This window comes from Mastigoproctus giganteus, chromosome 7 (genome assembly GCF_048544385.1).
Source record: "Mastigoproctus giganteus isolate SK-2022 chromosome 7, ASM4854438v1, whole genome shotgun sequence".
Lineage (NCBI taxonomy): Eukaryota > Metazoa > Arthropoda > Arachnida > Uropygi > Thelyphonidae > Mastigoproctus > Mastigoproctus giganteus.
The window spans coordinates 55,339,130-55,915,845 of record NC_143581.1 but is presented as its reverse complement, the minus strand read 5'-3'; the positions used below and the strand labels follow the sequence as shown (position 1 = coordinate 55,915,845).

Sequence of the window (576,716 nt, the reverse complement as noted above, 5' to 3'; positions counted from 1 at the left end):
TAGATAGCCCCTGCAGATAGTGAGGCATGCCCGTGCCCCACCAGAGTGAGAAAATTGGGGAGGCAAGGAGAGGCAAGCCTCTCCTCCCCAGGAGTTTGGAAAGAAAGATCTGCTCAAGAGAGTGCGGATTTGGGTCGCCAATAGGCTGTTCCGGCGGGAGAGTGCCACCGTACTCTCGGCGGGAGAGTGCCACCGTACGTTCCGGCTGGAGAGTGCCAACGGAGAGCGGCTACAACAATGGGCTTCCAAAAACCGATTAAGAATTTCACCAAAAAAGTATGTCAGTCCTCTTCAGAGGGAAACTACAATTGTGGCAACCCCCGCAAATCAAAATTGAAAATGTCCAGCAGCACCTGAAATACATCTGCAGAAAAATCAGGTTAGATTAGCCAGGATCACAAAGAAGGATTGGGATCTCAAAAAGAGAACCCTGTCAGTATACTACAAAACAACTTTCCTACCAGCAAACACCTATGCAGCGGCGGTGTGCTTTCGCAAAGCGGCACTGGCTGTGAACAGAACACTTGAAACAATCCAAAGGACCATATTACTCACAATAACGCGAGCTTGCAGCACATGGAACTTGCAGCGGTGTGGAAAACTGCAAACACCAAGCTAATTCTGAAAAACCCTAAAAAGAATCCAGAATGTCCAGCATCATACAGACCTATCGCGCTGCTCTCAGTGGTCATAAATTATACAAGAGGCTGCTCCACATGCGGATACAGAACCACTCCGAAAGGGCAGACATGGCAGCTAAAAATAAGTTTAGCTTTAAGCTGGGAACCTCTACAGTGGATGCCCTTGGAGATATGTTTAGGAAAGCACAAGAGTGCAGGAAAAAATATCTATTAGTCGATTTCGCCAGGGCGTTCAACTCACTTTGGTGGCCGAGTGTCCTAAGCAGACTGAGAGAAGCTGCCGTACCCATCAACTTATAAAAAGCAATGGAAGACTACCTTTCAAACAGGAGAGTGGAAATAAATACAAATTATCAAAAAATCACAAGAAACGTACATAGGGGCTGTCTGCACGGGTGAGCTTGGGGCCTCTCCTTTGGAACATGGTCTTGGACAAATTCCTGTGCCAGGACCTGGGGCTGGCTGAGGCTCAGGCCTTTGAAGACGATCTCATTGTTACTATTGAGGCGGATTCCAGAGTTCAACTAGAAAACATCGGTAATCAAGGATTGCAGAAATTAGAATACTGGGCCACAAAAAACCAGCTTAAAATTGCACCGATGAAAACCATATCCATCTTGCTGAAAGGAACTCTTCAGGTACAGCGTCCGCCCCAAATAAAAATAAATGGCCTAACCATCAAACTCACCAAGCAAATTAAGTACTTAGGAGTTATCTTAGATAATAACCTGTCCTTCATACCCCACCTAAAATATATAAGAATGAAAATAAATGAAATAAAAAAAATAAATTTTTAAATCTCTGGCATTTCCCAGCGAACTGGTACACCCACAATGAAAGCAACGCGGAGATGAGGAAAACCCTGGTGCTGTATGATAATAACACACTTAACCTTGACACTGCCATCGAAGCCATCAGGAATCTTATAAATACTGCCAATGCATGCCCAAGTAAATACTTTCTGGTGATCGCTGTGGATTTTGCTAGGGCGTTCGACTTCCTCTAGTGGCCGAGCGTCCTTGGCAGACTTTGCAAAGCGCATGCTCCCATAAACCTTTACAATACTATCAAAGCATACCTATCACAAAGAAGAATTGAAGTCATAGCGCTCGTCCAAGAAATATCCATAGAGGATGCCCGCAGGGGTCCGTCCTGGGCCCCCTGCTTTGGAATATAGTCTTCGACGACTTCCTTGACACCAACTTGGGGGAAGTAAAGTGTCAAGCCTTCGCAGATGACCTTGCACTGATGGTGGCGGCAGACTCCAGGGCCCAACTGGAGATACAGGCAAACCATTCCCTAGAGATCCTGCAACAATGGGCGGAAGAAAACTTCCTTCAAATTGAACCGACAAAAACAACTTCGATCCTTCTCAAAGGATCATTAAATATCAGAAGACCTCCGCAAATTAAAATAAAAGGAAAAACGATAAAGCTTACAACCCAAATAAAATATCTAGGTGTCATCCTTGACAACAATCTCTCCTTCCAACCTCACCTCAAGCAACTAAGAATAAAAATTAAAAACTACTCTGCACTGGTCGCCCGTGTTACAAGGCGTGACTGGGGCCTGAAAAAGCGAACACTCTCTCTCTACTATAAGGCTACATTTATACCAGCAATCTCATATGCTGCTCCAATCTGGTTCCACAAGACAGCCATGGCCGTAAATAAAAAAATTCTTGATTCAATCCAGAGATCAATCCTTCTGACAATAACTCGCGCATGCAGGACTGTCAGTATGCAGGCGCTCCAGGTGCTGGCGTTCTCCAGCTGGACCTGGAGATTGTGAGGTGTGGCCTGTTATACTACCTATGTAAAGGGATGCCTGTCACATTCATGGGGTACACCATCGAACCTACAAATGACAGAAAGACCGAAAAGACCCGATTATTGGGGCATCTGAAGCAAGAATGGCAAACCTGCTGGGCAAACAGCACCAAAGGAGGAGTGACAATAAAATTTCTTCCGGACATACACAAAGTTTACCCTAAATCACCGCCTTGGCTCCACCTAGGACTGCACTCCACTTACCTCCTGACGGGTCACGGACCTTTCAATGAAAAACTTGCAGCCTTTCGGTTTGTGGAGGACCCACATTGTCCATGTGGGGAACGCGAGAGCTGGCAACATTTGATGCACCAATGCCCACTGTACGACTACCTACGTGGACTCCTAATCACCAGACTAACTTACTTACCTCAGGACCTGGAACACCATCTCCTGGACAGCTTCGATGAATATAGTGCGCTCGCCAAATTTTCACGAGACTTATTTGCAAGAAGGAGAACACAAATTGCAATCAAAGATGCGCACCGTTAGCCCAGGGCTCCCTGCACATGAGCATCCAAACTGAACCAGACTATGACCGTTATGGTGGGACTTCACTCTCTCTCCCAGGATTGAACATCCATTGCAAATGATAGACGATCCGTCACCATCTATGCGGATTCCTACTAGACAATGATCTCTCTGGACAGGAATCTTTCTCCCATGTGCGACGCAACGACTGGACCACATGACCACAGCAGCTCTGCTGCAGCACGCTGCCTGGCATTCTGAACTGGGCACCCTTGCCCAGTTCACTTTTAAAACCCAGTCCCTAGGCAGGAAGGGGGAAGAGATGGGCCTTTGTCTCATCCCCTACCCTGCCTCCCCCTTCTTCCCCTGGTGGGGCTTTCTCCACTGACACTCGTGGGATTGTCTTCTCTTTCGTTCCCATACTTCTACCTGTTTCCCCAAATCTTCTGTCTTCCCCCCATCCTACCTTTACCGACCGTGAATGTCCCACTGCAAGCTGCTAAACTTCAGTGTGAAAAATTAACCTAACCTTCATTCAAAACCTATCTCGGTCTTTTCTAAACCTCTAGCATCTACCCCATTTTTTTTTTTTTTTTTTAACATAGGCCCTAGCCACTGAAATCTCAGGAAATTAGGTGGCAGGGCCTGCCAGAGTAAATAATTGTAATACTGGTGTACCTGGTCTGCCTCCACGGGGCCGAGTGTGGGGAACGTTGGGCCTCAGTAGGGGCCCAGCGGCTAAATGTCCAGATGAACAACGGTACACGACAGTACACATGTACAATATCCATACACTTTTAAATTTCTGGCTTCAACAGTGTTCTGTTTCGCATGACAATGTATACGGGGAGATGGGGGAAACCTCTGGTGCCGTTTGACACGAATACACTTTACTTACTGCCACTAGTTGGTAGGTGCGGGATTTGTGCATTACAGCACACACAGAGAATGGTTGATCCAGGTGTTGGTTAGTCCCTGGTGGCGAAATGGCCTGACATAACACTCTTTTTTCAGGCCTGTTTTGCAGAGGTTCTGAGCTTTTACAGGAGTAATAGGTGGAGATGGGCTTATGTCTAGGAGCCACCCTTGATATCAGGACACACACAAGCAAATATACAGGAAGACTACAGCATATATGAGTATGTATATAAAATCTGTATGTAAATCTTGTATATAAATTGATTAATATGTATCTTGAGAATATATATACAGTTGTGTGTTAATAAATAAAAAAAATAAAATAAAAAATGCCACTAGTTGGGTAAAATCCCTAGCATGTGGAGCCGTACCAGGGATCTGCTATCTGCGTACTGATAATACCCAAAAATAAATTGAGAAGTGTTCGTGTTCTTATATGTACATTCCTGATAAATTCGCTAGTTGCAATTAAGTCATTTCATCGCAAGGAAATGCTTTGAGATTGATAGTTGGTATCATACAGGAGGAGGAAAGAACAGTCCAGCTTGAACCATTGCATCACGAGTAGACCTTGTAGATCATATGTAGCGACATGAAGAAAAAGAATGAGTGAACCTGTCCAAATCACTATAGGATGCTCACAATGATGGTTGCAGCAAGACAACGTGAAGAATATACTACACGGAATCGTTGCATCACAAGAAAATCGCCAGTTGGAGTTAAGGTATTGCGTCACAGTGAGATATAAAAGAGAATGGTGTTTCTTATGGAACACAGCAGAAACCCCCACTCTTCACGTTGTTGGTTTCCCACAGCGCCCTTAATGAAACTGCTCCTTTATCTAATGCACAATGCGGAGACGAGAGGCACACGAATTAGCCGACCGTAAACTCACAAGAAACGCTTGACGTCGTTATGCTTAGACAAAGTTCGTCTTTGGGATGATCCGAAGTATCAATTTTCGGGTCTTACCATGCTCGTCGCAACTTCAGTAGAAGCTCAATAAGGAGTAATAAGACGTCCATTGTACGTATTGAAGAACGCTAAACAGTTCTGTTATAATTCTACTCAATTGAAGCACAAACTGAAACGAGGGACATGACATACTGCGAACAGAATGCATCGACGGATGAAGGATCACTAGACAACTAGCACAAGTTCGTCTCATATCCTTAGATAAACGCTTATGCTAAGAATGTCCTCTCTTTTCGCAGTGCTAGAATGTATTGAACACTAAACAGTTTCGGTTCTAATTCTACTCAACTGAAGCGCAGACTGAAACGACCGACAACGTACTGCAAACAGAATGCATCGAAGGACGACCCATCACTACACGATTAGCACAAGTCCGTTTCATATCCTTATATAGTATAAACATTCATGGTACGAATGTCCTCTTTTTGCATAGTGAAAACAAACTATTTCTTTCACATAACGGCGTCCAGCCTTATGTCCATAATGGAAACATCTGTAGCACATGACAGTCAAATAGTATCTCTTAAATTTATAACTTTGACAGCATAAGAAAATCGGAGCAAGACGCAAAGTAGGTCCCTGAACCAGAAACTTATATTCAATATTCAGTTTCTCTGATCATGTCGCCACCCCTTGAAAAAAAAAATCGCGTGTGTACCCTGTACGCACGAGAAATATGTTTTATGTGTAAACATCTTTGACGACACCTGCTAATTTTCTAACAGCTAGAACTGAAATCATGAACGATGCAATTCATGCTGACGCCCGCTACTTGCCCTATAGAATCAATGTTAGTGATAAATAGGATACACACGCCCCCGGTGCTTACTCTACCGAATCAGAATCAAAGTTTGGAAGAAGTTAGGCCGATAGCCTAATTACCCATTTGATTGTAGCCATTTGTTGAATAATATGATTACAACAATACAAGTATTTCTATTGTTACTACCATACTATCGTGTTACTCAATCATGCCTTGTCGCAAATTACACATGCAGCGCTGCGAGATCTGCAAGAAACGACAGTATTCACGCATAATACGCTATCGAAACTGACTTGGCTCAGGATCTCAACGAGTGAAAGCACGAGATGGTTGCGCTACACATTCCACTTCACAATGAAGAAATAGATATACTGTCAGAGATGAAATATGTCAAGATCTACGACGACAATGAAGGGCTCATACTAGATCGTAAATTGTTGAATCGGACGTGGACATTCGCAAAACGATTGAAACATGTAAGACGATGTGTCAAGACAACAACGACGTTGATCCTGACGAAGCATGCGGTAATGACATGTATAGCCTTGTAACGCGACTGCTAGAAGAAGACTCCTTTCGAAATTTTGCAATCATCCAAACAGCGAGAAGAATGAGGATCTAAAGCTCGCCACGCTCAACCGACGCGGCGCAATTGCAAGGAAACGCGAAAACTTGATGACCAACGAGGATTTCTGCAACGTAATGAGAATGGCCAATGACAAGCAAAAGATTCTGCTCATGGTGTAATTTGGAGTCTTATTTCCCAATCGCTAACCGATTTAAGCAATAACATCTAATACTGTATATGAATGAAGGGATCCTCTTACCAAGAGAGTCTTAAGTGCTTCAAATTGCAGCAGCTTGAGACTAGGCACCTTCGCGGTGATCTGAATGAGGTGTATAAGGCCTTGAATGGATTGAGCACGCTGAATTCTGATGGGATCCTACCAGTAAACAGACACTTTAAAAAATAATAAATTTCAACATACAAATATTTATTATTTTTTGTTTGACTTATCAGATAGGGATCTTACACGGCAATGGTTAGCCCTAAGCCACCTAAGTGGTATGCCCCGAATCATAAACGTTTTTCTGCCACCAGTTGGTTTATGCCAGCTCTGAGCACATCCACGATCACCTCTCCCGACTCCATTTTTGTTTATGAAACGGAAATGACGTCATTTCCGCTTCGCAAAATCATGGCAAATTGATTTTACTAGCGTCCGAAATTTAGTAGGTATCGCCAAAGATGTTTACACATCAAAAACACTGCATTTCTTAGCAAATTCCTCCTCCATTATCTCATACTCCATTAAATTCCTCTCATATAATTCCTTCAATAAATTCCTTTCTGCTAAATCTGGAGCAACATCAAAAACAACGATATGTGGTGGTGGTGGTAGTGGTTCAAAGATCTACCCACCGAAAGTTCCAAACTTTTCAATGTAATACTTGATTCCAATAGCTCAACGTTCCTACTGGTACCAACCTTCATTATCACCTGATTTCTCTTGCATTTCCTTTACCCTACGAACTTTTAATGTGCGCATCGATGACCGAGCTTCCTCCACTAAAATTTTCCTAATTTCAGTACCACTGCCAGATTTTGTACTATTTTCAGTTTTCACTACTTTCGTAGTCCGGACGACATCGTTATTGGGATTTGTACTATTCTTAACGTTCAAAGCGTGAATAGTTCTTTCGTCGCACGTAGAGCTATATAATGACGATTTCGAGAATCATCACACTGGCTCTCGAAATCATCATATTCGGATGAAACACATCACTGAACAATTAGGTAGACATGACTTTTTCCCTTGCAAATGGTACTCGTACACAACGGGGTACCCACATTATCTACAGAAGTAGGTGGCACTTCAAATCTTTCCTTCCTTTAATGATGTCACCAATCTTTTCACTGATTCAACAAGAATCGCGTTTGACCATCCCCTCCCCCCCAGCGCAAGGTAAGTGTCCCTTGATTCCATCATCCCTGAAGCTTATTCAATTTTTGAACTATCACCCTTGGTCAGTGATGTTTTACCTTCCAGAGTTGGAACTGTCGTACTAATTAGCAGTCTATGCTTCACGTTAGAGTGACCTAGGTCTGGGTTCTCAAAATGTTTATCATATGGTCTCAGACAGTTTTTAAATTCTGTACAGTAGGACTAACTGATGATGTTACCAACAGCAAATTCTAAGTGGGAAGCATTCAAGGAATTAATCGTGGAAGCTACTAAACGTTTCATACTTATTAAGAAATATTGTTCAAGGTTTAGGCATAAATGTTTGTCAAATGAACTAATGAGACTCGTGGCAAAGAAGAAAAATGCATGGGATGCATATAAATTATCAGGCGACACACAAGCCTATTGCTGATATAAGCTAGTCTGCAATCAAGTCACAAAGGAGGTTAGGCAGACGAAGGCAGATTACGAGAAATATTTGGCAAAGGATGCTAAGAAAAACAGCAAGGATTTCTTTACTTATATAAACTCTAAAAGGAAGGCGATGAATTAGATTGGTCCACCTGATAACGATGGTTCGACTGTTGATGATCCTGCTCAGATAGCAGACAAACTGAATGAGTATTTTGCATCTACATTCACACATGAGGAGTTATTAAGGATTGAAAATGCCAGAAGGCTATCAAATTGTAGCAGGGTGCTTAATGATTTTGTAATAACTGAGAGCAAAGTGGAGGAGAAATTGTTGAAGTTAAACATAAGAAAGGCACCTGGGGGTGGATGGGATCTATCCAGTTATATTAAAGGAGGCGGCAAAGCAACTAAGCAAACCCTTAGCCTTAATTATGAGAGCATCCTTGGACTCAGGGGAGGTCGCCACAGACTGGAGATGTGCAAATGTATCCCCAATTCACAAAGGGGGTCAAAGGGTAACACGAGTAATTACAGACCAGTTAGTTTACCTTCTGTTCTGGGTAAAATAATGGAGTCACTGGTTAAAGATGCATTGCAGAATCATCTAGACAATACTGCAGCAATAATTCAGACACAGCATGAGTTTGTTAAGGGAAAGTCTTGTCTGACAAATTTGATTGGATATTATGATGTAGTTACAAAGGAACTGGATGCAAAAAATAATTTTGATATCATATACTTGGATTTCAGGAAAGTTTTTGACACTGTTGCGCATGGAAGGCTACTGTACAAATTGGAGCAGAATGGTAAGTTGCTACAATGGATAAAAGGATGGTTGAGTGGGAGTAGACAGAGGGGTGTAATCAATGGGCGCTGCCCTTCGTGGACTAATGTTATTAGTCCACAGGGTTTGGTGTTGCGTTCACTGTTGTTTTGTATATTTATCAATAATATTGATAAATATCATTGAAAAATATACAGTGACAACTGAAGTTTAACATTGACAAATGCAAATTACTGCATATGGGTAGAAGTAACCCCAAAGGAACGTACCAACTGTGTGGTACCACACTTAGGGTGGTAGAAAATGAAAAAGACCTGGGAGTAATTGTGGAGTCAGATATGAAGTTTTCTGAACAATGCAGACAGGCTGCAAGAGCAAGTCATGAGGTTTTGTCAATGATATACAGGAATTTTCTAGCAGGGAAATGGAGGTGATTGTTCCTCTGTATAAGGATATGAAGTTTTCTGAACAATGCAGACAGACTGCAAGAGCAAGTCATGAGGTTTTGTCAATGATATACAGGAATTTTCTAGCAGGGAAATGGAGGTGATTGTTCCTCTGTATAAGGAAACAGTCAGATCACGCCTTGAGTTCTGCGTACAGGTCTGGAAGCCTCATTTTAGGAAGGATGTAGATTGCTTGAGCGTGTACAGAGAAGGGCAATAAGATCGGTGAGGGGAATGAAGGGATCCTCTTATCAAGAGAGGCTTAAGTTTTGCAAATTGCAGCGGCTGGAGACTAGGCACCTGCGAGGTGATCTGATTGAGGTGTATAAGACATTGAATGGGTTGAGCACGCTGAATTCTGATGGGATTCTTCCACTTGTTCAGATTACTAACCTAAGGGGGCATAAATTCAAATTGAGGAAAGACTGCTGTAGAATAGATGTGCGGAAATTTGCCTTTAGCCAGCGGGTGTGTAATTGCTGAAACAAACTTCCATCTGTCGTTGTGGAAGTTGATAGGTTAAATAAATTTAAGGAGGAACTGGACAAACATTTAGAGGGAATGGTTGTGTGATTTTTTTTTTCTTTCTTTTTTTGGCTGATGCTACACAAGTTCATACGCTTGCTTTCTTGCATCACATGCCACGATTACTATTACATCATTATAAATTTTATATCCTTGTTCAAGATTATTTTAGAAGGGCATCATATTATAGTTAAAATTATCAAAAACACAGTTCAATTGGAGATCATGCTGATTCTGAACTGCTTATTTCAGCATCTGTGGAATCTGAATGTAGTTTATGTGATTCATCTGAATATCCGCATTTCTTAGATACTCCGCTACCATCCTCATTAAACGATTGAAGGTTGCTAATACTTCCCTGAAGAGTCTTATCTGTATTGGTTGGTTTTCCAAAAGCAGCACCAGAAAACCCATTGCCAGCATTCATATTTTTCCTAACAGAATTACTCGTGTATACCTGCAGAATCTGAATGTATTTTTCGGAGTTCAGCGAAGTCGTTACGTTCCTTCAATACTCCGCTACCCGAGCCGAGTGGTCAGGCCAATGTGCATCAGTACACGGGCCTTGAGTGACCGGGGTTCAAGCCCGTGACTGCTGAATACGGTGCTGTTTCTTGTATTCTGTCTATCTTGTGAACTCTTCTGACCGTTTGTCGTCCCGGAGTATAAACAGAAAATTTATTTATTTACCTAGCAGAGCAGTTCACCCGACTGATAAGTCACCTAGAGACAATTTTAGAGTTTCTTACTCAAGGAATCGCATATGTGAAGGCTAAAGACCAAGATACGAGAAACCCGACGAAATAAAGACCAATCATCTGTCTCTCAATGATATACAAGATCCTGATCAGGTGCATAACCAAGAACTACTTGTGTGTGTAAGTGAGCTTCTTGTACCGGTAGTTGTGGACGTTATATATTCCTGGGGTTCGCCAGTGAAGGCACAATCACTACTCGCCGTACAACTGTCAAATTCAAAACAACAGGAAACTATAATTTTGTATCGCGAAAAGTTGAAAAAAAGCGAAACCGAACAGTTTCGTCCTTCAGTGTTACCACTGTGTCTTGCAGATGCATAGTGAGGAAAATAAAATTTCGAAACTTACTTGGAAACCTAGTTTATTCGTATAAATGGATTGATGGGAATCACCTCATCACATAGCATAAATTGCAGTATTTAGTACCTACCATTAAAAGATAAAATGCCTACCCTGAGTTTGGATTGCTAATATCTGTTGTTCCTTCAGAAAAAGATTATGGTAACATTGTCTTTGCAATGTTTTCATTACTCCATATTTTAAAGCTTACTCTGATTCAAAATTCTTTTTTCATTATTGGTACTATATCTTGTTTCGTCCTATAAAAAGTGACTAATTCCAATAGCAATAAAATCTCTGATGTTCTGAAACTTTTATTAGGTCGGTGTGTACACAGTGACAACTGAAAATTTTTTATACCTGTATGTATTTAATATTTCTTACAATGAATTCAATTAATTGTAAGAAATACAATGAATTGAAGCTGTTTCGAAATAGGGTGTATTTACAACCAGTTTTTCGAAACAGCTATTTAGTCTCTTACTTTTACTTAAAGTAATAGTGAATCTACCGGTTTCACAATATTCCTCCTTGTTTAATGTAAATGCACGTATAAATCTTTCCAGTCACATTTGAGGATTGAGAATAGTGTAATCACAAATGCTATCATGTGTGGAATTTAATGCATATGTTACCTCTCCCAGGCCATGAATGGTGCAAATGATTTTCCTTTGTGTCCTCACAAAAGAAACAAATAAAGAGAGGATCAAATACAACTTCTTCACGGTATATTCCATGTCATTAGGATATCCCTGATGCTATCATTGAGGCTATTTACACACACGCACGCCTACCTCTTCCGTAGATATTTTCACATTACAGCTGTATGAAAGGAGTGAGTGGTCCTGCTAGACTTACGTGTCTTGCTTGTAGTGATCAACAGATTTTCCTGTAGAAAAGAACGGTGCGTAATCATCGTTGATCTCATTTCGTCTTATTTTTATTTAGAAACGGACGTGAAGGAAGTAAATACACCTCATTAATGCTTAGATCCTTTTCTAACTTTTTTTAAAACTTTTTCTAACTCACAGACCCCATTTATGTTTACGGAGAATTCAAGAGAATGGGAAAGGATTATAAAAAATTTAATTTCTTTTTTATAAGTTTAAATATAAATTACGATATACAGTGTATACTTTTCTCATTTAGGTTTGAATATAAAACGTTTAAAGGGAGACTGTAAAAATCACATTCCGCTATGACCAGTAGTTCTTTCGTAATCGAGAGAATTACTTGTCATATAGGTAGTTCTCTCGATTAAAATAATTAATACATTAATTACTTTAAATTTATTTGTATTAATCATCGTTTACGCGTGTAGCACAGTGGTATCGTCACCATACCGGCTGGAAAAGGCCCGGGTTCGAATCCCGTCGATGACGCGAGGAACTTTAACGGGCTTTTTTCACTCAGTGGCTGAGTTAGTCGGTCTCATGCGTAGATAGCAAGGTTTTTACCTCAGAAACTGGGGTTTTTTCGCCCAGCAAAATCGACCAGAGAACAGACGCAATTTACCGACATAATATATATATGGGCATATACTGTATAAGAAATTTTTGGTGGCCCTAATATAATAGTTTGAGAGTTTTGTATTAATCGTGGTAAATTTATTTATGGTGGACAATATGCTTCGTGATCTGATGGTTTTTGCTGTGTACCTTATGAAGCAGTAGCATTCAAAGTAGCATGTGTACCCATGATGATATGTAATACCCTTTCTGGGGTTGCGCTGGAATACGAAATCGGCTGTATTGAACAATTATCTCTAAATTTTTAATATCCTATGTGTTTGGGCTAATTCTCAAACTTCGTCAGTATTGTAAACAGATGTTAATGGTAAAATATATTTAGGAGACATAAAAATCGTTAAAATATGGGATGCAGTATGCTTCGAGAACATTGTAATGGGTATGTTACCCGATCTCTATATGTGCTCCTGATAATTTACTAAATTATGTGCTTTAGAATGGCAGTATTCCACTCTTTTTGCTAACATAATGTTGCACCAAGGCATAATAATCACTATCTAGAGACTACTCTAGATAGCGATTATTATGACTTCATACAACATTTTATTATCTGAAAAAGTATAGTTTCTATCCCAAATATCCATCCTTTAAACAGACTTCGTAATTTAAACAGCCGTTAATGTGGATTTTATGTGATTTTGAAATACTCGATCGAAAAGTAAATTTTTATTGTGTATATACTTGAATATTATGTAATAAAATTCACGTATATTTATTTTATTTTATTGGGATTGCCAAATAAAAACTTGGTAATCCCAAATTATGATTTAAAATAGAAATTTGTAGTGTTAGCATCAAAACGTTTTCATTCATATTGGATATTAAGGGATTATTATTTTCATTTACCTTCATTTTCATTTTAGTAAATTTGAATAAAAATTCTGTACGTATATCCTTTTTTAAGTAAAACCTTTTTGAGCCTACCACTTTCCATATGGGCTGTTTAGAGATTTTCGCGTTATACATGTATAGTTATATTTCTGGACGTAATTGATGTTGGTCCTTATTCCAATATTTTGAGCGATGCAGTATGTCTAGGAAATGAATCGACTTTGCTGATCAGCTTTGCTTCTTTTCCACGCTGCATGCTGATATATTTCTTTTCGGGCATGTCTTCGCTTGCCTCTGGACGTTGTCGCTTCTAGAACATCTGTTGAGTAGAACTGGTAAACGATGAACACTTTTAAACTTCCTACTCGAGGAGTGTGCCGCTATTTTTCCACTCCATTTGTATTCCTAATGGCGCATTTGTTACACGCTGCCACTAGGTGGCGTGAATACCCAAACGGGAAAATTATGGGGGGCAAAAACAAAGGAAAGCTTACTTTACTCCACTGAAGAAATGGTGAGGACCGCAAGATATTTGTCTTCGCTGACAGCAGAAAGAAAACACTCACAACGAAGAATCGTTACTTTCCACTTTGTAAACAGAAATTAGTTGGCCTCACTGACCTAACTGTTGCAGCAGTCCTTTTTCTTCTCCACTCTGTTTTTCGGTTTTTCTTTATTTCGTAAGTTGAAAACAAATTCCGCTATATTGTTCTTTTGTTTTCTACGGAGAGTGTACAGAGTATCAGAATCCCTGCAGCACTTACCTTAATTATGACTTTCTGTCATAGTGTGGAATTAATTACTGTATAGGTTACTTTCCTGAATAATATTTAATGTTGTATTGGAATTCACCGCACGTGTAGTCTCTGATGCTGCATGTTTGTTAAACTGTGCGGTGTACTGTGGAGTTAAAAACGAAATGTATATAGTAGTCCGGCACCAGTACTGATTAAGATCGGCTTGATGGTGGTGATAGCAGTGAGACTACACCGGGCCCCGCCCTCTGCAAAAAATGTGTAATTTTCTCTCTCTCTCTCTCTCTCTCTCTCTCTCTCTCTCTCTCTCTCTCTCTCTCAGACTTTGCTATTTGGAGTTTCTGATCTGGCTAATATATTACTGATCAGAAACTCTCTTTTTTAACTGGCTTTTATTTGAATGATTTTGTATATGCCGTGGTTATCACAGATTGTCAGGGACCGCCTAATTACAAAAAAAATTACTATTAAAAATTTTTAAATCGTAAAAGGCCCCGCACACACATTACACTTTGCACTGGCGTATCGTCATGAGCTTGATCCCCCTGGTGCAACATTCCTTTATTAGCCCACAAAATCTTCTCTTTTCCTTTTGGGCTCCAATGAACTTGGGGCTCTAGACCAGCTGCATCACCTGCACCTTAGTATGATACGCCACTGGTAAAAGGATCTCGCGATTTTCGAAGCCAGCACTGATTATAATATAGTAGACTGGTAGAGTATGGATGTCATTTTGGACAAATGTCAGTGCTTCCTATTACGCAGCAGTGAAATATTCCCAAGATGTTGTTGGCGACGTAATGTGAAAACGGAGTAATAAACGTGATCCTGTGTGGAAGAAATGACCAGGTAAGCGAAAAATCCTTGCCGATAGGAGAAGCTGATGGACCCCGTGAACACTGGTAACGTTGTCCGTAGAGGGACTCGCTTTGAAGCTGCAGGAAACTGCAGGCAACCCCGGTATAACACGGTACTTATATAACACGGTTAGAGAATTGCGGCAAACCTACAGTATTTTTGAGCTTTTGTCGGAAAAACTCTGCTCTTACGTTGGATGTAATCTTCAACATTTCCATTCTTTTTTGTAAATCCCGGTGTTCGGTTCAGTGCTATTGAACTCGTGGGGGGGGGATCTAGATTTGAAAGTTCTAATACTATTAGATAATGCGCCAGGCCATCCAAAAGATTTAAGTGATCCGAACGTTGAAGTAATGTTTTTACCACCTAATACAACTTCTTTAATTTACCTTTAAAACTCATTACATCAGAAAATCGTTACAATGGATTTTGGAAAATAATTATTCCGAATGTGAAGTGTTGGAGGCATGGAAACATTTTTCAATTGTGGACTCTATCGGAATCATAGCTTTATCGCTGAAAGAATTAAAACCAACCGTCAACATTAACTGCGGTTTGGAAAAATATATGGCCAGAGTCAGTTCATTCAGGAAATGTGGTCAAACCGCAGAAAACGAATCGGTGCGATAATAGAACTTGCTAAGTTGGTAGGAGGGAAAGGTTTTGATGATATGACTACTGAAGACGTTCAAGAATTACTGGTAGAAAAAGAGGCTAGCGAAGCGGATTTCGTAGAAATGGGATCGGAGGTAAAACAAATCAATTCAGAGGACGATAGCACAGATAAATTCTGAAGTTCCAAATTTTACACTAAAATGTATACGGGAAGGCATAAACTTAGCCGAGCAATTAGAATCTTATTTTTTGAATGCAGATCCTTCGACTAACACAAAGTTCAAAGAGAGCTTCAAAAATGCTAGCTCCATACCACAAAATTTATCAAGCAAAAGCAAACAAACCCAGATTACTGATTTTTTTAGAGAGTAGAAGATACACGAAATCTGGATGCTGCAGAAGAAAGTTCAGAAGGTGAAGATATTCTGCAACAGAGAAAATGTTCTCGTTTGATTGCTTAGCAGCAATGAAGAGAAGAAAATCAAATGATCGTACATTATCTGGCATATTATGTATCACAGTCTGTAAGACGTTTGCTCAGTTATTACTATTTTTAATAAAAATTAACTTTCCGATAGTTATAAAAAAAATGGTCTATTTTTTGTTAGCTTTTGGAACATAATCCCTCCTCCTTTTTGTACTGGTTCTTAGTCCCTTATAACACGGTTTCGCACTACACGAGATTTTATAGGAAACTAACTACTGCGTTATACGAGGGTTACCTGTACAGGTAATCCTATATGCTTTTCCACAGCTCGTCGAGAGTTGAATTGCATGCCGTGAAATTCCGATAAAACAAATGCATAAAATCTTGATTATCAAATTCATTGCATAGTATCGATCATGTTAACATGCTACAGGAAATGCAGTATTATGGAGTTGTGACGCGTGATACATACATCTTCCAATCAGATGGACATCCTAGGGTCCAGAATGCCTGACGAGCGCCTCCTATCAGAATGTGTTGTCCAAATTGTGGTTTGAAAATAGCACTGTGTTATGGTTCGATGCGTTTTAGGTAGTATAGCCTGAGTTCACGTATTGAAGTTCATGAAACTATGAATGCCGAATTCTACCTTCATGTTTTACCTAATTTTTATGGAAATGTGGAATCACAATGGAGAACTGTAGTCCACAATCTACATCACTGCTGCCAAAGGAGGAAAATCGAGATTGGTCCAAATGATAATTTTATTTAATCATCCGTATATGAAATTTTTACGAAAGTCGCCACAGAGACAGAGAGGGGATGAGGTACCTATTTTCCAGTTTAATTTCAGTGCATCTCGACTCCTCTGATTCACTTTGTGTGTGCCGATACTTTCGAAATCGCGGTGGGGTTTTCCTTACACATATTGCCCTTTCACGCAACCAACTCTATGCCAAGCCACTCACTCGAGATGTATAGGAAACAGTGGACCCTTTCAGACTGTCCATAATGAGTGGCGCCACTGTCATCCATTGTTTCTTATTACATCTAAGGTCGAGTGGCGTGGCCTAGAGTGGATGAAAGTTTACCACTTGAAAGGGCTAATAGACTCACTGGTTCAAAAATTTGCTACTGTCACAAGTGACAAACAAATATAGTTGCTACCCCTCCGAGTTTGTTGTCATTTCTCAGTGTTATAGCACAATAGAGAAAACATAAAACTGTCCATTGCAATTTGAGGCGATTGTGATACTACCTATTATTATGTGCAGTTTTATTATATGCAGTATCACCATATTATTATATGCACGGCTCCAGAAGTTCTAGTCCCCAAATGCATAATTTAGAAGTATTAAATTTTAGTTGCCAATTTTCGGACCATGTATTCAATCTGTTCAATGCTTTTTGAATCATCATTGCCTGATACGAATTGTTATGCACGCTTTCCACCTTCAAATCCTTCCTCGTACTCAGCCCACAAACATCAGGGTACATAAATTCAAATATCAGGAAGGATGCTTGCAGGACAGATGTGCGGAAATTTTCCTTCAGCCAGTGGCTAGTTGATTGTTGGAACAAACTTCCATCTGATATTGTAGAAGTGATTAGTTTAAATAAATTCAAGGAAGAACAAGATAAACTATTAGAGAGAGGATGGACAGGTGATATGGGAAGTTTTCTTTTTTTTTTTTTTTTTCGGCAGATGGTGTATAAGCTTACTTTATTGCATTGTTGCAAAAGCAAACAATATAGCGTTATTGCAAATTCTAATGTTTTCTCTGAAATTTCTACATGTGGCACCAATTATATTGTCTTCGTTCTTTTGCTTGTCGCTTGTTTTTTTAATGGGTGATTCTGCACTCTCTTCAGCTTATGCTTTGAAATCATATTATCATATGGAATTGTGTTGAAAAGGGAGAAAAATGCATACGACGACAATAATACAATAAACAATAAGATAACAATAAGACAACAATAAGGTAATAATCGTTCATAAAATTCATAAGCAAGCTGTAAAAATACGAGTATGCTGAAGGATACCTGAAGAATATTCAAACGCTAATACATATACTATAAACATAGACTGAATTATGAACAGTCAAGCGCCAATATTTATGATTGAAAGTAATTTTTAAAAAAATGCAGTTCGCACTATACTCACAATAAAATCACTTCCGTCTATATTGGAACCATTGCAATTTACTAAGTATTGGAACCATTGTAATCGACTAAAGCTGCTTTCTATAAGCAAGTGCCTCTCATACCTCAGGACCCTCCTCGAATGTCGCATACCGTTCATAGTTTGACCTCATCTTTACACTGTGAATGGCCATATCGTGAATGGCCACTGTGAATGGCCTTATACTAAGTTTATACAACGTGATACAGAGAAATATTTGGCTTTTATGGTGTTAATTACTGTTATTATAATTTTAACATATATATAAATTTTTACACCTGAGAGAGAAGGGGGATGCACACGAGATATTTTGCTTGCAATTAAATTTTCTCTAGAACCGGACTGCATATTGTCCTTCCCCCTTAACTTTGTGTTCGTGCATTTTTAAACAATACAATGTTCACAACTTAAACACAGTCACTGATTCAAAAATTCGGCACTGTCACCAGGGCTGCATGTCGCAGTGAACCAGGCGCCGAAATGCCATCCTCCTGAACAGCACAGTGGTTACGATCGTTGTCCTTGTACACCGTGTGAAAAGCCTGGATACGAATACCATCAAAAATGGAAGAATTTTTTATCGTTTTTTTTTTTTACATCGTGGCTGAGTTAGTTGATCACTGAAGAGGATTGCACACTCCCTCTCATGGAACCTCTGGCTTTTTCAGCCAGTAAAACAGGCAAACCTATCATACACGGATGCCTCGCCTTGTTGCTTTGGTACAAAAAGAAACAGTATGAGAAACCGGAGTGCCCACACTAGAGTGAACTAGTTATAACGCTCGAAAAAATTAGCCAACCCATGGCATAGAAACAGTCCCACAGAATAGACTCGAAGAGGAAGTCTTTCTGATTGTGACCTGAATGCTGATTATCAGGTGGCTATCCAAAGATTATAGATTCCGATCCTATGGATGTCTATAAATAAATGTTGATTTACTTGCATTCTCTTTAACGAAGAAATGAAATCAGATCATACAAATTTCATTCCGTTAGAATTAATGACTAAGCGGACTATATAAATTACCTCAAAAAAGGGCCACACAGTATAAACATCTCTGCTACCCATTGGAAGTTATGTATATATAACACGATGATTCCACGAGTCTAATCTGTATTAGCAGAAATGGCGATAATAATCTCCCAGCATGACCGATCCAGCAAGTTTTGCTTAATTACAAAAGCACACCTGCTAGTGCTACTTGCATCACAACACGAAACATGCACCCCCACCTCCTTCCCCACCCGATGCACATGCATGTGTGGGTCTTAATATTCTTTATTTGAAAGAGAAACCAGTTTATATCTGATTTCACCAGTTAAAAACGATTGCTGTTTTTTAAGTTCTTTATACAACCCCCTTAATTTTCTATTGAATTCTTTCTACTTTCTATTGAATTCTTTTCTCGCTCTAAGTAGAAGAAAGATTTTAAGAGCTGCAGTAAATTCCGTTAATAGCTGACAGGCAGCGCTCCCGGGAACAATTAGAAAAGTTTTCTTAGTAGAGTAAATGACAAAATAAAATCTGGTTCCAACCGTATACATCCCCAACAAATATCTGTTTCATCTATTTCTTAATCTAGCCTGAAATCAATTAACACAACTCATCTTGTACGATATAGCTGCTAACCATTAAAATCCAGTTTTAATGCAGTTTAACCTGATTAGCTAATTAGCCTGTCATTAGCAAAAATTATAAATACCTCATTAAATTGCCCCGAGTGCCAGAGGTAATTCAGCACCGAGGTCGTGATGTCAGCGAATGTTAATCGGTGCCGACGCGATTAATGGAAGGGTTTTTTTTTTTTTTTTTTGGAAAATGCATTCGAAAAGTAGCTGTGGATTAAGAATGAATGAACCCGTCTACGAATCTGAGCGATAATTCATTTTTCTTATATGTGCCGTTTGGGCGAGGTCAGTGCACTAAAGACCAAAGGGAGAAATTTGGTGAATCTGTTGTTTCCTTGATGTAGTTTCGTAATCTGTCGCAAGTACCTTTTAAATAGATTTTCGTAAAATGACTTTTCATCGCCATGAAGATGCGCAATGCTTGTTGCCTGTGTTTTGTTAGTATTAATATCCAAATTTGTTGCAACGTCATGCTGGCTAATGAATGTCAGCAGGTTACAATTACTTTGGCTCTTTGCCTGCAAATCATAATAATCTAACTGCTTGCTTTTAGGGTTCCTTGACCTACTTTGCACTCTTAACATAGCTTGTACCTCCCCCTCCCCTTACCCCTTACATAACCCCGTTTCCGACTGTTTCTCAGAAAACGGTGATTACACATTTAACCTTGTAAAGTTGTCACTTCCTAATATTAGATTTGTTTATTATCAGAAAAATCCACATTTCTTCCGGGTGTATTTCTATTCGTTTGGGTAGGAACAAGAGAAACATTGCGTGAGTTGACACTACAGCTCCGCACAATTTGCCACACTGGGTTATAAATGCAGGATAAAGAAATGGGTTGCTTAGAATTTACACCGAGAAGCTGAGGTATTTCATGTCTAACTGCGTGTATTCTTTCAATTTGCATATCTTCTCTCGATTTGTTTGATGAAAAAGAGGATTTTCCAGAGGAAAATGCAATCTTTCATTTTAATCGTCTGCACAGCTTATTAGGTCAGAAAAGAAAACCCTCTTGGTGGTCACATTTGAGAAGTGGATCTAGATACGTCGCGTTTCCCTCTCTGCCATTTGCCGAGTCAGCCCGCTACGTTTATTTATCATTATTTATCTATTATATTTTGGGCGGTGCAGCAAAAGCCCAGGGCTTCCTTACACCACATGGCTAATAATAATAATACTGTATATCTGTCTCTATAGATACATGTTTTTTGTTTTGTTTCCTTCCGTTGTTTTGTTATTAGTTCTACTATTGCTTTTGTTCTGACAACTTTCTGTTGTTTTATTAACGATATAACAAGAATAACCTTCTATTTTACGTAAAAGGTTATTCTTGTATATGTATTGCCTTATTTATCTGTTTGTAATTGGTATTACTGCCTGTTTTTTGTTCTTCATTTAGCTACTTGTTTCTGACCTTATTTATCAACTTTTTCAGTGTTTTATGCTTCTCCTCCTTCCTTTATGGAATATTACGCTCGTTCTGTATGTGTCCGTCACCGTCTTTTTTCCCCTTCCTCTTTTCTCAATCCATAAAGAATATATATACATCTGTTGCTACATATCTCTCTATCTAGGCCAGTATTTTGTATATTTTTTTGTCTATTTCTATTCTTCATGGGCCATTCTCTATTTATTGATCAATAATTGTTTTGCTAACCACCTGTACTTTTTTTTGTCTATGTATTTAACTTCATATTTTTCTTTCTCTTTTTTGTTGTTGTCCCTTTCTTCTTCGAGCATTTTGCATTTCTATCTGTTTTTATCTCTCGATCGCATTCTTTAATTAAAAAAGTATGGTCAGAAACTAATGTTAACAATTAGAATCCGAAACCTGAATAGTTTCCATCCATACTGCGAAAAGGCGACGAAAAGTGTTACAGCTACCGTACTAATTGTTTTGTTTTCTAAACATTTCACAACCATCCTACTCGTCCCCCTTTTCTCTCCCCTCTCCCTTCTGCCCCAAAACAAAGGCGTAATAATGACTTGTTAATTGAGGAAGCAATTACGCATGACTTCTGTTTTGGCAATGATTTTCCGTAACCGCTGTTGGCATGCTGACGCAGTTATAAGTCCTTGATAAAGCTCATTGCTTACGAATAGAAATAGGTGAATAAAAATAATGCAGTGAATCATCAGGAGTACGAGCAGGGTTTGACTAAGCGTAGTTGCAAACAATATGCATATTCTTTATCCACGCAAGCACCCATGACGACCATGAATTTCCTTCACTTTTCTTACTGTCCTAAAAATGCTACCTGTTTCAGTAGCTTACTAATACCAGGATGTGGAGGTGGGAGATACAAGACAGTTAAAATCCTAAATAAACATGTTTGAGGGTAGTTGTACAGTTTTAAACTTTTATAACCCATTGGATAATTTACAGCATTAATTATAATAGCTAAACAAGCTTGCCGTGCTTCGATCAAATATATAATTCTTTATCAGTTTGTTATTTCTTTCATTATTTATGCCCGCACTCTTTTTTTATGTCTGATTCTGTTTTTTTTTTTTTTTCCTATCTGTGTTTTCTGTCCATACATCTGTTTGTCTACATATGTTGTTATAACTTTATAGTGAGCCGCTAGCAGACCCAATAGGAATATAATCCCACAAGATGAACACATGTTGTGGTCATGTACTGGTTGCACAATTCTTCTCTATTTGTCGTCCTAAGGAAATCTATAACAGCCGAACAGAGCGCGCTTAAATGGACCCTTTTTTCGTTTGTTTTCTTTCAATAAAAAAGAATTCCTTCTATCAAGAGGAAACAGATACAGAAACACACGATGGTGGTCTGAAAAGTTCCTTTTTATCAGGATCTACTATGGAAGTGTAGAGAAAGATTGGCAGTCTCTCAGTGCCCACCCCAACTGCTGGTAGTGACATTGTGAAGAGATTAGGGAGCGGTTTTAGCTATCGATAACGGCACCACAAAATTTATCTTACTTAGAGTCCAGCGGCCGGAACTACGTGTGTTCTGTAGAGATTGGGTTCTCATCTCCGTTGAGTGATTGCAACTAAAAGAAGTAGCTGGCTAATACGATTAAAGTAATGGGACAGCTTTTAAGTCCGAAACAATAGCTTCCAGGAGTTGTATCTGACCGAGGATAAATAATATCGCCTTATGACCTGATTAGTTCCAATAATTTTCAAGGCTATCCCCTAAAGCATTAGCAGTAGCGATTGGTGTGACATAAGGCTCCACATCACTTTCCAAGGGTAATTAAACCCTCATCAGCGTCTGTAATCATGGTAATCCTCGGCAAATTGTTTATCTCATTTTAGTTATTACTAATAACGATAATGAATATGCACAGGACGTAATAAAGGGCCCTTCTCTACGTACTTTTTATGCAACATCCATTTCTGGTCTGATTATTTAAAATAATCAGACCAGAAATGGATTTATTTCTTTTTGATTTCTCTACGATTTTATTTACTCTTGGTTCTAAACATGTATAAATGAATATTCTACAAAGAACTGATGACATCCTTATATACTGTGTTTTCTTTTCTTTTTTTCTTTGTCAGGTGTTATGCTCTTTTCCACCTTTAAATTAAATTAAAGCCGCTAGCTCTTCTGACAATGGAAAATAGAAACTATTCCAGTCAGTGGCGGATCTTGTGTCACTTTATGGGGAGCGGGGGTTGCTAATATAAAACCGATTATAATATGAAGTTGGTCACCTTCTATATTTACGTTTATGTAAATGCACTTATAAATAAATATCTCTTTATTTGTTGTACCAGAAACATAACTTTTACCTGGTGACAACATATTCAAATCGCTTAGTAGAGGCCCTTCTGGCAGACCCCAGGTAAAAGTGTTTTAGGATAGCATCAACAATTCGCTTGCGGTATTGGTGATCTTCTGACAATATATCCACAATCAGTTGATGAATCAATTATTGTAGTACAATGTTCGGGGTGGGCTTCCCTGAATCTCCCCTTCCCCGCTGAATCTGCTACTGTTTCCAATACTCCTAAGTTTCCTAGCAGGATTTTATTAAAGCTGCTATGTGTTACACTTTCGCTGCATTAAAACATTTTAACACATCGTTTTTGATGTACTCTTTTCACTATGTGCTGACCTGGTATTCCTACCTATTAGGATATATCTAGAATATAGGTTGCCATAGTATGAAGAGCGCGCCCTCTAGAAGCGAACTTGATTTTGGGAGGCGTGCTGTTTTATTTCAATTTTATTTCATTTTTCTCAATTTAATTATTTTACATTCTGTTGTATTCCATTCATTTCATTAGTTTTATCTCATCATTTTATTCCATTCATTTCATCACTTTTATTTCAATCTTTGGGATAGATTAAATGCATTGAAGTATATTAATTTATAAAACTATGTATATGCATAACTGCCGACCGGGATAACCGCGTGGGTAAAGTGCCTGCCTGACAACCCAAAGGTCGCGGGTTCGAATCCCGCCTCGGGCTTGGATCAGAGTACAAAATGCAAAAACCTTGGGAGGTGCAATATGGCCACAGAAGCCGATCCGCTAACAAAAGAAATATATATATATATGCATAACTAAATTTTATCTCTAATCTGTTTATTTGCACTTGTTGTGGAAAGGGTAGACATGAAATTTATGAAATATTTTGACGGGGAGAGGGCTCCTTTGGTGAACCTTATATCTATACTGTCCAAATAACGTGAACAAAGTTTGTTCCTGTTTATGTTCATTCGTTGCATCTCTGTTTTCTTCGTCCCCATTAACCGATAATAAATACATAAATATATATTTTTAAATTTATGATCCGAGACAACCATATACGGTCAGTGAAGTTTAGAAGACAGAGTACAAGAATCATTGCAAAAAAGAACTGTATCTCTCTCTCTCTCTCCCTCTCTCTCTCTCTCTCTCTCTCTCTCTCTCTCTCCCCCCCCCCTAGTTGTGCACAAATGTAATTTCATGTGTATCATTGCATAAGCGAATACATTCGTTCGTGTTCGCAATGCCATCCATACTACAGTGCATTCTTTTATTATATGTTCTACGTGTCTTTGGATAGTCTAGTTTACCTTTAAGAGATAAGTTTCAGAAGACCAGCCTTCATTAAACCGTTTTCCTCAATGAAAACTGTATAAAAAATGAGTGATATTCGCCGAAATAGGTTATTTCTTATCTAGCAATAACAATTTGGTCTACTATAAAATAATATACCTGTCGTTTATGTAAATGCAAGTGATTATAGTTACAATTTATATATAAATAAAGAAGCTATAAGAGCTAGATGAGACCAGCGCTCTATGGCCTTTGACGCTGATGCACCTAAAACCCTACTGCAACAACTAGATGAGACTATTTATGAGGGCTTTATGTGCGTGAATGATTTAGAATTTATGTAAACTGCCCAACAAAACAACTCATTTTATTTCATTTTATTTTAAAATGTATAAATGGAGGATGGCGAACCAATGTCACGCATGCCACGAGCTGCACGCATTGGAAAATATACTGGCACGCGGCCAACCATAAATATTTTATATTATAAAAAAAAAAAGCAGTAGTAGTGGCATGTGATGCAAGAAAGCAAATATATGAGCTTATGCAGCATCAGCCAAAAAAAAAAAAAAAAAAAAATCACACCATTCCCTCCAAATGCCTGTCCAGTTCCTCCTTAAATTTATTCAACCTATCAACTTCCACAACGACAGATAGAAGTTTGTTCCAGCAATTAACCACCCGCTGGCTAAAGGCAAATTTCCGCACATCTAATCTACATCTGTCTTTTCTTAATTTGAATTTATGCCCCCTTAGGTTCGTAATCTGAACAAGTGGAAGGATCCCATCAGAATTCAGCGTGCTGAACCCATTCAAGGCCTTATACACCTCAATCAGATCACCGCGCAGGTGCCTGGTCTCCAGCCACTGCAATTTGCAGAACTTAAGCCTCTCTTGATAAGAGGATCCCTTCATTCCCCCTCACCAATCTTGTTGCCCTTCTCTGTACACGCTCAAGTAAATCTACATCCTTCCTAAAATGAGGCCTCCAGACCTGTATGCAGTACACAAGGCGTGGCCTGACCATGGCCTTATACAGAGGGATAATCACCTCCTTTTCCCTGCTAGCAAAATTCCTATCTATCATTGACAAAACCCCGTGACCTGCCCTGGCAGCCTGTCTGCATTGCTCAGAAAACTTCATATCTGCCTGCACAATTACTCCCAGGTCTTTTTCATTTTCTACCACGTTAAGTGTAGTACCACACAGTTGGTACGTTTCTCTGGGGTATTTCTACCCATATGCAGTACTTTGCATTTGTCAAGGTTAAACTTCAGTTGCCACTTCTTAGCCCATCTGCCCAAATTATCTAGATCCTGTTGCAGTAGCACACTGCCATTACTGTCATTAACAACCCTGCCAACCTTTGTATCATCCGCAAACTTCGACACTAAGCCTGATATACCTTCATCAATATCATTGATAAATATACAAAACAACAGTGGACCCAACACCGAACCCTGTGGGACTCCACTAATAACATTAGTCCACGAAGAGCAGCACCCATTGATTACCACCCTCTGTGTTCTCCCACTTAACCATCCTTTTATCCATTGTAGCAACTTACCCTTAATACCATTCTGCTCCAATTTGTACAATAGTCTTTCATGCGCAATAATAAAGTATTTTTATTCGAAGTCAAATTTCTTTTTAACGTTTGCGCCATAAGTGTAATGGTGAGAATATATACAGCGACAAAGTTCTCATTAGAAACTTTTTGGTATTAAGAGTATTATCTTTTTTTAAAGTAACAGTAAAGACCAATTACCAGTTTTAGTGTCAGTTTTTTTCATATAAGCGCTTATATTTTCAACACAAAATTCAGTATTGTTTAATAAAAGAGAGTACGTGATAAATATCTTTAGAATTACTGATTATTCATACACAGTGAATGAAACTAAGTTTAGAACTCAGATGGGGAAGTACTGTTAATGTAGTGGTATGACTTCAAAGTTTGACGTCCTTTAATATTCCAGTAATACGTGTTTTCAGAACTTGCTCACAAAACTTTCATTGATTCATTATTAATTCTAGTCTTATTATTGCATGTGAGGCGTCCCATTTCAAAACTCGCCATCCATTTTTCAGAATTTCTCAGGAACTGGGCCTGACGTAGCCGAGTGGTCAGGAGCGTGAGTGCAGTAGCACGCTCTCTTTGAGCAGACCAGGGATGAAGCCTGTGACTGCTAAATACGATTAACGTATTCATGATTTACTGTAAACTCCACTGACTTGGTGGTCGGCCAAGTTCGAGTTACGATCGATTTATTTGGCAAAACAACTAAAATTATCAAAATCTGTGTGAAATACAAATGCCTTAAATTTAGAAAAAAAATCGATAAATAAATAGGTAGATGATATGAAAATGAAAGCTATATAAAGTATAATCAACAGCGCGTGAAATGAAATACTTCATCCAGGCTTTGTGATTTAATAAATTAAACAATTGTAGTATACGTCAACGCTTTCTTAATGCATTTACTTATTTCTTCTTGGGTTTTAATAACAATTGAAATATAACGCATATTTAACGTTTCTGCTGTAATTAATATAATAAGAAAATAATGTAATTTATGATTTATATATTTTGTAAACTGATAACAGAAATGTTCTCGAATCGAGAACATTTCGTTCCTGCTGATCCACCACATTGCCTATTTATCCACCCAGTTAATGCACGACAACAAGCAAAATATCCAGTGCTCCTGCTACAGTGTGCTGTATGCGGATAGCCTGGTTAGTCCGATTATAAATAATTAAATTTTGCATGGATCAACAAATCTTTTTAGATGATACAAATATAGAATTTCAAGCAATGCATTCGCTGAGTGGAGTTATTACGTGCAGAAGGACGGAGCGGACAGACAGACATAGTGAACACAAGAGGTGCTTTCGGCATATGTGCTAACGCGCCAAAAAATCACCATCTCCTGTATTTTGGATACTCTTTTCCCATACCTAGTGGAGTCAGCGGTCATGTGAAGGATTGTGCATAAATTTCAGGTACACAGGAACGAACTTCCACCATTCAGAATAACTATTATCACAAAAAACGCACAAAAGATGATTAATTCACTCATGCAGGACGAGGTCAAGTTAACTATTAACATGCATGTAGGGAAAGACACAAAGATACCATATGGTACGCCAAACAAAAAAAAAAAAAAAAAAAAAAAAACACTTGGCCAGATGAATGAAGTGAGTATTGAAACAGAAATAGCGTTGGAAAATGCAAATTTTGGAATGAAACTCGTATTTTAAACGATTTATGGTTAGGATTTCCAATATAATTTCAAATTCTGATAAAGCTCAAACAATTTAATAAGATCAACATAATAACTCAATTTTCATCCCGAGAATGGATAAGGCGAGTTTTGCAATGCGACGCCTGTAGTATTCGATTCATTTGTTGGCACAGGTTTCAATTCATATATGTATTTATTTTATTTATTTATTTTTTTTCTCCGACCAATGAAGGACACATTTGCACCCGTATCTTAGTTTTAAATCAAAAATTTGGAGCTCAGCCAGGGAATGATGCGTATAATTACGGTGGTGTTTAGTAAATACGCATAAATGCAGCAACCATTATTAGCAGTACAAAATTGTCTGATATGCGATTTTTTTTAATAAACAGATTGTTATCTAGATTCGACACTGCTTTACAATGTTAACGAATAGCACTGCAAAAGGGAAAGTAATTCCTAATCGAAACGGTTATTCAGACATGGAATCATCTGAGACATTACTGAAGTAGCAAAGCAATAAGCAGTTAATCTTTCTCTTGGAAGCGAACCAAATATCCTCGAAGCGAAACGATCTGTGCGTGATATCTCGAAATGCCCTGTGACAGGAACGCTAACCTGCACGTCTTAGTTGGAGCATTTTGTTCTTGATGGGCTCCATTTTTATGCATAAAACCTGGAAAAATATTACTTCTGTAGAATTCTGTTCACGTCCCTTCGCGAAATCATTATCCCAGCAGCTAAAGTAGCGTCATTCAGAGAGTCGTCATGGGAACTGCGTTCCATCTTCGGACACATTAAAGAGAACAACACGTCGCCCCTATTACCTGTCCTCTAATGGACTTCAGCCAGAGTAATGTAAACAAAGTGTTTTGTGTAGAACGAATCATTTTTCAGTGCGTGCCGCGCTCACTGTCATGGTCCATTGTTGTGTTGGTGCTGGGAGGAGTGTCGTATGTGTGTGTGTGTGCGTGCTGCGGGTAGGAGTGATATAGTACTTTAGTGAATACAAATAAGGCTCCTTAATGCTAAATTTCTCTGAACTCTAATAAAAGACTACAAGAAATGGGCCAGCAGCCATATTTGATCACCTGATAAATGGACTTTTTTCTTCTATTCATTACTGACTCCTGAGTGCTTGTGGCAAATGCTTTAAGAGATCGCGTCAATTGTATTTCAGCCTGACGTCCGTCCGTTAGAGTACGTCCCATGAATTAACACATCATCAAGAACATTAGCTTATTTTTTAATACGTAGCTTAATATACTACAAATACTATTGCTAAATCTGTTTCTGTGTATGTAACATCTTAACAGCTGAGAATATTATTAGCTATATCGTAATAAAATAATTAAGACGTGTATTTATTGTTCTCCTTCACTTCCTGTGTATGCAGGATTTTGTTGCTATGTTTCGATTGATTTGGCTGTCTGTCTCAAGGGGCGTACGAAAGTAATCGATCCAGTGAAGAGAAAGAGAGAAATATGATGGAAATTTTTTTACCGGAATCAAGGGTATATCGATATTGACAATAGATGTCACAAAATTTCCACATTGCAATTTTTTTCCTTCAAAATTGTAAGCACTTTTTATGATTAAAGTATAAATATGCAATTTTCTGTTTACGTATACGCCAGGACAGCCACATAGGATCAGAGGCGTTTACGAGACAAAAAGAATAAATAAATAAAATGAAATAAATATTATTTTATTTATACAAGAAGAGCACCGTATTTAGCAGTCACATCGGCTGGAATCACGGTCAACTGAAACGCGTAGACTACTGTACCATCGCGTCATTTGACCACTCGGCTACAATTTTTATTGAGTTAGCTGTTACTCTGCCCATTTTGTCACTTTTTTCCCTGTTTGATTTGTTTTGATTACATATATTTTATTTAATTTTTGATAATGCGTATTGGTTTTAAGGATGGGTCGTTATCGGGTCTACAAAAAAAAAAAAAAAAAAAAAAAAACATTTTATAATTAACAGATTACACAATTGAGAGTTGAATACAATACAGAGCTTAATATAACAGTGATCAAGCGTCGAACGAATCTGTCAATAGCAACATTGTTACATTTGGTCAAGCCAAACTTATTGCCACGTATGAAAATCATCTGGATTCTTGGAACCATAAATATGCATGAATTTTTTTAAATTCATGCATATTTTATAACACATATAATAACACCCATTGTTATTATTATAACACATATTTTTAAAACAGCTACTGTTTTAAAAACCCTTTTAATTAAAAACATTGCTTCGCAAAAATTATCATCATTAAGCTTTAGCAGATATAATGTTAGTATGATTAATGGTATTGCCAAAAGTATATATCTTGTAGGTTTTCCTCTTTGCCCTAAGTTGTTTTTAATCTAGTTGATATGTAATCTGAGTGGGGGGACACAAAGTAATTTTATCATATGTTGATCCGTAATTTGTATACTAATCTTGAGTTGAGGATATTTTATTTCTGGAACTTATTACTAAAGCTCAGTCACAGATTGTGATTTATTCTTTCAGCTTTAATTTTCTTTAAATTTAAAAAGTTCTATTTCCACAGCAAGTGATGTATCAGTAATCACTGTCTGGGAATCGAACCTTCGTGAAGATTGATCACATCAATCAAGAATGGGCTTTGGGTTTATAAAACAAGGGAAACAGGATGTAGATTTTTGCCGCACATCCAGCCTATCTTGAAAATTATCAAACAACGCTTGCAGTTTATCTTTATATTCCTCAACTTTGTGATAATTTAACTTCGTTTTTAGGAGTGGCATTTATTCTCTTTTTGAGATTCGGTCATTTGCCACAGCCCATTGTAGAACGAGTCATATTAACAAAAGATTTAGCTTGTTTAGAAATTACTTTCCGGCATGTTTCTATTTTGAATTTCGAGATGTTGCATACATCAGTCAACATTTTATTACAGAATACTTTTTTCTTTGTTTTTTTTTTCAGGAAAAAAAAACCCCAAGCACGAGAATTATTAGAATCTATAGTACCTCGTACCGTGCATGGGTTGAAGATTTAAAAGATGAAAGGAGACACTTGTTGACATTAGACTTGAATTTCTGTAGATTGTAATTTTCAGGAAATACCTATGTATGAAGGAAGGTTGTTCCAGAAAACGGAAGTTGAAGAATAAATAAGAAAGAAGAAAAGTTGGTTCTGTGAATTTGAAGTTGGACGGTTTATCATCTTCCAGTTCTGGATAATGTGACAATATGCATCTGTTGCTGAATGGGCAAGCGCGAGGGTACAAAAAGGCAATTTGAATGACCATAGTTCAAGCGATGTGATTACTAGATACGGTAGAATGTTCTTGTATTCTCTCTATTTTGTGAACTCCTCTGACCTGATGTGGTTGTTTTCCCAAATATAAACAGAAAATTTATTTTTATTTAAATTTACTCCTTTTAAGAAAGGCAGTGTTGGGTTCCCAGATGTCTACGAAGCAATTTAAAACATTACTAGCTTCTAACCATCTTACAACACAGTAAAAAGAGAACTCGTTAGATGTCCTCAAGATCCAAATCCTCGATGAAATTTTGAACTTTATTAGGAGCTGCACCCGAACAAGTATTGAAAGCCATAGTTCAGCCTCTGCTGCAATATGGTGTGGGATGTGCACATGCTTTAAAAATTCGAGCAAATGAACTATGATATTTACTAATTTCCGACAACAATTATAAACGTAAAGTACTCTGCTGAATAACACAAACTGGCTGTAAGAGCCCAATGCAATTAAGGAAAGAAAGTCTGAAAAAATAAATAGGTCTTTATTTTCAATGACCCCGTTTTCATGTTTGTCCTGCCACAGGGTGTTTTATATTGTATTTTTAAATTCATCGATTATGGTTCATTGTCTTTCTGCTGACGCTGTGCGACTCTTTACCAGCAGCTTTATTGGGTAGTCACTTTACAGCACGTGCATGTTGTTGTGTGTTGACGGACAATGCACTGTTCTTGTTCTGTAGCACAGCTCAGTGACCGCAGAGGTCCCAGTAAGGTCATCCCAGAATTGTGTGTGGTGGATGATGAGCTCGTTTCCCTACCCCCACATTAACTAAGCTAATTGTTCACCGACTCTTTCATTATGGCCACAGCTTGTTGATGAGGCATTCGACGCTAATTTCATTGTCATCACGATGCTAGCACTTGAGTGGCGTGGTCAAAGCTTGTCTGTCAAGGGCAAAGGAAATGTTGTCGGGCATCCGCTCACCGAAATCCCACTGCACTGGCGCTTGTTATACTGTCATCGCTTATTCACAGTGCACGAAGTCAGACGCGTCGGTTTTAATAGTCGAAAACAACAATCTCCTGAAAACATTCCTCGTGATTGGCCAATGTTTCGATTTTTCCTTTTTAGAATGCAAAAAAAAAAAAATCGGAATTTTTTTTAGTTACAATAAGATATTCACGAGGCCTCTGTAGTAGAATGGTCAAGCGCTTGAGTGACTGTGGTTAAAGCTCACGTGACTACTAAATATGACGACGTTCTTGTATTATCTCCATTTTGTGATTTATTCTGACTTTATGTAAGTGTCCTGGAGTTTAATCAGAAAATTTATTTTATGTGACCTTTAAGCCTAAATTGCATAATAGACGTTTGTGTGTTTTTCATTCTGTATGCGATTGTCTTCTTTTTTAACATGATAGTGACAGTCAAAGTTAGACCTCATCATCCAGACCAGTGCACATTCGTGTCGAGAAAGTGGGGAAGGGAATCGATGGTCCCTAGTCTTAGCTGTTATCTGAAAGTTACGAAAAGAACGCGACTGATTTGTTTTCCCTGAGACAGAAGGGGACGGGGTTGAATTCGTACTGGCTCTCGATGCCCTGCCAGTGTTTTGCTACGAGGATTAATATGAGATTGTATATTTCCAAATGGTATAAGAGCCTTCTTATTGCATAGCAGTCACAGTCGGTAGCTTACGTGTACGTAAACTACCGACAGTGACTCGTATATGAGCGCTGAGTGTTCATTCACAGAAGATACAACCGGATAAGGCAGTCGTTGTACGATGACTTGTTGTATAACTGAAGTATTTTTACTGTGTGGGCAAGACTTCATTTTTCCACACTTTGATCCATCACAAAAATAGAAAGTAGTGTGCGTTCTCCCATGGATGGACCCACATGGATGACAAGTATTGTACTAGTTGGGTAGAGTTCATATAAATTAGAAAAAGTTAATTTTTCTTATGATGTCACAAAATTTATCAGAGGTCTGATAAATTTTGTTACATCTTATTATTATATCTCGATTATGTCTAGTGACCTATTGCTTATCCTTTATAAGGGGATAGATCACGAAAATCCTGCAGCTTTTATTATATTTCTAGTGTAGAATAAGTCACCATCAGAACTTCCATGTAACGTGCTTTACATCTTCCATATGATATACTTTTCTTCTCAGTATCTTTTGCATCAATTTGTAGTGCGTTGAATTACTCGGGAACATCCGAGCTAAGCTCATTAGGCTTCTCAACGGCAAAAATAAATAAATTTCCTGTTTATACTCCAAGATAATCACGTAAGATGAGAGGAATTAACAGGATAGAAAATATAAGAACATTACCGTCATTTGTAGTCCATGTCTATTCGAAAATGCGGTGTGAGTAACTTCACACTACTGGCACATTAACCACCCGGCTAGTTGTTGTTGTTGTTATGCAAATTTCACGACACAAGGGCAACTATGGCCAATTGTGTCTGTCAGAGTCCCGGCTAGTCATCTTCGTTATTTCTTCCCCATGCATGGCTACTGCTAGAGTCCTGCTCGTGTTCATTGTATGAAACGCGCATCCACATTATTTGTATCTAAAATCCACAAAATTAAAACAAAAAGAAACTGTCATGTTAAGAAAATTTGCCTTACATTTTTGACATATCAGTAATAACGCAAAAATCAATCTTCAACAATACACAAATATTAAAAATGAAAACAGCAATTAAAAAGAAAAATATAAGGAAAACATATTTGTCAGTGTAATTAATTTTTCACATTTTTGCTCTGCAGAATACTCATCAACAATTGCTGGATTCAGCTCTGTGCTTTTTCTTGGATTAGAAATCAGAAAAATTTCTTTCGCCGGCCACACAGCTGGAACCTTTGGAAAAAAATAACTTCCTTCCCCACTTCCCACCACCACCACCGCTTCAATAATTGAAATTCTTCTTCACCGTCAGCAATTCGTTATTGGAAGTTATACCTTCACATCAAATAAAATTACTGCCTTCTTCCTCTTCCTTTCTGTTGAATCTTTTAATTCTGGTCTTTCAGTGTTGTGTTGCAATGAATTACTTATAAAAACTGTAACTGCACCCAACTTGCGAATCGCAAAATTACCTAAGACCGACCCAATGCAGGACTCCAGAAACTACTTCTTCGAAGTTATCAGGAAAGTTAATCCTTCCTCGTAATCAACTACTCACAGTGACTGACGTCGAAAGGGTGGGGTGTCAGGTGGTTGAAAGTCCCCTCCCTCCGGACCCGGGAACCATGTAGAAAAGATCAAGGATCGCTTCTTTAAGTTATAGCAAACAGGAACTGAAAAAAAATAAATAATAATAATAAATAAATAAATAAAAATCGGATTCGACGAGTATTTCCTCTACTCCCGTTCTGGTTCTCGACGCCCCTATTTACACAGTGATCAGTGATACTAATTTGCATATAATCGATTATTGATCATTCGATTATGCCAATCACTATCATTTCTAAGGTTCTCGATTATCTGTTTATTTATTCAGTTTATGTTACCAAATGGTTTTGCCCCTAAACAGCAGGTTGCTAACAGGGCTTACATTATATTATTACAAGAATTACAATTAGGTGTAAAATTATAATAAGACTAAATAAAGTATGTATGGTGCAGAGGACCTTATTGTCGGCACAAATCAGTGTTGGCATAAGACACGTTTGCGTATATTGCAGTTACATTTGGGTCATATTTGAGGCCTCCGTAGCAGAGTGAGCAGGAGCAGGAGCGGGAGTGCAGTAGCACACGCTCTTTGAGTAGACCGGGGTTCAAGCCCCTGACTGTTGAATACGGTTGATCTGCCAACCCGCACTGGACCAGCGTGGCAGATTATGGTCCATTTCCCTCAGTATGAATTGTTGAAGAGGCTTCCATCCTGCAGTGGGTTGACAATGGCTGCACTTTACTTTTTTTTTTTTTTTTTTTTTTGGGTCATAACATTTCGCAGACTCCTGTCCTATGGCCCATAACATTGCTTAAGCCCTTGTTTTACTACTTGACGGATTTTATTCTATAGCCGCCGATGAAAAGTCTTACCCTGTTTAATAATTCCCTTTTTGTAATTATGAATAAGCCCAATGTCTCGGCCAATTGCTTCATATTCTTTTAGAATCGTCTCTAGGAATTTCTGCAGAGCCTTTTGTTGTTAGGAAGAACGTATCGCCAGCGTAACACAGGATGTTAACAGAAAGATGGCTGTTTTGAAAATCTATAGAAGTGAACGCTTGTGACCTTAAGGGTTGCGATTTTTTTTGAAATAGTGGTTAAAAAATATGTGATGCGTCCACTTGGAAGTTCCATAGTCGCAATGACCATTCAAAGCTTTCAGAAGGAATTCGATTACAGTATATAGACGCCGTGGACTTTGACTACGAAACTAGGGAAGCCGTCCGGCCCCAATGTTGTTTTATTAGAGTGTTGAGTAATCACGTTGATGAAGTCTTGTTTGTACCGGTGATTGTAAATTCCCCTAATCCTTAAACACACACCACGTTGTGCTATGTAAATTCCCCTAATTTCAAATTTCACGATTTCGCCATTCCACATTACCTAGAGGAAACCAGAAAAGACGGTTCTGACTCTTTTTCTTTTTCTTTTTTTTTTCACATTTTATATTTTTATTTATTTTATTTTTTTTTACTGTTTTTTATTCATCTGCCTTTACATCAAGTGTTTATTATTTCCCACTGGAATGAAAATCAAGGCGTAATATTTAGTCATATTTGTATTTTTCTGTCAACCGAATAAATAATTCATGCCGCTTTTTGGATTTGAGATTAAAGTTTTTACAGTTTTTGAATACTGTTGAATTTTACATAAATTTATCTTTGCATCTTTTTTAAAAATATTCACGTAAATGTGTATATTGAAATGACTGTGATTACAATTCGCACTGAAATGGGAATGATATGGCTCGCATTTTTAGTAAGGTCAGTGTAAGCTTCAGCCCATTGGTCACGAGTGTGCTTCCTCTTCGTCGATAAAACTATCAAAGATGTAATCGTTGAACTGGGTAACTTTGATTTGACATTCAGGTAATACTGTTTTAGTAATGCAGTATTCATCACGGTTTGAAAATATTAGGGCAAAAGACAATAAAGGGAAATTCTCCTTGCCTGATATGAATTCCTTACCTCAACCTTTGTTGGATTCGGATCCTTTTCAGTCTCGGGTATGGGGCATTGCACCCCCCACCCCCTTCTTCCCCAACACCAAAGAACGGCCATGTATATAGTGACCGTTAAAGTTGGGAACTGGGTAAAAATATAATAACGCCCGATCCATATTTACAATTTCGGCTTTGCACAAATCATTTAACTTAGTTTCGCATGAAAAAAATTGCTAAGTAGTCTGCAGTTCATGTCGTTAATCATTATAAAAGCTTCTTTTTTCAGTTAGTTTTTATTTCTTTCTGTTGCAGCCCGTTGTGATATATACATTTACTATATACATTTTTTTTTTTTTTTTTTCACGTATTTGAAGTCCACAACTTCCAAGTTGTCAACTCACTTAAACATGCATCTAGGATTTTACTAGGTGCTCATTTGGATCGTATCTTGCCTTTCGTTTTAACATTGCAAGCATTTTCTCCCGCCTCAAAATTCGCTCAATACAAGATTCGGCAATGATTCTGCATTTCTTTTCTCATAACGAACTGCTTTTCTGAATCCACACTTTAAAAAAAAAGGTCGATACAGCATCTCCACTTTACTTATCCTCTTAATATCGAATGTTCAAAATAAAAGTTAAAATCTTTTCAGTAGATAATGAACTCCCACATTCGTTCATAATTTTTCTTATTTCTGACATCAGTACTTATAACTGCTAAAACTGAAAAAGACGTTGTTTCTTCGGTTTAGGAGAATTTACACTTTTAGGAAAGTTTACAGCTGCACGTTTGTATAATGTAATGTTATGAAGAAAGGTCTGATGAGACCGTACTAATCCCTGCTGCTGTACTGAGGGAAAGCTGAGTGGGAAATTCAAACCGGAATGGTCCCATCCGTGAGCTTCTCCTTCTGTAGTGGGGTCAATAGAATAAACGTTCCCATCATGTGCTGCTATATGTAAAAAGTCCATTATATGAACAATATAAGAACATTACCAATTGTGAATATATTTATTTACTTACATGGGAAAATTTTAAGGTCATAGAATTATTCGATGACTTTTCTGCATTCCCAATATACAGTTTTATGTTGGGCTAAAAAAAGTAAAACTATATAGAGTAATGGTTGCACTCCAAGAGAGAGTATAAGTTGCTCTTAGTTAAAATAAGAGTAAAAATGAGCTGCACGCAGTGCATTCCAAACGGTTCTGTTCATCTCTATAGAAACGATTGGACACCACACGTCCAAGGTAAGCTGTGCTCTTTGCACGTAGTAATTAAGCCGCCATGAAGCATTGCTGTTCAATGCTTCCACAAGCATTGACATGGTTCACCGCATGTCAATGCTTCCACAAGCATTGACATGGTTCACCGCATGTCAATGCTTCCACAAGCATTGACATGCGGTGTATTTTACGTAGGCAGCTGCTGAACGTAGTTCAACTTCGCCATGTAATGATACAAAACTCCATAAAAAACTCCATAAAACACTGTAATGATACAAAACTCCATAAAAACAAAAGAAGCTAGAAATGGGTGTAATTCTAAGTTTGTACAGTATGTGTGTTTTGTGTTGTTCAGTTGTTTCTGGCCACTTTGCTATCAAGAAGCAGCAAATCACCAGGAAGGCAGCTTCCCAGTACCGTCCACGGCTCGAGGAGGCGGCCAGAACTATACCTGTACTGTGCTTAGTGGACTAAGCCCCACACCTCTTCAGTTGACAGTTTCCGATCATCGCAAATGTAGTTACCGCTTCGTATTGCATACCAAAATCCTGGCACATTTCATTAAATGTGAGCTCCTGTATATATAATTTCGCCAAGAGTGGTAAATCCCATAAACTAATGCCAGAGTAGTTTGATTGGTTATTGTGGATTTTTAGATTAGTGTCTACATAACAGAAAGGCAGTTATTTAGACACTAATCTATGCGAATATGTCTGATTTTCTTAATATACTGTACTTACAGCGTCAGTGGTATTACCATCTCTTTAGGATCCCACCAGGAACAAATAAGATTCATAGATTAATCCCCTATGCAAAGAAAGATCTTATTTATGGCAGCCAAATTACTAGAACGCCTCAGCTGTTGTTAGTATAAAATATAATTCTGTAACTCATTCCTTAGTTGGCACTTCGGTAATACAGACAGCCACAGAGTGACTATCTGGATCTCCAAAGTAATGAGAGCACCTTTAGTCTTGATCACTGCAGATACTAGTCCTCTGTGATAGTATAATGGTTTCGCCACTTGTTTGGAGAGGTTTGGATTCGATTCCCTTCAATCACAAGAGGAATTTCTGAAGATCTCTTCAATCGAAGTTCTAGTTAACCGATTTTTCTCGTGAGTTATTCTAGATTTTCAAAGCCTGCACAACATGCAAATCTTCCCCGTAAACTTACAGCTGTACAAACATAATCTACAATGGAATAATATGCTTTAAGCTTCTGATGCTCCTAAAAACCAACAACAGTAATTGCAGATACAAAGCATCATACTTATTAGCCTTGGTAGTTATTTACAACGAATTTGTTGCCTTTAACATATATATATACTGGTATGCAAAACTTAAGGACCAACACTATTTCTAAAGGTTACAACCACAAAACCTTTATTTAAGGTACTCTTTACTGATGAGAGTAGATTCAGTCTCAGCAGCGATTCTGGACGTCAGCTAATCTGGTGAGAGCTTGGCACACGGTATCACCCTGCAAACATCACTGAAAGTGATCGATATGGCGGTCGAGGTGTTCTCGTCTGGGGAGGCGTTATCTTGGATGGACGTACACAACTAAATATACTGGAAGGCGGTAACCGGTGCACGCTACTATACTGAGGTATTCCTTCCCCATGTGCGTCTGTTCCGAGGTGCCATTGGCCCCGAGTTCGTGTTTATGGATGATAACGCCACACCCCATCGCACTGCAGCTGTGATATGCTTTTGGAAAGTGACGACATTGTTCTTATGGATTGGCCCCGTTCGACCGATCTAAATCCCATCGAACACATATGGGACGCTCTGGGGAGATGCCTAACGGCACATCCACACCCACCAGAAAACATTCACCAGCTGAAGATGGCGCTGACAGAGGAACGGACGATGTTACCGCAAGAACTTATCAACAACATTGTTTTAAGTATGGACAGGCGGTGTAAAGCCTGCATCGACATTAGGGGTGGCCATATCTCCTACTGAAGATCACCTCTTCCCTTTGTTCCATCTTTGACAGTGATGCATCTGTATCATGGCAGGCAGTGCTATGTTGCCATTTTTGAATAAGTCCCTCTGTACCGTTTTGTTTCCTTTGTTGTGTCGGTGTTGTTTCCTTCATCATTTCTGTACCTCACGAAGTTCCTTTGGTTGGCTTTTCTCATTTCCAGGCCACTCACTCCTATGAGAAGCTACAGGTGAAAACCTGACTGGTCCTTAAATTTTGCACACCAGTGTATATACCTTAGGAAAGATAATTATCATTGAGATCTTTATTGCAGATTGCCTGGTCTCTGCCAGGGTTGCCTGAGCTTCCTAACAGAGGCCAAGTTAAAAAAAAAAAAAAAAAAATGTTATTGACATAACAAATTCCTTTAATAATTTAAATCTTTTCCTTGTTTTAACATATATACTACCTTTCAGCCATAGGGCAAAGCTTTTGGCATACATTATGTGGCTACTATATTTGGACATAGTGGCATAGTATTTAGGGTTAAGCGCCACCGGTGATTTCCCACATCTGCGCCGTATATACTCTGTGATGGATGCAGAACAACTAAAGAAGCCATAAAATAAGTGTCATGTCTGGTTTATCTAGTGTTGTGTTTTGTTCTGTCCCTGCCTGCTTGGCCACTGAGTCCCTAGTGGGACCCTACGTTGCCTGCCATCACCACCGGTTGGTGAGCCAGGCTGCCGATCATACTCTGGCTGGTGTCTGCCAGGGTTGCCTGAGCTTCTTAACAGAGGCCAAGTTTAAAAAAAAAAAAAAAAACCGTTTTTGTTGAATAAAGTACACTAGTAAATAGAGTGGGGTAAAGAACAAGGGTGGACCAAGGTGAAGGGTCCTCCCGGTTATTTAAGGCGAAGTGGAGAGGGTGTATAGGGAATTAAAGTCACGTGGGCAGGTTTCCCTGTGTGAGCGTCATTGGCCTTGCGCTCTGTAGGGATATTCCGCACCATCAGAGTGCCAACAGCACAGATCCCTCACCCACAAGGCTTGGGATAGGTAAGACCGATTGTGGGGAAGTACTGCTTAGTTATTCCTCTTTTTTTTTTTTTTTTGTTGCATTCCAGGAATCCTGCCATAGACACTGTAGGTGGCTGACGATCCGCCTTTTTTCTTACTTGTGGTCATTTGTGAAGTCAAGATGCAGATCCAGTAGTTGGGTGGGAATGCCTTTCTTGTGGCGCTGGTAGAGGCCTCTTTTGACTACCAGGTAGAGGAGCATGAATCCTGCAGTGACTTGGTGCGGCACGCCCTGGTAACGGACAGAAACATAAATCGCTGAATTGAATCGAGTTTACGCCTATTCCACTCTAGTGTTGCTCTAATGCCCCATATAGAGGGTCTATTGCAGATAATCGGTACGAATACCGCTTTGTAAATTAGAGAGAAGGCCTTGTGCTTCAGATCCCAGTCTGTCCGGTTTATTCGTTTGATCATGGCCTCATATTTTCTCATTTAAATGCAAGGTACTTCAGGTGAGGATGAAAGATGAGGTTTGCATCTATGTGGAGGCCTAGGTATTTAACTTCAGTTAAATACCATATAACCAGATTGATATGTTGTTTTTCTTGATGACGGGGATCTGCGGATTTGAAGCTTCCCTTTCAACAGGATCGACTTCGTTTTTTCATCCGAGATGGATAGTTGGTGCAGTGAGGCCCAATCCTGTAGCCAGCCGAGAGCTTGATTTGCTTTCACTTTCAGTCCAGCTCTTTTGTCAGAGTGTACTGCAAGAGCAAGATCATCGGCGAAGGTCAGGGGTAAGATACCGCCGAGATCCATCCCCAGTAACTCGTCCAGGACAACTGACCATAGGAATGGTCCCGGGACATAGCCCTGGGGCAACACCGAGTAACACATCTGGAGACTCTTTGATATTTGGTTACAATTTGGACCTATCCGTTGTTGAGGTAGAATTTCGTACTTTTATAGAGATTATAAGAAACTCCAGCCAGCCGCAGCCTCCTAATAACACTGGACCACTATATTTGGACATAAAGGTTTGGGCTATATGCAACAATCTATGCAAAAATATGTAATCATATTTTTTATGGGAACATACAGGATCGCACGGACTTCTAAAGAAGTATTCAAACACGCACCAACAACTGAAATTTTCTGTGCGTATTTAGCAGGCGCCTAAGCAGATAAGACGGCTGCATTCTCGCTTGTTCAAAGACGAGTGTCATTGTAGTCTTTAGCGAGTGGAAAAATGCCCATAAAACGTCCACGAACAGACACAATTGCTGCATCAAATACAAGGTTATGGAGCAAAGTGCTCAACATATGGAGCGGATTATCAAGTACAATATAATCTTCGCCAAACGACGAAACAACTAACGCCTGAATTTAATACAAGACAATCACAAGGAATCGTTACTCGCACCATGCGAAGATCCGTATAAAAATGCACTATGGGAACAGACACTTTCATGGAAGCTATTGAACTGGAACACTAACCAGAAAATACAGCTGAGTTAGTGCCAAGACGCAAAAGATGGACGAAGCAGAACTGTGGGCAAATCATGTAGTTATGAGCCCTAAGTTTAGCTTTTTAGCACTGATTGTAGAGTGCACATATGAAGGAAACTGCACAAGATGATGAAACCATTCTTCTGTGTACCGACATTCAGGTAGTTGGGGAAGACGTAATGATGATGGGTATGTTTTTTCTTGATATATATTTGGTTCCCTAATTTCACTAAAGGTACCTTGAACGCCAGAGTATATAAAACATCGTTGCAGATCAAATGCACCCTGCAATGTTACATATTTACTCATATGGACAGGAGTGCGTGCTTTCAAGCCGACAGTATAGCCAATGCGCCACGCCAAATGCTTGAAAAAATGGTTTGAGGAACGCTATGAAGATTTTAAGCATCTGGCTGGCTAATGTAATCATTTTCCATTCATCCCACATGTTCTCAATCTCATTGAGAATATGTAGGATGAATGAAAAAGCGTGTTCCTCAGTACAGTTTTCTCATTGCTTCTCGGCATTTTGGTTAATATCAAAGTGTAGTACAGTTCTCTGCCCATGCTACTTCCGAAATTGAAGACAGTTTTGTTACGCGAACGGTCCAATATTCCAGCTGTCACTTTGCCAACACCTTGTTAACTCCATGCTATGTCATGCTAGAGTAGTGATTTCGGCCAACGGTGGTCCAACAGGCTGTTATCTCGTGGTTCTAATAAGGTGATCAGGCAACGTATATATACAAACACTTTAGGGTTGATAAATTAGTTGCCCCTGGAAAATATATTGAATTAGTTGTCATTGAACACTTGACCCACAAGACAGACAAATGGCACCAAATACCTCATCATGTGTGCACTGACCCATGATTGCGATCTGTGGTCATTACACATACAATAGGAACGTTAAAAAAGTAATTTATTCCACCCTGGGTGCCTAATACCAAAAAGGACAGGACCTATAAAAATTTTGTCATTAGTTATCAAACTTCTAGTACATTCGTTGGAATCATTTGAAGCTGCTGTTTTAAGTCTCTGGACTTGTAGTAATCATTTTTATAATATATTTTCAAAAATCCCATCCGTCTTCACTGAAGTGAAAATAGATGGAATTTTTGAAAATAAAGGACGAAAAAGAAATGGATTCTTTTACATAAACGTACCACACTTGCCAGGAACCTGCGACCTCCTGTGGTTGCATTTTTGGGTTAATTCACTGAAATTCTCTTAGAGGTATTTAACCTTTTTGAGTTCTATTAATGCTAGGCTTTCGGCCCTTATTAATAGCGTACGATCTCTCGTATATATAAGATGTGACAACAAAAAAACAAACAAAAAAAACAGACACACAAACTAAACGTATAGTTTACATAATCCCCCCCCCCCAACATATTAACAATCAAACGGATTCGACAGCTGTTTAGCGTCGCCTTACCTTAATGTAGCAACCACTTGCATGTTTTTTAAGATGTGTTATTTTTTTGTTCTTGGAGAAAATATGTGCGATCAAAATTTAGAACACTTAGAACAATTAAACAAATTTTAGCCAAATCTGGCAAAACTGCAACCGAAAGTTTCATGGTATGTTGGAAAGGATTTATATAACAAAAAACATTTCGTCCGCGTTAATTTCATGGCATCGAGGATTTTTAAATAGACAAGAAAACGTGCACAGTGATCCGAAAAACGTTTGAATTGTGGTGCGTGCGACAGTGATCGCTATTTAGCAATTTGAATAATTGCTGAGATGCTAAACATGAATAATCAAATCTCAAGATTTTGACCGAAGATTTGCACGTGACCAAGGTCTGCATGAAGATGTTGCCCAAAGTTCTAACGCACGGCCAAGAGACGGACTTAATGAACAATGTTATCACCATTGACGAGTCATAGGTGCTTAAGTACAACCCAGAAACTAAATGACAAAGCCTCCAGTGGACAATGAACATGTCTCCCCGATCGAAAAAGACGATGTTAATTATGTTTATGATCAGCATCGTAACGAGGTTGACGACGTTAAAGGCATTGTGCACCCCCAGTATCTTCCATCGGAGTAAGTGGACAACCAGTACTATTACAGAAATGTTCTGAAGCTTTTAAGAGAGATGTCTGTCGTAAAAGTCCGCAATTGTGGCACGATAGATGAGTTGTAATTCATCATGACAATGCGCCTCATTCAGCTTATTAGTGAAGTAATTTTGGTCCAAAACTGAATGACTACAACAGAACATCCCCCCCCCTCCCACCCTATTTTTCAGATCTTTTCTGTTGTGACTGTTTTTCTGTTTCCGAAACTAAAATATTTCATACTGAAACTAATCTTGTAACATACTGAAAAGGCAAAAATATAAAATAAAACTTTATTAAAATATAGTGAAAAATAAAATACAGTATATGGAACCTTTATAAAGAATAGAAGCTAAGACAAGTACATATAAAAGTACTAAGAGCTATAAAAACAAAATATATACCAAGAAGCTATCGGAACAATATGGTCCTTTTATGAACTTTTAAAGACAAGTGGTACGACAATCATCATAGTATTTTGCTGAGAGACATACACACATGCGCTACAACAGACGAATGTAGATCGTGAACGGTCGGGGAGGGGTACTAGAGTAAGAGAGAAAGAAAGCAGAAAGGGGGGATAGGGAGGGACAAATCATTCTAAACTCTGCGGAAGTAGGACGACGTACATTTGCCATGTTATAAGCTCACTATCACTCATTATGCTGTAAAGTAACCGCTTCCATAATAGGGTCTATGCGGGTTCCATGATTGAGATTAATGTTGGAACCCTTATGTTTCATATAAGGGGCTCCATTTTGATGATATGGGGTACGTAAAAGGTGTATGACTGAACCCAAAAAAGCATTCCCAAAAAAGGACTTACAAATTGCTTTCAAGCACGTGGTAGCTTCGAATGGAGACGTGCATTAGAACATGTGGGGAGTAACCTTCGATTTATGTAATTTTTAAATATTAAAAATTTTATTGACGTAGCCTCTCTCCTTCTTTTCCACACCTTTTCCAACATCTGTATGCTGCTTCAACCGGAATGCCTGTTTTGTTTCGTATTAAACCCTGGATTTATTATTATTAATCCGTTTATTATTATAGCAAGTATATGCTATCACCAATTTTACACAGCCAACCAGCTAGAAGGGTGTACAAAAATGCAGGAATATTAATTGGTTACAATATTTACAAAAGTGAAAATTATTTAAAATATTATGTACAGAATGCAGTTATCGACAATATTAAAAGAGGAAATTATTTACAGTATCTTACAAAAGTAGATGTTCAACAGTGATTTTATGTTGGTCATTCCATCTTCTTTATCCGAGTAGTTTCATCAGGGATACTCACGTTCTGTAGTTCAAGTAATCTGTGCGCTTCAGAGAGGCTCTTCACTCTGTACTGCTTGCTTTCAGAGTATTTCACAAGTTCTATTGCTAACGAATTAAAAAGGCTGACTGCGTTGTTTGGGAAGAAATTCTTTAGACAGGACAGGTTGGACAATATAGAATGTAACGGTAGGTAGGGGTCCAGCACGTGAAGTAGAGATAAATCCTTGAAGATTGGGGACGTCAATCACACCGGTAAGCAGCTGAGAAAGAAGAAGAATATTCCTGGATGCTGTGAGAACTCTCCAGGGAGTGATATTTAGGTTGATACAGGGTGATTCAGGAGGAATAGTAAATATTTTGGTAAGTTATAGTATCGATTATTCTGAGTAAAAAAGTTCATATAAACATGTGTCCAATTCTCCATTGAGAATTGGACACATGTTTATATGACTCAGCTGTTGGAAACCGGCGCGCACAGCTCCCTGAATGAGATGTGACCAAGAAGCAGTTATAACCTGACGGTGTTAAATGCGCTGTTAAGAATGCTGCACATCTTCACACATGCTGAATATACCGATATGGCGTTTGTCTACGGTTTTTGTAGTGGAAGTGCTACTGCTGCTTGTAGAGGATACCGTCGACGGTTTCCTAACCGCAGAATACCGGTTCAAGAGCGTTTACTAGTGCTTACATCAAACTGCGTGAGACTAGTACAGTTCCCAGCGCTCATGTTTCTTCTGAACAAAATGTGGATGAAATAGAACACATTCTTCAGTCGGTAGAACGTAGTTCTACTATTAGCACACGAAGAATTTCTACGCGTATCGGTGTTCCACAGACAAGAGTATGGCTTGTATCCATTTCACATACAGCGGTTGCAACACCTTCAACAGGAGACGACACCCAGCGAATGGAATTTTTATGTGGGTAAATGCTAATTGCCGATTAATTCCATTAATACTATTCAGCGATGAAGCAACTTTCACCTGTGCCGGTATCAACAACACCCGTAACTCTCATAGGTGGTCAGACAAATATTCAACATCGCTTCATGGTAAACGCGTGGTGCGGTATCATCGATAATCAGTTGATTGGGCCTGTTGTGTTACAAAATCGTCTTACAGGCCCATTTACCTAGAATTTATGCAAAACGAACTTCCACTACTAGTGGAGGATGTTCACTTGGCTACAAGGATTGGTATGTACATTCAGTATGACGGAGTTCTTGCACATTATACCCGCCTGGTGATACAATATCTAAATCGAATTTTCCGTGAACAATGGATCGGCCGCGGTGGTTCCGTTCATTGCCCACTCTCCAGACCTCACTCCGTTAGATTTTTGTTTGTGGAGATGGATTAAAAGCGCAGTATACAAAGAAAAGGTGAATACAGTACAAGAGATAAATTGCTCGCTCGCATTTTGGATACTGCTGCCCTCATAAATGAATGTCAAGACGAGCTCAGAAGAACAACGCATCATATTACCACAAGAGTTGCAAAGTGCATTGAGGTTGGCGGTGGGATTTTCGAACATTTATTGTGAACTGTAAAAAATTGTCAATTATTTTTGTTTTATATCATTCAAAAAGTCAATAAATGCAAACAATAAGTTATTTATCGTTCTTTAATACCTCTCATAATGGCTTTGTGCGCGCCAGTTTCAAACAGCTGTATCTCTGTATCCATTGAGAATTGGACACATGTTTATATTAACTTTTTTACTCAGAATAATCGATACTGTAATCTCCCAAAATATTTACTATTCTTCCTCAATCACTCTGTATAAAACGGTCCTGGAGATGGTGAATGCGTTGACCGTGACCCTATTCGTCTATTGCATTACCCAATACTCGACTGCCAGGAATCTGTTTAAGTACGACGACGTCGAAGCAGAAGACCAGATTGGCAATGCATAGAGTGCAATTGGTTGTAGGCACCGCTGGACGTATCTTCTGACTACATCGACGTTCAGCAACCCTGTCAGTTCTTGTCGAATTGCCCACATCCGAGTGTCTTCAATTTCATGGTCGAAAAATGGTACTGAAAAGTGATGCCCTCATCCCAAGTTAAGCCGAGGTTGGCGTCGGCGTGAGACTTCACTTTCCTTATCTGCAATCCGTTGTGATAGGCTCTGTTGTTTTTTTTTTTTTTTTTTATTCTCTTTTTCGTAAAGGTGATTTGAGTTGATTTATATATGTTTAGCTCCATACCTGTTTACAGTAGATAGGCTACAAGACTGTTCATCAGGACGGAGACTCGCTGATTTATGAGGAGAGTTTGTTCAGCGCCTTTCGATGTTATATATAATTTGAGGTCGTCTGCATATGATGAGAAATCAGTGTACCTTGCGAGGAAAGGTTCAACCGTTCAAGGGCAGCGGCGAAATCATCAACATCATCCTTGGTATAAGGATGATGTTGATGGTTTTTAACAGGCTTCCTGTAATGCCAAAGTATTTTTCCAGAATGGAAATGAGAGCGGGAATTTAGAGCTTATCATAAGCAAATGATATATCAAGGAAGATGACGTCCAGCTGAGATTCACTTTGAGAGCAGTTTGAATTTTAAATAGGGTGTCCAGTAGGTTCGTATATAGTATTTAGAAGCCGCTTCATTAGCTCTCATCTTCAATTATTCTTAAGTGAAGCTCAGTGCATCCCCGTCAGACATACGGAAGGCGCTATTCCACTACTCCTTCAAATGTATGAAATAATTTATGAAATAAATTATTTCATACTCTCTCTCTCTCCCAAAATGAACTTATCCTTCAAATCTCCACTTTGCAACTCAAACCGGCTCAGACTAGACAACATTTTCTCCTTTCCCATTTTTCCACTATCGTGTTTCAATAATAATTGACGTACTGGAGAATGTTTTTTTTTTTTTTTTTTTTTTTTTTTGTTACATGCAGATGGTAAAGATATCCGACATGTCGTAAGTTGGTTAGCGATTACCATTGTCCTCCGGTGCACCTAAGGTGTTATTTTGATCAACTGGGATTGTTTGTGAACCTATACAATCTTGACCAGTCATTTAGTCAGGACTTTGTAGGCTCTCTCAGTCTTCGTTGTTTGCATTATCTGTTTATAAGCTTTTCTTTTTCTTTCTTAGGTACTATAGTCACGATTTTCGCTTTTACCCCTCTTTCGTTTCTATAAACTGTTCATTGTGTGTGTGGGTGTGTGCGCGCGCGCGCAGTGGCACAAGGAGGAGGGTCCATCACCCTCTTTCAAAGATTCCTCAAACCGTTTTTTTTTTTTCGTAACATTTCCCTAAGCATTGTATGCATCAAAAGAAAACGTACACCCATTGTGTGTATGTGTATATAAATTAAGCATGCCACCTCTGGTTGGAGAAATTAAACTGTGCTTTGTATATGTCTGTAAGAAAGATCTTGTCACTGGAACACGCGCAAAGCGCTAATACAGAGGTCGACCAACGTTACACATCTCATTACAGGAAGCTAAAGCGTCTTAAACTGAAAGCACCTGGAGATAATAGTCCACTTTTCAAGTAGGCCTTTGACGCAGACCTTGGAGATTCTTTCACTAAAGTCTCCTTAATTTGTGTGTCGTGTTTATCGGGTAATCAGCAACCCATGCTTAGAAATGCTGAAATCCCTTCAGCAATGACGTAGTCAATATTAACAGTGACTCAGAGAAATGTATAATCTGTACCTGGCACTTGCTCACCTGACACACAATAGGGAGGCCATAAGGTCACGGACTTCCTGATTGAAAAACTTATTTCAGGAACAAGGAGAAAGCCATGTTTTTTTGTTTTTTTATATACTGAATAGCTGTAAACAATTTCCAAGGCCCGAACGCAAAATTCAGTGTCAGAAAAAAAAAAAAAGAAGAAAAAAAAAAAAAAAAGAAAGCTAAATTATGCACTCTAGAAAAGCAATTTGACTCTCGATAGCCACCTTGATGTAATAACCGAATTATTAACCTACTTTTCTACTAATTTTTGCCCTTTCACAACATGAAAAAGAACGCAACGAGATATATAACAGACAAAAAGAAGAAATGAAAGGCTCCCCATCTATCAATAGAATGTAGGAAGTAGACCGATAAGCGAGAAAACAGGGAATCTGGAGATAAGGGATCACATAAGAGATGGATTAACTAGCGAAAGAGCGAGGACTATATCCGATAACGAAGAAAGCGATGCCATGATAAGGACTACCAAACAGCCATGGAAGATAGTCGATGTTTCCTCTGTCTCTTCGATATTTAGGTCAATCAAATATTCACAACACTCACAATGAAAACATTTCAGTTGCAACCAAAGTAAATATGCTATGTGGTATTGAACTGCATAACACCGTAACTGTACATGAAAAGTATTGTGAAATTTTCGAAAATGCTCTCAAGCTCGATAGTGTAGTGATGAGAATAAAAGCAATCACTTTTTAAACCCACCTGCAATATGATAACGACAACAACGTTATTCAGAGCGTTAACAAAAAACTGCGTTATTTCTTCATCTCACCGATTAAAAAATAATTTATTCACTAGCATAGCTCTTAATTCTTGCACTATACTTCGAAAGGAATGGAACTAGCTTTAGGATAATTAAGATTGTACTTAGTAAAATTTCCTCAGAAAATCATATACGGTACGTAAATGATTTCTCTTGAATAAATGGATGATATTTGAAAAAGTAAATTTGTATCAGTCAGGTATGTTATTTCTTATGAATCAGTGGATGATAAAAATCAAATATGGTATGAATCCGAGTGTTATTTCTTCGTCATCATAAGGCTTTAAAATTTAAATATTATTCCTCCTTTCTTCCCTTTTTGCTTTTTTAGACTTGATATCGGAGCTCAAAGAAGATCCGAAATGTCCAATTAGAGCAAAATAGTTCTTTAATAGCTGTTCAGTATATAAGCAAAATTATCTTGATTATTCGTTACTTATTTTGTATTATTGTATTACTTAAGAATCAATAAACTTTAATAAGCTGATTCTTAACTATATATATTTTTTTTATCTCGTGGAATTAATGAATGGTCCCAAAAAATCAAACAAAACTGCATGACTCATTTTGATAGTGTTTCTCAACCTTCTACTTCTAGCATTCCCTTTTTGAGTGAACTATAATTGGTTAAGCTCGCCTTATTGGTTGTAACAAGGTTAGTTCCCTTTTATATGAGATTGTATTGCTTCTGTTTTTCAATTTATTATGATTCGGCTGGACCACATTGGGAAATCCCCTCCCCATTGATTGATCTTGGTTATTAGAATAGATTGCAGTCTGCAATTAAAACTCATGAAATCAACAACATTATTTTTCTCTTATAAACGTTTTTTAATAAAACTAGTATTTTCCCCTAAACTTTGCCATTGTAATGTATTTATATAATGCAGATTTAAACATCGTATATGGGCAGCAAGAATGGAAATTTCTTGATGTTTCGTTATCAACCTGAACATCCGGGCTCTTTGTTGTCGTAATCCTTAGCGGTGTGGTCTCTAAACTGAGGCCAATAAATGCGTAAAGTGTACACATCAAATAATCTAATTGTGTAATGAGTCTACAATATTATCATAGCTACGCAGAGAGCGAAAGGAAGGACGTATTGGGGACGACATAAGGGTCAATCTGTACACGGCAGTCGACATAAAGAGGGCTTTCCGGATTGACAGCGAAGGAGACGACTACCGTCATTGTGATGAGGTGTTCCGTATCAAGCAGGCAGCAAGAGCCTCTGGCTGGCTGTATGGTAATGGATCAATACCCCATGTTCACATTTCATGGTTCGCTCTTGTGTTCTCCTGCAGACTGTAATTTGCTTGCCTGCATTACTTCTCATTACATACAGATGCTTTGTTAGCGGGGGCTTGTGATTAACTCTTGATTAAGAAGGATTCTTCCATTAAAATGGTAATTATCTATTGCTGTTGTCCCGGCACTCATTCCAAGAGGATTAATACCCAACAAATGATGGTCACAAAACTTCTCATCTTTCCTGTGTGTGTGTGTGTGTGTGTGTGTGTGTGTGTGTGTGTGTGTGTGTGTGTGTGTGTGTGTGTGTGTGTGCACGTGATGTGGATTTTTATTGTTGCGCACTGTGTTTGTGCTGATGGCTGCAGAGATAAACGACTACCAAAATAATGTGCTGAGACTCCCCGTTAATTATTTGATGTGCTGCAAGAATATGGAGTTGGGTGTTAAGGGGGAGGGAGGTTTATGATTCAGCAGCACGTCTAAGCACTGGGATTAAGTAAAAATTACTTGATTTGTATTCACTCGTCTTCTTTAATAGCGAATCAAGAAGGAAAAACACGCAGAAGGTGATGGCAGAGAGCCCTTTTCTTAAGTGTATTTGTAATGAGGTGGGCGCAGCTCTTTGTCAGCAGATTCCCAACACTAACTCGAAGGTTTTGTTTTGTGGTATCCACAGTGACAAATTAAAGCAATTTGGTCTCCTACAGACTTTCATTTTAGAAAGACTTACCCCCCCCCCCCACCACACACACACTAGTATTTCAATAGCCATTGCCGATTCATTAGAAGGTGCCACGCTCTATTTAAAAGCATTTGTTTGCATGTGATATAAAAATAAAATCATCCTTAGCTGTTCAGCTGTCTGTTTTGTTAACTTTTCTAGCACATGTTGCCAGATATTTTGTCCATCATCCGCACACAGAAATATTTAATGACATAAAACATCAATAGTACAAAAAAACAGATTTATTATGCATTTATTAAAATTCTATATCACTAAGTGAGCACACAATACAAAAATAGAATGGTCAGTTAGCGAGAGAATAGATAAATAAAACAAAGGATAGTGAAAAAGAAAAAATCAGAAAAACATACAGATAGATTTATAAAGAAACAGATAAAGAGCAAATTTTTGTAATATTTTATTATGATACATTCATAATAACAGAACTCATTAGACTAACAGTATAAAATTAGCATTTTTATATCTACATATAAAATATTTAAGCTTTTGTTTAAAGATAGTCCTTTTATCAATATAATCAGTAGAAATGGGCAGAGAGAGAGAGAGCGCGAACAGATAGATGGAAGATAGATATTTTCTCTTTAATGTGTAGAGAAAAGCCTATTCGAGTGGGAACACGCGATGCACTTAAACACCAAAGTATAAAATTCGCCCATTAAGCACCGAACATGTCAGAAACATATTTGTGTTCGTGCCGCAGAAGGGGATGAGATGGGGGAGGGGGACACTAAACCGTTAATTGCCTATAGGATAGGCAGCTTTGTTTACAGCGCTCGCCACCGTGGCACATTCATTAGCCCAGGGTGTATTATTAATGCTAATTGTACTTATGTCGCTAGTTAATCTTCCGCTGTGATCCTCCAGAGAGCTATTACCATCAAATTGTACTTTTCTATCTACCATCAACATTCCCTCCTCCATTACCACCACCCTCTTTTTTCTTTAATTCGTTACGTCAACAGTTCCCTAATAAATGCACAATTGCATTAGAACACCGCAATGCAGCCTAAATTCCAGACGTAACCCCATTGAATACTAAACACTTCACAGTGCATGTGCATTTTTGTTCTTCGAAATATGATTAGAAGGCGCAGAACACTTCTCTATAATTGGTCCAATATTTTATTACTACTCGGACTGCTGCATGCCATTTTCTCCACTATTTTGGATGTGAACATTGTGAACAACAGTGTAATGGTTTTTATTTATTTATTTATTCATTGCTTAGTTTATTCAACCAAATGGTTTTTGCCTCTACATAACAGGCTGCTAGTAGAGCTTATATTCTATATTCATCTCTTTATGTATGGTAATTCATCCCTTTATGTATGGTACTTCATCCCTTTATGAATTGCTCTACATTCATCTCCTTATGAATGGTAAAATTACTTACAATGATATTAAAGTAAGAATATATTTAAAATTTACAACTTTATGAAATTTACAAAATTGCTTTTTTTTTTATTTTTTATTTTTAAGAACATATCGGTCATTGATTTTCAACCATGATGACTGAAAAAATGAACACACTGTTGTTAACAGAGCGGGCATGTCTTCGCTGTAGACTGCGCCCTCTGCCTGATTAACTTCTTTGAATTTTGTTTGTGAGTGATGCTACTGATCTCTTAGCCATTTAATTCATCCCTTTATGAATTGCTCTACATTCATCTCCTTATGAATGGTAAAATTACTTACAATGATATTAAAGTAAGACTATATTTAAAATTAAAATTTAAGTATTATCATACAACTATTATGTTATTTATTTGTTTGTTTGTTTGTTTGTTTGTTTGTATGGGTTTTAGGCGCAACTTAGGCTATATTGGGCTTTTTGTTATTTGTAAATTTAGTGGCAGGGGGGAGGGGATTCTGTGGTCGATTTTCTATTTTGCTCGATGAAAAACCTTAATTTCCAGAATTAAAAACCATGCTACCCTCGCCTAATCCCGTCTAATTCAGCAACGTTGTGAAAAAGGCCCATAAAAATTCCTCGCATCACTGATGGAATTCGAACTCAGGTCTTTTCCACCTGTGCGTCCCACGAGGGCATACATTATTTAAAACCTCATTTAGAAAAACACTGATCTCAGTTCAGTGCATAGGCTAAGACATGTGACGATTTCATATCGTCATACAGTGTGTTAGCCTATACACTATTGAACACACGGATAACTAGGACTGAGTTTCCCTTGGAATGAAGACTGCTCTCTCTCTCTCTCTCTCTCTCTCTCTCTCTCTCTCTCTCTCTCTCAGCTTAACACGTCCATATTCAAATACAATCAATTAAAAATAACTTCTTCAAATGTTATAATAAATTCCAAGCGTTACAGTGAACCAAAGGGTTTTTTTTTTTTTTGGAAGTCACTTTTCAAACCACTCATTAGTGGTTTGAAAATTGTTCTTGTGTGTGGATAAACATGACTATTACAAAAGTTATTTTGTAATAACTACTACAAAAGTTATTTTGCATGTCACATACAGTAAACTTTAACAGAAAATCAGTCACAAAAATAACTAATAGAGAATTGCTCTAAATTGACTCAGACGCATATATATACATACAAAAACCAGAAAAAAAGTAGTTACTTGTGGTTTTTAGGGCATATAACAGATTGAACACATGTATATATCACACTTATTTTCTTACAGCACTGAAATTAGAGCATAAGGTTAACCTGTTTTCTCCATTTTCAGGAAAGATGGGGTGCAGAAAATATGTTAGTGTGTATTAAAAAGAAGTGATAACATTTGGCATGTCTAAAGGACATCCAGAAGTAGCTGAATTTGGTAGTGTATCAGAAAGGGCAATAATAAGAATTTTTGAGGATTGGTGTGAGTCGAAATGAACTAGAAATTAGCGGCAGAATTGTGGTCTTTGCTAAGTGATCGTGAATCGGCGACGAATATTGTATTCAATAAACGAAACAAAATAACGGCTGGAAACAGTTAACCAAGGACCTAATCGGCCGATTTATGATAAGTGTTAGCGGAGATGGGGGAAACTCCTGGCGCCGTCTGACACTAATTACACCTTATGATAAGTGAAGAGAACTGCATAACAATGGATACCTGGAGTAGGTTCCCCCGAAAAAACCTACTGTTAACAGCTGCGCATAAAATAGATCCGGTTAATATGTGCCGAAAGGCACAAAAACTGGTCTGTTGGTAATTGGAAAGGTATGTTATGGTGTAATGCATCCAACTTTTGCCTATACTGTAATAATTCTAGGCACCGAGTTCACAGGAAACACAATGAGACACATTTCATCCAAACTGTGTGCAAGATGTCATACAAGCTGGTGGTGGGTTAGTGATGGTTTGGGGCTATGAAGTGTGGTCCTGTACTTGAAATACCAACCAGGATTAATCAGGCTGGCTATACAAATATTCTGGATGATTAGGTTGTGCCTTTTGCTGAACATTTCTGGGACTCTCGTAAATTCGATACTCGCGTGTTCCAAGATAACACCTCGCCGGTTAACGGGGCGGGACCTCTATTGTTTTAAATTAGCAGGAGGAACACAAGGGAATGGTAGGGCATTTAAATTGGCCATTCGTCACCAGATTTAAATCCGATAGAGAATGTGTGGGGCTTTCTCAAAAGGAAACTGAAAACACAACAGCAGCATCCACGAAACCTGAATGAATTACAGACTCATTTGCTTTCAGAGTGCCTAATACTGATATAAACAATTTAAGGGGTCTTGTTGAACTTGCTAACGAGAATTCATGTAATGGTTCATGTTAAAGGAGATTTACACAGGCGACTATTTTTTTTTTATTCGGGTGTTTATAATAAGATTGGTCTGCTGCTAAATCAGGGGTATCAACATGTGCTACGCAGTTTAATACCATTAGGTCCTTTCGAGATTTACGTAAAAATGTTAACGTACTTTAGTTGCTTTTTCTTGTCTAGACTTAAAATATAATTGTAGTCTAGACTTAAAATATAACCAGTGGTATAAACATGTTTTAAAAAGTACGAGAGTCTTCGTAAATGTATTAAGGGCACAAAAAAATATTGACTACCACTAGACTAAATGATGTTAGCGTAATCCAAGTGCGGTGAAACCATAGAATTGAAAACCTGAATGACTGGGGTTTCGTCAACAGTTCCTTCTTTAAATCCTATCAGCGAGAAGCTCTTCTGATTTTGTCGCTGTCTGTTGAATGATCTGCCTTATGTGCCTAGAATAACTTGAATATATGTCGCTACAATATATCTTAACACGACGGAAAGTAACAATTTAACAACATTTCTGAGACTTAGCTGGCTTTCTATGCTAGAGATTCTTGCAACGCAATGATAAGCTTGAAATTAGATGATATAATAAATTCCACTCGCTTCACTGAGCCAGCATTCTTTTCATTTAATAGAAAGTACCGCCTCATGAACTCAAACTGAGACATTACAAAGACTTCGGTGATTATTTTATACAAAAGTGATTATACATTGTTACAAAATACGGTGTGTGTGCCTTCTTCTTTTGTTGTATTTCAAGTTATACAAAACGCTGAATTATAGATTTTTACTGTAAATTTAACACTGCCTGTTAGGACATAAGTACTTAAGGAAAAATCCAACTTGGATAGTTAACAGGCACGTGGATATTTAACACGTGGTGATTGTTGTATTCTGAAACATAAAAATCAGAATTTTATTTCAAATTAAATATAAAACAAAATAATTCTGCGTTTATTTGTACCATAAACATAATCTGTAAAGGTTAGAAATGAGGTATTTAAAATTCTGTGTTGAAGGACGAGGAGTTTGAAAAGTTCGTGGCTTGAGCATGAAGGGTTTATTTGAGGCGTCTGATAACATATTACTTTTCAACGTAGTCTCCTTTCGAGTCAATACACTTTTTTCACCGATGCTGCAATGCGTTGATCCCATCTGCTAATAAAATTTTCTTATGAGCCTCCACGAATACATCCATTGCAGCAATTGACGTCACTGGCTGTGGGAAAATGGATATCAGCCAGGTATTTTTTTCAAATTAGAAAATAGGTGAAAGTCTGATGGTGATAGATCTGATGAATATGGGGGGGTGGTCCACGATTTCAAAGCCGCACTCATGGGCAGTGCAGCCACGACAATGACAGACTTGTGTGCAGGCGCATTGTCCTGGTGGAACAAGACAGCGTTTCTGACTTTTCCCTCTAAGTTTTCTTTGATGTTTTCACGCAGTCTCACAAGGTCTGCGTAATATGCTCCTGTGACTGTCTGGTCTTTCTGAAAGTAATCCACTAGCAACACTTCCATTAGCATTCCAAAAATCGATGCCATCACCTTGTCAGCAGAAGGAATCGACTGGACTTTCTTTGGAGGGAAAGAAGAGCTGTGTTTACGCTATTTGGACTGCTCCTTTACCTCTGGCTGAAGGTGATGGACCCACGTCTCATCACAAACCTTGCAAGGAAATTTGCGGGATCTACTTGTAAACGATACAGATGTTCACTTGACATAACTCTTGTGCTTTTTTGATCTGCTATCAACACTTCGGGAGCCATCGTGCTGACACCTTTTTCTTAGCGAGAACCTCTGTTATTATGTGGTACACGAGTTCAGATGAGATGCTCACGACGTAGGCAAAGTACTGAATTGTCACTAGTCGATCACTCATTATCAGATCATGCACACTGTCAACAACTTTTGGAGCGATGGACATTGCAGGTCTTCTTTCGTAAATCATCTTCCAGGCTCTCCCTCCCTCGTTTAAATTCTACTGCCCACTCCTTACCATGGCATTCTTACCCAATGTAACCATATCCTCATGAATTGTTTTTTTAGCCTTAGTCCCCCCTTTTCCCTTAATATTTGGGGGAAAGGGGGTATAGGGGGATAACTCCTTCACACAACTTTGTTGATTTCAGAATCTGTAATTAAAAATATACTTTATTGAAACTGCATGAAACTTGATAGGTTACTATTTCAAGTGTTATACATTTAAGTACAGAAATTTTTAACACTGTACCACTACTCTTTCATTCTCACCACGAACTTTTCAAACCGCCCCTCTCGTAAACCTTTTTAGTTATCGAATTAACCGATATTTATTTCTAGAGATTTTTATAACTCATCCTTACTTATACTGTACTTATACTGTAGTTTTTAGAATCTCTACACGGAATAAAATTGCCCATTATGTGCCACCAATTTTAGCATAAATTTCACTAATCTGAACATTCATACCAAAATTAAATGGCTGAGGAGATTAGGGCTAGTACAGTATACCGTAGCACTTTATTTTACTGTCTGATTTAAATTTTTATCAAGTGCCTGTCGTTTTTTCAAAAGAAGGTGGTTAAATGATCTTCAAATTTCATTTAACCACTTATTGCAGATTAAACTGAGATCTCATATTTATTCACCTTTCTCTTTCAAAGGCTGTTTTTGCTAATCCACTTCCTAGCTTCTTGCAGTTTACCGTGATTTCTTTTTGTTGGAATGTTAACTATCCCTAATATCAGAACACACCGGAACTAACCCTAATATTAGAACACACAGTAGTAACTGTGTGTTCTAACCAGTGGTGAGCTGGGGCCGGTTGTTAAAAATTTTTACGCAAACAGAGGTTATAACGTGATTTCAAAACAAATAATCTTAATCTTATGAAACAGTGTAGAAAATAATAGTGTACAAAATATATTTCAAATGCAAAGGAACGTGAATTTTTAGTAGTTCAAGAGCCGTTTCTTTTTCTTCTTCCGATTTAAAGGATATAACTTATTATCCCTTAAATCACAGCTTTTTATAGGAACCGGTTGTTAAGATTTTGGCAGCTCATCGCTGACAGTAACCATCCATAATATCGGAAAACGGTAACCATCACATATGCTGCTTGTAGAATCAAGGCTACAAGAGTCTCCAACAGCACTTGCAGTTTCATGAGTAAGAGCAAGCAAGCAGATATTTGCCATACCTCATCCTTCCTATAAACGCACTCTTACTTCTGTAATTCTTTCTAATACTCAAGTTAACCTGCAAACATTTGGTACTGCGAAAAATGTTGGTTTACATCCTTAAAAATATGAACATAAACCAGTGAAAATGCTGTAATTATAATAATTATTATTATTTACTGGGTCATTAAGAAAAGACAGTAGTTTTTCAATACCTATATTGGATGAAAAAAGGCCAGCAGTAGTGGTATCATGGTTTTGAGAATATTTTCATGGACATCACTGGGTCCCCTCATCCCCAGTGTACATACCTCACCGCCATATCCTACCTGTTTCGGACCAAGTTTTAAAATAAATAAATTTTCTGTTTATATTCTGGGACGATCACATGGTTAAAGGTGTTTACAAGACACGTGTCATAAGCACGTGCACTTATGCACACTCCCAACTGCATGGTGGCCGTTTATCCAGATGGCACTTGTTTCTTTCAACGAGACAACGCCCGGTGTCACAAGGCATTCAGGGCCGTGCAAATGGGGGGTGCATTGGATGCGCCACACCAGGACCCCGATCTAGGGGGGGGGGCAATCGAGGGAGCATCAAAGTCTTAACATAAATAAACGAGACCCCTTAACCCCTTTTGCATCCGCTCCCCCCAGTACCTTTGCACGGCCCTGGGCCCTGCATTGTGCAGGAATTGGTTCGAGGATCATGTCGAAGCATTTCGTGCGCTCCCCTGGCCACTACACTGCACCGACATCAATCCCATCTAACGTTTGTGGGATGCCGTGGAATGCAGCATTTGCCAGTCCACGCCAGTACATTGCCGAATTCCGGAACATCCTTCTGTCCATATGGTCCAGGATACCCGAGGACACCTTCCGCGGTCTTGTGGATTTGATGTCATGCGGGTACAAGCGGTTATCACAGCAAAAAGCGGCCGAACACGACATTAGGTAGGTGGCCATAATGTTTTGGCTCATGAGTGTATTTTCCAAATCTTTACAAAAATATGAATCTCAACAGAGGAATTGCTTTTTCTTTTTTTTTTTTTTTTTTTGCAACAATAAATGTCACATATGTCCTACAGTGTGTTGGCCCACTTTCACTGTAATGCCCTTCATAATTTATAAGACAAAATCATTACATTAAAGTATTCAGACGTTTAGAATGCACTTTGATGAATTTTGTAAGGAAACAGTTTTAAACTTTGTAGAACAACGCTCAAAGTTTGTTTGTTTCTAAAGCCAGCTATTGCGACAGTTGTTTCACAGCTGTTGTTTCATATTGGTGAGTTTGGGCTACGAATAATCGCCCACTGCACACATTCGATACAACAACGCACTTCTTATTGTCTATCATAGAACCAGATTGGTCAAATTCCTTTACTAACCTCGAAATTGTTGATCTTTCTAATCTTTCTGCAACAAAATCTTACTTTAAATTCACGCTACACTATAACAAAACTGTCAGTTTGATTAAAAAAAAACTTTTCACACATAAAAATTGCTCGGAGCGTACTCCATCTTGTGTACAAAATTTTCCTGCTAGGTTGCATTACTAATCACAAAAAGCACTTCCACGTCTTACGTGTTTAGGGGCACCAAACTCACTAAAGCTGGTCAAACATATCAAAAAATATAGACATCCACACCTGTTGCGTCTTTTCGTGATGGGCCTGTATTTTGCTTACGCAATTATAGGTTCATCACTGGTATCAGTACCAACTAGGAAGATTTTATGCAGGGAATTATTTACAATATTTGGAAATTTTAACTTAATATAGTTGTTAAGTTAAAAGTATCAATGTCTGATTTAACTTTACTTAAATATTATTTTACTAACACTGTATACTATTTTTTTTTATTATTTATTATTATTATTATTTATTTATTTATTTATTTATTTATTTATTTTTTTTTTTTTTTCATTACAAAATCGTACATCATTATGACATTTATAATTTCATCATCACAATGCATTTATTTACCGGATTTTAATTATGCAGATGAAATAATTAGAATGTGATTAAAGTTTTCATGATCTTTCAAATTCTGTAGACTTGTAGAGGATTGTTTCTTTCTACAAAAACCTCATTAAATCTCAGAAGTTCAAAACTGAATGCGATCGCATATTTCGGTAAAAACTTCTGTGATGTTTTGTTTAAAGAGTGTTTCAGGACTAATTTTTCTGTTGCGTTGCTGGAATTTGTTTATCAGAAGTTTGTACCTTGTAATGCAACTATTCTTATCGAGTGAATGGTACTTTGTTCACATGTTTCCTATATCAGAAAACATGCTAACTACTATGAGTGGATATCACTGATTTCAAACCATACTTTGTTTTATTTCAACCACTCTACAAGAATAGTGGGCGAAAGTCAGTATTACTGTCAGATGGTGACCTATTTGCGCAAGGTCATCAATAACAAGTGCAAAGGTTTCTTTGATGGGGCAGGCAGAGAGGGATTCTCCTTCTTCACCCAACTTATGTTCCGATCTGTCGCTTCGAATTTTACTCGGTTGATAAAGCCAAGAATGTGATTATAGAAATATTGGTGAGATTGGTATAACCAAAAGCGTCATACGGACACTGCACGAACAGGTCTGTGAGGCAGTGGGATAAACGTATTAATTCCTTCGGAGAGTATTTTTAAATAAATGTCACATATGTCCTACAGTGTGTTGGCCCACTTTCACTGTATTGCCCTTCATAATTTATAAGACAGAATCATTACATTAAAGTATTCAGACGTTTAGAATGCACTTTGATGAATGTTGAGCATTTGAGTAAATGAATGCATTTACGCAATTAATACGTGAATAGATCTGCCCTTCTCGATTTGCATTTTTTTTTTTTTTTTTTTTTTTCTATTCTGAATTCGTCCTTTTATTTTACTCTTCCATAGTTCGCCCCATGTTTTTCGCTTCTTCTTCTTTTTTTTTTATTTAGGAGGACACATCTGCAGATTGGTGTAACAATATCATTTAAATTCATCTCTTGTCGGGTGGGGGAAGAGACATCGACTGCTTTTCTGGATATGTCTATAGCTGTACTTGCCATGCCCTAATACCCATATCGCGTGATTGCAACCCTATACTTTTGAGGTAATAGAAGATGGCGTGATTGAAGAACTTGTTCAAATAGATCTTATGTATGCGTGTGCGCGCGCATGAATGTCTTTTCTTCCTCATTGTGTTATTCTCTAAAGGTGTATAAAATTATATATCTATTCAAAACCTGATTTTCCAGTTATCTCTGATTGTATATCTTCTTTTCTTCTTTGTGTTCTCCTATAAATTGAATAAACAAAAACAGACTTTGGTTCAGCGGAATGTTTTTCTGTGACTCAGTTTCCTGTTAATATTGCTGACAACTATTGCATTTGTCTATGTGCGTGGAAACTAGATTTTATCCATAAATGTTTAGGAATGTAACAAGATAGAAACTAACACAGTAAAAGCACGAAATCATTCTTGTACTGCGGATCTTCAATTCAGATGAGAACATCAACTGCCGCTAACGCCATCTATCAGTTAGTTCACTATGACTCTCTCAGATTTAATCAGTAAGGTCAGGAAGTTTTCCCAAAAATCTATACACACCTTATTCTTAATATAGTTTATTATTATGAATTGCAATGATAGTAGTATCAGTAGTTATTGAAATAATAAATAAAAGACGCATCCTTTTTGTAGTAAAAAAATATATGTTCCGTTAACTAAAGTAAAAAGTACTGAATATCATATTTTATTTAATCAATCTTTAATGCAACAAATGCCCTCAGAGATCTCCTCTAAGTTGTTACGGCCAACCCTATTTCTATAACCAAGGCCGAATTCCTAACAGGTGAATCGTGATTCAGCCTTGAAACAGATTCTGATTGTATTCTTGCCTGAAGAGGATGCGCAACACACACTCCCGTCCAGCTGGCATCAGGAACCACAATAGTAAAGTGGTCTGATGATGGAGAGGCATCATGATGAACGCCACACGTATTTCTCACGATTTGGGGAGGCATTTTGGGCATTTCAGATATCTGCTCCGAGATCATTGAACCTACATAAGGCTACCAGGGTGCGGTAGGCCCTAAGTTCATTTTCATGGGGAATGATACTCTTTTTCACATTGGGCTCAACCGGTCAACGAATCTTTTCAAAGTGAAGATGTTTTTCGATTTGACTAATCAGCCAAATCTCTTAGCCTGAATTTGATTGAGCATATATGGAATGCTCCATGGATACGAATTGAGGCACTTAACCTTCTTTCAAATGCTTCAATCTGCTAGAATCTGCTCCTGTAGAGTAGTGAGTGCATTATCACAAGGCCTTGCCATCAGCCTTGTAAACATAATGATAGCACGAGAGTTGTTTGTGTGGACAATTATAGTCTCCATTAAACACCTGAATTATATGAGACAAGAAGGATATGTCCTTCAGTTTCGGCTAGTTAGGACCTCATAATTATTATTATTTGTAAAAAATACTGTATAAGCTTGTTTCATTTCACAAATCATAATCAAGAGATCATGATTTGGATTTACTAAATGGTTTCACTCAAAAGGTTTTTTGTTTTGTGGCGATCTCCGGGGTATCCCCGTTAGCCAGACTAAAAGTTTTGATAGAATTTCATCAAGTACATATTTTTATTCATATCTCAGATTTTGTAACTTAACTTTTGTTTAAGTGTATATTTTAGTCGCATGTAACACTGCTGATAAAGTTACAAATAATGTAACGAGGAAAAATTTTTTCTGTAGACAACTAATAAGTGACAACTTGTTAATTCACATAATGCACACACAGAAGTTTTAGTCTCACCTTTGATGGTAGTCACTAAATCCCAAAAAGGGGTAGAAACTATTCTAGTTCATAAATCCATAAAGAAATCTTTCTTTCCTCCTCTGCTCTCTTCAGAAACATCGTTCGTTGCTCAACTATTAGAAAATGCACGGGTGAGCTTAGGTAAAAACAACTTGCTACACTCGCAGGCAATAAATCATCCGAGGAAATTAATTTAATTTTGTCCCGAAGTACGTTTATCAAATTTTCTCCCAGAGGGCACTTCAGTTTGCATGTTCCTGCCATGATTTACTTGGCCATGATTAAACCAGTTGCATCGAATACGTGACGCTATAAATGGCTATCTGTTTAATTTCACTTCACTCTCTCTCATGTTCAACACGAATATTTTAATTAAACTTGTATTTCATATTCGTAGAGGAGAGAAGAATAAAAAAAGCCGTTCTCGAGGTAGCCATAGCGAACACACCATATTTAAATTACTTGCTAGCATTCTTGTAGCCTCGTAATTATTTTAGTTCCGATAAATTTCTCCTACATGTCAAGAGGTAGCCAAGAGGATTGTGGGATCTTCTTGTCAACCATTACTACGGCATTGTTGTACATTATTGCTCCTATTAATTTTCTCCGAAATATACGACGTACAACCGAGTGGCTTAAGTTACCATTAAAAAACTACGATAGATTCTCCTCCATCCCTCCCCTTAAAGTTTGCCGATTCCTTTACACAAAAACAGCAGTTTTTTGAGTGAAGGAATCACCAAATTTTTAAATTAAGAAATCTATAAGGCCGTCGTATTTTGCTTTCTATAATTATATTCTTCGTTGTGTACTGTATAGATCTACCCTGTTCACGAAATTGAGCGCTCCATCAATAATAGCATCACATGTTCACATCATACTATATGTGAGCTCAATGAGAGAATGCGCAAGGCGAAAATTTAAGTAACTCCGAATGTGGCATGGCAGGCGATACCAAACGCCATGGTATGAATATTGCGAAAACTGTGATCCTTTTGGAGTTTTAACGTACTACTGTATATAGGGTGTATCAGAATTGGTCCAATAACCTGTTGATCCTGTTGTCAGAAATACTGACTGTAAAGTTAGAGGTCAGCAGAAAGGCAGATAGTCAGTCATATAGCAACCCAGTACAATAGTGGTAATCAAGGAAGCATTTCAGAACGCATAACTCGTTTTCTTACCTTGACACAAATGAAGTGGCGCAGCTGACAACCGAACTGGGTTTCACTCCTGTCAAGTATGGGCCCATGAATACCAGCACTGGGCAGTGGAGCACTGGAAAAACGTTGCCTAGTCTGATGAATCCTGAATGCTGCTTAACGCTAATGGGAGGACCAGAGTATGGCGAAAACAGAATTAGGACATGGACCAATCTTGTCAGATGTTAATGCAAGCTGGTTGATGGTGGCGTAATGATGTAGAGAATGTTTTCGTGTACAATTTTTCTTCATTGGTATGAAGGGTACATTAAGCCCTTTGTATACCACAGGCTATCTGGAAATGGATTCTTCCAACAGGATAATGTGCCATTTCACAAAGCCAAAATTATACAGAACTGGCTCCAGAGTGTGAGATGAACTCAGCTAACTGCGGTGGCCCCCACAGTCACCAGATCCCAATCAGATTGAGCAACTGGGATGGGGTGGAACGAGCTCTTCAGAATAGAGATCCTCAACCATCCAACCTGCAACAAAACTGTAGGAAGTATTTGAGTCAGCGTCGACCAGATACCTGTGGAATGTTTCGGAGGCCTCGTGGAGTGCATACCACGACCAATACAAGATGTTCTGAAGACTAAAGATAGATCTACTCGATATTTGGTAGATGTACCTAATAAAATGGCCAGTCAAGTAAGTATATATGTTACGTATTGATAGAACGTATGCGGGAGTGCAGTAGCACACGCTCCTTTGAGTAGACCGGCGTTCAAGCCCCTGACTGCTAAATACGGTCGATCTGCCAACTCGCACTGGACCAGCATGGCAGATTATAGTCCATTTCCCCCAACGTGAATTGTTGAGGAGGCTTCCGTCCTGCAGTGGGTTTATAATGGCTGCAGTTTACTTTTTTTTTTTCACACCTCTTAATTTTCAGAATGGCGGTTGCAGGTTGCAGGAGTAGATGTGTACAGAAGGAGTCCTAGGGTAGAAGCTAGAAACTGACGCCGTAAGTGAGCCGTGCAATTGCATCCCCCTCTCCCAAACCTTAAGGGCAGATGTAGGCTGAGGATTTTTGTGCTCCACGTGACCTCCTAGTTATAGACCTATATATTCGTAAAGGTTAGATCAAATTCGTTAAAAGTATTTAATTCACATGGTTATTGCAAATCCCTTTTTACCAGTTTTTTCCAGAAAAGTGCGTCCCTCGTGGCAGTATAGTAGGTTACCACTTGTCACTCGATTGGAGAGGTTTGAAATTGAATCTCATCAGAGACTAGAGATATTTTTAAAGGCCTCTTCAATCGAGACTGTGCTTTTTTGCCTGTCTCAAGGGGAGATTATCCTTCTGAATTATATCCCGCACACCATACAAATCGGTCACGCCCACTTGTACAATAGACAATGCATGATAGAGGCCGCATGTAATACCATATGACCTGGCTTACTGTTACCAAAGTTGTCGAACAGTTAACAAACGAACAATTATTAAGGAGCTCAAAATATACAGTTTTACTCTACTACATGTATAGCTGTATTTCTGTAACTAGAAAAGATTTTCCTCCTATCATTAATAAATTACTCTACCCACCTGGAAATTCCTGATATTACATAGATTGTGGAATATTGTTCTAATCTGTTTGTCTACCGTTCTGATTTGCAACTGTCTTCCACATTTTCTTCTCCTGATTTCTATATACAATATGTATTGTTCTCTTCGTACGAGTGTAAGCAATTGTAAAGGATATTCCTGTTAATACAGCCGCACATGGTGCGTTGATACATTCCTGATATCACTAGCTTTAATCTGCCGGAACTCCAAAAACCAAAAATCGTCTTTATAACTTTCCTTACGGTACGAGTACCTCATACCGGCATTTAGTGGAGGATGTGGCTCAACTTAAGACTAGTCTTCCAAACAAAAATATTTTGTGACCTGCCATAAACACTACATCACCGTAATCTGCAACATCGCTAATGACACGGAAAACAGAATCTACCAAGATACTACTGTACATCAGAACTGACTGTAAAGTTAAAAAAAACAACAATAAATGAATAAAATGTAAATCACTTTTATTTATGTCACATGATATTATTTAAATGCTGAAATTTGTTTTCTGTTTACTTGTATACATCTCTCTCTCTCACACACACACACACACACATCTGGCCAGCCCTGACTTTCCCTTGTGTATCGTTATCAAGTTACGTAAGGTTCCACGTAAAAATGTAGAGCTATTTCTGCCTTGAGCGTTGATGCAAGAAGCAAGCTTGACCGTAAGAACAGTATTTAGCGATGCAAATGCACTAAACGTACCTATTTTATTGTTAGGTGATTATATATAATATACAATTACGAATTCCAGAAGAAAGGGAAAAGCTTGTCACGCAGTTTTATAGCGGATGAGGTCAATCAGAAGGTTGCTGTTACTGATGGGAATTGATGTGTGTGGGTGTGGGTTGGGGATAGAGATGTGATAGGCACATTCCACCAAACCGTGTAGCAGATTCTGTGTTGAGTTGCGAAAGAAATGATCCCGTGGGAGGTCAGGGAGCGACCAGCGTGACCATGCAATTGGTGTTTTCCCCTCGAGTATTGTATTAGTGGGTAGTGATGCTAGCGGAGTGTAATGAGTTGCTGTTCTGTCATTATATTGTGTTATTGGGACTGCTTTAGGACATCAGAGGTTACAGATTGGAAGCCGAGCCGCCAGGGATGTGCGTTATAGACTCCGCTTAAGTATGATCTCCTGTGTTTAATGTATCTTTTGGCCGGCGGGAGTCGTTTGATGGCTTTTTTTTTTTTTTTTTTTTGCAGGCCCAAGCCAAATGGACTGTTGGCTGCTAATTGGAGCGTTCGGAATTGAGAAAGCAATCGCCTATCAGGCTTAACGTTAAGGAGTAACTTTAACTAAAACACTGCGAATAGGCCTTTTAGAACCGAAGATAGCGCAGATGCTAATAAGTTATCGACTTACAGTTTTGTACATTGCTTCTGTATTGGGGTAGGAGGGCGATCAACTTCTGCACTCTGACCTTCAGTTTTCACTATACAACTTCATTAACCTTCATATTAAACTTAATATTAAAACCGTAATTAACCTTAATTACGGTTTTAATATTAAGCCGTAATTCATATTACCTTCAGTTTCACTATACAAGTATGGGATTTGTTTCGCAATTTATAAGTTCACGTCAGTCCAAAGAGTTTTTAATCTCTCTCTCTCTCTCTCTCTCTCTCTCTCTCTCTCTCTCTCTCTCTCTCTCTCTCTCTCTCTCTCTCTTTTAATCTATGATGGACAGGTACTTAAACTCCTCTTGCAATCTGATAAAAAAATTAATTGCTCGATATTAACTAGAAAGTTTCGATCATTCTGCCTTTTCATAATTGAATTACCCTTTTTATTTTTTGGTGTGAAGCATACCGTGTTTCATGTTTTATACGTTTTGTTATAAAACTTGAAACACTTGATTCAAGCATGCAAAAATACAAAACAAAACAAAACAAAAATGATAACCATTCAGAAAGGGGACTTCGGTTAATTTAATTCTAGTAACTCTTTCATTTATGGCCTGTAGAAGCCAAGTTGGTAACGCCCACGAACTCCTGCTGGAATGAGCGTGGAGTGCTTTGCAAGGTTTTCCTAGTAGTTCAGCTCTCCCTATCGTTATTGCTTCAGCAAGATTATGCAGTCGCAAAATCCAGCTCTAATCATCGTTTTTCCTCTCGGAAACCCAGGTTTTCGGAAGGAAAAAACTATGCATCTCCCGTCCGAAACCTACTAACTCGACCACCGTTTGGAAAGCTCATCACTAACCACGGTGCTAGCCACGAGGACAAAGCCAACTCCATACAAATCAGGTAAAGGAAAGGGTTTCCTTCTATGAGTTATACCGTTTTTAGCTGACTGAGATACAGGAATAACTGACGGAGAAAAGTGCGTCTGTATATTATGTGCTGTGATGCTCAGTCCAGAGAAGGTTTATGCCAGAACTCGATATTTGTTAAACAAAATATTGCCAAGTGTTATGCTGACGGGCCCACAGGGGCTTATTCAGGGGTGCGCAGACAGGGCATATGCCCCCTTCCTTAACCAAAAATTTGAAATTAAGGAAAAAGAACGCAGGAGGCGTTCCAAAAAAACAAAACAAAACTCAAAAGTCTGGTTGCAATGCCCCCCCCCCACCTTACGATGATACTGTGATTATTTTATCAGTACATACTACTAATTATTTATTTTTCTGAATAGAATGATGCTGCTTCATTGGAATAAATGATAATAATAAATTTCTTAATAAATAATGCATAATTTAGTAATAGTTAATAATACATTTTTTTGAAAATTTAACCTCTTTAAAAAAATTACCAATTTTGAAAAAGATTAAATATATATATTTTATTTTTGAGCATACAGTAAGCTTGAAAAGGGAAATCAAATATTTATAAATATTTCTATACACATTGAATGACCATTTAATTCTAGGAGTGATTCACAACATTTTTTTTTAACGCGATCCGCCTAAACTAAAAAAAAAAAAAAAAAAAAAAATCTGTTCTCTATCATTTTAAAATGATTTCCAGATGTTGAATCATTGTTCGGGTTTCTCAATTGTTGATATTCTAAGTATAAATATAAAAGATGTAAAAAGCCCTAAATTAAGGATACTTTCATGTGGTGACAGAGTTGTGATTGGTTACCGAGGGTGAGGTAAATTAAATTTCAGGTAGTGTCACAATTGAAATAAGCACATCATCATCACAAATAAGTACACCATAAGAATGATAACAATGTATCACGATACATAATATCAACATGCAAACAAACTAAAATGCTACAAAAATGCAAATTTAGTCAAATAAGGCATGGCAAGAATGATAACACTGATATGCAATGATTTTCTCAATATATCCAGGAGCATCTATCACAAAAGACAACTGTATGCCAGTAACGTTATTACTTTACATGTATTGTGTTTAGGTGATGACAGCTAATCTTTGGCATCTCCGCCATTATCGTAGAAATCACTTACTAAGGCAGCATAAAGGGCCATCATCCAGGTTTAGTCACTGAGGTAGCACAACGAGCTATCATTCAGGATCATTCGCTAAGGCAGCACAACGAGTATCATTCAGGATCAGTCACTAAGGAAGCACAATGGTCCATCATCTGGATTAAAATGGTCCATCACCTGCGATTAATCACCAAGTAAACACAATAGACCACCATTTGTAATGAGTCAGTAGATAGTAGAAAAGATGGAGTGCTGGACCATCTGTAAACTCCAAACGTTTATTTGAACTTTTGTAAAAGATCTGCATCAAGGAAGTGAGCCAGTGGTAATATTTACAAGTTTTAACCAGTGAAGAAGTTGCTTTAAGTGTAAGTTTAAAAACTCGCCAGCGGCACGTGTCCCAGATTGGAACAATTTGGTTGGTAGGTTTTTTTTTTTTTTTTAATGGTACATCGGCAGCTTAGACACCAAATACAGTATCTGAGCTCGACCTTAGCGCAAAGGCCAAGCCTAGATATTTAGTACAGCGCTTGTTCGCACAAGATGTTTACTTAGCATCTGGTATCATAGCATCAAGTGTCCATCAGCCAGAACTCTACTTCAAAGATTTACTTTTGCTCTTATGGTCGTAGAAAGTACCTAAATCTCAAGTATAAAGCACTGTTATAGGAAAAATTACGGCCTTTATGTACATTTTTAGTTGTTACGATGTCATTGATATTGATATAAAAAAAAATGCTTCTTTGACACCTAAGACAAACGGCAGATCGTATTATGCAACGCACCTAGATGCGAATCAAACTTCAATTTGGGTTTGCCGTGTGGATTAAGCGCCAAGGCAATCACGGTTATTCGGCGTCGGCAGAGCAGGCGTTAAGCACGACGCGCAACCTCGCTCATTCAAATTTTTCTTTGTTATGCAGTGAGAGTAACACGTTTTTGATTGATAAATATCAGTGCATACAGACAAGACTGCATAAGATATTATTTTATTATAGAACGGCTTTTGATTTTTTCCCCTAGTCAATTACAACTGGATAAAGGCTTTGTCAATGTTGTTTGATGACAGTCTAAAACACGACGCGGCAATCTAAAAGATATGCATTTGGTCAGCTGATTGCTCCATGTAAGACCACGTGACTGTGAATGAAGCAACAACGGAAAGAATTTTCTCAGAACTCTAGAATCGGCCCTGGCATTACCGAAAGTAATATCAGGGCCTAGAGTTCAAGAGACCTGGGTGTACGAATTAATGTTGGAGCCACCCAGCTCTCGTTACCGAGACCGAGTCCCCTACTTTGCTTGGATTTATGGCCTTTTCAATCAAGAATCCGACACCTCTCTAAATCTCTGAGAAGGCATTAAAAAATAAAAATGTTGTCTTCCATAAGTTAAGAATAGCAGTAGGCTTAATGCCGCTTTCAGCTGATCTTTGAGTAATAATCTCGATTATATGTGGCTCTGCACCGATGGAAGGTAATTTTAATGCAAAATGCTGTTCTTATGTGAGTTTATTGTACTGTGTACAGTATATACGAGGGGAGGTTGAAAAGTTTCTAGCCTCTCAGAAGGAATGCTGGAAAGTTATGAAAAACTGGTATATTTGAGCTATACTTTTCTTCAGAGCTTCCTGATGACAAAAACAATGACTTAATAAGTATAAATTAAATTAAATAAAATGTAGAAATTATTTATTTATCGATAGATTATTCTTGAATATTCACGCTATATATAATTTACACAACCTTTATTCATGTTATGTTGGGTATATCTGCCTAATAGCGAGTACGAGTCTGCCTAGCCAAGAATTCTGTTATTATCTATTAGGATTCGTTTGCAAAAATTGTAATCTGACGTACACGCAGAACCGTGCTACCATGGATGCCTAGGAGCGGTCGCATTCGCGTTCCAAAAACAGACCTTTTCATGTTTGGAGAAGAAGAAGAAGGGAAAAAAATGTCACACACAACGTTAGGTTTATTGGGTGCAGTGGTGAAGTTACCGCAGAGCCCAAGATCGCAGGAAGTCTGGAACCAGCGCAACTATTGGTGTGCCAGAGCCCCATACCACCTAAATCCAGCATTGTACACGCACGCATACACACACACATAGGCTGCAGAGAATATGAAAATGATTGCTTTTACTTTCGCTTTACCTCACATCATTATTTGCTGCATCTTTACCAATAATAAGAACGTTTTATTTAAGACAGTGATGGCATTCCAGCGTTGTTTTTTTCCATGGAGAATACAGTGTACGGTTAAGAATCAAGTTTATAAAAATGAACAGATGTTTTATTATCTATTTATATAAACGTATGGTTTGCCAAAATGAAACAATTCGTAACAATAGCCTCACCATTTCAGATATTAATACCTTCTAAAAGACAGATCTTTTCAATGGTAAAATTTAGTTAGCTTTATCGTTTATTAAAAGTGTACGTAATTAATGACAGGATAAAACTGAATTTGTAACTAAAATTTACACGAAGCTTACTATGCTCTAAATTATCTAAAAGTGCCATCCAATTAATTTGAAAATGTGAACATTGCTGGTTACTTTAGTGACCTGAAATAAAATAATATGACAAATATATCAATTGCCCCTCCATACGCATATAGACATACCAGTACCAACACTTTCGCTCTCTCTGTACATGCCCTTGTTATTCTGTATATACAGTTACGTATGCTTTTCTATATTTTTTATATATCATCTAATCATGTCTCTATATGCATGTTACTTTTTTTTATTCATGCCTTTATTTATTAATTTTATTTCCTCCAGCTAGCCAGGAACTCAGCTTATTCTTGCTTCTTTCTTTCTTTTATTATTCTGTATGTCCCAAAATGTGTTTTACTCTCGTTACTAATTTTTCTAATTTCTCTCTGTTCTGTTTACTTAGCACATTTTCTTTTATGTGTCCGTGGTCTAGTTATCGTGGGTCAGGAATGCGTGTATTTTTGTGCGCTTTAAGTACCCATCATCGCATCACTGCTGCTGTTATTTGTTTCTTTAATCCCTTTACTAACAGACAGACATTAAGTTTGCAAGTTCCATTTATCTAGCTGCATCTATAGCAAGAGTGTGTCTGTCTCTTTAATGTTATTCCCTCTTTCTTTCTCTCCTTCACTAATTATTAACATTACTCTTGCAGCTGATCTTCCCAGATTTTTCACTTTACAATATTTTATCCAAATTGCCCTTTATTGTTGCTTTAGTGCATTTCCTTCTTTAATTTAGTGTTGGTCGGAAACAGGCAGAGGGTTTAATCATTAGGCTGATTCTCTGGAATGGGATTCTTTAATTTTCTTAATAGCTTTTGAAGGGGAAGAAGATCCATTGCCAGTAACGCTGAATCACCGCGGTAATATTTCAGTGAGGTTGTAGCATGCCGAAGATTTACTTAGTTTTATGGTAGTAATTATTTTCTCTAAGTGGTCCTCACAACTGCAAACTTTAATCAATTTTTTCTTGGCTGTCTTTGTGTGGCGTTGCAGCATCACACTGGCCAGATTAAAAGAGTACAATAACCGTGAAAAGCTCTCTCTCACTCTCTCTCTCTCTCTCTCTCTCTGAATTTCTGTAGGAAAGAGTGAATAATTCATTATTCCACACGACCAAGTGCGCATAGTCGTCAGAATGAACTGAATTCATTTCTGTGTCCGAGAATCTCTTGTTTCACTGCGAAATTGCTTTGCAACAGTTCGAATTAAAAAATTATTCAGACTGCAAATGAAATTAATTTGATTTCTTCTTCTTTTTTGTGTTTATACACACAGTTGGAGGTATCTTTTTCGTTTTCTTTCTTTCTTTAAGAAGGTAAGGGCTTCTTGAAGTTAGTGGCATCGTCAAGATATGGTTGCCTATGTTTGTTTTTCCACATTCCGTATTTACTGGCGTATTTCTCCATATCGAATAACACATCTTTCGGCTGAACTGAAAGTTAAAAGATATTATTCCTTTCGTAATTTCCACATGCCGTTTATTGTGTATAAAATAATGCGTAAATAGAAATAAAATCATCAATACCAAAAAGAGGAATGTTGGTATGCATTGTATCACAAAAGTTGTGATCGAGGATTCACTCCCACTACTCTCGGAGGTTGTTATAGGGTTTTAGGAGCATCAGCAACTAGGACCATATTGCTCCGTTTATACTGTCTGTAAATTGCTTGTGTTCTGTGATCGATTTTCTATTTTGCTGGACGAAAAACCCTGGTTTTCGGGAGAAAAAACCATGCCACCCTCGCCTGAGACCGACTAACTCAGCCACGTTGTGAAAAAGGCTCATAAAAATTCCTCACGTCATCGATGGGTGTCGAACTCGGGTCTTTTCCATCCGTTGTAGGGAGGACGGCGATCCCACCAACTGTCCTACCCACGAGGACCTCTCGGAGGTAAAGAATAATCATCATCATCAGGTGTCTTGTCCTGTGAAACAATTGAAAATAGTGACTTTCTAAACTAGAATTGCACTATTAGAAAACCAATTGTACAGTAAACATATTACAAGCAAATGCAAACCGGAAAAACCTTCCAAATAGAGTAAACAAAGAACGGCTCAACAACAACAAATTATGCACACACCGAAAACAAGGAGACGATGCAGGACATAGCCGAGTGTCCCGCCTGTAGAGTGTAATAATGCACACCTGTTTGAGTAGACCGTGGTTCAAGCTCGCATGACTGCTAAATTCGATTAACGATTGCTTTCATCGTGTTCATTGTCAAAGTTGTAAACTCCTATAACCCCCAGTGGTCGTGTATAGACAGGTAAGCCCAACGAGGCAACCACCAGTTCTGTAAGAAGTACGCATCTGTTACTATTTGCTTAGTTATTAGCGCATGTGCCTTGAGCGTTCACTATCTTATTCGAGCTTGAGAGTCAGTTTTATGTGGAACACTTTAGGCGAATATGTTTTTTTTTTTTTTTTTTTTTTGTTAATACTTGTGGTAAAAGGTAAATACCGCCAAAGTGTAGAATGCCTAGAAAAAGTATGAAATAAACTTTTTTGATGTTATATTTAATACTTATAACAATTATATATTTATTTTAGCAACGAGATATTGGGGGAGGGGAAGTAGCTGGGATTCACTTACATAAAAGTGTCGTAGGACAATTAAAAAAAAAGTATTTCATACTTTTCCAGGCATTCTCCACATTACCTATGCATTATATATAATGCCTGGATTCTGTGCTTTGCTGGTAACACATAATATTGTTAAGTAGTGCTACATCTCCTTATCATAGACTATAAACAGATTTTTAAAAATATTGTGGGAAAAAATATTGTTGCAGGGAAAAATTCAATTGGATGAAATTGAAGACACCGGATAAGGCTCAGAGAATCATTTCAGTTCAGTGTAAGACAGTTCGTTGTACGAGTCCTCCGTGGCAGCTTTGTGGTTTAGCCATTTTTCACTCGTTTGGCAAGGTCTCGGTTTGAGTCCCGTCGTTAACTGGAGAAATTTCTAAAGTACTCTTTCAATGCATTATATAAATGTGTATTATGCATAGTATAAATTAACTGATATTACTTTTTTACGACTTACAATTTTGACGATGTCATTTATGAAGATGAGAAACAGCAGTGGTCCAAGAACTGTTCCTTGAGGAACCCTACTCCTGATGTTAGCCAATCTGAAGAATATCTATTAATCAGAACCCTCTGCCTTCTGCCCACTGCAGCCACTCACCAATCCATTTTAGAATCTTACCAGTAATCCCATCCTGTTCAAGCTTATACAGCAACCTCTCATGAGGGATCGAGTCAAATGCTTTGCTAAAATCCAAATAAACTATGTCGAAATTATTCCCTAAATCCAGCTCATGACTAACTGTGTCAAAATAGCCTACTAAGTTGGTTAAGCATGATTTACTCTTAACAAAGCCATTCTGTGTGTCCTTCAGAAAGCTTTATATTTAGCCTCCTTTGTATTTGGTCTCCACACTAACGCTCTCTCGAATAACACTGGCAGTTCCTAAAATGACTTGGTTCAAATCCTATCAATGGGGGAGGAATTTTTATGGGTAAATGCATGGGTCTCTCATCCCATCGGGTACCTCAACTTTTTTATCAAGCAAACAGGACACCCGACAATACAGATATATACAGGTATTATATACAGACGCCTCACAGCCTTAGTTTTTTGGTGCAAAATAAGCATCCTTTTAACTGTTCTCCTCCATGCTATCCAAGTGTCTTCTATCTTATTAACCCTTAATCAGAGGCGTCCAGAGCGCCTCCATGGGCCAAGTCCCCTTTTTTTCTTGCAGTGGGACGATGCTCCTCCCCTTTCGATGCTCCTGCCCTTAACCCATCTACGGAAACTATAGTAAATTCAAGTTTTTGTCTATATACAGGGTGGTCATAAAGGCCAGGAGTATATTTGATTGAAAATCTTGAGATTTCTTTCAAAATTACAATTAACTGTAGATAACATTACTTATTTCAGTTTCGGGGAAACTTTTTTTTTGAAAACAGATAAACAAACAAAATTAGCAAATATAGTTCGCTAAGTTCATTCTTAGATATGTGAAATATGTATATTATACGTGTGTTGAAATAAAGACGTTTTCGCGGAAAGATATATTGGGTCTTCTTAGCCTTCATCTCGGTAATAAAGTCAGGGGAAAATCTACAGGCGAGTAAAGGTTATTCGCTAGCTTATCCAAGTCGTACTTTACAAAGCCACCTATTAATAAACTGGTGGTTTAATAAATAAAATTCTTACTTTCAACAGTTGGTACCACGAATTATCTATGTGAAAGGTATATGGAATGAGAGAGAAGAGAGCAGCTAGTGAATCACTTTCAACCGCCTGTAGATTTTCTTCTAACTGTAAAGTAATATATTTCCTTGTAACTTTGATTCGTAAACTATAAAACTTAAAAACCTGAAAATTGTACGCATACTTAGAAATATACTGGATTTCTTCTCTATGGATTATTAAAATGCAGAATTTCTCATTTGTAATTGAAGCTATTTTCGATTCCAGTTCATGTCGTCATGTCGAAAGAGGACATCTTAAATATCACTTTACCCACTTAGAAGGTAAGTGAAAGAAAACTTTAAATTAAATTACAGTATTTGTTAATGTTTTAAATTGATTCAATTGAATTATGCATAAATGCTCTCTCAACAAATGAAGCATTTTGTAAAATTTGGGAAATTACACATTTCAGTGTTATAAGGTCAATGAGTAATACGTTTATCTTTCATAAAAAAATATATATATATATATATATATATATATATATATATGGCCAAAAGAACCCATAAAGACTAAGATAGCCCGTGTTGCTTTACATTGCTATACCATAGAAATAAACATATAATTAGCAATAAAATAAAAATATATAAAATAAAATAAAATAATGATTATGCAGCTAATTATTGATAATCGGCTACATTGAATGCGCTTTTTCGAGGGCTAACACCATTCAGTATATCCCACCAATAACTAGCAAGGCTATCTGTTTCTGATTGTTATCTGCCTGTTTAAATAGTTCCAAATAATTAAACAAAGACAATCTATGCTTTAAATTTAACAGCAAACAGGCAAGATAACAGCTAGCCCGACAGATAAGCCCGGCTTTGAAACGAATATACAGAATATAATACAGAAAAAGAGTGGCAACCATAATTTTCACTTCAGGTGTGTATGCTATACTGAAGTACTATAACTATACTTATTCTTACCTCCTTTCTCCTTATGTCAGCATAAGCTTTCTTTTGCACATGTATAAAATAAATAAAAAACACCACATCTGAAGTGAAAATTATGGTTGCCACTCTTTTTCTGTATTATACTCTGTACAGTATATTCGTTTCAAAGCTATCTGTCGGGCTAGCTGTTATCTTGCCTGTGGTATTTTGGCCTTATGGCTAACTGAGTACTTTTATGCCAATGTTTTAATACACTATGAATACCTATATAGTGCCAATTATACTCTTACAACAGTAATTAGATTACAGACTGATGTAATGTTCAAGCTACAATTGATGGCATTAATCTGATCTGACATACCTTTTACATCTATTCCAATATATCATAATAGATTAAATAAGATAGAATAAGTATATAAGTTTGTTTGTTTTTTTTTTAGTTTTTGTAATTTTTAACGTCATCAACGTTATAAACAAAAAAGGGCATCAGGAAGCAAATCAGTTTGCTGTAAATTAATGACAATAAATTAAGCCAATTATAAATTAAATTAAGTAAATGTTTTCTCTCAAAAAATGAAACAAGGTGTGGTATTTGTTAAGCACTGAAACATCTAAATCTGTCAAGGGGCAGTGTAATGTTTTTAATTGCGTGTATCCTTCGATGTCAGTTTTCTGGGCTAAAAATCCGAATTTCTGGGAGAAAAAAAAAAAAAAAAAAGACATGCAATCCTGAGACCGACTAACTCAGCCACTTTATAAAAGATGATCATAAAAATTCCTTGTGTTATTGACGAGGGTCCAAATCATATGGGAGGATGGTGATTAAAGAAGCAAGTTGTATCGTTTAAAAAATTTAATTACTCTGAAATGTTGGCGTTTCAAATGAAAGAGGGCGCCATAAAATAAACGAAAGAGTGTTAATTCGACTGATTATTCACAATGTTCCAATGGGCCATTCCAGTCCAACAAACTCTAATTATATAATATTATACTGCACATTTGCCCATTTAAATAAAATAAAAAACTTTAAATCAATGTGCTTGGTAAACTTTGATTTAAAATGATTTCCCTTGCAGTCGCATTGTCAGGTATTTGTTGCCACATTGCTAACAGGGCAAAGGATAGCACACCCACTATTCAAGTTTCCCTTAAATTTTTTCCCAATTTTGGGGTGAATTGATTCAGGCATTATTCAGGTCGCAGGCTTTAAAGGCACTTATAAAGCATCATGTGAATTCTTTGATTTACATATTTTTGTACAGATTTCTTTTTCGCTCTAGGTTTTACTTTTCTTCTAAATATCTACTCAGTTGGTCCTATTATTATTATTATTCTTTTCTCATTATGCACATATTGCTTGTTAGGTAATATATAATAAATAATTATATATTACTTTTAATAATAATTATATATAATAATTATTATTAAAAGTAAATTTAATAATTATATATATAATAAATAATTATAATAAATAAAAAATAAACAATTTTTCCATCTTCTTCCTTACCGTCGTTTGTCTATGAGAGTGTGTGTAAAAATCTGAAATCCGTCCTACTGTGAACTGTTGTTCTCGCATAATGGATGATGCTCCCAAAGCCTCTTTCAAACTTCTAGACTCTATTCAGAATAGAGCAGCCAGATTAATCAATGACCCATCTCTTACAATCTCTCTACTCTCTGTCTCATAGACGTTCAATTTTTGTTTCGTGCTTTTTCTGTGGATACTTCCATGGACACTGTTCTTCTGAATTGGCATCTGTAATTCCCCACTCTCTTCCAACCAAGTCCGAACACGTGCTGCAAACAGTCACCATTCGTTCACTGTCCAACTCCGAACTCGCAGAACCAGCTTTTTCTCTTACTCATTTATCCCTTCTACTTCTGTTCTCTGGAACAAACTTCTTTCACATTTATCTCCTGAAAATTACAGTCCATAGAAATTAAAGTCTGATGTCAGCAAATAACTTCTGTCTTCTGAGCCTTCAACTCATGCACAATACTAAGTAGTATAGGTTCTAATATCTTTCATGTTTGGTGTCTTCACATATATATATATCTTGGACTTGGGATATATATATATATATATATATATATATATCCCAAGTCCAGGCCATCATGGTTCCAATAAAGTTCCCGAGTAATGTAACAAATAACGCACTTCAGAAAAACGAATAATTGAATATATATATATATTTTTTTTTTCAAGGGAACCACCAGATCAGTTTTGAAAGATCCCTCCTAGCAGATGTTTTTCTGGGATCTGCTTCCTGACAATTTTTCGGGGGGGGGTCTGCCAAATCACTAAAACATTTTTCCGCCGCATCCAATATGCAGGCATATTTAGGAATTCACTTGTTCCATCAGATTGTTCAAAGACCATATCTGTTTGTTTATTTTGTGACTTCTTCATTGAATCTTGTACAAGAGAGCGGAAGGAATATAACTGGCTGTATAAATGATTTTATATAATTCGAGAAACCATTGATTTTTCAATAATTGGTCATTTTATTAAACTGCAGAATGATTTGTTAACCTAAGATCCATTATGACGAGCTAGGTAGATGATCAAGTTACGCAAATAGATGTAGAGTCAAATGAATTTTACTATTGGTTTTTATTTATGCATTGGCATTGAAAATTTATTTATTGAGATCGAAATAGTTTAAAACATATTAACACTACGTTTACAGCATTCACAAAATATGGTTTCGATGTTACAATATTCTTAAGGTAGATTAATATTTCTTTTGTTTGTAATTTTTGTATTTAGGAAACAGTAGGTGTATCTTTTTCCCCACTATAACGCCAACAATTTGGCAATTAATTTGCTTCCTTTTAATAAATTCGTCAGCTGTGACTTTAAATCTACATGCTGTAGCAGTTAATTGGTGATCGCAGAGAAGAGCCGCTGAATTAAATGCCTCTAGTCCATCATTCATCTGAAGTATGATTTAAGTCTCTTCAAACTTGGGAAAGACCTCTCGGCTGTAAACGTTGTCATAGTGATTGTTAAAATTAATCGAATGAACTTTATTAATTCTGGAAGCATACCGCGTATATATCGAACTTTCTGATGGATTGAGAAGATTACCAACATTGTGAACAAATGGTCATGTAGAAGTCAAAAAGGCAGGAGTTAACCAACATGATGTGAAAATAAGTAACGCTAATGAAACTAAAGTTTATGCCAGTTTATACTCTAGGAACGTACATGAAAAGACATGTTGGTTGCTCCTGATCAAGTTGTTTTCAGGGACAACATAAATACTTGCGTGATATACGAGAAACTTAAGTCTAATTAAAACAAGAAATGTAAAAAAACATTTTAGAAACAAATAATAATACAAATATATACGATTGCCTTATACAGTGGGGTTATTACCTCCCTATCTTTACAAGGTATCGTTCGATAAATAAATTATCAACAGGACGCCATGGGCTTTCCTAGCTGCCTGTTTACACTGCTCAGAAAACTTCATATCTGCCCGTATCGTAACTCTCGGATCCCTTTCTTCCTCTACTGTTTTTAATTCAACCCCAATAAATGTATAAATTATTTTGGGGTTGTATTCCCTACGTGTAATATTTTGCAGGCTTCAAGAATGGCCAGAAAAGTGGTATAGCTGTCACTTCTCTGACCATTCTTGAAGCTTGCTCAAGTCACCCTGAAGAAGCACTGATTGGCACTGATTATTAACAATTCTCCCAATCGTTACGTCGTCTACAAAGTTTGACATCACGCTCTTTATCCCCTCGTCGATGTCGTTTATGAAAACAAATACAATAGTTGTCCACGAACTGATCCCTGGCGGACCCCACTTCTGACGTTACACCAAACTGATAAATATCCATTTATCACAACCTCTGCCTTCTGCCCTGCAGTCACACTGCAGTCCATCTTAGAATCTTTTAGTAAACCCAATATGTTCCATCTTATACAGTAACCTCTCATGAAAGAGTGAATTCAAATTCTTGGCTAAAATGCAAAAAAAAAATATATACATATATATATTGAAATGGTCAGCTACCAGCTCATGCATGACTGTGTCAAAATAGCTTTCCAGGTTAGTTAAACATGATCTCCCCATATCAAAACCATATTATGTGTCCTACAGAATGCCAACTCTATCTAAATGTCCTTGGATTACACTCTTAATCATTGCCTCCAAGGTTTTCCTACCACTCAAGTCAAACTAACCGGTCTGTAGTTACTGACTTCACTCTTATAACTGCTTTTATGTATTAGCGATGCGTTCCCACTGCACTAATCCAAAAGAAACTCTCTCGACTCTAATGATGCGCATAATTAACTTCAGTGATTCAGTACACTGTCTTTTGGCCGCCTCCTTCAAAACTGGGTATCCATAAACTCCAGGGGGCTTACTTGCCTTTAGGTTCGAAATTTTTATGGTATTTATTTTTTCACAACGTGGCTGAGTTAGTTGGTCTCAGGCGAGGGTAGCATGGTTTTTTCTCCCGGAAACTCTGGATTTTTCGTCCGGCAAACAGAAAAATCGACCTCAGAACACTTGCCTTACTTGCCTTTAGGTTCGAAAGTTTTTCTAATAAACAGTCATCGGTAATTTCGCAATCACTAATTTCAAATGGTTTAGCCTCAACTGCACAGCCTCTCCTTAGCATGAAGAATCTTTCATCAATAAAGACCGATGCGAAATACCTAGTTAATTAATCAGCTGGGTTATCTAAGACTTTCCCACACCCAGTGCACAAGGATCTTATCTCGTTCATTTCCTTCTTCTTTGTATTGACTTACATGAAGAATTCCCTGTCCCCATTCTTTGCTCTCTTAGCCATTGCTTTCTCATACTCAGCCTTGGCCATCCTAACCTTATTTGATCAACTTGTGGTTGTTGCAGGCTTCGGTACTTTTCATCGCTTTGTAACTTTCCAATGCTGCTTTTTCTGCTACCCTCGTGGGTAGCACAGTTGGTAGAATCGCCGTCTTCCCCACACCGGTGAAAAAGACCTGAGTTTGAATCTCGTCGATGACGGGGTAAATTTTTATGGTATTTTTTTACAACATGGCTGAGTTGATCTCAGGCGAGGGTAGCATGGTTTTTTCTCCCGGAAACTCGGGATGTTTCGTCCTGAAAACAGAAAAATCGACCTCAGAACACATGCAATTTACAGACAATATACACAGAGCAACATGCCGTTAATCGCCGATGTTCCTAAAACCCAATAACAACAACTTCTGCTCTATTAGACTGGCCAGCTCTGTATTCATTCATCCATCTGGGCATTCTCCCCTTGTGCTGTATTTTCTTAATGGTATATATACATTCATGGCTTCTGTGATTATTGCGTTAAATGTATTCTATAATTCTAAGGTATTCGCCTTTTAGCCTTCTAAGGACTAAATTCACTTGACAATTGAACTTTGACTGTGAAATTAGGAACAAAAACAGGAAACATGAATGCAAAATATTGGAGAAAACTACGAGGTGGACCTTCGGGAGTTTATTGTTGGTCAGCGAGTCGTCGACCACTGAAATCAATTGTTTCCTTAGTGGGCCAGGTTGACAGTCTGGTGAAAATGAAGAAGCAGTAAATCGATGTCTTCTAGCTGTGGGAAGAGCATAATAAGAATGGATACTTAAATGATGTATAGGTATTTGTTGTTAATAGAGAAAAACCTGGATTCCTTACTAATATCACACATCAACACTGTGGCTGTTATATTGTGTGAAAACGTATGGCTTTGAGGAGCTTGCTCATATCATTAATGATCACTTAAGCTTCAGATCACATTTTTGCTCTTTGGGTCCCAAGGTTTTTGACGCCAGAACAAAAACACACATGCACTCTGAGATCTGTTTGAAAATGAAGAAAAAGGTTGCCGAAGGTGATGATATTATCTCCTTGACAAAGACTTAAAGATTGTGGCTACGTCATTATGATCCAAAGAACAAACATTAGTGTTTTCTGTGAAGATTTCTTAATGTCAGAGGAAACAAAGCGGTGCTATCTGCTGGTAAAATAATAGTTATAACTTTTTTTTTTTTTTTTTTTTAACATTACTGGAATGATACTCAAGCACATTGTGCCACTCTAAACAACCGTGTCTATTTTTCTGGTCTTAAGATCCTGTGATAACATATTTGCTAGAAATGTCCTAATCTTTATACCTGCGGTTGGATGCACCACCATGGCAGTGCGTGCCCTCACGTTGCTCTAGTTCAGTGGTATTCAACCAAGTACCCGTAACCCTGTTGTAGTACGTGTACCGCTGGTTGCATACATAGAGGTACATGTACCTCTATGATAGACATTGTACGTTTCTAAAATAACTTAACTGGCAGTCATGTGTTCGCGAATTGGATACGCATTATACAGTATATATAAAATTATTATTTACGTTTTCTTTATTTTTTTTAAGTTTCTAATATTATGAGGACACTGCAAAAGTGGTCTACTTGAGTTATGAACTAGAAACCGGCCCAATTTTTTTTTTTTTTTTTTTTTAAGAAAGTGCAGTTTTTTCCCGTTTCCATCAGTACACAGTTTCTTCGAATTCCATATTATTACACTAGATGGCATTACCTTCTGCAAATCTGCCACAGCCATTTATTGAAAAATGAGAATACATACGAGGTAATGTAACACGTTTGAAATGTTAAACTTCATGGATGGATGACAATAAAGAATATAATCTCTCTCAGTGTAGCTAAAAAGCTAAAATCTAGGTTAAGAGTAGACCAGTTTATAATCACTTATTTCATCCAGGCCATCAGCGCCCCCTATATGACAGTATTTGACAGGAACAATATTAGAGAACCTCGACACCTTATAATTATTTCGGACATATTTCCATGTGAGGCAAATGTTTGTTTTCGAAATTCGATGCAAATGTATGAGTTCCCAACCAACTTCTTAGTGCGATAACCCAATTATAGCGGAAACGTCGAATACGTTTGTTTACCGACATGTCGCCAAACTATGTCAGCTGTATGGTGTGGACGGTTACCGGCCTCCAAATGGGACACGAAGACGTTGGCTCTTGCAATTTTGTAATCTCTTCTTTATTTTGATTTATCACCGTCATAATCTGACATTTTAAAATAAAAACGCTTAAGAAGTTTCTTAAAAAAGGTTTGATAAGACGCTGTCATTGCTCTATCTAAAGTTTTTGTTCCCTCACCATAGACTTCTTGAATTCTTCATCTTCCTGGCTTTTATTATTTATTTATTATTTTTTTTAATCTTGTAAAATAATCTTTATTATAGATTTTCCCACCACGGCAAACAAGGCCAGGAGCATAATGGCCATTTCTTTAAAAAGAGATATATAAATGACTGGCGTGCGTGTGTGTATAAAATTGGAAACATCAAGTCACACAGATATGGATGAAATAAAATTTTATATGAAACTGAAACATTTTCACTATAACTAAGCAAAAAGAGAATTAAATACAGGCACAATTGAGCTTGAATTTTTTTCCCCTATTGTTTCCCTCTCACTATTTCAAAAAAAAATAAAATAATATAAAAAACCGGACAACTCCTTTGTAGTATTTTTTCCCTTTCTTTACACATAGACATCTCTTTCTCCATTGAATGTTACCATGACAACAATAAAATGAACGGGAAACGCATAAAATAAGGCAGAAACAAAATGTAAATATTTCCCTTCTGTAGAGCGAGGATTTTTCTAGTGAGGAAAACTGTTCAACTGTTTGTCTTTATTTATTATGAATGACCATTGTTATGAGTGTGCGTGCTTACGTGAGCGAGCGCAGGCCTCAGTCAATTGTGGACCCAAGTAGTAGGCAGGTAAAGTGTTAGCAGCGACAAAATAGAAATGTCAGTGGGGGAAGAAGCAAAAAAAAAAAAAAAAAGGGACACAGCTGTGCACAGGGAAACAGACAGTTGAAAAATATGGTAACAGATGTTTAATAATTGATTATTATATCGGCAGCAAAGTGAGTTTGGGATAAATTTAAAGAATGCCAAGTAGGAATGTTCAATAAAGGCATACAAATATATACATAGTACATAAATTTGGAAACGGTGAATGTTAAAATAAATGACTGTATTTTGAAATGTACGCTTTACCTACTGCTCATTGTATTATGGATAAAGATCATGCTATTGAAAGAACAGACATCTCTTGGCATATTTATGAACAATCTTACATTTCGCATGCATAAATATTTGGATGCAGTAGAATATTCAACAGGGAATCAACACTGGTGCTCCACGTCTTCTCTCCTAGATAAGTTAGTCTAAAAATGTAGTCTACACCTGGGCGTGCGCATAAAAACAGTAAAATCACAATTTGCGGTCAACAGTTACAAGTTTTTTATGCAGTTTTTCCTAAAATTTTAAAGGTAATTATTATAGGTGAGTAAATGGTGTAGTTGAAGGAAGCCTTAATCATGGAAAAGTGTTCAGTTATTTACCCAGAAGCCTGTAAAAGTGACCAGAATCGATATAGCTATCCAGGAGGAGTGTTTGGCGACCAAACCACATCTAACGGTTCATAATAGATATTATAGCTCGGCTCGATGTTTATTAGTATTTTTACACCTGGGATGTGTTCGCAATGACCGTCCTCCCAATCTTTTATAACTGTTCAAAATTACCCCATCTTCCTTGTGAGAAACCAATCACATACTAACTTTTTCTCTTTGCACCTACTCCTCTTCGTGAATCATACAGCTTTATAGCAAACAGTTCTAAGCGAGAGATGGTCACTGGTCGAGAGACTGTCTCTGTTATTAGCCGCAAAGTGATCATTTCTGCATGATGGCAAAATTGTTGGCACATTATAGTTTCGCAGCTTTAATGAAAGGCTGCATTCGGCCAGAGTAAGCAATGTCCACTTTTTATAGATGCATAAAACATGCCATTAAGCCCAGCTCTGATCATATATCCGGACAGTTTCAACTTTTCTAATGTTAAAAATTCATTTTTCGTGTATTTTGATGTGTTTATATATTTCAGCGATAATATTATAGTGAAGTTGAGATTGATAGAAAATTGGTGCCGTCGAGTTTATATATTTCACCTGTATGCTTTTTATGTATAGGTGTGGTATTGCAGTTTTACTCATTCTGTATATTTGTAGAAATGTGGAGAAAACTAGAATTAACAAAGTTTGAGTAGTTCTGTTATAGGGTATTTTATGTACTGAAAGTGTGTGCCTTATAATCATTGCCGTAATATGGATGCCCAGTTCATAAAGTGATAAATAAATATTCCAAGTAGGCAAACAAAAGTAAATTATCCGGGAGTATTAGTTTACTCAGTGTCTAACAAGTACTTCTAATGAATTAACGCAATCGTTCACTAGAAATTGAAGACTTCTTCAGTAGAGACTTCTTCAATAGGATGAGGGTGTAGCGATCATGACAGTTGCCTCGGTCTATCAAAAAGGTTGGATTTAATTCATATGATGTAGTTAGTTGAGAAGAGGAAGTGAGAGCAATTCTAAATAGCTGCTTATAGCGCAGAAATATCTCGTCCCAGCTCTATTATTCAGTTAAACCAAGTATATTCTAGTCATAAAATCTTACCGAAAGTGTGGATGAAAAGGAAACAAATTACGACATCAAGAGCAAGCACAATAGAAAACGAAGCGTGTGAGGACGGATAAATTAGAGGAAAAAAACAAGAAGCAGCGCGTAGTAGTCTTCAGACCTGAATCCCATTGAGCGTGTACAGGATGCTCTATATCGGGGTCCACAAACAGTTAATTGTAAAGCATATTTTAGTTTATTCCAGTGCATAGAAATAAAAATGTAATATATTTTTTTTGGAGAACACCTGTGCCAGAAAGCTAATTATTTACTTGCCTGATTTGGTTTTTAAGCTTATGTCACATTTTTATGTACCTACTTAAAGTGTTTTTAATAATAAAAAATGTAATTCTGCATCCAGCTTATTTTAATGTATTTAAGATAAAGCTGCACTTTTAAAAAAATTGTGATCGGTCGGTGTAGACAATTTTTTTTTTTTTTTTTAAATAGCTCATTCATATAGTGGAAAAGGTTCCCATCCTTTGCTTCAGACGAATTTTTAATCATTAACCTCCTCGCAGAACCTTTTATTTGTAATAAGTTTCTCTCCTGAAAGAGTGTGCTTTAATATCACCAATCTTTGAACATTCACATTAATATCATGAGAACCATAAAGTTCTCATGAGCATTATGGAACCCATTGTGAGTATTGCCCAATTGTCAGGGGTAATAATAAATAAATAAATTTTCTGTTTATACTCCGGCACGACAACCAAGTCAGTAGAGTTTACAATAAATCGTCAATACAAATATTTATCGTATTTAGTAGTCACGGGCTTGAACCCCGGTCCACTCAAAGGAACGGGTGCTATGCACTCTCGCTCCTGACCACTGAGCTACGTCAGGCCTATTCAATAGCCTATTGAATTGGTGACAACATTGATGTCACTCTTGCCACCAATTCAATAGCCTATAAAATTACAGACTGGGGCCCTTATTACGGTCTACAGTTGCTCCTCTGCTGAATATTAATTATGACGTATGCATGAGTTAATTTGCATATTTGAGAAACAACATGTTACCCATAGGTTCACACAAGTAATTATTATGTTATAACACACCGTTCAATGACATCGGATTGTATCAAAATCAGTTAAAAATCAGCAGAATTGTCCTCCACATAAAAGGATTAAAAATGAAATCAAAGTAACCTTACCTATGAACAAACCACTGGTGCAAAATGTCAGTTCACATAAGGACCTTGGCCTGATTTGGGACGATTGGCTCACTTTTCAGGATTACTTCCACAGAATGAAAATATATTCCTCGCTGCCATTGAGTCATTCGTCAGGAACTGGTCGGTTTACATCATCCACTCACCCAACACTTGCTATGCAGTATGTACAACGATGTCTCATACTCATCTCTATCTACCCCTCCGTGCTGTGCTCATCAGAACCCCACCCCCGTACTTTTCAGGGAAATTTCTCCATAATCAGTAAAGGAATACTCAACACCAACCTTGGCGTCGGCCCCTAGCGATAGCTTTATTTCAAATAGGAACATTCACTCTTCCCAGCTCACCACAGAGCAAATGGATTCATCTCAAATATGGACCATAGTCTCAGCCCCCCCCCCCCCCCCCAAGACAGCAGGAACTCTCCAGGCAAGTAAATAATTAGCTTTCTGGCACATGTGTTGTCCAAAAAACTTCACTGCAACAGTCCAAGGAGTCAGCAGTTTAAAGCCTCAGAAACATGTTCCCAACGAATACCCTCAGTCTGTCCACTAATTTATAAATGTTGCGAATATATACTGCGAAGATATACAGGGGACAAATACTAATATAAACGTATCCCCCAATTCTATGGCCTTCATTAGCGGCGGGCAGTGAGCAGCAACTGCATAAATAACCAGAAGCAGAACTAGTCGACATCATTGTCTGTAGACGGTGATCCTGTTCCACTAGATTGAACTCAACCTGGACAGTGATACCAAACAGGAAAGAGCTCGTTGCTATAACGAGCTAATCAATTTCTGGCAGACAAGATGGGACACGACCACAAAAGGCGTTGTTACGAAAAAATTTATACCGGATGTCACATTCGCAACCAGCAAAGCGGTCAACAAGTGGTTCTCAATCAGCATGGAAACATCCTTTCTGGTCACTGGACATGGATCTCTCAACCAGAAACTCCACCAACTAGGTCTACTAAATACTGACCTCTGTTTCTGTGGGTCTGTCGAGAGTTGGGAACATCTACTCTTTGAATGTACTATCTACGAGGACCATAGACAACAACTCCAGGCAGCAATTTTGGGATTTTCTCCTGACCAAGTAGAACTCCTTGTCCATTCCAAAAGGAACTTAGGTGCACTACAGCACTTTGCGGCAGACGTATTCAAGCGTAGAAGGAGGATCATCCTAGAAGCTTCTGCAATTCAGTAACTAGTTATTTATTTTTATTATTTTTTACTCTTTCTCTTCTTCTCATAATCTGCTAACACTAGTAGCCCTAGCACTCTCCTGATAGCCTTTTCCTATCCACCCGTTTGGGATAATTAAAAAAAAAATCCCTCTTTCTTTTCTTTCTTTATTTTTTATTTATTTGTTATTTTTTCCCCTTTAACATCATTCTGCTTGCTGACATCCTGGCTCTATTCCTTTCCTTGACCAGGTTGTGGGATTTAAATCTTTTTTTTTTTTTTTTTTTTTTTTCGCGTTCTGACCTGGGCTGGGGCTCCCCAGACCAGGAAAGCTCCTCTCTCACACTATTTTTTTTTTTTTATTATTATTTATTTATTTATTTATTATTTATTTGTTTGCGTTGTTGTTCTAGCTATCCATCCTGGATTGGGACTTTCCTGGGCCGGAACAGTCCTTCTCCTCTTTACTCCTTCCCTCTCTTCATCTTATACAAGTTTTTCTTTCTTCCCTGGGGAGGCCTTGCCCTTCTTCTGCTAGGGACGAGTACCTGGAGGAATCGTCCAGGTGATCACTCCTTCCAGGTAGCCAATAGGCCAAAACAAAACATCACGCTACAGAACACACACACACATAAGCTCACAAACACAGTTTTTCTTTTCTATCACTTTCTCCCGTGCGGGATGAAAAGCTTTTTCTTTTTTTTTTTTTTTTTTTCTCTCTCCCCTTCCTTTTCATCTATCTTCATCCAATCTGGGATATTCCTGTGTGGATTTGGTTTGGAAAAAAATATATATATATATTATTTATTTTTATAAGACACACACCGGCCTTACCTTTACAGAGTCTATAAAAACTGAACAGAGCAACGAGGCGGAGATGAACTTCTGTTCTAGGAGCCGCCCATACAAAAACATAAAAATAAAAAAAAAAAATAAATAAAAAATAGTTGTCAGTAAAATCTTTTGGAAACCTCCTGGAAAATCGGATGTCTGTGGAGGTCATATCAGCTACAAGCCCCGAATAGTTCGTCAAAAATGGCCTCTGCCTGAGCTTTTTAACATAACTGCGGTGTTTTCCTTAATTTTATATTTAAAACCCGTATTTTATTAATTTACAACTGTTAAAATAATTATTTATATCATTATAAATAATTACTCTAAGAGGCTTTAAAACAATCTGTAAATAGTAACTATTGTTGCTTTTTTCGATTCTGTTTTTGATTTTTTATATTAAATACCTTTTTTATAAATACCAATCAGTATGCCCTTCTAGCCACCTATTCTAGGGGTAACCACCAGCTGGTAATAAACTAATAAATAAATAAATTTTACTTTTTTCCCTTCTATAACTTAATTTCGAACACCATTATATTTTGCTACTTCAAAGTGTAAAAAATCCGGTACAAAACTACCTATTTTACCTAGTTCGGGTGCCTGGAAATTGCCGAAAATTAAAGTTTTCTTAGTTTAATTTAAAACCGAAAACTATAGAAAATAACTTAATCCTGTAGTCTGGAGATCCAGGTCAATTATACCACCAGAAAATTTAGAAAAATTGGAAAGCTTAGGAGAGGAGGAGGAGAGAGGATTTTCATTTTCTGAAGTAGGCCATGGATCTCTGTCCTTTACGTTCGGAAGATCGAAATGAAAGTGATTGCTTTCGCGAATCAGCGGAAAAGATCGAAATTAGTGAAACAGCAGTGTTCAGTGTATGCTACGTAGTCCACTCTCAGAATTTATTTCTTGCAGACAACAGAAGTATAGTTTATCCTACATATCCTACGAATTAATAAAATAAAGCCTCTCCTCATGGAAATCCCTCCTACAACGAACAGAAATAAACTTCACCGAAATAGTTATTAAATTAGCCTATTAAATGAGATTTTTTTTTAGCATTAAGCAGTACTCTTGAAAATGTTTTTTTAAATATAAAAATTGAATTTCTTCTGTGGTGGCTAATTGGCAGATCACCTCTCACCTTAACTAATTTAGAAATGTTGCGATTAGAAACTAATGTAAACTTATCTCCTAATTCTATGGCCTTCATTAGCTGCGGGTAGTGAGCAGCAACTGCATAAATAACCAGAAACAGAAAAAATCTCTCTAATCTCTCTAGGAAGATGAGAGAGATTTTTAGAAAGCATAACCTGTTAAAAGCTATAAGTTAAAACTGATAGCTCTTAACTTCTAAGTTAAAAGCTGTAAAGTTAAAATCATTACACAGTTGTAAAAGCTGAAATCTTCAGCCCACGACTCTCAGAGCTATTCTGTGAAACGGCTAGCGCAATTTTAGAAGAATAACGAATGCTCCAACATTAAGTGGAAATGCAATCTCCAGTGAATTCACAACGTTGTGTGAAAAAAAAAAAAATAATAATAAAATAAAAAAGGTTAACCAGATCGACGTTAAACGAGGATAGATGTGCATAAATTTTCAGGTCTGTTATGATCTCACGTATGTTTAGCTTATCAGCTTATCTTAGGATTTTATTGTAATGGTAAAGTTAGCTGTTCTCTAAGATAAGCATAAAATCTAAAATAAAAACATTTCTTATGAACATCATGGAGTTCCACGGGATAGACCAAATTTTGCAGTTGCAGTGAAGCGGAACCAGTGGCAAATTTCACGTTAATACAGTAGTGTCTCTTTTTGAAACGATATTTAACTTTTAACAATTTAAATCCCCTAACCTACCCAGCAATAGACCTCTAACGACATAGCAATAGAATATTTTTGTACTGCGTTAAAGGGTGACGCATTGTACCTAGGCATATAACTCTAGCACAATAAGAAACCTTGCATGCCATAACACACCGTAACCAAATGAAAAATTCAGTTTTTATTTTTAACACTAAATCGTATTTATGGATGGATTGTTTTTGATTTTTGTGCTTAACCCTACTCAAATTTATTTGTAACAGCATTTTATGCTAATATTGCGTATCCTATTCAAGAGGTAAAAAAAGTAAAACAGAAATGTGAATTAATAATGCATCCCTCTTCCTTTAACGTATTTTACCTTAATAGCGTGGTGCTCAAACTTCACAGATTAAAAACTTTCGCTGTAAAAGATAATGTAGTCCTGGTTCTGAAAAGTAAAGACTGATATTGTAAGCTTTCACAGGAACGCACGCAAGGTTATTATAATTATTCGATACCTTTCATTTAACTCAAACTGTAGTTAAGTATAACTGAAAGGAGAGCGTGCTTGTTTGTTTGTTCCGGTCTATTATTGTAGAATGAAGCTTAAATTATAATTTGAGCTTCATTCTTTATTGTACAAACTTCCGTTCGATATTTGAACATATTTCACGTTTTATACACTTGTTCAATATTGTGTCATGGACCAGGTCTACGTCTCATCCCTTCCAAGTGATTCCCAATAATTTTAAACAGACTCATCTGGTAAAAGCATATCATGGCAAATCTTCTCTGTATTTTTAAAAATTAGCGTATGAAAGAAACTAAGAGCTTTATTATGTGGGTTTAGAAGATCTTAGATTAGTTTAGTCAAAATTAGACTGAACAGTTCGTTGAAGAAGCAGTCATTTTGTTGTCAGCAGCAGTAGCCTCCAATTACACAATGATTGGCAGCTGACCCCCATTTCTGTATTCATATTCAAACGTATTTGTTTACCGATCAACAACTCATCTCTTGACTGATCATCCTTTTTATGAAGAATTCTTGACAACACTGATCTTCCGATTGCAAGGGAGAAAAAAAACCCGTCACCCTCTGCTAATTTTTATAGATTTTAGTTTCCTGGTGCTGTTCCACTCTATTAACAAACTCCCTTTTTTCCTCTGTGCCTAAAAAGCATAATAATTACGATATTAAAGAATGACAGAAGTATTATTTATTTTAGACAAAATATTATGAAATAACTGAAGAGAACGTCACAATGTTCTGATATTTCGGTCAGAAATAGAATTCCTCAATTTGTATTTTTATGGGAGTCTCAATATAAACATCCCTGATTTTTGTTGTTGAATCATTGTTCTTCAAATAGAACAATGATTTGCTTTTAAATTAAAATATCAGTTGAGCACCGAAAGGCTCGATGTCGTGATATATATATATATATATGTATGTGTGTGTGTTGTAGGCTCAGTGAGTGAAAGTTCCGGGTCATTAAACTGTGTTTAACTTTAAAATCTATTTGTCGTTGAGGTACACAAAGGCCAATTAACCCATAATCAGAGTGCAGAACGACAAAGCAGCGATTTGAAGAAAACTATCCCCACCATTTTAGCGTCTAGGACGCTTTTAATTATTATGGCAGTGATGGGGTTGGATCGCCGCGCGTGTCGGAGAGCTTATTAGAAGGTATTTAGTTAGACCTATTTGTCCACGCTGTAAGGGAAGGGTAGTATAGCTCCTCTTAAGTGACTGTGTTTTGACTCGCATCTCTCTCTCTCTCTCTTAAACACCCACACGCACGCATACACACATGGTATCAGCGAGATGGAGTGAAAGAGAGAGGCGCCCTCTTTATTAACTAAGGTCAACTATGTCAAGAGCGCTAAGCAGTTTCCTCCATACCTTGGGCTGTTCTGGCTTCAATTCGTCAAACGGCGTTCCACAAGTGTTGTAGGACAATGGCGAGGACTAATATGGGCTAATTTATCATCCAGAAACTATGAGAACAATTAGATAAGTTTGCAGGAATGGCGTCAAATGGCATTTCTTTATTAGGCTCAAGTTAAGGCGCACAACAACTATTTTGATGGAAGATATTTTCATTTCACTGGAGAAGTGAAAGTTTATTAAATCTGTCGTGATGTTTATCTCACGGAATTTTAAATAACTTCTATGCATTTTATGGTTGGTTTTTATTATTTATTTATTATTATTTTTTTAATCGTTCATTTGATTCTTTTTTAAGCTGAGTCGTATACGGATTTTGTGTTTAAAGTCACCGACTCGGAATTTCGTTCTTCCAATGTCAGTATAGGTATGGTCATTCAGGATGCCTCAGAAACATTTTAAGATTTATTAAATAAAAAAAAAAAAAGTTTGCAATAAATTCACTGGTATTCAAGGACGTCAGATAGAGGTTGGCGGCACGTTTAGCTGATCTGTCAAGAAAACTAATAATCACTTTTGCGGTAAATGCTAAGCATGCGCTTTATTGAGGAAGTAAGCAGTTGGCAACGTTCCGAATTTTTATTAATTTGAATAAATGAAGGGAGGGAGGTTATTCGCTCCTGGTAATGAAAGTTGAGGAACTGTGTATAGGTATCAACGATACTTACTGTATCCCTTATAAACTAAAAGAAGTAGCGGCGTGCGAAGAAAATAAATAAAATAGGAAGAAGTAAAATAGAAAAAAGTAGTAAAAATTAAGGATAATACATGAATGCACTTGACGATAAAAAGTGAGAATAGCGAATCAGTAAATTTGGAAATAGGAACTAACTGAAAAAATACGAAAAGAGAAGGAATTAAAGAGTAATAGAAAACAAAGAAAAGATTTTGAAAAGGGAAAGCAGCCTAAAAAATTAAAAGATATATCAGCTGAAATGCATTGCCTTGCGTATTACTTTAGCAAAGAGAAAGAAAATAATAACTTAAACGCTAAAAAGAAACTTAAAAAATTAGAAAAAACAAACCAGTCTTTTAACTTCAGTTTATTCGTGTCTGAAATCATTATTTAATACGGTAAGATGACTCAACTTAGACCCCTGAACTGTATTGTGGCGCCTGTCGGTGTGCAAATTAAAATAATCCTGAAGCAAGTCCATGCATCTGGTTTGCTGCAGTGGGCTGCAATGAGATCGATGTTATAACAGGGCTATTTGAACTAATCCTTTGTTGCAACTGTTATTGGAAAATTCAATTCACCAACACAAATGCGGATATCTTTTCTATGCGTAAAGAGAAAATGATTTTCAATAGTAATACGACGCATGCGTACATCAACGAACAAAGAAGGAATTAACAAGCACCCAAATAAATGTACGCTTCACTGATATTTCATTTCTAATGTGGCCATTTGTCCAATCGGTGGCTTCATCGGATCCTTTACCAATCATTAAACACTGAACGAGTTATTGGATTTTTATTTACTAGCTGCATTCCTTCACTGATTCTTAGATAATATACCCCCACCTCCTCAGCCCTCGTAGCTAAGAAACAGGTTTGGCCTGTATAATCCACTTACCCAGATACTCAACGATCCACATCTCTCTCTCTCTCTCTCTCTCAACTTCTCCGTGGGTTTCCTATCTATACATCACTTATTGTTTTAAGCTAAGTTTTCGGAGAAAAGATGATGATAAGATTGGGGTGCATTTTACGAGCGAGGTAATAATGGTAATCGTGTTTTTAATTGTCTCTTTACAATGGCAATTTAGCGGCCAGGCGATGATAGGGTAATTTTGATTAAGGACTAATTTGACTCTGCAACTTGTGAATGTGCGGTGGCTGTCTTAAAGGGCCTTATCATTTCATCTTACGCAGCTCTCGCTAACAATGGCCATAGTTCTTCTAGAAATTAATCGGTAATGGAAGAGATAGAGGGCCGGTTTAATGGGTGTTCGTCATTGTTATCTAGAATAACCGCTTAAGACATGATTCTTGTTCTTTAGTCCATTTATTAGCTTCAAAATTCAAAACCATTACACCAAGTCATTAATGTCTGTGGTGTGTGTGCGTGCGCTCATTGGTTATCCTCAATAATCACTACTGATTTTCACTGAACTCTGGCATAAAATATGCATTCTTCGTGCCGTAGTGAAAGGTGTCTGTATATTATACATGCTGTATTGCCAGTTCAATGTTGTGAGTGTTGTTTTTTGTTCTAAAAATCACAATAAGGTGCAGTATTATTGCCAGTTAAAGCAGTGTAGGGTTAAACTTCTTATAAATAACATTACAATGACCCATGTTTAGATAAGTTTCATTTCAATGAGCTGTACTGCCGATAAATAGTATTACAACTCGTTATATTTTAGGTAAATATGAGTAGTTACAAACCTGGACAACCATCTTACTATTGATGGTTTTGATGATCGTAAAGTAAGCCATAAAAATATGTGGCAAATTCAGTATTCATACAATAATACATATTATTGTATGAATATTAGCATACTATGACAACATACACGGTTGTTAAAATTAAAGTATCCCTATGTAGAGGGATCTGGAGCGAGTTCTAAGGCTCGTACTGAAGAGAAATTTGGACAACAGGAACAATAAATAATGCGCTCGCCATTTATTGGAAAAAAAATTAGTCACAAAATTTGTCACTGTATGGCGCTCAGGACAACTTTGGAGACACCGTTGTAGCATGATGCAGCCAAGTGGTTAGCGCGAAGGTGCAGTACACACGTTTGAATGGTTCGAGACTACGTAACTACTAAATACGGTTAATTAATGATTGTATTCACAATAGTGTTATTTGCAATTCCTCTGACTTAACGGTCGTGTCGAAATATAAAGAGCATTATTTAAAATTTTAAAGCGATAGAAATATCAAGTGAGATCTGAGCTTAGATCCTAAACATATTCGATTCAAAGGGATTACATTTAAAAATTTAAAAAAAAAGAAAAAAAAAGGATATTTGGCCATGAACAGCCCTTAGTATCAAAAAATATCTAAATATTTGTTTTTGTCATAGACTTCAGCATCTACATACAGTTATCAATAAAATAAATAAATAAACAAATTTTCTGTTTATACTCCGGGAAAGGTCGACACCTCCAACCTACTCGATACCTTATTTAAAATCCAACATGTCCTTTATGGAGAAAAAAACTGAACACCTTGTTTCTTGATATAAAATCTGCTTACGATGTAATCTCCATTCCAGCAATTTTATCCATTCTACAACACTATTTCAACATCCAAGGAAATCTATACATCATCAAACCTCCGGCTGTGGTGCATTGTTGTTTGTTGCTACAACGTCCAAATTAGACGAAATATACATAGGGCGTTCTCCCACAAGGAGGCGTTTTGTCTGCACTGTTCTTCGCAGAAGCACTAGAGCCCGTTGTATTCAATAAGTCTGACTTCTCATTCTTTGCCGGTGACATTAAACTTTATGTCTCATCAGATGGTGCAAACAGCATTCATACAATCCAGGAAGAGATAAATTAAAAGCTAGATAGTTTTGTAAGCTACCTATGCATGATTGGCTTAGAGATCACCATTGATAAATCTGCCAAAATAGTTTTACAAGAAAACGGTTGAGGAATGACATTAACACACACCCACACTGACCTAGGTCTAATATGGGACGAAAATCTTACGTTTCAAAGTCCTTTTAGTTCTACAAAAGCCTTTGCGACATTATTGGAGCATGCAACAAGAGGTGCTGGATATAATAAACAAAAAATTGGTTGTCCAGTATGTACAAAGATGGCTTTACTCCGGTTGTTTTGTACATGTCTGCCATTTGATCATCCGCCCCCCAATTCTACATTAGGAAATTCCTTACTACTGGGTACTCAGATGGATTATTAGAGCTACCAACAATCCCTTCACCACATCGAAGTCTGTCCTTTTTGCAGTGTTCAACATGACCTAGTAGAAACGGATTCTAACAGAAAGAAACTTTCACCCTTGTTCAATTCCTTTCCATCGTATTGATGCACAAGATATATACCAGCTCGTAAATCAAGCTCATTCCAGGAGAGCTGTAAAAGATGGACAGCGGCCAGTTCTACCAAAACACACACGCAACCGAGTTTCCTACAAGGTTTGCTTCCCACAGTCACGTTAAAACTGTGGATATGTTTAACATCGATTATGAAAAACTGTATAGAAATACAGTGATGGCAGAAACCTATAACAAGATAGAATTATAGATCTCCACCAGGCCTTATCCTACAAGTACTGCAATTGTGAGGGAACCTCTGCAACTGTGCATCTTTCCCTGAACACTGCGATCCTCTGTTCAGCACACTTAAATATATATGTACTTGTATTCTTCAATATAAGAGGTCCATGAGCCGTTATATGATGTATCTTTAGTAACCAATAACGAAACTGGTATCTGAGATTGTGAGCTAATACTAGTATCCGCAATAATTACCAATTTGTAAATAACACACAATCTTCACACCCTTCTAGCCATTATAGCTGTACAAGGGTGCTATGTAACTAAACTAGATTAAATAAATAAAATAAAATGACTCATTAATTCCTTATTTACTGTGATAATTATATTAAATATTCTGTTTAATTAATTATACTTTCCCAGCTGCGTTCGGGTTATCACTGGTATTGAACGTGCTGTTAACAATTTGTATTTTCCATATGGTTTTTTACATTGCTTCTCCTACACATTTTTAAATTTATTTTGTATATTTTTAGAGACCTTACCAGAGGCTTTGATCAGATTTTTGAGTAGGTTTTTTTTTCTGGATTAGAAAATAAATAAACCGTTTACTTGTTTTTTTTTTTTTTTCCCCTTATTTTCAATAATGGATGTTCGCTTTAAACAAAATGCACTCACAACCCATTCCAATTATTAAATAAGGAAAGGCAACAGAATAAAACAAAAAAAAAAAAAAAAATCAGCAACGCTTTGTAAGTGCAGCAATCTTAATTATTTAAGTGGATGTCAAGCAAGTTTTTGCTCATTAGATTAACTTCCTTTAATGGATTTTTATTGCTTCTCTAAGATTCCTATTTAATACTTAAGAAAAGCAAACGTTTAAAAACCTTTACCGTGAGCTACCATTCATAAATAATAGAATCTTTTCTAATTGTTTACGCTAGCCCTTGCTGTGTATCTAATAGGTTATTTGACAAATCGGTGCTGTGCTTCTAACCGGATTACAACTCACCTTCGTATGAGTCGAGGAATTAGAGGCAAAAATAAGAGAAAGTAAGGAAAATGGAAAAAAAAAAAGAAAAGCTGCCTACACACAGAGACAAGATGAGCACAATTAAGAAATATTGGAAGAAGTCCGATAAAATTGGCCTGTACTATAGTAGTTCGCCAGTAGGCATACTTAACTGTGGATATCTAAGTCATTTTACCTGTTAGAAGAAATCCCTTTGAGAAATTGAGTTAAGACGTACGGAAAGGCAATTAGAAGAATCAGAAGTACTTTTTTTTTTCTTTTTTTCTTTTTCTTTTTTTTTCTTTTTTTTTTTTTTTTTGCTTTTCGACTCTTCAGTTTTTGTGCTTCGTTTTTCTGAGATATGAGTTTCCTTTTTTTTTTTTCCCTTTTTCTTTCTGTTTTTTCCCCCCGTTTAGTTGCCATCAGTACAGAGGAACATCATACTCGTCTTGTTCTCTTCAAACTATTGGAAAGAGATTCTCAAGATAGTTTTCTGGTAATTTCTTCGACTGTATATTTTTTTTATAGTTTTGTATAGGAACTTAGAAAAATCCTTTAACTGGAGAATTTTTGTTCACGTAGTGCATTTGAAAGAAATTACGAAATGAAATTGTTCTTTAATAATGATAATAATAATAATTTCTGCCTGAATTTCATATCTATAAAAAAGTTTTATAATTAAAATGAAGTTAACATTAGTCCCCTGAAAACACCATTTGTCTATTTCTCCTTTCTTTTTTTTTTTTGCGTTTGTTTTTCCATTAGAATATGGGATTGAAAACTGTCAGTGATTTTGTTTAGCGCGAAATTTCAATAGTGTGAAATAACAGGCAGAATAAATTACACCGAAAAAAAGTGATTAGGCGCGAGGGTATATTAGTAGACATTCTTTGAGTGACCATAGTTCAACCCCACGTAACTACAAAATACGGTGCTGTTTCTTGTATTCTCTCTCTGTTTTGTCAACTCCTCTGACCGTGTGGTCGTCCCGGAGTGTAAACAGAAATTTAATTAATTTATTTATTTAAAAGAATTTCGTTCGGGTTTTCACCGACCTCACAAAAGATCGCCCGAGGCAACCAAGTGAGCAGGAGGGTGCAGTGACATACGCGTTTAAATGGACCGATTGTATTCATTGTCGAAACGTAGCAAATTATGTAGATACATTCTATTACAGAGATGTGAAATAGCGAAGACATCAAAAATAAGAAAAAAATGGAGAACAATTTTTAATCATGCATCAACAAGAAACCGCTGAAGAGTGTAATGAATCCTACCTTAAATTATTTTTTCTTTCGGATTTTCGTGGATTTATTGTTCGGAAAAGATGAAGAGTGATAACATCAGTGGCGCAACTTTGAATATAGCGAATATGATCCCAGCTATAGGCGCATTCCTCATAGTCACCGAAAGAAATTAAAGGAAAGACTCAGAATTCCCTCGGTGTCTGGCCCCTTACTTCGAGGAAATTCAGTGACATTTAATTAATATTTTAATTAATCAAACGATATTGATTAATTAAAATAATCATTGTTAGTGTTAATTAATCAATAATAACTAATTGATATTATAATTGCAATTTAATTTTTATTAAATTATTATTTAATAATTAAATGCTGTTTTTCTAAACTTAGTTTTGCTTCATTGCAATTTTCTACGTATAAAAATGGAGAATTTCACTAATTTATACGTACGTTAAGTTCTCTTTATAGCCCTAATATAGTAGTGTAATTTAATTACCTACCGCTTAGGACTTCAGATTTTATTTATTTTTTTATTAACGGCTCCCAAGGGATGTGTATGTTCACTGCCGATTTGCATGTTGTGCAAGCTGAGAAACCCAGAATAAGTCGCGGTGGGGAGACTCTACGCCTTCGCCTGGGATCGGCTAACGGCAGTCAAGAGTAAAGAGAACTTTTAAGAATTCCTCTACTCATCGAAGGGAACTCAAACCTCATCAAACAAGTGCAGATCCTATCTTGCCGACTATGCTGCCACGAAGGACATATCTAAGGTACAGTTACCAGATTTTAAAAAAATAAAAAACGGGCTACAAGCATGCTCAACTGACACGCACACGCAACTGTAAATGTTTCGTTGATTTCTCAGGAATCGACAAAGATTTTAGATTCAATTCCGATTCCATAGCCCCTCCTCTCTTACAGTTTCCAACTAAGCAACATTTAGCAGCTCCGATTTTCAAAATTTCTGGCTTATTTAAAATATTATTTATGGACATTTACAACAAATTCCATGTCGATAGGTTAATCCAATTTCCTGTGCATCCCCACCTTTAAAAAGAAAAGTCCCACTTAACTATCCATTACGTGATCATTACGCGATGAAGTTTTGATAGTTTGACGAAGTTTTGATGAAGTTCTTGAATACAGTATAGCAGCTTTTAACCCCTAAAGGTATGACATATAATAATCGAACGCTGCTGAAATGTGATGCAATGTGTTTCTCTGAAAAAGATCGACTCAAGATGCCAACACTTTGTCGAGTGTGTTGACAGCTTGCTCCGATCTTTTTCAGACGGCTGCCGTAGCCGAGTGGTCAAACACCAGGATAAAGTGATACACGATTTTGAGTTGGCTGTGGTTTTAGCCCACAAGACTGCTAATATAAGGATATCTTTGTATGCTCTATTCCATAAACTCCTTTGGCTGCATGCAGCCGTCCCGAAGTACAAACAGAGAATTTACTTACCAAAATATTAATATTAAAAGGACAAAACCCCACGGATCCATCACAAGATCCTTGATCGAATATTTTCAGGATTTTTGCTGAACCACGAAATGCCGATCGAAAGGAGTGCAAATGTAGTAATGTGATGCCACGTCCTAATTGTACATTAAACTCTTTAGTTATGCTGTAAAGATTAAAACGTAAACTTTTTTTCTGTTACATCTATTAGGTTTACTGCCCGCTTCGTCCTTTTTTTTTTTTTTTTTTCATACTTCTGGGATCGATGAACTGGTGTAGTATAAAACTTGTGGAATTTTTTTTAGAGGGACGATGTCACCCTGATATAACATCAGTCCGTTATAAGTGGAGAGAAATTCTATAAGGAATGAAGGTCATTCGTTACCTGCCCCTTTTCTCTCACATTCTGTATACCTTTCATCCACATAATTCCTGCTATAGACCGTCTGCGTGAGCAGTGCGTTTCTTAGATCATCAGTTTGTTGATGAGAAGGGGTGGAATTGCAGCGTGAATGTGTCACGAAATAGCTAGTAGCTAATGGCCTTTACCCGCCTTTGCGATTCTCTCTACTATAGTAGCTTTAGCTCTGTGGCTACTGTGGTCCTTATTCCTTGGCCAAAGTTAGCGATTTCCTCTTCCTTGGACTGCTTGATAAAGGATTCAGCAACCGTACTCTTACTGACATTTTTAAGCACATTGTGTTAATAATATGCATGTTTTATGTCATGAAAAGTTGACTCATTAAAGATGTTTCTGTATTATGCTCTAAAAAATAACGAAATTGTGCGTTGTATTACAGTAATTGCAACATAGCATCACTTTTCTAAATAGAAAGTAGTGAGACAGAACACGTGTTACATTTCGTGTTGCTTAGCAACGCAATTTCATTTGCAGAAATTACAAATTCCACTGTGAACTGACTTTAACTCTGGTTTCTTTTCAGGACAATTAAAAAAATTTGACTGTTCATATAAAAAGTGATCTCTAATCTGATTAAAGGGAGGTGTGCTAATCCGAAGTAACTTAACGCAGAGATTGGAATGTTAACTTTATTACTTCCGTTTGGAGAAACCCAAGTTCACAGAAAACTGGTCTATCCAGACATGCATGTTCGATAAATAAGGGGTCCAAAACTGGTTTAGTGAACAGTTGCTTGCCACTTATCAGATCGCGTTCATCTCCAGTATCCTAGCTACATTTGCTTTCTCACCTTCTTTTGTTCAGTGGGCTTTGTTGTCGTAATTTTACTTAAATGGCCTACTTACGGGTCAACGATAAAATCTTTGACCTCCCTTGGATTTTCGAAAACTTTTTTTTTTTTTTTCCACGCGTTCATTGCTTATCAGTGTCCAGAGGGTTAGATTTGAATTGTAAATGTTTCCAAACGTTTTAGAGAATGGGAAATTTCGAAGTGTAGGACATTCATTGAGATGTTTTAAAAGTTACATATAAACAATATTTTAATATACTGCGTACTTAGTATACATTTGTAACATTGGCTTGAGTCATTCACATCACGTGTATATGGCCCTAGTAGCCCTTGCGCCAGAAATAACAATACCAATACCAATACATCACGTGTTTTCTCTTAATATACTCATTATGTGGACGAAAAAAAAAAAGACATCCTCCCTGCCTATTAGTTAATGTCTACCTAGGCGAACAGACACGCAAGCAGACAGAACTTTCTTCCTTTTTTTGTGCAAAATCAGTCGCAGATCTTCGTAGTGAAACCTCGGGGCAACTCGTGTTAGAGGAAGTGACCTCACACGTAGAACTTGAAAGTCAGCTGTGGAATGAAACTTGTGTTTGGTTTCGTTTTTACTCATTCATCTCCAAAAACTGTAAACTGCAATCAGAAGCAGAAACAGTTTCATAAACATCTTTCAAGGGTTCAACGAATTTTTTGGGGCGAAAGAGCGTTTTAAAACTTCACACGAAAAAGGGTCTTTTTCCTAACCCTAAAAGTTCTGTGGCGTTTCTGACTTGCCTTATAAGCATGTTCCTAAAACTTCATTTGATTTTCACAGAAAATTCCTAAATTTAAATTTTATTTATATTAATTGACTTGCGTACCTGTAATATAAAAATGCTTGTCACCATTTCTTTACTTTGTTTTTAATCTTTTTTATAAGAAAGAAAGAAAGGGAAAGACTGTATAAAGATAGTTCGGAGAATTTTAGAGAATTTTACATTTTCGTTCGAATTCCTCAAGCACAAAAAGACTGGGGGATCACTGTTAATGTGATCTTAAGTTTACATCTTAACTCAAAAGCAGAAGAGTCTACAATTATGAGAGTAATCGAGAAAAAGAGAGAAAGAACGAGTTTTTATAAATTTTGTAAAATGAAAGTTGGGGGGGGGGGGGTTAAGACAAAAGCGAAAAGATGGGCATGTGCAGTCACTGCATTTAACAGAATATCAGAAGATAGTTTCTAATAGCCTGCAGGTGTTGTTCCGGGCAATTTTTTGGACCCTTTATGTGACAGATTTTTCGTTTGCGCGTTCACTTTACGGGACGCACACAAGCACACACATACACAGATGTCATTGTGGCGTTTCTAACGGAGCAGAAGTCACGATAGATGACAATTGTCTCTGATTCCGTGTGGCAAAACACACAAATAATCACTTTTTAATCTGCCCTTCCCTCCAACAATGAGAACAGCCGGTTGCTAAGGGCAACCACCAATCAGCTCGGAACGTCGGCAATGGCCGCTGCTGTTTCAGACTTCATTGGAAGGAGGAGGAGGCAGGTTCCGTTATCACCATGACCGGGGGAACCTTAGGCGGCCCGTTGAGTCGGGAGCAAAAGCTCGTGGCGCGAGAACTTGTCGTATTCCTGTAGCGCAGCCAATTCTAGTGTCGTCTTCCCGGTGATTTTGTCTACTCGCCCGTCACACTCCCGCCAGGGATACAACCGCTTGACACGCGGCTGGCGAAAACGTGCCGCGGGTTATTATCGCATGATTGTATTACTCTATTTGCCTCATCTGTCAAGCCCTGCTGAGCCCGCCCGGGCTATGCCGTTGTTACGAAGGCAATAAGACTCGAGAGACCGTGCCAACAGACTTTGCCGCGATACTCTCTGTGTACGTAAGTGTGTGTGTCTCTGTTTGCGGTTCGCTTACACCGCTTCCGGCTGTGGATGAAGATGGAGTAAATCTTTAGCCACCTGTTAGATGAGACTTCGCTGTCCTCAAACAATGCCGATTGTGGAGTTAGAAGTTGCCGTTACAGACGGGGGTTTTTGTGTTGTTTTTTGTTAACTCTCCGCGTACTTCCGCAGATACTCGATCGCCCAGTTCGCTGCAAATGTTGACATCAATCGGTGCTTACGGAAAGCCGTTTTTTTTTTATTTGTTTCTTTCTCTCCCCCACTAAGTGTGTCCACATCTAGGCCTAAGTGTGTTAAGAAAAGTAGAAAGTGACACTCACTGACAATTCAGACACTCGACGATTGTTTAAGCTCCCTTCTGTCGATTCTTTTTTTTTCTTTCTCTCTTTGTGGTGTTTCTTGGAAACACGTTTACACTTTCTCTTCGTGGGTTTGCCTTTAAAACTGAGGTGAACTAAAGGAATCATTATTTCTTCTCCTCGGGTTTCGCCCAGATCGATAGGCACGTATAGAGCAGGCTGATTGTTGCAGCTTCTACAGGATTCGAATAGGCTTTTGTGGGAGAGGGAGGGGAAATCAAAAAAAAAAAAGTAAAGAAAGAAAACGATTTGATTTTTTTTATTTTTATTTTGCCGACGTTCTTCAGTCTATTGGCTGGTGTGATTGGTGGCAATGTGGAGAGCGTGTCCAAACCAAGAACTGACCTTCCGTGGATCACCTGTAGCTCACTGAGATAGCCGCCAAAATGTCCCAGATGTACGACCAGTTCATGTACAAGGTAGGAGTTTTGTATGTGTGTACGTGATTTAAAAAGTAACTTTATTTTAAGAGAGAGAGAGAGTGTGTGTGTGTGTGTGTGTGTTTAAATGAAACAAAGCACGCACATTTTCCATGGTTTAACATCAAAAATGGGCGGCGCATTTAAATTAAGTTTTGGTGTGCTTGTGGGAGTGGAAAATTTATTGTAATTGCAAATGAAATATAAAGCATAACAAAAACTTATCCAGTTTTCAGCGTGTAATCTGTTTAATTTTCTTTTCCTTGTGGTGTACTTATCTCCGATTTTATATCAGCACATGGTATCTATTTTTGTTCGCTATATTTGATTTCCTTATCATCATTATTTTCTATTTTAAATCTGAACTTCGATTTCTTCGCAGATCAGAGGAAGTCTTTATAATTGCTTTTTTTCCCTCTCTGTGACCCATAATTAACCGATTTAGGTGAAACTAGGAATTTTTTCATTCACGCACATGCAAGAATACATGCTATATATAGATACAGTACACTAAACTCCTCATGACCTTAAGTATGAGTAGATATCACCCTATTTAAAAAATAGTTATATTGCAGGTATAGTTTAGTTTAGTTTTTTTTTTTTTTTTTTTTGTCATCCGTTACCTCTATCTCAAACATAAAGGTGGTCCGTATCTGCAAAAAAGTTGGAGAACACTTTACATTCATTTAATTATAACAACTTCCTTGTATAAGTTTTAAAGAAGCGTTTAGTGATTCTGTTCTTTAACTCTTCTGTCTTAAAACTTCTGTATAAAAAATATAAACTTTCTACTTTTCACGTGGAAGAAAATCCACAGAAACAATTACTTCGTAGGAGGATCCGTGGATCCAAAAAGTTTGAAAGAAACTGCTCGATTTGGTATCCATAATTATAATCAAAATTCATCTCTTGGTGTATTTAAACCAAGCGTTTTTATAAATCAATAATGTTTTCATTTGTTTATTAGAACACTTGCTTTTTTCACTGCTATTATTCAAATATGTTTTGCTTTGATTAACCGAATCCTTTTTGCCGATTAATTTTCATTCTTCGTGTGTCACCTTGAAAACAGGCGTGGTCAATGAAACCTGTCGAAATGTCTGATAAACACTGACAATTAAGTCCTTTAATAAGCTCTAACAGTATTATCCTTGCGCACGTTCGTGTGTGACGCAAGGATAATACTTCAAGTTGGAGCTAATAAAATGTACAGAAAATAATCGGTTATATGATGCTCGTTACAAATTAATTTGAAACACTGATTATTTTCTAAAAATGTCTTATGAAAATGTTAAATAATCATCAAAATAATTTGAGTTTGAAACGTAACGCGGGGAGAGGAATAGTACAAGGTGCTTTGGGGATAGTGATTTGATAGATTCGAGATGCGAGCAAATATTCTATGCAGTGAAACACCAACTTGGAAAATGTTTTCTTTTTCAATCTTTTACCATTGTATAGATGCGTGATATACTCCCATCCCCCATTTGCCCTCTAACCTCTATTCTTCTATCCGACATTTGCACGGCCTTGTGCAAACACCTTCACTATTATCGAATGCCTTGAGGGTTTAGTGTAAAGGACGGGTGCTTGTGGAACTGTTAACAGCAGTGGCTGGGTATATCCGGGTCAGTATCGTCTAAACCCCCCCCATCTCCCATCATTACCAAATAGAGTCGACAAGGTCATTTTAATAACAAGGTCAGTTTTGCATAACACCGGTTTGTACCACTGTTTGATTACTTCATTCTAACTGTGCGTTTTAATGAAACGTGTAGGACGTTATAAGCAGCAGGTGTTAGTTCTGAAATTTGAATTCGCTACATCTCCTAAGCAAAGAAACCGATGAAACAGGTGGTGCCACCTGCTGTTGTTTTCATACTGTAATTTTAAATAATATGTACAGTACATTAATTTTTAACACAGATCACAAATAGTTCTACTACCTGCTAGGTGGTATTACAGATTACAAACTAGTACATATCGGTAAGAATGCCGAATTTTAAAGCGAAGATAAACACAGCTCGGATTGTCCTTTCAAAAATGTATAAAAAATAAACTTTAATATTTTCCAGTTTCAACATAAATCTCATTTCATAAACGCCAAGATGGTTCAGCAGTTCAATATTTTAGGTTTGGTTTTTAGGAGTTTTATGGCGCATCAGCATCTAGGGCCGTTGTGCGCCCAATATTTTAGTCTTTCTATATAAATACAATGAACTCTCCCCGCAAAGTTGCAGATTTTAGATAACGCGGTTTGATATTTGTATACCAAAGTTTTACAATCCGTGTTTTTTTTTTCCCCCCCTAAAAGGCGCTATACTTGCGGAACACCTAAAGGGTGATTCCATTGAACAGTGGAACCGCTCTTTAATCTCGCGGCACATCAAGGTGCCGGGACACAGTTTGAGAGCCACCAAAGTCTATTCTCTAAGTGACGAACTCGTTAAGAGCCATATGTACAGCGTTGTTCGTGAACGTCGTGTCTTTAACCGATCGTGTTTTTGACTAACTTCTACATTTTCCTAGACATATTTTGTATTTTTTTTCGTAACGCTTTGAAGACAAGGAAGCGTGAGAAGAATTATGGTTCTTCACTGTATCCAAATGAGGGCGAAACCTAGGGGAATAGTCGACATTTTGTGATTTTTTCTTTGTCCCCTCACCCGATCTTTTTTTCTTATTGTATTGTTATCCTCGTCATCGCTTTCGTGGTGTTTAAATGGAAGTTGACTGCTTTTTTATTAGCATATTTATTGTTATTCCCTAACCCCTATTTGCTATGGGAAGCAAGGCATTAGGGAATAACAAATTTATTTCTGGAATGTGCAGCGTTCGGTCTTGCCAAAGGCTGCACGTTCTAGGAAAGTATCCCTGAGGTTGTAGGACATTCCTGTAATATAAAACTTCTGTCTGTGAGTTAGATTATTTTCGGGAAAGCGTACATAATTAATAAAGGAGCATCGGTAATTATTTCTTAATAGTGGTGAAAGAATCTCGGTAACCCAAACAGTGCAATAGCCAGACGAATTCCAGTGATTAAATGCGAACGGACGAGGAGCAAATCCTTCTATTTAAGCAATATGCGATTTTCAAACTCCATCCCTTCAATCGTAGAAGCACACGCGAGACCCGAAATTATAAAAATATAACGAGTATTTAAGAAACTTGTTGCAGTCTATCTAGCCTCACCTGAAAATTATAACTAACCTCCGAGCTTGACTCATAACAAACAAAAACAGTGCTTCGTTGATATCTTATAAAAAATTACTATTAAAAAACACTGTGTGATTAATTTTTAGATCGATTTTTTAAAAAAAGGAAATAATTAACCTACATAATATGCATTAAACTAAATTGAAACGAGATTAAATCGTTAAAATCATTGGAGGAGAAAATAATAAATGGAATCGATAAGTTCACAGAAGACAAAGAAAATAAATATTTGTGAGCTTCAAAATTTTTCCTTCCGTGTTTTCGGAATTACACTTGTGAGCCTGGACGTTCTGATAACATTTCTGTTTAAGTAAAAGATTGTGGAATCAGGAGTTTGCATATTGTAGGTGAAATTCGTCATAGACAGCCTCTATAAATGCCTTTACTCTATATTTATTTCACGCCAAAGTGATTCAAAACGGTTCAGGCATGAAAAATGACTAATCTATATTCCGTTTGCTCCAGTTAGTTGGATGGAGTATTCGAGCAATTTTGAATATAGTGTTTCGCATCCGAAAATTCAGTGAGCTTTCTGTTCTACACATTTAAAATAAAAATAAATAAATAAAATGGAAACGAGAGTTGTTGCGCTTTAATATACAGGGTGTTTCAAAAATACACGGCATAACGTCAGGAATGAGTTCCTCAATTTTATATCAACATAGTTCCGGAAATGCTTGGTTTCCGAGTTTTAAAGGTCTGTCTATGACACTTAACTGTTCCTATCACCTTATAGTAATTGTTAAAAATGTCCACCTTCTGCCTGAATACAGGCCTCACATCAACGTCTCATGGACTCGCGAAGACGATGCCAAATTCCTGGCATGTTTCGTATTGTCTCACAACCTGCCACAATTCGATTGCGGAGAGTTTCCACATCAGCTACCGGAGTCGAATACACCAATGACTTTAAATGGTCCCAGAAGAATAAATCTAGTGGGTTTAAATCAGTGAGCTTGGAGGCCAGGCAGTTGGTCCACCTCTACCTATCCACCGACCAGGAAACCTTTGATTCAGGTAATTGCGGGCTAGGTGGCTGAAATGTGCAGGAGCGCCACCGTGCATGAAGTGTGCATATCACCTGCAGGAGATAAGACATTCCGGTTAATAACTCGGGAACCAAGCATTTCCGGAACTATGTTAATATAAAATATTTTTATTGTCTACATATGAGGAACTCATTCCTGAAGTTATGCCGTGTATTTTTGAGATACCCTGTATATGCGAGTCTACTTGATAAGATTTATAAAATTTGGATATTAAAAAGGTTTCTTGAAGTGATTTTCCATTTAAACAACATTTTGAATAGTTTCGGAACTTTTAGGAACTGATAAGTTGTCCAAGAAAGTCGGCATTGGCGAGTAAAAAGCACTTACTCCCAATCAGGATCGTTATTTGCTCTTAAAAATCATTAGGGAAATCTTGAGTCATTACAGAACCGAGTGAGAGCAAACGTGGGACTGTATGAACGTGGGAGCAAACTGTATGAAGTATAGTGCAAGCGAGTTATTCAAACGACGATATTTTGCTGTATTTTATTATAGAAGTGTCGTTTATTTACATGTTTAAACTGATTCGATATTAATTTTATTATTTTGGGTTTATTTCAATTTGCTGCATACCTTGAAACCTGAAGAAGCGAACTGGAATTTGTTTGTTCAACGTGCGCGTCACATTTCTTTTACGAAGTGACAGTTTATAGCGTATCATTCTCGTTACGCGAATTCGTCGATCCCTTGAGAATACATTTCTGTTGCTAGGTCTGAACATGTGTATAGACAACTTTAGAATCACCACACCAAGGCAGTTTTACAAATTGTCCGATGTACCGTAATAGCATTTCGCGTTTGTTTGTGTTTATAAAGTATAAACTTATAGATATCGATAGAAATATCGTTTCATCTAGATAAAAATGTGTTTATAAAGACAGATCCAGAAACTTATTTTTAGTTTCTTATTGCGTATAGTGTGTTTAAAGACTCATTATTTCTTGAAGTGGGCCTCTGAAAACATTTTTGCATCTAGCATAACCCTACAACTGTTTAAAAATTCTCGAACTTATGTTGTGTGGTAAGTCGCGTGTACGTTGTATAACTTAATCCCTTGGAATCTGATCGTGATAACCAGCTTGAAATGCTAAGGAAGGTGGAGTGGAATGAGAGTGTTGGAGTTGGCGTGTCACGAGATTGTCATAGTTTACTTCTCAGACACTGAATAAAATGTTGAACAGATCCGAAGACTGGAGGACACAATTCCCAGTGAGGGTGGTTTTAACTGCAGTAAGTGTCCTGTGTACACCGCTCTAACCTTCAGAGTTATTGGTACTTCCATTGAGACCAAGAAAGGCAGAAGAAAAGAAAAAAATGCACACAGAAACGGAAAGAAAAAAGGGAACTGGAAAGAAAGAAAGAAAGAAAGATAGTAATAACGATATTCTAGATGGAGAAAAGAGAGAGGGGGAGAGCGATAGAATGAGGAAGAAAATATGTGGACAAAGGAGGAAGAGAAATGGTTGATACGTAGTCGTTCAAATGTTCTTAAGCGCTCCTTAACTGCAGTTCTCAACGGAGTATCGATTTTTTCCATACTCACTGAGGGCCAGCAGGCGGAGCGAGTGGAAATAAAACAAGCGAAGGATAAGAAGGGAAATAAACGTCTTTAACCGCGAAGTGCTTACTTAAAGCATTCCTTGGGTGATTTTCCATGCTCGTGCGAATTAAAAATCCCCAATGAAATCACTCGTAAACATTGGAAGAGTTAATTTTGTTTAAATACACACTTAGCTGCACCGTTCTTGATTCAATTGATACAGTAGCCTTGCTGAGAATGAAAAATCTATAGTTGTGCGAGTTCCTGCGGCTGTTATTCGTAAGCCCACAAAGCAAAAAACGCTGAATGAAAGAAGTGTAAAATACGGTTCGTTAAAAATATCTCGCCATTGATTTATTTGCTCTGATCACATGATAAATCTTCTAAAGACAGCTTATAGAGAACATCCGTCATGGAAAAAGAAACATTCCAAACTTAATCTCTCTTAGGGGCGTGGACAGATGGCCGAGGAATTCACCTGGTTCGATTCCATCCAAAAATTCTTAAAGCTTGATTTAAATATCTTTTCCGTGCATAGAACTTCCGAATCACCGTCCGACCACTCTCTCGACATGCTCTCTGGATGTTACTTCCTGTCTCTTCCCATCTAATGCACTGTTTATTCTGGTATGCTCGATGGTAGTGTTTTCTGTTCTTTACTAGAAACGTCTAATGAATACAAAGTATATCATAATCTAAAGCAATGCTGTTATTACTAATTATCATTCAGCTGGTACAACCTGTTTGGTGTTCTCATATGGTATTACGGTCACAAACATTTTCTCTTTTTACATGACCACATACTTACTATAAACCAGAGTTAGTAAGAACGTGTTTCCCACCATAACTGAGAATAAAATTATATCCGGGAATAAATATTTTATATATATGTATCTAACTTTATTCCCGGATGTTATTTCAATTGGAGTTCCATCATTATCGAAAACTTTGGCCTCTGCATCAAAATGTACGCCACAGTTTACTTTATCGATGTGTTTTCTGCTATTCTTTAAGATATTGAAGTCATCGTTTTGTCTTTGAAAAAGATCGCTCCCTTGTCTTAAAAGGCAGATAATCTTTAAAAGATGCAACTCGTTATCGACCGGAACCGTAGCGCCTCATTCGAGGGTGTAACTCATTTTACATTCATCTTCGCCTCTGAGGGCTGCCAAGCTATTGGGGTATTCAGAGCGGCGAAAACTAGACCCGCTGCGTGTCTAGAATTTGTACCTACAGATTTCAACGAGCCAGCGAAGTCTCATTTGCGAAAATTCCCATTTCCGGATAGGCAACTGCGACTTTATGTTACTGTTGTTTCTGGAGAAAAGTGAGAAAAGTTGAATTTCTGCGCATTCGTTTCCGCCCTCCCTCCTTTTTGTTCTTTCTTTTACAATTTTTTTTCTCCTTATCCAAATAACATTTTTCCTGCATAAGAATAGTAAAGAATAAAATAAAAAACCTTGGCGATTAACTTTTCCACAATTGTAATAATTTTTTTTTATTTACAAAAATACACAATAAAATTCATTTTATTGATAATAAAAATATTTAATTAAAAAGAAAGTCAGTTTTAACTTAGCAATAAAACTTTTAATACTTTATATTAAATCAGTTTTACACGAAAATAGTCAATTTTTTAATAGTTGGGTTTTTATTTTTTTTTTGCAAACTACGATTTTTTCCCCACGTCCAGTGGGAAATAGAATAGGTAACTATTACAGTCGTGGTGGGAAAAACCCGAGGGTGTCATTTTATATTTATTTTATATATTATTTTTATATTTATATTGATATTGATATTGTTTATATTGATATATCAAAAGATTTCAAAATATCACTAAAATTTAACTTATAATTATTATTGTTATTATAAGTAACGTATTTCGTCTTAATTATTTTAGAATTATCTATTTAAAATTATACTTTTACCTGTTTTTTATAACGCGACGAGAAGCTCGTGCTAACGATCACTTGCGTTTTCAAGAGATAGATGCATAATCATTCTCAGCCTATAAAATGAGAAATTACAGCAGTAAGCATCCACGATCATGGCCTAGTAGTTGCTTTTATTTTTGCTTGTTTGTTTATTTGTTTTGCATTCTGTACTAATGACAATAGAGCATTGTCTGATGAAAGGTCAGTTCTCGAAGAATAAACTTAGAAATGGCAACAACTGGATTATGCAACTTTCTGATTGGGGCAGCACAGACCTAGTGTAAAATTTTTATTCCATTTCAGTATGGCCTTGTTAATGTATTAAAATGTAGACCTAACTGTTAAGACTTAATATATTAATGTCTTTTTATTTTTATTTTTATGGCTAATGAATGAATTTCGTGTACTTGGATCGTAACCAATATAATCATAATCCTGTCGACTACTAAACACGACACATTTTATCAGAATACCTCCATTTAATGAAAAATGTGTCACCGAAGGGAGGGGGGCATGCATCATTTATCTACCACAAATTATCTTTGCTGATGTCTCACTTCGGTAATGTACGCTCCACTCATCGAAGCAAAGAAATTCACTCGCTCTAGACTACCACATAATGTATGCATGATTGATGATGATGGCCATCCTTTTGTTTTTTGTTGTCATCTGTCTGTGGATGTATGCGTGCATTAAAACAACCTCAAGAATGAAGGTTTTTTTTTTTTTTTTTTTCATTCTTTCTTTCTAAGGTTTCTTTTGCCTTCGAATTAGCCAAGTGGCCCCATAAAGAACCCTTATCTGCCCTGATCTTGTAAACGCATTGCTACCGGCTGATTGTACACAACGAAGATATGTTTTGTTTCTCTTCTGAAACACCAAAGCAATGGTACAGAGGAATGGGGATGAAAATGGGGCTGGAAATAGAGAGCTTCTGTAAGACTTCACTCCCTACCTTATCTACGAGTGATTGGATCACTGCCAAATCGGGAAAGCTAGTCAGTAAATGCTATAGAACTACCCCAGTGTAGCTAGCACGGATATAGCATTTCACTCTTATGCTTTCTTTATTGTTGTTGTCCATCGCTCCTCTCCATAATAAAGGCCCCCAGCTTTAGAAAAGGGACCTGAAACAAATCAGGAATGGCAATAAAATACTATTTCAAAAATGTCATATTTTTGTAACTTTTATTACAGCTGTTGTTAAAGTTCCTTTTTTACTTTACTTTTTTTTAAAAAAAGTAAAGTGCCTCGATGATAAAAAATAAATGAACGACTACGTGCTTTTGAATTAAAGAAAGAAACAGCGCAAAAGTTTTTTTTATTGTATTTTACTTCTTTTTTTTTTTTTTTTTACAGTACTTAGAAGTGCAGTTTATTTATATTGGCCATTAGGATTTAGAGCTGTGTAATACGAACAATAAGTGCGTAGTAGTTTTAAAAGAAATTGAAGATGAGAAGCGCAATTGAGCAAAGAAAGCAATTTAACTTTAGGTATCTTTGTTTATCTCAGAGTAAGAAGTTGATTGAGAAACAATTTCTGTAATGACTACAAAACCCACAGATACCGTTAGAGCTCAGTTTAGCCAGTAAGAAACAGAGTTCATTAAAAGGTATACCAGTAGACCTGTAAATGTATTTCTAACTCTTTCTACTCAGATTTCAGCTTGCATTCCTCCTTTTAATTCATTTATAATGGAAAACTAAGATAATATGATACTACTGGAGCGTGTTACCAAGCAACAGACAACATAATTATTGGTTACAAGAAACCAACAATTATATTCTTTGTTGTCTTTGACAACATTGTTTCAGACAACGGACAACTGCAATCAGTAATATTCATTTAGTAACAGTGTTTCAATTGCAAAGAAATGCAATTTATATGTTCTGGCGCGTTATATTTATAACTAATGTTCCGTATGATTTCATTCTGTATTTCACTTTTATTAAATCTGTAAATTCTTTTAACACATGGCTTTTTTTTTTTTTTTTTTTGCAGTTTTATTCTGCAGTGAACAGCTCAAAAACAATGGAGTAATCCGCAACAGTTATGATAAAGATTTTCACTCTTAAAACCTCACCTGCTCTTCATTAGTCTCCTCTCGTATATGTTGCATCGTCCCCCTCCCACACACACACACACACACGCGCGCACTTTTCTTTAACCAAAACAATACTCTCTAATCTTGCCTCCGCAGCTACCTCAGCGTGTGCATTCTTAAACAGTATTGCAAATTTATTTCTGTCTGCTTATATCAGAGTAACACATCTTCCCTACCTTATTTCATTTCTACTTTGGACCACGTGGAGTTGCACGAATGCACGCGCGCTCGGATGTGTGTGTGTGTGTGTGTGTGCGCGCGCGCCTGCCTGCCTGCCTGCCCTCGTTTTCATTGTTTCTTATCTAAATATAGGTCCTGATTTCATTCTTGGGTTTATTCGTTTTGGAATCAGACTACTTTGTACACTGCTTCACCGCTCTATATGGAAATTACCAGGAATACATGAAAGACCCTAATACCGACTGAGAGATGCAAATAGAAGTCAGTAACCATAGCAACTAAGAAGCAGTTTCATCAGCCAACGTAATGCAGTCTTTATGTAAAAGCGATTTTTTTTTTTCTGTAAGAGCGAGTGGCCAAGAAAGATTTTTTTCTAGCAGTCGTATGCTTTGAAAAATGTTTCATTCATATATTTTAAGATTAAAGTATTAAAAATGAGTTAATTTTAATTTTTAATACAACTCACTGCTTTCTGGTTGCCTTAAATTACACTGGCTTTTTCTTTCTTCATTAAGGCACGGCATTTTGGGGGTTTGGAATAAGCTTATTTATTTGACAATTATGAAAGGATTATTAAAGTAATTTTGTGTAAATCTGTATTTCTAATGCTGTTCAATAATAATAATAATAAAAAAAGAAGCAATTTAATTAAAATTGAACAAACAAGGTGGTAAAAACATCTGTTTTCTCCTCCCCTAAATTGCTACCTCAAAGCATTTGTTTGAACTAGTAATTTTGGGGAGGAGAAAACATGTTTTTACCACCTTGTTTGTTCAATTTTAATTAAATCGCTTCTCTTTTTTTTATTATTATTGACCAGCATTAGAAATACAGATTTGATTTACACAAAATTACTTAAATAATCCTTTCATAATTGTCAAATAAATCTTATTCAAAACCCCCAAAATGCCGCACCTTAATGAAGAAAGAAAAAAAAAAGTGTAATTTAATAAAATAGCTTTTATTTGTTGCTAAGTAAATATCAGCAAAAAATAAACACTATATTTTTGTGTAAATAAGCTAATTACATGATTTGTCTGTGAAAGGAGATGAGTTGATTCATTTCTGCTAAGGAATTTCGATTAAAAAGTATATGGCCACGCTTACTTTTGAACTCCCCTGCCTTTCTGCATAAATCTCTGAATATAATGTAAATAGATAAGCAATATTTTGGCTTCAGTTAATGAAATTTTTCATTTTTTAGAATTTTTCAAACTGCACTCCCGCATTTGACCACTTGGCTATCAGAACTATGAAAAAAATATATAAATAAAATAAAATAATAATAATTGCAAAGAACAAACAGAATTTTAAAAATCAGAGTAGGATTTCTGAATGTGATTTTACTTTACTGAGCTCAAAAGATCCTTTCTTTCTTTTTTTTTTTTTTTGTTTTTTAAGAAATCGAATCTTTTTAGGAAGATTTTATGTATAGCCGGTTTTGGGGTAATTATTTTTTGATCTTTTGGATCTCTTGTGTTCGCAAACAATCTCATTTTGTACAAAAATTTGAGTGGACTTTTTTTCTTTTTTTTCGTGAGGGAGCATCTTCTCTCGTATGAAGATTTCTTCCATCTCGAAGACGTATCCGAGATGGACGAAATCTTCCTATCCCAATTTTGTGACTTTATATGGTTTTACTGATTTTATTCGCAGTTCGTATAAGTGACACGTACTATGAAGGGGCTTCGATTGGCTCGGAATTAATTCAGTAATTTCTTCACTGCTTTTCGTCAGTAATAGAATGTCCATCTGTCACCTCCATTTATGGTCCTTAATTAAAAATTCATGAGTAATATCCATATTTTTAATTGTAGTTACTACATTCAGTGCAAATATACATCTGGGGGAAAAAATCTGAATAGAAAAATGAATTGAGTAAGTGTAAAATTCAGCACTGGTTAAATCAGAATTGTCACATTTCTTGCTTGTCTTCATTTTCCAGCTTCTGGGTAAAGTGATCCCCCAAAAAGAGAGAGAGAGAGAGAGAGAGAGAGAGAGAGAGAGAATCTGTTTTTGAAAGTTGATTAACTCGGAAGATATGGTTTTAAATATAAACATTAAGCTTCCATGGCCATCCCAAAGTCCAACTAATTCTAACTTTTTAAGCATCTGTGGATATGACTTGAAGGCTGTCTGAAGCCGATTCCAGACACTGTCTAATTATTATTGACTATTAAAGTAAACAAATAAAACAAGATCTAATGCTGACATATTCATTGCAACGATCATCCTGTCCATCTTTGAACTATTGCTGTACGTTTGGTTATATATAAGCTTATATATAACTATTTTGGTTATATATAAGTGCACTTCTTTTCTTCAATGATGAATTATTCTTTTTCTTTATTGAATGCGTTTAACGGTAAGATGTCTTAGAAAATTATATATGAGAGTTATCCGCTTACAAGTAATGAGAACTTCATTACGATTTATGAACATTAATAACTTTTACTTTTTACGAATAATTGTCAGTGCCTGTGATCGAAGCAAGTACCACGACGGTATTCAGTTATCTTTAGTCGTGGCCGAGCGAGATAAAGACGCTAAATAGTTAGGTGTCGGTCCATTGGGTTTGATTTATAATGCCCAACAACCAATTATGATCAGCTTCGGTAACTAAGGTCTTTTCCATTTTAGATCTCATATGTCAGATCGGAATTTGGTTGTTGCTATGATAACCGTTGCTAATAGATCATTAGAAAAAATTTATGAGTCAATTTTTTTTATTTAATTTCACCGCTTCATTCTTATTGTAACAAGAAAACTTCTTTGAAGTTTTCTTTTTTAAATACTAAAGTACAACCGAAGACTTAAACGTAAAGTGATTAAACATTTTCAAGACGCATGCTGATCAGTAATTTTCGAATTGCTTTTATATACAATTAGTATAATATTTCATAGCATTTCGGGCTTTGATCACAGCTTTTTAAAATTCCCTTAAAAATATGTAGTACCACAAAAAGTATTCATCATTATCCATAACAAGCAGTGTACGGTATTAATATATAAATTAACCTAGCAAATATAAACTAATCCAGAGATGAAACTGATAGCCATCATCCATCAAGTTAAAAAGCTAAAGCCCTTCTACAATCTGATCTCTCTCAGCTTTCTTTATTAATGCTTTCAACACACAGCTTAATAAAAAGACGAAACGTTATATCTGCATCGCTAAACCATTGACCTTACTGTCAGTAATTAGTGTTTCCCAAAAGTCTTTGACGTTATGAAATTAGGGAACGTGTAATGAGTATCCTTATACGCACAAAGAGTTGTTTATTTTACGTTAAATAATCTTAGTTTTGTTTTGTTCAATTTGCTTTTAGACATCGAAGTTCAGTTGTTATATCTGTCTGAGTAAAACCATTCTCAGAATACAGCTCTGAGGAACCTGATTACTATCTCTTCACCGCATTTGTCCTAGACGCCAGACTACATCACTTGAAGACTCCCAATGGCGTTCTTTCGGATATCGATTGTTTCCTCTCAAGAGTCTGATACTTCCTTGGCCAGGGTAATAGAATGGAAAGTGGATAAGCCTACCTGCCCAATGTTATGTGAGCAAGAGTGTTTTCTGCCATAACTTTAGATGTTGATCGACTATAAAAGATTTCGTAGTATTCGTAAAAGTCAAGCAAGCAAGCATATTAAAAGGCCATCGCTATCATAAAAGACTACACTTTAATAAAACATAAGTACTAAAAAAATGAATTGCATGGGTCTATATCATTTGAAAAACAAATTTCACCTTTTGTACAATTAAACTATCATTTTAATTCGGCGAGCACGTGACTCACTCTGTTATGTTTAATTATCAAGCACGTGCAGCACTTGTATTTCATTAAGAAGCACGTGGATTACTTGTTACGTTTCATTAACAGCACGTGGATTACTTGTTACGTTTCATTAACAGTACGTGGATCACTTGTTACATTTCATTAACAGCACGTGGAGCGCCAAATAGATATTTTTCATTACCGTATTACGATTACGCATTTAAGTATATTTACTCGTTTATGGGAAGTATAGAACACTTTCTTTATAACGTCTACTAATATGCTAACAGATGCATGTGCACATCCCGAGGGTTGGGTGGAGAAAAGACTTCATTAAAAGCCGCTATGCTACAACTAATCCAAATCGAAAAAAAAAAAATGTTTAATTTCACTTGATAAAAAAGAGAGACCCCTATGTCAAGAAAATCAATAACCCGAGTGTATGTATGTGTGCGTACGTCCGTGCGTGCGTGCTATTCTGGAGCTCTTGGGGTCTCTGGCTAGCACGGTATTCTTGCGAAATGATTAACCCAGCAAGTCATGAAGTAAGGTTTTGCATCAGCAAATGCCATTATTTTAACTTTACTTTCACTGATTAGAGAGTGAAAAAAAGGAAGAAAAAAACTTTGTCGAGGGTCTGAAGTTTAAGTGCGTTAGAGGAATTGAAGTTGCATTGTGTTCCCGTTTCTCCTTAATGAAGTTGTTCCATCCTTCCATTACTCTATAAAAGAGAAGAGAATGCTGAAAATTGAGTGCTTGCTCCTTGCTAGGCCCTAATGGACGGGTCCCGAGTCTTCATTAAAAGGACGTTTTGTTGTGTCCTTTGTCATTAAAACACAAATTAAATGACACTGGGTAGAATAAAAAGAAGAAGAAAAAACTTTTTTTTCATTTATTTTTTGCTTTATTCTATTCGCATGGTATACTCCTCTAGGGTTCCATTTTTCACTTTCTTCTCTCCTAAAATGGTTCATTATTGGGTGTTCTCTTAGCAGTAAAATATATATAAATATACGGCTTGTTAATACAGCTCAGCAGTTCTCTTGGCAATATAATTTCATATTCTCTTTAACCTCCTGTAATACTCATACATTATTAGCAAAATTTTAGGCCACGTGACAATGGAAATAAATATTTCTCCGTTCTTTCAACAGAACGGCTTTTAATTGGACAAGTGATATTGGCCGCTACGAGCCCTCTTAAGTTGTTTTTCCATTTCCTGCCGTCTGTCCACACGCACAGGTGCTAACCCCGAAAACCATGGACTGAATATCATACTCTGCTTTTCAGAGTATGATATTGAGTCCATGGTCATCAGAATATGACCACTGTGCATCACAGTAAAGATAGTGCAATTCTTTCAAAATGTTCTTCCGCGTGGCCAAATTTTTCCTTCTGATGAAAATTGCGCATATCAGCTCCACCACTCCAGAGAATCCTTTCATACTCCTGCAGAGGCCAGGTCCATCGATCATGACACCGTTAGCTTTGTATTGACTTCATCATGTACTTATCTATGAAGTCTTCATTACAGCAATGCTGTGCATTGTAGTTTGGGCACTGGCAGCTTTTTCAAGCGAGTCCTTGGAAACTCCGGCGGTTTTTTTTTTTTTTTAATATGTATTTTTATAGTAGGTGTAAGTGCACATCTTTTAAGTGCAAAATCTTTTAGTGCAAATACTGTATGTATGTGGTCTTTCTGGTCTATTCTCACGTTTTTGGCATGGCTGTCTTCCTCGAGTATGATGTTGAAATGCTCCTGAATTCATCGTAGACGAAGTCCTATCTTGTGTAATCCTGACGTCTGTCCACGTTCACATTCGCTGAGCTTGTTTTCAAGCATATCAATTATTGTTACATATAACTGATACTTTTATTCATACTAATATCTTCTGCTGCATCATTTATGCGTTTGTGCTACCACACTACCTCTGCAGTATTCACAGCAATTTACGTTAATAATTTGTACTCTCTAATTTGTTTGTACTGTGGAACGCACATAGTATCAGAAGAGTGCAAGATAGACAACTATACAAGAATATTACTGTATTTTGTGGTATAATGCGTATTCGAACATTACATCAGTCACAGGTGAAAGACGCTTTTGTTATCTCCAGCTGTTGAGACAATAAACCTATCGCGAGACAAATACATTTTGATGGAATGTCACTGATACTCTATCGTATTGCAGAAGAATTTGGCATTTCGTAAGAACCATCCCGACTACATTGCCTGCGAACAGTTGCGTTTCATGAAAATCTAAGTAAAATGGATTCCAAAAAAAAACTTTACGAATGAATAGAAGTCTCAAAGGAATAAACACATGAGGTGGTTTAGAAAACATTGAACAGCATATATAGGATCCCTCTGTTCTTGAACAGTTTATGACTTGCAACGAGACGTGAGTATATCAAGTTACTCCAGGAACTTAATTTAATTTTCTCAAACCTTCTATAACAATAAATTCATACGATACTACATATCACTGGAAAAGTTAAAGGGTGCAGCACTCAGATAAAGTCCTGAGTGCTGTTCCCGTGGATTGCTATTTAAGTGAGCGATTCTTTCGAATAGCAATAAGTTGAGATTTATGCTGCAAAAAAAAAAAAAAAAAAAAAAGGAATAGATGTTATGAAACGTCTAATACTCGTATTACTTCACAAATCCCAAGTCTCTAATTTTTTTTTTTTCTTTTCAAGAGCATGTTACTTTCGTTTCTCGAATTTACGTCATTTTTCGGAACCTTATAATTCAAATCTGAAAAACCAAGTGCAAAACAAATCTATGCGAAACAAATTCATTTAACTCATCCGTCGAAGTTCTACGTATTGTCACTGAATCTGCTATTTCAACTTATGCAAATAATGAGTTGGACATTCGAAAGTCAAGAAATTTTTTATATGAAATATGCATTTTGCAGCTTTTTTTTTTTTTTTTTTTTCAGGAATCATCCACAAGAAGATATTTAGTCTTTTTCTCTCTCTCTCTCTCTCTCTCTGTTCCTTTCTCAGGGGCTAGACAGAATCCTACCTTCTTTGGCGATTTTTAATCAAAGGATGAATTGCTTCATCATGGATCTGTTTGACCGAAAACAGTCCCGATTGGCAGCAATATTCTACTTGATCTCCAATCCGTCTCAATGCATCTAATTTTCAATTTGCAAATTCATGTTTACTATATAGTCTCTACCTCTATTAAAACCTGTTTATGATTATTAATTTTGCTGCCCAACTTTTCTACTTGTTTTCATGAATTGCATATTCATCCACCAGTTAGAATAGTTACAGACCTTTTTTTGTCACTACATTCAAGCCACCTCTAAAAAATATACAATTGCTCTGATTTGCCTTTTCTAATGACCATAATAATTCATATTTTGCATCAATTTGTTACTGATGCTTTGCGACTTGAGTATAATTGTAAAGGTTTGATTGTTAATAATTTTACCTAGTTGTTATTCCTTAATATTTCTTCTTTTTCTGACGCAGTCCTTTCTCTCTTGCTTTTATCTCCGACATTAGATACGTACGCATCTCTTGTTGTATATCTATTGTTGTAATGAAAAAAAATTTCATTATGCCATCTTTATCCACCTTTCTAACTGAAAGCAGTTGTGGAACTTAAATTAGAGAATTTTAAACGAAACAAAAACAAAGAAACATAAAGACTGACGCTTCCTTAAGAATCATTTGTTTTAGTGGATAAAGCATCGAAATGTTTCTTAAAAAAGCTTCAGTTCTTTTTTATTTATATTTTTAAAAATATACGTTATATAATATAAATTGCGTAACACGGCCATTAGGCCTTATGGTCTATAGTTAAAGCCAAACTTTTCACTGATGAAGTTGGTTAAGAGACGTTTTAATTTTAATATTAGGATTGGCAAAACTCTTACGCCATTATCCAAATAGTCACACAGCAGACTGTGATCTACATACGGTATGTAATTAACATCTTTATTAATAGATTTCAGCAAATCTTTAGCTTATGTTATAATAATATGGGTGTGTTATTCCACTGAGTTTTAACAGAAGTTATTGGTGATTACATTAATGTAGTTGTTTTTGTTGTTGTAATAGGGTTTTAGGAGCATCAGCAACTAAGGCGATACTGCACCGTCTGTAAATTGCGTGTGTTCTTTGGTCGATTTTCTGTTTGCTGGACGAAAAATCCGAATTTCCTGGAGAAAAAACCATGTTACCCTCTGCTGAGTCCGACTAACTCAGTCACGTTGTGAAAAGGGCCCATAAAAATTCCTCACCTCATCGACGGAACTCGAACTCAGGTCTTTTCCACTCGGTGTGGGGAGGATGGCGATTCTACCAACTGTGCTACTCGAGGGCATTAATGTAGTCCCAATTCATCCAATGGGTATACGGGTACATCCTTGATAGAATTTCTTCGGTCGGGTGTCAATCCATGAATTTATTAGTGTTGTTTGCTAATTCATTAAGTTTCCACTATGATCAATTTGCTCACTAGCTAAAGAAAGTGAGATAGATACTCGGAAGAAAACTGCACTCTGAGATACAAAAAGTCGTCTGCCACAGCTGTCCATTTTATCTTATCGAAGTCATTTCATCCTCCCACAAGAATCCAATTAGATTCTTCCTAAAAGGTGTATTAGTTTATTAAGTTCGCCACTTGTTTGCTTTTATCCCCCTAATTGGCCTTCATCTATCCCCAGCGAACGTGAGCTGACATGGCAAGAATCTTAAAGGGTTAGCTTTATTGTCTGCTGCGGATAGCTCCTGTCCTGTTACAAGGAACGTCGAACATCAACTAGTACTTCCCACTACGTGAGAGCTTCCGTCGGTAAAGAACACCGCTAGGTCCGTTGCTGTTGTGTCGTAATCTGGCAGGAGCCAACGATGTAACTGTTTTTCATCTTGCTTGAAGAGCCAGATGATAGTGTAATAATTTTTAAAAAATAAGCAGTTTTTTTAATTAAATTTATATTCAAAATCTTTTAAAACGCTTTAAAATTGATTTTAATAAGAAAATTAATGTGGTTGTTTCTTGTTAAAAAAAAAAGTAGGATATTGGACAGATAACTGCGTTTAGTTTTTGCTTCCATATTCTGGAATACAGCGCACCCCATAATCCTTCTTATTTGAAATAACTACTTTTTTTATTTATTAAATTTCTTACTTTTCAGTTGCTGCCGAATTTCAGCGCATCAGCAACTTGGGCCATATTGCGCCATTAAGTATAACGTCGAATCAACCCATGAACATACTTATTAACTGGCCGTTAATGTAATGCATGCTGAAAAACTATGAATAACTCGCAAGAAAAATCTCTCTCTCTCAGCTTGAGAATTATAGCCCTGACTGAAGAGGCCTTTAGAAATTGCGCACGATTATGACAGGAAGCGAGCCCAGACCTCTCTAAATGAGTGACAAATGGCAACACAACTACATTTCCATGGAGGACTGGCTTTTGAGTATTTATCATTGCAGATTTTAATATTTTGCATTGTTATCCTCACTGCCAAACTTAATTTTTAATCTAATATTCTTATAAAGAATAATATTTAATTCCGTTTTTATTTCATGCTTATAATGCAAAATTTTTATTTGAGGAAATGATTTTCCCCAGACTGCTACTAAATTTATGTACAAATAAATTTCCATTTATCCTCTAGACGGCCGAGGACAGAAGTTTAAAAATTCATTGTGACTGCATACATATTGAATTACAGTTAGGTTAGCCTGTTTTCCAGCTCTACAGTTCACAATGGCAATGTATTTTTGGGGGTAGCTTACTGGCTCGAACCGCCACCTCTTTCCATTTACAAACTTGTAGTCGCATACGCTAACTACTAGACCACGGCTGTCTCAATGAAATGAAACTATAAAATTATGAATCTTGTCGTCCATGCACTTTCAAATTTTTGAAATTCAATTTGTATGTTGTAGTACGGTTTTAGGAGCATCAGCAACTAAAGCCATATTGCTCCGTGTATATTGTCTGTAAATTGCCTGTGTTCTGAGTTCGATTTTCTGTTTGCTGGACGAAAAACCCGAGTTTCCGGGATAAAAAACCATTCTACCCTCGCCTGAGACCGACTCAGCCTTGTGTTAGTCGGTCTCAGGTTATTGATGTCATCGATGACCTGATGTTCCTCACGTCATCGATGGAACTCGAACTCAGGTTTTTTTTCACCCGATATGGGAAGGACGGCGATCCTACCAACTATGCTTCCCACGAGGGCAATTTTGTATGTAAATGTAAAATATTAATCCCCAGTTAGACTACTTGCTTATGTATTTGATAACATTAGATAAGATTTTCGTTATTCTGTATACATATATTAGTAACTTTTTATTCAGTATGTTCGAATAAATACAGCAAACAAAACATTTAACCCCTTTGTGCAAATGACTTAAAAGAAGATGGAACTACCTAATCAAAACGCAGATTAAGAATCCTAACAAAAGCCTTTTCTAACGACATTATCATCATGAGTATTCAGTCAGTATTTTGAAGGGAAAATTACAGACAATTAAATCTGGAAATCGTTATGACCAAGAGGCATTAAATACTAAATTAAGGATGTGTGTTAATAAAGTAGATTCAGCCGGAATTTGTCAGTTAGCATTTTTTTTTTTTTTTTTTCCCAATTAATTTCTTGCGGGAGAATTTAATTCAGAAAGTTTGAGATCGATATTAAACGAGTTAAATTAAATTGTTGATGAGAGAAGTTAAATTTTTTGGCGTGCACAATTACGGACAAAAAAATTAAAAAATCCCGATAATAGGCAAACTACCAACCATTATGATTGTAACAGAAGAATGGTATTTACATTTTTTTTTCAACTAGTTTACCTATCTCAATAAAATTTTGGACATTAACCTTGATATGAAGATCAAAACTGACGATTTTGCTTATTATGTGCGGAAAAAAAAAAAGGTTAGCTAATGTACTCAGTGCTTTGCATTTCAGTCGCCTTAGTAAATAGTAATGCAGTAATTCATGATTTATAGCAAAAAGCAACGATTTCGTTTTTTTGCATCCTCCAATTGCTCGTTCATCACCCAACCAGCGCACAGCAACAAATATAATACCAGTGCTTCAGCTACAATATCGTATATTGTAGCTGAAGGAATTGGATGTAGCTGAAGATACGATATGGATTGCCTGTGTGAATACGTATGAAAAAATAAATAGTAATTGTGGATTTCTATTGGTCTGATTTAATGAAATTTCGGACAATTGACATATTATTCTAGAAGAGCCAGATATAAATTTTCATGAATTTCATTGGAAGTGTAGTTATTGCATACTGACGGACGGACGGACAAAGAAATAATAACTGTCGAATTTCTATTGGTTCTATTTTAATGAAATTTGGGGAGGCTCTATAAATCTTTATAAAATGCAAAATATAAACTTTTATGAAAATCCATCCACTGGGAGTGAGTTATGTGAAATTGGCAAAAAAGAAATAATAATTGCCGGATTTCCGTTGGTCCGATTTTAATAAAATTTGGAATGGCTGGCTCGACAAATCTTTTTAAAAGGCCCAATATAAAATTACATGAAAATCCGTCCAATGGGAGTCAAGTTTTTACAGGCTAGCGGACGGACAGACAGAGGCGGACGGCATGGTGAAGACAATAGGCGCATATGCTAACGCGCCTAAAAAAAAAAGTTAAAATCAAATTAAAAAACATACAAGCTCACCCATCATACTAATCATTTTATTTGGCAGTAAATGATAACGTTATTTACTGCCAAATAAAAAAGATAAAATGCAAAGTAGGCATCCGGAACATTTTACAGAGGGGTTTACAGAAGATGGAAATTAAAATCTAAACAAGTCGCTGAGACTTTTTCTGTAACATTTCTGAAAGAAGCCAAGATATAAACGATCGTGTATTGAGTGGACAGCGTACAATAATAGACAGATAGATTTTTAGCTTCATTTTTTTAAATCTACATACTTTGGACATGGAAGGGTAAATTTTGAAAGTGACGTAGAAATATTTTTGTTGGTGGATCACAAAGTTTTATTATTGAACACAATCAAACAAAATGATATTTTAATTTAGGAGTCCGCAGATAAAGCTAGGAATCAAAGTGCACTGTGGCCATAAACATTTGTATGACAATTCTATAGACGGAAGGATTAAAAATGTCTTCATATTATCTTTGGATCTCATTTCAGACTTAAAAGTCTATTGTTCTTTTACATGTAAACCAATAAAGTTTTCTCAAAAAGGTATTTCCTATTTGCCCTTGTTCCATAAAACAGTCATTGTTATGCCCGTTGTCACTGATGATAGCTTGTAGATTAGTGGAATTTACCTATATCACTAATGGATAGTATGATATGGGAGAGTATGATAAAATATCGCATTTCCAAATAAGATTATGATATTTTAAGATTTATTTCATATTTATATATATTGCAAATATACTCATTTCCTTCCCATCTAATGGTAAATCTCTACTTAGCTGGTCTCAAGCAGTGGTTGTTATTTTGCTCCTCGAGTGCTCTGATTTATCACCAGAGCAAATCGACTTCAGTACAAGCACGCATGATCCTGAAAAATCTAAGCGACAACGACTGCCCGAAGGAAAGTCGTTAATTGGAACTGGTGTTGCTCTTTCTCTTCATTGAAGAAGGAGAAAGAAATTTGTCTGCTATTCCTATGAAGGAAATCTTTATATGTAGATTCCGTCTTTCATCGCATATCGAGAGCTCTGTATTTTATATGGAATGATGAACTCTGTTAAGTAATTGCTTTCTGATGCTGTCCTCAGGTGGCGCTACTCTTTCCCTCTCCTTTTTTTTATTTTTCTCTTAAACACTTCTGTAAACCTACAGGTATATATTCACGATCTCCACTAAATAGCGCTTCCGTTTGCCCGCCTTATATACACGAACACGAGCCAACAAACCTCCCTAACAGCAACAAGCACGCTTCAAATACTGAGTCACGACATAGGTTACAGTGGTGTCCCTGTGCGGCCGTAACCGATGTTGACAAGGTGATAGCCAGCCAAGAACGTGACACCAGAGACAAACAGCGGGCGGGCTTGGGAGAAAACCGTCACTTACTCCATGAATGACGCTGTGTAGTCACATCGCAGACTACGTGCCGAGACCACAATTAGCGAACACCTCCCTAAGCGGATAATGTGTACTGACAGAAGGAAAATGATATCCGCCTCGATAGGCTATAAGATGTAGTTAGGGTTAACCGAGAGCAGAATGCGAGCAAACCTATTTAAACCGATCGTTGCTTCTTGGTTTACGGAGTGGAGAGGGGAGAAAAGTGGTTCATGCATGAAGTTTACCCTTGAGGAAGCATCCCAAAAGAAACTCTTTATTTTTTAGAGGTGCTGTTTTACAATAACGTTTGTAGCCAGCCCATAGATACTTTTATTTTCTGCGCATTTGCACGACGTAAAGAACTTGGCAATGATTTGCGAACTCTAAATTTACGGATTACATGAAAAATGAATACTGGTGTATTCGTGGATTGCCAGGTCGACTGCGAACGCTGCTATATCGAGTTCAACAAAAAGTTGGATGGAAATGTGAAATTCTCCGGTCCTCTTGAGTCCAGAGAAATTTCTTTTTATTGGAATATAAAAACACATTTCTATGGACTCAAAAGAACCGAAGAGGTTCACATCTTCATCCAACTGTTTATTTTAATTTTATTTGTTTTTAAATAATGTGTCCATACATTACTATCGATTTACGGTTATTGTGAAGTGTGGAATTAGTTGTCATTCGCTCATTGAATAGGCTTATATCTCCTTCCCCCCCACCTTAGTTTTACTTTAACGCAGAACACAAAATAATGCCCATATTTAAAATTAGGAATGTAGCAATTCTTCCTCAGTGCAGTAACAGAAATATTCGTTTCTCTAAAATGTATGCATTGTTCTGCACTCTTCAGCAGAATAAGTGTATTATTATTTAAAAAAAAAAAAAAAAAAAAAACCCTTTTTCTCCTTTATGGAATTTCTTTCGCCACGTGATGGGTACTGGTACCAAGTGCATGGGATGGTTGGTTGTATCCAGTTATTATTACTGTTGGTTGAGGAACTCTCTTACTGTCCTACAGGTGTTCAGGATCGCTGCTTTCTGGAGTTCCATGTAAGTGTTCTCTGGGAGGCCTATTGCTGCTAGGCGGCTGTTTGTCACCTTGCCTGTGGTTGATACTGTGATTGGAATGGTCATTACTTATTCATTTCTTTAACCCCTTGCTTTAGGTTTGAGTACTTCCTGATCTTTTCCTCCTGTAAGTTTTCTGGAGGTGCTGATGTTGGACACCGCTATGTCGATCAGGTAGGTAACCATTTCCTTCTTGTCGATGAGAATTATGTCTGATTCGTCTTATCCCAGTATATTTTAAGTAGAGGTGAGTAGAGATTACAAGTACGGCCCAAGGCTTGTAATACGTTAAACTTTCTTTATTATTATTATTACAATCAAACCAATAGAAATTCGGCAATATAATGCACCGCCTACATTCACTAACTTGTTTTTCTTTTTATTTGTTCAGATGTGAACTTCTCGATAAGAAGGAAAAATATCTCCTTTATAAGTTTTATTTATGTATATTAAATAAAATTTGTAACATTATTGTTGCTCTTATATTATTTTTCCTTGATTGGTGGGTTCCACCCTTGACGAGTATCGCTATCAAGTACACAGGGTGGTTGTTTTGTCTGGTGTTACTGTTGGTCGAGGAACTCTCTGACTATCCTACAGGTGTTCAGGATTTCGACTTTCTGAAGTTCCTTGTAGGTGTTCTCTGGGAGACCTATTGCTGCTAGGCTGTTATGTAGGGTCTTTGACACCATACCGGTGGTTGTCATGATGATCGGAATGGTCGTTACTTGTTGCATATGCTACGTCTCTTTGATCTCCTGTCTTTTTGGTTCTTGTGCTTCCTGATCTTTTCCTCCTGGGTTTTCTGGAGGTTGCCAGTGTTGGCAGTGCTATGTCAATCAGATAGGTAGCCTTTACCTTCTTGTCAACAAGGATTATTATGTATGTCGCACAACAGACTGGACCTTGTCGGTCCGGTCTGTTGTGCTAGATTGATTGGCTTGTCCGTTATTGTGGCGCGGTCCCAGTACAGCTTATAGGTTGGGGTATTTAGTACGGCCTGGGGTTCGTACTTGTAATACAGTACGCTTTCTTTGATCAATTGGTATTTCCTCGCTAGCTTCTTATGTATTATCCTGGCTACCTAGTCATGTCTACGAGTGTACACTGTCTGAGTAGATCATCTTGCACCCCAGTCTGGGTGATGTGTTGGATCGTTTCTGTGGTCAAGTGGCATCGTCAATATGTGTCATCTTACACTACTGGCTCCTTTGCAATGTATTTTCTATAATTCCTGGTGTTAATTACCTGGTCTTGGATGGCGAGCATGAATCCTTCAGTCTCTGCGTAGAGCGTCCAGCTCGTGAGCCATGCATTGGAAGCCATTTTATCTGTGTGGAAGTCACTGTAGTGTCTAATGTGGAGTATCTTCTTTGCCCATCTTTCTAGTTTCGTTTGTTCCGTCTGGGTGGAAGGGGACTCTTCTCTTAGGTTGAGTGGGTGTGCCGCCTTTTTATTTTCCTTATGGCCTGGTAGAGTGCGGCTGTATTTTTCTGGAAGTAATCCTTTAGGTTAGCTGTCGCTATGTTCTGTTGCTCGATAAGGTCTATCGGGCCCTCCTCCTTCTTCCCGAGCTGTTGTCAGTCTTTCCACGACTGACTTTGGGTGGTGTTGGTGGCTCTTGGTCATCATTGTTAGTCCAATCTGTGATCCTGAAGGAGTATGTTAGCACTGGGTCTGCATAGGTGTTTATGGCTTTAACTGTGTTCCCTCCGTTCATCTTTGCTTTGAGCTGGCTTCTGGACGGTATTTTTCGGTCAGGCAGGCCTTGATCTTCTTGTTCTCTAACTGCTGAGCCTGCATCTTCCCCAGGTATTTCTAGATCTCTCTCTCTCCCCCTGTCATGGCTTTGATCACGTTACTAGTCTGTAACTGGCAGTTTCGGCCGACTAATACAATCCGTGGGTCTTGCATTTCTGTATACCATTTCCATCCTGATATCATTGCTGAATTCTACGGTGATCCGCAGTAGTTTCTGGAGTTGCTTCTCGGTTGCCGCATAGAGCTTAATGTCATCCATGTACATCAGGTGGGCCTTCGTGGACAGCACAGTTGGTAGAATCGCCGTCCTCCCCATTCCTGGTGGAAAAGACCTGAGTTCGAATCTCGTCGATGACGGGAGAAATTTTTTATGGGACTTTTTCACAACGTGGATGAATTAGTCGGTCTCAGGCGAGGGTAGCATGGTTTTTTTTCTCGGAAGCTCGGGTTTTTCATCTGGAAAAACAGAAAATCGACCTCAGAACAGACGCAATTTGCAGACAATATATACGGAGCAACATAGCCTTAGTTACCGATGTTCCTAAAACCCAACTACAACCAACGTCAGGTGGAAGAGAGTATACATGTTTTTCCTTCCTTCCTTGAGGTTATATCCATACTTGCTTTTGTTGAGCATGGTGGATAACAGCTTGAGTACTAGACAGAACCACAATGGGCTCAGGGCATCTCTCTGAAAGATTCCTCTCCTGACGGGGATCGGTCTGTTTATGATATTCTCGACCTTGATGGTAGTACTTCATTTCTCTATGGTTGCTTCTAGAAATTTTGTCGCTGTCGGATTGACTTCGTAGATCTCCAGCGTCTCTATTAGTCAGATATTGAGCGCAGAGTCGAAGGTCTTGCGGTAATCGATGCAGGCGGTGTACAGGTTGCGGCGCTTATTGAAGGCTTGCTATATACCTGTGGCGTCAAATGTTAATTGCTCTTTGCATCCTTTGCTCATCTGCTTGCATCCTTTCTGCTGTTCGGCCATTATGTTCTGGCTCTCCAATTGGTCCGATATCTTCTTGGTTAGGGCGCCTCCGTAGCCAGGTGGGAAGGAGCAGTAGTGTGTATCACATGCTTCTTGATTAGACCGGGGTTCGAGCCCGTCACCACCAAATACGGAAGATGCGGAAAGGTGGGAATGACCACCACATATCCCGGTGCAATATGGCCTTAGTTGCTGATGCTCCTAAAAACCAAAACAACAACATCTTCTTGGTTATGCAGCTTTTCAGGATTTTGTATATCTTTGGGAAACAGGTGATCGGCTTATATTTCTCCAGGTGTCTTTTATCTTGGCCTTTAGCCTTCAGATATGTGATTCCTTGAGTAATAAACTCTGTAATTGTCTCTGGGTGACATCACCCAGAGGTGAACTGCTCTGCTAGGCGCTTGTGTCTACAAGTGAACTTCTTGTACCAGTAGTTGTGGACGTTATCTGTTCCTGGGGTTCTCCATTTGTGGATCTTCCTGACCAACTGTTGTACTTCCTCCTCCCGAATCCTTAAGCACCAAACCAACCAACCTCCCGAATCTCTCTTTTTCTCATTTCTTGTACATCCTTGTTTTTCTTCCGTTCTAGTTCTATCCGGGGGTCTCGGCTACTATGTCTTACTTCACTGCTCCATATGTTGCCCCAGAACTCCTCAATTATCTTCTGCTCTGGTGGTCCGTTTCCGTCTTTCTCGTCTTGTTCGGTACTCCTGTAGAAGGCTCTTTGGTTTTCATTGAATATTCGGTTGTTTATTTTCCTCTGGGAACTCTCTTTTTATCGGCTTGGAAGTTCTGCTTTAATGTGTCTAAGTGTTCTCCTATTCTCTCATTTTTGGTCTCGTGTTTGCTGTGGAAGTGTTCTCTCTTGAGGATGCTCTTCACTTTTCCAATCAATTTCTTACTCTATTACCCCGTTGGTAATGGTAAATTGTATCTTGACTCAATTCTTCTATCTTCTGCTGAAATTTTCTTTCCCAATCTGGCGGTTCTTTGTTCTTTCTGTTGTTTTGCTGCTGGTCTCTAGTTTCTCTTCTGTTAATCCTAGTGGCTGCTGTGGCAGCACAATATACGGCTGTGTGGATGGCTTCCAGTGTTGCACCGTTGTTGTCGCGGTAATGTGGTATTATTTGCCGATTGAGGTTAAGGTGGTCTGTGACTCTCCACAGGATTCTATTGGGATTTCAAATCCGACCTTTCCAAACGAGCAACGAATGGTACTATACTGTCACGGTAGTCATTAAAAGAATCATGATTAAAGTAATAATCATGAACCGAAAAGTACAGTGAGTGAATAAAATAAAATAAAAACAAAATTGTGAAAAATTTATTTCCTCCATTTGATTTTTTAAAGCTTGAGGAAATATCTGTTGTTGAACATTCACAATTTAGTTTCACCCTCATGAATGTAGACATGCTGTTTGAAAAGTTCTAGTAATCTTGATTTTCATTAAACTGATATCAGATCTTTTCAAAGTAGTATTTTCAAGATTTTATAGTGCGTATGGTGAGAGATGTATGCATTCTAACCTTTAGAGAGGAACAGAGGTTGCTCAGTAGTCTCTGATCCTTAATGGGGAATACGCGCGGATAACGCGAATAATATACTGAAGCCTTTTCAAGAGGAACTGAGTTAGTCGCTCTCGGGCAGAGGAGTTGGGTTTTTCCTGGCTTTACATCCTACAAACTAGTCTTAGAATACATGAATTTTACAGAAAAGAAATATCAATGCCTCATGGTCTGAGGAGCCTTGATAATAATTGAGAAAAACAGCAGCAAGCTGTTAGGGTACAGCACAGACTTCTTTAGTAATAACTGTCTGATATAAGCTAACAACGGTGGCATTTATTATCTGACGTTGTTATCAACCGGTCTTTTACCTTCATTTTTAGCCTTCGACTGTTCCTGTGACCCAGACATATTTTATTCTTAAATTCCAAAGACATAGCCTTGATTATTTATTTTTTTCGCACCTGTATTTCTTGTTTTCTTTGTTTTTCTTTCTTTTTTTTTTTTTTTTTTTTGTGCCTTTACTGGAATTCCATTGTGTGTAGATTGTCTGAGGTGGCCGAACAAAAGTATCTGGGACTGCCCCGCTATTGTAGCTGATGCAGTGAAACCAAAGAATGAGTCGGCACGATAGAAGCGCAACAAAAGGCTGATCCCAGACACATGAAAAGAAAAGAACTTTTCAGAAATGAAGCATTGTTGGATTCAGCATGCGTGACACGAGCAGCCAGTCAGTGATGTCAACATCAACTGGTTGCAATCGAATGGAAAAACATTCGGAAACAAGTTAGTATTTTTGAGAAGAGTACTGCAGTGTGGTGTTTAGTGTGAAGATCTCTGGCCAGTCCTAATATGCCGTCCTCGTATACTATAAAGGATAATATCAGGGGTTCTCCCAACGGGAAGCTTACGGAGCTGTTCTGGGTGGTTCGCAAAGTTATTTCAAATATTTCTTGACTACTTAAGGTTTCTAAAGTTATCAACTGTCTTCTAAACAGGGAAGATAAAAAAACTGTTGCTCTCAATAGAAAGGAGTGGAGGTTTAAGTTCAGTAAAGTGTTCAGTCGTGTCTAGTGCAATAGATGTCCTTTAACCCCATCGCGAAGAGCCCTCGTAAATTAGTATCAGCACAAAACGACATGTAGACATGTGTTGTATGTTATGTATGGCGGAACCTGAACGTTAGTTCAACTGCACCATGGTACACTGTGATGAATACAGAACTCTGTAAAATGGCCACATACGAGTATGGTGTTATGTCTGCAAAGAGTTTGTCTTGTTTTGTTGTTTCTGGCCACTTAGCTACTAGGGAGCAGCGATCACCAGGATGGCTGCTCCCTATTGCCTGTCCATGCCACGAGGAGCGGGCCACAACAATACGCATAACATCAAAAGAAAGTAACAGGCAAGAATCCCGCATATACTGGAGGAAAAATTCAATTCCAGTGGATGCCAGCAGATCCTGTACCACTGTGAGCCCAAACCAGTGGTACTAGCAAGAAAAAAGTAAATAAAAAGTAAAAAATAAAATAAAGTAATAAATACATACAAATAAAAAAAATTAAATTGACAAAAAAAGTAAAATAAAATAAATGAATATTGAAAATACCTTTTTAAAAAAAGGCCATCAGGAATACTAAAAGGAGAAGGGAAATACGGAACAATTAGATTTATTCAATAGTCGGCATGTAGCGTAGTCAGGCGCAACCAGAAGTCTCGTCTTTGGAGAAATTCAAGAAGCAAAGCTTGGTAGCCGTTGTTGTGTAATAAAATTTCAGGTAGACTTGGCCAGGACGAAATTGGAGGCAAAACAGAAGACTCAGTCGGATTAATGCCAGAATCACGCGAAGAAGGAAAAACATATAGAGTCAACGATGGTGGATTCTTTACTAAATAGGGTAAAAACATGAACGTTAATAAATAATAAGTTCTGTTCTAGCCAGGTAACTGTATCCTAAGAGATTACAGTTGAAATTATAAGGCAGATATCCTGATAGGAGGGAAGCCGGTTAGTTGGGGCCATCTGTTAAAGATTAGTTTTTCAAATTCTCGGAAGATTTCAAAAAAACTTTCCTTATTTGCAGTTAAGTCATGTTCATTTTCAGGAGCAAAATGATGAGATGTAGTTGAGATGTTGCCAAAGGTCTTGGTAGATTGGACAAGAATAAATCACGTGTTGCCAGTCCTCGATGCCACCGCATAAGCAAGAATCTGTAGAGGTAAGATTAAACTGTAGAGCTTCGCATTCAGTGATCCACGTCCTGTTATTAAGTATGATGTGCAGAAACCCGGAAAGAACCATTTCTGTACAATGTTGGAACATGTAAATGAAATGTTAGGTATAAATGACTTAGTTACACAGTACCTTTGGTAGACAAGGACCATCTGGAGTCAACAGTTGGTGAGAAGATTCCAGTAATATTTAGGAAGGTAATAGGTATCTCTTACCTAATATAATAGCAGAGACCTTTATAAATAACATAAAGGTCAGCGGCTAAGGTGCTTGCGATGGCTTGTAGTGCTGATGTGGAGACTGTACGGCATGTACGTAGCAATGACAAAAGAAAAGACCTTTGTACAGTTTCCAGTAAGAAGACTGCCGTTTGAAACCAAATACAGGAGACATATGATAGAAATTGGGATAAAGACAGTACGATACAAGGTACACCGATATTATATAGATACTAAACTCTTAAAGTATTATGCCATGTGCATTTATTTATTTTAAATATTATCTTATACACCTTTTGGCATCTCTCATATTGTGCGATTAACTTCACAACTGGGTCGTCATGTCTGCAATACTAGGGTACCTGCCCACCCACTGATGATAGGCCAACAGCCTTGAAACATGTCTGGGTGGTGGTACTCACTGAGAATAAGTAACAATAGCCTTCTCTATTAGTGAAGCGTTACTTATTCGAGGTAGTGCAGCATCATGGCAACTCGTCGTGAAGGCAGAGCACAATATGAGAAAGAGCAAATGATGCCCACAACAACTACTTTGTAGTTTTTTTTTTTAAGAGTGTCTATGGTGTATCAAAACACCGATATTATATAGATACAAGGTACGGAGAGTATTGTTTGTAGTCCCCGTTCATTTCTATAAATTTTGAAGAGCATTGTTCTTAAATCTTTTTAGAAAGATGCTGTAAGTGTGAAGAGAAGGCTAGACGGTCATCTGGGCAAACACAAAGGTGTTTGTGTGTGGACACGAGTAATATGTCTGGATACAGATTGGCGTTTAGTTTGTATCAAGACAGAACGATTACTAAAGTAGTCCTTTATGAGAAGGTATAATAACTGAGGGCAATTTGATTCTCTAAGACAAATAAGGACACTTCCCCACCATAGTGTGTCGAAAGCACCTTCGAAGTCTATAAATAAAATTAGAGTGTATTTAAATGTGGATTCATCTATAAGCTTCTTCATTTGAAACAGTGCATCTTCGCAGCCACGTCCTGGTGTTAATCCGTATTGAAAAGATAAAATTAAATTGGCCTCCGTAATCAGTGAATTAATTCTGAAACTGATTATACGTTCAAGTAGTTTTCCTAAGTGTGAAAGCAAAGAAATGGCCTGTAAGATTTTGGATCGTGATGGGGTTTTGGTAAAATATTTAGCAAAGCTGACTTCCAGGTAACAGGAAAGGTACTGAATTCTAAGCATTTATTAACGGAAAAATGTAATTCGATCGTAACTCACAGAAACATTTAAGAAAAGTACATTCCAGTAGATCTAGTCCAGAGCATTTGTCCCTTTTTTGGTTGAATCTACTGCAGATTTTAATTTTTCCTATGAGGAAAGCAACGTTGAAGTGGGGATGAAATATGATTCATTTAAATTTCTGAATTCAGCATGCAGATGGGAGTCAAGAGTCTGTCTAGTATTTTATTGACTATTATTCCAGTTTAAAGGATCTTTAGCATTTGTTATAACTATATTAAGGATAGCTCCTAGATTTATTTTGTTTCTGCCGATTTTGTAAATCAACCTCACGGATCCTCTTTACCAGCAGTTTTTACAAAATTTTGCCAGGATTCCAACTTATTTATTTATTTTATTATTATTATTTTATTATTTATTATTTTTTTTTTGGATTGTTTTGACGTATAGTTTCTTAGTATTTTTAAATTCTTGGTGTAGTCTTGAGAGTTCTGATGGTAAGATATTGTTGTTCTTCCGGCTTTCTGAAACGTTTTTCTAGCTCGACGAACTTGACGTCTTAGTGGCGTAAAGTTCTGTGACCACCAAGGTGTGGTTTTGATGGTGAATGACTTCTTCCTTGTTGGTCTGGAAATAACTTTCTGAGCTGTCTTTTGAATGAAAAGTACCAATTCCTCAGGATTATAGTGAGAAATAGCTTTAATATGATCTGAAGGAAAATCCTCGATTATAGATATTTCAAAGTTGTTCCAACGAATGTAATGAAGCGAATACCGGCTGTTGCATCGAAACACCTTATCTGTTTCTAATAGGAAAGAGGTAACTTTATGGTCAGATGTAGTTAGATCAGTGTTTACCTTCCAACTATGAATGAATGAGAGCAGTTTGTTAGTTACCAATGTAATGTCTGTATTTGATTGACCTAAGGAGCTGGAAAATGTATAAGGCTGGCCTGGAAAGTGTAATGATATTCAGTTGATGAACAAAAATGAGGTCTTTTAAAAGGCGTCCTCTTGTATCTGTGGATTTCCTGTACCATAGAGAAGATTTAGAATTTTCATTGAATAAAACTAATAGAGGCTCCTGATTAATACCCTGAAGTGCTAAGTCTAAGTAATGAAGGCGAGGAGCGATATCTGTAGATGGCAGGCAATACAGGGAAATAATGTAAAATGAAAGCATTGCAGTAGCAACATTAATGCATGTTGCAAATTGCATACAGAGATCAAAGTTTTTATTGAAGATATTTATTGCAGACTTTGGATTATCATGATTGGGTTGGATCAACACGAGTTCAGATTCTAACAGATGATGCCACGTTTCCTTTATCTTCATTTAGAGAGAGAGAGAGAGAGAGAGAGAGAGAGAGAGAGAGAGAGAGCAGACAAGAAAGAGGCTATAGCTCGTGTAACGCCGTGAAATAAAACAACATTGGAGACTGCTTTTATGGAACAGTTAAGCACGACTATCAGTTTTTGCGCAACACTCCACATCTTGAGCTGGAATTTCACGGGATTTGCATATTACGATGAGACACTTGAATCTTACCTCATCCTGTTGTTGGTCCAGGCTTCATTAAATAGATAATAACATCACATACACCATATAAGGTGTACATGGTGGTCTAATACCAAAAAAGGTATGCCATATGTTTGACTGATTTGCGCCGTGACTTGCTTTTAATACCTGGAATCATTTAGGAAGACTAATCGCAGCCCTTAGCTCTCTCTCTCTCTCTCTCTCTCTCTCTCTCTCTCCCCCCCCCCCCCCTACCGTCGTATGTAGGAGTGCGGATTATATTAAAGGTCGTAGTAACGCCATTCTCTAGTTAGCTTTAGATGGCTATTTTGGGGCCCCCTGCTTGTACGTTCATTGGGCAATAAATTTGATGGATTTCTGTTCAGTAACTTTATACAGGTTCGGTCGTAATGGTGGGGATAAAGCAAGTACAATGGTGTGGCTCCAAATCCCGACAACGGAGGTGGGAAGTCACCTCAATCCAGGCAAGGAAAACTCGTCCTTGCTGCCCTTTTCCTCAGTATTAATTCTCGCTCCCGATTCTCCGAACTATAGGACCTGCCCTGACTTTATGAACGTCTGTTTCGCATCATATATGTTCCTAAATATTTAGTAAAATATAAGTATATATTACTAATATACATATTCGCTTTTCTTTATTTATATTGTGTAACTGTTTGTTGCTTAATGTTTTGAACAGTGTTCGTAGTTATTAGTTATCCACAACTTGCGAAAAATGTCAGGTCATGATTTCGGTAATGGAGATGGAGAAACCGTATAGGCTTTACCTACGCCGTCGCTGAATTAGTCGGTCTCGGGCGAGGACAGCGTAATTTTTTACCTGTTAGGTCAAGTTTTTCATTCTAAAAACAAGCAGATCGACCATAGAATACAGTACACACAAATATATAGACACGATAAATTTGATGCCTCAAGTCCCTTATTGCATCGGGATTAAATTAAGTCACGATATAACGTGTAAAACCTACAGTTTAGAAGGAGCACTCCACACCTATAAATCTCCCGTCATAGATTTATAAATTCCCCTCGGTCATGAAAACCCTCGTGTGTAGCACAGTTAGTAGAATCGCCGTCCTCGCCACACCGGATGGAAAAGACCTGAGTTCGAGTTCCGTCGATGATGGGAGGAATTTTGATGGGCCTTTTTCACAACGTGGCTGAGTTAGTCGGTCTCAGGCCAGTGTAGCGTGGATTTTTCTTTCCCGGAAACTCGGGTTTTTCTTCCAGCAAACAGAAAATCGACCTCAGAACACACGCAATTTACAGACAATATACACGGAGCAATATGACCTTAGTCGCTGATTCCTAAACTCCTACCACAACGACAACGGTCAGGGAAATCGGGTTAAGGAGCTGACTGCTGTTCTTTAGTAATGTACGTGAACAGATAGAGAGAGAGAGAGAGAGAGAGAGAGAGAGAATATAACGTACGCGGACATAGATTTTCACATTGCAAAATCAAACTCACATTCAACTACAGAATGCAACGCCCATTATTAACTGTTGCGTTGGTATATCGCCTGTAATAAAATAGTTACACTGAAGTGGTAAACTCCTTTAGCTCTGGCTGTACAAAGCACGAGTAGAATATTTATTTACCAGCAGTCTTCGATTTCGTAGTTCCGCACTTGAGGTCACTAGCGAATTACTACTTGTGTTTACGGTAGGCCGACTCGCAGCTTTTAAAGTGTTCTGTTTATACTCGGGCGACCGCATAGGTCAGAGGCGTTTTAATTTTTGCAAAAACGCAATCATTAACTGTATGTAGCAATCACGTAAGCTTGGACTGTGGTCAGCTCAAACGCGAGCGCTACTACACCCTCCCATTAACCAGTCGTCTGTATTGTTGTATTACACAAACAGTAGAAATAAGATTTACGTACAATGCATGAATATTATATTTAAAAAAAGAAAACCGTAATGCTAATGCACAAAAAGAATTTTTAAAAGTTTTTAAAATACTTTCAGCAGTCTCCATCCGCAGTTATGGCGCCCTCGGCTTTTCCTGCATATAGTACACGTTATCGAGTCAGTTTGCTTCCAAAGTTCTGTACAGTACTCCGGTCTGCGTACAGTATATTTTTAGTGATTTTTAAATACTGCTTATTTATTTATTTCATCCTAAAAAACTGCTGATAAAGGAAAGCTCAGTGCCCAAGTAATAGCAGAAAGGCCATTAAATTAAAATTAAATCGAAAAGAGGGTGCCGACCGGGCTAGCCAGGTGGATAAAGTGCCTGCCTGGCAACCCAAAGGTAAAGTGTGTAAAGTGTGTTTAATATCTAACGGCACCAGGAGTTTCTCCCATCTCCGCGTAGTCTACATTGTCGTGTGTTACACAACACTGTAAAGGCCAGAGATTTAAAAGTGTATGGATATTGTTGGATGTCGTGTCATGTACCGTTGTTCATCTGGCCGTTTAGCCGCTGGACCCCTACTGAGGCCCAACGTTGCCCACACTTAGCCCCGTGGAGGCAAGCCAGGTACACTAGTACAGTATTTTTAAATAAATACCCAGGCAGGTCCTGCCACCTAATTTCCTGAGATTTCAGTGGCTAGAACCTTAAAAAAAAAAAAAAAAAAAAAAAGGGAGGGGGCGCTAGGGGTTGGGTCAGGCCAAAGGAGTTTTAAGTTATACAGTGTGGAATTAAGAATTTTGGGTGTAGGGCTAGGATAATTTTGACATAGGATGAACGCTAGTTGAAAAGCTAGAGGGGAGGGGAGACTGAAGGCTGGGGGGAGAGACAGAAGTATAGGGTCGATAGAGTAGATGATCCCAAAATCGGTGAGGCAGGCCCATGCCCCACCAGAAGGAAAGAGGGGGCGGCGGGGAGGAAACAAGGGGACCGTCACCTCCCCTCGCCAGGAGGACAGAGGAGAAACAGGGCCGTGCAAGGGGGCACGGGTTCAGGAAACCCAAAGGTCGCGGGTTCGAATCCCGTCTCCGTCTTGGATCAGAGTAAAATCAAAAACTTTGGGAGGTGCATTATGGCCACAAAAGCCGATGCGCTAACAAAAAAAAAAAAAAAAAAAGAAAAGAAAAGAGGGTGAATTGTACAGTATAATTAGTACCGTTATATAACGTATGATGGTAGTTGATTATTTGTATTTTTTATATCAATAAAAATTTTCACATTGAACTCGGGATCAGAAATTTAACCCCCCTATTATATCATAGTTTCTATGGGAAATCGGTTTCAACTTCAGCACCTTTTCCAGAAATGCATACTGTCCCTCATCAGATGACTGCCTATATTTATTCAATATTAGCGTAAGATGAATTTGAATAAATTATCCATCATTTCTTTTATCCATTCATCATCTCTCTCTCTCTCTCTCTCTCTCTCTCTCTCTCTCTCTCTCTCTCTCTCTCTCTCTCTCACCCACACATTGTCTGACCCTCCATGTCTCTTTTTATTATGTCTTCTCCATCTCGCAATTTCGTCTTGCACCCATCTCTTTGAAATTTCGTAGATATACTCTTTTATCTTCCGCCTTTTTATACACTTTTTTCTCATTTTCTTCTCTTTCTATCTCGTAATAATTTCAGAACTAGACATAATGTTCTTTAAAAATAACTTAGTTGCTACCAAACCCGCTTTGATTTTCTTAGATGCACTCCGTATTACATACACAGTAAATTTTAATTGTGCATACAATAAATAGCATTTTACACAATCGATTTTCCGGCTTTCACAATGAGGCGCAAGACAGAACGAACACTAGTCTGAATGAATGACCATGCGCCCGCAGTTTTCCAATAAAAAATTCCTCTTATTTTTTTACCCTCCATCTGCTCAATATTCCTTCCAAAGTAATAAACGGGACAAAATTAAAACCAATACATTTATTAGCCTGACAAAAATGATAGCCCTCCACTACAACCACCGTGATTTGATTACCACGCGAGGGAACTTCTATGTCGTAAAAGGTGAATCACTAATGGCTGCTAAGGAAAAATTTGCGTTGATAAGATGGGGGGGGGGCCTATCCCCAAAAACTTTACGATCTATATTTTATCCGCTAATCTAGTAAGTCCCCTCTGGAGGTTTTAACGTAGACGCACGCTATGTCAAGTAATACTCCACCGACATTTATATAAATATGTATCTTTTTTTATGTCCTTTATTTCCCGTAGCCTTTAGAGAGACACTAGAATACCGACCGTTAATGCCAGTGGCTCTGAAAATCATTTCCCCAAATATTAAACTTAAGCTCCCAGTATATTGTCATACATATTTCAAGCGCTGCCAAAAGCCTCTTCCATTACCCAGCATCCCCGGCGCACAGCGTTCTCGTAACAATAGAGAGAAGGAGCAATAATCAGAGATGGAGGGGAACGGGGGGGTGGACAGTAGTTGCGTACAATGGGGGAATGGCTGACTAAGTCTTAGTCATGAAGGTGGCATGACAAAGATTAATTATGCAGCCGAGCGAAGCTCCAGAGCTAGCTGCACTCCTGTTAAAAGATTTTAATTGATAATTTACAGTTTCATGAGGCGCAGGATTCCTGGCTGACGGGACCTGGTGATATATGGTGAGTCGTCCTTATTAACGGGAAGTACCCTGTTAATGTGATGGGACGAAGCTGATTAATAAAAGGGAAAAGTGTACAAACACGCTGATTTGTCTTTCATTTCCTTCGTTGCCATGACTACGATCCTATATTTTAAGCGGCTGTGATAATTGCGACTCACGTGGTGTAACAATGAGTTTTCGGGCCGGGCAAAGTAAGATGGCGTTATGACAGCTTAAGATTTGCCATCTTATCTGTTTGGAAGTGAAGCTTAAGGCAACGAACGTCGAAAACGGAATAGGTAGCGAGTAATAAATAATTGCAGGTTATGATCAATAATGAAAATTTCGAGGGTAATTATATTTTCACGCCTTTATAGGAAAAAATCATTATGTCATGAATAAAAATAATTAAGGAATTTTGAAAGCAAAATCGATGCATAAAATGCTTTGGAACGTTCAGGCTAATACATTTCCAATATTTTTTTTTTTCTTGACGTCTATCGATGCTGTTCATCAATGGTCGTTAGATAGAGAGTCACCCAAATTATTTCATAATTGCCCAACAGATTAGGCCTATCTTCGTTTTAAACTTCAAGGAAATTAGGAAAGAAGCGAGGTATTTATTGCGTAAGATGTCCGCGGGTAGCTATTACCTTTTCTCCCCTCCCAGCACCATCCCGAACACATGGTCGTATCGGCTTGAGATTTCTACAGGCTTTTTAACGACCACATCTATCATGGACTGCTTTAAAGATTAGTGTTCACACTTCAAGTGTACGAGCGCTCATAAAGTTGTTACTAGCGGCTGTTAATGACATTCACTAAAATCATTGATATTTTTAAAGAAAACTCACATCATAATCTCTGTGTGGTTGGTGAGATGGCAAAGTTTTTCTTGTCCAGTTTTTGTAGCCCAGTTTATCCATAATAAAATATATTAGTGGCTCTGTACTTTTTTGCGGTATCTTTCTAATTACTTACACGAATACCATCAAGATTATTTCTACAAAGACCCGAAATGAGAGTTGTAGAAAACTTTTAAATCTTTTTTATAACCTTCAAATGAGGTGTTTTAACGCCTTTTATCGCTTGAATTCTAAGCGTCATTTTCTACTTCATGAGGGAGAAAAACCACAATGGTCAAAGATAACTCTTGAACGTTTTTCGCTGAGCAATGAGTAAGTCTTAAGTAATAATATTGAGGTTTCCCTTCACTTCCTTTATTATGAGTTAAAAGAAAAATCGCCATTAGAGTACCCAAGCACACACACGTGCGCACTCTAAAAACAGTTATAAATATATATATATATATATTTTTTTTTAGGAATAATTTTTAAACATCGCTCATTTCTTGTAATGTCAGTGATTGGTATTAGGTGGCGCCACATTCGCATAATACCAGTATTGAAAGTTACCTTGACATCAATTCTCGGCTCAATAAACTGCCGTTTGTGATCTTTCAGAAAGAGAGACTAAAATCCCAAGACTAGAACAGTTTAAAAAATGGAACATTTGGATGTGCTGCATATTCTGAGATGAACAAGGTTGTTTATACAGTTCCTGGCAGAATACATTCCGAAAATTAATCAGCATTTTGACATTGGTCGACATTATGAAAGTCATCATTATAGTTATAACGGTTATCTACGAGGTGGTACGGCTATTAGCTCGTGCTTTTCCAACAGATAAATGCCGTAATGATCTCTGATACCACTCGTAATAGTGTGTGTGTGTCTGTCTGTCTATCTGTTCAGTGTTGGCCGGTTGGAGCAGCTGCCACTACAACGACTGAGTTGATTACCTGTCTGCCCAGCTGCCGTTGCCCTGTGTTGGGGTGGGGGGGGATGTAATTAAGCGACACACCTCCGTCTCGTTAGTGGAGGGTGACGGAATTAAAAAAAAAAAAAAAAACAGAGGGAGAGTATGTATGTACGTGTGTGAGAGAGAGAGGGGAAAAAAATACTCGTGTACGATGATGTATAGAAATATGAGTCAATATTGAATATAGCTTGGTCCGCCTCGATTGTCACGAGCTGCGGCTGCAACACCAGTGTATTTCAGATAACAGATCATTCAGTTATTTTCGTAGATCAGCGTGAGTGTGCTTGATATCCTATCGTATACAGAGGTTAAAAGCACTTGAAGATTTTCATGGTATAGAACCATTTTGAAGATCTTCAGTTGTGTGGAGATCATTACCATGAATTCCCCATCTCTTCTGACGTACTCCATGACAGTATGTTGGTTTTGCCACTTGTCGCTCATTTGGAGAGGTAAGAGTTTGAGTCCCTTCATAGACCGAAGGAATTTCTAAAAGCCTCTTCGCTCGGTACTATAATTAACCAATTTCAAGTAGAAGAACGGGGTTTTTCTTGTAAGTTACTCCAAGTTTTTCAGCAAAATATGCAAAGTGGCCTATGAACACACGTTGTCTACCTGGGTGTATCAAATGAAGCATCGACTTTTGGAATTGTTGGTCCTGTGATAAACAGATTTAAAACAGAATAATAACCTGGACCGTTCAGACATCTGTTCTCTCGTGTAACAAAGCGAGGATTCTTTTATGGCATTTTTTCGGTGGTCCGAAGATATGGTAATCGCATGGGGAGGTGTCAGACATGTATGGAGGGTGTATGAGCAGTTCTCACTAGTACACATGCAAAAAAAATAATAATAATAAAATAAATAATAATAATAATAGCAGTTCTTTCCCCTTTGAAGAATTTCTTATTGCCCTAGGAGAGGCGCTTCTAAAGGAATGTCCTAGTTTGCTTGCTCATGACCTATATCGTTAGATGCAATTCTAGAATTCTATTTAATACAGATTTGTGCCTATTGAGAGCCGTGGGGGAGAATATATTTTAATATCATTGTTCTTTGAATTAATAGAACAGTGTTTCAATATGTTGTAATCCCTGAAGGATTAATTCAGTCCTTGACCTTCATCAGTGATATTTCCTAATATGTTTTAGAAATAGGTAAGAGTAAATGGAATAGTACACTAATCTCCGAAAATTGGCAGAGTCATATGAGTTATTTTCATATACATGTATTTGCAAAATTATGCTAATTTTCCTATTTTAATTTTAATGAGTTCTGCTCCCTTTCCCAAACACACATGCGCGCACATTAATAAAAATTCCTGATGAGATACACTTGGCGGGTTTTCATAGTCTCACTTTTTTTTTTAATACAGAATTATAATCGCGTACAGTATATACGTGTCAGCGCGCGATTTCACCTCCATTTCTGTTACTTACGTTCATTAATATTATTATGGAGGATTAAAATAAATCTAGGAAAATCATATATTTGTACTGAACTTTTCTTTTCTTTTTTTTGTCTTTGTTGGTTAATGTAGGACAGTTACAGTTTTAATTATTTGTGCTTCTGAGTTATTTTTAGATTCATTTAACTCTAGCTGAGGAGGAGGAGGAGGTATGTGCCCTTGTATTACAGTTTCTTTCCTCTCCGTAAGTTAAAATGCTGCAAAAAGGCCGTTTTTAGCAATAAAAACTGTTCCCCCACCCTCGATACCATTTGACATTTCTTGTATCCATTTCTGCAGTTTCTACACTAGTTCTTTACAAATTTTCGCAAATGAATAGCGTATGTAATTGTTTTCTCTGGAGAGATAATCTCAATGCCGTTGCTTGGACACGGCTTTTTAGGCATACCATAGACCGTGAAAATTGCATCAATTTTTCTTTTATATATTGTTACTTTTGTGACCTCGAGCGTTCTGCTAACCCGGAAAGATAGCAATCAAGTTTTATCTTTGTCTCAACTTATCTTCCTTGTCTGATGTTGCGCTCAGCTTTTTCCTGAAGTTCTATAAATAGCCCCGTTATGCTAATCAAAGTGATCAACAGGTCTGGCAGTGTTCCACTTTTGACACATCATGAACCCTTCTTAGATTAAAATTACCTCTAATATTGACATGCAGTAGTGTCGTCATAACCACATTTGCTGGGCAATGAACTGTGCCACAATGACAGAAATACAATGAGAACTTTGACTTATGCGAATCAAGAGAATAAAATGAATAGTAATCTCTCTCTCTCTCGTTTACATAAATATTTTTCTCATCGTTTGGCGTTCAGTGATTCTATTGATACTTCCGCTTATTGTTTTCTTATCGTTCTGCTTCTGTACTCTAGAAAACGCTTCTTTAATATTGTCTTTTCTGGAAATAACATTAAGTATCATTAAATTTCTCTCTTCCCAAACTCTCAACCCATTCACGGCATTAATGGACTGTAGGTTTGGCAATAGGAACATAAGAAATAATGTTATACTTGTTTTTCAATGCTGTTTCTTAGTGAACCTAGGATTTTTAGATAGAAGGCTTTCTTATGTTAAAAAATATGGAAGGCCAGTAACTATTAATTTCCATTTAGAATCTTTTGACGAGTTAAAAGAGATATGGCATTACACCTCGGGACGTCTTATGTTCAAAGCAGAATAAACAAGTATTTCTGGTTTTGCTGGCTTTTAAAATGATAGTTTCAGTGGATTAAGATTTTTAATACCAAACTGGATTATTACCCCTCCTCCCCCCAAAAAACCCTACACATTTTCTCCATAATTATTATGTACAAGAGAATTGAAACTCAAGCATTTAGGGCATAAGCCTCAAGCTATGAAGGAGTCTAGACTATGTATAAATATAGTGCAAATGCATCAGAAATACATAGCTATATCTGAATAGATCAGAATATTGGTAAAACGGCATCGTTTTAAGTTATATCTCATATTGTGAATACCTTCACAACGAGTTGCCATGATATTGCACTACTTCGAATAAGTAACGCTTCACCTAAGGAGAAGACTAATGTTACTTATTCTCAGATGGATACCACCACCCAGACGGCACCGTTTCAGAGCTATTTGGCCCTTCTTCGGTGGGTGGGTAGGTACCCGAGTGATGCAACGATGACAAAACAGTTATGAGTATAACTCCACAATATGAGAGATGCCTGATGGTGTATCATGTATTTAGACTCAAGCATTTAGGGCATAAGCCTCAAGCTATGAAGGAGTCTAGACTATGTATAAATATAGTGCAAATGCATCAGAAATACATAGCTATATCTGAATAGATCAGAATATTGGTAAAACGGCATCGTTTTAAGTTATATCTCATATTGTGAATACCTTCACAACGAGTTGCCATGATATTGCACTACTTCGAATAAGTAACGCTTCACCTAAGGAGAAGACTAATGTTACTTATTCTCAGATGGATACCACCACCCAGACGGCACCGTTTCAGAGCTATTTGGCCCTTCTTCGGTGGGTGGGTAGGTACCCGAGTGATGCAACGATGACAAAACAGTTATGAGTATACCACCACCCGTCTGGGTGGTGGTATCCATCTGAGAATAAGTAACATTAGTCTTCTCCTTAGGTGAAGCGTTACTTATTCGAAGTAGTGCAATATCATGGCAACTCGTTGTGAAGGTATTCACAATATGAGATATAACTTAAAACGATGCCGTTTTACCAATATTCTGATCTATTCAGATATAGCTATGTATTTCTGATGCATTTGCACTATATTTATACATAGTCTAGACTCCTTCATAGCTTGAGGCTTATGCCCTAAATGCTTGAGTCTAAATACATGATACACCATCAGGCATCTCTCATATTGTGGAGTTATACTCATAACTGTTTTGTCATCGTTGCATCACTCGGGTACCTACCTACCCACCCACCGAAGAAGGGCCAAATAGCTCTGAAACGGTGCCGTCTGGGTGGTGGTATCCATCTGAGAATAAGTAACATTAGTCTTCTCCTTAGGTGAAGCGTTACTTATTCGAAATAGTGCAATATCATGGCAACTCGTTGTGAAGGTATTCACAATATGAGATATAACTTAAAACGATGCCGTTTTACCAATATTCTGATCTATTCAGATATAGCTATGTATTTCTGATGCATTTGCACTATATTTATACATAGTCTAGACTCCTTCATAGCTTGAGGCTTATGCCCTAAATGCTTGAGTCTAAATACATGATACACCATCAGGCATCTCTCATATTGTGGAGTTATACTCATAACTGTTTTGTCATCGTTGCATCACTCGGGTACCTACCCACCCACCGAAGAAGGGCCAAATAGCTCTGAAACGGTGCCGTCTGGGTGGTGGTATCCATCTGAGAATAAGTAACATTAGTCTTCTCCTTAGGTGAAGCGTTACTTATTCGAAGTAGTGCAATATCATGGCAACTCGTTGTGAAGGTATTCACAATATGAGATATAACTTAAAACGATGCCGTTTTACCAATATTCTGATCTATTCAGATATAGCTATGTATTTCTGATGCATTTGCACTATATTTATACATAGTCGAGAATTGAAAAAAACTTACCCTTGAGCAAAATCTTATCCAAAATAAACACCTCTTACCAGAGGCTATTTCAAGAATCTGTATATTCAGAGTCACATTCCTTACCTATGCAATGAAAGTAACGATTTCATTCTTGAAGAAGTAATAATAAATAAATAAATTTTCTGTTTATACTCCGGGACGACCAAACGGTCAGAGGAGTTAACAAGATAGACAGAATACAAGAAACAGCACCGTATTCAGCAGTCACGGGCTTGAACCCCGGTCACTCAAGGCACGTGTACTTATGCACCCGCGCGCCTGACCACTAGGCTACGGCGGCCTATTATCTAACTTGAAATTCCACGTTGATGAAAGTTGGTTTCTCTCTCTCTCTCATACACACTATGAATATAGTAAGGTATGTTTTCTTAATTGTATATTAGGATGCCACAGAGAAAATTAGTCCTCACTGTGTTGGGCAATGAAGTGTGTTTTGCACTGATGTGTAGAAGAACCTACTGCGAGAATTTCGATGTCTGGTTAGACCTCCATCGAATTTCATTCGTCTGTAAATGAAATTTCTTGGTCATATGATTTGTTGAGTAATGAAATAGTGCAGTTTACAACATTTCTTTTCATAAGGGTCAAGAAACTAGAGACATTACTGACTTCTTAAAGGGTAAGAGGAGGACCATGGGCAGCTAGGCTGCCCAAGATGACCAAGACTAATCATGGTGAGAATCTACTTCCAGGGATCACAAAGCTGTTGGGGAAGCATGAAGTTGAATTGACGTCCACTTATATGATAATGTTAGTGCGATACTTAATAATTCCATATCTTCACCAATATGATCCTGGAACTTCAGTATCGGTTTTTCGAATACTTATTTCATTCATAAACCACTCGTCCCTATCGCAAATGGGAAAGCAATAGCAGACTAGACATGGATTGTATGTTTAGATAAATCAGATTTTTGTACATGTGGCAATGCCGCCCGACATGTACTACCTCTTCTTTGTTGGCATTTACAGGTGAAACAGTGCTGTAGGCAGTAGTTACATGACTTCGTTAATCGAAATAAGTGCGATACTTGGATCAAGGATACAAAGATGGAAATTAATTGGAAAGCAAATAACGGTGTCCGAAACTTCAAGAAAGGTTTAATAATTTTTTTCTATAAATGGAAATCTTTGTTAGTGTATTAGTTGACTAGTGACTGGTCATTGACTCTTCAAAATTAAGTATAAAAGCAGTTTTGTTGCTTAATAGCAATATTGATTCTATCACCCATGCAGTTTATGTGAAAGAATTATATGAAAATTTGCAAAATCTTAAATCTAATGACATTCAGAGGCTGTGAGTAATTACCAAGAACTATTTTAACATTATGGAAATATATATATTCTTTTTGGAAGTTTAGCGATCGGACTCTTTGAGCTTAATTTTAAAAGTAATAGTTTACTTTTATGTATGAAAGAAAAAGGAAGAAACAGAATAGTTTTTTTTTTCTCGCTGTGGAGTTGGTTTAAATCCATTATAAAATTGATGTTTGTTTACTGAATTTTAGCAATTCAAATCCTTCTTTTATTTCATCTCAAAGAGTTTGATCATTTCAGATTCGTTCTCCGCCTTATTCCCAATCAGAATCTTTTATGCAGCTCTAATTTTGAGTTAAAATTTTCTGTTTTGGTTAGAAAAGAAGGCTAATTATAATCATACACTAAAGTGCTATTTGATCTCTTAACTTCGATGATAATCACGAAATCAGGACCGTCTTCAAAAAATAAAACTCTCGTGGGAGGAAAGAGTTGATGTCAATAAATTCTTAACCTATCAAATGAAAAATGAAAAGAAAGACGGGGGGTGGTAATGGGGGTAAAGGTAAGCAACCATCTTTTAGCACGTGCTTACGGAGAAGTTAATAAGGTTCTATTAAAGCCCCTTCGAAGCAGTAAAATAATAGCCAGGATAAAAGACGTTCTTATCATTAGTAGCGAAGAAACAGTCTGGCAGCTACGGCTAGTGAGCAACAAAAAAAAAAAAAAAAAAGAAAAGAAAAGAAGAAGGGAAAAAAAAAAAAAAAACGAGGAAAAAACGCAGTTCCGAGGAAGGTTTAAAGTCATGCATTTATCGGTGAATGCAAGGATTTTGTTTCATTAAGGGCTCTTAAAGGCTTGTCGATATAAAGACGGGATTAAATTTGAGCTGCGAATATTAATCTTAATTGGAAATGTTGGCTATTTGACGTAATGCTGTGTAATACACATGGCTTTGTTCCTTCTAAGTTAGGCTTAACTAACACTGATGTTCCTGCCATTGTTAATGTTAGAAACACGAAGAAACGTAGCTTGTAAAAGTCATAGAGACCAGAGTCTTCATTACTGATGTTTCTCATCAGTAATTGTTTAGTATTCATCCTTTTAATAGCAGCTGAAGATATGTCAATACAGATAGGAATCCAAAACCTGGGTTTTCGTGATATTTTGTTTACAACATATTGATTTAGACGTATCACAAAGTTCTACAGAATTTAAAAGAAAAATCAATAAATTAGAATTCCACAATATGGTAAAATATAAATATAACACTAGTAATTATATTAATCATTATTAGGAAATAATTACTTAGAGTTAGATTTAGATTTCGCAAACCTATGATTGCCATTCAACATATAGCTATTACATCTTACTTTTACTTAATAGAGGCGATACTTAAGCCAGGATCCATTATTTCAAGCATGGGAATATGTCCAGGTGAGGTGAGGCCTCTCTTGCTTTGTTTATAGTGTGACTATCGTGCGCTTGCTTCAGTGTCTTGAAGTTTACTTTTTGATGATCATTGAAGGTTTCTCGGTTTCACTCATTTATTCAGAACAACGACCACATCATGGAAGAACCATACCCTCCATTCACCAGTGACAAATATTATGGTGTGTATGAATATATTATTCCAATTATTTAAATTTCGTTAGAAACCAGTGAACTCCTGAAAACAGTAGTTAAGCAAGCTTCAGGAAACCACCTTCACATCATTTAAACGCACCGAGAACTTCATCTATGAACTCTCCACCATTGATAAGATTCCCCCTCCTTAGAATCCGAGCATTCCCATACTTAAATGATATAATGATACGTTCTCTCTCTTAAGAAATCACATCTGCAATGTTAAACACACTATCTAACCATGGTATAAAAATTGTGTATTCTTTGTTATAAATAGAAGTTTGTTATCCTATTTGAATCACTTTTGCAGATTTTTTTTTTTTTTTAGAAAGTTAATTATGGCCTTGCAGTGTTACTTGTAGAACTAGTTTTCGCAAGTAATCATTAATTCTACCGGTTTTCATATTTTATCATAATTGGGAACTCTGATTAAGTTTTGCCTTGAAGTTTATAAAAGCCCCCAAATTTTGTTGTAAATAAATTTAAATGTACAGTGTAAATACCACGAATAACTAAATTTCTCCAAACAGTTTTCGTATATAAAGAGCTGCACGGTATGCGAGGCAACAGAAACCTGAACAACAGTTCCTTTCGTCTCAATTCTACACTCTCCTAGCTTGAATCCCAAATGTTAAATGGTACCTACTACTTCCTCTTTGAGTTTTTGAAAGATTGCCGGCCTTCGCAGTTAAACGTTATTTGCTACTGTAAAAGGGTTTTCCCCCCACACCTCTAAGATAATACTTTAAAATATATTTTTAACAAATATAGTTATGGCATGAAGCATAGTAATTCGCGATCTATACTCGAATGTAACTCATCTTAAGAAAAAGAAAATAGTTATGTCCGGTTCAGTGCAAAATAAGGTGTTTAAAAATTATCATGGAATTAATACGAAAAAAAAAAAAATCCAGTGAAGTTAAAAAAAAATAGACAAAAATTATTAATTGTTTCTCAACTTAAAAATAATAATTATCATTAAATTTGAGACTCTGAGCGTCAAAATTAATTTAGAACTGGCAGATGCTTTGCGAGCTTTTTTTTTTTTTATTTGCAGATACAATGTACAATTAACTGTGTTTTTTTTTTGTTTGTGACTGAACGGAGGTACATGCTCCCTCGGCCGTGTACTGATTTTATAATAACATAAGAAACCCTATTATTATTGATTTTTTGTTATTATTTTTTCGGTTGATAAAGAAGATATATATTTTTCATCTGCTCGATATAACTAGAGTGTGTTCTTAGATTTCCTTTTCGTCTTTTATACAATTCCACCACCCGACATTATTTCGTTTTAATAAAATTAAATTTTACTTTAAAGTGCACACTTCGTGAACAGAATGACAATTTCTTCAACTGTGTAGTACTAAAGACAGAATTATAACGCATAATAATAATAATAGAGCGATGACCACAAAGTAACATTAAAAATATTATAATCCTTCCCTATCTCTCTCTCTCTCTCCCAGGACTAGTTAATAGGTACTAGTAATAACTTACTAACTAATTACCTGTTTTCCTGAATACTAACAAATGGGTTTCCACAACGAAAATCTACCTTTACAAGTAAACCATTATGGGAAATTTTATTAGTGATTCTTTTAAATGTTTGGATAACCCAGAAAGTTACATATGATAACATTTTCTCCACCGATTCCTTACTACTTCGGAGAAGATTCTAATTATAATATTTTTTTAAGAAACTGTATATTCTGAAACTCAAAAATGTCAAACCCAAAATTTTATTGCGCATAACAACAATATTACAGTGGTGTTATTATTATTATTATTATTAGTAGTAGTAACAAATGATGCAAGAAAGAAAGCTTATACAGCATCAGCCAAAAATAAAATAATAAAATAAATAAATAAAGGCCAACACTAGTCTTTTCATCAGTCCATCTCTTCTAATAGTTCATCTAGTTCTTCCTTGAATTTATTCAAACTAAACCACCTCTACAACACCAGAGGAGTTTTTCCAACAAGCGGCCACCCTCTGGCTAAAGGCAAATTTCCGCACATCCGACCGCAACCATCCTTCCTCAACTTGAATTTGTGCCCTTCATATGTAAAGTCTGTGAAAGAGGAAGGATTCCATCAGCATTAAGCTTACTCAATCAATTCAACGCCTTAACACCTCAGATCTCGCAGATGCCTAGTCTTCAAACGCTGCAATTTGCAAAATTGAAGCCTGTCCTGGTAAGAGCATCCCTTTGCTTCCCTCACCAATCTTGTAGCTCTTTTCTTCATCAGTTCCAACAGATGCACTCATTCCTAAAATGACCTGTATGTAGTATTCAAGATGTGGCCTAACCATTGTTTTATACAATGGAATAATGGCCTTCTTATCCATGCTGTCAAACTTCCTGTATATTGACAAAACCCCATGACAGCCTGTCTGCACTGCTCAGGGAACTTATGACTACACAATTATTTACAGGTCTTTTTCATTCTCCAGTGCCTTGAGTGTGGTGCCACCAAGTTGGTACGTTATATATTTAAAGTCTATAATATTTTAAAAGTTGCTTTACGAGCTGTTTATTGATAACGCTACTCTCAGTTTCTTTGAAAGAAAGAACATTATTTATTTTGTTTAAAATTTTCCTAATTTACCCCGCACGCATAAAATATTCTTAGGACTTGCCCTGGTTAGTAAACATTAAATTAAGATTAAAGAGAGTAGCAATCAGCTAATAAGTTATATTCAGAAACATTTTTTTTTTTTTTTTACTGTTAATTGAAAAAAAGCTGAGCGAGGTCGTATGAGATTGTGTGTGTGGAAACGCTGTTTTTCAGCATCACAGAACGTGTATGGGGGGATATTGAATTGATAGAGTTGAATTGAATGGAGGAAAATTTTCTGTCCCCTCGCCTGAGGCTAGCGAACCAAATTACTACTATATTGGTTTGGCTCAATACTGGGATCTTTCTAGCTCACCTCTGGTGGCTTAAAAAGACTTCAGTATATAACGGAACCTAAATTCTCTTGTAGCGTTTTTAATGTTCTTTATGTGGATATCGGACTCACAAATAAACAGTTAAGAACGTTAGAAAACCTTAAATGAGCTACTTTAAATTGGGATTTTAGTGTGTTGAGTCAAGCAGAACGGTTGTATCCGTAGACAATAGTTCAACGTAATATTCGAGGCATGTGTTGAGGAGGAAGACACCCTCCCAATGTCTGTCCAGAACAATAACACCAAACCACTGCCTTTTTTCATTTCTCTCCTATAATATGTGCCGTAGAGCACAAGTAATAGTGTGCGCCATCAGTAACGGAGTTGAAAAAGTGACAGAAATTGTAGCTGGTGCTCTGTGTGCGACACAATGACAGGCCGTCATAATGTCACAACGCGCCGACGGCTGGAGCGAGCTATGTCATGAAGTAACGTAATTGGCAGGCAATGTGATTGAACAGGTTGTTGTGACGTGTGCTGTTCAATCTAGACGAAACAGACAGATCTCAATTCGGATGACAACTTTTCTTCCTTTATAGGTAAAATTCCTTGTGCCAAAACCTGTTGTGTGTTTGATTAAAACAATGACGATATTTAATTGGAATGTCTTATATCGTTGGGCAATTCCTCAGTGTTACACCTACCATCTCATTACGGCCATAGTTCTATACGATTTCCACCGCATATTTTCATTAAATTCTGCAGGTCATGTAACGTGACCGTTTCAAGCTGCGCTGGTTTTTACGTCGCCGCTGCGCATGCTTCACTTGCCAACAATGCGTTTTCACAGTTATGCCCCTCTCTTGGCACGAAGTGGGGAAAATAAATATAAGATCTCGTGTTTATCTATGGGCGTGGTGGAGCCTTTGTTGTCGAGAATGTATAGCAAGAGTTTCAACAATGCTAAGGTGTGTCTACGGTTAAACGGTGCAATGATCTCTACGCAAAAGTCTAATGATGATATCTCAGGCGTGCTTAACGTTTTCTTTATTTTTATGCCGAAGGTGTGGTGAAGTTGGAGAAAAGATGAGATTAAAACTAATAGCTTTCTCGACTGCTTTAACTCACGAGCATAAGGCTATTAAAGGAAAATAAAGAAAGTATTGAAAGAAAGATTAATGTTCCTTAAATGGCATTCAAGTAGTCGTTTGGTTTTGAAGTTTTCGTTCTTCTCTCGACCATAATTCAAAGTGTTGATCTAAAATAATAGCTGTGGGCAAAGAGCAAAGAATAGCTGTTCTCACCACACACTGCTACGTAATTAGGGGCTTCCTGCACTAAAATTAATATTCTGAGTGCACAAATCTCCCTCAATTTCTCTGTCTTCCTGCTCGATATCCACTATCTAATTAGTAACTTTCTTATCTCTCTCTATCTAATTTGTAATTCTCTTATCTTTCCTTAAGATAAGATTACATCATTTATTTGTTTGTTTCGTCTATCTCTAAGGCATTACTTAAGACTGTGGAGTCCAGCATCGACTTGTATACTCTCTACCAGAACCGGTTGGAAGGAGCGGTAGCGCACTTGTAAGGGTTATTTATTTTGTGCTGTGTGGGAGGAAAGGAGAAGTCTACTGCCTTCCTCTGAGCCCTACTAACTCAGTGTTTGATATGCAAGATGTGCAAAAGCTGTCATTTGACCAATCTATTGTTGCCGCTAAATAGAGGAGTATTTGCGCATCTTTCAAGGTCAAAAGCTTACCATGTTTTCAAAGCGAATCAAAAAAATTTAATTAAAAAAAAATGTTCCCTTTATAGCCCGGCACGACCACCTAAATCAGAGGAGAGTTTACAACTAATCATTTTGACAATAATGCAATCAGTGCCGTAATTATCAGTTACGTGGGCTTGACCACTGTCCACTCAAACGCATGTGTTACTGCACTCCCTTGCAATCACATTAGTTTAAAAAATACATTTCAAAATCTGCTCAAAAATAATATTTTTGCAACCGGTAAACATTGAGTCACTCACTAATACAAAGTAACCGTGTTGTTATTTAATATTAAAATAACAATTACATGATTTAAATACGCTATGATTCTTCTGTGGCGCCTCCTAGAACTTACAGCAACTGTGTTTTAAATTTTATTATTTCTGACTGGATTTTATTACTTCCTTCTTCTTCGCTATGAGGGCGCATTTTAAGTGACCTCGCCGTGGAAGATTATTTTATTTACAGGAATTTGTCAGGTTTTTTTTTTTTTTTTTTTTTTTTATGATAACCGCAAGCACGAGAGGTATTAGAACCTGTAGTACTTAGTACCGTGCATAGGTTGAAGGTTGAGAAGATGAAAGAGAAAGAAGATACTTGTTGACAGTATTTGCCAGTGTAAGCAAATACATAAAAAATCGCCGACCGGGCTAGCCGGGTGGGTAAAGTGGCTGCCTGGCAACCCAAAGGTCGCGGGTTCGAATCTCGCCTCAGGCTTGGATCAAAGTACTGCAAAAACCTTGGGAGGTGCATTATGGCCACAGAAGCCGATGCGCCAACAACTACCAAAAAAAAAAAAAAAACATAAAAAATCGACATCAATTAGAAACTATATATATAAAAACATTGCAGATATTAATAAAGCAAATTATAATTCTGTGATTGGGCAGTAAAACAAAGAATCCTGAATTATACAGCTCAGTTTTAACGCTTTGAATTCACTGATAAATTCGCGAGTGGATCGACATGTAAATCATCTAATAAAAATAATATTTGCTTAAGGGACTGTTTTAACCTTGGGTTAGATCAGTGGCCGCATTTATGAGTAGGCGGCTGCATGCGCCTAGAAATCCGAATTTGTGGCCCCAAACAGTTGAAATATACAACTAAATATAGTTAATTTTGAAGCAGTACGGGACCCAAAATCCTACAGTACCTCAAGGCCCAGTTATCTAAATGCACCACTTCGTTAGATTAGTATTAGTAGTGGCAAATCCTGCAACTATCCTTCCTCAATTTGAATTTACGGCCATCAGTATTGAGCTTACGCAATCAGTTCAAGGCCTTAAATATCTCAATCGGAACTCCTCACAGATGCCTAGTCTCCAGACACTGCAATTTGTAAAACTGAAGCCTTTCTTGGGATAATCGCCTCCTTATCCCTGCAAACAAAGTTCCCATATATCATTGACAAAACCTCATGGGTTTTGGTCACCTGTTTGCACTGCTCAGAGAACTTCATATCTGTCTGACTGCAGAGTTACCCTCGGGGCTTTTTCATGTTTAGGGGCAGATTACCATAGCAGTAACCTGCCCCTAATGTTGTGCCGCATTGCATAAGAAAAGGTATGTATAGCCCATGTATGGAATGTGTAAAAGAATGCAAAAAAGGAAGGTTAAAACAGTGCTAGTTGCATTTTATAGATAAAACGTAATATAGTAATAACACGAGTTTCTCATGCAATTTGAATACAATATGCCAAAGGCTTTTTTTTTTTTTCTCCCTTTGCTTATTATTTCGTGTTTCATATGATTGTATGTATCGCGCGTCCATATTACCGTATTATTCCGGTGTACATCCGCCTTTTGGAGTAATAATAATCGTCTAACATTTTAAGGTTCACTTATACGTACGCTGGATATAAAAGTCCAGGTTTTATTTAAGCACTTGTTTAGTGTTAGAAAAACATGAATTAATACCAATATATTTACAGTTATTAAACATATATTTTTACACAAATATACATTGTTGCTCACTTTTCAAACCCAACAATTTGTTAGATGAATACAGTTCATGGAATTCATCGGGAGTTATGTTTTCGCGTTTACTTTTCAAGTTCCCGAGAAGTACTTTCATGATTGTCAATTTATAGCAAATATTCTTCTATCGAGGATTTGTTTATACAGAATACATTTTGCAGAGCATTACTATACAGGCAACAAGGAATGGCTTGGTTTGCATATGCATAGCATCCTATGTACACAGCATAAATAAGAGTAATGTCAAGTCGTCGCATATGCCTGTATGTTTTGGTTTCAGGACTTCTACATGAGGAAAACTGTATACGCTTACTGCTTTTTTTAACAGTTTACTGTGCGGTATAATTAAATGTTGTAATATAACCTTTTAAAACGAAAAGTAGAGTTAATTGAATTAAATTGTTTTTTTTTTTTGAAGGCGCATCAGCAACTTAGGCCATATTGAGCCATATATATTATGTCTAAGACATAATATATATGGCGCAAATAAGACATAATATATATTTTAAAGACATAATTTCTTTAAAAAATTGAAAGGCCGCCGTAGCCTAGTGGTCAGGCGCGCGGGTGCATAAGTACACGTGCCTTGAGTGACCGGGGTTCAAGCCCGTGACTGCTGAATACGGTGCCGTTTCTTGTATTCTGTCTATCTTGTGAACTCCTCTGACCGTTTGGTCGTCCCGAAGTATAAACAGAAAAATTTTATTTTTTAATTGCTTGTGTTCTGTGGTCGATTTGCTGTTAGTTGGTTGAAAATACCGAGTTTCCGGGATAAAGAAAACCCATGCTACCCTCGCCTCCGTAGGCGAGTGGTCAGGAGCGGGAGTGCAGTGGCACACGCTCTTTGAGTAGACCGGGGTTCAAGCCCCTAAATACGGTCGATCTGCCAACCCGCACTGGACCAGCGTGGCAGATTATGGTTCATTTCCCTCAGCATGAATTGTTGAGGAGACTTCCATCCTGCAGTGGGTTGATAATGGCTGCAATTTACTTTTTTACTTTTTACCCTCGCCCGAGGTCTATCGAGCAACTCAGTAAGACAAGTAATGCAGTATGGGTATTTATGTAACAGTCTGCACTATCACTGTTGCTCTTCATGATGTGCATATATATATATAGAACTTTTAAGCTTGTTAATAATCCGAAATGATGTGAAATGTATAATTTCAAAAAAATTAACCATTTTAGATCACCCTAATCTGATGGAGGGAAATGATAAAGAGTGGTGTTTTTGAAAAAACAAAAGGGATAGCTACGTTGTGAAAAAGGTCCATAAAAATTCCTCGCTTCATTGAAGGAATTCGAACTGAAGTCTTTTTTTTTTTTTAGCCGATGTGAACCCAGAGGATGGCGATTCTACCAGTTGTGCTGCCCACAAGGGCGAATTAGACATTGGTTCTATGACAGTGGACAGTGGTTTACATATTTAATACACCACTACCGAGATAGAAAGATACATAAGATGATTGTTAAAAATTTGGTCTACTTATACTTCAAATATATGATTAAGCATGAATTTTCAAGACAAAAATAAATAAATAAATAAATAAATAAATAAAAAAATATATATATAGAAGTAGGAAAAAATATAAAAATGACAAAAGGAAAATAATAGAAGTAGGAAAAAATATAAAAAATAAAAAAGGGAAAAAAAAATAGAAGTGTACTCCAAGTAAACTTATATTCCTGAATATAGTCATTATTTTAAGTAAAAGTTTTCCGATGCAATTTTTTTTTTCTCTCCAAAAATGAAAAAAGGGGGAACAACATTGGGATACCGCGAGAAGTCGTTTTTGCACAGCTTTTTATGAGCATTAAAAAGTAGTTCTGTTCCAACATACGAGATTTTCTATCGGCTCTAAACTATCTTATTTACCCATCTAAATTTCTAAGTCCTTCATCCATCTATTTATCTAATTAAATAGTAACTCTGCTCATGTGATTAGCGACTCATTTCTATTTCTTTGAAATTTAATACACTAATCGATCAGGGACGATAGATAAGGTCGATGATTACCCGTGTTTAATAATTAATTAATGCAGCTGAGAACAGATAAGAATGATAATCATCAATGTTTGATCTTTTTTTTTTTCCTTTATGAAACAGTTCTTCCTGCCGTGAAAAGGCAACTCAAGTAACTACTGTCACTATAATTTAGGGTTTGTCTGTTAGCATTCTAGTGAAAATATGAGTGAGTCTCTGTTGTAAACTGTAGGCCTGAAAGAAATAATAAGCATTTATCTAGCAGTATGGTGAACTTCCCTGTGGATAAAGCTACTTGGAAATATCTCGCCTATCAGTGACTGAGGGCCATCACATCTTTAGTAACGGATATTAATGAATAGCTAATCTTCATACTTGCATTAACGGTTAAAAATAATCTTATCCTTATGAAGAACATGTCTATTCGTGAGTCAACTGTCGTCAGTAATTTCATGTGAGAAAAATGTTCTTCAGAGAAGAAAGATTTTTTTTTTTTTATGTGCAGTGTACATTTAGATGAAGCCTGTGATTGAGACATTCACAGGAAGAAAATCTCCTCCTTTGGATTGGTACCATCGATCGAATGTGGAATCGCTTTATCATTCCATCCGCTAACACACACACACACACAGATATACGCGTATAGAAACGCAGGGTGAAAAAAAACAAAAAAACTTTGTCTACCTTACGTCTTGAATAAGTGTCTCAGTGTGGCATGTGATATCTTAGAGGTTGTTAAATTTGGCCACCGTGCTATCTCTTAAAAAATCGCAGTGAAGAATATTCTTGTGCTAAGTACAAGACTTCTGACAACTATCGTTAAAACTCTGCAAAGTGATTAAACCCACACGAAAAAAAGAAAATCCCATTGCCAGAACAGAGTAGAAAAATTATATAAAATAATCTTTCTCTCCTTCTTGCTTTCTTTCACGGTATGCAATTTTAAAGCAATTGCTGTTACTAAGCCAACGCGAATTATTTTTCCCGGAGAAAATTTGTATGATCGATTTTTCTACACAGTTCACACTCATGCACTTCTTCTTCCCAGTTCGCAGGGGAGGCAAGGAATTCACAATTCTCACGCGGCATATTTTTACCAACTATTGTGCAGATGAGGTGGCTTGGCTCTCGCACTAAGCATTTCGTTGAATAAAGATGGCAGCATGTTCGTATGTACCACCATTTCCTACATAATAGTCGTGCAGCATCAATATTTGTATAGAAGGGGAAGTTTATTCACTCCAATGTATTAATATAACCCAGTTATTCACTTCGATACATTAATGCAACTATTCACTAGAAAGTAGATTAATATTAGAATTATTAACTGTGATAGATTAATGTGGTACAGTTGTTCACATCAACAAATTAATGTAACACTGCTATTTATATCGGTAACATAACATGACGTCACAAAATCTCTTATAGATTAGCGTAACACAGTCATTTACTTAAACAGATTAACAAAACAATTATTTATTGGGATACGGTAAGGTAATCAATTTTGAGAGATTCAGAGAATACAGCTAGACACACTGATAGATTATTGTAACAAATTTATTCACTGCATGACATAATATTCATTCACATGAATAGAGAGTTATTTCCATAGATTATTATAACTGAGTTATTTGTTTTGATGTATTAGAATAACATACGTATTTAATATTGTGTAATTTATTCGTTGTTTCGCTAGTTTAGTACTATACTCCGTTGGAATAATATAATTTATATTTATGTATGCCATTATACATTTGATATGCGTTAGGAGTTAAGCTTTTATCTAAGCAGAATTTTCTGAAAAATGATAATTGAACAGTCCCATTTTCGTAACTTAGTAAGTAAGACAGTAATGGATATTTGTGTAACAGTCTGCACTATTGATGCGGCTCCTCATGTATATTATAGAACTTAATCATGTTGTTAATCTCAAATGATGTAAAATGTATAATTTCAAAAATTATACATTTTAGATCACCCTAATCTGATAGATGGAAATGATAAATCGATAGATAAAGAGTGGTGTTTTTTACTAAATGAAGAAATAGGAAGAAGATGCAAGGATGGATTTCAGATTTGCAAAATAGATGGATGGATAAATAAGCGAGTTTCTACAGGGTAATAACTAGTTGGATAAATACTGTGCAAACGAGGATTGTAAATTAGAAAGTTGCGTACGACAGCATCGAAAAGATGACTAGACGGATGGATAAAAAATAAATTTTCTGTTTATAACCCGAAACGGTCACCACGGGTCAAAGGAGTTTATCATGAAATCGATCCACAAATAGATATGTCCGATGCCTCTGCAGTTTTCAGTAGGAATCCGTATTCCATTCTCCCTTTCCCAAAATTAGCACACTATCAAATTGGACCCCCCCTCACGTGATCATCTCTTTCGACCTTCCTCTGTGTAGACTAACTTCGTCAGCCCAAAGGGCACTTATAAATCATCCCACGGTCGAGATGAGTTAGCTCACGTGCTTAACTTTTGACCCTCGGAAACGTGTGTGCGAAACGGCAGCTAAGGGCCATTGGAGAATAGTTGGCTAGTGGCGCCAGTCCGTGGGAAATTCAGAATAGCGAGACACGTGAGATGGTTTGGAGAAATACTGGTCTGGTAACGGTGAGTTAGTCTGCCAGTAGTGTTGAGTGTCTTTAGACAGTGCTTTGTGATAATTTTCGGCCGTAGAACCCCTAATTTCTTTCAGGACAGTAATATATATAAACGTCTACAAATTTAATTAGAAGAAAATTACGAAACATTCCTGACCCTTTCCCCACGATTTTGTAGAACACAGGTTGAAAACCAGTGTGTCTTAAGACGAGAGAACTTAACAGACTGGGCAGCAATGTCGAAAATAGTAAAACATTCAAAGCTTAATAAACCTTGCAAGTTAAAGCTATAATTGCATATTAACTCCCATTAACAGGTCACAACAACTAACCATAATTTGCAAGTCCTTGTAATACCCTCAGTGACAGTATAGTGCTTTAGCCATTCCTCACTCGTATGAAAAGATTTGTATTCGATTCCTGTTGACCAGGAGAACCTCATAAATATACTATACTATATATATATACAAAGGGTACTAGGAAAGTTTTGCAATATGACGCAACAATGAATCACAGGAAGCTGCTTGTTGCTGCATGTTGAGACATGTTCATACGTGCATAGTAGCCGCCGCGCCAAGTCGATGGGCTCAGTTATTCATTAGTAGTGAGAGTGTAAAGTGCTTGCGATGGCATCGTGGTCACGAAATGAGATAAGGACAGTTTTGCGGTATAATTTCGTGCGTGGTTTAACCATAGACCAGTGCTTAGAAGAAATGACTCTTGCACTAGATGATGATTGTCCACATCGTACAACGATATTCAGGTGGTATAGAGAATTCCAAAGGGGAAATTTCACTCTGGAGGATTCGGAGAGGCCGGGAAGGCCACGAACGTCAGTTACGGAGGAAAACGTTACTGCTGTGAGGAAAATGCTTGACAAAAACAGGCGAGTGACCTACCAACAGATAGAGGATACTTTGGGCCTAAATGCACCAGCAATTCGTTCGATTCTGCAAGATCATTTGCACGTGAAGAAACTTTGTTCTCTCTGGGTGCCGCATCAACTGACTGAAGAGCAGATGACATGACGTGTGACTTGGTGCCGGGAGATGTTAAAAAAGTTTGATAAGGGACAATCTCGGTATGTGAACAACATCGTGACAGGTGACGAGACTTGGCTGTACTATTACGATCTGCCGACCAAGGTTCAAAACAAAGTTTGGGTCTTTGATGATGACGACACACCCGTAATTGTCAGAAAATCCCGATCTGTAAAGAAGAAAATGATAGCTGTATTTTTCAAATCGAGTGGAATTGTGGAACGTGTCGTTTTGGACACGCAGAAGACAGTCACAGCTAAGTGGTATACGGAACAATGCCTGCCTAAAGTCATTGGATCTATGAAGAACCTGCGGCCAAAGTCAAGAATGGACACCTGGTACCTCCATCACGATAATGCTGCAGCTCACCGCGCCAAAGCCTGCACCGAATATTTGACCACGACAGGACTGAAACTTCTCGAGCACCCTCCCTACAGGCCAGACCTTGCTCCCTGCGACTTTGCACTGTTCCCGCATGTGAAAATGAAGCTAAAAGGGAGGCGGTTTTCCAGTGATGAGGACCTTCTATGGGCTTGGGACAACGAGTGTGCTTTACTCCCTAGTGAAACTTGGCAGAACTGGTTTAAAGATTGGTTTCGGAGGATGGAGAGGTGTATTGAATGTAGAGGAAATTACTTTGAAAAAATTAAATAAACAAAGCTGTATTGCAAAACTTTCCTAGTACCCTTTGTATATATATATATTTTACTTCAGGTTCCAATTAATATGATCCTATAGGCAAACCGAAGCCGTTTGCCTATAGGATAAATACACGCAGTAATTCTGAAGCTGTAATAATTGATGTGTCTACAACAAAAGTAATAATTGCATCAAGCATTTAGACCATATTGCGCTATTTGTCTATAGAAGTGTGTGTTCATGGATCGAATTGCATGGTTGAAAAATCTTACTCAACCCTCCTGAGATCGACTTACTACAGCTCCAATTGAAAAAAAAAAGAAACTAGAAATTCTTAACAGTCAACAACAGTTCTCAAACCCAGACATCTGAACTAGTGATAAGTGGCAAAACTCGTTGCACTATACTCGTTGATTTTCACGCCAACCACCGTTGGTGGTTAGCGTAAAATAGGGACTGTGTTGTATTAATTTATTTATCATTTATTATATTTTAACAGTAAAGCAGATTCAATTACAGTATAGGGACGTCTAGACCTGTGGCAGAAAACTATGATCCACGGATTCCTTGCACAAGAAGGTGAAATTTCGGATTATTATTTCGCCAATAAGTTACATTGGCGAAAGAACTACAAGTCTGAACATGAATTTAACCTTTAAGGTATGGCAGGAGGGATCTAGCCATTGGCTAAACCATTTGTGTTGAGCAGTTCTTCTGTTTCTGTAGGATTTATTTTTTGCCTTTTTATTTGTAAGTTGCATAATTCTGAAATGTTGTCTTCGGCGTAGAAATATCTAGTTTTCGCTCTGGACATTTGTTAAAATTATATGATTAAAACTAAAGGTAGGCACTCCCAAAACCAACTATGTACTTAGGCCACCAGATACCATTACATAGTCTTAAGCTTACAGTAAAACATTATGAACAATAAAGGTACCTTTATGTCTTCTTCTTAAATATATTTTAAGCAAGGTCTTCATTACTTTTATGTTTGCGACCTACTGTATCGTGTCGCTTTATCCACTGCGTGGCAATAATTTCTACAAAAGTTTGAGTGGTAGTATTATTCTTCCATAGAAAATTTACATTCTTGTTAATAGTACCAGTTTGGCAAAATAAGGAAATCATGTTTGGAATAAGGAAGTAAACAGTTTTAAAAATTAAAAAAGTAGTGTCATTTTAAAAATTTGCTCCTCATTTTTAACCGACGAACATAGTATGTATTTATCTGAACTGATCACTCCCCATTTAGTTCAGATAATGAAGTTTTGTTCTGGAAGGATACCGAGTTTGTAAAAGACTCTACAATTTTAAATGTTTTCAAAATAGCACGTTGATTTTTAAAACTTCACCATTAGAATCTTGACACAAATTTTTAATTTAAATAGTTGAAATGTTTTCTCTTTGAATTCCTTGAATTTTTTCAGACGTTTGTTTTCCCTTTGATTTTTCTATCTTTCAAATTATTAAAATCGTGTTTCATTAATTGAACTGAATTTTAAATTTGGTGACCCGAATCTTAAAATAATTACCCCTGAATTCAAAAGATGATTTTGATACATTTCTAGGCTGAAGAAGTTTAATGCAAAACGCTGAGAGAGTAAAATATATTTGGATTGAAAAAGGTAAGCCATCGATAGTAAAAATTAGCTAGTGTTGATATGGTATTAGGTATTTGTTTTTTAACTCTCTCTCTCTCTCTCTCTCTCTCTCTCTCTCTCTCTCTCTCTCTCTCTCTCTCTCTCTCTCTGTGATTCAGGGAAGCGCGGCAGTATTTCGGCAAATCAGTTGTGTGGCTACTTGACGCCTAGTGGGGTCAGAGGAAATAGCAGCCAGTATCACACGCAAATAAAAATAAAAAAATCCTCAGAGATTGGAGTTTAATCGAACTTGTTAAGTTTGACCGTACGAGGGATCGTTAATTGGCACCTGAGTGGTTAATCTACCACACCCTGAAGGGATTTTGCCCCTAGCACAACGGGTTTCTCTTGGTACAAACATCTAAGACCTTCAATGTCATTGACATCTGGCTCCGGGCAATGTGGAATCTTCAACACACACACAAACAACTTCCTGGTTTACTGGTTGTGATGGGCTTTCGTGCATGACGCTTCGTCAGCCCCCACACACCAGCTGAGTGCACACACTCTGTTGTAGAACGCCGATGTGAGTGAGGAGTGGGAAGGACACGTCCTTGGTGACAACTTTCACTGATTGTTGTTGATGGTGTGTGCAAACACATTTCTGTGTGCAATTTTTTACATAAGGATGATGGACTAATTCTGGATTATGTAATGTCACTCATCAGGTAAGTCGTAGTTCATTCTGAGCACGACTCGATTCTCTTCTCTCACGTGGGGTGCAACACGGAAACAGCGAATTCGGTTGCTACTAGTAATAGTGCAGATATTCCCCTTCAGCATGCCAGCGTGCTGAACCTTGACTCGCTTCCTCTTGACCGTTAACCAGTGATGAACCTTGACTTTCTTTTACTTTGTCTTCCTGAGTAGTGGTGTGGTCTTATCCTTCGTAAGAGTTAACTTAAACAATAACGTCGAGACGCGATTTGTTTTTTTTATTAACTAGTAATCAGTAGCTAGTTATTCAAAAAATATTTAAAATTTAAAAAGATTAAGGGTGTAATAATATATAAATATTAAAGAGTGTGTGCTTCAGTTTTCCTTGTCTCTTAACCACTAATTATTTGCTGGCGATCCATGGTCTGCATTCTCTTAATCATTAATTGACAATAGCGCAGACCATAACTGCTTCCTCCGGATCATTAATACCAATTGTCTTCACGAACTGTGAACCGATTACAGTATTAGTTCATGGTTCAGTATTTTCTCCTAATGCTTATCAACTGGGAGGATTAAATTTCGATTCTCTTCTTATTAATCGTTAAGCAGTAGGAGTACGAGATATAGTCACGTGGTCATGACTTACTTCCTCTAAACCTCGAAGTGGTTTAGGGCTAAACCTTGACCCTTTCCTCTTAAGCATTATTCTTTTAAAGAAAAGTAATCTTTCGTGATTAGTACAGCCATAAAAATCACAGCACTAGTCTACTACGTTGATTGGCCTATTGCAGTTCATGTTGTATTAGAAGTATGCGTTGTGACACCGTCTGCTAAAATTATACCAGTCTGCTAACAGAGTGCTACTATTTAACTAGGAGAAAAGCACTAGTGACAATGGGTCTTAATCGTTTCTGAAGTACTCTTCATCGATCCTATAGTTAATTTTATAATAATAATATATTATATTATTAGTATTTGTTCTTATTAATTGATAAAGTGTAATCCACGATGCTCTTCTGAAATGAAAAATTTTAAACAAAAACTATATCCTAAAGAGACCAAAAAACTATTAATTTTTTGGTTGGTCCCAGCTCAAACACTCTGTACCGTTTACTGCAACCGCATTATTTGAAGCACCTTTGAAATTTTTCTGATCATGTCGAAAAAGCCGATATAATGATGACTGTCTTACCTTGGTCATACAGTTCGATGCCGGAGAGAGTGACAAGTCGGAATAGTTGTTCTCTATATCCTGAACAAACACTGAATAAGCGATGCCTTGATGTTCATATTTGAAATTTTATTCGTCAAAATAGATTTAGAAATATCATGGAGAGCTCAGAGAGGGATGAATCGTTACACCCGACTTCAGTAACTCCTTTAGCCAGAAACGGTAACTCCAATTGCAACACGTGTTCCATGGACGTCGCCATTATCAGCGTTACGTCACGAAAGCCAAATACGCAGAAAAGAGCGGTAACTACAAGGTGGTGGATTAAATGGCTTTGATTCAGAATTTCATCCATAAATGATGGTTGTGTTATTATCTAGTTTCAAAGACGGGTGGACGGCCCACCCTAATGGCTACCCTCACTAAATACTATTGTCTCTTGTCACTCAACGGAAAACGTGGTTTGCTAGATGGCCCTTTTCGAGGTCACGTGTCAACCTCAATCTGCTCACAACTGCCGTTTTCCCGATAGAATCACATCGAGTTGTTGTCACGACCACTGTTGCTATGACGATTGATGTTTCACTTGTCCGACTACACGACACTAATATCTTCTCCATACAGAGAGAGAGGAAACAGCACATTCGGGAGATAGGAAAATGTCTTTACATCCCCTTCACTTCTCCTAAGTATTTGTTTGTACTGTGTGAGCTAATACCACCGATATCATCTATTGAAATTGGCAGCAGAGTGCTGATGCTAACGAGAAGAAAGGTACTGATGCAATTGTGTCCATATAGCTAACCCTGTTTATTGTAGGACATTAAATTATATTAGAGATCGTTTTCATGAAACAGTTGTTTTTCTTCGAAGCTGCGTGCACACTGCTTTTTTAGCTGTCGTCTAGTAATATAATTCACGCCTATCACCTTAATCATTCGCACTTATATAAAGAGTAGCGATTTCAACGTTCAAACTAAATTACTTTACTGTTAAATAATATGATCGAAAGGTTTCTGAATTAAAATCTGAGTGAAAGGAGGAGGAGTTCTGTCTAGATTTATTTATCACTCAAGGTTAAGTTAGTCGGTTTCAGTTGAAGACCGTACCCCCGCCCTCCGAATTACTGGAATTCCGATTTTTCGATTCATAGAACAAAAGAAACCGTCTTAACTACCCTTAGAAACGCACACACTTCACAGATATGCACTACAATAATTAGTTTGAGTGAATAATTTACAGTAGTTTTATCCAATCTTCAGAAAATCTTTACTCACAGAAAATTGTTCATACTGTTAGCTTATTTATTGCCATTTTAGGCACATTCTCAAAAATAGGTGTAAATCGCTTGTTATGTTAACCATATCAGTCTATCTGTATGTAACAAGTGGACAAGTTTTCATGAATTTTTATATATGGATCTTTAAAAAAGGTTTGTGGAGCCATTCAAAACTTCAATTGGAGTTGGATCGGGAGAAATTCGATTTTTTTTTTTTTTTTTTTTTTTTATCTTAAAAATCTGGCACATTATATATAGATAGATATAAACTTGGACAATCGCAACACCCATACAGGAGGCAGCATGCGAACCCACCACACTTTTTTTTTCTTTTTTTTTTTTTTTTTTCCTTGTTGAAGTACACACCCTCGCCTGAAAGTTTGGAATAACAGCGTATGACAATAGTTTTCGTGATTTTTTTTGAAATTAGTTATGACAATGTAAGGTTTAATATAAAAAACAACACACTACAAAGTATTTAACATTTTTTATTAAGCATTGAAAAATTTACAGCAAAAACTATTGAAATGATTAATATTAACAACTATACTGATTTTAAATGAAAATATTCTCCTCGAGATTTCATCACTGCTTTACACAAACATGACAGTCTGGCGATTAATTTTATAATAGTGTCTTGATTAACATTATTCCAAGCGATCTGCAAGGTTCCCCGTAAATTTTGTGACGGTCCGGTGCAGATGACCCCATAGAAGCTGTATTAAGTTTAAGTCAGGCGATTGGGGTGACCACCCCACAATTTGCAATACACCCTCCTGTTGTTTAGTTACTAGAAAGCCCTTGAGCATCTTAGGACTGCGCTTAGGGTTACTGTTGTAATGTAAAATTTATTCCACAAAATCGAAGTCCAGTGGATATTGCATTAAGTTCAAGATTGTTTTTTATAGCCTTCTATTCTTAATATTCCTTTAATTCTGACGAAGTCACCCACTCCATAAAAACAGAAGCAACCCCACATATTCCACTCATCAGTCGTTCAATGTTGATGGCTCTTAGCCCAAGCCGACCGTTTCTTTCGATTTTTTTCCGATTTTAATAAGGGTTTTCAGACCGCTGAACGACCATGAAGTCTTCCTTGTTTAAGACGAAGTTTTACAGTGGATGTAGACACGGCAGTTTCTTTGTTCCTACTGAACTCAGCACGGATTTCAGACAGAATAAGTTGTTAATTGCGTTTAGAAACTAATGTTATGGTCTTGTATTGTGCTTCCCTTGATACGCGCAGTCGTCTTGGCCGTTCTTTATCCTTTGAACCTTGATGGAACACGTAGTTTTTTGCCAATGCTTCTCATAGAATAACTTTCTCTATACATAGCTATAATAGCACTCTTTTTTCTTTTTTTTTTTTTTTTCAATACTCGGTTCCTTATTCCTTGCCAATCTTATTTCTTTATCACGAAATACACCAAACACTCTTTCTTAATTTTTTTTTATATACATAATGGAAAATTTTAAAAATTGGTAAAAAAGTTTGGCCTATTTAAATAAAATCTTTGAAAATTAAGAAAAATGAAGCGTGATTCCAAACTTTTAAGCGGGAGTGTAGGTTACCTACTGGACTAATGCGGCAGTGCGAATGAACATTTTAATGCTAGTGACTGTCATTCTGTGGTTATTATAAGGATCATAGCTACCATATTATCTAATAAAAATAATGAATTATCCCTAAACACTTAGGCTTCAAAAAAAAAAAAAAAAAAAAAATCGGAAATCCGGTATGTGCGGTTCTACGGTATGTTTGGGTATTACTCAAGAAGGAAATGTCCGATGAACACCAAATTTTCATTGTGTGTTTTTATCGGCCCCGGGGAGATTTTGGTACTAATTACGAGTCCACAGTCCTCCCCCATCCCGAGTTCTTCCTGCAGAAACATTGCGATACATTTGAAACAGCAGCCCCAATCTCTTTCAAAACTTCAGGATTAAAATATTCTCGGTAAAAAATGTTGCGCAATGCGTACGTTACATAACTCACCTGTAACGATTTGTTTATCTTCTGGTTTCTGCCCTATTTTATTCTATTCTGTTTTCTATTTTTTCAAAAACAGCCCTAGTATCTATATTGATAAACCATGGATGCTGCCATTGCTTCCGCTACATGATAAAGTTGTGTGTTAGTGATTTTACCGTTACAGTAGCATTTCCATTAGCCTATTTTCCCTACATAGAACGAATTAATGAATGAAACACATTATATTTAAGACTGTTTATTAGTGTACTAATTATACAAGTAACAATATAAATAAAATAAATTTTCTGTTTATACTCTGGGACGACCACACGATCAGAGGAGTTCACAAGAAGGGGAGAATACAAGAAACAGCACCGCATTTAGCAGTCACGGGCTTGAACTCCGGTCACTCAAGGCACCCTCGCATAGGAGGAATTAACTAATGGAGGAACCCTAGTAAAAAAGACCTGATCGACTTCTTAGAATCCATAAAAAGTCCGCTTTCCCTGTACAGAATTGAACAAGACCGCCTTATGTATTGGAACATGCAATTAAATACAAAATCTTGAAAAAAATATCTCGGAAGGAATTTTATACTGTAAATCAACTTAGCATATTAACACTCTTTATTAATATACAATAAGATTATTAGTATACAGCTAAAATCTTTCAAACTGCATTCTGGTTAGAGATTAATGATGCTCTATTTGGTACGAGGCACCATATATGTTATATGCAGTTAATGAGGATACCCGAAACTTAATTTTGCAATGTAAAAGTTGAAGAGCATAAAAATTAGCACAACTTATCACTAACAGCATGCCCAGCGTTACACTGCATCAAACAAGGATGAAAATTTAAGATGCAGGAAAACGCGTTCATTGTGAAGGGCTACTTTAAAAGAGGATCATATACAGGAATTAAAAATAGCTTTTGCTTTTTAAAATGATAAATAAAAATAATTATGTTGTTTTAAAGGATTCTGCTTTCAAGTTTCACTTCCCAAGGAACGCGTTTTTAGGCATATGTTACTTTGTCTACTATTGACCTTAGGGAATCCAAAATCCTACGATTATCATCTGATTATGCGGATTAACTAGTTAAAAATTCAAGAAAAATTACTCTAAAGTAAAATCTTTCTCATCTTTCTCCAATTTTCCTCTCTCTCTCTCTCATACAGAGCACTCTTTATGAAAGCGCCCCAGAAGAAACTATCATTCTGCGGAGTCATAGCAACTATAAGCTATCTACGATTACTATAACCGCTACTTAATGAACATCCGTCCAACCTACCATTGAATGTTATCAAATTACCCTTTCATGTTCTCCGATTCGTTTGGTGTGTTTGCGATAGATAAACCGGAATTTCCGGATGAAAATCTCACGACTATGATCCCTCAATCATTTTAACCATGGTCTTCATTATCACATTTTAATTGGCCATCTTGAGCTGTGCAGATCAGCCAATCTTCTCTTTCAAAAGAATATAGGTAAAAGAAAATCTCCGATTGCATAAAGAAAACGATAAACAGTACTGATGCGTTGTTTTTTGGGTGTGGGCTTTACTTAAGTGCTTTGGTGTAAGTAAAGAGCATGATCGAGTGACGGCCAATTGTTTCCCTTGTTGCAATGTCATTTCTCCTTGTAAACAAGCCATATTGTTCATATCCTTTGTATTTTACGACTGATTGAATTTCAAGTCAATGAGAGAAACTCGGAGCGAGAAATTGCGCCTCTTCCAAACGACAAAAGCTCTGCCCTGTTTCCACTGGCGTCTAGTGTGGGTCATCAGCAGTTAAAGTGGTCGTTTCTGTAAATCCACCCAGCTGCCCGCGTACAGTCTCACCGACAGGCAGTGTCAGCGTCCATCTTGCTCGCTTTCCGGAGCCCCTTTGTTGGTAAGCTTTAAATTCTAGTGAACTGAGCTCACAGTATTTCCTGTGTCGCGTTGGCTTATTTGACGCTTAATTTAGTCGAGCTACATCTAAAGGATGAGGAGGAGGATGGATTGGATCTAATTTTAGCTACTACAAACGCTTGGGGCTGTCCTCTACTTTTCTACTGTACTTAGAGTCTTGTTAAAAGAGAATCTTACAGCCACGATCAATGGCGGACCTTTGACGATGTAGACCTAGGCGTTCGCTTTACCGAGGAGGAGGAGGGAAATTGTAATAAATTATACAAGACACCGTAGGGATATTAATACACTGAGCACATAGCAAATTACTCTATAGATTTGATTATATATATAAAAAAAAAAGCAGATTACATTTAGGCCTAAACTCTTCATTCGGTTTTCATCCCGGGGATTCCAATAGCTTCGGGGAAATGAGTCGAGGAGGCATCCAAGGCCAGAGGAAAGAAATTATATTTTATTACGGTTTACAAATGAGTTTCACTGCATATTTAATAACGACGCTGCCATAAGGACGTTGTCATTAATGGGTTAATAGAACGAAGCCGTAACGACTTATTAAATATTTGGAAACCATTGAAAGGCGATAAATAAATAAGCGACTCCTTGACATGCTTTAGTTATCTCTGTCATGTTATGTTGTCCTTGTGTAGGGAATTATGGGTATGACTTTCATATCCAGTTTCATTTACAGTTTGAGTTTAATACCACCTGTTGGAAATAACGATAGTTCAAAGTTCTGTGGTGGATGCTAAAGTTTAGAATTTCTTTTCTTTTTTTTTCTTCTTTTTTTCCAGGTTAATGCCAATCTCACCAATGATTTGTCGCAGACGTTAAATGTATCAGTATTTTGCAATACATATCATAAACACATTGCTGCAATGTGAGAGAGGCGCAGTAAATTTACCTACAGTGCCGTGGAAGAATAATGAGCCCTTGCTTAATGGTTCAACCTGTGTTGCAAAATATCGTTAGGTTATGACCTTTGGTTAAACGTATACTTTCCCCAATACAAATATGTAATGCTCTCATACGAGACAGAACTGTGTTGAGAAATGGTAGACCGTCAACAGACTTTGAAATGCTAAACACTACAGAGCATGAAGGTCCAGGACGCAGGCTTTCATAATTTTAGACATTTGACAATTTTGCATAGCGATATTTCATCGCGGGGGGAAAAAAAAAGACAAAAAAATCTAGAACAGTCCGGCAACAGGATTCAACCATGAATTTACGAATTCTCTGTTGGAGAAGATAGGGAAGAAATTACGTTATGAAAGCAAGTGTCTGCCCTCTCAAGTATAGTAAAATATGTAGATTGATATAAAAAGCAGTGCTGTCTAAAATTCTTAATTTCGGGCTATCCGGTCGTCCATGCCGAATGACACTACCCACTTTGTTTAGATTTGGGGTCCGTTTCAATGGAGTATCCAGACGCGTTGTACCCGCTGCACTCTCTAAGGACTGGCCTTGTTCATGTCTTGTAGTTTAACTTTTTGAAAAATGATCAAATATGACGACCTACCTCCAGCACGTCACAATGCATGTCAGTGAGTAGACACGTGAATGTTCTTCCGTGTGATTTGTCTCTCCATCACGCTCCCTACAGTACGTTATTCAGTCATTATGTTACAGAGCGTAAATAACTCATTTGTATACCTCTTCGCGATGTCAAATACTAGGTTTGTTATTTACACGCTTTTGTTCTCGTACTTAATGTATTTCTCATTGGCTTCCGTATTGTTTCTGTTCTTTAAATAACCGATTCTAACGTTTATATTAATCATATCACACTAAATTAATTGGTATAAATGTAAATTACTTTAGGTCAATATGAATAAAATAAACACAGTTTTTGTTTATATTCCTGGACGACCACTTAGAGGAGTTCACGTGACACAGAGAATATCATCGTATTTAGTTACACGGGCTTGAACCACGGCCACTGAAGTGCGTGCACGTCTGTACCCATGCGCTTGACCACTTATATAAGACAGTGATTAACTTTAATACTCATTTGTGCTTTAGTCACAATACGCTAATTAGGAATAATTAGCGTATTGTTACTTTTATTGTTAAGTAACCTTAGATAACCTATTTAACGGTTAGGTTGCCATAAATTTACTTTCATAATTTGTCTCCTTATTTTAACAATTACTTCCAATTTCAAGGTATTAATTTTCGGTGAAGAAACATTGATAAAACAGGGTTTGACATTCAAGTTCCAAGCGCCAGTTCAATGCATGTGTAGTCTATCAAAGCACGTGGTACCATGCTGCAACGTGACTGGTCCCACTATAAGTTCCTTTGCATATCGTAAGTCGTTCGCACACAGTCATGTTAGAGCTTTTGTGTTGTTCAGTGCATTGTCATTGTGCTAAGTGATATAACAAAGAGTCAACAGATCGTATGTATAGCTTAGCTTAAGAGTCAACATTAAATTTTATTTCAAATGAAGGAAAATTTGGTAAAACAAGTGCATGGTAACGACGCTCTATCTCGATCTCGTGTTTTTCACTGGTTTGCAAGAGTTCGCCGCGAGAATCTGAAAGTTCACGAGCATTGTGGACGCCATTTCAACCTCAGAAACGGTCAAAAAATTGGCATTGATTGCGTCTGATCATCGAATAATTCTTAGTATGATGGAAGAACAACTTTTCATTAACAAAGAACTAGTTCATACAATTCTGACAGATTTGTACAAAAGGAAGATCTGCCTAGGTTCGTCCTGTACTGTTTGAAAGATGATCCCTCCTTGCTCGATTTGATCGTAACAGCTATGAGTTGTGGTGTATCGAATACGATCCACAAAAAAGAGACAAATCACAGAATGGCGAACAACGTGCTCTCCAAAACAGATTTCGTATTCAAAAATCAAAAACAAAAGTGATATTAATCGCTTTCTTCAATATCAATGGAACCTTTCACGAGGAATTTATTCTACCTGGTAATACAGCGAACGAGAAGTACTGTTTATAAGTTTTGATTCGCTTGGTTAAAAGAATTCACCGAATAGGTCATCAGTTTCTGGAAAAAAAAGTAAGTACAGTAGTTCCTACTGAATGACAACACTAGACCGATTATGTTGTTGTTGTTGTTGTTTGGTTTTTAGGAGCATTAGCAACTAAGGCCATATTGCTCCGGGATATGCGGTGGTCATTCCCTGAATGACCTTTCCGCATCCTCCGTATTTGGTGGTGACGGGCTCGAACCCCGGTCTAATCAAGAAGCGTGTGCTACGCACTGCTGCTCCTTCCCACCTGGCTACGGAGGCGCCTCTAGACCGATTATATGCTGATTATCAAGAAGTTTTTTCAAGACGCCTGGTCAGCGTGAAGAGGAAAAGACCAAACCCTCCAGTATATGAGAGCACAACAATACAAATGGCCCTCAGTCCCCAGCAGCTTTCACTCTCCCTCTTACGGCAGCGAGAGGATCAAAGTGGAAGCAGAGGGTGCTAAGAATCTCTGGGTACAACCAGGCTGCCATGCACGGAAACTGAACTTGGCCTGTTCTAACGTACGATCACTCATCGGTGAAGACAGGATATTAGAGCTGGAAAAGGAATTAGAAAATGTGAATTGGAATATCATCGGTTTGGCTGAAACAAGAAGAAGAAATGAATCACTTATAAGTTTATCAAGTGGAAATCTGTTGTACACCAATGGAAACAGTGAAAGGAGTGAAGGTGGAGTTGGGTTTCTGGTCCATAAAGATTTTAAAAACAACATTTTGGAATTCAAAAGTACATCACCAAGGGTGTCATGACTAATACTCAAGATTTCTAAAAGGTACAAGCTAAAGATTATAATGATTTATGCACCAACATCGATCCATGATGATGAAGAGGTTGAAGAAATGTACACCGAAATTGAGAGTCTTCTAGATGAGCAGAAAACCCACCACACTATTATTATGGGAGACTTCAATGCTAAGGTTGGAAAAAGGCAAAACAGCGCAGAAAGAGGAACTATAGGAAATTTTGGAATTGGTGAAAGAAATGAAAGAGGTGAAAGACTTGTGGAATTTGCAGAATCTCAAGGACTGTCAGTAATGAACACTTTTTTCAAGAAAAGGGTGAACAGAAAGAGTCCATGGAACAGAAAGAGTCCATGGTGGACCTGTAAGAGTCCAAATGGATTAACAACTAATGAAATTGACTTCATCCTCACTAACAGAAGATATATTGTGAATGATGTTACCGTCCTGAATAAGGTAAATGTTGGAAGTGATCACAGAATGGTAAGATGTACACTTGATATAGATGTAGGAAAGGAAAGGAAAAAACTGACTCGAGTAAATAATACAAAGGTCTTTGAGATAACAGAGGAGGAGAAAAAGCAGTATGTACTGGAACTTAAGAACAAGTTTGAGCTTCTGCAGACTGCTGAGGACCAAGATATCGACGAGGAATATTACAACTTTCTGAAAGTGATAAAGCCCAAGAAACCTATAGGGAAACAGAAATCCAAAGAAGAAAAAATTAGTCAAGAAACACTTGTCATGATGAACCGAAGACGACAAATGAAGAGCAAGAAAAACACTGACATGGAGAAAATTGAGTATACTGAGTTATGCAAAGCCATTAGAAAGAGACTCAGAGAGGACATAAAAAGATTTAACACAAGAAAAGTAGAACAAGCATTAAGGGAAACAAAGGATTTAAATCAGCAGCCATGAGCAGTAATACAGAAAGACAAATGATACTGAAACTGAAGAATAGCGATGGTGTACTTGTAAACAGCAGAGAAGGCATAATTCAAATAGCAGAAGACTACTATAGAGAATTATACAAGGAGCGAGGGAATGATACCAGCAGTAGGGAAGATGGATTGCAAAGTAGCAACACATACGACATAAACGATATTCTTCCTGATGAGGTAGAACATGCATTGAAGAAAATGAAGAATCGGAAAGCCCCGGGGGAAGATGAAGTTACTGTAGAGTTGTTAAATTTGGGAGGAAGACACATAACACAAAAACTGGCAAGGCTCTTCACAAAGTGCATTAGAAAAGGTGTGACGCCTAAGCAGTGGAATAATGCAATCATTGTTTTGCTGCATAAGAAAGGAGATAAATCATAAATTGGAAATTATAGACCAATTAGCTTGTTATCCCACATCTACAAGTTGTTCACAAGGGTCATTACTAACAGATTAGAAAGAATACTTGATGAAAATCAACCGAAAGAGCAAGCTGGCTTTAGGACAGGATTCTCAACTATGGATCACCTTCACGTAATATCACAGCTAATGGAGAAAGCAAAGAATATAAAACACCATTATGCCTAGCATTTGTGGATTATGAAAAGGCATTTGACTCCATACAGCATAAGGCAATGTTTCGGGCACTGGAAAGACAAGGCATTGATACCCCATATATTATGATTTTGAAGAAAATATTTGAGAGTGCTACCTCCTTTATTAGATTAGACAAAGACAGTAGCAAATTTAAAATCGAGAAAGGAGTTCGACAAGGAGACACAATATCTCCAAAGCTGTTTACTGCTGCCCTTGAGGAAGCTTTCAGAAGATTAGACTGGTCGCAGAAAGGAGTCAATGTGAACGGAGAGTACCTAAACCATTTACGATTTGCAGATGACACTGTGGTCATAAGCCACGACCCCAAAGAATTAGAGGAAAATCTTAATCAGTTATGCACAGTTAGTAAGGATTTTGGACTAAAGATGAATATGGCTAAAACAAAAGTAATGATGAACAAGTATGCCACAGAAAGGGAAATAATGATTGAAGGAGCAGTAATTGAAAAGGTGGAGTCATATACTTATCTGCGACAAGTTATTAGCTGTAATAATGATAAATGGCTGGAAGTCAAGAGAAGAATAAATTTTGGATGGATAGCATTCAGGAAATATAGTCACATACTGAAGAGCAATATCCCAGTTTGTCTGAAACGTAAAATAATGAATCAATGTATACTCCCCACCATGACTTATGGAAGTGAAACTTGGGCACTCACCAAAAGAATGGAAGAGAAGCTGAGAACTACACAGCGAAGAATGGAACGAATTATATTGGGAATCAGACTGTTAGATAAGAAGAGAAACACATGGATTAGGCAGCAAACTCAACTAAAGGACATTCTTATCAAAACTAAAGAACTAAAATGGTCTTGGGCAGGACACATAGCTCGAAGACATGATGATAGATGGACTAAGAAAATAACAGAATGGTACCCAAGAGGAGCTAGAAGAAAACCTGGAAGACAAAGGCGGAGATGGATAAATGAAATTCATGAGTTTTTGGGTAGTAAATGGATGGCCAGTGCTCAAAACAGAAGGAACTGGAAAGTTGCTGGAGAGGCCTTCATCCTGCAGTGGATTGAAAATGGCTGATGATGAACAAGAAGTTTTTGGCACAGCATGGAAGTGTGAGACTAAAGTCCTCCTCCTTCCCCTTATTTACCTGATTTATCTTTCCCGGACTACTTGTTCCTCAAAATCAAGTCAACAACTCTGAAATGGCAACGAATTTATGGTGTAGAGGACATTAAAAGGAATGTAACAAAGGAATTGGTGACGGTCAGTTCAAAGGGGATAAAAAAAAAGTTCAACAGTTCTCAAGCTATCCCTCAGCTGCTCAAGGCAGATCACTTTGAAAAATATTGGATCTAATTTTATTTAAATTGATTCAGTATTTAAACTATTACAAAAAACTGCATACTAACTATCATTTAACAGATTATTTATTGCTAACCTATTAAATGACGTGCATAAAAATACAAATGACTATGTAAGTCCAGAGTTTAATGATAAAATACTATTATAAGCGTATCAATTTGCGTAAAAGAGAGAGAGAGAGAGAGAGAGAAGGGTACTTTACGTATTTCCGTCCACTGGAGCGTATTATGCTTTTAAGGTAAAAGTAAAAATTTGTAAAAGTAAAATTTGCCCATTAATGAAACTAATTCACAATAAATGAAGAACGCTTCATCTTGCTTAAATAGATAAGTAACTTCTGGTGCATCTCATTAAAACCAGAAGATTAGGGTGCAACTTTTATTATTAAATTAATTTATTTATTTTAAAGATTTGCGCCTAGTTGGCTAGGGGGAGTGGTTTACGTAGAATAAAGGTAAATTACATTCTTTATGAAAGAAATGGAAATATAAAAACAAATGTAAAGCAACCAATATACAAGTTTCGAGCTTCCTTTACTACAATTATGCGTAATGTTCTAAAAATTCTTCCTTTCGTTTTGAAGATAATTTAAATTTATTCTAAAAATTCGAAATTACGTAGACCTAAATAGGGTTCCATCATGCAGTTTCCCTGCATTTTTAATTAAGGTTAGAGATCAGCTGCTTTGTTATAATATAAACTTTGACATGGTTCTAGCGAATTATGCTTATTTAATATCGAATAAAATTAGTTAAGATTGGTTATAATTTATAGGTTTTATTAGGAATTGTTTCATTTCTTCTTTTAGTAGTACGTGACGTGACCTTTTAATACAGTTAGCTGTCAGAATTATTTCCCAGCATTATGACTGGCACTGATTTTGATATGTAGTATCAAGGACGTTGCCTAACACGGAGTTGCAATCTCTTTGACTGTGAGGATCGCTTGCATCCTTTGAAAAACCCTGCACATGTGTGGTACGTTTTTGGAGTGATTGGAAACTGGAAAGGACAACAAGGCCTTCAGTTTCTCTCAAGGCTCCACAGAATCATATCAGTCAAGTGAGTATCTTGAACCACCTATATGGATGGTAGTTAAGGACACAACCGGTTACAAACCGGTGCTCAGTAGATTTTCTGGAATAAAAACTTGCTGATTTCATTATCATTCACTTTGCTTGATAATAAGGTATTTAAGTTCAGTCACGTTTAATCTTGAAAATTGACTTTAGGGGGATTAGAATTATGGAAAAATTACTTTCCGCCATTCAAAATGTTCAGGAATACCCATTATGAACAAAATTTTAAACACGTCTTCCTGCCCTTTACACTCACAAGAAAAAATTCTGATATAAAGGAGCGAATGCCATAATGTGTCATTTTTCGTCCCGCAAAATGATTCACCTCTGCTGTTTGTCCCCTCTTCCCTGTTGTATCCTGTACTCGGCACCGATTGTACCGCTCTGGTCTACAAACTCCAACATAATTTGCAAATGTTAGCGCTCATAAGCAAATCACTTGAAAATGCCTGCTGGTTGCTTTTTTCGGAAGCTTTAGCGCTTCATCATTAGTAACTGTTAGTTGGAAATCGGTGTACTCCATACAGACAACAGTGAACTGCCAGATGAGATGGGCCCATCTATGTCATAGCTCCCTTTTACAAAGTAACAGCCATTTGAGCTAAAAATATACTGTGTCCAGTACAGTTAACTCCGGATTAATACTTCTCTTTTCGTTTACTGCTGTCTAGTTTAATCATATATATAGAAAGACAAATGTAGATATCTTTGGGGGTCACTTAATTTCATGAAATCTGATGACTTGAAAATGAATGAACATTAGTTTTCTAGAGAATCATCGTTTTATGTTGTACTACTTGGTTTTTTGATTGCCTTTTTTTTTTTTTTTTTTGTACCCTTGCCGCTCCCCACTTTCTCTGTGGACGAAGATTCCTTGAAGAGACAGCAGCTAGCCTATACCGTGATTGTGTAAACGAAAACCATGTACTCACTGAGCTGGCCTTGAAGACTTTTTATTTTTGTTTTCTTTTATGTTGTTTGTTGTTGGGTTTTAGACGCATCAGCGACTAAGGCCATATTGCTTCATTTATACTGTCTATAAATTGCGTGTATTTTCTGTGTTTGATTTTCTGTTTGCTGGACGCAAAACCAGAGTTTCTGGGAGAAAAAAACCATGCGACCCTCCTGAGACTGGCTAACTCAGCCACGTTGCGAAAACGGCTCATGAAAATTCCTCACATCTTTTCCAACCGGTGTTGGGGTGACGGCGATTCTACCAACTGTGCTACCCACGAGGGCTTTTTCTTTTAGTGTAATAACATTAGTGCGCAGCATGTCTATTTGAACATAGGTTTGCTCGGTAGAGCACAAACTCTTTGGCAAAATAAAACACAAAATGAGATAAACGCCGATCATAATAATACAAAAAAAAAAGAAAAAGTAAATGAGCTGAATCATCTTGAATAATCAAGTTTCTTATGCTCTAACGAAGGACCTCAAATATGTAATTAAAGTACGAATTAAGACATAAAAAGCAGCTACTTACCTAAAAGATTAACTCTTATTTTGTAAATGAGACCATTACTGGAAGAGGAACTTAAAAATTCGCCTCGTCTTTCTTAACAGGATATTAGCTCACAACGGTGGTCCAAATATATGCTCATTTATTAACTCTCATTTTCAATTAGAACAAAAAATGCAATTTCAAAAACAAACTTTGGTGTATTTGTGATAATATGAAGGTTTTTTTTTTTTTTTTTTTTTCTGGCAACAGATCACTTCTGAATGAGATAATTATTTTTTTCCAACTTGCACTATCCTGTAGATCATCTAAGAATGGGCTTTACTACCTAAATTACCTTCTTATTTTGTTATGCGTTTTTCTTTTCTTTTTTGCGCAGACTTTTTTTTCAATTTGATTACCTTTTTAATAAACGCGGTAAACAAAAATGTAATACCCTCAACCGAAAAATGTTGCGAAAAGTAAGTGAAAAAAACTTTCAAATCCTAATTAATTTTTACCTGAATCTGGGAGCATAACTGTACCTGTTCATTCTAGCAGATTAATGTAGTCACAGCGGCGGAGAAGTTCAAGCAAAAAAAGAGGGGGAGGGGAAAAAAAAGGAGCCTACTTACAACCTAAACTATAAAAAGGCTAAAAAATTGAAAACTTTACTTGCTAAAAGAGCATTGTTTATTTTCTCAAGACTAAAAATTTAAGAATAAAAACTTGGCATTTTGATTTGGAATATTAAGAATCTTTGCTATAGAGGGATTTTCATCGTTCTCTTTAAGTTATAATTTGTTCTTCTGATTTTTATCTTTTTACAAGAACAGCCTTCATCAAGTCGAAAATTACGTGATAATTCCTTGAAGGTATTTTGTAAGTATGGGATTTTTAGCTTCACTCAGAAACTGTCATTAGAGAAGCACATCTGAGATGCAGGAATTAATAGCTTTATACCCGACAAATGTAGAAGCAGTAAAGAAAGTGAAATGAAGAGGTAGTCTAAAACAAAAAGAAATCAGCGGGTTGCAGAACAGTTCTAAGGGAAGGGAGTTCGGCTCGCGAGCTGAATTAGTGTGCACACCGCACACCACTGACATTGCTGAGAGAAATCCACTTCCTGATCATTAATATCCGCATAATCCTCCATTGATGGTTAGTGACGCCCTACCCAAACACCATATGCTTGTGTAGGCCTTCGAAGAGACAGGAATACAATTGTGAATGTAAGATGCCGCGATCTATGGGGTCCCAGCGCGGAATGATGATAGAACCACATAAGCAATCGCTCTGTGTGATATTTCAACGTAACTGAAGATCCCCAGGTGGTCTATTAGTGATGCGATCTGCAAATGGAAGTGAATTGGTGCTGAAACCGTTGCGAAACAAGCCGAAAAACGTCCAAATGTGGTGGAGCATAACAGGAGAACTCTGCAAAAAATCTTCCGCTCGGAATGCAAGTCGACATTGCCGCAGCACACAAGCCCTCAAAGAAGCTATTGAGACACATGTCAGTACCGGCATTGTGTAAGACGCTGCATACTGTATGGGTTACCATGGTCGTTCTGCCGTCCACAAGCGACTAATCACTCCGATTGATGCCATACTTGTGTCTAACGTGCTAATGTCAGCTTGGTGTTAAGCCCGCCGTTCTTGGACTGTAGACCAATGGAAAGCTGTGCTTAATGGCTGCTACACACCTTCAGGTATGCCTGCGCAGGTACGCCTGTACAGGTCTACCGGACGCCCGTAATGCATCCACACGCTCCGGTAAACCTATCACCATTCATTCAGTCGGCTGACATATAATATACTTTGTTTTCATATGTAATATAATATAATATAAAAATGACATTATTTTATTAAACTTACCTCAATTCCAGTTTCGTCGTCATCACTTTCAATATTGGAGCGAGAGCTTCGAGGAATGTCTTGATCGTTCAAAAAGCTTAGCAATTTGAAATACCATAATTTTGGTTGGTAGATATCCTCTGTACCCGATCCTGACTTCGATGATGCCTTAACTTTTTTTTTTTTTTTTTTAAATTCTTTGCGATAATTGCTTCGTATGTTATTTATTTTCTTGACAACACTTTCTTTGTTGGCAGAAGGTTCAATCTCTTTCAATTTTTCCAACAACCTTGAATATGCTGCTTCTTTCTTTGCACGATCATGATATTCTTTGCACTTAATTTGCCATAAGCAAGGTTCACTTCTATAAATCTCTAAAAATTCTTCAATGCACTCTTGATGGCTTCGGGAGGCCATTTCGTTCCTATAGTACACGCTTTCTGTCTTATCTGCTACGACGCGGCACTTCAACTAACACCTGCTCAGTGTTGCCAGGCGATTTCATCAATTTCTCCCTAGGTCAATTTAAAATTCCCCTATTTTGGCGAAATTCTCAGAAAAATCTCCCAGATTTATTAAAATATAATAAAATAATATAGTAATGAATTTTATTATTGCTGTTATTATAAATTATATTTATTGACACTCTGATATAAAAATTAAAATTTACTTCTAATCAAAGCAAATTTTTTATTAATCGGCGACAAAATTAATAGTGAATTTTTTTTTTTTTTTTTTTTCATAGAATTTATGTAATTATTAATGACAGTCGAATAGGGAAATCCCCCAATCTGGCAGTGCGCCTGCCACGTCGCTACACACGCTCCGGTTTGCCTGCACAGGCCACTCCGGGTCAGGCAAATCGAATTGTTTTTCATATTTCCTCCGGTCGCCTGTTCAGGTCAAAATAACTGTGCAGTTTTATCATCTGCACGCTCCGGTAGACTTGTACAGGCGTGCCTGCGCAGGCATACCTGACAGGTTTACCTGAAGGTGTGTAGCGGCCATTAGAGATTTGTCACGGTAGAGGGGCTGTCAGTCTGGCGGTCGTGTCTGAATGTGGCAGATGCCCGAAGATAGCTACCTGCCGAATTGTATCGTCCCGAAAGTGAAGTTTGGTCGACGCAGCGTGATGATCTGGGGCTGTTTTTCATAGTTTGGCCCTGGACCATTTTTTGTTTGGGACAAAGCCAAGATGCCATGGTGTCTATCTAGACGTCTTGGACAATAATGCATTACCTACGTTGTGACAGCACGTCAGGTAAGGCCGATATCTATCAGCAGGAAAACGCTCCATGTCATAATGCTCTCGTTATTGACAGACTGGTTTGAAGACTTGAGCGCCAAAAAAATTGGATTTGCTAGCCTACAGCCTGACATTAGTCCTCTAGAAAACCACTGGGATGAATTGTATCGTTGGATAAGTGTGAATGGAGACTACCCCAAAAAATATAGCAGAACTGGCCGTCGCTTTGATAGCCGAATGGCGGAAAAGTATCGGAGGACATTTACAAAAAGAACTGGTGGAGGGTGTTCCAAGATTAGAGGCTGTCATTAAGGTTAAAAGGTTTCAGCTCACGTAATTAGCTTTCCTGTAAATAAAGGTTATTTGTAGATATGTCCGGATATTAATGATAGGGCTATTAAGTATTTAAAAAGATATTTCCTCTTTTCGCAAAAATGCGCGATCACATAATCAGCAGCATTTGTGAACGTTATTAGTATAAGCTATGAATGTTAATTAAGTTGTATATTAGTATATCTACTTTAAATATTATCATTTATTGTTGTTTCCACTTAGGGGACCGCACAACAAGCATCTGAAGGCCACCGTTTAACATGTCCATAAATAAATGGACATGTTAAACTTCTAGCTTCAATATTTACAATTCCGCATAGTAAAATGTTGGCTTCACTGTTTTCGCTGGAAGTACACTCTTCTGGATTTGTATGTTTAATTTACTATGCGCCCATGTTTTTTTTTGGCTCGTTCGCATATACAGTATATGCTGAGCGCCTATTATCTTCTCTTCACCATGTCCGTCCATCCTTCCGCATGTAAAAGAGGGACTCCCAGTGGACGGATTTTCATGAAATTTTGTATTTGGACTTGTTAAAAATATTTGTCCACAACAAAATGTAATTAAAATCAGTATTTCGTATTATTAACTTAGACCAGGGATTCCTAACGGGGTCGACATTTCAAGGACTTGATGGGAAAATTATGTAATAATACATAATTTAAAAATATAATTATGACCATTAGTCTTGTTAATTTTTGTAAAAAAATAACTATTATTAACAGATTTTTCTTATAATATATATCCATTAAAATTAAAATGTATTTTTTGGATGAGAGGATCGATGAGGGAAAAATGCATTTTTAAAGGGGTCGTCAAGTAAAGAAGTTTGGGTACCCCTGGTTTAGACAGTCCGTGCACGCTTCGCGTGTATTGTTATGCAAGACCCTTGAACTTGATGTCGCTTGTGAAGGATACATCCTGTACATACACAGAGAAAAGATATTTAAAAAAAAAAAGATACCCTCGTGGGTATCACAGTTAGTAGATTCGCCGTCCTCCCTACACTGAGTGGAAAGACCTGAGTTCGAGTCCGTTGATGACAGGAAGAATTTTGATGGGCCTTTTTCGCAATGTGGCTGAGTTAGGCTGTCTCAGGCGAGGAGAGCATGGTTTTTTCTCCCAGAAACACGAGTTTTTCGTCCAGCAAACAGAAAATCGACCACACAACAAATGACAGACAGTATACACGGAGCAACATGGCCTAAGTCGCTGATGCTCCTAAAAACCCTACTGATATTGCCGATCTATCTTGTTTTCTTAAATATTGTAATCGCAGCTGTGAAGTCACCGACCTTTATCTTAATTCTGAAAACACACAGTAGAACCCCCCCCCCCACAATTCGAACTAAAGGGGGAAAAGGGATATTTCGCATTATTTACAACACAACGAGATTTAAATACTTTCAAATTATAATTCATAAAACAAAACAAATTTATTCACAATCCACCAACATAGTACTTTAGGTGGTATTAGGACAGGACGCAGATATGATCAAAATAAAATTATGAGATGTTCATCTTCAATACAAAATGGAATGAAAACAGTGAAAGAAACAGAATACAAACAACACAATTTTTAAACATTAAACTTTTAATGTGTTAAACGTTAATAACTATTAATTTAATCAGATAGTCCCTTCTCAATCGTACTGGGTTTTACTGAATCCATCTGATCTCTCTCTCTCTCTCTCTCTCTCTCTCTCTCTCTCTCTCTCTCTCTCTCTCTCTCTCTCTCTCTCTGTGACTAGTGTAGGATTCGAGTGCTGTTAATAGACCTGAGCAATTTCTAAATGCGTCTTCAGCTTGGTCTGTAGTTAGCCAATCTCAGATGGAGCGAGTAGGCTACCCCTCCTGTGAGTTAATCGGATTTTTATTACTTCTTTCCTTTTATCATAAAAACATCAATTTTAATGTGGTACTTTCTTATTCAAAGTTATTTTTTCCTTAGTTTTCTCAGAAACGTTCCTAAACTCATTTATATTATTCTTTAGTACCGTAATTCTACATATAATTTCTGCATCTCCAGTACTCTTTCTGTAATTGTTTTCTAGTATTTAAGGAAAGTAACTAATTTGAGGTCCATTTTGTGCTCATTTGACAACAGCTATTTCATACCTCCAACTTGATTTACCAGATCCTCCTCAAATATCTGAAATTTTTATATTCCGATTTTGTTTTTTAACTGCTCCATTCTTGCTTGCAGTTCTTGTATACTGTAGTGGTTGTGGACCGTAGCTCTATTTCAGTTTCTTTATCTATTTTGTAAATTTATCTAATCCTCCTCCTCTGTGTCTGATGCAAAACTTTGAAGAAGTTTGCAATTTCCGCAAACGCCATCTAATAATTGATTTCCCTTATTTCCTCTTTAATTGTTTCTTCCTACCTTCTTAGATTTGAACTCTACTTGGATTTCTTCATCCTTTCGGATTTCTCGAATTTCTCTTTAAGTTTTTTAGTCTGATTTATTTCTCCTTCGGAATTGACCTTGTCGCTAAGCTGCTTCAAAGATAAACTATAGTCTGATTATCTGTTTTATCTACAGTGGATTACTTCTAACAGTATCTAAAAAAAGAACGGTATTTGGGAGTTTATTAATTTGACATGTCTTACTGACAATATGCTCCACGTTCCGAGCTTTCATAGCAATCGCTTGTCCTTGCTGCTCATTGAAAAGATCTCGGGTTCGGATCCTGTTACTGACTGGAGGAGCTTTTTCCTGTGTTTTTCATATGTCTTATTTATTCCAGGCATTCGTAGGGTGTTTTTACTCCAAAGCTTCAGTCTCCCCCCCCCTCCGTCAGTGCCGAAATGCCATACCGCCAGTCCTGCCATTGTGGAGAGGAGGGCGGCTGTTGGTACTGTATGGTCGTTGAAGATAGCGTGAGAGGACTCTCATAAATCAGAATTTACAAGAATTGCCATATTTTGTGGTATCACGCGAATTCGGGTCTTCACGTTCACCATTCGACTAACCTTAAACCACACGCAATTTGCAGATACAGTACAGAAACGCGATATGGTCTGCGTTGCCTTTGCGTTAATCCCGAACAACAAGACGCAGCCCTACCTTCCCACAGTTAAACTTAACTGAATCCTATATGGCATTGGTATCCGGAGAATGATTCGACAAACAATTCGTCGAAGAGTAAGATCAAGTTCGTGGAAGCACGAATTGCTGTTGACAGAGGTCGATTATCACTAGTCGCAAAAGACGCGCTCCAGAGGCTCCTATTCACATAGGACCACACACTCTAAATAATCTTCATGGAAAACAACATAACGTCCTTCCCTGACTATATCAGAAGTACCTGGTTCCACACGTGTATCTGGGTTAATTTCTTTTCGAGAGGTCCAGCACTCTATGATTTTTAACGTATGTTATTCTACTGGATATGAGCAGTTTTAAGAGTGAGTCAGAATAATTGGTTGTTGTAGGGTATTAGGTGCATCAGCAACTGAAACCTTATTGCGCTCAGTCGGGGCCGTGAAAATGGGGTGTGCATTGGATGAGCCGCACCAGGGCCCCCGATCTAGGGGACCCCAATTGAGGGAGCCGTCAAAGTCTCAACATAAATAAACGAGGCTCCTTAACCCCTTTTGCGTCCGGGCCCTCAAGTACCTTTGCACGGCCTTGTTGCGCTGTATATAAAATATCTGTAAATTGCGCGTGTTCTGTGGTCGATTTGCTGGACGAAGAAATCATACTTCCAGTAGCAAAAACCATGCCACCCTCGCCTGAGACCCAAGAACTCAACCACGTTGTGAAAAAGACCCATAAAATTCTTCGCGTCATTGACGGGATTCGAACTCATGTCGTTGCCACCTGGTGTGGGGAGGATGGTAATTATACCAACAGTGCTACCTACGAAAGCGTGAGTCAGAAGCTTACATCTCTTCGTGTAATACTTCTATCTAAATAATAATGAAGTGATTACTGATTACACTAATTCACATTTTATTTACATCGTGAATTATATGTATAAACGATTAGATCAATGTTAATGAAAACGTACGGACAAAAATTGGGATTGCACCTAGGGCTCCACGATGAATAATCTGCCACTATATATAGGCGAGTCTCCTTTCCACATGCGCTCTCGCTTTAAGATTGCTATTTCTATGATACCCTGACCTCGTGAGTAGCACAGTTGGTAAGATCGCTGACCTCCCCACAACGGGTGGAAAATACCACAGTTCGAATTCCGTCGATGACGTGAGGAATTTTTATGGGCTTTTTCATAACGTGGCTGAGTTAGTTGGGCCCAAGTGAATGTAGCGTTTTTACTCCCGGAAACTTTGGTGTTTCGCTCAGAACACATCCAGTTTACAGACAATATACACGGAACAGTATGACCTTAGTCCCTGATGCTCCTAAAACCCTAGTACAACAACTATAACCTCCTCGCAGTTTTGTTGAGTATGAAAAACCTCTTGTTATCGACACATCGCGATTTGGTGGTGTGTGGAATGAATAACTGAAAAATTCGACCACAGAACACCCACGCAATTTACAGATATAATATATGGCCTAAATTGTTGCTGCACCTAAATCCCTACAACAAAAATCTATAAATTAACTGTGGGCGACTATAAATCCCTTTATAGTCGCCCACAGTCTAGAGCTGGTTTGAATAGCAGCATAGTCAAGTATCGGCCTAACCAACGACAGTTATATGGATATGATAATTGCTTTAAAAATTTGTTTAATTGCTTTAAAATTTGAGAAAGAAAAGAGAGAGCGAGAGCAGTACCCTTCCTTCTCATTATATGGGGGGGATTCAACATACTAGGCCCTTCTCCTCGTCATCATCATCATCATCAATAATCCACTACAGGATGAAGGCCTCTCCAGCAACTTTCCAGTGGTAGTAAATGGCCATCCATTTACTACCCACAAACTCATGAATTTCATCTGTCCATCTCCGTCGTTGTCTTCCAGGTTTTCTTCTAGCTCCTCTTGGGTGCCATTCTGTTATTCTCTTAGTCCATCTGTCATCATGTCTTCGAGCTATGTGTCCTGCCCAAGACCATTTTAGTTCTTTAGTTTTGATAAGAATGTCCTTTACTTGAGTTTGCTGCCTATGTGTTTCTTTTCTTATCTAACAGTCTGATTCCCAGTATAATTCGTTCCATTCTTTTGGTGAGTGCCCAAGTTTCACTTCCATTCTTTTGGTGAGTGCCCAAGTTTCACTTACATTCTTTTGGTGAGTGCCCAAGTTTCACTTCCATAAGTCATGGTGGGTAGATACATTGGTTCATTATTTTACGTTTCAGACAAATTGGGATATTGCTCCTCAGTATGTGACTATATTTCCTGAATGCTATCCATTCAAATTTTATTCTTCTCTTGACTTGCAGCCATTTATCATTATTATAGCTGATGACTTGTCTCAGATAAGTATATGACTCCACCTTTTCAATTACTGCTCCTTCAATCATTATATCCCTTTCTAGGCCATACTTGTTCATCATTACTTTTGTTTTAGCCATATCCATCTTTAGTCCAAAATCCTTACTAACTGTGCATAACCGATTAAGATTTTCCTCTAATTCTTTGGGATCGTGGCTTATGACCACAATGTTATCTGCAAATCGAAAATGGTTTAGCTACTTTCCATTCACATTGACTCCTTTCTGCGACCAGTCTAATCTTCCGAAAGCTGCCTCAAGGGCAGCAGTAAACAACTTTGGAGATATTGTGTCTCCTTGTCAAACTCCTTTCTCAATTTGAAATTTGCTACTGTCTTTGTCTAGTCTAATAAAGGAGGTAGCGTTCTCATATATTTTCTTCAAAATCATAATGTTTGGGGTATCTATGCCTTGTCTTTCCAGTGCCCGAAGCACTGCCTTATGATGTGTGGAGTCAAATGCCTTTTTATAATCCACAAATGCCAGGCATAATGGTGTTTTATATTCATTTGCTTTCTCCATTAGCTGTGACATTACGTGGAGGTGATCCATAGTTGAGAATCCTGTCCTAAAGCTAGCTTGCTCTTTCGGTTGTTCTCCTATGTCAACTTTATGCTATAAGTTAAAGCATTCGAGTTTGGACAGAGCTTGTGAAAGAAAATTTGAACGGCTGAAAATTATAATCAAAAATTTTCTTGACTTTGGCGACCACACATAGTGAGGAAGTGAGCTGAGTGGTTTCAAATGTAAGATATAAATAAAATAAGGACCGATATCTTAATAATTTCTTAATATCTTAATAATTAAATAAAATTGAATTGAAATATTTCAAGTTAAATGAAATGAATTGTATAAAATGCAAAAAATTTAAAATAAAAATGTAAAGTAAAAACTTTAAATGTTTTCTCGTGCATAATTAATCTATTTCTCCCTCAAGAAATAATGTTTTTGTTTTCAAAATTTTAACCACTTTAAAGTTTAAATTTAAAAAATCAAGTTTTATTTCCTTTAATTGACTTTTAATAAACAAAAAGCAGCGCAACAAAAATTTTGACTGCCATTGTAACAGTAGATATATGAGTATGTCAGCACAAGTTGATTGAAGCTGATATTAATTAGTTTTTTTTTTCTTTCATTTCCCATTGCAAGTAAATGGGCGTTAGCGTGAACTCAAGCCATCGTCAAATGAAAGATAACAAAAAACCTCCTCCCTGATTGATAAATTGGACTGTAATCGCTTTTTTTATTATTATTATTACAAATAGCGTCTTTGAAAAGGGATCGAAACATATAATCAACCAGCTTTTCCCCCTTTTCAATATCTTTTTTAACTCTCCATTTTATCGTTAAGTTTAAGTGGCCGGTTTTCTGGTGGCCGCTATGAGTGCTGACAGCTACGGTTCTAGGCCATTGTTGCTGGCCTTGTCAGAAACACCTTCGACATTCCATGCCTTGCGCACAAGGTTGTTGACTCAACAATAGTGGGTGATTCAACTGCAAGAATCTTAATGTGCAGTTTGGAGGATACACTAATAAGTAGTTTCGAAGAGCGAACTGGATTGTGGGAAGAGTAATTAAAACACTGAGATGTAAAATTAAAGTTTCGAACCACCGTAGAACTAAAAGGAAGAATGAAATTTTATGGACTGTCTCGCTTGTCATCAGGCCTACCAATTCATAGTGTGTTTTTTTAACCCGAGAGTAAAATTAAACATCACAAGGTCTGGTTAATAGAATGTAGACCTAATGTTTAAGCACTCAGTCGAATGACTAAGTACTTGTTGGTAAGAGTTCGTTTTATTGTCAGGGTCGCCATGTCAAATAAAAATAAATACTGGTTCGCCGCTGCATCGGTAGCTGACATTTCTGCTATTCACCAGTGCAACCTCTTAGAATTCAGGGATGTTTGTCTCCTCTATTATACCTGCCTTGCATTGATACAACAACATTACCGCCGTTGTACAGTACTCTAGTAGATTGTATCCAAGAGCGACTTTGTATTATTGAGTCACGCAATATTGTCATTTATAAACGTCAAACGGATTTTTATAGCGGTTTCTATAGCTGGGCTGGATTGTTAACGATGCTATCGTATCATCTTTTTTTATATATATTTTTTCGGAAACAATTAGTGGAATACGAAACACTGTTGCCACTTTCTGTTTGCGATAAAGACAGGTTTGGCTACACTCACACACAGACACATAGGGCTGTGTTTACATGGACGCCTGAAAGCGGTTACATCCAGGCGCTAGCTCTCAGGAGCGAAAAAATGAACCAGACCTTTTCGTGTTAGGGAGGAAGGAACGGCAGTTTCTTGTCTGCATCCAGGCGCTTAATGGCATGGCCATGCACACACTCACGTTTGGCAGAAATTCCTGATGACGGTAGGAAAACTAGAGAATCCTGAATTTACTTTCATTGTATCTTGAATGTGGGTGAATTTCCTGTTTGGATCTTCAAGAGGAAGTTTATTTTGAAATTACACTTAAGTGAGCCACCGTTTACAAAGTGTAAAGGCGTATACAATTATAATTTCTCATAAAAATATATTAAAAAAAAAAAGATATCGATTGAGAAAATTTTAACATAAAGTCCCTTTAATTGTGAATAGCTAGATGATAAATTAGAATTTTCACATCTAAAAATGTAATCTGTGTATGTACTAAAATTATGACTTGTAAATAACAGTGCGGTAAATACACAGGTAATACAAGTTTTATATGAAAAGTCTAATGTGAAAGCTGCATAGCAATATGGACAGATATAACAAATATGCCGTTCTCACTGCTGCAGTACTATCCTACATGGTTATCAGATTTTGCACCATCGGTGTATATTGTGCATTTATGGGAATTTTTTGAAGTAGCAGCATGCAGCTGTTTGAAACTATGGACTGTCAAATTTTTCTTTCCTGATAGACATTGCTGAAATCCAATTTCCAGTTAAGCAGTTGTTGTTTCAGGCGAAGTCCTGCAGTTCGAGGCTCTGTAGGGTTTCTTCATAAAAAGGAAACCACTGAGGATTGAAGAGATAGTTCCGACTTGGATGAATAGTAAAGCTATGTATCTTTGCAGCGTATAGACATTTGCCTTCTAGGAGTATTTGCCTTCTAAGAGATAACTGGATTTCATTACCTTCAATATATAAACTGTGCACTGGGGAGGTTCTAAAAGCTCCAAGAGCTGTCCGAAGAGCTCTATGCTGAATGGTGTTAAGTCGTCGCAAAACACTTTTCCTGGCTGAAGCATACACCAGCCAACCGTCACCAAGTCGGGATCTAATCAATGCCTTATAAAGATGTAAAAGTGAGTCTGTTTCCACCCCATGAAGTAGCTGATACCGATCGAGGGATATTTAATTTCTGTACCAAGACTCATCTGCATACATGCTTCAACTGTGCTTGGAATGTCCCGGCTCATATTGTTTATTCTAACTGCGAACAACGTTGCACTTAGAATGGACTCTTGTGATATACCCTCTTCTTCAACATGTATGGAGGATAACGATGTCTGGTAATGAACTTGAAAAGTCCCAAGTTTAAGGAAGTCCTATACCAATTGGGGCAAGTAACCCCTCAGGCCGAAATTATGTAGGTCTTTGAGAATGCCATACTTCCATGTTGTGTCAAATGCTTTTTTCAGTATCTAGCGATACCATTACCAAATGCTGTCTCTTGACAAATGCGATGTCTAAGGTCAATCGGTTCTTTTTCGAAAGAACCGAAAGCCGTATTGATGGTCAATCAAGATGTTCTATGTTTCTAAGAACCACGTTAGCCTATGATGTACCATAATTTCCACTAACTTGCCTAACCTGTTGGTAAGAGAGATTGGTCTGTAATTGTTTGGTAAGAAAGATTGGTCTGTAATTGTTTGGTATGGAGAGGTCTTTCCTTGGTTTTGGGAAAGATTAAATTGAACGACACCAAATATTGGATATGTGTATTCTCTAACGATCCGGATGTAAAAGATAAATAGGGTTATTTCTTTCTCATTCAGATGTTGCAGCATGATGTGTAGTAGATGCCATCTCGGCCTGCAGCATTGTTAGAAGAGTGTTCGTGTAGTCTCTATGTAATGAACTCCTCTGATTTCATGTAGCTATCCCGGAGTATGAAAAGAAATTTTAATTTTAGTTTTACTTGTTAATTCAGTCTAATAATGCTCAAACCGAGCAAAATAGACCGGTGAACAAACGAAGCTCGAAAATAAAGGAAATTATTTTGGGCTTTTTTTTTTTTTTTTTTTTTTTTTGTATATGTCTATGGCTTCCAGGATTGAACATTTTTGCATCCACAAATAGCTTCTGTAATAAGGAAACCAGAAAAATCTTTATGCCAATATATTTTGAAAATGTGGTTATCCACCAATGTAATAGTCCGAGATAATACGTTGGCATCCAGGCGAGATGCTGGATGACGACCCTGTGACTGATTTTTATCAATGAAATAACACTTACCGGCTAGAGATTTTAGCTCTCAGACATGTTTTAATAGTCTGCAACAAATTTTTGAACTTAAAATATTTTGATACTTATATTTCGAGAAACTCTTTAAACTTTTAATTAGATATACAACTTTAGAATTAAAAGAATGGTCTGGATTAAAAAAAAAAAAAAAAAAAAAAATCTGTGGAAAATCCAGAAAATTAAACAGTGACACTTTCGAGAAATGTGCCCTTCCGAAAATAGTGCCCTAGGCGACCATCTGTAGCTTGGGTCTGTCCTACTGATCCACTTCTGTCAAGTACGTTGTCATCATACCGATAATATTCAACAAAAATTCAATAATACGAAGCTGATCAGAATTATAGCATACAATAATAAATCAAAAATATAACAGGAGATTGATAAATGAGTGTGGCAGAGAATAATTTAATGAAAATATGGGAATATGAATCAAAATGCCTGAAGCATATAAAATGAATCAGAAATTGCGATAAAACGAAATGAAACAAATATGAAATATTACGTGAATCAAAGTGGAATGAAGGATGCCGAAATTCTTAAAGGATGTGAATTATTTTAATAACCAATAAATCAAAGCGAAGGGAAGAAAATAAAGAATAAGAGCAACCACAGAAAATTGTTTCATCCTTATAACATATCGTGTGTGTGTAGTTTGAACATCTTTTAGACATATTAAAACAAATCTCCCGTTTCTGCTGAATGCTATTATAGCGTCCATCGTTTCCATCTTTAACAACTGCGCACTAAAATTCTCAATGAGATTAGCACCGAAAGTGTATATAAATTGAAGGTTGGAAGATTACTTTTGTCATGCCAAACAGCCATCAAGGGGCCCTTTCTATGTGTTTAGCACGCCTATTGATCTTGTCTCTTAATCGAAATCTTTCCTGATGCAAGTTACAGCATAATAGTTTTTTCCCCTCTCTCTCTCTTTCTTTCTTTCGTCTGCTCACATTTCACCGGTGATAGATGTTTTCATATGCCCCTTCATTTACTTCATGCTTTCTCACCCATCGCCATTACTCCATAGTGATTGATCCCAGAGTCCAGCTGAGAACGATAGGAAATGTCTCATGTGTGAGCATTTGGCAGATCCCATAACAGCGGTACAAATGTTGGTTTGCTGATATATTGCCAGCATTTTCACCGCTCTGTTCCTGTAAACTGGAAAGGGGGGGGGACTTGAAAAAGTAATGGTTTATATTAATATGAGAGAGCAAAAGAGAAAAAAAAACAGCATCAAGTTTGGCTATCATATGGCTAGCAGATCGTTATAGGAATATTTTTGCCTCCTTTTTTAGAATTCATACAGTTGGAGCACAAGAGCGATGGTTAGTATGTACTTAACCACAGCTGGCGATGCATTTCGAAGCAAACAATCGTAATGATGGATAAGTGAATTGAACCTAATGGTTCGTGTTAAGATGTAGGCAATTTATACTGTCGTTAAACCCTAGTTGAAATTCTACATTCAGAAATATGATCGAGGTAAAGCTATCCTGGGGCCAAACAGAACTGATGAATTTTATATACGCGAATTACTTAGGAAAAAATTACGGGCTTTTGACAAGCGGTTGTTCATTTATGAAATGTGTTTTCAAGTTTAGTGTTTGTTTTATATTTATAATTCGTTAGCTGTAATTTTGGATTACCTATGAGACCACCTTATATGGTATACTTACGTAAAATATACAGTACCTAGACAATTTACCCATTTGTACAAAACATGAGAATTTTTTCCTGTTATTCATAGTGGTTGGGACTTGAAAAAATGCCGTAGCAGCTTGAAACCATTGTTTCCTGAAAAGTAAAGAGGATTGTTTTCTTTCTAATCTTAATGGTGCAGTCGTGTAGCTCTAATGTCCAGACAATGAAGTGTCACGGTATTGTAAATTGCGTGTATTCTAAGGCTGACATTTCATCCCAGAAATGTCAGCCTTAGAACACACGCAAGGAGAAACCTTACACAGCACCTAAATCACGCTTGAACCTTAAGTGCAGTAAACGGAGCTTTGAAGCAATCCCAGTTCAAATTGAATAACCCCTTAAGTTGAATAACCTCTTAATTAGTTGCATATAGCAGATTCCCGATTATCAGGGGTTGTTGAGAAATAAAGGTGGATTAATTGAGGCCATAGAAACACGGTTACTCCATCTCCGGTAATCGGCAGCTTACTGTAATTAATTAAATCATAACTTACTTTCAGCTATTATGAAAATTTTGAATGGTTTTTTTTTTTTCCTTATTTTTTTTTTCTCTCGAAGTATTTATTTCTCATTTTTAACCTTCGCAATTTTTCTTCTCAAGCCGTGTGCCGTTCCTATCTCCCCGTAACTTCCTTAAACATTTTTCTATCTTTCTATTCTATCGGTAGATCCACGTGCTTTTTCTTGGGGGGGTCATATATTCTACATGTTGCTTTGCAGGACGCTTCATCTACCAGAATGGCGAACACTCGCTCCCCCGACGTGTTGTCCTGGGAGACATATAAAATCCACTGGTCCAAACAAGCAGGTAAATCGTCTTTTTCCAGGGCATAACCCCAACGCTATTGACGGCTAGTTTGACTGCCATCAGTTCCCCGGCGAATTGTGAAGATGAACCATCCACACCTTCATTCTGCCTCGCAATTCTCCCCCCCTTTCCCTCTACTAGTTTTTATTCTGACTATCTACACCATCTCTCTCTCTCTCTCTCTCTCTGTCTCTCTCTCTCTTTCTCTTCCCACCAGTTCCTGTTCTGACCACTGCTTCTCCCCCCCCCCATCCTTCTCAACTGCAACATAGTTGCCATTTGAAATGTGATGAGTGGTGCTGGGAAGGCCCCTGTGCGCACGTTCTGGAAAAATGTCTCCCTAGGGACAGTTAGGGGGATAGGCTAGCTGTCATGATTCTGTAGTTGGGGATAGCAGTAAAGATGGACGCTTGAGGAACAGATTAGATCAGGCTGGTAATAACGGTGCTCGGTTATTGTAACTCAGTCCGTTAGGCCTAGCCATATCTTCATTTCCTTCCAGAGCCGTAATTTTTAACTGCGTCTCTCGCAGCCATCTCCATTAACGGTTCCAAATCCTCTTCTTCTTCTTTGCGTTGTTCATCGTAAATCAAAAAAGGGAGAGAGAGAGGGAGAGAGATAAATAGAATAGACTAACTGTAACAGACACATGTATAGGACTTTACTGGTTCAAGGGAGAGAAAAGTGGGCACAGAAAGAGTCAGAAATCGAAAGGGAGTGAATAAGATTGTCGGAAAAATAGAAGAGGGGAAGAGGTAGTCTATTAACAGAAAGAAAGGGAGCTAGTAGATTAGGAGGAAAGATAGCTGATAAAAAAAAAAAAGGAATTGCAAAATGAAGGAAGAAAACGAAGAATGAAATGTGAAGATGATAGATTTAAATGAAAGGCAGAGAGAGAGAACTAAAAGAAACAAACACAGTAAAGAAGACAAACTGAAAATTTCACTGCCTATTTCATAACTTATGAAATATTCAGTGGCTTCAGTTACTAGTATGCTGACTGATGCTCGCATTCTCAGATTGCACTGTGATATGTGTCCTAGCTTTATAAAGTGTAATACTTATGTGGAAAGTGCTGCCAGCAGATATTTTTTCAAGCTTTGTGCAGAATAATGTATTAAAAATATTTTACAAAAAGTTAATTCAAATATCGCCACACCTGTTTTTATGACGAGTTATAAAAGGCAAGAGTATACAATAGGTATATTAGTAAAACGTTTTAATGGTGTGCCTATTGTATAGCTGTCATGATTTTGAAGTTCATGTTATATCGTGTTATATATCATGTTATATTTTGTATGCTCTTTTGAAATGTATTGGTGAGGTTATCGTAATTTAATCACTTGTTTACTGGATTTTAGTCCATATGATATGCTGTGAAGTTATTGATAAAAGAGCAAGATCGGTTCTCCTTGGCGGGACTGAGAAAAGGAGGCCTCCTTTATTTGGAATTGGGTCCTTTACAATGCGGAGCCCAGGTGCGTTACGCCCGTTGCAACCCCTTGATAAAAAGAGGGCTACACTCTAATATTTTCTTTTCAGTTTGTCACAAAGCAAATGATATAGGTACACTTTGTGTACTGCTTTATCACGAATCAGAAAAGAAGGATATGCTGTAAAACAAAGACAAGCAAGAATGAAAAAAACGAGGGACGGGATAGAAACAAAACATGAGATATATATAGAAATTTAAAAAAAAGGAAATAAACTTAAAAAATAAAATAAAGACATGTAGGGATAAAAAGACAGAAAAACTGAAGACACCAGCCAGAAATCAAAAGTGGAAAAAACAAATAAGATGAATACGACAAAGAAAACAAAAATATTAAAATAAAATTCAGAAGAAAACGATTTTTTTTTAAATCAAGAGATATCCAAGAAATACTAAAAAAAAATTGGCTTTAAGGTTTTATTTCAGTTTCAGAAACTTAAAGGGAAATAAAAATGAGTGAGAAATGCACATTAAAAGAGAATAAAGCTAGAAAAGTAAAAAGGTGTCGACAACTAGAGAGACTAATGCACAGAAGAATAAATACGATAACGAAAGAGAGTTTGAAGAAAGGAAGACCGAAGGGAAGTGAAAACACGAAAGCTATAAACGATAAAAAAAAAAACGGATAGCAATAAATAAATATACTGTATAAATGAGAAAAAAGAACATAAAAGAGAGAAGACAAGAAGTAAAAAGAATGGACGATAAGAAAGGAAATTTTAAGAAAATAGTAGAGATCGAAATAGAGAGAGTCGTTTTGCTAGCAAGCATAAACAAGTTGAAATGCATTACTTTTAAATGGCCTTTTAGATTTTTCTGAAAGATAACTTTCATCTCTTTCTTTCCTCTGATCATCATAGTCGTCGTGCTGGCTTTTTATCTGTACGGCATTTAGCCCTACACGGACTCTGTAAGTAGCCACTTTCGTCACTCCCCATGTTTGTCTTCTCCCACCCGTCGCTACCTTAAAACAACCGAAGTAGTCGTCAGTGTGTTCACACACTGTGATGCTTCTGTCCCCTTTGATTGCTCATTAGAACAGCCATATTCCTACTCCTTCCCAGGTGGCTTTGGCGGCTTCAAGCCGACAAAAGGACCACATAAGTCGCACATCGTCTGAATTTTTATGACCACATATATCATATCTGCCTGCTATGGGCTTGCCGGTGAAGATTACGTTCCGAACCGAATAGCAGCATTTTTTATTATTTTTTTTAAAACCACTGTTTGTTCCCTTTCTATAGTCATAAGCTTCCAGTGGTGGATTTTTTTTTCCCTCCTAGCAGAAGCTTCAAGCAGTCGGAGAACTTCGGAATAAATAGAAACGAAGCATTCAGACAGCGGCACCCGCCATCTTAAAGGATAAAACTGATGCCCTCAATTCATTTCGTACTCAGGCAGAGGCGGGGGATGGAGGGTCGCATTCCTCAGTTATTAAACTTATCGAGGTCACGCAGTCTGTAAAGTGTCGTTATGCCTAACGTTATTTATCTACATTCAGACAACTAATATTGTCGTATTTCATTAGATGCTAAAACTTGACTTTGTTTATCTCTCTTTAGCATCTTTATCTTCTAATCCTCTGTTAATAACCTTTTCATAGTCCCCATTTTAGACTGAAAAGAAAGAAAAAAATTGAAAGAATGAAGCGTTTCAATTCTGAATGATTTGTTTTAGCGTATAATGGTATCTGGGGAATTTTGTTTATCGCGCAATTTATAAATTGTATAATAAACTGTTCTCGTGCAGGATTCTTTTAACGCGTGAGGGCGCTGTTCGTTCATTCGTGATATGTTGTTGATCGCGTACACAGCATATACTTAAGGAGTTTAAACGGCTTTCATTTCTAACATTTAGCCATTTGAAAATAGAGGACACTCCTTTCAGCTAGATTACAGTTTTATTTCCGTCACCAAGAGAAATTTCCACTCTAAAATGGAAGGCGTGGCGTTACTTAACCGCTTGTTTATATAATTCAAACCGTGGGCTTGCGTGTCTGTCTGAATATCGTGTTTAATCCCTTTTGGCTAGATTCTTTTTCGTTTCATTCAACAAAGCTAAATTATCATTAGAGTGAAGACTATTGTTTGACCCATGCGACGGAGTACAAACCCTTTGCTGGATTCATCTGACAATAAGGCAGCATGTGACTCACCATCGTCCATCAAACTGTTAGTCACACAGCGTGCGGAGAGCAGCATCCCCCAAACGCAGCCGAATTAGTTTCTTGGTAATTACGATGCGTCCTTCATTAATACACACCATCGCATAGGTTTAGGGGGCTCGTTAATCAAAGGTGGCTATGGCCTTGGATTTCAATCTGTGGGATCTCCAGTCATTCATTTGCCCTAATTTTTTATTCCCTTTAGGTTTAATGATTTCGATTGGTACATAACCACTACAACGCTTCTTATTTATTTATTTTTTAAACACAGGCCCTCATTCTATCCAACTTTATCTTGTTCGCTTGTCGAATGCCGCGATCAAGCCTATTGATTGCTTGAACAATTGCTTTTTCGTCATAGCTTTCATCAGTTTAGTGATCACTCAATGTGAATAATAGTGTGAAATATCACACTCGAAACAGTGAGCGCCAAACAAACCTGCTAATAAAAAAAAAAAAAAAAAAAAAAGGAAAAGAGATGACCGTGTGACACGAAGTATATTATCTTGTATGATATTGTTTTTGTTGTTTGATGATTTTGTACCAGTACAACTGAGGTAACCAGACGTCAGTATTGTGACTATAAATTACGTGTGGTCTGTGGTGAGCTTGCCTGGTCTATGGGCCCTTGCGGTAGCACGGTAGTTACAATCACCATCCTTCCACATTTTTGGGAAAGGCCTGGGTTTGAATACCCTCAAAGCCAAGAAGAATTTTTATCAGCTTTACAGACTGTGGTAGCGTTAATCTTGGGATGGTGCTGCAATTTTTTCTGAAACTCTCAAGTTCTTCATCTAGCAAAAGAGGCAGACTGACTATAATATACACAATTGATAACTGTTATATACAGACACAGCATCAATTGTTTTAATGCAAAGACAAACACTAGCGCATTCCTGTTTCCTAGATGAAAAACCCAAGAGGGTAAAAAAAATCCGGGAGGGGAAAAAACCCATTGCAACCCTCTCCAAAAGTTTCTAACTAAGCCACTGTGTAAAAAAAAAAAAAAAAAAAAAAAACATATATGATAAGCAGTAGGTACATTGATCTGTTACAGAAATTATCCTGAATTATGATTTAGGATAATTGAGGAGAACGGATTTGAGGTAGCCTAACCGCTAAAAATTACCGTAATATATTTTTAAGTCACAGGCAGGCAGATTACTCATCAGCTTTAGCATGGTCCTCTTAGTTTGGTGCTGTCAATATTGAGGTTGCAGTTTTCAATATGTGATTTTATTACTGCATAGTAACCTTAAGATCCTAACCCAGTGTTAACCCACTGACTAGTGTACTATCAGTCAGTTAACAGTGAGTTGATGCTAGGTTAGGATCTTCAAATTAGCATGCAATGGCGATTTTAAGATCGCTATGAGACTCACTGTCCATCGCACAACCAATTGTCTTAGCAAAAGACTCAGGAAAACCATTCAAAATCTTACAAGTTCATATAAGGCCTTGGCAGCAGCTCGTAGACCACTCCTTCCTTACCAGATTTGCCTAGTTAAAGACAAATAAAATTAGGTTAAAATAAAATCTGAGTACACCCGAAACGCATGCATCATGAAAGCAACGGTCAAAATAAGATTCAATTACAATTGGAGGATTCAATTACAATTCAATTACAATTTAAGGTGCCGTTCTTCTATGTTACTAAGACACTAAGTTCACGTACAGATGACTTTACGTGAACGTAGTGTCTTCTCACTTTTGTAGTGCTCGTTTCTTATGCGGCCGTTTAACTCATAATGTGACTTAAAGGGGAAACACAACGGGATTGTTAATAAGTTGAATGAAGCAGCCCTTGCATATACGCTAACAGAACCAGAAAAGAAAATTATTCGCTTTTGTTAGGAATATTTCAGCAGTCAATTTAGATCAAAATATACTCGATTTATTAACAGCATTAGACCAGTGTCACGAAGATTTGAACTTATCACGCGGGTAAAGTGAAATCCGTATTGTAACCATGGTAACGATAAACGAAATTCTGTTCGCATTTAAAGAAGAAAAAAAAAATGCTTCAAGGTTTGAAAATCATTTTTCTCAACTAAGAGAGATACTAAAACTCCAGCGGAATATCGAGTTGACAATATGGCCATCATTTCTAGAGCCCTTTTCGGTGGCTGCAAAACGTTTTCCCTCACGAGAGAGAGAGTGCCAAGAGGCAGTCTCTGTAAAGTGCTTCTTAAAAAGTGTTTATTTAACAAGTGCCCATGAAGACTCCGCTTAATATTCGTAATTTTGTTCTGAATTGAGCCGCATATCCGGAAGAAGAGGGAAAGAGGGCGAAGGGGGGAAACAAAAATGAAAGTGAAAGGCGTCACCATAGCAACCATCTTACAGTGGATATTGGCCCAGGCTGTACACCTCCATATGTGTTAGTAGTTCCATAAGAGATGCTTGGCTGGATATTGGCAGCGTTATTGGAATGAAATCCGTCTGTAGCGAAGGGTGACAGTTTTACTACCTTTTACAGATTTTTCTCCTTCATGATATTAAAAGTAGCCTTTTAATGCAGGTGACTTATTGAATTCAGACCTCCTTGAGTGACGGTAGTGATTCTTATACATTACGTGCAATTTGGCCTTTTTTATTAAAAATTCCACCACCCCAGGAGCTATATACTGAACCATTCTTTTCCTTCAACGCCTTAAAGCTATTTTCTTTTATAACTTTCTTTTCGATTCATTTTTTATCACTTAAGACAACTAAAAATCATTCGGGGAAAAAACTAAGAAACTTTCCGTTTTGTGGTTCTTCCAAATCAAGTTTCATTTCACTTCGAAATGAAATAATATCCACCAGGTGGCGCTAATGAATGAGAAAAAGTGGACTTAATAAGTAATGCTCGCAAGTTCTATCTCTCTACGAAGTATTCGAAATGAAAAACTTCTCTATTTTTTGTTTGATATTCGTTCAAAACTTTTTAATTAAAGTATTATTCAACAGGTGGGCATTGTGAGAAGAGAAATATCATCAAAATAATACCTTAGAATGAAACGCCTAAGAGTAATTACTTATGCGTTCCTTAAATGTCTGTTTGCAGCTTGTAAATTAGATTGTAATTAAAAATTAACTACCGGGTGGAAACTGTGCATTAAACATTAACAAAACAGGAAGGTTGATTTAAACCATTCCCACTAGACTTACGCAGAAACGTGCTAAATTAAACTATGTCTAACCAAGAGATACTAACTAGGGAAGTATCTAATTATTCTATTTTTCTTGTAAATGAAGTTTGTCGTAGGAATCCTAGTTAATACAGGTTGCAGATGAATGCTCTGCGAAGAAAATTTTCTAAAGCAGTTGTTATAAATTAAAATTAATCACGCTTTGTGTATCGATAGTCTAATGGAAAGAGAAATAAAATGAATTGAAGAAAAGTTAGATAAATACATGGAGGACACAGACTGTATGTCATAGATAAGTTATGAGTTGTTCGAAATGGTTCACGAATATGTTAAGTACAGCTAGTATAAAGTTACTAGTTTGAAAATGAGTAATATTGTTCTCAAGTGATGGTATTATATCAAGGGTGTTCCAGAGGCAAAATTTTCCTGATAATTTGAAATGAAGAACGATAGAAAAGATGGAAGTGGCTATTATCTGATAGAACCATCTAAACCAGGGGTTCCCAACCTGTTTTTACCTACCGATCTCTTTAAAAAACGCATTTTTCCCTCGTCGAACTCCTCATCCAAAAAATACACCATTTTAATTTTAATTAATGATTATAAGAAAAATTATTTATTAAAAAATAATAAAATAATTATAATATACAGATAAGTAACAATATTATTATATAATTTGCCCGTCAACTCCTTGGCATGTATCGACCCCTTTGGGAATCCCTGATCTAGACTGTATTTGGTGAACAGATTCGTGCGCATACTTTGGAAAAGGCTTTCTATAAATTGAGGCCTTTCTAAAGACCGGACAAGGACAGCCAAAAATGAGTGGATGATAAGGGGTAGGGGCAGAGAGAGAGGGGGTAAGAAGACAAAATTGCAACTTAACAAAGCCATAAGAGGAGAAATAAAGACTGACAGAGCGATAAATAAATAGCAAAGGAGATATCTTGTTGATTAGGAGGCAGAATATAGGAGGAAGAGAGAAAGAAAGGCTAATTGTAGATTCGTAAAATTATGTTTATGCCAAAGCATCCGTTGCTTGAAACGTGTAATAGAAACTGCAGTACAAGATGGCCGACGTTCCATGGCCCTATCGCAGCTCCATTGACGTCACGTGTTTTCCTCTCCTCTACTTCGTTTTATTACATTTAGTTGTGAGAGTCAAATTGATTTCTATAAATAAGCGCATCAGAAATTCTGTGGAAAGAGAGAGAGCAGCGGGAAATGCCTATGCCACAATCGGGTACTGGCGAGGTTTACCAAGGTTTGATTAGCGTCATTCTGCCCCCACCCAGGAGAGTTGTCTCTCTTCATTTAATTACATTGGCTGTTGCCAAGTGACCAACGTCAGCTGTGATTGACGCTGGGAATTAGAACGACATGATTTATGGCAGTATTCCTAGAGGTAGAATAATGAAAACATAAGCCACATATTCGATGAACGGATACAAGTTGGCTATTGAAATGTCTAATAGAAGTAAAGGAATTTTAATATAAAGGGCACCATTGCGCCAACGACAGCTATTGTTAGGCTCACGGTAACCTTACGGATTTATTTTGCGCTGCAGTACTCAATTTATTTTGTTGTACAAGCTATTCACTTTCTACTCGTAAATAATAATAATAAAAGAGTCTTTTTAGTTTGCTTTGTCAGTAACTCCGCTAATGACATAGTTAGAAAGGTCTGGGAAATCTAATCTGGCATAAAGGTAACAGCAATTGAATTCTATCTAGTTCACGATGTTGAGGTAGCTCAGCAACTGAAAACAAGCCATGAGTGCACAACAATAGCTACTTATTTTCCCCATCAAGCTCTCGTCCATTGTTACTCTCCATTATCTTTATTCCACTATAGAGCCTGATTTTTGTGACAGCAGCTATATTTAGTTGCGGATATTTTAGCAGACCGTGTTATGGGTATGATGCAACTAGGCCGAGCCGGTTCTTTCACCTCGTTCTGACTAACGCTTCCTGAGTCGTTTACCTTCTTCCCAATGATTTTTTTTTTTTTTTTTTTTTTACTCTTTCTGTCTTTCTTATTTGTTCTTTTGCAATGGAAGAGATGGCTTGAGTAAAGGAAACATTCGCTTTTATAGTCTACTGAGAGGATGTATTTTCTGTTTTACGTTTTCTTTCTTTCTTTTTTTTATTATTATTTTTTTTTTCATTTTGGTGGAGTTCTCTAAATAGGTTAAGCAAGATTTATGAATATCATTGTACACTGAAGAATGATGAGGTTATATTGTTTTTCCTTGCTGCACAATGATAACTTTTAAGTTTTGTTACCATTGCCGTAATAAAGATGGAAAAACACACCGTTAGAACGTTGCATGGGGTTGAAAATAGAGAGAGAGAGAGAGAGAATAGCTCTCATTTTATCCACGTTCAGTGCAGGACCATGTGAAATCTATATGGGTTTTATTATAGTAGATTATTTCTGGTATCTAACTAGTTTTATTTCTTTATAATAATAGCATTGAAATGATGCATCGTGGATAAATTTTTAAAGTTAAGATCCATGCTTATAACAGTTGGTGAAGGTTATTCTCATGCATTATTAAAGAATAATGGGACTTATGAGTTTCCTGTCAGAAAAAGATTAGGTATATTTGGGTGCGGGGTAAAAAATAAATGAAAATAGATAAAATAGAAGTCGGGAGTTATGGCAAATTGGATTGTCTCATTTCTGTCCTTCCAAATATACTTTGATTTTTAATTACTAATGAATCGAATGAGTTTTAAGCCATTTATTGTTTTAATACAACCTGCTGTCGACTGATATTTCGAATAAAAAATTACTGTAACCCGCTGACTTGTTTTCCTTCACGTTATTTGTTGCCTTGTGCACATGTCAGTTCTTATGGGGAAAGCACATAACAGACCACCTTTAATTTTTTTTTATTCTTCAGTCAGTTATTTTACTTCGCGTATTGTCTGTCTAGCCACTCAGCCAACTAAATATGAATGTAGAAAATGACACGTCACAAAAATCAATTTATATTCCACTTGGCAGAATATTTTCGATTGGCGGCAATTTCCAAGCACCAGGCTTCAATGATGTGCTATTTGCATTTTGATAAGGGCGTAATCAGGGTCCTGTTTGGGGGAGAAAAAAGAGGGGGAAGAACGCAGAATACGAAGGGGGGAATGGAAAGGAAGCCCATTTTGTCACCCAGTAACAAATTATCTGATGTCGTTAAGGTAGCGTCTTGATTTATGACGTTTAGTTAGACCTGACAGCGCCATCTATCACAGCCACTGTCTCATGGGAAGAGTGGATCATTGTTCAACTGTCAAGCCAATTCCTGTGGCTAAGGGCAAGTGCGAGGAAGCAGATTGTACTGTGGAGGTGGGAAAGAATTAACACGCTCAGTCGTACCCCAAATCCAAAAGTAAGCGGTAAGTTCATGACGATGGTCATTGTCGAAGTACATAGAGGGGCGGAGTCTCCAGAGATGAAAGATGAATGATTAGGCTTAGTGCTAAGCCTAAAATGCTAAAACACTTGAGAAAGAATCAAAACATTTACTTTCTTTACCATCCTAGTCATACAACCCATACCTAGTAGGAAATTAAAGTTAGATCTAACATAGTGAAGATTTCTGTGGGATATTTTTACGTATTTTAGCGCTCATTCAATTGTTTTCGTAGCTAATAAGACAGGAACGGATGTAGACATTGAACGAAACGAAAGAAAGAAAAAAAAACTGCAAAGGTTAAACTTGGAAACCATCTAAACACGTGCTTGTTCTCTTAGAAGGTTCTTTTCACAAATTGTGTGTAAACGCACCACTCACGCCATGTTGGTGAAGCGTGACGTACACTTGAGAGCCTCTGTTAGAATCCTAGTAACAATTTACCACCGATTTTTGTCATCGCTTAAAAAAAAAAAAGGGAGAGAGAAATCGGTTTCTCACGTTTTTCGAAACTGTAGCGCGTGCCGCAACCACACACGATACGGGAAAAGCCTCCTGTAGTCGGTGGTAAAAGGTTTAAGCCCCGCGCTCGCTCGCGTGGGTGGATCTGTGTTTGTTCGTCGTTTTGACACTGTTAACGAGGGTAGATTCGTTTCATTCACAAGTTTTTTTTTTCCTAGGTTTTTCTTTTCATGTGTAGTCTTATTAAGTAGCAAATCATCGGGGCGAATCGTATATAGCAATAAAACAAGAAGAAGAAATTATAGCAAATAGTTCACTGCTAATAATTTAGTTTCTAACTCTTTTCCCCTTTCTTGTTCATATTTCGATTCTCGGGATTCTCTTTTAATAAACCGCAACAACCATCTTTTACTTTTTCCTTAATTAGTTTTTAGTTATTTACGAGAAAAGAAACTTTCCCAAACAGATAAACGTGTGCCTTTTTTTTTCTTTCTTTCTCATTTAATTCCTTTTGAATTTTCTTAATTAGGTTTAAACATTAAGGCAATTTTTCTCAACTACCAACACTTAAAACAGTTATTTCCAACTCATTTACATTCCAGTCTGTTGTTTAATTTGCTTGTTTACTGTTCTTCGTTTTCGTTTTTTTCCCCATCTTTGTTTTTCTCTCTCTCTCTCTCTCTCTGTTTTTTAACTCTGTGTTTGTGTATGATTACCGATTTGTACTCATTATTTTAATTCTCTTTTGGTTTGCATGCAGTTTTTATAGAGTTGAACGCAAGCTGCTGTTTAACTGTAAGAATGACTCTATTTGCTCGCTGCATCAACTTACCACATGGTGTGATAATACAATTACCCCTATGATCTGTGTTTGTTAATCTAATTATGTATTCTTGTTGCTTATTTACATTGTAACAACCTGGTATAAAATTAACCGTAAAATTCTATCTCCCGAAGAGAATTCCTAGCATACAGTATAGCATGAAAAGTTTCCAACAAATTAGCATCGTATTAGAATGTATCTGTGGTTAACGTATGACAGGTTTAATAAAACTCAAACCCATAAAGGTAAAATAAGTTTAAGTTTTCTGTTTATACTCCGGGACGACCACACGGTCAGAAGAGTTCACAAGATCGAAAATATACAAAAAACAGCACCGTATTTGGCAGTCATGGGTACTTATGAACTCTTTTTCTTGACCACTCAGCTACGGCGGCCGTCTACATAAAAACACCGAACTCACCGCGTCCTCCTTGCTGTAGCATCTATTACGGAATCTGAACTTGCTATTCCGAATCTATTTCGGATTCATCCCTGTAGCAACATACATCACTTTTTTTTTTATTTTCATCTGTTTCAATGTGAGATATTTTACCTGAAAAGCAGGAAAGAATAAAGTCCAATCATACGAAAAAAAAAAAAAAAAAAAACCCTAAATAGCTCTATCGTGTATAGTATCATAATACTACAATTGCCGAATTTTATATTTCGAGATCACCCTCAAATGTTGGTGGTGGGACGGATTGTGATTCGAACATACCACACGATAAACAAGAAATTTTTAAGAAAGCAAGCTTATACAGCATCAGCCAAAAAAAAAAAAAAAAACTTCCCATTTCACCCATCCATTCGCTCCAAAAGTTTGTCCACTTCTTCCTTGAATTTATTTAAGCTATCAACTTCCACAACGACAGATGGAAGTTTGTTCCAGCAATCAACTACCCTCTGGCTAAAGGCAAATTTTCGCACATCTATTCGACAACTGTCTTTCCTCAATTTCAATTTATGCCCCCTCAGGTTTATAATCTGAGCAAGAGGAAGAATCCAATCAGCATTCATATCACCCCGCAGGTGCCTAGTCTCCAGACGCTGCAATTTGCAGAACTTAAGCCTTTCTTCGTAAGAGCACCCCTTTGTTTCCCTCACCAGTCTTTTTGCCCTTCTCTGTACCCGTTCTAGCAACTCTACATCCTTCCTAAAATGAGGCTTCCAGACCTGTACATGTCATGATAAGTGTCGAAAGAATTTTGCATCAGGATCTTGCGATTATCCATAAACTCCATTCAGGCTTCAAACCTAAAAATTTATGTAAAAAAGATTTTTCCATTGACAAACATCTCTGATATCTTTGTTTCGCAAAATGAGCTAAGAAATGTTTTAAGTATCTGTAAATAATTACAGTATAAATATGTTATTAAAAAAAAATCCGTAAAAAAGGCTCTGAGTTGAAAGTTATTGATCACTCAAATTTAAAGTTACCACTAAGAGTGTTTTTCTATGCCGCAATACTAATAAGTAACACTTCTCTGAAAGGAAATATAATGTTACTTATTAGCAGGGTTGTGCCCACCCAAAAATTAACTTTTCGACTTGTCAGCACCTCATCAGTGGGAAGCTAGACACCTCATTAGTGTTGATCTAATATCAGTAATGGGGTAACTCACAGGATGAGGGATGCCAAATGGTGTGGATTTTCAAAATTTTCAAAAATAAGTTAAATGTTCTAAACCTGTTGTAAATAATCGGGCTCACTCAAATGTTCAGTAGGGGGCAGAGGGGTGTCATTTTGTTATCGTGTTCCATTACGCATAAACTGCAGTCCTCTGTGACGGTATAGTGGTTCCGCCACTTTTCTCTCGCTTAGAGAGGTGTGGATTCGAGTCCCGTCATAGTAATGGAAAAATTTCTAAAGACTTTTTCAATCAGAGCAGTGGAAATACAAATCGGCCTGTGCATACACACACTTGTATGCAGTTTGCCTGCATACCGGCGTGATATGGTCAAAGTTGTTGATGCGTCTACAACAGCAAAGATCATAAGCTGTAAGGGCCGGTTCAACTATAGGTGATCAAGACGATCGCCCAAGACAATTTCACTGAAATGACATTTGATTACTGAGCTTTCCACGGATTTTTTTATAAGCCAGGTAATATTTCTTTTTATATCTAAATTTATGTATCTAACTAAAACAGTTTATAAAGTCTTACAGAACATAAGTAGGCTTACTTATCGAAATATTTAAGTTCTAAAAATCAAAGCCACTTTAAATATCAGTATTTTCACACCAAAATCAAATTTAAAGCATCATACAAACCTTCATTTCAGTGGAACTTTTTCTTTATTTTTTTCTCTCTAAATTTATCGTTTGTCTTCTCTGTCCCTGAATGATGAACGTGATGATCAAACCGCATAGGCTCATTCATGCTGCTTGGAAAACTTCAGAAAAGAAATTAACAGTTTTATCTTTCTTCACTGCAGATAACTCTGCATTTTTAAAGGCTGTGCTTGAAAAAGTAATATAACCAAAGTGAACTTATAACAAATAGATAAAAAAAAAAAAAAAGTAATATCACTTGATATCATGCAGAAGGCGAATTAGAGTTGGGTGGGGATAATATAAGAATTCGGACATTAAGTTGCAGAAAGTTCTCTCTGCAGTTGACCTGATTATCAGCGATGTTCAAAACTTGAGCCGTCAGATGTATTTCTTAACACCTGACATGTCTCATGAGGTCATTTGTGTGACATGTGCCGAAGCCCTTTTAACTTGCTGCTTCCATTAGGAGAATTTATGATGCCTCTCCCTTACATAATGCACAGCGATAAAGATCTCCCCTCCCTTAATCACCCTGAGGGAATGATGAAAGTGAAGGTTGTACCTTATGAATGATAACACATGCTCCATGGACACACACACACAGTAAAAACAACGTTTAAAAAATCTCTCGTCACATGACCACGAAAGAAAGAAGAGAATGAGTTTTGTTTCATGACTTAGGGAATTGATGAGATGAATCGTGTAGACTTGCAGGTGCCAGTTTATACATCATAACAAAGACGTACCCCCCATTAAAATAATTACCTTTCATGCCAACCATTAATAATGGTTAAAGGCTCGGTATATAGTTTTTATTGGGATAAACGATTACAGAAATAAAACAGCCAAATTATGAAACCGTGAGTGTTCATTTGCAACTTATTAATAGACATACGGTTAAAGGGTATTAGTTACAAAATATGCCAACATGGTTAGCAAAAGTTATTGAATAACAAGAAGCTATGATCCAGTTGGGAGACCTAGAGAAATATTTGAAAGATTTATCTTTCCTTTCGTTCTGTTTCATCCAGTTTTCTCATTACATGCCTTACGATCTTAAGATATATAGCATCTTGGGGTCTGGGTAATTTGCCTCTGCCTTGATGCTTTTATCTCGAGGTTAATATAGAAGTGAACTAGGTAGATGGTTAGGTATTGATTGCCGTTAAATGTTTAAAAGCAATAAATATTTACCGTAGAAAATAGCGTCTACTAAAAACTTGAGGGGAGACAAATAATTACGTAGTGCTTTTTTGAAACTCCACCTCTAATAATGTAGGTTAAAGCGAATTTTATGAAGATTACGCGATAAACTTAGATACGTGAGATATTTATAGCGAAATTTTTATGATCATCCGAGACAAACTCTGTCAGTTCATGCTTTTTTTTTTTTTTTTGTTTTACTAAGTATATCTAATTATTATGCCACTTTTAAAATATGGCAGATCCATCCTTTGACAACAAATATGGTTTGTAATTGATGATTATGGAAATAAAATAAGGACTTTAAGTTGAATCAGTGGGCTCACCTATTCTGTAATGCTGTTCGAGATACCTCCAAGACACATTATGTAAAGCAAAAAAGAAGTTGTTTCCTTGCCGTAATGAATTTTAACACTCTAGATGACAGGAGAGGGGGAGACTAGTAAATGGCAAATACCGAAGATAAATGTCATTTCCGGGATTTGAATCCAGTTTTCTTCATTCATTCCACTGATAATTTACTTACTCTTGGATTGCGTTGTTGCTTGAGCTCTCTTCATTCCCGTTTATCCTTCACTGTCTTCGTATCTAGAGCCCAGTGCTCGTTTTATGCCTTAATCTTTCATGTGATGACACTCTAGTGTGGCATCAGTCTTCACTTTGGGGTCCAACGCTTCATTCTTTCTTCTGTCATTATTAATTTCTTGTTGGAAGTGCTGAGTGCTGCCACTTGAACAGAATGCGTCACTTACGTGCTCCAAGGGTTTTTGTACATCGAACACAATGTCTCTTTCTTGGGTAATACTTTGTTGTTGGATGGAAGTTAAAATTCCAGTGACAGTTCTATTATTCACCGGTAGAGTGCAGTGCAGTTGGTTTCGAATAGTATTTCTAGTCGAACTTTTTGACACAAAACAAATCAAATTAACAGCTGTTGATAATGAGGGATTAACTTAATTTGCTCTCCTGGGGGAGGTCACGAGCAAATTAGAGTGGGGCACAGTTTTTTTATTTTTTTTAATTTTGCTTCATATTTAATATTTTTTGTTTATTGTAAAGTTCTATCATAGTTTCATCTTATGTAGATTAACATTTAATTATTAAAAGTAAGTGGCATATTTATTTTTTGCTCATCTCTAGCCCAAATGAAATCATTAGTTTTATTCATGGAGGATGCACAACTTCATTTACTGTTATGGAAGATCACGGTATTGTAAAGTTTGAGAGCCTTAAATGATAAACTGCAATTAAAGTAACTATTAATATTTAACCTTTACGAATTATTATAAATTTTATCAAATATAGTCAAACAGTGACGCAGTAAATACATATCAGGGTTCTCAGAGTAAGATAAAAAAAAAAAAAAACCTCTCAGATAAAAATTTCTGGCATTCCAAGTCCAAAAGCAGAATGCTTCATTACATATGAGTACTGTGTAGAAATAGATATACTTATAATTTCGTAACGTCACAAGTGGCAGAAATAATAACTGTTTTCAGACCATATATATATATATATAGAAGAAAGTGGAACGACCTCATCAGGAGACTCGTTGGAGATGGCTACAGATTATTTTGAAATACTGTATAAACCAATAGAAAACAATCCATAAAAAGATTGGTATAAGAAAATATGGCATAAGAAAGGAATAGGCAGCCTTTAAGACTGATTCCCTTTTAAACTATGGTTTATAACGTATAATTTGCAGTTATGTAACATTTTTCACTTTACAATGTTTAACAATTAATTAAGATCAAAAAATTTTACGTACAGATGTTTCACAAATCAAACTGCAAAAGACAAAGAAACCTTAACAATGTTAAAAACTTAAGTCAGACTGGTGTGGAATAGGGTAAATCAAGTGAATAAATCACCACCGAAATTATAGTCCCCCAATTCTTATTCAAATTTCTATGTACGCCTCTGACTGAAGCTGACGATAACGATTCCTATCCTAGTGTCACAGTTTTAATAATGATCTAAGCTGGGAGATGAAAGGATTAAAAAAATAAAAAGAAAAGAAATGAGGTTAATTGCGAAGAAAAATAACTGCTAGGAATTCCAGCCATGAGGATGTACGTTAGGTCAAGGTGATAACTTCTGATGAGCACTCTGAAACCGGGTACGTTGAATGAGGTGTTCACTTGGTGTGGTGAAGTTTCTGTCTGCCAGCATCAAAAGAGCAAATATGAAGGCTATCGGGCTGAGAGTATCTTTATAGTGGAAAATCAGAAAAGAGAATCATGCCCTGTAGTGTCACTAGTAGGAATGGGCACATTCATTCAGCAGGTAAAAAATGAACCCGTCATACTAGCAGCGATTAGTCTAAAATTTTTAAAATGTATCTTTCTTTTCATTCCGAAAAATAGCCCACAACGATCAAAATCCATTGCATATTTACTACCTTGCACATAACAGGCTTTCAGTTGCATATTTTTGAATCTGTAGTATAGTGGGTTCGCCACTCATTTGGTTAGGTCTGGATTCGGAACTCAGACGGGAGAAATCCTTAAAAGGCTGTTCAAGCGAGGCTGTAGTTAGTCTCAGTAGATGGAGTATGACCCTCTCCCTCCATGATTCATGCCGGGTTTTGCACTCGGTACAACATACAAATACCCGTGAACACGCGCACACACACACACACACACACACACACACACTCTTGTGCAGAGATAATACGCTTTGGGCGTTCAAAGTTTTTTTGGTAGGTGCCTAAACAGATAAAATGTGAAGGTCGTGGACCACATAGGTTCTTGCAAGAAGCGGTCTGCAGGCCGCAAGAACATGCCTTACCCCTAATTACACATTTTTCGAAATAAAATTTGATTTTTATTAGCATTTATATTTATAGTCTAATTTTTTTTGCATTTACTAATTAAACGAAAATCCAACAATTATTACATAACACTAATAACATTCCGATTATATGGTTATAATAATATTGTTAAATACTGCATAGTCACCTGTGGAAGATGCATAAAACATCATAAGAAAAAAAAATACAGAAAAATCGAATATTAAAAAACCCCCAGATATTTTCAAATTTTAAACTCATATCACTTAGATCTGCCTATATGGCAGATCTAAGTGATATGAGTTTAAAATTTGACCTCACATTCCTTCACAATGTGAAGGAATGGGTGACCCATGGGCCGCAGGTTGGACACTTTTGTCATAAGCTGTATGCACAATTAATTGACTTCTTTTTTTTTTATTTATATACTTTTTCGCTGATTTTTTATATACGCAATATTTTTTTTTGGTCCGATCTTCACTTGTTGCTCTGGATAATAAAACTCCAAAGCGGGAAGGAGATAAATATTACTCCCAGTGAACAAGAATCTCCAGCTTTAGTCTCTAATCACCATTCATACTGACCTTTCTCTACAAATGATTATTTCCCCCTCATTTCATTAAGATGCCTGTTTCACCTTCATATTTTACCACTGTTCACTTTACCACTATTTCACTTCACCTTCATATTTCATCACTATTCACTTTACCACTATTTCACTTCACCATGTGATTATTTTAAACAAACAGAATCTGACTGCATGTATTTGTGTATTATATTTGCACTCATACATTCTTTTTACAAGGATTTTTAAATAACAAAAGGCAATTTCTAAAACAGTTTATTGGGAATACATTACAGTTAAACCAATTAATACAAATGGAATTGAAATATAAAAAATCATATTTTTTAATGAAATTATTCCATAAATCAAAATGAAGAAATAAAATATATTAATGTGATCTTTGGATTTTTCACAAGAGTGTTAGCGTTTGACGAAATTGCTTGTCGTAGTTACCTTCGAAGATACTTATGGTCTGATAAAATCAATATAGGCTATATTTATAATCTTGATTTTGATTTTACGTATTTCATTTTGGAAAATACAAAACGGCTGATCATGTTACATGTACTCCCGATTAGGAACATTTTAAAGATCGTTGTTAGGATAGATTACATGGGAAGATATGGTTCCACTCCCAAATTCAGAGAAATTACAGAAAAACAAACACACAAAAAAGATAAAAATAAATAAATGCTTAACACGGATATTATCTACAGCTTGTTGCAGGCGCCATGAAAGATTCCGCGGGCTATATGTTATCCATCCATGGCAGAGTGTGCGATCTGATCGAATTGGTTAGTATACCGAACGGTCTAGCTGTAGTATAAATGCTATTTTCATACAGCTATCCGGTAATGAAGAATAGCTAAAATAATGATCAGCGATTTCTTTTTTCCCAATATCTCTTATTCCAGTAATTACCTGTCTTCAAAAATTCAATGCCATCAACATTTTTACATTCCTCATTTCATATTACAATATTAATATAGTAATAATGTGAGTATTGTATAATACATTCACCATTTAAATCCCTCAAGTCCCGAGAAACAAGTAATGTGCCTAGAAAAGTCAGCAGTGATAGGAACATATCTTCCGCTTCCAATTACTATAGTTGTTTGTTCCTAAAAATCGTAAGGAAGTCTCCAACTAAACGTAGAAGTGAAGTGGAGAAGAGTGATGGACCAACACTTTCAAAGTGTATACACAACACAGCATAGTGTAAATGCATCCGTCATTGTATGACAGGCATTTACCCTTATTAGATGCATACATTTACAGGCTATTGTGACGCTAGAGTTGTGCGAAAATTAATATAGGATTGTAGTCCGTGATTATTCAAATATTTATCGGCCAGGTAGTTTAGTAAGTTATTAACGTGTACACGGTAGTTAACATTCAAATTAGTCACTTTGTGAGGGAATTGTTGATGGACTTTTGTTTTTTTTTTTTTTGTGTACTTAACTCTAAGTTATATATTCATGTGTCAGTTTGGAATTTATTAATTATACAGTGATGCAGCAGGAGAGGGAATTGCTTGTCTGTTTTCATTGACAAGCAACTCGTGAGTCTGTTGTAGTTGCAAATGTTTCGGTAACGGCTGGCTGCTTGCTCTGGGAGTAACAAGGGCGGATCCGTACAATGGGACGCTGAACGTGTCCCACAATGCGAGATTCCCACTTCTACCTTTCTCGTAATAGTGCGTTGTTCTTGATGAAAATACAGTACTTACTATAGAAAGATTTTTTTAATAAATAAATAATCTTTATTGAATGTACCAAAACTTAGAAGTAACGAATGAAAGGTACATAATGTCCATCACGACAGAAAGCCAGGTACTAATATTAAAAATATAAAATACAAAAATACCACCACTGTCAAAACTCTGTTCTAAATTTTGACTTTGATATAAAACCCGAGCACAAATTTGATACTGATAGTATCAAATGCTAAGAAAATATCTACATATAATAAGTCCAGTTGATATTTTTCGCGAAGTTATTTATTTATACTGGGGTGGGGGACCATGATAGTGACAAATAAATTGGTCACAGATCTCTCAGTACGTCGCTGTGTATTCAACCTTGAAAGGTAGAGTTTATGATTACAAGGCAGGAGAGCTCGCTAGAGAACTTTGGATAAGAATGATGAGTTTGCAAAATGTAGTGTAGTATTGTATATGTAATAGTACACAATACCTTCGTACATTTGGAGATGGCGTCGCTTGCATATTGGAACTATTCAAGAGGAAAAGGATATTACATTAGGGAGAGAGAGGAGGAAAACCAAGACACATAATCCATCCACATATGTAAATTGATGTTGTTAGCATGGCTTGGATTGTTTGTTTCGTAACCTCTACTTTAGCTACTACTTTTGTGCAAGATAATAGGATATTGCAAGCGTTTTTTTTTTATTATTATTTTGCTGTTAAATTGATTTATGTACTAAGCCTTTTGTACGCTGCCGTTTGAGATAAAAAAATTTTGCTTGTTCCGAAAAATAGGCAAACAACAACGTATTTTCTTATAGCGAAAGATAAAATCCAAACATCTGGTTACTTTAGTAAGTAATAGCATACTCTCTGCTAAAAACTCTCTTATACTGTACATTATATTTATACTTCAGTTAGAAGAAACGGAACTCTTTTAACCTGCAGTGACCTGACCTTTAGCGGTTTCTTTGTTAATGGCAAAGTTGCTGCGTATTGTTTTGTCTGCAAGGACGTTCCTTTCTGCTGACACTGAGGGAAGGTTAGACTATCCCAAGTAAGCATCCAGTGTGCAGCCGAACTGGGTTAGGTTACAGACATACTCACTGCCAGCAACCTTCGTTCAACTGCTCAGAACATTGGCCTACTTTCTTTACTCTTTCCTTCGCGAGGTAAACCGCTTTCCGTGCGCCAGTAGATGTAGATGTGTATGATCCACGAGGGAAGGAAGAAAAAAAGGGAAAAACACTGTTCGGTCCCCCAACAAATATTCAGGTTATCAGAGGTCTTCACCTCAGCAATCGCTTTTATTCTAATTAATGGGATTCAAGGATTTCTCACTGATAACATCGTTCACTTGAGCCGGATGTTGTCTTACCTACGACAGAATGTTCCGTATTTGGCTCCTTGAACACCCTGCCCTCAAAGAAAGAAGGAAAGAAATAATAAAATAGATCAGAAAGAGAGAAACAAACAGCCGGAAGAAGGAAAAAAGAAAGAAAAGGATTGATAAAAAATGGAAGGGGAAAGAATGAGAGAGAAATAATCATAACTGTTACCTTTCATCTAGCAATAGCCGAAGTAAAATATGTTAATATTCATAATTATTACGGGATTTTCCTTAATCGTTACTAAAAATGAACAGTGTCAGGATTTAGGAACTCAGGAGTCTTGCAACAAAATAAACGTCAATAAAAGCTTATCTACGTAAAGCAGTATGTTAATCGTGAACAAAAGTCTTGATTTTTAAACGAGTTGTTTCACAAAAAACATAAAGCATGCGAGTGATGGCGTACATTGTTTTTCAAAAATGAATAGCTCGTATTCTATTCCCCAAGAAGAGTTCATTCCATCTGCAAATGTTTCGAATATATTTGGAACCTCTTAGTTACATTCATCTTTAGATGAAATACATACAATCGGATTACAAATGAAATACTTCTATTCATATTTAATATAACTTATCATATTATTTGATAAACCACAAATATGATTATTCTCCCACACAAAACAAGCGAAATTAAAATTATGAATCCATTAAAAAAACTAAATTATATTCTAGTTATTTGATTATGGAGTAAATAAAGAATCCTCTTGTATAAGTATTAAAGTGTAATATCTAATTTAATAAATTAGAAACTGTGTAATTAAATTTCCATGTAACGGCTAACACAGTTCATTACACACTTAGTGGTTTGTATACAAAATATAAACTGTTTGTCCTCTTTAACGCTAGAAAATAGCTTTTGGGTGATGTTGCGTCAAACCGCTGTGGTCTCCATGCTAGCGGAAACTATTACAGGTGCGCGACATCAGGGAAGAAATGGCATGGCTTGAATAGCTTAAGTTTGTTTTCATTTGCTGATATCGTTAATTAAAACTTTTTGAAAACAAAGCCATTTAGTTAAAATTAAGACTTTTAAACTTGTTTTCAAGATAGAGGGCTTTAAACCTCGGTTCGGTAAAAGATATAATCTGAAATCTGACTCCTCATCAAACTTAAGAGTATTTCTTTCAACTTTGTCAAGGTGTAAGCCGAAAATGCTTTCTTGCACATGAATACAGCTGAAAAGGGGGAAAGGGGAATTAATAAATTTGCCTGCCTTTTTTCACAAAGGAGTGGATATTTTTGCTCCATTTCCAACTAAAGCTCATTGGAGACTTGGTGTTTGATGAAGTTTATCACTCGTAATCAACTGAAATATCTATCATGGTTTCTTATTAAGAAATTTTGTAAATTAAAATAAAACTAAAACAACAGTAATAAAATATAGAATAGGAAAGGAAAAGACGCGATTGCAGATTTTTACTGGCGAATCTCTCGGAATTTTCGTGGGAACCACCGGTTGAGAAACAACAGGCTAGATTCCGTCCCCCTCTCCGGACATGTTTCCTAGATGAGACATTGCATTACACCTAAATTGTTGAAATTCCTTTCTGGTGTACCACCCTACAACACCCAAGCGTGCAGTTAATTCTTTTAACTCTCTGAGCGTAATCTTGAGATACGGATGTTAAAAGATAGTTTTGTTACAATCAAATTATAATGGAAAACCAGTTTTGGACCAGAATTGCTAGCTTGATGTAGGTTTTGGGTCCGGTTCTATCACCAATTGGCCGAGCATAGTAACTTTATCTCGTTAATCCATGCTTCACTGCCAGAATTTGAAAAGATGTGAAAAAGAATATGGTTATTTAGGATCAAACTAGTTATGAGCTATGAAAAACTGAATGTATCATCCAATACAAAAAAATTCGTTTTCTCCTTTTCTATAATATTTATTTAGTTGCGAGCTGTGAATTTACAGTTCCCGTCAAAAACATTTAAGTACTAAAGTGGTAATAATATGTCAACCACCATGTAATGGCTATGCAGTACGAAAACGCAATGTTATTGCCATGTAATAGCTTTGCCGATTCCAAAATTGAATGTGTTCAAGCATGTTAGCAAGCGTTTTTCTAGTACTGGCTGCCACACAGGTGAATCCTAGTCTTACCGTCGATAAGGGGCAAAAAGGAGTTGAAAATATCTCTAGGGAGATTGAAGATATATGTGTGTGTGTGTGTGTGTGTGTATATATATATATATATACACACACAGCAAGAGAGAGAGAGAGATCTATGAGATAGCCCTCATAATTGCTTTCCACATGCAGCCGGGGTCAGCCAGAGAACAGACTAGCGCGATTTCCGCTTTATTACTTTATTATCAGAGCCATCAGTTTTATCAAAGCCTTCCTACACTTCCTTTTATCGCCAACTATATTTTTTGCTATTAAGTTTATACAGTGGGTCGTGATATTTTATTTAATGTACACAATTTGCTGGCACAGATCATTTAGTTGTAATTACACCATAAAATAAAACAGCAATCATCATTAGTATCCTTGCTAGTAGTTATCATTAAGGGCAATAAAGTCCCCGATTCCTCCTCTTGATTACACTTAATGGTAGCGGATACTTTATATAGCAGAACGCTTATATTTTCTCATACGAAAAGAAGTCATCCTTTATTTAAAAATAGGTCATTTTGTGTCGTATAATATGGGCATAATGGGAAGTCTTCTCCTAGTTGGGCGTACACGCAGTCTTCTTCAATCATAGATTTATGAATATTGTAAACAGAAATGAGAACATTTTCTCTCATTTACAGACATATTCCGAATGTTTGAACATCTCTGCCAAGGTGGACATGTTTAACTTATTTTGAATTCAGCCTGAGCGCATCCTGTAGGGGAAATACATATACACTAGTTTCCAAAATTTTAGGAACAAGCGCTTATCTTCTAAAAAGCAAAGACAAAATATTTTCTTTTTAGTATATTAAATTATTATAATAACAGACGGTTGTATTCAGAATAAATTTATATTTTAATGGCCTTTAGTTGTCTATTGAAAGAAGAAGAAAGTGCGTATCTCAAAAAGAGCGAATTTTTCTGCGTCAACTTTCAGTCACTTTTGTATTCATCTTACAAGGGCTTAAATGAGATTCGTTTTTATATTATTAATAAACATTCCTGCGTATTTTGTAATTTAAAGGAACTAATTAATATAAATATAAGAAGGCTGATTTTTAAAAAAAAGTACATGTACAGTATTGAGACTGCATATATATCTCCTATAAATTGAACCGCGTAGGGGCCTATTTTTATGACTGTTGCCTGTTATGTTGTTACTGCATATCCAGACAATGGTAATGCATCCCAATAAATCCAGTCTCGTCCTCCCCTTAGCCCTTGCTCCTTATGCAGCAATTTTTAACTTGAAGAAGTATTCCTCAAATGAACTTTTACTTTCCCCCAACTTAATTTTTCTTAAGAGCTTGAAAGGCAGAAGATTTGAAAATCTGGTAACAATTAAACAAAACGCGACGGAACAACTTTTGCCGATCTGAAAATTGAGTTTGGGAGATGCGATGCATCTGCTACTGGAAGGAACTGCATTCTGAAAGAGCTTGCACTGAGTTGGCTTTGCATTAGCAACAACTCCTTATGTAGGAATGGATTGGTCTGCAATGCTGGTGAAGGCTCAAATTCGGGAATAGCTGATATAAGATTGGCATTTTTTGATCAGTTTTTGAATGTGTGCGAGAAAGAATTGGTCGGCGTCGAGATCTTTTCGATTTCGAACATGGAATGATTGTGATGGCAAGATCTACAGGTGCCGGTATCTTGACAACAGCCAATATGGTTAAGTGCTCTCGTTCTGTTGTGTCACGACTATACCATGACTGGCTCAACAGCGGTCAAATAGCCAGTCATAGGTCACACCTGAGACAGCCACTTGTAGTCGACGTGCGTGGTGAGCGTCGAGTCCTGTGTCTCGTCTCATGACGCAGCATAGTGGCCCAGATAACTACCCAGTAGGAATAACAAAACCAATATCCACGTTGGTTATGCGCTGGACATCAGCTCGCGTAAGCTATGGTAGTCGACGGCCATAGCTTATGCACGGGTACCCATGCTCACTGCGAGGTACAAGAAACTGTCCTTGCATCGGCATGTCAGCGCCAACATTGGATCATCACCGTGTGGAGATCTGTCGCCTGGGCTGATGGATCCCGTTTTCAACTCGATCACGCTAATGGGAGAACCGCATTTGGAGAAAGCAACATGAGGCCATGCCACCTGGATGCGCTGTTGGTGTTTGACAAGCCGGAGACAGTGGTGTTTTGGTTTGGGGACTGTTTTCGTAGCATGCCCTGGATTCTCTGATCACTATTAATTAACGGATAAATGAATACGCATACCTTTATGTCGTCGCCGACCAAGTATGCCCCTTCATGATGACAGTTTATCCAAACTGTGGTGTCTATCAATAAGACAATGCGCGATGCCGTAAGGCCCGGTAGGTTCTAACTGGTTTCAGGAACGTGATAATTCTCCATCCTTCCTTGGCCTCACAACTAACTCGATCTCAACACAGTTGAGCATGTTTGGAACCTACTGGAAAAGGATATTCCTGCTAGGACCATCCACCTGACAATGTGCTATCATTGCTGGATACATTGGCATGGCAACATATGGGTAGCACTACAACAGGACATCCTACCTTGTGGAGTCCAAGCCAAGACATGGTTGGATTATATTACGGGCAAAAGGTGGGCCCCACGAAGTGTTAGGTAAGTATTGCTAATGCAAAGCCAGCTCAAGTGTACTTTGAATGGGATTAACCTTCCCTACCTGGAAGTGCCGCATCCTAGTTTTCACAGGTTCAGTCTCAATATTTTTTTGGTCTGCTCTCGTATACCGTATACCACGATAATTAGATTTTAAATAAAAATTGAAATATAAACGGAATGATTTATGAAATTTAGATATTGTTTCCGTCTTCAAATATTTGGGCAAACATTGACTAACATGAGTTGCCATTTCTTGATTTCATTGAATCGGATAAAGATAAACACAGCCAGACACGACCCGCGTAATACACATCTCTGATGAATTACAGAATGAGTTTGAAAAACACCTCTAAATCAAACTGTAGGTTTGTGATTTGAGGAGTTTCTCCTCATCACTTACAAGCAGTATTCCATAGTCGGTACGACTATGGAATACTGTTTGTAAACAGTACGTTTAAAATTTTCCTTTCCACTTCTGCCCACACTTTGAAATGTTGTTCTTAACATTTTCGTAGATTTCAAAGGCACGGTAGAAACTTGTAAATCCGACATCATATCACTTGCCCAAGATTTGAAAATTCCTTTTTTTTTTTTTTTTTTATGAAGGTTATACACATAGCCTAAGTTATCAGGGCTAATTGATTCGATTGTTGCCAGCATTAAGACGACTCCAGTGGCCGAGTGGTCAAGCACCGGAGTACATAAGTACACACACTTGAATGACCGTGGTTCAATCTCGCGTGACTACTAAATACGGCAAAGTTCTTGTATTCTTTGTACATTTTGAATTGTTCTGATCTTATGTGGTTGTCCTGGAATATAAATATAAATTCATTTAAGCCAAAATATTAACCCGTACTGCCAGTTAGTCCAGTAGCCTACTTGCCTAAGAAATAATGGTTACCAGTTACATACTGCCTTCAGTATGGCGGCTGCGATTATATTGTCCAATATTTTGGGTGGGGAACCTTTTTACATTGAAAGACCATATTTTATTTAACCAAGATGCTATTAGGCCGCATGCTGTGAATTTAATATATACACATGTGTACAAAAAATATATATATTTTTGTAGGCATATTTACAATTGTAATTACAGCCTGTTATTGTATGAGGAATTTAAACAAAAAAATTAGTGAAGACATTTGTTTAGCAATGATGATAACAAAACTAAAAATGGACGAACTTGATAACAAACTACAGTATTTAATGACTTTTTTTGTGACTGCTTAATGCCAGATAGTAGTCTGATATTTGGTTATAACGTCGTTGAGCTTAGTTTTAATTGGTCCTCCAAGTGATATCCATCATCTGAGATCTCAAGCTCGTTTTAATTTGTGTCATATATGAAACTGTTGATTCACAACAGTAGTTGTGCCAAAACAAGATAGCATTCGACGAGCATGTTGACGTAGATGTGGATATTCAACAGCATTTTTCCATATTTGAAGAGGATCCTTCGCATCAAATAGAGACTTCAGAATATTATCTTCTGAGAGCTCAATTAATTCCATCTATAAGTCATCATGTGCTTTGGAAACATCAATCAGGTATGATTGAAAAGCTAGTTTCAGTGTGAGATCACGTTTCTTAAAATCAGCAAACCTTTCATTGTATTCTTCAATCAGGGAGTCTATAACAGCTGTGTATTCTTTCATATCGCATTTCCTTAAACTTAAACTGTAAAGTAAATTATATTAGAAGAATAACGATATATAAAAAAGAGAATAGATAAAATTTACCTTAAAAATATTTTTGAGTTTGGTGCTATGTCATGAAATAAAAGGCGGATTTCGCATTTGAGAGAAATAGACAGAAGGCCGCAGGCCCCAGCCCTGTGGTAGGTAAAAACAGTGGAATATGATATAGCAATCAAATCGCCTTAAAAACTAAATATGTACTACCATCGGAAAAATATTAAAAAACGTTCTGGATTTTTCAGGATCTACTGTATTACACACTAGCGCACGATGATGTTATTATTTTGCGATATGGCTTGGATTTCGGAAAGGTTGCGCGCCTAGGAGCTTGCTAACCCATGTAAACGATTCCGTGCTGTTGCCCATAGTCTTCAACCACCTACAGAAGTGCACTACGCTAAACGCTTTAAAATCGGGGATTTTAAAGCGAAAAATTTCGGGGATTGAGCGGTGCCGGATTTTAGAGAGGTTGCCTAGTGATTCAGGAACAGTTTTAGGAGAGCACATTTCAGTGAATATTAAGCAGAAACAGCTGAACTTATTTATATTCAGTCTATGTAACTATATTTATAATGACTATCTTGTGCATTCATTTGTTTTTGCGAGCAACAAGATTTAAATAGCATGGCTAATGCAATGGTCTTAATTTCTACAGCAGAACAAACATGGCTTTGAAAAGGATTGCCTTGGTTTTGCGCTAGTTTCAACAGATAGCATTAGCTATATTACAACTTTGAAAACTGCGAAGAAGCGAAACATGGAACAATTCTTTACACCTGTTTTCTCTGCATGTTATCACTAGATGTCACTTACTATCTGATGAGGCACCAGTTAGTCCTGAAAGTGGCTGTCATAGCAGTCTCATTGTTATTTATTTATTGTTATTTGTTTTTTTTTTTTTTTAGGAGCATTAGCAACTAAGGCCATATTGCTCCGGGAATATGCGGTGGTCATTCCCTGACCTTTCCGCATCCTCCGTATTTGGTAGTGACGGTCTCGAACCCCGGTCTAATCAAGAAGCGCGGGCTACGCACTGCTGCTTCTTCCCACCTGGTTACGGAGGCGCCAGCAGTCTCATCTTTGAAACAAATGGCCAGTTAAGTTTTTATAGAGGCCATCTATTTTAAAGTAGTGCAATACTAGACCAACTGGTTGAAAAGGCAAGTTTGTTGTGCTGTGAGAATTAAGAATATTGCATTTACCTGTGCAGTTTACACTCACTGAATTGTGACCACACCATCTGTAGTGGACTAGTAAGTCAAAGTGATAAAGTAGCAGTTATGGGACGTGGTAAAGATATCATGGAGTTTCGAAAGGGCTCATTATGGAAGCTCGTGTGTTAGGTGCTTGCATATTGGAAACGGCACGTCTTGTCGGTTGCTCACGGCTCACTGTGGTTAAGGTGTACAAAGAATGGTGTCGAATGAGTCAAACCACCTGTAGCCAACAGAACTGTAAAGTATTACGCAAGGTTAATGTTCGTGGTAAGCAAAGGGTGCAGCGCGTTGTACGGACTCAACGGCAGGTCATTGTGCAACAGTTGACGTCGCAATACAATGTGGGGAATGCGAAAACAATATCCGAAATGACAATGCTCAGACGTGTGGGGGATCCACAGCAGACGACCAAGGAGTGTGCTGGGTGGATGAGTCCAATAACCTGGTGAAACACACCGACGGACGCCTTCTTGTGTGGCGCAAGAAACACCAGTCCATGGACTCATTGTGCATGGTACTCATTATCCATGCAGGTGGCGATGATTGCTTAATATGGGTCATCTTTTTCTGGAAAGAACTAAGATCCTTAGTGTTGGACCAACGTTTCACTGGTGAGGTCTACAGGCAATTCTTAGGAAGCCATATGCACCTTGCCATGTTGCATTTTTTCCCGGAAAGAAACGGGATCCTCTAAAGACGATAATGCGCCGTGTCATCGGTTCCGTTCTTCGAACCATTCGTGTGCACGAATGGTTCGAAGAACAGAGTGAAGATATTACCCATCTTGATTGGGCTCCAAATGAACACCTGTGGGATGTTTTGGAACGGGAAGTTAAGCGTATGGGCACTTGAAACCGTCATCTATTCCGACATTATGGAAAGCCTTGTAGGCAGCATGGCTGCATATCCCTGCGGACGTCTTCAGACATCTAGTGGTGTCAGTGCCATGGAGAATCCCTGTGAACGGTGGACCAACACCATATTAGGTAGGTGGTCACAATTCAGTGATCACATAGTCTATATCCTGCTGGCCTCCAAAATAGAATAAACACAAGATCATATAAAGAAAGAAGGGTCACTCTTCTTTTAATAGATTCTTAAAGACAAATACCATTGTTGATACGTGTGTCGGATTTCCCCCTTAATATTTCAGGATTATTAAACGTTGATGGTTTTTTTTTTTAATATGCTGGATTTTGAAGAATTCCAGATTTTAGAGAGTTTACTGTACTGTATTTCTAACTTCGAGTTCTGTTCTTTGTTTCCACTCCAAAAGCAAGATTTAATAAGTCGTAGGTTTCCGTAGATTTTTTGCCAAGTTTTGAACAGCATTTGATGCACTCTTCTATAAATTTCTGAAAAACAAAAATTGCAGGGAGCACCACAGGGGACCTTACTTAATGGCGCGTTACTTTTCACTAACTAATGATGAATAGTAAGTGAGTGGTGATAATAATGGTGAGTGACTGGATTGTGGTGATCGAGTCATCGAATTGAATATCTGACTCTTGTCATTGGTATGTTGTGTTTATACTCTGGCATGGCCAAACAGGTAAGAGTTTACAAAGAATCATTTTGACATGAATATTGTCATTAATCTGATTTGATAGTCACGTGAGTTCGAATCACGGTTAACTCAAACGCGTGTGCCATTGTACTGCAGTTGACCACTCGGGCTAAGGCTAATGACTGTTGCTTTATGAATGTTCAAAGGATTCGACGAATCACCTATGACTTCATTCTAATGAAGTTATTCAAAAAAAAAAAAAAAAAAAAAGAGTTAGCTGAGGGTCAAATATAAATTAAAACAGAAATAATAATAATATGGCTTCAAGCTACACCGGAACTGCAGTGACATGGTTGTTGTTGTTATTTGGTTTTTAGGAGCATTAGCAACTAAGGCCATATTGCTCCGGGGATATGCGGTGGTCATTCCCTGACCTTTCCGCATTCTCCGTATTTGGTGGTCACGGGCTCGAACCCCGGTCTAATCAAGAAGCGTGTGCCACGCACTGCTGCTCCTGCCCACCTGGGTAAGGAGGCGCCGCGGTGACATGGAATATGTCCTCTGGCGTGATTCTTTTAATTGAAGATGCTTTTGGTAAAAAAAAAAGCTGCTTATGATATCGTAAGTTTGACCTACTTAAGCTATAAGCATACCATTATAGTCTCTTTGAGGTAAGTTGCGTAATTATTATTCCTTGCAATGCAATGGAGAGAAATATTGCTGAATTTCTGTTTATTTAAGGAGTTGTTCATCTGAGAAACAGTAAAGGACGAGTGCTATAAATTCCATTATCACCACCTTTTTTTTTTTTTGTTTTTTGTTAACAAAGACTCTTTTTAAAAGTTTTAAAACGAAATGCTTTCTTATATATTTGCTAGTGTATTGCTACGCTAGGCATCCGATTTTCGTTTTCAGACCAGAATGATTAATTCTCCTTAGTGACTGCAGGAAATTTCTAACGGATTTTTCAAGTAGCTGAGGGGTTAAAAGTGTAGACTTCTCCTCGGTAACTCAAATGTTTCATCGCTCAGAATGCACAACTGATAAATACGATGTGTCAATGGTGGTCAATCACTGAAAAATATAAAATTTTGTATAAAATGTTTGTCCTTTGGTTGGACAAACATTGGGCCAAACATGACATGGGAAACTATTTTCAATAACCACGATAAAAAAAATATTAAAATAAAAGTATTACACTTTTTAAACTGTTAACTATCGTACCGAATGGCGCTTCATGCCCTAAGTTTCCTCGACGCTTATTCAAAACAACCCCGATCTTTGAATATGTCTCTTTTATGCGAATCGAAACATTCTAGGTGTTTCGCAAATATCTGTGGTATCATTAAAGCCATATTTGTTAATTGCGAGCTTACATTTCTCTGGAAAGGTCACTGAAATGAAGAGCTGGGGGTGGAAGGGGGATAAATAAAATATAACTGATAGACAACTTATGTTCTTTACCGTTCCCATTAGGCAAACAAAATTCTTATCATAATAGCACAATTAATCATTGACATTAAACTTTTCTCTGTCGCCCCCAAGCTAAGAAAACGATCTAAAAGAATAGAAACGCATTTAAAATCTATGAGCTGCAACTAATCATGTCTAGCAACTCTTTAAGGCCGACAAGCCAAGCCATTGAGACTACCATTCTTCACAGGGAGATCATTCCGGACCAGGTAATTTAGGAATGACTAATAATCATCTATTTGGACCCTGGTACACGTGCATTTAAATGGGCGTTCGTAATTACAGTTCTGCCCCTTATCTATGACTCCATCAGACAATTTATAGGATCCCTGTTTATATGACCATGTTTCACTATAAACAGTCCGTTAGGAAATGATACACGAGTCTCCAGAAATGACTTCACACATTACACGTTAGGCTTAAGATATACTTTCAAGGTCAGCAACATTCTTTTCTAGTCCAGGGGTATTCTTAACCCTTCCCCCCGTATTTTGAATGTCTACATGATTTAGGTATCCATTCCTCCCACGAAGCTAGGTACCTGGACTTTAATATCCTCTCAGGCACTTCTACAAGTGTTATTTGAAGGGTGACTTTTGCCCATAGACAGAATTAATGGTGCTCTGCCCTTGACACTCAATTGTTTTGCTGTAGTCATTATTGCACATACGCAGTGACCACTTCCAAACAAATGTCTGTGAACTGCACCATTAACGGAATATCAAGTAGGCATTAAAGAAAAACTTGTTTTTTTTTTTTTTTGCTTTTCTGTCCTGCCCGGGGAGAGGTCAATCGTCAGTTTGGTTTTTTTTTTTTTTTTTTTGTGCTGTATTCCGATCGATTTTTCCCCCTCTTGGTTTCATTCTAGTTACGTCGTTTCGTTTTGACTCTCTCTCTCTCTCTCTCTCTCTCGCTCTCTCTCCCTCTCTCTCTCTCTCTCTCTCTCGCTCTCTCTCCCTCTCTCTCTCTCTCTCTCTCTCTCTAAAATCATTTGTTACAGTAGTTTCAAATTTTTTTAGTCACATTATACTTCGCAGATTCGCAAGTTTTGTCTTACAATTCTTTTCATATTAGAACTTTTTTTTTTTTTTTTCTCTTCAGTCATTATTCACATTTTCGTAGATTCACAGTTTGAAGCCCATTAGGCCAAGTATTCCAAGGTAGTTTTTAAACAAATATAAACAGTAGAATTGAATTTTTATTGACGTATGGTATATTATTGGAGAGACCTAGTAAGTGAAATGGAGGCGGCATGAATACTCAAGTGGACATTTTAAAAAACTATGGTATTTGCATTCATCTTATTGAATGTTTATATGTTAGATTTTGTCTGGGGGATTTGAAAGAAAGTGCATAACACGTTCTATCACATCTACTTAATATTATGCGGTGATTTTTATTAATATTATATACAACTCTATCGAAGTAGACCTATATCGTATGAGCCAGTATATTTGTTTATTAATACTTAGGGAATAACTTTATATATATATATATATATATATATAAACTGCGTGAAACATGAACCGCAGACCCCTGTTACTTTTTATTGCAATTTTTTTAAACTAATTTTTGAATATCATCGTTGTAAAATATTTTTAAGAAATTAGAGACAGTCATTAAGAAAATACTCGTAAAAGCCATGCAACTTAGATTTTTGATAATGCTAGATAGGTATTTCTTGATAAGTTGATTTTAACTGCCGTATTATGCTTTAGAGCTTTATTTTTATTGCACCCCATATCGATTTATATCAAGAAAGTAGTTTACTGTATACGAAGATATACACTATCCTACCAAAGGTATAGGACAAATGTAGTTGTGAACAAAACATGTATTGATTCAAAGAAATTAATAGCATCTTGGCCCATTTTTGGCCGAAATGATTGTTTAAATGCATCTCGAAAACTTTCTACAATATCATCAGATTTCTATTTATGATAGAAATCGGATGATATTGTGCTCCAGTCCTCCTTTAAAGCTTTTGTAAACTCTACTAATGAAGTGGGCTGTTTTGGCCTTGCCCTAATTCTGTGTTCCAATTCACTCCAAATTCGGTTGGCTGTAGTGCTGGCCACTACAGTGTTTCGATGTTATTCTTTTCAAACCACGCGTTCACAATCCTTGCTTCAAGATATGGTGTTTTTTCTTGTTGGAAGGTGTAAGAGTCGCTTCCATAAAATGCTCACATTGTGGAACACGCAGAATTTCCCATTTCTGGGCAATTCTGTGTGCCTTACGATGTCTACGTCTACATTTGGAAGACGTAGCATTCATGGCTCCATGCGCTGTGACCAGTGGACTTAGTCCATACAATGAGAAACATCCCCCTCAAACCACAACACCTCCCAGCTTCACATTTGAAACAACACGTGCGGGTAGTCAGTATTTATCAGGCATCTTCCATACAAAAACACCTGATGGGTGGGATTTCTATAGAGTCGCAGTCCGGATTCGTTGTGTCTTGCGCCATGCCGGTCTACGATGTGCATCTGTTTTTGCTATTAAAGGCCTAAAAGTTCTTATATGAAAATTCTTGTCATTCAGTTTTCCTCAAGTCTTCGGAACATTTACAGGTTTGCCTTTGGTTGCTCACAACTCCAAGTTCAGATTCTCTAAGGTCTGATGGCGAGATCGAGTAATCAGCCTTCTCAAGGCGCGTTAGCTGCTGTCAGTTTGTATTTTTAATGCCTACTTAGTAGTTTCTTTGTCTCAGTGTCACCTTTCGACTTCCGTTACTTCAGCACCTTATCAATTGTTCACCTAGAAATTTTTATTATCATTATTGAAATCAGTTTATTGAACCAATAAGTATGGTATGCACCCCTTACATGACCACTCAGCCAGGAGGGCGATCCATCTTACAGTTAATTATTTACATCACATATTATCTACTAATGCATGCTACAACAATTATTTACTTACAAGTCCATATCACACAATACACTGGCATATACTGATATGTAACGTTCACAAGTTAGGTTAGCATAAGCTTTAACAGTCACATGCACTGTGAATGAGTAGGGAATCGTGACACCCATCAGCTGCCTGATTTCTTTTGTTCTCTCTCTCTCTCTCGCTCGCTCTCCGGTATCAGCTCTCACAGCTGCATCAACGTGAAGATTTCCTGTAGTTTTTCCGATCTTTATGATTTTTATTCACAGAACTTGTCCAGGTCAAGTGCTAGTCTGTTGACAAGTTTGATAGTGTTCCCTGGAAACCTTCTTAGACAAGATAGGTTATCTGAACCAGCTCGAAGAGGTAGTCCTGGACCAGCCTACTTAAATACTGGGTGTTGCGACAATATTGCGACTGTGGAGGCATCGATGCGGTTAATTATAAATTTGCTAGTGTTTGGATCTTTTGAACTGCAGCTGTTGTTTCCAAGGTACAGAAACGTCTAGATTCAAGTACAGCACATATCTAGAAATGGTGTTGTGTTTCCCAGTTTCTGTTTTTAGCCATTTAAGGAGCCAATCAAGGAATTTGTCGAGGTGGGTTTTGGGAGTTGAGGACCAGATGATGGGGACATATAATGGTATTGGATAAAGGCAGCATTGTTTATGTCGGATAATCATCTGAGGGTCGTGTATTCCTTCGAGCTCTTGGTGTACCATCCGCATAGCTGCATAAGTCTTCGCTCTGGTGATGTTGAAATGTTGATGAAATGTGATGATTATATATTTAATGCCTGAGCGGTAGCACACACAGATATTATATAACAGCTGATCACCTTTATAGGACAAAATATTTACATATATATTTTGGTCACACACAATTTCCTGCAATTAGATGGGTCCTAATTGCAGGAAATCAGGACCCATCCTGTAATCAGATGTTTTTTTGTTTCGGTGTTGTTCAAACACAGACTAAAAAAAAAAAACACTTAAAGTAGGTTACTATGTTCAGTAAACTGAACATAGTACTTTTTCAGACACAGCTACTGTCAGAATGAGGTAGACCTGTTTATTAATCGAGTTTTAAATAGAATGGCATCCCCCCACCTTAGAAGCCCAGTTTCCTCTGCTGTAACCTTTCTTTGCATAGGATGTCATGTAAACTTAAAGTATTATTATTTTTATTTATTTTTTCTTACAATAAAATGTATACTATATACACCGGATATACAGCAATTATAGCCTTTGCAGTTTTTTTAAAGGATTTGAATAATGAGTTGGATCGTCTCTCTAACAATTATTTGGCAGTGTGAAGCCAGCCATGCTTCCTGATAACTGTCTGAATCAGATATGGTGTGCTTAATAGTAATTGACGAATTAGGTTTGAGGTAGCAGATATCAAAGAACTCTCTGTAGTTCATCTACTACAGAATGTCATACACACACAGAGCGATAGAGAATACTTTTGTTTGCAAAGTAGTACATAACTCTTGATTTCTTTCACTGCTACTCATGCATCTTGTCTATTTTGTGCTAAAAGTACATTACGGTCTAATGTTTATTTTTGTGATTGCGTTGTTGTTTCGTTTATTTGTAAACATGTTGATTTTAATCATATAATATAGTCATATTTGTAAATGAAAACGCTGCCTATGTGAAGGAAAAATTGGATGGAAAGACCACACCTGGAGGAAATCCTTTTAATTCTCTCTAATATGAGCGATCACGTGCTATCACCGGCTTCTTTAATTGCCTATTGCTTAGGAAGTGCCGATCCGAAGTGATGCGCGGACCTGTGCATTGTGTGAGTATCTGCAGTGACTTGCTCACTAAACCGTGTCCTACCCTGAGACTAAGAAATTGCTCTTTATGGCACAGATGCTATAATTGAAAATCTAGGCGGCTTTTTAATTAACCGGGCCATATTGGACTTTTCGTGCCAGCCTGCAGCTTTCCCTTCATCTCTTCTGTCGCTCGCATGCATTAGTTTGTGCAGTGACCCATTAACCAGTTAACGAGCTGTTATGAATCTTAGCTAATTAGCCAACATAAGTCACACAAAAGTATTAGATAGATTCAGCACCGTCTGGGTGAATACACCTCGCACGTAATTCTGTTTTCAATTAAAAATCCTTCTTGGTGTGTTGGAAAGATGGGGGAACGATCAAACTGTCTGTGTGTTTACCAATAATGTTGTTATATTTAAGCAGGATGGTATTCATCAAGATGATGATCGTCATCTCGCGTAAATTTAACAACAAAAATTAATTTTAAACGGGTCAGCATACACAAAAGTAGAAGTTTCAAATTTGTCTCAGGATCTCTTTTTTCCTTATGCTGATCTCCATATTCTGATTTTCTTCGTCACTTGTGATGAATTTCATTGGTTCAGGTATGATTGGCAGTTTACACTTTTCTTATTGTTACATGAAAAAAATTATTCCACAGTAAATGTAACCTTTTATAACTCTCGCGCGCGTGTGTGTGTTGCTTAACTAGGATCGGTTACGTTACATATAAAATCATTTTGTGTTAAACACTGAACTAATCAATCATCAAATCTTGCAGCATTATACGGTCGAATTTCATAATCTTGTTTCGTAGTGCTAACTTCTGTCATTCATTATGAAAACCCCTTCTCTCCCACTTCCAAATTTAGAAATAAGATTTATAGACTATTTATTTTGCGCGTTAGCATATATTCATAAAGCCCCTTTTGTCTTCCCTTATTGTCTGTCCTTTCGTGGTAATAAATCGACTGCTAGTGGATAGATTTTCATAAAATTTTATATTTGGCTTTTTTAGAAAGATTTACCGAACCATCCGAGAATTCGTTAAAATCGGACAAATGGAAATCTGGCAATTACTGTTCCTTTGTCCGTCCACCCGCATGTAATAACTTAATCCCCCAAGTGAACGGGGATTTGCCTGAAATTTTATACTGTATTTAGCTCTTTCAGAGCGACTTGTCGAACCTTCCCAAATATTATTAAAATATGACCAATAGAAATCCGGCAGTTATTTTACGGGGAACACTAGATGTTGTTATTGGGTTTTAGGAGCATTAGCGACTAAGGCTATATCGCCCCGTGTATACTGTCTGTAAATTGCTTGTGTTCTGTGGTTGATTTTCTGTTTGCTGGACAAAAAAACGAATTTCCGGGAGGAAAACCATGCTACCCTCGCCTGAGACCGACTAACTCAGTCACGTTGTGAAAAACTAGATACAAACTGTATTGTGTTTGTTGTTGTGTGTTCGCGTATAAAAGGCGTTGTTTTTTTATTTTTTATTATTTTTTTTATGAATCATGAAAATTATTCCTATTTGCTGACGCGTTGCTTACATTAACTAACTCCTCTTTTCATATAAAAATAACCTGCAAAATCTGCACCGGTTTCCTTTTACTTAAGTCCGAAGTTAATTACTATTAATTGCTGCCTAATTGTAAATATAAGAATGAATATATTTGTCACGGATGGAAACTGGATTAGAATCCCGCCAGGGACTGGTCACTGCTTATTGGACGTTGAGAAAACCCAAGTGGTAATCCCAGACACAACCATAATAGGATCTACAATCTTTGAGCCCCAAGTTCATTAAATTGCAAACAGTTGTACTGTTAGCAAAACAAGTTATTTGTGAAAAGAGCGGAGTGCCTAGAAAAAAAATGGGGTATTAGATTAAGAAAAAATGTTTTTATGAGGAGGACGAGAGAGAGTAAATGGAAAAAGTATCTCTCCACCTGTCACTTAATAATAAATTTTTCATATCTTCGTTCTATTTCCTGATCTATATTAATGATTAGTCCTTTTTTCTTTTGCTGCTAGTTATGAGAACATTCATTTCTTTCACGAGCATGACGTCAGCCCTCTAATGTGCTTTTCTTAGCTTTTCCTTGTCAGAACTTTTCTTTCCTTATAGATAAGACATTTAATATGTCCAATTACCTCTGCACCAGGGTCACCAGCTTCTAATGGTTCCTTCGAGGTCACCTTATCACCTTGTTCTTAGTTCGTAGGACCCCGAACATATTAAAGCACGTCGCCCCCGATGTTAGGGGACGGTTCGGTAGCAAAGAATATTAAAATGACTGCTAGAAGTGTACATCTGCTTTGGTTAAATATCTATGTTTGTTTGTTTTTGTTTAATCTGTATCGCTGATACAATCAATTTATTTCTGCTTCTGCTGTTTATCTTGATCTGTTTTCATTTCATCATAAAAAAAGACGAAAAAGTTGGCAAAGTACAGGAAAATCTATCGACAGCCAATTTCCATCAGCTGAATCCACTTTGCTTTTTATGTGCCTGTATCATGTGATCATTCCTTACATTAATAGGACGTTATTAGGCTGAACTAGTGAAGTGATAGTTTTACGCCTCCGTATAATTTCTGCAGGGTCCCTCCCCACTTCCCTCCTTCTTTATCCTGGTCAACATGGTCTAAATTGCTTTAGAACCCAAGCTTTGCGTGTGAAAGGTCACGCGATCACTTTCTGGAATTCTTCTCGATCCCGCCTCCAGTTGCCCTCTTTTGAACTTCCATCAGATAAATCTCCTCTCATCTCCATGAGCACCAGTCACAACGTAACTGACAGTTCGCGAAGACTGGCGTGTCCAAGAATCGAAAAAGGTGGAGGAGAAAACACAAAGACAAAATAAAGATATGATGGAAGAAAGCGAGACGAAACGTAGAGCGAAAGAAGAAACAAAGAAAATGAAAATGGAAAGAAAATAATTAAACAAGATAGAATCGAGGAAGCTGTAAAAAAAACAAAAAAAAAAAAAACAGGAATGATTAGCGAGTTCTAGTTTTGTGCGCGTCACAATTGTAACATCGGCCAGTAGAACACTTCATAATATGCAAATTAGTTCCTGTTTCCAGTCGACACACGTGCTAAGAAGACAGTCTTGACCTATATACTTCAATAATGACTTCCACCTCTCATACCTGCCTTTGCGAGCAGCCCGACGGACACTGATCTACATTTCTTATCTTTCTTGCAGATCCATGGCCATTCTGAAGGTCAGAGAACTGGAAAATTTATTCTGTGTTCGATGCAGCCTCCTTCATATAGAAATGACATTAGCAACTGTTCGTATCCTCTGTGCTTTCAGCGCAGCACACATTAAAGTGTATTTTATTGCTGGCAGTTGTTTAGTTAAATGACGTCACTCATTTCCCGTGTTCTTCAGAGAACCTTTCATTATCATTTTTCTTAAAAAGTTCAAGTAAGAGCATTTTCGGAGAAGTGCATACTAAATCTTAGACGCAAATAACGCTATTAATAAGAAAAATTTATGACACGCAACGAGCCAGGCATTTTGAACAAAGAAAAATCTTTCAAAAAAAAAAAAAAAAAGTCGAAGCCGGTAATTTGGCTTAAAGTTAACTATTTGTCCATTACTGGGACACTCAACTCGCCTTAACGTCAAACGCGTTTCTGTGCACTTGCTGCTGTTGCTGTGATGGGCGCGTGATAAAGGTATAAACATTGTAGCTGTGCGAGGATGAAACCTGTTTTCCAGTTGTGGATGATGAAAGCCTTGAGAACAAAAACTGCTATTCATACCGTGACCTTGGAGATCTCGACTGACAGTTTCGCCACAACTGTTCTGGTAAATGGACCGCTCTGACATTAAATAAACTACCCGTTTGCTGGAACCCTTATGTGCATGTTTGCATTGCAATGATAATTGTTTCTGGAAACACCATCAGCAAAAATATGCCGCTCCCTATAATCGTGTGAATTTCACTAGAAGGTGGAGGAAGCTCTTGAACATAAGTTCAAATAACAGAACACATACGGCTGGTGTACATGTGAACTCATCTCCTCAGTTCTGTAGATCGTCATTATCATATGGATCTATATTACGTTTCTATCCAATGCAGAACTGATATAATTGCTAGTCTTACTGCCGCTCATTTAAATTCTGGACTCCAAGTAGAAGAAGAATGGAAAAGATTAAGGACTGCTACATAGGGCCAGAGGAGTTTACAAGATAACGAATATAAGACTATTAACATATTTAGCGGTGATCTAGAACCATGAACAACTCAAACACGTGTACTACGGATTTGATCACTCGGCTACATCAGATCTAATGTAGTTTTAAGAACAACTGTTGAAGGGGAGCAAGAGTAGTCCAATTTCTCTTGTTGCGTGAGTCTTCCACTCTTCTAGATGTTGATGGTCACTGGACCGAGACATGGCTGGCTATTGATTAAAAAGTTTCTGCAGGAAATTTGTATATTTTAGCTTTCTAAATAGGAACTTTATTCTTATATTGTGTTATGTAAAGATCTACTTCTGTATATACTGTAGTTAGTATGGTGGCTGTGTCCTTGCAGTGTCTGTATCCTTATCCGCGTATACGTGAATAAGGTTATAGACATTGCAAGATCACACCCATCTGTGTTAAAAAAATGTACCGTTCTTTGTTAACCGTTGAATGATATATCGGTTTCATTAAAACAAGTTGCAATGAAGTTGTTTACTCTTGTGACCGTATAGACGACTATAAACGGAAATTTGTTTATTTTTATTTTATGAATCTTGAGAATCCTTTCTCTGATAACAATGGTCATGATTTTTCCAGAAGATGGGCGAATTTTTGTTTTGTTTCATTTTCATTATAAACTTAGGATTCTTCTGTATTCTTTAAAGGAAAACCTCAGGATATGATTTCAACATATTAAAATTTTCTTGGACAATTTTAAGTTTGGTTTTTGAGCTTGCATCAGTATTTGGAGAACCCGAACGTTTACCCATGTCACAAGTTTTTTTTGTTTTGTTTTTTTTATGCAAAATGACCAGACATCGGGCTTGGACAGTCTGAGTTCTCTAACTAAGGGAACATGCTGCAGCTTACCTGATCACTTCTTTTCTCTTTATATTCAAATATATAACTTTCCTTTTTAAAATCGAAATTAATTTTTTCTAAATCACTTGTACCCGCCATTTTGAGGAACACCTGACTGACTTATATAAACTTGCAACAGGGAGTCTAGGTAGATTCAGCTGACTCTACTGTTGGTGGTACACGCTGTTTTCTCAGGAATCCATGAAGTTACTGATGGAGTTTGTCGCTCAAGTAATAGTTACCCAGGTTTACCAAAGTTGGTCTACTGTCCGCCAGTGTTGCTTCCATATGCCGGTGTTTTGTAATTCAGTTCTTATATATAATTAATTGAGCATATAGGAATAAAAGGTAGTTACACCAAGACATTTAAAATCTATTATACTGTGCAGAATTTAATTATAAACAGACCATCTGGTAAAAAAAAAAATATTTTATTCGTATGTATATGATTTTACACAGCAAAAAAAAAAAAAAAAAAAAAAAACCCAACCAGGGTGGACTATTTCTAGCTAATTTTCAAACAACTGAAGGCTATTTAAATAAATAAAATTTCTGTTTATACTTCAAGACGACCTACCACACGGTCAGAGGAATTGACAAGATCGATAGAATACAAAAAAAACAGCACCATATTCAGCAGTCACGGGCTTGAACCCCGGTCACTCAAAATTATTGATTTATTAAAATAAAATAAGCTAGATGCAATATAAAAACAAATAGCAGACGGATGTGTTTCCACACACCAAAAAATTTCGGTTATTTTTAGATAAACATCAAATAATTCGAAATATCTGATAAAATTATCACTGTTGGTAGTCGTGTCTTTTATAGTTAGATAATCCGGAGGAATTTTTGTGGAGCGGTATACAAGATAGCGAAATAATGCCACTGTTCCTCCATCAGAAACTGATTAACCTCAGTACTGGGTGAAAAGTCACCGACTTAATGCTGTAGTCAACAAAAAGAATTGTATAGTAGATTATGTGTAGCGCCAAGCGTGGGTTTTAATCAGAACCTGTGTGGCCTGTATTTTCAAACAGTCAGTTTTGTTTAAATACGTTTCTGTTTCATGAGGAAATACGTGGTGTTTAACTTAGAATTAGCATTCTAATCCAGAGAGTAACGATATTTAATTTTGAAATTTTAATTAACGAGTTCAGTGGCATAAAGTTGCAAATACATATCGAGTAATTGTTCCCTTTTTTTACTTGCATCATTCTCTCGCTTTTCTATATTTTTATTGTTTTTTAATGTCTTTAATTCTCAGTTACACCTCAAGACGCATGCAACAACAGGCTTCAATTTTTTGGCCCACTTTTACTTTCTGCCACTCATGTCACGTGACTGTGTCGTCAGGGCGCGCGAGTGCAGGTCCATAGAGAAGAGCAAATAACGTCACAAAGGTAGTTGTTGATGTGTGTACTCAGACAGACGCTGCACTATGCATGCTGATGACGTGGACACTGATGAAGCAGCACACCTAAAAGGAGAAAATGAAAGGAATCCCAGATGCGAGTCTCACAGGTCCAGTGTGGGAGAGAACCATCTGGAGTCTCAGTTATCAGGTCATTATCATCGGACAGGCTTCATCAGTCCCTATCGGTGCCTGAGGGTTAAGGTGCTGGCCACGGAGCCTCTTGCGGTGAACATCTAGCCGAAAGGAGGGAACATTTTGGTGAGGGGGGGGGATAGAGGAGCTCACAGAGTAACCTGGATGGCTCACCATCTGGCGCTCGTGCCCGGAACTGATTGCATAAACAGCTGCTCCCTTTGTTTCTCGACGTACTCTCGTTCCCCCAGACCGTTTTCTTTTTCCTTTTTTTTCTGTTTAAATTAAAACTCGTTATATCAACAGTACGTGCGAATAGGTACGCGTGGTTGTTTTTTGATGTGGTACTGATTCAGCGTCCGGCTATCCGAAGTACAGTATTTTTCTTTTGATCACGTGTTTTGTGTATGTGTGTCCCAGATGGCAGTGTGGGTCAGTGTAACAGGTAAGAATCTTTACAAACACATGGGCTTCTAGCTACTATTTATAACAACTCGCCTGTTTATTCAGACTCTTTTATTTTCTGCTTAATTTCAACTTTTATTCTACCGGAACCTTTACAACTCCAAAAATAACGAAACTGAAATATTAAATATTGTGTACAGTTGCCATTGTATTAATTGTGCCATAATATATGAGCCTGTGGAATATCATAGTTTCACCTTGAATTAAAAAGTAAAATGGCGACTCTTGCAGTTTTATCTATTGAACTGTAATCAAATTAAAAGTACTTAGCTTTCGGATCTAACCATTCAAGATTTTAAATTTTAAAAGATTGTGTTGCATAATAATAATTGTTATTATTACAAGTAGTAATAATAGAATAAACACAGAACAAATTTAGTAAACTCGGAACGTAAATTATCTATTTTTAAGTTTCTCTGTTTTCACTCAAAACGGAATAATCCCCACTTTACAATGTACGAAGACAAATAAATACAATGAAAGTGGTATACTGTATGTATGAGCTTAAAAGTAAATCAAGACACAACATTAAATTAACTAAGCAAATCTTCAAAACTTTAGTTTCGCATGGCTGCAAGAAAGAATAACTTGACATCGTCTCTTTGTCTGTGAGCTAATTCCCCAGATATAATTAAAACTGAAATTAGCGGAATTATACCAAGCGCTGTGTTAAACGTCCATGATTCACGCAACGGCAATAATTAGTTGCGAAAGTTATGGCTGTCATTTATAATCCCAAAAATACACGCTAGACGTACCCATTTGTATTCTTTCAGACAACTGTACCTTCGATTCACTGCCGTCTCTCCCCCCTCCTACTGAGAATGTTCCCCACCTGAGCAACCCTTTACAATTACGCACGCTTCAGCGTTCCTTGGTCCCCCATCGCCTCATCTACCCTAGAGGTAAATAAACCATCTGTTGTCTACCTTACTATGGTGGATAGCGGTGTTGCTGTTCAAATGACATTGTTGACCCCCTCTGGAGGCCGCAAGATCGCCCTTAGTTTCAGCTGTTGGCAGGTCAGTGGGCGTAATACACATGAAATGCGGTGTTAATTTGGACTGTCGAGAGCGGCCGCCGCCGCTTAGGTGCCAACGATTGCGGCATCACTGTATGGCTTAGTTTCTTTCCGGGGTGAAAGCTGCGAAACCCTAGTTGCCGTGTTTCTCCACACAATGAATCGCTTTGAATGACGATAGCCGAAAGACACGAGCTGCAAGAAAGTATTTACTTTCATAACTCTTTTAAAACATTAAGAATATGTTCAACGAAATATTTCATAACTACTTGTAAATGTATTTACTTGCAGGCTTATTTTTAAGCACATAAGTTCCTCAGCAATGAATTATGAAATATCTTAGATTTGATTCTTTAAAGAGTCAGCACGAGATATCCAGACAACATTTAGTGTTCATGATTAATGATGTGGTATCCAGGCAACAACATATACAGCGCGAAGCGTGCTATATGTTATAATAAATAGATTGGTATGTAGGCTCCAAAAATTTAAAAGAAAAAGAAGGAAAGTAAGAGTTGATTCATTTTTAATTAAGACAGACCACCGATATATAAAACACTAAGTTGAGAGAATTTGAAATATATTCACACAATATTGCATTGCTTAATTGTATTGTAACTGCATTGTACTGAGTAAATAGTATTGCTTATTCATTCAAACGTTGAATGAATGGTTACTAAAGCTATCGATAGTTTGATAACGGTTCCGGCGACTGCTAAAGAGAGATTGCGAAATATAAGCAGACATTTCCTTAAAAAGTGTGTACCATTAGCAATTGCACATATTGTCAACAATTAAATGATTTTATGAAATGTATAAGAGAGAAAAATGCAACTTGTTTAATTGTCAACAATTAAATGATTTTATGAAACGTACAAAGAGAGAAAAATGCAACTTTTTTAATTGTCAACAATTAAATGATTTTATAAAACGTACAAAGAGAGAAAAATACAACTTTTTTTAATTGTCAACAATTATATGATTTTATGAAACGTACAAGAAATAGAAAAGTGCAACTGTTTTCGAAGGAGTAAATATATATATATATATTTTTAAAAATGGTTTATGAAACGTACAAGAGACAGAAAAATGCTTTTTTTTTTCGTTGTTTATTTCTTAGTAAATAACTTTTTTTTTGTTGTTGTTCAAAATAAATAAACAAGTGTCGTACATTTTTCCCTGTAGCGTAAGAAGATACGAAACCAGTTGAAATCATATTTTACGCCTTTAACACTGAAGTATTCCCAAAGCATGTATCAATTATTCGATTTAGAACTTACTGGAACGCGCAGTTAAACAGTAATACGGTGTAGATTTGAAACTGGAACCTCCTGTTGACTTTGCGGCATGCTAGAGATACACAGCTTGCACCACAATGGCTCCACAGAGAGCTGTATCTCTCCATGGGTGCCATTCTCGTTCTTGTTATTCTGAGGATTTTCACCTCTTCTTTCCGAGTTGCTATTTATCTACAAAGTATATATATATATATATATATATATATAGTACAGTTGATACACCAGAGCTGTTTATCGGAATATATGCCGTGTTTTAAACAGCATTTACAATAAAGACAGAAAAAAAAAAAAAAAAGACAGATACGCGGTTGCCTGAATAAAAGTCATTGGTGTTTTGAGAAATAAGATTTTCTTCTTTGGCTAGCGACACATCTTGGCTTCGATCGCAAGCTCTTGTCAAACAAACTGCATAAAGAATCGGGAAAATACATTGGTCACTTTGCTAGTGATTTGGGAAAAGGTTTTTTATTTTTATTATTATTATTTTTTTTATTGGGGGTGCATTTTGATAATTGGAGACTCTAAACTGACAAACTATAACGATCCCCAAAAAGAGTGTAGTGCATATTAGGAAATAAAATATATAAATTTATTTTGTATTATCTTTACATATGGATTCGTAAATTTATATTAAATCAACACAATATGGGCCAAGTGGCTACATACTCCAAGGTCAAGCTTAAGATTGTGCATCTTATCGAGGAAGTCAGAGAGCAGAAAATTTATACGTTGACCGATCTGAGCTTTTTCTGAATGGACTGCTATATCTTTGAGTGAAGCACGGAAAGTTGGTAAGAGGTCATTATGGTAGAGTAACATAGCCTGTTTAAGGCCATGCACTGTGCAATGAACATAATAGTAAAATTTTTCTTAAGTATTTATTTTTCTTTTGCATATCGCTATTTTGTAAAATAAATTTCTTTATTTATACTCAAACAAAATATTCTCGAAATACTTGACGTTTTTGATCAAAATGCTTAAAAATATATATCGAATTTAGCTTTAACATTTGCGGTAGGTAAATCTTAGTTTTCATCTTTTTCTCAATCGATATCGATCATAAAAGCTTTGTACAACGTGACGGATACAGCGATACACACAAACTCATCTGTAATACGTTTATAATCTATGAATTTGTATTTTTTGCGTTGATTTAAATAATTCAAACAAAGTGTAAGGTGAAAAAAAACGACCTTTATGTATCTTAACAGTAAAATAAACTGTTTAAATTAATTTAAATTTTGTGAACTTTATTTTTATATATAAAACTACGCCCCCTCCGTAGCCAAGTTGTCAAACAGGAGACACATTTGCATCTTTGCATTTGAGTATACCGTTTTTCAAGCTCGCGTAACTGCTAAACACGGTGATATTCTTGTACTCTCTCTCTCTTGTGAACTTGTGAACTTATCTAACTTTTCCAGTCGTCCCGGAGTATAATAAGAAAATTTAATTTTAGTTTACTTTTATATAACTTTATTATTTTTTTCTTTTTTGTATTAGTTAATTTAAGAGTTTACATCATGTTGAATACTGAGCTGCAACGTATAGTTATTCCGCATTCAACCTGCACAGAGTTCAGTACCATCAGTATAGAGAAGAAGCACGGGATAAAGGTTGCCAAAGCTCTTGAAAAGTAAAAAAAAAAAAATAATAATAATAATAAATTTGCGTGGGTTAGTTGCTGTTTGTAGATGTGTCATTTAGGATGGCATCTTCTGTGTTCGATCCATCTATTTATAAACATCGTATATGTGCGTGCATTTACTTCTTCTTTCATCCAAATTTTCTTAAAGCGGCATTTACCATAATGGGTAGAGTATAACTCCATTGAAGTCAAGATTTTTGTTCTTTCTTTTTTTGCCACCTCTTTTGGAAATGAACTTAGAAGGCAGAGAAGACACAAGGTCCTATGTCATCACCTGATCTTGCTAGCTTATCAACCGAAAAATGAAATATTCGAAATTTCTGCTGGTTATATACATCATGTCTTAAAAACATGATGGATATATATATGGAGTGAGAGAGAAGAAAAAAAAATGCAGTTTCAGTGCCTCTAAATATGTTGAAACTCTTTCCTTAGGTGTGAGCGACGTTTATTATTATATTATTAATCATCGCATTGATACTAATAAAAAAAAAACAACAGAAAAAACCTTTCTAATTGGGCTTTTCTGCAGGCCATTGTCATAAAAAGTTTGCAAAAATATTAGAGTGAAAAAGGGAGGCCTGTTTTATTATCAACAGTGTTTCCATTCTCTGTTTAATGTAACTCATTTGGATGACGTCACGCTTGACGTCAAAAAGTCATGTGATAATCGTCCATGCAGAAAATTATAACAGCTGGGAAAGTTATTAGGCAAATGAGCCGCCTAGAATAGAAATAATAGGACTGAGAGAGAGAGAGAGAGCTAATTATAGTCTCGGGCTTTAAATAATGAAGTATTGTACTGATAGGAAAAGTATATATATATATAAAATTGCGTTCATTGAGACAGAAAATATCATTTTGTTAATTTAAGGCCCAATCTTCGAGATAGCTGTCTGGTGCCTGTAACAGTTTGGTTACATTCAGGCTCTGTGGTGCATAGAAAAATTGTTGGCGAGTGAGTTTTTATTTATAGATAAATCTATTTACGATAGGTTGAACAGAAAGTACGCACTATTTCTAAAAATAGATTTATCTATACACTTATATTCCTTTTTTCTTTTTTACCCTACACTGCAAACTATTTAAATTGATAAATCTACAAAACAAAAAGCAGCGTCAATCAGCATTCATTAAATTGATATGTTTGAAAATATGGGGTGGGTGTTTGTTGTTTTGTGTGCCTTAAATTTAATAAATCGACAGGACAGTTGCTCCGTTAAGCGGTTACTTATCGAAGGACTAGACGCTGCTTTCTTCGGTATAAACAGAGATTTGCCGGTATACAATGTACTAAACACAATGTCAATTGCGGACATTAAGTTCCCTTCCCGCTGTCTCACCTTAAACGATACCCTTTCTGCTTAACATTTCAAGCCGTGTGCTGTCCTTGGCCACGTGCAGTTTGCGGGCATGGCCCTGACACTGTATTACGGACGGAAGTTGATGCGAAAGCCGATCAAGACAATGGCTTCCCGCTATTTCGTCGTCTTCTACAAGTCGATTACCGGCACGCTCAATCCATACAGCCAGTTCCCCTTGATTCCCTCCCTCCCCCATTGCTTCCTTCCCTCCTCACACACGCACAATCTCATCATCTGCCGACACCCCCTCTCCCGGGAGAAATGGGTCAGTCCGATTTCAGCCTTACTCTCTCAACGAACGGACCGACTCATGTAGAGCCGTACAGGCGAAATGGAAGGCCGTCCAGTGTGTTGTTGGCTGGCTTGGGCTCAGTGCTAGCGAAATGGGCTCCTTCCTTATAAAGAGACAGTCTGAAGGAGCGAAGTAAACGCTCGTGTTTTTGACGAGCGTTCGAAAAGTGGTGGGGAATTTTGCAGTGCAGTGTGCGTGTGTGTATGTACGGCACTGTGCAAGGTCAAGGTACTAAAGCAAATGATCGGACGACGTATGGAAGGAATCCGTTAAAACGGTCATCACTAGCGGTGCAGCCTCCAGCTGCGTGCTTCAAGACGTGGAATGTGCCGAAGCTGTTAAAAGAAGGAAAAAGACTTCGGTCGGTGTAGGAAGTATTTTCTTCGTCTGCTCGTTTTTTGAGGACACCTGTGGAAATTCGGGAGTAACGGGCGGATGACCGATCGCCACGTCATCTAGTGACAAATTCAAGATTTAAAGGTTTGTAAATCTAATAATATCCTTTCCCGTTTTCTTTTCTTTTATTGTCGAATGGGCACTTCTTAAAATTCTGTTTATTTACTCTTGTCTTGTATTTTTTTCTTTTGCGCGATTATTAGATGATCGGAAATGATACCACATTAAAACCACATCTCAACTCGGATAAGTTCGTTAACAACGACATTCAAACCTTCATTATATCGGAGCTCTTTTCAGTGACACTAACGAGATACCTACAGTACTGCCATCTAATTGAGTCACCGGATATCCTTGATCAGTAGAAACACGACCTTGTGTCTTCCTTCCTTCACGCTCACTTCATTATTGTATGGTAATTTACTACACTATAACGTTTTTATCTTTTAATATCTACCTCTGTATATTTAAATAAGCAAATTAATTACCTTAGTGTAGTTTCTCTCTCTCTCTTACTGTTTCTTCTTTCAGATTTTTATTTCTTCTCTCTCGCATTCGTGTTTTATTCGTCCTCGACTGGACGTGACTATATGCACGTGCGTGTAGGATACACCCTTCCAGAATAAGCAATAAATTGAATGTAAGCTAACAGGTGGGGACTTCCAAAAAATTGTTTTTCAAGGCTGTTTTTAAGAAGGCCAGTTGTCAAGAAATAGGTGACTGCATGGTCAGCTATGATCGATAAGCCTAGGGGCGTTTGCCTTATTATATACTGGTTATATGTGGAATTTTTGTTTTCTCTACGAGTGTCCATTTTGTGCCACGTGTTAAACGCTGTTGCATTAAAAAATTGAGTAAATCCCGTTAAGAATACGAATTTGATCAATGTTTTCCGTATGAAAACAAACAAACAAACAAAATCGGGTGAGCATATTCTGACACAATCGAACCGGATCTTCATCCTTGCAATGAAGATTGAATCGCTCTACTTGCATAAGAAAACTAGATCATTGCAGAACTAATATTCGATATCCAATGCATGACGCTATGCGCTAGTAATGACACTTTGATGGGACTAGTACACTTTAAGATTAAAATTGTGTGGTTTTTTTTTCGGTTTTTTTTTGCGCAGTTAATCAGATTATTTATAGAGTTCCCTATTATTTCTCGTGTCAAAGAACACCATCCATTTTATTGTGACAGTTAAAACTCTCCAGAATAATTGTTCTTTACGGGAAAAAAAAACACCTTGTAAAGCAGCCCACACCGGCCCTTCAACAAGCAACCAAACGAAATAGAAATTTTCCAACAGATAAATCCTCATTGTACTTAAAACATTGTTGTAATTTCAGCAGCGTTGCTTAGCGACGGCACGCGAAACAATCAAGGATGCAAATGAGCGCAGTATTAAAGGAAGAAAGAGAGGAGAAAATAATCCCGTAATTAATTAATTAATCTTAAAAAGTCTAATTGAAAACGAGAAGCAAGGCCAAAGGAAATTTATTGAGATTAAGCCTTTAGCATTTTATTTCGCTACGTTCACTAATGCCCGGAGAATGTACGTTGTCTGGAGCATGTTTAGCACATTTAGTTTTTGTTTCTCCAGCAGAGCGTTGCTTTAAACATCATTATTTCACCGCAGGGAATTCCACTTAAGGTTCATTTACTGTTTCTTCATTTAGCGTACGGTTCTCACGCTTTTTATCAAGGAGAAAGGTTGCGTAATTAATCATTTTGTTACCTACGTGGGAGGTCTGTTACCGCTGACGAGCAAAGGAGAGAGATGGTCTCTCGTATCCTGTCGTGCGCCCCCCCTCTTATTTAGCGTCATCCTCGAATAGCGTTCTACAGCCACTTTAGTGATCCAAATAGCGAACTTCTGCTTTATTTCTTCATAATACCCTTAGGGTAAACCGTTCGCCCCCACTGTAAGTCGGAGAGCGTCGTGTTCTCTTCATTACTAATACAACACTTGTTCCTCTTTTTATTATCCTTATTCGTTAATTCTTTTAATTGGCATTATTGTATGTCCGGTTATTATTTTTAACTTGCTTTCGAGCCTTCTTGCATACTAAATAAAATTCACACTCTATTAACTGGCCATTTTCACTTCCCGTTTATAAATACAAGCGTCCCGCCTCTTTAATTTATTTTGAATAGGGTTTGGTATGTACGCATGCATGTGCTTTTTGGACATTAAAGAATCATCTAGTGAAAAACAAGCAAACCTGTTTACGATGTCAGTGCTCTTGTCATTTCCTTTTCGTATATCCGGTGATATGAGCAGCTTTTATTGAAGCACACAAAAACTGACTCACCTTTCGTCTATGTGTACGATGCTTTTTTAGACGGTGTTTGTGTATATTAACAGACTGAAGAAATTATCGAAACCACTGCGGTATTCTTTTTAAAATGTCAGCTTTAGAAGCCCTTCTTTTTTCCGAAAGATTTCGGAGGTTAAATTTTTAAATAAGTTAGAGGGAGATGTTTGCATCAGTTGTTACGGAGTTCTTAGTGGGCTGTAATTTTTACTTTTATTTATTCTCTCAGTAGAAGGAGTTTAATAGAGGATCGAGCATTATACTGTACTTACGCACTGTGCCTAGGGCCTACGAAAAAACAGGAACCCGGAAAAAATATACTATAATTCAATTTTGAATTCTTTCTAATTTTTAAACTCTAAAATTTCTAAGATAAATTCTTTCTTTGGCCTTTTCTATTAAAAAATATTAATTACATCATCAAAGTTTGTATTGTGAGTAAGTTAGTACTGGAATAAGTGTAACTTCAAAACCAAATTTCTAGAAACGCTTTGGAATTTCTTTAAAAACAACAACAGCAAAATAGATTTAACTCCATGACATTTTAATATGTTTGATATAATGTAACGAGATCTCTGAACGAAGAGCACCTAGAGCCTACGCACACCAAAACACAACCCTTATCTAATAGTTCTCATATTTCGGGCACCAAAAGACAACCCTTGTCTAACAGCTCTCATATTTCGGGCACCAAAAGACAACCCTTGTCTAACAGCTCTCATATTTCGGGCCCCAAAAGACAACCCTTGTCTAACAGCTCTCATATTTCGGGCACCAAAAGACAACCCTTGTCTAACAGCTCTCATATTTCGGGCCCCAAAAGACAACCCTTGTCTAACAGCTCTCATATTTCGGGCCCCAAAAGACAACCCTTATCTAATAGTTCTCATATTTCGGGCCCCAAAAGACAACCCTTGTCTAACAGCTCTCATATTTCGGGCCCCAAAAGACAACCCTTGTCTAACAGCTCTCATATTTCGGGCCCCAAAAGACAACCCTTGTCTAACAGCTCTCATATTTCGGGCCCCAAAAGACAACCCTTGTCTAACAGCCCTCATATTTCGGGCACCAAAGGACAACCCTTGTCTAACAGCCCTCATATTTCGGGCACCAAAGGACAACCCTTCTCTAACAGCTCTCATATTTCGGGCACCAAAAGACAACTCTTGTCTAACAGCTCTCATATTTTGGGCACCAAAAGACAACCATTGTCTAATAGCTCTTATATTTCACATTGTCCATTTCTCACGTGACAATTCGCATACGCCACGCGTTTCATGCTATAGTCGTCCATTTCATTTTTCGTTTTATGGAAGCAACAATGCGTGCGCTCGTGCTGATTGTTTAGCGCGAGCACAACATTCGATGAAAGTAACAATGTATGCGTCTGCTCGCCAAACAGACGATATCAGCGCTTCTACCATACATACTAGATTTTTGATTAGCTTTATGTATTCTTATCTTCGATTACCAAACGTTACATGAATTAATGTATTAAGATTTTGTTTTTTAACGCTCAAGAAATATAAACAAACTTAAGCTTTTTTTCCTCTCTCTCTTTATTTTTTTAAAATTTTATCTTTCCACCTGGAGATAGTTTACACAATGTGCAGTTAGATATTTGTCACCTGCCCAACCTTTGTAAGTTAGGGTGTTAGTACTACGCACACCTCTCGAGGTTACCAGTTCCTCGCTTCCTCATACTTATTTTCATCACCCCGGATCTCTGTGTCTTACACAATCTAGAGATTATAGCACTGCCAGGTGTTCTCTGTTTACCATCGAAGACAGGTGGAAGGAAACAGCTAGTTAAACCTAAATGGAGTGTTATATCAGAAGGGTTGCTTTATTTACTTTTTGACCTTCGTTTTTTTAATAAAAATGATTGGTTTCGCAGTGACAATGTTATAATATCGTAGTAGGAATTTTTAAATATTTAAATTAGTTTATATTTTTCGCTGTTTTATGTATTGCTGCAATTAACCCTTTCTTCTTCACGTATCTCTGTCTGTCTCCTTCTCTCTCTCTCTCTTATTCCCTCTGATATTGCTAAGTAAGCTCACTGATCTCGTGTTCATTGGCCAAAGCAACAGGAAGAGGTTAATATACAAACAAGCTAACGGATGCAATATTTTGCCGTACATTCTCACCTGAAACGACTTTTGATATTCCTCACTGCACTGTTGCACGCTATAGCGATTCACTTGGCTGACTCTTGCACCACCCTGCGCCACCCTGCGGGAAATCTATTTAACCTAGACTTATGGGAAGCAGGTGATGAAACCTAATACGATTTGCAGCTCTTGCGGAACAACTTTCTATACCCTAATGACGTCAGCTGGAGTCCAATCAGATAACGGTGTCGATAGAGAATTTTTTTCTCTCTCTCCCTTTATCTTTTCGGAATACGTAGGAATGTTTATATACGAAAAGAGAGCGGCTTATTTGTAACATTTAAGGAAATGAAAGCTAATAGCAAATGCAGATAGAGGTATAATAGAAGGGACTTATTAAAATACAGATTGTTAAGGTCTTAACCTTAACAATTTTAACAAAGCTGTTTCATCTAATTTGTCATAGAATTATTTAAACCTTCAAATTTAAATTTACATACCAAGTATTCAACACTTACTTTATAGAATAACAGTTTTTCACATACTTGTATATTCTAAACAGGCAATGGAGGGATTATTATATCCCAAAAATGGCCCTGATTTCGTATATTGCAGATTAACGCGTGGCTTGCCTCCATGGTGACAGTCAGTAACGTATCTTTCCACTTCTCTTTTTTTATGGACTTGTTCCTCATTTATCAAATGAGAAATAAGTCCAGCCAGTGACTTTGGGATTAGCAGTGTGTTAAGAATGTCTGATAGGAACCACTTGCCTGAATGTCTGCATTCGAAAACCATTGAAGGCTTCAGCAAAGTACATCTAAGGTAGAAGTTACAGGGCTCAGTATTGAACGTACTGTTATCCACAAACATTAGAAAAAGTTCGAAGAATCAGGGACTAGTACTAGAAGATCTGACAAAGGTAGGTGTAGTAGGGCAACAATCTTGAATAAAGGTACCTTTGACTTTTATCATTAAGGCACAAGTTGATAACGCCATCTTAATGCGTTCGGATCTCATAGCCGCCACCGGAATGTCTCTCTGTTTCTATGCGTTCCCCTCTACCGACGTCAATTGTAGCTTGTCTTAACAGCACATGTATCCAAAAGTAAAAACAGTGTGTATTGTTTACCGATGAGTCCATATTTGTTCTACAGAGTGATTTGGCACTTACACTCCTTTGAAGAGAACCAAGGACACACGTTATTCCTGATAATATCATCAAAAGAGTACTTATAGAGGAGAAGTTTCAGCAGGCATTTCTTTAGGTGGATGGCTTGACATGCATGCGATTTCACTGGACACATGACTGTACCGAGGTATATTGATGCTATTCTGGACCCCAATTACCTTACGCAGGTGCAGTAACGAACAGTTTCGTCTTAGTAGATAATGCTCAACCGTATTGTACCCGTGGTGGACCACGGGTACAATCTGGAGCTGAACACCATTATCTGTTTGGCATCATTCCAATATAGAGCATTGGGATACTATTGGAAAACGTATTGCTGCCCTTCACTTTCTCTCCAGGAGCTTGCAAGTACAGTACTGTCCGCACTCTTGTGGGTTAGTGGACGTCATTCCAGTTGAGTTTCATGATAGTCTCATCAGCAGCACACAGTATCATTCGGTATTGTACTGCAATTCAGCAAGGCCCCTTATCCTCTGTTAATGAGAATTGGCGTTCCATCCACAACTTTTCTGATGACAAATATTAATATGATTTATTTTCTTCATTGTCATTTTAAAATTATTTGTCAGTAATAAAACTGTAATTTTTCTGGTTATCAATCTAAAAGTATAGTTTTCTTTAAAGTACTTTGTGAAGTTGCAGTCGAATATTTCGATGTGTTCCTACGATATGCCCCATTCCGTGATTGTAGCTTAAGTTTTGGAAACCATTGTTTCCAACTTTGTCTCAAAATGCGATTAGTAAAAAGTCCGATGATAAAAATACTTTTCCTCTGCAAAGGAGACTTGCGTCTAGTGAGGATTTAATTTAGACGATATGTAAAGCTCAATAACGTCTACTACATTGACCTTCCTTTTATTTTGAAATTCAACAATTTTGTTAGTCAAATGAACAAGGTATTCCTTGGTTTTAAATGCCTCTTTAATTTTTATTTATATATATTAAGGAGCGGAACATGTCTGTTAAATAGACTGCCCGCAACCCACCTTATTTGCGGGTGGCGCGGCTGCCCCGCTAACCCTCTTCCCTTAAGAGTAAAGTCCGCAGTGAAAACGCTGTGGAGTTTAGTCTACTCGCGTCCATATTAAATTTTCGTGTACCCCTCATCGCGAAGGGCAGTTTGTCTGTTGTGAAGGAAAAAAACAGAGTCAATCCCGGTGAAAAACCTCACGACCACGGTTTGAGATCGTCAAACTCAATGCTGAGTGCCCCTGGGAAATTCCCATAAGGGTAGTACTGGAATCGAATCTCGACCAGCTTTTCAGTAAGCCGGCACCGTACGCTATCGTTTTAATTTCAGTGTTTCACATCACATTTCTCACTAGTCACGTGGGTAGTGTGACGTCATCGCTAAACTTGCGTTACATTCCATTGTTAGTGACACTATAGATGTTTTTACATAAAAAAAGAAAAGAAGTTTTGTTTATACTCCGGCGCGACCGCATAGGTCAGAGCAGTTTATAATTGTTTGGACAACGATATAATCATTAATCGTATTTAGCAGTCACATGATTCGAACCAAACCACGTTCAACGCTAGTACTTTAACTTTGACCACTTGGCCACGTATATGTATGTACATTATGCTTCTTTAGTTCATTAAAATTAAAGCTATGAGAATTAAAATACAGTATGTATATTTTTTATTTCCATATATCTGAGCGTTGGTTTATTTCCATAAACCAACATCAGTCCTGCCACTAAGACGCCCTGCTGTATATTGATTTTCTGTACCTACATTTGCATACAAGCACGCTGCATCGAACGAAAACTGAAATGTTAATAAAATGCTTAAAACTTTTTAATGTTACAGGTTACCTTCCCTCTTAAAATCCTTCTTCTTCGACCTAATTAACTTCGCTAAAATAAATTATCTACCTGAGTGGTTAGGATCAGAGTTTTACCGCATATTCTAATTCGTGTGGTATTGCACCACGAAATAGTGTATCTCATAGTCATTTTGTAAACTCTTCTAACTTTATGTAGCCTTTCTGGAATATATTCGCTGTTCTGGTAATATATGTTTATTTCTTTGTCTATATTACCTTTTTGGATATACAATAACTGCGAAAAAATATATTACAAATATGAAAAACCCACTGTAGGATGAAAACCTTTTCAACGATTCATGTTGAGGGAAATGGACCAGAATCTGCCACACTGGTCCAGTGCGGGTTGACAGATGTATTTAGCAGTCAAGGGCTTGAACCCCCGGTCTACATAAAGAGCATTTGCTACTGCACTCCCGCTCCTGACCACTCGGCTACAAACCATTAAAAACAAATAAAGAAAATATTAAAAAAAAAAAAGAGGAAGGGAAAAAAGGGTTAATGCTCTACTGTAAAACAGTCAGATTGATAGGAGTAGGGATACAGTACGTACTTTCTTTCAGGGCGTAACGACACCGACAGTAATATGAACTGCACAAAGCAACATCAGTAAATAGACACGCAAATAAATGGAGATGTTACTTAATCACTTCCACTACACATGGGTAAATCGCAATAGCAAAACCCAAACCTTGATTACAATAAGCGAAATTTTTTCAACGTATTAGTATATGTCTGATCGGGACTTCTTAAAAGTGATAACATTATCCGTGATCACAATAAGCAGCGTACCTGTAGTATGTCTATGATGAAAGGGGGTGAGGGCGAGAAATTATCGGAAAATCATATTTATAAAGGATCCTGGACAGCGTTCCTGTACAGGAAAAGTATAGCACTCATAACCCAAAAGTTTGAACTCGGCCTTCATCAAAAAATAAAAACACCAAAAAATCATTATTACTTTATTATTACATATTAATACAGCAAATAATATCAAATTGATATTTATTTATTATTCACTAATAAGGTATATCACACTGGGAGATTACAGAGACGCGCATACCTGCAAGGTCCTTCACATATTGGGGTTTCGAAGAGTGATGCAATCATGCAGCTGCCACTATGGTTTTCGTTTACAAGGGAGTCAGCTGCTCCAGACCAAATGATTATTTTCTTACTGCTGTCTGTTATTAATAAATTTCTTCTGTCCGAACACCTGTATTCAGACAGAATAGACAGAATTTAGTCTTGGTACAAGGAAATTTCGATTCTAACTTCTAGAAGGGAACCTGTTTTTGGCCATTAGAGCTCGCTCTGTGTAACAGCAGTATGGCTACAAAGGGTTGATATTCTTCTCATTGCAGTTTTGTTTTCTTAAGATTCTGAATGGTTTATACGATATATAACTAATGATTGAAAAGGAAATACTTCAAGTTCCCCATGTAATTAGTATTAATTTTAGAATCTTTTGTGTTTGCTAATGAAATATATATACTCACGCTACTATCTCTTCATTAATACCAAAATTTAGCTCTGCTATGCTTCAAGAACCTTATTAGATCCTAAATATGTCTTTAGGTAATTCTGCTAAAGAATGCAGTTAATTATGTGTATCGATGAAGGGAAACTTCATAAATATAATTACTTTAGGCATTTGCTAAAAGATAAATAATAAATTTGTAATATTTTAAGTTAGATTATCACTTCTAGTTAAATTAAACAGACTTAAAATGCCTGTGATGCCGCTTTCCTCAATTTCAGAAACAACAGAATGGAATAAACTGAAATATCTGGAAGCCGTTAGTGTTAATATTAAAATGTCTAAATGATACGTTGAAATGGATTTTATACACTTGCAAAAAAAAAAAAAAAAAAAGCTTTGAACTTAGCCAAACTCTCCGCCTCGGTTAGATTGACAGATAGTAGATAGTTTGGTTAAGTTCAAGGATAGCGGTGAATTGTAATCGATGTTAAAAATTATAAATAAGCCCTATTAATTTGAATACAGATTTTTACTTAACATTAATCTCGAAAATAAAGCATGTACTCAACAGCTGATGTGAGCTCCGAAAACATCCCACGAAGAACTGAGAATGGGATGTGGCAGGAGTTCGTGGGATGTTCTTCGTGAGTTCATCGTGGGATGTTTTCGGAGCTTACATCAGCTGGTGAGTACATGCTTTATTACCTTGATTAATGTGTTCATTAGCAAAAAGAATAAATTCTAAAATTATTATTGCACTCAGTACCTTTTTGATCTCTTTATAATTTCCTTTAAACAATGCGTATATACTTACTAAAATGGCAGCGTTTATAACATTTAATAAAATAGAAGTACTCAAAAACATTTCGAAAAATGTCATTAGTGGTAAGGAACAGTTATTGTGGCCCACGACTTTCAACATTTTCTCTGTTTTGGCTCTTAATAAAAAAAAAAAAAAAAAAAAAAAAGGCCGGATGAAATAGATGAAAAAAATAAATAAAAATTTTCACCATCGGCAAATATTAGTAGCATTAATCCTGTTATATACGTTTAACTATTCTGATGCTATGCGGCCGTTCTGGAAAATAAACAGGAATTTTCTTTTCTTTCCTTTTTTTTTTTTTTTTTTTTTTTCATTACCGTGTGTAGTAGCAGTGGTTTTTACATCGCTGTACTCTTTTAGGTGATGGAACTAATGAACTATGAGTGTAGCACGTTAAGAATTCCGTATTGCTTTAATTTTTTTCTAATGAGAAGATGAGGAATGTTGTTGAATGCTGTTGCAGACATGAGCCAATTCAGTGTAGATAATATCAGCCTGCCTTCCGTCGCTCGCTGTGCTCGTTACATAATCCCACAGTGAAGCTCATTGTCACTGATTTGCGTCTAGAGGTCATGTTGGCAGTGCGTTATGAGAAGAGTGAAGTAGTCAAAGACTTTCGGACAATTGTGTTAAAGATTTTATCTGCAGAGTTGAGAAACATGATAGGTCCATAGTTCCCATCATTTCGTTTGATTTGGCTGTATCTATGAATGCGACATGTGCTTCCTTAATATGGTCAGAATTGGTTAAGGTATGTGAGGAAAGATGGAATAAGAGAAAAATAAGAGCCTGGATGGGCAATATTGTATTTTTATTTATTTTTGCAAATCGTATAAATTTCATCTAGCTCTACAGAGAAATCGTTCCTCAATTTAGACAGCAGATTTATGATCATAGAAAGTGATATTAACAATATTTGTGAAAAGATTTTCATGGAAATCTTGCTTGAAAATTTGTGAGATAAGAAAAAAAGTTTTATTGCGAATAAATGTTTTTTTGTTTTTTTTCCCCCTTGGGTCGGTAATTGTGTTCCTGTTGTTTCATCTAAAGCCGAGCTTAGATATAAACCTCTTCTGTGCTTGGCCGTATTCCAGAAAAATCTCTGGTCGAAAGACTTGTGTTGCACAAACTAAAGATGTTTACTGTTTTGAGCTTTGAAGGTTAAAGAACATCTTTCCTTAACGCTAACTCAGTAGATATCTTGACTCGTTTCTGAACTTATTGTTGCGCAAATTTTTTTTCCCCAATTCGCCTCAGCGCGAAACTGGAAAGTAATTTTATTGGCATTAATACTGTCTGAAAAAATAATTTCAGGACAGTATTATGAAAAACTGTGCTGATGAACGTGGGCAGTTTCCCATAAATCTGTTTGCATCTCCAACTTAGGGCGGTTTTTTAATTATTATGTTTTTTTAACAGTTGCTAATTGGCTTTTCCGAACTGTGATCTCTGAAGTATTTTATTATTATTATTTTTTATCCAGGGTGTAGAGCTTTTGTCCGATTTGGAAATCTCTCTTATTCGTTACTGATTTTGGTTAGGCCTGACGTAACCCAGGAGCGAGAGTGCATAGCACGCGTGGTGTGGACTTGAGTGGACCAGGGTTCAAGCCCGTGACTACTAAATACGATAAATATTTGTATTGACGATTTATTGTAAACTCTACTGACTTGGTTGTCGTGCCGGAGTATAAACAGAAAATTTTTATTGTATGTCAAGAAAACAAAATCCCATCTAACTCCATTTCTTGCCCTCGCGGGTAGTACCATGTTATAATCACCGCCCTCCCAACCGGACGGAAAAGGCTTGTTCGAATCCCATCAATGACGGGAGGAATTTTTATGAGCTTTTTTCACAATGTGGCCGGATAGTAAATATCAGGCGAAGGCTGCATTTTTTTTCTCTCCCGGAAACTACGGTTTTTCATCAACCGACTGCAGAATACACGCAGTTAAGGCAAAATATACTGGCGCCTCATATCTGTAGTTGCTTTGGCGCTTAACACACACACACCTCTGTTTCTTGGTTTGACCTTTTAATGGTCCAAAGAAAATTGTGCCTCAATCCAGAGAGGCATATCAATCAGTGAAGTTGAAGCATCCAAGATTGTGTTCTGCATAGTTTCAGTTCCTGAGGACGAAGGCAAGATTGTCCAGACACAGATTATTAACAAGCAACTAGGACACTCTAAGGTAGTCGTTGTATGGTCAGCATGTTTTAGGAGATATTATATGCGCTCTTCATATGAAAACGATTTGAACGCTGAAGAGTGTAATTTGCTGGACAGTATCTTAGCCATCCCATCTCCCCTATCTCTCCGGATTTATAATTAGGAGTAATGATTTCAGCTTCAAGTATTCCTGAATGCAACTACTCAGTAAGTAAATTTATGTTAATACTTTGTTTGTGCGAGTTTTGCTTGCAAAACTGCTTTGCTCGTATAACATGTTTTTGAAGCATGGCATTTTGATTTCATTTTATAGTAGCCTAAGTTTATTCGTATGGAAAACTGTGAGTAGATACCAAGAAAGAACAGACCATTGTTTGTCAACGCTTTGCGGTGTTCTTTCTCTCATTAATAGTACCTCTGTAGTTTTCAAAGAGATTTATTAATATATCTTGTGGCAGTATCTCAAAACAGTTGCAAATTACAATTACTGACAAATAGGTAGTAGGAAATTTTGTTTTAAGTGCTATGACATCAACTGCGAGACCAATTTTATTATTGTGATAATCAGATAGGATATCAGATTTATCCGATAGGATTTCCTATCATGAGTATCAAAACCTGCCGAAACAAACCCATCTTCAGGGAAGTTTTCGTTTTAGATAATTTGACTCATTTCACCCTTTGCGTGTATTTGTATCAGTATGCCCTTTATTTGAACAAAACATCAGTATATGAATACCCACTTGACGTCAAAGGAAAAAGATTTCAATTAAATTCTACATGGTTGGAGTATAAACCGTAACTTAAGTTTGTATGGGGTGAAGGGAACAACACCATTAGAGGAAAACTAAGTTGATATAAACTCAAAATAAATAAAAAGTTAAATCCAAACCATCCAAAAGAGTATGTATTATTCTAAAAAAAAATCTGAAAAATAAGGAAAAAAGTTAAGTATACTAGTTCTGAACATCTACACACATACTTTACTAACTAAACATTTTGAGAAATCAGACGAAATACAAGTTGTCCTTCACATCTTCCACAAATACAGATTAAAGCCACCTTTAACGTACAGTAATCAAAGAACTGATTTCAGAAACAAATACTAACCTTAAAACTTCCTTTAGGGCTAGACACGCTAAAGGAGTGAAGAGAGCCATCCTTAAAGAATGGATGCTTAGGCCTGTTGGTCGAAGAGCTGTCCTCAGAGAGCCATGCTTTATCTCTAGAATAGTGTCTTTCCCTCATTCCCCTCAGCCACCCTCACACCTTGAATGCTATGTTCGATTGCCCATAGAGACCGTCATCACTTGTGCGCCGGCTGGTCTTTAGGTTAAGTCAAGTGCGTGTGTTCTGAGCGTTAAAGCAACTGATGTATGAGGCGTCAGTGTATTTTGTTTGTAAGTAGTGCATTCTTCGGTGGTTTGCTGTTTGCCATACGAAAAACTCTAGTTTTCGGGAGAAAAAGATCAAGCAACTCTTACCTAAGATTGACTAACTCAGCCACGTTATGAAAAAAGCCCATAAAAATTCCTCGCATCATTGATGGGAGTTGAATTCGGGCCTTTTCCTCTGGTGTGGGTGGATGGCGATTATAACCATTGGGCTACCCACAAGGGCCAGGTTGGTCTGCCGTACTGCGTTTGTAGTTCTGGTTATTCTTGGTGCACCCAATGCTTTCTCTCGCCAGATGTCAGTACTTGAGCTTTATTTCCACGATCGTTTATCCTTGGTCCATTTATTTCAAGGTTATCTAAATGTTTGTGGAAATAAAGCTCAAGTACTGACATCTGGCGAGAAAGCATCGCAGTTCTGTTTTCTCCAAATCTTTTAAATTTTCTTTACTTTCTTGTCTTCACGGTTATCTCTTTCTCTAAAGTTTTTAGGAATTCACTATAGTTACTTTTTTTCAGAATTCTTTCTAGAGCATTGTATTTTGTTTGGACAGTGTCATTCCGTCTTCTTATTTATGTGAACTGACTTCCTTTTGTTTGTTGATATCCTGTAGCTACATTTCCTCTAGTAGACTTCTGTCCATCTGCCTCTGCTCTGAGATTGTGAAATCCAGTTTTTAGTGTGTTATAAATTTGCGAAATAACTACACTGACGAGCGTTACCAATTGCACATATTATTTTTTTTTTCACAGGTTTCTTCCTTGTGACTAATTACATTTTCGACCCATTTGACTTACTTTTTTTTTTATTCTTGTATTAATTTCGCAACTTGTAGTTCTGCGATTGGTACTAATGGCGTGATCAGTATATTTTCTAAACTTCCGTTTTTCAGTGTTTGCTGCACTTCACGCCTGTCTAAATACGTTCCATACCCTATTTTTTTGTCAGCAGTTGTGTTAGCCGAAGTACCAACCCAGACCGGTTGCATTTAGCTTATTTCCAATTTAGCGTATAACAATTTAAATTTGTTATTAAATTAGTTAATTTTTACCGGATGTTTATCTTTATCTCCTCTGCTTTTGTTTTTCAATGAATTTTCTAGATTATTTTTCGTTCCAAATATTTAAAATCCATTCTTCCTCCCCTCCCCCACCACTTTAACAGCCATCCGTGATAATAAATTTGGTTTGCTTCTTCTTTGGAGAAGTGAAGTTTGTTATTTGTTTGGAGAAGTGTGAATGCAAATGTCTCTGGAGACTGAAAGAAATTTTTGAATGACTGTTCGAGACGTTGGCAGCTGATCTCATGTAACGGAGCGTTGTTGTCCGACCCTATTCCTGAGCTATTCTGGGTTGTTCAGCTTACCCAACAGAGACATAACCCAAGATAGAGCCCGTAGGAACTATATGAAAATATGAAAAAAGTAATTTATGCACCAGAAATCCTCAATACAACCAACCCTTTTTCAATATTAATAATATTGAAATTGATAAAGGGTTGGTTGTACTGAGCCTTTTATCCTTTCTTAAATGTATTCAAAGTGCCCACTTCCACAACACGATGAAAAAATTTATTCCAACTGTTCCTTTATCTCAATGAAAGCAAATTTTCGCACATCTATCCTGCGATCTTTCTTTTCAATTTAAATTTGTGTGTTGGCCGAGAAAGTGCACAGATACCATCAGCATTTAGATCAGGCCTTCTCGCAGGTGCCTAGTTTCCAATCTCTGCATCTTGTAGAACTAATTAAGAGTATACTTTTGTTGTTGTTTTGGTTTTTTAGGAGCATTAGCAACTAAGGCCATATTGCTCCTGGAATATGCGGTGGTCATTCCCTTGACCTTTCCACATCCTCCGTATTTGGTGGTGACGGGCGCGAACCCCGGTCTAATCAAGAAGCGTGTGCTACGCACTGCTGCTCCTTCCCACCTGGCTACGGAGGCGCAGTATACTTTTGTATCCCTGGCTAATCGTGCTCTTCGCTGTACCCGTTCAAGTATATCCAAATCCTTTATAAAATGAAGTTTCCACACCTGGATTTAGTACAAGATGCGGTCTAACCATTACCTTGTACAACAGGATAATCACCTCGTTGTCCCTGATACTGAAATTCCTGTATATTATTACCAGACCCCATGAACTCTCTCAGCAGCCTGTCCTCATTGCGTGTCGGACTATACAATTTTCGTAGGTCCTTTTCGTTCTTCATCAGCTTGACTGTGGTGCCAACCGATTGGGATGTTATTCTAGGTTTACTGCTTTCCATATGCAGTACCTGAATTTATTATGTTAAACCCCAATTGCCATTTATTAATTCAGCTGCCTAATTTTTCTAGATCTTGTTGCAGTAGTATGCCTTGATTCCTATCATTAACCACCTCTCCAACTTTGGTATCATCTACAAACATTAAGCTTGATAAGGCTTGATCAATATTTAATAAATATTAAAAACAGTCAGGGGCCTAGCACTGAATCCTGAGGCATTCTACTAATAACTTTAATCCAAGAAGAGCCGGGCCCGTTAATTGTTAACATCATCAGTTAGTCCCACTGAATGAATTTAAAAACTTTAAGACTATTGTGGTCATCTTTACGAAAGTAAAATCCTTCCCTTTACCCTCGACAGTAATCATATCTTTAAGTATCGATAGATTCATCGATAGATTGAGCATTGCGACTTAGTGGTTCCTTTATCTAGACTCTAGATACCAAAGTTTCTTAATGCATGAAGAAGCCACTGCTGATAATCAGATTTAGGAGTATCGCTTTCTCTTTTTGACTCTCTAACACACTAGTGAGAAAACAGTTCTCCAGTTCATCCAGAATAGCTCTGCTACTGTGAACGTCCAACCCACAAGTTGCAGTCAATATCTGGAAAGTTAAAAATCCTCCATTAGAAGACATTCCAATTAACTTTCCATTGTATAGTTGCTTTTACGCCGCGATGGACAGTTTCGAAATCACTGGTCTATACTCATAAAATATACAAATATTAGTTAATTAACGCAGTGCGTTGCGTTTTAGACGCGTTAGCAAATAGTAAGAGCATAAAGCAACGACTTATTTGCGCGAACCGAAAACATTTCTCTTCTGCAAATCTACCATATTGCCAATTTATTCTTCCAGTCAGCCCACTGCAACAAACATAATATCCTGCTACAATATACCGTATATGGATAGCTTATGTTATATGTATGGGGGAAAATAATAATTGCCGGATTTCTATTGGTCCTATTTTAATTAAATTTGAGACGGCTCGATAAATCGTTATAACAAAACGAAATGTAAAATGTCTTGAAAATCCATCCATTGGGAGTCAAGTTATTACATGCGGATGAACGACAAAGAAATATGTAATAATTGTCGGATTTCTATGGTCCAATTTTAACCAAATTTGGGATGGCTCGGCAAACTTTTTAAAAAGCCCAAATATTCATTTCCTAAAAATAAACCTCAACCCGAAAGGCCCCCATTTCAACCGATCCGTGGATTTCGGGTGTGAGTTACCAAACCTGAGCTCTCGTAATGGATTGTGGTTACCTTATGATTCGGCTTTTCTTTTTTAAGACCCGCAAGAGAACTATGAACATGCGGAGGTGCCCCTAAGGAAATCTCTGCGTGATTTGTAAACAGAACTGGTTACAAATGTTCCGCATCATATCTGTAGATTACATGATTATGTTTCATTCGTTGATAACAGATCTACAAGGGGGGGAAAACAGTATTATTTGATGGTTTGTGCAAATGTCCCACCAAGGGGAAAAAATCATTCGATGGTGATTGGTCTCGTAACAGATATCACGTCTTAGGTGACACACTGCTGGGTAATTAGTCTTCGACTAAGATATCATCAGCAACTATTAGCAGTTTTCTCACTCCCTCGTTATGACGAAGCGAAACTGAAATAAAAGATGTCAATAGTTCAATGGCCTACATTAGTGGCAGTTATGAAGCCCGCTCGGATCACTCGTTGACTGCAATGATTTTGCCTGCGAAGTGAGGTCATTGGCTGTCTATCGATTGAGACATATCGCCAGAAACAGGTTTTAATGTTTTCTTCCAAATATCTTTGACGCTTTTCACTTGTCAAGGGAACAAGAGAATCGTTTTATTCTGTCATTCTTGGCTGTCGCAATTTGATGTCTTACTTTCGCAAATGTCATTTGCTTAAAAATTATATATATATAAAAAAATTCCTGCCCGCTGTTTACATGAAAGATTTATACATGTGTGGGGTTGAAAGTCCTCTAACTATTTAATAGTTGACTGCGCACAAAGAAGGGAGATTCCACAACGTTTGGACGTAATTTTCAGGAGTCATTGACCTTTTTCTGTACATTTATATGGTAATGCAGAATCTAACCACTGATGCGCATAAATCTTTATTACTCGGATGGATAAATCTTCCTCTGGGGAAGAATGCAGACCTTTAATCATAACATACACAGTGTCACGGCAGTGGCAAAGTTTTATTGGAACCATTACCAGAACGCGGCGTTTTTCTTCTTTTTTTCCAGATAAAGAATGTCAAATAGTGCAGATGGCACACTATCCATTTTGATTTGGGCGACCAAGTGATTCATTTAGTATGTATCTGCATGTCTGGTTGTTTCTCCATCAGTTTATCGGTGGCAGTTGCAGATCGTAAGTGTATTTTGTCAAGAAGGATCAATCAATACAGTAGCGGAGATGTTGCCAAATTTGAATGTCACGTTACATGAACCTTACGCTACTCTCCGGTTCTTTTAAACAGTACGCTTCCCTAGGCAAGAATTAAAACATTCTCTTCTACCCTCCACTAAAAAGTTTGGCGTTGCAACAGATCTTATCACGACAAGGTAACAAACAACCCACTTCAGAGTTGTCCTTTGATATTTTGTCCCAAAATAAACAGGACGATGGCACCTGTCACAAGTGACGATAACATAAATAGTCTGTGTTCCCGCGTTGGTGCCTTCAAGTGTTTTTTTTTTTGTTGTTGTTGTTATAATTATGACAAGAATAGTAGACCAGTATTTTTCAAGCTCTGCTGCACTGTCACACAAGGCACGACAGCAGACGAAATGTTCAAGTACAAATATAGAGTTACATAAACCATCTCTTTGAATCCATTTGATATCTTGATATTCTTGTACCCTCTATCTTTTAAATTCCTCTAAACGTATACGGCCCATCCCGAAGTATAAACACATTATTTCTTAAAAGTCAAAAGCGGAACTATAAATTCTGGGCTCCGCCCGCCAGGTTGCCAATCGGCCACCACATGATTTTTAACAACCACACCAAACCAACCGTCGGGCCTCCCCGCAACGAAGGACCTGACAGTATGGTAGTTTTGCCAATGTTCCCCAATCCTCTATGACCTTATAGTATACCACTTGTCGCTCGTTTATAAAGGTCTTGACTTGTCCTCTTCGGTGAGGCAGGTCAAAGTTCAACGTTGGATGTTGACAGTGAAGGCTTCAGATCAATAGTAATCTTGTTAAGATAAAGATCAATACTAACTAGTCGTAAAATCAAAGTGGAAGACTAAATGGACCACATTAAACGGCCAGGCAGTGACGTCAACATTCGTTTTGTGTCAAGGATTGCAGTTCAGGAAATCTGTACGATGAATGCCTATTACCACCTGGTATGCAGTGCAGATATCAGAGAAATCGCTTCGATATATGCACATCCGATTTCCTGCTTGATACCATGGTGATGAATCCTGCTTAAGACCGAATGGGAATGGTCGGATTAAGACCGATTTGATACAACTAAAAACAAACTCATCCAGTGGTGTAGCGATGGGGGAAGGAAGGGAACCACTTTTAGACATACAGTAACTCTTTGAGGGCGCAAAATTACTTTTTGTCTGTTTTACTTTTAGGTGAATGAAAAAATTAATCCATTCCTCTGGACACGTGACCCCTAGCTAGGCTACTAGTCTCGACCGAGTAAGAACTAAACATGGCCGTTAAATTTTCAGGTACATTCTATTCCGTCGGAGGACTCCTTTCTAGGCTGGGGTCGCGGCTGCAGCCCTCATACTCACCATCCTCTCCACATTTATTCGATCCTGGGTACGAAATAAACCAAAGGGTAAGTCGAGTCCGTCAGCTGGGAGAACTTTATGGTTTTCGTATTCGGAATGTCTGTTGTTGATATGGACACAACTATTAAGTACGACTCTCAACAAGGATTTGTGATTTGCTCCAGTTATCAATCTTTGTGTTATTTTAAACTTTAATTTTTCTTTTCTAGGTGTTTTCCAGAGAAGCACTATCTTCCTTCTTGAAACTACTTTTGCTCTTTGGCGCTGCAAAAGTGGCGAATATCCAATTTGACAACATGCTTGTAAAACTTGTCTCCAACCACCTGTTCTTGTATAGGAAAAAAAAAAAAAAAAAAAAGGCTGACGACAGCTGCCAGCTCCCTGCACAAGGGAGATGATGGGCGGGCAGTAACAGGACTGGGAAAGGGGGAGAAATCAAGGTACCAAGTAATGTGGGGTCGTTATTGTCATGCGGACGGTGTCAGAGCAGCGGGAAGTGGGATAACAGACAAGTATTGACGTAGACCATATTTCAGTTCATTAGCTGGTAAATTATGTTGAAATATTGGGGGACGTTTGGAAGGGGGGAGAACAGTAACTAGTGACTCATTCTTCCTATATTTGCAGTGCTGTTGAATGGGTAGAGTGAAACAACAGCAATGGGTTTGTGTTTGGCAAGGCCAGTTTTAATTAGATCTTGGTAATATGTGTATATTTCCTATTGCTGCCTGCTGTTGAATACAAGAATTTATTACTGCGAATTGTATTGTATCAGGGTTCTAAAACTTAGATATTTACGCAACAATCCTATTGGATTTAATTATATTGAAATTAACTAACAAAAGGCTTTAAGACAATCTTTAAAGAAGCCTTCTTGAAAAGATGCTCCAGAATTGCACTACTACAAACAAAAAAGAGCTCGATTCGGGCTGGAAGTACACCTTATTTCCCCTATTCGCGAGGGATGCATTCATGGGACGATCGGGAATTAGGTGATGGACTCAAACCCTTTATTAGGCCCCTGGAGTAATTTTTACCCGGTACAAGTTTCAACTAATTAATTTTATAATTTTTGCTCTATCCGCTGAGCTGAAACTTGCAATAGTTGGAGCCAGAACTGTTGGATAGAGTAGAGAATATAGAAATAATTAGTTAATTTCAGTATGACGAACTTTAAATAAAATGTGTAAAGATATAAAATGCAACTTAAATGAAGGAACTTTCATCCGCTTATACGCAGTTTGGGAGAATGTCTTGCTTTTTTGTGTTTTTGTGGCCCAGGTTTAAGCTGCCTAGTTAGTGCAACGGTTTTAGCAAAGTTTGTTCTTCTGTTTGTCTCAAAGAACAGAATAAAGTTTGCCTTCAGAGCGAGTTGCACAGGTATTTCGCTCAAATACATCGCCAAAAAGTTAACCCTAATTTATTTAGCATTAGTAGCAGCAAATGATGCAAGCAAGCAATCTCAAATTATCAGCCAAAAAAAAAAAAAAAAAAAACCACGTCACTTGGCCGCCCCCTACAATACTTTGTGTAGTTCCTGCTTAAATTAGTCAAACAACATACTTCCAAGTTAAAAAAAAAAAAAAAAAAAACAGATGGAAGTTTGTTTTCAACCATTAACCATCTACTAGCCGATGGCAAACTTATGCACCTCTATCCTGTAACCATCCTTCTCCAATTTGAATTTATGCCCCTCGTGTGTGTGTGTGTAGTCTGAGCAAGAGGAGGAATACTATCAGCATTCGATCTATTCAAACCTTGAACACCTCAATCAGGTCACCTCGTAGTTGCCAATTTGCAGAGTTGAGGCATTTCTTGGTAAGATCACCCTTTTGTTCCCCTCACTGATCTCATTGCTCTTTCTGTACCCGTTCCAGCACATATACAGGCAATCACCCTATAACATATGACTACTGAAGCCCTCGTGTGTAGCACAGTTGATAGAATCAACTATCAACCCTCCTCCTCACACCGGGTGGAAAAGACTGAAGACGTACAAGAAAACGAGGCTAGCGAAGCGGATTTGGTGGAAATGGCATCGGAGGTAAAACCAAATCAATTCAGAGGATGATAGCGCTGATGAAAATTTAAACTTCCAAATTTTACACTAAAAAGCATACGGTAAGGCAAAAAGTTAGTCGAGCAATTAGAATCTTATTTCTTGAATCAAATGAGCCCAAAGTTCAAAAGAGAACTCAAAATGCCTAGTTCCATACGATGAAATTCACAAAATATTTATCGAGCAAAAGCAAACAAACCCAGATTACTGATTTTTCAAAGAGAGCAGAAGATATACGAAATCTAGAATGTTGTTCTTTTGTTAGCCTTTGGAACGTAATCCCCACCTTCTTGTACTTTTTCTTAGTCCCGCATAACACGGTTTCGCACAACACGATATTTTATAGGAACCTACCTACTGTGTTATACGAGGGTTACCTGTACATCATTCCTAAAATAATTGTTGTTGTTCTGGAGGCTTAATGGCACATAAGCTGCTAAGGCTATAATGTGCCTATCCTAAAATAAGGCCTCGAAACCTTTATGTAACCAAAATGTAACCTCACCATTTCGTTGTATTTGCTCTTGGTTTAAAAGAGACCACGTAATGTCTGATGAGTGAGCAAGAAGTCCTAAAACAAGCTGTCATAGCAATGTTTCATCTTTTAACTAGTGAAGTGCAAAATCGAATGATGTCCATAATCCATTATTAAAATCGATTAATGAAAACATTCCTTTCGATACTTTTCTGTTCGATTACGAACGCTCGATTATGCCTATCGCTACTTTTAAATAAATGGCAGTTCACCTTTTGGCGATGTCATTTCTTTGAAAGTAGCGCAGTATCAGGGAAATTCGTTGTGATGTTAAAATTTGTTCTCTTTACACTCCGGCACGACCTCTAGTTTAGAAGAGTTTGCAACTACATAATTATTTTGATAATGAGTACAATCGTTAACGTATTTAGCAATCATGTAAGCTTGGACCACGGTTAACTCAAGCGCTTGCTGTTGCTGTGAGAGATAACACCATTGCATTAACTAAGCAGTTTAAATCCTGGTTGGTCACAAAAATACAAAAAAAGAAAAAGGAAAACACGGTGCTCCCAACTTATAAATTCATTAAGGCCAAAGAGCAGTAGCTGTTTGATAATTTCGAAGATCTAACTGTGAATAGTTAATTTTCATATACGTAAAATATCCAAAAATAAAATTTATACTTTATGAAACGTTGCTATGCAAACAATGAGAAAGTTATTCTCCAAACCATTCAACGAAGATTCGTTAATACAGAGGGTGTTTAGAATTATGCACGATGCTTGTTCGAATTTATGCGATTGCACGAAAATCGACAAAATTCTTGTAAATCATTGTACTGGAGCTGTAAACTTCTTTGACTCTATCTAGATCTCCGAGTATAAAAAGAATTTATTTTATTTTTAACTCTAGTAGGCGTTTATTGGCATTAATTGCGATAAATTGCAACTACCTTGATTGTTGGCGAATTTCTGAAATGTAAAATCCCTCTGAATTTGCTTGGAGCATAAAAAAATTCTAGATGTCAGTCTATATTGTGTAATCTATCTGTAAATTATTGCATATCTTCTAGCTAATTGGTTGTACTGGGGTGAAACCATCTTTGGTTAAATAAATAAACTGCTTCGGTGATATTGTCATCTCATCTGAGAGGACCAAAACAGGTGGAAAATCATTACTAAATGATTTTCCATACCTTGACAAAACAGTTGCGTTATAAAGTTGAAGTATGGGAAAGTGGGTCATAGTCATGCTGTTTCCACAATAAAAAAATTTCGACTGTTTGGCACTTTATTCTGAACGATAAACTGCACTGTATCGCATTTAGAAGGCGCTCCTTCGTTAAATCTTATTCATGACTATTCTTTCCTTGGATTTCAGCCCTTCTGTTACTTGATTTGGTGTTGATGATATCTTTCATCGGCCATTTAGTCCCACGAGTATGATTGCTCAATACCAAGTAACCACAATGGCTTAGTCTCCCATTTCGAAATCATGGAAAATGATCTCGAAAATCTGCCGTATTCGAGATCATGGAAAAATGCATTCCTAAGACCAGAATCATAATTAGCGCGAAACCAGAGGTAAAGACCCGAAACCCACTAGCTAGGTCTTGATTTTCAGGGAAAGTGTTAGTGGCGTGTGTGTATTAATCGTAAAACAATTATGGCCGTGAGGTTGGTAATAGCGTGTACTTCTTTGCTCCTTGTGCATGTTTGCATTACAAAAATCGCGATTGTTTGGGTGATAAACATGCAGCGCTCGCGCGAGACCATTTAACTAGGCAATGTTGTGAAACAAACCAGTTAAAGGTTCCTCTGTCGATAGAGGATTCGAACTCAGGCCTTCTCCGTACGATGTGGAAGGACAACGATCGTAACCACTAACCAAAAGGTCAATTTTCAATAAAAATGATAACGCTATTCCCGAAGACTTCTGAAAGGATAAATTATCATCTGCATTCAATTACTTTTATTTATTAATTTAATTTTATTTTTTATTTATTTATTTTTTTTTTTTATCAGACCCTGATTTAAGAATCAGTTGAAAGATTTCTCGGCCCTGAACTTTAATGCCACCAAAACACTGTACTTGTGCTTCTACTATGTATGTGCTTATAAGTGTGACGTGTTGATGCTTGCCATATGTTCGTTATTACCGAACCAATAGAACTGTTGTGAGTGCAGATGTCACCAGCAGATGGTCATAGCGCGTGGGAGTGGTGGCAGGTGTTTGCTGTGGACAGGTGAGCTCATGTTCAACGTTAAAATACAAGCATTGGCTTAAATAACTACGAAGGACACAGAAAGAAAGGCTTTAGTGCATACCCTTGGTTCATTTTCACCCCCCCCCCTCTCTTCTGATTCTGCAGAATGAATCAATGTACCGGCGAAACGAATAATTCAATGCCATCCTGTTACAACCAACAACTGCAGGTATGTGTCACTTGCTGTTTTTTTCCCCCTCTTTCTTTTGGATTTAGTATACTTTTTTTTTTTTTTTTTTTCAATGTCTATTAAAAAAAAAAAAACGAAAAACTTATGCGCAGATTGTTTCAATAACCATGGCCAGTTTGATTGTGCAATAGCCAAATGTTTTTATGCGATAACAAATGGGGAACGCTTTGCATGTTATTTCGATTATGCGATTGCGTCCTTTAGGAAGTATAAATGATGCCATACACTAGTGTGGGAGCGGGTTATTTTTGAAGACGGGTGCTTAACAAAGAAGGCATACCTCCTTGGGGGAGATGAAATGAGCTCCAAAAATACAACTTTTTTTCTTCACTTAATTTTCGAGTTGTAATGAGCAGAATGTGGCTTTAGAACAACGTCTTTTCAAAACTGGAAATTTTTTTGACCGTGTATTTCATTTATAATTTTTTAAAATAAATGGTGTGGGGGGAGATGGCTGGGTATTTAAAATTGGAAGGGACATGATTGAACAAAAACTTTATGGATCTCTGCTCCAGAATACCAGTATGTTTAGTGCCTGAAGATGTTATTATAAATTTCTTTTCAGTGTAAATTACCTCATTTCCTGTTATTTGAAGTTTTTAAAAATTCATTTTTTCTATTTATTTATTTACCAGTAATTTCTTCTTGTTGCCCATTTAAAAATTTTACTTTATAACGTAGCTCATTAGCAAAACTAGGAGTTATTCTTACTAAGGCCAAATACTGTATATATATATAAAAAAAGTGTCTTTTTGTTTTAAATATGGTATAATGTTCTTGGATTCTCTCTGTCCTGAACTCCTCTGACCCCTGGTCGTCCTGCAGTATAAACAGAAAATTTTATTTATTTTTTATTTGATAATAAATATGAAACGGATTATTTACTTATTACATAAGAATTTAATAAAATAAATTAAATTGCATTTATACGGCTAATTCCAGATTGGTACACCTTTGTCACCGGTTGCAGGCAAGGTGAATTCAGGACGGATTCAAGAAAAAGAAGGGTGGCTTTTTTTAATAGACTCATTTTTGGCTAGTGAAAAAAGGTTGTTAGTTTACGCCAGTAATTCGGGACGGATTCAAGCAAAAGAAGCCACTTCCTCCGGATATGTACCCATAAACTGGAGTATAACCCATTATAATACTGGATATAATTATAATTAAATTATAAAAATACAATAATTTTTTTTGTTAATTTTTGACGCATCGGCTTCTGTGGCCATAATGCACCTCCCAAAGTTTTTGCATTTTACTCTGATCCAAGCCCGAGGTGGGATTCGAACCCGCGACCTTGGGGGTGCCAAAGCAGGCACTTTACCCACCTGGCTAGCCCGGTCGGCACAATAATAATAATATCCGTAATTCATTGCTATTGAATTATGAGATATATGTTTGAAATGATTGCAACTTTTGTAATTGTATCAGCTGAAGTAACACTACCTTCCTTTTCTGTATATACTGAGTATTAATCCACTTATCCACACGATGCGATGTCTATTAACCGGGACTATCCAGTTCGCATAATCGAATTTTGTCATTAATGGTACGCCACCTTTACGCTTCATAGACATTTTTGGAAACACAGTGGACGACACTCAAATGTTCACGTAGCCACAAGAATAAATATTAATAGTAAAATGTGCTACGGGGAGACCAAACTTAGAAAATATTTTTAGACTTTAAAAAGACCTGAACAAGTGAGAAGGAGCGCATCAGCTTAACTGTTCACGCTCACGATACGGAAGAGATCATTGTAAATCCGAGTTCTTCTGAGAAGAAAATTTCTCATCCTTTGAGCTAATTACAAGAACAGAATTCCGAACATTAACAACCACTTTTCTACTCTATGAATAAATTTCAATATAGCAGCAGAAATTGCAAACACTGCTTAATATGCAGCATATCAAACACAGTTACGTCACTGGTCTTAAAAGTGAATAAAATTATCTTCAATATTAAAATAAATAAAACACTCCCATTTGGGTTTAGGCACCTGAAATTGAAACAAGTTCAGCCTTCTCATCAGCTGTAAGTGAATTTGCTCAATTATTAAAATACTCGAAGTTCACCTGATGCAGTCCATATGTATACAGGGACGATCCCAGGATTTCTAAAGGAGGGGTCTGAAGTAGTGTTCCGGTGAATCATTAAATTTTAATCATCATTTAGAAGTAAATAAATAAGAAGAATATTGTTCCTTAAGACCCTACTTGGGCCCGTTACTGCACACGTTTACGCACTCCCTCCCAACCAGAAACTCTAATCATAAGAATGGCAAGCAAAACGATTGTAGCCGTTTTCTTTTTCTTTCTTTTTTTTTTTTTTTTTTTTGTTAGCTTTTTTTTTATTTATTTAATGCAAAACACGTGAATGTAAATGCATTTTCTTTATAGATTTTGAAATAATAAAACAGAATACACTTTTATTCATTGACAAAACGTCATAGTCTTACATTATGTAGAAACATTAAAATTCGCATAAAGGGTTAAAAATTCATTGAAATGGAATTACTTTTTTCTTTTAAGTACCATTTCGCCTTCTCTTTGTAGAAACGAACAGTAGTCGCTGGATCCCACCTTCCTTGAATAACGTTCCATGATACTTATATCCTGGAGCATAGGCGCACTGACCAGGGTTGAGATGGATAAAGCTTCCCCAAGAAGCTTTATCCAAAGCTTCTTTATTATTATATAATTGTACTGGCAATGCGTTGAGACTTGAAGCTACGAGCATGGAACTCGAACTTCCCCCCACACAAAATTTCTGGATGCGTCCTAGAGGAACCGTTTTCATCACCATCTGCACCCAGGTAGGAAAAAAAAAAAAAAAAAAAAAAAATCCTGATGCGAGCGTAAAAGGCGTATTTTAAGAGACATCCGGCAACCTAAACTTTATGGTTACGCAGTTCTTCCACCAATTGTTACTTTCTTATGTTTTATTACCGAAAAACTCGTGACCTAAGGATTTAAAACTCTCATGCAGCTAACTGAATGGGGTTTGATTTTTGTTTAAAACCGCTATCATGTAATAGTTTTTTTAATTTGCGGACCAACAAAGATTCCTTTGAGTGTTACATCGCTTGATTTTGAAATTTTTTTCCATTTAAATACTAGTAGTTAAAACGAGCACATCCTTTGTTCAGAACAAGCCTCCACAAAAATTTTTATTGTGCTCAGTTTTATGTACAATGGACGAAGAAATACTGAGGATATAGTAATGGTGTATATTTAACATTACTTTTCCTAGGAATGAAAACTCTCTTCTCGCGCCGACCATTTACCAAGTACTGTTGCTCGACAACAGTACTTGGTAAATCCACCCTACAATCCAAATAAAAGCGCAGTGACCTTAAAATCAACGTAAAACTCCAGAGATTTTCTTTATATTTGATTGCATTCAGTATTTAGGACATACTTTTTTCGTCAGTTTCCCTCATTCCAACACAATCGTCCTCACGAACAAGTGCCGCCTTAGCCTAGTGGTCAGGCGCGTGGGTGCATAAGTACACGTGCCTTGAGTGACCGGGGTTCAAGCCCGTGACTGCTGAATACGGTGCTGTTTCTTGTAAACTCTCCTGACCGTTTGGTCGTCCCGGAGTATAAACAGAAAATTTATTTATAATGGACACGGGTATTGAAGGATTTTACTGCCTTAAACTTACTTCAGATGAATCGAAGAATAGCTGACATTTTGCAACTTTGTATTCAAATCCTAATTCTTCCGTCAATCCATTTATATCTAGACACACAAACAGAACCCCACATACCACAAAATGCCAACAACTTTCTATGTGTCAGTCTAAATACGAGAATTCTTGTTCCATCAGTTAGCATATTCTATTCTTGCACACTCTGGATCCCATACCCTGCCTGTTTCTTTGGTAGATTTAAATCACTAAATAATCAAGCTCATTTTATTCAGTTAGGTGCTGTTCTTTACTACTCTGTGGAACGTAACGTGTATCTTCCATTGGCTTGCCTTCTTCATCGGAATTGAGAAGTTATTTTAGATTAATAGGTTATACATTCTCCTCGAGGGAATAATCTTATTGCAGAAGCAAATTTGGATATTCTGTTTTATTTTTGCTGCTCCTTCCTCAAAAATACAGGAATCATTGATGAATCATCAATTTTCGTAAGACAGAAATGGTAATCTTCATTATGGCTAGTTAGTTTACGCCATGATATGGAAAAAACGAACAGCAAACTCTTCTTTCCTTTCATAAAATGTGTCCAGATTCGGACAATAATAGAACAGAACTTTATTAATTTAAAAATTAAATTTTTCTTTTGTTACTAAAACCTTGTCGACAAATGTAATTAACGTTTCAGATAATCCTCGTTCAGTTAATCAAAATCTTACAACATATGGAATTGATAATTGAATTAAAAAGGCGTACTTATGTATTTAACTAATTTTAGAGCTAATACCTTTAGGAAAACTACCTGTTTATGGTTAAATGACGGAAATGTATGGATAGCTGTTTTATTTTAATTAAAATGAAATTAAATTTAAGTTGATAATTATATTAATGTATAAATTATTAATTTTTAATTAAAATCAAATTTTAATTTGAAATTAACAGTCCATTGGTTTAATGTCTGTGATATTAATTACTGTATAAAATGTAATGCTAATTAGGAGTTAGCTAATTACCTCCTATTAATATAATAAGTAAATTAAGTGTAGTTTTTGAAAGCTGTCATTACTTAGAACTTTTTTTATTATTATTATTTTAGCCCGTCGACAATTTTGATCTCTCGTTGAATCTAACCGAACAAGAACCAAGTACAGCCAACGGATTCATGTCAGTCGACCAGGTAAGTACCAAATATTTGTGTACTCACTCTTTTATCATCGCTTGAGACCTATCCCTTTTTTTTCCCTTTTTTTTTTCTTTCTTCTTCTCTCATTTCAGTTATTCTTGCTATCGTCTTCTATCTATCTCTGTGTTAGCCATTAAAAAAAAAAAAAAAAAGCCAGTGCAGTAGTCTAGTTCTTGAACAAACCAAAAGTTTCGGAATGTTTGAGCATAATCCCCATCCAAATGTATTACCCTTTGGAAAGATGACTCCACAATCATTTGGTAAAACCGTCTCTTAAGGGAATAAGCAGGACCATCTAGGTGTCTAACATTTTTTACACAGTGGGTTAAACAGTGGTTTAACGAAATATAAATATGGTCCACTGCAGTGATGGCGAACCTACAGTTTGTCATTATTGAAATTAATAATAATAAACTTCATCGCAAGTAATATTACACCACAATAAATACCCAACAAAGAACGGACCAAGTATTCAACACGAGTTTAGGTTCTTCGATGAACGTTTCATTGTCATATGGATAAATTAAAAAAAAAAAAAAAAAAAACCTCCTGATGAGGGAAGGTTACTATTAATTGAAATGGATAACTTTCCCAGTTATAACTTTGTTAGTAACAATCAGTAAAGAAGAATATTCCAAATTCGGCACTCCATTATCCGGCACTACCACCCAATTTACGTTCATGTTTAGGAAAATGGGCGAATCCAGCAAATTTAGTTGCCTGATTTGCCAAAAGTGATATATCACTCAGTTTTAAAGTTTCACGATTCATATTGGAGGATTAGACTGAGCTAGCAATTCACTAAACACGCTCACTATATAGCGTTTACACGCGATGAACGGTGGAGAAATAAATGTGTGGCAACCAGAACCTTATAACACAGAGTAAGTAAAATTGAATTAATTCATAGAAAATAACACTTTAAATAGTACTTTTAACGGAATTGGGTTTATTTGGGTGCTTTTCTTTCGTCATCCTAGTGCAGAGTTTCCCAAACTTTTGCACCTTGAGCCTACTTAAATTTTTTCATAAATTTCACGCTCCCTCCAAGTTCCAGAACAACTGAAAATAAAGATTTGACCTAAAATTTAGCATTGAATATACATAATTGTATTATTTAATATATACTTCAATTCATTTAATCTAAAAAAAAAAATCGAATAAAATACGAAATATGGAAATAAATCAAAAATGCTTCGTACCTGGATTACTGGGATGGTATTTTTTATTTATTTACTATCAGTTTATTAACACAAGGTTCACCCCCTGTACAGCAAGTGGGCTAGAAGGGTATACAGAAATTATAAAATATACATTATACACTTTTGTACAAATTTTCAGCTCTTTACAATATAATTATTGTATAATAAAAACTATTAAATAGATATATACATTTACTAAATATATTCCCTTTGAATTAACATAGATCTTGATAATTGAAGAGTTAAATACATAGGTTGACTTCTTTATCAGTAACTAACATAACAGATTTATTTATTCATTACACTATTGCATTTTATTTGGTCATATCATCAAATTTCTAATAAAAACTGTTCAATTTTCACAGCAATCCTGGTGATTTAGTTCAGATTTGGTCTATAATTTGGCTTCTGTAGGTTTTGTTGACTTCAAACTTTACCGGATCAATGGAGAAGGTGTTGAAGTGTTCACTGGTGTTACATGGGAACATTCCTTTTAGGGAGCCCAAGTTTGATAGCTTCATCCTAAGTGGGGGATGGCTTCTATTTCTTCCTCTTGTTGGTGCGATGATATCTTTTATTGATGGGGCATCAATATGGCGAGTTAGCAGCTTGGTAAGCGTTGACAGATTTTTTTTGAGGACAATGAGCTTCCAGGAGGTCATGCCTAGGTTGACTAGGAGAATGGATTTCTAGATTATGAAGGGGTTCCCTCCCAGACGGTTCAGCCACCGCAGAATCCAATATTCCATTGATAGAAATTTATTACATCGAGAGGTAGATGCAGAGGACCAGATTTCTGAGGCATATAGTGGTATGGGTGTGAAACATCTATTAATGTATTGTCCAATCAGTCTGGTGTTGTGACAGCCTGCGAGCTCTTGGCGGATAGCCCAGAAAGCAGCATAGGTCTTCTTCTTTGCCTTTATTTCGTTAAACAAGTGCCTCGTGAAAACAACAAGCACCTTCTTCCCCACAAAAAAAAAAAAAAAAAAAAAGTGAACCCCACACTTTTGGAACCCCTGCCTAGCCTAGTTGAAGAAAAAGGTTCATTAATATATAGATTCTTACTTTAGGTTTAGGCTTAGTCGATGCAACATTACATATTTTAATATTATCCATTTAAAATAATACTCATATAAAGATTAAGGGACAATAAATATAAATTGTTAGAAGTATGTTTCATGAGATTTGGAGTTCAGTTCTGATTAATCATTAAATGCAGCATGGATGAATGTAGGCAGTCAGGGATCCGAAGGGCAAAGTTAATACGCGAACTTCCCGTACAGGTATCTTTCCATGGGAGCCTTCCGACCAATATCCTGACGGTTTTCCATTCGACGAGGGGAGGGGGCAGTTGGCGTGTCACACGTCTATGCACAAATTCCTCCGCTCTGAGCTACCGAAATACCTTAACAGACAGACTACTATTAGAATGCACTTATTTACAATTGCCGTGAAACGCTGGAACAATATTGCTAAAGAGACCGGAGTGTCTTTACTGAAATAGGATTGGAATTGAGATTGCAATGGACCTGGAAGTACCGAATAGCTCACATAAGACAGTTCTACTGAGCATCTTTAGCGAACTTTACGAGGTTGGCATCCAAGTTCTAAAGTTAAATAAAGGAAACAAGTCAATATTCCATTAAAATTATACATGTTTCCTAGCTGACTAAGACCGAATTTGCTCTTAGAAGTTAGACAGTTATCTAAGGCCCATGGTCATCTCCCAGGTCGATGCAACATCTGTTGTATTTTATTATACAGTATTATCTTTTAAAATTAGGCTCTGAAAGTGACTGGTTTAGGCTGCAGTACATGATAGTCGTTCTAGATTTTTTTTTTTTTTTATAAATTCAAATTAGTGTTTCAATTTAAGCATCGTTATTTTAAATTTGTTTCCAGCTTGACCATTATATGAGCCCAGGTGTAGATGTTTTGTCCGGGCTTGCAAATTTATAAGTGCGCCCCTGAAGCTGAATCTTGTTCAGTGAGACAAATAGAAATGAGAGGGCTTTTCTGTCAGTTCTTAATTTGAATTTTGCGTGCCACTTAAAATTTCCCACATGCAAACCGTGACATGCATGCCATAGTTTTGCCTTTACTGGTTTATTGAGAATTTCACTAAATAGGAAACTACTATATTTTCAGTATGGAAATTTCTGTAGTGAACTGCCACGTTGAAAACTGGTTATAAGGCCATCTGTAATTTTAACTTACGCATAAATACCTGACAACAGTTGGCTTAAAATTCATTGTTTTTTTTGGGCCCTAAATTATCGGCATATCTTCGAAACTAGTTTTCCCTATAAGAAATATTGAATAGTATGGACAGAAGATGAACATATACTGAGGAGGAATGTTTGTCCCCCCCCCCCCTAAATTTATATAAGTATAAGAAGAGAGGTACTGGAAATATAAAATTCCTAGGTGCGCCACTGTACTTTTGTAGATAGTCAGTTTTTCCTTTTCCTTTTTTTTTTTTTTTTTTTTATTATTATCCTACCTTCCCTCTCTTCGTCCACTCATATTTTATCCTTTGTTCAGCTTTTACAAATGAATTTTTTCATGCTTTTTTTTTTTCCAATCATTTAGAAAGAACACAAGTACAGACAATATAGAAAAAAGAAGTGCGCCTATTTGTGTACTTCTTTCTGTATTGTCTGTACTTTTCTTTTCTCTTCTGTTTTATTTTAAGTAGTATCTATTTTCTGTGTTGTATTATAATCTTATATTGAAATTACACTTTTAAAATATCTGTATTGAATTGCTTATGTATGAGTTTTCGGATAGGGTTTACTTTCCTTCTAGTGAGATACATAACTCGGTTGGGATGAACTGATAAATGACCTTTATTCTAATAAACATGAAATTTCTAAGAAAACTTCATTAATCTAATTTTAATTAATTCAGAGATATCTATCTACAGTCAGCTGTAGAAAGATAATCCAAAATGAAAATCTGTGTGTTGAAGTTACCGTACTTGGCAAAATTAATAAGATCAAATCCTTTTCAGTTAAATGGTGTTTTCATATTGCTTACTACAATCGATGCATTATGATCGTAGTTTTGGTCGTTTTTTTTTAAAAATCTCTATAACTGTAGTTTCTTTCTTTTTATCTGCAAAATATGATTCTATTTTTAATATTTGAGCTGCATACATTCCTCAATATGACATGCAGATGAAACCGAAAAATTATAAGTATCTTAAAAAAAAGAATGAATTTCTTTTTATTTTGGGAGGATTAGTGTGGGGGAGGGGGGGGTGTTTAGACTGTGTTACAAAAGATTCAACAAGATAATTCGAAAAGCAGTTCTGTCGTAAAAAAAAAAAACATCCTGTCTTACATTAGATACGAAAAATATTTTTCTTTAATTAATTTTCATCGTAATCCTATTCGTTTCAATAGGATTATGATGAAAACCTTCTAACGACTTCATACAAGCATTTGCCCATATTTGGGAGGTTTCATCCCTTTGTCACTGTATTAATCATAGTCTTAAAAAACAGACTCTGTTTCAAATGATTTTGCAGAGTCCAAAAAGCCAAAGTCTCTAAATTATAACTACAAGAGACAACGTTTTTACATTTCGAGTTTTTATGCGGGATAGTTTGATGGGATAGTGTACCTAACAGCATCTTACCGCAATGGAACTCATTTAATCATGAACTTTTGAACGTCTGCACCCACTCCTAAATGTTTTCCTTTGCATCTTTAGCCTCACCATAGTGCTGCTTCATTTTTCTATAGATTTCTGATGATTCGATATTTTTAATATTTGGGTCTATATAAATGCTTCAAAATGATATACAAATGAAACCGAAAAATTGTAAGCGCTATCTTTTTTTTTTTTTTAAATTAATTTCTATTTTTGGGGGAGGTAGAATTTATCCGAATTAAAAAAAAAAAAAAAAAACTCTGCTTAATCATAGCGATAGGCATAATTGAATGATTTTCTATAATTGAAATAATCCATTATGATCTCTCTATCACTACTTAATCTTGGAGCAATTTTGTAAGAGAGACGCCGTTTTTATAAATAAACTATTCGAAATTTTTAGAAATCTTCAAGTACCGTGTTAATAGACTAGAAAGGAATAGCGAAAGCTTAAAAAGCGGTACTCACCTTGAAATTAATCTGCGATGGTTTACTTAGGTAGCGTGGTTAATGTTTAAGTTGAATTGTTGAATTGAAAAATTAAAAGGGAGGGAAGTAGGTAAAAGTTGACTGAGTTAAATAGGCGCAAGGAAATAGAAGTGTACACATCCAATTTTTAAGCTTTCGCTATTCCTTTCTAAATAAACTATTCTTAACCATGCCTGGACTGTTCTAAAATTGCTTATAAAACTGTTACCAGATGTTTAAGTGGACTTGGCGCATCATGGCCTTAGTCGCCAATGCGCCATAAAAATCCAAACCAAACCAAATGTTTAATTATCGAAATGAAATGAATGCTTTTTAATGAGTCTAAATTTTTAAAATAAATAAATTTCCTCAACTTTTTATATAATTTTCGTATTTTCTTATGTTGTGGTATAGTAGAACCTCATAAATCCGGCATCTGACGTCCTCGGGATAGTACATTCAGGATTTTTGACAATTATTATTTATTTATTTTTTTAAGTTATACACATAGTGTAAGTATTCAGGAATAGTTCGTATTATATATGCATTCTATACCCACCTTCTCAGGTGAGCTTTTGGATTTTGCTAACAAAATCGTTTAAAAATATTGTCTGAAATCACATTTGAATATTTTTATTAGATAATACAGTATCTCTAACCCCAATATTCTCCACAGAACGATTAGCCACCACCAGCATTAAGTTCGCTTGTTTCAGAAATTAAAAAGGGGGTTGTTCGAATCCAGTATGGGTGTTGCGATTGCCCAATATTTTTTAATATGAAATATAAATGGTACGATATGATTTCAGCAAGTAGTACAGTATGCTACAGTACTCTTGGTTAAGTTTACTGTACTGTACTATTTATGTAAGTTTACTGTATTATTAAGTAAACTAGTATTGAATATCTCGGAAAATAAATGATTTTATACGTTGAAAATACATATAACAATGGCGCAGTAGGAAATACGTGTAAAACAGAAATTGGTGTTTGGAAATTACAGGGGTACACAATGCATAAATCCGGCACCTGCTATGCTTTTTTTTTTTTTTTTTTTTTTTAAGTCCGGCCAGCCTGTTTCCCTTTTGTCGTAACGGTCGATTACCCTCAGAGAAATTCAGAAAGTGTCGGATTTTTGGTAATTCCGATGTCAAATGTATGAGGTTCTATTGTACCTTAAAATTTGTATTATTTTTTGTTTCCAACAATGAAGAAGAAAATGCTTTTGATTTATCCTTTGAATCAGTCAAAATTTCATCCCCCTTCCTCTCCTCTTTTATTTATCTTTTCTATGAAACCAATGCCGATAGTACATATTTTTAAAGTATCTCACTTTATTCCATTCATCTTGCCTGCCTGTCTTCTTTTATTAGTGTTCTCCCTTCTCTCGATACAGATGCCTTATGGTGCATACCCAGTGAACGCCCTCTCTCCTTCGTCCATACAGTTTTAGCAGTTGCCCGGGCAACGAGTGGCTAGTCTTTTTTTTTTTTTTTTTTTAGTAGTGACACTTCCTTGCATCTTACCAGTTTCTTGGAATACTCGGAAAAGTTTTATATTCATGGTTTTACTGTCTCCTAGTAATAGAAAACTTCTATGAAGCATGAAAAATTGTAGAAAATAAAACCTGTGAAAATTCAGAACTGGGAATGAGGCCTAAGATGTGTGATTTGTGTGCAGTGTTGTATGACATGCTACTGATTTTCGATGTAATGCGAAAACTTAGTGATAGACTTGGTTTGGGTGTGAAGTTGACTCGTTCAATCACACACACACACGGAAATGCAAACAGCATATCTTAGAGGGATAAGAAAAAAAATGCGAAAAGTACTTTGAAACTGATACCGTCTGCTTCAACGAATAGTTGAAAGGTAAAAGGGGCCACTTTTCCCCGCCTTAAACCTTATTCATAACTGATAGATGTTTCGCTTTAAAACTTTAACTTTTTATGGCCTCGTGTAGATGAAAACGAACCCAGACTTGTTGTTATTGCAGTTTTAAAAACTCTGTTCGCTCCTAGCTTGCAGTGCATAATGAATGTGTCTAATAAAGGAGAAACACCTTACTTCTTTTTAACAAAAAACCAAAAAAAAAAAAGGTTTTTATATTCTGCATTTTTTAAGCTTTCTTCTAAATATACGTTAAAAATAGTGAGGGCCACGAATTATGTCAATAGATATCAGCATATTGCGTTATATCATAGAAAGCACGACCTTCTTTATTTACTCTTTCGTCCACATCAGGAACGACATTTTCACCTTGGTGGCAACGTAAGCCATAATTAATATTTATATTTATAAATAGTTAACTTAAAGAAGTTGGATATCGATTACTTTTTTTTTATTATTATTATTAAAATTTGGCGCAACTGTAGAAGTTCTAAATACATAATACATGAGGTTCATAATACATACATGGTTTGACAAGAATTTATTATCATTTAAACGATCGTTAAAGTTGATTTGCACCGCCCTAGACAAATATTAGAGGATTGGACATCGCGATATGTGAATGATTCTTGTCAAAAACCAGTGCAATAGGCCTCACTTAGTAATCTATAGGAATGGATTGCTTATAAGTAAAACAGCATGGTTTCCGTGTGGTCGTTTACTATGGGAAAAATAGTTCTTCCATTGTAAACTATTATTGTTGGCGCCCATGCAGTGGGAATGGTATCTTAAAGGGCAACAGTGTTCACACATCTATCAGTGCAGACTGTGTCAAGAATCTATAAGTGCCTGTAGGCCGGACATCCAGCAGAAAAAGATGAAATCAGGCTGAAAGAAGGTACTTAATTGTAGCCGAGTGGTCAATTCAAATTACAGAGGTACGCATGCTGCATGTTCTAATCCATGATACCGCAATATACAGTAATGATGTTGTAGTTCTCACGTAAACTTCTCTGATCCTCTGTGCTTGTCTCGGAGTATGAACAGAAAATTAATTTTATTTAATGCACAATCGGTAACAATTGTTTCTTTCCCATGATGCAAACGAAAGGCAGTAAAGGAGTTGTAGGTGTACACTCTTTTACTCTGTGTACTATATATATATATAATTGTTTAATTAATTTATATATATATTTTTACCACCTACTGTTATTTTATTTTGGTAACTATATGTTACTCTTGGGCCTCTGACTGCATATACAAACAAGTCCAGGGATTTTTGGTTAGCTAGAATAGAATGAGACAAACTGACAAATAACCAGAGATTAACCCCTGGCTTTTAGCCGTGAAGGGTATCGTGTACGGCATGTGCGTTTGTATGCAATAAAGATAATTGTAACATGTTTAATACAAGGGTTCAACCTCATGTACATACAAATTTTCCACTAATTGTCCAATACAGGCAAACTCCACAGGGATGTACCGTTACAAAAGTTCTTTACTAAATCTCATTACCACGAAGAATAATTTACAGTTCTTTTAAGACATCAGTTGGGTTTTATCCTTCCACTTTACTGGTTAATCATGCCATTCTCTTCTCCCCATGGACTATATTTTGGCTAGGTATAATAATGATAAACAGTACTCACAATTAATTTTCCCCTTCTCCAGGTTGGGCCAGCTCCTTGGTTTTAGGACGACTTTCCATTATGGTCTTCATTTCTCGGTTCCTTTGTTCTGTACTTCCAAAAAAAAAACTCACCGACCAACTCACTCTCTAAAACGGCATTCTCTCTCTCTCTCTCTCTCTCCAACGACCAAATCACTCTCCAAACCACCAACTCACTCTCCGTTTCCCGCCGAACAAATCCTTATACAAGTATATCCCATTTGGTCCTAAATTCTCCCGCACTCCTTATTTCAATATAATCCTCGATTAATTCCTTCGTCCTGGACTTTCTCTGTTTCTCCTTATATTTCTCCTGGCTTTGACTTTTTCGAGGAATTCTGACCTGACCTTCTTTCTGTAGGTCGAAGTTCACCGTCCTTCAGAGAAACTTTCCTCGCCCTTAAGCACCTTCCTAACGGTTAATACCTGATCCTATTTTAATCTTTTGTTGACGGGTATAATTAAATGTTCACCGAATCAGTCTAATTTGTAAGAATATATTCCAATGTTAAATGGATATATATTATTATTATTTTATTTTATTTATTTTTTTTAGTAAGCCAAAGCTTACAGAGTACTTTACCAACGTCTCCGCTCAGACAAAAAAGGCCTCTCGTGTCTGAGCGGAGACGATTGATTTTTGTTGTTGTTATTTGGTTTTTAGGAGCATTAGCAACTAAGGCCATATTGCTCTGGGGATATGCGGTGGTCATTTCCCTGACCTTTCCGCATCCTCCGTATTTGGTGGCTCACGGGCTCGAACCCCTGTCTAATCAAGAAGCATGTGCTACGCACTGCTTCTCCTGCCCACCTGGCTACGGAGGCGTCTTGATTTTTGTGACAAGGCAGCTAAGGCCAGGTGACGTCTGTAAATTGCATGTATTATGTCGTCCGTTTGGTGTTTTTAGGAATGAAAAACTGAGTTTTTGGGACAAAAACTACGCATCCGTCGCCCGAGACCGACGTGGTCACGGCATGGGGAAAAATTATAAAATATTAATAAATAAATAAGAATAAATCCTATAAAATTCCTCCTGCCCAAACGGAACTCCAATCCGGCCTTTTCTGCATAGTGCAACAGGACCATCGCGGCTAACTACAGTGTTAGCCGCTAGGGTTCTGAGTGGAAGAGTATATCCATCTATAGTTTTGCATAGTGTCGACCACTTTCGACATTTGCGTAATGTCGAAAAAGGTCGCTGAAGTAGTATAAATTTATAATGCAGCCGGATCAATTCCATTCATACTGTTTACCATCTACAGAAACATACAGATGGGGAGGAAGGTACGCAAAACTTTTGAATCAAAGCACAATCTTCCTTTCTATTTTGTCTCCTGACGTGTACTATGTTTTTTTTTTTTTTTTTTTTTTTTCTGGACTGATAGCGGTTCTCTCATCATTCCTGAGGACTCTATAAAATATAATTAAAATTCTTCCTACATTGTTGACATTGAATCCAGCCTTTCCGCCTGAGAGTAATGGAATATTCTAGAGATTAATTAATGGTACACAAGGTAAAGGTTGTGGAGGCACTCTAAAATATATGTTGCATATTGATTGTAGTGTATATCCATGGAAGATACGTCAGTTCATTTGGCTATATCTTAAAGGGCAACAGCGTTCACACATCTATCTACCAGTGCAGACTGTGTCAAGAATCTATAATCGGATTTTAGAATCCAGATTTTAATTCAGTCCAGAATTTCTGGGACATTTGGAAAAAAGGAGCACGGAGTGACAACATCGGCCAACGAATATGAGAAGCCTGGGAGTAGTGCTGCAGGAATAGGTTACTTACACCAAAGGATGCCTATGCATACCGTATAGGATCAATGTCAAGGAAATCCACTGCTTTTATCGCTGCAAAAGAAGTTCCAACTGGCTGTTAACTGCATTCTTTAATATTTTGGTTGGGTATTGTTTATATAATGTTTGGCAGTTAAATTCCACGACTACGTCCATTGCACGCAAGTGAAAGGCTCATAAGACCATGATGCAGCACGCCGTAACAGCTGATCTGCGTGCTGCTTTCCTCTACAAGGTCATTGCGTATTGTAAGTCATTCGTACGCAGTCTTTTTAGATTTGGTGTGTTATTTAAGATGTTGTCATTAAGCTAAGGAGCGGAACACAGAGCGAACATTAAATTTTGGTTCAAGTTGGGGAAAATTGCGACTGAAACCTATTCGTTGGCGAATTCGCAAAACAAGTGCCACCGTAGCCAAGTGGTCAGACAAGCGGGTGCATAAGTACACGTGCCTTGAGTGACCGGGATTCAAGCCCGTGACTGCTGAATACGGTGCTGTTTCTTGTATTCTGTCTATCTTGTGAACTCCTCCGACCGTTGGGTCCTCCCGGAGTATAAACAGAAAATTTGTTTATTTATTTAAGTGTATGGTAACGTTTTTTCATTGGTTTGCAAGATTTCGAAATGGCCGTAAGAATCTGGGCGATGAGAGTACTGTAGACATCAAAAATGGTTGAAAAGTTCGCTTTGATTGGGTCTGGTCGTCGAGTGACTCTTAGAATAATGGAAGAAGAACTTCACATTAACATAAAACCAGTTCATGCAATTCTGGCATATTGGGTAAAGGAAGATCTGCGCCTGTTCGATCTCACTATTTGACTGATGAATGAAAGTTGCTCAGAATTGAAGCGTGGGAAGAGTTCATTCAAAAACCAAAATGATAATGTTCACTTTTTTAGATAGCAACGGAATAATTCGGGAGGGATTTGCTCTAATTGGTAATACGGTGAATAAGGAATGCACAAGTTTTGGATCTTTTGATTAAAATAATTCACCTAATAAGGCCTCAATTTGGAGGAAAAGGGTGCTATTTCTTGTTACAACACTAGGCCGCATCCTGCGCCGATTATGAAAGAGTGTTTGTCAAATTGGAACCGTGGAGCTAAACCACTGTTATCAGTATTTATCTTCCCCCGGACTACTTCTAGAGGGAAAGAAAAGTCCTCAGGAAAATATACGGGGCAGTCAGCGAAGATGGACAGTGGAGGATAAGAACGAACCGAGAATTGTACCAGCTGTACTAAGACCTAGATCCGGTAACAAAAGTATGGAAAAGAAGACTGCGTGGCTGAGGCATGTGGAGAGGATGGAAGGGAACAGAGCTGATGTTCTCTTCTGGTGGAAGACGAAGGGCAGGAAGACCGCTTCTCGACATAGAAGTCCTTAGAAGAATGGGAGTCAGGGGCTGGAGAAGTAGGGCAGACATTAAGAACAAGAGAAGAGCAAGGACATACAAGGACTGTAGTGCTAGGAGAGTGAGTAAGTGGGCTACTTACTTCTCGTTTCCAAAATCACATCCACGTGAAAGGACAACAGTTTTGACGAATGTAGAGAAAATTAAAAGAAATATGACAAAGTAACCGGTGGCGGTCAGTTAAACTATGGGTTTAAAAAGGTTTCCAACGTAGCTGCCAAGGTGATAAACATTATATTTACTTTGATAAATATTAAAAGTTTTTCTAATTTTAACATCTGGTTTTCTTTAAATTATCATTTCTGGAGCTTAATCGTCAATCCCTATGTGAAATCTGTATATGTCCGTTTGTCTGTTTAATAATGAGAGACATATCAGTACATTCTTGTTGCAGTACTGCTAGTAAACGAAATGCATTATGAAAAAATTCCTTATGACATTGATCTCTCATATGCAGCTCGAATACAACTTCCTTCGAGAAATATTATTTTTGGTTATTATTAATATTTGTGGTGTTATATAAGGGGAGAGGACTCATAGTTGTCAGCAACAGTTCCTTTCTTTTTGTAGTACAGTATTAACTTCGAATTTCCCTTTAGCCTTGTTAATGGCCAAGAACTCAAAATCCTCTTTTATTAATGATAAAAATCCTCTTTTCTCTGCTTGAAGCTTCCAATCTCTGTTATATTAATATAATATTATGTTTCAACATTTTTTTAACGTGATATGTAGACAGATAAAACATGCATAATAGTTTTATCCCGGACTTTATGGAAGGCATCTGGAACTCGCAGTAGTCCACCCATGAAAATTAGTCAGTCGACCTTCACTGAGGAATGTAAACTACGTCCGTTAGCTAGCCTACACATTCGGATTCATATAGGAAAAGCCTCTGGTTTTTTTTTTTTTTTTTTTTTTTGCAAGGCTCAGTTCTTGAAGGTCGGAGGGATGAATCGCGACTTTAATTGGCAGGCTACGGAGCTTAATACTTTTTATGTCCCGTCTTGACTGCAATCATTACACTTAGGGGAATAAACATTTAGCCATGCCTCATGGCAAAGGCTCGATTAAACCCTTGTTTAGTATACCATGTGTACTTTTTTGCGAACAAATAAACATCGCAAATCGTATTTTCAAATTCTCCTTCTTGTAAGGACTTTTTCTTCTTCACTTTACATTCGATATATTTTGTAGATGTACAGGTCTCATCCCGCTTATTTCGATCACAAGGTCGAATATGAAATTTATGAGGCGGAATAATAGCAGCTTTTACGCATGCGCGTTAGTGACTTTTACATCCATTATACTTGTTTACAGTTTGAATTTCTGAGAAATTAGCGTGCAGAGATAAGTTTTATGAAGGATTTAAAGATGCGTCCGCAATCAAGCATTAATGGAAATTTAAATGGGGAAAAAAATTGCGCGCCTGTGATTTCGGTGTATTTTTAGGAAAATTTAAAAATTTTTGACGTATTTGTACTTAGTGGTTATTAGTTTTAAGACGTTTCATTTAATATTTTATTTTGATGGCGTCAGTGTAGTGGTTTTGTCCAGTGTCACTCGTTTGGAAAGATCTGTGTTCGAATTCTGTCGCAATTCCTGAAGTTCTCTTCAGTCGAGGTTATAGTTAGCCGCCCTCAGATGGAGGGAGTAGGATTTTGCCCAGTAAGTTACTCCATATTTCTTCACCTTGAGCAACATATAAATCGATTCGCGAAAACACACGTATCATGTAAGAGAAACCATAAAAATTAGTACGCCAAGGAACCTCTCCTTCTAAAGAAGCAATTCCGAGAAGTCTGAAAACACTAAATGGAGTATATTGATGAAATCACGCTTTTGGGCAGGATGGCATTCGTGTAAATGATACATTTTTACAATAAATATGCCATCTTTCGATTTCTTCAATTCAAAAACTTTTAAATAAAGCTGATCTTGTTTTTATCCCGTTTTAATTCTCTTATGACAAAGCTTTGTTCCAGCTAGGTAAACTAATCTAACAGATCCATCTTGTTCATCTGAATAATCGTTAGTGGTGTATAGACAGAATCAAATTGCTTTCCGTGCCGGGACTAACTAATGGCTAGTAATTGTGGAGAATCAATATGTAACGAATACATTCGGATATAAAACAGAAGTTGTTTGCAAAGAGAAGTTCAAAACGCGAATCGAATGTAGGTCACAGACATGAATAATGGAATGAATAACCTCGTACGTGCAAATGGCATGATTTTTTTTTTTTTTTTAGTTATTATTTGTTTTTGTAGGAGATTATACAGAGAGAGGTTTGTGGCCTTAATCCGGGACAGCCTGTTATTTAGCAGTCTCCAACCGTGGACGGAAAATGAGTGTAATTTAGAAATAAACTCGCGCGCGCACACACATACTTACAAACAGAAAAAGTGAGACGCACAGCGTTAAGGTCGAATAGCTGAGCGTGCAGCAGCACCTTGCCCAAGGACACGCTATGGGGAAGGTGACTGATACCAGTCATTTGCTTTTCTGTCAATAGGAATAGCGGACTGTTGAAAAAAAAAAAAGCACTGGTAATATCTGTGTTAATATCTGTTGTTTTCCAGTGATATTAATTTTTTACATATACTCTCCAGTATTTCCTTTTTCATTCTCTCTCTGATAGCTCTGTAATATCACACAAGATATGGGCAGGGTCATAGTTTGATTGTTTTGTTAAAGCAGCGTAAGCTGTGATGTATCAGTGCAGCATGTCTGTACAACTGCCTATATCGTATGGTCGGTTTGCACCCTCCTTCCCCCCCTGTTGGATGAAAACCCGAATTTCTGAGAGAAAATCATCCGTGAGGAATAAGCTTGAAACCGACTAACTTGGCCACGGAGTGAAAAACAGCCCAGAAAATTTCTCCCGTCTCTACAGTAGGGTCGTAACTGAAATATTGGGAACCCAGGACAGTTACGATTTCTGTCACCCCTGCTCCCTCCGCGCAGCATTTGGATATTCTTCGTTTTACTTTTATTTAATTGTTACCACCAATACCTTACTTACTAAATAAAATGAAGAATACATCAGTATAGTTTTGAATATGTCCATTAGAATTGTTCTTAGAAATTTTATATGTGTACTTTGCTCATAGTGTTTCAAGAGACGTGCTCCCACCTCATGTTTGACTCGTGCAGTTGCTTGGTGTAACTTGTCCTTTTTTCTTTTCTTCTTCTTATTATTATTATTGCTCAGGTACTAGCGTTAAAACCAAATACGACTAATACGGAATTTATGGACTGACAAATATTGCAGAATCCTATCTCTCCAATTAAGAATCAAGTTTGATATAATACATGAATCGGTTATTATTTATGTGTAAGAAATATTTCAATTATAAACTGGTATTTAAAACTAATTTATATATTCTTAATTACTATTTCTCAATATGATTGCTAATTATTATTATTTTAATGGCACAGTTCCAAAATACAGGGCGTTGTAGAAATTATAGTGATTTCTTCTTTTTTTTTTTTCCCCCTCCTCTGATCCTTATATGGCTTAGAGGAGAAGAAAAATTAGTGAGGTGAGTTTGGGATTCTGTCATGAATGGATGAATTGTGGTTTCTGGAGGTGTAGAACGTCTAGCGGTTTCCACCGCTAGCCCTCCCACACCTCCGTGGCATCGAACTGATCGCTTACCTTCCCAGACCACTCCACCATCGTTGTCTGGGAAGAGGTGCTAATTGAGTGGCAGCACTTTTAGAAAGTAAGATGGCTCGATCATGCGCTCAGTACACTCCTTCGGCATGTTAACCGACTGTGGCCTACGGGGTAGGCCGCTGTCATCCATGTAAATGAAATTTTCTTCAAATTCTGTGAAGTGTGGAAGCATAGTTTATCTGAAACTTCGGGAAAGCGATGATTGTCACAAAATAAAATTATAGTTCAAATGAAGTTTGGTCAACAGAAAAGTTTGTGAGAGCCGATGATGTAGAGGATAGTAAGACCGCGTATACCATTCCTCCAGAGGAGAAGTATTTGCTGTCAATCGACATTCTTCTCCACCTTCGCTATAGATAAGAATTTGTTGTGAATTATTTTAGAAGTTGGACCTGGAATTATATCCTAGCAGGAACAATGGTAATGTGTACTCACTAGAATGCCAACGACTGATCGGCGATCTTAAAATCTTCTTTGTGATAGCGATTTCGTGCGGTCTGATGTGACACTCGTTTTTTCCCTAGCCGTGGAGAATTCGCGTTGTAATAATGAAGAAAAGAATGGAAAAGCCCCTGGTGCAGGTTGAAGTAGCAACTGTCAAGAAGATATTAGAAGTTAAAGGAGAGATACTATTATAGCTGTATAATGCCTTGTAGGAGCTAAAGGAGGCGATTTTTCCTTGAGAATGGGAAACTACTAGAATTAAGATTCTTCTTCTAAGTTGCCTTGATATATTGAAGACTAGTTCAAGTTCCTACAGGTCAATAGCTGTCTTTCCGTCTTGGGCAAAGTTTATGAGAGGCTGCTCACGTTACGTATTGAGCAGCATTACCTATCAAAAGGATTAGAATCCTGTTGGCGGTTTGAATTCTGTAAGGGCAAGTCAACAGGAATTGCAGTGAATACATTAGTAGAGTGTGTGCGGTATACTCTTAGCAAATACCCCTTTGACTTTGAGGGGGTATTTGACGAACTATGGTGGGAGAGCTTAAGAAGAATAGATGGTTTAATCTCATCGAGATTATGGATTGCCCAAATAATTTGTATAGAGTTTTGAGAGATTACTTACATCAGCGTCAGTTGCAGTTTTTACTAAATATACACTAATAGAAAAAGAGGTGACCAGAGGAGTTCCTCAGGGCTCCAGTGTTGGCCCCTATCCTGGAATTATGTAATTGATGAGGTGTTAAAACCAGGATTGGAATAATTGTGATCCATACAACGATGATCTGGTGTTATTGGCGTATGGAGATTCAAGAAAGCAGTTGAAAGATAATGCAATGGGGGTCCTAAATCGAGTTGAGTGCTGGACTGACATTCATTGGATAAAGATGTCTCAGAAAACATTTTATGGTTTTGTTCAAAGGCAGTCTAAGTCAAGGTAGGCATTCCACGGTCAAGATATTTAATAGTCTGATTCTGTATACCTCATTGGTCAAATGCCTGGGAGTACTTCTTGATGAAAAGTTAACCTTTTTTTCCCCCATGTCAATTTCCCCATGGCACCTTAGGAATAAGATAAGGACTGCAAAGATTAAATGGCGCCTCCGTAGCCAGGTGGAAAGGAGCAGCAGTGCGTAGCACACGCCTCTTGATTAGACCGGGGTTCGAGCCCGTCACCACCAAATACGGGGGGTGCGGAAAGGTCAGGAATGACCACCGCATATTCATGGAGCAATATGGCCTTAGTTTCTAATGCTCCTAAAAACCAAATAACAAACAAACAAAGCAAAGATTAAAAGGATTGTGAGAGTGGAATGAGGAGTCAGGAATAGATCCCTTGACTTACTGATAAGCGCATTTTTATCTCAATCGTTACATACGCATGTGGTGCTTGGGAGAATAGGGCGAATAATATGATAGGCATGTGCTTGTATCATCACAGAAATTTGCCCTTTTTGGAGGCGGCCAAGGCCTGCAGAACGGTCTCGAAGAATGCTATGCAGGTCCTAGCAGAGTGAGAGCCAGTGAACTTGATTATTATGAAGCAGGTTCTCGAATTTTCTACAAAGCAAAATAAAGCTATGAAAATTTTGTGAGTTAGATCTTTTCCCATAGTAGATGAAATTTATGGGTGACAGGATTTGAAGATTGAGAGTAAGAGGCTGAGACTTGAGGTGGCAAGGATTTGTCAAGAGTTGTGTGACTGTTCTGCTATGTGTCGGGTCACTCATCCCTTTCCGCTAGAAATTTATACGAGTATAAAGCCGATATTGGGGTTATACGGTTCTGTGATGGTAATAGGGTATGGGTTGAGGAGATTGTTTGAGCTTGAAGTAATTGTGGAGTTGCACGCACTGCACTTGTGGGGAGATAGAAGATGTTGAACATGTGTTATGGAATTATCATGTATACAGGGCATGGCATTAAAGTACTGAACTAGGACAATAAAAAGAACAGAAATTGAAAGAGCTCAAAAATGGTTTTCTTTTTATTTAAAGTAATCACTACCTGATTGAATGCACTTATTACACCATTCTAAAAGTGTCTGAAGAGAGTCAGTGAAGGCGTCCAAAGAGATGATGTTCAGTTTGTAGGTTATGTTTTTTTTTTTTATGTGTTCAACATTCTGGCATTTCTTCCCTTTGAGGACAGTTTTTACCTTGTGAAAGAGAAAGAAGTCTGCTGCTGCTAGATCGGGAGAGTAGGATGGTTGGTTGATCTGTAGAATCCCATGCTTCGTCAGAAATGTCTTCACAACAAGCACGGAATGGGCAGTTGACTTTGTCGTGCTAGATCGAGAGAGTAGGATGGTTGGTTGATCTGTACAATGCCATGCTTCGTCAAAAATGTCTTCACAACAAGCACGGAATGGGCAGTTGACTTTGTCTTGCAACAATAACGAGCTGCCTTTCTCTTGGAATTGCAGCCTCATCCGAGAATTGCGCTTCAGTAGTCTTTGAAGTACTTGTACGTAGAATGCTGCATTGACTCTTTCCCTTTCAGGTACAGATTCCTTGCGAATCACATCCTGTTTGTCAAAAAAATATGATCAGCATCGTCTTGATCTTGGACTTCTGTAAACGAAACTTTTTAGGTCTTGGTGATAATTTTGAAAGGCCACTTCATGCTCTAACGCTTTCTCTCTGGGTGTCGTACTGAAACACCCAACACTCATCTCCAGTGACAATACAGTCGAGGGAATCAGAACTGTCTTGACAAGTCTGGATGAAGCCTCTTCGTGATGACTCTCTTCATTGCTTCTGCTCATCCGTGGGGCTGTGCGGCACAAATTTTGCACAGACCTGCCTTTTCCCTAAATCTTCAGCGGAATTTGATTAATCATCTCCTTATTTATATCCAATTCATTAGTCATTATTTTGAGGGCCAAACGACGATCTCTTGTCACATTTTCCCCAAATTTTGCAACTCTGTCCTCATTTCGAGAGGTTGACAGACGCCCACTTCTTGAGTCATCGCGAATATCGTCACGTCCGTCTTTGAAATCCTTATACCATTCAAACACACTGGTACGACTTAGCGTTTCGTCACCATAAATAGTTTTTAACATCATACGTTTCTGTTGCAGATTTTCCCAGTTTAAAGCAAAATCTGATATTGGTTCGTTGCTCCATTGAGAAATCCTGGCATGGAATGTTAACACTATTAACGAAACTGCATGTTGCTTGCAACCTGTCATCCTACTGGACAATCTCCGTAATAACATCTGTTGGAGGAAGTTTGAACTACAACATACCACTTCTGTTTAATTTCAAACTCATCGAGTATAACTGCAACAGTACCACTCCGGAAACTTTATTGCTACGCCCCGTACAATGATAATAAAAACATTTTAATTTCTAAAGTAGGCACTTAAGAACATGGAGACACACAGGGAAAAGAACTGTGTACACGTATATTGTTCCTGGACTTCGTGAGTGCGTTGGTTCACGAAGGAAGAGACTTTTAATTGGAAATGTATAATTGTAAATAATGTATACATGTGTAAATAGTACTGTATCTACATAATTTTACAGCGATTTTTTTTGGGGCAGGAGCTGTAACATGTTCCACTATACCTGACTTTTCAGGTGGTGGAACATGACCAAGTGGTCTATACGAGAATTTTGTAATGTAATGCGATGTCCCCCAAGTGTGGATGAGCGTAGGCTCTGGTAGCACATATACTATGTTGTAGTTTCAGCTACTAAGACCATATTGCTCTTTATATATTGTCTGTAAATTGTGTGTTCTGAGATTGATTTTCTGTTTGCTGGACGAAAGAAACCACATTACCTCGCCTGAAAACAAATAACTCAGCAACATTGCGAAAAAGGCCCATAAAAATTCCTCCCGATATCGACGGGACTCGAATTCAGATATTTTCCACCCGGTGTGGAGGGAAGGCGATCCTACCAACTGTGCTACCCACAAGGGATGTAGTTTAGAGTATGTATATATATATACACTCTAAATGGGGGTGGGGGAATGTTGGAAACTGTGCTCTGGAGACTTACTGCAATTTAATGTTAGTTGAGCAAAAAAAAAACCCTTACTTAAGTTGAAAAATTATTGCAAACTTTTGAAATTCCACCGGCTCACAACACTAGGTACCCACCAATATCCTTGCTCCCAGAATTCAATATAAAATTCAGTACAAACATATATGAATGAATATATATATATATATATATATATATATATATATATATATATATATATATATATATATTAACGAAGTTGATGAGGTTCCACCCGTTTTCTCTCTATTGGAGTGTGTTGGAAGCCATTATAGAATGCTGCTACAAGCCCTCGTGTTGTATCTAGCTTGCTTTCAGTCTACTCTGGATAGTTGTTGAAGCCATGGATTCGGGTTAAGCAAATTTCAATCACATTGAAAGGTGATTCGAAAGAATGAGAAGTGCATAGTGGCTTGTTTTATACACAAAAGTCACGTGAGTAACATCCATTGCTGAAGAGCTAATTTGATTTTGCTCGACAGATTTTTCGCACAGTTATCATTCTTTACTGTAGACAAACTTAACGTGACTTGTTGATATTACATTATCTCGTTCGCGTAAGTTTTGGGCTCAATATGTCGAGATTGTCCTTAGCTTTTTAAACCATTACGATACTATCCGCCAAGCCATTGACTCTTCGAGATCCCTGCATTGGCAACCTGGTGTGTTATGATAGTTTTCCACTGTATAGGACCAACAACCATCAGAAAAACAATTCATAGAGTGAGTTATCATGATCGTGCAGCTGCTCGGGAAGCTTTTTCTCAGCGGTGTACGTCACTGCTTATCCTGGTGTAGAGAACGGAAATACTGGACATTACAGCGGTGGAACAAAGTGATGTGGAGTGATGAATCACGTTATACAACCACGCATCAGATGGACGCACATGGGTGTGGCGTATGTCCAAAGATAATCTTCTCCCAGATTATATTGCACAAACGAAAGTTCGGTGGTGGTATTGTAATGGTATGGTTTATTGTATGAAGCCATGAATGCATATGTTTGTCATGACATTGATTTTTAAGAAAATAGTATATTGAAGCTTCCATTCCCAGCCTTGGACCTGTTATTTGGTTTTTAGGAGCATTAGCAACTAAGACCATATTGCTCCGGGGATATGCGGTGGTCATTACCTGACCTTTCCGCATACTCCGTATTTGGTGGTCACGGGCTCGAACTTCGGTCTAATCAAGAAGCGTGTGCTATGCACTGCTGATCCTACCCACCTGGCTACGGAGACGCCGCCGCCTTGGACCTAGATCTGAATACATATGAACAACTTTGGGATGTTTTAGAACAACAGTTGAAAGCCAGAACAATATAGCAAAGTGGCAGATTTACAGAAGGAATGGGGCCTGATTCCAGCCTCTGTATAGTAAAAACTTCTACAAAATAACCTCACAGAGCTATTGATGTCATTCAAGTGTATAGAAATCATACTGAATATTAAAATTTTCTTTTTCTCTACCAGATATCTGTTCATTTAATATCCCAGTACACGTTGGCGGGTGGTGTATATTCATATATATTTTTATATTTAATATATTTTGCGCACTTTTAATTTATATTTCGCCCATATATTGTATTTTACTCTTTACACTTTATATTTAATTTCAAATAAAGTTTTATTTACTATCCTGCCTGTTTGGTTGTCGTACTGTACAACGTCTCTTATGTTTGCTATTCCTGATCCCCTAAGGTTTTTCTATTATTTAAATATTTAAAGATAGTTTGAATTAATTAATATTTCCAACCCTAGGATACGTGATGCAAAAATAAAATTGAAAATCGTTTATTTCGGCTGATGTCTTTAAACGTTGGGAGAAAGGCATTATGTGGGTATTCACATAATACTGTATTACATTATAAATTTAAATGATATTTCGCACCACGAATCGGTTTGCAAATTTGTATAGTTTATTGGTACCATAAAGAGTATGGTATGTTGTTGGAAATTAAATTCCTTACAGTAGGTCTAATTAATACCCTATACCAGCTTGGTGTTGTAGAGACTCTCCGAAATTAAAATTAAATGGTGTGAAGTGTCTTTTAATTTTAATAAAATAAATAAATTTTCTGCTTATACTGCTGGACGAACACTTGGTCAGAAGACCTCTCAAGTTAGAATACAAGACACACCACCGTATTTAGCAGTCACGCGGGCGTTTATCACGGTCGCTCAAAGCGAGTGTAAAATATCATCTTTAAATTGTTTGACTGCCTCTTCACTACACCCAAGGCAAACTTTCTCTTAATGAAATTTGTTCTTCATTTTCATCTGGTGTTCTGTTTTGGTCAGTTATATATTTTCCGGACTCTTCGTATTAACAGAGAGGGATGCGGTTATTATCAAAGTCAAAATGGGTTATTTTTGGGTAATCTATATTTGGATAAATTCTTGTTTCATTTATTATTAGTGAATGATACAAGTAGCAGCCTTTCCTCTACCTCGACTGCTTCTAATGATATTTTTATTTCTTCCCATGCGGAGAACTACTATTAGGTTTACCTTTACATTTGAATTTGAAATAATTGCTGATTTGAAGGACGAAATATACAGAGTGCCTTGGAGGCAGTCTTTTTTGGAGAGTTTTTCTTTCTTCTTTATCGCTCTTCAGATTAACGTTTGACTCAGGTGGTACAGTGTATTTCGAATGTAATGTTTTTCCCAGCAGTCACTTTACGCCTAACATTCATAACAAAACTGAGAGGTGCTTATGAACAAAAATTTTCTCTGATTATCATCAAACGCATCTCCATAATTTGTAAAACACCATCTGTTTTTATCTTATTTTATTATTATTTTTCCCCCCGATTTTGGTCTTAGGTTTCTGCAGCGGAAAAATGTGCATGAGTTGTTTCCTGCCTGCGTTTTCCACTGGTTTCAGCACGTGGCAACTACTTTTAATAATTGCCAATCATGTATTGTTCATAAAGCATTTGGTTTCGTAGATAGCTAGTTCTCTTAACGATACATTAGCCACTTTGATCAGATAAAAATTACGCTCTCATTTGATGCCCTGTTGGCAAATTTTTGGCCTTTAGTGCATCTAGATGGCATAATTGTGCATTTTGTATTTTGGATGCCCATCACGTACTCATCTTATAGAACAGTAGTTTGTTATGCAGATTAGGAATATACTGCACTCTCTACCCGACTCTTTATTTCAGGCATTTTCGTTCCGCCCCCTTCCCCAAATCTGACGTCAATCTCTTATTCTCACATGCGCTAGTAAGGATATTGACCCCATCGGATGACTCAGAAAGGTATAAAATTAGCCATAAAATCTGTCATAAATAGCAGCTTGAATTGCTAGCACACTTTCTACTGGTCGCCTAGCGACTGTTTCCCTCCCCTTACTACCAGGGGGACTTCAATCAAAAGCTCCCCAAACAAAAGACTCGGCTTGACAAGGGAATTGACTCATCAATTAAAGTGATAGATTTACCCATGTGTATGGATGTGGCTTTATATCTGTATGGAAGCAGGGAAGCCCAAGAGAGAGAGAGAAATGAGGAGGAAGAGTCTAGGCTAAAAGATGCATGTATCCCTGTGTATCTAATCACCGGAAACTCCCTATTCTGCGAGAGGATGGAGATCATGATGATGTATCTGGGGTTCGGGGATCAAATCAATAACTCCGCCTATAGTGTTTTGCGGATGCAGGAGGAGTTTCTCGCTGACATTGCCCACTGTAATGTCTACAGTTTAAATAAACATTAGTCTGCTTGTAGAACGCAGAAAGAAATGACTTTACACATAGTAAGGCAGTAATCGTATTAGAAAACATGACTGTTTTATTTTAACAAACCTGATTTGCTTTAAAGCCGTAAGGGTTTTCTGCTAGATCGTAGTAGCCAATTCAAATTGTATTTTCATGGTCTGCGGCAATCACATTTTACTGAATTTTATATTTAGTATTTAAAACTAAATTTAAGCACCTGATTTGGAGCACAAAATGACATTTAATTTAGAAATTATTAAAACGTATGCTTGCCTAAAATATTGCTCGAATGCTCTAATAAATTTAGGTTATCTCTGAATTATCTACAGTTGCTAGTATGTTTTCGTAGCGCCATCTATTGGTTATCGAATTAACCATAAGTAACAGTTGTTGATATTAAATTCTTTAACTGTTAACTAATAATTATTTTATTTTTCTTCTGTGGTGTTCAGCATTAATAAAATCGTGACACGGGATAGGAAAGCTGATATTAGAATAATTGTTCAGTATGTAACACTTATAACCTCTACGATTATTATTATTATAATACTCTTTTTCTTTTTTTTTTAGCTGGTGCAGCATAAATAAATCTTAGCTTCCTTGCACCATATGGCCATTACTAATACTAATAACTCTTTCTTCTCCACTAATCACTACCGAATTTCTACAAGTTATCCAGTTTGTAAATACGCAGGTATTCCCCCTTATTTTTGCGGTTTAACTTAAATTTTACTTTTTTTTACGAGTGCTCTCAAAAATAAATCAGCCTTTAATGGAGATCTTTTAAGGGATTGTGATCAGAAACACAAACTTGCTTGCTATAGTGATATCAAATACTGTTCAGAACATGGAGACAGAATCGTCAGTAACCCGGCTTAGTTTATTACAGACGAGGGTTTATGGTTTTTTTTTTTTTATCCTGGCAAAGTTTGATTTTTCATCCATCAAACAGGAAAATTGACCATAGGATACACGCAGTTACTTATACTGACATCTCATGTCCTTAGCTGCTTTGGCACAAATACTAAACAAAAAGAAAAAAAAAAAGCAATTATGATACAAATTGATGTTCTTGTGTTCTCTTTTCGTTATAAATTCTTCTGACTGTGTGTGGCTCCCCCAAGAGTATAAACAGAAAATTTATTTATTTTATATTTAACTATCAAGTAAATGTTTTTGAAACCTACAGAGAGGGGGTGGGGGCGGTAGAATAAATTAAATAGGATGTTGGGGATGAAAAAAAGGATAAATGGAGAGAAGAATGGAGCAAAAGTTAAGAGAGTAATAGAAAATGATGCCAATAAAATTGCCTATTTATAAGTGAAATCCCGAAAGATTCGTATTCACCAATCGATATTCGTTTTATATTTCCAATCAAAAGCTTTGTCGATGTAGTCCAGTTCTGTGTGTGATATTGGCCTTATGCGGTTCTCTTTATTCCTTAATAAATAACTTGTTTTTATTGACCTATGCATGGGGAGAGAAGACGGATGCAAAGTTAAATGGAAACAGAGAACAAATATACATTGGGACAAATATATATATACAGATATATTAACAAATATATATATATATACAGAAATGAAACTTTAATGGATGAAGATGGGAGTGATAGATAAAAGACAAAACTGGAAGAGAGGTGAAAAAAGATAAAGATGGACTGATTTTATTAGTGTAACTTGCCCTCATAGCATGGTATGATCTTTACCTTTTCTTAGAAAAATTTCTGGCTTGGACATGTTTCACAGTTCTCATTGGCGAAGAAACGCCCTTTATCTTATTCCTTGTTGAAATGAGAAACCGTTCTCATTGTTCCCAAGCAGTCAGAGAACTAAACTCCACATAAGCCTTTGTACCGAGTCATTGATAGGGAGTTTATCCCTGCTCTCTGTGTTTTTCAGTTACAGTCGAACCTCCCAAATCCGGCAATCCATTGTTAGGCAAACCACCAAAGAGTCGGCAGATTTAGTCCTCTGACTGGTCATTTGCCAAAGCAGCGCATTGCAACTGATTGCATGTCGTGGAAATATCATCTAAGCCATAATATTTTCCGACATCGAGAAATTTGTTAAGCCAGGTTCACACTTGGAACATTTCGGTCTAACGTTTTTTGAAATATATAACGAATGCTCAAGGGTAGACGGTGTACTCGCTCTTGTTCGGTTCGCAGCGCGGTCTCCCCGCATTGTTTTCGGTTTTTAACGAAACATCAAAGGATGTTATGTAACACTACTTGTGAAACATCAAAGGATATTATGTAACACCACGTGTGCTAGTATGAACGACTGTCGCCAGTTTTCAGTAGAGCGAACACTCCCCTTTGAAGAGAAACATTCTCTACAGTTCTCCAATTTTTTTTAATACTGCAGTTAATTAGAATGGAGCAGTGAAATAACGTTCCATTTCATTGAACTGTATGAAAGCTGCAGGATGCCATTTTAAACTTACAACGTCCTCCCCACACCGGGTGGAAAAGACCTGAATTCGAAACCCGTCAATGACGCGAGGAATTTTTATGGGCCTTTTTCATAACGTGGCTGAATTATTCAGTCTCAGGCGAAGGTAGCATGGTTTTTTTCTCCCGGAAACTCGTCCAGCAAACAGCAAATTAACCACAGAACACACACAGTTTACAGGCATATATACAGTGCAACATGGCCTAAGTTGCTAATGCGTCTAAAACCAAAAACTTACGTGCAACTAATGGATACAAACGCGCACTCCGTCCCTTCGAATACTTGCGATGTTGATACGCTTCAATCCTTATCCTCGTAATGTAACATGAACGCACTGCTCGTTATTACGACAGAATTCTCAAGTGTGTACATAGCTTTAGGTTATGAAATTGTCTAATTGCTATTTGTGAATAAGATTAGCGGTTCATTGATAATAAGCGAAGCGTTGGATTATATTTCTGAGCTTCTCGATTTGTATATGAAACGTTTGACTGAGGTAACAATTAAACACGTTTACTGAATGTTTTTGTAACTTTTACATTGTCGTTTGTAAACAGTATCGATATGACAGCTTTTGTCTATTTATATTTGCCGCCCAAAAGAAAATTACGTGGCCTGGAGAACTTGGGTTGTTCAAAACATACAGGGGCCGATCCTGGTAAGGGTGACTGCTGGGAGACTTCATCAAAAAAAGTGATCGTTAGAAATTAAAAAAGAAAGAAAGAAAGAAAGAGTAACATTCTGTAAGTATGAGCAGCAGCTCTGATCTTTAGTTTCAAAGAAAAACTTCTGCATGCGCTACGGCTATAATGACAACTCGAAATCTTGGAAAATTCCAAGACTGGACAAGGATGAGGTCTGGACGATGCCGGATTTGAGAGGTTCGACTGTACCACATCTCCACTAGATGTCTGTATCTGAACTGTGGCTTTTTATCCGGGAAATAGCTCGGAAGTGCGAGTTGGACAAAGGCTGGCAGCGATCCAAGATTATATATATATAAAAAAAAAAAGTCAGTCATAAATCATGTTCTGAGATTCATCTTTTCCATTTTGTCATATGCATCCGAAATCTCATCGGGAGCCCTGCAAGTAACTGTCAAGAAATTTCTTGCCCTAGATTATCGGGTTCTGAGATGACTCAATAGCAAGCTTGGTTTCCCCCATAAAATATCCATACAGCAGCAGTTTCATAATCAAATCGAAAACGAAGTCTCTTCAACAGCTTAACGGGCCTAGAATGATACTCCTTGCCAAGTTTAACTTCCACTAGCGATTCACCAAGTGTGGCCAAAATAAAAACAGCAGCTCCCAACAACAAAAATTCAATAAACCAGCAAGCATTCAGCGATAATCTCTCTAGACTCAAGCAAATGGACAGAATATTTCCCAATTTACCCTTTCCTCCCATAAATCTCCTCAACACTGCCAAAGATTTATCAATTCTCAACTATACAGGAATCAAATTTCCAATCCAATGGGGGGTAAAACCCAAACAGCAGCAGTGATTTCGGCAGTATTCTATTGATACAAAATAAACCTCTAAATGAATTACAGAACAGATAATCTATCTTCAGCCAAGTAATTAACAAAACCACACATAATGTACTATATACAATAATTCTTATAGTACTGCATACAGTTTCTGTACCCAAGTGTTGCACTTGTGTGTTGCTGTACACGTGTTGCACTTGTGTTCAGCAACTATCGTAATTTGTAAAAGTGAAATATGAATTGTAACGAATGGGCCTGGTGTACTGGGGTCCATGGTTATGAAAAATATATACAGTGATATTTCTGTATATCAACTGTATATATTTTTTATGAAATATGAATCATATTCTTTGTTTAACATGATATATATATGTTGTCTGTTCACTATTGTATTTTCTAGTGTGCTGATTTACCTGGCCATGTGCTGTGAAGGGCTTGCTGTAAAATGCAATAAATCATTATTTATTTAAACAGGTATGATGCAGAGGGCGTGACTGGAGCTTGGTTGTAGCCGAATAAATTGGCTAAATATATGTACCCATATATGTCTGGTGTTTTTTCTATTTATTCTTATAATTATTATTATCATTATTTAATGAAATGATAGACGTGTACAGTATACTGTAGTTTCCAGTTGAAAAAGTTTAGTCTAGGAAAATTTCCAGTGGGGTTTCGGCGCATTTTCATTTTTACTTCCGATTTTTAGAAATTTGTTTGTGTTCTCGATTCTGATGCTTTCGATGGAAAGTTTGTAATAACCTTCCAGATCAGATGCCATAATATAGTGTGCATAGTGTTAGGGTCAGGCGCCACCTGTGATTTCTCACATCTGCGCCATATGTACGCTGTGAAGAAATACAGAACTACTGTAAATGCCAGAAAAGTGTTGTCTGTTGTATATGACATATTGCGTTAGGTTCTGTTGGGTGTCCTGGCATTTGGCCACAGGGCCCCTGGTGGGACCTCACGTTGCCCGCACACACCGTAGGAGGTAGCCAGGCTGCCCTTTATTCTCTGGCTAGTCTCCGCTAGGGTCGCCTGAGCGTCCTGGACGAAGACCAATTTAAAGGGGAAAAAAAAAAAAAAAAAAAGAGAGGAAGAGAAGAGAAGGCCTGGGGAACAAGAGGAAGGGGGGTCTGAATGTGAGGAACAAGCTAAAGTGGACAGATAGAGAAGGCAGTCCACCCGAGTAAGGAGAAATAGGGGATGGGTAGAGGGATCAAAAGTCACAGGGGCAGGCGCCACTGTGCGAGTGCCAAAGGCCAAGCACTCTCTGGGAGTCAGCTTTTCAAGGAGTGCCAACCATGATGATGCCAGCATAGTATTTTAATCTTCAGTCTTATTCTTTTATCAGTTGGGAAAATGCTATCCGACCCCAGTTTGTGTTTGCACTTGAGGGTCGTTGTTCTGAGCAGCTCTAAGTTCAGCAAACTTTGCCCGTCTGATGGTAAAGACAGCTTGTGCATAACTCGTTAAGGCTTTGTATGTTGTTTCATTCTGAAGCAGGTATGTTTCATGGTTACGAGGGTTCTCCTGGATTTCAGTAAAAAATTTGAGCCTACAATCATCGTAAGCAGGGCACTCATACATGAGATGCCCCCATGACTCCTCTTCGCAACAGTGGCAGAATGGATTGCTGTCAATTTCTGTTGAAAGGGCCCATGTCCTGTGATCAGGAATGTAACTTGCAGACCAAGTGAAAACCAGGAAGGAGACTTTGGGAAAGTCATATTCAATGGATGGGAGGAATCTTCTGGTAATTTCTCCTTTGGGCGTGGTTTCCCATGAATGCTGCCAAAGTCCTTGAAGATGTTTGAAGATACGTTTTCTTTCTTGTTTCAGGTCATTGGTAAGCTGCAGTTGAAGATTTAACAACTGTACTGTTTTTTTGAGTCTTTTTCACCAACCTTGCGTAGAATTAAAACACCAGGGAAACTAAACTTTTGATAACTGATTTATAATAAGTCAAAATACCCGCATCTACAACAAATTTAACTTTATAAAAACTCTACATATAAATTATTAAAATCTGCTACATTACAATCAATAAAATGCATAAAATATACTGATTAAAACGATAAAAACCGTAGCTTTCAAAGGCTCAGCCTTCTTCTTCAGCGGTAAACCTTGCTATGCAGTACAACTTTAAATATCAGCAGGCTAACGGTACTCCTCACGTGTTTCCATTCTCGTGTGCTTCGTTCTCTCGCGTTGTGGAACTGGAAGTGGCTCGAGTGGAAGCCATACGGAATCGTTCATCCCTTTTGAGGATAGTGGTCTCAAAGATGGGATGAATCCGCGTGCCTCTATCCCTATTTATGTTAATGGTAGAACAAATCCGCAAACTCTCGAGCCACTTACGGTCCCAGAACTTATGCGCCCGATCGGTGATGATAGCATCGTCCGGGGAGATCTGGTGTTGCTTCTCCCAAAAATGCTCGGCCACGGCGGACTTGCCATATTCCGCATTTCTTATTGCCTTAGTGTGTTCCCCCAAACGATCTTTAAGACGGCGTTTTGTTTCCCCTACATAACAACTGTGTCGGAATTCCCCTTTTAATCACCTCAAGATAGAGTGGCAAGCATCCAGTAATAACCTGTAGGGCAGGAGTGCTGACAGTGCGACATGCCCTGCAGATAGACAACAGCATGAATCTTTGTATTGAGTCAAGTTTACGCTTGTTCTTTAGTGCATTCCTGGGGGGGGAAGCAACTTTCATAAGTGGCAAGCCAAATAAAAAGTCTGAGGTACGCGCCGGCCAAATTTTTTTTAGCTTTCCACAATTTTTAGGATTATTAAAATGGTGTATAATGAAAACCATGTCATAAACAGTTTTATGTTATTGTAATATTATGCATACACGTACAAAAAAATCCAAAAATACAATTATAGTAACCAAATACAAATCCAGTAACAAAAATTGCAAGTATTTTATTTTTATAATATTTAATGAGAGATCTGATACTGTTTATTGTACTCCAGCAATGCGCAGAGTATTTTCTAAATTTGCGTCAGAAATTCATTAATTCAAAAAAGTATATAATAATAAATACAGTATATTTTGAAAACTACCGCGGGCCGGAGGTTGCCCACCCTTGATATATAGTATTTATTGTCAAGCGGCATCGGGGTTCCCCCCTCCAACTCCGCGTAGTACTGTATACTGTACTCTGTCTCAATACGAACTCTGTAAAGGCCAGAGATGGTGCGAATTTTAGTGTAGTGTGCGGGTGTATTGGTATGTTGTTCCTGCGGCCAGTTAGTCCTGGCGGGGCCCCGCGGCTAAATTGTTCAACCACCACCTAGAGCAGGAAAGGCAGGCTGAATGCAGATAAAGTCTCTCGCTGGGCGTCGCCTGAGCTTGCCATGGAGGGGGCCCTAAAAAAAAAAAAAAAAGAAAAAAAAAAAGTGTTTTATTGGAAAAGGAGCACGCAGATGATAGTTCTAGTGTTGGAAAAAAGGCGAAGATAAAATAAGGCGGATGATAGGATTCCAGGCTTCCACCTGGAAAACAGAAGTTAAAAAAATTAAGTCAAAGTTAAAGGGACACCCCTGTGGAAGGAGCCCTTCTTTCACTGGGGAGAGGACTGTTAAGAACAGAGAAAGATTTGTGGTGGTAGGATCCATCAGGCGAGGTTTGGATGGGAGGTGGAGAGGGATACAGGTATTGAAGGGGAGTAAAGTTATAGGGCCAGAGTGCTCTGTGTGGGGGGAGGAGAACGTACTGTAGACATATAGTACTTCTGTTTCAAATCCCGCATTGGTCAGACCAACTTGAAAACAATGTTCGCAGATTCCGCGCCATACCTCGGAGCAGAGGGCATGACGCCAGCAAGGCAAGAAGGGTGGAGAGGATTGCTGACAGGTTTTGGTCCTTATTCCAGCCTTTTCGTTGTAAAATAAAAACAACACTTGAATTCGCAGTAAGCAAGAAAGGAATGTTCCGCTAGGTATGCGTTTTCCTTTTAACCTGTGATTTTTCTAGTATACTGCTGTTAGTACTATACTGACTACTAAAAAACAAGTACAGCTGTAGTTGGAGTTGTACCGATGCTATAACTATTCTGAGCAGTGCAGACAGAGTTAATCATCTGATATTGCGCCGTCTGGAGTCCTGGATCGAGTCGGATACAGGTGGATTTTCGTGGGTATCCGACCCGATACTAAATACCAAAAATTAATATAACTAATAAAGTAACTGTTTCTGTTAGTTTTTCTAAGTAACATTTGCTAAGTTATGTGTTTATTCCCTTCTTACATGAAAAATATAAACATGGACATCCCATTTTTTCGATTTCTGCATTATCTTTGATTATGCAGTTATGGCGTATTAGTATCTAAGGCCATATTGCACTTCTTCTGGACGTGAAGTTTGCACTCAGTTCTGCAGAATTAGAAATTGAATAAAAATTATATGTTTCAGTACAAATCATAATTTCAAAGTTTCCAAATAAAATTGAACTTATAAGCACGCTAATTTGTTAGGTTGCCATTCATCTCGGGAAATTCAAGATTACCGTGTAATTTAAGTTTATTGACCCATACAAAATCATTTATTTTCATTTTTTACTATTTATTAAAATTTTTAAAAAAGTGTATATTTATATACCGTAATTAAGAAAATATAATGAGCGTTCAGAGTTTGAAGTCGTGGCTGGAAATTAGGGAGGGGGGGGGAACTCGGGGAGACGTTGGTGGACGCAGTCATCCAAATCTGAAGCTCTTCTGAACGGCGATTGTAGTTTCGTCCGATTAAAGCGATTTGCGTAAGTTATGTTATACAGCTTCGTTCAATCTTTTTCAAGTACATTCCTCCTCTCTGTGGAGAAGTGAAAAGGTTAATTCTTGCCATCCCAGGCAGCAGCCAGCGAAAGAGCTTTCTGCAGCTGGATTTTGTGATTCAAGAAAGAATTCATCCGAATCTGAAACTGCTGATGTTCTGTTTCTGCACAGCAACTTTTACAAAACAATTGTAAATTTAATTATATTATTAATAATATATTTATTGTATTATTAATAATATATATTTTTTAATATATATATTTATTCTTTTTTTTTTCAATTAAATTTTATTTTATTTATTTTTTCATTTTTGATTAGGTGTGAAAAATGTAAGACAAATTTTCTTAATGCATCATTTCTTTTTATTTATTTTTTCTCCTTGCAGTTTAACTGCGTGCGGTTACAGCTACTGCAGATGCAGGTCTAATACAGTGAACACGCGCAATAGCATAGTCGGCACGATACATCACCGTTTCCCACTCTTTGAGAGAAGTCTGGATTCGATTCCCATCTCTGACGAGTGGAATCGACTAACTATAGCCTCCATTGAACATGGCTCTAGAAAGACCAACATACAATTGGAGCTGTAGTTTGTCGATCTCGGGAGTAAGGTTTTCCTGTGAGTTTCCTGTGATTCATGGTTCTTCTGATCACTTATCATACACATCAGACGTCTACAAACAAATGTACAAAGCGGATATAAACGATAAGTTCCAGTGTCATTAAAATAATAATTTAAATATTTAATGTTGTCTGGCATGAAAACACAATTAGTCTGGTCATTGAGCAGAATCTTCCAGATCTGGGCTTCATTTTTAAATTTTTGGACATATTCATATATTACCCTTCATGACAAACGGTTCTCACCATACAACACTAAATCATACGACGTTTAGAAATCGCATAATTAGTTTTTTCTCCATTGGTACAATTTTACACGTACGACGCCATTTTGAATTGTCAGATGCAGGATATACGCTATGGCAACAGATGGCATTTGCTTCAGGGATGCTAATCAGTCTAAAATAACTAAAAGAAATTTAAAAATATATATACTTTATTCCACTTATTTTTAAGTTATTTTAAAATTTTTATTGAGTTGTCCTTAAAGCAGAAATTAGGGGGGGGGGAAGACAGGTCTCCAAGTTTGCTTGGAGGAGACCTGTTACTTGCTTAACTTTATATTGACAAAGCTGGACCTGAAGCGTTGTATTATTTAATGTAATGTCATGCCTTTTGGTAGGAAGGTAGTAGTAGTGGCATGTGATGCAAGAAAGCATCACATGCCACTACTACTACTACTACCACCAGAAAGGTTTAAGTCGGTTGTCTGATTTTTAGTTAAAGACCCAATAAACCATCTAAAATTGCATACTTCTTTAATTTTTTTCTGCATTCATCCCATGCAATGCCTTTCCGACAATATCGTAAAATAACACACTTTATTGATGAATGCAAATAACTTAATGGTCATACAACTTTCTTTTTTTAGCTTTAATTCTTAAATTTTTTTTCTTTTATATGATATTACACGCAGTGTAAAAGAAATTTTTTTAATACACTTAAATTATCGTTATAATTTAGTGATATTTTTAAATATCAGTATAAAGGTTGCTTAAATAAAAATAAATTAAAGAGTTCTTTAAGTACTATATTTTAAATACTGCATTGCATCCTCATTAGTTTTTAGTCACTTTAAATCTTCAGGATCATAGTAAAAGGAAATGAATTACTGAAATCCAGGTTCAATGAAATGCTTTTCCAACTTAGCTATTTTGACGCAACTTATAGTATTTTGTCTACCTTCTTCTCGCACAAAGTATCACTTTTATCACTTGAATCTAGCCCTCGTGGGTAGCACAGTTGGTAAGCTCACCGTCCTTCCCACACCGGGTGGAAAAGACCAAAGTTCGAGTCCCGTCGATGATGGGAAAATTTTTATGGCCTTTTTCACAAGGTGGCTGAGTTGGCCGGTCTCAGGCGAGGGTAGCATAGCCTTTTCTTCCTGAAACTCAGATTTTTCGTCCAGCAAACAATAAAATCAACCTCAGAACACACGCAATTTACAGACAATATACACAGAGTAATATGGCCTTAATCGCTGATGCTCCTAAAAAACTCTAATACAACAACAAGAACAACTTGAAATCTAGGAAGTAATGTCTGACTTTGCTGAGAATATTTTCATTATAGTTTTTTAATAAATCAAATTATCATTTTAATTAATTTTATATGATATAAACTAAATGTTTTTATATTAAGATCACCATTTAAGGGGAGAGAGAGAGAGAGAGAATATAACAAGAGCACGGATAGATGGATGGACAATAAAAAGGCAGGTGGGTCGAAAGATGAATGGATAGAGGGAGAGAAAAAATAAATGAAAAGGTGGATGGATAGTTAAAAAGAATGGAAAGGAAGAAAGACAGAAAGAGAAATCACTGATCGATAAATTCAAGTAAAGTGATAGGTGAATGAAATTGGATATGGAAAGATGAAGCGATCGTTTTTTTTTCTTCTTCTTTTTAATCTCTAACTGAAATCGTGCTCTTTCCTGTAACTAGTTCTCAGACAGCATCAAGAGAAAGAAAAGAAAACAAAAAGCAGAATAAAAGAGATTTCTCAGTTCGAAATTCCAACCATATCACTTATGGAGCATATTATCCCTTTAGCATTTATCTGTGTAGCAGAAGAGGCAGCAAAGCTGGCATTAAACCAAAAATGATATCCTTTCTTTTACGACGAAAGACTTAATGTTCGTAATGGATAAAGAATAAAAGGAAAAGAAAATGGAGAGGTTGATGAAGTGTAAATAATTCCTCTCAAGCCATTTAGTGGGTTAAAAGCAGCAGTATAAATGGAAATAGACTTGAATGCTTTTTGGAACATTTAACGTGTGATAACTTCAGTTTTTGGGTCTGGAACTGTAGGTTTACTTCTACTTTGTATTCTCTTGTTGGCTGCTGCTGCTACTACTCTCTCTCTAATGGTCTGTTAACTAAAATGAATAATAAACCTCGGTATTACACTTAGGAAATCTGAAAACGTATTCTATATACAATTAAGTGCAGAGTTAGCTCTTAAAACAGAAGCGATAAAACTTCCATTGGGATGCAAGCTAAATGCAACAATTATGTAGACAAATGAAAGACGACCGAATGGCGATGGTATCCATCTCTGTGCTGTATCAGACCATTATACGTTTTCAATGCATTTATTTAGCTGTCTTTGTAATAAATGTCTGTTGGGCTTTATTTTTATCCGTTTTATTAGTGGCCATTTTGATTATTCTGTTTCTTATCGTCAATATGCACTTCAATACTTGGCCGGGTACACTTAACTCTTAGACCTACACAACAGTGACAGCGCTTCTCGTAGCACGGTCAGAATTGATTCGAAGCCTTGCAAATCGGACTGGTTGCGAGAGGAGACAGATTGCTCCGGAAATCCCCGGCGGCACTCACCAAAGATGATGGATTGGAGAGAACTTATCGGGGGTTCTTTTAATCTAAAAATGTGATCGAACCTGTAAGTGCTACCAAGAATGGGGATTTTAAAGAGTAGATTGGGCCACCCAGAAAACACAGGAAGGATTGGCCTGTCTCGGAGATGATTGATGTTTCCCGTGTTAAGATGTTGTTTTAGACGGTCCTCTCGCTCGCTCTCTTTTCTACGCTGTCTCTGTCTGCGACTTGTTCCCTTCTCCGTTTTAATCTTTGCCGTTTGATCATTTTCTCTCACACTTGCAACTGTGTGGAATTTTGTGTTATATTACGTGTACTGTTTTTTGCGACTTTCTGTATCCTTTGGGTTTAATTTCATCCATCCAGACGCTATGTTCCGAATCGTGATGATTAAATGCTTCCATCATTACTAGCTTACATATACCATTTGGATTTTCGCTTATAAAGCTATTAAGACTAATAATAAAAAATAAGCTAATTTTCGTTCAATAACTATTGAGCATTTAGTGTAGTTTTTTTCCCCTTAAGCTCTAGGTTTGTGTTGTTTTGTTTCCCAATATGATCTTCCTTTTAACAACACGGCTTACTGAAAAACACCAATAATGTAGTGTTGTTTAAGTGTTACTAGCTTCTGAAGGATGTGTGGAGGGGACAGAGGGGAACTTACGACAGCTACAAAAATCAATAAAAAAAAAAAAAAAAAAGAAAGTGAAGAAAAGAAATAGAAGCGGATGTGCAATTATTTTGTTTCTGTTTTGTAGACACCCTTTTCTGCTGATGTTGACTTCGGTACAATGCACATTTTATGAAAGGGGAGCAACGCTTATTGTAAAAAACAGCATTAATAATAAAAGTAACCAAAGAAGAAAAAATTGTTTCCCCGCAAGTTATACGGTATATGACAATGTAATAATAATTAAATTTTCTTGTTTTAATCACTTGAAATGCCTAGCGAGAGAGAGTTATCACCATTAAACGATCGAGAAATATCAAAATAAAGGAATCACAAATATAAATATGTATATAAAAATAAAAATATATCTGTCCAGGTCATTCCCACCTCCCTCACTGAACTTGATTTCTCATATGAAGATGACTTATTTGGTCTAATTAGCTACCCTAGAAGAGCTGTTTTGTTGTTTTTTTCCTCGCTGCCGATCTCCATGTGGATTTAATGTCCAGGGAAAGGGCTGAGCTCTGATTTCTGATCTGCCGACTTTTATGGTATGTGTGCGTGCAAGGTGTTAACAGTCGGGGAATCATTTTCTGCAAAGCAATGTAATCCTCTCTGCGAATTTTCCAGACCTTTAACTGTTATTTTGTCATGATTATTAGGTAGTGCCTTTCAAAAATGTTTCTGGATCTATCCAGCTTTTAACAGAATGCGACCTCATACCAACAAGAAATGCTGTGAAAAGATGATAAAATGTAATGCGTAGTGCGTGAATGTTATTTATAGTACTTTTCGAGTTACGTATTCAAGAAAAAAAAAAATATTTACTGCATTGTATTACATAATCACGTCTGGTATGATAGCAGTCAAATTTGGACCAAATTTTGAGGATTTCTGAGTGAATTAAAGAATAGGTCAACGCCTGGCATTGCAAGCATCTGAAAATCATTAATCATTAGGTCCCAATAAGAGGAATAACATCGTTTATCGTAGACCTGATAGATGCCGATTTACCAGAAAGCTTTGTTACCTCGTGATGCCATTATTGCAGAACCATTCAGCCTGAAGACCCTGAAGTAGTGTGGTATTATTGATATTCTCATTCTGCCACCTCTAAGCAGTCTTGTACTTATAAAACATGTATACAAAAGTTAATGTGATTTTGTGTAATACAACTCATGACATAATGTGCAGGTGTTGTGATGATGCGTTCATATAAGATAACAATATCTTCCATTCCTGCAAATGGACATGCATTGTTTAATGGAAGGCTCAGAGCATTTGGAGAAAATAAGAGAGCATAACATTCCAGTGACTTTTTGGGTGCTTTAATATGACCAACAGCTGTGCTCAATGCATGCGACATGCGCATGCAATTTATATAATGGCCGTAATATTGCGGTCATTTTTAGTAGTTTCACACCTCCGCCTTGGCTAGTTACTACACTGATGAAACCGGATGTTCTCTCTATAATAACGCATTCCTATCCCCTTAAGGATATAATAAACACTCCAAGCCCGTATGTAAATGAATATATAGGAAAAATAACCCGGTAATGGCTATAGGTTCCAAATTAACCTTTCAACATTCCTTACGAAAAAAAAAAAAAAATCCATTACTATGTAATACTTAAGCTAGTGGATTGTAGAGCTTATTGACACGTTTATCTTGTTAATAGAACAGGTTTGGCAAGGGCCAGACATAATGGGCAACCACTATACTAGTGAGTTTCATGGCTACTCTTTCTTTCACGTCTAGCACAAAGAATCTGCAAATAACCTCTTTTCCCCCTTTCTCTGTGAAAGGGCTGGTAAGATCACGCTAAAGGTGTTAAGTCTAGATATTCAGAAATTCAAGGAATCCCCCCCATACAGAATCCCATCTCTAAAGGGTTAAGGAGAGGAGAAATAGAAAAAAAATTACATTTTTATTAAGCATTGCTTCAGTAATCTCTCTGGTTTCCTTTGAAAAATTCTTTTTTTCCATTACGCCTAAACCACATCATATGATTCAGTATCTTGAATACGATGAATTTTTAATGATTATCAGAGAAATGACAAAAAAAAAAATCATACATCATCTGGAGTCATAAAGACGAATAAAATATGTTTGTTTAGATAGCAAACAATCATTATAAAGGCTAGCTGGAAACATATCTAGATAAACAAAACAGCCTTAAAAAAACTGATTTTCCCTATTTGTACGGACCCCAACTGTTGAGAACAACAATGAAGAATATTTGTGTGATATCGCACGGCATTTATCTATATTTGGCATGAGACGCTTCATCTCGCACAGTAAGTTCCACGTGAGGGCCTTCAACAATGAAGCATTAACAGGTGTACCTGACCTTCTTTTATGTCACAAGGAAAGCCAAAATCATCGAGCTGTCGTGTGTCTGTCATATTTAAACGTGTTGAGGAAGTCGAATCTGAAGAGTATTGACCTCAGTTGTGACAGTGTAGGGCATGCACTTGCAAATCTCACCAGTAATTCTCTGAGAACCAAACGTGCCAGTTTTAATAAAGATGACGAGGAAATCACTAAACTAGTTGAAGAATTTAGCAGCAGAATTTCTGATGGGTTTATGGAATAAAGATAAGTTTATATGCTTGTTTGTATGAATGAGATGCTGTCGCGATCTCTTCTAAATCCCTGCCTGTTTTAATTAACAGAGCCACTCAAATAAACAATTTTGATGCTCTTCGGATTTTTAAAAATATTTCCCCCCCTGCCAAGTCTTATACTTTGAAAAATATTAAAGACAAAACTCATAAAATGTTTGTTGATGTATGTATGCTAATCCAGTTTAATAAACTGCACAAAGAAATGGTGAATATTTTAATAAATTAAATCAACTGAATTTTGCTCTTGTTGACTTTTTAAATGATTTGTGACTGTTTAGGGGAAAATGTCTGTTTAGGCTTCCATGTAAGTATTCCAGGAATCAGTGCGTATGATTAAGCCTTAGAATGGTTTTGAAAATTAATAAAGTAATAATTTGATAGCGAACTATTTTTTTATCACAGTAAACACAAAATATTTTTGAATACTTTTATTTTTGTACATGTCTTTATTGCTGGCCTGGGAAACATTGACCAGATGTGTGGACGTGATTAAAACAGTTTATTTCATAGGAAATGTATTTAATATTAAAATTAATACTTTATCGTAGTGGATATGGCAGTCTTTATTTTCCTGAACTGACAGGGGAATTAAATTATGGAGTTGTAGGGCATTGTCCAGCTCAGTGATTCGGAAATTTTTCTTCTGGGTATTCAGGAACACCTAATGCATAATAGGGTAGTAGTATTCCGTCCTATTGGAACATGATGATAGTTTGTTGAGTCTTATTAAATTTAGGGGAAAAAACGTAGAAGAGAGAGGGAGTGAAAAGATTGTTTGTTTGTAATTTCTCATCAACATTGACATATAAGTTAGGGCGTATGCATCACATCTATACACACTCTCTTATACTTTTTGATTAATGAATCTACCATGAATCTACCAAATAGAGTAAAATAATTATTTAATCATTTGTTTGCTTTGGAATTCGGATATTTCGCTATAGGGTGTGTATTTTTAATATGAAGTGGCATTTTTGATGTGAAAACATCTATAGCGGCACCTAACAATAGAATGTAACGAAAATGCGAGACGAAAAAGGAAATTGTTGACAAATATTTATATTGTTGCAGTCATATGACAAATACTTGTATTGTTGTAATCATACTATTCAACAAAAAGCTACAATCAAATGGCAAATTGGGTTATTGGCTTGGATTTCGCTAACCTCTTCCGAGTCAAGGATGTTTAAATAAAACATCTTTCGTGCGTACAAGATACACGCACAGTATTTTTTTTTTTTATTATTTTTTTTTATTTATGTCATCCTAGGTTCATGCGAAAAAGGAGGACACAAGATATGACTAACAATGTGATCTCGTGTATATGTCATACATGGTAAAAGGTATCATTAACGAAAGAAACATTAAATGTATCATTTAAAGAACATAGTTGAATTATATTAAAAGAAACAGCTGAATTGGACCACGTTCTTCAACATATAGCTATGTGCAGAGAGTTGAAAAATGCATTTTTTTTTTCAAAATGTCTCCCTTCCTGATAGCATTTTAATTAAATAGTCGCAAGCTTTTCCTTTTATTATTTCTTTAAATTTCTCTATGAATTGTTGCCATGCCATATTTCGATGCTATCAATGGCAGTCATCTGGAGGAAACTGTTGGGATTTCTGGAGGCAAGCCATTAAAGATGCTTTACGTGATTGAGACCCGAAAGACAATAAGGACTAAGAGAAATGAAGTTAATCAAGCCACGTGATCAAAATTCTGCCTCCATCCCCTATTGTTGTAACTTTATCCCCTCTTCCTCCTCCCTCCCAAAACTCTTGTTATTTCTCTGCGTTTCCATTCTGTACTTCATTTCATTTAACTCTCCCTTTCCAATTTTCTTCCCTGCCTTCACATTCCCTTCATCTATTTCTCCTCTCTCTCTCTCTCGACAATATCCCCCCCACCTTCTTCATGCTCCCTCCAACGAAGCAATGTAATTAAGGCCCAATGAGATTAGGATAAAGAAACAATAGATTGAAGCTATAGAATCGTTTTACTAGAAGAGACGATGATCCGATACCCTATGCGTTGTCATGGTAACTGGATCGGAGAGGTAACTGGGAGAGAGAGCAGAGTTCATTCATCCTCAAAATAACCATGGTTATACTGCTTGCGGGTTTCATCTGTGATGAGGCGGTGACCCATGTATCTTCAGTAAAAGACGAAAATGCATGTGAACGAGAGTATAATGCAAAAGAGCGTGCGATTATGGCCCAAATGAACTGACTCCATCAATATATTTGTTCTACAATTTCTCATTATTGTTTTAATGTCGCGAGTCGTATAAGTGATGTTTATTAATAGAAGTGATTAGACAGAACTTACTCAGTTCATTTGAGAAGATAAAAGCTATGAGCGATTTCTATACGTTGAAAAGAGAAATAAATAAATAAATGGAACCAATGCATTTAATGATAATGAGTTTTTTTTTTTTTTTTTTTTTTTTTTTTTAAACTAGGGGAAAAACCAATACGCTGCGACTGGTTCTCCTATTAAGAAGATACGGAACTCATACGCCCCTTTATTACTTGTATGACAGCATGATTGCTTGTATTTGTTTTGTGTTCTAACAATGAAATAAAAGCATTGGTCTCTTAGCAACAGTTGCTATAACAACAGTAATTATTTCCCAAAGTTGCAGCTATAAATAAAACCTAAAAAACAAGCGGATTTTTTTCCCTTCTTAATAATCTACAAGATTAACAGTAATTTTGTCCCTTGAAGCAATATAAAAGCAATATCCTTCTCTTGGAAACGACTTCGTTATAATATTTACAATAGCAAGTTACAGCAACAAGGAGCATCAAGTTGGCAATAGTTAACCTTTGCATACTCATATTAGCATCTACTTTTTTCCATTTCCATGAATGGAGAACGGATAAACAGCATAAAAAGTAACGTATAACTAAAAAAAAAGTAAACGACTAATGTAAAAATGTTTTGCCATTTTCAATCAAAACTTTTTTTTTTTCTAATGTCATTAAACTTTTCTGTAGTGTAACTTTCTGCCTTTTCTGAGAAATTCGAGAGTTCTGTATAAAGGAACATTACAAAATATAAAAATCGTATCTGTATTTTGGATAACAAAAAGAAATATGTGGAATTACTTACTTCTTTTTTTTTTATTCGACATAGACTAACCAAGATACCCGCAGGTCGTAGAAACCCTGATTAATCGAGAGTATATACTGTAATTTTAAATATGTTCTTTGTGGAGTGAATTTGCAGTTAGAAAAACTCGGTACTTATTAAAAATTTTAAGAAGTTACTTTTCAATGGAAAAACGTAAAGGGCACGTCTTAAAAATGAAGCTTATTGGGTTGGAAAAGGAAAAGTGTACACTTACAAAATTTAAAATGATGAATGCCTGAGAGAATTTCAGTGTTGTTAGCAAAGGTGAAATTGGTAGGAGGTATGGGTTGTTTTCATCCGCCCTTTGCACTATCCTTATTTTATCCACAATAAGATAAAATTAGAGACGCAGTTCTCCGTGACATTGCTTAAGGCAAGAGGAAGAAATCGCAAGGCGTCAAAGCGTCAATTTTTGGGGTGACCGTCCATCTGGTAATACTGGTATGCAAGGTGCATCAACTCTATTTATTTCAATTTCCAGTTATTTTGATTACAGTAAAGATATTATTAGCACACAACAGTTTCAAAATTTCCTGTATTTTCTTCAGCATTTATACAATTTTTAGGCTGTAATTTGCCTATAAAATTTGTTAAAACAGATTCTATAACAAGAATCTGTTTTAACAAATAACTTTTTTTCAAATTTTTTTTCAGCTCGTTATAGCGAAGACTTACTGCCAATGGGACTAATTCACAGATTACTAACTTGAATTTTTAATTTTTTGAACGTCCCCGCAGCAAGAGCTTTGATCCGCCATTATTACAGTACTTAACGAAATACTCCTTCACATTATTTATGAAAAACCACTTCCCGCCCTTCATTGCCTGAATTTGCGTCTAAACTGATTTAAAAATATTAATAAAAATATTAATAAATAATATAAATAAAAATATACGGACATTATACGGATCCTACAAATCCGTAGGATTTGTAGGATCTCGCCGTTCGCGGGCGTTAACATTCCGGAGGTGTCCACGAACGGATTGTTAAGGCAAAGGGAGGGCTTCCTGTTCCCAAGATGTTTTGTATCAAAGTATTTTAGCATGTATATTCCATTGCAAACCTATCACAATTTTCCTTTAGCTCATTAACCAGTCTTTGCACTCCATCCTCAGAATCTGCCACCAGTTCCATATCACATGTAAATATAACACTTCCAATGACATTTCCTGCCATCTTCACCCCATACTATTCTCACTCATCCAAAATTTCCCCAACAAATGCCTCTAACCGTTTCTTTTACACATACATTAAATAAATAAAGTTGGGGAGGACAGACAACACTTCTTCCAATTTCTACACTAATAGTGTCACCTTGTCCTGCTCTATTACTTTTTACCCCCCAGTATAATCTACTAACCATTCTTCGGTCTTTCCAATCCACTCCACTCCTGCCCTTTCTATCTCTGCACTAGCATCCCATTCTAAGAAGCCGTGGTAGTTTGGTTCCTAATACTTTGACTGTTCATCATAGCAGTTAGTATTAGGTCAGTATACTTTAGATCGAAGTATATTTCGTTCCGTTAAAAATATGCTTCATTGTAAACTGAAATCAGTTTGGTTTTTTGAAAGATATTAGCATTAGTACAGGCATGTGATGCAAGAAAGCAAGCTTATACAGCATCGGACAAAAAAAAAAAAAAAAAAAAAATCCCATTTCATACATCCATTCGCTCTAAAAGTTTGTCCAGCTTTTCCTTGAATTTATTTATTAAGCTATCAACTTACGCAACAACAGATGGAAATTTGCTCCATAAATAAATAAATATATTATTTATTTATTTTTAGTTTAGATGCTGTGTCGATTGTTTTTACTTTTATTCTTCCAACTAATCAAATAATTTAGTGAACATCAACAGACCGCGAATAAGAAAAATCTGGTTTGCGAATAGGAAAAAAAACCAAAAAAAACTGGGAAGTAAGTAGAGTACAAGTTCTGCAATAGCTGAGTTAACGGAGCGTGATATCTGATCTACTACTTGCCAGTGTTTGTTATTACGTATGTTGTAATAGTCATCATGTACGTACGTTGGCTTGCAATTTATTAAAGGTACATAATTCTACGTTTATGATTCAATAAATGACAGATGAAAATAAAGGGAGTTTAAATGTAGAGGTTGTGCATATAGGAAATTCGAACAACTTGGTTAAGAGGTAGAGGTGGAATGAAAGCGAGGTGAGAAGTTAAAAAAAATAATAATTGAAACATTGAGCATTTAAGGGATGAGAATAATCCTTGAAATTGGTTCATGTTTTATATAAGAAAACAGTTTCTGTTAGGAGGGTTTTGAGACAAAACCCTCCTAGAGGATTGAAAAAAATCCTTAAAATACGCAGAATTTTCCATAATTGTCCTTGAGTGAAATTCAGGATTTGATTCATTTTAGTTGCTTAACGATGTGTTTTATTTTGTAGTTACTATATTTGTTCCAGCTCTTCTCGCTTGTTTTTTTTTTTCTTCCCCCCCCCCCCTCTGTAGAGAACAGAGAGAGTGAGAGAATTGTTTTAGATGATCTTGGGAAATCTTTTACATGATTATTAATTACATTTTTTAAAAAGTTAGCAGTTTAAACCATATTGCTGCTTGTTATAAAACAGGAGGTGACTCAGTGAATAATGTTAAGCACAATAAAAAATTCCCATAAAATAGTCTCCCCCCATTAACCGCTGGAGAAAACCTTACGTCAAATTCTCCCTTCATTTCAGGAGAATTTTCTTTTAATATGCATTTATACAAAAAATTAAACATTATAAAATTAAAATAAAACTGGAGGCAAAAGTAGGCCAGTCAGTTCAGGGCCCCTCTTCGTAAAAGGCTTTTACACAGAAATATCTATAATTATGTGCAATATAAAGAGGGAGCAGAAGGAATTTTGATAATATCGAGTGATTAGTGGGGCTATTGTTTTCGAAGAAAGCTGATTAGACCCGGGTGAAAAACTGCCCTTGTTACGGACATTTGATGTAAGCAACCATGCATGCAGCCGAATGAGCGCTATTCTAAAAACAGCCAGGTCATTTACTTGACCATTTTATAAGGCACGTAGATTCTCCCCCATCCCCACCCCCCGAAACCATTCCAGAATGATTGTTATCAATTACGACGCTGTGTTGAGCAAACATCGACCTTGTTTACAGCATCTGTCTAAATAAATATAACAAGTAACTATGTTATCAAGACAAGGAACAAAATAAAAAAAATTCCTGAAGAATGTCATGACTACTTACCCTTATCTTTAATTTTCTCTCCAGTGGCTTAATAATTTGTTTCCGTTAATGGACACATTTCATAAAATTGCACTAACTTCCAGTGTTTCATTTATCCTATTTTTAAACCGTTCATTTTTGATCGATAAACTAATGCGCAGTTTTATTTGTAATTTTGTCCTTATCTAAAGATTATTTAAAAAAGAAAAACGACTTTGTTTCGAATTTTTTGTACCACTACGTTGCATTTCTACTTGATCGTTCGATATATTTTATTCATATCCCACCAAAATGAAAGCATTTAGAGAAGCAACAGGGAAACAAAAATGCATAAATTCCCACATACCAAGATTCTTTGCTAATCATATTCTACGCAACTCTTTCATATGAGGAACCACGTTTGTGAGCAAATTGAACGCGCAAATAATTGAAGAAAGGAAATGTCAAGTACTGTGCATGTACAATAAGTACAGTTGTACAATAAGTAAGGAGAATAGGGCATGTTTTCTATTTTTAATAAAGCCTGCAATGTGTATTTCATCAGAGAAACAACGGACTCCAACTAATGACTTTTTAAATTGAAACAGCTCCTCCACCCCTGTAGCAGAGGAAATGGAGTTTTTTTTTGTTTTTTTTTTTATCCGACATTTTTTTTTTTCTCTGCAACCAACCGCCGCATGTCAGTGTGACTCAAGAGATTTGAAAGGATATTAAAATCACCTAGTTGCGGCAAATGCAGGTACACAGACTTTTCATAATGCAAGCTGTGGGAGCCTTATAGCATTTGTTTTCATTTCGAAGAGAAAAACGACTCAGCCCTCATTTATTATTTTTTGAAGGTTATTGCGTTTCACAAACAACGCTTTTGCTGCGGCACACGAGATTGAAAAACCGTGCAAGTTGGCTTGTAGCGAGCACGCGCTTTTGCTTTCCTGGAATGTTGTGATTATGTTTTCTATGCATGTACACTATCTGTTGCTTTCATTGTACTGCCCTGCCCCCTGCCTTTGTTAGCAAAGCTTTTACTTTAGTAGAAAAATGTTACAAAACAATTTTTCGAAAAAATATTTTATTTGCATTTCTGACATGATGTTTGTGTAAAAAAAATATATATATGTGGGCTTGCGTTTTGTTAAGTGAAGACTTGAAATGCATATCACAGCAAGACGACATTTATAACTTAGACTACTGGAAAGAGGTTTAATATGTAACGTTGTTCAAAGAGTTACAACCGTAAATGGAATTATTGTATGAAGTTTCGCGTTTACTTATAAGATTATTAAATAAACTATTTGATACTGCCACTGTGTGATCTTTGTTTCCTCTGTTTTTCGCTGTGGAAATTTATGAATAAACTTTGCGGCGAGTTAAGCAAGCTGTACTTGACGGTGCAAACAAGGGCGAATTTGCATAAACGTTTTGATTTCTCATGCTGCAAGTGGTGTATATGGGATTATAAATAAATAAATATCAGTTTATTGTTTAGTATTGAAGATATTAATTGTATTGATTGATTAATTAATTAATTGAAATGTTTTCCAATGGGATAAAATTATAAATATTTTAAATTCAAAAAATTTCGAACTTCGACTCTTCTTTTTACATGACCATAAACACCATTTATGGCGAGAAAAATTTTACATAAAAGAAAAAAATGTTTTGCGGATACGTTAATGTGCTTGTTATTACAGGACTTTTTATTTACTACAAAACTAAGGACCTTTATGTTTTGATTAGTTCATTTAATTCCCCCCGCCCCCAACGTCTTATCAACAAGATTCAATTGCACATATGCACATCAATAACAGAACCAGGCGGTACGCTAGTCGTTGCTTTTTTTTTTTTTTTTTTTCCTTCTTTTTTTTTTTTTGCATTTTTATCAAGACAAATAAGGCCACGAAACGTAAATCAGTTGTATCTGTGAATTGCTTCTGCCCTGTGGGCGTTTTATTTCTTTGTTACTGGACGAAAAACTAGAATTTCCTGTAGGGGCTGAGCAACCCTCGCCCAAGACCTAATAACTTGACCGCTATTTCAGGAAGGCCATAAAAGTTCTTCCCATGAAGCCGTGATTTCGACCTGCGAAATATAGTGGCAAAACTACCATGTCGTCAAGTCTGTCACCACGGGGATTCGCACCGACGGCTGGTATGTAGTGCTGTTCCTCCGCCTAAAACCGGCCAGTTACATCCTCGATTAAAAGGGATTTTAGAAATTCCTCCAGTCTTCGTACTTGAACCTTGACCTCTTCAAACGAATGATAAGTGGCGAAACTACTATAGCATAAAATTAAGATTCTGTTTTACTGACGATTTTGGGGGATGGGGTAAGATTTGTAGTTATTCCTCTCTTTGGATATGTATTGCAAGCAGAAGCATAACTACAAATTAATATTGACAGTTTCAAAATTGATAGAAAAGTATAAAAGTAAATTAATATTTACTATTATACTTTTCTATCCTCTAGCGCCCCCGTAGCTGAGTGGTCAGGAGCGGGAGTGCAGTAGCTCTTTGAGTAGACCGGGGTTCAAGCCCCTGACTGCTAAATACGGTTGATCTGCCAACCCGCACTGGACCAGCGTGGCAGATTATGGTCCATTTCCCTCAGCATGAATTGTTGAGGAGGCTTTCCATTCTGCAGTGGGTTGATAATGGCAGTTTACCCTTTTTTTTTTACCCTCTAGCTCAGTGGTTTCCAAAGTGGGGTGCGCGAGGTGATTGATGGGGTGCGCAAGATGATCAGCAATAACTCAATATTTATTAATTATGAAAATTTCAGTTTTTCGAAACGTAACTGAAAATAAAAACTATAAATAAATGTTTTTTTTAATACTTCAACATGCAGCTTTGTTTGATCGCGCAGCTTTATTTGATCATGCCATCGATCATGCACGTTCAAGTACATGCATTTTGTACTTGAACTTCAATTTAATTTTGTTTTGTATTTTTTCATTTGTGATCTTTTAAAATTATATGTGGTTTTATAAATGTGATTTTAGATATAATGCCTTCCATGTAAATGATTTATAAATAAATAAAAAAATAAACTTATATATTTAATTTTTTTCCGGGGTGCGCGCTGGGTGTGCGACCAAAAAAGTTTGGTGACCACCGCCTAGCTTATCTGCTAAAGCTTATTTTGCTACAGTCGCGTAATTTAGTTAAATTCATGCTTGTGTAAATTACTGATTTCAAGTTCAGTAACACAAGTAAATAGATTAGATATCGGTTTATAATGAACAGTTCATTTATTTTATCCTGCTTCAGGTTTCATGTTAGAAGGTTTACATTTTTTTGCAAATACATCATAAATCATCTCTGGCAGGTGTTTGCTCTCGGTTATAGTGTTGTCAGATGTCCGATTTTCATCTATTCGGACAATCCTGTATTTGAGTTTCTGTCCGGGAAACGTGTTTTAAGAGAATACGGACTTTTACACGCTAGGTAAAATTCACTTAATTAATAAGTAAGTTTTACCAGATAAATTTTTCAGGGTTACCAAGTAGATTACCATTTTCACTGTAATCTCTTCCATTTGGGGTTTTTTTTTTTTTTTTTTTGCTTCAAACTCTTTGTGTGTTGGTTATTTTATGGAAACTGCTGTATCTGGCAAGCCTACTCTCAGCAAGTATTAAATGCTAACCTTTCCATTAAACTTAGCCGCCACTCTAATAATGTCCGCAATCTGCATTTAATCAATGTTGCAAAATAGCTTGCCTGTGATTTGCAGAGCGAGTCGGTTAGCCCCCTCCCCGTACCACAGTTTTCGCCTTAAATGCAGACCCTCAAAAGAGTTTGCTCACCCGAAGAATTCTGGAATGTGTTTTACTACAATCGATCCAAATGTCCATTTGTGCAGAAAAGCTACTGTTTTTTTTTTTTTTTTTTTATTCTCGTGAGTCTACATTTCTCCAAAGACAATGATAGAAGAAATCGTACAGTCCAAAAATGTGTAGAAAAAGCGGACTGTTGACGAGCATGTGTACGCATTTATTTTCAAGATAGCAATTAGAGAACCCACCCTTCTACATTTTATGATTTTTAGTAAGCCAGGTAAAAAGCAGAAGCTAAATTCAATTAGATGTTAATGATTATAGCTCCAAGGCAGTAAAAGAATAATTCCTACCTTAACTTTTCAGGGAGTAAATATTTGATTAATTTCAATCCTATGGATTTCTAGAAAGGGGGTGCTAAAATATCATTAGTTCCGCAGCTGTTTTATCTGTAGATTCTATTTCTTGCTTATAATGGCAAATAGGTGTGAAACGAGTAAATAACCTTGTTACACGCTTTGTGCTCATACAGTACTTGATTTCAAATCAGTCTGGATTTCCAGCGGTGATAAAATCATTATTAAAAATGACAAAATTAATAATTAGCTTCTTGCTTTACAAGTGGCACACGACTGATATTTATCTTTCTACGATGCAACATTTTTCAAACAGACTTGATTATTTACAGTCCCCTTTCATTTGAATTTTCAAAAAGGAATCATAAAACTCCAGCCGTCTACCTTTGTGTAACTACGTCCATTCCATTTGATTACATCACGTATTTTACAAAAGTTTAATCAGCGTTGACATGTCATATGTTATCAATAAGCATTTTCTTCAACCATACAATTAACTGGCATCTCTTTTATGCATACCTGAGAACGTTGCCCCATGCAATTTACCTTCACATTACCATTTAATCAGTAGATTATGGACCTAACTCATTACTGAATCAATTATTCTTCAGGTTATCAAACATGTCTCCAGAAACAATTCTTCAATCATGATATTTTTCCCGAGGAACACCACTCTATTATTCCATGATAAATCTTTCTATCAGTGAATAAATTGCAGATGAATGATTTTAATGATATGTGGAGTACTGAAAACAACAATCCAACCCTTGGACGTTCAATTACTTTTTTCCTCCCTTTATATGATTAACTTAATACATAACAAATGGTTGTCTTGTTAAAAAAAATAACGCAATAAGAGGCTGTTATCTTAATATTCTGTATTAATTACTAGACAGTATTTTAGAGAAATAAGTTTAGGTAAGCTATTTTTAAACGTTTCAATAGGAACTAAATTCATTAAACTTCAGTTTAAGTACTTTGACAATTTGGATAAACTTTCTTAAAATTTAATCAGTAATATATCCAATAGTGTTTTATCTTATGGGGTAGATGGCGTAGCGTCACGAGGGTTGCCTGAAATCATGGGGAGGGGGAAAGAAGAAAATGATTTTGAGGTCAATAAACAAAAATTTTCTCCATGGTACAATCTCCCGACAAAATGCCACTGAATGAACCTCAATGCTACTTGAAATTTCTTTAGTAGGTTGATTTTAAACTTATGTGATAGATGGCGTATAATTTATTAGGATAATGTTGATTCGGGATGTTTCAGTTAAAAGGCACCAGGATCTGTGTTGCTTGTTTAGGCTGTTTCTCCTCTGTTCCCTTCTACTCCTTTTGTCATATTTTGGATGAACTTTTTGAATTCGATGTTAAAAATTGGATTAAGTATTAACGTTTAGAATTTTTTTTTTAATTTAATAAACTCCCCCCACCCCCCATCCTCAGTGGGAATGTTGTTCCCACACATACACACACACGTGTCATGGCTGCATGTGAAGTTCACCCTCAGTATGCGCGTTTAGATATAGAACAGCGTAGCTGTACGAGAGTAGTTTGTATCGAATCTCCTCACTCTATATCCATTGTGCTATTATTATTATTGTTGTTGTTTTATTATTTCTCCCTGATGGTGGGTTTCACCCTGTGACGGGTACTAGTACCAAGTGCATAGGGTGGTTGTTATGTCTGGTGTACAGTTGGTCGAGGAACTCTCTGACTATCCTACAGGTGTTCAGGATTGTGACTTTTTGGAGTTACTTGTAGGTGTGATGTTCTCTGGGAGATCTATTGCTGCTAGGCTGTGATATAGGAACTTTGGCGCCATACCGGTGGCTGACACGATCGAGAAGGTCGTTACTTGTTGCATATGCCACATCTCTTTGATCTCCTGTCTTAGGTCCGTGTGCTTTCTGATTTTTTCCTCGTAGGTTATCTGAAAGTTGCCAGTGTTGGGCACCGTTAAGTCAATCAGATAGGTAGTCTTCTCCTTCTTGTCGACAAGAATAATATCCGGTCTGTTGTGCGGGATTGTTTTGTCCGTTACTATGGCTTGGTTCCCGTACAGCTTGTGCGGTGGGGTCTCTAGTATGGCCTGGGGTTCGTACTTCTGATACGGCACACTTTCTTTGATCATTTTGATCAAAGAAAGTGTACCTTGAGTGATCTGCGGTGGCAGATCACTCAAGGTACACTTTGATCGCAAGATGATCTGCGATCATCTTGCATCTGCGGTGATGTGTTGAAGCGTTTCTGGGGACAGGTGGCATCATTGATGTTTGTCATCTGACACTCCGGGCTCCTTGGCGATGTATTTTCTATAGTTCCTGGTGTTGATTACCTGGTCTTTGATTGCGAGCAGGAATCCTTCAGTCTCGGGGAAGAGCATCCCGCTCGTGATCCATACATTGGAGGCCATTTTATCTATGTGGTCATGAGGGAGGTAATTGTATTGTCTACCATGGAGTGACTTCTTTGACCATTTTACTAGCTTCGTTTATTCCGTCTGGGCGAGAGGAGACCTCGCTTAGATTGAGTAGGGTATGCCGCTTGTCGATCCTCCTTGTGGATTGGTAGAGTGCTGCCGTGTTTTTCTGGAAGTAATCCTTCAGGTTAGCTATCGCTGTTTTTTGTTGCTTGATGTTATTATTATTATCCTTTTTTTTCCCTTATATAAAATCGATTTATGTTCTTTTCAGAAGTAAACGGATGACTTTTTTTTTAGCGCGTTAGCATATATGCGCAAGCGCCTATTGTTTGCACCATGTCCTTCCGCATGTGACAACTCTATTTTCAGTGGACTAATATTAACGAAATATTATTTGACTCAGATAAAAAGATTTGTTGAGCCATTTTCCAAATTTCATTAAAATGAGACAAATAGGAATCCTACAACGAATCTTCATTTTTTCCATAAAAATTGAATGAATAAAAGAAATTCATGAGTTAAATGTAGTTTTAATTCAGTACAGTATTTTTAGCTTTGAATAGTCCAGCAGGCTTCGCGTATATTATGTACGACTCTGTATACATATATACAGAGATAAAAACAGACTAAAAATAAATAAAATAAGAGTATACGGAGGACAGAAGTAAATATTATACAGTTATAATTAAACTGAACGGCCAAGTTTAGAGAACATAAAACTAGAGAATTTTATTAAGTGTTTTATAAATTATAATCTTAGCAGAGTAATTAATTGATAAAAAGATAACTATTTACTTTTTAAGTATTTACTTTTCACTTCATTTAATCACAGAAAGTACCTGAAATGTAATGCATTGCGTACATTACCTAACTTTGGAAGTATGTTATCGGATGTTTAAGATATTAACTTAATAAGAAAGTTCAATCGATATCACATTTTCAGCGTTTTTCTTTAGTCTCTGGAAAGCTTGTAAGATCAATCATAGCCTCCCCTACTCCCCCCCCGCACCCGACCACAAAAATCTATTCATATAAATGAGAGTATATTTCGCGTATTACTCTACAACGAAAAGCAAGACCAAGTCCAAATGTTTAACTTGGTGCTCTGTTGGTCCTTGCAGAAATTTCAGGCCCAGCTACAGTTTCACAGCCTCCTCCCATCACAACAGAAATTTTCACAAATGAAAGTATGTTTTCTCATTAATCGACAAGAAAAATGCGGATTGCTACCACATTTTCAACTATATATTCTGTTGACCACGAGCAGTTCCTGGTTGAATTCCGTCCTTGAGCCTAATCTCTAAATTAATTTCTGCTAGGACATTGATAAAGTCGAGATTAAAACTTTGTTTAGATTTGACATTTTAGGCAAAATGTTAAGTTAACTTTGGAAATATGTTTTAACTTGTAAATTAAAACAAGTTTTTCATTTAAAACGATCGATAGCTTTTAAAATTACCCCTAATCTACACTTCGTACATACCAGTATGTACGAAGTGTAGTTTTTTTTTGGGGGGGGGGAGACTGTACATGGGTTAGGTTTCTTGGTAAAGAAACAAATAGTCCCGAAAATGTGGGGAAAGATCCAGGAATTGCTACACTAGAACTGATCAGAAAGTTCTTTGAAAGACTGTTAGCGTAGTGGAGAAAAGTCGGCACGCAATGTCGCTAGTCGTGAAATCAGTGTGCAGACTCTGTTTTAGCTAAGTAGTCTTCTCGCTATTCATTTCTCTTTCTAAAACTATATATGTTTCTTATATGCAATAGGGCTTTTGCGAAACAGAGTGCAAAAATAACTGTGCAGAGCCAGCAATTAGTATATTAAGTATCTTTTTTATTAATAAAAATAATTGAATATCTGGTATCATTGCAAGAACAAGATATTAATTTATAACACTGGTTCCAAATGGTTTTGAGTGAAATGCTCGAAGATGAATGCCCTTTTACTAAGCATTATTTATTTTCCAACGCCCCATTATTTGAAATCAAAACTTTTTTCTGTAAAAACTAGTTTAAAAAATATTTACCATGTATACAAAGTATTTTGATAAGGTATCCAACAATTTTTAAGGCTTCTCTGCCGAAATAAAATACGCGTAATTGTGTTAATCTAAAAGCTATTCGATAGCCTGTTTAACCTGTTTCCACCGAAATATTCAAAAAATTCGCCGGTGTTATAGAATTGATCAGTATCATGAATATATCATAATAGTTAGGTAATATACTGAAATACAAAAGTTTGTAATGTAAATAAATTTTTTGTTCATGCTCTGGGACGACCACATTTCAGAGGATTTTACAAGATGGAGGATACAGTTTTCAACACAACGTGTGTATTACTCTGTTGTTACTTGACCACTCGGCTATATTTATAATAGAAATATACTTAAATAAATTTTACATAATACAGTATATATTATTTTCAGTGAGCAATTCTAATGCGATTCCTGTGACTCAGCTAGTTTACATATATTGGGTTCCCGGTAGTCCCCTCGTTATCGGTATGACAAACCAAACGCCCACACAGATTTCTAAAATGCTGGCTATTGGCCGATGATGCTACTGTTGAGAATCACTGGTTTATAATTATAAGCGTATATATTAGTATTTTAAAACAGAATGATTAGTTAGTTTGGGAACACTCAGGACTTGTTGAAAAGAAATATTTTGTTGTGGATGCAATATGCCCAGTCGCCTCAAGGATGAGGGTCTCTCAGGCGATAAATACGTCGATGTTTGGTATTTTAATACTTGGTGAAGCGCCAAAACTCCGTCCCCCCCCCTACTCCAAATGAAACATCAGGCCAGTACCGTGCAACAACTAGTTACAGCATTGTAGCTTAACATAAAGATAGCCAATATCTGGAATTAAATGTTTTTAAAGTTAAGAAATCTTTAGTGTAGTGTATCCTACTACATAACTGTTAATTGATCTTACAAAATTATGCTCATTAAATTATTTTAACATGGTGTGGACTTCAATGACAGCTCATCTGACCTACATAATATCTTATCTTTCAAAAACTAGATATTAAATACTTTACCTCATTTTATACAGCGGTATTTTGCATGCCACACTGCTGCTCATTTCTGTTAGCATATTTTAAATAGCGAATTTAATTAGGGACATGTTTGCTATGCATAATCGCATCGCATCGCAGCGTTTATTGGTTCTTCGAAGTAGGCCATCATTAAAGTCCTGAGTTGCATTTATAATCACCGCAACCGAGATATATATATATAATTTTTCCTGATCTAAAAGATTGATGAGTTTCATGGGATATTGCATTTTTAAGTGGGAAGGACAGTTCCATATTTCTTGTGAAGATAACGGGTTTTAAATATCTAGATTGCAAACGATAGATACAAGTGTGCGCTTTCTTCAATCAGACCAAGAAATCAGGTTGGGAGGAGGAAGACCAATGAACTGTTTTCCTATCTTCTTTCAGAGAATGAGGAACCATTTAGTTTAACCCCAATAAGAAACAATGCGCTGAAAATGAAGGAGTTTTTGCTTTTATTTTTTATCAATTATTTTATCACTGTCCAACTTCTTTCTCCTACTTAGAAGCGTGACTTCTGAATAAAGACGAATTAAAGTGATTTGCTTGAATAAGTTAGATACTTGCAAAGAATACAGTATTAAAAAATAAATGCTTTTAGTGTATACGACGACTGCCAATAATAATCCACTTTTACCGTGGCAAATACAATACGTTTTTTTGCAACTTAATATACCGATTATTGTAAACATTGTTTTCCTGTTTGTGTAAGTTAAATCGTTATGAATGATTTAAGTTAAATGGTTTGGAAAAGAATGTTTAAAGAAAGACAACATGTGTTATTTTTCTTTTTTATTATTATTAAAATCAGTTTATCTTCCGGTGAACACCCCCTTTACTGCTGCTCAGCTGTGGTTACGTTATACACTACAGTACAAAGCAATTCATATTCTTATATACAGCCTGATTTGCTTTAAGAATGTTTTCAAATATTATACAATTTTTATAAAATCAATTTTACAGCTCTAAAAAACATTTTTATATTCTTATACTCAGCTGCTAAGGCTCCGTAACTGATTGGTCATGGGCGGGTGTTCACTAGCACACGCTCTTTGGGTAGATCGGGGTTCAGATCCCTGACTGCTAAATACGGTCGATCTGCCAACCTTCACTGGACCAACGTGACAGATTACGGTCCATTTCCTTCAACATGAATTGTTGAGGAGGCTTTCATCTTGCAGTGGATTGATAATGGCTGCTGCTGAGTAAATAACTTTTATTCAGCCGCTAACTTTTTTTACGTTAAACACATCTGTTTTGAGTTACTTTCTTAAATAACACCTGTTACGTTCTTAAAAATTCGTGTTACAAAGAATGATACGTTCTCATATTACTCGACAACTTTTTTTTTACTGTAAATTATTGATACTGCGCCTGTAAAGTAAATAAGTTTATTTACCATGTAAAGTTTAAATAAATGTATTTAGCTTGTACTTAATTGCTAAGGTTCGCGTTTTCCGCCATTATTACTGATTATGCAGCCGACAAGTTGTGTCACCCTAGTATAAAAACAGGCGGATCAAGGCTGTGACCATTTCGTTTTCTCTCTCATTTCCGATAGTATGGAGTAGGAAGTGAAATTAGTGACCTTCAGCCGTCTGTGGTTGTTTCCCTACTATAGTTACAATGGCTAAGAAACGTATATTGTATGTAATCAGGTCTGTTATTTGCGCAGTCAGTAATTAGCTCACATAGAACAGATGAAAGAGATGGGCGAGTGTACGTTTGTGGGGTCGGTAGGCCAATATTCATTTATTTATTTTCTCATACGGTTGGATTTCGTTGTTAGAATCTACAAACGTTAGAGGCAAACGTTCATTCATTGGTCTTCGCTTAAATCAGAATAAGTTGAGCTTTGGGGACGGTCAGCTGTACGCGTCTCTGTCTCGATGTAGAATTATGACTGGCATCAGAGATTTCGCGGAAACCAATATGATTCTGAATACTGTAGTGTATTAGTAATATAATGTCTAAATGATGCAAGGAAGCGGACTTTTTCTGAATCTGCCAAAAAAAAAAAAAAAAAAAAAAAAATCAAAAGTGGCTATTTCGCTTTGAACTTCAGCAAACTGGCCGCCTCGACCATTGTGGAATGCAAATATGCGCAAAGAAATTTTCAGTAATATATCTACAGGATAAGAAATTGATTAATATACATCGTTGCTTTTTCAATTTATTTTTTAATTATTATTCAATTGATCCGTACAGAATACAAAATTCGTTGTAAGTCTTTAATATAAATTAAAAATATATTGATTACATTGACTCTTTTGCGAAGCCTGAAGTTGGCCAGTAGGCGGCAGAGCCCTCTAGTACATTAATATTTGAAAGAGAAATTTTGATAGTAACTGGTGGAGAACACTTATTTTGAGTAACAGTGTGGTAATCATCTGTCAGGCAGGTGATTTGCAAAGCTCCATAAGTATATGAGTCATATACTCCATAAGTATATGAGCCTTTACTCTTACGTTATTACAAAGAAAAAAGACACCTCTACAAGAAAAGTGTACTGTCTCGATGATGGGTATGCAGATTAAAAACAGCTCAAAAACTAACTTTTTAATATAACGCAGTTACCCAAATATTCTTCCGCACAAAAATTTTACCAGAATCTGTCACTTGCATTGTTTTATTAATTTGAATTGAGGGAGGGGAAAAATTCCTCACAAATATCAGTTTGGTAAACTTCGAACTCTGGTTAAAAATTTAAACTTCCGGTGCTTAAGACACTTTGAAGTTCCGGAAGTTCAAATTTCTCGTCTAGCGGCGACATAATTTTGTCTGTCTGCTTTGCAAGTGGTGAATGCACCTGGAAACAATTTCGTTGGTCATTTATGCCCTAACTGCCGGCACGAATGAAACATTCAACATTACAAGAAGGTGGCAGGGAGTGTACATAATTTCATTCATCTAGAAGTATATATCGTGCAATGGAATGTGGTTCTGTCCCTTGAGTCACTTTCTGTGTTTTACCCGATAAGTAGTAAGCTGTGTAGCAAGAGTGTAATAAGCCGGATTACAAATTATAGGTTTTTCCAATTCTGGCTTCTACTGAGAGCTTTTAGTAATTAATTTAAAAAAAAATCAATTTTTTTGAAATATGGAATGAGGTCAGAAGAGTAGTTATGGCGTTATAAATTGGTTTCGTCATCTTTTTGTATAATGGACAATCAATAAACCGTGCGATGCTTGGTGGGCATAAATATGAAAGCTTTCTTATTCCTATCCCCTTTCCCAAAAAATCTTTAGAAGATATTTGCTGAAATAATGAAAAAGTAGTTTCTTCTAAGAAAATAAATAAGGATTAATTACTAATATATTTCTTATAAAAAAAATTCACTGAATATACAGTTCCTCGTTGTTATGGTGACGTCAATGAATTCATGACTGATTCTGGTCTCTGATGCGATGATTCTGTGATGCTTAAATGGCTAAACGGTCAGATCAGACAATTCAGCGGTGCAAGTATTACCAAACTTAATTTGGAGCCACTGACCAGAAAGAAGATAGCTTGTCAGTGGTAGCATCCACGACCAGTGGGAGAAAGCGCAAGTTTTTGTATTTGTAGCGTAGAGCAGATTTAAAACTGCTTCGGGCAGAACACATAGCCACTATCTTTTGTAACAATACACTGTACTATTTTATACTACTTTGATATGCTTTGTGACTAGCAGGATTTCAAATATGCTTATTGCTTTCAGCAGAACGCACTTTGCCTTCACAACAGTTTCCATAGTATTGGACTACTTTCAAACACATTTGTTTGAAAGTAATGCGGTTGGCAGGTTAACCCTTTGACGATTTCATTTATTTGAAATAGTGCAATACCTGAGCAACGAACTTTGAAGGCAAAGTTTGTTTTGCTGTGATGGCATTAGAAACTGTAGTAGTTATTACCGTGCATGGGTTGAATGCTGAGAAGACAAAAGATACTTGTTGACCCTAGATTTGAATTTCTGTAAATTATAATTTTTCCGAAGAAGAGAAGGGATAAATGATGAAGAGGAAAAGTTGGTTCTGCGAGTTCGGAGTTGGAAGCTGAATGAAAACAGAAAACCAGTTTTATGGATGCGGTGGAAGCAATATTTGTGATGTGCTAATGCCAAGAGAGATTCAAAGTTAGAATAATTCCTGGTAGAGATATCTGGTCTTATCTAGAAAGCTGAATGTCATCGAAGATAAGCAAAGGAGCAGCAGACTCTATCTTTGCAAGAAATAAGACAGTACTGAGTTTTAGAGAGATTAAAGCTGTTTTCTTTGTCCCCCTGTGAAAATTACTGTAGATCGGCATTTAAGGACTTGGTGGAGGATGTTCTAGAAGTTGAAATTGTTTGTTTAGGACAAGGTTTCTGAAATTGGAAGGTGGAATATAGTGGGTGTGCTATCGTCAGTAAAACTATGAACAAGATATTCAGTTAGAGGAAGAAAGTCATTAATATATAAGAGGAAAACCGTGAGAGAAAGAACTGAAGCTTGGGGAACATCATATTTGTGGAGTAGTCCGAAGACAGAGAACCGTTTATCATCACACACGATAAAGTCAAAATTATTTTTTTGCTTCCAGTTCCTTCGATCACCTCATAGTAGTTGATCAGAAATGATCTCTCCTTTTTTCTGCTGAAAGCGATAAGGCCGTTACGTCAACTGCGCAGTTTAAAATACTCCTGGCAGCAGAAACGCATGAAAGGACAAGACAGTCCTCCCGAAGTTCATATAATATGTCATTAATGGCTTAATGGCAGTAATCAAGGTACGCTACTGAAAAAAAGATATAGAAAAATTAGACAGATAGGCTGCGAAATAGCGTTGAAGTTTAACATTGACATATTCAAGGAACTGCATATGAGTAGCAGTAATTTTAGAGTAATGTACCAACTGTGTGGTACTACACTCAGGGTAGTGGAAAATGAAAAGGGCCTGGAGGTAATTGTGCAGTCAGATGTGAAGTTCTCTGGACAGTGCAGACATGCTGCCAGGACAGCATATGGGGTTTTGTCAATGATATACAAGAATTTTCTAGCAGGGAAAGGTTAGGCCGCATCTTGAGTACTGCATACAGGTCTGAAGCCCTCATTTTAGGAAGGATGTAGAACTGCTGAAAAGAGTGCAGAGAAGGGAAATGAGATTGGTGCAGAGAAACAAAGTGTAGTGCTCTTACCAAGAAAGAACATTGAAGCCTTTGAAGACTAGGTACCTGCGAGGTGATCTGATATAGATATTTAACGCTTTGAACAGATTGAGCAAGCTCAATGCTGATGGCATTCTTCCTCTTGCTTGGACTACACACACATATAAGGGAGCATAAATTCAAATTAAGGAAGAACAGTTGCCTTCAGCCAGCGGGTAATTGATTTTTGGACCAAACTTTCATCTGTTCTTGAGGAAGTGAATAGTTTGAATAAATTCAAGGAAGAACTAGTCAAACTATTGGAGATGGACAGATGATGTGAGAGGGTTTTTTTTTTTTTTTTTTTTTTGTTTCTTTTTGGCTGATGTATACGCTTGCTTTCTTACATCATTTACCACTGCTACTATCGATAGGTTTAATACAGTACAGTGCTTTTAATTTTATTCAGAAAACGTGTTTAGATGAGTTGTTATAAACTCCCAGTAAACTTCCATTTATGGTTCCATAGTTAATCTTGTGAAGTGCAATGTATTTTTTAACGGCTCTAAGGCTTCCATTTAAATGCTTTCCACTTATATGCCGTAGCCTAGTGGTTAGGCGCGCGGGTGCATAAGTACACGTGCCTTGAGTGATCGGGGTTCAAGCCAGTAACTACTGAATACATACGGTGCTATTTCTTGTAATCTATCTATTTTGTGAACTCCTCTGACTGTTTAGTCGTCCCGGAGTATAAACAGAAAATTTTTTTTTTTATATATTTTTTTTTATCTTTTTTTTTCCTTTAACGTTCCAAAAAAGGAATAATCCCGGATATAACCCTCTTTCCTCTTGATTTTTAGCTTTGAGCAAGGGATAATAAGATTTGAATTCTAGGCATTAATGCAGTTTTGTTTGCAGAGCTTGTTCCCAGTGCATGTGGCGTATATGTTCATCATCCGCTTTCATATTTGGTAATTAGTAATTAGTGTCTTTCATGGGTATATATGTTCAACGTAAAATCAATAAATTTCTCTAATGACAGCATTATTATTATTATTATGTTAACACTGCGTTTATCAGTAATACGTACACTGACAAGCCAAAACATTATGACCAGCGAGTCGTTATGCAAATCGAAACAACTGCAGATGAACTACGGCGCGTGCGCGGGTTGGGACACGGTGGCGTATATGTAAGCTTTATATGGATATAAAGCTTACTTCTGTTTCGGAGTCTCCAAGTTTACTGCGATGGAGAATATGAGTTGGTAGTGTAGTGGTACCACCTCAGTTACTAGTGTATTATTGATACAGTTAATTGTGCCTTTATGGATCTTCATCATTCTTATCACAAAACAAAAAAGAAAAGATTTCACAGCACTGTCTTTTCAACTTTTCCATATCACAACGCACAGTACATCGAACCCTGCTGAAAATGGGGCTGGGTAGCCGCAGGCTGCTTCACTGCCCATGCTAACCACGGTTCAACGGCAACAGCGTATAAAAAACATCTGATACTGAGCTCCTTTAATCAGTGTTATTCTTGTTCACATGGGAAAGGCAGCAGACTTAAGTGAGTTTGGAAAAGGCCAAATTGTAATGGCCAGACGAATGGGTCAGAACATATCCGAAACGGCACCGCTGGTGGGGTGCTCACGGTCAGCCGTGGTTAGTACCTACTGAAAGTGCTCCGAGGAGGAGAAACCCACGAACTTCCGGCGAGGTGTTGGATGACTACGGGTCATCGATGCTCGAGGTGAGCGAAGGCTCTTCCAGATGGTACGTGGCAACAGAAGGGCGACTGTGGCGCAACTAGCCGGTAATTGGAATGCTGGTGATGGGAGTAATGTGTCACAACACACAGTACATCGAACACTGCTGAAAATGGGGCTACGTAGCCGCAGACCGCTTTGGGTGCCCATGCTAACCACGATTCAGTGGCGACAGCGTTTACAATGGCCACGCGAGCATCGAAACTGGACCTTGAGTGATTGGAAGGAGGTCGTCTGGTGCGATGAATCACGTTTCCTGTTGCATGGATGGTTAGGTATGTGTGCCATCCATGCAACAGGGATGGCTTGGTATGTGTGCATCATACACATACAGGTATGTGTATGTGTGTGTGTGCAAGAACTATACTTGGGGAAGTGATAGGGGGCATGGATGCACCATGGGACAAAAACAAGCCAGTGGCGGCGGTGTCATGCTTTGGGCGATATTCTGCTGAGATACCCTGGGTCCAGTCATCAATGTGCCGTGCACTCTGACATCTACCACCCACTTAATCATCATTACTAGACAGATTTTCAGCGGCTACCCTCAGGGCTCAGTCTTGAGACTGCTCCTCTGGAATATGGTTCTTGACGGCTTTCTGAACCTGGAACTTGGCTGCGTCGCATCCGAGGCATATGCAGATGACTTTGCCCTGGCACTGAGGGAGGATACCAGAGGCATGCTGGAAGCTTCAGGCACACATGCCATTACTGTTCTACAGGAGTGGGCTGACAATAATAACCTCCACATATCCTCTACCAAAACCAGTTCAATACTACTGAAAGGAACCCTAGATATAAGGAGACCTCCTCAAATCCGCATTCATGGAACCACCATAAAGCTCACAAAGGAACTAAAACATGTCGGTGTCACATTGGACAAGAACCATTCATTTACTCCCCACCTAACCTGCATTCAAAGAAAGATTAAAGGATACTCTGCCCAACTTGCGAGGGTCACCCGTAGGCACTGAGGCCTGTGAAGGGAGAACTCTGAAATTGTTCTACAAAACTGTCTTCCTGCCTGCCATTACATACGCTACCGGCGTGTGGTACCGAAAGGCCAACACCGCCGTTAACATAAGAAAATTGGAAACCATGCAGCGGTACATTCTACTCACAATCTCAAGAGTTTGCAACACCGTAAGCACACATGCGCTCCAGGCCCTAATGGGAACTCTTCCCCTCGACCAGGAGATTGCCTACCATGGTCTTGTATACTAACTCTCCAAAGGAGCTACCCACTTGGACTTCATTTTGGGACCCTGCAAACGACTCCAAATCAGAACGTAAACGTCTCTCCATATACCTCCAGCAGGTTTGGCAAATCCACTGGCAAGCATCAAGCAAGGGTTAAATTACTAGAAAATGTATACCCAATGTACAACTAGTATTCCCAAATTATCCACCTTGGCTCTCTCTCCCGGATTCCTTGTTACCTATCTGTTAACTTCACACAGTGCTATAAGAGACAAACTCCAAGCATTCGGACTTAGTGACATCCCCTTATGCCATTGTGGCCAACAGGAAACATGGAGACACCTAATGTACGACTGCCAAATGTACAAAGACCTCCGCTGCAGACTAGTAACCAACACCCAACTCATATTACAAGACCAAGAGCACCTCCTGCTAACTGTAGAAGACACCTACAATGCTTTCACCCAGTTCGCACAAGATCTCTTCACAAGAAGGATGTTACCACAACTGCAGCTGTAAAGAGTCTACCCGGAATGAACTATGGCAAACCACAGCATGGACCTGATACCAACATAACCCCGAAAACTGTCCTCAGACTACACCACCAACAGCTGCCGACTGTAGTGAGTACAAGAAGCAAGAAATGAAGACAATATGGATGTGACTAGTCCCATGAATGACTACTAAATGAATTGGACCTTTGGATACCTTGGTTGGGATGCCATTGCATGAGTGACCTTGCCTTCCACTGACTGATGACACAGCAGAGTGTTCCTTGCACAAGCCATGTTGGCGATCTGAGCCGGCGCCCTTGCCTGGCTCACCATTCCTCCCCTCTTTGCCACCCCCACTTTTCCTTCTGGTGGGACATGGGCATGCCTCACCGAAATTGGAGTCGTCTTGCCTGTTAAGTGCAATATTTCTGTTTATCTCCCCCAGCCTTCAGTCTCCCTCCCCCACTATCTTCATGCAAGCGAATGCCCCACACTTTCCAAACTTAATTACATTCATCTAAATTACATTCGCTCCTTAATATTTCCGGCCTTTCAAATCCTTGCATTATCCCCACTACACATTTATTCCTCTTTTTTATTTATTTATTTATTATTATTTTTTTAGGTGCTAGCCGCCGAAATCTCAGGAAATTAAGCAGCAGGACCTGCCAGAGTAAATCTTAAGTCTACTGGTGTTTCCTGGTCTGCCTCCACATGATGAAAGTGGGGCAATGGTGGGTCTCAGCAGGGGTCCAGCGGCTAAATGATCAGAAGAACAACGGTACATGACACTACACAAATACAATATCTGTACACTTTTAAATCTCTGCCTTTTCCAGTGAACTGGTACAACACGGAGATGGGGGAAGCCCCTGGTGCCGTTTGAGCCTAAACACGTTTTTCCTAATCATCATTGCTGAATAGGTACGCCCTTCCCCTCTGGCAGTGCTGCCTTTCAGCAGGATAATGCGCCATGCCACACTGCCCGGATTGTTCGAGACTGGTTCGCGGAACATGAGGAAGACTTCCAGGTATTGCCCTGGTCTCCAAATTCCCCAGACATCAATTCCATCGAGCATCTGTGGTTTGTTGGAACAGCAACTCCGATCTGCGGCGTCTCAACCACGGACTTTACAGGAGTTAAAGGTTACGTGTTGGTACTAGATACCACAAGACACATTTAGAAATCTTGTAGCGTCCATGCCTCGCCGGGTACGAGCTGTTTTGGCTGCAAGTAGAGAACCAACATCATATTAGGTAGGTGATCATAATGTTTTGGCTCATCGGTGTATACAGTAATACTCAAGATATGTTTAGTTTAATCAAATATTTTAAAAATTTTTCATTGTTTTCATTAATTTTCTTAATTTCTGTATATCATACAGCGAACTGTCTGTCTGACAACCAATTGACGTGTTCCAAAAAACAGAGCATTAAAAGTTTCTTCTTTGGAGGCTCTTATTGAACCTGAGAAGGGATGTCAGAAACTTCAATACTTGTCCTATGATGTGATAGTAATTTTGAAGGAGCGCAAGCAAGGCTGGGGATGCTGACACTTTTCCATGTGTAGTAGAACTGCAGTTCTGACAATTGCGCTAGCCTTAAGATAAGGTTACCATTTAGTTATATGACCTGTGTAATGTGCAAAGGCTTCATAACAGGCCGTAATAAAAGATCTGCTAATATGATATTTTGTATGCACTGAAACTTCAGTGATTTCCCGAATTTCATTATTTCCCAGCATTGGCACTTCTAGAATTTCAACTTTTCCATATCACAGGTACCTGTCGAAAAATATTCGAACGAAATTGATGCGCTCGATAATAGCCAAATATCTAAGAATTTTATATAGATTTTTATACTTCAGCAGTATACAATTTTTTGATCAGTGGAGAAATCAATAAATATGAACTTTATTGTTAGGTTCGCAGGTACCACGACTTTACAAAACCCTTCACAGCACTATGGCAGGGATTAACAAGCGGCAGAGATAACCTTGCCGGAAATATAAAGATTAAATTATAGGCAAATTTATGTATAAAAAAAACAAACAAACCATATAGCAGATAATATTAACTTGGAAGTAAAACTAATACAAAAAAAATAAGTAACTAAAAGTAATGCAAATTAAGATAGTTTTCGTGAGTTCAGTTTTCTGTGAGATTCTTACCCAGCCGTAACGATCACAAATCAGTTGGTATCAGTTGTGGAGACCACATGCAGATCTAGGATGAGCCATCTATACTTTTTGTCATTTATGATTTTACACAAGTCGGCATCCAGAGATTGAACTAAATGGAACTTTTGATACAGGAGGAAGCGATCTTTAAACTGTAGCCTCAAAGGAAGAGCAAGAAGCTTGGGAGTGGAGTGGAGAGCTGGTTGGGGGATACTTCAGCACACGGTGAGCCAAATCTTGGGCACTGACTCTCCCAGCGATCATTTTTATGGTGAAGATGAGCTTCTTTCATGCATTAATGCTGAAAACCTGGTTAAATTCAGCACTTTGGCTATTGGTGTTGTGTGCTGCTGTGGTGGGAGATGACACTTCCAGGTCGTCCACTTCAGGAGCCAGTATTCTGTAGCGTTTAATGGTTTGTGGCGTTTGCAGCCGAGCATCACAACTCTACCCCATACAGTACACCTCCGAAAATTATCGTCCTGATATACATTTTTATCAGGTTTGTTCTGAATATGTAGCAAGTGCTGCTTGGCAACCTACCGTTTCCTGTTGAATTTGGCACAGAGTTCTTCTATATGATGATGGAATATTAATTTTCTGTCAACGTCACATCCAGATGTCTCCGTTTTTTGACGCAGGGGATCAGGACTCCGCCAATTGTAGACTGAATTATGGTTAATGTGGGTTTAAGTGAGAATACCATGACGGAAGATTTTTCAGGGTTAACTTGCAGGTCAAATCTGGTGAGGTACTGCTATACTTCTGAAAAAGTATTGTTGATGGTTGCTGTAGTGTCGTTTGCTTCATTGGTCGAATTTCATCAGCATATGTTATCATGTGTGTTCTGTTGCTTGTATTAGCGGGTTAATGATAGCTGTGAAAAGAATGCCAGGGTCTCCTCCTTGTGGCATGCCTGTTTCTATTTGTCTTGTATGCCTTTGCTTTCCTATGGACATTTGGATGGTTCTATTCTGAAGAAGGGATGTCAGAAACTTCAATACTTGGCCTATGATGTGATAGTAATTTTGAAGGAGCGTAAGCAAGGCTGGGATGCTGACAATATCGAAATCAGCTTGTAGATCTGTAGAAACTACCATAAGAAGGTTCCGTCACCGAAGGGAAGCCCAATATGGTTTGTTTTGTATGGTTATTAAAAGACACAATCGGGATGTAAACTCTCACGAGGGGGGGGGTGCGTAGAATTTGCAGTTCCACTGAAGATTTTCGTGAGAAATACGAAAAGGTTTACACTCCTACCGAGGTCATAGTGTGAAAGGAGGGAGATTCCTTAAATTCAGCATTCAGGTTACATTACAGAAGGAATCTTTTCACGATCAGCAGATTCTGAACTCCTCTAGCCTGAAGGTAGTTACGTTTTCCTGCTTTTTTGGAACGCAACATTTTGAGTATAGTCCACGAGGAATAAGTAACGCTTACTGATCCCTCGTGGAGGCACATTTTGGCCATACACGTTTTGGCATGGTCTCAACAAAGTGTTGCAGAGTCCTGTGGTAGTGCCACCCATGAGTTGTACAATGCGCTCAGTAATGCTCACACATTGTCAGGTGGGTGGTCGTAGCATCGAATGTCCTTTTCCAGTAGGTCAAAAACATGCTCAGTTGTGTTGAAATTGAGTGAGTTCAGCAGCCGTGGGAACTCATTCTCAAGTTCCTGTAGAGTCAATTTGTAGGGTCTTTGTCAGTCTGTGATTGACAGGATGATCGGGATGGTCGTCACTTGTTGCATATGCCACATCTTTTTGATCTCCTGTCTTAGGTTTGTGTACTTCCTGATTTTTTTCCACTTGGGTTTTCTGCAGGTTGCCAGTGTTGGGTACGCTATGTCAGTCAGATAAGTAGCCTTTTCCTTCTTGTTATTATTATTATTAGCCATATAGTGCAAGGAAGCCTGAGGCTTATGTTGCACCAGCCAAAATGAAATATCTGAATTTCCCCGAGAGAGAGAGTCAAAAGTAGAAGGGAATCAATTACCAAGAAAGAGAAGAATTATGATATTCAGATCAAGACCCTGAGTGTGCCAAGCCCATACTCACCAGATGTGAGCCCATGGGGTTATGTTGGCTGTTGTCGGTGGCAACTGCACCTTTTTCCTCACAATCAAAAATTCCACGTTAGAAGTCAGAAATATCTTGATGCCGACCCATTCTTCCTCGCACATTGTCAAAAACTGAACGCTACATGTGCGAACTACAACCTTATATCTGCCGTTCTGAATCTAAGCCTTCACCAGTGTCAGAGACAAGTTCATTCTTAAACAAGGGGAATATTGGTAATGCAAGCCAACTCAGCATGTATCAAAGTAGTTAGCCAATGTTTGATACTGTCGTTTAAAAGCCTGCCATTGTACAAGCAGGATCAAAATGTTCCAGGACTGAATTTGGATTGACAGATATAAAGGTTATAAGTTTTCCTCGAATTACTTTTTTTTTTTAATATAAAGGCGAAATTCATTGTGAATTTATACAGGAGGCAATACTGTTAATATACTGTTGGCAATACTGTTAATTGCTTACTTACAAACTCATTAAGACCTCATGGGAAGCCAAACCAAGTGAAAAAGACCTGAATTCGAATTTTGTCAGTCACGCACGAAATTTTTCTGGACATTTATCACAATGTATCTGGATTAGTCGGCCAACAACTCATTATGCAATTGAGAGTAATCAGAAGGAGGAAGCTAGTTTTGTGGGTAAAGAAAATTTGTAAATTACTCGATCACAGTGCTCCTAATAATACGACATTGATTTCTGGATACTTTCCGTTTTGTAACTGTCCTACAACCAAGTCCAGATTTATCGAAGTGCAGTCATTCTAGATTTCCCCCACCCAGAAAAAAATAAATAAAAAGAACATCTTAGGGCTACCTGAGAACAATCTCATCCACCCAGGATTCTAAAAAATGTGCGTCAGAGTCCTAGACTACCTAACTCCAGTATAGCGAGCTGTATCTTAATTCACCATTTGCGTCTCGTGATTTTTGTTTTGTATTTGCAAATTAGAGAACTCATTAGCATTAGCATTAGTAGAGGCATATGATGCAAGAAAGCAAGCTTATGCAGAATCAGCCAAAAAAAAAAAACCACTTCCACTTCAGCCCTCCGTTCGTTCGCAATATGTGTCCAGCTGAGCCTTAAATTTATTTAGGCTATCAACTTCCACAAGAAGGGATGGAAGTCTGTTCCACCAACCAACCACCCACTGGCTAAAGGCAAATTTCCTTACATCTATCCTACATCTGTCTTTCCTCAATTTGAATTTATGCCCTCTCAGGTGATTATTCTGAGCAAGAGGAAGAATCCCATCAGCATTGAGCATGCTCAAACCATTCAAGACTTTATACACCTCTATCAGATCACTTCGCTGGTGCCTAGTCTCCAGACACTGCAATTTTCAAAACTTAAGCCTTTCTTCTTAAGAGTACCCCTTTGTTCCATTCACTAATCTTGTTGCCTTTCTCTGTACTCGTTCCAGCAGCTCTACATCCTTCTTGAAATGAGGCCTCCAGACCTGTATACAGTACTCAAGGTGTGGCCTGACCATTGTCTTATACAAGGGAATAATCACCTCCTTATCCCTGCTAGCAAAATTCCTGTATATCATTGACAAGACACCATGCGCTACTCTTGCAGCCCGTCTGCACTGCTCAGAGAACTTCATATCTGCTTGCACAATTACCTCCAGGTCCTTTTCATTCTCTACCACTGTCAGTGTAGTACCACAGAGTTCATACGTTGCTCTGGGGTTGCTGTTTCCCATACGTAGTACTTTACATTTGTCAATATTAAACTTCATTTGCCACCTCTCAGCCCATCTCAACCTTTCCAGATCCTGTTGCAGCACATAGTGTCAGTAGTGTCCTTGACAACCCTGCCAACCTTTGTATCGTCTGCAAACTTGGACATTAAGCTTGATATACCATCTTCAATATCATTTATAAATACAGAAAACAATAATGGACCCAACACTGAACCCCGAGGGACTCCGCTAATAACATTAGTCCACGATGATGTTATTAGTGGAGTCCCTCAGGAACTCATTAAAGGGAAGACGATTTTCTGGTGAAATAGAAGTTATTGCTGTGATAAAAACAACCGTAACTGCCGATGAAGAATCTTTCCAAAATGGACTTAGTAGAATTTTTTTTTTATGTAATCCATGGGGGAAAAAAAAAAATAATAAATAAAAAGTTTAAACTGCCAAAACAATTTTTTTGAAATTCGATGTTTAATTATCTGTAAATTACAACCTTCGTGGTTTGCATCAAATTTTTCTTCACATGGAACGTCTTACAATGTCTGTGTGTGTGTATTTTTTTTTTTTTTTTTTGACATGTAATGTTTGTAAATCAACTTGTAAAATACTGTATTCATTTTAGTTTTCTAGAATCTGCGTTTAAACTGCGATTTCTCTACTTACGCCAGATGTCTCTGCAAGGCATCACAATATCATCATTGACCACGCGCTCTTTACCTTTTACACGCGCTTTCTTATACGACAGTTGGGCGATGGAAGAATGGCTGCCGGGTTTGTAAACAGTGTTAAAAACGAGTGTTCTTGTCATTTTTAATGATGAATCTGAGTTACTTAATGTGATCTGTTTCTAGTAGTGTATTCTGTAATGCGTAGAACGTTTGGTAACCGAGACATGTAAAATTGGTATTAAAGTAAGACATGCTATAAGCATGATAATGGAATGGATAATACCAAAATCGTAATAGTAATGAAAGCAGTTGCAATCAGCAAATTACCAGTTGGTAATAAGTGCCTTTAAGCAGCTGGAATCAGTTTTTTTTTTTTTCTTTCAGATGCATAAATTGTGCAACTCTTAAAAAAACGTGCCTTTGCAGATATAGGTGAGAAAATAACTCCTTTCGCCGCACTATTATTGAATTGATATCATGACCTGTTTTAATTAAATAGCACTTAAAATTAATAATTACTTTTTTCTTCTTTTTAATCAGTATACTGTATGTGATAATACTGAAGTGCCATGTCAGAAAGTGTTTTGTTTTCTGACGGAAACCGGCTTTTACCTTCTGCATATATATATATATTTAAGTGTATTGTGCAATTATTAAAACTGTGATTTATTTTGACCTTTCAGAAGTAAGTGAACAACTCCGTATATACCTTAATAAATTTATTGTCGTATTTTAGGATTTATTTGATCAACAAATGGACTTGTGTTGTTTTTTTTTTCCTAGCTCCTATCCCTTGTTTCACACAAATACAGATCTACAACCCCCCCCCCCCCACCACCACCAATTTTTTTGCATACAAACTGGATGGAAAACATAATTATAGAAAATCCTAAATAAAGCAGATAAATTTAATGCATCAAATACGAAATATTCTTCATATTTTCTTCCTTTTGTATTAGCAGTTTAATTAGGACATTTTATTTGGACATAAAAAAAAAAAAAAAAACATTGATTATAACAAAATTAACATCAAGTAAGGTCCTCACAGTTCCACTGCTGCAGGAAATTAATTCTAATGGTCTGCAACACACTGCTTGAAGGTAAACTTCATGAAATTAGGTGGCAGTGATCACAGCGTGCTGAAGTGGGATATACTCAAAGAGGTAACTACCATCAGGGGTAAAGGGAAGGGTTATTGCTTTTCTAAAGGCGACTGTGATGGTCTGTGACAGTATTTAAATTCTACACTGGAACCAACTGATGATGTTACCAACAGCAAATTCAAAATGGGAAGCATTCAAAGAACTTACCATGGAAGCTACTAGGTTTTACATACCAACTAAGAAATATTGTTCAAGGTTTAGGCCTAAATGGATGTCAGATGAACTAATGAGACATATGGCAGAGAATAAAAATTATTTTTCTTCTCTGCCATTTTAAAAAATTATTGGGATACATATAAATTAACACGTGACACAGAAGCCTGTGATAGATATAAGTTGCTCTGTAACCAAGTTACAAAGGAGGTTAGGCAGGCAAAGGCAGATTACGAGAAATCTTTGGCAAAGGATGCAAAGAAAAACAGCAAAGAGTTCTTTTCTTATGTAAACTCTAGAAGGAAGGGGATGAATCAGATTGGTCCAGTTGATATCGATGGTTCAACTGTTGATGATCCTGCGCAGGTAGCTAACAAACTAAATGAATATTTTGCATTGACATTCACACATGAGGAGTTATTCAGCGAGGGGAATGCCAGAGGTATATTCAACTCTGGCAGTAAGATAGATAACCTTGTAATAACTGAGAGTAAAGTGGAGGAGAAATTGTTGAAGATAAACACAAGAAAGGCACCTGGGGTGGATGGGATCTATCCAGTTATATTAAAGGAGGCAGCAAAGGAAGTAAGCAAACCCTTAGCCATAATTATGAGAGCTTCCTTGGATTCAGGGGAGGTACCCATAGACTGGAGATGTGCAACTGTGACCCCAATTCACAAAGGAGGATCAAAGGCTGACACAAATAATTATAGACCTGTGAGTTTAACTTCTGTTCCAGGAAAATTAATGGAGGCACTGGTTAAGGAAGCACTGCAGGATCATCTGGACAAGACTTCAGTTATAGCTCGGACACAGCATGGTTTTGTTAAGGGAAAGTCTTGCCTGACCAATTTGATTGGATACTGTGATGCAGTCACAAAAGAACTGGATGCAAGGAATAACTTTGATATTATATACTTGGATCTTAGAAAGGCTTTTGATACTGTTGCACATGGAAGACTACTGCACAAATTGTAGCAGTGTGGAATTGGAGGCAAATTGCTGCTATGGATAAAAGGGTGGTTTAGGGGAAGAAGACAGAGAGTGGTAATCAATGGACACTGCTCATCGTGGACTTATGTTATTATTGGAGTCCCTGAGGGTTCAGTGTTGGGTCCATTATTGTTTTCTGTATTTATAAATAATATTGATGATGGTATATCAAGCTTAATGTCCAAGTTTGCAGACGATACAAAAGTTGGCAGGGTTGTTACGGACACTACTGACGCTATGCTGCTGCAACAGGATCTGGAAAGGTTGAGCAGATGGGCTGAGAGGTGGGAAATGAAGTTTAACCTTGATAAATATAAAGTACTACATATGGGAAACAGCAACCCCACAGCAACGTATGAACTCTGTGGTACTACACTGACACTGATAGAGAATGAAAAGGACCTGGGGGTAATTGTGCAGATATGAAGTTCTCTGAGCAGTGCAGACAGGCTGCAAGAGTAGTGCATGGTGTCTTGTCAATGATATACAGGAATTTTGCTAGCAGGGATAAGGAGGTGATTATTCCCTTGGATAAAGCAATGGTCAGGCCACACCTTGAGTACTGTATACAGGTCTGGAGGCCTCATTTCAAGAAGGATGTAGAGCTGCTGGAACGAGTACAGAGACGGGCAACAAGATTAGTGAAAGGAACAAAGGGGTACTCTTACGAAGAAAGGCTTAAGTTTTGCAAATTACAGTGTCTGGAGACTAGGCACCAGCGAGGTGATCTGATAGAGGTGTATATGAATGGTTTGAGCATGCTCAATGCTGGTGTGATTCTTCCTCTTGCTCAGAATAATCACCTGAGAGGGCATAAATTCAAATTGAGGAAAGACAGATGTAGGATAGACGTGCGGAAATTTGTCTTTAGCCAGCGGGTAATTGGTTGGTGGAACAGACTTCCATCCCTTGTTGTGGAAGTTGATAGCCTAAATAAATTTAAGGCTCAGCTGGACAGGTATTTCGAACGAACGGAGGGGTGAAGTGGAAGTTTTTTTCTCTGGCTGATGAACTTTCCAGATAAGCTTGCTTTCTTGCATCATATGTCTCTACTAATGCTAAAATCCAGCCACATATTGTTCATTTTACTGAATCCCTTCAGGGATTTCTTACACCTCTATCAGGTCCTCAATATAGTCAAGTTATCAAACTTAGTAGCTACATTTTCTAAGCCATTCTTAATATGAACAGTAGCTAGCACCTTTCACCAATCTAGTTACCATTCTCTGAATTCAGAATTTTTCTTTCTTCAAACACAATATTCTAAATGTGGTCCTACCATCATCTTATACAAAGGAACAATGACATAAGGAAAATCCTTTTCCTTACCTGAGTAGGTTCTGTATATCATAGACAAGACAGTATGTGCCTTCCTGGCATCTTGTTAACACTGTGTGGAAATTTCCTTGTCTGTCTGAATCATAACCCCTAAATCTTTTTCCACATTCCAGACCACTTTTAACTCCACTCCAACTGGCTTGTAAGTGACTTCAAAATGACTTACTTCGGTTGCCATTTTACAGATCATTTGTGCAACCAATCTAAGTCATATCAAAATAGATTGGCCTGGTTCTATTTGTTAATGACCCTTCCTACATTTAAGTCATTATCAGACTTGGACAAAATTAACTTTCCAGATATTGACTGGAACTTGTGGGTTGCTCACTCGCACACTAGCAAAACCTTTTGTGGATTTATTGGATGACTGTTTTCTATCTCAGCACGTTAGAGAGGCAACAAGAGGAAGCAGTATTCTTAATCTGATTGTCAGATCAACGATTCTTCACAAATTAAGGAACTGCAGTTCCTTAATACCATCTGGGCGGCAGTGATCACAGCGTGCTGAAGTTGGATTTACTTAAAAACATAACTACTGGAGGGTAAAGGGAAGAGCTTTTGCTTTCATAAGGGTGACATGTGGTCTCAGACAGTTTTAGTCTATATCAGGGGTGGCCAACTTAATTTGTGATGCGATCTACTTTATTTTTTCAAAATGTGCCGCTATCTACCATCTCAAGAATTTCATTGCACATGGTTAAAAAAGTTAATCAACACGCATTGAAAAATGTTGCTTATAAATTTTAAAATTAAATGCAATTCAGAATTCTTATTTTAAATTCATACATATGTATTTTAAATTCATACATATTTAAATTTTTAATTTATGTGAAGTTTGTATCTTCATGTCATCTACCAAGCTTTCAAAATCGGGGATATATTGTGATAAGGCCAACTGTAAAGAATCTTCTGTCCGTAAGAGTAGAGCGATTCTTCATCTTTGTTTGTTTCAAATGCGAAAAGGCCGATTCACATTGATATGTGGAACCAAAACAGGAATTTGAAAGTTCACTGCGTTTTTTTACATTTGGGTACTTTTCTTGGCAAACATATTTCCAAAAGTCTTTTTTGATGATGATCTGGCTTTTAGGAAGATATCGTTTCGCAATGTAATAATTTCATTTTCAGCTAATATTTTCTCCATGTGAAAAATCTCAGCGATTTTTCTGCAATTTGTGTTGTATCTAAGTTGACATTTAAAAGGATAAGAAATATATTGAACAATGTTTTCAATTGTTTTTAAATCACTGAATCTGGTTTCAAAATCATTCAAAACTTTCTCAATTTCAGAAACATATTCCTCAATATTAAATCCAAAAACAGGATATTTTTACAAATTATCTTACATATTTGCAAAATGTTCGAATTTTTTTCCCTTTGAGATCCTTAGCCATTGCCAAAAATTGATATTTATATGTAGAAAACTACTAATCATGTCACCCACATTTTTTCCCTTGCAGTTCCAAATTCAGATCACTTAATTTACTGGCAAAATCTGCCAAAAAATCCAGATCACACAACCACTCCATATCTTGTGGCTGCTGATAATCATCTCCTCCTTGATCAACAAATATTTTTCATACAGCAGATTTCGAAATCTCTGTAGACACTTACTCCGACTCAACCAGCTCACATCTGTGTGTAATATCAGATCTGGTTCATTTTCATCAAGTTGCATTTTGAAAAGTCTACTTGATTAGATTGTCCTCTGTCGGAATTCACGATTTTGAAAGCTATGTCTATAATATTTTTAGTATTTAATCTTTTGCTGGTTAACACTTGGTGGATGATACAGTGGTAACTCAAAAAATTGGAATTCATCATCCTTTTGGGTCAATTTTGGCTGCACATCAACAAGAGTAGTCACGTGGTTCAACGGATTTGTAATAAGCATATGCAGTGGGGCGCATAATAATAACATTTAGATTTTGACTAATCTACTTTTTAATATATATTTAAAATTCGTTGTGATTGACCGAAATTAAAGCCGCGATCGACTTGTTGGCCACCCCTGGTCTATATAGTGGGACCATATGTTACCAACAGCAAATTGTAAATGGGAAGCATTCAGAAAAGTAATTGTAGAAGCTACCAAGCTTTTCATACCAACTAAGAAAATACCATTCCAGGTTTAGACCTAAATGGATGTCAAGTGAACCAATGATACTCATGGCAGTGAAGAATAATGCATGGGAAGCATATAAATTATCAGGTAATAAAGAAACCTATTGTAGGTATAAACTAGTCTGTAATCAATCACAAAGGAGATTAGGCAAGCTAAAGCAGATTACAAGAAGTCTCTGGTAAAGAATACCAAGAAAAGAAGCAAAGACTTCCTTACTTATTAACAGTAGAAGGAAGGGGTTGAATCGCATTAGTCAACTTAATATCGATGGTGTAGCTGTTGATCCTCTTCAGGATGCTGACAAACTGAATAGGTATTTTGCATCTATATTTCATGAATGAGTAGTTCTTTGCGTGGGGAATGCCAAACATTTATCAAAATCTGACAGGGAGCTAAATTATTTTCTAATAATTGATAGGAAAGTGGAAGAGAAATTATTGAAGCTTAACATAAAAATGAAGTTTGGGGTGGATGAGATCTATCCAATTACATTAAGGGAGGCAGCAGAGGAGGTAAGCAAATCCTTAGCCATAATTATGAGAGCATAGTTGAGTTCAGGGGAGGTCCCTGTGGACTGAAGATGTGCAAATGTATCCTTAATCACAAAGGGGAATCAAAAAGTGACGTGTAATTACCGACCTGTTAGCTTAACTTCTGTTTCAGGGAAAATAATGGAATCTGGTTAAAGATATAATATAAGACAGTAATGCAATTGTAATGCAGTCACAGAATGGATTTGTTAAGGGGTGATCCTTGTCTGACCAGTCTGATTAGATACTGTGATGCAGTAACAAAGGAACTATGCAAAAATAATTTGGATATCATATACTTTGATTTTAGAAAAGCTTTTGATGCTGTTGCACATAAAAGACTGTTGTACATATTGGAACAGCCTCCGTAGCCGAGTGGGCAGGAGCGAGAGTGCAGTAGCACACGCTCTTTGAGTAGACCGGAGTTCAAGCCCCTGACTGCTGAATACGGTCGATCTGCCAACCCGCACTGGACCAGCGTGGCAGATTATGGTCCATTTCCCTCAGCATGAATTGTTGAGGAGGCTTCCATCCTGTAGTGGGTTGATAATGGCTGCACTTTACTTTTTTTTTTTTTTTTTTTTACATATTGGAGCAGTGTGGTATTAAGAGAAAGTTGATAACAAAGTGGAAGAAGACAGAGTGGTTATCAATGGACACTGCTCTTTGTGGACTGATGTTATTGGTGGAGTCCCACAGGGCTCACTTTTTGACCCATTTTTGTTTTCTATATTTATCAATGATATTGATGAAGGCATATCAGGCTTAATGTCCAAGTTTGTAGATGGTACAAAGGTTGGTAGGGTAGTTAATGAAAGTAATCAGGGTAAGCTACAGCAAAAAGATTTATAAAATTTAGACAGTTGGGACAAGAAATGGTAGTGGAGGTTTAACATTGACAAATGCAAAGTACTGCCTATGGGTAGCAGTAATTCTAGATTACATATCAACTTTTGTGGTGCACACGATCAGTGGTATACAGGAATTTTGTTAGTGGGGATAAGGAGGAGATTATTCCATTTTATACACATGAGGGGCCATAAATTTGAATTGAGGGTGGGTGCAGGGTAGTTGTGCAGAGGGTTGCCTTCAGCGAGGCCAGTGGTTATCAAAATTAAAGTTGTCAGTTTGAACGAATTCAAGGAAGAACTACACAAATTATTGGAGTACAAGGACAGGTGATTTAGTAACTTTTTTTTTTGACTGATGTTTATAAGCTTACTTTCTTGCATCATATGCTGTTGCAACCGCTAATAATACTACTTTCATTGCACTGCCTAATCAATGTCATTAAGGAAAAGAACAAACAGAAGTGTTCTCAACATTGATCTCTGAGTGATTTCCCTTGCTACACTGTTCCACCCTGAATTATATCCATTTGTGAATACTCTGTCATCTTTCTTTTAGCCAGCCCTTGATCTAGTGAAGGAGCTCACCATTCATCCCAATTTGTTCCAGTTCATATCCTTCCAGCCCTTCATGGAAACATATCAAAAGCTTTACTTTAGTCAAGGTAAATAATGTCCAAGTTGTTTCTTGCATCCAACTGGTTTTTTAATAATTAACTAGATTGATCAAACAAGACTACCTATCCACAAATCCATTCCATGATCCATTAAAGATACCATTTCCATCAAGATGTCCAGTATTGTATCCTTAAGAGACTCCATGTCTAATCCCCACCCACCAGTGAAACAAACTCATTTGGTCTGTATTTTGCCCATCACACCTTTTAGATCTCCTTTTATGGATGGGGAGATATTACTGCTTCTCAAATTTAGGAGTATATGTTTACTATTCTGGAGAACACTTTCACCTTTTTTTTTTTTCATATGGGGATAGTAATTAGCATTAGTAGAGGCATGTGATGCAATAAAGCAAGCTTATGCAGCATCAGCCAAAAAAAACCACTCCCCCCATTTCACCCCTCCATTCATTCAAAATACCTGTCCAGCTGAGCCTTAAATTTATTTAGGCTATCAACTTCCACAACAAGGGATGGAAATCTGTTCCACCAACCAACTACCCACTGGCTAAAGGCAAATTTCTGCACATCTATCCTACATCTGTCTTTCCTCAATTTGAATTTATGCCCTCTCATGATTATTCTGAGCAAGAGGAAGAATCCCATCAGCATTGAGCATGCTCAAACCATTCAAGGCTTTATACACCTCTATCAGATCACCTCGCCGGTGCCTAGTCTCCAGACACTGTAATTTGCAAAACTAAGAGCAACCCTTTGTTCCATTCACTAATCTTGTTGCCCTTCTCTGTACTTGTTTCAGCAGCTCTACATCCTTCTTGAAATGAGGCCTCCAGACCTGTATACAGTACTCAAGGTGTGGCCTGACCTTTGCCTTTTACAAGGGAATAATCACTTTCTTATCCCTGCTAGAAAAATTCCTGTATATCATCGACAAGACACCATGAGCTACTCATGCAGCCTGTATGCACTGCTCAGAAAACTTCATATCTGCCTGCACAATTACCCCCAGGTCCTTTTCATTCTCTACCACTCTCAGTGTTGATACTTTACTCTGGGGTTACTGGTTCCCATATGTAGTACTTTACATTTGTCAATGTTAAACTTCATTTGCCACCTCTCAGCCCATCTGCTCAACCTTTCCAGATCCTGTTACAGCAGCATAGTGTCAGTAGTGTCCTTAACAACCCTGCCAACCTTTGTATCGTCTGCAAACTTGGACATTAAGCTTGATATACCATCATCAATATCATTTATAAATACAGAAAACAACAATGGACCCAACACTGAACCCTCAGGGACTCCAATAATAACATAAGTCCACGATGAGCAGTGTCCATTGATTACCACTCTCTGTCTTCTCCCCCTCAACCTTCCCTTTATCCATAGCAGCAATTTGCCTCCAATGCTACACTGCTCCAATTTGTGCAGCAGTCTTCCATGTGCAACAGTATCAAAAGCCTTTCTAAGATCCAAGTATATAATATCAAAGTTAATCCCTGCATCCAGTTCTTTTGTGACTGCATCATAGTATCCAATCAAATTGGTCAGGCAAGATTTTCCCTTAACAAAACCATGCTGTGTCCGAGCTATAACTGAAGTCTTGTCTAGAAGATCCTCCAGTGCTTCTTTTAACCAGTGCCTCCATTAATTTCCCTGGAACAGAAGTTAAACTCACAGGTCTATAATTACTTGTGCCAGCTTTTGATCCTCCTTTGTGAATTGGGGTCACATTTGCATCTCCAGTCTATGGGTACCTTCCCTGAGTCCAAAGAAGCTCTCATAATTATAGTAAGGGGTTGCTTTCTTCCTTTGCTGCTTCCGTTAATATAACAGGATAGATCCCATCCACCCCGGGTGCCTTTTTTATGTTTATCCTGAACAATTTCTCCTCCACTTTCCTCTCAGTTATTACAAAATCATCTAGCTCACTGCCAGAGTTTACTTCACCTCTGGCATTCCCCTTCCTGAATAACTCCTCATGTGTGAATGTAGATGCAAAATACTCGTTTAGTTTGTTAGCCACCTGAGCAGGATCGTCAACAGTTGAACCATCAATATCCAGTGGACCAATCTGATTCATCCCTTTCCTTCTAGAGTTTACATAGGTAAAGAACTCTTTTCTGTTTTTCTTTGCATCTGTTGCCAAGGATTTCTCATAATCTGCCTTTGACTGCCTAATATCCTTTGTGACTTGGTTACAGACCAGCTTATATCTATCATAGGCTTCCATGTCACCTGTTAATTTATATGTATTCCATTCATTTTTCTTCTCCTCTATATGTCTCATTAGTTCATCTGACATCCATTTAGGCCTAAACCTTGAAGAATATTTCTTAGTTGGTATGTAAAGATTAGTAGCTTTCAAGATAAATTCTTTGAATGCTTTCCATTTTGAATTTGTTGTTGATAACATCATCAGTTTGTCCCACTATAGAATTTAAATACCGTTTCAGACCATCATAGTCAGCTTTACAAAAGCAAAAACCCTTCCCTTTACCCCTGATGGTAGTTACCTCTTTGGCTCCTCCGTAGCCAGGTGGGCAGTAGCAGCAGTGTGTAGCACACGTTTCTTGATTATACCGGGTTTCAAGCCCGTGACCACCAAATACGGAGGACGCGGAAAGGTCAGGGAATGACGACCGCATATCCCCAGAGCAATATAGCCTTATTTGCCAATCCTAAAAAAAAAAAAAATCCAAATAAGAACAACAGCAGTTACCTCTTTGAGTAAATCCCACTTCAGCACACTGTGATCACTGCCACCTAGTAGTTCCTTTATATGCAGATTTTTAATGCATGAAGAATCACTACTGATAATCAGATCAAGAGTATTACTCCCTCTAGTTGCCTCCCGAACATGCTGATGTAGAAAACAATCATCCAATAAATCCACAAAAGCCTTGCTAGCGTGTGAGTGACCAAACCGCAAATTCCAGTCAATATCTGGGAAATTAAAATCCCCCATTATACGACTCTCTGATTTACTGGCCCACTCTATTTACCTGCATAGTTTCTTATTATACTCATCAGAGTCATTAGGCCTATAGCACTCCTACTCTCAATTTTGATCTCCCAATGCTTATGTCACACCAAACTGACTTGACACTGCACTGTCCAACAATGTTGACTGGCTTCACTTCCTTGGATTTTATGTGTTTCTTAACTAATAGCATAACCCCTCCTCCCTTCGTATCCTGTCTATCCTTTCTGTAAATTCCTCATTGTATTCCCCAAATTCCAGTTCTGCATTCCTTATATCTGTGTGACACCACGTCTCTGATATCCCAACTATATCTGCCTTTGATATTTTGAGTAGTACCTCAAATTCATCAAATGTATTTACCAAACTCCTAGCATTGGTGTACACGCAAGTATACATGCACCTGTTCCTATTCTTAGCTACCCTAACACAACCCATGTGTTTACTTGTACCGCAATGACTCCCAGTAGTCTCTGAAATACCCTGCATCTTGTTTTCCAGGCTGCTGCTCATTCCAATAGAAGCAGTGCAAGAATCACTTTCACCTCTGCCAGTGGTTACTGTTAATCTATTAGTCCTTGTATCCCCCCAAGCTAACAGTTTTCCGACCCACCTAACACTGCCTCGATAGCATCAGCAAATATTCTTGCACCCGTTCTATTTAAGTGTATCCCATCCCTGTAAAAGCAGTCTCTCCTATTAACAAGTACAGACCAGGCTGAAAAAAATTCTACCCCTAGAGCCTTGCACAACCTTTCCAGAGCTGAATTGATCAACAAGGTTGCTTCTAATCTTGCTAATGAAGCAAACTAATCTTGCTTCATTTTCCCCATAAGCTTGTAGCTAGAGATTGTTTGAACTACGTTTTTTTTTCTGGCTCTGAATTGTTTCAAAACATCCCAAAGGTATTCACTTGAATTCTGATCAGGTTTTGTGACATAGTGTTGATGACAAAATGGTGACAACAGTTGAAGTCCAGACAATTGTATAACATGCCCGCACCATCAAGGTACTACTACTGAACTTCATTGTTAGCACGCACTCCAAATCTGGGTGGACCTGTTCTTTAGGCATATGCCATACCCAGGCACATCTGTCTGATACCCAAGACTGTGTATCATGATTCCTAACTCCATATCAATTTCTGCCACTGCTGTATATTGTCCAGTATTCTTTTCATCATAATAGGCAGTGACTTGTATTTGCTGGGAGACCAGTTTCTGCTTCTGGGCAGCTGTGCAATTATCCACGAAGTGTTTTTCTGACAGCTTGTGTCCTACCTACACTTATCTCAGGTCCGTTAACTGTCTCTTGGGCAAGCTTGTTAAGAGTGCCCTTCACTGTGTTTCAACTGTGAACATGCTCTTTGGGTTAGTAATGATAGTCTACCTGGCTTAGAATGAATGGTCATTCCATACACCAGTGGAAGACAGTATCTTGTATTCAACTGATATGCAGTATCCAACAGTTGATTTTGGGCATCCCACTCTTGTATTTGGCAAATGGACATGCCCACTATATGACAGTGTATGTCACAACTCTTGTGAAGAAATCTAGGTCTCTTTCTCATCATACTCTTTGTCATCTCCTGTCTTGGCATATTCAGTCATTTATATTTTACTTTTAACTGATAATTCCATCCACCTGGCATTTGAGCTCTGGAATAGATCATTATTTCTCGGTGGTGAAGTGTCCCGAGTATATGTTGGTGAATAGCATGTAGAAACAAAAACCGCATATACAGTTACAGGATGTTTCGTAATATGGGCAGTACTTTCAGGGGTTGAAAATGCAGAAACAAAAACTGCATATACAGTGTGTATGTGGAATTGTAAACAATTTCAGAGCTATGGCTGTTTTAATTTTAAAAAAAAATGGCTGTAGAGTTTTCAATAATAAAAAAGAAATAAAATAATAATAAAGATTAAGCAGGCACACACTTAGTAAAATGTTTATTCGTATTAGACACGTGTTTATTATTTATAATTATATTTTTTTTAACCATTGAAAATGCCATAGATATTTCTTAAAATTCAAGCAGCTGTTATAAAAACTTTTTTTTTTGTTGTTGTTTTTAGGTCCTAAATCAATCCTGAAGTACAGCCCACACATTATGAAACACCCTGTACATATTGTTGTAGTCATATAAAATCTAAATTATATGAAAATTCAAGTTTATCAACTGTCCTTAAGTAAATCAATGTATAGAGAAATATAGAACAAAAATTTGCCACTGAAATTTTAAAAATTCAGAAATAATTTACAAATTATATAAGTAATTTCCTTATGTATAAATGAAAATAGGTGAAATTCTTAAATTTGTAAATGGAACAATCATTGAATATTTGTATTTCAATGATTTTTGTATTATTTGTAGTTCTTGACTTTATTATCAAGCAAATGTAAAATATGAAACTTTTAAATTGAGTTTATAACAGCTTAGTTTACTTTTTATAAAGTTTAAATTGTTGTATTTAATACAACAGCAGTAGAACTTATGAGATTAAATATGTATTAGAATGACATAAATGTGAATTGTGGTATTCCTCCAGTGTGTATTCCCTTTTGATCTCCATCATTAATTATTTTTTAATCAGAAAATTTTAGCTATAAAAAAAATTCTTTATGGCACTATACAGGTTAAAAAACACTAGAGAGAGAGAGAGAGAGAGAGAGAGAAAAGACATTATTTTTAATGATGGTGTTTTGATCTTATTATATACAGGATGATTCACTACCAGTGCGACAAACTTGCAGAAGGTGTAGGGGGTACAAAGACGAATCGGAATCACATAGCATTGCAGGGTCCGAAATGCATTCGTCATGCGGTAGAGGACGTTGAACGGGAGGTCGCGTGAACAGCGATCCCGCTGGAAGTCAGCATTTGCGAACTGGTTCCCGAGGCAGTAGGATGAACGAGTATTCAAACGTTGAACTGGCCGACATGCACCTCGCGTATGGAGCTGCGGACTGTAATGGCCGCACCGCTCTGCGCTTGTACCAGGAACATTTCCCGCACAGGCGTGCACCTCATCATTGATTTTTGCATGTGTGCACAGAAGGTTACGTGAGACTGGTTGTTTCACGAGAGGTACCATGAATTGAGAGTGAACAACGAGGACGCCAGACAATGAGGAGAATGTCCTACGTCTTGCAGAAGGCAATCCGAGTAAGAGTACTCGAGCGATAGGCCAACGATTGGGTATTTCCCAATCCACTGTATGGAGGATACTGTCAACAAACCAAATGAGTTCACACCATCTGCAACGCGCCCAATCATTGGAGCCTGTGGATTATCCACTGTGGATAACTTCTACTGCTTGGTTTCTTCAACAGAAACGGTTCACAAATGCGGACTTCCAGCGGGATCGCTGTTCACGGGACCTCCTGTTCAACGTCCTCTACCGCATGACAAAGGCATTTCGGACCCTGCAATGCTATGTTATTCCGATTCGTCTTTGTGCCCCATACACCTCCTTCAAGTTTGTCGCACTAGTAGTGAATCATCCTGTAGTGTACTCTCAAAATTAGAATAAAAATTTTTTTTTTTTCCTCCTCTCTCAAAAAAACTGATTGGTAAGTATAGACAACCACACACCTACTATTATTAGTTTTTCTATGACCACTAGAGGGTTAATTAGAATTATGGTAGTAATGGCAGAGATATTTAATGAATATTTTGGTAACTACAGCTGATCTCTGAAATGGACTTGCCAATACTAAGTTCATTTATTGACTGTCATTGTGTATAGGAACAGGCATTAAGCATTAATATTGACAATGTGATGCAAGGGGGGGAAAAGAATTACCCAAGTAAGAAATAAAGTAGAACTTGGTGAGAAATTCCCACATAAGAAGTTTTCTTCTGTACTAGGTTTGGTTTCTTAATCCCCAATTTCACCTCTATCTATTGTAATGTATCATTTTCCCAGGTAAAATGTTTTCCCACATAAAAAATTTGTGATAAAGAATGCACAGTGTTATTATAATGATGCTTTCCCACTTAATGTTTTTTAAATATAGAAATTCTTTATTTTCAATATTAAACAATATAAACATTTGGTAATTGAACAAGTTATTGCCAAGCATCATTTTAGTTTGTAGTAAACCACCGAAGTAGGTGAAATGGCATCGTTTTTTACGTCACATGTTGTGAATGCCTTCACAAGTTGCCCTGATATTGCACTACTCCAATAAGCAACACTTTGCCAATGGAGAAGAATAATGTTACTTATTCTCGGTGGATACCACCATTGAGAATCCAATGTCGAAACATTGCTTATTCTAGGTAGTTCAATATCAGGGCAACTCGTTCTGAAGGCATTCACAAAAATGATGCCACCTACGCTTATTTACTACAAACTAAAATCATGCTATGCACTAACTTGTTCGATTAATGAATTTTACGTACTCTGAGTCTTTCAGCCCTAGAACCTTTTTAGTATAAAAATTTTGATATAATGGAAGTGACATATTGCAATTGTTTTATCAATATCCATAATTGGATAGCTCCGACCATGCTGAAACCCCAAAGGAGTTTCAACATTAAAGTATGTTGGAACTTCTTTGCGGTTTCAACATACTTTAAAATATCACATTTACACCCTTCCAACTTGTTAATGAGTATTTGGTAATGAGTTTAATGAACAAAATATTAAGCAATTGGAAATCCTCAGTTTAAAAATGTTTCCTATAGGTAGAGTAAAATATTTATAAATTCTGAAATAGTACTTAAAAATCATCTTTAACTTATGTATGTGTATCTTCATTTTTATTCGTGTAATATATCATACCCTTAGGTCATTTTCCCTTCTAAGAAGTTTTCCTGCATGAGAAGTTCTAAACCTCCAGTTCCTCAGAAAACTTCTTATCGGGGTTCTACTGTAATTACATACGCAAGTTCAGTCATATTAGTATTTTATATAATACAGGCCACTCTATGTTGCATTGAATGTTTTCCTGTGGATGTCCTCTCAAATGTTATGTTGTTGCTCTCATCTGTGCGACAATTTGAGCTATCCAGGGTACAGAGGCAAGAGTACATAAAAATAAAATAAATTTTCTGTTTATACTCCGGGATGATCAAACGGTCAGAGGAATTCACAAGATAGACAGAATACAAGAAGCCGACCGGGCTAGCCGGGTGGGTAAAGTGCCTGCCTGGCAACCCAAAGGTCGCGGGTTCGATTCCCGCCTTGGGCTTGGATCAAAGTACTGCAAAAACCTTGGGAGGTGCATTATGGCCACAGAAGACTATGCGCCAACAACTACCAAAAAAAAAAAAAAAAAGAATACAAGAAACAGCACCGTATTCAGCAGTCACGGGCTTGAACCCGGTCACTCAAGGCATGTGTACTTATGCACGTGCCTGACCACTAGGCTACGGCGGCCTATCCTGTTTGGGCTCTGACAAAAACAGATTAGTTGGCTTTTTGAACCAGAGAAATGCATTGCTATCACAAGAGCACTGTTGAGACATTTATGCAGTATGGCAGAAGCATGGTCCCAAGATTAAACAGCAAGGCTTTTGCTGTCCAGGTGCATTCAGTAAGGACCAGAAGTCTCTTGGCATTGACACAGTATAGTAATTCCTAATGAAGAATAAACAAACTGTCTCCCCAGTATCTCTAGGCATGAATGTGCTCATTGATAGCTCCTAAACACGAGAGGCTAGTTATTGAAGACTACATATCTATTAACTGTGGTGGCCAGCAATATCCTCGCACTGTTATTGACAGTGATGACAGTAGTATGGTGTGAGAAGTATATGGAACAGTGGGTGGTAAGAATGCAGATTAATTTCCCTGAGTTATTTCTCATTGGTCCTTGTACAGATTCAGAATTTGAGATCTGTGAATTTCTGTCTTCTGCCAGTCAGCATTCTGCATTTTCTGGTGGTTCCAGAACTTAGGTTGATGAGTAAAGATTTGCTATTTTTGACCATTCTGCATCATGCTCAAGGATAATCTCCATCCGAGAGAGAGAGAGAGAGAGAGAGAGAGAGAGAGAGAGAGAGAGAGAGAGAGAAAAAGAGTGTGTTACGTACATCTGAGAAGGCTTTCTCTCAGGCACACAAGCATTTTGTGTGTTCATCAACTGGTGAAATACCACCACTTTGCTTATTGGAGGCTTGAAGTGGTGAAACCCATGTTTAGTCTCTAGAGCAAAGTTTCCGGCATTCCCCCCCCATACTCCTCCTTCAACCCATGCATGGTACCTTTCGTGTTTGGGGTTTTCATAAAAAAAAAAAAAAAAAAAAAAAGTAGGACAATCGCTCACATGATTCAAGCATTACTATGTTGACTGTTTTGACAAGTCAGTTATTACATAGTGCTACATGAACAATTTTAATGCCGATTTTCAAAAAGTCTGTTCACTCGTTACCTAGAGGTAAGTAAATTTTGGTGATAAACAGCATATTTTATTATTGGTTTAAATATTGAATTATATTATAAAAGAATTAAACTTCTTGTAAAAAATAAATTGTGTGCTCTTAGTGGTGAGAAAGTACTACGATGAATGAATGGTTGGCTAAATGGCTATTGCTCAGAACCAGCAGAGTTCACAAGGAGGGATCTTATAAGGTTTAGTACAGGGTCCCTTTTTTTTTTTTTTTTTTTTGATATTTGTTAATGACGTTGAATATTTAAGAAAAAATTGAAATCTAAGTTTGCTAATGATAAAAAATAAGTCTGGAGAAGTGATTAATAATAGTAACCAAGGTATGCTGCTCAACAAGACCGAGATAAATTATTATAGTAATGTAATCACAAGTAATAGTAATTTATTACTTGCAAAGCAATGAATTTAAGATAATTCATAATGAAACTGACTTAGTTGTATAATCCAATGTGTAGTTCTCTCAGCAGTACAAACAGACTCCCAGGCAGTGGTATATGTTTACAAGCATGGGCCGTGTGCAGTGTTATTTTTGATACAGCTTTCCTATTTTTCTTTTTGGCATCCCCACCAAAACCCTCAGGGCTCTGGTACAGCTGTACCATCTGCACCATAAAATGATATGGCACTGCTTTTCTTTCTTAAGTAACAGACTACAGGACATGTGCTTCAGTTAAAGAAGGATGGTTGTAGACTAGATATAAGAAAATTTACTTTCAGCCAAACTATTGTAATATGATCAACTTGTCATGTGATCTTGTAAACTAGTTAGCTTGTGTAAATTGGACAGAAACCTGTATGAAATTGGGTGGAGATATATATATATATATTTTTAAATAAGGCCAATGCTAAATAAGTCTAGTTTTGTATCAGTTTGTCTTTATTAATTCTAGTAGTGGATATAAATTTAAAATCACAGTTGTTGAGGGGATGCCATATTGTGGTAACAGTTAGAACTCTTGTACTTTTTAGATGCTAAGATTACAGTATTTTTGTGGTTAATTCTTTATATGGAATTTCTGATCACAAACATCTGGGGTTTGAAATTTTCTACACTTTAGAATAAATATTAATCATAATTGAACATTGGCAGTTGTAGAGTATATTTCTTTAAATGTTAACTAATTTTAAGATGCTCTATAATCTTAATATTAGTTTAACTTTTGTGTATGTAGAATCAGACTGGTGATATTGGTGGCTCCATGTGATGGTACCCTCAGGGTTGTTGTTGTTATTTGGAGCATTAGCAACTAAGGCCATATTGCTCCAGGGATATGCAGAAAAACTTTCCGCATCCTCCGTATTTGGTGGTCACGGGCTCGAACCCCGGTCTAATCAAGAAGCGTGTGCTACGCACTGCTGCTCCTGCCCACCTGGCTACGGAGGCGCCGTACCCTCTGGGGGAGATATATATATATTGCAAGAATACGATAAATCCTGTGATGCATATTTTGTAAATATCATTTCTTGTTATAATCATTGAAAACATGAATCTGCTGTCCTGCCAGTCTTGTATAAAAGTTAGCATACACTTAATTACTTTTTTCCCCCTCCAGAAGGAAGATTTTTTATTTGTTAATTTTATATAATTAAAATATTAAACCAGAATAAGCAATAACAGTTCTGCATGTGTACCTATTAGAATTTTTAAAATGGAAGGAAATTTAAAACATTTTTAAAATATGTTATGTTGTATTTGATACACCAAAAAACAGTAGAACTTAAATACATATGAGAATCCATAAGTGTGAATTTTAGTATTCCTGCTGTATGATATTCACTTTTGATCTTCATTATTAATTTATTTTTTAATCGGAAAAATTTAGCCATAAAAAAATCCTTTGATACCATGTACATAAAAATTAACACCTATTGCTATGGTAACTTTCCGTATAGTTCTGGTTTCCTTTATTTTTGTTTACTTTGCTACCCAAATTTTGGCTGTACAGTAACGCTGTTTCTTGACTCCCCCCCAACAAAAGGGGGCGAGATGTTTTGGGGGGGGGAGACTACACACCCGTTGTTAATCAATTTTTGCATATCCACTATGGGGTAATTATCACTGTACTTTATCCCCAAGTTTAGGATATCAGCACTTGCATACACATGTATTTACACAGATTCTTTTATGACTGCAATTCTAGCATTGGCAACCTCTGGCACTGACCGAAAACATAGTACATTATGACTATCTCCAGATTTTTTGTCATGGGATGGCTTCATTTTATCATCCCAAAAAAGGAATTTGAATGAGAGCATTAGAAAACAAGCAGGTGTTCCAGTATTTCAATTTAATATCATACTGAAACCCCTAAATGCATTTAAAAGTCCTCTATTCATTCTCTGTGCATTCATTTTTGAAAGATTTAGTTGGTAGTTTCTTAATATAACACTCTCTGATTTCAGAAATTCAATCACATTACCTCCAAAAATGTAAAAGGAAAATGTTACTTTTTGTGTTAAATTCTATCAGAGACTTCAAGAATTTCTTAAAGGTCTGTTCAGTTGTGGCAGTAGTTAGCTGAACTCAGGTGTAAACGTGGTCTGCAAAGTGTTTTTTCACTTTGCAGACCACTCAGATTGGACCCCTAAGACATGTGATAATAACCGTATGGATGAGCATATCATATGAACTGGTATATTGACCAAAAAATCAGTGTGCCCCCCCGACACATATATACACAACCAGTCAGTCACATATGTAGCAACTGATAATACAAGTCAATTAAAATAATTTACATTGAGATCATTAGATTTAGATTTATGAGTTGAATAAAGATTAAGGAATAAATTAATCATCTTTTAAATATAAAAGAAAATGATTAATTAGGTTAGAGAAATTTGTGGAATGTGAATTTGCTTGCTTAAAATATTGGCCTCTGGCCTCCCCATCAGTTTGCTTTTTGTGTGGAAAAGGGTGTAATTTTATAGAACTTGCTCTTTCATAGTTGTGTTTACCATAATATATGTTCACATAAACTGTCAAGGTTTTGCAGAATTTGACTATTTTTAGAGTGTTTCTTTTAGAGTTTGCATTACTACTGGTGTGAGAATGTATTCCATGTCTTTTCTTTTCTTGGAATTGAATGTATTTTACCTTCACACAGAAATCACAAGAAACAAAGGACATATGATGATGGGATATGTTGTAAAACATGAATTTACCAAGTGTTAGTTCCTTATATCAGAAGCATGCACATTTGTTTTCTTGTTAATGTAAACTTCATAAATACTTGCAGAAAATGGAGGAGAACAGGAGGGAATTAGCATTTTATGATAATAATAAATGACCAGATGTTTATACAAAATTAAACAGATAATAAAAAAAATAAAAAAGTATTACACTTAAAATTTTTTCATTTACCACATTAAGAATTAATGTGGTAAATGAAGTAGAGGCATACGATGCAAGAAAGCAAGCTTATGCAGCATCAGCCAAGAAAAAACTCTCCCATTTCACCCCTCCATTCGTTCCAAATGCCTGTCTAGCTCAGCCTTGAATTTATTTAGGCTTCCGCAACAAAAAATGGAAGCCTGTTCCACCAATCAACTACCTGCTAGCTAAAGGCAAATTTCCACATCTATTCTACAACTATCTTTCCTCAGTTTGAAATTGTGCCCCCTCAGGTTCTTAGTCTGAGCAAGAGGAAGAATCCCATCAGCATTCAGCTTGCTCAACCCATTCAAGGCCTTATACACCTCAATCAGATCACTTGGCAGGTGCCTACTCTCCAGGTGCTACAATTTGCAGAACTGAAGCCTTTCTTGGTAAGAGCATCCCCGTTGTTTCCCTTACCAATCTTGTTGCCCTTCTTTGTACTCATTCTAACAACTCGACATTCTTTCTAAAATGAGGCCTCCAAACCTGTACACAGTACTCTAGATGTGGCCTGACCATTGCCTTGTATAGCGGGATAATCACCTCCCTGTCCCTGCTAGCAAAATTCCTATATATCATTGACAAGACTCCATGACCTGCCCTAGCAGCCCATCTGCACTGCTCAGCTAACTTCATATTTGACTGCACAATTACCCTCAGGTCTTTTTCACTTTCCACTTCCTTGAGTGTAGTTCCACAGAGTTGGTACGTTTTTCTTCAGTTATCTCTACCCATATGCAGTACTTTGCATTTGTCAATGTTAAACTACTTCTCAGCCCACTTTCCCAACTTATCTAGATCCAGTTGGAGTAGTATACTGTCTTTACTGATATGTAAAAAAGATATGTAAAATCTATGATTTTTTTGCCTATTAAAATTAGCTTTCTTCTACTTGTATTTATCTGCAGAAGTAAACCATGAACAGATTTAGATTAGGAGATTGTAGGTTTTGCCATTAGAGTGATGAGATTAAAATAGCCAAGCTTTTATATCATAATGAACCAATTTGTTCTTATGCATTATTCATCATCACTATTTTTATCTAATATCATATGTCAGAGATACTCTGAAGGTCACAGGGTCTGTACATTTATAGTTTTGAAGTATCCTGTATACTTAATATGGTAATTATCACACATAAATGAACTAGAAAAACAGCTTATAAATTTATTAACTTCATATTGTATATTTGTCTAAGGACAAGCCAGGATAAGCTTGAATGAAGGTGGACTGTCTTAATTCTTTTAGGAAGAAAACTGCAGGTTTGAATGTATGGATGAAAGAATTAGAATAAATGAATAGAGTTAAGGAAATGACTTGGACGCAATGTGTAGATAAAACAAACAAAAAGTGCACTTCATTTCAGTCCATCTATGTGTTTCTAAAGATATTTGCATATTTAGGAAATGAATGTAGTTCTCCAAAGAAACTTGCCTTTGAAATGATACCTTAAAACTCTTGAATGATAGTGGTGTTCATCTCTAGGGAGTCTAAATAGATTGTCTTTTCCTCTTATCTACATAAGAACTTGCAGAAAATTAAACTTCATGTTGAGTAATTGGAGATTCCCCTTCGCTCAATAATGCTGAGAGTACTTCAGAAATACCAAGTCTTGTTTGCTAAAATGTTATTAAATTTTCAAGGAGATGCATGCAGGAAAAGGACTTGAAATCCATTTCCAAATACAATAGACAGATCTTGCTTAGAATTTACAGAGAGGTGCAGGGAATGCAGCTAAAAGTGTGAATAGCAGTTGCAATCGATTAGAAGCAGCTTGTCATGAAAAGAGGCTCTAGAGACCTATGTCAGTATGTTTGTTAAAAAGAAGTACCTCAGCAAAATTTTAGCTCTGAGCATCTCTCCTTCTCTCTCTCTCTCTCTCTCTCTTTCTCTACGTCTACTTGATTACTATTGATTTTTCTTTTACGTCCCCAGAAGAGGACTGTACATTTATGAATGTTATCAGAGTTCAGTAAAGAATGTAGATCTTTCATAAAAGGGGAACAAAACTAATTTTATGAAAATGTTTTTTTTTTTTTTTTTTTTATTCCTCCTGTTTTTTTTTTTTCTCCCTCTTGTTTTTAAGAAATCTTGTTTTACATTTTGTTTATCATTAACCTAAGGTTTTCTGTCATTCATGCTGAGGACAATTTGATAAAACAGGAATGTAAATGACTTAATCTAAAACGAATTATTTTGTTGAAAGCTGTAGTAGTGTTAATATCACCTGGAAAATAATCCAAGATTTATTTGTAATGTAGAAACTGAGAGGGAAAAAAAAAAAATCCTAGCGTAATGTCCTGAATGAGGCCAGATATCTCATTACTGTGTCTGTTAAATTGTGACTAATGCTAATGCATTTTATCTGCTTTGGGATAAATTGATCACAGACAGTGTTAATGCACATTACAGATATATGCTAATGAAAATGATAAGAAGAGTGTAGCAGCTAATGCATTTTCTTTGTTGTCTAGAGTAAACCTGTTCATCATCAGGGGTGATAAAACAATGGAAATTGATGGAGTCTTAATTTTGTATGTTTCTGACAAGCAGTTATTCTATAAATTCTTTTTAGAGCCAGTGTGCAGATTTCATTACTTGCATAGATCTGCTCATGAAAATTTATTTGTGCTAATGTGGCTTAAGGTCTTTAAAGTTATTATACAGTTCTAGTGCGTGTTTGGTAATAATGCTTTAAAGTGAAACAGAGTCATCATCACCCTATGCCATTAGAGTTTTGATTCATTAACGTGATTTATTTTTACAAGTCTTTTTTGTTAATTTTTTTCTTTTTATATGTTATGTATGCAAATAAAAACTTTACTTAATTACAGTAGAGTAGTCTGTTTAAAGAAAATAAATCACTACTTCTATAAAAACTCATTTAATCCAAATTCAAACAGTATGTCACATATTGTAGCAGAAACTATTCAGAAGGTTGCGGGGGGGGGGATCTAGTACCTTGCTGTTTATATTAAAAAAAAAAAAAAAATTGCTGTTAGCTGAAATTTCCTCTCCTTAAACACCAGTAACCAAAAACTTGGTTAATTTCCTTATTTATATAAATAATTTAATTAATTTATATATTTATAATTTATTTATAATTTATATAAATAATTTTACTTAAATAATTTCCTTATTTATATATTAAGGAAATTTTAATATATAAATGCAAAAACAAGTTTCTGGTGCATGTCTACTTTGGTTATAATAACATGTGCACATAGAGAAAACACCAGAAATATTTAGCATTATCCATCATGCTGTGGAAATATTTTATTAAAAGTGTAATGAAAAATAATAAAAGTACTTGTTTTTTTGCATGCTGTTATTATTTTTTATCATGCTACACACTAGTCATTTCTGCACAGTATGTGTGTTATTGACAGTTTTCAATGATTGATTCAAAAATTCAGTGTGTAGTTTAATTATAACCATTATGTATAAATAAATCTTGATTAAAGTGGGGAGGGGAGGATTGCATATAGATTTCTTTGTTGAAAATATAGCCGTGACATAGCTATACTCTGTTTTTAATGGCTATTCTTAATATTGTTACATTTGAATGTTGTAAATATCACAGATATTTGAAATTTCTACACGTGTTTTCCCTATGACAGTTATACCTTATTTGAATTATTGCTATATGTTTAGGCCTGACGTAGGCATGTGGTCAGTAGCGCACGCTCGTTGAGTGGACCGGGGTTTAAGCCCATGACTGCTAAATAGGATTAGCATATTTGTATTGATTGATTTATTGTAAACCCCACTGACCTGGTGGTTGTGCCAGAGTATAAACAAGAACATTTCTTTTATAAGGCAAGGATGCTTAACTAGGAAGGCTTGCCTCCATGGAATGGGGGGAAAGTCTCCTAAAATTGCAATTTCTGATCATGTATTTCACTTATAGATTTTAAACATGAATAGGGGGGGGGAGTAAGTTGACAAGGAAAAATGGGAAGGGAGTGGCATACAGAAAGTTTAAGAATCCCTGCTGTGAGGAGAGATCCTACCAGTTTGGTTTTCTGAAGGTGGCATTAGCCAAAAAGCTTGGGTATCCGATCTTGAAAGACCATTTCTTGTATTTCTTCCCATAAGAATGCCCAGTTAAGAGGGAGTAATGAGTTTAATGAGATCCTTTTATCTTTTCATATTGTCTTTTCAAAGTTGTATCACATATCTGGCTTTTTTTGGGGGCTGTGTCAGTATTTGAGGCAGTCTTCATCATCGTCCTATCAGGTAGTAGGCCTAGTGGCCCGTTATGGTCTTCAGCCATTTCGTGGTTGGCATTCTTTTTCCTCTAGGGATGTATTGGAGAATCTGACAAAGTATCCTGGTTTTTACATGTTGTAGCTATTCTAGTCTGTCTAGTATGTCCTTGTTTTTTATGTGGTCTGATAATGTAAATCCTGAAGGTTTTCTCATAAATTTCATTTCAGCTGAAGTGATTCAGCATTCATATTGTTTTTGTTGGTCCAGGCTTCACTTCCAAGTATTGGCCTGTCTAGTGTCTTGTGCACTTTTATTATGGTATATTTCTGCAGCTTTTGTTGGGTTAAAAAGTTGATTGATTCTTCTCAGTGCTCTGTTATAGTGTTAAATTTTGTTACTAATATAACTTTCTTTTTCATAAGTAAGACTATAGCCAAGATATTTAAAACAATTTACTTGTTCAAGAATTGTATTACCAACAAATTTTGCTTCTGATGAAATCTTTTCCTTGAAAAGCCATGATTTTTATTTTTGCAGTTGGTATTTCTATGTTAAAATTTTTTTTTATGGTAAGATTTAAATGACATATTGAGTATTGCAACTCATCTTCATTATTGGCCAGTAGTACTTGGTCATCAGCATATACACTGTTCAACAAAATTAACAGAACAAAATGTTTTTCATGGATATTTATTTTTAACAGTTTCACCGAAGGATATTTGATTGAATATTTGATATAATAGATATTCTGGCATGCAAATTCCAAGTATCCAATAGAAAGTGATTACCACCTTAAAGAGCTGCACATCATGAAAATTATTCAAGCCTATAAAAAAACTCTGGTTGCAACCACATCACTTCATTCCCGTTTTCTGGCATGTTCGGCGAGATAGTAACTCAGTGGGAGAGACAGCAACAATTACAATTAAGAGCTGGCCAAGATCGCTTGAGGGCTATGTCAACCAAAACAAACTGCTATCTGGTTCAAACAACAAGACAGACCCTACAATGTACTGTCTTTGTCTCTTGAAGTTGCTGTGACCACAATTGAAAACATTTCCAACCAGACTGTGTTAAGAAGGCTGAATTCAAGTGGATATATGCAAGGAAGCCAGTGGTTTGTGTATCATTAACCCCAAACCACTGCAGAACTCGTCAAAACTGCCGCCATGAACATGTAATTTCGAGCCATGACAAATGGGTACAGTTCTGTTCTCTAATGAGTCCTGTTTTAGCCTACAAACAGATTCTAGACATTATTTCATCTGGAGGCAATGGGGAATGTGGTACCATTCCTCCAACATCAGAGAAAGGGACACTTATGATGGAGGTGGTGTTCTTGTGTGAGGCAGAATAATGATGATGAATGGCCACACCCCACTTCATGGTTTTGATAGTGGTACCATAACTGCACAGAGGTACTGAGAACAAATCCTTGAACCCTATGTGCAAGTTTTTAGGGTTGCAGTTTGGCCAGATTTTCTTTTCATGCATGACAATGCCATTGCACATAGAGCTCAAATGGTGGAGGAATACCTTGAAACTGAAGATATCCAATGACTGCCATGGCCAAGAGACTTAAATCCGATCGAATGTGTGTGGGTTACCCCTCCTCGGTACTTGGTGAGCTAAGATCTGCACTAGTGGAAGAATGGGATTTGTTGTCGCAGAATCTTATAGACATGCTTTACATCAAGCTTGGGTTCACCGCTGTCAAGCATTGTTTAGCCATACATTGTACTGATTTTCTAGCATCTTGTATCAACTTCTGTAATGTGACCTTTTTGGTAATTCTTATACAACTCCTATGAATGTCCCTTATACCTGTCCAAAGTTTCATTTCATGATTATTCTATAGTACCCCACCACACCAAATTTTGTTTCACTTCATTGCAAGCTGCACGAGTTGCACCACATTTTCTGTGTTCTGTTAATTTTGCCAAGCAGTGAAGTAAAGTATCAGACTGTCTTTTTGTCATCATATTTTAAATATCACTCTTAAGTAGTAAGTTGATTTAGATTTTTCATTTTCACTTTATTATTTTGGGATATCAAATAATATATTTTAAGTCCAGTTTGTTTTACCCTTGCTATAATTCTTTCCTTCCCCATTGCAGTCTGTAATAATCAGCCTTCTTGGACTAAAGTAATTCAGGTGCTCTTTGCTATCTAGGAGGTAGTGCAGCATTACTCGTATACAAAATCTCACTGATGGCTGGATGAATTTCTTGCCACCAACTTTTTTTTTTTTTTTTTTTTGCTGTAACTGAGCCTAAACTTTGTGCTTAATAGCTGCTCATGTAACAGATTGAGAAATCTTGTGTTGTCACGAGGCCCAATTGTAAAAAAAAAGTTGTTGTTTTTTGCCATTAGACGTACCTTGTCTCACTGTCTTGTACTGGTTGTTTACATTTATGCCATTTATTTCTCTTGATAATGAGTTCATGAAGTTGCATGGTGTTAAATATAAATAGTAATTATGTTAACTTTTGGAGAAAAGCAGTGTAATCGCAATATGAGAATGTTTGAGCTCCCCAGGCCAAAAGCTGTAAACCATGTCTCAGAGCATGAACCAACAAATGGCAAATAAAATGTCATGTTTGATATGCTTCTGTCATGTGATGAGTATAAATAAAAAAATATATAAAGTGCCAATATCTGAATGAGAGTTTTTACAAGGACTTTGGCTGGGGTAATATCATTTTTATTTTTATAAATTTTAAAATTTTATCCTTGTTACACAAGTTTTTTTTTTTTTTTTTTTTTTCTCTAATGAGTTTTAAATATTACTTTATATATTTGCATTGCTATATTTTTAAAGAAAACCAAAATGGCAACATATCAATAAAACAGTTTAATTATTGATTAGATAGTTTCATGTAACTTCCAGCCAGTGCCATAGTTAGGTAATCTTAGTTGGAGGTTAGGGTTTCCTTATGAGATATTCAGAGTTTACATTTCACATGCATAATGCACATCAACTTTCTACTGGAATTTTTATCACTGTTTGCTTGTGTAAATAAATAATTTATATTATTATAGTAGACTTAATTATCTGGTAGATTAACATGGTATCTCTTTGGCCTGCAGAAGTTTAAGTTGAATAACAAAAAGAATTACACAGAACCTGTTGCAGTTGTTATTTACTTACATTTTGCAATGTTCCTTATGGACAAAACCTTGAATTTCTCATCTTAACCTTTGCTTTATGCCTTCCATCTCTCTCTCTCTCTCTCTCTCTCTCTCTCTCTCTCTCTCTCTCTCTCACTCATCTGTTTCAGTAATCCCTCAGTTGCTGTACGCTTAATATTAACATTCTTCTCTGAATTTTTTTCTTATTTGAATCCATGGTATTAAAACAAAGGATTTTGTTTTGTATCGAACAGAAACTGTCTCATCGCTAAACATGGAAAAGGTGCTAAAATTTCAACTGTAATAAGTCTATTCTTGACTATATGGTACAACAAGGGGACATCACTCCCACCGACAAGATGATGCTTTGTAATTTACATAGTACCATATGCAGAAAGGCAAACAAAGGGAAATGGTGAACTTCACTGTTTTCCTTTTTCAAAAAATAATGTGAATATAGTATGTATGTATGTAAATAACTTAAGTTTTTGTGACATTTAAGTTTATCTTTCATTTTGCAGATTATATGGGAAAATTTATTTCCCAATGATCCTGGATAATCATAAGTGTACTGCAACTGGAATTCATTAGCTCCAAATAAAAATTATTCTGCTAATAAGCAAATCAAAGGATTAATATTTAGTGGAAGTGTACCAAGAATGCAAGTCTGGTTCAATGGGTGCTGCTACCCGTTATTTCTGTATACTGTTAAATAAAGGCTTTAGTGTAATGCATTTCTCAATGTTGGTCTGCTCTAATGACTGGTTTGAGGAATGCCAGTTGCCTGATTTACCTGTTCCCTAGATTTAATTATAGCCATGTAGGAAGGCAAACCAAGGGAAATAGTGAACTTCATTGTTTTCCTTTTTCAAAAAAATACTATGAATACAGTATGTATGTAAATAACTTAAGTTTTTGTGACATCTAAGTTTTTCTCTTTCATTTTGCAGATTATCTGCAGTTTCGATTATCTGAGAAAATTTATTTACCAATGACCCTTCATAACTGGAATTCATTAGCTCCAAATAAAAATTATTCTACTAGTAAACAAACCACGGAATAATATTGAGTGGTGTACCAAGAATGCAACTAAGAAAAAATTCTTCCAGAACAAAGAAATGAAAATAAAAAGCTGATTTTATAAATTCTGCTCTAAGAGAATTCAGATTTTTTTTTCTACATCTTAGATGGCATCCATGCTACAGAACTGAATCTTAATGAGCATTCCATTGTAAAGGATCACACTTTTAAAATCAGAATAAAAATAAGGTCAAAAAAAAAAAAATTAGAACTGAAAGATATTGCATGGTGAATAATCAGTTTCTTGCTTGTAAAATTGTCCATTTATCTCAGCTGTTCATTAAAGCTTTAGTTATGAGAAAGGAACCTGGTACAGGTAGGCCTTAATTTACACCAGGGTTACATTCCACCTCCTCAGGGTTTGTTAGCTGAAGTGGCATAAATCAAGGAAAAATTATAATTTATTTAAATGAGTTTCTTCACTACAAAAATTGAACCATAAGAGTTAATATAAGCATTTTTTTATGTTAAATATTTGTGGTTATTTTATAACTATGAGATATAAATAATATTTATAGATAAAATATAAGTAATAAAATTAAAATTTAACTTAGAACTCGTTCCTGTAGAGCCATCTTTGGAATATGTAGTAATGCCCCTGTCTGTCCTCCCTCCCCTTTTAAGTTCTGTGACAGTGGCATTAATGTTATGGGCCTGATGGAGAGTAGACCAGTTCTGTAGGTTCTTTGGCCTTAGAAAAGAACTGCAGCAATGAAGTCTGTTGAGTCTTTTTCATTCTCTCTTCTAACATATTGTAGTAGGGCTTCAATATGTTAGTGGCAGCTCTTTGGATGGAAGAGCTGCATTCCCAGTCTGGGTCATTATCACATAGTTTCACATCCTGTTTGTATTTGTGCCAAAGCTGATTGAAATGTCTTTGTGGTGAGGGTCCTAATTGGCACAATCCTCAGAATCCTGTTTAACCAGTTGTGCAGCCAGCTCCTTTAAGTCCTCCTTTGAAAGAGGCTCACCATGGCTTTGCAACGACTCACTGATATCATCAATGTCAACCTTGTCAAGGCCAACATCCTCAGCCATCTGAGTGACATCTTGCAGCCACTGCTGAAACTGGCTCAAACTCAAGGAAGTAAAACACTGCATCAGGCCACAATTTCCTCCAAATGCCATTCATGCATGATTGTGACACTTCTTTCCAGGCTGCAGCAATGCTAATTATGGCCTTAAGGATGTTGTAGGACCTTCAGTAGTCCCTCACAGTTACTGAGTTAGATGCCTGCACTGCCTTGACAATCCCTTTGAAGGTTGTACATAAATAGTATGCCTTGAAGGTCGCAATAACGCCCTGATCCATTGGCTACAACGGTGGGGTGATTTTAGGTGGCAAATAAATTACCTTCACATTCAGAATGCTGTTAGGGATATCTTCAAGGTTGGCTGGATGTCCTGGACCATTATCAAGACTAAAACAACATATTTGGGCAAGTTGTTTGCTGCACAAAATTGGGCCACTTCTGAACAAAAGTATGAAGTGTACCATTCACTAAAAAGGGTCTGGGTCACCCATGCCTTCTTATTAGAATGCCAGAAAATGGGAAGTTGAGTCTTCATGATGCCCTTCATAAAAATGGATTCTCTGAATGATACACCAACATCGGCTTTAACTTAAAAGTGCCTGATGCATTACCACCCAGAAGTAATGTAAGCCGATCTTTTCCATCCTTATAAGAGCAGACTTCTCTTCACAGGCCATGTACCTCCTACCAGGCATCATCTTCCAGTACAGTCTCGTTTCATCAACATTCAAGACCGTCTGGGGGTGTAGCAGCCTTCATCCATTAACTTTTGGAATATGGGAGAATATTCCTCAGCACCTGCAGTGTCGGTGCTAACTGCCCTCACCAGTAATTTTTACCTTGTGAATTCTGGTCTGGTTTTTGAACCGGGAAAGTCAGCCCCTGCTAGCCAAAAATGATTCAGTCCCTCCGAGTTCCTCATTAATTTCATTGAACAAGCTCCTAGCCTTGTCCATAACCACTGTCTGTGTTACAGGAATGTTATTTTGGTTCATATCATCATATCCACAGCACTAATAAATTCTCCATTGTCTCACTCCTTGAATAAGTTGTCCTAGAAACGCTTACATTAACAATTACTGTACGTAGTTGCTTGATCTTCGCAGCATTATTCATGTGACTGCTTGAACTTCTCGGCATTATTCATAACAGTCGTAACAGTAGAAGGTGCTAAATTTAAGATCTTGCACACCTCTGAAAGCTGCTTACCAGATTCCATATGATGAATGTCTATTTTCACTTCAATTGTTTAGAGATTGTTGCTTTTTTTTAACATGTGCAGGCACAGATTCAGCACTGCACTTAGAGGACATGGTTGCATAATTTATTTAAAATAATAAGGCACTAATGAACACAAGAAATTATTAAAATTTAAGACACAGCTCACAACATGTGCACACTGGTGGAAATGGGTACCTAGACACCAGTGCCGTCTAGGTACCCACTTCCTGTGCTGTTTGTGCTTTCAAATTTTCTTTTTATATATATATAATTATTATTAGCATTTATATTGTTATTACGTTTAGATGTATGTGTTCTTTTGTGCAGCATTAATGCCATTGTATTTATGCCATTAGGCCAATTGTACATTATACGCACCAGTATATATTCGTTTCTACTTGTTTTAGTTTAATTGTAGATTGTTACCGATTATTGGTGTTCTTCATATAAGTATTAGTGTTCATACAATTTGTGTAATCAAGTTAGCCTAGATTAGGTTATCTTCATTCCGTATGACCTATATGAAAATACTTCTATGAAAAACACCAATAATCAGTAACAATCTACAATTAAACTAAAACAAGTAGAAGTGTGTGTGTGTGTGTGTGTGTGTGTGTGTGTGTGTGTGTGTGTGTGTGTGTGTGTGTGTGTGTGTGTGTGTGTGTGTGTGTGTGTGTGTGTGTGTGTGTTTTTCTCTTCCATTATTATTTTAAAAGGGCATTAATGTGAAACAGCCTAAATTGAAGCGTTGCAAAGCCATGGCCTACCTGTAATTGAAAATTTGTGAAGATCGTAATAACTGGCGAAGTTGCATATTCTCCTGTAGTAGTAGTAGTAGTAATGGCAAATGATGCAAGAAAGCAAGCTTATACAGCCAAATCTTCAAAATGAATGGTGTAAAGGCAATTTTAAAATGTATTAGCAATAAAAATTAATGCAAATTACCTACACTGTTCAACACAATAAAATCTTTATTCAGCAATACATTACAGTACCTTTACCAGAGCTTTGAACACCTAGTCTTGATCAAGACTCCAGTAAAGGTGCTGTAACATGTTGTTGAATAATAAATAATTTTATGATGGTGTAAAGAACATTTGGTAATCTATATCAATCCTTATGGGTAATCCCCACAAATAAAATACTTTGCAAGTCTTGATTTAAAGTGAAAATGCATAGTGAACTTTTTAATTTTTGAAGATTGGGTGAAATTGTAAAGAATCAGATAACAGAAAGATACTTCTTATTAATAGCACAAGTTCTATATATACCAACAGGCAGCAGATTTTTTTTTTTTTTTAAATTATTAACTTAATGTTGGTAACCTGCTAATCAGAAGAGAAGCAGTATTGTTAACCTGAATTCCCTTCTAACCAACCATGTTAAGTAGGTCTAACTTTGAAGAATGTTGGGCAGTTCCAATTCTGTTTCTTTGTTGGGTGCAATTCTATAAATAAGAACTGCTTGGTTGAAACCAGCAAAGATTAATTGTTAAATGCATTTTACAAGCCTAATTTTCTGAGAGGTTTACTGAAAAGTTATGCTCATGTCATTATTCTCGTTATTTGTTAAGAACATCTAGTGAGAATTATTCATTCTTTATCATATCACTGTAAACTGGAATTATCAAGTGGGAAAAAATTTTCCACATATAATATAGTATTGGTCTTGCTGAAACTGAAGTGATATCTTTACAGCCATACTGGTAATTGAAAATAGAAAAAAATATAGAAATTCTTACTTATGGTTTTATACAATAAGATTTGGGAAAACCTTACTGGGCAAAAGAACTTTCTTTCTACATTTCAAAAAATCATAATTAACTCACAGCTTGTGCTTCCATCAACACAAGTACAACTAGAACTTGTAGAACAGTCTGCTTAACAGTATCAAAAATAGTCAGAAATTGTGAAATTAAGTGTAATGTGATTAATAATTATTTTACATAGAGTGAAAGCAACTACAGTGTAAAGGGAAATGAATTTTCAAGATTCCTGTATCACTAACACAAAATCATTGAGTAAAACAGGACTGGGGTGGGGAGAGTAAGTAAACATCCAAAGGTGCGATACCTGCACTTCTCGAATGTCCAAATATTGTTGTACCTTTCTAGTCAGTTGGAAACTAGTTATTGAATTAGAAAGCTGGTTGTTTCACTGTATTGAATCAATTGGTAGCACACATTACAGTGACACAAATACTCTGTGTGCACAAATATACACTCAGTGAACACTGAATTGTGGCCACCTGCTTAATACCAAGTTGGGCCACTGTTTGCACGAATAACAACTATTTGCCTAGGCAGTCTTGATGCCAAGAAAGCACCAGATCCTGATGGTATTTCTCCACTTCCTCAAAATCTGTGCTCCCAAGCTTACTCCTATTGTTTGTCTTTTTTTCACTTTCTTATTCCACAGATATTTTCCCTTCTGCCTGGAAATTTGCTTATATCCAGTCAGTTCCTAAAAAGGTGACAAATCCCTCTCATCCAATCATTGTCCCATTGCACTTACTTCTAATCTTTCAAAAGTAATGGAAAAATCTATTCACTGCCAAATCTTAAAACTATCTAGAAACATTCCATCTGATCAATGAGTGCCATTATGGATTCCATCAGTATCAATCTACTTGTGATGTACTGTTTTATGTTACCCATCTGTGGATAAATTCAGTGGAAAATTTGGTGAAACCCAAGCAGTTGCTCTTGATATTTCAGAGGCTTTTTATCATGTTTGGAATAAGGGTATTATAAATAAGCTATGATCCTGTGGTTTGACAACTGATTTTTGTAATTGGGTATCCAGTTTTCTCTCTGGCTGCTCTCTTTAGGTGATGGTAAATGGCTATCTGTTTTCTAACTTGTCCACTAATGCAGGTGTTCCCCAAGGTTGAGTTCTTTCTTACTCTTTTCCGCTTGTATATTAATGATCTTCTTCCATAGTTTTGCTGATGATAACACATCACATTACATTCCACCTTTCAGTTTGAGAAACCTCATACTGCTCAGAAGGCTTTAACTTATTATTATAATTAGCCGTATGGTGCAGGGAAGCCTGAGGCTTTTGCTGCACCAGCCAAAAAAATTTCTGAGTTACCCCTGAGAGAGGAATCATCAAACAAGAAAAGAATGATGATATCGAGTTCAGGACCTTATGTGTACCAAGCCCATACTCACCAGATGTAAGCCCCCTGGGGTTGATTTCTTGATCTTCAGGTAATTCTCCAGTGGGGCAAAGATAACTTAGTTGATTTCAATCCTTCTAAAACTCAGTCCTGTCTTATAACTCGCAAAGAGGATTCTTCTGTTCCTGTGCTTATCTTTAATGACATTCAGATTTCTAGACAAGATCATGTATTTCTATTAAGGATTATCCTGACTTCCAATCTCTCTCTCTCTCTCTCTCTCTCTCTCTCTCTCTCCCTCTCTCTCTCTCTCTCGGCTTATGCACATCACAACTGTTGTTTCCTCTGCATCTAAAATACTGTGTTTTCTTGTTTGCTCTCGGCTTTACTTTTAATCCAAACAGCTGTTCATTCTGTACAAATGGCAAATCTGTCCTACCATGGAATGTTTGCATTTCTGGGCCAGTGCCCCCAAAACCTCTCTCGGGCTTCTAGATTCCATTCAAAAGAGAACAATAATAGTCCGTTAAGGATGGGATCTTCATAATTCGGTGATCACTGAGTGTATAATATAGTGTTCTTTTTGTATTTTGAGCTCCTTGTGAGAATTGGAATACTCACTGAAATTTTATTACTAACTTCATCATGTCGTCTATTTCATGAGATATTAAATTTTAAAATGCATAGTTCTTTTGATAACCTCATATATTGCAGTGTTCTCCCCAGAAAATTTTGCCAGCCTGGTGGCATTATGAAGTAGATGGGTGGGAAAGTGTAATACTTTGCAGTATTATAAAATATTCTGTTATCTATAAATGTGACCTAAGCGATCCAAAGCAAAAATTAATTGCATAATTTAACATTTATATGCTCCTTTCTAGCTCCTGTCGCATTGATCTTGATCGCATATTATGTTCGAATTAATATTGATTGAGATCAGTGAGCAGTACCATACGGTACCACGAGAATCGCTTAAATTTTAGCCAGGCGGTCAGTTAAATTTACCAGGTGGTGTGCCCATTCAATAGGTCCTGGGGAAAACACTGCATAGTTAGAAATTTTATTGTGGAGGCACTTTGCCACAGGTTGCCTTAGTATTGTACTGTTCTAAATAAAAAGCACTCCACCGATGGATATGTATATTGCTTTTTATTTAAAGTGTATGCTACTACACAGATCTGGGTTTAAATTCTTTCTGGGATCCCATTGGTGGGCATGTATACATTCTGGAAAACCTGAACAAAGTGACAAGATATTGCCACAATATGTGAGGTGCAAGTGGTGCAGCAAAGTAGGCATAGTTAAGTTGAGAGTAAAAGCCTAGCTATGAATAAATAAATGAAATGCATGAAAAATATGCTAAATAAAAATCAGAATACTTCTCCATTGGAGCAGTGCTTTTTATTTAGAGTAATTGCAATATGAAGGTAACTTGTATAAGTAGCAAATCCAGGTGTTTAGCTATGTTCAGGAAGAGGCTATCCTGATGATTTCTTTCATAGCTTGAGGCTTTTCCCTGAACTTAACAGTTACATTATATGTAAATCTTTCAAATTATGGAGAAATCTGCATATCTATTGCTACTTATGGTAATTTTCTTTTAATGCAAACTTAAACTGCATCAGTAGATTATTAATGGAGTGTGTAGATATATGTAATTGCCATATTCCCAACCCTTTAAAAACGGTTTGTTATAACAAATATGTAAGTGCAAAATATTGATGCTACTTAGTTGGATCTATTTGAGTAAAGAAACATCATTGCAGAAATGACAAAACTTTAATTGCATCTTCTTGCAATTAAATAAAGATCACTGAGAAAGAAAGGCAATTTTAATTCTTAAACTTATTCCAAAACTATTTTCTGTTAACAATATTGGAGTTTTTTTTTGTTTTTTTTTTTTTTAACTTCATCCGAAATGTTACTTGGTGTCTCAATTTTCCTTTTTATTTTCTTTTTTCTTTAGACATTTCATACCCCAAGTTTTGGGGATGAAGAATTTGAAATTCCACCTTTGAGTCTGGCTCCAACTTCTGTTGGCAATAATGGAAATGTTATCTTTGGCAATCAAGTATGTAATAAAAATTACATTTTCTTGTAATTAGAAAAATTAGGAAAAATATTATATTTATAGTTAATGCATAAAGTCTCGTACTGAATAATTAACTGAACAGAATAGCAAATACTTCTATATCTCGATTCCGATTAGGCAGTTAGCTTATAATCATTATCTATCTCTCACTCTCTCTCTCTCTCTCTCTGTAGTAGATAATTTTTAAACCTGAATTTTTAAATTGTGTGAATGTGAGTATGTTTTCTCTCATGATATATCTTATAAAAGGTGTTTTGCTTTATAATAAAGGATGACCATCTGATCTTGGGTTGATCCCAGTTATTAGAAGCAGTGTTTAAACTATTACTTAAATAATAACATTTTTGATCCCCTTTCAAATTTGCTATTAAGGATATACCTTCTATGGCAATATAATGGCTACTGTCAGTGGCAGGTATAGTGGATATGCCACTTAGCATCTGTTTCGGAAAGTCCAAATTTGATTCATGCTTGTCTGTAATGGCAAAAACATAACTTCATCTTGGCCAAAGGTGTAGCATTTCTCCTTCTTTGGCTGCTGAGGTTTTGCATCCTGTAATGCTATCAAATCAGTAGAATACATACTGTTTACAGGATGCTTAGTTTGAAAGCTGTATATATTCAAGGTTAACCTTTTTAATCCTTTCTAGCATTACTGTATTGCTGTTGTTATCATTATTGGAGGCTTTACAGTGTAGTGGTAGCTAAAGGCCATAATGCACCAATAGTGTTAGTGTAACAAGTATTTTTAATTTGTTCACAGATATATAATACATAGTAGGATCTTGCTGTTTATGAGGGTCTATGAATGGCAAGTCCCTGATTAGTGAGATTAAGAAGCTATAAAGGGGTGAGGGGTTCTTGGTTTGGAAGATATTTTTGTATAAAATATTTTAGTGCTGTATTAATATGCTTTATATTTATTGAGTGGACATTCATTTTGCATGGTGAACACTGAGTAGAAATTTAGAGTCCATTTAATTATAGTGTGCAGTATAATTATGCTCTATGAATGAAAACTCCATAAGTAATGAAAATTGGGCACTGTGCCCTACTTGATAACAGGAACCTCAAACAGTGCTTTACAAACTTTGTTCAGTGGTCCATATATAGGAATAAAAGTCAAATATACTCAAAAGCTTCATCTTTGCACTTATTGTGTGAAGAAGAGTATGAGATTTTTCAGTCATATACTGTCAATGGAAATTCTGACTTATTGCAATCGGGAAGGGATCTTGTATACCCTTGCTGGAGATCCAGGTGCATCCCTGTTAATGTTTGATATGCTCAGCAGGCTAATGTAAAGTTTATGATGAGGTATATCCTGATTCCCTGGAACTGCTTTACTGTGAATATATTTTAACTAATGACAAATACCATCAAACTTAGGCCGTTACATCATCAGGTTCTGTACAGATGAAAAGTCTGTTTCAATGGATGCTGTTGTCCATTATTTCTGAATCCTGTTAAATCGAGGTTTTAGTGTAATGCATTTCTCAATGTTGACACACTTTTAATAGCTGGTTTGTGGAATGCCAGTTGCCTTAGTTACCAGTTCACTAGATTTCATTACAGCCATATCCAATTTTGCTGTCAGTGTGTGTGACTTGTCCTTGAGGGTTTTGGTTTTTTTTTTTTTTTTTAGGAGCATTAGCAACTAAGGCCATATTGCTCGGGGGATATGCAGTGGTCATTCCCTGACCTTTCCGCATCCTCCGTATTTGGTGGTCACGGTCTCGAACGCCAACCGGGCTAGCCGAGTGGGTAAAGTACCTGCCTGGCAACCCAAAGGTCGCGGGTTCGATTCCCGCCTCGGGCTTGGATCAAAGTACTGCAAAAACCTTGGGAGGTGCAATATGGCCACAGAAGCCGATGCGCCAACAACTACCAAATCAAAAAAAAAAAAAAAAAAAACGGTCTCGAACCCCGGTCTAATCAAGAAGTGTGTGCTACGCACTGCTGCTCCTGCACACCTGGTTACAGAGGTACCCTGTCTTTGAGAAAAAATTAATCGAAGGACATACTATTTGGTACCAGGAATATTGCCTTCTACATTTTGTGATAACGTATGCACACGACACACTAGTAAAGCAGTGCCACTCTTTCTAGAGGAGGACCATTGTCGGTACAGAAAGCAAAGCTTATTTCTCAGTAATATTAGTAGCTTCATAGCTTTTATGCATGGGACAGCTATTCCTATTGGTACTGGGTATGCCAAGATTATTTAGCAAGTGTATGTAATTTTTTTTCTGCTGAAATGATGATCTAGAACTTCTTTGGTGGTGATAGCTACAGGATATTTGGATCGTGTTGCATTTCTGTTTACAAGATTGTTACACCTTTTAGAACATTTGAATATCGTTTGCAGTTTGTTGTAATCCAAATATATGTTTGTCTTCAGTTTGTTGTGAATGATGAAGTGAAAAAATCCACTGGATTTGTTTAATTTATCTGCAATCTCTTGTACAATGATTTTTGAGTTATCCATAGTCAGATGGACAGCAATAGTGATGATCAGAATTTGTGGGTGATCAAGACCTGTTTTATTAGCACAACATTGACAGCCATTTAACATTTTATCATCCATGTGCAAACAATACTAACTTCTAATCAGGATTTTCAAGCATCAATTTCCCTCTGTTTTGCCTATTTCTTAGACTATATATTATTGTTACTGTCTATTTTCAACATTAAAAAATCATTCATTTTGCAAGGTATTCAATGCTAGTTCATACTATAGTACTTAATAGTATGTATTTAGTTTTAAGGTGATTCAATTGCTGAAATCATAGCAAACCATTTACACCTCATATGAAATATTGAACTATTATAACACCCATATTCGTGGTGGAGTCAAACTGACAACCTTCATTTCTTAAGTAAGCATGCTTCTCACTGGAACAATCTGACAGCATGGGTTCACATTTGAGCTTAATGCTGGTGGATGTCACCCTGTGGAGATTAGGGATCAGAGCAATACTGTTATCTAATAAAAATATTTAAATGTGATTTCTGGCAATATTTTTAGATTATTTAATTAGCAAAAGAGATTTATTTTGTCATGCAATTCAAAAATCTCCCTGAATTCTTATTGACCAAAGTAAAATCTTGTCTAATTATGTGGCTCCATTAAATTATGCTGTTCGTTCACCTGACCTTGCCAAGTATAGAATACATACATTATATGAATTATCTCTGAATATTAAGTGATGTATGTAATTAAAAAAAAAAAAAAATTCCAACTTGTGCTATGTCCTGAGTATACTGGATGTATGAGATTCTACTATAAGTTCAATTAATATACCAATATCCTCATTTTGACATATTTTTTGAAAGTATTAGAATAATATTTTTAATGGACACAAATGAAACGAAATGATAAATATGCACTACAGCAAACTTGTTTAATTATGTATAATTTGACATGTTTTACATATTATAATTAGCCATATGGTGCAAGGAAGCCTGAGGCTCTTGCTGCACCAGCAAAAAAAAAAAAAAAAAAAAAAAATTTCTCAGTGAGAGAGAGAGAGAGAGAGAGAGAGAGAGAGAGAGAATCGCCGAGAAAGAGAAGAATGATGATATCCAACTCAGGACCCTGGGTGTGCCAAGCCCATATTCACCAGATGTGAGCTCCTAGGGTTTATGCCTGAGTCCCATCTTCAACCCTTTTTCTCTTATTTCCAGACTTCCTGCTGTAGTATCACACATTTTAGGTGGTGTGCACTGCTTCATTTACCAAATCTGAAACCCACTATGGCTTGTTGGGATATGTGAACAATGGAGATGGACCATATAGCTGTAACAAAATTGCCATTACGGTTGCCTCATGTTCATTGTTTTACAGAACATAACCTAGCCACCATTTACAATCATAAGATCAGAATATACAGCAGAATTCCAGTTATTGAAAACAATTGGTACTGAGGGTATTTTGGATAGTTGATTTATTTTTTTTTTCAGATAACCAGTTTTAAGCACTATCTACAGTATAAAAGGAAAACAGGGGAAAAAATTTATGAGAATTATTCCAAATAGTTTCTTTATGGAATTTCAGAATTTCATGGAATAGCATAAGCTTGATGAACTTGTCCTTAATTTTCAATCCTTCATCAGTGTAGTTTTCTATTTTATCATTTCTCTTTTTGTATTGGGCAGTTGATCCATCAGAAAAATAGGATATGTTTTAGATCAAGGATATCTTTGAAGCCAAGTAACGCACTGAAGAGTTTAGATAAATGCACAGCTAGAGTACTGTGTTTTGGATATTATTGTTGAAGTAGCGTTTGAGATTATTATTATCTATGTAATAGATAATAATCTCAAAGTGAACAGGCTACAAAAGGATGAATTGCCTGCAAATTCTTCCAGTGATGTCCTTTAGTTTCATCTTGTAATATGAGGGAATAGTTTTCTCAAAAAAATCACAATCTTGCCATCTTGTATTACGAGATCAAGTTTGCCTTAGAAACCTGCTTTATGTTACTAGTGTGTTGCCGACCGGGCTAGCCAGGTGGGTAAAGTGCCTGCCTGGCAACCCGAAGGTCACAGGTTCGAATCCTGCCTCGGGCTTGGATCAGAGTAGAAAATGCAAAAACTTTGAGAAGTGCATTGTGGCCACAGAAGCCGATGTGCCAACAACTAATGAAAAAAAATTTTTTTTTTTAAATAGTTTGTTAGTTGTCTGACGGTACCAGGGGTTCCCCCCAACTCCGCGTTTTGTTATGTTACTGTGAAATAATGTTTTCTGTCTTTCAAAAAAAAAAAGTCTAGAAATTTTTCTAGTGACTTAGTTAGTTTTTGAAGTGAAACCGATCATATCAAATTAAATTGAGCATATTAAAGGTAATATGATCAGTTTCATTTCTTTGAAGGTCTTTAATATGATTTTTGAGTGATGTAAATTTGAGTGACCTTGTAAATTTGTGCTTGATCATATATTTGCTGTATAAGTCTACCACCTTTCCCCACCAATTATCTCTCACACCTTAAATAGTGGAGTACTGTATTAAAGTATAATCTGTATTTCCAGTTATTTTTGTTATTTATTTTTAAAGTTTACATTTGTAGCATTTTATTACACTGCAGAGTAACCTGTATAGAAAGCAGTAAACACATACAGTACTCCCTTAGTCATGTCACCAAAGCCTATAGGCATAAGTGACATTGCTTTTATTGATGCTGTATGTGTACATGGGCAGCTTTGATTATATAACTCAGCTATTCCTTGTTGCCTGTTCGAAGCCGAGTGCCTTGATATAGAAGTGTGTTTGCAATAAGAAATTGAATCTTGAAAAGTAAAACCAAAAACATAGCTCCCAACAAAATGAACTGTTTTTGCCAGATAAAGAAAACATATTGAGACATAAACCTAAGAATATGCTTTAATTCAAGTTTAGGATTTTATACTGTGTGTGTGTAATTCAACGTTAAAATTTTAGACATTCAGTGTTCTTAAGTCATATGAAAACTATTCCTATCAACATTCTTCAAACACTATATGATAGTTTAAAGTTATCATAGTCTTTGTAGCTGTGAACAGGAAGTTCACACAAACAGAAGTGGCTACACACACACACACACACACCAATAACATAAGTTCAAAATTTTGATGAGTAGTTCACATATAAATACTTGACATTCCACTTGCACAAGTAAGATAATTTTGGGGACAAATTCTCCAAACTTTGAGAAATCAATGCACACATTAAACCTTTAAATTTATGTGTTTTTAAATGTATTAAATTTATGTGTTTTTAAATGTATATATTCTTTAATATATCATATTTTTAAATGATATATTTTTAATTTAAATTCAATACATTTATTCACTGATCAGCACAAAATCACTAATTGAGGCTACTGTTGTCTAGTGATGGAAGCAAAAGTTCCAAAACCAGGTTCAATAGTACCCTAGTTTTTAATGAATAACAGATATTCACCTCCTTGGTGATATTCAATTAAAAATGATATTAGTAATTTTAGGTCAACTCGTGGATAAACAGTCACATTAAGCATAAGCTTGATTTCATATTTGTTTTGTACATTAGATGTAAGATACTTTTTAAAATTTTTCCTTTGGTCTCTTTCCACAATAGCCACTAAGTCATCGACAACCACGAACACAACTTGAACATCCATCCTGTAACCAGAATTTAGGAGTTAGTATAACTTCTGCATCATCTCCTGTTGGCATGATGGAAAATTCCCAACAGTATCCAGGGCCTCCAGGTGGTACACCACAGGACATGTACATGTCTCAAATGGGAGGGAGTACATCAGGTGAAATGATGAATTCTCAGTCAATGCATATGACGTAAGTTTCTCTCTGTATTTGCTATTTGGAATAATAGTATAACTGTTGATGCAGAATGTGTGAACAAAAATGTCTTTCTGGCAATAATGGTTGAAGAAATTCATACCAGAATAATTAGATACTTGCCTCGGGATCTTATAAAATTTACTTGGCTCACATAAATTGATAATATGTCAACTGCTAAAGATACCCATAAAGTAGTTTCATCTGAGATCAATAGATGTAGGTCCAAATTATGGACCTTTATACTCATAATTAAAACTTCATTGCTCCAATACGTCTGCCTTAATTTCTAAAAATGTGAGAAAATAAAATCTAAAATTCCTTCCCCCCCCCCCTTTTTTTTTGTTTGTTTAGTTATTTATAAAATTTCTAATAAAAGTTTTCTTATGTTGTTTCAGCATTATAATGCACATGATAGTAGTGGTGCTTGCATTTCTGAAATTTAAAGAAGGCATTGTTTAATTTATGCAGTAAATGTGTTCCTAAAAAATGGCACATAAATTAAGAGCTAATTTCCAATATGAAATAGTGTGGTAGAGTAGAATTCAACAGGATATATCAGCATGGCATTTGCATGCAACTCCCATGCTAATGTATCTATCCTGTTGAATGCCTGAAAGAGAGAGAATTTATTTGTGTAAAATGATGTCAAGTAGTACCAAAAATTAGTTAGATATATACAGAAAGTGTTTTTTTTAATAAGTCAATAGATTTGTTGACACCACTGCCAAAATATGACAAAGATTTTTGAATTATGTGAAAGAGTTCAGAGGATTCAGAAAGCATTTCTGATTCTAATCATAGGAAGAATCCTTAGTGACTTGCCATTGGTAAATATATAACGTTATCAATAAACTTGATTGATAGGTATCATTACTTTACTAGCACCATTCATTATAAAGGAGTGGTGCTAGTAATGATATTCATATTTCAAGAGATTACATTGGTTGTGAATTATTTTTATGCTTCTTTAACCTTTTTTAATTGCTTTGCATCCAGGTCTTTAGTGACAACTTGAGTCATATGATAACATGCCTATTTGAATGTGAATATTTGAATCTGTATAGTGCCATGAAAACTTTTTTTTGGTCAGCACTGCTCCATGGATATGCAGTATTTCTATAATATCACAGTAGTGTTTATTTAAAAAAAAAAAAAAAAAAAAGTGGATATAAAGAGATAAAAACCCCTCCATAAGGTGTTTCATTTTTATAACTGAACTGCAACTATATGTGAATATATTCAATTGAAAGATACTGTAAAGATATTTTCATAAATTTGTTTGATGAAATTCAGTACTAACATGTTACATAAGTTTAATTGTGACTTGCAAAAATGAGATTGCTTAAAAAATATGACAGTGTTTTTCCAAGCTTTCATAGACCATGATTTAATTATAAAAGGTAATCAATTTTCACCCCCCCCCCCAAATCTTGACAGTGGTGGTGCTACCCACTGTAACAATAACAGTGGCACAGAATCTGATAGACCAACCCCAAGTATTTTCTTTTTTATTTTTTAATTTTTTTTTTTTTTTTTAAATTCTTGGAGTAAAAATTTAAAAATATATTTTTTACACCTATTATTTTTATCAAAACAAAATTTTTATTAATTCTGCTGAAAATAAACAAACATAAAATATAAGCATGAAGTTATTAATCTTTTCTATTTATGAGTTAATAAAATATTAAGTGTATATGCATTCATATTCTTAGGGGGAGGGGTGTTATCTAACTTCTTTATTGCATTACTGCATTTACTTTACTTTCAGATGACATTTCTAGCCACGGTCTATGTACTCATATACCGTGGCTGGAAATGTCGTTTGTAATATGTTTTATTAAATAGACAATAATAGGCAAGAAGCATTTTATAGAACGTGATTTAACTTTCCATATCATTTGCATTAACTGTCTGACGAGAAGAACCATACTTGCTCAAAGTGGAGACAAAAATAGCTAATAGGTGGTGGTATGCAGACCATTTTCACCCATCATTCCAAGTAAACAGTAATGCACCACTTCCAAGTACATCTATGTATAATTATGATGGTAAATATAGTTACAGCCACTAATCTTGAACCAGTGATTAATGTGCAATAGATATTTCTCTTATCTGTTAGACCAGGTGCCACTGCTGCAGGATTAAGTGAATGGTTACAACAATTGCTGGTGGCAATGCACCTTATGACTTGCTCTTTGATATGCACTTATGAGCCAAAACATTATAGCCACCCCGTCTCGCTGAGTGGATGCATCCTACATCACCTAGGGGTGACATCACTGACTGGTGCCGGTCAGTTCATCAATATGAAGCCCATGCAGTGGGGGAAAGAGAAGCACCTGACAGAGTTTGAATGGGAAATAATTTACAGCACTAGGAAGGTGGGGGGTGGCAGCATCCCAGCAGCTGCAGGCATTGTTGGCTGTTTAAGGGCAGCCGTAGTAAAGGTGTGGCAGGAATGGTCCAAAGAGGGACACTCAATCACCTGACCTACTGGGATGGGGAACCGCAACTAGTTGACAGTTGAGGTGAACAAACAGCAATTGGCACACACTGTCCAGGACAAAAGACGACTCCCAATCCCTCAATTAATGGTAGACTAAAACTAAGTGCATACAGAAATATTTCCGAGCACACTATCCAGCAGATGCTCTTACAGATAGGCCTACAGAAGAAGTGACCTGTTTCTGTGCCCATGTTGACCAACCATCATTGACACCTCCCTGCAAATTATTATATTAGGGTTACTGGTAATTTAATACACCTGCCTGCAGTGGGCACAGGAGGACCATTCCTAGACATTGGACGAGTGGCAAAGAGTCATCTGGTGTGATGAATCAATGTTCCATCTCCATCATGCCAATGGACAGGTGTGTATTTGACAGCAAGCAGGTGAGCAGCTGGCAGCAGTAGTATATGATTTGGCGAATGTTTTCATGGAAATCATTGGGTTTCCTCATACCCACTGAACACTCTCTCACTGCCAGATCCAACCTCAACATTGTTTTGGACCAGGTTTTGACCTTCATGGTGATCATGTATCAAGATGGTACTGGACTCCAACAAGACGACTTCCCAATTTATGTACTTCCCTTGCTGCCAACTTGGCAGCACAATGTGGAATTAGGTAGGTGGACATAATGTTTTGACTCACAAGTGTATATATAGAATCACTACGCATTATCATTAAAAGGTACTGAAAGTGTGAGCATGATTAATTGCTTTCTTTTTATGCTACAAAGAATTTTATACAGTTGTATGGATGATATCCCAAGCAGCCACTGCTAAGAATGGAACATTGTTGTTGAGCTCTTAAAATTCTTCACCCACTCAGTTGATTTTAACTGCATTTTTAATGACAAACATAATTTTCCTGTCATTGAAACATTAGATTATTATCAGTAGTATATTATGCTCTGTTTATACTAACACCAAATATTCATTTTTAATAGAGGAAATTATGCATATTTTTTTCTGTTTTCCTTTCCTTCTCTTTGTAGGATGCAGCAATATGATCAGTCATATGGTAATGTACCTATTCATATGCAGTCACATATGGATCAGCAGCAGCAGCAGCAGCAACATCAACAGCAACAACATCAACAGCAACAACTTTCTCTTCAACATTCCCAGATGCAAATGATGCAACAGCAGCAAACCCACATTCATAACATGGGCCCTCCTCATGTACCCCCAAATCACTCACAGCAACTACCTCCCCATTCTTCCCCTGTTGGAGGACATTCTCCAATGTTTACAACTATCAGCCAGTCCCAGCTTTCATCGCAACTAGGCTTACAGATTGGGACACCCCCTTCAGCACAAGGTCCTGGTTCAATTGGAAGTTCTCCTCCAGGATCCAACCAGACTTCTCCTGGTCTTGAAACAAGTGAAGACAGCGATGATAGCACACAAGTATCACAGGTAAGTTTTCATAGAATGAAGTTTTCTCTTCAGCATTCTTAATTCGTTAAGAATAAAAATATTATTCTTAATATTTTTATTGACAAACAGTACTCCACAAACAGTGGAGTACTGTTTGTCAAGTCATTCACCTAAAGGCTCTGTTATAAGAATCCAGATATTTTGCCTGTTTATTGTTTTGGCAAATTAAAGATGGAATGAAGAAAAGTTATGGTAACATTTATATTTGATATAAAACAAAAGTTAACTTAAATATGGAAAAAAGCTCAAATTTTCCAAATATTATACAATATTTGTTTGGTCTCCATACTCACCCACTATTTGGAGTACTGTGTGTGAGTATTGAAAGACTCCAAAGTTGGGCTTTCTAACAAGGCACCTTAGAGGAAACCTAATTGAGGTTTTAAGTCTCTGAAAAGGGATAGTAAAATGAAAGAAGGCAAAATTTCACTGTTATAAATTATTTCAAAACTAGATGGCATAAATTTAAATTACAGGAAAGATTTAGACTGAATTGTAGGAAGTTTTTTTTTTTTTTTTTTTTTTTTGCTAGTGAGTTGTTAATTACTGGAATAAGCTACCACCATGAATAGTTGAAGCTGACAGCTTGAATATATTCAAAGATCAGCTGGATAGTTTCCATCTCTCTTATCTGGTATGTGTGTGGGGAGGGATGATTTTATCCACACTGTAACCCACAATGGCTTAGAAAACTCTCAACCTGTGTGAGAAGGGTTGTTTATTTTCTTTTTATTTACAGTGGATGCCATTTGTGATAACTTTGAGACATGGTATAATTGATAACAACAACTGAAGAAAGAAGAATGCAAGTGTTCATTTGTTGTTTATTGATGCAGAGTGGAAATATGTACATAAAGGGGTGGAAGTAGTTGGGGGAAAAACATGAAAATCATAACAATGTAAAATATTTTAATGACTGTCCACTTATTTCTTCTGGAAATCATGCAAATCATTAATAACAAATAAAGAATATTAAAATCAAGATTTAGAAAAAGGTTAATGGTCTACTGTAAAGCAGTCAGATTGGTAGGAGTACAGATACAGTACTTTTTTCATAGAGCAACAAAAATGACAAACTATGTGAACTGTAACATGCAACAGACTTTTATTGGTTATTTAATTAAGTAATGTATTATTTTTTTTAAAGTGTTATGGCAATGCCATGGCTCAGTTTGTATTCTGTAGCTAGTAGACTGTTTGTCAAGGCTTTGTGCGACAAGGTGGCTTCCCAGTAGGAAAAATTCTGTTTCAAATTTCAGGATAATTTAGGTTCAACTCACTATTTTGTTTAGGCTTGACATGTGTAATTCTAAAGTTTTGCACTGTTAGAGCATTTGTTGTAACTGGAAAAGAGACAATTCATGTTTTCAGTTGAATTTTGAATTTAATTTTCTACCTCACTACTAAAATGTATTTTATGAATCTAAGAAGAATATTGTAAAAAGTTATCTAAGTGTTCCAGTTTGCTTAAATTGAAAGTATGTCTATCATGATGAATTATAAGTCACTGCTTTATCTGTAACTGCATTTCTGGAGGCTTTTGCAGTACTATTCAGTTGGCACTGAAAAGGCAGCGAGGAAGTGATACTAACTGCAGAGAACAGATGCTTCCTTCACTCATTCTCTTTCTGAAATAACTAGAAGATTCCCTGAAAAAATGGTGCTTTCGGCATCTGTTCCAATGAAACACTGGAACAGATGCTGCTCTCTCTCTCTCTCTCTCTCTCACATCAAACTATCTCCATTTTTCAAGTCATTTCATCATGTGGAAAGCACCGTTCTGGTACATTTATAACTGTGTTCTGCTGGATGGTGAAATATTCTTTTCCCCTAAGCAGCACTTTATCTTGATTTGAGAATATTATGAATACATCATATATAAAAGTGGAGTGTAGCACCAAGGAGCAACAATATCAGTTTGAGAATTGTAATTGGATAGGATAATAAAGGTAGTAAAAGAGAATAGCAAAAATTCTGCCACAGAAGTAGCATTTATTTAGTTACTATAGAAATATATAAAATACTGATACAGCCCTAGAAAGTAGTGATAAATGAGACCTAGTGTTTGAAAGGGGGAGGGGTCTGTTTCTCTACATTTTAAAAATGATAGACACTAAAACAGGTTCCATTCAAATTTCACAATATTTCTGCTTTAATGCATTTTTATTTGAGTCATGCATGAGTTAACTGTAGTGTAATTCTAGCAATAAGAATGTCGATAGTGTCTCATTTGTGCTTAGCCCACAAAAGCTATCATTCTTGATGACGTTTTTTTTAGCAGTGGGGAAAAAATGTAAATCACCCCCCCCCCCCCCTTTTTTTTCCCTCCTTGGTTGAACTAATGCATACTGCTCAGCAGCATATCCATGGAACCATTTTATTATCAGTACTGTCAGGAATGATATACCCAGAGGAACATAAATATATTACTTTTTTTTTTTTTTTTTCCAGACAGTTATGAAGAAAGAAAATGACACTAGTAATGTGTTTAAAACTATTTCAGTTATATATTGTTAATGTTTATCTGCCATTCTCTGCTGAAAAAGAATGAAATATAAGAAGAAATCAGATCTAATTTATAGCACATTAGAGTAAGGGAATTAGTCATTTTCTTTCCTTATTTCTATCATTGTTCATTAATCCTAAGAGGCCCTTCAGTGATTTTTATTAAAATTATATTTATTTCAGATGTCTGTAAAGGGGAAAGTAATTTTTGTATTAAACAACTGCAATTAGACTCATTTCCATTATGATGTGATGAAGAGATAATTAAATTACTTTGCTGTCATTCTGTTTTAGAACAAATAAAAGGTATTTTCATTTGCGTAAATTCAAAAAGTGTACTTTTATTTTAAATGAATTTCCTGTTTTTTTTTTTTTTTATCAAGAAGAGAGCAAAATGATTAAATTGTTATCAAAGTTACTGCAGTGACACTTTAATTATGAGTTCATTTAATTGCTACCAGTTTGGTACCTACAGGTATTCTGAAGCTGATATACATCATTAAAAGAAAATGTATGTTTCCAACTTGCACAAATGTGATTAATGGCATTTAATTAAATTTATTGTGTGATATTTGGGATTACTATTAGATACTGTGTGCATTTAACAGTTTCTAGGAAAAAAATTTCATAGAAGCACTTAAAAGGTCTAATTAATCTAGTTTATGTAATGTCTATCATTTTGTTTAATTAGTTAATCACCAAAGGGAACCTAACTTGAACTTTATTTCATGTGTACATAATTTTCATCCCGGTTGCCAATACCTTGGCAGTGCACTGAGAAATGTATTTCTATTATCACATCTTAGTATACATTGCACCTACTGCATTTTTATCCATCGGCACTATTAATTTTGATTTATGAATAAAGTTTGCACAGAACTTTTATAATTAAATAAAATTTTCTGATTTTATTTGAAATTGAAAGCATTCTTGATATGTTCACTACTCCTATTTCCAGCTTACATCTCTTATTTTTATGATTGTAGTTTGTCTGTATATAAAATTAACTGATATGTAGTTTTGAGTGGCATTATGCTAGACTAGAATTTTCTTTGTCCTTCTCTGAAAAAGTGTTAATTATGCATGGTTCATTATTTTATAACAGCGGCTCTTCTCACTGTATGCAGTGAACTACATAAATTGTAACACTAAAGAGCAGATTAAAAAAAATTCGGACTAGACAAATTTCTAGTTCTGCAAATTTCTAATATATTTTAGGGAATTGTTATCATAGTAATTGGCTCTCTCTCTCTCTCTCTCTCTCTCTCTCTCTCTCTCTCTCTCTCTCTCTCTCTCTCTCTCTCTCTCCTCTCTCCCTCCCTCTCATTTTTAGCTTGTTGGTGGAATAAAAAGACCTTCTCCTGAACCTGTTGATACAAGTTCTATTGTAAACAAAAATGGAAATAATAAGAAGCCCAAAGTCCCCAAGAAAAAGAAAAAAAGGGATCCCAATGAACCACAAAAGTAAGTAATTTAATATTTTCATATATGGTGTAATATATAATATCGTTATTTAATTATTGCATTAGATATCAAAAATATATTGAATATATTTTATACAGCTTGGGTAGTTTAATTTTAACCCTCCATGAGTAGAATTATTATTATTATATATATTTTTTTAACTCTCCTTCTATTTACCTCTCTGTAATTTTTTTTTTTTTTTGGCTCTTTAATCTGGCACTCCCCCCTCCTAAAAAAAAGCAATTTTCAATTAACACACACACACACACACACACACACACACTTTTAAAAGCACACTGAAATTATAACATGCCATTGGTGCAAACATATTACCCATAATTTGTATCCCCCCACCCCACCCTTCAGGATGGGTCAGGAAATTAATTAGTTGCTGTATGAGCAGTGTTTGTATACCTCAAATAATTTAAAATATATATACACGTTCCATTTAAACTCTTGTAACACTAGTGTTACAAGACTTTAAATGAAAAACCAAAAAAAAACTATAAAATAGTGCAGTCATATAGTGAATATTGTTGGGAACGATTAATATGGGAGGATAAGATTTTATTCTCAAATTAAAAAGAGAGAGAGAGAGATTTTTAACAAGTGCCAAGTGGCTGATGAAGGGTTAAACAAAATTTTCTTAGATTTACTGCTCACTTTGATGACGAAAGTGCATAAGATGTAGAAGTATTTGATTAGAGTTCAGAAATACAATTGTACCAGTACTTGTCTTTTATACTCCTGCAAGTGTAAGTTACAGGTAAATCCAACCTAACCAGTATATATTTATTATACTATAGAACTGGCAATGATACTTCACAATATTTCGTTCGTAGTGACTTCCCAAAGTATGGATGGCATTGATTTAATTGTATCTCATATTGCAACTACCTTCACGACGAGTTACCATGATATTGCACTACCTTGAATAAGTAACCTTCACTAATAGAGAAGACTATTGTTACTTATTCTCTGCAGATACCACCACCCAGACAGCACCTTGGTGTTGCAATAATGCCAACCCAGTTATGAAGTATAGCTCCACAATATGAGAGATGCCTGATGGTGTATATAGTGATAAACTAAGAAAATAATTGCACAAGGCATAAGACTATGACTGGCAATTCACTTTAGAACTGGCAGTGATACTTCACAATATTTCATTCGTAGTATAATGGATGGTATCGATTTAATTGTATCTTATATTGTGACTATCTTCACAATGAGTTACCATTATATTGCATTACCTCAAATAAGTAATGCTTCACTAATAGAGAAAACTATTAGCGTTCTCTATTAGTGAACACAAGTATTGTTGTACCTCCCAGAGCCCCTTTGGAACTTGATTCTTGCCAGATTTTAGGAGGTCATACTTAAAATCCATAAAAATCCATTTCTGTACTGCAACTTATTTTACTGAATGGTCATTTTACTGAAGTCTCACCATCAAGTTTTGATAATGAAATTAGGTGGTTTTTAGAGTGTGTAGTCTAATGAAGGACCCTGATAATATCATCCGTTGTCTGCCACAGCATTGTATCTCTGGAATCACTCAACCTATTGACTTGAAATTTTGCATGGGTTTGTACATCATATGTGGGCCAACGTAATGCCATATTGATCGTTGTTGACAAAAATTTGTCTGAGAAGTGGGTGGGGGAGGAAACATTTTTTGACAATGTATAGCTTATTATGCACCGTTGGAAAGAGCTCAATGAGTAGGTTTAAAATATAATTTTAAAATATTTTTGAAATTAAAAATGGCGGCACCAGACAGGAAAATGTGAGTAGTTTTCTTGTCCCCACTCCCCCATTTCAGTTGCTAATTGAGCTAAAAATGCGTTATTCAATGCTTATCAAGTGAAAACTATTCCGATTGAAATCTATCATTTACTTTTTGTGTTAAAATTAAAAATAATTTTTTATTGTACTTTGATAGCACATGCTTCTTTGTACTACTCTCCTTTAGGTGACAAAAAAGTTGCTAAATAGTTAGTTAATAATTCTATAAAGGTCATTTATAAATTTTGCGATGAGAAATATTTTTTTAACAATTTTCAAAGCTGGAGTTGTCCCAGCAAGGAGGTACTCGGGGAGTCAGTGTTGGGGAGGCACCTGTGCGGAGTCATGCACAACCCTCACCTGCCAGTCACTTCTCCCCAAGACTTTAATCACTTCTCCAGGATGACTTCAGTCGTGATGACTTCTCCCACCCTTGTCAATCACAACTGGAAAGACTCAAATAGACAACATTTTCATTAGTTCCTCAGTTTTATGCCAAGCCAGGGTACTAGAAACTTTTTTTCAGTTACCATAAAGCTCTCTATTTGAGATACTACACTAAAAACAATTCGTGACTGCGGACCCTTTATCCCGAGTGCCTGGCACTCAATAGTTGACCGATTTATTTGTGTTTGAACTCTACAATCCTCTGTGTCACTGACTTTTATTTAAGGTGGCAAATTTAAGGGGAAATATAGGCTAAAGATATAGTCACTTCCCAAATGCACATTTATACTGTTTTTTTATGGAAATTGCTTTAATTTAATCTTATTTACAAAATAATTATAATTATGTCTCAGCATTTCCAATTAAACATTACTGTTAAAAGATTCCTAATTTTATATTGTATAAACAAAGCTGCTCCCGACCCTTTTACTAATGTGTCTATTATATGGTAATTTGAGATAATACATGGATTGTCTAGGAATCGTCAAATAGATAATGCCATATCTTATCTGTTTCCAAATAATTGTAGACAATTTTTAATAGATGGCAGCAAGCTTTAAAATTCAGAATAAAAATATATTAGTTGCCTGATTTGGGCTTACAAAAACTGAAATTTAATAAATTCTTGGGAAATATGATTTATAACTTGATGAAACTGAATCATGGGATACATAAATGTACATAGAAGATATTACTACATGAAAAGGAAAAAAAATGAGAAAAAAAAGTAACTGAGTAATTTTCCAGGTTTTTTTTTTTTTTTTTTTTTTAAATTCTGATTTGATTTTTGACAGAAATTAAGTTTTATGTGCAAAGCATTTTTACTTTTCAAAATTTCACAAAAAAACTCACTACCTGCAAAATTCCTACTAAGGCCCACACACATTCTGTGGACATGCCACATGTATTCAGGAACTTGCTTGTGGAATGCATGCATGCATGAATGAATTAATGAATTTTTTTAATCAAATACAAATGGATGAAAGTTGCAGTAAACATGGCAACTTTTGTCCATTAAAAAAAGGACATTTACAGTTATGATAATAAAAAAATAATTATGCTTGTACTAACTTTTAGAATGTCATGCAATCTATAGGTTGCTTAATATTTAATGAACTTATCTGCTCAATGCAGGAATTGTGTACCAGGAACCTTCAGAGTTCTTCCTCACTAATATTGTCCTCATAAATAGCAATAGCAATCCAATGCCTTTTTTTTAGTAAACTTATCCATGCCATAAATTAGTCATAACAAGGAAAACATGGCTTTGATGTTAAATTCCATCCTGTGCAATCTGATACATGCAGTGTGGTGATAACTTAGTTTCATGTCTCCCAATAGAATTTAACCATTTAAAAAATAATTTTTGATATAACAAATAAAAATTAAATTATATAAATGCATAAAAATAAATATATAATAGATTTAATTTTTAAATTGTAAATATTATTATATGGTAAAATAATGTAAAATGTAACCACTAAAATTATAAACAGAATTGAAGTAAAGCCCATTTTTGCAAAGTAATTTTTGGACATTTTTTGAAATTAGCTGTCCTGTATTGGTCAATATAGCTGTGCTATATTGTAAATGTGTATGTTGTTCGGTGTTAAGGGGGGGTAAAAGCTGTGTGCAGATTGTTTTTGATTCTTATAATAACTCAAATAAAATTATACACATCTAGAAATTACCTTTTTTTTTTTTTTTTTTTTATCAAACTTACTTGGTTTTATGCATAATTTTATCCTTGTCTTCAAATACAAAATAGTTTCTTGCAATACCCATTATATTATTTCAGTTGTAGCTGTAGTCTGGGGAGCAGTTTACAGTATTCTCAAAGTTCTCAGCCAAGAAACTTGGTGGCTATAACTAGAGATAATAACCAGCCATGAATGTTGTTCATCAGCAATATATACCAGCTAGCCATTGCACCAAATGTTCACATCTAAGCCCAGGCCATTCTGTTAGATTAAAGTTTTGCCTGTGTGTAAGTGAATATGTGATCATAAATATTGTCTTTGAATGGAAGCCTCCAAGATTAATGATCCCATTTTCCTGAAAGTGCTTTTGTGTTTTTTCAGTGTAGTGCATATAAATGGTCATTAATAATAGCACACAGCTATTTGAGTTCCCTAGCATTCTTAATCCTGCTGCCACTGTTTATACAGAAAGAAAATTTAAGGGTCAAATAAAATAATAACTTGGAACTTCCTTACAAAATCCATTTAGCAGAACCAATTTCAGAGTGTGTGTGCTATACTCTTTGTGAATGCTAAATAACTCCATCTCTTTGTGAGTTGATAAACATTATAATGAGTACACAAAACTGGGGCTCTTCTAAAAACTGAAGTTATTATTTAAATATGTTGATCCCAGGCATAATTTCCATTCTTTATGGCTAAAGATTATTGGCTCGCTCTTTGCTGCTGCTGTGACAGCAGAACTAGGATTTAACATATGGTAAAAATTTTCTCTTGTAATATGTTTATTGCTGAGTTAAGTGATTCTGCTAGCTAAGTAGGATATTAAATACTTAATGTTGTTTCCACTTATATTAAAACTTTGACATTTTATGTGACTGGCAGATCCATTATGGGAATTTTTTAGAATGAATCTTATACATAAGAGTATCCTTGCCTTCTTTATTTTTAAAATATGGTAAGAAATTATCAAAATGTATATACTTTAATAAAGCTCATAAGGGAAAATGATTATGATTTTTTTCTATAGCAATAGAAATAACCTTGTAATAAATCATACTAGTGTGGTGCTAACAGTGTGATAAAAGTTACTACATCAGAAGTAGATTGTAGAGCTTAAGATTGAGTTTTTTATTTGTCAGTGATAGAAAACAAGGCAGTGATAGAATAGTTAGTGAATGTTGTTATTTTTTTTTTTTTAAATGGAATACAGTCATTATTGACTCATTTCAGAATTAAGAACACTGTAATTTGGCAGTGGGTTTTATTTTGTAAGTGTGCATTTCTTTTTCCTTTAACTTTATACCGTTGAATATAAAATTATTTGTATAGATTCAGGTAGTTTTTTAATGAATTGATGCTGTGCTAAATGTGAAACTGGGAAGTTAAAAATTAAATTATTATTGCTTAAAATCAGTACCTCAGCTTTTTTTCTGATTGATGATCAGATCCCCCTCCCCACATGCTTTCATATATTTTCAACAAGAACCATTCATAGCATGGATTGTTCTCCATGACTGGAGGAATTCTTAAAGGCCTTACAGTTAGAACTGTAGTTAGCAATCTGGTGGAGGAGGTTTGGGGCCCCGTTCTCCTGAGTTATTCCAGGTTCTTTAACCCACACATCTTGTAGATTGGCCAATGAACACTATATACAGATGCAATATGGCCTTCGATGCCAATGTCCTATTTAAAAATAATAACAAATTAACAACATTAACATAGACTTCAATAGATTATTATAATGTATAAAGTTAGGGATCATTATGATGCATTCTCAAATATGTTTATTTATGGTCATTATCAACTCTTGTCTACAACGTCATATATTTGGAAGGTTCTGCTGAATTAAACACTCAAGTAAGGTATATGAACACTTTCAGATGTTTTACAAGTGTTTCAAGTTAAATGCACAAGTATCATAGAGTGGCAGTAAACGGTAATGGGTGTTTTAACCAGTTTGGTTACCAAATTTTCATACCATTTGTTAAGATAGGATCATTTCTTCTTTGGTGGCCTCTTCCTTTTGAAGGGGCCACCAAAGAAGAAATCTTGGCATCTCTATCCTTGACATCAAAATGAAGTCTTTTAAAAATCACAGACATGCTAGCTACAGGAATATTTGTTCTCAGTGGGTTCCAAAGCTTTCAAACACATGAAATGAAAAACATCAAGGATGGCAGTCTGTACTGGTCTGCTTGTGACCTTTCAACAAAACTGGTAATTGTTTAAGAGGTTTTAATCAGATGGACCTCAGCAGTGAATAAGAAACCAAAGATTTTTAAAGTCTCACAAAAAAAAAAAAAATTTGGGACCAGTATGTTATAATTTTTGTTGATTTCTTTGAGAAATAAGGAGCTATCCACACACACACACACACACACACACATACAGAGAGAGAGAGAGAGAGAGAGAGAAATTTATAATTGCAAGACCCTACATGGTAGGCAGTGTTATCAAAAATTGCTAGGTTTATGGACACATTGATGCCATGTCCTGCTTACAGCCTAGATCTTGCTCCTTTATTTATGTGTGTTTATAGATTAAAGGCTGACCTATGCAGTAAAACTTCTCTGAAGTTAAAAGATGGATGGAAAATCCAGAGAGACAGAATTTTACAGGGTACTTTCACTGCCTTGAAGGATGACTATATCAAGTGATGTTTACACACGTTATATTCCAGAACTTATTGAACTTAGTTTAAATAAAAGTTTTATAGCTCACTATGCATTATTTATTGACTGACCTTAGTATTTTAGCTGACTACACAAACAATCTGCCTCAACCTGTTTGAAAAAACACTGAAGGTAGAAATTAAAGGCCTGTGCAATCAAAGTGCTCAAAAGGCATAAATTCACTGCTACAAATATATATGGTTCAAGAACTGCAGGATGTGTGGAAAATTCAATTCACCCTTGTAAAAGAATGATTATAATTTTTCACGGATGACTGTACTGTTTGCTACTTTTAGCTAAGCTGCGGAATTTAAGGCCAAACCAAGCTGCATCACATAACAATTGCACAGCTGACTCATGCACACAGTGTGAACTTGGCAGTCGGTCAAGTTATGCCTATTCAGTTTCACCTATGTAACAGTGGACGTGACATGGGGAAAAGGTATGCTGCTCTCAAATTTTGTTTCCATCTCAAGAAAACATCGAATGAAACATTAAAAGAGGCTTTATGGAAGCGTAAATTTTCTTAAAAGAAAATTTATGCATCTATATAGCACAGCTCGCAGGTGCTTTAAAGATGGACACGATTCAAACACAAAAATCGGCAGTTCTGGAGCTCCAACCAGTGCTGCCACCAAGAAACCATAAACACTGCTTCTATAATCATGAGAGAAGATCGTCGTATAACAATAAGGCAACTGGCAGAGATGTTGAATATCAGTAGGAAGCACGCATGGTATTCTCCATGACTATTTGCATATGACACGTGTTTGTGCACAATGGGGTCCAATACTACTCACACTTGAGCAACAGCAAGTTTGAATGGAGGTTTGTCAGGAGCTGCAACAGATGGTTGCTAATGGAGCCATGTCTCATCCCCTGTTATCACTTTGCACAGAACTGAAGTTCTGTGTAAAGTGATAAGTGATCACCTCCATTTTGACCTAGAGAGTAATCAACAAAGCTCTGTTTGGAAGTCTGCATCATCACCAACACCAAAAAAAAAGTAAGTTGTGGCTTCTGCAAGAAAGGTTATGGCTCTCTTTTCTTTTAAAAAAAAAAAAAAAAAAAAAGGAATGGTTTACCAGCATGTTGTGCCACATTATACAACTGTTACGGGACCTTATAGCACACTATGTGATCGCATTCATTGCAAACGACGACAAATCATGCAGGTGAGTGGATGCTGCACCATGATAATGCGAGACTTCACATTGTTCATACTGTCATCGAGTACTTAACCTGCATTAATATCAGGTGTGTTCCTCATCTGCCCTACGACACTGACCTTGAACCCTGCAAATTTTTTTTTTAATTTCCAAAGTTAAAGCAAGGAGCTGCGAGGAAAACATTTCCAGTCATCATCAGAAGTTATAAAGACTTCGGAGGCAATTCTCAAACACACTTTTAAAAAAATGGCTTCCACTATGAGTTTGAAAAATGACATGGGGACTACTTTGAAAAGGACCATCAAAATATGGATGATTAATAAAGGTATGTAGTGCAAAAAAAATTATGATTATTCTTTATTGAACAGCTCTCGTAAATATTGTGTGTTTTATCTTAATGTTTTTCACATATTACAAAGTCATATAAGCAATTTACTTACACTCTGGAGGAAAGGACGGTGACCAGCATGTGGATATCTTTTCTTAGTGACCATCATTCTGGGTATCTTTTCTTAGTTATACTGGTAGATGAAAGGCTGTGTACCAGTATAACCAAAAAAAGATATCCAGAATGATTTCAACACAAGCACTACCAAAGAATTTGGTGTTACGTTGACAGACGCAGTAGTTAGAAGTTAGTAGTCGATAGAAATTTTTCTATCAAAGATTGCCTGCACTTGGGAAGACTGTCGTCATGAGCAGAACAGTGTACACATGTGAGTGCATCTGCATTTGTCAAAGAAATTTCTGAAAATGGCCATAGGAACATGGAATCTCACATTCGCAGCATTAGATCATGTTACAAGAGAGCTCAACATGAAACAATATTGACACGCATTGTGAAGCCTGGACGTTTTTCCCAACTATTCCTGCATGTATCAGAATGATTTGCTGACAATTCTGCAATTTACAATAGTAAAAAAATGAGAAATATTTATTTCTCACCTCTTTGAGGAACTGGAACACTGTCCACCCTGCTACAGAGTATGTTTATTGCACATTTGTTTGATACATATTTCTCTGAGGGACTATCAACTGATTTTATCTAGCATGTTGTGGGAATAGTATGCTGTAAGTGGAAAATTTTAGGACTACCTGGTCAGATGTCTCATTTTGATATCATTGTGCAGTAATTCCTGAATGTGGTGTTGCAAGGCCAGGGGACTGGCTGCTGCCCTGTTCTGTTATATGAAACTGCATTGTGTAGTAAATAGTGTCCCAGAGGCATTATAACAGAATTACGTAACAGCAACAGGCTGTCCAAGATGCATTTAGTACCATCACTCCAACAATGGCATGTCTATTCTCATGCTACAAATGCAGGTGCATCATTTTCTGTTATGAAAATGTCATTTATACAAGAGGCGAGAGCATTTTATAAAGATGAATAAATAACTGTTGTTAATGACACTTTTAATGAAAAATTTTTTGTATACATTTATCACACTTAATTTGGGGGGGTAATGGGACTTCCCAAACAGCCTATGTGGAATGCTGTGACAGGATGATCCAATTTTGTATGTGGATTCTGCAGATCAGCTCTGGTTTCAGTAACAAAAAGTGCTTCTGTATCAGAATTATAAAATAGTTAATTTCCGTTTGTCATATTGAAATTATTGGAAAGTAGGATTTCATCATTCTCATGTTTTTTGGAAAAGTACTTTTCATCAGGATTCTGTTTTACTGGGATTGGAAACACAGCTGTAAACACTGGAGGGGAGAATCCCCATTGGCTGGAAGATGTCTATTTTCCCCTGTTACATGGATTATAGTATTGAAAAATGACTATATACATATTTTGATGAATCTATTAATTGTGACTAATCTACTGAACATTTTGCAAGGTGGTGCATCAAAAATTAGATTTATTAAATGATATGCCATTATCGGAATGCAGGTGAAAACCCATCCCAGTGAAGAAAATACAATGAATGGCAGCATATGGAATGCTGGCTTGTGCAGCTTCAGTTGCATCCTGCAGATGCTCAGTTGGGTTGAGCAAGCTAGTTAGTATGGTAAAGTCACCCTCATTCTTCTGGAAGCATTCTTCTTCTTCTTATTTGGTTTTTAGGAGCATTAGCAACTAAGGCCATATTGCTCCGGGAATATGCGGTGGTCATTCCCTTGACCTTTCCGCATCCTCCGTATTTGGTGGTGACGGGCTCGAACCCCGGTCTAATCAAGAAGCGTGTACTACGCACTGCTGCTCCTTCCCACCTGGCTACGGAGGCGCCCTCCTGGAAGCATTCCTAAGCCATCTATGCCTTGTGATGAAGTGAATTATTCTGCTAGAAGTAACCATTACTAGATAAACTGTATGAAAGTAATAAACTTGGTCACAACAATATGCAGGCAAGCAGTAACGTCCAGATGTCAATTCACCAATATCAGGAGATGTAATATGTGCGTGCACAATAACACTACCACCATCAACCTGCAGCTCGCCATGATGTTCCAACTGGCAACAGTGAAATCTGATGAGGTAATGGTACAAAATTTTTAAAAATCTACTGCCATTAGAATCATATTTTAATTTTATAGGGAAAGTATTGCATTGATCATGAGGATGGGATGATTCATTGAGAAATATTCAAGACTGGTTACATTGTAGCCACTGTAAGGTAGGGTTTTTTTTTATTTTTTTAATTTAACTCCTGAGGTTCACATTTCAGCTAGATGGCATTTTTATTCCAACTAAATGGGCGTATAATCTCAAGTTTAGAACTGCTGGTCACTATGAAATTTTTATTTTCATGCTTTGTTGTATTAAAGTGTAACAAAGATTTGCCCTCAAATTTTTATATCAAATAAAAATGTCTTCTACAAACATCCCTCCTTTCCTTTGCCAGTAACATATGCATTAAATGTGACGGAGTGAGCATAAATTTGTAGGTAATCTGTGCAAATGCTTTTTGTAGACTTTGTTACAAAATTCATAGTTATATCTCTGTAAATGTATTAATTGCATTATTTTCATAAAATTAGCTATTAATAATAGCTATTGTTGTAGTTAATACTTAATATTTGTGCAATTTTTAAATTGATTTAACCTCAAATACAGCATTCAGCTTGTCTCTTCTCTTTCCCCACCCATTTTTTATCTTGTGAAAGTTTATTACCTGTCTCAGAAATAAGAGAAATGTCTTTTTTATTTTCTTTCATATTTTTTTAAAGTATGACTCTGATTTTCAAGAATTATGAAAGAAGCACTTGGAGTGAAAAATGATTCCACAGTGATTTACATTTAATCTCAGAGGACACTGTAAACAAAGTAATGGTAGAATGCTGTAAATGTGATTTTTTTTTTTTTTTTTTTTTTTTTTTTTCCCTTCCCCTCCCCTGTGCTTCCTGCACAAGTTTTGATGTTCTTGTAATGGTAGTGGATATTGAACTGTATAATGAGATGCATATAAAAAAGACATATCTATAATGGGTTCTGAAGTACGGCATCAGCTCATGCAAGTCAAGATCTTTTCCTTGAGAGAAAGAGAGAGAGAGAGAGTTTCAATATATATGTAAAACAGCTGGCTTTAATTCTTGAGATACATAGTTACAGTTCAGTAGTATTCTATCTTTATTGTAATGGCATTTGCATTTCTGGCTGAATTGAAAAACTCCATCCAACATCATAATCCTATAACAGTGCTTAATATGATTTTTTTAGTAGTAATTTTCTTCAAGATTGTTTTCTGATGGAGATTTTGGATGGAATTGATAATGTAAAAGCAAATCTGAAGAGGACAGAAATGTACTTCTTGCTTGATGAAAACAGACTTTGTAATCTTTCCATGTAATGGAGTATATGTTTTTTTTTTTTTTTGTTTTTTTTTATTGCTTCAGAGAGTATTGTGTTTTTTTTTTGTGACATTTCAGTAACCTAAAATAGTTTTTCCATCTCTGCTCATGCATAGATTAAAGTAAATCTGATGGCAAGGGAATGCATGCATGCACATGCTATACTTCACATACACTCACATAATCCTATACATATAGATCTCTTTCATACTCTTTTCCAAGTTTATTATCAGAGAGAAAAATTGTTTCAGAAACACCATAATTGGATTTAAGATGGATGCAAATGTTAGATTATTTTTTTGTATGTTGTGGACAGGCTCCTAGTTTGCAAATCATTAGGACAAAGTTCAGGTCAATAGTTCAGTATACTTGATTTCATTCAGAAAATAGAAACATTTGTCTTTTTTTTTTTTTTTCTTGATTAATATGTAATAGTTAGAATTAATTTCTTGAAATGCTGACACCGTTAATAATATTAATGGTGGCATTGATGTATTTGTCATTAAATGACAACTGCATCTACATTTATATTATTATTAGGAGACCTGTTTATGTTCTGATAATTCGTTTGTTAGTGCAGTTGCCTGTATACTAATTGCAAATATGTAGGACTATTATTTATAACTGACTGATGTGGAAAAATTAAAATACTGTGCTACATTAGAATTTTGCATGATCATGATTTATTTTTCCAAATCCTTTTCAATTATTACTTATTAATGATAAGTGATTATTAATTACTTATTAACTTTTATACTCGGAATAATTTTCTTTTTTCAAAATTTTCAAGGATGACCCAAGTTTTTTTTTTTTTTTTTTCCCTTTTATGGTCACATATTGTTTGCAAATTTTGTTGGAAAAAAATTATCTGTATAAAGCCAGAAAAATTCTAGCAAACCCTGTAAGATAATTATAACTAGACATCAGATTATGTGCATTTCTGTATACATATGCAAATGCATATTGTGGCAGCAGTTTTAATCATTAATGCATATTTTGTTAATGTGATCAATTTTTCATGCACATTCCACTTGGAAATGTGATTTCATTCATTGAAACAGTTAGTACTGGTAAACATTTCAGTTAGTGTGGGGAAACATTAATGGTGTTTTGCTTTAATTATTACACAGGCAATAATGTTGGATGAAAGTACATTCTTTGTATGTGTATCATAACAGTTCAGTTTTGTTATAAAAAATTTACAGAATAGGCAGCTAGGCCTTTTGATCAAAATTCCAAAAAATAAAATCCACTACTAAACTATATGAAATTATTGATTGTCAATCAAGGAAAAGATTTTACTAAAGATGGCAGTGTTGTTTGTGACACAAATATTCCATGCAGAAAAAAAAAATTCCAAATCAACCAAAAAAAGAAGAAAAAAACAAGGAAAAATTGCCACGTTAGTCATTTTTAATCAAGCCATTTAAGCAGAAGATAAAAGTGACCTCTAAAAGGATCTGTTGTCAGTGGCAATATCCCTTTCAGCAATTCAGCTTACAAACAATTTTTGAAAAAAATATACAAATTAAGACATCCCAGATGAATCTATCCCGAGGAAGAATTATCTTATTTTTTTTTTTTGACGACATTATTTGCAAAATTCATCAAGATAGTGGAGAAAAGTGCATCTGGATTGGAGGGACGGGATTGATGAAATGACAAATGCTTGTGGCCACTGTATTGTCCATTTAGTATATGGGAATTTAGACACAGACCTTCTCATTCACATTTTCTTGCTTGTAAGATTCTTGAAAACATTTGCATAGCTGCTGACTCTCCAGATTTATGATGGAGAATCTGTTTTTGACTCAGTTTGACCATTCACAGTCAGTCATTCAATAGTTATTACTGCAGAATTTCTCCCTTTATTGCAAAAAATTGTAAAACTGCATTAAAATTGGAATTTAAAAAAAAACTCTGAATTTTATATATATGGCTGTGGTAAACACCTGACAATAGTTTTCCTGATTGTTCAGTTAAGTATTATAAAAAAGGGAAGGAAAAAAAGCAAACTTTATCCTGCAGGTTTTCATTTTCAGTGCAACACATATGATACGGGCCAGGGATGATAGCTTCTCTCAATTTAGAAAGCAATAAAGATTAAAATAATAACTTAGTTTATTAAAAACTAATAAATATAATTAAAGATCTGTTTTCAAATAGGGGGGAATGCAGATTTTAAACTCCTAACTCACGTTGCATCTAGAAAAATACATCAAAGCTGGTTTACACAGTAAAATTCACCATAAGGTATTTTATACATAGTAAACCCCCCCCCTCCTAAATATATAGTGTAAGTTTACATTTTTTACTGTTGAGGTGATCTGTATGTCAACACAATCCAGTGAGGTGTTACATCTTTAAATATTTAATACACTCACAGCAGAAGCCAAATGATTTTATGAATAAATCTGATAAATTGCAGACTTAGTTTGGTGGCCAGGGATTTCCTGTTGGAATTTCTAAGACCAAAGCACGTTTCCTTATAGTGCTGAAAGTTTGGTGATTCCACTCTTAGATAGCAGTTGCCCAATTGGTAGAATTAAGTTAAATACGGTGCAACCTCAAACATAACTTGGGTGTTAGGCGACAACTTTTAATACTGGCATTATAAGCAAAGTGCATTATAGCCAAAAATTTTTTACCATTTTCCCCCCAGTTTTTTTATTTATTAGCATGTTCGGGAGGCAACTAGAGGGAGGAATACTCTTGATTTGATTATCAGCAGTGATTCTTCATGCATTAAGAATCTGCAGATAAATGAACCACTAGGTGGCAGTGATCACAGTGTGCTGAAGTGGGATTTACTCAAAGAGGTAACTACCATCAGGGGTAAAGGGAAGGGTTATTGCTTTCGTAAAGGCGACTACGATGGACTGAGACAGTATTTAAATTCTATACAGTGGGACCAACTGATGATGTTACCAACAGCAAATGCAAAATGGGAAGCATTCAAAGAACTTATCTTGGAAGCTACTAGGCTTTACATACCAACCAAGAAATATTGTTCAAGGTTTAGGCCTAAATGGATGTCAGATGAACTGATGAGGCATATGGCAGAGAAGAAACATGCATGGGATACATACAAATTAACACATGACACAGAAGCCTATGATAGATACAAGTTGATCTGTAACCAAGTTACAAAGGAGGTTAGGCAGGCGAAGGCAGATTACGAGAAATCCTTGGCAAGGGATGCAAAGAAAAACAGCAAAGAGTTCTTTACTTATGTAAACTCTAGAAGGAAGGGGATGAATCAGATTGGTCCACTTGATATCGATGGGTCAACTGTTGATGATCCTGCTCAGGTAGCTAACAAACTAAATGAATATTTTGCATCGACATTCACACATGAGGAATTATTTAGCGAGGGGAAAGCCAGAGGTGTATTCAACTCTAGCAGTAAACTAGAGAATCTTGTAATAACTGAGAGTAAAGTGGAGGAGAAATTGTTGAAGATAAACACAAGAAAGGCACCCGGGGTGGATGGGATCTATCCAGTTATATTAAAGGAGGCAGTAGAGGAAGTAAGCAAACCCTTAGCCATAATTATGAGAGCTTCCTTGGACTCAGGGGAGGTACCCACAGACTGGAGATGTGCAAATGTGACCCCAATTCACAAAGGAGGATCAAAGGCTGACACAAGTAATTATAGACCTGTGAGCTTAACTTCTGTTCCAGGAAAATTAATGGAGGCACTAGTTAAAGAAGCACTGCAGGATCATTTAGACAAGACTTCAGTTATAGCTCGGACACAGCATGGTTTTGTTAAGGGGAAGTCTTGCCTGACCAATCTGATTGGATACTATGATGCAGTCACAAAGGAACTGGATGCAGGGAATAATGTTGATATTATATACTTGGATCTTAGAAAGGCTTTTGATACTGTTGCACATGGAAGACTGCTGCACAAATTGGAGCAGTGTGACATTGGAGGCAAATTGCTGCTGTGGATAAAGGGGTGGCTGAAGGGGAGAAGACAGAGAGTGGTAATCAATGGACACTGCTCGTCGTGGACTAATGTTATTAGTGGAGTCCCTCAGGGTTCAGTATTGGGTCCTTTATTGTTTTCTGTATTCATAAATGATATTGATGATGGTATATTAAGCTTAATGTCAAAGTTTGCAGACGATACAAAGGTAGGCAGGGTTGTCAAGGACACTACTGACACTATGCTGCTGCAACAGGATCTGGAAAGGTTGAGCAGATGGGCTGACAGGTGGCAAATGAAGTTTAAACTTGACAAATGTAAAGTACTACACATGGGAAACAGCAACCCCAGAGCAACATATCAACTCTGTGGTACTACACTGACAGTGGTAGAGAATGAAAGGGACCTGGGGATGGTTGTGCAGGCAGATATGAAGTTCTCTGAGCAGTGTAGACGGGCTGCAAGAGTAGCTCATGGTGTATTGTCAATGATATATAGGAATTTTTCCAGCAGGGATAAGGAGGTGATTATTCCCTTGTATAAGACAATGGTCAGGCCACACCTAGAGTACTGTATACAGGTCTGGAGGCCTCATTTCAAGAAGGATGTAGAGCTGCTGGAACGAGTACAGAGAAGGGCAACAAGATTAGTGAATGGAACAAAGGGGTGCTCTTACGAAGAAAGGCTTAAGTTTTGTAAATTACAGTGTCTGGAGACTAGGCACCAGCGAGGTGATCTGATAGAGTGTATAAAGCCTTGAATGGTTTGAGCATGCTCAATGCTGATGGGATTCTTCCTCTCGTTCAGAATAATCACCTGAGAGGGCATAAATTCAAATTGAGGAAAGACAGATGTAGGATAGACATGCGGAAATTTGCCTTTAGCCAGCAGCGGGTGGTTGGTTGGTGGAACAGACTTCCACCCCTTGTCGTGGAAGTTGATAGCCTAAATAAGTTTAAGGCTCAGCTGGACAGGTATTTTGAACGAACAGAGGGGTGAAGTGGAAGTGGTTTCTTTTCTTTTTTTATTTATTTATATATATTTTTTTAAAAATTTTTTTTATTTATTTATTTTTTTTTATTTTATTATTTATTTTATTTTTTTTTTTATTTTATTATTATTTTTTTATTTTTGGCTGATGCTGCATAAGCTTGCTTTCTTGCATCAAATGCCTATGCTAATGCTAATGCTAGTTACTTTATTTACTAATGTTTTATGAGTGTACAGACTAAGTATTAACCATTAAAGGTTATATCATTCCCTTTAACTGTAATTTGTTAGTCCCTATACAGACACAAGTAATATGCAATAGTTCACTCTCAAGTGAAGAACAAGCTGTATCTAGATAAAGCCTGTAAGCAAACACTGGCAGTCTAGTCTGTACAATAACCTTAGAGAGGAAGTTGTTCTTGCTTGCTTCCACATAGGCATCTTATGCATTCATTCCTGATGAGGGCAGATGACTCCCCTCTGTTGAACACTGTGACTGCTTTTAGTCATCTGACTGTGCCTTATACACTCAGTAAGATTTTATCTGGCAGTGACCACGTGTCAGTTGTTTCAGTTATTTAACATTAAACCTTTTTCATCGTATTTAAAATTTACCCTTTTTTTTTTTTTTACCTTTTTTACATATTTGATTGTTATTCATTTTGACATAGTGATCTAATTTGTTAAGTCACTGAAATCTTAACTGTTATCTTTTATATGACCTGGTGTTGGTGCATTATAGCCTTAGTTGTTAATGCACCAATAATATTACGTTCTTAGCGTTTTTTCACCAACCTTTCATGGACCGTAAGTGGGTTCTGGGACCGTAAGTGGCTCGAGAGTTTGCGGATCAGCTCTACAACCAACATTAATAGGGATAGGGGTGTACGGATTCACCCCCTTTTAGAGACTATTATCCTAAAAAAGGATGAGCGGTTCCGTACGACTTCCGTTCGAGCCACTTCCGGTTCCACAATGCAAGAGAGCGGAACACGTGAGAATGGAAACATGTGATGCCTACCATTACTCTGCTGATATTTAAAGGTGTACTGAATAATAGAGAGTACTGCTGAAGAAGAAGGCTGAAGCCTTTGAAAGCTACGGGATTTTATCGCTTTTAACTTAGTATATTTTAATGCATTTTAATCTTTTAATATTGTAATACGTATATTAATTTTGTAAATACAGGTTATTGTAAATAGTTATCAAGATTTGTTTTATTTTATTTTCATTTTATTCTACTCCATGAGAGGTTGGTGTAAAAACGCTAAGAACGTAATATGAATATACCCAACCTCAGAGGCCTATTTGAGGAATGCACCAATAAAATGCAAATCCAAACTCTAAATGAATGAAATAGTAATGATATGTCTAAAATGAAATTCTTAACTGTTCTACGGGACTTCTATATACTGAAATTGAAAGAAATTGATAAATAAAATACTAATGTTGTAATTCATTACAGCATGCTTGCATTATCCATGATTAACCAGGTCTGTAAAAGCACAATGGTTAAAATTAATGATGGATAAGGAGTAATATCCATCTTTAGAGAATTTTGGGAATGCCTCTGTATAGTCGCATGTTATGATGGTAATTCATTCCCGGGAAAGCTGTGAACTAAAGTAACAATACTTTTATTGATTTTAATATACAGTGTGCACATCATTTTGTTGTATAGTACTTCTTCACAGATGAATTACTTTCCACCTAATATCAAGAACTTAAACGTCTAGAAGTTGAGGGCCGTGGATTGTTGGTGGTATCATATTTCTTCTTGCAGAACAAATCTAGAGTTGATTGCGTACTAGCCTTTTTCCTGTTCTTCAGAACTTCCTTGTAGCAATAAAGATCAGTTTCAAGATCCCTAATGACCTTAGATCTCACTGAATTTTGGTCCTCATCTAAAGCTCCTTCATTGCCTCCCAGTGCTGGAAGAAATCTATCAGCATCAAAATTCTTAGCTTCTCCACATGTTCTTCGGGTGACTCCTCTGAGGTCATCTATTCACTTGACTCAGCATTTAAGATCTCGTTCACTCAGTTGCACAAGGCCTTGAGTGCTGAACTTTTCAGCATGCACCTCCAACAGTTATTCAACATTAGAGGGTTTGATTCCAAGCCCAGTCAGTTCCCAGCTCCAAAATGTTTTCTGCATTTTTTCAGGAGGTTCCTCTTGGAATTTTGGGAAATCCGTGACACAATCGTGCTACAACTTCCTCTGTGCAGAATTCATACAGCAACTGGCTTTATCACAAGCAATTGCATTCTTGACATTGAGATAGACTTTTCCAGAATTCCCTTAAAGTGAGCTTATTTTTTCCATCAGTGGCCTTCAAGCATTTAACAAATGTGATTATATGGTGGTAATACTCAAAATTAGCAATCGCATTCTGGTTTATGTATTGTAAGATCAATATTGTATTGGGAGGCAAGAAGGTTGTTTTTACCATCCCATCAGCTAACTCATCAAGGTTTTTTGGGTGACGACCTGGAGCATAGTCAGTGATCAATGGCCTTGACTGAAGAGCAAAAATTATGCCAGAACCACTCCTGCAATAAAGTCCTGGTAACACAAGCTTACGTGCTTGACTTCTGAACCACAGAAAGCTTAGCTTTCACAAAGCCTTTCAAAGCTCATGGGTTCTCAGAGTGGTAAACAAGTGTCGGTTTCAATTTAAAGTATCTCAGTGACCTTTAACCTGAAAAGCTCTTTTCCTCCTTTGTAATGAAAGTTTTGTTAGGCACCTTCTTCTACAATAGTCCTGTTTTATCGATGTTGAAGACTTGTTTAGGATTGCATCCACATTCCTCAAATAATTCAAGAAGACTGACACTGTCAAAAGCATATCAGTACTGGCTGACTTGCCATACCTCACAGTCAGATGAATACACCAGAAAGTAAGGTGATGCATTATCTGTTTCTGTGGACACAAAGGTAATGGTGTATATATAAGGGAAATATAATATACATAAATATATATTATTTATATATACATTGTATGCCCAAAAGTATTCAGACATTTCTCCACAAGTATTATTGTGTACTGTGCTCCACTTATTGGCTGAGACATAACCAGTATAAAATTCTCTTGGTGTTTGCTTATGCAGCATCTGTATGTTAGATGTATGTATGGATTGTGGACCAGAACTTAGGCTTTCATTGCAGGATGGTAGTAGTTGGATACCTCCCCCCACCCATTCCCACTGGCAATCCATTTCCACCCCAAGATGACTTCGAGCATGTGTATAAAATAACTGTTAAATCATAGTGCAAGTGTAACTGGCATTTCAAGCTGGAAAATAAAGGGCTCTAGCATTCTTGCTTAGTAATATCAGTATGAGAACCGGTTTATAAAACTGTCCTATATATTACAGTCATATTCACTCCTTTCCCCTCCTTGAACTTATGGTACTTAGGAAAACATTGGGTTTATTTTATTTTATTTTATTTTTTTTCTTCTCTCCCAGGCCAGTTTCAGCCTATGCACTTTTCTTCCGAGATACACAAGCTGCAATCAAAGGACAGAATCCAAATGCTAGTTTTGGAGAAGTATCCAAGATTGTAGCATCAATGTGGGATAGTTTAGATGCTGAGCACAAAAATGTGAGTAAATATTGTTACTATTTTAAAATTTAAATTTTTTTGGAGAATGTTTTCTGTAAGTTGTTTCTTAGCACAATTTTATTAGCTTAAAATTATATTAGTTATTAGCTTAAAATGTTATTAGCTTAAAAGCATCCGTTTTTATGTATTCTATTTTTAGGTGCATTCACATATATACATATGTATATGTGCCTATTGTCTTCACCTTACCTGTCCATCCATCCACAAGTAACAACTCAACTTCCAATGGATGGATTTTTATGAAATTAATTTTGGGCCCTTTAAAAATATTTGTTGAGCCATTCCAAATTTTGGTAATATCAGACAAATAGAAATTCATAGATTAAACAGCTTTAATGCGGTAATATTAGGCTTAAAAATTCTGTATGCACTTAGCATGTATCTTGATGCAAGGTTCGCAAATGTACCATCATTTGTGAAGAGATACATATATACAGAGAAATGAGACTTTAAAAAAGTTTACAAGAGGGGAGTAATAAATACTTTACAAATGTAATTAAACTGAATGGCTAAGTTTAGAGAACATTAAACTATGGAGTTGTATTAAATGTTCTTTAAAGTTATAATCTTAGTAATTCCTTGACAAGGAGAGGTAACATTATATTTATTTTTCACTTCTATTAATCACAGAAAAAGGGAAAAAAATTAGAACACACCTGAAATGTAATGCATTGCTTACTTTAACTAACTTTTTGAATTTGTATAGGATACAATAGGTGAGGTTTGTGCATATAATGCCATCATATGCAAGTTGATTATAAGTCTTCTGCAGGAGGTAGTTATTGTTTGTGACTCTGTTGCCAGGGAAACAGGAAATATTGTGCAAAAAGGATAAATGGAATAGAACCAGGATATTTTTGCTAGGGGGCTAAAAGTAGATGATGTAGAGCAGATATCTTCTAAGGGCACAAAAGTTGATATTGTTGAGCACACTGGCACTAATGATATTAAGAGTAGGAAATCTGAGGACTGACTTAACAAGTAGAGGACAGCGTTGGCAAAAAGTTGCAAGTTAGATTAAATTTGAAAGTGTTTGAAATCTGCCCAGGCACAATAGGAGTAAGTACATGTTGAGAGTCTTGTCCATCAATTCAGCCCTGGAAAGACTTATTCAAGGCTTGTGGGGTAGAATTTTTCACAGCATGGTCTGTGCTTGTTAACAGGATACTGTATTTACATGGATGGAATATACTTAAATAGAAAGAAGTACAAGGGTATTTGCTGATGTTATCAAGGCAGTGCTAGGTGGGCCAGAAACCTGATGGCCTAGGGCAGTGTTTCTCAATCTTTTTACTCTCGTGGCACACCTACGTAGTCATAGAAGAAGAAATTTCTAAATTAAATAAAAAGAACGAAAAATAATATTAACAATTTTTTTATTTATACTTATATTATATCTGTGTTATGCAAACAATTCTTACAACCAAAATAAAATATAAAAATAATTAAATAAATAATTACAAAAAGAAAATATGTATGCCTTCAACAAAGCTTTAAATTATTCAAATATTTGATAGAGATCAAATGAATTTTTATTTAAAAAATTATAGTCAATGTGAAATATGTGATTGACAATGTTTTGTTATTTCTGCTATATCAGGTCTTATTTCAGACAGAGCAACTCCGCAGGTCATCTTCGACATTTTCCAATCTTGATCATTTTTTATTTTTCATGTTAGTGAGAGTTGAAAATCCTAACTCACATAAATACGACGTAGAAAATTGGAGTAAAATATTTATTGCTCTTTTAGATAACTTTGGATATTCATCTCTGACTGAAATCCAAAAAGTATCCAAATGAAATTCCGAATGTTTGATTTTTAATGTTTGATCGGATGAAAGGGAAATCAGTTCTTCCTCTTCTTCAAGACAAAGATTCCAGTTTGATGTATCATTAATAAAAGGATTTCAAATCCAGTCATATTGTTCCAATTTAATAGATGGAAAATATGTTTTTATTGCCTTTTGAAGCAAATCCAAATGGTTTTTCACCACTGGTGCAAGAAAATTTCTCATCTGTTCAGGAATCTTAGGAAACATAGCTAAATTATTTTCATCAAGTTTATTCATCCACAAGCATAATTAACTTATCTGTTGATGTTAAGATATTTTCGTTTCGCCCTTGTAAACTAGTATTTAAAATATTAAGATATGCAAATATATGTTCTATGTAAGCCAGTTTTGCACACCACAATTCATTGTTAAAACAATCATAAAATTTTTGTATTTTCATGCGATTCTTTTGTTTTCCTGCGGTACTTATTTCATTTTTAAAAAATGTACAAAGTTCTGCTCGCAATTCAAATATACGGGCTAAAACTTTTCCTCTAGAAAGCCAACGAATATCATTATGTAGTAAACAATTGTAGTTAGATTCCATGCTGTCGCATAATTCTTTGAAATTCCATGATTTTAAAGGTCTGCTTTTAATATAGTTAACAATTTTTATTATGTCATCCAGTACAATGCTTAATTCTGTCGGGAGAGTTTTGCCTACTAAAGCTTCTCGATGAATAATGCAATGTGTAGAAATAAGATTTGAATTTTTTTGTTTTGCAAACGCCAAAAAAACTTTTTCAGGTCCAATCATTGATGCAGCACCATCTGTTCAAATGCCTGTACAAAAATTCCATGATAACTTTGTCTTTTCAAAAAAGTTAACTACACAATTAAATATTTCCCTTCCTGTCGTTCTTCCTGGCAATTCTTGACAAAATAAAAATTGGTTCATAATTAAATCTCCGTTAATGAATCGAACAAATCCCATTGATTGTGCTTTCCCGCTGATATCTGTTGACTCATCTATTTGCAGAGCAAAAATTTGACCATCAAGTTTTTGTTGAACATTTTATACTATATTTTCCGACATATCGATTATTCTTCGACTTATAGTATCGTTGGAAAGAGGAATTCTATTTATTTCAGCTTCTGCATCTTTGCCGAATATACATTTCACCATTATACGACAAGCAGGACCGATCAGCATTTCTCCAGTCGAATGAGATTTCCTTTTTTGTGCAATAAGTTGCACTATTTCATAGGAGGCAATTTGTGCTTTGTCAGACACTTTATTGTGTTTTCCAATTTTTGTATTTGTTTGTCACTATTTGTCATTAATCGTTCAAAATACCTTTTGTCTTTAGACATCAAATTTTGATGAACTTTTTCCATATGGTGTTTTAGCTTGCTAGGAACCATTGCACTGTTTGCTTTTTTTATGTCCACATACAACACATAGAGGTAAGAGGAAATTTATGTCCCCTGTCCACGTAAAACCAAAATTTAAGTGATTTTCTTGTACTAATTTTCGATCTTTTTGGCTGAGATTCATCGGTGCTGGTATTGTTCATATTATCACTATTTTCAATGGATATATTTGTATCTGCTGCAGAACTACTGTCGCCGACATCAATAGTTTTGTTTTTATTTTAAAATTTTCGTATATCCATTTTCAGTTTTTTCTAATAAACAAAAAACGGTTTTATAGAATTTAATTTTTATATATATTAAATTACCTTAAGAAATCGCCTAACCCTAAATTATTTACTTGACAACACAAACACAGTTTAATATGACAATATTAACACGATATATATAAACACGTAATACGCCACATGCATACATGTACAACTCCCAGAGAACTAGAGAGACTAGAGATGGGATCCCGTATTTTGACTTTCTGAGGTAATTCAGGAGCGCTGCGCACTTATACAGTATCACGTGGTCTGCGGGCGACAGATAATTGGTCTTTATTCAAATAGTGTTGGCGTCTCAATGCAGACACCCTTGTATTCGGATATGTCAATTTCAATTCGTCATAAAAAGATCCTTCGTGTACTTTATTCTTATTAATGGTAATGTACGTATATTCGGACGGTGATGTTAAAATAAAAACGACGCTAGGCTTTTTTTAAGATTTTGCGGCACACCCTTTGAGAAACACTGACCTAGGGAGATATACAGATTAATACATTAGCTAGAGGAACAGGCAGTGATGAAAGTGATTCATGCATTAGCTAGAGCAACAGGCAGTGATGAAAGTGATTCATGCAGTGCTTCTATTTGAACATGCAGCAGCCTGGAATGCAAGGTGTTAGAGATTTCAAGTACTGCTGTGGATCATAATGGAACAATTAAATACATGTGCTGTGTTAGGGTAACTAACAGTAAGAACAGGTGCATGTATACTTGTAGGTACACTAATGCCAGAAGTATTGTGGATGAATTTGAAATACTGATTAAGTCATTGAATTCCGACATTATAGAGATACGTAGTGTCCCTATAGATTGGAGACATAATGTCACATAAGGGATGCAGAATTTGAATATGAGGAGTACAGTGTACAATGTTGTTAATGGGCACAGATCTTTGTGGACCAGTGTTACTAGTGGAGTACCCAGGATTCAATGCTGGGTCCATTGTTGTTTTCTATATTTATTAATGAAGGTATATCAGGCTTAATGTGAGTTGGCAGGGTGGTTAATGACAGTAATCAAGGTAAGATACTATAAAAAGATATCAAAAAATTAGGCAGATTGGCTGAGAAATAGCAGTTGAAGTTTAACATTGACAAATGCAAGGTACTGCATAAAGATAGCAATAATCCCATATTAATGTACTATGTAGTACTACTCAGGGTAGTATAGTTGAAGATGAAAAAGCATTGGGGTAATTGTGCAGTCAGATATGAAGTTATAGAAGGCATTGGTTAGGTTGCATCTTGAGTAATGCATCCAGGTCTGGAGGCCTCATTTTAGGAAGAATACAGATCTGCTGGAATGGATACAGAAAAGGGTAAGATTGTTGAAGGGAACAAAAGATTGGTCTTATTAATAAGGGATTCAGTTCTGCAAATTACAGGATCTAGAGACTAGATCTTGTAATGGATTGAGCAAGCTGTGTTGGTGGAATTCTTCTCTTGCTCAAATCACACGCATGAAGGGACATAAATTCAAATTGAGGAAGGATGGTTACAGGATAGGTGTATGGGAGTTTTCCTTCAGCCAGTGGGTGGTTGAGTGTTAGAACAAACTTCCATCTGTTGTTGTGGAAGTGGGTTTGAATAAATTCAAGGAAGAGGAGACCTAGACAAATTATTGGCGGTGATGGATATTTGATGTATTAAGGTGTGGTGTTTTTTTGTTTTTTTTTTTAATGATTCTTTATAACTTGCTTTCTTGCATTTGCCATATTCAACATACGATTGGATACTATGGCAGTGTAATATTTATAGTATAAGGGTTTCTTTTATAAAAAATTAGAGGAATTGAACATCTCAGTTAAATTTAATTATTTGTCAAATCAGTGATTACCATTATAAGTTGCTGTTATTCTTTGAAAACTAAAGCGTCAGCAATTCTGATGACTTCTGTTTATTTATATGGTAGTTTGCATTGAGAATCCAAGAGAAAATTGTGCACTTTGTATTTTGGGTATAAAATTAGACCATGATGAAATATGGCCTCATATTTGTTGTTACTCATTGTAGTAAATCATAATGGTTGAATAGTTTCTCTTCGGTGCCGTTCGTTGTCCCTATGATTTCAAGTTCACAGACTTATTTTTGCATGAAAACAGCTTGCTTCTAAAAGTAAAGAATCATTTTACCCCTGTCCTTTATGAGCAGCAACACTTGTTGATGTGAAAGCCATCCTGCATCACTGATGTTGACTCTAAAGTTAACTATAAAGGAATTGCTACAACTTGAAAAACACATATGGGTACAGATACAAAATTCCAACTATCTTAGTCAAATGATTACTTATTTGATTACTTAAATATGTGGTGCATTTACATCATAAAGTACAAAAGATATAGAAATGAAACAAAAACTCATTTTTCAGCATTGAAGGAACATGCATTTTTCACATGCTTTCTTGCAGGCTAGGAAAAGTTCTTCCGCAAAGAGCATCCTTCTCAATTGTTGTGAAAGATGAGACATAAATTCCACTGTTCAATCTTGAAACAAAGCATCAAAATTTTCTCCCAACATTTCAGAAGACTGAATCATATTCAGTTCCACCAGGAAAATGCTCTGCCCCATTGAGAATGTTTTTAGTGGCCAAACTTTTCCTGGCCAACAAGTAACTGCTTCATCCATTCACCAGTGGGCTAAACACATCTCCAAACAAACCTTGAAGTGGTCTTTGCAGCTTGGAAGAAAAGGTATCAAAAATGTGTGTTCCTTCTAGGAGATTATATTGAAAAATCAATTAATTTCATTTTTGTATCTTGTGTATATTTTATAAGAAATTTAAAGAGCTTAACTTGAATGCACCTCGTAGAAATAACTACTGATATAGGATAAACCAAAATCTCCCTTTGAGATTTTGGTTTATTTAAAAATCACCAAGCTTTGAGGTACTTCAATTTAGACTAATGTGGAAGAATATGTTGGGGGAAAAAAATATTGATATTACTCTGTTTTTTGTGGCTGCTGTATTTTTCAGCCACAGGAAAGGGCTGATCACTTTTTTTGGATCAGACCTTTTGCTGTTAGTAATCTTTGTTACTGAAAAATGTGAATGAACTGATGGAATTGCTTAGTGTCGAGCTTCAACAATAGGAACAGTGATTATTCATCAGGTTGGTTTAAAGATATTTTGTTGTTTAATAGAAATGTATAGCAATAAATTGTGTAATGCTTGTGCAGATTGCACTACAGAACTGTAAAAATTTTCCAAATTTATGTTATGACATTTAGTCAAATAAAACAGAATTCAAACATCTTTGCAGTAGAGTAGCATGGTGTTGTGCAAAGCATTACTTTCACTGCCTCCATTTTACCATGTTAATCTCCATGAGACAGCATTTTCTTTAATATAAAAATGAATCTGAATGGCCTGACAGACCCAAATATGATTTTGGTTTCAATTTTTTTTTTGATAGGGCATGATATATTTGGCACGACATACTGATCATGCCATAATAATGGCTCCTAGGAATCTTTTTTTTTTTTTTTTTTATTAACATTATGACAATTAACATTTTCAGCATGGGTAGAAAAATAACGCTCCAGTGAAAAAAACTATATTTCTTTCTTCCTTCTTATGTTCTGTCTTTCTTTTACACCCCTAAATATTTGTAATGTATTCACTGGAGACCATCATACACCATGCTCTCCTCTCTGTAATTTTCTGTTATAATTATTTATATATTATTCTCATTCTTTTTTTTTAAGCAGTCTTACCTTAAAATGAAATTACATATCCTGCACCTATTCTCTATCCTTCACAGTTAACCCTCCGTATCTTATTTTCTTCATATTTCATGATAATGTACACACGCTATATTATTTATCCTGCTATAATGTATCATATCTTTCAAAGAAGTTCCAAAGGATGATGAATCAGTTCTGTACTAGTGACTGCAAATAGTGCCATGATAAATTCTCAGGCTGGCTGTTTCACTTCATATTGAATCGTGGAAATTTTTTCGAACAGGCATTGCTCTGCTTCCCACAGGACATGGACATTTGCAGGTTTGAAAAAGATTACATAAAGCCAACTTGTGTTGCTGATTTATTGTATCAGTGAAACATTGAACTTTGTTACTATTGAAGTGTAAACATTTCTTTAAAGTAGGGTTTAATTTCTCATTTTGGTAGTAAGTGTATTGGCAACATGTTACAAGGAAGCAAAGCTTATGCAGCACCAGCAAAAAAAAAGAATATTTTCCATTGTCCTAATCCTAATTTTCTTTACATTTATTCAAACTACTCATTTCCACAACACTATTTGGAAGTTTATTAAAGAATTCAGTACTCTCTGACTGAATACAAAGTTTAAAAAAGACTATTTTCCAAAATGCTGTTTTTTTTTTTTTTTTAAACCACCACTTTGCATTTCAGCTTAAACTTATTCTGATTTTGACTGGGTACTATAAAATGAAAAGAAAGGTCCTGCTTTTTCTTTCTCATTTTGGTAGAAAGAATAATATTAAAAGCTGTAAAAGATTACTGCAAAAAAAATTTTACAATCATATAAACATCTGAAACAGAGACACTGGAACACTGGAAAGTTCTAGTTTTACATTGTGCAAAATAAATATTGATCCTTTAAATTCATGCAACGTGCAGTGTATGCTAATATATCATGGTCCTGGTTGTCTTAGTAATTATCTATTTTAATAAATTTTGAAAACTGAAATGACAGCCATTAAAGGAACATCTGCCTTGATAGTTTTTAATTAGTAGGGGGGTGAGAAGAGACAAAGATAAAAGTAATTTTTAAATAAATTGAATGTAAATATTTTATATCTGAGAAAATATACTCTAGGATTTTTGCAGTTATAATTTTTTTCATAATTACAGGATTAACAAGCATTTAGACTGTTTTCATGTATACAGTTGTCTGAAAAATTTCTTTTATAACAGAACTCTACTTTTACTGTTATTGGCAATGTCCATAGCAAGTGCTATTCCATACAATTTTGAAATTTTATGATGGTAATTTAGTTTTGAAATTGTGGCTCTAAATACTCAGTCATAATTTCAAACATATTTCTTATTTCACGTTTATTATGGGGAGTTGTAAAAGCATTATTATTAGTCCCATTTTGAAGTAAGTGCAGTCACATTATAATGTAATCTGGGAATTTTTTCCCCCATCTGCTTTAATGTATTAGCAAGTTTACACCAGCCTTCCAGCCTGCACATTATTTAATGAGGTTGTCTTTCACAAATAAATGCCCAAGAAGAGGAAATTTAAGCTGAAAATCACCAGGGAGCTAGTAGCAATTTGAAGAATTTCTCAATAAGCCATTAAAAACTTGGAAACTTAATGGCCCAGGGTACCACTCTACTGGGATGTAATAACCTTGGCTGTTATCAGTTGGATTTTCACAGGGCTGTGAATTATGCCACCATAAAGGTGAAGCTGGAGTGCAATTAAAATTCTTCATCTTTGATAGAAATAATACCCTAGAGCCTATAAATCTCCTCAATTCATCATCTGCTGCTTGTTTTAATTGAACATAATCAAAATAAATGGCAGCTTTCATTGCCTCTTCTGACAGGCATTATCATTAAATGTAGCAGAACAGTGCAATACATTTTACAGAATGCAGCCATAATATACTTGTTATTGCCAACTAAAGAGAGAAATGACACCCAAATGAACATTGGAGAGTGCAGTATTGTCAGAATTTGCATCATTATTCAGCATCCATTCATTTGCACTGTGCTCTTTGCTGTTGTGGGAAGATAATCTTGAGTGAGGTCGTTGTCCACTACTCTGGTTTAACATCCTGTTGTCATTGCTAATGTACTTTACTTGGAAACAATAAATTTAGTCGTGTGCAGCTAACCACATTGTCCTGAGCATTTTCACTAGATTTCTTGCATAATGGAATTGAGCAATGGCAAAATCTATAGCTCTTGGATAAAGTTTAACACTGATTGAAAACAGTATTTTTCTTTCTGCTGTTTTATTTTGTTTTTTAATGAAATGATAGGAATTGACAAAAGTGAAAATGATTAATTATGCAATTTTTGAGATAAAATTGTCATTTTTTGTCATTTGTTTTTGAAGTAATTTTAAGTTAATTCTTGGAACATATCAATGGAACGTAGCCAGAGTATGCACATCTTCAGCTTGGAGATGTGGGCATCATTATTTCAATTGTTAAACTCAACTTGATATCACTGATAGATTTTAAGTTGATTGCTGCAGCTGTGAACAGATAATAGTGCAGTAATCTTTAAAATATTATCTATTCAGAGACGGACTGATTGGTTCTTTTGTAGGAAGAGATTTTCTGTGGCTAACACCATTCATTCATGATTATTTGTTTAATACAGTGATACACTGATTTTACATGTTTTTATTGGTAACATATCTAACAAAAATCATGCAAAACAATATAAATTTTTCATGAAATTACAGTTTGATTTCCCCTATCCTCGGTCTTTCTTTCATATTTCATCTTTGATTTTCAGCCTGTTTTTGATTATAATGTTAATATCAACAGTGGTCTAAATAGTATGAAACATTTTGCTGTACTTTACTTTTTTTAAATTGGGTATACAATTTGTTGAATTTGTAAAAAAAAAAAAAAAAAAAAAAAGGGGGGGGGGCTGACTTTGTTTGAACTTGAAAGGTACCCGATGGTAATTTTTCCATCCAATTTCTATGTTTAGTCCACCACTGTATATGGTCTTTAAACAAATAATTAATGCTTGGATATTTATTGAGGGGGAAATTGATATAAATGACACACAGAGTATTCAGAGGAAGCCAGTAATTAAACACCTGTTTTAGTCCAGATAAACAGTTGAGTCCTGTTTATAAAAAAATTTAATTTAGAAAATTTATGGGGAATAAGGAATAAGTTTCAATTCCCCTTGACTTGTAACTTAATGTGTTGAAGATCATCTTTAATGAACTTTTAAAATAGCACCTATGGATATAGTGAAGAAATTTGTATGTTAAACCTTTCCTGCTCATAATAAAAAACACAGGAGATGATACGTTAAGAATGTTTTTATAATGTAGGTTACAGGCAACCTCCATATATCATGGTTTGAGAATTGTGCCAATTCTCGCACAACATGGTGCTTTTGCGCTGGGAAAACCCTGCTATTATGTGTTAAATGTAATTTTTAACATTTCCATTCCCTTTTGTGAATCCCTGCTGTTGACTCGCTAGTTGTTATCGCCTTCGTGATATTTTTCTAAAGCACATTTCTGGAGGTCACTACCATAAAACAATAAAAACAATTTGCAATTTTCAGTTTATTGGTCTTTTCCGTTTTTTTTTTTTTTTTTTTTTTGTAGTTGTTGCCGCATAGGCTTCTGTGGCCATAATGCACCTCCCAAGGTTTTTGCAGTACTTTGATCCTAGCCCGAGGCAGGAATGGAACCTGCGACCTTTGGGTTTCCAGGCAGGCACTTTACTTACCTGGCTAGCCCGGTCGGCTTTCTGTTAGTGAAATCAATTATAAACGGGTAGTAAACTATCTTTTTGCATTTGCTATAGTACCAATAGCTGTAATTCTGTGGGTTTTCACATTATTGTGGTGAAATGTGTTCCTCTTCCATGAAATATATAATCATATAAAAAACAAATTTTCAGAAACTCATTACTCCATATCTCACTTGTGTGAACCGTGTTCTTTGTTATTAATTGCTTATCATTTTTACTGTTTTAAATTTTAAAGAAAATAAAAGTCAGTGTAGAAATATCAATTAGTTAGTATGTACATATTACAGTAAGTATTAAGCTATGTATGCAAGCATATTATTTTGCTAACTGTAAAACATTCTTCCAATTTTCACGTATCATTTAACTTTGTTAATTGGTAAGGTATAAAGTTAGATTTGTGCTTTATATTTTTAAAGCGGGGATCCGCTATATTTTGTTGGGAGATCCCTCAGTTAGGTTCTGTACTTATTGAACTTGTGCTTGTTTGAGTTCATAAAAAATTGTGGCTTCGAAACGTGCAGATTGTGACTTTTAAAGAAAGCAGAAGGTACACGAAATCTAGATGCTGCAGAAGAGATTGTGCTTTGCAGTGATGAAGAAGAAGAAAATTAAATGAATGTACGTTATCTGAAATATAAGTATCACAGTTTGTAAGGTAAACACATTTGTTCAGTTAAGTTACTACTATTATAAAAATAAAGTTAAAAAAATATTAAGTTTTACTGATATAAGAATTAAGTTTCTGATAGTTATAAAAAAAAAAGGTGTATTCTTGTTAGCTTTTGGAACATAACCCCCCCCCCCCCCCTTGTACTGGTTCTTAGTCCCATATTATATGGTTTCTCATTACACAAGATTTTGTAGGAATCAAACTACCATGTTTTACGAGGGTTACCTGTATTAAAAAAAAATTTCTGTCCCATGTATACCTATACTATCTGAAAGTATAGGCAAGTACTCTATACGGTACTATATGCCCGTATCAGGATTATAAGAAAATTTTATTTTAAAAAATAAGAAAAAAACAAAACCTGAAAGTTGGTTGAATTACATAAAGGTCAAAATAATTTTCAATAATCTTAATGTGTCTCAAAAAAAAAGTGAGCTGCGATGGCAAGAGAATACAGAATGCTGCTTATCTCCTGTTTTGATAAACAATAAACAGTATATGCAAGACACAACAGATGCAATTTTTTTATTTAATCAAATATTTTTATTTTATCAAATAATGGTTCTTTTAAATAATTTCCACTGATATTTGTTATAACAAAATTAATTTGCTCCCCCCCCCCATATCAAACCATTCATTCAGTCCAAAACCCTCTATAGGGAAGGTGAGGCAGTAGTTTCATTTGGCCACTATTGTTGATGATTTTGTTATCAACTAATTTGCACATAATTATTTCTGTTATTGAAATAATTGATAATTAATCATTCAATGCCATAATTTTGGCATTGCAAACATCTTAAAGGGTTTGAGGCATACAAGGGTGAACAAAATAATGGAAACATCTGTGATAAGAGTTACAGGTACGCAATAATATGGTGTTGGGCCACCCTTTGCTTTTAAAAAAAAAAATCTTGTATTCTACATATAATCAATTCAAATATCTTGAACTGTTTTAAGAGGAATATTGGACCATTCTTTGTGGAGGAATGTTTCAAGCTCCTTGGATGATGAAGGTGGAGGAAATCTGCTTCTCACTCTCTTCTCCAAATATGCCCACAGTGTCTCAATAACATTTAAGTCTGGTGATTGTGCAGGGCATGGGAGATGCTTAGCCTCAGTTTCATGTCCCTTAAACCAAGATTGGATATGTTTAGCTGTGTGTATTGGAGCATTATCATCTTGAAACATGGTATCATTTGTGGGAGGTTATGTTTGTACCATGAGATGAACCTGGTCACTCAGAGTATCAGGGTAATGACAGGACCTAAAGAATAACAAGAATATTGTATTTGTTGCCCAAACCATTGTTGATCTCCATGTTTGGCAGAAGACAGTCAGGATGATGTGCTTCCTTTGGCATTCGGCAAATGTAAATTCTCTGTGACATTGGAAAAAGTGTGAATGATATGACACATTTCCAATCATCAGATGTCCAGTTTTTGTGTGCCTTACACTGTTGCATGGTCTTTCTAGCATTAACATCAGTAACGAGTGGTTAGCAATGGCAGCTCTGTCATAAATTCAGCTTTATGAAGTTCTCCCTGAACTGTTTTGCTGGAAACTGAATTGCCGAGATTTTGTCTAGATGCAATTAAATTTTGCAGTTATTTGGTTTTTTGTTTTTTGAGGCAACAGTTTTATGTTTGTGGGATACAATCCTTTCAGTGCCCAGCAGTCCCTTTCAGTCAGCTTCGATTTTCTGCCACTATTCATCCTATGACATTTTGTTTTTCCATACTTGGTGATTGCCGATATCACTTTCGATACATTATCACTCTGGTACATAAAATAAATCAGCAGTTTTAGTCATCGAAGTCCCTACTAAATGTGCACCAAAAATTTCACCTCTTTGAAATTCAGACAGGTTGGTCATTTTTTTTTTTTTTTTTTTGTCTTTTTATATCATTTCTAAATAAACATCGGCTTTTATCATCTTTCCTTCAGTGTACAACCTTTAACAGAAAAAAATCATTGCATGCTTATAAATATTTCATAGAACCATTACAAAAACTACTACTTTCATATTGGTTATGGAGTTTTCATTATTTTGTCCACCCTTGTACGTTCATCCAGGGCAGTTTAGATATCCTGCTTTAACATTAAATTTGGAGGTAAAGATGTATTAAATGTCAGAATCAGCTTTTTGGTTGAGGTTATATCTTCTGACTGAAATATGCTCTACTGTAGTTACTTCTTGAACTCGCATAGTTCTGAACAACCTTTCTTTGCAAATATGTGACAGATCCCACTCAGATGTAATTGTTCATGAGAAATTCAAATTTGCACATGAAGTTACTGTTATCGATATTCACCAAATTTGGTGGCCTTCAAAAGTTCTGAGTGTTTACTACAGGCCCTCTTTACCAATATTTGGGATCCTGCCAACCCTTTTTGATTAAAGAGAGGTGACATTTTCCTGAGAGCTTGTGCCTCTGTTGAATGGATAATCAGAAAAGAATTCTGTATGAATTATTTCTATCCTTTGCATTTTTACTGAATTTTTTGATTAGCCTTGCTCATTATTTTCTCTTTTTGGCCCTGAGAAGGTAGCATTCCTTTTCCAGGTTTCCAGCCCTGCCACATGAAGCATGAGTGGTGCCACTAGTGACCAAGCGATAAGGAAAGATTAGTGTAATAATAAATTTAATTTTACACACACATAAGAAGAAGTAGACTAACTTCTTTACTTCAGAAGAGCAAAATTAGATGACTATATAAATTAGAATACTGTAACACTCCCTGCAATGGAGAACTTCTTTACAAGAGAACATGATTTGAAATTGCTTGGAAAATTACTATGATCACTCATTTGCCACTCGGGGTCTTTCATGATGGCCTTGTGTAAATCAAAACAAATGTATGCATATTCCTGCAAAGCAGAAATCACTGCATGCTTCTCTTCTTCAGTGCTGGATTTAGGAAGGCTAGGCCTGGTACACACATGTTAATGGCCCTAAAATAAGGTTGTGGGAAATCAACAGTAATTGCAATGTTCTGCTTTTATATCTTAGCTGGTTCAGGTAAAACGAATGTCCTACTATTAGCCTGTGAATATGCTTGTAAAGCATACATGTGATAAAAAGATGACAGGTGTTGCAAGAACCAGTGCAATATGGCACAAAATAATGAATGTGCCAACCCCCCCACAAATAAATATAAAAATTTTTTAAATAAGCACAATAAATTGTGTATTAAAAAAAATCTGATAAAGTAATATTTTTATGGTCTATATAAAAATAGTCTAAGTTTCTTTGTTGTTTTCCTGTTCTTTGTAGGAACAGGAAACAAAATCTTGTCATTCCAAGATTTTGTTTCCTGTTCCTACTCAGAGGATTTTTCACCATCACATTATAAACTATTGCTGCTTTGACATTCTGCAGTAAATACAGCACTGGAAACATGCCATTCACCAAATTTTGATGTTGCTAATTTCTCATTATTTCAAATAGTTCTCTAGAGCCAATTAGCATGTGCCGTGATACTGATTTCATTCCTTGTAATTTAATTAATTTATTTGTGAACAATATATTGATATCAGTGCAAGAAGCTAATAATTTGATTATCATAATGTAGTTTTTGGCTATATAATGGTGAAAGGTATTTTTGTTGTATATAGGTATACAAGAAAAAGACTGAGGCAGCAAAGAAAGAATATTTAAAAGCCCTAGCTGCATACCGAGCCAGTTTAGTGTCTAAAGTGAGTGCTTATTTTTAATAATCAAACAGGAATATTGGTTTTGCCTTAATTATTTTTTAATTAAAAAAATTACTGTTCAACGTTTATAAATCATTTTAAAAATACGAGAATGGAAATGTGTTTCAGGATCATAATGAATAACTGTGTTTCAGCAGGGTAAAACAAGATACTTTCCAAATGTAGATGGAATGTTTTAAACATACTGTTGGTCACTTCCCCTGCCCTCTTTTTTTCAACATTTTTGGTATACAGTTCCAAATGGTTGATATTAAGTATGTGAAATGCATATGACAGCCAGTTCATTATTTGTTGCAAGACATGCACTTTCCCTTAAGTTTCTTTAGGAATAGATGCTGGTGCACATTTGAATTGGCTAGAATCATCATTGTGCTTGTTTCAGAGCCATTTGCCAATAGCAAAATATATTAGAACAGAGTTTGCTAATGTCAGTTTCACATTAGCTTGTGCTTTCTGCTAGGACAATTCATATACATCGCACAAATACCTAGAAGTAAAAATATATATGGTATATGCCACTAAAACAAGTTATACTGGGAATGGGAAGGGGAACTTGAAAGCAGATAAGAACTTCTTCCACAACAGAACCTTTTACAAGTAATATTTTATTTTTTTTTATTTTAACTAGTCAAGTACATTATTAAAACATTAATGAGCATTCAGGGTGATTTTACTCCATTTTAGAGGCTTATAACATGGCTATGTGTAAATATTATTTGCCCCCCCCCCTTACAAATCATGCAATGATTTAACCTTTTAGTAGATGTATATATTACTGACATCATCTGATTGGTTGTCCCCACACAAATGAAGTATCCATTCATGCTCAGACTTCAGTATCTTCCAAAAATTGGTTAGCTAATGAAATAATCAGTGTATATGATAGTTATAATGCAGAAAGGAATGACATGTATGCAAAAACTGAGGTAGCCTCAGGGACAAAAAAATGGCACTCCTAGATTACGTAGGAGCAAATAGCAACAGACTTATTCAGATTGTGAATGGTACTCATATCAAAAAAAGTTCATCAAACTATCCATGATTGTCAACATCTGGTGATGTCAATAATCAAAGAACCATGTTACTTGTCATTTATACTATTTCCTTTAGAATGTTCCTGAGTTGTTTTGTCTGCCAGGGTTTCGGTGTTACCTTAAATGCACTTTGTTTTTCAAATAATTTCCACAACCAAAATTTGCATGGCGTGAAGTCAGATGAATGAAGTGACCAAATATTTATGGACAAGTAGGAAATTATGCAGTGCTGCACCTTCCTTCAAGCCGCCTCTAGCTTGAAGGTTGGGAATAACGTCTGTCTTGATTGAGAAGTACATAGTATTGTGTACCAGTCACAGTACTACACATTACAGAACTGTGCAGATGAATATCCTCATGTAAAGGAGGATCCGATGGTGAACATAAAAGTGAAACCACACCACATTTTAATACTTGGGGAATACACTGGAATTTCAATAACACACAAATGTGACATTTCTTGTATCTAATGCTAGTTACACACTTCCAACCATTCAGTTGGAAGTGTGCTTTGTTAATCCACAGAATGTTCCAAGGCCTAAACTGTCTGCCTCCATACTAGCCAGAACTGAAAAACAAAATTCCTGACATTTCTCAGAATCACTTAACATAAGCTGCTTCTGCACTATACCAGAATAGTATGTTTTTACTATTCTGGTATAGTGCAGAAGCAGTTTATACCAGAATAGTATGTTTTTATGGCACCATATGGACAGTTGACCATAAAGAGTTCATTTGTGTAGCAGCCACTCTGACAAATGCAAGTTACATATTGTGTATTCAGTCATCAAAACATCATCAGAAACTTCCTTCAATATGATATGTAGAACTTTTCAGATAAGTTATGCTAGGAGAGGAAGAGAAATGAATGAAATAGTCAACAAAAGTTTAAAATATGAATATAATTAGTATAAAACAGAGCTGTGATGCTCAATACATTCTGTGTTGTATTTCAATATTTGTAGAAGAATAAGACAAATTTATCTCAATATGATACATAGAACCTTTCTCTTAGGAAGGTTCTATGTATCATATTGAGGTAAATTTCTTATTCTTCTACAAATGATGAAGTAGAATGTATTGAGCATCATAGCTCTGTTTTATACTAAGAGATAAACTATCCATCTCCTCTTGTCTATGACTGGGGAAATTTCTAGAGTCCTCTTCAATTGCAGCTGTAGTAAGATCTCAGGCAGAGAGGGAAATAACATCTAGCTATGTGCACCTAAAGGGAAGGATTTTCATGAGTTATTCTGGGTTTTTCAGCCTCCACAGTATGCAAATTGACTCATGAACATACACATACACTTGTACAGCCATAATCTATAGTGGCATAATATAACCTAAGTTGCTGATGCACTTAAAGCCCAGCAAGAACAGTAACATCAGTCTTTTTCTATTAGTACTACTCATAAAGCACAGCCAAGGAATTGTTGTTTTGGTAATGCCTATCTATTGTCCACCCTAAATTTCAGCTATGCAGTTACTTGTTTCCCATTCATTAGCAATTTAATTATACTATGCTGTATTATCAAACACTTGAGCAGCAAGCCACAAAAGTGTTTGGAGCATCACCATCAGCCCCCTTCCCCCAAACATACACACAAATACAAAATAAAATGTTGAAATTTTAATGTTTAACATTTTCTGAAAGCATGTTTTCTATCCAAATTGATTTATTTCTAAGCAAGGGGTTTTTTTAAGTTACTTTTGTGCTTAGTGCAGAATCTAGTAGTTTAAATTACATGGGAAAGTTAATCAAAGTTGATTTACATTGCAAAGTATTTGATTCTTTCAACAACGTAGGTCAGAGGAGTTTATTTGATTGATTTGTCAAGAATATTACCATTGATTGCATTTGGTGATCACATGGGCTCAAACCATTTTCAAATCAAATGTGTGTACCATTGCACTCCTGTATTGACCACTCTGCTACATATAAGAACTAAGTTGCTTTGTAATGTGTAACTATCCTTCACTTGATGCTTTGGTTTGGTCCCTGTGAAAAAACAATGTGCTGAGTTTACCTGGATAACAGTGCAGGCATTATATGCAGCACCAGCTGTGGTCTGCAAAGTTTCAGGATGTGAATCCCATTGAGAATTTGTGGAATCATGCACAACTACACTTGGAAAGTGTAGTTGTGCATGATTCTACAACAATGCAAAAAAAGCAACTTCCAAGAGTGGAAGCTGTTAGAGCACAAGAAAGGCTTTTATGGTTCTGGGGGCAAAATCATCCAATGTCCCTGCATATTGATTATATAAGTTTGGGTGACGGGGAGAAACTTGGTTATACTTGTACTTAACTTTTTCCATATTCTCTACCTTTATTAATAAAAATTGTATAAATAGATTTATGAATCCCTTGCTATATAGATTAAGGTGACCAGATATCTTGTTTATGAGTGAGATGTCCTGTTATCCTACCAAAGATGAAATGGAATGCAAGATGGTCTCGCTTTTTCCAAAATTACTGTTTTATTTATAAATCGCATTGTTTTGTAAGTGGTATTCATTTTATTGGATGTTGGTCAAGATGACTGCATGACAGGACATAATCAGTGACATTTTTGGGACTAAAATACCTCTCTTATCTGTAAAATCATTATCCCATTATTATTGTGCTTTCAGAGAGACTGGTGCCAAAGTGATATATATGGGACTGCCCTTTCCGCAGGCTATTTTTCATCAGTATTTTAAAATAATAATAAATAGGATAACCATATATGGTCAGAAGAGTTGTTTGGTATATATTTTAGGTTTCTGCCATTTTCATGAAGCAGTAGTTTTCATGTAGGTTGAAAACCTGCACTTAATTTCGTCCAATGTATACTATGCTTGCTTTTTATTTATGGCACCTTTTTTGCATGCTATTAAAAAGAATGAATTTGAAAAGGATTTTATTAAACTAAGTACCTTGAGTATTACTGTATTAATAATATTGTCATTAATGAAATTTATTGATGCTGTGTTGAACACGTACTCAAAATACAGTAAATGTAAAATTTGGCACTCATAAATGATTGAAAAAAAAAAAAAAAAAAAAATTTTTTTTTGTTTGAAGGATGATCTTTTCCTTCAATATATTTTTGTGGTCAGCAGGATTTAAACTGCATAGATAATGCAGTGGTCTTAATTTTCAGAACAAATCTGCCTTTGTAATGAGCTGCCCTGGTATGCACTACTTTCAGATGGCCTCTCCAAAAGATGGGGCTGCTATGGACAGCCTAGTTCAGGACAAATTTGTCTGTCATTAGTTAGCAGCTAACAACACACTGATAAAACAGTTGTAAAGAAGTTGTTCAATGTGAGCTGCCATGTGGTATACAAAATCAGATTTTAAAGTTGTAATACAGCTAAAGTTATCTGTTGAAAGTAGTGCAATACGAGGGAAACTCATTTACATGTGTAAATTTGAATTGTTTGCACTTAATGTTTATTGAATTTGTGCTATTCTAAAACTGCACAACCAACAAATCTCTCTCTCTTTAAAATCTGGAACATTTTAAAATCCAGCACTTCGTGTGCTGGATTTTAAAAGTTTACTGTTCTGATTTTACCAAATAGTAAACAGTTTTCCGAAGTTTACTGTTCTGATTAATATATCAGCAAAGAAAGCAGACAAACAGTGTTGAATTTAAAAGAAAAAAAGAAAAAAGCTGAGATGCAAATACACTGATATATGGGAAGGTAGTGAATTGTAAAGAGCAGCCTTTATACCTTAAAAGCTTTGAATTAAATATGAAATAAACAACACCACTGGAAATAATTTCTATAAAATAAGCCAGCTGCACCATAAACAACTCCTGGACTTCAGTCTCAACCAGCCATTTCTCAAAATCAAAACTCAATCAAGAGTTATTTGTTCTTGGAACCTAAAAAAGAAGGGAAAAAAGGTGTTATAAGCAGGAAAGCATTTTAAATATAATCATTATAACAGGAGTTTACTGTATATGGATAATGCATAGAGGAATCTACGTGGACACTGTATGTTTCTAAAATAACTTATATGGACGTCACCATTATATAAAAAAATCTATAAAATTGTGCCCCTTTTTTTTGAATCTGGTTACTAGATACAAATTAAGTGTGTTACCTTTTTATCTGTTCTTGAAGATATATTAAATTCTGCACCATCTTCTTGCAGGCTGCAGCAGATCAATCTGATAATGTATATGGTAGTTCTTCAATCAGCTCTACCACACCACCAGCCACAAGTTCAGCATCCAACTCTCCTCCTGGTCAAATGCTTTCTCCTCTCCAAAAGAAATCTCCTCTTCTAACATCACTGATGGAAGGTATGCCCCCTGTAACTATGGCACCTCCCCAGCAAAATGTTATGACCAGCCAGGTATGGGGAATGGTAAGACTATTTCTTTAAATTCTTGATTATTCGTGAGCAATTTGAAATGTGTGGGGTTGATGAAATCCCCAGACATTATTTCAGAAATTGATGCTCTTCATCTGCCCCATTCGTGCAACTGAAACTCCTAATAGCTGTTTTTGAAAATGTTTTCTTGGATTTCTTCACTGAAATCTCTCTTAATTATTGCACAGTTAAGAAAAACTTGGGAATTAAGTTAAACATAATTATATTCATGTGTTGAATAGCATCTGTCACATTCAATTATTGACAGCAGGCTAACTTAATAGATGTGTGCTTGCCTTAAATCAGTAATGCTCTTTGGCTTCCTGACATTGAAGCATTATTTGTAATCAAATTGTTGATGTGCATGCTTCACATTTTATGCAGCAGAACACCTGTTACTGCATGCACGTGTTGGAGTGTTTTGAGTTTTTCGATTTGCATTTTGCCAGCCAATGGGTCTAAAGGAAGTATTACTTTCAAAAATTAATTGGAAAAAAAAAATTTTTTTTTAATATAAAAACCGAATTTTTCATAAAAGATTGAAAATAAAGATGGCACCAAAAGCTGAACAATTTAATTATTTCTTGCGATTTTTTAAATTCCATGTAGGGTCACTTAGACCCAACGCTCACAGGAGTAACAAACCTTTGTGCTGCTGGCAACCAGTTAATTTTAGTGCTAGAATTATGGAGGAATACATGAATCAGTAACATTTCCCAACTCTTCTTCATTTGCTTTTTTTTTTTGCCATGAGGGAAGCAGTATATGGTGTTTGTAAATTGCTTGTATTCTGTAGGATGAAAAACTAGAGTTTATGGGAGGTAAAAACCCATAAAAGTTCTTCCTACAAAGACAGATTGAAACTTAGGTGTTATCTACCAGTGTGGAAGGGAAATAATTATAACTGTACTAATGCAAGGGTTCTACTTCCATCAGTGATGGAAGCAGTGCTGTTATGTGGTCCAGAATACAAACCTCAGACTAAAAGAAGAGAAACTTTGACTGTTTGAAGAAACATCGTTCAGTGGCATGCAACAATTCTATTAATTGTGGAATAACGTGAAGTAATTCCAGTAAAAATTCACTGAATGTGACAATTTCACATCTGTTTAAAAGTGGCTACAAAAATTGGATATATATAGCCAATAAATTCTAATAAATTTCTATCCATGAAAATTTGTGTAAAAGTTTTTATCTTTGATGGTTATTGCTTATTAGAAAACTAGTTTCATTTTTAAAATATATACTGATTGAATAAATAAATAAATGTAGCACACACTTTCAAAATCTAAATTATTTTAGCTGGTTTCCAAAACTCAACTCTCAGGGCTTGTGGCAAAATTTGTCACAGCATGGTACAAAGTTTACCACTTTAGGTGTTGCTGAAATGATTAGTGACCTCTAGAAATTAAATTTTATATTAAAAGAACAAACATTCCTGTTACATTTTTTTTCCCCTCCCTAATAGAAACAGTACAGAAGATACACCCACTTTTATAAATTGGCTAGTATTTGATTCAAATAGCTCTGGAATAATAATTTTATCTCTCCTCTTGCACTCCCAAATAAAAGAGAGGGGAGAAGCTGAGATTACATGTAATATATTTTATTCTTTTTTAAGTGAACTGAGTCCATACAGATAATAGATACAAATGTAAAATTAATAGATACATCTAGATACAAATGTAAAAATTGACAAGAGAAAACTACCATTAAAAACCACAATGCATTTTGTTTATTAACTTGATTTTATACTTACAGCATCCAATGACCACAAATCCTCCTCCAATGGTTCAAAGTCAGATGGTTCCGGTTCACCATCAGCTCCAGCCACAAGTTCCACCTATGATGCAGCAAGCTCCTTCCCAAATGGCTCCTCCCATGGGAAGTAGGCCACAAATGTCACAAGGGCCACCACCACAACAGGTGCAGACTCTAAGCCAGCCAGCTTCTGCTAGCCCAACATATTCAACAAATATGTCTCCAGTATGTTGATATTTAAAAAATTTTTGCTTGTAATTTAAATTTTGCAGCACAAAAGATGCAGCATACAAAATGCAGTATAGGAAAATACTTCTGTGTTTTCCTGTATCTTTGTATACTGCATCTTTTTTTTTTTTAATTATAAGACAGGTAGAAGTAATGAAGCTCTTTAAGTGATCAGTAACTACTCTAATAGAAGTACTCTTGCACTCTTTAAATCTCCATAAATTCTTCAGCTACTATATTGAAAATTTCAGAGGTTTATGTGGACAAAGATGGAGGAGCCAGATTTCAAACTAATTTTAAACAATTAAAACATAAAATGCAATTACATTGTATTCATAATGCTGTTCGGTGTTTCTTTTCTCTTCTGATGTTAATCAGGATACTGGATATGAAGCTATAACCTGACATCTATGGTTAATTTGCACAAAGTAACCATATTCTATTGGAATGAGCAGCGGCCTGGAAAACAGGCTGGGGATTTCGAGGACTGCTGGGAGTCGCTGCAGAACAAGTAAATACATGTGCTGTGTTAGGGAAACTAAGAATAATAGATTTTATCTATTATTCTTATCTGCAGATTCTTAATGCATTAAGAATCTGCAGATAAAGGAACCACTGGGTGGCAGTGATCACAGTGTGCTGATGTGGGATTTACATAAATATGTAACTACCATCAAGGGTAAAGGGAAGGGTTTTTGCTTTTGTAAAGGTGACTACAGTGGTCTTGGACAGTTTATAAATTATATACAGTAGGACCAATTCATGATGTAACCAACTGCAAATTCTAAATGGGAAGCATTCAAGAAAATAATCAGAATCTACTAGGCTTTTCTTACCAACTGAAAAATACTGTTCAAGATTTATGGCTAAATGGAAGGCAGATGAACTAATGAGACTCATGGTAGATATAAGCTTGTCTGTATTCAAGTCACAAAGCAGGTGAAGGCAGATTACAAGAAATCTTTGGCAAATGAATCAAAGAAAAAACCAAAGAGTTCTTTACTTACGTAAAATCTAGAAGGAAGGGGAAGAATCAGATTGGTCCACTTGACATCGATGCAAAAAAATAATTTTGATATTATATACTTGGATTTTAGGAAAGCTTTTGATACTGTTGCACTTGAAAGACTACTGCACAAATTGGAGTAGTATGGCCTTAAGGGATGGTTGAGTGGGAGAAGACAGTGTAATCAATGGACACTGCTCTTTGTGGACTAACATTATTAGTGGAGTCCCCCAGGGCTGGCATTCGGCCCATTGTTGTTTCTGTATTTATTAATGATATTGGTGAGGGTATATCAGGTTTAATGTTTAAGTTTGCAAATGATAGAAGGGTTATTAATGACAGTACACTACTGCAACAGGGTCTAGAAAAGTTGAGCTGAGAGGTGACAACTGAAGTTTTAACATTGACAAATGTAAAGTACTGCATGTGGGTAGCGGTAACCCCCAGAGTAACGTATCAACTGTGTGGTACTACACTCAGGGTAGTGGAGAATGAAAAAGACCTGGGAGTATTGTGGAGACTGTCTGAAAGGGTAGCTCATGGTGTCTTGTCAATGATATACAGGAATTTTTCTAGCATGGATAAGGAGGTGATTATCCCCTTGTATAAGGCAATGGTAAGGCCACACCTTGAGTACTGTATACAAGTCTGGAGGCCTCATTTTAGGAAGGATGTAGAGCTGCTGGAATGAGTGCAAAGAAGGGAAACGAGATTGGTGAATGGAACAAAGGGTTGCTCTTATGAAGAAAGGCTTGATCTACAAATTGCAGTGTCTGGGGACTAGGCACCTGCAAGGTGATCTGATTGAGGTATATAAGGCCTTGAATGGTTTGAGCAAGAGTGAATGGATGGGTGAAATGGTTTCTCCCCCCTCCCCCCAACTGATGCTGTATAAGTGTGCTTTCTTGCATCATATGCTTCTACTAATGCTAAATGTATAAAAATTGCATAATGTATGAATATTATTTCATATGAAACATAGCAGAGAGCTAAACTTATAGGCAGCTTCATTGTGAAAGTCCAACTCCCTTTTTTTTGATTTTCTCCGAATTGCAGCTGAGACATCAGCATCGCTTACTTTTCAGTTTTCCAGATTTGTGGAGCTCATATACATTTTAAGGTTTTATGGGAAATTTACTTTCTTCCAATTTTCATTAAAGTTTGATATTTGTTTATTGATTATGGACCTCTGAATTTGTCAGAGTGGGCTTCAACCTTGCTGCTGCAGGTCTCTCTCTGTTAAGCACAAACTATGGCATATATCAAATACTTTTTGTTATCTGTTTTGATTTTGTGTCAGCATCAGTCTATTCTGTCATTTGTGTACACTCCCCCCTCCCTCCCTCCCAAAATGTAATTATTTGCTCCTGAATTGTTTTTTCTCTAGATGTTTTTCATACATAAAGTCCAAATGCAAATAACTCGTCAGAACATTTGTCCATCTCTTCAGATGGATGAATGTTTGAGGTACAATAAGGCTAAAGTTTTGTTCATCTTCTCATTAACACAGAATATGGGCATATTTTAGTTTAGTGAAAAAAAAATAAAATAAAGAGAAATTCTGATCATCTGTGATAAAGTGTTAATCTATTTTGGTATTTGAAATCTGAAAGTTGGATCTTTGCTTGGCACAGATTTTGTGTAGATTTTCTGATAATTTGTGAAGATAACTGCTTTCAGGTTTTTCACATCAAGACAATAGAGAAGAAATGTCTGTTGTTTGCATTTGTTTTTTCACATTTCTTTGAATAAAAAGTGGCACCATTTCCAAAAATCCTACCACTTTATTTAAAACTACAATTAATGACAACTCACTAAGTGACATTTCATTATTACAATATTTGAAATTAATCACCAATATCTAGTTGGCAAAATGTCACTTTGAGAAATACTGTCTTGAGTTCCTGAGTAGTCCAAGAGTAACTTTTATATCCATTAAACTGCAAAATCTGGCACATTTTACAATCCTGAAGTAATAAGAGGCAATTTGGCATTTGTATAAATGATTGCATCTGTCTTTAAGAATTCACCCGGGGAAAAAAATGAAATTTCTTTCTTCGTAAGATGCAACTGTTTTTATGGCCAGCAGGATTTAAACTGCATAGATAATGCAATGGTCTTAATTTTAAGAAAAAAATTTGTTTAAAAGATGAGGCTGCTATGTGACAGCTTGGTAGGATAAATTGGTCCATCCATTAGATAGCAGTTAGGCTCTGGTGGTGGCATGCTGACAAAAATTGTAAAAAAATTGTTTGACATCAGCTGCCATGGGAAAAACATAATCCAAGTTGTAATATAGCTAAAGCTATCTGTTGACAGTAGTGCAGTACCAGGAAAGTTTCTTCAGTGATAATTAAGTCTGTTGCATTCTTCATATAGCTTGATTCCTTCTGGCCACAAAACAGCTTAAATACATCATGGGAAAGACTGTTTTTACACCAAAGGGGTGCAAGAATATTTGATAGTGCTATTGATGCAGTTTTATGAGTCAGAAAACTGTATTACAGGAACTAGCCAGAGATTTGTTAATTATTGGAATAAGTTGCCTCCATGGGTGGTTGAGGCTGACAGCTTGGGGAAATTTACAGCTCAGCTGGATAGATACCTACATGAGGAGTCAGTCAGATAGGTGGGGTTTTTTTGGCCTATGCAGCAAAAGCCTGGGGCTTACGTGTGCCATACAACTAATAGTATAGACCAGGGACAGTAAATCTTTTTAAAAACTAGCCTCGTGTTCCCCTCAGAAGGCAATATTCAAGATATTTAATCACACAAATTTGTTAGTGACGTCTCACCACTCCAACTTCAAACCACATCTGGTGAGTATGGGCTTGGCAAACCCAGGGTCCTGAGCTAGATATCATCATTCTTCTCTTTCTTGGTGATTCCTTTGTACCTCTCTCTCTCTCTCTCTCTCTCTCTCTCTCTCTCTCTCTCTCTCTCTCTCTCTCTCTCTCTCTCTCTCTCTCTCTCTCTCTCTCTCTCTCTCTCTCTCTCTCTCTCTCTCTCTCTCTCTCTCTCAGGGGGTAACTCGGGATTTTTTTTTTTTTTTTTTTTTTTTTTTTTTGCTGGTGCAGCATAAGCCACAGGCTTCCTTGTACCATATGGATAATAATAACTCACTGCATGAATACAGCTGTTTACTGAGTGGTGTCACGTCACTACATGCCTGGCAGATAGAACAGATGTGCACAGGTCATGACTCAAGGTGGATTCCAATGTTTCAAAGTTTGAAATTTTTTTTGGGACACTTTCAACTGCACGTGCTCAAAAAATTTGTATGCATGCCACTTATGGGCACACATGCCATGGGTTCGCCACCACTGCTATAGACTGTGAAAAATGAATTTGGTACTACATTATTTATATTACTGAAGAATCATGATGAAATCTGAGACAAGGTGTGGGACTATGTTGAAAGAGAATGTGTGGTTACAATAAATTTCAATATGAAAGAGCTGAAGGACAATAATGCAAGGAAGAACAAGTTGTAAAGTATGCTGCAGTGTAAGACAACATAATAATTTAGAAGACTAATTGAAAATTGCATAAAGGTTTGCCAAACATGTTGGAGCCTGTTTAGCTCTCTCATTAGTGAGGTAAAGAAAAGATTTTTTTTTCCTGCATGTTGGCCAGAAGGAACATGTAGGTGCCTAATGATCTTTGTCACTAATGAAAAAAAGATCTCAGGAACACCCAGGCAAATTTTTATGTCATTACAACACATAGTGTAGTGTGTTTATTTTAGAAATAGCTGGTTTTTTTTTTTTTTTGTCATCTCCATGTGTGTTTGCAAATACACACAAACATGCGTGTTAAGTCCTATGGAGACACTAATTTTTTTGAAAATATAAACTACTGGCTTGCTTTTTTTTTTTTTTTTTGCCTTCATCTTACTGCCATTTGACAACTAAATTTTTTTCTGTAAATACATTTCTTTCCACTGCACTATTCTTTGATTATTTTTTAAATAAATTTATTCAGTTCAGTGATCTAGAGCTCTGCTAAAACTTTTTATGAGGTGACTATGTCAAGATCAAGTTACACTGATACTGACTGCTTGTAAATTCATAATAAACATTCAAAAAGAGGAGTAATTGTACAACCTGGAACAAGCTTAATTAAGGTCAATCCTCACTTAAGTGGGATTACATGAAAGGACAGAATTCATGGGATATCTGGTTCCTGGGCAATGCAACACTGTCACCCCCTCTTGCTAGTGGACGAACCCACGACTTGGCAGGTATGAATCGGCAGAAATTCCATGTCAGTATGAATAAACGTCTTGAGTTAACCGATTTTGAAAGAAGGATGATAGTAGGTGCTCGACACGTGGGGTCACTCTAGCACAGAGGTGGTACAGAAATTGCACTATCCCTGTTCAAGAGTGTATCAGGAATATGCCATTTTCGGAATAACATCTCATCATGGACAGCACTGTGGGCAGAGAAAGGTGGTGGATGAACGGGGCCGACGATATGTCTCTCATTGTTTCAGCTAACCGGAGAGTGATATTGGCACATGTCACCGCCAAATTCAATGACGGAGGTACCAGAAACGTCTCAACCAAGACCATCAGGCAATCATTAGCTGCACTAGGTTATGGGAGCTGCCGACCCACAAGTGTTGTGTTGTTGCTAACACCACAACACAGGACTCTATGCCTCAACTGGGCAAAAGAACATCAGCACTGGACATTGGATGACTGGAGACTGGTCTCCTGCACAACTTGCAGTTGATTGCAACAAATCAGATTTTTAATTGTGTTTTTAAATACACTAAACCTGACTAAAACTCTTGAAATATAGCATTCAGCATAAAAGTTAGTATACAGAGTATAAAATAGTACTAAATAAATAGAGTTGGTGAAAATAAGCCCACTACTACAATTAGTTTTAAAGGCAACTAAAGAATAAAAGAGAGTAGTTTCTCTATAAATTTATATATTATTAAGTGGTATACCTTATGGAAATTATCATCTAATTTTACCAGAAATACAGATTATCTTGCCAAGTATAGAAGGTTAAAACACTTGGTCTTTCTTTGTTTAAAAAAGGGGGCAGGGAGTCATTTCAAAAATGGCTCTACAGTTTTATTTTATTTAACTGTTTGTATAAAACTGTTTATAAAAAGCCAAGAAAGGTCTAAATAAGATTGAATTATTACTGGTGATTGTCTCTTTATGTAGCTGATGAAAAAAAAAAAAAAAATCCTCCAATTACTGATTACAGTTTTGTTGTAACTGTTTTTGTTAGCAAGTCACATTACGGCCTCAGTTATCAATGGACTGTGCACTTTTATGAAAGTGAGAACTCAGCCTTTCAGATTTGAATCTGAAGTGCCAGGACCACAGCCAACCCTAATGAATAAGCTATAAATAACAAAAAAACACAATATTTTTAAAAAATATATCAATGAGCAGTAACAACAATGAATAGATCTGATTACAGATGTGTAGTAAACCAAACAGGAGTTATAGGAATAAAGTTGTTTAGTGGGCAAATAAAGTGCTTATTGTTACTACACATAAAAAAATAATAAATAAATAGAATGCTTCCTAAATGGCAGCCACAGGGTAGAGGAACTTGGAATGGTCCATTTACTATACTGCTCAGAAGAAATAATCAGTCCCTCCCATATACAAATAGTTAAGAAATTGCAATGGTAGTAGAATTTTATTTAGGGTTCTAAGAATAACAGCATTGGCAAAAGTTGGATCATTTGAACCTGACATCAAATATACAAGATGCTAGTGCTGTCCTTTCGGGATTGATGTGGGACCTGAAAGCAATGGGGGAAAAAGTGTATATATATATAAATATGTGTTCAGTTCTGAATGGGTACAGAGCTGTGGCTGTTTGAATTCTTAAAAAATGGTTTTGGAGTATTCATTATAAGTGAATAAGCAGACATGTACCTAGTATGAATAAACATTTTACTAGGTATATGTCTGCTTATTCTTATTTATTTTTTACCACTGAAAACATTATAGCGATTTTTAAAAATTCAAACAGCAATTGCTCCATAATTATTCAGTACTGGAATTTTTTTTTTTTTTTATCATTTGCAGGTTATGAATTGATCCTGAAAGCATGGCCTGCATGTTATGAAATGTGTGCCTTAGCTTATGAATAGAGAATGCATGACCGAATAAAAAATCCTTGCTAACTTTATCTCTGTGCTGGCCACACCTTTTCCATAATTTTCCCGATATTGCACTTTGGAAATTACTACCTCTCTTCCCCCCCCCCCAAAAAGGGAAAAGAAATTTTGGCCCTTTCTTTATAGGTTTGTTCTGCATCTCATAGCTGTTTAACGGTCATCCAAACTTGTCAGAGGGCAGCCTGGTTTTCTCAGTCACTGCAAATCTAAATTTTTTTAATGGCTGAAATGTAAACGTGAGAAATTCCATGTGGTTCGAGTTGTTTAAACTTTACAATATTACATCTGCAATGTTTGCATTCAGCTTGCTCAAACCAGTTATAAGAATTTTCGGTCTGTACTTGTCCAGGATATTAAAAATATAAAGCATTTCAAGCTGCAAGAGTCTCTTCTGTGGGGCATGTAAATATAACAATAACGTTTTAGCTCACAGAGAAATAAATCATATGTAAACTACAAGATGGTTTAAGAATATAGAGTGGCAAACCATGGCTCATTTTCTTCACTCATTACAGTTTTTTTCTGATGTCAGGTGTGAATTTTAGTAACACAAAACCGATTTTACATTTTCAGTAATAACTGTAGTTTGTTGAATAATAAAGCATGGACCAGTTCTTTTGTTTTATTATAGGTTTCTATTTTGTTTTCTTTCAATTACATGCTAAAGTGAGATTTAAGGGGTTTTTTTGTTTTATTTTTTTTTAAATAAGTATACAAAACATTTTCTTTTTTGAAGGATTATGAAACCTATTATATATTATACTGTAATGAATGAAAAACTCCCGTTTTTGTTGTGGCACCAGGCTGAAATAAATGGGAGTTTCTTACTCTTCAAATTTAATAACTTTTTCTCTCTTTTTTTTTTTTTTTTTTCCAAACTAAAAAAAAAACGCCTTTCTAATTTTAAAAAAAAAATGTTCTGGGAAACAAATAATTTCAGGATTTATTTTATATTCACATATCACAGATGAGAAGCAATCCAGGATTAGCTATGCCAGAAGGAATGATGCATCACCCACCACCACCCCCACAGACATGTCTAAGAAACGGTTGCCCCAACCCTGCAATTGACTCTCCAGACTGGGATCGAGAGTATTGCAGCAGTGAATGTGTTGTATCCCATTGCAGGTTAGTAATTGCTTTTTTATAATGTTCAAGCTTTTACTGATGACCAAACACACCAACGCTTGCTTTGAGACTACAAAGATGAAAGAATTAAATAAGTGACTAAGCAATCATATTTGAAGACTAGCAACATCCAACAGTTCTTAAAACATTAAGAATTTTAAAAAAAAAAAAAAAAAATCAGAACTAATTGGCTAAGTATATAGTTTCCAAGAAGAATGTAGATGAATGAAGCATGGAAAAAAAAAAAAAAAAAAACACTTTGTGAAAGAGAGATCCATTGATGACAGCTGTTTGCATCATGTGTCAATCTGAAAACTACTTGAAAAATTGAGAAGAAAAATCAGAGATTATAAAAGTAACTAGTGGTAATATCATTCAGAAAGTATATACAGGGTTTATTCAGTGAGTAATAAATATAGTCTGTATTCTCATAATTTTAGGCTGAGCATCCATCATTGTAATTAGTATTGCATCTGATTTATGAGAAATGGGGGTAGGTTTCTCTTTTGATATTCCCATTTTTCCTTTGCAAGAAAACAAACCCACTAAGTAATTTGTAAGCATATTGCACAATGCTGTAATATTCTTATGAAATGACAAGCTTGGAACCTGATATCAATCCTATATGGATGGGGATTGGGCAAAGAGTTTTTAGAATTATTAAATCGTTGACAGACAACAAGCTGTTGGAATGTATGTAGTCTTTCTGCTAATGTAATTTTTGAAGCGTAATCCTGTCAGCAGTATATACATAGATCTACATTTTGAAGGTTGCTTCAAACACTAGTGTTTGAAGCAACTTGTTAATCTTTATCTCTGTAGGGAATTAACAATAGATATTAGCATGAAAATAGCTTTGAAAATTGTGCCTGTTGACTTAAGTTGCCTGATTTGGGGTCACAAAACCAAATTAAGTATAATGGGTCTTATACATACAGTTGTTCACAAAAAAAAAAAAAATTTATGCCACAGAGCCCACTGCTTTGAAAATTTACTGCAAGAGACCTACATATGTGCATCAAACTCGCTGCTAAAAGGTTAACAAAATTTAGTAAAAATAATGTTGGACAATAATAAGTACATGCAATAAGATTGCTAACTTTTTGGATCCCACTTGCTCCAATCTCTCTATTTATAATAGCCATATAACATTATTTCCTGCCTGTAATACCACACTGCCAGTTTATATGTATAAATTAATGAATTAATGAAGAGCTAATGAATTCTTTTCAGGTGGCTCTCTCGTGCTACTACAGCATCACTTATATTAATTGACATAATATCCACTAGCTGAACTTGTATCAGTACTTGGTACTAGAATTACCACCTGTAAAGAGGGATTAATCCACAAAATATTCAGTTAGCTACAAGGCTTAAAGTGCAAGAATTCATGGTTTCTTCCCCTCTCAAGAATCTTAAACCACTGTATTTTATACAGTAGGAGGTACTTATTGTAATCATGGTGGGTTTGCAAAAAACAAAAATTGATATTAAATTTAGGCATGTTTGATGAAATAAAAAGGTTGTTTTCTTACAAATCTTTATTTATCATCCTGGACAGCATATACACTGAGTCAGCTTTGCATTAACAACCTCCCCCCCCATGTGTAGGAATGGCTGGTATAAGACTGTAGTTTTCACAGGTGGCAATTCAATTTGAGTGTCTGCAAGAAAGAATGGGTTGGCATTGAGATCTTTCCAACTTCAAGTGTGGAATGATTGTGGGGCAAGACATTTAGGCGCCAGTATCTTGACAACAGGCAACATGGTTCACTGTTCTCAATCTGCCATGTCATAAGCCTACCTTGACTCGCTCAAAGGTCACACGAGGAACTTCTATGTACAATCATTGCCCATGGTGAGCATTGTGTCTCATTGCACAGTGGCCCAGCTAACTATACAGCACAACGTAGAGAAAGACCAATAGCCACATGGATTGTTCTGGACATTAGATTGTATAGGTTATGGCAGTTGACAGCTGTTACAGGTACCCATGCTCACTGTGAGACACAAGAAATTGCACCTTGCATGGGCATGTCAGCATCAACACTAGACAGTGGAAATCTATCATCTGGTCTGATGAACCCCATTTTTAACTCTGTCCTACTGATGGGCTTTTCTACATTTGGAGAAAGCAACACAAGGCAACACATGAATGTACTGGTGGTATTATGGCTTAGGAACTATTTTTGTGGTATGCTCTGGGTCCTCTAATCACCTTTAATCAATGGCTCGCCCCTGACCCAGAAAACCCCTTCTTGATGAGTATATTTAAACTCCAGCTTCTATCAACAAGACAAATGTGTCATTGCACAAGGCCTGAAAGGTTGTTCCTGAAAAATTGTATGAGTTGGGAGGATGGAATTCTTCCATGGCTGTCCACCTATTCTGATTTTATCTGAATTGAGCATGTTTTGAACCTAACTAGAAAAGAACATTCAATGCTTCAACCATCCAACCAACATTGTGCGAGCATTACTGGACACTACAGTGCATGGGTAGCACTACCACAGAACACCTTGCAACAACTTGTGGAGTCTATGCCAAGACATGTATAGGCTGTATTACAGGAAAAAGTAGTCCCACTAGCTATCAGGTGGGTGTTGAAATTTAAAAAACAATGAATACATTATAAACATTCTCACCTTGTTTAAAAAAAAAAAAAAAAAAAAAAAAAAAAAAATTTTCCAGTGTCTGTTGTTTAAAATTCTTAGCAATTTTACTTAATACATTCTTGGAAATAATTTGTAGTCTTCAATGATTACAGTTGGTCTGTTGTGATATTATTTCTGCTGACAGCAGAACAAATTTGCCTTCACAATGGGTTGCACTTGTATTGCACTACTTACTGCATTTAATGTTTCCTGTATTAAACATTTTTGGTTGATTTTGCACCCCTCCCCAACTGCAGTAGGTATTTTTGTCAAAAGACAAAATTAATGAGAAATATTTTTTTAGCATTAGTTTAATGGCTTCATCCTGTGATAGTATAGTGGCTTTGTTGCCATTTGTCACACTTCTGAAGTTTTATATCCATTATTTGTAAAATGTGATTACTAGGAATCACATTTTACAAAAATATAATTTATAGAAATAAGTAGATATAATTTTATAGAAATAAGTAACTTTTGGTGAGGGGGGGGGATCACTTGTTACAAGTTTTTGATATGTGGATTGTGGAACCTTGTTTCACTGCTCATGTAAGGCTTCATTACGATTCTGCTTTAACTTGGTGTGTGTTTTTCCAGAACAAACAAATAATTCAAATTGTTTGAAAATGGCAAGCATCTCAAACTGAAGTTATACTGATTGTGCTTGTGATGAGGAGAATTGTCATGCTGGCAGTGCTCAGCGCACAAATATGGTTCCTTTTCAAAGGATTATCACAATGCAAGTATGAAGGTATATCATGCTTAATATTCAAGTTGGCAGGGTTGTTAATGACAATACACTACTGCAACAGGATCTAGAAAAGTTGAGCAGATGGGCTAACAGGTGACAACTTAAGTTTAACTTTGACAAATGCCAAAAAAGTACTGCATATGGGTAGCAGTAACTGCAGAATAACATACCAACTGTGTGATACTACTCAGGGTAGTGGAGAATGAAAAGGACTTGAGGATAATTGTGCAGACAGGCTGCAAGAGTAGCTCATAGTGTCTTGTCAATGATATACAGGAATTTTGCTAGCAGGGATGAGGAGGTGATTGTCCCCCTTGTATAATGGTCAGGAGGCTTCATTTTAGGGAGGATTTAGTGCTGCTGGAACGAGTACAAAGAAAGGCAATGAGATTGGTGAGAAGAACAAAGGGTTGCTCTTACCAAGGAAGGCTTAAGTTCCACAAGTTGCGTCTTCTAGAGACTACACCTTAAGAGGTGATCTGATTGAGGTGTATAAGGCTTGGAGCAAGCTCAATGCTGATGGGATTCTTCCTCTTGCTCAGGTTATTCACCTGAGGTGGGCATAAATTTTCAAATTGAGGAAAGAAAGACACTTGTAGAATAGATGTGTGGAAATTTGCCTTTAGCCACCAGGTGATTGATTGCTGCAACAGATTTCCATTGGTCATTGTGGAAGTTGATAGCTTAAATAAATAAATTCAAGGAAGAACTGGACAAACATTTGGAGCAAATGGATGGGTGTTTTTTTTTTTTTTTTTTTTTGGCTTATGCTGTATAAGCTCTTATTCCAAAGGTGTTTTTCCTTCTGCTTGGAAATTTGCTCATATCTAGCCAGTTCCTAAAAAGGGTGACAAATCCCTCCCATCCAATTATCGTCCCATTGCAATTACTTCTACTCTTTCTAAAGTAATGGAGAAATCAATTAACCACCAACTCTTAAACTACCTAGAAACCTTCCGTCTGATTAACGATCACCAGTATGGATTCCGTCAGTGTCGATCCACTGGTGATATTCTGGCTTATGTTACCCATTTATGGACTAATTCAATGGAAAGGTTCGGTGAAACACAAGTAGTTGCTCTTGACATCTCAAAGGCTTTTGATTGTGTTTGGCATAAAGGTCTTCTAAACAAGCTTCCATCTTATGGTTTGCCAACTGTTTTTAGTAATTGGTTATCCAGTTTTCTCTCTGATCACTCACTGAGGGTGATGGTAGATGGTTCTCTGTCTTCTAACTTCTCCACTAATGCCAGTGTCCCCCAAGGTTCAGTTCTTTCTCCCACTCTTTTCCTCTTGTATATTAATGACCTTCCATTGACTGGAAATCCTATCCATAGTTTTGCCGATGATAGCACATTGCATTCCACTCTCCATTTTGAGAAACCTTGTCCTGCTCAATAAGCTTCAACTTCTCGGAAATCTGCTACCAATTCCTTAAATGCCGATCTTCAGGTAATTCTCCAGTGGGGCAAAGACAACTTAGTTGATTTCAACCCCTCTAAAACTCAGTCTTGTCTTATATCTCGCAAAAAGGATTCTTCTGCTCCTATACTTATCTTTAGTGACACTCCGATTTCTAGGCAAAATGATATATCTCTTTTGGGGATTACCCTGACTTCTAATCTCTGTTGGCACAAGCACATTACAAATATTGCTTCCTCTGCACTAAAAAACTTGGTTTTCTCTTTCGCTCTCAGCGTTACTTTTCTTCCAAACAGCTGCTCACTCTGTATAAATCACAAATCTGCCCTGCCATGGAATATTGTTCCCACATCTGGGGTGGTGTCTCTAACAATCTCTCCACTCGCTCTCTCATAGACGTACTGGTTCTGCTGCATGCCTCTTCTACAGATACTTCCATGGGCACTGTTCTTCTGAATTGGCTTCTATAATTCCCGCTCTCTCTCTCTCTCTCTTTCAAAACATGAACACGTGGCCAACATCCATTTATTGTCCAACTTCAAACCCATAGAACCAACTTTTCATCTTCCTCATTTATTCGTTCAACTGCCGTTTTCTGGAACAACCTTCCTTCATACGTATTTCCTGACAATTACAATCTACAGAAGTTCAAGTCCAATGTCAACAAATATCTTCTTTCGTGTTCTCAACCTCCAACCCAAGCACGGTACTAAGTACTATAGGTTCTAACACCGCTCGTGTTTGGGGTTTACATAAAAAAAAAAAAAAAACTTCCTTTCTTGCATCATATGCTAATGCTAAACACAGAATTGTTCAGAATGTCATGATAGATAACTGGATCTGTAGCTTCATCAATACAAAGTAGAGGACAAAGTTCAAACTACTTTCTATAGGCCATACCATCACACTACTACCACCCACCTTCATTGTTGGTGCAGTACAGTCTAGGTGAATTGTTCTTTAGGCTGTATAGCATAATTTGTCACTCTGGATTATGTTACACTGTTTCATGTCCACTGGTTCCATTCTCTGCACTAAGACAAGTAGTGACTTGCATTGCCGATAAACAGCTTTACTTTGTGAGCAGCTGTACAACCACAGTTGACCTATTCTGTGAAGTCTTTTTCTGGTAGTTGTTAGTCCTAAACTTCTAGCTCTGTACACACAATTTGAGTGACTGTGGTTCAAGCATGCATTACTACTAAATATGGTTAGTTAGTTATTTGGTTTTTAGGAGCATTAGCAACTAAGGCCATATTGCTCCGGGTATATGCGGTGGTCATTCCCTGACCGACCTTTCCGCATCCTCCGTATTTCGTGGTGACGGGCTCGAACCCCAGTCTAATCAAGAAGCGTGTGCTATGCACTGCTGCTCCTTCCTGGCTACGGAGGCGCCAACTACTAAATATGGTAATATTCTTATATCTTTATCTTCTGAACTCCTCTGACATTGTTGTGGAGTATAAAATTTATTCATTTAGTTACACGACCACTGGAATTAATCATTACTTCTTAGGGGTGAGATGGCCTAATCTATGATGAAACAGTGTGCATATATGTGTCGTATATAAACTATATGATATTTTGAAAATAAAAATTACAATTCAGGAATCCAGTAGCTAACATAGCTAAAGCAATTCCTTATTTAATTTTTCACTTTTAATCAGTTTTTAGAATTATTATTTTCCTTAAACCCTTACTTTGAATGATTGTTTTGTCTTATGGAATAGGATGGTTTTAGTAGGGGATGTAACTCCTGTAACAAAGGTGAATGAGTAATCCTTTTACAATGGAAAATAACTGTTAGTGAGTCCTGATTCTTAGGATTTGTCCACTGAATATCTAGTTAGGCATATAAGTTTGAGGCCAACAGCAATTTACTTTTTCATCTTGGTTTTTGATGGATAATAACTTGATTATAAAACATAAAAATCAGAATATGGCAGTTTAATTTGAGTCTTACTCAATTTTTTTTTTATTCCAGGTAAAATTCACTTAGCTTGAATTATCATATCATGAGAACCTTCTTATTGCAGAATGATACATAAAGCATGCATAATACCAATAAATTAGATTTATTATGTATTAAAATTGAAAACAAAAAGTGGACAAAAAATAGCATGGGTATACAGACAGTCTTCGTATAACACGTGTTTACACTACACGAATTCGATTATACACGATTTATAAATAGGGGAATGATATCTTATATAACACGAACCGAATTCGCTTATGCACGATTCGCCTTTGTGTTTACAAGAAATGGCAGTCAAATGCAGAATCACCCCAACTGAACGCAACACGATAGGAATGAAGAGAAGATTCCGAAAATGTATTTGTTTTTTATATCAGTGAAGGGGAAACACATTTCACCATAACGTAAAAACCAACACAATTCCAGCTATCGGTATAATCGCAAATGCAACTGGAAATTGTTTTATGTGGTAGTAACCCCTAGAAATGTGCTTTAGTAAAATGTGAGGTGTTAATAGTGTATCTCTGCCTTTACGGTGTTGTTTATTCAGTGGTATTTTGTTTGTGTATCAAGCGTGCCTACTCGTTTTGTAATTGTGCTTTATTCCCTAAAAATGAGTAAAATACCTAAAAGGTGTGAAAAGGAAGAGTCCTGGTGAAGACACTGCAGATTCAGAGAAAAAAAGAAAAGCAATATCGATAAACAGAGGCAGACTGGGTCAAAAATTCTTGCCCGGGAAAATTTATAGTGGCCTCATACTATGGTTTATGGCCAAAATCACACCGGCCTCTGGCCCACTGGGGTTGCCCCGGTAAGGCTTATGGCCAATCCACCTCTGTCGATAGAGAAAAAATGTGAAATGCTTTGAGCAAAATGAAAGACCATGTGATATTGCACATGCTACAGACCTAAATGAGGCAATGCCGAGAATTACAAAGAATGCAGAGAAAATAAAAACTTTCATAGCAGGAACAACTCAAAGTGTAATTAAAATCCATTAGATCAAGACACAAAGAATTGGAAGAGATGGAATGGCTGTCATCTGTTTGGATAGAAAATAAAACAAAAAACAAGTCTGCTTACGATAATTGTAATTGAACACACACATTTCTAACCAAATGGAGGTGGTCGGCACCTAACCCTATTTTTCCCATAGGGCCTGTTGTTTATATTGCACGGTTTTGCATTGCACGAGGGTTTCTAGGAACACAACTATCGTGCTATACGAGGACTGACTGTACTGTGATGTGTATTTTTAATTCCTGAATAATGCTTAATATGAAATACACTGTACAGATGAGTGGGAGCATATTAGAGATATCCAAGAATTACCTCATCTTACTATGTGTATTATATCTGTAAATTGCATGTGTTCTCTGGTCAGTTTGCCTGTTTTGCTGGATGACAAGTCTGAGTTTCCATGAGGTGGGGGGGGCCTTCCTGTCCTCACACAGGACTAACTCAGCCATAGAGTGACACTCAAGCTCTGAATTACAGGAGCTGATTTGCATTCCTTGTACATCAGCTTGAACCTGCAATTGCTCTGGATGACCTGATGTAAAGAAAACTGGGAATTTCTGACTCTGAAGTGAAGGAGTACCATTCCCTGACCTCTGCAGCAGCTATTAACCTCTGGATTTTATTAGACAGTTGCCATCTATATAGCCAGTTTCTCCTCCTTTTATGTATGGCTACACTGACCAAATGCAGCAGTCCATAATTTCTACAGACCCAGAAAGTTGCTTAACCATCATAGCTATCACCTTTCCAACCTCCTTTATGCATATCTATAATCATCTAGTCAGGGCACTTCATCTACTTAAGTAGATGAAGAGATGGCTGGGAAATGGATTTATGAGAATAATATTTGGTTCAAGTACCATGAACAAACTAGGATTGCACTATTACTAAATTTAGAAGATTCATGGTAGTGTGTAATTCTACCCTTTATTTTCTAGTTTTATTTTAGTCAGCGAATTATAAATTACTGAAATAAGTTACCTACATGGGTGGTAGAGGCTGCTATTTTGGGGAAATTCAAAGGTCAGCAGAATTACCTATGGGAGACACACAAATGCATAGGTTATCTATTTCCTTTTTTCTTATTAATTATTATTTTCTTCTTTTAATTATTATTTATTTTGTTTTTTGGCTGGTGCAGCATAAGCCATAGGCTTCCTTGTACCTAATCCATAAACCAGAGTCTATAGATTATAATCGCCTTATATTCTGAGAGACTAACTTCACTATGTTTTAAGACCTCTTTGAGATTATTATGCAAACAGTTTGCTTGAAATACAGAAATACTCTTGTCTACATTGAACCAGTCTCACCAGATCAAGTTGCCTACATCATGGCCATCACACCTATACTTCTGTTCCAGGAAAAATAATGGAGTTTCTGTTTTAAAAAAAAAGTAATGCAGGACCATCTAGGCAGGTTATGTTATGTTATGTTGTTATTTGGGAGCATTAGCAACTAAGGCCATATTGCTCTGGTGCGGTGGTCATTCCCTGACCTTTCCGCATGCTCCGTATTTGGTGGTGACGGGCTCGAACCCCGGTCTAATCAAGAAGCGTGTGCTATGCACTGCTGCTCCTTACCACCTGGCTAAGGAGGCGCCTATCTAGGCAGGAATGCAGTTCTACTGCAGTCACAGCATGGATTTGATAAGGGACAATCTCATTGGATATTGTGATGCAGTAACAAACGAAATGAATGCAAAAAATAATTTTTGATATCACATACTTGGATTTCAGGAAAGCTTTTGCTACTGTTGCACATAAGACTACTGTACGGATTGGAGCAGTGGCAATGAGGACAGGTTACTGCTATGAATAAAGGGATAATTGTGTGAGATAAGACAGTGGTTATTGATGAACACTACTCTTCATGGACTAATGTTATTAGTAGAGTTCCCAAGTTCTATATTAATGATATTGATGAAGATAGATAAGGCTTAATCTCTTAAGTTTGCAGATGATACAAAGTTTGACAGGGTGGTTAATGAGAGTAATCAGGATAAGCTACTGATTACTGTCAATTAGATCTAAAATAAATAAATTAGATAGAAATGGCAAATTGGAGTTTAACATTGACAAATCAGAGGTACTGCTTATGGGTAACAAGAACCCCAGATTAACATACCAACTGTGTGGTACTACACTCAGTGTAGTGTAAATTAAAACAAAAAAAAAACTAGGTGTAATCATGCAGACAAGCTGCCAGAACAGCTCATGAGGTTTGTTTATGATATACGGAAACAGAATTGATTATCCCATTATATAAGGCAATGTGTAGGCTGCATCTTGAGTATTTCATTCAGGTGTGAAGGCCTCATTTTAGAGGATACAGAGAGAGGTAACAGGATTGGTGAAGGGAATGAAAGAGTAGTCTTACGAAGTTTGTTTGTTATTTGGTTTTTAGGAGCATTAGCAACTAAGGCCATATTGCTCCGGGATATGCGGTGGTCATTCCCTGACCTTTCCGCATCCTCCGTATTTGGTGGTGACGGGCTCGAACCCCGGTCTAATCAAGAAGCGTGTTCTACGCACTGCCGCTCCTTCCCACCTGGCTACGGAGGCGCCAGTCTTACGAAGACAGGCTTCAGTTCTGCAAACTGCAAGCATCAATGCTAAATAGCATTCTTCCTCTTGCTCAGACTGCACATGAGGAGGGATAGATATGTGAAGGTTTACTTCCAACCAGCAGGTGGTTGATTGTTGGAACAAATTACCATCTGTTGTGGAAGTGGACAGTTTGAATAAATGCAAGAAAGAACTAGACAAATTATTAGAGGGGGATGAACAGGTGATGTGGGAGTTTTTTTTTTTTTTTTTTCCTTCCTCTGATGCTTATAAGCTTGGTTTCTTGCATCATACTCTGCTACTAATAATAATACTTCTCGTAGAATGGTAATCCATTCTATGAAGTGCTTTCAGATGTTTTTTCAGTGCAGGAAACAAGGATTAATGGAAAGGAGTTTGTATTTGATGAGTGTCACATCAATTTATAACCTAAATTATTAATTTTCTTCATAGATAACTGAGCCTTATGACTGGGATTCATTCAGGAAGAGGATCCCTCTAGAGAGTTGGCCATGATGTTTGTATGATAATGTTTGAAACCTGCATCATACTATTAAAATAAAGAATAATATACAAAATGCACACTTAGTATTAGCCGTAAGGTGCAAGGAAGTCCTGAAATTAGGCTGACTGTTCGGTAGTTACCATTCACCTCTTAGAACCACTTTATTTATTTGCAATACTTTGGGAATTTTCCAGAGTCCAGTAATGCCGTCAAAATTACCAGGAGCCTTACTCGTGTTTAGGTTTGAAAGTCTTCTGAAATATCAGTATTACTAATTTCATGCTTTCCAGTTTCACCAGCACCTTGAAGAATCTCTCTCCTGTAAATATTGTTGCAAAGTACCTCTTCAATTTGCCTCAGTTGGGTTACCCAAGACTTTCCCTGCACCCCTTATGCAGGGTTTGTTATTGTCTTCTTTGTATACACACAACTCCTTTTTCCTGTACTTTGCTCTCTTAGCCAGTGATTTCTCATAATCTGTCTTTGCCAGCCTAATCTTTTCTGTGGTACTATTACAGATGCATTAGTAGTTATAAACTTCAGTACTTTCCATGCCATCTTTTTTTTTTTTTTTTATGCACTGTTAAACTGGCTAGTTTGTTATTCATCCACCATGGAATTCTCATTCTGTACTCTAACAGTTATAAAACTGCTTTGTGTCATTATACTAAACAATTCGGAGTGAACACAAAGTGTGTTGTACATGTAACAACATACTTTGTGTTGTTAACAACAGTTCCACCTGTGTACGAGTGGGTGCTTTTATTTTAAAAGAGCATTTTAAAATATACATTAATATAAAAAATGCATTATGCATAGTTAACATGCCAGTACGTTAATAAAATTAAATGTTACACTTTACTGCAAGGCTATACCCACTGAAGAGTTTGGCTTTTTTTTTTTTTTTTTCCAAAATAAATTCTATTGTGACTGTTATTTTGTATAAAGGATTATATGCAGCTAAGCATAATTTTACACATCTTCTATTCACCTGAGAAAAACTTGGTAAATAGTACCTTCTGCTTAAGTATCAATATAATAATGTGGCTTCTTTCTTCAAATGGTAATTGTAAGCATTTTATTTTTCAGGGATGTGTTTACAGCTTGGGTGGCCTCAAGACAAACCAACAGTTTCGCCTCTGTGAAGTAAGTCACTATGTGACTCATCAAGTGCTAGATGACCCTCGGAACCTGCCTCTAGAACTTACTTCCCACTACTAGGTTAAAACCAGACCACACAGTATTACTGTTGCTGTCAACACGTTATTCCTGCATACAGGAGATCAAGAACAGTTTTTTAATAAAGGATTTCATGCTGCATGTGCTAAAACTGTGAATTGGGCCAAGAGTGAATTCATCTTTGGGTCCATAGGACCACTTTACTGTTTTAAGATTGACTCAAATGACTTTTGGCAGCTGGAAAACAGATGAAGATGCCAAATAGTGGCAGTTTGTTATGCCCCCCTTTTTTTCCTTTCTTTTTTGGTATGAGCTTACGTGTGCAGGAATAGGAAATTGAACACTTGATAAATGGTGCTATGGGCTTAGAAAGGTCCATAGGGAGCATTTTGTGTTTTTTCTGCTGCATTGCATAGACAATCACCGTCAGCAGTGTTGGAGCACTAAAAAGAACGGGATATCTGGATGTTTCGGCTGGTGGACCACTTCTTCTGTGCTGTAGTTAGTCCCAGCCCCTTAATCATTGTCTGTATACATTTGCAGAAAAATCCCGTTGAAATTGTTTAGAACATTTGCATATATTTTGGATTCCCTCCCTTCCCCCAATCGATGTCAATTCTAAGAGTGGTCCTTGTTGTCCAACTTTGATATTCAACCATGAATGTCTTGTAACCTCCATTTAACATGTGCTGTTAATTAAGAAAGTTAACTTTATAGTCCCTGTCAAGCAGAATGTACCTCATAAAATTGTTTAATTAAAAAAGTCATTTAAAACCGGTTTTATTTTATTTGTAATTCTCTTTAAACAGTTTTTATTATTAGCAAAGAGAAATGAGGAATTTTAAACTTCTGAAGGTATATATATTGGTGGGTTTATACTCTAATTGACTGAGTCCATATTCACATGGCAAATTGTGTAAAATCTTATTTTACAAAGCTTAGAAACTAAAATATTTTAGTGCTGTACGATACTATTACATTGTTATAATATTGTACTATTAGTGTAATACTGTTATGTGAGATTTTGCAAATGGCATTTAAAATTACTTTGAAAAATGTTCCATTGATTTTGAAACTACTTGGCCTTCTGTACAAACTGGTAATCTCATATGTACAGAATATAAAAAAAAAAACAAAAAAAAATACAGAATTCCTCAAAATATATAATAACCATGAAAATTAAACTAATAATTCAGGAGAGGTTTCCAGTTAGCAACCTGTTGCTTTAGCCAAACTCAGACACTGATTTTAAAACTACTTATTACTTTTAAATTTTTTGTATTCTTTGGACTTCAATGTTTGCAGAAGTCTAAATGTTACATAACTTTGCATGTTTTGAAATTTTAATGTAATGTTTTTGGCTGCAAAGCATTTGAGGAAATGACATTGCTCTCATCTCATTGTGGAGAAACTGTGTTTGAGTCTGGCAAAAAATTTGGAAATCTCCCTCAATGCCATTATTTTTTTTATTAGTTATAATATTTTGATTAATATTAAAAAACTTAGTTTCATTTTGGATTTAAAAATTAGAAAAGTTAAGAACATTGAGATAAATCTTTAAAAGTAGCATGCAATCAATCAACTTTTATATAATATTTATTTCATAATTTGAGGCTCATTCTGCTTGATTTTCCATATATAAATAATGTTAATAGAAGTTAGCATTTGGCATATATATTATACATATATATTCCTACAGGATTTAAGCTTCCTTGAAACACTATTGGTACAACTTCCCCCAAGATTATACAGAGCTCCTAAATGAACTATGAGATGCTCACAGTGACTGCAATCTTTCCAGAAGGTTATTTTTCTATGCAGTTCTAAACCACTATATACTAAAAAAAAAAAAAAAAAATAATAAAAAAAATATATGAGTACTTCAACTACTCAAAATGCACACCAGAAGAAAAAAAATGAAAGCACTACATTGTCAGTACCTGTAAAATATTATGAAAGTAGCTATGCTACAGTTTCTAATTGGGTCTCCAGTTTGTGGACATACACTAATGAATGCTTTTGTAGCTGATATGAACAAGTGTACTTTTTATTATCTATATGTTTCTCTGAACAAAAAAAAAATTTTTTTTTGTTTCTTTTCGAGTCTGAACAAATGCTTTAAAAACTTGCTTCATTAGCAGAAAGCTTCTAAATTTGAATTTTATATTCAAATATGATTAACAGTTTGTGCACCTTGTTTAGTGTCAAACAGCATTACCTACAAAATCATTTTGTAGTTGATGTTTTTGTAATTAACCAAAACAAAGTCATTTGACATTTTCTTGGTTTATCAGAAATGTACTTGCAGCCTAAGCTAACTTGTAAAGTACTAGAGAGATACAGTTCTACGACATGATATGCATTGTTATTTGTATAAAGCAAAAATAAAATGCAATGTTTTAGTTAATGTTGTTTGACACTAAACCCTCGATATGTCATGGTAAACATGATTAGATATACAGTGCATCTGTGTATTAAAATTAGGTAATTCCTCATTTGTCAAGTACTTACTTTTTTGCCAAGTTTGTCAAGTACTCTTTTTTGGCACTAAAGGGAGAAAAAATATTTTTATTAAGTATCTTAGTACAATGCAATGTAAAACCATCTCTTTCAATATATTAGTAAGTTTAACACAAAGTTTGCCTACATTTCCTGGATATCTTGATTGTTTCGTTTGTAGCTGTTTGCAACACTTGTAGCTGTGGCCACAAGATGTACATCTCCCTAAAACTTGGATTTTTCCTTTTGCATACATGCAAGCCAGCCTAAAATATACAATTTACAGAAATTATATACTAATGCCTTCAGGGCTTCATTGTTATCTTGAATAACTAAATAACCTCCATTTTCAAGAAAGATTCTGAAGTCATCTTTGCAACCACCAATGTTCTTCACATGGGTTACAAATGGAAGTTATGGAATAAATTATCTTGTTTATACTCTGGCACGGCCACCAGGTCAGTGGAGTGTACAATAAATCATCAATGCAAACATTAATCGTATTTAGCAGTCACAGGCTTGAACCCCAGTCCACTCAAAGAGCACGTGCTATTGCACTCTTTCTCATGACCACTCTGCTATGTAAGGCCTTATATCTCCTCCTTTAGTGTTATTGGTAACTACAATTTGGATCCCCCATAACTTCATTAACACAGCAATTCAGATCACATTAATCTATTTTCAGTTAATTAATAAGATGCAAATTGGAGAGTCCAAATTTGTCTTATCAATTGGATATTATTTTTGAAGCTCATGGTCATGCTGAGTGTATAATTTCAATATTGAAGAGCCCAAAAAAATAATTTATAAACTTTTTAAAGCTTAAAGTAAAAAAACTATGCAAAGCACGGTTAGGGCTCAAATTTGGTTTTATATCTTTATATTTTCCTCCTCATCTGGTAACGAGTGACATTGCTCGTATCATTTGGATTTCTTAGACAGAACAATAAGAGCATCCAGTAATCATAGGGGATGACCACATAACTAGAGACCCCAGTTCAAAAGTAGCTGACTTTGATGTATAGAGTACTGAGAGAATAGCTTATTATACTTACGTTGGTTACAAGCCTTGTAGCAATACCCAAGTCCAGTAACAAGTTTGCCATATCACATACACACATACTCACTCAAATGTACACGTCAGCCTGCAAATTTTGCTGTTGACAGGACCAAACATAAGGTCCCATTGTGTTAGGCTTAGCTATTTACTGTAAACATAGCCTTGGCTACCTTTGTACTGGCTTGGAACAGTAATTGACTTACTTAGCTATATTTTTGTTCTTGCTGTATAGTTGACTGTTGAGACATGCACATTGGTCATTGATGGGTACTGATATTTTCCGAAGGTTTTTTAGAACATGCCATGTTACTGTCTCTTACAAGTTCATGTTCGAAGGGATCAAATCTAACATTGCTGGTTATACCACTTTGTGGAGTTGAGGGCTATAAAGATCAAGGTTTTTAAGGGCTAACATTATTTTTATAGCCTGACAAGAATGATTTCATCTGAACAAACACATTTGCAAACAGTTGCTTTTACAGATCTGATAATAGCATCAAATGCCAACTTACAAATGAAAAGTTTGCTTGCTTTTTATTTTGTTGCATTTAGCAATAAATAAAAAGTTTAGTTTTATAATAATGTGTACTTAAACTTGTTAAAACAGTATTTGACCATAAACTTTTTTTTATTATTATTTATATCAAAGAAAATCTGACCTCACTGGATTCAGTATCTTTTTTAATGATACAGATACTTTTACAGTTTTTGTTTGATATATTCATGAACAAAAGGTTACAAGGTTAGAGAGAGAGAGCTATTTAGAAATGGTAACTATTTCGTTAATAATTCTGTGTAATATATTTGTAATTAAAATAGCTCCAAAGGTTGCTGTTTTATACTTTCGTCACTACTGTTATAATTTCAAAGGATAAAAATGTTTCATTTAAAAAAAAAAAGACATCAAACAAAAATAGGTGTATTTTTCACTCATGTTTATGGATTACTTGTTTATTTGAAATAAGTATCTAAGTTTAATTTTAATAAAAAAGTGGAATTAAATATGAATGTAGGGTTAAATGTTTAAAATAATAAACCAAAATGTGTTTAAAAATGCTCGTAAAAATGAATAAAAGAAGTTAATGAGAATTTTTTCTGGAAAGCATTATACACAGAACTGAATGTTCCAATTTACTATAATATAGAACTGTTATAGAAAGAACAGGATGACTAACTGTTTACTTGTTTTTTTTTTTTTTTATTCCTTTGGTGTCTTTTTTTTTTTTTTTTATCCTTGTAACTTATGAAAATAATCACAGAATTTTGTAAGTAGAATGAAATTTTTTTTTTTCTCTTACCGTTTCTCTGTAAAAGCAACTGAAGGCATTCATTTGTAAATTGAATGGGATTTAGAGTTTGTGAATGTACTTAAAACATGTAATGTTGGCTTTGACACTGTTGCATCTTTATTTTGCTGAATGACTGTTTCCAAGTAATGCATGTGATATTTTGTGCATGGACTTGTCTTGTATCAATATTTAAATAAGTATGAATAAAAAAAGATTCAAATTATTTAAAGATGTGAGTTTGCTTTGAACATTATAATTAACAGTTTTCTTTGATGGTCATTTATTTCATTAATTGGATCGGTTTGTTTTGAGAATGAGAAGCATGCAGTCATTGGTGTAAAATCAAAGAAAGCTAAATTATTGGGAAAGCTGTATTTATTGTTCCATATGATCAATCTTTCTTACTATTATGTAATAGGATTAAAATTAATTTACATGATATAACCAGCAGATATAACCAAGTAGAACATGAGCAGTCATCAGCAAGGAGAGTAGACCAGTTGGTCTTTCTCATTATTTGTGTTTGCTATTTTTGGAATATACGTTGAAGTTGTTTATTTCATTCATACGCATCCCCCAAAGAAGTTCACTGGGCAATATGCAGTAGAACCCAGATAAGAAATTCCAGCATAAGTTTTCCCGTGTACTAGGTTTGGTTTCTTAAATCCCAATTTCAACTCTATATGTTGTAATGTTTTATTTTCTCGGGTAAGAAGTTTTCCTGCATAAAAAGTTTGTAATAAAGAATACACAATGTATTATTATAATGGTGTTTTTTAAATATACAAATTCTTTATTTTTAATATTAAACAATATGAACATTTTGGTAATCAAACAAATTATTGCATAGCATCATTTCAGTTTGTAGTAAATCAGTGAAGTAGATAAAAGGGCATCGTTTCTGTTATATCTCATATCATGAATGCCTTCACAATGAGTTGCCCTGATATTGCACTACACTACCTTTTATTGCAATATCAGGGCAACTCGTTGTGAAGGCATTCACAATACAAGATATAACAGAAACGATGCAATTTTACCTACTTCGGTGATTTTCTACATATTAAGTGATGCTTGGCACTAACTTGTTTGATTAGTCAGTTTTCCAGTCTGAGGCTTTCAGCGCTAAAATGTTTTTAGTATAAACATTTTGATATAATGGAAGTGACATATTGCAGTTTTTTTCATCGATATCCATAACTGGATAGCATCAACCACACTAAGCACAGTGATGCACATGTCATTAAGTTCTGATCTACTTGGTGGATTGTTGCTCTGTCTTATTGTAATTGTGACCTTTTAAGGTATGTTGGAACTCCAAAGGAGCTCATCCTTCCAACTTAGTAATGAGTATTTGGTAAGGAGTTTAATGAACAGAATGTTATACAATTAGAAATCCTGAGTTTAAAAAATGTTTCCCATAGGCAGAGTGAAATATTTATAAATTCTGAAATAGTACTTAAAAATGATCTTTAACTTATGGATCTTGTAATTTTTATTTGTGTAGTTAATATTTCAAAGGCTTAAGGTCATTTTCCAGCGTAAAAAGTTTTCACGTAGTGCAGTGTCTTGCAGTAATCATATACCTGTGTTACATGTTTTTCTCTTGCATAACCCCCAGCAGTGGCAGAATAGTTATGATCACTGTCCTTCCATGGTAAAGACTGGGTTCAAATCCTAGTAGGGCAGGAGGAATTTTCACATGTTTTGTGGAATTTTTTCATGCCTTCAACAAGAATTTTATGGTTTTTTTCATCCAGCTTCACATGAAAGAAAAATACTCTTGATCTGATTATCAATAGTGACTCTTCATGCATTAAGAATATGAAAATAGAAAGAACCACTAGGTGTCAGTGATCACGGTGTATTGATGTTGGATTTAGAGATGTATCTATTGTGAAGGGGAAAGGGCTTTTGCTATATAAAGGTGTCGACTGCAGTAGTCACTCACAATTTTTAATTTCCATGCAGTGGGATCAACTGATGGTCATGTTACCAACAGCAAATTCTAAATGGGAAGCATTCACAGACACTACTAGGCTTTTTATACCAAATAAGAGATACTGTTCAAGGATTACACCTAAATGGATACCAGGTGAACTGATGGGACTCATGGCAAAAAAGAAAAATACTTGATGCATATAAATTATCAGGTGATATAGAGACTAGAATAGATATAAACTTGTCTGCAATCAAGTTTCAAAAGGAGGTTAGGCAAGCTAAGGCAGATTATGAGAAGTCTTTGGCAAAGAACACAGACTTCTAACTTAATCACTAAACAGAAGAGGGTGAATCACATTCTGCTAGATATGAATAGTTTGATTATTGGTGATCCTGCTTGGGGCTGCTGACAAACTGAATATATATATTTTAACAGTGGAATAAACAAAAGGGGTGTCCTTACCAGGAAAGGTGCCAGTTGCAAATTGCTGTCTGGAGACTAAGCACGTGCAAGGAGATATGATTGAAGTATTTATGGTCGTGAATGGATTGAGTAAGCTCAATGCTAACAGCATCCCTTCCTCTTGCTCAGACTGCACACAAGACATCAATTCAAATTGAATGATGTTTTGCAGGACAGGTGTGTGGAAATTTGCATTCAGCCAGGGTGGGTTGACTGATGTTGAATAAGCTTGCTTTCTTGCATCATTTGCCACTACTCTATCTGTACTCTAACTGCCAGCTACTTTAATGATATCCTATCTAATTTTATAAAAAAATTTCATTCTTTTTAACTTGGAAAACTAATGAGCAATAAGAAAAGGAATTAGTGGAAATAATTACCTGTTTCATCTCCATATCCCATCCCCTAAAGCCTATTTAAACTTAAATGTTTTTTAAGCTGAATCAGTGTGCACATATGGTTACACAGGTGTGGGAAAAGATCTGAATATTAATGAGGCTTGTTAATACTCCCCTTATTGCAGCTGTGGGCAACCTTTGTTCAACTGTAGGTCAGATGAAAATTTATGTAGGATAGTGCCTAGGAAGGAATTTTTAAATAATAATGATAATTACTAAAATAATTCTTTCACCGATATTACAGTTAAGACATACAGTAAATGCTGTAAAATCCAAAAATGCTAAGAAAGTAGTCCTGCACTCATATCATCAATAGCATTTGTCTTTAAGTATCCATGCAAAAAAAAAAAAAAGTGATATTTCTCTATAAGATGTTTACAGAACTATCTTGTCCTTAATCAGTTTTTGTAGCTAGCACAATGTAAACTACACAGATATGGCAGTGATCTTAATTTTCACAAGCTTGCCTTTGCTATGAGTTACCCTAGTGCACTACTTTCAAGCAGGTAGCCTTAGTAATTTGTTTAAAAGATGAGACTGTTGTGACAGCCTGTTTCAGGACTAACTGGCCCCTCATCATATAGATAGGTCTCTAGTGACAATACACAAACAAAGCAGACTGATATAAGCTGCAATGCAGTATATAAAATCAGAGTTTAATTTATAACATAGCTAAAGCTATCTGTTTTGTCTGAGATTAAAAACGAAGTGCTGGAGATGTTTCTTAGAACCAGAAACAACCATTGATACGAAGATTAATATATAGTTAAGTGCTCTGAGGAATATGATATTCCTGAGCCTGAAAACATTGGGCCGTGGATAGCCTCATGCTTAAGAGGTGAAAATTATAAAAGAAAAGGTAAATTATTAAGTGCATTAGCAAATATGCTTAAAGTACCTACTGAAGTACCTCTTCACCATGTCCATCTGCTAGTGGATAGATTTTCATGAAACTTTATATTCAGCTCTTTTAGAATGATTTGTCAAGTCATCCCATTTCATTAAAATTGGAACAATAGAAATTTGGCAATATTTATTCCCCCTCCCCCATCACTTTATCCTTTCATATATGGTAGCAGTAGCACTGAATATTATTTTGGTTGCCCTGCTGCATTGATGGGAGAAATAAATGGGGAATATGGCAGATGTGCAGAAATGGTTTTTTTTTTTGTTATAAATTATGGATTATTACTAATCAGGCTAACATGCTTGAGATGTAATACACCATCCATTTACTAACTTGTGTTAACCCTCTGTGAAAAATTTGTCACAGAGGGTTAACAAAAAAAAAAAAAAGTATCACAACCACTTATCCTAAGGTATTAAAAATATTTCTGAAAGCACACTTTTTAAACTAAAACATGTGTATTAAAAGGGGAAAAAAACAGTATACAACCCATGGAACATAACTTAAACATTGGGAACTGGTATTTTAGAGGCCAGCCTAGTGGCTGTTAAGATTCTTGCAAGGATTGGCATGGCAAGTGATTGGGGAGAAAAATAAATATATAGTTATTAATTCATGAAAAAATACTGTTTTTTCTTATGGAGCTTTTTTTTTTTTTTTTTGCATACAGGATTGCTCTCTTTTTTTCAACTTTTGTTGCTTCAGAATGCTTGTAATAGTTAATATATCATTTCTAGTTAATTGTTAAGCAATTAATTTTTTAAAAAACCAATAAATTTAAAAGCTTTTAATTTTCACAGAGTTCAATTATCAATAGACTGCAGTATGAAGCTCATATTGGCTGCTTGCAAAGTTGGCACTGTGTGAACTTGAGGTATTGCTCAAAACATCAAAGGCAGATATTGTTGGGATATCAGAGACGTGGTGTCACACAGATATAAGTAATGCGGAACTGGAATTTGGGGAATACAATGTGTATAGAAAGGATAGACACGACAGGAGGGGAGGAGGGGTTATGCTATTAGTTAAGAAACACAAAGTCCAAGGAAGTGAAGCCAGTCGACATCACTGGACAGTGCAGTGTCAAGTCAGTTTGGTGTGACATAAGCATTGGGAGATCAAAATTGAGAGTAGGAGTGTGCTAATGACTCTGATGAGTATAATAAGAAACTGTACAGGGCCAGTAAATCAGAGGTCTTATAATGGGTGATTTTAATTTCCCAGATATTGACTGGAATTTGTGGGTTGGTCACTCACACACTAGCAAGGCTTTTGTGGATTTATTGGATGATTGTTTTCTACATCAGCATGTTTGGGAGGCAACTAGAGGGAGTAATAGTCTTGATCTGATTGATTATCAGTAGTGATTCTTCATGCATTAAGAATCTGTAGATAAAGTAACCACTAGGTGGCAGTGATCACAGTGTGCTGAAGTGGGATTTACTCAAATAGGTAACTACCATCAGGGGTAAAGGGAAGGGTTTTTGTTTTCATAAAGGCGACTACAATGGTCTGGGACAATATTTAAATTCTATACAGTGGGACGAACTGATGATGTTACCAGCAACAAACTCAAAATGGGAAGCATTCAAAGAACTTATCTTGGAAGCTACTAGGCTTTACATACCAACTAAGAAATATTGTTCAAGGTTCAGGCCTAAATGGATGTCAGATGAACTAATGAGACATATGGCAGAGAAGAAAAATGCATGGGATACATATAAATTAATGGGTGACATGGAAGCCTATGATAGATAGCCTTTGTGAGCTGGTCTGTAACCAGGTCACAAAGGGGATTAGGCAGACAAAGGCAGTTTATGAGAAATCCTTGGCAAAGGATGCAAAGAGAAACAGAAAAAGAGTTCTTTACCTATGTAAACTCTAGAAGGAAAGGGATGAATCATATTGCTCCACTGGATATTGATGGTTCAACTGTTGATGATCCTGCTCAAGTGGCTAACAAACTAAACAAGTATTTTGCATCTACATTCACACATGAGGAGTTATTCGGGAAGGGGAATGCCAGAGGTGAAGTAAACTCTGGCAGTGAGCTAGATGATTTTGTAATAAATGAGAGGAAAGTGGAGGAGAAATTGTTGAGGATAAACATAAAAAAAAAAGGCACCCAGGGTGGATGGGATCTATCCAGTTATATTAAAGGAAGTAAGCAAACCCTTAGCCATAATTATGAGAGCTTCACTGGACTCAGGGGAGGTACCCATAGAATGGAGATGTGCAAATGTGACCCCAATTCACAAAGGAGGATCAAAGGCTGACAAGTAATTATAGACCTGTGAGTTTAACTTCTGTTCCAGGAAAATTAATGGAAGCACTGGTTAAACAAGCACTGCAGGATCATCTAGACAAGACTTCCGTTATAGCTCGGACACAGCATGGTTTTGTTAAGGGAAAGTTTTGCCCGACTAATTTGATTGGATACGATGATGCAGTCACAAAAGAACTGGATGCAGGGAATAACTTTGATATTATATACTTGGATCTTAGAAAGGATACTGTTGCACATGGAAGACTGCTGCACAAATTGGAGCAGTGTGACATTGGAGGCAAATTGCTGGTATGGATAAAGGGATGGTTGAGGGGAAGAAGACAGAGTGGTAATCAATGGACACTGCTCATCGTGGATTAATGTTATTAGTGGAATCCCTCAGGGTTCAGTGTATTTATAAATGATACTGATGGTGATATATCAAGCTTAATGTCCAAGTTTGCAGACGATACAAAAGTTGGCAGGGTTCTTATGGACACTACTGACAGTATGCTGCTGCAACAGGATCTGGAAAGATTGAGCAGATGGGCTGAGAGGTGGCAAATGAAGTTTAACATTGACAAATGTAAAGTACTGCATTTAAAGTACAGAGTTGATACGTAACTCCAGAGTAACGTATCAACTCTGTGGTACTACACTGACAGTGGTAGAGAATGAAAAGGACCTGGGGGTAATCGTGCAGGCAGATATGAAGTTTTCTGAGCAGTGCAGACGGGCTGCAAGAGTAGCTCATGGTGTCTTGTCAGTGATATACAGGGATAAGGAGGTGATTATTCCCTTGTATAAGGCAATGGTCAGGCCACATCTTGAGTACTGTATACAGGTCTGGAGGCCTCATTTCAAGAAGGATGGAACGAGTACAGAGAAGGGCAACAAGATTAGTGAATGGAACAAAGGGTTGCTCTTACGAAGAAAGGTTTAAGTTTTGCAAATTACAGTGTGTGGATACTAGGCACCGGCGAGGTGATCTGATAGAAGTGTATAAAGCCTTGAATGGTTTGAGCATGCTCAATGCTGATGGGATTCTTCCTCTTGCTCAGAATAATCACCTGAGAGGGCATAAATTCAAATTGAGGAAAGACAGATGTAGAATAGATGGGCAGAAATTTGCCTTTAGCCAGAGAGTAGTTGGTTGGTGGAACAGGCTTCCATCCCTTCTTGTGGAAGTTGATAGCCTAAATAAATTTAAGGCTCAGCTGGACAGGTATTTCAAACAAACGGAGGGGTGAAATGGGAGTGGGTTTTTTTTTTTTTTTTTTTGGGCTAATGCTGCATAAGCTTGCTTTCTTGCATTATATGCCAATGCTAACAAACAGGATAAACACCAGTACTTGAATTTACTGAATAACACTTTTTAATGCCCACCCCCAGTTAGTGACTAAATTTTGGCAGTGGAAATTAGATCCTGGACAAAGTTGTTCATAACAGCTCAGTACATTTCAAGGGAGAAAATTTATTGGAGTGGAATAGGGAGTAAAATATAAATGCACATTACTGTAGGTACTCCTTCACAACCCAGTTTCTTCCATCATCCTCTCATCCAAAAACATGGGCTGATGTTCATTGTCTCTTCATATTTTTTTAACAGGAATTACTGCAGTAAGCTCTTTACGTTAATTTGATGTTCCAGTTGCGAAACTGGCCTCTTTTTTCCTAGCATTAGCATGCCGCAATATTTATTTTGAAATCAAGAAGACTCAGCTGGTCTTTCTTACTTTGCTTGAGGAATAAACATTCTCTGCAGGGAAAACTAGGCATTCACCACTATCTGGTTGAGAAGATGGTATACTGTATTATCTGACAATACCTTTAAGAGACTTTTGTTCTTTGCAGTGCATTAAGTAATTATCAAACTCTTCCCACAGATATTACTGCTTATTATTATTAAGTTACCATTAGAAATAATCCATGGTACAAAAATTGAGAGCCACAAAGATAATTTTCGTAAGGTTTTAGTACTTTATGGCAAATGATGCAAGGAAGCAAGCTTATTACATCAGCCAAAAAACCTTCCATCCCCCAATAATCTAACCCTTAAGTTTATTCGAACTATCCACTTCTGTAACACTAAATGGAAGTTTGTCCAACAATCCGTTACACTGGCTGAAAGAAAATTTTCACACATCTATCCTACTACCATCCTTTTTTAATTTATGTTGCCTGAAAATGAGTACAAAGAACTAGTGATTAAAATCTATATACAGTAAACCCTGTAAAATCTGGCACTTTATACAATTCAGAATTATTTAAATTTTGGCACACTTAAAAAAAATAATAAAAATCCAGGAATATTAAGAAAGAAAGCTGGCTCTCGTATCAACAATCATATTTGCCTTTAAGAATTCTGACCAAAAAAAAAAACAAGGTGACATTTCTCTATATGATTATTGCTGGACTCGTCAAAAACTGTTTAAACCGTATATTCCATTGAATTCTCATAATAAACAAATTTGACTTTAACAAGCTTCCCTGGTATTGTACTACTTTCAAACAGAAGGCTTCACCAAAAGGTTAATCAGGCATTTGTTTAAAATGGTGAGACTGCTGTAACAACATGTTTCAGGACCAACTTGTCCCTCATCAGATGAGAAAACACTTAGACAAAACAGCTGCAAATGTTTTTCACTGTGAGCTGCCATGTGGGTATATTAAAATTTTTGTTTTCAAAACTAAGGCTACCTGTTTTGGTCTGAGTGTTGTCTATACAGACTATCTGCTGTCTTAATAGGCAAAGGTTAATTCCGAAAAGATAGTCATAGCAGCCTCATCTTTTAAACAAACATCCAAACTTCTGTTAAGGCTATCCGTTAGAAGGTATAGTAAACCCTTGATTTTAAGAACTAACAAAGGGAAGGGTTGTCCATTATTACCAAGTGTCTATTAAATCAAGTTTTGAAATTATTTGTACCCCACATAATTGAATATTTAAATGGTTATCCTGTATACGTATCTAGTTATCAGAAACTGAAATAAGAACTCTTTATTGCATACAAAAGGCACGTGCCATACACAATACCCTTCATGGCTACAAGCCAGTGGTTAAAAATTAAATTTTCTGTTTATACTCTGGCATGACAACCTGGTCAGTAGAGCTTACAGTAAATCATCAATACAAATACAGTATTTATCGTATTTAGTAATCATGTGCTTGAACCCCGGTCCACTCAAAGAATGCGTGCTATGCACTCTCGCTCCTGACCACTCGGCTATGTCAGGCCTACCAAATATAAAACAATAATAAAAAACAAGCTCTTATTTATCTTTACTATTGGCTGATACGTGCCATAATAGAAGATAATTTACGGTGACTATACACTGAGTGAATGCCTACCTAGTAAGAGCTAGGCCCACCTTTTGCCGAGATAAGGGCAGTCACACGGCAAAGCACTGAATCCACTAGTTCCCAAAAGTGTCCCACAGGTGAAATATCCATGCTTGCTGCACCGCTGTTCATAATTCAGTAATATTCCTGGTTTGAGGATCCAAAGCTCAAACGGACCTTTCCACAGCATCTCAAAGATGCTCTACAGGGTTTGTGAAGAGGGAAGCCATTTCATTGTTGTAAAATCTGCAGAATTCTCTTCGAACCATGTTCTAGCCACCACGACTCTGTGGGAAGCACATTGTCCTGCTAGAAGAATCCATTGCCCTGTGGGTGCACAATCACCACGAAGGGATGTAGATGGTCTGCAAGGATGGACATGTAACCTGGACCATTCAGAGATGTGTCTAGACGTATCAGAGATCCCAACGTGTGCCAGTTGAACACATCCCAGACCATTACCAACCATCCACCTGTCTAAACAGTTCCTTGTTGACATGACGGGTGCAGTTTCTGCCAGATACGCACACTCCTGTCTGCTCGAAATAACTGGAAACGAACTCACCGGACCAGGAGACCCTTCTGCAATCAGCCAAGGTCCAGTGCCAATGTTCTTTCACCCAGTTGAGGCATAGAGTCCTGTGTAGTGGTGTTTGTTTGTTTGTTATTTGGCTTTTAAGAGCAACTAAGGTTGCTCTGGGGATATGCAGTGGTCATTCCCTTACCTTTCCGCACCCTCCGTATTTGGTGGGCATGGGCTCAAATTCCGGTCTAATCAAGAAGCGTGTGCTACACACTGCTGCTCCTGGCTATGGAGGTGCCATGTAGTGGTGTTAGCAATGGGATTCTGATGGATCGGTGGCTCCCATAACCATATTGCGGCTAATGATGGTATTGGTGGAGACATTTCTGGCACCACCCTCATTGAAGTTGGCAGTGATTTGTGCCACCTGCTGCTCTCCAGTTGGCTGAAACAATGTGAGACAGGAGTCGGCGGCCACGTTCATTCACCACCTTTCTCTGCCCACAGCACTGTCCACGATGAGATATTATTCCAGATACTCTCTTGGTATTGTCAAACGGGGATAGTGCAATTTCTGTACCACCAATTCGATAGAGTGACCCATGCATCGGACACCCACTATCATCCCTCTTTCAGTCTAACTCTCAACATTTATCCATATTGACATCGAATTAGTCTACGTGAATGACAGTGTACCTATATACCTGCCAGGTGGTGGAATCGTCCACTAGCAAGAGGGGTGACAACGTTGCATTGCCCAGGAACCAGGTAAACGAATGAATTCTGTCCTTTCAGTGTATAGCAGTACTCTGATGCCAGACATAAAATTGTAGTGTTAGTTCTTATCTCGATGTCCATTTCCACCGACATTGCCAAGCCCTACTTACTTTTTCTGATAGAACCCCAAACTGTCAGGTGATTCAACCACTACTCATCTCAGTTTCCCTAATTATTCATTTCAAAGACAATAATTCTGCATATGTCTTCTCTAATATTCCTTTTTGGCAACTTTAAAATTTAGAATGCCTTCTTGCTCTTTGGCTACCCCATTCATTCAGTCAAACTCACATGTCTCAATCGTTCTCCTGCCAGTAATCACTCTGAATGCTGACTTCCTTTCTTTCAACCTTGACTTTTCCCATTCTAACCTTCCTAATAACAAGGTAATTTTTTTCTTGGTGATTTTAATGTTCACAACTCCAACTGGCTTCATTTTCTAGCTGTACAGACCCAAATGGTCAAAATGTTTAATTTGCAAAAACTAATGACTACTCAGATTGTTCATTTACCTACCAGAATAACAGACAATCCTAAACACACCTAACACTCTTGATAGTTTTCTGACAAAGAACTTTTCAAAGTACGTGGTCAATGTTAACAGCTGTCTGGGTACCTCAGATCACAACTTGACGGTTTCTCCAATGGAGCCTCTCTCGTGTTTAGAATGGCCATGGCATGACTAGAATGCAAAATGAAGATTACTGTTTTAAATCTTCTGAACCCAATGTTTGCTCAAATAGTGTCCATAAAATATTCTTTTAAGGTTGAAATCCTTTATTCCACCTTCAAAACCTCGTCATCTATCTAAACCTTGGGGATCCAATAAATGCACTGAAGCTGTTCAATACAAGAATGCTGCACATCGCAATTGGTTTGTATCCAAATGTACTGGTTTTCTGGCTATGTTAAAACTCTAAATAATTGTAAAACAATTATTAATCATTAAAATCCGATGGTTCTATTGCATCCTCAGTTAAATATAAGGCTGGCCTGTTAACATCCTACTTTGCTTTAACTCTTGTACTGATCTTGGTAAGACTCCAGCTATCATATACAGTACACTCCATTCAGTGCCTCCTGTGGTCTTGCCAAAGAAAGACAAGTTATTATTATTAAATCCGTTAAACGGATATAGCAATCACTATATCCGTTTATGCATATAGTGATTGCTTTCACCCCCTTATACACAGCCGACCGGCTAGAAGGGTATACAAAAATGCAAGAATGGCAATTTTTACAATGCAATATTTACAAATCATGTTTACAATATTTACAGAAGTGCGAATCATTTACAGGATGTAATTATCGACAACTTTAGAAGAGGAAATTATTCACAGTACTATTTAAAAGTAGATGTCCAACAGCTATTTTATATTTTGGTCATTCCTTCCTATTTATAAAGTTCAAATTGCTTCTTCATACTTCATTCTTCAAGCAAGCTGTAAGCTTCAGAGAGGCTCTTCACTCTGTACTGCTTTCCTTCACAGTATTTCACAGGATCTATTGCCAGTGTATTGAAAGGGGGACTGCGTTATTCGGAAAGAAGTTCTTCGACAGCACAGGTTGGATAGTGTAGAATGCAACGGTAAGTAGGGATTGTCATAACTGCGTCCAGCACGTGGAGTAGCTATAACTCCGTGAAGACTGGGGGTGTCAATCAAACCAGTTAGCATCTGAGACAGAAGAAGAATATTCCTGGATGCAATGTGAACTCTCCAGGGAGTGATATTTAAGTTGGCATATAAAACAGCCCTGGAGATGGTGAATGTGCTGCCCGTGACTGTTTATCCATCGCATTACCCAGTACTCGACTGCTAGGAATCTGTTTATGTACGAGGTCGGTGCAGACGACCAGATTGGTGATGCATATAGTGCGATTGGTTGTAGGCACCGCTAGACGTATCCTCCGACTACATCGACGTGGAGTAACCCCGTCAGCTCTTGTCTAATTGCCCACATCGCCGAAAAATTCTTAATTTTCATGGTCGAAAAATGGTTTTGAAAAGTGAGGCCCTCGTCCCAAGTCAAGCCGAGGTCGGTGTGAGACTTCACTTTCCTTATCTGCACTCCGTTGTGATAGTCTGTGATGTCATTTTTGATTCTCTAGCCATACGGCAACAAGTGTATGGCTAGTTACTAATTTTGCTTGTTTTGTGTCCGAATGGTAGTTGAGCATTCTGGTCTCTTGGCCAAGCTATTAGCCACAACTTCTCTCCATCTATACTCCCACCTCTGTCCCGACGGTTCTATTGCATTCTCAGTTAAATATAAAACTGACTTATTAACATCCTGCATTGCTTCTAACTCTTGTACTGATCTTGGTAAAACTCTTCCTACCATATACAGTAACACTCCACTCAATGCTTCCTTTGGTCTTTCTAAAGAAAAACGAGTTGTGTGGCTAGTTACTGATTTTGCTTCATATGGTTTTCGGTATCTTTACTCCGTGAAACAAAGTACTGCATCTGTACTCCTACCAATCTGACTGTTTTGCAGTATAGCATTAACCCTTTTCTAATTCTTAATATTATAATTCTTAATATTAATAATATTAAAATTAGAATAGGGCAATCCCTATTCTAATTTTTTTATATACTGATTTTAATATTTTCTTTAATTGTATTTTATGGTTTATATACACAAGAAACATTACAACGGTTTCATTTTATTGATGATTTTCTTAAAGAAATAGTAGAGGGTCAAATTAAAGTATTTTACTGTGCACTAGTTCTTGATTTTACTGTTTTATTTCTGTCCACTTCTACCTTTTTATGTACACATAAAAAAGGTAGCAGGGTTCTTAATGACAGTAATGGCAGTGTGCTACTGCAACAGAATCTAGAAAATTTGGGCAGATGGGCTGAGAAGTGGCAACTGAAGTTTAACCTTGACAAATGCAAAGTACGGCATATGGGTAGAAGTAATCCCAGAGAAACATACCAACTGTGTGGTACTACACTTAAGGTGGTAGAAAATGAAAAAGACCTGGGAGTAATTGTGCAGTCAGATATGAAGTTTTCTGAGCAATGCAGACAGGCTGCCAAGGCAGATCATGCATGGGGTTTTGTCAATGATATATAGGAATTTTGCTAGCAGGGAGAAGAAGGTGATTGTCCCTCTGTATAAGGCAATGGTCAGGCCACCTTGAGTACTGCGTACAGGTCTGGAGGCCTCATTTTAGGAAGGATGTATATTTGCTTGAGCGTGTACAGAGAAGGGCAACAAGATTGGCGAGGGGATTGAAAGGATCCTCTTACCAAGAGAGGCTTAAGTTCTGCAAATTGCAATGGCTGGAGACTAGGCACCTGCGCAGTGATCTGATTGAGGTGCATAAGGCCTTGAATGGGTTGAGTACGCTGAATTCTGAAGGGGGCATAAATTCAAATTAAGGAAATACAGATGTATTTCTGAATCTGTATTTCTGAGAATCTGAAGATGTTCGGAAATTTGCCTTTAGCCAGCGGGTGTTTAATTGCTGGAACAAACTTCCATCTGTCGTTGTGGAAGTCGATATGTTAAATAAATTTAAGGAATAACTGGACAAACATTTAAAGGGAATGGTTGTGTGAATTTTTTTTTTTTTTTTGACTGATGCATAAACTCATACACTTTCTTTCTTGCATCACATGCTACTACTACTACCACCTTTCCTCTTAGCATCAATAAACAATGATGCATTCTTGTTTCTTTGGTTATTATCAATTTAGCTGAGTCCTGAAGTGATCACAATAAGCTGCAGCCATTGTATATGATTCTTTCATACAACGAAGATAATCTATTTTCCAAAGGAAAAAAAAATTCAGGCTTAGTTGATTCAAAGATTCTGAAGCTCACGGAGAAAATCAAATAGGCAGAAAGAGAGCCAAAGTTACAGCATTAGTTTCACCCTCAAACTGGTACAGCAAGAAAATCAATTCAGATGGACTCTTCCAACCTGAGAATACTACCTATTCCGGTTAAAATTACATCTCAGTATGACTAACCCAAATACCAGTTCTGAAATGACTGTGCTATAATGGCTTTCTTGCAGCATGTAATCAGAGTCGCAGTTCCTCAGAAACTATATATCTATACACAAAACATCAGTGTTATAAATACATGAATCACTGTAAGATATTATCTTTAGACTTGATTTTTCAATCGTAATCAGAGCCGTGCCCAGGATGAGGCGAACGAGGCTCTTGCCGCGGGGTAAAAGCTTAAAGGGATGCCAAAAGAAAGATTAAATAATTGCCAACGTTGCCATCAATTTACAGTAGGGCACAATTTTTCATTCTTGCCTCAGGTACTAAAATGGTTCGGCACGGCCCTGATCCTAATGAAAAGCTGGATATGAAACAACACAATTACTTTGGCTATGATGAAAAATCGTTTACTCAGTCCAGCAAAAGAGATGGTGGAATTTCGCTTAATTTTAAGACATCTGAAAATTATTATCTTCAAATAAATTTCTCTCATGACCATTTATGTTTCTTATTCTTTCACACTTTGTGGCATATTTCCAATACCTTCAGTTGATTGTCTTACTTGTGACAACTGATTTGAAATGATAATGTTTATCAATGACTTCAACCTTCTAATCCCACTTGCACTTAGATTAAAGTGACCAAATCTTTAGTATTCCAATTCGGGACATCGAATTTACCCCCTCCCCTAAAAACAATATATACATATTTTTTAAAAAAATTATTTATAAAAAAAAACATTCACATACCAATTATATAAATTAAATACATATACTTTTTTGAACTAAACTTAAAATAAAATGTCACACTTTTTAAAAAAAAATTGAAGCGTGTGTACCTTATATGCACGAAAGATGTTTTATGTGAAAACATCCCTGACTTATAAAAGGTTAACGAAATCCATTTATAGAATAGTGTGACGTCAGAATTGTGCTTCCTTAGTATAATTGAAACAATACAAATATTTGACCATAACTTATGCACTTCCGTTACATTCCATTGTTAAATGTCGCTATATATGTTTTCATATCAAAAAATAAAAGTAAGCATACGTACCTTAACAATGCAATTAACTGCCTGATTTGTAAAACATGGTCGCATTTTTAAGAACATTAACATATATGCATAATGCGCCTATTGCCTTCACCACGCCTGCCGCCCGCTAGCATGTAACAACTCAACTCTCAGGGAGAATTTTCATGAAATTTATATTTGGACCGTTTAGAAAGATTTGTTGAGCATTCCAAATATCATTAAAATCGAACTAATAGAAATGCTACAATTATTTCTTTTTCCGTCTGTCTGTCCGTCTGCATGTAATAACTCTTCCCAGTGGATGGATTTTAAGGAAATTTTATATTTCGCTCTGTAAGAAAGATTTGTCGACCCTTTTTATGTTTCATTAAAACCACACCAGCAGAATTCCAGCAATTATTATTTTCTCTCTTTTTTTTTTTTTTTTTTTTCTTTCTTTTGGATTATATATATATATCACATGGTTTATCCATATACTACAGCTGAAGTACTGGATATTATTCTTTCTGACACGCACAGAAACAAAATTTTCTCTGTTCGCGCATAAATAGGTTTTGTTTTGTTTTTTTTTAACGTAAATCGTGAATTGTTAACGTTTGCTAACGGGCCTGAAATGAAATGCTCTGGGCACATTAATTACCTTTTTTACCCCTTTTTGTAATGAACTTATATTTTTCAGCAGTTGCAAACACCAACAATTAATTTTAGCTGCAGTTGAAATCTGCTGCCTTAGTGCATGCAATGCATTCTTTTAAAGAGTAGAAAAGAATGGAATGTTCGAACGGGGCACCACGTTGGACAAAAGGAAATCACTGCCCAAGAACTACTTAGGTGCAAGATATCAATCGCGGCATTATCCGAATTAAGACTCACCGGGTCTGGAACGATGATCATCCAACCACCAGCACCTAATGAAGCGGTTATGCTATTCTACTCTGGTGGTGAGAAACGAGAAGCAGGAGTGGGCTTTATGGTCGATGCTCAGGCCACCAGTAGTGTGATCGCTTTCCAACCAATATCGGACCGCCTGGCAGTCCTTACTGTCAAGGGCACCATCAAGACCCATATTATCTCCGCCTATGCGCCAACTGAGACTAGCCTGGACCCGACCAAGAATGACTTCTACAACCAGCTCCAACATACGCTGGATTCAATTCCGCAGACAGAAGTGATCATCCTCGCAGGGGACTTTAATGCCCATATTGGCGTGGACAGATCTGGTTGGGAAACAACAATGGGCAAGTTTGGCCATGGGAAGATCAATGACAACGGCTTACGTTTGTTGTCCTTTGCCGCATCTAACAACCTGATCATTGGAAACAGCCATTTCCAGCACCCTCAAAAACATCAACTTACATGGCAAAATCCATCTGGCAAGGACTCAGCAATCCTGGACTACATTTTGATCAATGCCAGATTTCGCTCATCACTCATGGACGTTCGTGCCATGAGGGGACCTGATTGCGGATCTGATCACTACCTCATCCGGGCTAAGGTGCAGCTCAAATTACGGCATGCAAAAAGATCATCTCGGTCAGCCAAGCTGGACTGGAGGCAGCTAATGAATGCTGCCAACAAACAGGCATATCAGATCGCCCTATCCAACTGCTTCGAGATGCTGGCTGTGCCCGAGGATATAAATGAAGAAGAAAAGCAGATCTCTGATGCCATCCTGGAATGTGCCAAGCCCCTATGTCCACCTGCCCGACGTCGAACGCAACCATGGATATCAGACGAGTGCCTCGACCTCGTGGACAAACGGAAACAGGCAAAGTTGGTCGACTTTGAACGGTACCGGCAGCTAAACCGAGAAGTCCGACAGAGGATGACAGCGGAAAGAGAAGCATACTGGAACCAAGTGGCAGACGATCTTGAAGTGGCGGCATCCAAAAACGAGTACCGCACTCTCTACCGCACCCTCAGATGTCTGAGTGGAAAGACCAAATTGACTAGTGACAACATCAAGAATGCTGATGGGACCTTCGTGCGATCACCATCCGAACGCCTGCAACGGTGGAGTGAATTCTTCAAAGCTTTGTATAATCACGACCCACCTCAGGGACCGCCAGCAACAGCACTCTCGATCGACCCCCCTGAGGTCTCCATGGTCGATGTTGAGCCTACAGTAGAAGAAGTGAAAGCAGCCATACAATCCCTGAAGAATTTCAGGGCACCAGGAGTGGACCAAGTCACCACAGAAGCGATCAAAGCCGGGGGAGATGTACTGCTTCGCCGACTACACACTCCTCAAAACCATCTGGTGCACTGAACAAATTCCGTTAACATGGAGGAAAGCTATTATCGTACCGATCCACAAGAAAGGTGATAACCGGGACTGCAAGAACTACCGTGGCATCAGCCTCCTTTCCATCATCGGAAAGGTCTTTATGAAGATCATCCAGTCAAGACTGCAAAACCATTGCGAGCAAACCAGTCGAGAAGAACAGGCAGGATTTAGACCCGGGCGAGGATGCTGTGATCAAATCTTTGCCATTCGTCAGCTGATGGAGGAGAGGATCCGGTGTGGACAGCGAACCGTCATTGTTTTCATTGACTTTAAGTCTGCTTTCGACTGTGTCCACCGGCCTGCCTTATGGAAACTACTAGAGGTTGAACATGTACCTCGAAAAGTCATCACACTCCTCCAAACTGCATACAACGGTTTAACCAGCCAGGTGCACATCCAGAATGATTTATCTGAGGAATTTACCATCCAAACTGGAGTCCGCCAAGGGGATGTAGCCTCCCCGTTGCTTTTCAACATCGTGGTCGACGCCATTATGAGGCAAGCATTCAGAAACAGACAGGGCATACAATATGACAAGGATCACTATGTGACTGACCTGATGTTTGCTGATGATAGTGCTATCCTTGCCGGTAACGACGCTGAAGCCATGGACATCCTCTACGACATTGCCCGCATTGCCCGGCCATACGGTTTGAAGATCAATGCTGGTAAGACAAAGGCCCTGACAACAGATGGGTCGCAAGCCACCATCTATCTCGAAGGCGTCCAGATCGAGCAAGTGCAGGACTTTAAATACCTTGGGTCGCTGGTCCAGGAGAAGAAAGTTGCATCCACCATGGAAATCCACAGCAGAATTGGACAGGCGGCCACTGCGTTCGCCTCGCTCAAATGGTGTCTGTGGAAGAGGACCAACATTTCCACAAAGACTAAAATCCGACTCTTCCGGACTTTGATCCTGCCCATTCTTCTTTACGGATCAGAAACATGGATTTGTCACAAGTTAGATTTGAACAAACTTGAGGTATTCCAAATGCGATGCCTGCGGCAGATCTTGGGCATCTCTCTTCGCGACCGCATCACTAATGATACCATCCGCGCCAGATGCCAACAGCAACCAACCATTGCCGACCAAATCCAGAAGCGAAGGCTCAGATGGTTTGGCCACGTATGTAGAATGGGCACGAACAGAATACCATCCACACTCCTTTGGAGACAACGACCCACCCAATGGAGCATCCAACGGACCGCGCCTAGGAAAACGTGGGCCAAGCAAGTGGAAGATGACTTGAAGAGCCGACGTCTCGACCTTAACCAGGCCAGGACTGAAGCCATGGATCGTAAGGTATGGAAGAACATCACAGAGCAAGTCCGAAACCCTGCGGCACCTACAGCAGCATACTGGTTGCGTGGCCAACCGCCTCCCCCAGCTGCCAGCTAAGGACTAAAGAAGAAGAAGAAAGAGTAGAACATGTCTGTTAAATAGACTGCTCACAACCTATATGATTGTGGCGCGGCTGCCCCACTAACCCCCTTCCCTCAAGAGTAAAGTCCACAGCGAAAACGCTGCAGAGTTTAGTCTACACGCGTCCCTAACCCTATCAAATTTTCGTGTACCCCTTGTCGCGAAGGGAGGTTTGCCTGTTGTAAAGATAAAACCGGAGTCAATCTCGGTGAAAAACCTCACAACCACGCTTTGAGACCGCCAAACTCAATGCTGAATGGAAAACCCCTGGGAAAATTCCCATAAGGGTAGCAGCTGGAATCGAACCTCGACCAGCTATTCAGCAAGCCCGCAACCATTACCTCTTTTTTACCACAAGGCTACAGTGGTCCCGTATGCTATCGCTTTAATTTCAGTATTTCACATCACATTTCTCAGTCGCGTGAGTAGTGTGACGTCATTACTAAACTTCCGTTACATTCCATTGTTATGAGCCGCTATCAAAAAACAAATACAATATACGCCTATATTTAGTTTTGTTTTTTTTCACATATATTTCTTTTTTTTTTTTCACAGAAATACCTCTATTATATAAGTATTTCTGTGAAATAATAAAAAATACATCCTCCTCCAGTCACATAGTTCTTGTGGCCACCAACAAATTCCTCTAACTGCATCGATCATGTGCTATACGAGCGGCATCGCAAAATGTCATGTCCAAAAGTTCACTGATCCCATCCTTCCACCTAGTTGCAGGTCTTCCTTTCACAGAAATTTTTGAATTTGGTTTTGTTATGGTCTCTGGCATCAGATAAGGTGGTGGTATGCCATTGCGACCACATGGCCGATTTTGCAAAGGGGGCCGGCTTGCTTTAATCATAGGAAGAGATGCATCCCAAGAGATGCTCTTGAAGAGGAAAGGTGACTACAGCAGAGCCCCGTTAGTGCAGAAGGCTGATTACAACTGGTTTTCAGAGATCGTCTATGTATATAAACGGATATATATTATTCATTAGATTCCCACAAGTAATTATTATATCTTCAGTCAATGAATTTATTCGCAATGTGCTATTATCCCTCTTCTTCGATGTCTAATATTTCCAATTAATTATGTCCAATATATTTTAAAATAACTTTCTCCTATACCATAAAGCATGCAACGTTTCCTTACCATAAACATATTTTCATGCTGATTCGCGCAGTCTTAACCCCCTCCTCCCCCGTTTTAAAATATTCGTTCCTGTATTTCAAATTTACACTCTTTTCTATAGCATTAACCACTGCATAATCTTCTGTATTCTTCGAACGCGCTAACCATGAAACTGTTATTTTAATCTTAGAGCCTAAATATTTACCACTCAGATATATAAAAAATACATACTTCTTTTAATAATAAAAACAATAGAAATTAAATATAATTATATTTTTCCGCGGAGTGAAATTTTCTTTATAATTCTTCATTATTTACTATTTCTTCGTAAAATTCTTCACAAGAATTAGCAAAATTGCACTTAACTTGTACCATCTATGAGACAAAAGATGTCGCAAGGATGCAAATTAAAATAAAAAAAATGCAAAATCGTGATTAATGATATAAGTATGGAGGCTGCATGTCCAATCCGGGCCAGTTTGCAATGCGGAGCAAACGACTTAAATCCGGGACGTTTGATCACTTTAAATTAGATGGAATGACCTTGTCAAATACTCAACATTGCCAACTGTTAGAATCTGAAATGCTTATGTTTTATTGTACCCTCCCTCCTCTACCACACAGCTTAACTTAATAAAATTTTCACAAAGTGCCACTGCAGTGATATCACAGAAGCATTTATCAACTATTTTTAATCAGACTACCTTTAGTCTGCTCCTTCAAAATCGTATTTGTAGTTCGTATGGTGCTTCCAAAGTAGTTCTCAACGATTGCAGAAAAGCATGAGGGGCAGCATAATATCAGAAAGCATAATATCCGGTACTTCAGCTGTAGTATATGGATAACCCGTGTGATATATATAATTATAAAAAAAGAGAGAGAGAGAGAAAATAATAATTGCTGGAATTTCTGTTGGTATGGTTTTAATGAAACATAGGGAAGGGAAGAAAAAAAAAACAACCTCCGTAGCCGAGTGGTCAGGAGCGGGGTGCAGTAGCACACACTCTTTGAGTAGACCGTGGTTCAAGCCTCGGACTCCAAAATACGGTCGACCTGCCAACCCGCACTGGACCAGCGTGGGAAATTATGGTCCATTTCTCTCAGCATGAATTGTTAAGGAGGCTTCCATCCTGCAGTGGGTTGATAATGGCTGCAGTTTTTTTATTATTATTATTATTATTATTATTATTATGAAGGGCATTCTGATTTTATTCAGTGCCTCTTCTTTCTGCTTAAAAATTCAACAGGCTTATTTGCCCGGGGCTTGGTAACAAGACGTTGCTGTAAATGATACAGATTCATGGCACTGCTTGATAAGATTTGTTGAAAATTACGCACAATGGAAGTTGGAATCATGCTTATTTGGGTTAAATCCATAAGATAAGATTCATAATGCGAACATACTTAGCATTATAAATCTTACCTTAGAATATGGGAGAGATATCGGTAATTCATCTTGTAAAGTATTAACCACTTTAAATTTAGTGGATTGGATGAACCTAGCCTCAAAAATATCCCTACTATGCTCGTGATCCGTCTCCTGGATAACACTTAACAGCCACACTACTAGTTTCAGAAATGCCAGATTTCGGTGGTCTGGAGTTCTAGTGAACACAAAATGTACAAAATATCGCTATTCTACAATAAAGTGGCATACATAAAAGCGAATACTACTCGACTTGACACAATATACTGCTGTGATATTTTTGCGAATAGATTTAGACAATAATTACAGTAAATGAAATGCAGTTAAAGCAAAAATGCAGCAAAAAAAAAAAAAACACACTTTAAAATCTGGCCTTGATTTTGAGAGGAATCACAAATAATACTGCCTTCTTCAGTCTTGCTTTCTTTTCTTTACAAATTTATCCACGAGTAATAAGAAAATCTAAAGTAAACTGCGTAACAATGTTAATATACTAGAGAAAATAAGTACAAAACACCGATTTACAGCGACCTGGTAACCAACGCGCTTCTAACTAAAACCATCGGCAGAGTGACAAACGCACCTTACTCGTCACGTCGTTTCAATATCTGACAGTTCGTGAAAGTACGATTACATCCCATGAAGACTAACAAATTAATACAAATAAATTTCCGTATAAATATTAAAAGTTTTGTCGGTCACTTTGATTTACAACATTTAAAAGTTGTATACACAACGCATTTAATTCGAGTGGATAAGAGCCTTGCATTAAAAAGTTGGTCTCGGAACACAAATACTGTACATTTTTAGAAGCATAAAATCGATCGTATTATAATTATGTGGAGAAAAATCAAATGCACTTAAAGAGCTAAGTCAAGTTAAAATTTAATAACGAAATGAAAAATACAACACGTTTATGTACGTTAACACACATAAAATAAAATAAAATGGTATGCTTATCCATTGGATGAAGAAAGGAGAAAACGGAAAGCAAATTAAGAGAAATACGACTAGAAAGACTCCATCTAAAGTATTTAAAGAGTATTCCTGCATTGCTAATGGAATTTCCAGCCGAGTAATATTTTATATAAATAAAGAAGTAAAGAGGCTAAAAATTCAGGATTTCCTAATAGAAATCCGGACGGTGAATATATTTATTTTACATATATATTGAGTGCAGAGTTTTTCATAATGGGGAAAATAAAGCAAATACGTCTGTTGGAGAACGAACCTAAAAAAAAGGTATCTAAATAACAGTGCGGATATAGAAAGCAAATAAAAATAAAAACGCGAGATGTGATTTCTTTTTTAATATCCTGATAATATTCTAAATACATTTTCCAATTTTCCACGAACTGACATTTTATTGGTTCTCCTTATGCGATTTATTTTTATCCCTTAAACGGTTTCTCTGCTTGCTACGTTTACCAAGAAACCTGTTTACTGTGGAAATGCTAGCAGGTTGCTATGGCAACCCGGAGTTTCTAATACATTGTCTTCAAACATTCGCGAAATGTTGGATATCTAGAAAACGGCGAGGTCTCTCTCTCTCTCTCTCTCCTTTAATATCTCCTTCTGCCATAAAACCGAAAGCTATTGCATTTTCCAAAGCACCGTCCATTTATATTACATGAAAGCTGAATCGAGTTTATTTGTTCCTGAGCGATCAATAGCCCATTTCGGCAACGGAAAGACGAAGTCGTACACACGTCTGTTACTCACCCTCCCCTTCACCTTCCCTCCCCTTCTACTTCACTCACTTCTAAAATGGTATTTGTCCTCTGCGAAGTTCCTGAATGCGTATAAATACGCGTCAGTGGGGGTTGTGTGGACATCCTTGTGAAGGTGTTAATCTGACGTGCATACTTGCATGCATGCTTCGTTTTATACTCGTTCAGATCCTCATATTTGCTCTACGTGTCCGTCGTAGGATGACGGACATTCCTATCAGATCCCTTGTTTAGTGGGTCATAAATCACTTGGACTCTTATAATACTCTTTTCTCCCCTTCTTTATTTTATGGTTATGGTTTCGCGGTGTAGAAGTGACGGACCAAGTCGAAGAGGTTTCAAATAGTAGCTCTGACAGATCATTGGAGATCTACAAGAGCAGTCGATTAATACATGAATTTAGGTTTACTGGATAAGTTCCGGATAATAACACGATCAAAACTGATTCTAAATACCGTGCTGAATCTGCAATATGCGTGGATAATTTGAAGTTAAACATGGAGGGTTATTTTAAGTCTCTTGCTGTTGGGTAAATTAAGTTATGTTGAACCTGAACAAAAGTTTTTGATGTTTACACCAACTGACCATTCCATCACCAAATTCACTTTACCCACTTTTCCAAAAGACGAAATAACTACAGTTATTTATATACGAGCATCCCTCGAATTACGAATAACACGTTCCTGAAAATAGTCGGAAAAAGCTTGGAAATCATTTTCCCCTCAGAAAATAATATAACCAGCAGGATTATGTTTTGGACCACGCTATCGACTTTTTTCACGAATATACTTCTTCTTATTAATTTTCTTAAACATTTTAAATTACATAAGGGTTGTAATTACGTACAGAACCATTTAATGCAGTATGCACATTCTTGTAAGTATTAAATTACAGTAATAACTGATTAATGTAAAAATAACAGTTGTACTTTTAACAAGAATGTTAAAAGTACAACTGTTAGAGCACTTACAAGTTATGTTTAATATAAAGGATTCTATAAGTTAAGGATACATAAAACAGAGGATAACTTAGTATATGCTCCACGATAACGAAATTCGACATGCAAGCTACCCTGCTAAGGCACGGTTTTTCTTTATGACAGCCCATGAAAAGAGTCGGCAATCCATAAGATGGGAACTTGTTTAGAAGACCTTTATGCCAAACAGGAGCGCCTTAGAAATGTCACGAGCTATTGCTTGAGTTTCGCCAAGTTTTTATATCGAATTTGTTCAAAGATGAGTAACATAAGCCATTACATCGCCAGTGGATCAACACTGGCAGAATCCATATTGGCAATCGTTGATCAGAGAAAGGTTTTAAACAGTTAATAGTTGCGTGTTGATGGATTTCTCCATTACTTTGAAAAGAGTATAAGTGCAATAGGGGATAATTGCATGGCAGAGGTTTGTTACCCTTTTTTAGGGACTGGTTTGATATAAGCAAATTTCCAAGCAGAAGGTAAAACACCTGTGGAATCAAGACAGTTCAGAATTCTTCTAACATTCTTCTGTTGGAAGACCACAGAGGAATTGAGTGGAGTCTAATGGGAATGGCAGGAAGAGTTTTCCCAAGGTTGTCAAATACAAGAGTTAAAAGAAAATTAGGATGCTCGTAAATCAGCTTTGTCCTTAGCTGCGGATGCAACAGAGCCATCAGGTTTTCATAGACGGATAAAAAGTTGAAGCCAATGGCTTTGGCAAAAGACCATTTGGACAAAAAGTAAGTTGTCTAGTCTTGGCCTATTCAATTTGATATTGAATATTATGTTTGCATTGAAAACTTTTACAATTGTTGCGAGTTTAGTATAGGCAAAAAAGAGAAGCTGGAAATTTTGATACAATTAAATTGTTCTTTGTTACATCCTTGTCTTGAACAACCTTGTGACACATTTACTAGAAAAACAAGGTTTTTCACGAGATTTTAGGGTGGAATGAGTAATAAAGGATTTCATCTCCACAAGGATAATTTCACTAACACCATCTAAGTAGACATTATGATCCGAAGATTTAAAACAATAATGAAACCAAGGAAAAGAGGAATGGAAATCAAGCAGATCATCCCATTTTGCATTCTTGTAATGCGAAACGACGGGGTGGAGAATGGCTATGAGGGAGAGACAGTGATTGAAAAGAAATAAATATGGTTTTTTGAACTTCGCGCGTCGCTACCGCTCGCAGTGATGGACAGTGACCGAGCAGCCCCGTATGGCATGTAGACATGTATATTATCTTGTGTAAGACAGCACCTGAACTTCAGTCCATCTCCGCCTTGGTACACTGTGATGGATACAGAACTCTGTAAAAGGCCAGAAGTGTGTGTGTGTGTGTGTGTACTGTCATGTTTGTGAAGTGTGTGTTATGTTGTTTCTGGCCTCTTTATCACCTGGAAAGCCTGCCCAATGTCCGCCTACACCACGGGGAGGTGGGCCACAACTGCGCATGTGCTGTGGCGGAGCTCGACTAGCTCGTGGTTTTATTATTCCCTGTGTGTTGTATTGCACAAATCCCGCACCCACCGGAGAAAGTGCTATACCGGTGGGTGTATGGCATATAGTGTGCATAGTGTTAGGGTCAGGCGCCACCTGTGATTTCTCACACCTGCGCCATATGTACGCTGTGAAGAAATACAGAACTACTGTAAATGCCAGAAAAGTGTTGTCTGTTGTATATGACATATTGCGTTAGGTTCTGTTGGGTGTTCTGGCATTTGGCCGCGGGGTCCCTGGTGGAGCCTCACGTTGCCCGCACACACCGGTAGGAGGTAGCCAGGCTGCCCTTTATTCTCTGGCTGGTCTCCGCCAGGGTCGCCTGAGCGTCCTGGACGAAGACCAAGTTAAAAAAAAAAAAAAAGAAAGAGAAGAGAAGGCCTGGGAAACAAGAGGTAGGGGGTCTGAATGTGAGAAACAAGCTAAAGTGGACAGATAGAGAAAGCAGTCCACCCGAGTAAGGAGAAATAGGGGATGGGAAGAGGGATCAAAAGTCACAGGGGCAGGAGCCACTGTGCGAGTGCCAAAGGCCAAGCACTCTCTGGGAGTCAGCTTTTCAAGGAGTGCCAACCATGATGCCAGCATAGTATTTTAATCTTCAGTCTTACTCTTTTATCAGTTGGGAAAATGCTATCCGACCCCAGTTTGTGTTTGCACTTGAAGGTCGTTGTTCTGAGCAGCTCTAAGTTCAGCAAACTTTGCCCGTCTGATGGTAAAAACAGCTTGTGCGTGACTCGTTAAAGCTTTGTATGTTGTTTCATTCTGAAGCAGGTATGTTTCATGGTTACGAGGGTTATCCTAAAAAATTTGCGCCTACAATCATCGTAAGCAGGGCACTCATACATGAGATGCCCCCATGACTCCTCTTCGCCACAGTGGTAGAATGGATTGCTTTCAATTCCCATTGCTGTCAATTTCTGTTGAAAGGGCCCATGTGGGTGTATGGCAGTGCGCAATAGGACAGTGATCTTTGACAACGAAGATCAGAACGGATACATGTTCAAATATCAGCTTTGAAGCCAAAGGAATCATAAAGGCGAATAATTAGGGCAATGAGATGAGTGGTGATCAAGGAAGCCGATAACTAAGATTCTGTCAGAAATATTACGATGGAGATTGGAACCGAGACCACATATTTCTGAAATAAATATGGAAGTTATTGAGAGGTGTAGATTTTTTCGTAGATAAGTTTATTAGTTATACGATTCATGGCGTATTGAGTAGATATGGGAAAATTAGAGGGGAGAAACATTATATGAATTACTGAACAATCTGAATATGGCGCAAAGAAAATTACCGTATTATGCTTCTTCCCAGCGTCGCCGAGTCCATACTCATTGAACGTCTGCTTTTCTCCACTGTAACACTTGATCTGAATTTCTTTCCTGGACCAGGTTCGATGCTAATGACTGTTCATCATCCCATAATGCTACGAGTAACCAGCTAGTACGCTGGTAATTTTTGTCATTTATAAATAGATAATGTATCCTCGAGGAGTGACTAATAAATTGTAACTTTTTTGTAGTAAAAATAACTTTTTTTTTATAAATAAATACAAATTCCGTAGAAAATTTTCTTTGATTATTATGTAATTTAGTAATAATGGTGAAATAAAAACAGAATCATAAATAAATGATTAATTTTTTCCCTTTAAATATGGATTGTCTAATTTGCTCTTGACTACATTTCTAGCCGAACAATGCAAACTCCGTTACCATCTATAATGTACCTGCATGCAGAGACTTCAAGTAAGCGAAGTTACAGACTTGACGCATGGGCCTCAGTAGCCTAGTGCCTTCGGCAGCGCGTTTGTTGATTGAAGGACCTGGGTTCAAATTTCATTGGAAGAGTTTCCAGAGGTTTTTTTTCTTTCAGTACCAAGTTAGTCGATCTTGGGGCGAGAATATTCTTAACCCTCATTACTCACGAATCAGATGGCTTAAACAACGGGAACCTTTGGCAAGTAATGACCACGCAATCGTTAATTGAAAAATGTTGCAGTAGTTAAAAAGGTATTAGCTATCATTTCAGAAGAGAGGACTATGACTGCTTAAGGCGCTATATGGCGTCTATTAATTGTGAGGATAGCAGAGGACCAATGCATTTGAATACTGGAATACTTTTAAAGCAAAAATTACAAAATATATGAATACATATACAGGATGTCTCAAAAATATTGGTACTAATGTTTAGGGGAGATAGGTAACATGTAAAGGAATGTGAATCGCATAGGAACCCATAACCGGAAACGTCACGGGAAAGTAGTAGCAGAGGCACAAGAAGCAGAAATGACACAAGACAGTAATTAGTGGCAAACATTTATTTGACATAATATTAACAATGGAGTACGAGATGGATGCATTTCATGATGTTACAACAGATGCTCGAAGGTTCCACCATGAGACGCGATGCATGCGTGACACCGACGCAGCATGGATTGGCGGACACGGTCGAACACACCTGGAGTTTCTTTGACAGTAGCAGCAGCGCAGACGAGTCTCGCCACGAAATCCATTTCCGTCTCCAAAGGCGATTCATACACGATAGATTTGAGGACCCCCCCCACAGAAAGAAATCAAGGCTCGATAAATCAAGTGAGCGTGGGGGCCAGGCAACGGGTTCACCACGGCCAATCCATCGACGCCCAAAACGCCTGTTCAAACGCCTGGTCACGAACACACCTTCCATAATGGGCGGGCGCCCCGTCATGTTGAAACCAAATGTTGCGTCTCACATTTGCTGGAACATCGTCAAGTAACCCTGGTAGAACTTGTTCAAGAAAGATCCGATATTTAGCGGAGTTAATGCGGGATGGTAACAGGTATGGGCCAACTAAGCAGTCACCGACCATACCTACCCACACATTTATTGCGAAGCGATGCTGTGCTGCATGGGGGCGCACACCGTGTGAGTTGTCGTGATCCCACACATGAACATTGTGCTGATTGAATAAGCCTTCCCGAGTGAAATAAGCCTCATCCGTGAACAAAACATAGGCTGGAAAATTCAAGTCTTGAACACTTTCTTGGAAAAACCACTGCGCAAAAGCCACACGTGCAGGATGATCTTGGGGGAGCAATAACTGAACCCTTTGGAGATGAAAGGGGTGTAAGGAATCGTCGTGCCAGACACGCTGTACACTGCAACGAGACACTCCTAAGGCAGAGGCAACGGCACGTGTGCTAGTAGGAGGATTATTGTGGACGGCATTCAACACTTTCTTCCATGGCGGGAGTTCGCGTCGAACGTGGCCTGCCCGCACTACTCCTCTTACCTCTAAATGACCCATAATCGCACAAATTTTGATGCACACGCGGAAACAAACTGTGGTCCGGTACATGTCTCGCGAACTGATAAACAGCGCCGTGTACCGACTTACGGTGACGTTTCCGGTTATGGGTTCCTATGCGATTCACATTCCTTTAGATGTTACCTACCTCCCCTAAACGTTTGTACCAATATTTTTGAGACACCCTGTATAATTTTAAGAAAATATCACACAAGTAGGATGACAATATGGATGAATACGGAGCTGGCCGGACTATTAGAGCAAAAAAAGATAGAAGGGAAGTTACAGACCGATGAATAGTACTACAATTTGATTTGTAATAGTAAAGCAAATACGGTTAGGCTAGGGAGAGTGGGTATTAAAATACACTGGATAAGACAGCAAAGAATGGTGACAAGGAATTTTTCATGTATGTTGATACAAATAAGAAAACACAACACGAATCAGATAGAACCCTTTGTACTGAGTATGGGAAAGTCTTGGATAACCCAAGTATGTTGCTGATGAACTGAATAGGTACTTGGCATCGTTTTTATTGAAGAGAGAACTTTCATGCTGAAAAGGGACTGTGTAAGTTTTGAACATATGAAAGTAGTGATTTAGAAATTACTGACGACTGTTTATTAGAAAAACTTTCGAGCAAAAAGGCAAGTAAGACCCCAGAAGTTAATGACGTTAATTTTGAGGGAAACATTCAGAAAGTGTATTGAACCAGTGAGGTTAATTATGAGCGCATCATTAGACTTGGGAGAGCTTCCACTGGATTGGAAAAATGCCAGCGTATCAGCAAACAAAGATGGTTCTAAGAGTGAGGTCAGAAATTACAGACCGGTTAGTCTGACTTCAGTAGAAGGGAAAATCTTAAAGGCTACGATTAAGAGTGCAGTCCAGGGACATTTAGAAAGAAATGGCATTCTGAAGGACACAAGTAGTTTTGTTAAGAGAAAATCATGTGTAACTAATATAGTAAGATATTTTGACAGTTACCCATATAACTGTCAAAATATATAGTTACCCGTAAGGAATAACTTTGGCATAGTTTATTTGGATTTTAGCAAATATTTGATTCAGTCCCCCATAAAAGGTTTAAGCTGGAACGTGTTGGTGTTACTGGAAAGATTATAAGGTGGACTGCAGGGCAGAAGGCCATGATCAATGGATATTCTTCAGATTGGTGTAACGTCAGTAGTGGTGTCCCCCAAGGATCGGTTCTTGGACCACTGTTTCTGATTTTCATAAACAACATCAACGAAGGGATGAAGGGCGTGATGTCAAAATTTACAGACGACGTAAAAATTGGCAGAGTCGTTAACGACCAGTACTAAGCAGCACTCTTTCAGGATGACTTGAAGCCTCTTCAAGTCATCCTGAAGAATGGAAGGTTTTATACTTGTGGCATAACAACCCGAACTTGGTGGGGTTGAATTAAAAAATCTACATATAAGAGAGGATCTGACAGTTACGATATGAGAAGGCATGAAAAATTTTAAGCAGTGTAAACAGGTAGCCAAGAAAGTCCATAGCGTGTGTCCTATCGATGATTTATGGAACACCATCCTGTAGAAATAGAGTTCATAATCCCACTGTGTAAGGCAATTGTAGGACTACATTTAGAATACTGTGTCCAAGTATGGATGGAGGCCTCATCTAAAAAAAAAAAAGACACCGAGCTTCTTGAAAGGGTAGAAAGACGGGCAACTCGCCTGTCTTTCGTACGAGGTAAGACTTCTGTTATGCGAACTGTAGAGCTTAGCAACTAAGCACCTTAGAGGGAATCTGATTGGAGTTTATAGGGCTCTCAGAGATGTTAGTAAAATGAATGAAGGCAGAATTTTCACTGTTCTGAAAAATTCCAGAACAAGGGGCTATAATTCAAATTACATGGGAAGAGGTTTTGACTATATTGTAGGAAGTTTTCTTTTAGCCAACGAGTTGTTGACTAATGGAACAAGTTGCCTCCGTACTATCGCTCCCCCCGAACGCCTTTTCTTACTACCGATTACACCATGAATTGTCAAACTAATACAGCAAACTTATCTGCGAAAAGATCTAAACCCCAAAAAACACTTTCATTCATTTTCACAAATATACGTGGTCTCAATTCTAATCTCAATGATGTCCATTTCCACTTACAGTCTGCCAAATCCCATGTACTTTTTCTGACAGTATCTCAGTTGTCGGTTGTTTCAACCACTGCTCATCTCAGTTGCCCAAATTATTTGCTGTATGATTCCTTTCGCCTCAAAGGTGGTACTTGTGCATATGTCCGTTCTGAAATTTCCTGTCAGAGATTTAGTAATTTGGAATCTTCTCTTTTCGATCTTCTCTGGCTTAAAATCTTTCTACCACATTCTGTCAAATTTATGTTGCTCTATCGTTCTCCCAACTACTCTAATCACTTGGAAATCTTTGACTTCCTTCTTTGAAATTTGACTTTCTCCAGACCAACTTTCCTAACAGTGAGGTAATTTTCCTTGGTGATTTTAATGTTCAAAACTCCAGCTGGCTACCGTTTTCTAGTTACACCGACCCAGCTGGTCGAGATACTGAGGCTTTTGCAATTACTAATGACCTTGCAAAGATTGTTCATTTGCCTACTAGAATACTGGATATTCCTAAGCAGCCAACACGCTTGATCTTTTTCTCACAAACAACCCTTCTAAGTACACGGTCGAAGTGCGTGGTCCTTTAGGCACCTCAGATCACAACTTGGTGATTGTCTGTTCTCCAATGGAGCCTTTATCTCATAGCTATTCCCAACCTCGTGTTGTTTGGCATTACAAGAATGCAAAATGGGATTATCTGTGAGATAATCTCATCGTGTCATTTGTTATTTTTTTTAGGAGCATTAGCAACTAAGGCCAAATTGCTCCGGGATATGCGGTGGTCATTCCCTGACCTTTCCGCATCCTCCGTATTTGGTGGTGACGGGCTCGAACCCCGGTCTAATCAAGAAGCGTGTGCTACGCACTCCTGCTCCTTCCCACCTCGCTACGGAGGCGCCTCTCTTCGTGTCAATGATATTATTCTTGTAAGGATGGAATCCTTTATTCTACACTCCAACTTAAAATCTCGTACTTTATCTAACCCTTGGTTTTCCAATAAATGTACCAAGGCTGTTCAAGAGAAGAATATTGTATATCGCAATTAGCTTGGTTCCAAATCTTCAGTTTCATTTTCTGCCTACACCAAAGCTCGCAACAATTGCAAAGCAGTTATTAATCAGTCCAAACCAGATTTCGTACAGACTAAGAGTAGAAAACTTGCTTCTTGTCCAAATTGGTACAGAGCATTCTGGTTTCTTGCCAAAGCTATTGGTCACAATAATACTAAACACAAATACTTTTGCCCATCTGTTCCCACCTCTGTCCAAACCAGATAGTTCTACTGCTACTTCAGCCAAGGATAAAGGTGACTTGCTGGCATCCTATTTTCCTTCCAACTCGTGTATTAATGATTTTGGTAAACATCATCATCATCATCATCATCAGCCATTTTCAATCCACTGCAGGATGAAGGCCTCTCCAGCAACTTTCCAGTTCCTTCTGTTTTGAGCACTGGCCATCCATTTACTACTCAAAAACTCATGAATTTCATCTATCCATCTCCGCCTTTGTCTTCCAGGTTTTCTTCTAGCTCCTCTTGGGTACCATTCTGTTATTTTCTTAGTCCATCTGTCATCATGTCTTCTAGCTATGTGTCCTGCCCAAGACCATTTTAGTTCTTTATAAACAGCCCCTTTGGTAAACAGCCTCCCACAATTCAATGCCTCCTGTGGTCTTCAGTCAAAAGGATTCTGATGAATCCTGATGCTAAGAAAGCTCCAAGTCCTGATGGTATTTCACCACTTGTCAAAACCTGTGTTCCTGAATTTATTCCTGTTCTGTGCGGCCTTTTTTCACCTTCTTATTCCGCAGGCGTTTTTCCTTCTGCTTTGAAATTTGCTCATATTTGGGCAGTTCCTTAAAATGGTGACAAATCCAATTATCCCGTCCAATTATCGTCCCATTGCAATTTCTTCTATTCTTTCTAAAGTTATGGAGAAATCAATTAACCGCCAACTCTTAAACTATATAGAAACCTTCCATCTGTTGAACGATCGCCAATATGCATTCCGTCAGTGTCCATTCACTGGTGATATTCTGGCTTATGTTACCGATCTATGGACAGGTTCAATAGAGAAGTTTGGTGAAACTCAAGCAGTTTCTCTTGACGTTTCAAAGGATATTGATCGTGTTTGGCATTAAGGTCTTCTAAACAAGTTTCCATCTTACGGTTTGCCAAATGTTTTTAGTAATTGGGTATCCAGCTCGCGCTCTCTCTCTCTCTCCGCTCGCTGCAGGTGATGGTATATGGCTCTGTCTTTAACTTCCCCATCAATTCTGGAGTTCCCCAAGGTTCAGTTTTTTATCCCACTCTTTTCTTCTTGTATATTATTGACCTTCCATTTACCGGAAATCCTATTCATAGTTTTTCTGATGATAGTATATTGCATTCCACCTTCCAGTTCAAGAAACCTTGCCCTGCTCAAACAGCTACAACTTCTCGTATATCCAATAACAATTCCTTAAAATGCTAATCTCCAGGTAATTCTACATTGGTGCAAAGGTAACTTTATTGATTTCAATCCTTCTGAAACTCAGTCATGTCTTATATCTCACAAAAAGGATTCTTCTGCTCATCCTCGATGACACTTCGATTTCTAGGCAAGATCATATATCTCTATTGGGGATTATCCTGACTTCTAATCTCTCTTGGCATAACACATTATAAATATTGCTTCCTCTGAATCTAAAAAACTGGGTTTTCTCTTTGCGTCACTTTTTTTCGAAACAGTTGTTCACTCTGTACAAATCGCAAATTGGCCCTAGCATGGAATATTGTTCCCACATCTGAGAGAGAGAGAGAGAGAGAGAGAGAGAGAGAGAGAGAGAGAGAGAGAGAGAGAGAGAGAGAGAGAGAGAGTGTGTGTGTGTGTGTGTGTGTTTTGGATGCCCCCCAACCCCCCTCTCTCTCTCTCTGGCTGCTTTGGATTCCATTCAAAAGAGGGCAGTTACATTAATTAATAACTAATCTGTAACAGTCTCTCCACTCTGTCTCACAGACGTTGTTTCTGCTGCATGCCTCTTCTACAGATACTTCAATGGTCACTGTTCTTCTGAATTAGCTTCTATAATTCCTGCTCTCTTCCAAAGCAGTCCGAACACGTGCCGTAACCAGTCAACATCCTTTTCAACCAACTTTCTTCTTCCTCATTTATTCCTTCAGCTGCCGTTTTCTGAAACAACCTTCCTTCTTAACGTATTTCTTGAAAATTACAATCTACAGAAGTTCAAGTATAGCAACAAATATATTCTTTCATCTTCTCGACTTCCAACTCATGCACGGTACTAACCACGATAGGTTCTAATACCTCTCGTGTTTGGGGTTTTCATAAGAAAAAAAAAAAAGGAGCCGAGGCTGGCAGTTGAAAAAATTCAAACGTCAACTGGTTACTTACATGAGGAGAGAACTACATAATTTTTCCTTTTTAGGCACGTGTGTGTTTTGGCCCAGGTAGCAAAAACCTGTACCTTCATTGCCCTATATCAGGGGTGACGAACCTTTTTAAGGATACGTGCTTAAATTGGCTAAATCTTTTAAAAAACTAACCTCGCGTGTCCCTAAGAATTTTTCGCGTATCGCTCGGAAGGCGATATTCAAGACATTTAATCACACAATTTCGTCAGTACATCTGACTACTCCAACTTCAAACAAATCACTGCAGGAATACAGCTATTTGCTGAATGGTGGCACGTCACTGCATTCCTAGCAGAGAGAACAGGTGTGTGCAGATCACGACTCAAGGGGCTTTCCTCGAGTAATGTTTCGAAGTAAGTGTATTTAGGGTCAAGCGGCACCACGGGTTTCCCCCATCTCCGCGTTGTTTACGTTGTGGTGTGTTACAATACGCTGTAAAGTGTTTTTTTTTTTTTTTTTTGTTAGTTGTTGGCGCATTGGAGTCTGTGGCCATAATGCACCTCCCAAAGTTTTTGCATTTTACCCTGATCCAAGCCCGAGGCGGGATACGAACCTGGCAACTTTGGGTTGCCAGGCAGGCACTTTACCCACCTGGCTAGCCCAGTCGGCACGCTGTAAATGCCAGAGATTTAAAAGTGAGTCGATGGCGTCCTCTGATTTGCTTCTATGGAAGGGCTTCCGCTTATTTATGGTAGCCTCTAGGTGAAGTTTTATTGCCTCCCTCTTGTTCCTAATAAAAAGCGCCCTAGCTCGGGAGAAGGCAGTTCTGTCCGAAGGTGAGCCGGAGTTTTTCCACCGCTTGTGCATATTCTGTTTGACGTGGAAGCTTTCAGAGACTTTTGGACTCCACCAGGCCCTTGAATGCTCTGTAATGGTTAGCTTCTTTATTACAGCATAGAGAGAGAGAGAGAGAGAGAGAGTGGCTATCCATCTTGTCATTAGGTCAATTCCGAGTTCAGGGTCGCATTCCTCAAGGACATCCCATGGTATTGCCTGGGCTGCACACCTTTCAGGATTGAGGTATTTCAGCGCTGTAATTGTTTTGGCTGTGACTTTCCTCCTGCCAGAAGTGATGGGCATTTCTGTCTGCACAGAGAAAATGATTGGGTTATGATCAGACTGTATGTTGCTTGTCGGGTTTTGATTAGCTACACATGCTGACGCGAACACGAAGTCCAATGTGCTTTCACCCCTCGTGGGTGGTGTGCTCACCAGTTTAAGACCTAATATGTCTAGATGCTGACTCAATCTTCTCTTGAGGCTCCCCAGGGTGGGAGATTGAAATCCCCACACACGCCATGCTTCGGTGATGAATGGAGATGGTTAAGCAGCCAATTAAAGAGTTCAACCACTTGTGTGTCTGGAACTGGTGGGATATACACTGCGACAATGTCAAGAGAAACGTTCTGGCTGTCGTTGTTTTTAGGTTTTAGTGTGACTAGAATGCTTCGAAAGAATCAGACTTGCTTGATACTGAGTGGAGGATAGCAAATACCCGCTCACTGAACAAAATTGCTACTCCTTCTCCCCTGCGGTTTTCTCTAGACCTGCACACCATCTGATATTTTGCAGGCCAAGTAGAAGAAAGTGTTTCTTCACTAGGATCAAGCCATGTTTCTGCGAAGCAGACCACATCCATTGAACTGGACAGCAAGAGCTCCTCAACTTCATTCAATTTGTTCCTCATGGATCGCATATTTTGAAATAGGAGTTGGAATGAAGCTGTTCTCCTGACCTTGACGAGGGATGTACACTGTCTGGTCCGTCTGTGATGCGTTGCTGGTTTTCGATTTGTTGAAACCATGACAGGGATCGTAAAATTCTGAGATAGAGATGACGGAGATTTTGAGTAGTTTTCAATCACCGTTGAGAGTTCATTTTCCGTAGGTATGTTAGGGGCGAAATATGGAATTACCTTTTTGCTATGGCCAATCCCATGTAGAGCAGTTCGGTTGTTAGTTGGAATAGAGATACATCGTCTTGCCAGAGTCTGGATTGTTGTGGACACCTCTCAGGGGTAAGGTAAGGTGAAGTGCAGCCATTATCAACCCACTAAAGGATGGAAGCCTCCTCAACAATTCATGCTGAGGGAAATGGACTATAATCTACCAAGCTGGTCCATTGCGGGTTGGCAGATCGACCGTATTCAGCAGTCAGGGGCTTGAACCCCAGTCTACCGCTCATGACCACTCGGCTACGGAAGCCTTTCTCTCAGGGGTATTTGAGGGTATCGCTTCTTTTCTGCTTAGTGTTTCATAAAATGGCCTGATGATGGTGCCAAGGGGTCATTTGGTACACGTTCCAATCCTCTCAAACTGGCTTCTGTCACAATAGATGCGAAAACACGCATAAGACGTGCTACGAGTGTTCAGTCTCTTAATCTTTAAATCCAACTGGAGTTCCTCAAACAGTACATCAGTGACGAGTTTTGCTGACGTCCGGGGCCAAACGCGATACAAAACGCGGTTGGTTCATCACTCCGACTCCGCGGGGAGAGTCGGGGTGATGAACCAACCAGTTTGAAAGGCTATAGCTTCGAAACTAGTGCTGTTCCCGTCCAAGTGTTTTTTATTCCTATTCGAACTGTTTTGACTGGCTGTCTTGCACTTGGTAGTCTGGACATTTTCCGGTTTGGCACCCAGAACTAAGTTGGTGGCAGACCTCGTAGTGGTCCGGGTTTGTTTAGGGCTAAGTGACGAGTGAATTACTGGGTGCAGTTCAAGGGTGTGTGATGTGGCATTTTGGTTTCTGTACTGATCAGGGCTTACTTGGTCGGGTGGCACATGAACACAGTTTGTTTCCTTGGGCAGGTTTAGCTTGAGCGCATCTGAATATGATTTAGCTCTCTCAGAGGGATGTTCAATGCAATCTCCTGTTTCTCTATTACGCTCATAGACAGTAATGGGCGGCGTGTTCATGTCTGCGCCTTTTGGTCGGTTTTCCGCTTCAACGCCAGAGCTAGTCGTCGGGAAGGATACACGTTCAACACAGTCTTTTCCCAATTGAGGAGATACGGTATCAACATCTCTGCTAGCTAGTTTTGAGGTCTGAGGAACCCGCAGAAATGATTGTAATGCGGATCTCTCAGATAGCATAACGTTAAATTTTCTGTTTATACTCTGGCACGACAACCAAGTCAGTAGAGTTTACAATAAATCGTCAATACAAATATTTATCGTATTTAGTAGTCAAGGGCTTGAACCCCGGTCACTCAAGGAACGCGTGCTATGCACTCTCGCTCCTGACCACTCGGCTACGGCAGGCCTAAATTTTTGCTCTTCAGGTCTATCATCTCGTTTTTCAACAAGCTCATTTCCTTTATAATTTCCTCGTTCTGTGCGCGAAGCTCTTAGTTTATATTGAGTAGAGTAGATAAACATTCATAAATTCTTGGAAATTTCTCCTTTAAATTGTGCATACACTCTTCAGCCTGCATAGCAGCAGGGTAAACAAATTGCGTAAATGCTTCCGCTTTTACGCTGCTAAAGCTATTCAGGCTGCTGAGATGTGAGGCATGTGTCTGTTCACTCACTGCATCACGGGGATCTGCGTGTACGGAGCAAACACTGTACGACCGGCATTTTGACAGTTGTCAGGACAGATATAAAAACAACACGATTTGTTTATGATAGCGGTGTCGGGCTGCGTTTGTGAGCTCACAGCTTTTCCCTTACCATCGCTATGTGTGTCATTTGTCCCGTCTCGCTCATATTCCAAATGAAGTCTAACTTCCTGATCCAAATTACTTTCTTTATTCTGGAGGTCATTGTTTTGCATATCAGTGAAACGGTGAGGAGTTACGGAATTGCCCTCTTCCAAAGTACATGTATTAAATATTTCTACCGATGCATTATCTTCTCTTCGCGGAGGGGGGGTATCATCCTTCCTATTGGCTGTTGCTGTGGCTCCTATTTGTTTTTGCTTTACACAACATTTTTCCAGAAACCCTTTCCTTTTGCTCAGTGACAAGCGAGAGAGGCTTGAATTTCCCGAGCATCACAGGCATATTCTGTGCTTTGATTTGCTTCAGATTAAGGTTTCGTCTGCAGAAGTATGACAGAGGTCACATGTCCAAGCAGTTACTGCGAGTGTTGTGTTCTTAGATTGAGTCATTATTGCCGTTAGCAAGCAGCTTCCTGTTATTGCTGAATTAAAAGATTAAAAGAATTAGTCCGTGAGGAAGGGTAGCGGCCGTTTTCGACTCCTGAGGGTAACTAGTCAAATAGCTCTATTCATGCAGGATCAACGATAACCTTGAAACAAGGTCAAGGGATTTTATGGCCAACGTCCATAGTTCAATTACTATTAATATAAAAATATTAATAAATAATTACCTGATTAAGGTACAGGTCAAAGAAGAGTATCACTATGTAACTGGTATCTTTAAGATCATGTAGATACTACACATGGAACTGTTCATAGAGAATTTCATTCACTATTAAACGCAAACACGGAGCACAGAGTTTGCGTCCGCACCGACGCTCAACACACAATATACTGCGGATGCAGGAGTTTCGGATCGGTGAAACCCGAATATAAATATGATTCACAGTTAAAATTTTTGTTAAAAATCTAAGTGGTGTCAGTTACAGTCATGATGTTAATAAAGTATCTCAGAAATTTCTCAGCAGCTTAACGAAACTAATATATTTCTTTATTCACATATTACAGTAAGCAATGGTGTCCTAACATTTTTATTTTGGGGATCTCAACAAAAATATTATACTAACTTCTAAGCTGCTACATCATAAATCCAAAGTAGTGTACATTATTTATTAATAATCAGGCTACATCAAATTTACTGCTATAAAACTCTTAATTTTTTCATGACTGAAATCAGAGACGCTAGAAACTGCGAACAGTAATCTGTTAAGTCCTATCCTTCCCACATGCAATGAAAGTCGCGAATAACACTGGCAATCCCCCTTGAAACGTTTTGGGGCGCATACAACAAAGCTTCTGTTCTATGTGATTAGTAGTTGTTATTTGGTTTTTAGGAGCATTAGCAACTAAGGCCATATTGCTCCGGGGATATACGGTGGTCATTCCCCGACCTTTCCGCATCCTCCGTATTTAGTGGTCACGGGCTCGAACTCCGGTCTAATCAAGAAGCGTGTGCTACGACTGCTGCTCCTGGCCACCTGGCTACGGAGGCGTCGTGATTAGTAGATTTGGGATTATATGCAATTGCACGTTGTGACCATTGTAGTCGTTAGTGCATTGAACACAAATATTACGAGCAAAACTACACATTCCTCAATTTATCATTTTTCTTTTAAATGTTGATCTCGGAAACTACGCAACAAATCACTGCATTGTAATTAATTTATCATGGGTTAATATTTCACTGAGCGTGGGAAACTGTGGGAACTGGGTCTTCCTGTTTTATCTTATTTAACTCTTTACTATATAAATATATCTTTCATCTTTCTAATACCCCTATTTACCTTTGAACTACTATGGTAGTTGTTATTAAGTTTCAATTCAACAACAGGAATCCTCACTTCCTCTAAGGCCCACAAGCTATCTGACTGCAATAATATCCTTTCTCGGAAGATTCTGGGCAATGAGGATTTTCTTATTTTCCCCTTTCCAGGATAAGCCTCAGTGATTTTCTATAGGGCTGTGTGTATTTCTCTTGAATAATGAGACATTTTCATTATCAACATAAAGTATATTATTGCACATAAAGTATATAGAATAATATGAAAAATACAAGCACTAAATTAATCATAAATATACAATCACTCACTGCTTTCTTCTATAATTCTCTCATAAATTTTTTCCTTCCCATACAATTATAACTATCTAAACTAAATGAGCAATACAAAATACTAAATTAACTAGCATATACAATCATTCAATTCTTACTGCTCCACAGTATTACATATTTATAACCTCTCATACATTCTCTGCTGTCCCATACAAATATAATTATCTCATACGTTTTTCTATCCCTTTATCCACATACATAGACTAAGGGTATATTGTTATCCCCTTTTTACCAACCTCAACACACACAAACACACACATATATATACTTCCTCTCTCTCTCTTGATACACATGAACATCAAATTAGGCACAAACTTCTCTGGCCCACAGATCTCTGAGTGGATTATAAACAAATTGGTTGCTCCACTCAGATGATGAAACTTTCTTTCCAGTCCTCCAGCACCTGTCCCTCATCTCTGATCTCGCAGAACAGTTTGCAAATGAATGACAGTGAAACATTGAGGCTAGTACAATGCAAAGCACCACAAACTGGTTTCGAAGAAATGGAGAAGTTGGAGTTTGAGGACAAGCTCGAAGAGAACATCACAGGTGGAGATATAGTCATCATGGGTGACCTGAAGCAAAAGTTGGAGTGTAGAGACAAGGACTAGAATACGTTATGGGTCTGTATGGTTGGGGACCTAGCAATGACGATGGTGACAGGCTGTTGGATTTCTGTTTACGGAACAGCGTGGTCATAGGAAACACTTGGTTCAAGAAGGGAAAGAGTCGCGAAGTGACAAGATACGGTTCGGATGGTCAACAAGAATCCCTCCTTGACTATACACAGTATACTCGTGGATAAGAAGCGACACTGAAGACTAGTGGACATTAGGTCATTCTGACAGTCTCCCTGGATAGTGATCACAGGTTAGTTGTTGGAGTTTTAAGAGTCACTAAATTGAAGAGGATCAAAATAACAAGAGAGAGAGAGAGAGAGAGAGAGAGAGAACGAACTACGGGTGTGGAAGTTGAAAGAAGAGAAAAAAAAAGGACGATGTTCAGAGAAGAGTTCAGGAAGGTTGTACCTAAGACAATGGTGAACAGTGTGGAATCAGAATGGAAAGCATTCAAAGACTGCATAGTAAGGCCTGACAGAGCAGGTTTGCAGAAGAGCAAGCAATAGAAGGAGACGGAAAGAAACACCATGGTGGTATGAGAGGACGAGAGAGGCTGTGAAAATCAAGAATAATGCATTCGGGACCTACTTGTAGAACAGAAATAATGAGAATAAAGAGAGATATGAAAACGTGAAGAGAGAGAGGCCAAGAGTATAGTTAACGAAGAAAGAAGACTGTGGTTGGAAGAATGGAGTGAAACTCTACAAGATATCGACGGTAAATTTTTTTTTTTTTTTTTTTGGTAGTTGTTGGCGCATTGGCTTCTGTGGCCATAATGCACCTCCCGAGGTTTTTGCAGTACTTTGACCCAAGCCCGAAGCGGGATTCGAATTCGCGACCTTTGGGTTGCCAGGCAGGCACTTTACCCACCCGGCTAGCCCGGTCGGCTGGTATGGTGAGATACAGGAGAAGAGATTTTGAACAGAGAAAATACTTGATGGATGAGAATGAGAACCTAATAACCAAGGATGAAGAGATAAGAGAAACATGGCAGAAGTATTTTGAAAATCTGTTAAACGTGCAGGACAGTCAGCAAAAGGGACAAAGGTAGGTTGATAATAAAAGAGGGGATGATAGAGAAGATACGGAGAGAGATCAGACAGACATGATGTGGAATGATGTAGTGCAGGTATGGAAATACATCAAGACAGGTAAGAGGTAAATCTGCTGTATGAAGTAAGTCTGCTGGTATAGATGAGATAAACGGAGAGATGCTGAAGGCTACAGGCGATGCAGGGATAGTGTGGACATACAGACTGTTTCCCAAGATCTGGGATGAGGTACAGGTGCCGAAGGACTAGAAAAAAGGTTTGATCATCCCGTTGTTCAAGAGGGGGGAACAGGAAAAAGTGTTCCAATTGTAGAGGCATCACACTGACATCACATGTGGGTAAGATGTATGATAGAGCGGAAGATAAGAAGAACGATTGAAAATACGAAAATAGGAACAGTATGGCTTTAGGCCAGGCGGTGGATCTAATTTTAGACGGTGGATCTAATTTTCTGCATAAGGCAACTGGTGGAAAAGTGTTATGAACTCAATAAAGAATTATGGATGGCATTTTTGGACATAATGATAAAGACCGATGTCACCCTAGTTTCCTCCTCTCTTAATGACATTAAGAGGAGGAAACTAGAGTGAAATCAACGACGGACAGGGCATGGTGGCGAGGTTTCATACGTCGACCCGAGGAATAGCGGAACGATGACAGACGATGATGTCTGCTCCACTCAGAGCACTTACTTTATTTGTTAATGACAATGCTGCAGCAGTGGCTCTTTCGATAACGTCAAAATAATAGCGTATGCAGACGATCTCACCATCTTGGTAAATGGTAACTCTAGGGCCGATCTTGAAACTAAAGCAAATTTTGCTCTCGGGATATCTACAATTGGACTATGACCAATAAGCTTAAAATCAGCGTGTCAAAAACAAAGATGATGATGATTCTTGGATCAAAGTTGGATATCTCTCGTCCTCCGTTGGTCAAGATCAACAACATTCGTCCCCCATTGTTAAAGAGAACAAGGTTCTAGGAGTGGTAATTGCTTCCAGTCTCAATTTTATTCCTCACTTGACAAACTTATCTAAAATACGTAGATTTACTGGTGCAATTGTTAGGGTGTCCCGTGTTGAATGGAGTCTCTCTAGAAAAAACTTAAGGATCTATTACAGTGCAGTTTTCTTCCCTCTGGTCACGTATGCTGCCGGTGCGTGGTTTCACAGGGCACGGCTCAAACACTTCAAAGCAAAACTCGCCTCCTTGCACAGAACCATCTTGCGATGTATAGTTAAGGCATGCAGGACAGTCTCGACGCAAGTTCTGCAAGTACTAGCCGGAACATTACCTTTAGACTTGCAAGTTACTTATAGAGGATTTTTATACAGACTGAAAAACCAGATTGAGACCGAATTTCTTAGAATAACCATCAACACGATACTAAAAGAGAAAGGAGACTGTGGAACGAGCTGGTTAATATATGGCAGTCTAGATGGATTACAGTTTCCGTAGGTACAACTACGAGAAAATTTATACCATAAATTTCATTTCTCCTTGATAAACGTGTTCGATTGTGGTTCTGCATGGACATATTCACGTCCTACCTGTTGCCAGGCCATGGATCGATGAACCAGAGTCTTTTTAGGTTCAATTTATCACAAACAAACCTCTGTTCGTGTGGATTACCAGAGAGTTGGGATCACAACTTGTATCATTGCTCCCTGTATGCCTATCTCAGGCTTTCTCTTCATGCACTTACTAATTTTCAACCAGGACAGTCGTCGTCTCTGCTTCAAAGCTCGAAGTCATATCTGATTCTTCAGACTTTCGCTCAAGGCGTATTTCTTCGAAGGCATTCAGTGTCGACAGATCTCAACAGGATACAGCACTATCCTGTTGAGATCTGTCGACACAACAGGATACAGCACTATGGTCCTGCTGATGCATAGCTGGTTAGATCTCCTTTAATAATATATAAACTCAAATCCTCAAGAAGTGAAATTTTTCCTCGCCCGCAGACAAAATTAAGTGCTTTTCTTTCTCGTTTTTTTTTTTTTTTTTTTTTTTTTTAGAAGCACCACTACCTTCTTTCTTTTCATTTTACTTATTTATTTATTATTGTTTTTATTATACATGTTTTATTTTATTTTCTTCTGCTTCATTTATTATTTCATTTTTATTAATTTCTTTTCCATATCCAACACCATGGGTGGTCGTTTTTTTCCCCCCTCTGGAATGGGCCCCAGAGGATCCTGGCCTACCTTCTGGCAACATCAGGTGGGTCAGAGTCTCTCTTGAGACAGTACGTGCTTTACATGCACTGGCCCAACTTCCTGTGGTGTGGACGAGTACCCAGAATCAATCTGTCCAGGTGACTGATGCTTCTGGGTAGCCAAGAGGCCAGAACATAACACACACACACACCTACGTAACACACATCTGGCCCGTTTGCAGTGATACTGTTCTTCACAGAGATACGAGGCGGAGTTCAACAAACGTTTTAGGAGCCGCCCTTTACATATACACATGTCCACAATGACAATAACATCTAATTCATAACTCCATATGCTTCTATATCGCAGATCTCTCTCTCTATATATAATAAAGTATACAGCAACACCTATCAGTCCTATTTATTGCCTATAAGTTTAACAGAATCAAAATACCAAAGGACTTACTTTTTCTTTTTTTCCTTACTTTCTCTTCTAGTTGGCGATTCTTCACTTTTGGATTTTCCTACCCTTCTATGTGGCTGCATTCCAGGGTGTTTTCGGCTTACTGGTCCATTAAGCGTACATCTCCGGAGTTGCTCTTGGATCCTTTGTTTAGGGAAGTCGGGCAAGCTATAAACTGCATTCTTTGCTGATTCTCTCAATAAAACAAAGCTCTTGCTTCTGGAACATTCCTCTGGCCATCCATTTAGACTTCCTTCACACTTTCTAGCAACTATCTTCACTTCTCCGCACTTTACACCTAAGCACTTGCACTTCTCATAACATTCTTTCTTAACCTTTTCCATCACTTTACTTCTAATTACCCACTGAACTGCGCCGGCCCTTTTCTCACTCCCCTTTCAAAATCTTTCTCCCCATCACTCCGTCCTTTCTTCTCAATTGCTCCATCACCCTTCTCTACATTGCTTCGTCTTTTTCTCTCTGCGTCTCTCCTTTTTGTTCGTCCCTCACCCTCCAAAATCTTGACCAATCACCATCAATTTCTCTTTCTGCATCTTTATTCTAATTCGGTTATGTCTTCTTCCTTTGTCCTTAACCGAGTCCTGTATGGACAAGCCATCCTTTGTCAGAAATACGCGACTGTTTTCGGAACTGTTTCCATCTGCTACTTTACTTAATGGCCACTCTCTTAATCCCCTTCTGCTACACTCTTTGCCAGACCTAGCCTCCCCTTCAGTTTTAAAACGCACTCAGGGTCGGTGTCTTTATATCTACACGAAACTTAACGTGTCTGCCATTACTAGAGCCATGGCTCATTTTTTCTCCTATGAAGTACACACCGTTTTTTGGCAGAGTTGTTTTCTCTCCGCGGTCAATTCTAAACTATTCATCCTTTTATCTTTACCATACCACACCACGATTTATCCAAGTCAACCATTTACTGGCTTTAAGGAGCAATTCGGGGGCAGTGACTTTATTCCATCTCCAAGTTATCCTTACGGCCATTACCTGAGTGCAGCGTCCGTTCAATTTCAGGTAAACGCCCTGTCTCCCGAAGTTACCCTCCTATTGTTTATATTTTCCCTTTGCCCTGTTTCTATTAGCAAACGAAAATCTACCGAGTGTCTTTCGATATGCTCTCTCTCTTCGCCCAAACAGTTTTATAGAATTTATTCCCAAACAAAAATATTTAAACTCTGACAGAAAATTAAAAATAAAACTTGTAAGATAGGTATCTTACAAAACGTTTTAATGCCATCCATTCTCATGTTATCGACTACATCAGATAAAACGTTTCCGTTAAACATGCCCAAAATTAAAGCTGCCACAAAACTCCGTATAGAATCGTGGACTGCCCATGACGGAAAAGGTTTTACTACAAGATGGCACTGTTATCTTCTGCGTTGGTTGTGAAAAGAACGTTCCATGAAAGAAAAAATTCCAGGTCGACCAACACGTGAAAACAGCATCGCACATTATGGCCAAGCAAAGGAAAAGAAAGGGAAGGGAAAATTTCCAGAGCAGTCACTTTTAACCAGGCCACGTACTTCAAAAGACGAGGAAAGCGATTTTTCAAAGGATTTGTAAGCAGCAATATCCCTTTCAATAAGTTAAACAATCGAGTCCTCAAGCGATTTTTGAAAAAAAAATTGTATAAATCAAAATATTCCAGACGGATCTACTTGAGAAAGAATTACCTTAAACTATTTATGACGACATTATTCGAGAAATTCGTCAAAATGGGCCCCGCTGTACTGCACATTTTATAATAATTATAAATTATTAGAATATTATACGCAGAACCATCGCGTCCATATTTATTTGATTGCAAAGCCCTCGAAAAGATGAATTAGTCTGCAATAACAAGATTTTGTAGATTCTTTGCAGTTATTATGGCCAGAATCAACCCGTACTGAAAGTCTGCATTTTTGTTAATGACGCTGCTTCGTATATGGTAAATACCACTTCTGCGTAACAAATTTTCTATTCAAATCTGATCCGTGTTACTTTCTTAGCCCATGGCTTACACAGGGTGGTAGAAGAAACTCGAAACAATTTCAAGTATAAAAAAATACTGATTTTGTCAAAAGCGCCTTCGAGAATAGCAACTTACAGAAATATGCTACCTACTCTTCCTCTCCCACCTGATGCTGTCCTCACAAGATGGGGAACATGGTTACATGCGTCATCGTTTTATGCTAAAAATGTTGGATTCTATAAAAGAATTTGTAAATTCCTTGGATAGTGCACATTCAACGGCTATCAGTAGTGTTAAGGCAATGCTTTCTCATTCTTTGTCTAGAAAACATTTATTGTTCATTAACCGAAGTTGAAACGTGGGGTATTTCTTTGAGCAGCGCAATTGGAGAGATGGAAAAAGTTGAATTGCAAATTTCAATCGCTATTTCAAACCGTGCTTTCAGGTATAGGAGAAAAAAAAATAAGAAAATACAATAATGTTTTAGAAAAGAACTCACGATTTCACACTTTAAGGGAAATTGATGAAGACAGGCTTTACCCCCATAATCCTTTAAATCAAGGATTTAAACTTTACCCCCATAATCCTTTATATACAGTTTTACTATGTAATCTTTGCTGCGTCTTTATTATAGTACCCGGGAATGGGGAAAGCATTTTTCAATTATCTATCCTAAACTGTTCACTCTCGCCTTATCTCAGGCATATAATTAGCTTCAAAATCAAACCAATCCCTTACCACAAGACCACTACATTGTCTCAACAGGGTTTTTTTCATTATTATTTCATAGAAAATAATTTAATATACATATAACAACAAATGTTAATTTTTATCTTCCCCCCGCTTTCAATGCAGTTTGTTGTAAATTTATTAAGGTTTCGAAAAATGATACACACACATGTATATAATATTTTTAGTTGGCACTAATTCTGGGGGAGGGGGAGAGAAAGATCATCTTGAACAGGTACGGTCTATTTTCTACAATAAAAATAGTTGATCGCTGTACATTGCCTTTCCAACGTGGCGAGAATCTACCGAATGAATTTATGGAAACGTCACTGAGAAAAGCAATGGTTCTAAGCTTTTTCCAATAATCGTCGCCGAAAGGTCTCTGACATACTGTTAAATACAAAATCGAACAACCAACTGGGATAACCCGATTCAACACACACAACACACGGGGAAAGAGATGCAACGAAGCTGATTTTGAAGACGCCTCGGACATAAACCACGCTTGTCCATATTAAGGAGTTGAAGTAAAATATTCCGCCATGTTTGATTTCATCCCAGAACGCACAAAGTAATAAAAAAGTGACTTCCTCTTTACTCTCCAAACGAAAAGCTCCGTGTACATAGTATCCAACGCAATGAGACATAAAATAACATTACGAGCAAGAAAAAGGGGTTGGGAAGGAGGAAGGGGGAGGGAGGTTGGTGGGTGTTCCACTTTATGGCTTTCTGCCAACATTCGTTGTAGGGTTTTAACATCGTACGAAACCAGTAGAGTCTCAACTTGAAGATACGTCAAACTTTTATAAGGGAAAACAGCCACGTGAAGAATATAGAGAAACTATAAAGCTACAAATATCCAGCGGTTTTGCCAAGATTAATATCAGCAGGGTTTATTCTTGCCATTGAAATGCAAGTATTGGAAGTGTACTAGATCCCCTTCTTTCAATTTCCCAAATGGAGCTTACGGAGCTTTATGACAGTCAATGACGTTTTCCTTCAGGAAAGCCATTACCTCCTCTCCTGCCTTCTGTGATGAAATATTCAAAAGGCCTCGAAGCTTTCCATCTCTTTCTCTCTCTCCCTTCGTTATTTAGTAGCCGTAGTTATTTGTAGACTAAATGGTGGATTTTTCCCTGAAATACGGCCAGTTTAACTTGAACAGTTGTAATCTAATATTGTGTAGATGTAGTATTATGTCTTCCGTACCCAATCCCGCGTTTATTTTTATTTAAATCTTTCTCTTTCTTTATCTCGGTTTCCATTATTTAAAGTAGAATACATTTCACGTTATATTGTAGACTTAATCCATCAAACCATATTTTTCTGTTTAGTTCGTCTCCATAGGAACAAGGTCTACCTGACATCGTTCTCATGGAGTTTTATAACCGAATTGTAGCCATAATAAAAGCAGATCATTATTGTAACCCTAATTTTATATAAAATGGGAAAAATTACTTCTGAAATTCTCCTGTATGATATTTATTTACTGATGCCCCGCCCCTAATATGAACGTAAGACTAGAGCTTTACTGTTGTGAGACAAATATTTGTTCAATTTTTTGCTACTCTTTCAAAAGAGCAAGTGTTGTATTTTCAGTTAAATCATATACGAGTAAATAGGTGCCTTACAGTACAGTATGAGTAAAAAAATTCAATTTTTTTTTTTAAATTAAAACGTGTTGTTTTCGATTTATACTCCAGGATGGCAGTCTAGCGTCAGAGTGGTTTACAAGGTAGAAAAGATTTACCGTATTCTTTTGGTTCGATATTTGAACCACTGGCCCCACATCTAAAGAGATGACAACACTTAATAAAATTTCTCGTCTTCAGGCAAAAGATTATTTCATCGTTTAAGGCAGGGAGTTCTCAAGCCGTGGGTTTAAAAGGTTTTTAAAAGCCGTGGGTTTAAAGGGTTTTTTAAAAAAACTTCCTCAAATTTTAATTAGACTGATTGATTAAATTTATTAGCTTGAATTGGTTACATTGTTAAAATTCAATTGTTTTTTGCATTTCCACTGCAAGTTTTATTTTATAAAGTTCTCAGGCTCTTTTTTTTATTTGATATATAGGATTAAAATTTAATTTTTAAAAGTAAGTGGTATGTTTATTTTTTTTGTCAAATTCTAATCCAAACGAAATCGCAGTTTCATTCGTGGGGGAGGTGCAGATTCATTTATCATTTTGGAGGGTCGCACAAATTAATTTATTATTTTAAGGGTATAGCAAAATTTGAGAACCTCTGTTTTAAAGACAACTAAGACTACAATGGTGTCCATTCTACTTCATCCTGAAAAACAGGATAAAAATCCTATTTTTCGGGATGCAAAAATCCGACTTTCCCGGAGGGAGAGAACCATACAACTCTCGCCGGAGACCAACCCTACCACAGTATGAAAAATTCCATAGAAGTCCCTCCAGATACGACGGGATTCTTATTAGGACCCTTTTCACGCAGTCTGTAAGGACAAATTATAATCATTGTACTATACGTACAAGTGCAACTATGCCAAAGCACCAGTATAAAAATATCTGTGTTAACAGGGTATTCTACGCATAGCTGCATGCACGTGAGGAAGAGACAGAATTTCTTGGAGAGGGGAAAGAAATATACGCCTTTATCTGCTGATACAACGCCCACATAACAAGATTACTCACTGACATTGTAGGCTTAGGAATAATAGAATTTTTACTCACTACGTAATTAAAAATAAATAACTTTTACAATATAATACAGTTATAAAGATTTTTTACCTATAATACACACACACAAAAACAAGTTACATAAACTGTAAACAAACGTACAGTATTTCTCAACATGAAATCGTGACATAGGAATGCAGCAAAGACCGACTGGATTGGTTAATAAAGAACACTGTTTGACCGACTGGATTAGTTAAGTCGGTCAAACTACGGTAGTTACGTCATTGGTATAGTTACCAATGACGTAACTACCGTATCAGAAAACCCAGAAGCGCAATGGAGAGGAGAAATCTGCTGCTAATTATTCTGTTCAAATGAGCCCACAATATGAAATTTAAAATCCTTATAAATGATTTTTTTTTTTCGATATTCAAGGAAGGGGTAGACACAAAAATCACAGCTGCTGTACACAAATCCATCAGAGAAGGCTCCAAAAGGGAGTAATGAGGCTAATCAAATCATGCCTCAACTAACAAGCTCATTCTACTATCACACAGACATGCAATTTCTATGCAAACCACGAGCACAATTCTTCTGAATTCGTATCTGTTCCGTTTTTTCCAAACCAATCCGAACCCTTACAACAATTAATTTGCATCCATTCACGATTTTAAATAGCTTCCATAACCAAGTAGTCATACCTAAAAAAGGGTACAGAAGTATACGCATTTGAATTTACAGTGGGCCACATTACTGCTAAATACGGTACTGGTCTTGTATTCTCTCTGTCATCTAAACTACTCTGATCCAGAGTATAAACAGAAAATTTATTTATTTATTTACCCCAAAAACTCTTTCACTTATTTACAACTTCCTCTGAAAATTACAAACTGCAGAAATTCAAGTCGAACGTTGACCCCTCAACCTTTCCACGATAATACTCGTTTCAACAACCTTTTGTGTTTGGGGTTGGTTGGTTAATTTAGAGATTTCTTAGGCGCATCAGCAACTATGGCCATGGTGCGCCATTGTGTTTGGATAAATACAAACAAAAAATATATCATTTTTTATTCTTTCCTTGTTTAAAATAATGACAAGCTATCGTTATAAATTTGCGCCATCCCTTGCAATTGACGCAAACCTACAAAGGTCTTTGCATTTTCCAAAGATGCAAAACTATTTTTTTTTTTATTTCTTACACACTATTTATAGAGACTATTTATAATAGTCTCATTAAAAGTGATAGAAATCTATATTTCTTATTACCGCGAAAGAAATAAGCTCGCGCATTTAATACGAAATTAATTACTTATCAAGCGGACAGTTCAAAGAAGAAAAAATATCAATCATTTAAAAAGTTTTGTTGCGAAATTTGCAATTGGAGAAGAATGATGACCATCGAGGCAGAAGGCGATCAGAAACAGGATAGAGCGCGTTATATTTATTCATTCATACACTGACAACAAATTCTTAAGCGGACGAAGCGGGTTCTTTATTTAAGCATTAATATCATTTAAATGGTCAATCGAGCATCTGCAATGTTTTCATTGTCGAATTCATCTGTCTGTAGAATCTTTCTGGAGCAGTCACGCGAACCAATTAGTCCGCTGGCGCGAGCCGCAGCGAGCGTACCAAACGAAGTGGGTGCATTGTTACAAAATTCATGGAGCTCGAAGCATTCAGAAGTGCAGCAGTTGTTTTAATTGTTTGTTCCGTGCGAAAACAACAGATACTTCAAGTAAGCCCTTTGGAATGTTTCACAGTTCGCTCTTAATTATCTAATTAAACACAGATGAATCGCAGCAGTGGGTAATTTCGTATTTTCTGCCGCTACCTAACGACATTCGCAGAACAACTATAATCTTCTCTTATGAAAATAAGAATATAATTACGGACTGCGAGCTTTTGATATTTTCCGTTCCGAATATTTAATAGTTTCTGAATCATAAATATTCCACTTACGGGAACCTCATTACAAAATGGTGATTAGTTAGAATTTTCTTTCAATTCTCAGTCTTTATACCGTAATGGCGATGGGAACTCAGCCATCGATCACGTGCGTCTGTATATAAAGCCTTTTCAAACATTTTTCTAAGTTTCCTTCGAGTTTTCTGGGTAAGGTTTGTGTAATTCCTTTGAAATCTTAGTAATATTTCACAATGATGGTACACGGTCGCTTTCGCATTTCCATCTCATCGAGCATTTGCAAAATGGAAATTATAAATTTGGAAAGATACAGAATAATTAAGAAATATCTTCCAGTGGAAACTTTAAGGAATTTGTCATTATCTATAATTAATTGGAATTTATAATGTGTTTTACAATAAAAATTCTCGTTTGGGTTATTAAAGTATCTTTTTACAACTACAAATGAAGAGAATTAATGAGAAACGAATACTCAACCAAATACTGTACTAACTTCTTTCGGTTGCAATATTTCACAATGATAGTACACGGTCGCCTTGAGAAACTGCTTATAAACTCAGTACAGTGTTTTGTTTCATTGTAGCGCATTATTTTCCGATACACAGGTAGGTGGTAGTGATGCGGAGTGATCGCCTCAATCGGAAGAACTTAAAAAGAAAAATAAATACATTTTCTGGAATGTCAAAAGTCTGGAATTACAAAATATGGTTAGGGGGGTCCAAAGATAGAGATACAAGAAGATTACGGTGTTTAGTATTCTGGGAACAATTTTTGCCATTTTCAAATTTGCTGATATGAAAATTGTAAGTGGTAAAAAGATTTACATGCGTACACATTGTGCTATTAAACTGCCGAACGTTGCTTTTCTGGTAATTGTAATTGGGAACGAGATTAGAAGCGCCAATGGGTAAAATTTCGAGCTCCTGCCAAAGGATAAGTATTTTGGAAATTTTTACCGTATTCTTGATTAATTAACATATTAAATTGTGTATTACAAAGATATTAAATGGGCTTAGTAGTGTTCTTTAGCTTATTTTTTTAAAATTTAACTAGTGACTTTTATAAGTTACGACTCGCTGCTCGTGCTGATATTGTATCGGTGCTTTGGCGCGAATATCGTAGAACGTAACCAGTAGTGCAGAAGAATAGTAGGGTTTAAATCGTGATAAATAAGTAGTTTAAGGTTTTAATCACGTTTTGGGCATATATCTTTTGTATTTAGCAAAGGATTTAACTAACTTAACATTGTGATCGTTACTGTACAGAATAGCCTAACGATAGCGTAAGAACTAGATGGCGTAATACGTATCACTGCATTAGTTTGGCGTAGTATTTAATTAAATTTATTAATCTTATTCATTTTCATTGTTAATCAATTAAATAGTATTAAACGGAAATCATGCCCCAGACTAGAGCAGCAAAGCAACAAGCACAAAGTAGCAGGAGTGCTGTGGCTCGGGGGAAACCGATTCTCCAACGCATCAGAGCCTAAAAAATTATGCAACTTGTAAAATGTTTGCGGATTTCTGGAACAGGACATGATATAGCCAAGGAGGTTGTCTGCTAGCTGCAGAGAGTGTCAAGAAATTAGTCGCCAACTCAGCATTCTGATGGGCGGCTATGAGAGTTTGAAGAGTAGGGAAGATGCCCTCGAAGGAATTAAAATGGGGGACCCATCAATCAAGCTCACAGCTGTCCAACTAAACGCCAGAAATCACTCTTGTGCATCAGGCAACTCAACGGCAATCTTCAGGGCAGAAAGCGCTGGTCCCACATGAGCTAGTTATTGTCAGTGACTATTGTCAGGAAAACGGGAATATGTTGTGCAAAAAGGTTAGACGCAATAGGACCATGGTATGTCTGCAAGGGGCAAAAGTTGATGACGTTGTAGAGAAGATATCATCTTTTAAGGGCGATATTGTTGTGCACGTTGCCACTAATGACATTAAGAGTAGGAGATCTACGGACTTACTTAACAAGTCCAGGGCAATGTTGAAAAAAAAGTCGCGAGTTAGGGTTAAATTTGAAAGTGTCTGCAATTTTGCCCAGACACAATAGGAGGGAGTATACGATGTCAGCCTTCTCAATCAATTCGGCCCTGGAGAGATTGTGCAAGGCTCATGGGTAGAATTTTTCCCAGTGTGGTCTGTGCTTATTAGGAGAGACTTGTACAGGGATGGGATAAACTTAAATTTCTATTTAAGTGTTTTCTTGCATCCTTTCTAGGGTGCAAATTTTCTTGCACCCTAGAAAGGATGCAAGAAAATTTGCTGATGCTATCCAGGCAGTGTTAGGTGGCTCAGAAAACTGTTAGCGTGCGGGAATTCACAGACTAATAGATTAACAGTAACCACAGGCAGAGGTAAAAGTAATTCTTGCACTACTTCTAATGGAATGAGCAGCAGCTTGGAAAGCAATGTGCTGGGGATTTCTAGGACTGCTGCAAGTCATCATGGAACAAGTAAATATATGGGCTTGTTAGGATAACTTAGAGTGAGAACAGATGCATACCTGCATGTACACTAATGCTAGGATTTTAGTAAATAAATTTTAAAAATTTGAGGTGCGCATCAAAGGCAGAGATTTTGGGATAACAAAGACGTGATCTCACACAGATATAAGCAGCGCAGAATTGGAAATCGGAGAGTACAATGTTTACAGGGAGGATAGACAGGTTAAGAAGGGAGGAGGGGTTATGCTGTTAGTTAGAAACCCAAAATCTAAGGATGTGCATCGAGTTGACATGGGTGGACAGTGCAATTGAGTCAGTTTTCCCATAAGCACTGGGAAAGCAAAACAGAGTAGGAGTGTGCTATAGGCCAAATGACTCTGATGAGTACAAGGACCAACTATACAAAGAAAAAAAAAGGGGGGGGGGCAGTAAATCAGATTGTCTTATAATGGGGGATTTTAACTTCCCAGATATTGACTGGAACTTATGGGTTAGTCACTTGCACAGTAGCAAGACTTGTGGATTTATTGGGTGATTGTTTTGTACAGCAGCATGTTCGAGTGAGGCAACTAGAGGGAGTAATACTCTCGATCTGATTATGAGTAGTGATTCTTCATGCATTAAGAATCTGCAGATAAAGGAACCACTAGGTGTCGTGATCACAGTGTGCTGAAGTGGGATTTACTCAAAGAGGTAACTACCATCAGGGGTTAAGGGAAGGGTTTTTGCTTTCGTAAGGGTGACTACGGTGGTCTGAGACAGTATTTAAATTCTATACGGTGGGACCAACTGATGATGTTACCAACAGTAAATTCTAATTTGGAAGCATTCAAGGAGGTAACCTTGGAAGTTACCAAGCTTTTTGTCCCAACTAAGATTTAATGCTCAAGGTTTAGGCCTAAATGGATGTAAGATGAACTTGTTGTTATTTGGTTTTTTTTAGGAGCATTAGCAACTAAGGCCATATTGCTCCGAGAATACGCGGTGGTCATTCCTTGACCTTCCCGCATCCTCCATAATTTGGTGGTGACGGGCTGTAAGATGAACTAATGAGACTCGTGGCAGAGAAGAAAAATGCATGGGATGCATATAAATTATCAGGTGACACAGAAGACTATGGTAGATATAAGCTAGTCTGTAATCAAGTCAAAAAGGAGGTTAGACAAGAGAAGGCAGATGAGAAATCTTTGGCAAAGGATGCAAAGAAAAACAGCAAAGACTTTTTTACTTATGTAAACTCTATAAGGAAGGGGATGAATCAGATTGGTCCACTTGATATTGATTGTCCGATTGTTGATGATCCTACTGAGGTAGCCGACAAACTGATTGAGTATTTTGCATCTACATTCACACACGAGGAATGTCTGTAGAGAAGTGGAGGCCAGAAGCTTATCGAACTCTAGCAGGGAGCTAAATTATTTTGTAATAACTGAGAGTAAAGTGGAGGAGAAATTGTTGAAGTTAAACATCAGAAAGGCACTTGTGGTGGACGGGATCTATCCTGTTATATTAGAGGAGGCAGCAAAAGAAGTAAGTAAATCCTTAGCCATAATTATGAGATCTTCCTTGGACTCAGGGGAGATCCACATGGACTGAAGATGCGCAAATGTCTTCCCAATTCACAAAGGGGAGGAATCAAAGGGTGACACGAGTAATTACAGACCTGTTAGTTTTTTTTATTGTTCCAGGGAAATAAATGGAGGCACTGGTTAAAGAAGCACTGCAGGATCATCTAGGCAAGACTGCAATTATAGTTCAGACACCGCATAGGTTTGTTTAGACGACGTCTTGTCTAACAAATTTTATTGGATGCTATGATGTGGTCACAAAGGAACTGGATGCAAAAAATAATTTTGATATCATATACTTGTATTTTAGGAAAGCTTTTGATACTGTTGCACTTGAAAGACTACTGTACAAATTGTAGCAGTATGGCATTAAGGGCAAGATGCTGATATGGATAGAGAGATGGTTGAGTGGGAGAAGACAGAGTGGTAATCAATGGACACTGCTCTTTGTGGACTAATGTTATTAGTGGAGCGCATTGTTGTTTTCTGTATTTATCAATGATATTGATGAAGGTATATCAGGGTTTATGTCTAAATTTCCAAACGATACGGAGGTTTCCAGGGTTGTTAATGACCAGTAATAATAGTACACTACTGCAACAGGATCCAGAAAAGTTGAGATGGGCTGAGAGGTGACAACTGAAGTTTAACATTGGAAAATGTAAAGTACTGCATATGGGTAGCAGAACCCCAGAGTAACGTGCCAACTGCGGTAATACACTCAGGTTAGTGGAGAATGAAAAGGACCTTTTCTTTTAGGAAACGAGTTGTTGACTAATGGAACAAGTTGCCTCCGAAAATATAGTTCCTCCCCCACACCTTTTCTTACTGCTGAATACACCATGAATTGTCAAACTAATACAGTAAAGTTATCTGCAAAAAGATCTAAACCTCAAAACACACTTTCACACTTTCATTCATTTCAAAATTATACGGTGTCACTGTTCGAATCTCAATGATGTCCATTTCCATTTAGTCTGTCGAATCCCATGTACTTTTTGAGACAGAATTTCTGTTATCGGTTAATTCCAAAACTGCTCAGTTGTCCGAATTATTCGCTGTATGGTTCCTTTCATTTGAAATGAAAGGAATTCCTGTCAGACGTGGTAATTTCGAATCTCCTCTTTTCGATCTTAAAATCTCTCTACCACACCTGTCAAATTCGTCTATTGCCTCTGTTGTTCCCCGAACTCCACTAATCACTTGGAACTCTGACTTCCTCTCTTTGAAACTTGAGTTTCTCCAGTCCAACTTTCCTAACAGTGAGTTCATTTTCGTTGGTGATTTTAATGTTTACTGCTCCAGCTGGTTTTCGTGTTCTCGTCACACGGACTCAGCTAGTCAAGATGCTGAGGCTTTGCAATTACTAAAGACCTCGTACAGATTGTTCACTTGACTATTCCACTAGCCTTCTGCTTGGAAATTTACTCATATCCAGCCAGTTCCTAAAAAGGGGATGACAAATTCCCCCGTCCAATTATCATCCCACTGCAATTACCTGTACTTTTTCTAAAACTATCTATAAACCTTTTAAAAACTATCTAAAACTACTCTTAAACCATCTAGAAACTTTCCATCTGATCAACGATCGCCAGTAAAGATTCTGTCAGAGTCGATCCACTGGTTCACAACAAGGTCTGCAGAGCAAGATGGCTTGCCAAACAACACCTCCATTTCACAGTGCCTGAGTACACGCTCCAATACATATACCGGTTTCTGCAGCCAGCCATCACCTACGGGTCAGAAATCTGGGCGTCGGCAACGAAAACCACGCTAAAAACCATTGCATCTGATGAGTACTGGCTTCTTCGGTGGGTCCTCTTCAAGCATAAACTGCCACCACTCATACATACTTCAGATATCACCCAACTTCTAAATTACAGAAAAGTCTCCAAACGGATATTTGCCCTCCGCTTGCTTGTGTCAATTAAAATGGTAGCGGGTGAAGGCAATACGCCAAATTTTTGGCAGATGTACAATTGGAGGATCCCCTCGAAACCTTTAAGAGCCCTCCCCTCTCTGCAGTCTGTGGCGTGGAGGCTCAGAATAGGGGATAGATTCCTGCCCATGGAGATGCTCCATAACGTCCAGGAGATAGATGTGGACTACAAAAAGTTCATAGAGGACAAATCGTACAGAAGACGCATCATCAGGGACCAGCTTTCGTCTTCAACCGAGTGACTGCCATCGTCTTTTCATGTGTCTTCATTTCACATGTTAATATTAATTTTTAATTTTATATGTAAAAATATGTAAAACGTGTAATTATACGTTTTATGTCCTAATATATGTTTTAAGTAATTTTTCTTGTATTAGTTATTTCATGTTAAACCCCTAGCATTGTCGCTGTTGTGGGTATTATTGCATCAGGCAATCATGTAACGCCGACCGGGCTAGCCGAGTGGGTAAAGCACCTGCCCGGCAACCCAAAGGTCGCGGGTTCGATTCCCGCCTCGGGCTTGGATCAAAGTACTGCAAAAACCTTGGGAGGTGCAATATGGCCACAGAAGCCGATGCGCCAACAACTACCAAATCAAAAATCATCAAAATCAATCATGTAACCAATCACTGCCTGCAATAAAGATATTTATTTATTTATATTCTGGCTTGTGTTGCCCATCTGTGAACAAATTCAACGGAAAAGTTTGGTGAAACTCGAGCAGTTTCTGACATTTCAAAGACTTTTGATCGTGTTTGGCATAAAGGTCTTCTAAATAAGCTTCCATCCTATGGTATGCCAAATGTTTTTTGTAATTCGGTATTCAGGTTTCTCTCTGGCCGCTCACTGTGGGTGATGGTAGATGGCTCTGTTTTTAACTTCTCCATCAATTCTGGTGTTCCCCAAGGTTCAGTTTTTTTCCCCACTCTTTTCGTGTTGTGCATTAATGACCATCTTCCATTGACCGGAAATCCTATTAATAGTTTTGCTGATGATAGCACATTGTATTCCACCTTCCAGTTTGAAAAACCCTGCCCTGCTCAAACAGCTTCAACTAATCGAATATCCACTACCAATTCCTTAAATGCTGATCTCCAGGTAATTCTCCAGTGATGTAAAGATAACTTAGTTGATTTAAATCTCTCTAAAACTCAGTCCTGTCTTATTTCTTGCAAAAAGAATTCTTCTGCTCTTATGCTTATGACACTCCGATTTCTAGGCAAGATCATATATCTCTAGCGGGGATTACCAGGACCTCTAATCTCTCTTGGCATAAGCAAATTGCAAATATTGCGTCCGAACACCTGCCACAACCAGTCAACATTCTTTTACTGTCCAACTTCAAAGTCGCAGAACCAACATTTCTTCTTCCTCATTTAACTTCCATTTTCTGGAACAACCTTCCTTCACAAGCATTTCCTGAAAATTACAATCTAAAGTTCAAATCTAATGTCAGAATATCTTCTTTTTATTTTCTCAACTTCCAACCAACACTTTCTCATTTTTTCAACTTCCAACACTATGGGTTCTAATACCTCTCGTGTTTGGGATTTTCATAAAAAAAAAAAACGTAGTTGAGGCCGGCAGTTGAAAAAATTCAAAGGTCAACTGCATAGTTACCGACATGAGCAGTAAATTGTACACAACAATCAGACAACTTTACGTCTTTAATTCCGACGGGTACTGCTCTTCATGGACTAATGTTATCAGTGGAGCTCCCCAGGGTTCAGTGCTGGGCCCATTGTTGTTTTCGATATTTATTAATGATATATTGATGAAGGTATAATAGGCTTAATTTGTCAAAGTTTTCAAATGATAAAAAGAAGGTTGGCAGGGCGGTTAACGACAGTTATGACAGTATGCTACTGCAACAAGATTTAGAAAAATTAGGTCAATCGGCTGAGAAATGGCAGTTGAAGTTTAACATTGGCAAATGCAAGGTACTGCATATGAGTAGCAGTAATTTCAGAGTAACTTATCAACTGTGTGGAACTGCACTCAAGGTAGTAGAAAATGGAGAAAACCTGGGGTTAATTGTGCAGTCAAATATAAAATTCTCCGAGCAATGATATACAGAAACTTTGCTAGTAGGGATAAGTAGTTGATTATCCCTTTGTACAATACCCCGATTAAGCCGCATCTAGAATACTGTATATAGGCATGGAGGCCTCACTTTAGGAAGGATGTAGAATTGCTGGAACAGGTGCAGAGAAGGGCAACCAGATTGGTTAAAGGAACAAAAGGGTATTCTTATCTAGAAAGACTTCAAGTTCTGCAAATTACAGCCTCTGGAGACTAGGCAACTGCAGGATGATCTGAATAAGGTGTTTAAGGCCTTGAATGCATTGAGTAACCTGAATGTGCGTGGCATTCTTCCTCTTGCTGAGACTACACACATGAGGGGGCAGAAATTCAAGTTAAGAGAGGATGGTTGCGGAATAATTGCACGGAAGTTTGCCTTCAACCAGAGAGTGGCTGATCGTTGGTATAGGCTTCCATTTGTTGTTGTGAAAGTTGATGGTTTGAATAAATTCAAGGAAGAACTAGACAAATTTTTGAAAAATGGGTGAAGTGCGGTTTCTTTTTTTTTTGGATGATGCTATATAAGCTTGCTTTCTTGTATCATTTACCACTAATAGTATTAATAATAATATATTCAGGATAATACGGGATAAAGGCTATATCTCCCCTGTTTAAAAATCGGAAAAACTGAATAAAGCAGGAAATTATCACTGCTACCCATTTCCCACAGTTCGGTCATCTCTTTTTAGAATTTTAAACATGAACACGGGGGTGGGATATTCAATATATTCAGAATACAGTGAATGTTTCTTTATTATATATACAGTGTATATATATATAAAGCAAAGTTGCGTGGGTAACATATTCACTACATTCCGACGCTATTCATTATACCAATATAATGTGAATAACGTATTTAATCACATTTAAATACGTTTAAATACATTTAATATATTTATAAATTTTATTATTAATAAATATAAAAAAATTAAATATAAATTTTAATTTGTTACTGATGTGTACGAAATTTAATGCATATTTTCTTAATACGATTTTTTTTCCTTTTTTTTTTTTGTGGGTCCAAATAATGTGGTCGAGTTCAGCTTCGGTTCCAATTTCTGCAGGTGCAGGTATAATACATATTTTATTAATAAAATATGTAATAAAATATTTATAAATTTTTTATTTATAATATAAATAATTTAAAGAAATTTTAATTTATTACTGACGTGTAGAAAATTCAATATAAATTTTCTTAAAAATACGACAACTTTTTCTTTTCTTTTTTTGATGGTCTAATGCATCATGAATTATATTAACACATGTCGCCTTGTTCTAAACAAAAACCTGTATAATTAAAAATATGCAAATATTAAACCATCATCACAAAATACACCATCTCATTTAGTCTTGTGGCCTGTCTCAGGTAGATATGCCAAGTACTGTATAACAATTGACTAACCGGTTTACATACTATGGATAACAAATAACTCCTTGGTAAATAAACTGGTGTTTATTTATCGCTCTACAACTTAGACGCAGCAAGTAAATGCGCACATTAAACAACGATGTTAAAACTGCATTCGCTTAAAAAAAAAAAAAATCAATGCCCATAAAGCATCCCTAGTTATGTAATTCATAATCATGCAGTAATGTGACAAGCAAACTATTTTTCATTATTACCCTTTTTTTTTTTTAATCCCTTTTCTCCCTCCCAACGAAAACACGATAAAAACCACTAAAGTTATGGGTTTGGTATAGTAGTAGAAGCAAATATGGAAATTTCATCTGTTAAAATATTTGTTTACACCCGAAACCTTAAATTATATGGCAGGAATAACCATTTCTACAAGGATATTTATTTTCTTTCCGATGCTCGAGATTGCATATCGGGAGAAGCAGAGCATTTTTCACTGTTGTCACGAGTTAGGCTAATGACTAGCTTTAAACACGAGTCTGGACGTTCGCGCATGCGCTCAGTGAAATAGCAATAAAAAAAAGGGACACTTCGCCGCTTAGGAGAATCAATTACAAGAGTTTCTTGCGAGGTCGAAAAAATTAATCACGATGGTGATCAGTTAGATTACAGTTATTTTGCCATCTCTATTTCATCTCGGGATCAGGCACGCATGAAAAACTTTCGCATATAAATACATGACGAAAAGCTTTTTTCTTTATCTTGTCTGTTACAAATGAACTATCTTTATAATTTTATAACTTATTATTGTCTGGGGGAGAAGCGTGTAATTTAAAACATCCTAAATGTAGTCCAAACGTCCTCTGCCATAGCCGATGATGTATGACTGCGATTTTGACAAACAGTGCCGATTAAGTAGAATTAAATTAGAAAAATGGTTGTAATATGGTTTGGGGACGTTTAATGGGCTTCTAAATGTGACGCGATGTCATCTTTCCTTTTCTCCGAAGATGAAGGAACTTGTGTTTTAATATTGTCAAAAGAAGACAGTCGGTTGTTTCTCTGGTGGCGTTTGAGCTAGATGGCTTCTAAACGCCGAAGAAGAAGAAGAAGAAGAAGAAAAGAGAGAGAGAGAGAGAGAGAGAGAGAGAAAAGCCCACAATTACAACAACATTTATGGTGGCATTGCCCATTTTTTTTTTTTTTTTTTTTAATATTTTTACTTCGGTTTATCAATCCACCAGTCAGTATTACCCCCCACCCCCCGTTTATTTCTCACTACACGTATTTTTATTTATTGCCTCCTTTCCATCTAATTCTTTTTTTTTTTTTTTTTAATCAATCTTCTTATAATCCGTTTTTTGGCAGCCCTTTTTTGTTTATTTATTTATCAGAAAGGGGGGAAAAATTCCCAATTTCAGTGTGTATGCCTAACCAGGAAACTCCCATCTTCTAAATAGTTGACAATAGCGAGGAAAGCAGTGGAGAAAGTTTAGTGTTATTCGTAAAGGCAACTATGGCCACGAGGCGTTAATATATTATGTCTGTAAACTGCATATATTTCGGGATCACTTTGCCTGTTTTGCGGGAGGAAAAACCATGCAGCTCACATTCTACACTAACTACCTTATTCACGTTGTGTGAAGAAAGCTCATAAACCCTCCCCCACACGCACATCCCCACCGAGACTGGATTCAAACTCGCATTTTTCACAGTGTGGATAAACAACGTTCCTAATCTGTTTTCCGGGGAGTGCCTACAATATGTTCTCTTTCGGGAAGTTTAACCAGCATTCATAGCAATACCACAGCAAATCAAAAGCAGTGTAACCAAAGTACGAGAAAATCAGCCGACAACTCTTTCATACTTTCATCTGTATCGGTTTCTACAACTTTTATGGAAGAATCCTGACAAGGCATTGCATGCACTGTTCCAATTTTAACCTGAAAACGAAACCTCCTCACAATGCATTTCCAAATTCTCGCACTCACCCGGTGTATGCAATTATTTTTGCAAAATAACGCCAGGTAGTTTCCCTGTGCACGAATTCCTCGATTTCAAAAATTCAAAGTTCTATTGAAACTGCATATCATAGCAGACCCAGCACACCACACCTGAAAGGATGCCTTGCCACAAACATTGTGCAAAGTACATTAGCAATTACACGAGAATGACATGACAAATATTGACAATCCGTATTTTATTGCTTACATCAATGAGTAATACACGATACGGATATCACAGAAAACGTCCTCATGCTTTCACATCAGTGACAGCACGCATGGTTTTCTTAGAGACGGCTTGACACTCGATATTCGGATGTCATCTGCTGTAGGTCAAACTCTAATACATGTTACAGTTCGTAAAGAAATGGGTTCAAACCTTGTGTTTCAGAGGTTTAATTGAAGTCCTTGATATAAAAATTGTCCACTGAACACAGCTGCATTCAGAAGGATTCATTGTAATTTGTAGGCAGTGACCGCTCTCTACTTTGCAGATACTTTAGTTGCTTACCGACAGCTATGCACATGGACCTGATCACTTTGTTTCTAAAAACTGCTAATTAGTAGTAATTTATTTTTAATTCTATAAAAATAAAAAGGATAGTGCCTCCTTTCCCCGACTGTCGATAAGCACTTGTCTTTCTCTCGGGACCTACGAATTTCCCCTAAAGATGCATCAATGCGCAGTCCACACCACTGAGATAAACTTTGAATCTGATTTAGTCGGAACATGTTCTCTTTCCGGTAATTACGTATCTCCCGCTTTCAGAATGAATCTCTGAATTTTACTACTCGTTCCATGGGCATGCTGGTCATATGCAAAATGCGGTGAATTCCAGACTGAATGGTCTATCCACAGGCCGGTTCTGAACAAAAATTTTTAAAACAGTAAGAGAGTGCCGCGACAAATAAGGACGGTTAAATAGATTCCACAAAAGATGCATCAATGCTAGTGCCAAGAGATTTCTTGGCACTAGTTTCCTGCTAAGAACACTGTGGAATCTAACATCATGCAGACGACCAGGTTTTGCATGGTCCTGCATTCCTTATAAGAGTTAACAGCCCGATAAAACCGAATGATGACTGGTACTGTAGGCCCATGTTTAAAAATATGGTGTCACATTAGATGTTCAATGCACTAAGTTCAACTTCTATGCGCACTCACAATTAGGACTTAAGTTACACCATTGTCGCACCACAGCTTATTTATATTCGCATATTCAGCGCACATTCACTTGTTTAACAGTAATTATGTGAGAGCTAGTCTTTTTTTTTTTTTTTGTCTGTCCGTTCGCATCATGAACTTTTCAATATCTCTATCAATTTTTTTTTGCTCAATGTCGTTGACCCACTCATCCATTTCTATCTGTACGTTAAGGTTTAATTCCCCTCCTTTCACCTTGTCTATCTTTCTATCAGAATTTTGTCCTTCATCTATCCAACTGTAATTTCTCGCAAAATAAAGAGCTTCAATCGGTAGCTTCTAATTTGAACTTTGAATGTAATTTGACTCCCAAGCGACAATTGGTAACTTTAACTTCTACGGGAGGCACTTTCGAAGCAGAACGCATCACCGATTAAATGTCTGTATTCTTATTTATTCGATAAGAAATAAACACAGTCACAAATAGCAGTGCACTGGGAACCCTTAATAATGTTTCGTATGGTAATAAGAACATAATTTGAAGCAGTCAACGGAACACTAGAAGCGCAGTTCGCCGGGGTTAACTCAGTTCCCCGGACAGCTCCAAACACATACATGCACAGCAAGTTCCCACTTAAGGGTAGCGAAAGCTGTGGTAATCCGATGCTCGAGCCAATGTAATTATCTCTCAATTTTACTGGAGGCTATTATTGCCGAATACCATTTCCCCTTCCTTCCTGGACCATCAATCTTGCAGAAAGTGTATTAGAATGGGAAAATGTAATTTGTTACATTTCAAATAGATTGCATTTGATAGATGAAAGAAGAAGTCGTTCCCAACGATCGGATACCCCCGCGCAAGGCAAGATCGCCTTACAAATAACAGTCCTTTGTTGTAAATATTGACTTCAGACTGAAACGGACGCTGCCTGAATGCCACATCTTGTCTACGGTGGCTTACAGTTTCCAGTGTTTGTCTTGCAGGCTAGAATAGCTAAACGTTGCCTAGTCTGGGACGCATTTATTCGCAGTTTGTGATCATCGTTTGTCACGGACAAAAATCGTTAAGCTGCAACGGAGTGAGAATCCAGATGGCAGCGCTATCTGGAGAGAGAAAAAGAAAAAATTTCCGCAGCCTACTGCGATTGAAGTGCAATAAATAGCCTTAAAGAGGTGATAATGGAAAGTGGAAATGGTTACTCGGATATGAGTGAAAGAACCGTGGTTTCGTTCAGCTCCCGATGAACGAAACCACGTATTGTTATGATCCCCTATTGAGGGATCATGAGATTTAGCTTTTCTTGGTGGAGACAAATGTAGGCTCTGCAGACCTGAGTTTTAAGTCCACGGAGTACACCGGCAGACATATTGCTCCAAGCAAATATTAATGATAATATATAATGAACAGCGATAAACATTAAAACAGAATACATATAACACATTATTAAAGATGGCGCACTGCATTAGCAGCTGTAATGTATCAGTAGTCATGGCGATCTCGGGTGACCATTTTTATTGAGTTTTCTTAGCCAAAGATAATGACGAGATAATTACAATTCGATTGCAATTTCTATCAATAATATCTCATAATTCAAGAAAATAATGCGATCTTAACCTGATGTGACAATTTTTTTTTTTCTTTCACTGTCATTTTCGACTTCTTCCGTGACTTTACCACAAAGCTACAACAGGAAAAAACTGGCAGTGGTTCTAATGTTTGAAATAAAGTCATAACATAATTAACCACATTTCAGATTGAAAAACAATGGGGAAACCCATTTCGTCAACGTCTCTATAAGACACTTGACTTTCCTTAACAATGAAAGTAAAGTTTGTCTTATTGAGATCTTAAACTTAACGGTAGATAAGTTTCAGATCAGTTCCTTCGCAAGTACATTACTATGCCTGGAAACGGGTTTCAACAGAAGTCCGAAAAACGTTGCCCGAATACTTTTATCGTGTGTTTATTGAGATAACGTTTCAATAAGTAAGGCACACATTGAACGAATAATGAACATAATAAATAATCTTTATCCTGTGCTTTACACTATGATATACTGTATTTATCAAAGGTTAGGTTACCTAAAATTTGCTGAGTATACTATGAATTCTAATACGTAAGTATCAGAAAGTTACAAGAGGTTTCTTTAACACCGTCTTTATTTTGATCAAAAATAAAACAATTACAACGTGTTCTTTGCCTTAGTTGGTTTTCTTAGTAGTTGACATTACTAATTACACAACTGATTTCCCTTGAATCATATTCAACTGCTTGATGATATTAAGCTAGGATAAGGAAAACTCGACTGATAGTCGCTTATCAGTGATGAGTGCCAAACAGACATCAACAATCGTTCAATAATACCATTGCGTGATTTTGACTGAATATCGGAAAAAATGAAGCTTCGAAAAGTGAAAATTTGGGTCGATAAGTTACATATGTCGAAATTAATGCTTTAATTAAAGACAAAGTTCGTTTAAAAATGAAACTGAAATGTTTTTCAAACATTTGCTTCAAATGTTAAGTTTTTCAAGATGTCATCATGTCCCCAAGTCCCTAACCCGTATAAACCAAATCTTGGAAGCACGAGTCCGCTTTTTATCATAATGCTGTCTCATCTCTTCTCCAGAGATATTGCTCAGCGCTGCTTTTTAGATATTGAAGTCCATTTTTAGATTATTAAAGGCCATTTATAAACTGCATGAAACTAACGAAACGCGATTTGCCCTTTTTTTTTTTTTTTTTTTTTTTTTTTTAGCAACATGCTGGACAATTTCGAACGGATTTAAAAGAACCGGAAAAAATGAATTATCGCAAACTCTTGATAAGTAAATACACCATTAAAACAAACGCACTTTTTTCTGCTTTATATACTGTATACACTTTACATACAAAATAAATAATCTTGTAGTAGTAATAATAATATAATAGTAAATAATAACAATCTTGTAATAGTTCCGTCCAGTTGCAATTTCTAACGTTAAAATTTGAATGGAAACATCGCACACTCCCCAGTCTTCTGTTCGATCACGTTCGTGTTTTCTTCTTCGAAATCCGAATTGAAGCTATTACTAGAAATGAAATGAAATCTTTGACTATCTGCATTAAGAACGAAAGCAAGTCGATTCGGGTTTGATAGCAAAAGAGCGACAAACAACAGCACGGGCAAGTCAATGAAAAGACGCCCTGGCTAGAGAATATGTCATGTTTTAGGCATTGGAACTAGAGCAGAGTGTTGCTGGATGTCCGATCGGTTTAGCGTATCGATAGGTAAGTGGCTTTGCTGATATCATGCATGCTACAATAGGATAGAGAGCTATTGGTTAAAGGCACTTTACGATAGCGGACTCTGGTAGTGCAATTCCCCGATGTCGTGTCCATCCCCGATACATCATCATTCATCATCTTCTGTCGCTTGGCTTTGTCATTTCTTCAGAAGCAAAGTAGAAAACCACTTTGTTTCTAGGGGGGACACGCGCGTGTACACATCTGCCTACAGAAAAATCTTTTAACTGCGTCTGTTGTTTCAATCAGATGTGTGCACCGTCATTCCTTCCTGGTGGCGACATCTATACTCCACCGTAAAGCACGACGGTGACGAGGAACCGCAGAAAAATAGAACGCCGGTACATCTTGCGTTGCGGCAAGTACGAGATATCCACAGCCATTAACGCCGGCAATGCACAGTGCCAGAAGCCGGATTACAAATCAAAATATACCATTTTAAATCAGTTAAGATACTTCAGTCATTTATTTCGATTTTCTCTAAGGTGGTCACAAATGATAGTATTAGAAAACAAACAAAAGGCGTTATCTCTGCAACGGCAGGTGATTATCAGCAACTAAATTATTCTTTCTGTTCCTCCCTTCCCCACCAAATAGTCAGTTTACATCAAATTTAAGCGATCACCTGATAGTGCGGCTTCTGTGAAGTCCTGGACAGGTCGGTTATCGACAATTTACTATTATGGGCCTAAGACATCGTAAATTAGAATTAATTCTCAGCGAAAGGCTTTCGTTGCAACACGTAGTTTTTCGTGGTGGGGCGGGAGCTCTTTAATTGTACTAAATGCAACGATGACTACGTAACCGAATTTTTTTCAATATATTTTAGCCGCCAGAGTTGATGGAGCGCCACCACCAACTTTGATCAACGCCATGCGGTTATTAACATTATTTAATAGTTCAAAATACCCCTCTCCATACTATCATAATTGCCAAAACAACCGCAAGTTTACTATAACCTCTCCTTCACTGCACCGCAATCCAATTCAACAAAACAAAATTTACAACAAACTTGCCTCTATTGAAGAACGGAGCAGTATTACAAAAATGTCAACCAAAATCTAGTTAAAAGTATCACTAAATTCACGCTATTATTGCTGCCAAATATCAGACCAGTACTCCATTAGGAAGGCCTTGTACTACAAAAAACAGGCGTACCACTACAACTATCAGTATTATTGATAAAAGTGGTGAGAATGTTATACGCCCACTCTTTCTAAATTCATGGGATAATTAAAAATTAAATGAAATACCACTTACCTCTCTTTCTGAGCAGCTTTAAAAATTCTCCAATGACCAGGATTGGATTCAACATCGATTCCTACGACTTTTTTTTTTTTTTCTCCAGAAAAGGGCAACTCTCCTCATCTTAGGGCAACTGGGGCTTCATGAAGATTGCGACACCTGTATCTATTTTGATGGCCGTCATATGGATCGCCTTGAAAAGAAGAAAAAATAATAATAAATAAAAAAAAATATATATATATATATATAGTTATCTTTCGAATTTGACATATGGCCTTGAGAAAAATATCTTCACGGATTGGAAAATATATTCTTCATACCATCCCTTAAATTTATTACTGCTATTTGCCCAGTTCAGCATTTGGAATAAGTAATAAAAAAGAGGTTGAGTTTCTTAAAAAAAAAAAAAAAAAAAAAAACACTGATAGACTGGAAAACAAGTCCATATCAAAGACCTAGAATTGCAGGGAAGAAATATTCTGTAATTACTGCGAAATATTTCGAGAAAGAAAAAACTAAATCATATAGTGGCACACCCAGTCAATATCTCCTACGACACTCAAGGCCATTTTCCTAGAAATTAATCTCTTAGCAATGTCGAAGAACATTCCCTTCCTCCACTTATCGTCATTTTAACTTCACGCTGTTTCTTAAAAAAAAATAAAATAAAATAAAAAATAAACTCTTGAGCAAAATACCTTTTTTATGTAAAACGCTTCTAATTATTACGATAAAGAGTAACAAAATTCAAATTAAAGTTTACCACGGCTGAGAGGTGACTCTCTCGTAAGATGTTACTAATTTTCTGATAGTAGCATCGATGTATTTGTAAACTGGATAGAGATAAGGGGATTGGGGGATGAATCCATACAGTTTTATGTTCAAATTATCCTATTCAGTAGATTAGGAGTAGGTTGCGAGCGTAGTTACAGCGAGTACGTATCGGACAAGCTGCGTTCTGTGTGGCAACGGAATATGTGGTCTGTGGCAAATGTTCTACGGAATACGTGGTCTGTGGCAAGTGTTCTATTGTTGCGGAGAAATGCAATTAACAAAGAAAATATAATTAAAACCCAAGTCATTTAGCGAACAATAAAAGTTTCAGTTGAATCCCTTCCCCCAAGAGAAAAGATTTCCGGATAGAGCGAATAAGAGAGAGAGAAAAAGCAGAAAGACATTCAACGCAACGACAATCTGGCATTTTTGCTTGGTAATGACATATTTAATTACGGACTGATTGAAGACCTTGCTCCTCTCAGAAAATGTCACAAGCCACGTTCATTAGTCACGGAAATAACTGTCTTTACTTTCCTCGTGCACTCTTCACTCCGATCTTCTTCCCTCCCCGCCATCCCCTGTACGGTTCACCTCACGAATCATAAAGGCCCGAGTAGCGTATGACTTGAGGTATTTTAATTAGTGGCAGTTCAAAGAAATGAGAATATGCTGAAAACTTTCGTAATGAAATGCGACTTATCTCTATAATTACAGCGATGGAACTAATTTCTAGCCCACAATAGATAATTAATAGGTTATTCGAATTTAATTTGCTCCGAATACAAATTTAAATAATTCGCGAACTCCTAATTACGCCATTACACGTAAGAATAAGCCCACAGTTCTTTTGTCTCTGACGGTAAACAGCTCCGCTGCCTCCTTCCGCTCATCGCTAGGGAAGCGAGGGGACTATTATGGACTAGGATTTGCTAATCAGAGCATTAACGGCTGGTTATTTGTTTTACACCAATGACTGCGTTATTGGCCCGCTGCGCACTGCAGAGGATATTGGGAGGGGGGAGGGAGAAGAAATGCTCTTAAGATAGAGAAAATGGCCACACGCGGAATTTGTCTATTTCTCCATTGCGTGGTGGATGCAAAGGAGAGCCTATTATAATAAAAACCTACTTAGAATAGGCGTATCTGCTATTAGAACAGAGCAGGAGTCGGCGGCCGCAACCCTTTGGGGCAAGTGTGCGGGTTCACACTGGTCTAGTTTAGAGTGCTGGTGATGACTTTCTGAAATCAGCAGAAGAGAAAGGATGAAGGTTTATATAATAAGAAAACCATCTATTACTTAGCCAAAATGAGTGGAAATTTTTTTGGGGGGAAGAGAATGTCATGTAAAATTAAAGAGTGGAACAAGAGGTACGCCTATTGTTCGTAACACTGCCTTTTTTGGATGGTTATAATGTGGTACATGACACTACCCATTAAGGTAGTGCCAGGTTCTACCTTTGGCATCTGTGCCGAAGTTCGCGAACCCCTGTGAAAGTATTATGGTAGGCTTAGTGGGCTATGTAAAACATAAGCTTTACGGTTTACAATAAAAAAAAAAAAATATATATATATATATTTTTTTATTATTATTATTTATTTATTTACTTAATTTTTTTTTCGATGCAGAATGTGTCTATTATTACATCACTTAAAACACATGTTAATGGGTTTATTTATTTATTTTTTTATGAGACCCCAAACACGAAAGGTATCAAAACCTATAGTACTTAGTACCGTGCATGGGTTGAAGGAGAAGTATGGGGGGGAGGGGGATACCGGAAACTTTGCTCTAGAGACTAAACATGGGTTTCACCACTTCAAGCCTCCAATAAGCAAAGTGGTGGTATTTCACCAGTTGATGAAAGTCATCTACCACCTGAATTTTGGGAAAGAAAGGCAACTCAACCTTAGGATGTGCCTTCAGATTGGAGGCAAGACGTGAATTTTATGACATTCTGGATTCGAAACAAATCCTCTAACATTGGCCTCTCAACACAACACTTGCATTAAAAGAACTTTTTGGAGACTGTGTCCATATTGGCCACCTCGGGTAATATTTTTTGTGGTCAGCAAATGCCATTATATGACTGGCCAATTAAACCTTTATGCCTCATTCGTTTTTACTAATCTTGACTGTACATATTGTCAATCGGATAGTACTACCTCTTGTCGTTCAGCATGGCACACTCCCAATCGCCATGGAAATAAATACATATATAGGCTGAGTTGGCTTTGTAGTAGCAGCATCTACCTAATATCTCGTGGGTCACCTTTTGCCCTTAATACAGTCCGTGCACGTCTTGGCTTGGACCAAACAAAGTGTTCAGGGTGTCCTGTGATAGTGCCACCCATCCACCAAAATTGTCAGGTGGATGGTCGTAACACGAATGTCCTTTTTCCAGTAGGTCTCAAACATGCTCAACTGCGTTCAGATCGAGTGAGTTGGGTGGTCATGGGAGGATGGAGAATTCACTGTTATGTTCCTGAAACCAGTAGCAACCTGCCGGGCCTTGTGGCAAGGCGCGTTGTCTTGTTGATAGATGCGGGAGTTTGCATACACTGTTATCATGAAGGGGTGTATTTGGCTGACGAGGAAGAAAAGTAGGCGTTCCCATCGAGCCGTTGAGTAAAGGTGATCTCAGAGGACACAAGTCATGCCACGATGCAGTAGTGTTATGGTTTGGGGAGCGCCAGGAGTACATCCAAATGCCACGATCTCATGTTGCTTTCTACAAATATGGATACGCCCATCAGCACGATAGAGTTGGAAACGGAATTCATCGGACCAGGCCACAGATTTCCACATGTTGGTAGTTCAGCGTTGGTGCTGACGTGCCCATGTAAGGTGCAGTTTCTTGTGTCTCGTAATGAGAATGGGTATCGGTGATGGCCGTCGACTTCAGAGTGGTTAGGGCAACAGTACAACACTACCGCGTTTGAGCAGACCGTGGTTCGAGCTCACATGTCTGTTGAATAGGGTAGTTCTCTATTTTGTAAACTCCTGTGACCATAAGTGGCTGCCCGGGATTATAAACAGAAAATTAATTATTATTATTATTTTTTTATTTATAGAAATAAAGACTATTTTCAAAAAAAAAAAAGAGATTTCAAATGTCAAATGGATTACAGGCATTAAGATGTTCAGACATTAGCCCAAGTGATTTCTTTTTAGCGGGGAGGAGCATTCAAATTATTCTGATTGACTGGAAGAACTACAAATTGCAATTCGGCACGTAGTAGACGCCGAATTGAAAAACAAGGAGTAGTCCGTAATGTGATTCTCCATGTACACTTACGTGCGGAACATAACGGCCACCACTTCCAGTAATTTCTGTAATGTCAGTCTTGCATGATTTGAATATACTCTATAAGAAAGGTTAGGTTGCTTTAGATTTTATAGGCGGTAACGGGATTATGAAAGGATTTGACCTGAACAAACACGAAATATAAAATAAGATCAGTTTGCCTTTACGAGTAATGTTAAAATTGCAAATTGATAAAATCAATGCCGGACCCAATAGGCATAAGTAGGCTTATGCCATGGGTTCTTAACCCTAACCCAGGCTCTGGAGGGAAAAAAAAAAATAATAATAAAGTAAGAAAAATAATTAAAGATGTAAATTTGAGGTTTTTCCTATTCTAAAGAAATTAAATACAGCAATTAATACAATAACTTCTTCTGTGAATATCTTTTCAGAGATGATGCTTTGCACCTCGACGTCTGTCGTGGTGCAAGGCATCTAAATGCATTGAGTCTGATATGCATAAACATGATTTTTTCAAAAAAACTAAACATTTCTTTAATACAAAATTTACGGGCTCAACAATTCAGAAGGTAACTTTTTGCAGCATGGAGATGTCTTTGAGTAAGGAAGAATGAGTCCAGGTAATTCTTCTGGTAGGAAATTGGAGGGGGAGAGAGAGAGAGAGAGGTTGAAAAGCAACATTCACTGCATCCATTTTTTTTTTCCCATGATTCCAGACTTATCGGACACCCTGTAGATACAATTACATAATTTTTGTCATGTCTGAACGACACGTACGGTATCCAAATTCTATCAGATAGTACAAGGCCTATCAAATACCGAACTGTTGACAGCAGCTGTCGGTGAGAATTAGTACACGAGGGAGTTTGACTGACAAGGATTCAACCAATTGTACAGCAGACATAAGCTACAGAAATGTATCCCAGGGTGGTCGATACAGCGCAACTTCTAAATTTTCCAAGTCCACAATTCACAAATTATAACAGCAACCTATTATAAAGTTAGTTATTATGATGCGATACGAGAAACTCAATCGAAGATTCCATTCGATGGAATCCTGAATGAGTTTGTGAAATTTAATCCAGTGCTCAAAGTATAATTTGTTGGAAGGTGATCACGAGTAGGCGCAACCCTTTCAATTCATCACTGTTCCTTCACCAAATCGCTGTTTTTATATTTAAATACGTGATTTTTTAAATCTTTTTGCCGCTTTTTTAAACTCGAGTTACCTGAATCGATCCTTTCTTGCAAGGTGTTCACAGAGTATGTAGTTTCTGGGAGTCATCGACTTCTGTGTCTCTGGCGTCCGCCTGTCGACTTTGACGGATGCCTAGTGATCCATCCATCTAATGGAAGTGCCTCGTAGTCAGAAGGAAGCAGGAGCAATTTGTAAGGAGCTGCCGACAGTCAAATAAGAGACGCTACTTTTTCTTTCGTGCGTTTTGGTTATATTTTCTTGTCACATGTCATATTCCACTTCCTATTTCGAGGGTATACTTTTATCTCTCTTTCTCTCTCTATTCGGGACTACATTTTCTTCTTTCTTTCAATTTTCAAGTTACTCCTTTATCTATAGTCTATTCATTTCCCTCCACATTCTTACTATACTTCTGTCAATTGTCTTTCTGTCCGATGCGTTGATCTAAATTCCTTCTTGGCTTTATTTATTCTTCTTTTTTTTTTTGTATTTCCGGCCATGTTTCTGCTGGCACGTTTCTATTTTGTGTTTATGCAATAAAGCGGCTTTTCACATGTGCTGTTGCATGTGCTCTAATAGTAGCGCCTGCATGGTTAATCACCCATCACTCGATTTGTTTAAATTCAATATCTTATCGAAAAGTTTGTCAAGTTTTGAGATGCGTTGATTTCAAAATTTCGCAAATTTCATTTGTTAAATTTGCTTCGTAAATGTAACATATAAATTTTATTTCGTTAGTAAGTGGCGTTCTCCTGCTATAACGGAATTAATCGCATTTGATTTTAGAATTCGTCGCTCAACTTCAAACGGAGATTGAATCAGGTTCGGGGAAGTATATCTTAGCAAGTCAGGTTACAGTTTTGTAGTAATGCATTTTTTTTCTAACCATCACGAACTCGGATAATCAACAAAACATTAATCGACCTAACGTACGAGGGGTATCAAAAAGTTCGTACCCTGACCTAGATAAAACATCAGTAGGACGATGCCGTTTTAAATACAAGTTGTCTACATATTCAATAACTAACATGCGAAATTTCATTCCCCTAGGTGATCGCACCAGAGGTGTAGCCCGGAATCTGAGGAAGGACGCTATGGTTGACAAAGTGGAGTATCGAGCAGTGATCAAGTTCATGCATTTGCAGAGGAAAAAAGCTCAGGAAATTGACGAAGAAATGAAAGCTGTGTATAAGCAGAATTTTCCATTCTATGACACTGTAAAAAAGTGGAAATGGGAGTTCCACTGCGGTCGTACAAGTGTCTTTGACGAGCCAAGAGAAGGTTGTTGTTGTTATTTGGTTTTTAGGAGCATTAGCAACTAAGGCCATAGCTCCGGGAATATGCGGTGGTCATTCCCTGACCTTTCCGCATCCTCCGTATTTGGTGGTGACGGGCTCAAACCCCAGTCGAATCAAGAAACGTGTGTGCTATGCACTGCTGTTCCTTCCCACCTGGCTACGGAGGCGCCCCAAGAGAAGGAATGCCATCAACATCCACAGACAGTTGCAAAGGTTGAGCAGCTGGTGCTGAGTGACGGACGTGTGACAATTCATGTCATCGCAAATGCAGTGGAAATTAGTTATGGGTCTGCCCACAGCATTTTACATGACCATCTGCACATGTCCAAGGTCTCCGCACGATGGGTTCCAAGATTGCTGATGCCTTTGCAGAAGCAATGTCGAATGCAATGTTCTCGCCAACTGTTGAATTTGTGTAATGCGGATGTTGAGAACTTTTTGATCGGTCGGTGACAAATGCTGGGTGTACCAGTATGATCCGGAGATTAAAGACATGTCAAAGTAGTGGAAGCACACCTCCTCTCCATCTTCGAAAAGGCAAAGATCACTGCGAAGAAGGTAATGTGTCCGTGCTTTGGGCCAGAAAAGGGGTTATCCTAACAGATTACCTACCTCGTGGTTCCACACTTATCGGAGAAAATTACAGAAATCTTTGGAAAAAGTTACGCGATGTTTGAAGGTGAAAAGCGTGGAATGTTAACCAAAGGTGTCTGTCTTCTGACAGGCAATGCACCGGCCGTTTCTACCACCAACTTTGTTGCGCAGTGTGGCTTCGAACTACTGCAGCATCCAGCACCATCAGACTTCTTGTTTTTATCTAAAATCAGCACAAATAACTTACTCTCTAAAGGGCAGCCCAACAACGTTGGAGCCTGTGCTTAACGGCTCCTCAGTTCCAAGTGTTCAAACACACAAAGATCTGGGGGTCGTTTTCGACTCCAAACTATCTTTCAACGATCACATAAATCTCATACAGTCGAGGCTGAACTCACTACGCTGGGTCGCCAAACAACAGCTGCTCCACACCACCGACCCACAACTGGTAAAAAGATACATCGTATCAATCCTTTACCCGACAATACTGTATGCTTCAGAGATATGGGCCTCGGCCGCCGAATCCAACATCAAAAGAATATTCTCTGCCGAATCCTGGCTTCTAAAATGGGCCAACAGCAAACTCCACCTTCCCCCAGCTCTCAGATCAACGCAGTTAGCAGAAGCTCTTCAACTACGCAGGCTCCGGTCCTACATCGCAGAAAGAAGGCTGCTGTTCACCATCAAGATGGCCACCGGTAAAATTACAGAGCCGAACTTCTGGGATCACTGCTCTTGGCGCATTCCTCCCCCTTATCTCCGGTCTTCAGCACAGCTGCTAGCAAACCGTAACCGGCTAGTACTAACTGACAGATTCCTGCCAAAGCAAATGCTGCCCTCACTGCAAGCCATCGACGGGGACCTCCAAGAAGTGGTCAATAATAAAAAAATACAGGAAGGGTATCCTCGTCGAACTGAAAATGTAAAACTGTGCTTTGTTAATAATCTGATTTATCTTTTTTTCTCATGTATATCTCTTTTGTAAATATATGTTTTGTTAACCCCTGGCACCACCATGCCGTGACGGGACTAATTGTATGTCCATCATTGCTGCAATTAAAGATTCTATTCTATTCTATCTCTAACTACCTAGCACCGTCAGACTTCTTGTTTCGAGAAATAAAGAAACCATTGCGTGGACACCGCTTTGATTCGTCTCAGGTAGTCGTCAATGAAGTGGAATCGTGGTTTCAGGCAAAAAGTGCGGACTTCTATGATCAAGGCATTAAACAACTGATCCATAGATGGGAGAAATGTGTTACTATACATGGAGATTACATAGAAAAGGAAAGTTTCTGCGAAGTTTCACCTTTCTAGGGCTAGAGGTAAAGTACGAACTTTTTGATACTCCCTCGTATTACAAGTCATCGTATACTGTGTATACACATTAGAAAACAATTATCATAAGGCGCGCAATACTTTAACTGTTTTCTTCTTATTTCCATATTTTGTATGAATTTAGATCAGAACGATAGATAGCCATAAACGAACAGAAAACTAAAATTCTTGCTCGAAGAATCTGGTTGAAATAAAAGAGAGGTCAGCCCCCCCCCCCCCCCCCCGAAATCATAAGGGAACAGTGATAATAGTGCTCGAATTATAAGATAATATAGAGACTTATGGTGACCACTGACACAGAGTATGCCGATGAAAACTGTTTGTGGATGAGCCTGTGGATTTTTAGGGGAAATTTTGGCACATCGACTAATTTGAAAACAATGTCATTGGCATAACACATGTTAACAAGTAACATCGCGATTGTAAACTTATCTCTGTCGTGCTCTGAACATGTAACTTATTATTTGATCAATAATAAATAGTAGCATCTCTTGCAATCATAAATTTGTATAGAGTAAAGTATTTGTAAAAAGACATTGAACTTCTTGAAAGAGTCTAAAGACGTGAAACTCGCATGGTGAGACTGGCAACAGAATGACCGTACGAGATAGGACTTCGATTAGTGGGCTACAGAGCTTCGGAACCAGGCAACTTAGAGGATACCTGATTGAGGTTTATAAGTAAAGTGACCAGATGTCCCGGATTTAAGTCGTTTGCTCAGCATTACAAACTGACCCGGATTGGACATGCAACCTCCATACTTATATCATGAATCACGATTTTGCATTTTTTATTTTATTCTGCATCCTTGCGACATCTTTTGTCTCATAAATGGTACAAGTTAAGTGGCGCTTCCGTAGCCAGGTGGGCAGGAGCAACAGTGGCTAGCACACGTTCTTGATTAGACTGGGATTCGAGCCCGTGACCACCAAATACGGAGGATGCGGAAAGCCCAGGGAATTACCACCGCATATCCCCGGAGCAATATGGCCTTAGTTGCTAATGCTCCTAAAAACCAAATAACAACAACAAGTGCAATTTTGCTAATTCTTGTGAAGAACTTTACGAAGAAATAGCAAATAATGAAGAATTATAAAGAAAAATTCACTCCGCGGAAAAATATTATATTGTTTCATTTCTGTTGTTTTTATTGTTAAAAGAAGTAGAAATACCTATATTATATAGGTATTTCTATTAAATAAAACAAATATGTGAAAAAAAAGCAAAAAAATATATATATATATATATATATATATATATATATATATATATATAGACTACACAAGTACAGTACATGTATTTGTTTTTTGATATGGAAACATCTATAGCGGCTCCTAACCATGGGATGTAACGGAAGTTTAGCAATGATGTCACACTACCCACACGACTGATGAGAAATGTGATGTGAAATATTGAAATTAAAGCGATAGCATACGGGGCCACGGTAGGCTTGTGGCAAAGTTGCTGGCTTGCTGAATAGTTGGTCGAGGTTTGACCAACTATTCAGCAAGTTTGAATATAGATTCCAGCTGCAACCCTTATGGGAATTTTCCAAGGGGTTTTCCATTCAGTTTGGCGGTCTCAAACCGTGGTCGTGAGGTTTTTCACCGGGATTCCCCCTAAACTAAGACAAACCGCCCTTCTCGACGAGGGTACCCCTCGTCGAAAATTTTATAGGGCTAGGGACGCGTGTAGACTAAACTCCACAGAGTTTTCCCTGCGGACTTTACGCTTGAGGGAAGGGGTAGTGGGTCAGACGTGCCACCATCATAAGGTGGGTTGTGAGCAGTCTACTTAACAGACATGTTCTTCTCCTTAAAAGAATGCAATGGATGCACTAAGGCAGCGGATTTCAGCAGCAGCTAAAATCCATCGATTAAAATGCGAATAATTATGCTGTTCTGCAGAAATCAATTGCAGGGGTTTGCACCTGCTGAAAAATATAAGTTGATTACAATAAAAAAAAAGTAGTTAAATGTGCGCAGAGCATTTCATTTCAAGCGCGTTAGCAAATGTTAATAATTCACGATTTACAGCAAAAAAAAAAAAAACTATTTTTGTGCGAAAAGAGAAAGTTTTCGTTTCTGCACATGTCAGCAAGCATAATACTGTATCAGTGCTGACCGGGCTAGCCGGGTGGGTAAAGTGCCTGCCTAGCAACCCAAAGGTAGCGGGTTCGAATCCCGCCTCGGGATTGAATATTACGATGGTGCGGTACTCTCCGGTTGGACCTCACGGCCACGCTACATGAAGGAAGCAGGAAAAAACTGGTTCCTTCGTGTACTACTGACATCATACGATGATTAAAAAAAAAGTACTTAACTATAGTATATGGATAACCCATGTGACATTTATTCGGAACAAAAAAAAAGTAAATAATAATTGCTGGATTCTATTGGTGTGACTTTAATGAAACACAGGAAGGGTCGAGGAATCTTTCTTACAGAGCGAAATATAAAATTTCCTTAAAATCCATCCACTGGGAAGAGTTATTACATGCAGACGGACGGACAAAGAAATAATACTTGTAGCATTTCTATTAATTCGATTTTAATAATATTTGGAATGCTCAACAAATCTTTCTAAAATGTCCAAATATAAATTTAAATTTCATGAAAATCTGTCCTGAGATTTGAGTTGTTACATGCTGGTGTGGTGAAGGCAACAGGCGTATTATGCATATATGCTTGGGGGGTCGTAAAATCGATGTCCCGGAAATCCTTAAAAACGGGCAGTTAATTGCATTGTTGATGTACATACGCTTACTTTTATTTACTGATATGAAAACATCATATGATTGTATAATGTATAATTGTGCCGATGTAGTCTCGATATCACAATCATACCATTCAACAAATGGATTTCGCTAATCTCTTCCCAGCATGGGATGTAACGTACATCCCATGAAACATCCTTCGTACATACAGGGTACACACGCTTTAATTTTTTTTAAGTGTGGCATTTTATTTTTTAAGTTTAGTTCAAAGAAGTATATGTATTTAATTTATATTTTGTATGTGAATATATTTTTATAAATAAAAAAATTAAAAAAAATATGTGTATATTGTTTTTAAGAGGCGGGGGGAGTTTGCAAAATCGATGTCCCGAATTGGAATACTAAGGATCTGGTCACTTTATTTATAAGGCTCTGCGAGAAATTAGTAAAATGGATGAAGGCTGTTATAAAGAATTCCAAAACTAGGGGTCATAAATTAAAATTACAGAAGGGATTTAGACTAAATTGTAGAAAGTTTTCTTTTAGCAAGTGCATTGTTTATTATTGGACAAGTTGCCTCCGCAGGTAGTTGAGGTTAACAGTTTGAAGAAATTCAAAGGTCAACTGAATAGTTACCTATATGAGGAGGGAAGCACAATTTGTTTTTCTTCTTCGCCCCCCCCCCTTTTTTTTTTTGGCCGGTGCAGCAAAAGCCTGAGGCTTACTTGCAAACACTTGACTAACAGAATCAGATTGGTGAAATGTATCTGATCGAGTCAGGTTACTCTCGTCGTAAAGCATTTTTTCCCCCTCTTAGACCCAGGAATTCACATAGCCGATCAACAAAACATTATTCGACTTAACATACTACAAGGTGCGCATTACTTATGATTATGCGCACTCTATGTTGAGTTTCGAAAAGAAATGATAACCATAAATCAACAGAAAACGACTAATTCTTGTTCAAAGAATCTTGTTGAATTAAATGAGAGGTCAGAGTTGGTTGATGTAGGATAGGCCACACTGCGCCATATATAATGTCAGTAAATTGAGTGTTGGTGGCCACTCACACATAGTATGCTTCTGAATGCAGTTGGGAAAGATGAGGAAGCGCCTGTGAGTTTTTAGGAGAAAATTTGGCACATCGTCTAATTTGGTCATAATGAGCCCGTTATATGACATGTAGACATGTATAGTATCTTATATGGGACGGCACCTGAACGTCAATTCAACTCCGCCTTGGTACACTGTGATTAATACAGAATTCTGTAAAAGGCCAGTGTGTGTAGTTTGTGCAGTGCGTGTGTTGTTTAGTTGTTTCTGGCCATTTTTCAACACGAAGGCAATTACCAGGAAAGCTTGCCCAGTATTCTTCTACACCACGGGGAGGTGACTAGAGCTGCACATATACCGTGGCCAGCCTCAACACTCACGCACTGAATATTCAAAGCGAGTTTGGAACCATTCAGAAAGAACCCCGTGGCAGCAAGCCGGCACCAGCACGCACCCGCACAATCATTCCCTTTCAACCAGGAGACAAGACACCAGAAGACGAAGGAATAAAGAAAAGAGCACAGGGGGGAGTGTAGTATGGCAAAGGATACTGCTTGGTCATATCTTTATACAGTGCTGCTCAAAGTAGTCCACATAAATGAGAAAAAAATCTTCCTATGAGAAAAAAATCTTCAGTCAAACAGCAGCAGAAAAGTTTTCTAAAAAAACAAGTTCAACAAGGCAGGAACAAGTTCTAGATAACCATAAATCTGTTAATCTGGAGTGGCTGTGCAGAGGAAGGATTGAGTCGCGGAAAGTCTTAATAAGGGATGAGCCAAAAAATGCAACATCTGTTAAACCCCATTCGCGTGTTCTTGAAAAACTAGCAAAATTTTGTACGTCATCAGGACGACAGACGAGGCAACAGGTTGTATTTTCAATTTGACTGCATTAACATTTGAGGTTGAAAGTTTTCCTATGATTAAAAGCTGCATTGCAGAAGGTATGAAGGGCCTGGAAATTATTGATAGATATGAGTTGCTCCTCAGATCCAGGAGACAAGTTTGGAACTGTTGTCTTAAGATCTTACACCCGCGTAAATAGAGAATTCAAAAAGGACATGAGAAGAGTCTTCCGATAGCCCAAATCGACAGGACATAATATTAGAAATTCTAAATAGGTAAAGTTTTACGTTAAGCGAACCATATCTAGTTAGTATGTAGGAGGTAAACAGTAAAGGTGGAAACCATTTTCTGGTGGATGACGGAAGTAGTGTAATTTTTGGTAATGGCTCCTTTTTCTGCAGAATTTCTGCCAAATGTTGAGTAATAAATTCCAGCATGCTCCAGTTTTGGGATCAGCCTGAGGATTAACAATGATTCCCTGAAATTGTGCAGATATGTCTCGGCAGATGTAAAAAAACAAAGATCTCTAAATACAACATGCAGGTCAAGTGGTAAAGTGCCCGCAAGTGTCTGTAGAGCTGGAGTTCATACTGTTCGGCAAATGTACGAGCTTTACTGGGAGTGGTTCACCTTCCCGTGGTGTTGACAAATACTCAGAATCATCTCTCCAGGTGAGTGATGCTTCAGGGTAGCCAAGTGGCCAGAACACAACAGAACATGCACACTACTCACACATCTGGCCCTTTTACAGTGGTACTGTTCTTCACAGAGATAAGCAGAGTTGAAGTCACGTTCTAGGAGTCACTCCTTACAAAAACGCATGTCCACATATTTGGAAAACGTGAAGGCCAAGGAGAAAACAACGTGAATAGTGGATAACTTAATTTGTAGTTTTAAATGTAGTACGTCTAAACCAAACTAGCAGCATACGTTGTAACTGGGATTATTGCAACAGTATAAAATAAATGTAGGGTTTGGTGTTCAATCACAAGTCTTGCCTGGTAACATGGGGCAGCATTGCGGTAAAACTTTACTTTGACGGACAGGTGTTGAAGATGTGCAGTAAAGGAAAAGCGATCGTCGACGATGACTCCTAAATATTTGATGCTTTTGGCAAGTGGAGGTAATTTCTTGTCAAGTTTTACAACTGGTGGTTTGCCATAGTTTAAATTTGTGTTTAAAAACCATAATTTTGGATTTGGCTGGGGATAATTTCAATTTGTTCTTTGAGGACCAAGACGATATTTCAAGAAGTACTTTATTGGCATACAGTTCTAAATGAGACCTCGAGTTTCCATTAATAAAACTGATAAGGTCATCTGCATATGCAATGCTAGTGAGTATGATAATTATTAAAGTTTGAGATGGGAGAAATTTTAATGTCATTTCGGCTAGTAGCCTGTGGTTAAAAAGTGATCGACAAATTTGAAATGATGTACTTTTTGATAGAATAATGAAAGATAACAATTTTAAATTAGAAAACTGTTCAAGTAAGAAACGAAGGAATTAATGAAAACCGAGTCAAACGTAGCGGATATGTCAAGTGCAGCAGCATGAAGTCCATCTGATTCCAAAAGTTATGGTAGACCGTTTTCCCATTCTATTATGTGTATGTATTAGTCTTTGACTGAAGATTTAAGCTAATAAGTAGCAAAGTATACATTTTTCTAATAATTTAAGCCAAACTGAAGAGATTCAGATCAGGTGTTTGTTTCAGGCACGGATATCAAGAAGGAGGAAGCAAAATTTCTGCGAACATTCTGTTGATCAAGATCAGCAGTTCGTCAATGAAATAATAACTGAGAATTTCAACGGCGTATCTTGAAAATTTGTCTATTCCGAGACTATAATAGCGAGGTTTACGACGATTTATTATTTCAATCAGTTCCTGCCTGATATTCATCCTGCTAAGGCTGACGGAGATGAACTTTCGTTCAGGTGCCGTCCTACATAAGATACTATACATACTATACATCCTGCTAAGGCTGGACATATTATTGCACTATGGTGGATCACTGCTTCGTGTGAGGAAGAGAAGTTAAGGATATGGCTGACCCATTCCACTCGCTGCAGTTTGCATAAGGTGTTAAGCTTGACGTGAGAAGCAGCTGAAAAGATCCTTTTACCTTGCTTGGCATTCTCGTCTAACAGACAGCAATCTGCTTCCGCTGCTGGAAGAGTTTCTATTTATCAACGAACGATGTGAAAGTGTTGTTGATGTTGTAGTAGAGTTTTTAGAAGCATCAGCGTCTAAGGCCATATTGCTCGATATATACTGTCAGTAAATTGCGCGCGTTCTGTGGTAGATTTTCTGGTTGCTGGACGAAAAACAATGCTATCCTCGCCTGAGACCGACTAACTCAGCCACGTTGTGAAAAAGGCCCCATAAAAATTCCTCACGTCATCGACGGAACTCAAACTGAGGTCTTTTCCACCCGATGTGGAAAGGATGGCGATTCTACCAACTGTGCTACCCACGAGGGCCCATGAAAATGTGAATCGATGGATTCTTTTTGTAATTTGATAAGTGGATTGTTTTCCCTTAAAAGCAGCTCAGAGCTGGTTATTTCACCATAGTTTGGAATGGTGCAAAATTAAGCAAGAGTTAGGCGTTGCAGTTTGAAAAATGAAACTAGTCCGCTGCAGAAGCCAACTCATGACAGTTTTGGCCGGTTGTTCTGGGCGGACACTGCATTAATTTTGGCTTGGGATAAAAATTCTAAGGAGCAGATTAAAGGCAGGTGGTCGGAATCGAGTATTTGGTTGGCTATTGTAGGGTTTTGGGCGCATTAGCAGATTAGGCCATATATAATATGTCTGTGAATTACATATGTTCTATGGTTGACTTGCTGTTTACTGGACGAAAAATCCAAGTTTCCGGGAGAAAAAAAATCATGCTATCCTTGCCTGAGACCGACTGACTCAGCCACATTATGAAAAAATAAAAAAAAAATTCTCCGTGTCATTGACGAGATTCGAACTCGTCTTTCCCACCCAGTGTGAAGAGGACAGTGATTATACCAACTGTGCTACTACCCACAAGGGCTAAATATTTGGTATCTGCTTCACATATCGCTCTAGAAGCAATTTGAAAAAAAAAAAAAAACCCTCCTGTCAAGTTGTTGCTTGCACCGTGTGGCAAGGTAGGGCAGTATAGTAAATAAAACCTTGAACTGATTATCAACCACGTGTGAATGGAGGCTGGGATTGGAAGGTTGAAGTCACCTATAGTGATTTTGAAGTCACTTGTAAAAATTTCCATCACAAGCCTGTTGAATTGAATGTCATTACAGGTACGATGCAGGTATGACATAAAAGGCACAGACTGTTAATATGAGAGACATCATCACAGTTTCAGAACTGTCGCAAAACGTAATATAGGACTGAAAGGCTACACACGAAAATTATAATGTATTCTTTATTGTTATTATAAAGAGTAAGAATACTTAAAGTTTCTAATGAGAAATTCTGTACACAATTACTTACGGTTTTCACCGCCATATGTGGCTAAAATATGTTAAAAAATTGCCTTCTAATAAAAAAATACTTTTTGAAATAATATAAACTATTTATAGGTGGCCGCGTACTCGTATGTTTTCCTATGTGTGCCACTGGTTATCCGTCCCTGCTCTACACTGTCACGGAAGATAGTGGGGGAATCAAAAGAATAAGCCATTATTTTATCTGGAAACGGGTAGGAATAATATAAAAATCTAATTCCAGTTTAAGAGTGAATAATTAAGAAAACTAGTATACAAGAAATAAACTTGAATTAATAAGAAATTACTAATTAAATAATTCACTTATTTAATTAGATAAATTATTAATTAATAAAAACAACCAATATAATAATAAATAACTAGAGGAATTGGAAAAACCTTAATTTACAGAACTTACCTCGTAAATTCAGTAAGGTTTTCCAAGTCCTCTTGTCAATTAACTGGAACTTAAGGTCATTCACAAATAATTACTAGTTAAATAATAACTAATAAAAACAACTCGCGCTTCTCATGAAAAATGCTCACTGAAATAATATTATAATAAAACAAACTTAACCACCAGTCATTTAGCGAAGGATAGTTGATTGTAAATTAAAAAAAAAAAAAAAACCGTGTTATTCAGAGTACTGTACTGCTTGCTAAACAGCATCATTACTAAAAATGTTTCGTTAAATTCTGGAAGCTTTCCTGCATTAAACAAAGAAATTATGCCCGATTTCCTGCTTCGATCTGTCTTTATTAATACCAATACTGTTATTACGTAATAATAGGGAGAGACCAAACACCCATGATGCAGGTAATATTGTAACCCCTCTACTCTTCTGATTTCGCTAAAATACTGATAATAAAAATATTTTAAATTTATGTCCGTTCACACATTTCGCAATATCTTTACTTTTTTAAACATCCTAGTAACAATTTATTTCAATATTAAGCCCCTAATTACCACTTAACGTAATACTCCAATTTAAATCATATTCATTTATATACGTAGCATTCCTGGAGTTGTCTCAGCTCCCACCCCTAACTCATCGTAACATTATCTCTCCCTATTCTGAGAAATAAACGAACAGCATAAATTCCAGACCAAGCAACACACCAATTATAGCTTCCTCCTCATAAATTGAACATGCCTCATATTCTCTGTATATTTATAGCAATTCTGCGCGAAGTTGTAGCATGACTAGAATTTACTTATTACACAATGAATGTATTAATGTGACATACCTGATGTGTCTGTTTTAAGCGATCGAATTGCTGTATTCATAGTGGCTGATTTAAATAAACGAATAAAATGAAAACAAATAAATACAGAAATTTAATTATGGAAGAAAACCTCAACAGGCGTAAAGGTTTTGATTTGGAGGGAATATATACAAACGAATTTCGAAAATTTTGGCATTTTTAATAATTAAAAAAAAAAAAAAAACCATACTGAAATTTGCTCCTTTTCTAACGCTCATATAGAAACGCGACCATTTTTACAATGAATGCGAGGGCACCTCAGCGACAACAGCACAGGGGCCTACATAAAAATTTAGATTTGTTTTTTTTGTGGGGGAGGGAAACTGGCCTTTTTTCCTCCTGATTCTGGATAAAGGAATTTTATTTATTTCCACATATAAGAGAAATAAGGAATCTACTACAGCCTGTCTTCGACAATCATAAGACGGCATTATAAAGAACATCGAAAATGCTGAGAAGTTGTACAAATTAATAAATCTTAAAGTTTTTTTCAGGAAGCAATTTTATGACTATACCTCCGGTATTTTTGGATAATTGCAGCATACCAAGCGCTAGCCCTACTTTAAAAAAGTATGCTGCTGCCAAAAGACGAGAAAGATCGAAACGATGGTTTTCGTGGGACTCCGGACAAAAATACTAGTTTGCTAGATCTTAAAAATAGCCAAATGTTTCTCTTATTATTAGTTTTATAACATACAGTATTTAGTATTATAAAATATTGTAGAAGTATGCTAATGTTTTTACTTATTATCCTTCACATCAGTTGAAATGCGAGGTTCTGGGCCAGCTCTCCTGGTTAAACAACATCAAATTCAGCCCTGAATTAAGTTTAATAACAGTACTATTTTAACTTCTGTTAAAAAAAAAAAAAAGGTCCAGAATTCTACATAAAATGCGCAGCATTCTAATAAAATTCCGATCAGAATTCTTAACTAAGAACATAGAAATTCAGCCAGAGAATACACAATTTTTTTTATGGAGATCATAATTCAACTGCAAGTATTGAGATAAAAATGAAGTAAAAAAAATAAAGTCTATTATAATGCTCTTGAATAAGTAGCGATCACACAGCAATCCAGGTTCAAAACAGAATCATCCCGATTGAGACCAAAAGAAGAAATAAATGGCAAACGACAAAAATGACGAGAACTGGATATGCAGAGGAAGGAATCTGTTGGTACAATGAATGGCATTCATTCCCTACCTAACAGAACTGTTTCTAGGGAGGGAGGGATGAATCCACATTCTACGTCTTAACCATGCTTTCCCCCCCCCCCTTCAATACTGTGCAAAGGCGTGGAAAACAGGAAACTTTAACTTAATATTCAGAATGCAATTTAAACGCTACTTCCAGGGATTGGGGTGGGATTGGATGGGGAAGAGACAGGGATGATTTCAAGCGAAAGGATGATTTGAAGCGAACTCCATCATTTCCGTTACTTAATTGTCGAATAAATTGCCACAAAAACATCAGGGCTGTCGGAAAGGGCTATCAGGAAAAATGTACAAAACTCATTAAGTGTGCTGTGCGATCGCACGCGCACGAAGAAGTCATAATTGAAAGAAACTAACATCCAAATGAAGCTATTTAATTTCAGGGAGCAAATTAGTGCGTGCGGGCTAATTACCAGAGGTGGGGAGGGAAGGAAGGATGTAACCATAGTAACGGAGATAAGCAGCGGGGTAAGAAAGCTGCAACTAACGAGAAGGGGGAGGGAGGGAAGCAAAGAGAGGTAAATTAATCGGATACATTTTGCTGGTTGCAAAATAACTTAATTACCACCGACTTCCTATTTTTGAAAGATAAAATCCACAAGGCAGAAAATCTTCAATGTACAAGTTGTTAAAAACATGGCTTGGAACATATTTAATGTCGAAATCTCTTTGATAAATTTGCTTTAATTTCAAAGTATTTGTTTTTCTTGCTGTTGTCTCTTTTTCCGGACTAAATGAATCGAAAGCGAAAAATCCTTACTGCAGTTTACAGTAACAATGTACTTCTTAGGGTTGTCATCTTGCAATTGCTAAGGGGTTTATTAAGCCTCCATTTTAAAGGAGTTCACCCATGCTTAAGGAAATAATACGATGATGTCACTTGAAGCTCATCTTCGCCAGTACAACAGAATGTTTTGCTAGATTTAGAATTTTTTTTTTTCGTATAATACGCTCAGTTAACCCTATTTGATGAATTAAAGCTCAAATGCAAGGTTTAACACAGTAACAGCGTTCCACAGGAGTACAGCTATTCTACAACAGCTCGTGTTGCAAACATATCACTAATAATACAAAAATAATAAATAATCATGCTTACGTTTATTTTGTCTATTTTGACTTGCAGTTTCGAGCTTTACAAATAATTTGTACACCAGAATTAATTTATTAATGAAATTAGCGCAAATAATATCTACATATGCACACTGTTCACCGTAGCTTACTTAATACTTAAAAAGTAAATAGTGTACTTACTGTGAAAGATTGAGCATAATCCAATGATATGAAAACGAGAACGGAAGTAAAACATAAAACGGTAATGTATTGAGAATTATTATTTTTTTTTTTACTTTGCAAGTATTTTAATTATTTCCATATCATCAATTTAATTTGTAACCAAGTGTCAGTTCTTGTTTAATCCCATATCTTAATCGAAACGACTGACAACGTTCTATAAACTTTTCCAATCGTCTGCTTCCCTAATTATGATAGAGTCCCGTCACCTTTTTTCGCCACCTATTACAAGATCGTTTAGTCTGCAAACTGAAATAATTATTATTTTTCGCCCAAAATGGCCGAAATTACAATTAAAGTTATAATATTTCTCCTCTCTGAAAAAAAAAGAAAGAAAAGTATAAAAAAGGATTCATAGGAATTTTGTTGTGAGTATTTTTCGTGAGGCCAACTATCTCCCCTTTGAGCAGTAAGACCTTCAGCGATGGAAAGATTTTATAATACGAGTTACTCTTGGTGATTAATTTTTTTTATTACTTCCATAAGGCTTCCCCTTTCCTTCCCAGAAATTAGAGGAGCTTGCGTTTTTTTTTTTTTTTTTTTTTTTTATTATTCTTGTGGGGCAAGCATTTTTTGTGAAGATACGCATTCCGATTGGGCAATATATATATATATATTGTGTATATATATATATATATTATTGACCAGGCATGCATAAAGCGATGAGGCATCAGTATGGCATGTCTGTAAGTTATGTGGTGGAATTTCCAAACAGAATATATTCAGAATATATGAATATAATATTTTCATCCATTTGCAGTAATCCATACCGATTTCTATAAGGGAAAAAATCTCCATAAAGGCTGAATTTGCAGAGGCACAGTTACTCTTTGGTTCAAGGTCGTAGAGGAAGGAAGCCCATTTTTACTGTTGGTTTAGGGACCCCGTGACTTTACTTTAGGGCATTTAAAAATATATGTGTGCTTGCTCTCACCCTGAGTTTTGGATAAAAATACTAAATGTAATAAGTGAACCGTGACCATACCAACAGAGAATCTAGTCATATGTAAGTTGACGGGAAGGTAAAAAAAGGTAAAGTGCAGCCATTATCAACCCACTGCAGGATGGAAACCTCCTCAACAATTCATGCGGAGGGAAATGGACCATAATCTGCCAAGCTGGTCCAGTGCGGGTTGGCAGATCGACCGTATTCAGCAGTCAGGGGCTTGAACCCCGGTCTACTAAAAGAGCGTGTGCTACTGCACTCTCGCTCCTGACCACTCGGCTACGGAGACTATGCATCTTCAACTAAAACTGTACATCTATGTGTTTTCCTCCCATTTCCAATATACTAGCCGATTTATGTTTGCAGAAATCCCATATGCTCACACTACAGGAAACGAATGTTCCTTAGTAGATATTGAGCTTTCACCTTACGATATTATTGATATCAATTTCTTGGTGTTTCACTACGAAAGTTAAGCGAATAGCATCTATCAAAAGAGAAATACAGTATAATACTATTCATTTGTAATATACAGCTACAATTACATAACTGGGAACTTTTCCAAAATCATAATACTATTGAGAACTAAACAGCAGAATGATTAGGCACTGCGAACAACCTGATACGATTGGGAACTAATTATATTTTTAAGATTGAATCACATTCCAGCAAAACATTAAAAAGAAGGTATATATACAGGGTAGTCCGTAATTCGTGGTACAACCGGCAAGAGGCTGATTCTTCATTAAAAAATAAGTCGAAATTGCAGATTAAATTTTTTTCATATGAGGCTTTGTTTTTGAGAAAAATCGACTTTAAATATTAGTTGGCTACGTGTGCACTTGACTAAGATACCGTTGAGTGGATCTCGATACCGAACACTATTTACTCTTCTGTTTACAGTGTTCAATGCATACTTTAACTTAGGATATGTAAATTAAAATGAGACACGATATTTCCTTTTGATAATTTCCTTTTATTAGTTTCAGAATTGTTGTCCATTCTGTTGCATACAAAGCTGGCCTCTTCTCACTAGATTATTTTGAAGCCTTTCCAGTGTGTTTCGAGTTTTTAACGTTTCGAACGCCAGTACAATCCTTTCTCCTTCAATCGTGCAAGACTGATGATGTCTTCGGAATACTGTACACGATTGCTTTGATATGACCCCCATAAGTAAAAGTCTAAAAGTGTGTAAAGGTGCCACGACCGACCCAACGTTCGTATCTCTCATTTAAAAAGTTCCTCACTTCTTGAGTAAAATGAGCTGGGGCACCATCATGCTGGAAAATCATAGTTCTTATAGTATCCTGAGATACATTTTCTAATAGTCCGGGTAACTCGTTGCATAAGTGAAAGTACGATGCACCCCATCTGGAAGGAAATAAGGTCCCACGATTTCGTTACCGATTATACCAGCCCAGACGTTCATGCTCCACCTTTCTTGAAAATGCGTTTCAAAAATAACGTGAGGATTTTCAAGTGCCAACTAATGCGTATTATGTACGTTGAAAATTCCGTGTTGTGTAAATTTAGTCTCATCAATCCATAAAATTCATGATAAACATGGTGGATGCATAAATAACCAATGGCAGAAAGTCATTCGTGGAACAAAATCACGAGCTCTTAGTACTTGCACTCTCTGGACATGAAACGGATGCATCCTGTTTTCACGTAGTACGCGAATAATTGTCGACCTGCTAATGTTATGCTGAGAAGAAAGATCTCCCGTACTAAGACGAGCATTATTATTGACATTCATCATAATTTATTCTTCTGTATGATTAGGCAGTTGTTCGCGATTTTGATTAAGAGAATGGAACGAACCACAGTCGGACAGCGTTTGCTCTACTCTTTGAATTACTCGCCTGTCTGGATGATGACGATTGGGATCTCTGTAATAATTTGCTGCAGCAGAAGCGTTTCCAGCACATGTTCCTAATGTAAGGAGCATGTCTGTGTATTAGCGATTATTTGCCATATCGATGGGTTCATAGAAACTGATAGTGAATACTGATAAGATACTAAGACTGATGATAACAAATGATGATATTGTATCATAAACACGCCAAGTTGTGACATTGTATGCAAACAGAAGAGTAAATAGCGTTCGGTATCGAGATCTACTCAACGGCATCTTAGTCAAGTGCACGCGTACACAATTAATATTTAAAGTTGATTTTCTCAAAAACGAAGCCTCATATGAAAAATTTTTATTCTGCAATTTCAACTTATTTTTTCACGAAGAATCAACCTCTTGCACCACGAATTACGGACTATATATATAGAAATATAAATAAGTTTTAATATTATAAATGAGCACCTTTTTTCCAAAGTTTAAATGAACTTCAGCAAGGTTTATCCATGACCAGTAAAAGCTGCAGTTCAGTAGTGCAGTTCAGTTTGGCCACCTTGAATGTGGCCAAAGTTCAGTATGCGCTCTGCTTTATTTAGACTGCATAAAATCATGCTACAGAAGGTAACGGGAATTCTTCAACACATATACAGAATATAACTGTGCAAAAATATTCAGGAACAGAAAATGTGCCGGTTACAAAAAAATGGTTGCATTTCTTAACTTGCATGTTTTCTTCATTGGTAAATATGGGTGCACTTCAGTTACAATGCACGTGACCAGTGTTGTAACTAGAAAAAGTGGGCCCCAATGCAGAATTTACTGTGAGCCAACCTGAAAATATTTGTTTTGGTAAAAATAAAAAATCCTTAAAAATTTCCCTGGACGCAGCAGCTATGAAAAAAATTATTATAAAAAATATACTGTTCGTAGACATAGTAAATTTTATCATAAACATAACAAAAAAAAATTTACATTTTTCTCAATTAAATTTTTTTCTTTTTGGGCAGGAGGGCAGTGGGCCCCCTTTTAGTCGAGAGTTCCAGTGGCGTAACTATGCCAATACACCGCATTGGCATAGTTACGCCACTGTATGTGACAAAACTTATTTTAACAAACTAATTTTGTGCATTACACAATTCAGCTAAAGCATAATTTAACGTTTTGGTATGGTAGGATTCTCCTCTCCCCTAATCAATTGTTTCTTGGCGCAGTATAACCTTAGTTTTTGCGCCAATAAACCCAAAATCAAATCAAAATCAAACCTAATCAATTTGTTGCCCCCTTTTCACCACGAACCGAAACTTAATTTGTATTAAATTACTAGAAAGAGGAAGATGGTTATGTTCATATGGTACGATAATTAAGCTTTGCTTCCCCTATTAATTAACAGTAGCATTACATTTTCACTTTCTGTCAGTGCACTTAGAAATCGAACTTTTTCTTGTAATATTTTTCTTTCACTAAATTTATTATTTCCAATTGTGTTATGACTTAAGAGATAGCAAACATAGTTTGGTGAGCAATCGTGTTGTGAATTCAACGGCTCAGAGCCCATTCGTATTATGGCTTAATAGGTGGTAAGATGGGGTGGTAGTAGTAGTGGCATGTGATGCAAGAAAGAAAGCAAGTGTATGAGCTTATGCAACATCAGTCAAAAAAAAAAAAAAAAAAAAAAAAAAATCACACCATTCCCTCCAAATGCCTTTCCAGTTCCTCCTTAAATTTATTCAACCTATCAACTTCCACAACGACAGATGGAAGTTTGTTCCAGCAATTAACCACCCGCTGGCTAAAGGCAAATTTCCGCACATCTAATCTACATCTGTCTTTTCTTAATTTGAATTTATGCCTCCTTAGGTTCGTAATCTGAACAAGTGGAAGGATCCCATCAGAATTCAGCGTGCTGAACCTATTCAAGGCCTTATACACCTCAATCAGATCACCGCGCAGGTACCTAGTCTCCAGGCCACTGCAATTTGCAGAACTTAAGCTTTCTTGGTAAGAGGATCCCTTCATTCTCCTCACCAATCTTGTTGCCCTTCTCTGTACACGCTCAAGCAAATCTACATCCTTCCTAAAATGAGGCCTCCAGACCTGTACGCAGTACTCAAGGCATGGCCTGACCATTGCCTTATACAGAGGGACAATCAACTCCTTTTCCCTGCTAGCAAAATTGCTATATATCATTGACAAAACTCCATGACCTGCCCTGGCAGCCTGTCTGCATTGCTCAGAAAACTTCATATCTGACTGCACAATTACTCCCAGGTCTTTCATTTTCTACCACCTTAAGTGTAGTACCAAACAGTTGGTACGTTTCTCTGGGGTTACTTCTACCCATATGCAATACTTTGCATTTGTCAAGGTTAAACTTCAGTTGCCACTTCTTAGCCCATTTGCCCAAATTATCTAGATCCTGTTGCAGTAGCACACTGCCATTACCGTCATTAACAACCCTGCCAACGTCTGTATCATCTGCAAACTTCGACACTAAGCCTGATATACCTTCATCAATATCATGGGTAGTGGCCAATCGTGGTATGCCCGTATACAAGTAAAGATGTAGCACACAAGATGTCCTTGGAGTAATCTTTTTCCAATAAATAATACATAATTTTTAGTTTAAAAGTAATTTAAACAAATGCACATTTTACATGAAAAAATTTCATGATTGCTTTCACTCCACTCGCAAATCACCTCTGGATACAGGTCACAGATTCTGAAAAGTGGTCCCTTCAATTTTTTGTGCTCGGTTAAGGCAGTTGATCCGCTTGACCCCTGTCACGCCCTTGTTAACAGACATATATATGAAAATTGTTCTCTTTACAGCTAATGCAGAAACATAGCGCGCATAAATATGCCTTTGGAACAATCTTTTTTATGAGGTGGGGTAAAGATTGATCATTGATGGATGATCCTTGAAATGAACATATTGCCAAAAAAGACTATTTCATATTTGCACCTTTCCTGTTATATTTGCAGTTTATTTACTTATTTATTACGGATGACATAATCGAATGATTGGTACTAAATACTAAATACTAATCATTCGAATGAAATAATCGAAGGATATAATTCGACTAATCATTCGAATGGATTGCCATAATCGAACCATGACTGATTTTCATACGAATCATCGTAGCTTTAAAATTACTCCAAGAGATGGCAGCACTCACTCAAAAAATATGTACATCGATTTGTCGTTTGAGAACAAGGCAAAACAAAACTAAATGCGAAACTGAAAATTCTAATAAATCCGGACGAGATTGGAAAAATAAAACAAATAATAAAATATAGGGCTTGTAATCGATCAATGACTTTAATCATTGTACAGATGCACGCTACTGGAACTTTTCGAAATTCAAATCTATGAAATTCATAGATTTGAATTTATGTAATCAGATAACACGAAAAATTGCAGTTTTCTTCAACTCTCAATGCAGTGTCTAGTCGGTTTGCATGCTTTGCTGGGCAGAAAACGGAGTATTTTTTTTTTCTTTGAAAGTAAACTTTTCTGTCCTTCTCTAAGACCGACTAGCACAGCCACGGTGTAAAAAAAAAAAAAAAAAAAAAAAGACAGTAAGTTCCTTGCGTCATTGACGGGATTCGAACCCGGACCTTTTACACCAGGTGTGGCCCTGTGGGGAAGACGGTGGTTATAACTACTGTACTCTCTGACTCCTCAGGGCGCCCCTAAAGTGATGGGTTTGACAGTATGGTAGTTTGGCTCCTAGCCTTACTTTAAGGGTATGATATAACCACCTTCTTTTTCAATTATTAAATTTAGTAATTATTAAAGTGAACTGCATGACTTTCATGCTACAATTCCAATAAATTTATAGCCTCATAATCAGGAATTTCAATAACTTTTTCAGAGGTCTTTGTGATAATTGTTGAATGGTCACAAAAAGACTATGCTTCGGCAGAAATGGGGTGGAACCTCATTTTGTTGGAACATGGTTTTCAAGAATGCCTTACTCAGATGTGGCCCTAGTGCTTTTGGCACCCCTAGGCAGAAATGTATTTGGTGCCCTTCAGATGTTATTTTAATAAAAATTTTGAATTTCGGCATCCTCATGCCCTGCTTACCATGTTCCACTGGCCCTGGCTTCATTACCCATTCAGAAGCAGCTTTAGGCTAGCTGCCAGCAACTGGGACCTAAGCAAGCTCTGCTGCCACATAGCCAAAAGGCAAATGTAGGTTTTTTTTTTCGGTTTTTTTTTGCACCCTAGGTAACTGCCTAGTTAGACAGGCCTCTCCTGCCCTCATTACTTTAACAGATTTAAGTGTCCAATTAACTTCTTCCTCGTAGAAATATGGACCAATAAAAAATCGTGACAAAGTCACACAATACAATTTCAATCAAGAATGGGGGAAGGTTTTACTCTGCCAATGCCAAATTTAGGTAGGCTGGGCCCCTGGTGCACATTGCAAATGAATTTTTGTTCATACTCCAAGGTGATTACACTGTTGAGGAGCCTACAAGATAAAGAGAATATAAGAAACAGCATTTTATTTAGTAGGCATGCAGGCTTGAACCACATTCACAAAAAGCACACATTCTTATGCATCCTCATGCCTGACCACTTTGCTGCATGGCATGGATCAGAGCTCTTCTTTTCTTCCATAGTCTTTCAAGGTTGAGTGCATTTAAATGCCACAAGAACTAAAATTGTGCAACATCAGTATATTGGGTCTGTGATGGTATGTATTCTTCACTTGATTTGCTGGACAAAAAATCAGTTTCTGGGAAATGGAAAACATGCAACCCTCTCCAACATTTGAAACAGATTAAATCAGTTATGTTGTGAAAAAAAGCAAAAAAAAAAAAAAAAAGAGTATTATATTAGTAGTGGCAAATGATGCAAGCTTATACAGTATTATCCACAAAAAAAGAAAACTACCCACTTCTTCTGTTCATTCCCTCTAATAATTTGTTTAATGCTTCTTTGAATTTATTCAAACTATGCATTTCTACAACATCAGATGGAAGTTTGTTCCAACAATCAGTTCTCTCTCTGATCAAAAGCAAATTTCAGCACATAATGCAGCCATCCTTTTTTCAGTTTATGTCTCGTTATGTGTGTTGTGCAAGAAATGGTAAGGATGCCATTAGCATTTAGTACACTCAATCCTTTTAAAGTTTTAAATGCTTCCATGAGGTCTCCTTTGTGGGTGTCTAGTTTCTAAGTGCTGCAATTTACAAAACTGAGGTCTTTTATGGTAAGACTAGCTTTTTGTGTCCCTGACACAAAGGGTGGTCTTACCATAAAAGGCTACACACATTCCAGGAGATCCATATCCTTCTTAAAATAAGACTTCCAGACTATATGCAGTATCATCCAAAAAATGCCTGCATTTCTCAAGATGCAGCCTAACCATTGCCTTCTGCAATGGGACAACACCTCCTTGTACCTGCTTACAAAATTTGCATATCACTGACAGAAGTGGATGCATTGTGCTAGCAGCCTGTCTACACTTTCAAGGAACTTTGTCAGACTATACAATTACCTACCTCTAAGTCTTTTTCATTCTCCACCTTCAGTGTGTACCAATACAATAACATACCATATAGTATGTTATTACATTGTGGTATATTATACCACCCAAATGTATATTATGGGATTATTGATGACCATACATTCAATATATATACCATATCTATACTATATATACTATGTAGTACTATATACACTATATAGACCATATCTTGGCATTTATCAATTTTAAACCCCAGTTGCTACTTCTCAGCTCATCTAATTTTTCTGTCTTGTTGCAGCAGTAGACCACGATTCTAGTCATTAACCACCCTGCCAAACTTTGCATCATCTGCAAACTTAAGACTTAAGCTTAATATGCCTTCCTGAATATCATTAATAAATATGAAAACCAGAAGGAGGTCCAGCCCGAACCTTGAGACCATCCAGTAATAATATTAGTCCAAGAAATGCAGTGCCCATTTATAATTACCCTCTCTTCTGCCACTCAAACATCCTAGCAGTAACTTGCTTCTAATGCCACACTGCTGCAATCTGTATAGAAGTCTCATGTGGAACAGTGAGTGGCTTTACCAAAGTCTAAGACATCAGAATTATTTTTTTCATCCTGTTCCTTTATTACTCCATCATAGGAGCTAATCAGACTGGTCATGCAGGATCTCCTCTTAACAAATTCATGCTATGATTTCCATATAACTGTATTCTTGTTAAGATGATCCTACATTACTTCTTTAACAACTGATCCCATTATTTGCTCTGGAACAGAAATCAAGCTTGTAGGTCTATAATTACTCACTCTGCCCTTTGACTCCCTACTCTCATGAAGAAGAGACTTTTTACACATCTCCGATCTGTTGCTTCATTAATGGGATCCAAATCCAAGCCTTTTTCACCCCCAGTGTGAGGGGACGATGATTGTAACTAGTCAGGAATGCTACAAGCATACAAGGCACCTTTGAGAAAGTCTTATTGGTCCACCACCTCCCATAAAAAGAATAATTATAGATAGTAATTTTAAAAATATATTTCATAACGATCAATGAATACATAAAAAAATACATTTAGAATTTTTAAAAAATTCTACCACTTCACAACAAAAAGAAAATATTTTATCACAACATTTTTCATTCTATTTCTTATAATTTATTGTTGAAAACAAATTTTGATGATAATAATGGGCTTGTAACTTTTTAGTAATGTTTATACTGTAGTATAGTATAAACAAAAATGAGAAATAATCATTTTCCTTTTTAATTCTTATTAATTTTATTTTTAACATTTACAAGCTATTAAACTCCAGATGGTGGTCACTTGGATAGGAGTCTTTGTGTGTTGCACATCCTGCATGCTTGCATGTAGTGGCCTTGCCTACTGTGCTAGCTGCAATCAACAACATCCATTTCTAAACTCAGAGATAGTGCTGATAGTGAAATTACAAATTCTGCATGGCCTACCATGCTTTTTAACAACCATGCCAAACCAATCATTTGGGTCCTTCTAACCATTCGGATTCCCCGCAGCATCAGACTTGGTAGGGCGACATTTTCACCACTGGCTGGTGCTAACCTAAGTGATAGGTAGATGGATCAGAATAGAACAAGAAAAGACCTAGATCCTCCCAGTTCACAAGAAATGTGATAGTAGGCTGTGACCAGGATTTTTCTGGGGCTGGGGACGATACAAAACAGTGTTCCAGGAATTTATTAAGCTTTAATCATCATAAATCAGTAAAAAAAAAATAAATAAATAAAAAATGAAATAAAATAAAAATCATATTATTTTATCCCCTAACTGGGATCACCCTAGGAGGCATATCCATTTGCCATATAACAGAAACACTCATAATGAACCCTTGAAAACATTGTATACAAATGGAAGACAGAAGGTAACACTATCATTTAGAAAAGACTATAGAATTGATTATCATGGTTGCACAGCTGTTCATAAGCTAAAGGCTGTCTTCCAGCAATACATGTCATTGCTTATCCTAGCAGAGAATGGAAGCACTGAGAGCATAGCTTCACCTTTAAGTGATTAGTTTTTAAGAGATTTGGACTTGGCCTACCGTTCCGTTTGTCATCAATGAAACTGTGAATGCAGCTGCATATTGTGGCATTCTGGGAAATTCTGTCTTAGAAAGTTTAATAAACTACACTTTATGTCATGAAGTATTTAATTAGTTTATTGGTATGAAAAAGACAAATTAATAGAATTAGACCCAAAGAGTTCCAATAACTAAATAAACCTGTGTTTCTAATTTCTAAGTTGGATTTTGGGTTCTATAAAATTGTGTACAAAGAGAAGTTAACACAAGTTGATGCTACATTACACGAACTATTTATAGCTGTGTTTTGATTGAATATTCAAGAACTGGAATTTACAAACAATGAATAGTCATTATATATACAGTTCGACCTCTACATAATGAAATCGATCGTTCCCTTGAAAAAATTCCTTATACAGAAATTTCTTTATAAAGAAATTTGACCTTTTCACTTTTCATTAAAAGTGCTGTAAATTCAGAAATATAGTAAAAGATGGGAAAGAAGGTTTTTTTCTTTTGGTAGGTGGCGCATCAGCTTCTATGGCCATAATGCACCTCTCAAGGTTTTTGCAGTACTTTGATCCAAGCCCGAGGCGAGATTCGAACCCACGACCTTTAGGTTGCCAGGCAGGCACTTTACCCACCCGGCTAGCCCGGTCGGCCGGGAAAGAAGTGGGAATGAATAAATTTTCTAACATTTTAAAACAATTTATTAAAACATACATATTAAGAAATGACTACTTACACAATGCCCACAATTTATTAGTACACTTTTAAGAATTATGTCATAATTTTTTTTTTTTTTGTTGTACACTGTTCATAAAAATGCTCGCATTTTTTTAAACTTTAAACAGCAGATATATTTTCTGTTACATTTTCTTCCCACTGAAGGCCTCATGCAAAGTTTCAAATACTGCCAACATTCGTTTGGAGAGTTTAATATCATTTTTCTCTTTCTTGGTGATTCCTTTCTGCTTCTCTCTCTCTATCTCTCTCAGGGTAGCGTGGGAATTTTTTTTCGCTGGTGCAACATAAGTCTCAGGCTTCCTTGCATCATACGGCTAATAATAATATTGCCCGAATTTTCATCCAACTCATCATTGATATTGTCACTAGTTCTTTAAATACGCTCCAAAATGTTGGAGTCACTCGGATATTCAGCTACTATGATATCATTATCAACTCCTAAAAATTTGTCAGGAATTTCTCCACTGATCAAACCTTGCTTGGAACTCTTCCCAAGATTGCTCAATGTCTTCTAGTAGTTCATCCCTTTCATCTCTGTTAATTAGCATTTTTGCAAAACAATTCTTAATCGTTATTTCGGCCACATCTTGACTCCACACTTTCGCCAACTCTGATATGCACATCCACAAATCTATAACAGAATCTATAGGTTGGTTGTTTCTATTCTCAGTAAAAATTTTTTCAGTATGCGCCCTCAGTAGTGCATTTTCAAATTCTTGATAATGCCTTGGTCCATTGGCTGCAGTAAGACGAATTATTCAGAATGAAGAAAACAAGCTTCACACTTGCAAGTTTCAAAATTAACTACTGAAGGTGGGCAGCAGGGCAGTTGTCAACAATCAATGCAATTTTTCTGTTTTCTTTTGTCATCTATCAAAATTTAAAATCCACTGCTCAAAACTTTTTTTCAAGGTTTTTTGTTGTAGTGCAACTCTAACGACTTTATCCTTTGAAACATCAGGGTTATTTACTTTTGCCTAATACCAAAAGCTTCAGTTTTTCATTACCAGCCATATTTACATCAACCAAAAGTGTAATTTTCTCCTTACTATTTTTACCACCTAAACATTTATCACCTTTAAAAGTCAGTGCCTTGTTTGGCAAACATTTAAAAAATAGACATGTTTCATCAACGTTGAATATGTCTTTGGACTCATAGTCCTCCAAAATAATGTTTTCCAAAACTGTTTCTTTCCAATGGGTATAGTCTTCTTTGATTGCAACTCCACTTTCACCAGAAATAACTTTTTCGAGCAAGCCATAACAATAAATTTGTCCAGCTAATCAGAACTGGTTTGGAATGTTTTGTGCCCCAGAAAAGATGTGTACTCCATAGCCTTTTCTTTTACTAATAGCCCTGATATCGGCATGTTTTGGTCTCGAATCAACTTCACCCACTTCCCAAAGGCATAATTTCGCTTGCTTCCGACTGGGTCACGTTTCTTCAAACAGTTTGAGAATTGAAACAGGGTTTTTCAGAATGGTTGACACACTACTGGCAGGAACCTCAAATTTTAAAGCGATTTCTTTTTTTTTTTAACACTACGATTTACACTATTAAGCACTTCCACATTTTCACACTACACTCAAGGATTTCCTCTTAGACACTGTAAGGTTACTTGCATAGCAGTTAAAACAAAGCTGAAATTAAGGACCACTTGTAGTTACATGTAGATAGAGACAAGTGAAATTTAGTGAAAGTGTGGATGACTCACTTCTTCGAAACAGATGAATTTCCGAGATAAAGGAAAATCACTCCCTCCTAATTCTCTAATAGGATGCTTGGGATAGAAAATAGGTCGACCAGATCCAATGCCTGCGTCAGGAATATGCCTTAATCTTTGCCAATGGCTATGGACAGCTGACCAGCGGGACTTCTGGGCACAGTAGTGTATAAGTTGTATAGATTTTACTTCTTTTTAGCCATTGCTGACCCACTGCTGGGAAAAGGCCTCTCCCAAACTTTTACATCTTTTCCTATCCCATGCCGTGGTTGGCCAGTTTCCTCCTGCAGGGTTTTACAGGCACCATTAAATTGTAAAATGTTTTAGCTCTTAATTCTTCGAATTAAGGTCTTTAGCTATTAAAAGCTAAAGGGATTAATGCTTAATCCTTTTAGCTTTCTACAGCATCAGCTTTATTGCCTAAAGGCCAGAGGTGTGAACAATGTGTACCCGGGTCTCTGGAAATCAGTTCGTTATATGAAAATTTTCTTCATTGGAAAATATTTTCAATGTAATGACCAAGGGGAAATCAAAGTTCACTACATAGAAACTTTCGCTATATGGAAGTTCGTTAAAGAGAGGTCTGACTGTACCTGTAAAACATAATACACTTAAGTGTACAAGTTCACTGAAATTATTACAAGTAAATGCTGATAGAGGGAGATTAACAAATGGCAAATGTTGAAGAGCATATACATTATGCTGTTGTAGTTTCTTCTACCACAAGAACGCGATGTCAGTTTGCATAATTATTTCATCTGTAAGCATATGGAGGAACTACATGAACAGAAATTGGATGCATTTCACAGAATTACCAAATCGTACTAGTATGCCCTTAACTTCCCCTCCTTGTGTGAAGGCAGTCCCAAACTGGACTATAGCAACCCCACCATTTGTATGTGAAGGTAGTGCATGCAGCAAAGCTGATCACAAAGTTGTGAACATGTCAGTAGTGTAGCTCTTCAAATAGGCCTTGATCTGTTTTAGGTCTTTTAAGACCTATTCCATTGCAGCTCTTGGAGGTGGTTTTGATCTCTCCATCATTGTCTTGGTCAGCTCACATCTCTTCTGCCTGTAGGTTTGTAGAATGACTAGTAATAACTAAAATAAATGCACCTACCCATATATATGACAAAGACTTTAATAAAATTAGACACATGATAAAACTGCATATTTAATATAAAATACTTAAAACTATGGAGTTAAAAGTGATAAAAAAATAAAATAGATAAAATTAAAATATGAATATTACAGAATTAAAAGTGATAAAAACAACATGGAAGCTTTCAAAGGCAACCACTTCCTTTATCAACAGTGGAACTCTACAGCTATAGTACATCCTTAAATAATATCAGCAAGATCGCAGCTCTCAGTATGTGTTATTGAAGGAGCATGAAAATTATCCACCACACGTCTGGCACACTCCTGGGCCATTTCCAGCCTTAATGCATATGTGAAGGATAATTCCACACCCCTTCGCTAACACATACTGAGAGCCATGATCCTGCTGGTATTATTTAAGGATGTACTGTGGCTGTGGCTGTAAAGTTACACTATTGCTAAAGGAGGCAGTCATATTTGAAAGCTTCAGTGTTGTTTTTATTGCTTTTAACTTTGTAATATTCATATATTTTATATTGCTTTTAACTCCATGGTTTTGAAAGTATTTTATTTTTATATTACAGTTTTATCTTCTTTTTAATTTTATTTTATTAAAGTCCTTGTCAAAATTACAGTTATTAGAAGGAGTTGCATAGTGTGGTGTTGGGTTGTGTTGTTTGTGTTAAATGATTAGCCTCTTGGTTCAGTGGGGCAAGAATATACATCCCACTAATTTTTGTTACTGCTCCACAAAGGCAGGCCATCTATTACATTCTAAGTGTTGCTACAAGAAATGAAAAAAAATGCAGAAAACCTGTCAATACAGATCTGATACTTAATTTCTCACCCATGTTCTGGTTACAGATGAATCATGTTTTTCAAGAAATGGAATTCTTAACTTTAAAAACACTCATGCGTGGACTGAAAAACATTTATTTATACCATTGTCAGTACTCAATATCAACATACCTTTAATGTTTGGTGTGATGTTCTTGGGGACAATCTGAAACAACCCTGGGGACACTACAGGAATGGTATACCTATGTTTCCTGTGGAACAATTTGCGAGAACTACTGGAAGACATGCCTGTGGAAAATCAGCATAGGATGTGGATTATGCATAATTATAACATATCAGTCCAGTTTTCCCATGATGTTCCTGGCTTTTTAAATCGAGTACAATTATCAATGCATTGGTAAGAATGGTCAGATACAATGGCCACCATGACCACCTGACACTGAACATGTAGATTACTGTCAGGTCATAAGAAATACATGGTTTACATGTATTACCATTCAAGATGTGTGCTATAGGCCTAATGACTCTGATGAGTATAATAAGAAACTGTACAGGGAAATAGAGTGGGCCAGTAAATCAGAGAGTCTTATAATGGGGGATTTTAATTTACCAGATATTGACTGGAATTTGTGGGTTGGTTACTCACACACTAGCAAGGCTTTTGTGGATTTATTGGATGATTGTTTTCTACATCAGCATGTTCGGGAGGAAACTAGAGGGAGTAATACTCTTGATTTGATTATCAGTAGTGATTCTTCATGCATTAAGAATCTGCAGATAAAAGTACCACTAGGTGGCAGTGATCATAGCATGCTGAAGTGGGATTTACTCAAAGAGGTAACTACCATCAGGGGTAAAGGGAAGAGTTATTGCTTTTGTAAAGGCAACTATGATGGTCTGAGACAGTATTTAAATTCTATACAGTGGGACCAACTGATGATGTTACCAACAGCAAATTCAAAATGGGAAGCATTCAAAGAACTTATCTTGGAAGCTACTAGGTTTTACATACCAACTAAGAAATATTGTTCAAGGTTTAGGCCTAAATGGATGTCAGATGAACTAATGAGACATATGACAGAGAAGAAAAATGCATGGGATACATATAAATTAACATGTGACACAGAAGCCTATGATAGATAACCAAGTTACAAATGAGGTTAGGCAGGCGAAGGCAGATTAAGAGAAATCTTTGGCAAGGGATGTAAAGAAAAACAGCAAAGAGTTCTTTACTTATGTAAACTCTAGAAGGAAGGGGATGAATCAGATTGGTCCACTTGATATCGATGGTTCAACTGTTGATGATCCTGCTCAGGTAGCTAACAAACTAAATGAATATTTTGCATCGACATTCACACATGAGGAGTTATTCAGCGAGGGGAATGTCAGAGGTGTATTCAACTCTGGCAGTAAGCTAGATAATCTTGTAATAACTGAGAGTAAAGTGGAGGAGAAATTGTTGAAGATAAACACAAGAATGGCATCTGGGGTGGATGGGATCTATCCAGTTATATTAAAGGAGGCAGCAAAGTAAGTAAGCAAACCCTTAGCCATAATTATGAGAGCTTTCTTGGACTCAGGGCAGGTACCTATAGACTGGAGATGTGCAAATGTGACCCCAATTCACAAAGGAGGATCAAAGGCTGACACAAGAAATTATAGACCTGTGAGTTTAACTTCTGTTCCAGGAAAATTAATGGAGGCACTGGTTAAAGAAACACTGCAGGATCATCTAGACAAAACTTCAGTTATAGCTTGGACACAGCATGGTTTTGTTAAGGGAAAGTCTTGCCTGACCAATTTGATTGGATACTATGATGCAGTCACAAAAGAACTAGATGCAGGGAATAACTTTGATATTATATACTTGGATCTTAGAAAGGCTTTTGATACTGTTGCACATGGAAGATTGCTGCACACATTGGAGCAGTGTGGCATTAGAGGCAAATTGGTGCTATGAATAAAGGGGTGGCTGAGGGGGTGAAGACAGAAAGTGGTAATCAATAGACACTGCTCATCGTGAACTAATGTTATTAGTGGAGTCCCTCAGGGTTCAGTGTTGGGTCCATTATTGTTTTCTGTATTTATAAATAATATTGATGATGGTATATCAAGCTTAATGTCCAAGTTTGCTGACGATACAAAGGTTGGCAGGGTTGTTAAGGGCACTACTGACGCTATGCTGCTGCAATAGGATCTGGAAAGGTTGAGCAGATGGCCGAGGTGGCAAATGAAGTTTAACATCGACAAATGTAAAGTACTACTTATGGGAAACAGCAACCCCAGAGCAACGTACCAACTCTGTGGTACTACACTGACAGTGGTAGAGAATGAAAAGTACCTGGAGGTAATTGTGCAGGCAGATATGAAGTTCTCTGAGCAGTGCAGATGGGCTGCAAGAGTAGCTCATGGTGTCTTATCAATGATATACAGGAATTTTTCTAGCAGGGATAAGGAGGTGATTATTTCTTTGTATAAGGCAATGGTCAGGCCACACCTTGAGTACTGTATACAGGTCTGGAGACCTCATTTCAAGAAGGATGTAGAGCTGCTGGAACAAGTACAGAGAAAGGCAACAAGATTAGTGAATGGAACAAAGGGTTGCTCTTAAGAAGAAAGGCTTAATTTTGCAAATTACAGTGTCTGGAAACTAGGCACCGGCATGGTGATCTGATAGAGGTGTATAAAGCCTTGAATGGTTTGAGCATGCTCAATGCTGGTTGGGATTCTGCCTCTTGCTCAGAATAATCACCTGAGAGGGCATGAATCTAAATTGAGGAAAGACAGATGTAGGATAGATGTGCGGAAATTTGCCTTTAGCCAGCGGGTAGTTGGCTGGTGGAACAGACTTCCATCCCTTGTTGTGGAAGTTGATATCCTAAATAAATTTGAGGCTCAACTGGACAGGTATTTCAAACGAATGGAGGGGTGAAGTGGAAGATTTTTTTTTTTTTTGGCTGATGCTGCATAAGCTTGCTTTCTTGCATCATATGCCTCTACTAATGCTAAGATGAACTAAAAAATATCAGTTTGAAAGCTGCTGAAACAATTAATAGTAAATTTTATTTACTATTATTATTTACATTAATTGTAAATAAGAAATGCTAAGGAATCAAGGATTTGTCAGGATTGTTTTTTTTTTTTTTTTGGCTGATGCTGCATAAGCTTGCTTTCTTACATCATATGCCTCTACTAATGCTAAGATGAACTTAAAAATATCAGTTTGAAAGCTGTTGAAACAATCAATAGTAAATTTTATTTACTATTATTATTTACATTAATTGTAAATATGAAATGCTAAGGAATCAAGGATTTGTCACGCTGAATGTGCATTGAATTAATGGAAGTTACTTCGAACAGTTGCTTCAGATGTTTTCTTTTTAGAGGTTTATTTCAGTTGCTTTGTTTTGTAATTTATAATTAACGTTTATTATCTCTGAAACATCTCTAAATGTTCAATATTTTATTTATTTTTAGCTGTAGATTATGCTCTTGCATTTGTACTATGCAATTTTGAAATGTAGTAGTAGAGGCATGTGATGCAAGAAAGCAAACTTATGTAGCATCAGCCAAAAAAAAAAAAAAAAAAAAAACATTTCATGCATCCATTCCCTCTAATCGTTTTGTCCAGTTCCTCCTTGAATTTATTTAAGCTATCAACTTCTTCAATAGATAGAAGTTTATCCCAACAATTAACTACCCTGGATAAAGGCAAATTTCCACAATACATCTATTCTATAACTGTCTTTCCTCAATTTGAATTTATGCCCACTCAAGGTTGTGATCTTAGCAAGAGGTAGAATCTCATCAGAATTGAGCTGCTCAACCCATTCATGGCCTTATACATTTCAATCAGATCACCTTGGAGGTGCCTAGTCTCCAGGCGCTGTAATTTGCAGAACTTAAGCCTTTCCTTTCTTGGTAAGACCACCCTTTCGTTCCCCTCACCAATCTTGTCCTTCTCTGTACTCACTCAAGCTACTCTACATCCTTCCTAAAATGAGGTCTCCAGACCTGTATGCAGTACTCAAGGTGTGGCCTGACCATTACCTTATACAAAGGGATAATCACCTTTTCCCTACTATAAAAATTCCTGTATATCATTGACAATACCCCATGACCTGCTCTGGCAGCACTGCTCATAAAATTTCATATCTGACTACAGAATTACTCCCAGATCTTTTTCATTTTCTACAACCCCAAGTGTAGTACCACACAGCTGGTATTTTTCTCTGGGATTACTTCTACCCATATGCAGTACTTTGCATTTGTCAATGTTAAACTTCAGTTGACACTTTTCAGCCCATCTGCCCAAATTTTCTAGATCCTATTGCAGTAGCACACTGACATTACTGTCATTAACAACCCTGCTAACCTTTGTATCATCTGCAAACTTTGACATTAAGCCTGATATACCTTCATCAATATCATTTATAAATATACAACACAAGAGT

At 37.0% G+C, this 576,716-nt stretch overlaps 1 protein-coding gene across 8 annotated transcripts; it reads left to right on the top strand.

Annotated features, from left to right (window-relative positions):
• The first annotated feature begins 104,583 nt into the window (after window positions 1-104,583).
• LOC150082917 (TOX high mobility group box family member 4-B-like) lies at window positions 104,584-464,156 on the top strand. 8 transcript variants are annotated; one of them, XM_090377670.1, is made up of 12 exons: window positions 104,584-105,728; window positions 278,449-278,529; window positions 385,480-385,584; window positions 391,704-391,921; window positions 395,428-395,851; window positions 399,711-399,841; window positions 419,810-419,945; window positions 435,177-435,257; window positions 440,459-440,674; window positions 442,442-442,666; window positions 450,805-450,965; window positions 462,946-464,153. In XM_090377670.1, the coding sequence occupies exons 1-12, from the start codon at window positions 105,696-105,698 to the stop codon at window positions 463,004-463,006; spliced, it is 1,872 nt and encodes a 623-aa protein (XP_090233796.1). In that variant the 5' UTR covers window positions 104,584-105,695; the 3' UTR covers window positions 463,007-464,153. The 8 variants fall into 8 exon arrangements, with proteins under 8 accessions (XP_090233796.1, XP_090233803.1, XP_090233800.1 ...); XM_090377673.1 differs by lacking the exon at window positions 104,584-105,728 and adding an exon at window positions 243,171-243,314; XM_090377672.1 differs by lacking the exon at window positions 104,584-105,728 and adding an exon at window positions 248,973-249,437.
• Window positions 464,157-576,716: the final 112,560 nt, after the last annotated feature.

Bases quoted from the DNA above. Each gene is read 5' to 3' on its own strand.
- LOC150082917 (XM_090377670.1), top strand. From the start codon at position 105,696: ATGTCCCAGATGTACGACCAGTTCATGTACAAG. The intron at 395,852-399,710 runs GTAAGTTTTCAT...TCTCATTTTTAG, and splicing joins ATAGCACACAAGTATCACAG to CTTGTTGGTGGAATAAAAAG. The intron at 450,966-462,945 runs GTTAGTAATTGC...TTTATTTTTCAG, and splicing joins TGTGTTGTATCCCATTGCAG to GGATGTGTTTACAGCTTGGG.